At 38.1% G+C, this 576,716-nt stretch overlaps 24 protein-coding genes and 1 long non-coding RNA gene across 39 annotated transcripts; 6 read left to right on the plus strand and 19 right to left on the minus strand.

Annotated features, from left to right (window-relative positions):
* Positions 1 to 67,209: 67,209 nt before the first annotated feature.
* LOC118267401 (putative ATP-dependent RNA helicase DHX57) lies at positions 67,210 to 90,419 on the minus strand. Its single transcript, XM_050694129.1, has 18 exons — positions 90,254 to 90,419; positions 90,022 to 90,178; positions 89,119 to 89,267; positions 87,495 to 88,470; positions 83,609 to 83,815; positions 82,985 to 83,264; positions 82,639 to 82,740; positions 82,353 to 82,531; positions 81,555 to 81,709; positions 73,917 to 74,099; positions 72,847 to 73,097; positions 72,110 to 72,357; positions 71,677 to 71,751; positions 71,339 to 71,545; positions 71,086 to 71,160; positions 70,562 to 70,808; positions 69,927 to 70,015; positions 67,210 to 69,596 (listed from the first exon to the last, which is right to left on the minus strand). The coding sequence occupies exons 1-18, from the start codon at positions 90,319 to 90,321 to the stop codon at positions 69,453 to 69,455; spliced, it is 3,792 nt and encodes a 1,263-aa protein (XP_050550086.1). The 5' UTR covers positions 90,322 to 90,419; the 3' UTR covers positions 67,210 to 69,452.
* Positions 90,420 to 106,876: 16,457 nt separating this feature from the next.
* Positions 106,877 to 134,721, plus strand: LOC118267381 (uncharacterized). Its single transcript, XM_035581300.2, has 6 exons — positions 106,877 to 107,580; positions 128,310 to 128,489; positions 129,764 to 129,885; positions 130,967 to 131,207; positions 131,454 to 131,716; positions 131,908 to 134,721. The coding sequence occupies exons 1-6, from the start codon at positions 107,436 to 107,438 to the stop codon at positions 134,044 to 134,046; spliced, it is 3,090 nt and encodes a 1,029-aa protein (XP_035437193.2). The 5' UTR covers positions 106,877 to 107,435; the 3' UTR covers positions 134,047 to 134,721.
* Positions 134,711 to 299,156, minus strand: LOC118267406 (inositol-trisphosphate 3-kinase B). 4 transcript variants are annotated; one of them, XM_035581370.2, is made up of 8 exons: positions 298,988 to 299,156; positions 261,753 to 261,812; positions 260,737 to 261,467; positions 140,307 to 140,486; positions 137,882 to 137,954; positions 137,521 to 137,648; positions 135,933 to 136,184; positions 134,711 to 135,766 (listed from the first exon to the last, which is right to left on the minus strand). In XM_035581370.2, the coding sequence occupies exons 3-8, from the start codon at positions 261,460 to 261,462 to the stop codon at positions 135,419 to 135,421; spliced, it is 1,707 nt and encodes a 568-aa protein (XP_035437263.1). In that variant the 5' UTR covers positions 261,463 to 261,467; positions 261,753 to 261,812; positions 298,988 to 299,156; the 3' UTR covers positions 134,711 to 135,418. The 4 variants fall into 4 exon arrangements, with proteins under 4 accessions (XP_035437263.1, XP_035437264.1, XP_035437266.1 ...); XM_035581371.2 differs by lacking the exon at positions 261,753 to 261,812 and having other exon boundaries at positions 298,988 to 299,149; XM_035581373.2 differs by lacking the exons at positions 260,737 to 261,467; positions 261,753 to 261,812; positions 298,988 to 299,156 and adding an exon at positions 208,527 to 209,206.
* Positions 299,157 to 312,719: 13,563 nt separating this feature from the next.
* Positions 312,720 to 322,426, minus strand: LOC118267405 (nuclear RNA export factor 1). The gene is made up of 10 exons (XM_050694047.1): positions 322,085 to 322,426; positions 321,363 to 321,959; positions 320,805 to 320,995; positions 320,061 to 320,170; positions 317,670 to 317,706; positions 316,648 to 316,895; positions 316,179 to 316,347; positions 315,599 to 315,763; positions 314,821 to 314,984; positions 312,720 to 314,562 (listed from the first exon to the last, which is right to left on the minus strand). The coding sequence occupies exons 1-10, from the start codon at positions 322,134 to 322,136 to the stop codon at positions 314,463 to 314,465; spliced, it is 1,833 nt and encodes a 610-aa protein (XP_050550004.1). The 5' UTR covers positions 322,137 to 322,426; the 3' UTR covers positions 312,720 to 314,462.
* A 1,380-nt stretch (positions 322,427 to 323,806) lies between these two features.
* On the plus strand, positions 323,807 to 339,455 carry LOC118267488 (serine/threonine-protein kinase minibrain-like). 3 transcript variants are annotated; one of them, XM_050694086.1, is made up of 3 exons: positions 323,807 to 324,856; positions 338,152 to 338,330; positions 339,315 to 339,454. In XM_050694086.1, exons 1-3 carry the CDS (start codon positions 324,793 to 324,795, stop codon positions 339,423 to 339,425), a joined length of 354 nt encoding a protein of 117 aa, XP_050550043.1. In that variant the 5' UTR covers positions 323,807 to 324,792; the 3' UTR covers positions 339,426 to 339,454. The 3 variants fall into 3 exon arrangements, with proteins under 3 accessions (XP_050550043.1, XP_050550045.1, XP_050550044.1); XM_050694088.1 differs by having other exon boundaries at positions 323,818 to 324,856; positions 338,152 to 338,273; positions 339,315 to 339,453; XM_050694087.1 differs by lacking the exon at positions 323,807 to 324,856 and adding an exon at positions 331,216 to 332,569 and having other exon boundaries at positions 339,315 to 339,455.
* A 56,999-nt stretch (positions 339,456 to 396,454) lies between these two features.
* On the minus strand, positions 396,455 to 397,749 carry LOC118267884 (collagenase-like). Its single transcript, XM_035582133.2, has 5 exons — positions 397,499 to 397,749; positions 397,168 to 397,435; positions 396,992 to 397,090; positions 396,699 to 396,901; positions 396,455 to 396,627 (listed from the first exon to the last, which is right to left on the minus strand). The coding sequence occupies exons 1-5, from the start codon at positions 397,709 to 397,711 to the stop codon at positions 396,523 to 396,525; spliced, it is 888 nt and encodes a 295-aa protein (XP_035438026.2). The 5' UTR covers positions 397,712 to 397,749; the 3' UTR covers positions 396,455 to 396,522.
* A 7,156-nt stretch (positions 397,750 to 404,905) lies between these two features.
* LOC118267456 (regulator of G-protein signaling 20) lies at positions 404,906 to 414,379 on the minus strand. 5 transcript variants are annotated; one of them, XM_035581470.2, is made up of 7 exons: positions 414,239 to 414,379; positions 410,141 to 410,238; positions 410,044 to 410,052; positions 409,602 to 409,691; positions 405,903 to 405,964; positions 405,657 to 405,823; positions 404,906 to 405,569 (listed from the first exon to the last, which is right to left on the minus strand). In XM_035581470.2, exons 2-7 carry the CDS (start codon positions 410,236 to 410,238, stop codon positions 405,186 to 405,188), a joined length of 810 nt encoding a protein of 269 aa, XP_035437363.1. In that variant the 5' UTR covers positions 414,239 to 414,379; the 3' UTR covers positions 404,906 to 405,185. The 5 variants fall into 5 exon arrangements, with proteins under 5 accessions (XP_035437363.1, XP_035437362.1, XP_035437360.1 ...); XM_035581469.2 differs by lacking the exon at positions 414,239 to 414,379 and adding an exon at positions 414,104 to 414,227; XM_035581467.2 differs by lacking the exon at positions 414,239 to 414,379 and adding an exon at positions 413,156 to 414,173.
* Positions 414,380 to 414,491: 112 nt separating this feature from the next.
* On the plus strand, positions 414,492 to 423,311 carry LOC118267454 (protein charlatan). Of its 6 annotated transcripts, XM_050694220.1 has the most exons (7): positions 414,492 to 414,877; positions 415,025 to 415,235; positions 420,342 to 420,677; positions 421,039 to 421,404; positions 421,479 to 422,039; positions 422,326 to 422,564; positions 422,646 to 423,311. In XM_050694220.1, exons 2-7 carry the CDS (start codon positions 415,224 to 415,226, stop codon positions 422,980 to 422,982), a joined length of 1,851 nt encoding a protein of 616 aa, XP_050550177.1. In that variant the 5' UTR covers positions 414,492 to 414,877; positions 415,025 to 415,223; the 3' UTR covers positions 422,983 to 423,311. The 6 variants fall into 6 exon arrangements, with proteins under 6 accessions (XP_050550177.1, XP_035437353.1, XP_035437354.1 ...); XM_035581460.2 differs by having other exon boundaries at positions 414,492 to 415,235; XM_035581461.2 differs by lacking the exons at positions 414,492 to 414,877; positions 415,025 to 415,235 and adding an exon at positions 415,265 to 417,105.
* Positions 423,312 to 428,230: 4,919 nt separating this feature from the next.
* Positions 428,231 to 452,789, minus strand: LOC118267469 (rho GTPase-activating protein 4). The gene is given in 14 exon segments (XM_050694215.1): positions 428,231 to 428,713; positions 428,716 to 428,831; positions 428,901 to 428,959; positions 432,584 to 432,662; positions 432,867 to 432,930; positions 433,144 to 433,352; positions 433,447 to 434,099; positions 434,102 to 434,335; positions 434,604 to 434,996; positions 435,336 to 435,464; positions 435,614 to 435,810; positions 435,884 to 436,062; positions 436,301 to 436,484; positions 452,279 to 452,789. Coding segments are annotated over 14 exon segments (2,808 nt in total). The 5' UTR covers positions 452,397 to 452,789; the 3' UTR covers positions 428,231 to 428,519.
* Positions 452,790 to 468,330: 15,541 nt separating this feature from the next.
* On the minus strand, positions 468,331 to 486,882 carry LOC118267906 (ribosome biogenesis protein BOP1 homolog). The gene is made up of 12 exons (XM_050694217.1): positions 486,684 to 486,882; positions 485,844 to 485,957; positions 483,566 to 483,643; positions 482,610 to 482,868; positions 482,286 to 482,448; positions 481,453 to 481,921; positions 481,007 to 481,174; positions 480,750 to 480,924; positions 469,911 to 470,123; positions 468,894 to 469,335; positions 468,677 to 468,826; positions 468,331 to 468,606 (listed from the first exon to the last, which is right to left on the minus strand). The coding sequence occupies exons 1-12, from the start codon at positions 486,768 to 486,770 to the stop codon at positions 468,453 to 468,455; spliced, it is 2,472 nt and encodes an 823-aa protein (XP_050550174.1). The 5' UTR covers positions 486,771 to 486,882; the 3' UTR covers positions 468,331 to 468,452.
* A 1,475-nt stretch (positions 486,883 to 488,357) lies between these two features.
* LOC118267368 (bolA-like protein 3) lies at positions 488,358 to 489,384 on the minus strand. Its single transcript, XM_035581282.2, has 3 exons — positions 489,077 to 489,384; positions 488,821 to 488,985; positions 488,358 to 488,715 (listed from the first exon to the last, which is right to left on the minus strand). The coding sequence occupies exons 1-3, from the start codon at positions 489,122 to 489,124 to the stop codon at positions 488,575 to 488,577; spliced, it is 354 nt and encodes a 117-aa protein (XP_035437175.1). The 5' UTR covers positions 489,125 to 489,384; the 3' UTR covers positions 488,358 to 488,574.
* A 267-nt stretch (positions 489,385 to 489,651) lies between these two features.
* On the plus strand, positions 489,652 to 492,354 carry LOC118267366 (eukaryotic translation initiation factor 3 subunit F). Its single transcript, XM_035581281.2, has 5 exons — positions 489,652 to 489,820; positions 490,063 to 490,209; positions 490,667 to 490,890; positions 491,239 to 491,517; positions 492,201 to 492,354. Exons 1-5 carry the CDS (start codon positions 489,712 to 489,714, stop codon positions 492,273 to 492,275), a joined length of 834 nt encoding a protein of 277 aa, XP_035437174.1. The 5' UTR covers positions 489,652 to 489,711; the 3' UTR covers positions 492,276 to 492,354.
* Positions 492,355 to 492,889: 535 nt separating this feature from the next.
* On the minus strand, positions 492,890 to 497,087 carry LOC118267365 (DNA repair protein XRCC1). Its single transcript, XM_035581280.2, has 9 exons — positions 496,837 to 497,087; positions 496,551 to 496,661; positions 495,775 to 495,861; positions 495,360 to 495,527; positions 495,082 to 495,262; positions 494,453 to 494,794; positions 494,066 to 494,198; positions 493,560 to 493,753; positions 492,890 to 493,331 (listed from the first exon to the last, which is right to left on the minus strand). Exons 1-9 carry the CDS (start codon positions 496,885 to 496,887, stop codon positions 492,925 to 492,927), a joined length of 1,674 nt encoding a protein of 557 aa, XP_035437173.2. The 5' UTR covers positions 496,888 to 497,087; the 3' UTR covers positions 492,890 to 492,924.
* Positions 497,088 to 500,119: 3,032 nt separating this feature from the next.
* Positions 500,120 to 502,853, minus strand: LOC118267647 (uncharacterized). The gene is made up of 4 exons (XM_035581755.2): positions 502,595 to 502,853; positions 502,187 to 502,339; positions 501,423 to 502,104; positions 500,120 to 501,177 (listed from the first exon to the last, which is right to left on the minus strand). Exons 3-4 carry the CDS (start codon positions 501,432 to 501,434, stop codon positions 500,638 to 500,640), a joined length of 552 nt encoding a protein of 183 aa, XP_035437648.1. The 5' UTR covers positions 501,435 to 502,104; positions 502,187 to 502,339; positions 502,595 to 502,853; the 3' UTR covers positions 500,120 to 500,637.
* Positions 502,854 to 507,794: 4,941 nt separating this feature from the next.
* On the minus strand, positions 507,795 to 508,563 carry LOC118267834 (keratin, type I cytoskeletal 10-like). Its single transcript, XM_035582074.2, has 2 exons — positions 508,399 to 508,563; positions 507,795 to 508,315 (listed from the first exon to the last, which is right to left on the minus strand). Exons 1-2 carry the CDS (start codon positions 508,408 to 508,410, stop codon positions 507,854 to 507,856), a joined length of 474 nt encoding a protein of 157 aa, XP_035437967.2. The 5' UTR covers positions 508,411 to 508,563; the 3' UTR covers positions 507,795 to 507,853.
* A 3,136-nt stretch (positions 508,564 to 511,699) lies between these two features.
* LOC118267835 (keratin, type I cytoskeletal 10-like) lies at positions 511,700 to 512,487 on the minus strand. The gene is made up of 2 exons (XM_035582075.2): positions 512,328 to 512,487; positions 511,700 to 512,244 (listed from the first exon to the last, which is right to left on the minus strand). The coding sequence occupies exons 1-2, from the start codon at positions 512,337 to 512,339 to the stop codon at positions 511,768 to 511,770; spliced, it is 489 nt and encodes a 162-aa protein (XP_035437968.2). The 5' UTR covers positions 512,340 to 512,487; the 3' UTR covers positions 511,700 to 511,767.
* Positions 512,488 to 515,810: 3,323 nt separating this feature from the next.
* On the minus strand, positions 515,811 to 516,599 carry LOC118267606 (keratin, type I cytoskeletal 10). Its single transcript, XM_035581681.2, has 2 exons — positions 516,439 to 516,599; positions 515,811 to 516,355 (listed from the first exon to the last, which is right to left on the minus strand). Exons 1-2 carry the CDS (start codon positions 516,448 to 516,450, stop codon positions 515,879 to 515,881), a joined length of 489 nt encoding a protein of 162 aa, XP_035437574.2. The 5' UTR covers positions 516,451 to 516,599; the 3' UTR covers positions 515,811 to 515,878.
* Positions 516,600 to 521,058: 4,459 nt separating this feature from the next.
* On the minus strand, positions 521,059 to 522,227 carry LOC118267553 (fibroin heavy chain). The gene is made up of 2 exons (XM_035581614.2): positions 522,010 to 522,227; positions 521,059 to 521,816 (listed from the first exon to the last, which is right to left on the minus strand). Exons 1-2 carry the CDS (start codon positions 522,070 to 522,072, stop codon positions 521,145 to 521,147), a joined length of 735 nt encoding a protein of 244 aa, XP_035437507.2. The 5' UTR covers positions 522,073 to 522,227; the 3' UTR covers positions 521,059 to 521,144.
* Positions 522,228 to 524,840: 2,613 nt separating this feature from the next.
* On the plus strand, positions 524,841 to 526,331 carry LOC126910750 (uncharacterized). The gene is made up of 2 exons (XR_007705358.1): positions 524,841 to 525,587; positions 525,994 to 526,331. It is a non-coding gene; the product is annotated as an uncharacterized LOC126910750 (long non-coding RNA).
* A 3,242-nt stretch (positions 526,332 to 529,573) lies between these two features.
* Positions 529,574 to 531,894, minus strand: LOC118267587 (protein FAM98B). Its single transcript, XM_035581657.2, has 2 exons — positions 531,747 to 531,894; positions 529,574 to 530,091 (listed from the first exon to the last, which is right to left on the minus strand). Exons 1-2 carry the CDS (start codon positions 531,756 to 531,758, stop codon positions 529,696 to 529,698), a joined length of 408 nt encoding a protein of 135 aa, XP_035437550.2. The 5' UTR covers positions 531,759 to 531,894; the 3' UTR covers positions 529,574 to 529,695.
* A 5,880-nt stretch (positions 531,895 to 537,774) lies between these two features.
* On the minus strand, positions 537,775 to 539,822 carry LOC118267710 (mucin-4-like). Its single transcript, XM_035581847.2, has 2 exons — positions 539,664 to 539,822; positions 537,775 to 539,021 (listed from the first exon to the last, which is right to left on the minus strand). Exons 1-2 carry the CDS (start codon positions 539,736 to 539,738, stop codon positions 537,822 to 537,824), a joined length of 1,275 nt encoding a protein of 424 aa, XP_035437740.2. The 5' UTR covers positions 539,739 to 539,822; the 3' UTR covers positions 537,775 to 537,821.
* A 5,133-nt stretch (positions 539,823 to 544,955) lies between these two features.
* LOC118267709 (glycine-rich protein) lies at positions 544,956 to 546,560 on the minus strand. Its single transcript, XM_035581845.2, has 2 exons — positions 546,393 to 546,560; positions 544,956 to 545,426 (listed from the first exon to the last, which is right to left on the minus strand). The coding sequence occupies exons 1-2, from the start codon at positions 546,402 to 546,404 to the stop codon at positions 545,070 to 545,072; spliced, it is 369 nt and encodes a 122-aa protein (XP_035437738.2). The 5' UTR covers positions 546,405 to 546,560; the 3' UTR covers positions 544,956 to 545,069.
* A 3,650-nt stretch (positions 546,561 to 550,210) lies between these two features.
* On the minus strand, positions 550,211 to 552,917 carry LOC118268000 (histone acetyltransferase p300-like). Its single transcript, XM_050694219.1, has 2 exons — positions 552,762 to 552,917; positions 550,211 to 552,647 (listed from the first exon to the last, which is right to left on the minus strand). Exons 1-2 carry the CDS (start codon positions 552,774 to 552,776, stop codon positions 550,584 to 550,586), a joined length of 2,079 nt encoding a protein of 692 aa, XP_050550176.1. The 5' UTR covers positions 552,777 to 552,917; the 3' UTR covers positions 550,211 to 550,583.
* A 1,831-nt stretch (positions 552,918 to 554,748) lies between these two features.
* LOC118267907 (zinc finger protein 771-like) lies at positions 554,749 to 558,931 on the plus strand. The gene is made up of 5 exons (XM_050694222.1): positions 554,749 to 555,396; positions 557,462 to 557,640; positions 557,732 to 557,815; positions 557,989 to 558,272; positions 558,738 to 558,931. Exons 1-5 carry the CDS (start codon positions 554,909 to 554,911, stop codon positions 558,801 to 558,803), a joined length of 1,101 nt encoding a protein of 366 aa, XP_050550179.1. The 5' UTR covers positions 554,749 to 554,908; the 3' UTR covers positions 558,804 to 558,931.
* Positions 558,932 to 559,519: 588 nt separating this feature from the next.
* LOC118267908 (apical junction molecule-like) lies at positions 559,520 to 562,393 on the minus strand. The gene has a single exon (XM_050694218.1). It carries the CDS (start codon positions 562,010 to 562,012, stop codon positions 559,787 to 559,789), a length of 2,226 nt encoding a protein of 741 aa, XP_050550175.1. The 5' UTR covers positions 562,013 to 562,393; the 3' UTR covers positions 559,520 to 559,786.
* Positions 562,394 to 576,716: the final 14,323 nt, after the last annotated feature.

Here is a 576,716-nt window from a genome sequence, read left to right on the forward strand (position 1 = left end):
ACTGGATAATCGAGACAGGTACATTTATTATAAAAATAAACGATTTTTATCATTTAGCAACTTCTTATTATTGCAAACAAAAGGTAATTAAAAAGTTTAAAGAAATCACATCATCAGATTACACATTAACTCGAATCCTACACTTTGGAGATCAGTACCCGATTGCAAAACTGTTCAATTAACAAACTGCAGATCTAACTGATTACATCACCCTATACTACACTGATACTATTTGCACTCACCCCTTATATACAGCAATATTTCAAAACTATTGCATTACTTTTAACAAAGCCTATACCACCATTAATGTCCAAAATTTTGCATCTCACTCGCACGTAGCTCTGTCCTTGTCACCACCCCCGTCCACAGAATGGAAGGGTCCATTGTTTGTATGACAATATGTGTCGAAGTTTTGGGTATAAAAGATGCATTTGTATGTATGTGACGTCATGATCTTACTGTCAATACAATAACAGCCAATGGTATTGTTTGGTTTCAAATTTTATCGGTGTTCGAATCGACTTTTGAAATCGGTTTGCGAAAAAATGTGGTTTTGCTTCGTGTTGTAAATTTTTTGTTCAATATATGAGTATTTGTTTATATATCTTTACCTTTACATGATACTTGATTTTTTTAGTTACGATATTTTTCTGATCTCTTTACTCAAATGCTTGTACTTGCTTGCTTTACACACTTGTTGTTTTGTAGCTTAACATCTCTTTTAAATATTAACATTTTAAATTGGACATGGCAAGTGTATAATAATTTTCTTTCCTTTTTGTATTTGCACATAAATATCATAATATTAAAAAGTATTGCACCCAAACTTGATAAAATTGTAATTTTTTGGTATGTTTTAATTTTTTCTTACCAAACAATTATATTTTTTGCCGATGCATTGTCAACGTTATGTACGCCTTTATTGTCACATGCATCAATCCATTATTTTATATTTTTTTATGTATTTAAATGTAACAAGTTTATTATATGACTGTACTTTTTCGAATAAATATATAAACAATGCTGCTTCACATCGTTCAATTTACCACTAACTGTAGGTTTTTTTTTTCAAACAACATTCCTAAGATTTTTTTGCTGTGTGTGCATGGGTGCGTTTACAATTATACAATTTCATATATGTATATGGTATAAGCTATACAAGTAGCATTTTGACGTGATAGAGAATATTCATTCAACCCTTCGAAGCAGAAACACTCATAACCCAATAAACAAAAAACCAATCTAAAAGCCAGTCTCAGAAAGAAAATTAAACAAAAAAAAGTATCCATATAATAAAATAAAATAGTTAGCCCACAGCTCGTCCCTCAGACGAAATATTCTTTGTAACGAGTGAGTAGTCGGTATCTCATTATTTCTGCCCTCTCGTGTGTAAGATACCCGCACACTTTCAACTTGACTATTCTACTGAGAAATATCTTTCAACACTGTTTTTGGTATATTTTCGTTCAATTTTATATTGTTATGTAAGGTTTTGGATAATATTTTGGTTTGGTTATTGTATAGTTGTTGTATGTGAAGGGTTTTAAGGAATACAATTTGGTTGTTTGTTTATACGTACAGACAGACTCAGACACAGAAACCCCAAGGGAATATTGTTCTTTTTTTTTGGTATATGATATATCGGAAAACGAGTAGACGGATCAGTAATCATCGCCGCCAATGAACAACCGAAACACCAGACCGTTACAAGTGCGTTGTTGATCTTTTCTGGGGTTAGGAATTTAAGGGTTGTTGGGAAATCGAGGAATAGTAAAAATTGGTAATTGGATCTCACTCACACAACGCAAGCTTTGTTTCACGTTGAATTTCTGTCCGGCCATGGTATTACTCCAGTCGAGCCGGCCCTTTCGTGCCGAAGCACGGCTCTCCCACACTTAGTGCTGTTAAAATACTACAGTTACAAAATTAATTAGCAATGAAATATATTAATATTTATAAGTTTTTAAACTGACATGGTCACTAAAACTAATATTAGAAGTCGAGCCAGGATATTTACCATGTTTATCCATTTTTATGAGTTTCTAATATTTCGGCACTGTTGCAAGCGGATCACGGATGAACTGAATTGAATATTTATATTTAATGCAGCAAGCCTACGTTATTAACATTCAAAACATTACCAGAAAGTCTTTTTTCTACAACATTCAAATTAAAATTCTAATTGGAAGTCAATTCTTATGAGAATTTCTCAACTAAACCAGATCGCAGTTGAACATTGTGACCTAATCTCACTAACTTTACTTAATGCCGAAATAAAACAATCCATAATTTTTATGAAACCAATCAAGCCGATTATCCTATCAACAAGGGGTCAAAATAGAACACTGATGTCATTTCAAAATATTTTCAAAGCAAATATAAGTAGTCCAGCCTCCCTATAACCATATTCCAAGATCTATTAAAGTAGGCGTATTCAATTTCCTAATACTTTATTTGAATTAACATTCAATAACTAAGTTCGTAGCATTCGTAGCAAAATGCTACGGGCTACGGCGTAGGCGTTTGATCTACGCGATATGGAGTTATGGCGTTGCGGTCAAACTATGAGGTTATTGGTTGTTTGGTTTGTTACGTTATCATGGTTTACGTAACCGTTGGTTTACTGTATCTATGTGTGTAGGATGTAAGAAAAAGGTTTCAAAATATAATGAAAATGTTCTTCATCGTGATGTTGAACACTTCAAAGTTATAAAATAAGAACTTTTTAAAGAAAATAGGAAAATAAAAGCAATATTAGTAAAACTAGAGCTGATGTTAAGATCCGCTCAGCTCATATTTAAAAATATATCAAGGTTAACCTTAACGAACCATTTTCCTAAATCTTTATTTTAAACGTAGAGCTTAAACCTTGATATTTTGCGAATGAAATTAAAATTTATTTCACTGACTTCTAAAGATCCACAAATACGATATTCAAGACCAACGATTCTCTAAATTACTACCTATATATAAACAAGCAAACCACACATAATTGTCATGACCATGGACCCAGCCCAATAATTCCAACACAGGCCAATCCATATCCGTCACAAGCTAACACGATAACACGTTCATCGGGCCTCAATCACGCCTGGCGGTTGATCAATCATACAGACCTGTAACTCAATCACTAACCCCCGGATATGGCCCCCGCAGTAAGCACCACCCATTTTAACTGCATATAAACGAGTTTTTGTAGGAAATTGCCCAGTCTAGGGCAGGTGTAGGCGGTTCGTGTAAAAGTAGAAAAGTTACAGTTGTAAGGGTGTTGCTTTTTTTGTTTTTGTTTGTTGGTCTGTTTAGTCTGTGTTTGTGTTTGGTAGACGTTTTTTTCTTATTTATTATGTTATTCAACGGTTGTTTATACTTATACATTTGTTACATTATTTAGAACAATACTTTGGTGAGTGTAAGAACTACTTACTGGCTAACACAGCATGCACATAAAACTGTTAGAATAATTATTATACATAAATTAACTGCATAAACATTCTAATCCATAAATTAGAAGAGTTTAAATTAAATTAAGATTAGCAATGAAATAAAATCGAGACACGGTAACCAAATGTCATGACTTCCACATTCTTGGCACAGGACAAAGCACATGAAGGCAACCTAAATTTCATTTACATACCATTGACAAATGGTGAAGGAAAACATCGTGAAAAAATATGAGCATATAATTTCTATTTATCAGTTTGAAATCGCTAAATAAAAAAGGAGGCACGTAACTTCCTTTTTTCAAGTCAATTAAAAAGTAGTTTATTTCATTCGGTGGCCTCTTATTAATATCACTAGATACTAAATAAAATTTAATGATTGACCTTAAAAATTCTTATAGGAAACATTCCAATAAGACATCCCTCACAAATTCCTATTAGAAAAGAAAATCGAAGAACCAATAAGAATTCTAACTAGCATAATAATCCAAACTAACATTAAAAAAAACACTAACCGCTTAACACCAAACAGCGGCTTAATTGCCAAAAACACAAAAACTTTAATACAATTATTCAGCTTGGCAAAAAAGCGGCTGCATCAACTTTGGACCGTTTGAAACAAGGTTTAAAAGCTGTAAAGTCTTCGCTGAGTCTCTCACTTTCGTTTTCGTAACAACTTCACTGCATTTTTCACTCGCAGCGTCGAGTACTTTCGCTGCGAACTTTTAAATAAGGTTTGATACTTTACTTATTTAGTCTGTGGTGAGAAAGCGCGCGAAACAAAGTGAAGATGGCGTTTTTCTTATTGGAAGGTTTTTAAAAAGATTGTTGAGAATGGTTAGGTATTTGACTTATTTTTTTTATAATCGTTTTTAATTATTTATCTTAATGTTAATAATACTGCTGTTAGTCAAAAAATATACACTTACGTAAATATTAAGTTCATTTTAAAGCTACAGAGATTAAAAACTATATTTGTTTCTTATTAGTATAATTACATTTTTATAAAATTATAATGTGTACCTATTACATACTGAAAATATTTAATAGTTATAATGCAGTTTTTATGTTTATTTTTATTTATCTTATGCAAATTAAGAATAGAATAAGATTAATATACATAGTAAGTTATAATTACTTAAAAATGTCAACAGGTTTTTTAATTTCTATTAATATTTTTTTAAACCTTTTCATTTAAAGTAGTAAAATCATATTTATTACTTAATATATTATATCATAGAAAGATAACAGTAAAAATTTTCTCTTAAGTTACACAAATATTAGTATAAATATTACACAATATTTCTTCGTATCCAACTTTCGCGTAATCAAACTAGCGCCCTCTATATCATTCCCGTTCCTTAGAAACACACTTCTGATGCGTGCTACTCGCCACTAGATGGCGGTGTTCAGCGTTCTAATAAGAATTTATTCAAGTCGCGCTTTATTTTGAAACTAGTCAAACATTATTTTGTTACACGCTAAACTTATTAATGTTTATTTTAATTTTCTGATCTAAATGTATTTTCAGACAAAAATTGTGAGTAAAAGTAAGTTTTGTAGAAGAGAGAGAAGAACTCAACCAAAGTGGTTATAGTATTAATATAAGTATTACTAACTATAATTTTATACTCGTAAATATTTCTTTATTTTTTCAACAGAAATATTGTCAGCGTTTTCAATGAGCTTAATAGCGTTTTAATGAACATTAACTATTTGAACACATTCTTGTATTATTTTACAACTTAAGTTATAAAACCACAAACATCTTCAAATGATGAGCAGCTACAACAACTTTGACAAACAACCATCTAACACCAAAAACTCCACAAAAAAATAACAAATGACTGCCCAAAAACCTAAACACATTTGCGTACCACAAGAAAAAGTTAGAAAACGAAGCGTCATGTATATAATTCTAAGGGTAACGCCACAAATAAGACGACAGTCGGCGAAATATCTATTTCGGACCGGACCGGACCCGCGTCATACTGTCACGGACGCCCCTGAGGCCCGGCTGGGTTGTGATGCAAGGGATGGGCGGTCGCGGGATGATAATTGGGCTTGTTGCTTGTGGTTTTTGTAGTCAGAAACGAAATTGTTGAAAAAAGGTACTCGCTGGGGGCTTGTTGCTTGTGGTTCTATTGTGGTTAAAGAGAGGAAATGCTTGAGTTACAGTCTTGATTCATGGCTAAATACGCTAGAATTATACTATAAAACGAATGTATCAACCTTACCTCAATTTAATGAAAATTGTGTGTATACTGAGTGCGTGTATGTATATTTGAGTCTATGTATGTATGTAAATGATATGTATAGTTTTGAGTTTGTATGTATATTAATTTATTTATGTCGGCATACACATCCCATCCAAATATTGCTTTCGCAATATGTCCACCCAAAGATTGTCTGGTAGAAATCACTATCAGTAATAAGACCGCCTGTGTGCCCATTATTTCAATTATTGTTTATTTTTTATTAACAGTGTACAATAAAGATTATATATCTATCTAACGATAAACTCTTTAAAACTTTACTAAGGCACAGCTCATCACTACTAACTGTATCCTGAGACCTATTAGATAACAAAACAAAAGAACAAAGCACACATAATAATTTCCTTTAACAAGCCAAATAGCTTATAACCTGCACCGTGTCTAGAAAATGTAGCCAAGTTAACGTGAACACGTAAGGGGGCATTTCTTCAAGCCAGTGGGCTACGTGTAAACACTGTCACTGTCACTTTAGTAAAAAAGGGTAAAATACAAAGCAATTTCTAGTTTCCATGCAAGCGTAATTTAGTGAAACGTCTGCCGAGACGTTAGAGCTTTAAGTATGTATGTATTATTGTTTTATTTCAAATTAGAAGATGGTAAAGTTAGTGAATAATGGTTGTGAATGTGTATTCAGATAGTACTTTTAAATGTTAATTTTTTGTTTCTTAAAACGTTACGCGTCTTATCCCCGAAGCGGTAGGCAGAGGTGCACATAACGGCATTTAATGCCGCTATACAATGAATATTATACCCAATTTAACAAAAAATACAAAACCAAAATACCGAAAATACCCAGTAATACTTTGCCTGACCCGGGAATCACACCCGAGACCCCTTGCCTGGCAGTCGCTCTTGCAACCGCTCGACCAGCAGGGCAGTATTGCTTTTTCATCGTTTTAATTTAGGACATGAATATAATAAAAATACCCTTTAATTCAAAATGCATATAGCGTATGAAGTAAACACTATAAACTAGAACTAGTATGAACTAGTGAAGTATTTACATACACCACTTTTATTTTTTTTAACGGGGGAAATTCATCTAATGACTTCGCTACCATGGGCGAGGCGAGACGGACGGATGCTTTTCGAGCCGAAGCCCCAGTAAACCCGCTAAGCAGACCGCATCTCCAAGTTATTTACATCATCTCGAAAACTAATATTAAAATTCACCGCAAATAGTTCTACAAAAAACTGCATTGAATACAAACTCGTCAGTCGAGTCCAATGCTATGCGAAAACAAGCAGAAATAACATAAAACTAAAAGTTTGACGCCTAAACAAACTAAAACTACAGTCAAGCGAGTGTCATAAACTAAATGTTTACACTAACAATATTAACTTGTCTAACTCGATACCTTTAAAAACAAACTCAGTCCATACTTAATTCAAGTTTCAAGCAACTCATACTTAATTCATAGAAGTGCCAGTAAATATTTCCAAGTTAAACATACGGAATAGAAATCAAAACTACACAATCGTTGTACAGTAGCCATGGGTCGATTTGACAACCCCCTGTACTAACTGCCCACAAAACGGGCTACAGTTCAAAATGCACCTTTGTTGTTTGTGTTAGGGTTGAGTTTCGGTTGTTGTGGAAGGGTAGATATAATGTTTTTTGCTATTCAAGGTTGTTTTGAGGGTGTACTGCCCACAGCTAGGGAGTACTGCCCGCAAGGGCCGGTCCGTGCTGCGTTTGAATGGCGGGCGAGTGTTTTAGGCGAGTGGCAAGTTTAGTATTTTTGGTTTAATTTTTACTGTATTCATTATTTGATCACAGCAGTTTTTATTTTTTAACATACAACATCGTTAAGAATTAGCCGTTGATAATCTCTAAAAAAGTAAGCAATAGATATTGTAACATTTATTACTTACATTTTAATTCAATTAAATTAATGATAACGTACAAAAATAAGAAATTGTTTTCGATATTAGAGTTGCTTAATACGTGTACAGTACACCTATCCCAAATAATAACTGGTACCTATAATTCTTTATTGTTTAATCGTAATTTTCACCTTAGTTGGTACATATGATACATTAATTAACCATTAACCGTCACAGCTAATTATTAGTTCTACCAAACTATTCAAGTTTACTAGAAAACTAGAACGAGCCTCGAAGGGGTATATCCGCCTTGCATACATTAGGCACAGATATCGCAAAGCTTTTCGGTGGGATTAAATTAGTTAACTTATTCGCTCTGTTGTTTTGTTATACTACCTAAAACAGTGACGTCATTATACTTAGCAATGACGTCATAATTGTTTTAAGTTTTGATGATGGGCGTTGACATTCTAGTTGGTTGTGTGTTTATTTATTATTCATTTGGACACCCAGTAGTTGTTACATTAGGACTTACATCTAAATACTTATGTTATAATTAATTTAAATTTCCAACATTTTAATGTGTCGCAACATGCTCTATAACATGCATAATGATACTTTTATTAGTCAAGAAGAAAATAGTTGTATAGTACAAAAAGTGAGTGTCAACCATGATCATGAGGTTTAATTTCTATACTATTAATGTAACAGTAACTTATTGAACTTATTGTTGATTTTTATATAAATATTTATAACCAATTATCATATAAGTATAAAACTATTAGTCTCAATGCTCTTTTAGAGGATTTACAAATACAATAACTTATACACGACTATCAGACAAATATTATTATTTTTTTCTTTGACCACACGATTGAAGTCACGGACAACAGTTAGCATATATGTACGTAAATATACATATAGGAACTATGTTTTCTCAAAAAGCAATAAAAACTTGTGTGTTTCGTTTTATTTGCTCGGCCCGTGCTCGACCGGGGGCCGGGCCTTTTTCATTTCCTTGCAAACGTTACACATGTTTACTTTGCAATGGACACAGGTTCTAGTTTTAGAAAACCATTATACCATATTGTACCATACCTAATATACTTATATAATGAAGATAATCTCGGTACCATTTTGTAATAAATTTAGCAATTTTAAAATTAGTACTTATTTTAAACTGACATGGTCATTATATTAGATCTTGAAACGGACTATTTACCATGTTTATCGGAAACTCATACAAACTAATAAACAAAATATTCATTAGTAATTTGATTCTCATCGTTTTACTTATTTTATTATTCTAAATATTGCTACGTTTGATTTACTAGATCTTTCTCAAAATTTGCACGCCTGAACTAACAAAAAATACTGTAAGTACATTTTAATACATAAACTTATCATACATAATCTACTACTTAATATAATGATTATAGCGTAGGTTTTAATAATTGATAATCAGTTTTATAAGATTTAATAATATCACGATGCAAAAATTGCTAACCTTACTTTAAGATACCAGCGATAATATATTTCACTTCAATTCTCAAATTAAGACCAAAAACTCCGGAGATCACAAATACCTATACAAAATCTTATAAAGCAATACAGAAGAATTTATCAAGCATATAAGAAAGGTCACGGGACACGTGTTTTGTGAAAAATTCAGGTAATATCTTCAGATAGACTTCGCGCAAGCATTACCAGGATTCCGATGAATCTGCTACACAACATCGAAACATATCTCCTAAGGAATTTTATTTGGTACCTCTACCTTGAGATATTCCTTAATAAAAAAGGATTTTAAGCAGTATGACAGTATGTTGTGAAGAGTACATATTATAATTATTTACTTTCTGAAATTATATATATTATTCATCTGAGTTTGTTTCGGCATTTCTTCTCAGAATAGTCCGTTAGGAAATACCGACCTCATCTAGTTTTTTTTTTTAAGTATATATAATAATGTATGACTTGTAAAAGTCTTCTTTTGTAGTCTATTTACAAAATTAATTAATTTCATCACAGACCATTAACATTTTACTTCTGGAAATTATTATTTTTGCCACCACTCTGTGGCATCCACATAACTATCACAACTATACTTCCAACTAAATATCTTCTAAAGAATCTAATTCCCCAAAACGTATCCTGTCCATTCTCCAGAAGGAATCGATTCAGAGCAAACAAGCAGTGCAATATTGGCAACAAACAGCTGGGAACAGTTGGACACCGCAATTTATAAGCGGGACGGCAGAAGAAAGGGTCCGCGTCCTGTTATTGTATCGGAAGGTGGCCCGGCCTAACGGGCTTACACGGCAGACGTAGGAATCTTGTAGATAGATGGGACATTTTGACGTCATTGTTTTTATTGGGATCAAAGTAACAGACAGGTCCCCTAACATATAAGGCGCCTGGTAACTAATTAGAAAAATACAACGTCAGCATCGCCCATGGACATCTGAAACGCATTCATGTAGGCATTCAGCGGCATCCTTTTTTTAAGGGCGAAACATCATCCAATGACTTCTCTTGCCCTGGGCGAGGCAAGAGGGATTGTTAGACTCTTACTGACTAAAAACCACCCCGTTTCTACTCCTGCTTTTCGTGGCTCCTTGCGTCTTTTTTTTATAAACCTTATGTCTTATTTGAAGTTTAAGAGAGTGACTCGCATAATATATTATTATGTGTTTGTACCGAATTTTATCGATAGTCAATTCTCCATAAGTTCGTTAGAGCAGAGCTATGACTTTCTGGTTAAATTAGTTTCTATCTAAACGTAAGCAAAAGAAAAACAAGATCAATACACACAAACAATCATTGGATACAACACTTAACAAAGAAAACGCTCACAAACACATAAAAAAACGAGCAACTTTTCAAATTATCCAATAAATAATTCTTTAAAAAGCAAAAAGTCTTCCACTTCTAAACTTTCATAGGTCTACGGGGTCACATTTGCAAATACAGTCATTGTGTCTGTGTGAGTGTGTGGTTACACTGCGTCCCTTACGCACACAGACGGGGAAGGGACAAAGGTCACCGGCCACAGTCTTCTTATATTTGTTTAAGACGTGTATTGTGCCCCAAGACCCTTATTTTAGCGATACATTTGTATATTGTATTGTACGTAATACCTGCTTGTTATATTATAAGATCTCGTATTTATATGTCCTAAAATTGAGGGCAAATTGAAGACAGTCAGCAGTTATTTCGTTGTCCAAATATATAGTTATAATTTATACGTTTTGACGTCACTCAATTCAAAAAACTGTCTAGTTATATGCATAAAAAAGAGACGTAGATACTTTTAGAATACATCTAGTTTTTACCATCAGTAATACTTGGGTCATTGTACGTTAATAATTGTACTAAAGATTGAGCTTATTATCTAATACCTATCCATTACGGAGAAATTAATGTCGAAAGACATTTGTGTTCATCAGAAAAAGGAAACAAGAGAGAAGATTCAGATCACTCCGCTCCAGACTCCGTGCTTTACGTTACTACGAAAAATTTTACCGAACAGTCTCAGTATGTTTAGTTCTACCTGATAATATAATCGAACTCAAACAAAATCTTGCTAATCTCAGTAAATAAGATGAGATTATAACAACATTACTAAACCCAGGCAGTTAAATAAATACATCCTACACAAAATACTAACGCCTAAAGCACCAATCACTCAATCGAAATACGCTTAAACAAAATAAATCGAATCACAATTAGCGAATCGGAGCTAACTACGTAAAAGTGTCTTCCTATCCGTAACAAGACTGGTAAATAGAGGTTGGATCTAATAGGACCTCTAGAGGCTCTCAAACGTTCAATCAAAATGATAGGTAATTCAGTTACACAACCAGTGGACGAATGCCGTCCTATTTTGTACAGGTGGGGTGGAAAGTGTTGAGATGTTTCAATGTTTGGTTGATATCTTAACAAAGTTTTGATTGTGATTTTTCAAGACAATATTTGTTACGTGTGTGGACGTAAGTAAGTATGATATTCGAGCAAAGGATTTCGGATTCAAAATTTGAGGCGGAAAAAGAATAATGAAGTTTTTAGGGTTTTTCAATAAGCAGCCGTTCGTAGTTCCTGTATGTTTTAATGCAACAGCCTCACCCCTTACTAGGTTTATACTCATAAGAACTAACCTAACCTAACTGGAGAACTGGGGTAAACAAGCAGTGTATCACCTGATGGTAAGCAAGCAGCGCCGTCAATAGACACCTGCAACTCCAGAGGAGACACAAGTGCGTTGCCAACCTTTTAAAAGGAATACGCTCTTTTCTTGAAGATTATGAAGTGGGTGTTACATTGTATAATTATGTGGACTTCGTATTCTTCAAGTATGTTATGTTTATCAATAACTTAGAACTTAGATACTAGAGATCATCATTTTATTTAAAGTAAAACCCAGATCCTAGTATTCTTAAGTACATATTTTGTATGTGAGTATACCCGTCGCATCGTCGACCACTACTCGTATCCCCTATTCCCTAATTAATCGTGTATCGCAGCAGTCCCCGGGCTCCCTGTGGATGACCCATCTTGATTCGATCCGATTCCTACTAACTGATCTCACTTCTGTGTTTTATCTTAAACATGTATGCATGTATTGTAATTCAATTTCGAAAATACATTTTACGGTTAAAATCATTTTTAAAATACAAATGTCCATATAAACATAATGGTAAAAAAAAATTATGTAAAACGAAATTAAAGAAAATAAGTATCAAATTACATACACATACAATTTATATTGGTAACAAATCGCATTTCATCTTTAGATTTAATCCATAAAACTCATGGCGAAATGTGCTCAGTTACTTACCTATAATACGGTTACCATCTTTATTGTACCATGTTTCTACGAATAAAGATTTATTATTATAATATGTTATTTTCCTTGCACAATACCACAGGGTCAGCCGGCGATTTTCCTTGTATGCACTATGGAAGTACACCAAAGAACAATCCCCGGTTGATGCAGGACTATTGTGCAATATGGAAGAAAATGATTATGTTATTATACTAAGGACTATATAAACCACAATCTACTAACAGACACAAAAGCCAAATTAAACATAAATAAATTAAGAAAACTAATCAAAAAACACACACGTGCTCACATCCAATAAATAATAAACGAACGTAACATAGTTTAAGATTAAAACACAAATCCTATCGTTTCATCATGAGATATTATATACTTCGTTAAACAAAGGTCATCTCAAGGGTCAAACCCAGGATTATCTGAACCTTCAGTAATTGCTTACGTTTAAGTACCTTAGCTAGTAATACTTACTGAAACTTTGTGAATAATAAATGGGTGCTAGTACTATGTACCGCTATATTACCTATATAGCGGTACATAGTACTGATTGCTTAATGGACTTGATTTTGGTGTGTTTCAAACTGTTTTATTAAGAAGTTGTGGTATGGTATGTTTTTGTATTGTAGAGTTTTGAATAGGAAATGAATTAGTTGCTGAGTTTTTTTATCATATAAGTAAACGTAAGCAGACAGATCACCTGATGGTAAGCAATTGCCGCCATGGACACCCGAAACACCAGAGGCGTTACAAGTGCGTTGCCGGTCTTTTGGGGGTTAGGAATTTAAGGGTTTTTGGGGAATCGGGAATTGGTAAATGAACACAGCGAAACACAACGCAAGCGTTGTTTCACGTCGATTTTCTGTAAGGCCGTGGTCGTGGTATCGCTCCAGTCGAGCCGACACTTAAAAGTACATTGTTGGTAATGTAATTTATGTATTGTATACATATTTATTATAATTAAGATCGACTATAATAAATAATGTCTACTCTTATTCTTATCTAATACCTTAACTTCTGTTATTGACATTATGTTGTCTCTTCTGTAACTTTGCTCCTACCACTTCATCGTTTTGCACCACCCAATGATTGGCAGTCAAAGAATGCCCATGGCATTAAGTCCACCAATCTCCTAATGTACTTATGTAAAATATGCAAAAAAACTTTTTTAATATAGAAAAATAAAATATATATGCTTCTCTGCGATCACCATACATTTGGCAAAGCATTTCCACCCTTTAATTTGCTCTATATACCTGACTGATAGATATCTATAGGTAAGTCCATAAGTATATAGGTACTCACAGATTACTGAAGCATCATGGAAAGCGATAACCCTTTAATAAAGTTTCATATTACGATCCTTGAAACCATTGAAGTGTTAATAATTTTAGCTCGGTGTGAGCCTACAGATATTCGGGGTCGATCGGTTTGAGTTAAAGGAATATATTAATTCTGTAATGTATTGTAAATATGGAGAAATTATTGTGAATTTTTTTTGAAGAAAGATGGGAGGTTGTCATGGAGGTCTAGTTATGTATCTACTGTCAGTCGCTTTATCGTATTTTGTTCAATTAATTATCAACACTGCATTGGCTGATTTGAGCCCGTTCTTAAATGTTATGGTTTGGTTGATTAGTTATTAATATTAATATTAATATTAATATGTATAAAGGTTAGATTCTTATTTCACAAAAACAAGTAATGAAATAGGAATTTATGCAACGATTAGTAGTACTAAAATAAAAAAAAATGATTTATTTTAAATACTAAAAAGGACCACCACTATTCACGTAGATCATTCAAGTTCAATAAAAAAAAACTAAAGAATAAATCACCACTAACCCACTGCGAATTATTCTTCTTCAAGAAAGAAATAAAAAATATAACCCGTCCAACTAATACCGAAGACGCATCCATTAAATCATTCCCACGCGTCTAAAAATTTAATTCACAAACTATCAAGTAATATGCGAACTTAACCCCCTAGAGACAACGGGCAAATTTTGCAAAAAGCAGCGCGGCTCGGTACATCGGGCCGGGCAAAGTTAGCGGATGTAATCGATACGGCCTTAGGGTTTTGGGTATAAATTAGAAGTTCCATCGATCACCGACGCCCTTTGCCCATCGGCTCGTACTTTATTGATAGTGAATGTTAACCGATAGTTCACTGAGTTTCTGAACGGCATATGTATTTTTGGCTGGGTTTATTTGTGACTCCGACTATTCAGTCGGACACAAATTCACTGCTGTAGTTTCGTTTTGTTAGCAAAAGTTTAGATTCTTTAAACGTTACTTTTGTAACAGCATTATATTTTTATACTTAACAAATAAAGGTATCTGAAAACACCAACATACATAACTTGACACCTGTCTCCCATGTGGGTAGGCAGAGACCGTCAATTGCTACGAATTTTACACACCTCTTACGTTTCATCAAGTGTGATCAGTCTTTTTAACGCATGCTTGTCGTTTTAATTTGGTCCTTCTTTAATCCTATCCTATCGCCTATCCTATCCTAACCTTATCATCAATCTGACGTCTATATGTGCGTCTAGAGCACCCTCTACCATCGCCACCATATACCATCAACATTTGTAAGATAAAACGATTAATAATCCTCTTAAGACATGACCCATAGCAACAAAAAATTACGGTCCACTATTAAAAATTTTATAATACAATAAAGAAGAGCATTACTTATAAAAAAGGTGCTCGGGTCTGCCTATAAACATACATAGGTAAGAAGTAAAGAGCACTTAACGTTTCCTAAAGGATACATTATTGAGGAGAGCCTTAAAAACAACATTTTTACATCCTACGGTCCTGCGGCGCATATTTTATTGCGGGTTCTTGGGATGACCCCCGGATCGGACTACGTAGACTTTGGAAGCGTAGATAGGGAACATAAATGTACTTTTTTATTTAGTTTTCTCGGTATTAAAGATTTTTTTTAATTTTTACTTCATATGAGTTAAATCTGTGACGTTTGTTCATTAGATTACAGTCTACAGCCTTCAGTAGGCTGCGCGACGTTACCGCGTCTGCGCACGCTGCTCATGATGAAGAGTCCCTCTGGGACTCGAAACTAGTAGAGCTTTTCTCGATTACTCGAAAACGTGATTTTTAGTTAATTTGGTATGTCTCATGATAGTCTTTATATAAAATAAAATATAGTACTTGAAAAATTTAACCCACCTAATTCAGAATGTGTTTTTTTCTACTAATGTCACAAGTACGCAATACTTGTCTTCATAACTTTCTTCCATTTGAAGAATATCTGAAACAATAAAATGCATTTTTAACTGTTGAATCATTTAGTAATCTACGGCATTGGAGAAGAGTTAAAAAATATTACACATAAGTTTATGGGAAAAAGTAGCTGTGTTTGAACACAGCTACTTTTTCCCAAAATTCCTAATTACGACACAACAACCAGATCTGATGTAGGCTATGTTACATTCGTACCACTATGTCGGTTACCTGGCCGGTCCCGTGAGGGCAAGGGGCCTGATGGACGGAGCTCGGCGGCGCAAGGGTTAACCTAAGTCAACGTAAATATTTGAGCGATGTATGCAAGTTTGCCTTTACGTAAGTATCAGTGTTGTTTTAAAGGTTGACATTTGTAGCGTTTTTTTGAGGGTTAAACTTTAGTTGCGGGTGGAAATAAAGTTTTGTAATCTTTGGTCAGATTGTGAAACCATGTTTTGTAAACATATGATTTTAATCTCAAATATTATACGGAATGTTTATACATATATGGACTTTTCATGCATGTATGTATTATACGGAATGCTTCGTTTTATGTATGTTTTGAGGTACAAATAGAGTTACCTATTATCGACACGTTCCCTCCTTAAAATGATACTTGAAAGCAGATGTCAGCAATTTTACTCAATTGTTACTTTATCCCGGATTAGAATCGTATCGGTATGTCCGTACAGTTTTTATCAGACTAAAATAAAACATATAATTATACCGTACGCTAATTCTAAACTAGCGTTATTTTAAGCTCAGATTTAGAAAACTAAGAAAGGACAAGTCCTACGTGTAATAAGTGCTTTGACATTATGTAATTCCAGAACCTTCTACATAATCTCATACTAACTAATAACTATATGTATAAAGCTGAAGAGCTGTTTGTTTGAACACACTTTGCGTTGGATAGTGCATTTATCAAGGAAGGTTATAAAGGACAACGCATCACGCTATGACCAATAGCGACAGATGATGACTGTTGATGAAGCGAAAGAAGTATGTAAGATCGTAGCAATTGGCGTTGCATAGCCTCTGCCTCTATGGGTTTCTTTTAGACAGGCGTGAGTTTAAGTATATGTATATACTGGTATGTAATTAGTAACGACACGTGTATTTATTTTCATTCCCAACTACACACGGTCTACTTATAAGCCTAATAGGTAGTTTCTAATAACCAGCGTCATAGTAAACTAGGACGCCTGCGTTCCAATTCCTAAGCATACTCGTGCGTAGCAAACTTGTGTAGGATACGTTGTATAATGGGATTGATATTTATAAGTAGATACTAATTGGATGTTAGATGTAGAAACGTATTAATGAACTACATTTATTTATTCCAAGTGTTGTACTTGTGATCGGAAAATGGGACATGCCACTTTTCACTATTTATGTTATAAGTCCCATGTAATAATGGGTGACCCTATTGCCATATACCGAAATTAAATAGAACTATAAATGGTAATAAGTATATCTATGATGACTACAATATAATCTTATTGTAGTCATGTATATCATCTTAATTTTATTGTGATTGAGTTATTGGATTTCGGATGGTGCCAATCGTATGGATATTTTGTCAAATGTCAATAATCACTTAAGCCTTTAACAGCCATCAGAAAACTGTTGAAGGCAAATTCTCCACTAACGTAGGTCATCGGTGACCTATGTACGTGGCAGTTAATGTGTTAATGACTTCTCACTTCTATTCCATTACACTCTAAAATAGTACTTATTGAAAACAGCAATAAAACTAAATATCCTATAAAGAAAACATAACATAAAACACATTACAGTAATGAAACGAATATACAAACAAACTGTTCGACTCGGACTGACAAACGGGAGGGTACCTACGTGAAAATTACGCGGAGTTTTATCCCGGGTTCGAACCCCGAGCTGTCCCTTGCGACCGCCGGCCGAAAACTTTACCTTTGACCCTACATAAGAAATATATGGAGCTGTTTCTTTGATTTTTGAGAAAGTAAATTACATTTGGAGATAAATTTTCTCAGAATGTTATTTATTTTCTACAAAAATGAAACTAAATTTTTACCACGAGCCATGAAAAATTAGATGACACTTCAAGTTGCGCATCATCACATCAGCTTATAAATGGCCACTGCTGACCAAAAGCCTCTTTTCGCACGAAGGAGGTTTGAGAATTAATCACCACGCTTGCTAAATGCGGGTTGGCAAGTTATGATACTTGCTATTATGAATCCTCTTTAAACAAATATCATTTGAATTCATTCAGAGTATCTTGGCTACAGAAATATTTCATGTATTTTTTTTAGGTTCATGAAAGTTTTCCTACTTCAATCTTGAAAAGACGTAAGGAAACAGACTGAACAGCTTCATTTAAAGTAGCATTGATTCAAATGGTCATAGTACAAAACTCATCACCAATAATGTCATAGAGAATATTCTCATTATATCATGTGTATGATAAATGATATTTATTTTTGCAAATAAGTTACAATGTAACTCTTTTACACGTCAATCTTTCAAATAACTTTTGCCGGCATTTTCTATCAGACTACTTGAGAAGAGATGCCGAAACAAACTTCGAGTTTGAGGTTGAGGTAAAACATGCCCATAGAATTCCACGGGACTATCAACTCTATACATTTCCACGACTAGCCTCAAGGTTTGGGGGGTATCTCCAGTATTCTTATCTACTTACTTGGCATCTATAGCTGAACGAGCCTCAGGAGACCAGGCCCCGCCTCTTATGGCCTGTCAATGACTAGTAAAATTTAGAACCGACCCGCCATTGATATAAATGTTTTTTTGTTCCCAAAACGACCCTTGAAATTGTAATTTAGTGAGGTGTTCGAATGAGATGCTGTATCGAAGTGTTGTAATATCCATACAACTTGATGATATTATTTCTGTTTCTTGTATTGGAAATGGTTTTTGTTGTTGCCTGTGGACATCTGTGTTGTGTGGTGTGTGATTTTTCGTATTGATGTTTGGTTTTGTAGTTTAAACCAAATGGGTATCTAGTTGTGAAGTGTAGTTTTTGGTTCCCAGACTTTTTACATAACGCTCGACGTTTGGCCGCTGCCTCGCCTGATGATAAGTGATGATGCGGCCTACGATGGAGCATGTATGAGTTTTCGAAATTCCTTCACGTAGGTATTTCAACCGTTCACTTACAAATACAATAAAAAATTGAGCAAGATTAATAAAACGATATTTATAGATTTAAAGCATACTAATTGTGAATTTTGAATTGGTTTGGAGAGATCTATGTCCAGCAGTGGATGAGAACTGGAGAACAGAATGATGATCTTGAATTGGTTTGAAAATGTATATTAAAGTATACCAACTTAAGTAAGTAAATAAATAAATATTGACACTTAACATATCATTGGCTATATTTGCGTTACTCAAAATAGAGCCTTAAATGGACTACTCAACATTAAAAATTCCTCTACGCCTATAAATATTCCCAGCGCGTCCTGGGCAAGAGATTCGACGCACGCTTGCATGATGCATATCAGTCTACAAATCTGCAACATATTAAATTCCGAACGGATTTTTAACGTTCACTCGCTTGCTTACATTTATACACTGACAATTATGTGCATGTGTGTATGTGTCGTGTAAAATATCGTATGAAACGTTTTACGAGTTGTTACATATTTTTAAGCTGGTAAAAATTATACGTATGTTTTTTTTTCTGTTCTATGTTTTAAAAGTTTAAATATGACATTGAAGTAGACACTAGTTGTTTTATTATAGTCATTTAAAGATTTGTCTGGTGTTTCTTTTATAGTTAGTTATTGGTGGTGTTATATTGACTCTTTAAAAAATGTTACAATATGAGCGAGTACTAAAGTTTGCACATTTTTTTCTTCAGAGTAGATCTACGTAAGAATCTATAGTTTTAAACATTAGCACGTTTACTTAAAATAAATTTACTTAGATAAACCAACATCAGATCTATAACCACTTAACCCATAAAAGTGCTGTAGATTTTCATTTTTTGTTAAATATAAATTAAATGTTAAGTATTATCATAATACCGCACTTTTAATTTAAACCAAACCTTTTTATAACACAACCACACGCATTCGAAATTCAACAGCATATTTCGCAAATCGCACCTGGCGATTTGTTCAACCAATAGCTGAACGGTCTACCCCTGTACGTTCTTTTCTAACTGACCAATGGCCGACCGGTTTCCCGTGTCGCGTGCGTGCCCAGTTTGACCACTAGGGGAGCACCCCAATTCACGAGCAACGGTCACGCGTGGACTACTCGATTAAAATGTACACCGTATAAACATCGAATGGACCACGGATGGTTAAGAATCGCAGATAAAAGTCCTTTATGATTTCGATACAGGTATTTAAAGGACAAAAGATTTGACACGTACACATTTATTTGACCACTTACCGGCCACAAGGGTCGTATGAAGATTTCTCTCCCTCGTTACTCTGTCGCGTGGTCCAGACCTGTTTTCGAATGATAACGTACAATAGATGTTTGTAAATAATGGGATGAAACAGATATTCAAGAGATTTATATTGTTGGTTCAATGGATAAGTTAAATATCCCACGATTTATTTGATTTTGTGTCGGCACGCTTTTTTGGTGGCATTTTTTAATGGTTGGTTTTGGATAAACGTTTGTTGTTTGATGTATTGTTATTTTATTGTAGGATATAACTCTAAGCGCTTAATGAGACTGTATAACTAGATAGACAGGTAATATACAGATTGAACACTTCATTTAAATTATATTATTCTACATTCATAAGCTAGCCACCATCAGAATGCTTGCCATTTATTTAAGGTCCTAATAAAATTCAGTACCAAAAATATTTCCTCAAAGCACAATGTCGGGACAATTGATTACTAAAAACCTCTTCATTTGTATTGTACGTAAGACCGTTCGGACCAGAAACAAGAGCAAGGAGGGCCACATTCCTCATAATCCCGCCCTAATGCCCTGTCCTCTGCAAGGGACATTTCCATTTATTATTGAGCACTTAATTTATGTGTTTTGTTATGGACCGACAACTGGTGAAGTTCCCCAAAACAATCGAATAAATCCTCACGTAAAATAAAATCAAAACCCTATTCTATCGCCCTCATTTTAAGCTCCAAATTGACTTGCAAACAGAAGCCGTTTAAGGCAATTTAGTCCGCAGACAAAAAACTGCTTCATCGGACGTTTTAAAATGAACATAAACAAGCAATTTTAAACTCTTCGCCCTCGAACTTAGTGTGCAAATTTTATGAAACGTGAGAAGTTCTTTTAAATCTTTTCGACTTCAAAAATATGAAATTTTAAAAGTGGAATTGTGGTTGTGCTTTGCGAAACTCTGCCAAAATGTTTGGGGGAGAGAGTTGAAAATTGAGATCTGATTTTGATGAGTTTGGTCGTTCTTGGTAATAGTTCGATCACTTAGAATTGTTTAGACAATGTACCCAGCAATCCGTTCTCTTCAGAGCCAGGTTTTGTTTAAGAAGGGGTGAAATGTCATTCGGGATAACTAAATCCGAGGGACTTGCTGGAGTTTAGAGGTCATTTTTCAAAATAAGTAATCGGGCATTGGAAGTATCTGTACAATAGTCAAAGGATTATTGACAGAATAGAATTAGAGAGGGTTGAATTTAGAACAGCTCTGCTTTTTATTGCCGCTTTAATGTCAAGTTGAAAGTAGAACCTAATTTGAAAATGTCACCGAGGGTACTGGCCATTTAGGACATTCGATAACAGAGATAGAGAAAGCAGAAACAATTTGAAGCACCTTATAATCTATGTTTTGGCAGTTTTTTTTTATGGAATTCGCAAACGATCAGACGAGTCACCAGATGGTAAGTGATCAGCGCCGCCTATGGACACCCGCAATACTAGAGGAATCACAATTGTGTTGCCGGCCTTTGGATTTGATTAAAATTTAACAGTCATGATATTAACAAAATTCAGCTTATTCTTTGAACCATTTTATATGAGTACAAAAAAAATTCATAAACATTTTAACCAACAATTTATTCCAACGTTCTATTTTAACGAAACAAAAAATATATCATGATACAAAAATCTACGTGGAGAGGAAAAACTAAATGACTCAGCTCAAAGTGGTATAATATGATATTCAGAGAGGAGAGAGCTCTTCAAACATGGCGTACATAATGCCTATGAAAGCATAAAAAATCAAGAAAATTCCATGTGAACCGAAACACATGGAGAATAAACATACGAAGTAGATACTTACAAAAATATGAAATTCACCACAACATTTGCTGGGTACGGCGAGTTTTGTACTGTTAGCAGAAACAACGATACACATGTTGTGGTCCAAAGTTTCTGTTTTAGTATTAGTTTTTACTTAATTTTCTGTCTCTTAAATATTAGTTTTATTTTTGATATACGATCGATTGACTCTAAACTTTAAATATACTTTTTCTGTTAACTCTTGCGGATTTATGGGTATTTATTTATGTTATGTTATTAGAAACAATCCTGGATCATGGTTTTGTAGATTATTTTGACAGTTTTGTACGCCTGTTTTTTTTAATTAATTATTTAATTAGTTATGGCTATAAAATTCAACTCAACTACAACCATCACATCAATTATTGTAGTATGCAGTAAACATTAAGAAATTTAAAAACAAACAAATACTTCATGGAGCAAATACGTAATTTCTACGTATAAAACAAACATACCTAAAAATGACGTCCCGCGATATTTCAAATCAATATTTCTTCGAAAGTATTTGTTTTTCTAAGAAAATAAAAAATACGAGCATATATTTTAAAATAATCTACAAAACGGATCATCTATTGCAAACCATATTGTTTTCCTTTCTATCAATTTTTGTAGTAAACTAAACAATCAAAATATAATATTCTAAAATTCCTTATTTGCTACCACTATCTGTTCAGTCGTCCATAATGCGAGTTGATAGGTAGATGTATTAAAAATAGTATACATTAGACACGAATACGACATAATATAAACATACACATACAACATAGTATACGAATAATTCTATATAACATATCTAAAGTATATTAGATAAGGATTACAGAGCGGTTTATCGCTCGCTACGATTTTTCCAGAATTTTCGAACGAACAAAGTAATTATATTTCTCTAGACGAATCCAATACTTGTATTGCTCAGTTAAAAGTACCGCTAGTTTCTTAGAATGTGATACTTTCTTTTAAAGTAAATGATTAGGGGTAGAGAAAATATATTACACTGCATACATATACATATTACACTATAATTAATTGCTCCAAAAGTTTTACACATTATCCAAAAATTGGCTGCACGGTTAACGCCTTAGCTGGACAACTGGCTACCATGCTTCGTGTGGCGGGTTCAATTCCCGCACGAAGCATGTCTTTGTATAATGCACAAATTGTTGTTTCGGGTCTGGATATGATGTGTATGTGAAATTGTATATTTGTAAATGCACCAACGATACAGACGAAAATCTTTCATGGGGCAAAGTTTGAAAAGAAAAAACAAGCGAATTATACAAGAAAATAATCATATAACCACAACATTAGTCTGATCCCTCGCCTCGGCATTAGCCCGGCTAGCCGACCGTAAGTACAATTTAAACGGGCCATCAGTCCACCACCATTAGTTACCTATTGACACATAGACGGATCGCTACGTGCCTCTCCTGACCGACACTACTACGATAACTCGATTGCTACTCGTAATTAGATTTGTGAGATTGTGGATGTACGAATTTTACAGTGAGATAGGTAGATTAATTGTCTTATGCATTCATAATAAGTGTTTGTAGTTTGTGATTAATGTCCAAAATTAATAGTTAGTTTCTTTAAAAGGTTTAGCATTTGTTGTTGTTCATACTAAAAACTTAATTCTAATTCAATAGATCTATTTAAAAATGATATTTGACTAAGAGGATCATTTACCAACTAGGAAATAAACGCAGTGTCAGAAAAAAGGAAAGACAATTTGCGATACTATGATATTTCTTTTTTTACGAAGGCATAAAGCAAATAGAGACATAGTTAGTTTCAAGATAAATATGAAATGACGGAATCATCCGTAGGTTTAATGGAACCCATGGTTACACACTCTTGATCTACAGTAAAACCAAGACTAAATCGAGCTCAGCGAAAATTCGTAGTAAGGAGACGGACAGTTGCTAAGATTAATGTGGTCTCCAGTTTTAGTGAAACTCTTACTCAGATAGCTGAGAGGTATTTTTTGTTTCAAAAGTGCACGTAAATCGTATAAATCATTATCTACGTAACCCCTTAAAATGCAACGCGGTCCAAAGCACCCCCGCGAGTTTAAAAGTACGTATAATGGAAGCTAATAAATAACACCGGCAGGTTTTCACCCTAAACAAACATCACTCGACACCTACATACCAGTCATTGCCACATCGTCATGATAAAATACCGTCATAAGCCGAAAGCCGAAAAACTGGACCCCTATAACTGAGAGTAATTTGTCTCATGCACTGAAAACGTCTTCAGTTTAACCCAATACACTCGGTCCTAAGTAAACTTTAGGTAAACTTAAACGGCCGAGTCCCTTTCTCGACCACATTCTAAATAAATAACATCTAATGGGGGACATTCATCAGTGTTTCCACGTTTTTAGGTGGGTAGACCTCACTCCCCTAGCTGTCTGCTGTTTTGGAAAAGTCCTTTCCGAACAAATCCAGGAAACTATGGATAGGAGACTGAGCTTTACTATTATTGTTATAGAGTTCATTTTAGTTTATGTGTTTATCGGACAAATTACGTTTGTTAAATACACAGATTAGCAGTGGCGAGTGCAGAGATATGAGAGGGGGGAAGAATGGGTAGGCGGCGGGGTGTTACGGGGCCCACCCAACACCCTTTTTTGTTATTTTTTGTTGCATTTTTTGCGTGAGCGCGTGCAGGGTTTTTGGACTGCATAGGTAAGTAATATTATTTGTTGTAATTAACGTGAGCACGGATGTCGAGGATGCTTTTGAATAATCCAAACATTACGTGTGTACCGTCGCGAAGAAAATTATTTGAAAAATGTATTTTATTTTTGTTCTTTCTAATATTTCCTTTATATTTTTTTGTATACATGCATTCATACTCAAATAAAGTATTACAAAGCAATTTTTCTTACATTATACCCATTTAAATATACAAAAATATTCTAATAAACAATCCAAACCTCACCACTTACCTACCTACGTCCTTTCTGTGGCCCGATTATGTAACATTGAAAAAGGTCCACAGATAAGTTGGACAGCCACGGTTCTTGAGCGGGGAGGTGTCACCCTGGACACTAGATAGGGCTGATGAGGGTCACCGGGACCTTCGTACCATTTGTACTTGTAAAAGCTTTCCTTATATTTAAATATGGCGCGTTGGCTACAAATGGTGTTGGTATTTTTTTTGGGTTTATTTTTGGTGTGACTTTTTGGGTAGTGGAAGAATGTGTTCTAATAGTTGAGATAATACTTATTTGCATTTTATTTACCTCACCCTCTATTGTCAAAAACTGGACACAATTCGTAGCGCGCATCCATATCACGCATATTTCCGTACCTATAAAAACATAGTATCGCTAAATCCGTTTCCACCAGTGCTAAGTTATGTGTACCAATGAATATGATTAGTGGAAGCCAAACGCATCCACAGCAACGTAGCATTGCACATCTCTGGTGCAAAAGCACCGTAAAGATCTTACTGAATAAGTAGCTAATAATACTTAAAAGTAAAGTTTTCGACGTAAGAATATATAATAATGGAAACAAGATAGATAGTAATATATTATTAGTTGTTGGTAAAAGTACAAAGTGAAAATTTGTAAGAGCACATAGCATGCAGAATGTGCAATATTGCGAATTTGTGCCGAAACCGACCGGTAACAAGTTGGACTGTATTTTAGCAAGTTGCCGATAGCCAGTGTGGCCATGCGTTTAGTTTAATATAGGACTTTACTTTTTGCATTATAAATAAAATTACTGTTACTTTTTTGACAGTAATGGTTTTTATTAAGACGAACGCAGATGTTTATGCAATGTTGTTTATGAAAATTATACAGTGAAACCTCGTTAAGTGAGACTTCAAGTTACCTATCAAATGGTATCACTTTAATTCCACTAACCCAGTGTTTCAGATAACCAGGTATAGAATATATACATTTGTCTCATTTACAACAGGGTTCCATTAATAGATAGTAATATGTTATTAAGAGTGTGATTCTTAAATAAAACAATGTGTTATGTGACATTATAAATGAATAAGAGTAAATCAGCAAACAAAACGATGTTGTCTCAGTTACTGAGGTTTATACCGAAATTCACTTGCTGTCTCAGTTATAGAGGTAACTAAGATGATTTTAGAACGAATCCCAGATATAGAGGGTTGTTTGGCCCACTAATGAGGTAATTCAGTGCCAATGGGTAGGGACCTCAGTACAGTTCCATTTATGGAGGTTTCTCACTTTTCCAGGTCCCACTTAACCAAGTTTCACTGTACTTTATTAAAGTAACACACATTGACATACTAAAAATGGTTTTTTGGAATTGGATCATTGCTGGACGTTTCTTTAAAAAATGGCTAGACGCTTCTTTGTCCCAGCCAAAGTTCGAACCCAATATATTTTGTACTTCAATATATTAGTTTATACACACTAAGCAGTAAATATTTATATAAAGTAAGTAAACGTCACGCATTTTATCCCCGAAGTGGTAGGCAGAGATGCACATTACGGCACGTAATGACGCTATGACGATGCACGCCCACTTTTCACCATTTATATTATAAATCAGATGTGATAGTGAGCCTATTTCCAGTAGTTTTAGTCTAATATTAATTTAATTTATACACAGGTATTTATCTAACAGAAAACAGAGAAAAATTACAAATAACAATCACAACCAAACTAAAAAAGTCATAAAAATTAGAATACTATCCTACCCAAAACAAAAATGGCCGCCACACTACCCAAAGCAGCTGGCAAAGGCTAGAGAGGAAACGGTAACTGAATGGAACTAAATTCCAGGCGCCTCCAATGGCGAGTACAGTCGCGACCGTTCTAGCTGGACTCGTTGGAATGCTGTTAGCAATTCACTACGCGACTGTACCTAACCTACTACCTACTGTTGTATGGACTTTTAGATTGGTAGGAAATTAATGTTCAACCTAAGCATTAATTCCGTTTTAAAAAAATAATGGAGAGATTTTTTAGGGTTAAATAGTCAGAAGGTAAGTTCAGAGGTCTTGTCTTGTTAGGTACTTAATTTTTTGAAGTTTTAGTTAATTACCTACTAATAACCTAATAGTCCAGTAATAACTGCAATGAAATCAATTTTTTTAGATACTGGAAAAAGACGTCTTTTTAATCATTATAAGGTTTTCGACTGAACTTACGTACCGTTTCTGTTTATTTATTATTTAAAGTATCAGAATAAAAATTTACCTGAATGCAAGGAAATCATTCATAAAGAACTTTTACAGTATAATAATTTAGAACTAAAAATGGCGGACGCGCTTTCCACAGCTATCTGCGCCTCCAGTCTTTACCTACCTGAGCGGCACATTTACGAAAATAAGCCTAAATATTTTTCTTTAACATTCAGAAAACATACCACATAATATCATAAAATATACTATCAAAATGCGAAAGTAAAAACCCGAAATAAGACACCGCCTTTTGTTTTCATTGTTTGCGTACCTATAACGAGACGCGAGCAACGTAACAAAAACAAAAGAAAATGGCTCTATTATGTGAAAACAACCCAGAGACTACCACGGTTATATTCACCCGTGGGCTGAATTTATACGATATACTCTGTATTCAGTTAACCAATGTTCGTTGAGCCCTCATACGCGTAGTGAGAGCCCCTCGGACGTCTAGACCGCAACGTGTCGCGAGAGGGGTTGGGTCTCACACAATACTGGTTAAGAGAACATATTTCGAATATCCAAAAGTATAAATTTCGCCGGTAAGCTATCGACTTACTTTTTATATTCGACGGAATCGTGGTATCGGGAATGGGCCACTGTTTTGAAGACAAACAGGGTGTGCGGCTGGAGCGGTTTTCTAAAATCTTTGTAAACTATATCACCATGTATGTGTAAGGTGTTTTTGTTTATGATTTGTTCGAGCGCCTGATACATAACCCTGAGCGAAGAAAATGCTTCGATAACCTTTATTTTGTAAGTCAAATGGTACTTATAGGTGAATAGGAATGATAACGGCGTATATTAATTTAAAAATCTATTGAGTCTGTCACTTAGGTAATAAAAAATATTAGACACGTAATTTTTATTTTGGCATATACGATAACAAATACTTAGTTAAACTATATTAACAAATACTTAGTATAACTATAACTTAGTGAATCAAAGTTTAGGAGAGGGATCTCCTAGCAAGCAAATGTTTACGTAAGAAAAAAATACGTGTCTAATATTTTAAAATAGTCTACAAGACGGACATTATAATAAAAATTAGTCGTTTAGCCTATTTCTGTAACAAATATAAACTTCCTAAAAAGTTGTTTGGACTTTATTCATATAAAGGTCATTCTTAACTTACTAAATTGACATTTCAAAAGTTTATTTTCATTTATAACGTCACGCCTTTAAGCCCCGAAGGGGTAGGCAGAGTTGCACATTATGGCACATAATGTCAATGTACGCCCACATTTCACAATTTCTGAAAAATACTATAAACGCGAGATAATCGCACACAAACATACTTACCTGTATGTATGGATTTATATATTTATGTATTTTATGAGATAAATAACAGTACCGTTCATCAGAAACAACTATAACAATACATCAGACGCTTTTATGTCTACGTAGAATACTTACTCCGTGGATAAAAACTATTTGAGGTAAGTAAGTACTAGCAATTTAGGTAACTTAACCTTTCTAATTGACTTGGTGAAGTACTGGAATTTTCACTCTTATTACTATTATTTTAGAGTCTCAAATTGTCGTAAGATAAATGCAACACATAGAACATGGAAGAACATACATTACCAGAATGCCCAAAAGACGATACGCCCTTGAATCAGTCTCTAAGCAACTAAACTTATCAATCAAAAGTCCTCAAATATTCTGTTTATCCAAAAAATCAATACTATCAATTGGAGTCTACGTACAAAACTTTCAATTTCAAACTACCCACGCTCGGAACATAGACACAAAACTACCCTACAACTACATATTAAGTACGACCTCAACAAAAGGAGTTTCTAATGCTTACGTTCTCCAACCTTAATCTTTTTGTACCTCTAATTAAATTAGCAAAACCCAGGAGCGCGGAAACTGGACACGCACACATTGAAACGACCCTCTTCTTACGCACACGTACACAGCACACAATTAGAGGACGACGTAAAGTGAAAGGAGCGTGGCTGTGTGTGGGTGAGATCGCCGTGCGTGTATATGTGTGTGTTTTAGTTAAGGGTCGTCATTTCTCTTGGACCCTCCCCCGTAGTGTCCGCAGAAAGGTGAGTTAAGATGGATTTGTATAGAGCTGGTGATACCACTGTAATTTTTTGCATTGTTACTTTTTGTCAAAAAACTTACTAACTTACTTTTGTCATTAATTCACAGCACTTTTTAAGATAAATTTAATGTCATGTATAATTATAATCTAAGATTAAACTAAAATGTATAAACTGTATCGTCACAACTCCTTGTTCAAGTCCTCATTGTTAAAGTAAAACTGTACTGTACTGACCTTCACAGACCTTATTGACAAAGTCAATATATTAATCTGATAGAAGTGAAATAATGGAAACCTTCTGGTACAGTTGTACAACCATACTTTAGCACGAATAGGCCGGCTCAACTGCAGTGACACAGAAAAACTGCTCAAATAACGTATACATTGTGTTTCGCTGTGCAATTCACATTAGTTGTAACTAAACATACAGTACCTTTATACCTGTAATCTGTAATGTATCATCCTTTGTATACAGTCTACATATTTTACAAGAATAAACATAAATTAAAGAGCGCCATTATCGCCAACAAACTGACTTACAGTTTGGCGATTTTTGTATGTATTTTTATATGTATGTTTTTAGTGAATAAACGATTTAAAAAAAAAAAAAAAAAAAAATCAACAGCGGTATTATCAGCTCTATAGATTTGTAACAGACAAACAGACATCCCCCGGCATCCTCCCTCGGACTTTAATATTGATCAGTGTCCGGCGGCGGTCAGGTAGTGTCGGCCACGAGATGGCGCATGCGTTATACCTGCCCTTAGACGCTTTGTTGCAACTTATAGCTCTACTTATGGATACTTATAAGCCTGCCGACTTATTACAGGAACGCTTATGTATGTATACTTCTAATTATGGACAATTTTTTGTTGTAGAGTTATGTTACATATGATTAACATTAGAACGGGATATTTACCATGTTTATTAGTTTAAAGTTCTTATGATATTACTAGTGACTATGGGCAGTTTTGTTCAAGAATAATATTTTTATTATAACTTTTGTGAGACATACTAAATTAATCACATGTTCGTCAACTGGTGAATGTCAAACTCGCGTGTTCATTATCATTATAAATGTGAAAGTTTGTTTGGATATTTGTCAATAACGCTAAAACTATTGAACGGATTTTGATGACATTTGGTATACAGTCAAGGTATGGACTGACTTGGGTGATAAGACATATCTTTTTTCTTTTATTTAACGTGAACGCGAGCGAAGTCACTTGCAGAAGTTAGTAAGTAATAAGTCTTTAACAGTAACAATTAAACTCGTCTCCTTATACCTAGTCTTTAAGATATTTCATCACGCTTATATTCTTGCAGACTGGCCAGTTTATTACAAAGACATAAAGTTTTAAAGCTATGTGCTGTGACGTCATCACAGAAATTCGTTTAATAATGTTATCTTGTTTGCTTATAATGAGGTGTAAACAGAAACGTAATGAACGGTCAATGAACATTTTTTCTTTGTGATATCGAATGATAGAGACAAAATCGACCACAGAGTAAATACATATTATGGAGTTAAATTCTTTTAAAGACTAATAAAATTGTCACACCCAGAGACAGTTAATTACTATATTAAACTATTCCTTAGTAAAAAAATGAATTAAACATAATTGCTAAGGCCTGGGTTAAATATCTGAGTACGGTGGTTAGGTAGATATTATAATAATACAAAGTTTGGAAGCTACAGTCTATATTTACCATCAAATTAAGTTACATAAATCGTGATATGGAGTAAATTCTAAAAGATTTGGAAAACGACTATTCTATTTATTTTCTATTTTATGGAATAGGTGAAGTAAATCAAAATGTCGCCTAATACTATAAGATGACGATAAAGACAAAGCATTTATAGAAACAACACTCTAATTATTTACCTTAAACTATGACCAATTTACCATTGACAAAAATTCCTATTAACTACACAAAAAAAAACAATAAACCACAACAATTTGATTAAAAAATAACCCCTCCTCCTCCTAATTCCTCCAAGAAATTCCACAACACACACAACACAACATAGGTAATATTATTTATTTACGTGAGAAAATTTTCCACGAAATAATAATAATACCTACCTATGTATGTAGTAAGTAACCATGATATTACTTTATCTGAAAACATTATAGTAAAAAGATTTCCCCCGATTTAATATCAAAAAGAAGTCCGTAAATTCCGTATCATGTAAAAGAACACTTTCAATATTGAGATTGGTATCCCTCTGGCCGTAACAAGGTTTTATTAGATCCCACTAAAGGGCATCCCCGCACAAAGGTAGCACAAGAAACCCTTTTTCTACCTTACTTCAAATATATTAACTGTCCCACTACCTTTCATGACGTGGGTGTGGGATTGCTGGATGTGACATCTTTTTAATGTCTGTTTATTGTTAATTACTAGCTAATCCCCGTGGATTTGCTCGCTTGACTAATAAATGTAGCCTGAGTTACTCCTTAGTACATGACCTACTTGCCGTATAAAAAGTCCCGTCAACGTGCATATAGTAAAAAGCGGTTATTTTAAATATTAGAAACAGGCACTCCAATTTTATTTGTTAGTCTAGACTAGATGTTCGTGGAAAGTTTTTTTTTACCTAATAGACTAATTTATTCCTTCAGGTATATGATATTATAACTATGAATGGCCGTCAAGAAACACTCCTTAGTGTTTGCCAAAGTCACCAGTTAAAAGTGGGGTCTATGTTCATCATAGCTCGTTCAGCGTTTCTCTAGGAGACTTTAATTTAACGTTAAATAAATTATTTAATTTTTCAAAACATTTACATTAGTGTCTGTTCTTTCGACTAGACAAAACGGTTTATTTATCAATCAGTCTGGGTCTAAAATATAAACATCAGAATTAGTTCCAAATTAGAAGCACATTAGCTAGTATTTCATGTTGTACATATAAGAAAAATAGTTTTAAATGTATTTATATCAAAAATAATAGCAAAAACAATACGAAAAATTCGTGCGCTTCCAGTAACATTACATCTTTGTACGGTCTGCTATTTGTATCTGTTGTACTTTTGTCAGGGGAAATCATGCCTTATATCTACAGTTATATAGACTAATACGGCGTTGCCTGGCTATCGTTGCGATGGTGACCGACGATCACTCCTACATACATAGGTATATGATAGATACAAGCGGTAAGTTGTATCGTTAGAGGAACAGATTTTTTTGATACAAGATGGGGAGATCGTGGATGTTATTAAATGTATTGAGTTTAAATTGTTTGTTGTAGCATTAGTGGCTTATTTGAAAACTGTCTTATTGATCTATTAACATAACTATTCTAGACCAAAATTACATTACATATAATGTAATTTTGGTCTAGAATAGTTTTGATTGGTTTTTCAGAACATAAATAGGAGTTTTGTTGAGGGTATTTTATTTGAGGGGGCAAAATCATCCAATGATTGCTTCCGCCTTAAGCGATGCGAGTGAGAGTGTTAGACTCTTACTGCCACACTCAGAGTCATTTAATGGTTACTTAACCCAGTCCTTAGCAATTGTTTTCGATACAAAATCGTTACTAAGGAATAGTTTAAGTAATCATTATATGTCTCTGAGTGTGGCAGTTACTGACTAAAAACCACCCGTTCCTACTCCTACTTTTCGAGCCGCAATACATTATGACTCGCATAGACCTCTTAATACTCTAACTGCCGCACTCAGAGACATTTGATGATTACCTAAACTATTCCTTAGTAACGATTTTTTATCGAACACAATTGCTAAGGACCGAGTATACTTACTCTGAGCACGGCGTTAGTCGAGTTACTCATTTACTTTCACCAAACTAACTTCAATAATACTTTAAAAAACCTTCTTATATTTTAACAAACAGACAGAAAGAGCAAAACATGTAAATATCTTAGAAACTGGAACATACGGACAGTTAGTGAGTTCATATTTCATTGGGAAACTAACTTGGAGGAATCAATGGCTTGAACGATCGTGTAGTTCGGCCAATATTGTCCGTACAGACTGATTTATGTATTATTTTTGTGGTAGAGAATTGTGTGCAGATAGTGAAGTGATAGAGAAGTATGTGTGTGTGTGTGTGTTTCTGTGAAATTGGTCAGAGATCAATACAGGAATATGGAGTATGAAAGAAATATTATCGGCTTGTTTTTTATTCTTAGTAATAAACTTTGTTTTTTTATAAAGCTGACTCCCCCCCCTCTTGATCAAATGGTATAGGTGTAATAGTGTCATAATTTGCAAGTAAACCTCTGCCTACCCCTTCGGGGATAAAAGGCGTGACGTTGCATATATATTAATTATTATCAGACAATGATGTGTTATTTTTGAATAGTTAATAGTGTTTGATGAGGTTGAGAAAGTTTATTTCCAAAGATTATTTTTAGACAAGGTCTTAACAAAAGACTTGATATACTGAACGTTAAACACACATATCCTATTTATCCTAAATAATCTGGCCATAAGACCCAGAGCTAAAGATATCCATTCTAAAAATACACAAGACTTTCAGAGCTAAAGATTCCCACGCACGACACACAAGCCAAAGTACTTCACATAAAGAATATGAGCCATCTATTTAATTCTGCTAATAAAACAAGAAAGAGCTTGTAATACGACCTTACATAACACAAGACAACCAATAGGAAACGTCCAAATACGGTGATAGGAAAAATGAATGGCCAGCAAAACAGAAAACATACTAATGGCAGCATATAAAAACCAATATAAATTGACCCAGACTAATAAAGTACAATGTAACAATTGAGAGGTCTAGTTACAACAGATGCGTAGATCCGAATGTACTGTCGCGCCATTACACTTTATTGGCCATTTGGCCAGTTCGAAATTTGAAATCTGTGTTCACTCTAATTGATTCCTCCCCATTCCATATTCTAATAAATTGGGTTCGGGATTTATGCACGATAACTGGTTATTCCACCCTTTCTTTACCCTTTTTGGGATTTTTTGCGTAATTAATTATCATATTTTACATTTTATTTGCAATTCATTACTTTCTCTGAGATTCTTGTAATAGTCTACGTATTGAGAACAAACTGACATTCGAATCAACCTCAAAAAGTACACAAACCTCTATAGAATAAGCGAAATATTAAAAACCTCAATTTATTACATCTGAAAAATTCATCCAGCTACTATATTTGTGACGTCATAAAATTATATTACATTCGTTCGTAGCGGTCGTAGCTCGTAGCAGTTGTAGCGGCTACACTTTCATGGCGTAGCGGGGTGCTACGCGGGGTGGCGTAGGGGGTTACTGACCGCGACATTTGTTGCCGTCCACCCTCGGGTGTCTCGGATAGCCGACTTAATGTACTTAACTTGTCTATGTGTGTGTGCCGGTGTCTGTGTGCGCCTATTGGGCTTTATTAATCTGTTGTGGGGATTTTACCTGACAATTTATTGTATAGGTGGCGGGCACTGAGTTTGCAAGGATGTTGTAATGGATTTTAGTGGAAAAGTGTTGGTAATTCCTGGGTATAATGGTGAAAGAGTAATTATTATATTTGTGTAGCGTAAAGTCCAGACTGCAGTACGAGATGGTCAGTAACAAAATTAAACTTTTGAATAGTAAGTTAATTAGCTAATTAATTTAAAAGCGTTTATATCATTAATTTATTTCTTTTCAAAGAAAACGCTCTCTATTTTACGTTGGTGACTACATCCGAGTTTCAGTAGTAGATTTACCTATACTAAAAATTATTTTAATTATATTACTATAATACGTTTTTTTTTTGTTCAAATCCAGTAAATATTAATTAAAATTAAAACATTATCCTAAATTTTATCTAAGTCGCCACTTACAAAACTAGATACGCAAATCGTTAAATCAATTATGCGTACATTTGTACCACCCTAAACTGCGAGCGGGGGTACATATGACCGCCTCACCTCCTAGGGGGCGGGTCCGGTGGGGAGAACTGACCGCCACCCTCACTCCTTACCCCTCACCCCCTGGCTTATTTACAACGGATTTTATTCGCACACGATGCGACATGGCCGAACTGAATCTTACTTTGTAACATTTTATTTCATTTTACTGACTTAGTTGGGTGAATTTTTGTTACGAGGAATTAAATTTATAATTATGCTAAAAGAGATAGCAGTTAAGTTATCTTGAAAAATGTTATAAAACTTATTGTTACTCTTACTTAAGATGACGACTAAGCTTATGACGCCAATAGTTTTTACTAAGAATGTTAAATGAAATTACAATAAAAAGTGTGAATAAATTTTTTTATATACGCGCTGTTCTTTACTTAATGAAATTATTCAATACCAGCTTCTGCCGGCGGCTTTGCCAGTTATTTCATTCGATAAAAAGGATCCTATGACCCGAATCAGCTCATACCCTGTCCGTATAGCAAATTTCATCAAAATCCATTCAGTAGTTTCAGCGTGATTGACGGACAAACAGCCAAATATCCAGACGGACAAACTTTCACATTTATAACACTAGTGTGATTGACAAAAAACAGAGAATAAAAAATATCAATAATGATTTTCCTTTAATATTACACTATTAAAAAGATCAAAATTTCCATAAATAAAATAAAACTACAAAGACACTGTAATAGAAAATCACAAAGCAAATAATGACGTTGACATTAAAAATATCATATCTACATACACATTATTCAAACAAGGCAAGAGCTATTCTTTCGCCACAAATAATAAAACTACACTAACAAACTAACATAGCAAACATACTCATGTCGCGGAATAATTGGACCTATCCGAGCAACTCGAGAAAAATACCAGTCATCTCCTCAAAAATATGTTACTCTTACATACTCGTACCGTACATACGAAGCCATTGTCCTTTGGAAAAAAAAAGAATATCGCATAACGAACTTGAGTTCCGACTTTATATCAAATATCACGCATGACGCGACTTCTCCCCCTTCCCCCTGTGAGGAGGGCAATAAAAAATAATATATTGGAATATGTTGGAAATAACAGCGTATCATCCGTGGATACCGTGCGAGGACATTCGTGCAGACGAGTCCAGCCTCCTTTTATTGTCTCGGGAAACTGCTGACGTAAGTAACGACTTCTTGTTTGTTATATCGCGTTGTATGAATAAAATTATCCTATATTATTATATATGTAACATAGACAGGGTAATAAGGAAAGTGGGCCGGAAAATTTTGATGGTTTATTAAAAATGTGTAGCGTTTTGGAAATAAAGAGGTGACATGTTTTTACTCAGGGCTATGTTGTATTACATTTTTATATTTTTTATCGTGAGACATATTAAATTGACACATTGAACGCCGTGGTGGTCACCGGTGACCGACTTTAGCGGAGGATTTGCCTTCACAATTCTATTGGCAGTCAAAGACTTAACTAAAAATCACGGTTTACTCACGTACATTAATGGAGAAAAGTTCTACTACTTTCGAGTCACAGATGGACTCTTCATTATGGGCAGCGCGGCGACGTCAAACCGACGAAGTAGACCGTGATTTTTAGTTATATATTTAAGTAGCTACCCCTGTGTTGTAACACTCACTGTTCTATTCCTATTGATTTTGGCGTGATGTTTTATAACCTTCTTTGATAAATGGACTATCCAGCGCTAAAATAATTACGGTATTCAATTTGAACCCATGGTTCCTTTAAAACAAACGAGTTCTTCGTACGTAGACGTAAACTTAGAAATTTTGTACACTATTACGGAAGTATTATAATATATAACTTTTGTACCTAGGAATCTCAAGTACCAAATTAATTGAAATAAGATACCTTATCGACAGTAAATAAAAAGTAAAAACAAGAGCATTTCTAAACTTACCTCCAAATTTAAAACTAAACACAACAACAACATCACAACACATATTCGCACAACAAACTCAAAAATCAATAGTACACAGCATCAAAATAAAAATCGGAACCGATCGATGCGCACACGCATACCGCTCACAAGATCGTTAAAGAATGAATCAGGAAGTAAGGTAGACCCCGCGGGTCAGGTAGCAAGGTTTTAAGAATTACGGCGGCGTTAAGGGGTTAACTGACAAAAGGTGTAATTATTATTAGAGGGTTAAGGGGCTCACAAAAGAAGCGAGACGGTCTTGGTTACCCCGAGGTTGCTCGCGTGTTAGGAAATGAGTTTTAGTGCGGCTAAAATTAGTTTAGCTTTGAGTCTCTTCGTGAGTTGTATTAAGTAGTGTGTTGCTAAACTTTTTAGTTGCGAATTTGTTGTGTATTGTATACAAGGTGTGGTTTATAGTTTTAATGTTACGTTAATTATAAAGGTGGTTAATTGGTTATACATTTTTATGTTAAAAAAATTCAATAATATTATTATAATAACTGTATTCATTAGCTAATAAATCCTTTTGACTTTGATTTTGACGAAAACGGTAGAAGTTAAATACATACTAATTTTATTGTTCCTAGGCATATTTAATTAGAACCTTAAACATGTCATAATTTTAATACCATTGTTTCTAATTGATTAACTTTCTTAATTACTTACTTGGCTATTCAGCAAAATTTATCTTCAAATCACAGTATAATCACACTTAAACACACAATATTTAACCGACACCAAACACATCAGAAAAAACAGAAAACATAATTTTCAAAATTCGCGAATAAATTCTACCTGACTTCACTTTCGCGTGTGAAACTAGCAACTGTCATCTTGCCAAAACTAACCCTTCACATGCTACGCAATGTACCTGAAACGACCCGACCCAATAATTCATTACGCAACAATACAACATAAACTCATTTTTCTAGTAATAGTAACAACCCTTTTTCGCGGTGTCTATGCGACCCCTTGCAAAAATTTTGACACAAATAAAACACCCTGTATTGAACGCAAATATTTAAGAAAAAAATTCGCGTTCGCTTTTCAAACTTTGTCTCTGGCCATAAATCAGTTTGTTAATAACAAACGGTTTGTGTTATACGTTTGATATTTGAACTGAAGCGTAATCGATTGACATTTTAAAGATACGATGTGTTTTTTTTTTCATTTTTGAATTTAGTACCAGTAACATTCTAGAGAAAAACAAGTAAAAAGCACATCTAATACTCCTTATTTATTTTATTAATTACGCATAACATAATTTTATTCCCTTTGCATCAGTTTCAGCTGATGAATACAGGTTGAATAGAATCTCTACACAAAGTTTCAGCTCATTATGGCGTTCACAGGTCCGTATCATACGTATCACACGCAACAGATTTTAATTTGTCTTGTATAGAAACTCATACAACTGCGTCCAATGATCTGCAATACCTACATGCGATGGGTACCTACTGATGACGTCATATGGAATGCGTGCGATGCCGGCATGTGGACGCATACCTTTACCAAACTCTTTAATGTCGAAACATGTGTCCTTATACATAATTACTTGGACTAAAATCTAATCAAAATCAGTCTTAAGACACATTTCATACTTGAGCTCTAATATTCGCTCTAGACAAATCATCAAGATTAAGATTAAGTGTATTATAATCTTCATTATAATCAAAACAAAGACTTATTACAATTCACCTTATAAAGACACTTGAAGCCAATCAATAAAGGACCCTATTACCAAACAATTAGACCAGTTTTATTGTTAAGCAAACAACAAAAAGGTTTATAATTTGTCAAGAGCTGCACTTAAAGATTTGAGATTAGATTCAAAGGTAATTTCGTGCTTGACATGTGGCACTGACTGTGTTACTCGCCTAATTTGCCATTATTGTGCTGATTTGATGTTATCTTATGTAGTGGAGAGGCTTCGTGTGATATATCAGAGTGATTGAAATAGATTAGTCGAGTGTATGAGTGAGTGTAAAGTTTGTTAGTGCTATCGACAGTTTTGGTGTAGTGTGCTAGTGTTTAAGATTTTTATTAAAATTAAATGTTATATTATTATTTTTTATGGTTATGGGCTTAATAAAGACTTGTCTGTAGTAATTAGTCAAACGTTTTTGAAATCTTGTTTAAGGAATAACGATTGGTGTGAGCAAACTATCACTTAAAAATACTGATTTAGTATTTCTTACAACTACTAACCACCGTACTGAGAGTCATTTAATATTTACTTAACCCAGTCCTTAGCAATTGCTACTAAGGAATAATTTAAGTAATCATTAAATATCTCTGAGTACGACAGTAAATAAAATATATTTAAACATATTTTTGCTGACACAAGTCGTCCACTTTTAAACTTGCGCATAATACATTTAGTGATTCAAAATAAAAATACTCAAAATCTACATAGGCACATTAAAATTAAACTCAGCCAACAGATAAACGAAAACCCATCACCAAAGAGTACCATTAATAACGATAAAAGATTCCCAAAGCTTGCATCTGCCGGGCTTAATACGGCCACGAGCGAATGCGAATTAAAATAGGGACCCTCTATGCAAAAATTGAATAGCACAGCCCTATTATCATATGTCAGGTATACGCAAAAATTGCAACATTCATTCAAATTAATAAAATAATAAAACTAGTTCGATGTGGAAGGGTTAAGTCGCTATTGTTTGGTGGATAGGGTTGTGTACCATAGAACAGCATTGAGTGTCTTCTAACGGTATTCCTGTGGCATATTGTGCGAATTATACTTAGTTATGATAGGGTTTTTGACATTATTATTATGACTATCTATGAAACGAGCTGTAGAAGTTTGTTGAGAATTAAATACAATCATTTTAATTATTGTGCTATCGGCTTACTCACCTAACTGTTTGACAAGGAATTCGATTAGTTTCAAGCCATACTAGAGGCTCATATGAGCAGCGACAATCGCTGCGTCGAGTGTTACCTGAGTAAGCCGCTAATATAATAATTAATTTAGTATAACTCACGAAAGCTATTTTAAAATTACAACTGTTTTGCAAAAAAAAATTAAAAGTATATCACATAATGATCAGATTCATTCAGTTGACTTTTATAAGGTTTTAAAACAACAAAATTAAATAAGCATCGACAATTTCAATATCATTAATATGTATTTTACGAATTACATTTCATATTTTCTGTGAGGTCTAAATACCTAATGCATTCCTAAAATCATTGCGCTTTACAAATACAATTTCATAATTTAAACTAACTACAATGCACAATAAAAAGCTCTTCAAACACAAAACGAACATTAATTAATGGATCATTAACGCAATTAATAAAAAAAGAAGAGACATTACAATTATTGGAAAAGGTCGTTAGGGTCATGAGAACACTCGGCTTCTAAACGATTACACACTGATCGACTCTTGACACCGACAATTGTCGAAAAAACACATAAATCCGGGAAAAATGGGGTTAAAACGACATGTTTTGGGGTAAAAAAAGATTTGTAATACTTTATTTTATACAACACTAATTATATTTGTATAGGTTTATAGATATGGGGTCATTTGGAGTATTTTTTTCGCTTTGGTAATTGATAGGGTTCAGTATTTTTGGTGATTTCAAAAAGTTTTTCGATGAAATGATGGGTTATTTATTGCTGTGTCATGATCTTATGAGAAGATTTAACGGATTTCTTGATTTTGTTTTGGTATCGGATTTTAATTAGCTTTTTGTTTTATATTTTAACTGAGAATATATTTAATTTTGCATAGTAAATAAATTTTGGTTTAATTAATTATAATTGGTGTTAAAATCAAAGTCAAAGTCAAATCATTTATTCCAATTAAACCATAAATTGGTACCTTTGAAATGTGAAGACATAAATAATAGTCTGTCAGTCTGTCCGTCAGTGAAGCTAGGTGCTCGTTCCAAAGTATAGCTTCGAATGGAGAAGAACGAGCAAGAAACTACTTACGGTAATAACTAAAGTAGGTTTTAATAGCATGTTATTATTTATCAATAAAAAAATATGTTTTTATACTAGAATAAAGTAAAAAATATAATTTCAAATACAAAATGCAGTCGGTACATAAGTTCACAGACAAATCAAAAACTAACAATAATAAAACGGCAAAACGTTATTCCAAATTCGAACACTCCAAATTATTTTTTCAAATAAATTTGACACAAAAAAAAATTGTACAATCAATTGTATTTTGTACACTGGCAGCTTACACCGCTACCAACACTTCGGCCGATTTTTTTTTATAATCTATTGTAACTTTTTGCTAGAGTCAACGAGTGCGTATAGATTTTTTTTTCGCCATTTTTTTTCGTAAAATCCTATTTCTCGGATTTAAAAGGATTTAGACACTGTTGTGGCAACAGTAGCGTTTGTGGAGAACGATATTTGTTTTGATTTAGTGTTTTTATTGTTCGGCACTTTCCCACGGATTTACGGATTTGCGATGTTCTATTAATTATGGGTAGGAACGTCGGGTCGGAAAGAAGTGACGTGTGTTTTAGAAATTCAGTGAAGATACCTTTTTATTATTAGAATGATTATACATATACGTACATAAAATGGACCGCCAATTGCTACGACTCTTACATACCTCTTTCGCTTCATCAAAAGTCATCAATATTTTCATGCATGCTCGTCGGTTAAAGGTACTACTGTCGCCAATCTGGTCTCTATATATCCGTGTATAGAATATAGTGTAGTATCCAAAATTCAAATGCCTTTCCTAGCCCTCTCATTTTTTCATTTAAATTCCTATCAATAATGCAATATTCACGATACACACTGACACCTACAAATAAAAGAAAATCGAAATACAATATTCATGATCATCAAAAATTCCGACCCCTAGAATCCAACCAATTTTCGGGGCGAAAAAAATCGCGACAAATCCTAATTCACCCCAGCGTCCCCTATTATTGGGATCCAATCTTACGACCCGAAACTTGGCTTATCAACATTCGGACACCATAACAGGCATTTCGTAGCCTCATACATATTTTAGGGGACGCAACCCCGTTTGGTCAACTGTCAGTAATGATTTGCTGCTGTTTCCCTACCAAACGCCCCCAAGAAAATATTCCATTCAACATAGAACCGTGTTTCAGTATAATGTTCAGAGGTAGACAGGTCAAGTTATGTTGGATAGTTTGCCAGGATCAGGGGCGTTAGAAAAAAAGTTAGATTATCTACTATTTTTTCGGACGCACGGTTGCCGGGGTGGATATCGGCGGAAAATATGGCTTCCTATTCGTATATATTTTGGGAATATTGTTGATTCTCTATTTGTTTATTTTAATCTCACAAGCAGTAAACGTCCCAACTTATAATCACCTTTATTAATAATTCAATAAAGCAAGTTTTTCAATACACGTAACATTGGTCTAGACTAAGGTAAATCGACTGATTTACTTAGTAGGTGTACTAAAAAGTACAAGCAATTTTGGCCACTATTTACATAGCCATTAAGCAACAATCGCAACTTTTCCAACACATTATTAACGTACGCAATCGAAACGTCACCAACAGACGTAGGTTTTCGTTGAACAAACAACTTTTAGGTTTATTTGCCTAACATCGATGATGTAATAAATGGAGTGCTACCATTACTAAAACAGCATCTACCAAATTAAGACACAATTTCTAATAAAATAAACGCATAAAAAGTAACACACGTACACAGTGTATTTTTCTTCCTTTCTAAATTTGTCTATTCTATACCTAAGTATTTTTTGTTTTAATACAAAATTTATTACATGTACCTACTTCAAACTTGGCATTAATAAACACAAAAAAATTTAATCATTTTTATTCATTTAACTTTACTCTTCTCAGCATGTACCTCACTTCTGCAGACAAATCTGCATCTATTACCACTTTTCATGCGCCTTAGCACTCCACAGTGCACAATATAGCACTCCATGATTCATACTCAACGTAAAATTCGTAGCAACGTGACACCGCCAGTGGCCGACGGATTCGGCACAGCAAATAGCATTTGTGGGTAGACAAACAACTTGCTTCGGCTATCCTGTTTCTTACCTAGTCAACAGAATACTTTCTGAATACATTGGCCAGTAAGCTGGATTTATTCCAGGACTATTTGTTGTAAAAAGTTTTCTTATAGTGTATTGTTAAAGTAATGGGTATCGCTAAGAAATTAGTTTAGTTTAGGTAGAAATTAGTAAAGGTGTACTTTATTACAAATTTTCGGTAGAACCTTACCTACCATTTTATAGGTAGCACAGAAGTAAATTAGTCTACAGAAAATTTACCAGATTGAATGCAAGAAAATAATGCAATGATATATCTACCTAAGTTAAAAGTTAATGAAACGTATAACAAGAGAAATTGTTACGGCAGGCTAAGCGTCTACATGATTATAAAGAAAAATAATAATAATAAAACTAATTTAATGCATCTACTGCCAAGATGCAACTGATGTACCTACAAAAGTGTAAAGTAGGTTTAAAAACTTTACCATTAAGTACAAAAGTAAAGACTTATATTTAGTTATGTAATGTACCTAGGCATCACACAGTATTAATAAAGCTTAGCTCAGTTCTTCAAATAATCACAAACACTTATCTGAACTAAAAAATAAGAATTTGGAAATATTTTCTCCTATAAAAGTATATCTTACTAGCGTAAACACATTTGAAAACATTTATAAGGCAAATGGCGATATCAAAATATTATTTGCTCGGCTGTTGAGGCATCACAAATAAGTTATCATAACTTGTTATAACGAAAGAAAAAATATGTTCGTGTTTGTTCGCCCTCAAATGTACAAAACTAGCTGCGTAGATTAAGGTGCAGAGGCGACTTAAATACGATAGGTAGAATACTTTACCATGTTTTTAGAGTTCACAATTTAAATAAAAACTAGTTAGTGCTGTAAGTTTTACAGCGTCGGAGAAATAGTCCTTATCGGAGTTGTGAGATATGGTGCCTAAAAGACTGGCAGCATTGCCACGTTGAATTTAAATTCATTATTGATTATATTTAACGTTAACCACGACATGTCCATTAAACTTCAAAACAATAAATACATAATTCGTTAATGCTGAAAGAAAAGAAGGAAAGTTTTAGTCCATAGATTATTAATTTAACTAGTTGTCCCGGCAAACTTCCTACCGCCACAAACGTTTTTTCCCACCTTTTAATCCTGCCCTGGACTTCCACAAATAATTCAAGACCTCAATTTGCAAAATCGGCCCAGTTGTTCTGAAGTTTAAGCGAAAATAACGAACATCAATTGACTTTTATATAATAGATGTAGAATGTTGCTATTTCGGAAACTACAAAACCGTTTTTATAATAGGTAATCATTCCCATTCTTATACATCAATCCAATTCCTCACAGAGTCACAGCACAATTAGGTACAAAACGAACTTCTTCCACACATCCCAACACGAAGTCCAGACAGTCAATCACATACGCTCGTCGCGTCTTCACCTCGCTCCGTCTACCGGAATAAAAGCCTTGCATGACCTGAACACTGAGACGCTTCTTTTACTTTTATTATCTATGTTTTTATAGAGATACTTATGATGGAATAATGATACGTATTGTAAGTATGTGTAGAGGTTAGTTTTGTGTAATAAGGGTTAGGAAAAATTACGTGATGCAATTTTGTTTTATTATATTGAGTTAACAAAAACCTCCAAGTGAGATTAGTAGTCCAACTCTGACCTGATGATCTGGAGCTGCGCATTGCCTACTGGGTTTACCACGGCCCCAGCTTGAAAAGCAAGAGTATGAACGGGGTGGTATTTAGTCAATAAGAATCTGAGAGTCCCTCTCACCTCACCCAAGGAGGGAGAAATCATTAGATGATTTTCCCCCTTAAAAAAACTATGACCTGATAGTTGCGGAAAGGTGCGTTATTTAATCCTATGGCTACCAGGAACAATGATTGAGAAGATATATTTTTGTTAATAATTTATTTAATAAATTAATCATACCAAACAAAGCAATTCAAATTAAATCCATTTATTAGCAAGCAACAGTAATAGTCGAATAAAGCAATACCATCTTTTCATTACAATCCCATTTCTTTTACACTATGAATGACGTCACAATAAACTCATAAAGATCCGTATCTAACCATCTTGACTTCTCACCTAACCCTCGGAACGCTAAGCAAACAGTTGCATCTTAACCCTTCGTTGCAAAATCCCTATCTCGTGAGAAACACGGAAGACCCAAAATCTTGCACCTGGTTTAATAATAACTGTTCACAGACAAAAGAACCCTTTGATATCCGCTGCGGGTCAAAAGGACCCCAAGAAAGAAAAGGGTAATCAAGGGTTAGACAAATGTCAGGTGACGACAGATGCTTCCTAATTCGCGTGAAATTATTTTCCTTTGAATTCTTAGCGCCATATTTCTGATCGAATCTCACGTTGGCTGGTGATGTGTGAAAAATTAATCATCCTTTTTATTTTACCGTTGTGTTAACGGTTCATAGATTTAAAGTAGATACAGTTATAGTATAGTTTTAAGTTTAGTGGGTTTCCTAATGTTCGAATAGTAACAAGAACACATGCCAAAATGCTTTTTGTATCCTTAGTAGGTACGAGAGCACGTTCGGCGCTCTGATTGGCCGGCTCGAAAAACCAACCAATCAGAGCGCCGCACTCGCTCTCGTTTCGGTTACTTTAAACGCATCCTAAGGATACTGAGTTCAAACCACGAATTAGTAATAATAATTATAAGTTTGAAATCCACCACATTGAGCAAGCGTTGTGATGAATGCTCATTCCTTCTCCGTGCTAAAAGGCCATTGGTCAGCAGTAGCCATTTATAGGCAGTGTTGACTTTTGAGATTAATCAGTTTAACAATTTAACCATTAACGGTAAAATTAAGGTACTTACTTATAGAACTTCACTCCCAACAATAACAAGAGTACAAAAACGTCTTAATTTCATTAAAAGAAACTTACCTCCATTACACAATACACCCACAAATTCACAATCCACGTCACTCTTTCATACGAAACCACTTCAAATAATTAATACTCATTGAGAACATCGGTCAACCCTCCAAACGTCAAAGACCGGATATAAACTAACCGCCTTTTCTTTACGCTTCACAAAAAACGACAAAGGTGCCGGCGAAGAAGGGTTGTGAAGAAAAAAAAGTTGAAAAAAAAAACTACCTTCGCAATGTTCCGCCAATTTTGCTTTCAAGGGAAATTAGATATCCTCTTACAATAGAGACGGGTTTTAACCCTTTGTGCGTGTGGGAAAAATTGCGGGGTCGTATTAGGTGTCTTGCAGAACTGCGCCTTTAGCACCTGACTCGCCATCTGAGGGTTGGCAGTACCGTTAACCTAACTGGATCGCCGATCTGGATGACAGTTGCACAACCTAACGGTGGTTAGCAGCCAAGGCCACGTGTCAGGAAACTGATCTTATTTATTTTTTTTTTTTGTAGTAAAACGGGTTCTGTGCCAATATTCTGTATAATTCTTAAAGAACTATAATGATTTGACTAGCTGATGCCAGAGGCTTCACTCGCGTGGATTACGGACTTTCTGACTAACTAAAGTAATCTAATACTCGTAGCTAGCATATAACTACCTGCCAATAAAGGTCCCGTCAATATTAGTCCAGTCATTTCAGAGATAGCCAGAACAAACAGATTAAAAAGTATGTTGATGTATGTATCGTATGCATGTAGTTTATAATGGTTCCTTCAATATTACAAACAAACTCTCCAATTATATTTATGTGTATAGATTGGTACAACAAGATTATAAATGCAGACAATACACAGCAGATACCATTAATGAGAAATAAGCAAAGAACTTACGATTTTGTCAATGACTATGGTCACATCACAGTAACAACGAATTTAGACCCTAAATAGATCAGTGAACAATCAATTCTTCACCCAAAACTTTTCTAACACTATTCCACATATTAACGTGCGAGCAAAATGTTGGCATGTAAGCAACATCAACCCGCCGCTGCCGGCGCGCGGTCGCTGCGGCCCCGCGTAATTTCCCACAGGATGCCTCTCAACAAGGATGACTAATGCCCGCCGGACGGTACTCTGTTCCAACTAGGAATGCCGTTCAACACTCGTGTGCCTTTTTTATATTTGTTCTAGATATATTTTTGTTATATTGTGTGCGAATTACTTCTTGGAATGTTGAATTTGTTTACAGGTGAAGTATAGTTAAGGTTACAGCTTAAAGTTTAGCTCTCTTTTCTTTATTTTGACTTTCATGTCACCTACAATAAGGTTCAAAGTACTTTAATTACTTTACTCGTAGGTACTTTTTCTACAAAAAAAGAATACTTGGCCACTTTCCATACAAAAACTTAGACTCATATCAAAAAGAAAGTTATGCCAACATCGCTAACAACATAATGACACAAGCATTTTCAGATGATGAACAGCCTCTTAACAATACAAGCATAATCGAATTACCGATATATAATCGATACATAGAATATCGAATCGAATCTTTGGACGTATCGTCTGTAATGCTATATTGATGATTCTGGCACAGACTGATTAATGGTTCCGCAATGTTGGATACAATAAGAACGCCAAGCCTTGAGCATTTTAGGGTTAAAATTTACGAGCGTATCGCCTCACGTTCAATCCATTGCTGGTTTTGTTCGAAATATTCTCTTTACAGTTCTTAATAAACCGTCGATGTATGATATATTGGTAAGATATTGATAATTTTCATCGCTTTTTTGTACAGAGGTCGAATATAGGGTTGTCGCCAGAGCCGTGACTTGTAATTTTGCTTCGTGTGTATTATGTTGCGTATGAAAAATATACCGCCCTGGTGGACTTAATATTTATCGTATTTTTAGTTAGAGAAAGTTTTCTCTCACAATGTACGCCATTGATTACATTTTTACTTAATATCATTATTTTTAAATAAAACCTACAACTAGGGCTGATGCCTGATCCAGAGGTGCGGACTAACCTAGCGGGTTTACTGTAGCTCCGGCTCAAAAAGCAGGAATAGGACCGGAGTGGTTTTTAGTCAATAAGAGTCTGACACTAAGGCGGAATACGACATTGTATAATTTTTCCCCCTCTACAATAAAACTTTCATCATAAGCAAAAGAAAGTAATTTAGATTTAATATTTGCAATACCCCATTCAAATATTCCATACACATTGCAGTAGAATAAAAAAAAATCATAAATAATCAAATGCATTTTCACTACCAATACAAAAAGAATGTGTTGTTTGTTTGTTCCATAACTTTAATTGTGCACAGGTAAGGGGTACCTGGGCTTTCTCCATGGGAGTTCATCACCGACCCGCGGCGTGCCAAAATTATTGCACAGTGGGTGGTTCGCCAGGCACTGACGGACAAAGTGAATAGTTTTAAATTATTTAATAATGTGCCTATGTGTAAATAAATTACGTAGGTATAATAATAGATAGTTTATTTTGCATAAATTGTATAAGATAAAATTATCTACTTAAAACTATGAAATATGGAACAGATATTTATCTAACAGGTATTTCATGTGGAGAAATCGTGTATCTATCGATAAATCGGAAAAACTTCCCATTCTACATAAACTTTAAATTATTTTGAGTAATTAATTAATTAAGTAATAGGCTCCCCCTATTACATGGAACTTATAACACAACATGGGACTTATAAATTTTAATTGGATATAATAATTAACTTTGCAGTAGAAACACCGACTTTAGTCTAAAATATATTTTGTTTGATCTGGATCTGGATAAAAATTTTCACATAATTACTAGAACAGACTCGTTACAAAACGAAATTAACCCTCTCGTAATATCAGTCAATATTCTCAGTATTCATGAGTTATTTTTTATTGCTTCTATGTAATACTTTACCTAACGCCCTTGAACTACTAGCATAATTACGACGTAACATTCCGTCCCATTTATTTTAAAATTAACTGACGAGCTCGCAAGCTGTCGGGTTCAAAATCAATGGACTTTTTTATCTTTAATGGTTAACCCTTTTGTCGCTGGGACCAATCGATTTTCGAACCCCGATACAATACAATGCACATTTTAAAATTTAAAATCCGATATCTGTACTGAGGATTTTTTATGTGACTACGATGCATTTTTAACCCCATCACTGTATGTCTATCTGGTGCAGTGGTTGCCAAAGTTGAGTTTGAACTTTTGATGTGATGAAGTTGCTTTTCAAATCGTTGAAACAAAATGGGATGCAATACCTAAGTAACCTCTTGTTATGAGTGTTTTTTACTGGATAAAGGGTTTTCTGATATATGTTAAAAAAAACCGTTTTAACTACGCTTTTCTGGATAAAACCTTTAAGACCGCTATGGTTATAAGAATAGGTTGGTCAACTTTAAAATGTTAACCCTAAAACCTTATTGAAAAAGCGATTAATTTTTTTATTACGGAGTAGGAAACCTAAAACCTAACACCCAACAATCTTAATCGCAAAAAATTCTTATGATTAATAACAAGAAAAACAGAAAATATTATAACCACATACTAGTACGAGTTTGATTTACGTCTCATACGTTTTACATATATAAATACACACACCAATATTTTAAAAATAACGGTTCATTAACGAAACTTTGACAACCGACGTATAGGGATTGTGTAACCACGCGGTGTCTGTACGTGACAATTTAAACAAATTCTGGGCCATTTGGCTTCTGGGGTGGCATGGTTTTTTAAGGACTTATTTTGAATAAAAAAAAAAGCGCCATTGATCCACATTCACCCGGCGGATGGGATGCGGGATAAGTGTGTGGTCGGTAATGAACGAGCTGGATTGAAAGGTGGGTCTAGGTTTTTTTTTATTCGTTTGCATATTGACATGAATAGAAGGAACCCGTTGAAGGGAAGAACGTGGATACGCTATAAGAAGGGATTTTAATTGATATTGTTTTCGCTTTTTACTTTTGTCAAAACATATAGCTAATCCTAAATACTTCATAATTTCTAGATACTATGTTAAGCCTAAATACTGAAATTCACATGTTATAAGCGCGTGCGTTAGTCACTTTAATATTTGTCCAACGTGGGCCCTTAGTATGAACCAATCAGAGCGTTCAAAAGTGCCTTCCTGGTCTAAATGACTTTAACCTAATTGTATAGCAAACTCGTAACTAACGTGGTACAGCACCGATAATCTGTTTCGTCAAAGGTACAAGTGAAATTATTCTTTACTAACTATACTACACCTCAATATAACTATCTTTCTACCTATCCATCAACACGGACAGACAGCTCATACTTCCAACACTCCAAAAAATCAAAACTATAACTCAGTAAATATCAACAAGAAACTCTCTCAAAAGAGTGGTGAATATTTAATATCTTGGCGCCATATGCGATCTCATTGACAATGGCGAGTGGATCCCATACGTAGCCGCGCTTTCTTCCAATAATCCCCAACCCCCGAGATGGTTTTAGCCCTCCCTAGTGAGAGGATTTAGAAATGCTGAATGGGTAAAAAGTAACAACGATGCGCGGTGATAGGGTTAATATTTTTTGTTGAAGGTGACGTCAGCGATGAATTTGATAAGTTTGATAAAGATTTTTGGGGATTGGTGGAGTAAGATTAGAAGAAGAAAAGGTTTTGGTGTTGAAAATCGATAATACCTAAGTATAATATTGTGTGTTTAATTAATATATACATACTACTACTAGCATTTTGCTAATCGCGTGTATTGATGACACTCAAACATTAACAAGAAAATTATCTGCATCTACTTTGAAGTCTGTCAAAGGCTTAACATTAGACAACATAGTATTATTGAAGACTAGCCTCTACTAACGTAGATCACCAGTGACCTACGGGCGGTTAGCGTGTTTACTTATGGCTAACTTGGATGATGATGAAATAGCTTTAATGAAGTACAAATAATCAGCTATCAAAACATCTGTTGGACACATTAGTTATTACCATAACATAAAAAAACCATTTGCTTTAAAAAACAAATGACTACAGCAATTCTAGAACACTTTCCAATATGAATGCAATAGCCAATCACATCTTTGCTCCAACCATCCATCACTACCTCCCACACCATGTTGCTCTCTAGATATCATTTATTAGAGGGTAGACAGAACAATTTATATAAAGAAAGGAGGGTCATTCTAATTGAATGTAAAAAATCGCCTGTTGGCGCCCAACGTGGGGCCGCTATGTAATTTTAATATTAAATTATGGACGCCATACGCCGTTTGATTTTCAACGGTTGTTAAGGTTAAGTTGTTTTAAATTAATAGGTTGTCGTTAATTTTGTTGTTTAGTGTTGTTCAATGTAAGTAGGTACACAGTAGTCTTTTCAATATTAATTTTTATGGTATTTTTAAACAGTGAATTCGCATTTCATGACATTGTAGCTAATTATCCAATTTGGAAACATAAAATATACGACTAGGAAACATACTCGAGTCCGTGTAGAACAAAATATTAGTTTAACAATCGTATTAGACTAATATTCTGTTCAAAAGTATTTTATTGTACAATAAAATACTTGCACCAGAAAATATTTATCAAGAAATCAAAAGGAATAAACGCTAGTGGCTCGTTTTCTTCGCTCCCAAGTGTACATAACACAACTGCCTATATAGCAACTACCTACAATACATGCATTTTGATATCAAATAAAGATAACACTACAACAGACTCCACACAACCAGAAGCAGTGCCCTCGGACCGGCAGTCGGGGCAGTATGAACGTATCTTTGAAAAATCCCATATCTCCCTACAAGAATCATACGGTCGCCCGCACACGCCTACATTCATATATCTGCGGTATAAAGTTACTGGAAGTGTCAGGAAAACTAATTTTAATAATCAGTAGCTGAATAAATATTTTGAGTATTGTTGAGTCTCAAGTAATGGCCTAAATTGTGTATTTTATTATTTATTTCATTTTTATTTTTAGCCATCATCGGCTCAATGCAGTGTAAAGACCCCTACCTTCTTTCCACACCTGTCTGTACAGATAAATTGTTAAAAAATAATAAAAAAATGTGATCGAAAACACATATTCTATGATTCAAAATATTTACTGATCTGAGATCGAACCCTGAATCTCATTTATCCATTACTGAACTGATTAGGTACTTATTAGAAGTCAAACGGAAGGCCTTGAACCCAAATCAGTTTATTATAATGAAACCTAAAAGCCATGAATCAAAGGTAAGTTTATGTTATTCTACATGCATTTTTCATTTATTTATTTATTTCATTACATAGAATCTCCAACAAAATATGTGCTTACCATATTATGCTATGAAAATGTATTTACATTGTAAGTATGACATTATTCTTAATATGTTTCCAAGTAAATTTTACTGAGTATAGCTGTATAGGTAAAATGTGCCACATCCAGTACATTATTAACATCTAGAAAAACCTACAGTCACAATACAGTTTTTTTTATACATTTTCTGATACATTTCCTTCTCAATGCATCTTCGGGGGCGATATTATTTGTGATAGTGTAGCTGATGCGTTATGAATATAGAGTGTGTTTTAATAAAGTACGCGTTTCGCAACAACCTGTATATATGTAGACGTCTGATTTTTTTTTGTCTTTTTGTTGAATTGGGTGCGGAGTTGAGGTGACCGGGTTTCAGAGATATAGAAACGATATATATGTATAGAAAAAAACTTTCTGCTTAAAATTTTTTTACCGCCTACATTTTTAAGTCAGGTAATATGCCCAAAACCTTATCCAAAATCTAAAAAAATATTACCCATGCTGAAATTCGCATCAAAATCAGTTCATTCAAACGCTAGATAATCGCGAACAAGCTCACATACAGGTGAAACCGAGATTTTTGAAGTCGGTTAAAAAAATGAGGACACCTTTGTCAAAAGCCTCTCCTGATTCCAAATCAAAAACAATATGTATACAATTCAAAAATCTCTTCCAACTCGATATACAACAATCAAAGATCAGAGTTGTTACCAGACAACAACACACAACTACATAATCTTTAAATATATTATTACCTAGCTTACACCACAATAACACAACACAACACAACATAAGCTCAACACAACATCACACTAAAACACCAACACACACACATACACATAAAAAAAACAAATACGAACACAACACTTAACCCTACTCGAGCCGCGTGAAACGTAAAAACGAATAAGTATCGAAAACGGAATCATTGAACGTTTAGCAGCAGCGCACGTACAATCTATATAAGTAAAAGGTCATATTCTTTACGACAAGGTACTTGCGACTCATGTTTTGCGATACGTGACTACGCGCCGTGCAGAGGGTTATGTGCAAAGTCTGTATACGTAAGGTAAACAGAGAAATTAATGCAGGAATATTGAAGTGCATTTTCGACACTGCAGGTGGATTGGTAAGTACGTGATATGTGAAAGGAATTTTGATAATAATTTTACGAAAATTTCGCAAAAAGTAACACGTATGTATGTTGGTACACTTTCTACAAATAATTCGAGGGATGATGACAGGGTATGAAAATTAAAAATCTATTTAGTCCGTCATTTAGGTAATGAAAAAATATTAGACATGTATTTTTTATTTTGTCATATAAGATAACAATACTTAGATAAAAACGAATCAAAGTTTAGGAATGGGAGCAAATACGTTATTTCTACGTAGAAAATGTAACTAGAAGTGATCAAGAGATATTTCAAAACGACATTTCTTCGATTTACGATTCGATTTGTTTCCGTACGAAAATAAAAAATACGTGTCTAATATTTTAAAATAATCTACAAGACGGACATTAAAATAAATTAATCATAGCCATCTACCATATTACATATATCATGTCACTGAATTATTTAAACCCATAGAAATATTTTATTTAAAATATTTCTGTAATTTAACCAAAAAACAGACTTTGTAAGCATATATCCAGAGAAAAGTAGCCTATATAACATCTTCATATACCTATCAAACAATTACGTTATTTGCTCAGAATTTAGCCATCAACGCCATAAGCGTTGATTGTAGGAAATTCACATTGTTTACTCAAACGAGGAACCTTGGAACTTGTCTAATACCAACAATAAAATTACTTACGCTAGTAATAAAAGCAGTGTCCCACATAAAAATAACAGCACCATCTCAATTCATTACCATAAAACGTTTCACTACAGTTTACGGAACAACAATACGTCCCGATTCCTAAACTTACCGAATAAAACTAACTAGAATTAAATTCTCACAAAAGTTTATGTGTAAAATTGTATAGGAACAAATAAACTAGTGTCCCGGTGAGTATCGGGAGAGATGACGTCATAAAACAAATGTAAGCCACCAAGAGTATAGAGAACAGCAGATCGTAAACTCGCTCCCAATAATCCAACGTCGGCGGAAAAAATAGCCATAGTAAAAACTCCTATCCGTACCTAATAACCCGAGAATATTATCAGAGAGTCGTCGGGTCATAACCCGAAATTGGTTTCGGGGTCCGTAAGTCCCCAGTTTTATATGTCGCATTATGAAGGCCGTCAAACGAATTCACGTAGAAAATCGAATCTATATACGGTGATATTGCCGTCTCTCCGTCCTGGCTGGCTCCAGATAATAAAATAATATACCTCTTTTTACGCTGCTGGGTTTGTTCGGTCGCGGTGACCATGCGTAGGTAAGAAATGGGTTGGACTTAATTGGCATATAACAAGAAAAATGTTCTATCTAAAACATCGTTCAGTTTCGTTGACGACAGCGAGTGTTTTTATAATAAATCGTGCCTAATGTAACTGATAAAAAATTGAAAGAGAATAAGTGTACCATTGGTATTAAGTTGGAACACAAAAAGTTTTTTCATTTCGCGAGGCCCACACGAGCGTACGTGAAATAACAAAAATTTAAAAACAAAAACGTATAAAGTGCCATAAAGGAGCTTTCGTCTGTGCCGCCGCAAAAATCTCTGGGATGGTAGTAATCGGGCATTTTACATAAGAAAATAATATATTATTCAAAATCCAGTGTGGAGCACACCGCCCCATGTACTTATCGGCAATAATGCGCGCTCTCCATCCTTCGCGGGAACACACCGGCGTAAGAAAGGAATACGCAATTTATGATCGTGTTTTGTCATCCCAGGTGATACGTGTGCGAAGTTGGACTCATTTCTGTTGGGTATTGGATAGATAATGTTCTTATAGTGTTTTGACATACAATTAGAACGAACCTTTCTACATCAATTACTAAAAGATTAAAATAATAATCACGGCCTTTAGAAGTAAACAAGCATTATTTCCCTAAACATTAAACAATAATGAGATGGATATTAAAATCAAATATCAATTTCAACCATCGCCAACCAAAATGGCTATTTAAAAATGAAAAGTTACATCAAACATAAACAAAAAAAGAACAATTTTCTAAAATCAATACTTATCCCGCTTTGCCACCGTACAGACTCCAGTCCCACCTCACGGTACACCTATAGCAAATAAAAATAGAAGCAGCCCCAGTCGGTGAGATGTATGCGAGATCCCGACTATAATATCTCTTGATAGAGAGACCCCTTTCACTAGGACACGGCACACGCGACTATCCTTAGCAACCGAACACTACCTACGTCTATAGGTGTGGTGTTTTTGTAATAGTGATTTTAAATTCGATGGTTCATAGTGATTTTAGATCGTAGTGGACTTTAAGGCAAATGTAACCCTTTATTCGCCTTTTAAAAATACAAGTTATTGAGTATTTTAAATCTGTATAGGTTGTAACTATTGTAAGAGTTAAATTAGTAGGAGTATTGCAGTTTATAGTTTATTCAAACCATAGAACAATATTTATATTAATTTCTTCAAAACTAATTCAAATCACTATTCCTTTTTTAAGGTATAAACTGGTAATCGAGCAGACGGATCACCTGATAGTAAGCAATCACCACCGCTCATTAACGCCCGGTCTTTTGGGGGTTCGGAATTTAAGGGTTGTTGGGGAATCAGGGATTGGTAAGAGGTATCCTCACTCCTCTGGTAACCTTACTCACACACCGAAACACTACGCAAACGTTATTTCACGTCTGTTTTCTGTGAGACCAAACGGTCAAACGTCGGCCAATTTAACATATAAAAAAATTAAAAAAAAGACCTGGTTTCATTCGGTCGAGCAGGTCCATTCGTACCGAAGCATGGTTCTCTCCCACTATTGATTTCTATAATTCGGTTTGTACAGTCTCATTACATTGCATATTTTTCATGACAGAAACGAAAATTATAAAAATTCGTATCAAAAAGCAATCACCAGTTTTACTAGTACAAATAAATAGCTCCCCCCTTATCTCACGTGTGGCACACCTATCTGCCATATCCCCACCCCCCAGCCACCCCTGTAAGTCCATGAAGGAGATTTGGACATAATGTACGAAGTATAGATATATTTTTTGTGATATTTCGTTGGAATAAACATGTTTGTAATGTATGTACATAGGGACAAAGTATGTTAACGTTGGCCCACAGTAACATTTTCTCCTGTGTTGTTGGTGCGTTTACAAACATATAATAAGTAATATACATCACACTCAGACCCGGAACAACTATTCGTGGATCACACAAAGAGTTGCTTAGTGCGTGAATCGAATCTGCTACACGTTGCGTGGCAGCCCAGCCATCGCATTCACCGTGCAGTGAATATGATGTAAGTATATTAGTACATAGCTATTAAAATCTGCTAGCTTTTTTTTTGAGGGGGAAAATCATCCAATGACTTCTTCCGCTCTGGGTGAGACGAGAGGTGAGAGTCAGACTATTACTGACTAAAACCGTTCCTTCTCCTACTTTGAGCTGGAACCCCGGTAACATGTTACGTTGTCCGCAGCTCCGGAAAATCTGCTAGCTGAAGTGGTAATTAGCCAGCTATAAGACTCATAGCACCAATGGCCGATACGTCGGTAAAGTGCAGAAGATGTAGCCAAGGCACAAGACAAGCATCGAACTATGTTAAGCAGGTACACCTATTACTGAAATTAAGATATTATTGCACTACCCTTAGAGTATAGTTTCTAAAAATTATACAACGTTACCATACCAATCTCCCACAAAACTCTTCAAGTTTATACCTCACCATTTGTACAGGAAAATTTACAAACACCATATATTCCTTTATCATAAAAAGCTGTCGCAGCCACCACCGGCTCGAAGGCCTACCAATATCTCATGAGATCATGAATCTTAAACTAGGGCGGCAAATAAAAACTGTCATGTGACCCCTCTCCCCCCCTCCGCTTATTCTGAACGATGAATTATAAAAACATCGATAAATAACCGAATGAAACGATATTGGCTACTGACATCACTAGCAAATACGGGAAGGATGTTTCCGAATTGTTTGCAATGCTTAACGTTCGTAGAAGATACTTTAACTTTACTACTAATACTTTTGCATACACAAGTTTAAGCAAATAAATTTTATATTCCTATTATTTTTATTTCTAATGTCTTTAAAATCTACTATCTTAATAATTATATCATCGGCTTACTCACGTAACTGTTTGACGAGGAACTCGACTAGTTTCAAGCCATTCTAGAGGCTCATAATTAGCAGCATTCTGCGACACACGACGCGGCGATTGTCGCGCTGCTACTAGCTGAGTAGGCCGATAACATAATAATTAATTTAATATGTCTCACGAAAGTTATAATAAATCTACTATCTATTACGAAACAATTGAAAATGATCAACGGTAACTGATATTTGTTCACAATTTAATGGTTAAATTGTTAGCAGAAAGTGCTGTGTTTCAGTCCCTAACTAACCCGGTAACCCGGCCCTAAATGTTTACGTAACTTTCGCATAAAGTATTGCTTACATAGGTTACACATAAGTGAGTTTAGTTGGTAAGTACCTATAGATACAATTTTGACTAATTTACTTTTCTATCCTTGCTAACATACTACATAATATGTTCATCTGGTAGATTATTTTGAAACATAAGACACGTTTTTTTTTCATACAAAATTATATAGTATTTAATTGGTTTGAAATATCGTGTGACGTCTCTATGTATAGCAAACCTATCTTTAATCTGACAGTGAATATACGTTCTTCAAATGATAAAATAACTCTTACGTCTTACTAATATTATAAATGCCAAAGTTTATGAGTATATGTGTATGTTTCTTACTCAATCACGTCAAAACGTCTAAAGAGATCGATAGATTTTGTTCTGGAATAACACTTCACTTTCTATCCCATGGCAACGCGGGTGAAGCCTGTGGCAGAAGCTAGTAGCTAATAAAAACATACTGGCCTTGATCCCACTCTAATGACGTCACCAACTCACACTGACGATTAGTACGATCACTAGGGTCAGGATCTTTACATGACAATGTTGGAGCGTCATTAGTGACTGAACCGCCTCAGTTCCAAGTTCCCACTTCCGATGTCCTACAGTAGAGATGGTAGTTTCACGACTGTCGCTCCCATACTTGGGTAGTTTTAACATTTATTGTCTTGTAAGTACGGTGAAGGGTTATGTGGAGGTCCTTAGGCAAGGCTTTGATGGAAGATATACTGTATTTTATTGGAAAGTTATATAAGTAAAATTTGTAATGTTTATTTAAAATTGTCAGCTAGAATGAACGGTCGTTCTATTTTGACTGCACGGTTGGTGCGATGGCTGGGCAACGGCTTCCGCACAACGTGTAGCGAGCAACTCTTTGTGTGATCCATAAATTGTTGTTTCGGGTCTGTGCCATGGAATAAAAAAATCCTAGTGTGGGTCAACGTTTTTATTAAAATAGAATATTTATTTTTAAGATTCTCCTATAATATGTAAGTGTTGTCTCTTTCAATTTGTACAATAGTAACGTGTATGACAGATTATGTAATTAGAATTATTAATATTGTACCTAAATAGGAAAGTTAAATGAGAAAAGTAAGAATAAGATGGGCCATGAAGACAAAAACAAAAGAAATTAATTAAATATCGTTATTACATAAAAAAATACTCTAAGAGTTCATCTGTGATCATGGCGCTTGCAACAGTGCTCAAATGTCGAAAACTCGTAGACATAAATATGGTAAATATCTCGTCCCAAGTTTGAATGATAGTGTTAATGACGATGTCAGTTTAAAAACGTATACCTACATTATAGAGATGAAAAATAAGAGCAAAAATTATCTTGCAACATCTCTATTACAACCCTCTCAAAACAACACACACCATTACACTAAAAACAAATACAAGCCCCGATTAACATTCACACAAGAACACAGCACGTAAACAAAGCATAGAATCAGAACAAATCGCAACAATTTCTGGGCAACTCAGCCCCTTGTTCTACGGGAAATTGCTATACAGGGTGTTGAATGTAGCCGGCCGTATCTGTGTTTACATCTGGCCGTTACAAATGTGTTACATCAAGACAGTGGCGAGGACTGTGTTACTTATCTAGCCCTACTGGGATAGGGTTGACACGGGAGAGTTTGGGTTTTTAAGAAGGTTTTTAAACTGTTTCAGAAAAAGGAGTTTATTTACTTATGTGTCTTAACAGTAATAAGTAAATAAACTCCAGAATAAACACTAACATTAATAAAAAAACGATGCTTATGCCAATTATAGACATGCATCACATTCACAATACTAACAGTTAGAATATAAATACAATGCAATGAACAATGTTTTGTACTTAAGTCTAATAGGAACTTATAAATATGATATTTTAAGGTAACATAAAAACATGAAAACATACTTCTCCGGCTATAGGTGAGGTGGGAGGGAGTGTCAGACTCTTACTGACTAAACACCAACCCCGTTCCTTCTCCTGCTTCGAGCCGGAGCCTCGGTAACCTGTTACGTACATAAGTAAGACCCTACACTACAATATTTCAAACATAAACCACTTACAACATTATAACAACTTATTGACATTCAAATAGCCCAATTGAACAAATTACCCACATAAATATTCATTGATACACAAATTAACACACATTGACCACAGAAAGCTATTCAAAAAGATTTTACCCCAAATATGTAAATTGTTTATTTAACCTTTTGGCCTCGCAGCATCCCCTGGTCTCATTTTGATCTCACCTTTGGGCACGTGGGCCTTTTTTGAAACTGGTTTTCATCCAGCATCCCCTATGATACACTTTTGATCTTATGTCCAGTGTAAGGCCTATTGTGATGAGCTTTGGATGTGCGAAGGTCAATAAATGGGTCGTCTAAGGACAGGTTTTGATATTGATCTATTGATGCTGATGTTTGACGTTGTAATTGAGATGTTGAACTTTTAAGGAATGGGGTGATACTGTGTTTTGTATAACGGTGAATGGAAATTGTGTTTATAAATGGTCTGTATTTAAATTAACTAAAAATCACGGTTTACTCACGTATTATTAATGGAGAAAAGCTCTACTAGTTTCGAGTCATAGAGGAACTCTTCATCATGTGCAGCGTGCGCAGACGCGGCGACGTAGCGCAGGCTACACAGCCTACAGATGTGTGTAAACCATGATTTTTCTAATTAAACTAAAAATCAATAATAATTATATCATTATTATAAGAAATAGGTCTGTAATTATCAATTTAATAAATTGATAATTTAGTTATTTACAAGTTAGCTTATATAAATCTTGGCTCAGGCTCATTGAGATCGTGCTTCAGTCCAAATTCTGTGTTAAATTCTCTAAGTACATAAGTACCTAAAATATTATTTTGTATTTTCAGAACATAAAACACCATTTCCCATGAAAATATTAAGATCATGTTTAGAACTTTAGCTACTTTAAAAACTGTTATTTTAGTAAGTGATAAAATGAATACATTTTTTATAGTATAAACCGGTATACGAGGAGACAAATCACCTGATGGTAAGCAAACGCAATCGTTATTTCACGTCGGTTTTTTGTGAGGCCGTGGCATCACTCCGGTCGAGCCGGCCCAATCGTACCATTTCGTTGATTAATATTCTTCTTTTTTTCTATAAAGTTCCTTTAGTTTAGTGATGCACAGCCCTGCAGGTACGACTAAACGCGCCATATGTATATCTCAGGCAGTGACCAAACACGCGCCGCGGACTCGAGGAAATGGATAGCACAGGGCCAACTGAGGAGACGAGTATGACTACCTATGAAAGGTGGCGATTGTTTTGAGGACGTTTCTGTTATACCCTACATCCTTATGAAACTTTTAAACTATGAGTAGATTAAACATCTGTTGTGCTATACAGGAAATTTCACAATTATTTTATTAGCTAGCGGTTTATTGATAGCACAAAAGGCTGATATTTAATGTGAGATCACATAATTACGAAAAGTTTTTAGGTTCTTCGAAAAATTTTCAGTGGTAGCGCGGTGTCTGAAATTGTGCCCAGTATATCGCAATTGGCTCACCTCCTATATTAAGGGATTTATAACACAAATAGTGAAAATTGGGTCTACATTGTTTAGGGAACAGAGAGTAAAGTTCACCTCCGCAAAGGAGGATCTTTCGACCAGGCGAGGAGATCATGCCTGACGGTCTTTCTGCCCAACTGTTGTTCGTTGGGATTTTCTATGCGTCTTAATTCGCATGTTAACGTATATATGTGCGATGCAGGATATTTGTGACGTCATCCGTTGATTTGCTCGTCGATAGTCTATGCACATATGCCTTTTCGGGAATAAAAGGCGAAAGACATTGCATATACGAAATTTTGTAAAGACAAGTCCTCTCCACACAACTCCCTGTTGCAATAGACATTTTCGTCCGCACATTTAACAAGCTGATCGCAGGCACGGAGGTTCAACGTCTAAATAAATCGTCACTCTAGCTGAACAATTATCTTCATTACATTCATTATTTATCTTACAAATCGCTTAGTAAGGTATTAAAACTACTGCTTAGGTAGTCTATATTATTAATTATAGTAAAAAAACACAGTTTTGTGACTCTTTTTTCAGGTTGGTACTGAAGAAAAACTAGCTGGCCTAGAAAATAATGAAAACTATAAATTATGAGCTAGGTATTATTTTAACACTGGTGGTAAATACTAACTACTATCTTTACTTAAACTTACTATTGTTATTTTGTATTTTTCTAATAAAAAGGAAAGTTGGGTTATCTGATTTTGAAATCTCTAATATCGCATTAATCTTATGATCTGCGTGATGGAAAGTAGTAACCCCAATCGACCTATAGCTGCAACACTAATTTCGCTAGCTAGCAATCTTACGTACGGTGCTTTTCCACTAGAGGTGTGGATGCGTTTGGCTTCCACTAATCATATTTATTGGTACACATAGCTTAGTACCGGTGGAAACAGATTCAGCTAAGTTATGTTTTTTATATGGAAAGATGCGTGCTATGGATGGCTTCCCTACAATCGATACATCATATACTCGAGCTGCGCATCTTTCTCGCACAGTTACATAGCTTAGTATCAATGGAAACAGTCACATAATTTCACAGCTTAGCTATGTAGCTTTTACAAAGATGTACTTCGTAGCATAGCTACATAGCACATCTCAGGTGGAAAGATATCCCAATTTTCGTAAACTTAAAAAAATTTGAGTTATTCAATTTATCAAATATACTGCATAGACCTGTGATATTACATTTTACATATAGGTACATCTATACGTACTTACAAACAAAATCCAGATAGGTAGCAAATGCCACATTAGTATCCCGACCCCTACAATAGCGGAATACCCAGCATTACCCAGTTATATTCCTAGTGTAGTGTCCCGAAATCTGTTAGATCACTTTAAAGTACCCTTCCACCCTAAAGTTTTAGGTTTGGGACACTTGGTACCCGGGTGGTACCCGGCCCGTCGCTGATAACGTGGCATAAACATTATACAGCGGTACTTCGAATGTGATGTCATTATGATTTTTATGAAGGTATGTCTTGTTTTAGTGGGGAGACTTATTTTAGTGTGGTGATTATGTTTTTTGAGATTAATGTTAGCGTATCGTTGATAGGCCTAGTTATAAGGTGGATAAGTAGTAGTAATAGTCTACATACTTGCTTTCCCAATTTGTGATTTGGTAAAAATGTTATACAAATTGATGCGTAGATCATAAGTTTGTAGACTATACTGTTTAAACCATTAGTAGCTTAAGTTATTATGATGTTTAATGGCACTGGGCGGTGGAGTCTTTGTTGTCTCTCAGTACCTTTAATACATTTAAAAAAAGACTAAGGTCCATTTGGTATGTTTTTTTACAAAATCTTAAAGTGCATAATATTCTTAAACAGTTAAATTACTACTATTATCTACGTATAGTACAGTTTTAGTACCTAAAGAAAATACACCGACGAAACTTTTCCTTTGAAAATTGTATTTAAAAAATCCGTTGCTACACCTATCTACCTGATATTATACCCCACTAAACTATCCCCCTGCCTACAATTTTTTCCTCCGCCCACGAATAACACAATCACATACACACACAATAAAAGTGAGCATGTGTGCGTGAACCCATTTCATCAGCCAATGGTCAAGCGGTCAGCGATAGAGGGAGATAAAAGATCTGCAGTTGTATAGGTGCGAGTGAGATATGGTTTATATAGGAGGGGAGTTAAACCCTTTCATTTTTATTTGGGGATCGTTTTTGCACACGGTAGTTAGTTTACTAGTAATGGCGAATGGCTTATGGGACGATGATTTAACAGAATTTTGCATTTAGCAGTAGATGATTCAAAGTATTGCCTGATATCTTGTTGATATTCTCTGAATTCTTTATATTATTCTCGTTACATTCAGTCTAAGTACCATATCTATGAACTATGCGATCAATATAGGTCTAGGCTTTGCTCTAAGCACCAATATTCAACCGTAACTTAAACTCGTTCTAAAAGAGTTTCAAGTTGGTAAGTATGTGAATTCTACACAACTTTTAGTAAACTCTATAACATTCCAGTTCACGCCATTTGGCATATAACCAACGACAGGAGAACAAAAGTTATATCCAAGAGTAATTTAACTCAATGAACTTAACATAGTATCGGTATAGGTATGTATATTTTTCAGTGGGCCGAGGGATTACCCACAGAATTACTATTGATTTGGGAGCGCACCCGCTCGGCCGCCTTCCAAATGAGCAGGCCGAAAGTATCGCTCTAGAGATGTTTGCACCCGGTACATATATGAATTTTGTCTACTACCTATTTTTCTTGTGGAGAAACTGAAACGTGTTTGTAGTGGTTTTGTAGTGTGTAAATGTCATTGTAATTATAAAAACTAACCTAAAGATTGATATTGTTTTACCGTGTTCTATATCTTTCATGATATTAGAGGATCGCAAGCTAAAAAGAAATGGTTTTAGTATGAGACAAACTTTATATAAGGTGATAACTTTATTTGTTAAGAAAATGATATTGTGTCAACAGCTCTGTACAAGTCCAACGCAAAAGTTCGCAAGGCCCAACCTGAATTTATTAAGCTGGACCCTAGAAAGGTTTGCCGTATGCAGATAAGGGATTTATTTAGCGGAAAGGTCCGTCCCTGGGTTAACGCTAAAACGCCTTTTGGGTCGACGATGACCAGGATTGGGACCAAATTTATTGTCGGCTTTCGGCTTTCGCGTTGATTTATTCGGCTTCGGGTGAATGGAATCAACGGACCGGTTGATAATAACGCTTGCTGCGACGTTTTTGCGTGGGCCCCGAGACCGACCATGTTTATGTGAAAATGTTTAATGCTGATAAATTGGGGGAAGGTGGGGGATTTTTGTAGGTGACGTGTTTTGTGGTCGGACCTTTGTCTGCGCCTAAAAAATCGTTGTTTAGTCGGTTACCGAAATAGAATACCGAATTTAGCTTATGATGTGTGACTACCAGTGAACTGTATAAGGTAGGTATAGGTACCTACACTACAATAGAATTCAATTTATACCTGCTTTAGGTTGGTAGGTACTGCCTAGGGTTACTACGACCTGTTTTTGACCATAATTATTTAACAGGCCAGAATGTTCTACAGACTACGTCATTATCATAATTACAATGATTTATCATTAATTATTATGTTATCGGCCTACTCACGTAACTTTTTGATGTGGAACTCGACTAGTTTCATGCCACACTTATTATCGCGGAATGCTGCTGACGGATATGAGCTGTGCTAGAGAGCACAGCTTGAAACTAGTCGAGCTCCTCGTTAAACAGTTACGTGTGTAAGCCGATAACATATAAATTAATTTAATATGTCTCACGAAAGTTTTAATTAGTACCTATTTATCATTCTCTTATTTATCATTGTGTAACGAGCACGTTACGAGACCTGATTTCAGCGATGGACTTAGATCAAAGTAAGTAGGTAAGTACTTACAAAAAGCATTGCATTCGAGTACCTATTATTCAAAATGTTCAACAAACTAAACACGGCTCGCTGACTGTGCGTACAAAGTTTCTCACAACATATTGGTTCGCAAGGTTGTGGGGCCGCGGACGTGCAATGCGAGGCGGCCGCGGGACGGTACCTAAATGGCGCCAATTACACGCCGGCCGGTACGTGATGCGACTCAAAATGGCGACTCGCAGGCGTTGGGTGATTGTGGATGTGGTGTAGAAAATCTTAGACGAAATAAGCAGTTATATTAAGCCTATCAGTTATATCTATATTACTAATTACTAACAAATATCAAAAAGGCGAAAACAAGTGCACCAAACGACTCTATAGGTCTATTTTCTAAGAACCACGTAAAAATGAAAACGAATAAACAACTGCAGACAATGTGCCATATGGCACTTTTTTTGTTTCCAATAAGATTTATAACTCTACTGATGAATGTGCTTCTCGTTTATTTCGAGCGTCATTTTAGCGCTCCAAACACTGAATTCCAATTGGAAAATCACAACGACAGTAGCGACATCTACCTTCCTTAAATAGAATAATAGGATTTTTAGTTTTGCTACTCTCTAATAGATGGCGCTTTTAAAAATCAATTACATTGAATTAATTTTATTTCATTTACTACATTAATTTATTACTTCACAAAGTTATTGCTAATTTTATGTTTTGTAATTAGGTAACAAATTAGACTTATCGAAAACTTCTTGCTTGCTTACTTCCTACCAAAAACTCCTTTTCGCACATTAACTCTAATCTTTAAGAACGTCACTTCTCAGTCGTATCCACTGTAACATCACGGCAAAACAAACTCGGACGGTCCTAACCCAAAAGTTCGCCCTTTAAAGTACACATGTAACAAACCAAAACACGTGCGTTTTACGACTAGGGACGCTCACTACGTCACTACAGCAAAATCGTTCGCGTGTTCACCATTTTTTCTTCCACCGTGAAATATTAAGACGACCCGCTGTTTGTTCGGGACATACATACTGCCTATAGTCGGACAATGTAAGGAAAATGATGGATCGTGTCAATATTTTTCCGTTTACCCGGCCATTATGTGATTTGTGGGTGTCGGATGCAGGTTGTTCTAGCGTTCGGTGTAGAACGGACGGTTTTTGTTGTTGTTCAAATTATTTCAGATTTTGTTTGTTAAATTTAAGTTACTTAAATATGTGACAACAAAACTTGTTTTTGTTATATTTGGCGCGGTAGCTGGGCAATAGGCTGTCGCGCAACGCGTAGCTTGTTCGATTCACGCACGTATATAGGTACGACGTAGCTACTCGTAGTGTGATCCATAAATCGTTGTTTGGGGTCTGGGTAGGTGAACTTGTACGTTTCCAAACGCAACCCACAATACAGGAGAAAACACTAGTAAGTATTGGGCAACGTTTAAAAAAATTTAGAAGAAAAGTACTTATTGTCTTCTTTTTCGGCACTATGTACAGCCACCTTTCGCCATTTTTGTTATAAGTCCCTTGTAATAGGGGGAGCCTATTGCTATATATATTGTATAGTGGCATGACATGTCGTAATGTGTACCTCTGCCTACCCTTCGGGGATAAACGGTGTGACGTTAAAAAAAACTTTCGGCACTATCTTACAAGATATAACTTTTTTCTAAAACGATAGCGCAAAAACATGCAAGCATACGTTGTTGTAATTAGCAACACACTTGTATTGTATCTGGGGTTGTGTTGGAACTATAGGTACATTTGGTTACGCTGAATATAAGCTTTACTGCTACTGCGGACTGCCTAGCTGATTACCGGCTAGAAAAGCAGGAGTAGAGGAGTAGGAACGGTGTGGTTTATAGTCAGTAAGAGTCTGACACTCCCTCTTGCCTCGCCGCGGGAGAAGTCGCCCAAGGCGGGAGAAGTCAATGAATGATTTTTCGCTCCTTAAAAATAACTCTTGATTTTGCTTTGTACGAAAAAATCAGGGATAAAAATAAAACCTCAATAAAAATGCATATTTCAACAAAAAAATTATTTATTTACACAGTATTCTGATAATAAATTACAATTTGTCTACTTATATTGTGAATGGTTATTGTCAGTGTGATTTCATTTTTGATATAAACATTGAAAATTTCAATACATAATACATCAATAAATACATTTAGATACATTATACATCGAGTGCAACTAGCTCAAAAAAGCTGACAGAACATCTAATTAACCCTTTAACCGCCAAGTTAAATATCAATTACCGGCTACAAAACAAATAAAATATAATATCATCACTACTAAATAAGGAAGGCCGACACAGGCGGTTAAAAGGTAATAATAACCAGCGTATCTGTAGATTTGCTAAGTAATTGAGTTTTGTAATAAGGTCCATTTTTTGTTATTATGATAGGGTAGCAAATTAACTGTTACAACTGATAGGTACCAATCAGCATCGCTCTAGGTCACGGCTATAATAGCCGTTAAATAAAAAGACATACATACAGAATCTAATTAGAACTCTGTGGCAAACCCAATCAAAAGGTTCAAGAAAATTGTGCATATAATTTTAGTGACGTGTGATAACAGATAGTACTAACATTAAACACATTAAATTTCTCTATATATATCTAATACTTAATACAAGGGGGAATTTTAAATAAATAATTATCACTATGGCCGGAACACGCTATGTTAAAATAAATAAATGAAATGAGGTAATTTTAACACGATATCTTTAATTGACTACTTAGTAAAGGTACAGGAATTTACTACGATTATGAGACAAAATATTTATGTTATTAGGAAAAGACCAAAAAGGGATTATTGAAACTATTTCAAGACTACTTAAGATAGGTAAGCCTTTGTATTTATAAGCCAATATTACGATTACTTCATTGTAAAATTTATTAATCCATGATTATTTACCCTAGAAATACCTATTAATGGCAGTCATAAATATTAAGTCAATAATTTAATTAGGTAATTATTCATTTAAATAAATTAGCGTTGTATGATGATCTAAAACGAACTAAAATCTACGTAAAATCTCACTGATACTAGCGCCCTCTAGTATGTATTAGCAACACTAGCAACGTCTAGTTTGTATAAAGTTTATCATCTAAAAGGATAGATGGCGCTGAATAAAAATACTAATTGCTGTAAAATACCACTGTGGTTTGGTATAAAAGATTTGTCTACATTGCTTATACAATAAATACATTTAATTAGTGTGATTGCTTTAATATTCGAATGGTTAATTTCACAATTATTTATAAATAGTATTAACTCATCAATTCTCTATGACGTTTCCACCGTGACGTCATTTTAGACTATATTGCACAAATTAAACAGTACGTAGTATTAGAATATTTACATAGTTCAAATAAAATAACATTCGAGGGTACTTCATTATCATAGAAATTTACTAAAAATTGATACAATCATCGGTAACAACGAGAATTGAATAAGTTAAACAATAAAAATTATTCTCGTTTGATTAACAAAGGACAAATAAACATAAACATTAGAAGAAAGAAGTAAATTTATCACTAAACACAAATAATTTAGCACCTGTGATGAGTATAAAATAAAACATAATTATTATTATGAGAACATAATTGCACCTGTATTGATTTCATCGTAAGAACTAAGTGTCAATAGTCTTGGTAGACGCGGTTAGCAATAGATATTAGATCCCATATAGATTACAGAGCAAAAAATCAATTTAATAATTCTTATATTATGAATTTTTTTATGGGATGAGGCAATCTGATTGGCCGGCGCTAAAGAACCAACCAATCAGAGCGACGAACGCGCTTTAAGCAACTCGTACTAAGAGTACTGGTCACTTGATGGTCGCCAATGGATATGGACACCCACATCGGCACAGAAAAAGAGGATCCTCGGACCAGGCGAGACCTTTCTGCACAACTGTTGTTCGTTGAGATTTCCTGTCCATGTTCACGCATGTAAACTTCATATTACGTGCGATGTAGGATTTATGACCACATCCTTGATTTGTTGGTCTCTCGGACGAGATATTTCGACTTTAATCAATTTATTTATTTTTTATGGAAACTAAACAGTGACATGTGACATTTGTGGTGAGATTTCGACGCACTATCAATTTTAAATGACTTTTTATCCTATAGATACCATTTCTAATCAATAATTCTTCTTCAATATACTTCATAAAGATCGCACGTCTACCAAGATCATTGTCGCTTAGTTTAATCATAAATAAGTTATTTTTTACAATACAAAATTAATCCTTAGTAACAATTTGCACTATAGTCTTTATGATCCGGTTACCTTTCTCGTAATGTAACAGGTTCAAGCTCGGGTCGTTGATTTTCTCTTCTAATAAATTTATTAATTCCACTCGAATTGTTTTTAACATTTCTGCCACCTGGAAATATAGTATTATAATGTTAGATGCAGATCTTTACCAAAATTCATTTCTTTTTACAACAACGTTGGCCAAGTGTCTATTTAAAGATAAAGATGTGTTAATGTATTAAGGTAAGCGTCCACAGGCCTGCACGTACGCGTCACACGCATCGTACGCAACGGATTTTAGTTTACCTTGTATAGAAACTCATACAACTGCGTCCACTGATCCGCATCGTACGAACGCAGTCAATCCGTTTGATGCGATCCGTCCGATGCGTGCGATGTGGACCTGTGGACGTTTGCCATGAGATACCAGCACATACTACGTAATTGAAATATAACTTACTTCGTGTTTTTCCACCTGGAACATGATCCAACCGTCTTCTAGCGATACTATAAATGTACCATTGTGCAGCTCCACAGACAAACTGCAACCTGAGAATTTGAAAACAAGAATATTATTCGACGATATTAAGATATTATTTAATTATAAAAGGTATGACAATTTGCCAATTTTGCGATGATAGTAGAGTAGAATATGTATAAGTAAAAGTTTTCATATTATTATTAAACAGACCGGTAGCAATTTCTAATAAATCTGGTTATTCTACAATACGATTTTCACCCGCCTGCCTAGTATGGAGAATACTGTAAAACACTTCTAATCACCGAATCCCCAACAATCCTCAAATTTCTAACCTCCAAAAGGCCGCCAACGTACTTGCAACGCTTTTGGTGTTTCGGGTGTCCATGGGCGGCGGCGATTGCTTACCATCAAGGGATCCGTTTACTCGTTTACCGCCTTATATCATAATAAAAACAAACAATGTTAAAGAAGGTTATAATCCAAGAGCGGAATCTCACGAACAGTTTTTGGAGGCAGAAACTGAAACACAAATGCAAAACTGCGAATCTGAACATTAAACACGTTTCTAAATCCTGTTTTTCAGAGAAAAAGAAACATTTACTTTAACTACTCACCAGAAAACAAGACAAGTGGCAACTGAGGTACCATGGAGCACTCCCTGATGAAGACCCTGCTGGTTTTCACCTTCTCCTGATACACCAAGTAAGGGCTGGTGAAATACCCGACCGAGGAATTTACTGAAGATGGGTGTAAAGCGACATAGCCGTCTGATTTCGTTTTAAATTTCAGCTCGTCTGGTGTCGGCTGCCGCGGTATAGCACCGCCTGCTTGCATGTGGAAGGATTTTTCTGGAGTCAGGACCTGGAGTAAAATAATGTTAGTTATTTATTTGATTTTTATATATAAGTGTTGTTTGTTGTTTTTATAATACTTATGTGGTATATTTAAATGTAGATATACTTTATTTACTATCCAGGATAAACATAATCTTTGGGAAAGTGGTACCTATAAAACTCACTATAATAGACTATATGTAGAAATATGTTAAATAAAATCTATCTTGTGATAGCGTCATAATTTTGCTATTGAATAAATAGACAGTATAAAAACAGTTTACTAATTAAAAATAAATAGTTACCTTAACTACATTAGGATACAGAGCTGCACATAAAATGGCTGCCAATAGTTTGTCGTTGTTTCCATTGGTGTTGAGCTGAAAAATAAACAATTCATTTTATTCATTCCAAAAACTATAGCCAATAATAATTTTATCCTTCTCATCATCAAAATAACTTTAAAAACGAAGTTAAGAATTTAAACAAACGGTCAAATAACTTCAAAAGGTTAAAGTTACAAAACCATACCAAGAAATGGCGTTAAAATCAAATTACCTCATCTCCTGTTAAGCTAGCGACGGAATCCTTTCTCATCTTCTTCCTTAAAGCAGGCATGTCGGGCACGAACCCAATGGACGCTAGGAGCCCTAACAGTTGGTGCTTGATATCTGCCAACATCATCAACGTCTTGTGTGATAGGAAGTTCTCGTTGGAGAACACTAGCGCCGCGTGTGTACTCGATTTCATTGCTTGTTGCCATTTCTGCAAATATTATTAAATAAGTTGAGTATATTTTTTAGGCAACTTTGAATTGATGTTAACCAAAGTGACTGCCATATAATATATATTAGGTAAAAATATATTATTATTTAAGATATTAGACTATATCTTACCCTATAAGCTCTTAACGTAGTGAGCTGATCACTTTGTGAACATGCAAAATCTCTTCGCTTTGCGTCTGCTTCCGACTGAAAAAGAAAAAACAATACTTAAGTATGCAGATTCACAGAAGATTACTTTGTTCATCACACTACTTTGTGTATGTCGGGCAAGTGGTCTCGGGTTTAATTCCCGTGTTGCGCAAAGAATTGCTAGGCATTTTCGGTTTTTCGAAAATTTCTTGCTACTAGTAGCACAGAGTCTGGAATGTGCCCGACATATTATGGCAATAAGCTCACCCCTATTACATGGGACTTGGGACTGGTGAAAAGTGGGTATACATTTTACAGAGCTGTACTACCGTAATATGCAACTCTGCCCCTTCGGGGATAAAAGGGGACGATAGAGATAACACTATTAATATATTTTTTACTAGCGCTAACTTACCTTTTTACCAAACGGAGAAACAAAAGGACTTTTGTGGCTTAAAAACGCTGCCATAGTGAGTGCAGAGTCCACACAACAGAATATTGCCCCAAATAACATCAGTTTGCCTATTCTGACGTCTACGGGCAACGCTGCGAGATGTTTGCCCAGTGCCGTCAGGGCATAAGCCTTGTCCAGTGCCCCCACGTCTTGGAGACGGGATAGGGCGCCATCTATGTTCGATTTCGTTGGCGGTTCCACTGTTTTGCCTGGAAAAAAATATTTTGTTTTGAGAATGTGATGTTGAAAAGTTTAGCTGATTATGCTTTTTAGCATTACAATACTTAAAATGAAAAATTCTGGAATTTAGGATTATAAAGTTAAGAATTGATGAAATAAATCCTATTCATAGAAAAAACGCTTTTTTACTGGATATCTAGTTCCACATTTTGAACTTAAAACTTCTGCAATTCATTTCAAGGAGGACGCCCGTTTAGGAGATTGACCCCTAAACTAAACTAAATTTCTTATAACTCAAAGAGTTGGGTCCATACAATAACATAGTTATGTATGTGATAATAAAAATAATTTCTATGTATGTCATATTTAGTTTTAAGGCCTTTTTATTATTTTCATTTATTTGAATACAATTTTACTTTTCCTTTCACAGATCCACAGGAAGAAATTCCAATAGGAATATATGGTACCTCTATCCACCTCAATTTTATATATGTGTATCCTTTATGTTGTCTACTCACCCAAAACCTCATGGACACTCATATCCTGGAACAGCGGTAGTATCTTAATCTTCAATATAAGCTGTTCAAGCGGCACCCTATGTATCTCCGGAACAGGTTGCTCCAATATATGGTGGTGGTATCGATGCGACGTGAACAGGTGCACGCAGACGCCCGGCATCACGCGACCTGCGCGACCCTTGCGCTGCTTGGCGTTGGCACGAGACACCCAGACCAAGTCCAAGGATTCCATGTTACGGTTTGAGTCGAACCTGGTTGGTGAAGAAAAAAAGGTAAATCAAGTGTTAATTATTATTATGTTTCTACCTAGATGACAGACAAGCTGTGGACTACCTAGCGGGTTTACCGGGGCTCCGGCTTGAAAAGCAGAAGTAGGAACAGGGTGGTTTTTAGTCAGTAAGAGTCTGACATTCCCTCTCGGCTTGCCCAAGGCGGGAGAAGTCATTGGATGATTTTCCTCCCTCAAAAAAAAACCTTGGTGACAGATGGTTGGCTACACATCGAGCTTCACAAAACCAGTATATATATACCATTGATTGTGTGGAAAGATCATACAAAGCCAGGCTACGATAAACTGGTTTAATTATAGCTTGAATTGTAGCCATAGTTGTATTTTAGTGCATAATGGCCGGTGCCAAAAAAAAAATTTTTCTTTCTTTCTTCTTTTCTTTATGTGTACCAGGTCCGGGCTTGGGACAGGATTTAAAACGGGATAGTGGTATTAGAATGCAGTTTTTCACCGATCGAGTCAACTAATCAAATTGCATAAATCAGCAATTAATCTACAATTTTTTGGGGTACCAAGGGAGAACTTTAGGAGAGCCATGCCCAATCTCTAAGACTGGTATTACCAGTCCACTGGCGACCTATACTTAATGTATAATGTAGTAGTATAATGTATAACAGAATACATATAAGTAACCAACATTACAAGCTTAACCTGGTTTAGCTGCTTTCTGTGTACCTATATCATTACATCATTTAATCTTGTATCATATAATGGGGCTTTCATGTTTCTATTAGGTAAAAAGCCCCAATAAAAATTGAGATCTAAAAAAAAAGTACAGTACCGTTTCTCCTTCATCCTTCCACAATCGATGACGAACACACAGTCATCGATAGTGACCGAAGTCTCAGCAATATTAGTCGAGAGTACAATCTTGCGCACGCCCGGCCGCGGTTTCTTGAACACCTGCGCTTGCTCCTCGCTTGATAATGTTGAGTGGAGTGGTACTATGATGTATCTGCCTGTCCTGGGAAGCAAGAAATTGTTTTTTATTATAAGGTCAAGAGGTAGGTATGGATATTAAACTAATCTCAATATTGATATTATATTGCTTTACATCACATTCGCGTAAAGTCGCGTTGCCAAGCTATCACCCACCAAATACTGTTTACTCGCGTAAATATTTAAAGAATAAGCTCTACTAGTAGCTCAGACGCGGCGAACGTCGCGCCGCCTACTAAAAGAAAGTGCCTCTGTGACTCGAAACTAGTAAAGCTTTCTTTAAATATTTACGTGAGTAAACCGTGTTTTGTAGTTAATTTATATATTTATTTATTAATTAGGATGAACGAAAACACATTACAATCTCACAAATATATACATTTAACACAGTACCTAAAAACAAACATAACGCAAAGGGTTGAAAAATACAACGATACATGACAAAGCAAAAGTAGGCGTTAATGTGTAAAAAATTATTATGTGTTGGAACTGAGCGATCCGATGGCAATTTCTTCTTTCTTCTTGGGCGATGAAGTGAACCAATCTCGTCTTTGAACATACGAAATATATATTTTGCAATATGTATCTCGTATATTGTAAGAAAAGCGGTAATACCTAAAAAGTGGAAAATAATATGTAAAAATGATTATGTGTTGGAACTGAGCGATCCGATGGCAAGTTCTTCTTTCTTCTTGAGCGATGAAGTGAACCAATCTCGTCTTTGAACATACGAAATATATATTTTGCAATATGTATCTCGTATATTGAAAGAAAAGCGGTAATTCCTAAAAAGTGGAAAAAATGATTAAGTATGTGTCGGAACTGAGCGATCCGATGGCAAGTTCTTCTTTCTTCTTGAGCGATGAAGTGAACCAATCTCGTCTTTGAACATACGAAATATATATTTTTCAATATGTATCTCGTATATTGAAAGAAAAGCGGTAATACCTAAAAAGTGGAAAATAATATGTAAAAATGATTATGTGTTGGAACTGAGTGATCCGATGGCAAGTTCTTCTTTCTTCTTGAGCGATGAAGTGAACCAATCTCGTCTTTGAACATACGAAATATATATTTTTCAATATGTATCTCGTATATTGAAAGAAAAGCGGTAATTCCTAAAAAGTGGAAAAAATGATTAAGTATGTGTCGGAACTGAGCGATCCGATGGCAAATTCTTCTTTCTTCTTGAGCGATGAAGTGAACCAATCTCGTCTTTGAACATACGAAATATATATTTTGCAATATGTATCTCGTATATTGAAAGAAAAGCGGTAATACCTAAAAAGTGGAAAATAATATGTAAAAATGAATATGTGTTGGAGTGAGTGAGACTGAGCGATCCGATGGCAAGTTCTTCTTTCTTCTTGAGCGATGAAGTTGAACCAATCTCGTCTTTGAACATACGAAATATATATTTTGCAATATGTATCTCGTATATTGTAAGAAAAGCGGTAATACCTAAAAAGTGTATAATAATGTGTAAAAAATTATTAAGTATGTGTTGGAACTGAGCGATCCGATGGCAAGTTCTTCTTTCTTCTTGAGCGATGAAGTGAACCAATCTCGTCTTTGAACATACGAAATATATATTTTGCAATATGTATCTCGTATATTGAAAGAAAAGCGGTAATACCTAAAAAGTGGAAAATAATATGTAAAAATGATTATGTGTTGGAGTGAGTGAGACTGAGTGATCCGATGGCAAGTTCTTCTTTCTTCTTGAGCGATGAAGTTGAACCAATCTCGTCTTTGAACATACGAAATATATATTTTGCAATATGTATCTCGTATATTGAAAGAAAAGCGGTAATACCTAAAAAGTGGAAAATAATATGTAAAAATGATTATGTGTTGGAACTGAGCGATCCGATGGCAAGTTCTTCTTTCTTCTTGAGCGATGAAGTGAACCAATCTCGTCTTTGAACATACGAAATATATATTTTGCAATATGTATCTCGTATATTGAAAGAAAAGCGGTAATTCCTAAAAAGTGTAAAAAATGATTAAGTATGTGTCGGAACTGAGCGATCCGATGGCAAGTTCTTCTTTCTTCTTGAGCGATGAAGTGAACCAATCTCGTCTTTGAACATACGAAATATATATTTTGCAATATGTATCTCGTATATTGTAAGAAAAGCGGTAATACCTAAAAAGTGTATAATAATGTGTAAAAATGATTAAGTATGTGTTGGAACTGAGCGATCCGATGGCAAGTTCTTCTTTCTTCTTGAGCGATGAAGTGAACCAATCTCGTCTTTGAACATACGAAATATATATTTTGCAATATGTATCTCGTATATTGAAAGAAAAGCGGTAATTCCTAAAAAGTGTAAAAAATGATTAAGTATGTGTCGGAACTGAGCGATCCGATGGCAAGTTCTTCTTTCTTCTTGAGCGATGAAGTGAACCAAACTCGTCTTTGAACATACGAAATATATATTTTGCAATATGTATCTCGTATATTGAAAGAAAAGCGGTAATACCTAAAAAGTGGAAAATAATATTTAAAAATGAATATGTGTTGGAGTGAGTGAGACTGAGTGATCCGATGGCAAGTTCTTCTTTCTTCTTGAGCGATGAAGTGAACCAATCTCGTCTTTGAACATACGAAATATATATTTTGCAATATGTATCTCGTATATTGTAAGAAAAGCGGTAATTCCTAAAAAGTGTATAATAATGTGTAAAAATGATTAAGATGTGTTGGAACTGAGCGATCCGATGGCAAATTCTTCTTTCTTCTTGAGCGATGAAGTGAACCAATCTCGTCTTTGAACATACGAAATATATATTTTGCAATATGTATCTCGTATATTGAAAGAAAAGCGGTAATTCCTAAAAAGTGTAAAAAATGATTAAGTATGTGTCGGAACTGAGCGATCCGATGGCAAGTTCTTCTTTCTTCTTGAGCGATGAAGTGAACCAATCTCGTCTTTGAACATACGAAATATATATTTTGCAATATGTATCTCGTATATTGAAAGAAAAGCGGTAATACCTAAAAAGTGGAAAATAATATGTAAAAATGATTATGTGTTGGAACTGAGCGATCCGATGGCAAGTTCTTCTTTCTTCTTGAGCGATGAAGTTGAACCAATCTCGTCTTTGAACATACGAAATATATATTTTGCAATATGTATCTCGTATATTGTAAGAAAAGCGGTAATACCTAAAAAGTGTATAAAATGATTAAGTATGTGTTGGAACTGAGCGATCCGATGGCAAGTTCTTCTTTCTTCTTGAGCGATGAAGTGAACCAATCTCGTCTTTGAACATACGAAATATATATTTTGCAATATGTATCTCGTATATTGAAAGAAAAGCGGTAATACCTAAAAAGTGGAAAATAATATTTAAAAATGAATATGTGTTGGAGTGAGTGAGACTGAGTGATCCGATGGCAAGTTCTTCTTTCTTCTTGAGCGATGAAATTGAACCAATCTCGTCTTTGAACATACGAAATATATATTTTGCAATATGTATCTCGTATATTGTAAGAAAAGCGGTAATACCTAAAAAGTGGAAAATAATATGTAAAAATGATTATGTGTTGGAACTGAGCGATCCGATGGCAAGTTCTTCTTTCTTCTTGAGCGATGAAGTTGAACCAATCTCGTCTTTGAACATACGAAATATATATTTTGCAATATGTATCTCGTATATTGTAAGAAAAGCGGTAATACCTAAAAAGTGGAAAATAATGTGTAAAAATGATTAAGTATGTGTTGGAACTGAGCGATCCGATGGCAAGTTCTTCTTTCTTCTTGAGCGATGAAGTGAACCAATCTCGTCTTTGAACATACGAAATATATATTTTGCAATATGTATCTCGTATATTGAAAGAAAAGCGGTAATTCCTAAAAAGTGTATAATAATGTGTAAAAATGAATAAGTATGTGTTGGAACTGAGCGATCCGATGGCAAGTTCTTCTTTCTTCTTGAGCGATGAAGTGAACCAATCTCGTCTTTGAACATACGAAATATATATTTTTCAATATGTATCTCGTATATTGTAAGAAAAGCGGTAATACCTAAAAAGTGGATAATAATGTGTAAAAATGAATAAGTATGTGTTGGAACTGAGCGATCCGATGGCAAGTTCTTCTTTCTTCTTGAGCGATGAAGTGAACCAATCTCGTCTTTGAACATACGAAATATATATTTTTCAATATGTATCTCGTATATTGTAAGAAAAGCGGTAATACCTAAAAAGTGTAAAAAATGATTAAGTATGTATTGGAACTGAGCGATCCGATGGCAAGTTCTTCTTTCTTCTTGAGCGATGAAGTGAACCAATCTCGTCTTTGAACATACGAAATATATATTTTGCAATATGTATCTCGTATATTGTAAGAAAAGCGGTAATACCTAAAAAGTGTATAATAATGTGTAAAAATGATTAAGTATGTGTTGGAACTGAGCGATCCGATGGCAAGTTCTTCTTTCTTCTTGAGCGATGAAGTGAACCAATCTCGTCTTTGAACATACGAAATATATATTTTGCAATATGTATCTCGTATATTGTAAGAAAAGCGGTAATACCTAAAAAGTGTATAATAATGTGTAAAAATGATTAAGTATGTGTTGGAACTGAGCGATCCGATGGCAAGTTCTTCTTTCTTCTTGAGCGATGAAGTGAACCAATCTCGTCTTTGAACATACGAAATATATATTTTGCAATATGTATCTCGTATATTGAAAGAAAAGCGGTAATTCCTAAAAAGTGTATAATAATGTGTAAAAATGAATAAGTATGTGTTGGAACTGAGCGATCCGATGGCAAGATCTTTCTTCTTGAGCGATGAAGTGAACCAATCTCGTCTTTGAACATACGAAATATATATTTTGCAATATGTATCTCGTATATTGAAAGAAAAGCGGTAATACCTAAAAAGTGTAAATTAATGTGTAAAAATGAATAAGTATTTGTTGGAACTGAGCGATCCGATAGCAAGTTCTTCTTCGTTTCTTGAGCGATGAAGTGAACCAATCTCGTCTTTGAACATACGAAATATATATTTTTCAATATGTATCTCGTATATTGAAAGAAAAGCGGTAATTCCTAAAAAGTGTAAAAAATGATTATGTGTTGGAACTGAGTGATCCGATGGCAAGTTCTTCTTTCTTCTTGAGCGATGAAGTGAACCAATCTCGTCTTTGAACATACGAAATATATATTTTTCAATATGTATCTCGTATATTGAAAGAAAAGCGGTAATACCTAAAAAGTGGAAAATAATATGTAAAAATGAATAAATATGTGTTGGAACTGAGCGATCCGATGGCAAGTTCTTCTTCGTTTCTTGAGCGATGAAGTGAACCAATCTCGTCTTTGAACATACGAAATATATATTTTTCAATATGTATCTCGTATATTGAAAGAAAAGCGGTAATACCTAAAAAGTGTAAAAATGATTAAGTATGTGTTGGAACTGAGCGATCCGATGGCAAGTTCTTCTTTCTTCTTGAGCGATGAAGTGAACCAATCTCGTCTTTGAACATACGAAATATATATTTTTCAATATGTATCTCGTATATTGAAAGAAAAGCGGTAATACCTAAAAAGTGGAAAATAATATGTAAAAAATGATTAAGTATGTGTTGGAACTGAGCGATCCGATGGCAAGTTCTTCTTTCTTCTTGAGCGATGAAGTGAACCAATCTCGTCTTTGAACATACGAAATATATATTTTTCAATATGTATCTCGTATATTGTAAGAAAAGCGGTAATACCTAAAAAGTGTATAATAATGTGTAAAAAATTATTAAGTATGTGTTGGAACTGAGCGATCCGATGGCAAGTTCTTCTTTCTTCTTGAGCGATGAAGTGAACCAATCTCGTCTTTGAACATACGAAATATATATTTTTCAATATGTATCTCGTATATTGTAAGAAAAGCGGTAATACCTAAAAAGTGGAAAACAATCATTTTGCGATTAATCACACAAAATAAGATAGTCAATCAGAACGTACACCGATGTATTAATGTATAATGTATTAATGTATAAAAATACTGTGACATACAAAAGTTAACAAATACAAAAAGTCAAAACATGTTATGTGTTGGAACTGAGCGATCCGATGGCAAGTTCTTCTTTCTTCTTGAGCGATGAAGTGAACCAATCTCGTCTTTGAACATACGAAATATATATTTTGCAATATGTATCTCGTATATTGAAAGAAAAGCGGTAATACATAATGAATGGAAATTTATAATTATGTAACGTAACACAAAGAAAAAATTTAATAGTATAATACGTACGACGCTCGGTACGTCTCGCTGCGACGAGTACGAGTCTGTCCAAACATCGTCTGGAATTGTTCAGCCCCTTAACTATTTACAAAAGGGAACGAACAATTACAGGGGACGTAAGAACAAACTGCAGGAACTCTTCGGTCACTCGAAGGAAATGCTAGGAACCCTAGTTACATCAACAATTACATTCAACCAAGTTTAAAAGACAAGGAAATAAAGATTGATCTACAGAGACATTTTGGTTAACAACATTCGGAATACAAGACAATACGAGATAATAATAACCATTTTGTACAACAACACTGATAAATTCAAAATATAAAATATATTACACTACATTTATTTATTTATTACTATCAGGCACATCAACAGGATAAACACCAACATCAATTAAAAAAATAAACAAGATGAAGACACAATATACATAACACATTTAACTCTTACATAATTGCAGGGACATTGCTAAAGGCAAAAATGACCAATAAGAAAATAAATAGGTACATATTGATGACAAAATTATTCAAAATCTGTGGATAAAGATAGATTAATATTACCTGTACCATCAAATACTTCATTCATTAAGAGATTTTAAAAAATGTTTAATAATAAGACAATACGACATAATAATTACCATTTTGTATAGCATCACTGATAAATACAAAAATATTAAATACAACACTTACATTTAATACTATAAGGCAAATCATACAGAATAAACACCAACACCAAATCAAATTACATCAAATCATTTATTTTCATAAAACATCAATGTATCAAGATGTTAAAATAAAATATGTGTACAACATGTTTTGCCGTGGCACACGTCGTGCAGAAATAAAAGTACAGAAAATCCATGTCAACTCCAAACCAAAAAACCATATAATATGAAGACAAAAGACACACAACACATTTAACTCTTAAATAATTGTAAGACCATTATTACTAAAGGCAAAAACGACCAATAAAAAAATAAATAGGTACATATAGATTACAAAATTATGACAGAACAAAATTTAATTGCGAGATTCCACTTTACACACATATATTATATACTTACCCTCATACATAAGTACAAACATTGAAAGTTAAATGATTGGTTGATTCATTGGCACCGACCAATCAGGGCACACAAACGCGCTCTCGTTTCGTTTTCGTTCGACGTAAACCAAACTTATACTAAGGCTACACTATAGTAAAAAAAAGTTTGTAAATGTACTTACTTTGGACTGAATGTATGACTTTCACAGAGCTGGTCGTGCAGCGACATGATCTCCGCTATGCCAGGCAAAAACACGAGTATAGCGCCCTCTCGCGGCCATTCGTGGTCACCCTTCACGATGTATGTCAGGACATGTTCCACTAGCTCCATGTTAATCTGACAATAAAGAGATTCAAGTTATTACTTTTGCCCCGAAAGCTAGCTTATTCTAAAGTTAGTAGCAGTAATATTTTTTTAAGTTATTTGAAGACAATTAAAAGAATTCGCCTATGTATAGGTAAATAAAATTCTTAAGATAGCTATATTGATTCACAAGCAAACAGCTTAGATTTAGTAACTTGGTGAAAAGTAAGAATAGTGCAGAAGCATGACTATTTGAATAAGAAAACATAAAAAAAAAAACATTCGTAGCAGAACCAGCAGTCTTATAATGCTACCACCACACAATCGCGCGAGCGGCCACGAGGATGAGGTACATTGCAGTTTTACAATACGAAAAGAAATACAGCTATTCTCGACTTACGCGAGAGTATGGTGCCAACATTAGCATAACCAGCATAGTATTGGTCTAATGCTAGCACCACTCAATCGGGCGAACAGACATGAGGACGAGGTACATTGCAGTTTTATAATAAGAGAAGAGCTACAGCTATTCGCGACTCGCGAGAGTGTGGTGCTAACATTAGGTAATATTAGGCAGGAGACATTATACATTTTCAGAAATTGTACAAAGCTATTCGGAATTATTACTATGGGTCTTAAACTATGAATATAAATACATACAATATTAAAAACATACCTTCTCAGTATCCATAAGGTACATATTCTTGCAGGTAGTCTTACTACACTTGGGGTACCGAGCGACCATCTGTCCTATATTCAAGTTGTCGTCTCGAATTGATATCTTCGGAGGCTCATTTGCATCCGCACGTACGTCACACGTTTCCAGTTCAGTTTCCAAATCTTGTTTTTTGTCTCCTATAATATTTAATGGTATTATGAAATGGTAAAAAATATACGTATAAAAAAGGGAACTGCTTATGATTGTACTATTGTAGCTGTGCTAGTGTTAGTGGAAATCTTACCTTTCTTAATTTTTCGCGCATAAGGTCCATTTTCCTCTAACACGTAATTTGTAATCTCCATTATGTCTTCTAAGAACAACTGTTCTACCGGGAACGTTCGACCTAAAAAAATACAAAAGCGTGAAAATAAGACGTCATACACTACAAGAGTAGGCACAAAATTCAATAGGGGACGCCATTCAACGCCTGTTGAAAGGCGTCCCCTATTGAATTGAAAAGACCGGTTCTCTTCCGATCACCGAAGTTAAGCAACATCTGGCGCGGTCAGTACTTGAATGTGTGACCGCCTGGGAACACTGCAAGGGGTTGACTTTTTTTTCTAAAAACATGAAATAAATTTTCTTACCTGGTATTTCCAAAACTGGAACCTTGTCGAAGTAATCGGAGAACAGATCAGCATTCAGCGTGGCACTCATAAGTATCACCCTTAGATCTTTTCTTACTTTGACCAAGTCCCTCAGTATTAGAAGTAGGAAATCACTCTCTTCTGACCTCTCATGTACTTCATCTACGAGTATGTGAGTGACCGATTTCAACTGAGGGTCGTATTCTAACCTCCGTAATAAAATACCGGTGGTGCAGAAAGTTAGACGGGTTTTCGATGATATTTTGCTTTCTAGTCTTATCTAAAAAAAAGAAGATAATCGGATTTTAATATGATCTTTTTTTTTTAAAAAAACGTAGCCCCACACTAGGATTTTCTCCTGTGTCGTGGGTGCGTTTACAAACATACAAGTTCACATACACATGACAACCAGACCCGAAACAACAATTTGTGGATCACACAAAGAGTTGCTCCGTGCGGGAATCGAACCCGCTACCCGTTGCGCGGCAGCCAGTTGCCCAGCCACCGCACCAACCGTGCAGTCGTCTAGATCTTCTATACTTCGATGTCGATCCGAAACCCTGAACAAAGGCAGTTACGAAAATTCACCTAATAAGTAAGAAATAAATATACGTAACAACATACCTGATAACCGACAACCTGTCCGGTCTTCTCGACCCTTTCCTCAGCCACTCTATCAGCGACACCAATAGCTGATATTCTTCTAGGCTGCGTACAAACGATCTCCACGTGCTCGCCGCCATCTTTAAAATTCTCCAACCAATTGTCCAATATAAACTGTGGTACCTGTGTACTCTTGCCGCAGCCGGTCTCACCGCTAATAACTACCACCTGTGAAATAAATTTAAGAATTAATCTTGGAAGCAAAATATACTTTTAGAATACAACACCATTCATCACAAAACACAATTCCTATAAGAATTTCGCAAAACCAATTGGGATTAACTGGATTAGACAGAATTATTTTCGTCTGGAATATCAGGTAGACTGCTTTTTATCCTGACAACGCTAGCAAAATCGCTTATAGATGTGAATATACAGAACTGTTTGCCGGCTTGGCGTGTGTGATGGCGTGTGCAGAACTTACCGGTGGTTAAAATGGTGATAATTCGGCAATATTCTCCAACACTATACCAATAATATAAATAAGAAAATCTAGAACGGTCAAGCAAGCAAAATTAACAGTTAAAATTCGCCTAACAGCTCGAGCTGATGCGAGCGTCCGTAGTCTAACGTACCTTTGTCTAGACTGGCTCAATAAAACATTAACAAGACCCTTCCAGACAGACGGGTAAAAAGCGAGGGGTGCGCGGAGACGCGGGGGGGGGGGAGACGCGAGGGGTTCGCGGATACGCGAGGGGTGTGCGGAGACGTGAGGGGTACGCGCCGACATCGATTGAATACACCAAGGTCATTTCAATTTCAAAGGCACAACGGACTACGCATGCGCGCAGCTGCTCTGCTTCAATTGATTTCATACAAAGGGTATCGTCCCAGACTGTACGTACAACATCCATATAAGTACCTAACTACCTTCTGACCGCTACTTTGTCTGCGTGGAATAACGATTTCTGGCAGAATTTGGGTTTTTGAATTAATCTTTTGCAAGTTATAGTATTTTAAGACTGCGGTTACATCAGAAGCGATTCGGTGTCTAAATTATGCTTACTGTGAATTTAATTTATTTCCATGGTTTAGCTACGTGGAGATAAAATAAACAATCCCACAGGGGTTATATGCGTAGTACAGTACCCGTTCCCATTAGATACTCGTAAAAACTATCCTATGTCTTTCCTGAGTCTCAACCATTGTCGTTTAGAAGATAGAGAGCACCGGGATTTTAACGAATAGTGTCAGATTTCTGGGATAAAAACTATCAAACGTCGTTTCCCAGACCTCTCACTATCGTTGTACCGAATTGCACTGAAATAGGTTCAGTGGTTTAAAAGCTAGTGGGTCCCGAAATTTCACTGCGTAGTTCCAGTTCCCGTGATGAAAACTATTACATGTTTTTATCGAGTCTTAAACTATATCTGTACCAAATTTCACCCAAATTGATTCAGTGGTTTAATGTATGGAGATGCCCATGTTTTTAATCCGAACATTTCCAGTTCCAGTGGGATACCCATGATAAAAACTATTTTATGAGCTTTCTCGTACGAGTATACCAAATTTCATTTAAATCGGTTCAAGAGAATTAGTAAAATAGAAGCAGTTTACCTCCCTTTTTTCACCTTAGGGATAGAATTTATCAAAAAACTGTCTTAGGGGATGCCTACGTCATAGAAGCTGAAAACCTGCGAATAAGCGACCTGAATATTTGTATTAAAAACAATTGGATGATATGGATATTGTGCAGTAAAATACAGAACGTTTACAGTGTGAAAAATGAGTTCCTAACTTTAAGAAAACTTTAAGTAGTGGTCAACAATAATGAATAAATATACGATTATCTTGAACGAACGTTTTCTTTTATTTGAACGACATAAACCCACATGTCAATGCTGCAATAAAAATAGATAATTTCGGCACGTAAATGAAGATCTAATAATTGTCTAAGATTTCTAAATTTTATATAGGGTCACTATTAACACATTGAACGCCGTGGTGGTCACCGGTGACCGACGTTAGCGGAGGATTTGCCTTCAACAATTTTCTATTGACAGTCAATGACTTAAATATGTTATCAGTAATTCATGTTTACTTCTAGTATAAAATAATGCGCTAGTATCAATATTACTTTAATCGAACTGTTGGTATTGCTATGTGCACGATTGTGGCGCCCTCATTTATTTTCATCATTAAATAGACAGACTATACGTAGGGATGGTGTAAATATTAATTGCCGTTTAGTGTAGTACTTATAAAGAGAAAATAAATGTTTAGTATATATTATCATATGAATGAAATGTCTTGGTCTGAAGGTTAAAATCGCCCGCTTCTCACGCATTAGGGTGCGGGTTCGAAATCTACAAACAGCAAAGTACTAATGTGACTATTTTTGAGTTATATGTATAAACTTATTTTTTAAATTATATAGACACCACTCACTAGTGGTGAAAGAAAACATCGTGAGGAAACTTAGGCTTATAATTTCTGATTATAAGTTTGACATCGTCAACTCGCATTCGCAAGCATGGTAATTAATGCTCAAATATTCTCCGTGCGAAAAGACGCCTTTGGTCAGCAACGGCCACTTGAAGGCTGTTGATGTGATATTATCATATAAATTCAGAAAAAATAACTATAGTATGAGTTACCGACACTTATAAGGCCTAAAATTAAGTATTTTTATTAACTAGATACTTAATGAAGTACCAATGTATCTTACACATGAAACAGATTACATTATGCAAATATCTGAGGGCATTGAGGAAAACCTCACAATTATTTGCAATTAGATTAATTAATCATGATATTAACATAATCTATTATTCTCGTGGTATTTGATTTACATCAGAGCATACATTTAATAACAACTTTAGTTGTTTGTTCGTCACTAGATTTGTTTTGTAAATAAATGTTGTGATTTATCTTTATAACACTTAATTAGTGGTTGCTATGCTGATGTGTAATCTAAGATAGATCCGTACTATACATATCATATTCTCTTGATATGTCAGTAAGGTAAGATTTCTATTCATTATACCCAAACGTTCCTGTGTTACATTAGTCTGAGGTTCCTTTCAAGACACTCAAATATTCCTGTGTTACATTATTTTGAGGTTTTTAGAAAGAAAGAAAGAAAAATAGTCTATTGGCACCGTTGTAAAATAAAGGCAAAACAAGAAAATAATTAAAAATAAAGTAATCTACACGACACAATAAGCGCAGTACTCAGCTAAAATGCCGTAGCCCGAGGACAATGGCTCGAGCCATGGTGCTGTTTTTCAACACTAGCTTACTAGGTGAAAATTGTCAAAAGAAAATCATATTAGCATCTTGTTTACCAGAGACTGAAACTTAAGCGATTTCACTAGCCCTATTCGACCAATGGTACGGGTAACAATACTAGACAAAATTGTGAACTCCAAACAGAAATGATAAATCATAGACAGAATCATGACATCGCCTACGGTGTATTCTGTCTACACGGACTTAATGCCTTAGGCCCTACAGCATTATGTCCACATTTGTGATAGTTTTAAGTGCTTAATAAATACATTAAATACAGTCGACTCTCGTTAGTCCAAACTTTCGTTAATTCGAACCTCTCTATAATTCGAATTTATCACGAGGTTTCATTTTTATAAACTTGGTAATTCAAATGAAAAAAACAATTCTTTATAACCAAATGACTCATTAATTCGAACTTATTGGCATCAAGCTCTCGACAATTTGAGGTTGCAGAGAGAAAGGGACAGAAATATCTCAGATCTTGCATTGGTCAGTACCTTGTAAGGTAAAATCAAATTACGGACCATTTGATATCACGAACATTCAGTAATTCGAAATATTGATGTCAAATTAACGAGAGTCGATTGTAAAAGAAAAAGTAAATACTACTAACCTGCGATTTCTTCACAGTATTCAGAATTTCATTCCTCTTCTGCCAAGCCGGTAATTTCCTTCTGCCAGACATCATTCTCTTGTACTTGTCGTTGTCTTCTTTTTCCAGCCAACGCTTAGCTATCTCTCTGTTCTCCTTATAAATCTCCTCCATGTTCACATTAGACCTATTATCTTTACTCTCACCCTTCTTATAATGCAACGGTAACTTCTTTTTACTTAAACTATTATTCTCTATGAGTTGAGGGAATAAGGCGTCCGATGTGTCCGGAAAAGTTCTAGTATCAAATTGTATAAAATTCATAATATCCTCCTCATTATTGAGGAGTTCCACTAACGAGTATATACTTGGAATACCATCCTGCGCTAGATTCTTGGCTTCATCCAAAAGTCTTAAAGTTACTTTTAAGAAAGTAAGCTCTGGTATAATATTAGTCTTGTTTTCTGTTTTGAAAAATATTAATGGCGGTTGGTAAGGGTATACAGTGTCTTCAGGAAACCTTATTTCTAATTCGTAAGTTATTTTGGTGTTATCTTTAGCTTCTGGAGGCTCTGAAGGTTTCTCTTCCTTTGATTCGTGTAGGAACTTACATTTCGCACCAAATCTACACGGACCTCGGAGAAACAGTTTACAGACTTCTTTCTGTTTCGTTTTTACACCACTTGTGTAATTTATATTCTTTTTCTTGGGAACCTCAACATCTTTCGCTTCGTACATTTTCGTCAGATAATCAAGGTTTAGTTTGACAATCCATACATTATGGTCTTTCGTTTTGAAACTTGTATCGTATATCGATTCAAGCACAGCTTTTTCATCGTTTTTCATTTCCAACAACTCCGCAGGTGTGGGCACATTTTCTGGTTTATTTTGGAAGTCTATTTTGAAGTATTTGAGGAAGAGTATTTCTAGTGCCTTCTCAATGTTCTCTGCTGCTACCTCTAAGGCTTCTGCACAATGCGCTTTGTGGAAATTATACCTGGAAAAAAAATGCATTCAATGATAAATAAAATATAATTTAAATAAAAATATTCAAGTTACTTGTTGACACAAAAAAAAACATAAAAATTATTTTAGAGGTGACAAGAAGATTGTATTAAACATATCTATACTATCTATGAATAGTAAGCAAGTAAGTATAGTGTATATTATGTAGCCATTTATTAAATGACTTTGGTCTTTGCTTAACATAGTATTCATGTCCATACTTTACTAGTTAGTTATAGTATTATAAATAGTATAGTGTGTTTGTTTGTTTGTCCTTTCTTCATTTCACAATATAGCGATTTATAACATGATTTTTTGTGTGAAGTTGCGGAGTTGGTGAGTGACATAGGCAACTTTTTGCCTCTTTCTAGTCCCCCACTTTTCTAATAGGGTGGAAATTTATGGAACATTACACAATTATCAAGACAGAAAGCTAAAAATTGGTATGTGGACTATTTGGGACTAATAAAAAAATATTGCATTATTATTTTTTGGAAATCCGCCTTTAACTCCTAAGGGAAAAGAATATGCAAAGCCACGGGCAGAAAGCTAGTTACTTTTATAATACTTTAATCTCTGAATATAATAAACTGAGTCCAATAGAACAGTATTATATCTCATACAGTACACATAAACATACCTCTCCAATTTAGCCAATGCAAAAGCACGGAGCCTCGCTTCTGAAGTCTGTATATCAGGCTTTACAGTCAACGAGTAATCACACCCTCCCTGAACTATGAGGTTTCCTCTCTCCATCCAGTAACGGTTACCCAAATTGGAACCTTTATCCTGAAATAATAAAAGTTAATTTTAAATGTCTTGTTCATTTATATTATTTGAGTTGTAAAATGTTGAGGGAAAATATCAATAATACTTTATTGTTTACTTTTATTCGGGATAACTACAAATGGCACTAGCCTATTATTTGACTCGTAGGAAACTATTCCTATAGTTAGACAAATTCAATACTTTTTCATACATCAAATACAAAATCTTCTACGAATTTTGTATGAAAAAGTTTAGCACTATGATGTCATCAAATTTTATTCATCAAATAGCAAATTTATTTCCATATAATTAACTAGATATTTTCGAAACTTGAGTAGATCTTAATATGTTTGAATGAAAGTGTGATTATTTTAAATAATTTATTGTATTGAAAAATTGGAGTAATTTATATTTGACAGAGGAATCTAGCCAATTCTTTAATTATTTCCCAACAATTGCAATTTCATAAACAAATAAAATATTATGATCGGTGTTTAAAAGATAAAGTCTATTAGGTAGTTCATAAATAAAATGCATTCACATAACAAACACTGGTGCAGTTCTTTCATTGGTATCTAATCTAGGCACTACAACACACACCAGATCAAGTTTAGTATTGCACAACTTTATGACAACAATAATTATGTACTTGTAATGTGGTTATTGATAAAAATAATGTGATTGGAAATTAAAACCTTTTTATAGTTTTTTTTTTTTATTGTTAATTGGATCTACATAAAACCTCTTTCATTTTCAATGGGCACTAAGTACTTACTTTATAAAGGCTTGCACTTCCAAGTTTAAAATCAGGCCCATGAATGAATCTCAATGTGTCCAACACAAGCTTCTGTGAATCTGAATTTAAACGAATAGTTTGCATTTCCACTTTGAGGTTAGGATGAGGATCCTCCTCCGGCTCAACTTTAGCCTTCCTGTAAAAAAAATACATTGTTTTATTGAAAGACCAATGTAAAACCTATGGGCTATGTTGATGAAGCTATATTTACCGTATTCGAGCATCCACAGGTTCCCGCAGGAACAAATCCTGAGCGAGTTGTCTGCTTTCATGGTCCATTATTGATAAAAATTAAATAATTGATATAAAACTGAAAAAAACGTTGACAAAAACGCACAATTTACAAGACGTGTGCAGGCAAATCGCGATGTCGGATGTCAAATGTACGTTTAGTTTATTCTAATGCGTTTGGAACTTCAAAGCTGTCAAACGATGAAAATTAAAATATGTTTTGTTACTAATTTTATTAAACAAATATTTACAAATAAATCTAAATTACTATATCGTGCAATTTTCGTATTTTTAATATTTTAGTAAATCCCAAATAAATACAATACCATTTCTACCTAAAATTACAAACGTATCGGTAAAGTGTGTAACGAAACGTTTTTTATAACAACTTCAAGCAAGATACTTTTAATTTTCTATCACGTTAATACTGTAGGTATTTGAGCTGTACCTAATAAAAAAATTTGGTTGTTTTCATATAGGTAATGTATTTAAAATATAATGTGAGTAACTAGTTCAAGTTATGACAATTTACAGTTCCCAACAACAACAATTAGGTATAACAATTAGGTATGTGATAACACTAGATACCTACCCTAATTATTGACTTACAAGAGATTAAAGATTGTTTGGTTCGAGAATCCAAATTTTAATCCTTAGGTATTCCCTTTCTTCGTCAAGAATAATTATTTTAGAATGAAATTATTTTAGTTTTTAGTACCTGTCTGCTTAGAACATTTCTTTTAAGCTTCGGGATTTTTATTTAAATAAAGAGTACCTACTTACTAATCTGTACATAGTTACGTATCTTATCCCATAGATGTACTATGTTGCATTTATTTATTACATAGGCACAATAACTTAAATACTTAGGTAGGTACCTACCTACACGTGTTGCTGACACGTCACAATGCAAAACCTAATCTAATTTGTAAATCAATAAAGTGGTTTGATTTCTCTAATAGGATTTTCTTTAAAACGTGGGCCGCTTACTAAAGCTATGTAATGTGTAGATAAATACCCATATACGGCTTTGTTGCTTGTTTACATCGTTGAGCAAATGCTTTGTTATTTTAATTCACAATCAAAATGCAGAACTATCTATTCTGTGTATAGATACATATTAATCGTATAATTTAAAAATTAAAAGGTCCAGTGGCCTTCAGTACGAAATTCGTTTTACGTTTAACGACTCAAACGTTCGCGTGCGACACCTGTCAACACCTTGTACGTTCACGCGCTCGATCTGTGTTGAACCGCGTCGAGCGCCCCATGCCGTTACCGATTCAAAGTGTATTTTCTAGCAAACTATTGCAGCTATAGCAAAGTAAAAAATACCAGTATAAAGCTGAATTATTAAGGAATCAAAATATGTACTAATTAAAGTACAGAAATCAATCACAAATGCATAAAAAAAGTTGAACTTAACAGAACGGGCTAAATTCAAGTAAAATATTTGTTTGTTTTTTTGAACAAGTTTTAACTAAACGTTATTTAATTATTTATTTTCGTTGTTTTATTTTGAAAGAATGAATCTTAAGGATTATTTTAATATACAACACTAATACAGTAGGATGATAAATAAATAAATACTTACATTTTAAACGCAGAGTTCCCAAACACTTCACAAAACTTGATACACAGTTTGTAAACAATTATTTTTTATATTCTTGCTGTCACCTGGCATACTGTTTTACCGACCCATAGATGCGTTATTTAATACAGATCCATCTAGTGTAACATTCGTAAAGCTCTTTGAAACTTGTCATAGATAAAAATTCGTTGGAAGTGAACAAGTCAAATGGGCTGCTATAGTCGCCCGGACGTTTAACGCCAAAAATTTTTGGGCGACTATAGTCGCCCGGACGTTTGAGAGCGCGTTAGTCCTCTGATTGGTTGGTTCATTCGCGCCGGCCAATCACGGCGCCGAACGCACCCTCGTATTGTATTCGTTCAACGTAAAGCAAACTTGTATTAATGGCACTGAAGGTTTAGCCTGTGGTTTAGCGTACGGTAACAACAGAGAAATTGTCACATACAAAAAAAATAACCTAAGATTGTTTTTTAGTAACTTTAGGTATATTTTTTAACTATGAGTTTTATTATAAAAAAAAAAAAATTGTATGATGCGTGGTTATACCTACTTATATAATATAGCAAGCATCCTTTTAATCTTTTTACACAACATGTTGTAAGTAAGTCCTAATGACGCTGTTAACGCTGCAAGCTCGTGGACTATTTTCAATCCAATTACCTCACAATGGCATGTCGCCGAGTGCTAACAACGAGGTTTTTGAACGATCACACATTGGAAGAATGCTTAGTGATTTTAAAGTTTCCAAAGAACATGACCTTTTTAAACATTTTGTGAACCACTGCTGAGTTTGTAGGACATACAAAGAGATTGATGATATTAAAACGCGCAATGTAATGAAAAATAACTAATATTCTCGAATATTTTAAGAGAGGAGTTAATAGTGTTAATTCAACGATAGAAATCAATTTAAATTTTAACGTTGCTAACTAGATTGCTAACTGCTATCTGGTTCTCAGCGCATTTTGTCGTTTAACATGTCCCTCCACTAATTGGAAGTTCCTTGAAAAGTTTATTGTATTTTGAGGTTTTGATGACGATAATGGGTTGGAAATTTTGGTACCTCTTCACCACTGAACAAAGTCCATTTAAGAAGATGGAAAAGAATTTGCTATAATCTCCAGACCTGACAATGACGATCCGGTTGAGAATTCGCAATTTCGTTTGCGAAAATGTAGGTAGATACAGAATGTTGTTGAGTGGGTTCTCAAAAGTTGTTTGTAGTCTTAGGTCTGTAGGTACATATTAGATAAATTCTGATGGAAAATGGAACTTGACCTAGGTACTAGACTTGACGTAAGTATGTAGAAGTCTTCCATTGCGACCGGTCTTGAGCTTCCCGCGTCACCTCGCTCCACGTCATTCAGATGCCCGCCGATTCTGCTAACTCTGTGCAACATCAGGGGCCAGGGGCCTTAGTCTGTTATTAAAATTGTGTCAAAATGGTCGATCATTGAGCAGTGCAACAGGGATGGAGTTATACAACCTACATAGGTCCGTCCCTCTTGCTCTGCTCAATGATCGACCATTCTGACACAATTATAATAGCAGACTCAGGCCCCAGGATTAACGAGGACCGTCACGCTTCCTTTTTCTTGTGGATTCCATTCCAAGGGTTGCTTGGAATGCACACATACCGTGTTCGGGACCCCTTCGGAGTGTGTGGCCAATCCATCTCCACTTTCGACGGAATGGGGATGGATCCTTTCCTCGTTGGTCGAGTGGTCACAAGTGCGACTGCCGTACAAGGGGTCTCGGGTTCGATTCCCGGGTCGGGCAAAATATTACTGGGCTATTTTCGGATTTTCGAAATGTTCTCGGTAATAGCACGGAGTCTGGAAATGTGCCCGGTATATGGCAATAGGCTTACCACCTATTTACATGGGACTCACAAAATAAATTGTGAAAAGTGTGTGTATATTGCAGTGGCATTCCGCATTACGTGTCATAATGTGCACCTCTGCCTACCCCTTCGGGAATAAAAGGCGTAACTATGTATAAAAAAGTATGTACTTAAACGTTCAATTGTCAGACTATTAATAAACTGTATTACTAGTTACATTAATGACTACTTGGTACCTATTAGATTTTTCCTCTGGTTTTCCTTAGGATGGTACCTATATCATCATTACGTAGGTATATGTACTTAAAACAACAAGGTACCTTCCCTGTATACATAAGTTAAGGTAGGTTGATTTTTAGTACTTAGACGGGTGCCTAGGTATGACGTAGGTAGATCACAAAATATAACCTATAGAATTTATGACGTTATAGTAGACGTAGAAACAGCTATTATTACTTAAAGAATACCTATTGGAGATATATAAGCTACACGTCATGTGTGTAGGTAACGTCATGGGTAACCCGTTTTACACCATACCGTTTAATGGTTTTACACATACAAGATCAAGTTTTACCAAGCGCGCAAGTGCTTTAAAATAATCATACTTACGACTGATACCTACGTAAAAGCCTGTGGATCCCGTTGGTCATGGATTTTGTAACGCCAACGTCACGCCTTTTTATCCCCGAAGGTGTAAGCAGAGGTGTAACACATTGCGGCCCGTTGGTCGTGGATTTAACTTCAAATTCAAATTATTTTAGATTTGAAAGTGTTGGTACATTAAATTTTTAAGTCTTAAGCTGATAGCAGTAGGTAAGTAGTACAGATCCATAACGTTTGTCATAAATAGATAATGTACGTAGAAGTGACGTCACGCGAATCGATATAGGTAGGTACCTATCTTCGAAAGTATTTGTTTCCGTAAGAAAATAAAAAAAAATAGGTGAGTGTCTAATATTTTAAAATACGGACATTAAAATAAAAATTAGTCATCTACCCTATTAAGGGATCTAAATGAGGTTTTTACACATTGCAATTCTTGACGAAAGAAAAATTATATTTCTATTCATTGTACCTATGTATTGATCGAGCCAATACATTTGAACTTTGAAGGGTGAACGTGACTGACAACAAATAAGCAGAGGAAAATCGGGAAATTTTAAACTACCTACATACTACGTACTAAATGTTTGGTACTGACGTTTAGTTGGTATATTTATATTCTACATGTCATTAAATTCACAATTACCCACAGTTTACTCAAGAAAGCAAAGTGCAAACCAATGGTAGGTACTACCACAATATTATTTTATGAGTCACATTGTGACGCGACAATTTTAGTATTAGCAACCGCAATGAGCATGAAAAGAAACGCATTATTTCATGACGGCAAAACCGAGTCGACCAAAGACTTCTGTTCGTTTCGGGGCACCTATAGCTTACAATGGCGGTCTATCCGCGATCCCGATAGGACAACAATGCTTTTTTTAAACGGATCAAGGACAACGACCCTAGTGGGCCCCAGTTGTGGTGGTCTGGTGTCTCCAACGTACACACGGATCAGTACCCTTCGCGTTCGACTCTGATTGGTTGGTTTATTCGAGTCGGCCAATCAGAGCGCCGAACGCACTCTCGTTTCGATTACTTTAAACGTAAAGCAAACTCGTATTAAAGTTAAGGCTTCTGTATCAAGTGACATTTGTAGGTAGATAGGTATACGTACCTAATTGTGTCTTGTACCAAATAAATAAGGAAAAAATATCAAAATTACCCCCAACTCACCTTTTAACATTCACAGCAGTCAGTACTTATATTTACAAAGTATATAATGTAATAGGTAGTAGCAACATGAATAAGTGCAACAAGTTGAACAGAGCACTGATTAAGGAGATGACCAGAATACTAATGTATCGAAAGATCGGTAACGTTAGCATTGATGGCGAATGGTGAGGTCATGGGGAGATACGTGAGAGATCTCGGACGGATGCAAATTCCATGTTTCTATAATCGATCGAGTGTTATTCGTAAAATAAATGGCTGGAGTTTTCTTAAAGACAGATTTTTATCATCATCTTGATATCAGTCATAATACGTACTGCAGAACATTCAGTCATATATTTCCTCCCCTAGTGATTTTTTTATACCACGACTTTGGCAAGAAAGTCCACCTGATGATAAGTGGTTACCGTGGCCTCTGAATAACACTTGGAGCATTAGTTGCTTTGCCAACATTTAAGAAACCTATTTACTCCCTTCTTGAAGTCCGTTTCCATACGTCGTCAATCGTGACCGTGTGACCAATTAATTTATATTTTAGGTTTTTTTGTTTACAGGAAAATTTATGGTTTTATGATGATACCTGTTCCTTAGTGCGAGTTTAAAGCGTTTAAAGTAATCGAAACGAGAACGCCGAACGGTGCAGTTCCAAGTGTTTCTGCACCTGCACCGAAGTACCTATTCTGTAATGAGTATTGGTGTTGGCAAAAGCTTTTGAATGTTTATTTACCTGTCGTTAATTAATAATACTTCTATTTTTGTGGAATAGACTCCTCCATAGAATGTTTTTACCGCAAATAACATTTTTCATGATTTGTTACCACCACCCATAACTGTAGGTAATACCTAATCAGTTGACTTTTTAGAGTTGGTGGAATACCAGCCCATAGGTACTCTTTCTTCCTTTTCTTAGTACGTAAATGCTATTGTAATATTGACCCATGATTAATTTAATTATTGGTGATTTATCGGGATTTTTCCTAACTTTGTTGACTGTATATTTTTTATAAAAAAATCTCTTAAACAGATGGATCAGTTTAATGTTACTTAGCAACAAGGATAGTTAAGTAGCGTACCTACACGGTAAGAGATGATACATGTTGACTATTAAGGAAGTACTGTACTAATCACATCGTGACTAGTGTGGATGAAGAATTATTACGTAAAACTGGTACATTATTAACTGCCATAACTACCCATAAACAAGTAATAAAACCATAAAATGTAGTAGACAAGTGTTAAATTATTTAAATGCTTGCAATTTTAATGGATGAAGAAGAGAAAACATGAGGATGTTTTCTCCTCTTCATATACGAGGGTATAGCCTGTAACAGTGGTAAACATCTAGTCTAGCCTAGATCTAGATTAATAAATAACATTAGAGTGTCTGTTTGTAATATTGACCGCTTTTTCCTACATGCATATTATGAATACATACGAGTGTATATCCAAAAAATATAATTTTTAAATTTTTTGTCTGTTTGTTCTAGCTAATCTTTAAAATTGCTGGACGGATTTTGACGAGACTTATATTGTCAGGTAGCTGATATACTAAGGAGTAACTTAGGCTACTTTTCTTTGTTACAAAGTCCGAAATCCACGTGAACGAAGCCGCAGGCATCAGCTAGTATTTTATCAAAAAGGTTTCTTATATGTCGACGACTTTATTTAAGAATAAATAAATAAGGGGGCGTACAGGATAAACATACAAAAGACCAAGGACTTTCGATCAAACAAAGTTCAAGTAGGTAAAGTATAATTCATATGTTTAAACTCGGTACTTTACCTAAAGTACTGTTATTTGACGCAGACGCAAACAAACAAAAGTACCCGATTACTGTCCCTATAGTCAATGCCACTGGCCCTGTAAAGGATCTCGTGATCCGGTAACTACAAGTATTTACCTTACACGTATTGCTTTAATACTAATTGCAGTAAGTCGCTAATATCTACTTACCCAACAAATATTTGTAGAATACACAGGGAAGTGTACCAATCAGTGAAATAATTAGTTCAGACGACAAAACTCACATCAACGCTAATCACTTGCTCACAACCAATTATATTAATGTATGATTTAAGCGGCGGCATAGGTTTCTAAATGATGGCATTACATCTGACGGTAAAACTTCTAGTAAACAAGAAAAGTATGGCATTAAAGAAGATTGCAGAGAATTCTCAACACTTCAAGTCATCATGGCCAAGGAACCTTTCAAAGCTAACAGTAAAACTAGTACAAACAATCTTAAAACTGCATCCTATTAAAATTAATCTGGTGTAATAGAAGCAGATGAAGTTTCAGAGCAAATTGATAAAGCAAAACGTAATCAGACAGAAACGAAACATTCTTCGGAACGAATTAACATCAAAAATATGTAGCACGTGGGCAAATAAAACTTTGTTTACGAAAACATTATACCCCATTTCTTTACAGAATTTTCGAAGGAAATGAAGTCTGTACAGCAAAGCAATCGTAAAAAGACCATGACTAAGGAAATAAAACACGAACGTGGAGTTTCATAAACTGTATAGTTTCGGTTTAACGTTGATAACTTTAGTGGCCATGATGACTTGATTAAGAGCTTATAATGCTAAAGACAACGTACAAACTGATAAAACTTCAAAATTAAAGACATTGACCGCTTTCCTATAAAATTTGCAAACAATGAACTAATGTTCACCTCGTTGATGATAAGGAAATATGACGGAACAAGGATGAAACCAGATATTGGAACCTTGAATTTATTGCCAAAACTGCAGGTCTATGTGACAACGCATGTTGAGGAAAGAGGGGTAAGTCTGTCACCTGAGGTGTCAATAGAATCGTAAATAGTAATGGAAATCTGTTATCTCAACGACATTTTCGTGCCAAAATACGTGTAATGGTAAATTAAATGGATTAAGATCTAATTTTTTAACTAAACTACGTCTGAAAGTAAACGTAATGCGGATAGGGACGTTAAAATCAACTAAAAGGGTTTTAAAATTAAAGAATGTAGACAACATTTCAGATAATTATAAAGATAATGTTATGATAGAGAATATGTATATAAATTTAAGGCTGATTTCAACCAGAAAACACTTGCCCCATTTTTTAATATTTGCCAGACATTGAAATGACTGTCAATAAACCTTAATAAGGCATTTAACCTTCAGATAGCCAGAGGAGTGACGCATGGACTAGATCAGGCTTTCTCGCTAATACCTTTAAACCTGATGGTGGATTAAAGCGAAGATTAGCAAGGCAGGCAAATATTTGTGACTGATGATAGTGACAAGTTTACTCCTTTGACCGGCGTTTCAAGGGCGTTGATCTTTTAGGCAGAATGGAATATTTCCATTTCTAAGGGTGCTTTTCCACCAGTGATGTGCTATGCTACGTTGGTGTGGAGATGCGTGCTATGGATGCCTGCTATGGATGCGTGCTATGGATGGTTTCCCAACTATCGATTCATCTCATACTCGAGCTGCGCATTTTCAACGCACAACTACTTTGTGCATCTTTAGCACATCTTACTCGCACAGCTACATAGCTTAGTATCGGTGGAAACGGTCAAATTGTTAAATAGTTTTACAGCTTAGCTATTACATCTTCATAGCATCCTAAAGAATGATTGACACTTGTTAAAGTGTAAAATATAAAAGTGTAATACATAATTACCTATTGCAAATATCAAGTTTAGAATCAAACGTTTTCCTTAACTTCTGTGTCAATTGTTTTATTTATGTCATCATGTGACCAAGGGGATGAACTGAATTACAATGATCGAGGCGCATGACGTTTGTATATCTCGTGACTTTTGTGAAATTCTATTGACCACAAATTACTTACCTGTTTTCTACAATATATTTCCTGATATTTTCCAATATTTCCTGATATTTTCAGATAAATAAGAGAGCTACCTACCACGAAATTTAAAAGGAAACTAAAAGACTGGCTTATTGAAAAGTACTTTTATACCCTAGAAGATTTTTTTAAGTATAGAATATAATTTTATATGTAGTTACCCTATACTTTAAGTTTTCGCATGCCTACTGAAGGCGAAATGTGTTTAACTACATAATTACTGTTACCACCTTTTTTGTACCATATTTCGGCGAATAAAGATTTTATTATTATAAGCATTTATGCAAGACTAATCTTACTTGCATGCATGCATCGCAATGGTCTTGCCGTTGCCGATTCGTTAACAGTTTACATTGTTTCTAAGCAAGATGCGTAGGCCACATATTGTTTGTGAAATTCCTACTCCTGCTTTTCGACCCGGAACCCTGGTAACCTGCTAGGCAGTCTGCAGCTCGGGGTCATAAGCCTGCCGTCCTATAGGTAAGACAATTCAAACAAAATAAAATATTTTGCCCAATAAAGTTGCTAATGTTATTTACATACATACATACATATCGTCACGCCTTTAATCCGAAGGGGTACGCAGAGGTGCACATCATGACACGTAATGCCATTGTGTACACCCACTTTTCACAATTTATGTTGTAAGTCCCATGTAATAGGTGGTGAGCCTATTGCCGTATACCGGGCACATTTCCAGACTCCGTGCTACCACTGAGAAATTTTCGAAAAACCGAAAAAAGCCCTGCAATACTTCGTCTAATGTTATTTATTTATATTTATTTAATATCATCACGCCTTTTTATCCCCGAAGTGGTAGGCAGAGGTGCACATTATGGCATGTAATGCTACTGTACAATGTTCACCCACTTTTCATATTTTTTATTATTTGTATTAAATAGATATTAATTAGTACATAGATTCAGACAAAATTTGGTTTAATAGGTAAAATGAATCGCTTGTTTTTTCCTCATCAAAAATACTTTACCGATACAAACAGAACACAAAAAAAAACAAAATGCATAAAAATACAAAACCGAATCTGAATTCTCCGTAAGAGGATCTTTTTTTTAAACACCAGTTTAATTTCTTTCCTTCCTTATAAATATCCATTTTGTAATATTTGATGATACTTTTGTAAACATATTTTCCCGTGAGAGAATCGAAACTGCAATGCGTAGCGTAAGGTATTCGGATGCACCCATTCGTCAAAAACGATAGGCGAATGTTGCCGCTTCGTGGACAGTAGTATAAGTTTGCTTTATGTTTAAAGTAATTGAAACGAGAGGGTTGCGTTCGGTGTTCTGATTGGTTGGTTTATTCGAGTCGGCCAATCCGTACTCCAAGTATGAGTTTGCTTTAAAATAATCGAAACGATTGGTTGGTTTATTCGAGCCGACCAATCAGAGCGAACGCGCTCTCTTTTCGATTACTTTAAACGTTAAGCAAACTTATACTAAAGGTACCTACATTTTTCGTTGTTTCTAAGCAAGATACAAGCATTTGTCATTTGTAGGTTGCTTATTGCTTATGAAGGATGCATGCATTCGTCAAATGACGCAGCGTGGTTGCCTATCCCTATATGGCAGCCACTGCGTCAACATTTCAACAAATAAGTAATTAACAGTGATTTCAATAACGTCATACTATTGTTATTTAATCTTGCGAGTTTTTATGTTATGTTACAATGGGTAGTGACGTCGAAGGTATGACGTCACTGATCAATAGTTTCTTGGATCTATTTCATTTGTCTATGTGCCTACCTATGTTAGTAGGTACTAAGTTTGTTGCGAGCTTATTATTTTCAGGTCGTCATCTTACTCGTTCTATCTTATTAATATTATAAATGCAAAAGTTTGTGAGTTTATGTTTGTTTTATTAGTCAATCATGTCAAAACGATTGAATCGATCGAGATGAAATTTGGAGATTTATTCGACTAAAAACCACCCTGTTCCTACTCTTGCTTTTCGAGCCGGAATCCCTGGTAACCCGTGAGGTAGTCCGCGGTTCTGGAATCCCTATAATATAAGGATTCCGGAGCTGCTACTTATTGATGATACTATTGATACTAGATATAATAAATATCTAGTATGAATAATCAATCTTAGGAATTACACAAGGAAAGAACTTTTAATTAGAAAACCACATCTTCAAAAAACCCAAAATACTATCTTTATAGACCTTCAATAATAACTATGGGAACCCAATACCAACAAACGTCACTCACGTATAATACGAAATGACGGGGAAACTCAATTTTCTTAGGTAACAAAATAACAAAGAAATGCGTAATTTATTAACTATAAGATAAAGGCGGTTTATGAGCAATGGTAAAACTAATTCATTTTATCTGAACTACAATAATTATCTCATCAAAAAATGTTACCCGTTCTTATTGACATATTCTTAATCTGTGTTTGATCACGCAGACTGTATCTACTGAATGTTTAGTTCTAGTTTTAGGAGTTGTTCACAAGACTATTAGGTATATTATCTGATAAAATAATACACATTATAATAATTTGGTAACAATGTTTAAAAAAACGAAGTTTGACCTCCTTCTTATTTTGAAATCAGTTAATGTACTAAACCTGACCTGAGTGTATTAAATACTTTTCTGAAAACCACATCAAAATCGGTTAAGCCAATCACGAGATATTGACAGACAAACATACACAAATACTGGTGCATGTATGTCCCAATCTTTTTAACAATCCTTCCCTAACAATCCTTAAATTCTTAACCCTCAAAAGCCGGCAACGCACTTGTAACGCCTCTGGTGTTTCGGGTGTCCATGGGCGGCGGCGATTGCTTACCATTAGGTGAACCGTCTGCTCGTTTGCCGACTTAAACCATAAATAAGGTCAAACTGAGAACCTGTTCCTTTTTCCTTGTTTTGATAAAAATAACTTTCTGTATCACATTCTAATTCCAAGAAATTTGGGGTCGTTGGTTTCTTTCATAATATTCTTTAAACGATCCGATAAAATGATTATTACTTAAATATAAACGATCCATAAAACTGATAAGTATGGCAAAATATGAAAATATGGTAATATCTTGTGATAAAATGGGATTAAGTTACTCTTTATTTGAAAAGCTCCATTAGTTTTAAGTCACAACGGGGCTCTTATTCATGAGGTGCGAGCTTATTGACACGTAAGTCTCTTATTTATATATTTAGTATGGCTCATGATAGTTTTTACTCAAATTATTGCGATCACCCAATAATTTTTCCAAATCTTGAATTGGTTTTTCTCTTCTTATGTCCGAATACTCAAACACTACTAAATTTTAAGACGCTCTTAAAACTAATTCTGTCACTATCAATTCTTTATAAAATGACAGAGATAGCACGATATTTAAGTATCTACAACTTAAAATTGAGTAACATTTCAGTATTCAGGCGTTAGTCTCGCTGATTTCCTCTGATTATAATTTTTTTGCTTCACTGTGAACTAACCCTTATATTAATATGCGGAAAATATACATTGTAAAACATTAATTGGCATATAATACTGATGAGTTGGAAGGTGAGCGTTGGAAGCATTTGGTTGGACGAATAATAATATCTAAGTGTGATAAGGGGATGTTTCATCTTAGGTATCATTACTAGGGATAATTTTAGAGGCGCGAAAAATAAATTTATATCAAGAACTAGCTTCTGCCAGCGGCTTCGCTGGCGATCCTGTGGGATAAAAAGTATTTTTAAAAGAATACTTGGGGCGTGATCAACACAATCAATATCAAAGCCAAAAATATAGTTTATAGAATTTTGATCTGTTAGGCAGTAAGTAACTATGTCCGGGCCAAACTAAAAAGTAGATACTACATGGACTTTATTCCAGTTTTCCATGAATATTACTAACATACACACACATAATATTAGATAAGGTTAGATAATATTATCATGCTATCACCTAGTTGGGAGAAGCTGTGATCGCGAGCAAACTATCCAAACTTAAAATCACTATTTCAAGCGGACGAAGTCGGGCACAGTTAGTAACAATGTAATGTTAGGTATATTAAAGTGCCTTAACAGTAAATTCTTTATCAAGTACCTAGTTTTAAACGTACAAGAAGTTTGTAAAGGTGAATTAATAGGATGCGGAAAGCATCCGTAATTGCAACAAAAAGTAGACATCCGAAACAAACGAATGCTTTTAACTTAATACCAATTTACATATGCGAGTGGACAAACGGAGAACTAATAAAAACCTTTACAAAATAACAATGAGTAATACGCCCTAAAAAGACACTAGCGACACTGCCAACTGAACGGATAATTTGGTAAGTTTTTGTAAGATTTTCCGTAGTTTGGATTTGAATTAGCTACTTGTAGAATAAAATAGGATTTATATAAATAAGGTACAGAAATTGAACAATATAGTGTCGTGAGGATTTAGGTTTTGGATTAGAGTCTATAACAATGAACTCGAATTCCTCGTTTTTTTCTCCTATCGTTGTTGCTACACATTATTTGATTTACTGTCTCTGATTCTTAATCATGATCGTAAAATGATGACTAGTTAAAACCTATAACTGTAATTAAGATTTAATTATTTACTGCATGTATTAATATCATCTGCTTAAAATGTATTTACTTCTGCGAGTTAGTTAGATTTATTTGTTAAAAAAAAAACCTGATATGAGTATTTTTTAAGTTTTTTAAAAGAATGTGATCTTACTATTTTACTTGTACCGCCGGCTGCCAAACTAAAGCACGGAGCACCAATCGGATAGTCAATTAGGTGTAGATATTGATTTAGTTTTTGAATACTTTTTAACCCTACTCAACACATTGGCTTTATGTGACCTTCCTAGTCTTTATTGATTGTAAAAATCATCGTCACGCCATAGTCTCATAGCCCAGTTACCCAGGAAAAATACATCAAAAATATGGTATTATTGAGAAATCATGAATCATCATAGTAAAAAACTAGAGAAAGACAACATCATACTAATGGCGTACAAGGAAAGTCCGGGACTAACTTCCCCCTAAACTCCTACGTCATTGCAAATTAGTGTTTCTGCAGATTCAATGTATGGGCACGGCACGTAGTATGGGGAACCGAGGGAACCGGGAAGAAAGGTTCTCGATATTAGGACCGGCGTAGCTTAGGTCGTCCACACACAAGGTGGATAGACGACCTGATTAAGTTCGCAGGGAGTTGATGGATGCAGGTCGCCTGGCCTATCTCGAAGTCATTAGGGGAGGCCCATGTTTAGCAGTTGAGGTCGTATGGCTGATATGATTATGATGATGAACATTGTTGAATCTAATGATTGACCCTAAGGTAAGGGGTAGCCTTTAGGAAAATAACTGGTGTTAGCTTTTTAGTTAATGGTTTTCCTTCTAAATGGGTTATCTCCAAAGATAGAGGTGCAACACCCACGTTTTACGTGTTACATATGACCATGTGAAGGTCATGCTATGTTTTTAGATATCGTGGATTAACAGAGAAATATAAAATAGAAAAGAAAGAGAGAGAGAGATGGCGTAGAAAATTATAGAAGAAAATAGTGTCATTGCTCACTACCTTTTCTCATATTACCTAGACGGAGTGTTTAGGTACAGAGTACCATAAAAAAAATCACTTTTTCTCTGCGAGGATTGCGGGTACGTCTGGCCACACGAGGTCGCGGCTCAGGGCAGGAGTTGGAACGGAGTGGTACGATTTGTAACCTTCCACCGTTCCGCCTATCTAGGCTGATGATAGGGAACAAACCGTAAAGTTCTCTAGAAAAGGAGGATTCACCGACCAGACGAGGTGATCACAGCAGTTTTATGGAGCAGACAGTAGAGTTCCCTAGAAATGGTGGATCCTCCAACCAGGCGAGGTGATCGTGGCTGGGTTTTTCCCAAACTGTTGTTGGTTGGGATTTTCTATCCAGGTTTATTCGCATGTAAAGTCCACATTTGCGATGAAGGAGTAATAACGTTATCCGTTTGCATCGTCTATGTGCGACTTCTGGCTTCTATCATTTGTTATGTGTCACCATAGTCATTTGATGATTTTCCATCCATAAAAAATATCTCAAGTAAATTAACGGTGATGGAAATAAGAAAAGCGAAAGAGAGAGAGAGATAGAATCATTATCTTCTTTCATAATAATATTACGTAGACTATGTTTATCAACGTTCTTATTTAGAACAACGACAGACTTGAGTTGTTTCTATATGTATATTTACACTTTTATTATTTGCTAAATCTACAGTATTAATAAAAAATAGGGATCCTTAGAAAAAAAGATAGAGAAAGTGTAAGCATATTGAATATTGAAATTGGTAATCATTAAATATACATATATGCAGGTAATTAAATTAATTATTATTAGGTAACAAAAAGCCACACGCTTTGGTTTGCTACCTATATTAATGTATCCTTAAATTTAAAAATAGTTATTTATATCTATGCATAACACATGACATCACTGTCAAAAAAACTTATATAAATTTTAAAAAATAATAAAAATTATCGATAACGTAATACAATGTTTTTAGTAAAAAACCGGATTTCGACACTATACCTATTTCACTATAATAAAAGGAAATGTCACTCGCTAATAGTTTGTTAGCCGTATTGCTACTACGAATGTCCCATCTTAAAGTAATTTCCAAAGACTATGAACCTCACGTAGGCTCCACGAAACAGGATAAGGGTAATAAAATACCCATACTTGTGACGTCACTGACGTCACGCAGTAACTGTGATATTGGGCAGTAACACGGTAACTACTGACGGTGCTACTGTTTCACACAATGCGTCACCCAACCCTAACTTCAATGTACTCTCTATACAGTATGGAAATCACTCATATGACTGAAATGAAACTAAAATTAGTACTCGTTCACAGAAGCATATTACAACTAAATGCTTCAACGAAAACCGAAAATTTAAAAAATTGAAATTTTTAAACAAAATAAATAAATAATTAAATAAATCAAGTATTCAATTCTGTGTAAACGGCTCGGTGTTCCTTGACTACAGTAGAGCTGTAATGTTGTCTAGGAATGTTACGGACATGTGGCGCGGCTGTTATAATGACGTATTTGTGAAAGTGTCCAAAGTATAAGTGTCCAAATTTACTCAAAGAGAATAATGCACTTTTTGTCTTAAATAATATTTCCAGTAGGGACCTATTTCGCTCAATTTAATTCTATCGTCAGCAAGATAATAAAAAAAGTATACGGAACTCTTTCAATATCTTTGAATAAACATCACAAATGTGAACGAATTCATCAAACTCCAACATCTGCTACACGAATGACTAATTGTAAACGCAATTAAAACAAAAATCATTTATCAAATTATCATTTCTCTATATTTACAGTTTCCAATTTATCATTCAAGCGTTTCTTCCATCGTCAACACAGGCAAGCCTATAATCGTGCCTAGACTACGTCAAACTTTGGCACTGGAAGAATTCGCTATCAACTAATGATGTAACATCTCTTTATCAACAGCAGAATCCCCTTTAATCCCCGGTTATAAACGAAATCTTTCGCCTCGCAGTGTTAGCATTATACTGCGTCAGAACCAGAGCTATAACTATGTCGGTAATAACCTCACTTATTATCCTTTACGACGAGTTAATTCACGTCGTTGTCACACAAATATTTAGAGCTTGCCGTATAAAAAAAGGACGTAAGAGCAAACGGCGCACGATTCGCAGGCGCGCGCGCCGGGAAAATCATTCTAACGCATCGACCGCTCGAGCCGAACGTTCGGTCAATCGGGAAGTGTCATCTCGACTCGCTTTTAAACACGATGTATATACGAACAATATAATGAATAAAAAATCAAAGTGCTTGTGTTATTGTTCCCGAAGAGGACCTTATTAACATGTGCTACAAAAAGAAGAGTGTGTGTCAGCAAGATCTCAGTTTGCACCTGAATCGATTGATAGAAACATTGAAGATTTTAAGATTTTTGTTACTCCAGTTACTTACTCCTCTGCAAGGGACAATATGGATTATGATATTGTTGTGATTGTGTCTGACAATTAGTTTATAGACATAGACAAGTGTGATACGACACAAGTGTTTTTAAGTGTACAGAGATTTTTATTCGGAATAGTTGTTTAATAAAACCTAGTCAAGATGATGTCCAAGAAGCAACTGACTTGCATGCTTGCGCTGCATATCATGTACCTGCTGGTCGGTGCAAGCATATTCTACCACATAGAAAGTCCACTAGAAGTAAAGCAAAGAGCTGAAGACAAATTGGAAAGACTTGAAATTCAGAGTAAGTCCAATCATAGTTTTAAAGTAAATAATAAATATCTAACTTTTGTAATAACATTTCTTACAAACTAAATTGTTTATATTTTCTCATGTCAGTTTAGTTGACGTTGAGAGCGCGGAAATTTATTTTTGTGTTTAATACTAAGAAGTTTTGCAGTTATTATTGTAATTGCCAAAATTATCGTTGTAAATATTTTTAACATTAAATCACGTAGACAATCCATAATTAGTTCATTAATAAACTGAAGCCATTAGGTAGGTGTGACAGCCTACTGTTCACAATAATCTGATAAGTGAATAAAATCATTTTCAATATAAATACTTAAAACACTCTACAATGCTTACAGCCTATCAAAGCACTTGTGAATATCTGTGTTAACTCAACAATAGAGTAAAAAAAAAACAAATGAAAATTGCCGCGCATTCTCTTTGACGTTTATACGTAAAGTTCCATTTTCAAATTATTTAAAAAGAAAAATAAAATAAAACGTGAATGCCATTTTGTTATAAATTGACATTAATGGCGTCGGTTTTAATTGAAATATTTTATTTATTATCTAAATGTGGGACTTTCTAAATGAATAGAAATTAGTTTGTATCTAACTAGTTGGATATTAATTGTTAAATGAACGACGTGAAGTATAATTATCATTGTTTTGCAACGTGAGTGTACAAGTATATCGATAATTTTTCCTCTAGACTAGTGAAGGAGGTTTTATTACAATTTTTTTGCTCACTAGCAGATTCTCTTTATAATTTCAAATGCATTCAACGTTCGCAAGTTCTTATGTAGCGTAACATTCAAGTTGGATGGCCCTTTTAAACAAAACGAAATTTAAACCCGATTGATTCTGTTCTGTTTATCAGATAAATCCGTCCAAAACTAATTTTTCTTCGTTTAAATACAAACAGGAAACATATCTTTGAATTTATCGTGTTAGGTAGATATTTTACATTTTACCTTTTACATTTTAAAGTAACATTTTGGTTTTATCCTCGCACTTTTATACTTATTATGCAAACGGTTTATCGGTTACCTATTTTAAAGGTAGACCTGTAGTGTTAACATAGGGTGGAATATAAATTGGTGATATTTTAACCTTGGTTCAAATCCAATCTTAATCCAAATACTTAATTCAATGTTTCATCTTTTGCTTGTGCATTTTACGAGTATGTAAAGGTAATAAATAGGTGAGTCTGCTTTAGTAATAAGCTAATAAAGTAAAAAATCCCTTTAAGAAATTTGACAAAATGGCAGCTTGGATAATGTAAACGTGTTGGTGCCGATACGTCAAACTGAAATACTTCAAACTGCCGCACTCAAAGACATTTAATGATTACTTAAACTATTCCTTAGTACTTAACGATTATGTACAGAAAACAATTACTAAGAACTGGGTTAAGTAATAATTAAATGTCTCTGAGTACAGCAGTAAGCATTTATTTTGACCAAACCACATACACTTTTGAAACGTCAAACCTCGAAGTTCTAATACCTTTCATCACTAAGGTAAATGAAATGCACGTTGCAGGTAAACAATTTCACATAGACAATCGTCTCAAGTTTTTTATGAAGTGGCGTGGCAATAACAATAGGATGACACATAGATATTATGTCTATGGAGGTCTAACTATCTCATTGGTCAAGCAATCGAACACAAGGATTTGAATTTAACACCTAAGCTAGACAGAAAGCGGACTGCCTAGCGGGTTACCGGGCCACTGGCTCGAAAAGCAGGAGTAGGAGCGGGGTGGTTTTTTATTGAGTCTGACACTCCCTCTCGCCTCGCCCAAGGCGTTGTTACTTATTTATTTATACGTAAATGAATTATGTAAAAAATAACATGTGTCTCTGGAAAGACTGCTATGCGGTAATAGGCGCATCTTCTATTACACGGGACTTATACACTTCTATAACTGGAGAAAAGTAAGAGCTTCATTGAACATGTGTGCATTTTTGCTACCCTTGCCTTGGATAATTCCACCCTTGATTAAAAGATTCAAATTAAAATAAATTTATTTATGAACACAAGAATTACAAAAGAGTGTTAAAATATACATTAATAGCATCTCCATATTCTACCAATGGAATTGGTAACATGATTTTATTATTAAATCCTTGCATTACCAACTAATGATTAACTGTATTCCCCAGAATAATAGGAATGAAAGAAAACAACAACACATTCTTCAGAACATTAATTAATACCTTTATAAGGAAATATTGTCCAGAAATCGATAGAAACACGCGACGTTTTGCGCAAGCGGCGGGCGATGTCCTACGTTTACCTCAAGTTGAGGAGATCTTGTAGGAAATGTTGTTATAAACGGCCATAAATCAATATAACAACAATGGCAGCATTAAAAGTACGACTGTTTAATTAATTTCAGTATCATTTCAGATGATGTCTGCTTTAGTTTTTAATATCTTGTTTTTTATTTCTTAAGGAGAGTCACAGATCACTGGTAGGTAAATATATATAATACTATTCGCTAAACGTTTTTTCGAACGAAATTATACTCGTTTAATTAAGAATTCAAATAGGTAAAACAGGTGAACAAAGCAAAGCATTGAAAGTTTTATAATCAAGTAGTTTTTGCTAGCGGCTTCGCCCGCTTAAAATGTACGTAAATCAGCTCATAATCCGTTTGTGTAGCGAATATCTGTATAAAAAGTTTCAGCGTAATTGACGGACAAACACCCAAGTAAACAAACTTTCACATTTATCATATTAGTATGAATATGTATTTTTGGAAAAGATAATCATTACTTTTATAATCAAACATTTGAGCAGAAAGATCAAAATAATTTCCAATTGTTATAAATCAAAATGTTAAAGAATTTCACACTATGCGTATTTTGATACAGAAATCAAAATTGGTTTTCGTCAATAAAAATAAACTTGCTATCAACAGATAAAAATACGTGGGTTTTAGATTCAGGAGAGTTTTGTCTATCATCTCTTATTCTAGAGTGTATTTTTTCGCATTGTTTAAGATTGAAATTCTAAAATATCCAGTTTCTTAACATGGAGGTCAAAATGGACAATAATTAATTATTATGTAAACTGTTATACAAACAGACATACTAACAGATCAAAGTTATGATTAATTATGTTTTTTTTATAAAGGCTACATAGAAGTTTAAAATATTAAAAATAAAAAAAGAACTGAGATGAGTTTGGCCTCTCTTACTACTCTCAGAAGAAATGCTGAAACAAGTATAGGAATTTTTAATGTCGAAGTGCCATGCTTCGACACGAATGCTGATACACTGTTAGTGAAACAACGCTTGCATTTTGTTTCGTTGTGTGAATGAGGTTAGCATAGGCCCAATTACATCCCCTTCCCAATCTTCCCAATCCCCGATTCCCCAACAACCCTTAAATTCATAACCCCCAACAAGCCGGCAACGCACTTGTAACGCCTCTGGTGTTTCGGGTGTCCGTGGGCAGCGGCGATTGCTTACCATCAAGAGATCCGTGTGCTCGTTTACCATCTTATTCCAGACATAAGTAAAATAACTAAGAGAAGTTATTATCAGCCTTTAATATGTAGGTTTAATAAGTAAGTAAGTGAGTAAAATATGCTAGAAACCTGTACAGAATCGTCATTGAACTACTAAATATGTAATAGGCAATTACGAATAAAATACTCATTAAATATATTAACTACAAGTCATGATTCTTTGATAGAAAACTTAGTACTGTTTGTACTAAGTTAAATTTTACTATTTATTAGCTTCTGCCAGTTGCTTATGGTTCAGTCCCCGTTCCCATGGGATAAAAAAGTATCCTATTACCCAAGTCACCTCATACAATGTCTGTATAGCAAAACTTTATAAGAAATACTAGCATGGCTTGAACCTAGTTGATTTCCTCGTCAAATAGTTACGTGGGTTAGCTGAAAAACATAATAATTAGGTAATTTAGTATATCTCACGAAAGTTATAATATATAGATATTTACTATTGCACGTGACTTAGGTACGTCACACATACATACATACTATTTTAATAAATAAATACTAAATTACCTATAAATCAAATTACGTAATGTTTGTACCTAATAATGAATATTTATTTCGACAGGACAAAGGTATACTGTAATGAGACGTAAAACCTAAGTTCGTATGTAAGAAAATCTAGGAAAATTATATTTAATAGACAAAATACTACGGTAAATGTACTAATAGTGTAAGCGACACGCCTTTGAATGATTACTTATAACTAAACTAGATATTTCATTTTAAGATCATCGTGCAGGGACAGTAAATCTCGCGAAACTGAGGCCCAAGTGAGATCTCGCGAAAAATACGATCTCGTTAATCTCCCGAGATCTCGTCGAAAAGTAAGATTGCACGCCCCAATCACGTTTTTATATTTTGACTGAAAATTCTACTTAGAAACTACATATTTCGGAAAACGTCACTTTAGGACTTCATGCATGAGCAGCGGGTATCCTAGACCTAAACCTTCGGGCCACCACGACATTTCGAAATTAAATTGAATTAAATAACATGTGACTACACGTAGTATATAATATAGTACTTACTGAACGGTTTATTTAGGTTAAATCAACAAATAAAATATAGAATATGACCTATAAAACCCCTAAAAATAGACCCAACAAAAGTTTTAATAGTTCACTGTTCAAACCAATTTAGAATTGACCTTATAACACAGACACATCACTCCTAATATGTCGATCATCTAATATGTTTTGATAACACAAAACAATTATTGTACCTTAGTACGCTATTATCCCAATTATTTCAAAGTTCAATTAGTCTACATTATACAAAGGCTTGATATGTAAAGGAAAACAAATAGCCCTAATGTTTTGAATTAGACATTAAACATTGGTGATGGCCCGGAGGTTTAACAGTTTAACTAGGATACCAAACCTTAATGCCCACAGTTTAAAGCAGATTATCTGAATTTGCTCTAAAATAATTAATTCTTTAAAGGCATAAAAAACATCTAAAAAAATTGTTATCTAAAGTATATATTATACATTAATACGTTACTAATTCAATAGTGATGATGGCGGGGTATTGAAATTAAAAATCTAATTAGGACACCCGCTTCTCATGCTTGAGGGTGCGTGTTCGAAATTATCAACGGCAAGTACCATTGTGACTTTTTCCGAGTTATATGCACTTTCTAAGATTGTTTAGATACCACTGACAAACGGTGAAGAAAACATCGTGAGGAACCTGGGTAAGTTTGAAATCGCTAACCCGCATTGAGCAAGTGTGGTCATTACTGCTCAAACTTTTTCCGTGTGAGAAGAGGCTTTGTCAGTAGTGGGCACTAATATAGGTCAAAAGTCAAAGATCCTACCTACTGTTTACTTATATTTTCACGTGAAGAAAGGCGTGTGTTATTAACTCATACTGAAGTAGTTGCTGTGTGCTAGTGCATTTTATGTAGCAGATTATTTAGAAATAGAATGAATGAATGATTTTTTATTTTCAGAGGCGTATTTTGAAATAGATTTTCATTATTGTGTGTCTATTTTAGTGTTCATAGTGTTTGCTTCTATGTAAAATGTAATATGTTACCGGTCTTTTTTAATGGAATAAACAATATCGTCTATCATAAGATGCTTCGGCATAAATAGACCGGCTCGATCGGCATGGTACCACGGCCTCGCAGAAAAACGACGTGAAACAACGCTTGCGTTGCGTGAGTGTGGTCACAAGTGCATCTAGTACGCACTTGTAACGCCTCTGGTGTTTCGGGCATCCATGAGCGGCAGCGATTGCTTACCATCAGGTAATCCGTCTGCTCGTTATAAAAAATATTAAAAGAAACACTACATGCATGCAAATAATTTTGCAATAGACTTAACTATTGCAAAATTATTTCCCTCGTGTAACAGTTTCAGAGACGCAACCAGACTGAGATTTTTACGACATACACATAAGTACCAATAGATTATCTTATTTATAGTGTAAGTAATTAATTCTATTACGATATCCTTTGTCCTAGGCCCGTACATAGGGGCAAAGTACTCAATGACAAATCGGTAAATAATATCACACTTCATTACAAGATAATAATGAAGTTGTGCAAATGATAACGGTATGTAGTAACTATGTAGGTGTTGTAGATTGGTTTTGTTTACTTGTATTGTATGATGTAGATTTATTTATTCATAAAAAGGATATGTGCTTTCTTTTAGGATACTTTGACAACCGTGAAAAGAGATATATACCCTTTGTACGCGTTTGTTTTACGTTGAACGAAACCGAAACGATGCGACCGGAGTGATATTCGTACCATGACCTCACAGAAAACCGACGTGAAACAACGCTTGCGTTGTGTTTCATTGTGTGAGTGAGGTTACCGGAGGCCCAATTCCGAGTCTTACCAATCCCCGATTACCCAACAATCCTTATATTTCTAACTTCCAAAAGACCGGCAACGCACTTGTAACGCCTCTGGTGTTTTGGGTGTCCATGGACGACGGCGATTGCTTACCGCCAGGTGATCCTTCTGCTCATTTACCGGCTTATATACTATAAAAAACTATATTATTATTATATTATTTCTGACGCATGAATATTCTATTTTACCTACATACATATCTATTTCTAACGTAGAATTGCAAGAAAAAATTCCAACGGGAATATTATTCAGTACCTATGCACCTTAGCCCTATATATATGCATTTTCCTGTTAACTATACACGGGTTGTACATAAATAAATTATAAGAATATAAATATTTAAACAATAAATAATTATAAATATTTAATTTAATATAATGAGGTATTTCGGGAAAATACACAACAATATTAGACTTCTACTTTTCAATTATGTGTCACAACACTTGTATATAAGGTTCATTGTTATTTAATAAAGATATATTGTTGGTCTGTTGCTATTTACGTATATTTACAGTTTAGCTATCATCCTATAATTATCGATGTTCATCCATTGTCATTCATCGCATTGTTCTCTCTATATTTTCATGTCACTGTTTATGTTGTATTGGCTAATATAAGTGTAGTAATTTTCCTTATAGAACCAAGTATCATTTACTTATATTAACTTGTTGGTGTTAGTTAAGTCTTAGGTCTAAATATAGAAAAATATAGTCTAGATTTTATGTCACTATTCTAACAAGACTCATTGGTGGTAAGTCTTTACCGCAGCCTAATTATCCACATTGCTTCATTTGACAAATCCTGTTTTTCTTTTTTGAGGGGGAAAATCATCGAATGGCTTCTGACTTCGAGAGGAAGGGTCAGGCTCTTATTGACTAAAAACCACCCCGTTCCAACTCTTGCTTTTCGAGCCGGAGACCGATAAACCTGCTAGGTAGTTCGCAGCTGCGGGTGTTTGACAAATGCTTAGAAACAGTAAAACTGTCAACAATGTGGCAAACTTAAATCCGTTTGTAGTTTTTGACGAATGCGTGCGTTCGTCTAGTCAGTAGGCATAAGTAATAATTGAGGCAACACGAGTGCGTTGTCACGTATGAAGGAATTTTTATTATTGTGTCATCATTTTAGAGAAGTCATCTTTTTCATAAATATTGACGCAAATAATAGGGTATCCGGAACTCTTTCTACCAAACGAATCGTAGCAATACTACGTCACTACTTCACATCATGTCATGACTACCCAACCAACAAAAGTTAGTTTTATAGAAGGCCATAGAACGTTTTGTAAAAACTAAACGGTGGTCAAATAAAAGGCCAAAGAAGGTGCATCTACAAAGAAAGTGGCGCAATTATATCTCCATTCAGTGTTAAAGTAGAACTATAAGGGTATCAGGCATGACAATTTTGGCCCATTGCAGTTGATGTTACACTAACACAATCTCTATTTGGTGATATATAAGCCACCGCAGCACTACTAAAGTGTTTTTGGGTACTGTAAAAGAGTTCATGATTCCATTACATCACTAAAATTCATCATTCATTCATTTTACATTCGTTCACGTCGCTGCAGTGTCTCAGTGTTTTAGAAGAGAAATAAAAAAATAAGAAAAGTGACGGGGTATCGTTTTATTATTGTGTCATCATTTTAGAGGAAAAGTCATATTTTCTATAAATATTGACGGAATTAATAGGGTATCCGGAACTCTCTTACCAGACGAATTGTAGTACATCCACCATTACATGAAATTAGGGTTCCACTTGTTTGTTATTTTTGTTTTATTTTTTGTCCTTATTCCATAAATATGATGAATACTTTTGTTAATGAATAAATGTTATGGTTTATAAATCTGTGTAGGTACTACGTATGACTCAGAGAAGTATAACTACATACATACATATCGTAACTATGGGAAAGTTTAGATATAATATTAATAATCTAATTCTAGAAACATAACGTAATTCTCTCTTCGTACTGTACCCTTAGTACGAGTTTACTTAACGTTTTAACTAATCGAAACGAAAGAACGTCCGGTGTTCTGATTGGGCGGCGCAACGTGTAACGCTCTTTCGTTTCAACCTCGTTGAATATAAAATCAACTCTTAAGCTATATAAATATAATTTGAAACTCAGCTGTATCACCAAATCACTCCGATGTAGACTTTTTGTGCCCACTATATTACTGTGTACTGTAACGATGATCTTAAAACGCTCAATATCGTAATATCGTCCTATTACTGAGTTGTCATCTCTACTTTAACAAACGACACATAGGAGTTCGTTTCGAACCTTTATTGCGCAAATTAGGCGCATTAGGGTGACAGTTAAAACTGTTATGAAGTTCAATCGTTGTATACTAGTCACAATGGAGGTTGCTATAACGCCTGACTATAACAGCTATATAAAGTCGTGAAGTAAACCTTTACATCAACTATTAATAGGTCGTTTTTGCTATATAAACTTATAGAGCCAAACTGTGTTGTCAAACGCTTTTACACAACAATCAGTCACCACCAAAACCTTTATACATCATTTACCCAGCTTTTTTGAGATATAAGGTTTGGTTATAGGGCAAAATTGTTAGTTTAAGCCATGGGTTATGGGAAAGTTTAGATATAATATTAATAATCTAATTCTAGAGCCATAACGTAATCATCTCGTCCTTAGTACGAGTTTGCTTTACGTTTAAAATGATCGAAACAAGAGCGTGGTCGGCGCTTTGGTTGGCCAGCTCGAATAAACCAACCAATCTGAACGCCGAACGAGCTCTCGTTTCAATCACTTAAATTACTGTAATTTTTTGGTGGCAAAGAAAAGAGAATTTCAATCTTAATTAAAATACTTTTGTATAATTTCCTTAGTACTTATTTGTCACATAGTTTCATTAGACTTTCCTAAAGGTTTTATAGACAGCAGAAGCATTAGTTCATTGTAACTAAACCAGATAATTAAAAAAATATGAAATCAAACATTTAAAACGGAGAGATTAGAAATTGGAACATGTTTATTTACACCACGGGCGCCACCATATGTAAAACATGGCTGTTCTTTGATGTGCACTTAATTTTGATATCTAATTAAATTAGGACAAGGAAGGAAATGGAACGGCATATGAATGGAATGATTATAAACGTATTTCGTATTTTGTAACCTCATTCAGTAAAAGTTTTTTAGTTATATACCTATGTATTTATTTATTACTTATCGAATTTTTTTATGAAGTAAATTAAATACAAAAAGTATGTCGAAGAAAATAAATAACTGAAATGAAAAAATACAGTATGTAACGTCCCACTGCAGGGCAAAGGCCTTCTTTTTTTTGAGGGGGAAAAGGGAGTTTCTAGAGGGAGTGTCAGACTCTTTCTGACTAAAAACCACCCCGTTCCTACTTATGCTTTTTAAGCCGGAGCCCCGGTAAACCCGCTAGGTAGTCCGCAGCTCCGGATCAGGCATCAGCCCTACTGGGCCCTATCTGTGGTGGTCTCATAGCTCTTTCCCTACCCTCCTTCCACTCTACTCTGTGTAAAGCTTTTGCAAAAAAAAAGAAAAATAAGATTCTTGTTAAAACATACAAAATTAAACCTTAAATACAGAATGCATTGAAAAGGAAAATATGTACCGATTGTGTAACAAACAGCGGTTATGTCGATCGTCATGTCATCTCACAAATTGACGATAATAAGTCCAGACAAAACTGATGACGTGTGACACTTAACGATGGTTTAACCAAAGCAACACGTTAAGCAAATGTGAGTTATAATTACAAGCAGTTTAGTTCATTTTCCTGATGAGAAATCTTTAGTATATGTAACGTTTACTGGCACTTATGATTTGTAGTACAAATGCCCGCTTTTATCAACTTCTCCTAAATTTAAAGATACCCCTAAGCTAAACAGATAGATAGCCCCTTTATCAAAATTTTGAGTGTGGAAGAGCCATGCTTCGGCACGAATGGGCCGGCTCGACCGGAGTGATACCACGGTCTCACAGAAAACCGACGTGAAACAATGCTTGCGTTGTGTTTCGTTTTCGTTGCGTGAGTGAGGTTACCGGAGGCCTAATTCCCCCTTCCCAATCATCCCAATCCACGAATCCCGAACCCTAACCTAACCCCCAAAGCACTTGTAACGCCTCTGGTGTTTCAAGTGTCCGTGAGCGACGGCGATTGCTTACCATCAGGTGATACGTCTGCTTGTTTACAATAAAATAAATTAAATACAACAGTTATACTTAACTGTACGTTTTCAAAAAGGTAATGGGATACATTTTTGTTTTAAAATAGAGAATAGGAAATATTATTTAAATAATACTTGTTTATGACTTGTTTAGCATTTTCAATGGCTCCTGATAATTAGTTACAAATAGAAGTTGGATGAATTCTTTGAAAGAAAATTGGTGTACCGTTTGTTTATCAATTACGTGAATTGTTAACTAGTTGGGTACCAAGAGCAAAGCAAAAGTATTTTAATATGTATTAAATGTAGAATGTATTTTGCGGTTATCGTTATTGCATTCACTCTGTAGATAGTACCCTAATAGTAATAGTCTTAGTGTAGTCTTGTGTTTGTTCCCTTTTGGCAATCTATTATTTTTACCCGACTGCGCCAGAAGGAGGGTTATTTATAATTTTATTCAGATGTAGATGTGAGGGAGTCATGCTCCGGCACGAATGAGCAGTTTTTTTCATTTATAAAAATACACAAAAACATCAATAGGTTTTTTTTAAATTAAAAACGTTTCTCACACTAGGATTTTCTCCTGTGTCGTTGTGTGTGCGTTTACAAACATACAAGTTCACATACACATGACACCCAGACCCGAAACAAGAATTTGTGGATCATATTAAGAGTTTCGTGCGGGAATCGAAACCGCTACAGCCGGCACCCAGACAACGTGCGCATACCGTGTAAAATACTTTAGTACATAGTACTTTACTACAAAACGCTTCCAAACATTCCTTCCTTTAATACCTCACTCAGTACACTTACAAAATAAATCAAACCTCTATAGTATGAAATGAGACAGTTTATAGCTACTCTTAGCCACATAATGGGTGTACAACATAAAATACGTTTTTAATTACAACATTTGTATTATCAAAGTGTCTTAATGATTCATTGGACATCATTCAATTGATTTTGATGACGTTCATTGTACAGTGGCTTCGACAATTACTCTGTTATCTTCATCATGATTGATTTTCCCAAGTATCTTTTGCTATTATTTTTATTTGTTCCGAGAAATATAGTGTTATCTCTTTCAGACTGTCCCTTTTGTGCACATTGGAGGCTGACTGTGGAGGTTTTTAACCTCCCGTATATAAGACACAATAGAAAACAAATATTTGGTTTTTTTAATTGATTGAAAATTAAACTGATCATCATCATAAACAACCTATTAAAGGCCACTGCTGACCAAAGCCTCTTCTCACACGGAGAAGATTTGAGTACTAATCACCACGCTTGTTCAATGCGGTTGGCGAAAGAATATTATATCAAGGGTTAAGCTCATTCTTTTTAATAACATTCTGTTTCGGACGAGGACCTGAATTTTACGATCTTTAAAGTTACATTTAGGTTGTAAACTGATTCGGAAAAAGAGTATATATACATACAGGTGACATATCGCTAAAACTGTTTCTGCACCTCAATTATTATGACATATAAAATTATGAGTCTTCAAACAAAATCAAAATGATATTCATAAGCGTGACCACGCATCACATGTTGACTTAAAGTAGCCATTTTAACCACGTAATAAACACATTAGGGATAAACAAATGTTTATGTCTCCAAACCAGCTGGATTGCCTTAAAATTGCAAGTCGGTCATGAGCAGAGCAACGCTAAACTGGTCCTAGAATGGTGAACGAGTGGATGCGTCATATCTAGGAAAAAATACAAGCATTTCTCTCTAGGTTTTTTTATTTTTAAATATCGTTGGCCCCATTATACGTCCTTGAGGAACTCCGACCAAAAACATGCAGAATTATTTAGAAAAACGTTGACTTGGATATTAAATTAGAGATTTACTCTTACCCAATTATGTAACAGTTAACTGTTACTACATTAAATGTAAAAGGCACGTCACATTAATTAATTGAAACTCGAAGAACTAGGAATGGTAATACAAAATCAAATCTTCTTCTAAATCCCCGTGCAGACACCGGTGTTCCAAATAGACCCTATTCTCGATGTCTAGAGACTACTTTTGCAGGAACAAATTTAGTTATTCAAAATTTACTAAATGCAGAGAAGTTTAAATTATGACTTATAACAAAAGTAGTGACATTTTAAAACATAGATAGGCAAACAATAACTATGCTATCTAGATAAGATAGACAATTCTAAAGATAATAAAATCAATAGAAGTTGATATTTTCTGACCTAATAGGTTTTCTTATAATTTATTGCTGCTGTTTTGACTTTAGTAAAATGACCTTCAAAAATATTGAAGTTACCTCTAAGAAATGACATTTGTCTATAGATATCGATATTGATTTCAAATTTTAAACGAATTAAAATCAGTCTTCGATTATACTTCAACCTTTTTGTATATAAGATTAAGATTGCTTTTATAGATTGTCTTTAAAAATTACCAGTAGGTACTAAAAACCAATAATCTCATTTTTAATATTCGTCTCTGATTACTTTAAGTTAAAGTCAAAGAATTTATTTGCTAATGAATACCGTTAAATAAAAGGTTTAGACCTTATCACCTCCAAAATAAAACTACTTATTCCGTAACTCAGGTAGAAAAAAGCGTCGGGTCGAGTTTTTCTCTATGTTAACCTATAACCTAGCTTTAAACTTGCCTTATTTGGTTCGTACAACATTTTATCTGTGTCTATGAGTTGATTTATTCAATCAACTTTTTTAACTCAAGTCTTTACGCAACTTAGCCGTTATATTCATTTATAATTGCATTGAGTTTAATATTTACAACGTTTTATGAAACAGATTTGTAGACAAAAGCTGAATATAAATACAAATTGATGATCAATTAATGGATTAAAATTAATTTTATTTTGACAGTCAATTATTTATAAGATCTTTAATTTGATTGTATACCATATATTTATTTACAATTCTTTAAAATTACATATTTAAATACTACTTCAAAAATATGTTTATAAGTATGTTTAAATTAAATATATTAATACTGGATTTGATTATAATGTAATTTTATTATTTTTAAATATAAAATAATATCTAAATACAGTAAAACTAAACTTTAGTTATCAATGCAAAAGTCTTTGGTGCAATGATAAAAAAGTATTATGCAAACAAGTTATTATGAACTTCTGCTAATCCACCTTTGCAAACCGGAATCAAAACATGCACATTTCTATAACAAGTTTACATACGTTCCCGGGCTCTGACCTGGCAAAAAATTCCAAGACTCATTTAGCCTTGAGCAAATGGCACATCGAACCTTCCAGAACAGGAATCCTTGCTACAATTTCCTAATTCGAACCATAAATCAGTGGTCTAAACTCCCTTTTTGTGTGACTACATTAGAATTCTCTCGCCGTGTGAGGAAGCCACGAGGAAAATGGCCAGACGTGAGGCCGGTTATACTGCCGTCCTTTAGTGTCGTGTCGGCACCTGAATCTTTGATGATATACGATTCTTACCTTAAACATCATCATCTATTACACTATTTAGTTGCTTGTCCTGTTCTGGAAAGTCACAGGTCAAGTTTACAGGTTCAAATGTATGACCCGTTGCGTCTTTTGTTTTAATAGATGGTCGAGGAAAAGTTTTTATGTCATCAATTACGTGTCTCGTATTTCGGTGGAAGAGAATTGTTTAATATTCACGCTTACTGTTCCAAAGTACATAAGTCAAATCATCTATTTGGACTTTTACGCTTTAGCTAAGATTCGGAACTCAATCTGAATACTTTATTGTTTATAAAAGAGAAGAAAAGTACATCTATGATAGTGATAGTATATTAATGGGTGTTAATAAAGATGATGATATGATACTTGCAAAAGAAGATACGGAAATAGATAAGCTGATAGTACTTCCCCGTTGAGTACCTCCAGAAAGAGTCACTAACAGAATGTTTTCGCAAACTATTTGTGATGAGGAAACTAATATAAATAAAAACACATTTTATTATTCAGCCCATGTGTTGTAACTGAGATCTGATTTAATGGCTGATAAACAAGTAGTAGCATTATTTAGAAATCCACTGTGAGTAACCGCTGCGCTCATTTATCTAGTAAAAGACATTTAATACGTCTGCAATGACTCCTATTATTACTGTTGAAATCTAACCTTATTAACCTCGTAATTTCTTATATTAATTGAAGGGCTCTATTGCAAAGAACGAAATTAAATTATTCACCAACTAAAAATGTTGATTGTATAATTTTTTTAAGAACGTTTAACCTTTTACTATATTAAACAACATAACACATTACATACATTACTATTACACCCGTCTAGCGAAGAATGGATGTCTTAAGATGTTACATATTATTTATTTAGTGTTGTTGGAACCTCCATCGCTTTTATTTCATTGTCATTTTCATAGGTTTCATCTATCATATTGGGGACGTCCCACAATATTGTTCCTATGTATTTTCAATGATGTGCAAATGATTCACTATTCACCACAATGATAAAAATCCCGAAACGTGATCAGTGATCACTAATGCACGTGACAGTAATCAAACCACAACAACCAGTGATACTGTAATTAATTCATCCAAAATGCTCTATCAAAAACTATTTTGGTTTTAGATACTTCAATGAAATTTTAATTAGGTACTCTTTTAGATAAGCAACGGTCGTTTGCACCTTGTAATAAAATGATTTAACTTATGGTGCTGTTTATTTTAATTAATTTTTAAAGTGTTCTGTTGTCTGGTTATTGCTTGTTATTATTCTTCAGATAATAATTAAGTATCAAGCTGTGATCATCGTACTTAATTAATGATATCAGTAGGTCCAAATACACTATAATGTATTTGAGATATTGTCGTTATAATTTCAACCCTACATCGTTTAATTTTAAGTCCATTTAACCTTGAACGTCCTCCATGCTCTTGCACTTCCTAAGAGCCAAGGCAGTCGTCAACACACAGTCCAATAACTCTAATATCCTTAATACGTTCATGTGACATCTCGTTAAAAGTAAATATACGATGGCTTCAGTAAACTTCGTGTCGTGATATGAAAATTAGCCTTAAATTAGAATTGTTGTCTGCCATCCTTGCCTACAGAATACAAAATCAAGTAGGCAAACAATATTTTGTACATTTCCTTTGTAAAATTTTTGGGGTATATAGGAATTATTTTGTTGAGCTTCAAGTGTGATGGTCGGTGTTATCACTTCTTGTATGTTATAATTTTTGTCACCTTTGATGGTCCTTACTGCTTCGTACATATTAAGATTAGCGAAATCTACGTTTGGTTTCGCAAATTTATCCTTTGTAGGTTTCTTGTCCTGTTCATGAGATGAAACACAGAAGGTTTTTAATGTGACCATGCAATTACCAATGCCTTCTTTGAAAGATTAATAACATAATACGTGGAAATCAGAGGAAAATACTTATTCATTATTGTATAATTATTCATGATCAATATTTTGAACCACCGAGGTCGGTACGTTCAGAGAATAACAATAATATAAATAGTTACTGCAATATTTTAAAGGAAAATATTGTGGTAGTAACATACTTACATTTATTAGTTTTCCTATCACATATATTTGCATTCATCTCGGGAACCTGTTTACTATCTATAACGATTTATCGGTTAATTTCTGTTAGAAAAATAGCATCATCAGACTAATTTATTTTTGAAATACAGCTATTACTAAGACATTCAACGAAAAGGTGATCTACATTTAGAATCTGATTCATCAATATTTCTCCTAACTGTTGTAATGTTTAATTTATTACCATTAATTATAGATGCTGTATCGAATTATGTATACATGTTAGAATTTTAATCAATTCCAGCAACATATTTTCTTCACCAACACATTTTCCAAAATTGACTCAAAGAATTCGCAACACTACATATCCAGCAACAAGACATCATAATCATCCTCTTATCGATATGTTAACTATCGTACAAAAGCACCCTAATTTAGAAGACCCTGATCAATTGAACAAGTTTAGAAACCTTTTAAACTAACCAAACATTACAACAGAAGTCTTCTTTTAAGATCAACATCATGATGAGAATCACGAAGCATTCACGAAGTCCCAAGTTCTTCTGTCATATATATAAGTAAATAATGACGATAATACTGTCGTCGATAAAACGGTTAACACGGTAATTCATGGCCCTAGTGATAATTGAAACGTTTTGCCTGTGATGTAAGGCGCTTCCACATCACGCAGCAAAACGCAGGTTGGGTTATGATTTTTGAAATGTCGTGTGTTGATATTTATTTGCCATCCACGCTTTGTTTTATTATGGGAATTATTTTTGGGTTTCAAGGACTATAATGATGATAATTTGTTTCTAGTGAGTTTTATTGACCTTTAGCTTACACGTGTAGTGTGAGTGAACTTACAAAATGATAACATATAAGAAAAATTTAGTTTAGAACAATGCACAGTATTGAATCTTAAATGGAAGTTCTAGATCTCTTTTTAATGAAATTGGTTTAAGACGTGCACTCTCATCCATGGGTTCGAAACCTACCAACGACAGATAGTTATGAGTTATGTGTATTTTTTAAGATTTTTTAGACACCACAGCCAAGTACGGTGATATGCGACATCGTGAGTTAGGCTATGTACTTTCTAATTATAAGTTTGAAACCACCGACAAACGGTGATTGAGCAAGCGTGGTGATTAATGCTCAAACCTTCTCCATGTGAGAAGAGGCTTTAGTCAGCAATGGCCACTTATAGGCTGATGATGTTTATGAAATTGTAACATTAGAATATTTGTATCTAGCTACCTTAAGTCACAGTAATATATCCCTATACAGTGTGATACTACGCATACATAGGTATAGAAAAGGCGTCTGTTTTTTTTTTACTCCAAATTACAGATAATTTTGAAATTAAAGAAAGAACAGAAGAAGTCCTTGATTTCGATATAATAAATTCATTCGTCATAGAAACAGCATGTACACGCCCTTTCAATCCTAAGCTACTTATTAAACACATGATTACCATATAGAACTAGTTGATTTCTGTGTCAGCTTCATTAGCTACCTTAGAATCGATTCTCTTATCTTGTTATCGATTAAGTATGTAAGCATTATTAATTGTTGTCCTCGATTTTTAGGGTTGTCAGTAGATGCTGAATCTTTAAGTTTTGATGCAAATTGTCCGTCTCTTGTGACACTCTGTGAAGTACACAATTGTAATTGAAATGAACATTTGAATTTAGTGAAGTTAGGTGATTAGTTGGTTTCAAAAATCAATCTTAATGTATAATTTAAGTTTACAGTACTTACAATTTTTATTTAGTTTCGTCTTTGACTGCTAATAGAAAACTGTTGAAGGCAAATCCTCCGCTAACGTCAATCACCGGTGACTACCACGGCGATGTGTTAATACATAGGCTTTGTTTTTTCTTTTTACTTTAAGTAGGTTAATGTTAAACAATTTTAGTTTTATTATATTTTGATGTTAAGTTTTCTGAAAATTATCTTCTTTTTTTCCTTCTAATTCTTTATCGTAATGAAATTATATTCTATCGTCATACATGTTCTTAGCAACCCTAGTCTTTGACGCCATTGCCTCTTGTTTATTTACTACATGTTTAATGAAGACCTCTTGACTTGGAGAGACAATCGAAATTAAACATTTAATCAGCCACTGAGCTACTGTATCTCTTTTGACAATAGTTTTATCATTAAAAGGGTTTCTTGACGCAACAATGGATTCTTTGATATAGGGGACTAACGTGCGTAGACCATTGAGATATGGAATGTTTAGGTATATCGACTTAATTTCTTAATTTTCATTGTACGTGGCAATGCTGCCAGTCTTTTAGGCACCCTACCTTACGACAGAAAGTATTGAGAACTAATTATTAATTTATAGTTATTAAAAAAAACTTGTTTTATAGACCAAATTTTAAGACGGAGATTCTTTTCGATCCTGAGAAAACTGACCATGATTTTTTTCGTCTTTTCGTCTAAGTATAACTTAGTTTTACGTTTAAAGTAATCGAAACAAGAGCGCATTCGACGCTATTGGTTGATTGGTTGTTTTATTCGATTATATTAAACATAAAGCAAACTCGTACAGATACGGTACGGATCAGACAGTTAAAGGTCAAAAGTTGTTAAGCATTTTGTAAGAGACAAATTTAATTGCATTGTATTTGCAATATTAACCTAGACACAATAAACAGTTCAGTTCTTCCATTCACACAAATTAATAACACTACTTCTTATTCCATCTACATATTAGATTCCATCTAATTTCATATCATAGTCGTCCGTATGCATATTAAAAATCTATTAATCGTCCTTTGCAGTGGACTTGGCAGTGACACCGACCTTCAGAACCACAATAGTTCTATTCAATCGAGTCCCTCTGTCGTAAATCGGTTTTATATTCATTAAATGACGATAACACAGTAATATGGACCGCGCCTTCCTTTGAATACCAATACAAGCTGGTAGAATGGACGCTACTGTGCAAAACCACAAATGGGTTCTATAGATTGCAGCGGCTTTTGGATTAAACGAGTTCTTTGCAAGTACATTTGATGTATGAACTGGTATACAGAGTCGCGAGGGGTATGGAGGTCGGATTATTTAATGGTGGCGCTCAACCCATGTGTTGTGTATACCTATTCCTTCAATTTGTGATCATATGACAAAAACTGACGAAAGTATAGTTACACAGCATCAGCCTATAAGTGGCCACTGCTGACCAAAGGCCTTTTCTCACACGGAGAAGGTTTGACCTTTAATCACCATGTTTGCTCAATGCGGATTGAATAATTAGAAATTATAAGCTCAGCTTTCCTTACGACATTGTCCTGCACCGTTTGTTAGTGGTGTCTAAATAATCTTAGAAAGTACATATAACTCGAAAAAAGTCACATTGGTACTTGCCGTTGGTAGGTTTCGAACCCGCGCACTCATGCATTAGAAGCGGGCACCAGGCCACCACGACTATCTTAAAAGTCATACAGTTATTTATGTAATGTAAAAAAAGCAGTTACAATTCGATCGTAAAAAGATGACTGAACTGCCATCAAGACTTGGTGAAAGATAAATTACAACCACCAAATGAAGGAAACATTCCTCTCATTCCTATTCCCATGACCAAACATTTCTTATACCTTAATTTCATGGTGAAGTGACGGTCATCAGTACTAACAATATAAGACATTTTCTCTGATTCATTCATACGACAAACAATGCACCTTTTTGTCAACCATCGGACACTGATCTTAAACTTTTTACTTACTTCTAATCAATCGAGTAATCCCATACAATTTGGAGTAAAAACCAAGTAATTTGTGTTGACTCGCGCGTAAAATTGTCATTAAGTAAAAAGTCCGTTAACTGGTTAATTAGAGCCCTATATTTCTTACTGCCGTGGTTGTTTCGTTAGGAGAATAATGCTAAATGCTTCTGTTACGGTCTGACATTGTTTAAAATTATTGGGTTAACAAGAATATCACGATTGCCGTAAACAATATATGTATTTTGTTACTTTTTAACAACCTCGTTTGTTATTTATAGCGAGAAATTAAAGTTAAAAATCACGACTGTTTGTATTAGTATCTCACCATGATGTGGAAATACATTTAAAATACCAAGTTTTGTAGAAATTCATGCTATGAAGAGGTAGAAGATATTCCTATACTATGCAAAACCAAATCTATAAACTATAATATGTCGGATACCCTAGCCAGAAATCACAAACTGTGTTCCTAAGAGTTTATTGCTTCGTGATCAGCGGACTGCAATATACTTTTAATGAGTACTGCCTTATGACTGCCTCCTTGGTCTAGTGGTTACAAGAGCGATTGCTAGGTCAAGGTTCTCGGGTTCGGTTCCCGGGTCGGTCAAAGTATTACTGAGTTTTTTCCGGTTTTCAAAAATTTCTCAGTAATAGCACGGGGTCTGGAATTGTGCCCATTATATGGCAATAGGCTCACCCCATATTATAACTATGGGACTTATAACACAAATGGTACAAATTGGGTATGCATTGAGCAGTGGCATTACGTGCCGTAATGTGCACTTCTGGCTACCCCTTCAGGGATAAAAGGCGTGACGATACAGTACAGAATATATTATTATACTCTTCATTAGTATTCTCTATCTCTCCCACCTATCTAATATTCTATTAAATCTAGTGACTAACACAAAACAATTTCAAATTCCAGGTCTTCTCTACAACAACTACTTACCTGATGACCCGGAGGAACAGGGCATCATACTTCGGAAGCTATCAGACTACTGCGGGAAGTCCATGTTCAACTTCACCACGGAAGATGCTGAGCCTCCCTTCAAGTGGGACTTCTACCACTCTTTCTTCTTCTCTTACACCGTTGTCAGTACTATCGGTGAGTTTATTATTGTATTCTGTTTTTACTGTATCCACACTTTGATTTGCGCGGTGGCTAGGCAAATGGATGCCGGGCGACATTTAGTGGGCTCATTTGCCGCACTGAGCAACTCTTTATGTGATCCACAAATTGTTGTTTCGTGTCTGGGTGTCGTGTGCTTGTGAACTTGTATGTTTGTAAACGCACCCATGACATAGGAGAAAATCCTAGTGTGTTTTATTTTTATATAAAAAAGAAAAATAAGTTGTTAGCACGCAACACTTTGATCTTAGTGATAACTTTTAATCACAATTAATAATAAGCAATATGTTTTAAAAACATATGTCTGTCGTATCTACTAACTTTTTCTTGAAAATGATAGAATGCAAACTCAACCTACAATCCACACTAGAAATATTTGGTTTTAGATTTCTTTATTGATACTATAGTATATTAGATGAAAATGATGCATGAAATGTTTTTACATTTATGAACAGCTACTGTTAGCTTACTTCATTCATCTTTGCATTGTTCCTGATCAATTGAACGATTCTCACCATAACACTAAACGTCTAATTAGTTACTTTGTGTTGGTATAGTTAAGTCTTTGTATTATTACCTTACTATGACACACCACTACAAAATATTATGTTTTGTAATACACAATTGTCTATTTGAACATTTTCTAAGACCGAAGAGAATTAAATAATAGAATTAGTGAATTATGTATTGGCTACATCCTTGAAGTAGTTATAAAACTTAATACTTAATGTGCATGCTGTTGCTACTACTAAATTTGTCACTTAGCCCTGTTTTAACCGCCTGTGTCGCATATCATCATTATTATCATCAAGACCTATAAGTGGCCACTGCTGGCCAAAGGCCTCTTACCACACGGAGAAGGTTTGAGTATTAATCACCACACTTAACGAGTAAACTAGAAATTATAAGCTCAGATTTCCTTACGATCAGTAAGTGTTTGACACTCCCTTTCGCCTCACCCAAGGCGGGAGAAGCCATTGGTATGTTTTACCCCTCAAAAGGTTAATCATGATGTATTCCTTCATCGTTTTTCAGTGGTATCTATATAATCGCTTATATGCGACATATATGTTCCTGCCGCTCATGTCGTATTGTTGCGACAGAGAACATGTATGATGTTTTCGTTCTATTCACACGATTGCTCCTCTGTATTTAGTGTAGATATATTATTTTCGTTTTTAGCCACACGTTAGCGGCACGGTAATTGATATTTAAGTGGTGTTAATAATTTTATAATGTATTTTTTTCAGGATATGGCAACTTGGCACCAACAACGCACTTGGGAAGAATCCTGATGATATTCTACGGTCTGTTTGGTATCCCCATCAACGGTATCCTACTCGCCAATCTCGGTGAATACTTCGGCATGCAGGTGATTATCATTTTTGTATCATTTGTTTTCCTATAACACAATTTTATTATGAACACAGTATACTTTACTAGTACTAGTAAAGTACAGTATACTTTACTAGTACTAGTAAAGTATACTGTGAGATACGTGCTATAGATGTGTGCTATGGATGCATGTTATGGATGTGTGCTATGAATGCGTGATATGGATGGTTTCCCTACTCTCGATAATCGCATACACGAGCTGCGCATCTTCCCCGCGCAGCAAATTTGCGGCGGTGCATTTTACTCGCACCGCTACATGTATCGGCTTCATATCAGTGGAAATGGTCACATACTTTCACAGCTTAGCTATTATATCCTCGCAGAAAAACACCCTAAGAGTAAAGAGATAATTACAACAACAGTCATCATCATCAGTGTAATAAAACCACACATGCGCCTGCTCACTTAAATAGCAACGAATCAGTCATACTCGTATGTTTAACTAAACATCAACATTTGTTCAAGATAAGTGATCCATAAAGTTAAACCACACATTATCTCAAAGACATTATTTTTATTTATAAAGTAGTAAAATGTCTTTTTATCATGAATTAGGTATCTTGTGTGTTTTCATTCTCAAGTTATGACTCAAATTATGTTTTTTTTCTACAAGTTTCTTTTAAAATATATATATTTTTTGTTGGAAAATTTTATTATCCAATGACTTCTCGCGCCTTGGGCGAGGCGAAAGGGAATGTAAGGCTCTTACTGACTAAAAACTACTCCATTTCGACTCCTGCTTTTCGAACCCGAGCCCCGCTAAACCCGCTAGGTAGTCCGCAGCTCCGGTTCTTTCAAACTATACAAAGTTACTATCTTTTTAGAACCAGTTCATTTTCCCCCATAAATAATTGAAGGTGGACAATATTCGCTTAAAATGTAACAAGTTAAAAGTAAAATTATCATACTCTACAAAGCAATGAGCCTGAGACTCACTAAGTTCCAACAGTTCTTACTATTTACTACTCTTTGGACCACATTTTAATATTCAGAGCAACACCTCAATCCTACACTTTGCTATGAAATTTTTATACATCAACACCATTTATTTCTTCCAGCTCATATCAGTGTACCGCAAGTACAAACGGCGCAATGAGAAAAGGGCCCATAACCTGGGATACTACTTCACCAACTTTGGCATGTTGGGTCAAATCTTCCTGTACCTGGTGCCTGGTTTCCTGTTCTTCATTTTCCTGCCTGCCTGCATCTTCGTGGTCTTCGAAGGATGGGACTACGTTGCTGCTATCTATTATGCCTTCGTCACCTTAACTACTATTGGTTTTGGTGATTTAGTCGCCGGTAAGAATAATTATTATGTTTACGTGTTTTTTTTTTCTTCTTTTTCTATGCACTGAATTTTGAAAAGATTTAAGAAATAATCGTTAACAATTTTTTTTTTATTGATCATGGCTTATCAGCTTGACTGCTGCATTTACGTTTATGACATTTACCAATGGAACTTTCTTAAATTACATTTTTTTATTTACTGTTTACCTAATATTTAGTTTTGTTTTAATTAATTATATTGTTATTTTTACATTCCAGGTACGGTGAACAACGGCTTCAAATATGGCTACTTCTGCGCCTACCAAATATTCCTGATAGTCTGGATCACATTCGGTCTCGGATACATTGTCATGTTGCTCGGGTTTATCACCAGTGGTATGAGATCTGAACGAATCCATAGAATAGAACAAAAGTTTGCTTGCCAATTCAAGAACACACAAAACAGGATCCTCCAAGGTTTCACCAAGGATCTGTCAGCACTTAGAAAGATAATCAATGAAGCCAACTTGATTAAGATAAAGGTATGTTTCTAGCCAACTTCATTAAATCAAATCGCAATAACAAAATAGTAGCTATCGAAGAAACATGAATAAATGAATACTACAAACGCATTAAAAAATTTTGCAAACATGACACTAATTCTGTATTTAATCTAAATGTAGGTGAAAAATGGTAATTCTCAAACTAATGTTTACTGTCTTAATCATTTCAGCCGGTGTATGTAGAACCGCACCCTCCGCTCTACCGAAGTGCAAGCTGTCCCATTTTCACATACGATGTCGAACCGAGAGGCCCGATATACAAGAGAAAACGAGCGAATTCCGAAAATATTCAACTCTCAGCAAAAGACATGCTCCGAATACAATCCGATACGGATCTTCTTGGAATTGATAAAGAGAAAACATTTACCGCCTCTGCTATAGTCAAACCTGCCGAATTATTGGCTCGTGTAGTAAATGTTTTGGGCGGACTGGAACAAGCGCAGAAAGATCGTAACGACAAAGGAATTCATCTATTTGATGACGAACACATTTTGGCTAATGAAAGGCCTCCTATGTTTAGTATAGGCCAAGATTATTTACCGAACAATCCAAAACGAACAAGAGCATTGAGTGTAGCTGTGCCAAATTATAAAAAGGAATATATTCCCCAGGAAGTGCATGAACACACATGGACTAATGGTGAATCAGCTGAGAAATTCAGAAGAGAAGCTAATATTCGAAGTGGTAAATTATCACTGCCATCTAAAGTTTATCCTGAGGATGTAGCACCGTCTCAAAATATAATAACAAGATTTTTCTCACGAAAACCAAGTTCAAGTGACCTCATAAATCCTCAAGCAATTAACGAAAATATCAAAGATACATCTAACGCTTCTAAGTCAAGGCGAGGGAATGTGTTCCCCACCTTCTTTGGATCTGAAGAACGAAATGAGGCAGATGCTTATAAAGAAAAAACAAAGAGGGGTAGACACAGTATCTTTCCAACCTTTGATTTTAATAATGATGAAGAAGATTATCTAGCCAATGCGTACCGTGAAAGAACTAGTCGTGGAAGACATAGCATTTTTCCAACCTTTGATTTCTCGGAAGATGAGGATGCAGCAGCTGTTAAAGCATATCAACAAAAGTCTAAAAGACACAGTATTTTCCCTACATTTGATTTTAGCGAAGATGAAGATGCTAAAGCATACAAAGACAGGACGAAATCTGGTCGACGTAGCATATTCCCTACGTTCGATTTTAGTGATCCTGACGATGATGCAGAACGCTACAGGGAAAATACTAAACGCGGTAGGCGAAGCATATTCCCAAGTTTCAATTTCAGTGGACTTACTAGTAATGACGACGACACTGTAGATGAAGATGAAGTGAAGAAATACCAAAACCGTACGAAAAAGGGACGTCTTAGCTTATTCCCTTCATTTGGCCGTTCTAAGAAAAATGACGATGACGTAATGCCGGAGAGCTCAGACGAACTAGTCGATTATAAGAACAAAACTCGTTCTGGACGTGGAAGCCTATTCCCATCCTTTGGTGCATCTCGTAAAAATAGTTCGCCAAATACAGGAGCAGGAGATTTAGAATCTTCAATAAAACAATTTAATAAACAAAAGCGATTTAATCGCAATAGGTCTCTAGAAGAACCGGGACAAACGTCAAGTGACTTAGAGCGTTATAGAAATAGAACAAGACATGGTCGCCCAAGTTTGTTCGACCCAGATGTGAACATAACTAGTCTTCCTGAAGCCGAACAAGTTGAAGTCTTAGAAAATACGAGTGTGGCTGATCTTCTCAGAGCCTTAGCAGTTTTGGAAACTGCAGCTGGATCGTCTAACGACCCCCCTGGACTAATGGACTTTATAACCGAGCCGAGCGCTGTTGCATCTCAGCGAAGGGGATCGATAAGGCCAGACTTTTCAATACCTACTCCTCCTAGTAGAGATAGTCTTGAAGATAAGTCAAGACGTTTCGAAGATTCTGGACCACGACGAAGAAGGGTGTCTGCAAGGGCTGCCGCTCCACAGTTTACTCCTACACTAGCAACTGTGGTCGCTGGGGCAGAGTTACAGATACCAACAGCTACTGCTGCCCGGGAGACTCGGATGTCAATGCTGCAGCAGCCACCACCTCCTTATTCAGAGACTGAAGGTGAAGAAGAGGTAGCGAAGCCTCGAACGAGGAGGTATTCCCCCGCTCCAGCTGATGCTGGCCGATCCAGCACAGGTCCTGTGCCAAGACTCTTCTCTCGCATGCGAAGAGAAAGCGCAAACGCAGAAGAGGGAGATTCAAGACGTTGTAGTTTAACTGATGTAGTTGTAGACAACTTTAAAGACAAAGACAATACGTAACAAAGTGCCTTTTAGCAAATTTAGAGAGTAATAATTTAAAATTGTAATTTATTTAATTTAAGTTAGGATTAAGTAAGTGATGAATATGAACCGTCCAATATTTTATAGTCGTTTTAATGTGATTCCTAAAGTCAATTAAGAAATCATCACATCTGCCACAAGATGTCCACTACTGAATATAGGCTGCTCTGCATCCAGCGGCTGTCTGCGACCGTAAAGCAGAGGGTGTCTGTCCCCCTTTGGGTGGACGCTCTCAATAACCTTTCTGCCCCAGCGGGATGTGCCATGTGCCCTGCCCACTGCCACTTAAGCTTGCTAATCCGTTGGGCTATGTCGGCGAGTCTTTTTCGTTTGCGGATCTCCTCATTTTTTATTCGATCTCGCAAAGAAATTGAGAAATATATCGTCTATATTTTTATTGGATGAAGTAAAGGACTATTATAGGTACTTTGTTTGTGATACACAAACAGATATATAAGTCTAAAATGTACATTGATTAGAATTATAAGACTGCTGCTTATTCCTCAAAGAATGGATGTAATTATTTGCTTGAGATGTCTAATTTAACTATGATGTAATAATTAACAAGGAAATATGTTCAAAGAACGTGTAAAATATTATTAAAATTTCATAAGCCAGGATGTGAAATAAAAAATAAACGAAATTGACGAGAAATATTTTTTATTTAGTACCTTTAGATTGTTTTAAACTTATAATATTGACTTCCATCTAGTCATTACACTAATATAGTGTACTTAAAACAAAATAAATATCTGCTAATGAATCAACTATTATGATTTCATGAAAGTTCTATAATAAAACTTACAATAAAAACGGATAATGATACATAAAGTTCTGTATTTCAGTTCTTTTACACTAGCAATAATAAATTTGTTCTAAATTGATCAGAATCATTAAGTCGTTAGGTACTTGAAATAACCTTAGAATACAATTTTACAATTAATTCAATACAGAAACAAAAACATTAAAACTATTGGTGGTGCCCAAATCTAACGCTAGCATTGAGTATTTTAAACTTAACGTTACAAATATATTTATAATACTATGGATTATTTACAAGAAATATAGAATAAGTATAGGTACATAGTCGTGAACGATTACGATCAAAAAGATCGTCTCATTTAACATGTTTTTGCGATGCCCAACTTAATGCTTCTCAATTCACGCATGCGTTACAGAGTAACCTTTCATTTTCACACTGTATACACGTCACTTCATTCACGCTAAGTTCAGCGTCGCATAAACATGCCATCAGATCTGTACAGCTCAGTATTACTACTGAAAATGCATAACAGTACAACATCACGGTGCACAGTCAATTCTCATGAGATTTCTCTCAAGTCTTGATACTTCAAGTATCAAAATTGTCCTTTCGAACATTCTTTTCTAGGGTTACGTCAGAATAGCACTGGTCTATGTTGCCGTTGTCGTCCTTACTGAGAGATTGGAAGATCGAGATGAGGTTGTTTAGTCCAATGAGGTAGCCGTCTTCGTGGTTGCCGACTTTCCAGACAGAGTTATGGTCTATGCTGACATTGTCTGGAACGGGGACAGTCTTTGCGAAGTCAATCATCCAGATGGAAGCCCTTCTTTTGTCGTGAACGAAGAGTAAGGAGCTGCCGATGAGCTCGTGAGATCTGAAGAACGATGACTCTTTCAGTGTATCCCTGATGCTCCTCAGTCTTTCTAAGTATTTCGGCTGTAAAGATGAAAAAGTAAAATTAATATAAGTAGGCAATATCAATAAGTACATAAAAAAATTATAATAGCCATTAAATTGGGAACAAAATGTTTGAATGAAACTTAAATACTCCAATTTCTTTTCGGATCTAAATTAAAAATATAGTCAAATCAATGAAACTTACCGCAGCATTAGGAAAGTTACTGGTAAAGTCTTTGAAAGCTTCAACAATTTGTTCTCTAGTCTTAGTAGTCTTGAAGTCTTTGGAGCTAGTGCCATCAGCTTTCTTGACACCGTCTATCCTGAAGCCGAGGGTCGCAGTGGAACTGATGGTCTCCCTCCAGATCATGTACCTTGGCTTCGTAACGCCTTTACTCCTGTGCTCTTCATCAGTTGGCGCTTTAGGGTCTATCTGGATCATCTTTTCGTACATATCCTGGAAAGATAAAACATAACAGTTTAGAACTCTGGTTTCTTACATATTTTTTAAAGTTACTTTAGATACATTAAGATTATCAGCTGTTTTTAGAATTGTCAAGCCAAATTGAACCACCTCATTATAGCACTAGTTATTAGCGTTTTCGATGTACAATACATAATTAATTTTCGAGACGCTATTAAACACGTTCCCATTGACCCTTTGACATTCATTTACTCTAACTCCAATCTTGACTTCTAATCTATTCATAGCCTCTAATTGCTTGCTATTTATAATGCAATAACAACTAATAAGTAAAAATACAATTTCAATGATTATTATGACTTGAGTGACTATTTTTATGACTGGTTTGCTTACAACATAATTACGATAGTATATGTTTAGTTTCATATCATTGACGTACGAAGTGGTAATTAAGACGGGTTTATCAATGCGTCCACACATTCTCTGACATTGTCGGATAAGCAATGAACTCTATGAGCGACGTTATGGAGGTCGCTAGCATAAAGAAGTTGTTTTATGTCTTCTATCATCTGTTTATACATATTTTGCTTTGCATTCTCTGTTTAATCATTGTTGCTTTTGAATAACCACTGTTTGATCATTTCTCCAATTTAGGTCATTGGAAAGAATCTTGTATTTTTTTTATTTCATTTCAGACGTATGTCGTATTGAATATCAAGCATTGAAAGTCACACAATCCCAATTTACTTTTACTTTTTATTGGAATGGATTTTAAATGGCTTTCGCAACAACCGATACAGATATGAACTTGAAAAATATAAAACAAAAAAGAAATCTGAACAAATATTGCATAAAAAATCTACAATAACAATCGACGTAACTATGACGTCGGTACTATGCTAAAGTATAAAGCGCACGTTTGAACAGTAGTACGTGATGTAGTAAAATCAAGTGTTGATGTTTACTATCGAATATTTGTCGACCTTATTGCTAAAGGCATAAGGGCGTCTACTGGTCAGCCGGAACTTAATCGAGTGCACAAATAATATAAAGTGCAATAAAACGATATTGACGTATGCCTACCGATACGTGTGTAAAGTTTAATGCTTGATATCAAAGTACAGGATCGGAGTTTGACATTTGGAATTAAGATTTAAATCCTGATGTACTTGTACGTTTTAATTCAACAAAGAGAATAGGGGCTAAAATTAATTATGATGGCAAAGATTTTGATAAAATCAAATATGCAACACATAATTATCTATATGACTCTAAAATAAATAAATTCGTGACAAAATTTCCTAAGGTCCAATAGCGAGCTCAAAATCTAATCTGATAAACAATTTAATACATTTTTGTTGATACTCACTTTTCTCAATTTAGTTTTCTCCTTAGCCTTGGCGAGCTCTTCCTCCAGGTACGTCCTGACTCCAATCTTGCAGTCCATGACGCAGGGACTGTCGAAATCGCTCAGCAAGTCTTGTAGTTGTAAATACACTGTATGGGAATGCTTGGTTAAGGAAATAGCGGTTTTGTTTCATAGAATTCAAATAATTATAAGAGCCTATGAAATAGACTGTTTTCAAAAAGGTATATTCGGATGAATAGTAAAGTGACTCTTTAAATTTTAGTCACTATAGGTAGAAAGACAAGTCTTTCTATTTATTGTCCATCTTTATGATACTCGATGTTATTTGTTTAAGTGTTATTTGTATTTGTAAAAAGGATACGTTCTCCGTCTTCACAGGTGACTTGTCCCTTGTATTCAGGTACGAACGGCCGAAGAACGTCTTTCATCAGAATCTGTAATGAGAAAAATAGTAACATTAAAATTAAGTTCAAAAGTTTAAAATGTGAAGAACTAGTACTTCCCCATCTAGTAAATAATGCGTATATTAATGAAAATGCTGTGAAAGCAGACGATGATAATCGAAAGCACGAGTCTACTATCGTTTTCTTCTAAGAACATTATCTAATCTTCAAGCTTGATTTACATTAAGAGGTCAATAGACATGTAAGCCATGTCAACAATTTTAAAGCACGTGCAAAGACATAAGAGTCTGAAGATAATCAAAGAAAGAATGTTATCCACATGTCAGTTAATACAGAGGAAAGGAATGATGAAACAAACAAAATAGAGTAACAAAAAGAAAACAATCAAAAATGTTAACGCTAAGCTAAAAGAAGATAAAAAGCGTAAAGGAAAAGTCATTATAAGCACCAAAATTCAAATACTAATGATATATGCCCAAACATTTCTCCATATACGAGTATTACGTTCGCATGTTTTATTCAAACGCTTGTAAATAAATTGCGTCAAATGCCTATCTTCGAATCATAGCCTAATCTAACCCATTTTTCCTTGTGACGTATACAAGTTGCCAATACATCAAACATTGTATTTTTTTACTCAACATCAGTATGTACATTTACATGAAAAACATTATTTAAATGAAGTTATTCTTATTTCGTAACGTCTAAAGTACTCATAGAATCGTCTACGTGTAGTGTTGCTTAAAACGTAGAAATAGTCGGTACAAATAAGAAATTCGCACGTCCGAATTGTCATTACGTAAAGCATTTGACATGACGTCAACTAATTATCTGTATTCAGTTTTAATTGTCTTTTTTAATTTATTGTTGAAAACAAATTCTTATCAAACCATATTTTTATGGCAATCAAGAAATTTGACACGCTTCTTTGGATGTAAAAGATTAATCTGATACTAAGATAAATAACGCAAAATATATTTTTTTAAAAGACTATGGTCTACAAAAATTTTGTTGAAAAATTATAAAATCGTTTAAAAATCTCCGATTTAAATAATTTATGTAACGAGAGAAAATGCTAGAAAAATTCGTTCAAAGCTGCACTAAAATAAAAATCGTTTGTAAACCTGTTTATTAAAAATAAATAATGTTTCATATTATTAAAGAGCACTATTGTAGAGTTCAAGCAATCATAATAAATAACCTACAGACATGACATGTTGCGGTTTTGTCAAGGAAAAAATAACATATTAATAATCGAACAAAAACTTTGAATCGCAATTTGTGACCTAAACTTTATGCTGAAAGGCCTAAGGTTAATTTTAGTTTAAAAGTCAGATTTTATCATATACACCTACATATTTGTAGCTATTTGCTCGCTAATAATACGTTGTATTTGAATTAAATACTATTGGATGTTGTATTAAACTTTCTTGTTTGATTTATTTAATGTCTAGCCAATTTTCAAACACTTTTTCAGTGATATTGTATTGTATACTTTGTGGTTCAGTAACCGCATCTTATAAATCATCTACATCTTCAAAATTATTCCTTTTAAAAACCATAATTATTAGTTTCATTCAAGTAAGAAAATCCAATTACCTTTAGTTCAGCTAAGCTTTTAGTTTTTTGTTTCCAATTATTTGTAAGTCAAACTACACAGGTCGGTTATTGACTTTGTCTAACCGCGAAAAGTTAAAGAAAAAATCAGCTGATTCACGTGTTCGATGACTCTATTCGACATAAAACTGTGAAGAAAATTTTATGACTCACCTTTTAACTCGAAGTTAACGCTCATTACGTGTTAGAATTTTGGTTAACAAAACCGGATTCAGTAAGGAACTTTAGGTAAAAACGTCACACGCATCATATGGATTCTTGGATGAAAAGCAAAAAGTTTGAAACTAGTTTAACAGTAATCATAGTAGCAGGTAAGAATATGGAAATACTATAAAATATTTTAGCTGTAGGTATGAAGGAAAAAGTAAACAATGAAACTAAAGAACATACTCCAATCTTTAAGAAAGGACATGAATGAATTTACGCACAGACACCACGTGGAGCAATAGTAATCGTAGTAGTAGGTAATGATTAATATTTCGAAGAAGCAACGTTTTAGGCAAGTGACCAACTTAAAACAGTGCTCGATGTACGTAATACTAACAAATGTGTTTGTCATACTCATGAACTCTGATTTATTGGAAGAGAATTAACAGTACATGACAAATATAAGGAAGATGTCCTTGTAAATATGGATGGTAAAACATTTATTGTAAATGATCAGAAGAATTTAGATAATGTGTTTATCAAAGCAGTAGACATGTCCTTAACATCAGTATTGGAAAGTAAATCTTCACCTAGTTCTTATTTAATTCTGCTATTTACCTTAAAACACCTTTCTTCTTGCGGACAGAGTTTCTTCAAGATTGTGCCTTGGTCAGGCCCCGCCTTGAAGTTGCCTTGATGTCCAGCTAGTTGGATCCAAGGATACCGCTGTTTCTTGTAGGTTTGGAAGAACGGCGTCCACTGCACGATGTTGCGGAGTTTACGCCATCTTTCCGATTGCTGGAATAGGATAAGATGAAATTAAGTTTTGTTTTAACTATGGTAAAATTTAAAATCGGTTGTTTTGAATTAAAAGCCAAATAAAGTCCATAGTAACGAAGTAATGGCAGCTAAAATTAAAGCTGATTTCACTGACAATAGATCAGTAGACAAAGACAAAAACTTAAATAAAGACAATAGATACAATGATAGCATTAAAAATGAGAAAAGTGACTCCTACGTGGCCCCCTATTCAAAGTATTTTTCCCACATTACGTACTACTGTTTATTTATTCACGTTGACGTGATTATACGTAATTATGATTTATATGTATGTAGAGGTATAGCTTGTACATTTCCTTCGACCCAGTTTTTATTCGTATTACTAAATATGCACTTGTGCACGCTTGCGAGTGACGTGCAGGTGTTTAGTATAAGGTGCTACGTAAAATATGGTTTTGTCGTCAACTCGTATTTTTATTGTTATTGCTTTTGCGATAATATTTTAAAATAACCTTGTGTGTTAATTCCTGTTTTCACTTAGATTTTTAAAGCCTATGGTGAATAAGGATTCTTATTTCAGATTTATTAATACAGTTTTGATTTAACAAAAACATTTAGAATTTGCAACTCATGCCAATACTGACAAATAGCGTTTAAATAACAATTGAGGATAAACAGGTAAATATTAAATTCCAGAAAATGATAACAACAGTTGTGACACAATTTAACATTAAATTAACAACGGACATATAAATTCCCCTGGTGATTCTAATGACGTATATGTTGGATACAGAGCAGTGATTGATACTGCCTGTATAGATAATAGAATGTAATTTGATAATGATACATTAAGAGAAACAGATAATTCTTGTCTTACACACCAAACAACGTCATTTCACCAAACTTATGACGGGAAAGACAAATTCGTTTCATTGAAAAAAAAAATGGACTTCCAATAATGGTATGGAATCAGCAGTTGAGCCTGGTGAAAAGAACAGCTAGATGGTATTGGCTAGTCTAATAAAAGGCTCAGCCTTAAAATATTAGTGGTAAGGTTTGGCCCTTAATACAATATGCCATTCTAAAATGAACCCTATTAACCTAATTACAGCTGATAATTTTGAAAGGTATGAAAACGAAATTCGTTGTTTTGACGTCATTATGTAAAGTGTATGGTTTATGTAAATGACGAAGAAAATAATGTCACTCTCTTCTTAGTTATTTGGAACGTTTATATTTGTAGTTGTTATATAAATTCTAATATCATCATCGATGACATTATTATATCATCATGAATTCATTTGCTCAGTTCATTAGGTGTTTAAAATTGTCATTTGGTATATACAACTGTATAATTGTTAAAATTTAGATAATTGCAAGATTTTTGATCTGGAAGTGAATAAGTTAAGTTTAAATATTATAAGTATGTATTAAAATAAATATTAAGAATATTTTAGCCACTAATTAAAACTATACATTACGAGGTAAGAAATAATCTGGCACCGAGTATGACATGAGGAAAAAAACAATTTATGTATGTAGGTACTAAATTAATTAATATAGGCAACTGGCACTTCATATTTGCATCGCAATATGAAAAGGGAAAATGTATATAATTTTTTAAATTAAATAAATATTGTATTATACCTTTTTATGATTATGCACATAAGCACAGAAGACGACATCCATAAAATCCTCGATGGTAACACAAATATTAGCGGAATACATTGTTTATTTATTTATCAATAACACGATCACTTCACAAAAATCGAAAGCTATTTAACACGACTCTTGCGCAAGGATAACAGCCAAGTTGTGTCTTTGCAACGGCGCGAAACACACTGAACGGGCATGCCGCCACTTCGCCAATATAAAGTATTTATCAATCCACTGACTCACTGAGAGCCATATACACCGTAGAGACCATACTCTGACGTCAATGTACTCGTATGTATACGTCGGTCAAATTCGCCGATGTACGGAAATTCAATTTTTCAATGAATTTATTCTAAATTCTATGACAATGAATATAAACATTTTTTGCAAATTTCTTCAAGTCCCTGCTGTTGTTGTGACGCACAAACTATGCATGAATTAGGTTCAACGCACTAATTAAAATGTACATAATTTTTTCAGTAACTGTCAGTACATTGTTTTTAACAATTGACACCTGTGACTCCTCTGGTGTTGTAGGTGTCCATGGGTGATGATTGTTTACCATCAGGAGGCCCATTTGCTCGTGTGCAAAAATATCTAAATATTTAACTTAAAATGCTTTGGAAATCTATTGTGCTTAAAATTTTGGCTTTTAGGTATCTAAACTCTGATCTATCTTAATATGGCTTCCCGAGACTGGTTTTTTGACCTTTGCAGAATCGATTCACGAATTCCATCCAGCTTTTTTATTAGTCTTTTATACCTAGTCTGAGAATCGCCTAGAGTTTTTTAAGAAATACTTATGAAAATGAATGAAGATGACAAATAGAAATCTAGCAAATGATCGAAGTCAATTAATTTCTCTGGAATATTATGGGCCATCAGGATATATCTGATGATGTTCACATCACTTAAGGAGGGTCTCTATTGAGGATGAATCTACTTGGTGGTAATAAAAAGGATTGTTAAAATTACAGCTTATTCGGATTCTTATGTGGAAATGCTATTTGTGGACGTGGATGCATTGTTCCAGAAATTTCTACGGCAATTGTGAACACCTACTGAATTTGCTTGTTAGTCTTAATAGTAAAATAGGTTGGAACCAACACTGGGATACGTGATAATCTGGAAATATGAGTATGTTTTAAAATAGTATGAAAATTGTATCTCTCAATGAAAGCACGACGACTGAAAATAGTGAATTACATGAAATACATAACAAGTTGAATATGACACGTAATTATTGAATTCATATACAGAAAAAAAACATACTTTAATGAATATCAAATATGACCTAATTTTGAAACTATAGAATTACATTCACAGACATGTTTACGTAATTTATTGTTTGGACGTCATAATGCATTTGTCATCAACAACAAAGTAACTACTGCTGCAGAATTCGATATGAAACTAAAAATTATTACAAGTCAATGTATTTATGGGATAAGCCGGTAAACGAGCAGACTGATCACCTGATGGTAAGCAATCACCGCCGCCCATGGACACTCGAAACACCAGATGTGTTACAAGTGCGTTACCGGCCTTTTAGGGGTTAGGAATTTAAGGGTAGTTAGAGAATCGGGGATTGGGAAGATTGGGAGCGGAGTAATTAGGACTCTACTACAAACCTACGTTAAAAATAATCAATGCAAGTTTACTTTCAATCACCCAAAAAAAAAAAATGTAATAACTACTTTCAACAATTCAAACAGAAAGTATGACGATTCCAATTAATTTTAGGAATACGTAATACAAATCCTTTTACGAAAGTTGTCGCGTACAAAAACGGAAAGGAAAATCATTAGGTAAGTCCACGGTGAATATAATATAACAATGAATACAAAGGACTTACTTACGTCTGGAGTACGTTCTGCAAAGCACGTACTCCTTGAAGAGAAGGAAGAAAAATTCGACAGGTGTTGTGGGGCTTATACAAACTTTTTGATTCTGGGCCTTACCCATAGCACAATCTACGAAGGATGATGCTATTATCACGTAGTATAGCGTCTCTACTACGTCTACTACGATCAATAAATTCGTAATGAATTCTTAGTCATCATCGAGTCATGCTTTTTGATGCTACCTTTGAAGGTATAGCTTTGCGTAATATGACATGGCTTAATGAGTGGGTCAGGATATGATGCTTTGCAAATATTTCTATCTAGTCCAATGAGTCGGCTTATTACGTAGGTCATTTTTGGAAAATTTCGGTCTAAGTTATGACTCATCTGTATGCAAGCTTTGTGCATATGAACTTATATGTTTGTAAACGCACCCACGACACAGGAGAAAAACCTAATGTGGGGCAACGTTTAAAAAATAATGTTAAGCAATTAGTCTTTCTCTAACCGCTACACTCAGAGTCATTTAATGGTTACTTAACTCAGTCTTTAGCAATTGTTTTTGGAACAAAATCGTTACTAAGGAATCGTTTAAGTAATCATTAAATGTCTCTGAGTACGGCAGTAAAGAATCACCAGACTTAATTACAGATCCTAAAGTTGTTTCTGTGGTTTAAGATTTAATATTTTTGTAGGAAGGAACTATTAAACAGCTATAAGAAATTGTGACTTATATCAGCCTGGAAATAGCAAAAGATTCCTCCACTACTACATAGAACTTATCAAAGAGCTAGCAAAAGTAATTGTTTTGGATAAACCCAATATATCAGACACATTTTATACTACTCATATGCTAACATATACATATCAAACTCAAATAACTTAAAAGTCACATGATTCTAGAAAAAACAGAGACAATCCTTCAAATGTGTTAACACAAATATAATAGATAACACTTAAAATATTGAGATCGATTTGTGGAAATCCGTCACCAAAGGCATTGACTTCTAAAGGAAGTATTCCATATTAGTTGTGCAAAGTTCAATTACTACTGTTTCGCGATTACTGTAGCTGTTGACGTCGGTAATATCATAAGTGATGAAGAATAGCGGACTTTTGTTAGTACACAATGACTTTTGTTTCTTATGTAACGTCACGCTTTATATCCCCGAAGGGGTAGGCAGAGGTGCACATTACGGGGGTGCACATTCATCCCATTTAACAGGGGCTCAAATTACAGTCTCTGTGTAGTAGCACAGAAAGCTGAGAAATTTTGGAAAAACCGAAAGAAGCCCAGTAAGACTTTGCAGTCGCATTCGGGACATCTCGACCAATGAGACAGTTACTCTTGTTAGCATATTTGTTTCTTGCTATAAGTAGATTAAGAACAATAAAAAACAATATCATCATCATCATCATTATCACAGTTTTCGGTTCTTTAAAGACAGTCTGCCGCCGCGTTAATGGACATGCGTCAGCAGACCATGAGTTGTGAGTTCTAGACTTCTGAGTATAAAAACCCAACTAAATATTGCTCACCCTTAGTAAGCAATGAAGGGTTGGGTTTTTATAAGTCTTTAATATCCTTCCTTGAGTATCAAGTGAAAAATTACGCCCAAGACTTAGTAATATGCCTGAGAAGACTATAATGATAACAAGTTTCACACACGGCAACGTCACGCCTTTTATCCTCGGAGGGGTAGGCAGAGGTATAAATTGCGGTATCATCTAAGGACACCATCGTCTCTTCATTACTTAATTGAATTTGTGTGTCGATTAAAACATGTTATGTTCAATAAATCAACTTGCGTTTTTGTAAGGAGGTTAGTAAAGCCTTTGCCATGTAGTGGGACGATCATGGCTAAAAATAAATACAGTAATAAATCAGTAAAGTGCATAATAAATTACTCAAAATTTTATGCAAAATAGTTCTTTGCCAAAACGACGTAAATACTAAGAGATACAAAACAATCTCAATTTATTTATAAAAACTTACGTAAGGTGTTTCCCAAGGCTCAATTTTGGGTCCCTTATCGTAATCTAGAGGAGATCAACTATCGCAATCAAAGTTTTATATGTTTGTCAATACATTAACAATTTAAATAGCATATTAGATATGTATCAATTTAGATTAAAAATTTATGAACTTAAGTTAAAAGATAAGGATCAAAATTTAATGGGTAGCCCATCAAATGGTTGATTGTATCTTAGTAGTTAGATAAATAAACATGAAGTTCAACAAAAATACTTAATCTTATCGGCACAAGGTTGATTGTTAAATCTCTAAGGAAATGGCATTGATTGTTTGACGTCAGACAATCGAAATGCTAAATATTCATATTTTTAGAAAATCTAGGTTGAATGAATTAAGTCTATTGTTGTGAACACCTGCGTTAGGACGTTGTTGACGGGTTAGTTGGTCTCGGGTCACGACCACACCTGTACGTCGTAAATCATCAAGATCATTAGGCGGAAGATGCCTTCTGCTTAACAAAAGCTTCCCTCATACGTTAATCTTACTTAAAATTATAAACTCCAAAGTCTGTGAGTTTATATGTATGTTTGTTACTCAATCAAGTGAAAACGGCTGAAGGGATCGGGATGAAATTTGAAACAAGAGTGGATTATGGTCTGGTATAAACTTTTTATCCGGAAAGATCTGCTGGCTAAAGCTAGTCTTTACTTACATGTTATTTATGTAAGTATACATGAATCACTCTATCTATTAAAAAAACCGCATCAAAATCCGTTGCGTAGTTTTAAGCATACAAAAGGACATAGGGACAGAGAAAGCAACTTTGTTTTATACTATGTAGTGATCAGGCGTTACTTTGCGGAAATCCATGCTACACTTTTCATTCCGCCTATAAAAATCTATTGTATTGTTATTGTAAAGTGTTAAAGTTTTTTTTTTCTCAGTAGGGAAGGACAAATCATATTTTTCATGTGATCGTTTAGTATTAGTACAATCAAACCCGTTAAATGTAATAAAACAAGGAAAACTATAGCGTATTAACGAAAAAGGAAAAAAACAATCGGATAATGTGTGCGTATATAGATTTTAATTTTTGATAAGCTGTTATTGTATGGCAATTCTATAGGATTGGGAATTCTGGTTGATGCAATTTCGATGGAAATTATATTATTCATGTTTGTTTAATAAATATCTACTCATTATACAAAACTATCGGTCTCTATAGACGCCGTCTTGTCTGTCGTACGTAAAAGAAACACGTTGAGTTTTAACTTCAATTTTCGATCCTTAAATTGATAACTAAACTCATATATTAATATAACTAGTTTGAAACCGAATTGACACACTGATTAAATTAGTTGAAATCTCTTCATTTTCTCACCACACTATATTAAGCTTCGAGTTGTAATAAGATTATCAAAATGGCCAGCAAATTTTAAGGAGACTGTAAAAAAAGAATCAAAGAAGTAAAACATGTACAAAACAAACTAATTTAATATCATCAAACATACGTTTTCATACAAAACTCATTTTAAAGAACTCATTAGTATTGTTAACAGGTTTAGCACAACTTATATGAGACAAGAAAAATAATACTCGTAAGAATTACGGTATTATTACAAGTATTGATACAAAACTGCGTAGTTGGTTGCAAAACTGGTGTCAAAATAGTAATAATTAATGGAATACTTTGCTCTTTGCGTTCTAGATCTAGTGTGAAATTTAGGGGTTCCGTATCCCGGAGCTGCGGACTGCCTAGCGGGTTACCGGGGCTTCGGCTCGAAAAGCAGGAGTAGGAACGGGGTGGTTTTTAGTCAGTACGAGTCTGACACTCACTCTCGCCTCGCCCAAGATGGGCGAAGTCATTGGATGATTTTCCCAAACTCAAAAAAATGGTTCCGGCTCCGGGGTCTCTAATAGATAGGTCTATTAGAGATCCCGGAGCTCATTTACAGTTACTAAAAGGTGGCCACTGAGGTGGTTTTAGTGAGGTAAAAATCCCACACTCCCTATTCCTACTCCCGCCTTTCTCCACAAAAGCTAAGCGCTTTTTAAAAGTGTTTGAAAACATTTAGACCATCGCTGGTCTTCGTTTAACCACGGAATCCTAAAAAAAATCTATGAACAACATAAAAACTTGCTAATAAACTTTATGATTGTAAAGTAAATAATAAAAATTCGCGAGCGAAACCCACATCGAACAATACCAGAGATGTTAATTATAAAAATTAGAAACACACACAACACCGAAACCTCGGAGCCTAAACTACGAAAATATACTTTCTCTGTCCTTCCTATTTCATTGTTTCGGATTAGAAAGAGACAGAAGGTTGTTTATATGTACTTATGCAGTGGGAAGTGGCCGGATGATTATGTCAAGTACGATTATGACGCACGCGATGTCTTTGACAAAACGCATCTGCTAACAAATGGGACCTTAGCGTGTGTTATGTTATTGTTTGTATAAAGTGCTTAGTTGGTTCAACGATCACAAGTAAGACTACTGAACAAGGGGCAAAGAATTATTATTTATAGTCGTTTTTGCATGGAACTTGGTTTGATGCATGATTTAGTTTTAAATATTACTTTGATTCCATAGCACTGGATTAATAAATGCCAGTTTCGTTAAAGATAATATGATATTATGATACAATAAATATCATCGGCATTTTGCTCGTAATAAATTGTGAGCTCCGGTTGACCTGAAACTATTCGAGCGTCCAGATCAAGTTACGAGAGTTACCATAAATAATAAATCTATAAATAATATTATTTCAAAGGTGTGATGTTATGATGTTTTTTGTATGGAATTTGCATTAATATGATATGTGATTAATATTTTTGATATCGGAAATAGGAATATAGTTCCGATGATTTAGGAAGGTTGAAACAGAACAACAAGGTGATGTTCCAGGGTCATGAGAAAACTTTTTGGATCATTGACATTTTAATGGTTTCGCATGTAAAATAGGTTCTATCTGATCTTGTATTGTATAAACAATATTATTTAAATTGATTGTAATTTTATTGCCCAGATAGGCTGATTGAGATCTCTTGCTAATTGATTAACGATTCAGCAGATGGAAGATTAAAAGGTTTTAATATATATGAGAACGTTATTGTTCGGTCGGTCTAGTACTGCTCGGTCTATTAGACGAGGAGGAGTTAGTGGTGGAGTAACGAAGGTTCATAAATGAGTCCGGAGCAAAAAAATTGCCGTCATCAGTTTTTTTCTATTGTACTTATAAGCCGGTAAATGAGCAGACAGATCACCTGATGGTAAGCAATCGCGGCCGCCTATGGACACCCTAAACACAAGTATGTTGCCGGCATTTTGGGGGTTAGCAATTTAAGGGTTGTTGGGGAATCGTGTACTGGAAAGTATCAGAAGGGGGATAATCGGGCCTCCGGTAACCTCACTCACACAACGTGAGGGTTGTTTCAAGTCAGGTTTCTTTGAAGCCGTGGTATCACTCTGATCGAGCTGGCCCATTCGTGCCGAAGCATGGCTCTCCCATACTTAACAGTTTTCTATCGACAGTAAACAGCTGAACTATACATAACTAATTCTACTACGCAATACAACTGACGCACATATTTTAAAATAGATCTCATACAAAAGATAAGGAAATGCACCCCAGCCTCAACACCTTCATTTGCGTACTACCCATGAATAAATCAATGGTTTTAATTATCCATAAACATAATATTATCTTGCCATTAATGTCAACGGAACCTATTTTCGTCTCGCCTTTTATATAGAGACAATAGTATGAGCTGGTGCATGCCGCCTTACTTTAATTGATCTATTATTTGTTTTTGGTTAGGTTAGGCCTTGGGTTTTAACCTTAATTTCTATAGCTTGGTACATCAACTGGACTAGGGCAAGTAAAGTTACTCACAAAAAGGTGCGAAAAACGAAAAGTGGGTGTTACAACACCCAAATCTAGTTAAAAAGCTCCTGTAATTATGTAGTCAATGATTCTACAAAACTAAAAATCACGGTTTACTCACGTAAATTAATGGAGAAAAGCTCTACTAGTTTCGAGTCATAGAGGGACTCTTCATCATGAGCAGCGTGCGCAGACGCGGCGACGTCAGTAGGCTGCGTGTTTACGTGAGTAAACCGTGATTCTTAGTTAATTTAATAGGTATGTCTCACGGTAATTATTATAAAAATTCTACAAAACCATGCTCAATGCAAACTCATTAGTACTACTTTAAAATTAGTTCAAATATAAATATTACCGCACCCGGAATATAACCCAGAACCAGCAGACGTTCTTATCGGTATGTTACGGGTATTCCTTATTTCCGTGTATACAAATTAATGAGAATAGCCATTAATAACTAATTACAATGTGAACCAAAATAATCTATTGAATTTTGTACCCGGAAAAGTTAAGCAAATTCCTAACGGGATTCCTATGAACAAAATAGCATTCCTAGTATAGACCTATACCTAATTTGATGACGTCATGAAACACATAGACGCCTATTTTTCCTGCAAATAGTTTTCCTATAAATGAATTGTTTGCGTCATTATTCAATTGTTGATAATCTCTTTATGGTTTTTGTGCGAAATTGGCGCCTGTTCAGTAGGTAATTTCTCGGAATATAATCAATCAGGGATTCCCTATGTGCTTAAATATAGTAACTAACATCTAATAATTAAGTATTAAATTACCTTGTTAGTCAATGGCATTTGTCATTTATTTATTTTTTTGGTATAGGGAAAGTATTGTTATAATGATTAGAAGGTATAGGTAATTTCTCGGAATATAATCAATCAGGGATTCCCTATGTGCTTAAATATAGTAACTAACATCTAATAATTAAGTATTAAATTACCTTGTTAGTCAATGGCATTTGTCATTTATTTATTTTTTTGGTATAGGGAAAGTATTGTTATAATGATTAGTAGTAGGTAATTGCAAAGTTCTAATTATTTTGGTTGAACTTTGAACCGATTTAGATGCGGTTTTCAGGATAGTATTTTTCAGACTGAGGAAAAGGTTTTAGGGCTATTACCAGACTTAAAAAAATTGAGGTGACAAGAAAAGTGACCGCAGTTCTATTTTTTCAAAAAATGTTTTATTAAATTAAATACATCTTGTATTCAAAACTACAAATGTTCACACGATTAAGATTGTGAGACGCAATAATATGTAAACGATTAATCTATTTGGAACCTTATCACAAAGATCTACGATATAACATAATTAACTGTCGATTATAAATGTGCACAAATTAGCTTTGAATTATATGTGTACGTTAATATAATCAAGCTGTGTTTTCAATGGGATGCACACCTGTCTGTCTATTGCAAACTTCCTAGTAGGTAAATGAACAAAATTTATTATTATAAGCTCTATTTCTAGCCTCTGTGACGTTTTTCGAAATATTTTCTCATAATTATGGAAAATGATTTCGAAATAACTTCCTATTAAGTAATTAATAAAGATTATTTTAAGGTCTATTTCTAGATTTTATGACTTGTGAGATATTAAAGAAGTGTATATAATGTTTTGGTAATGACTTTACAAACGCAATTGGCAAATGGTGTTAAGTTACAATTTATGGTCCGTAACGTAAACTTTTTTTCAAGGATTTTAAGTCACAAAATAGATTTTGAAATAATAGTTGTATTCATTATTATGTTATCGGCTTACTAACATAACTGTTTGATGAGGAACACGACCAGTAGCAGCGTGACAATCGCCGCGTCGTGTCTCATAGAAAGCTGCTCATGAATATGAGCCTCTAGCATGGCTTGAAACTGATCGAGTTCCTCATCAAACAGTTACGTGAGTAAGCCGATAACATAATAATCAATTTAAAAGCTGTATTATAAGAACAGTCTTGGCTACTAAAAAACTTACTTCCTTGGTCTAAAAATTTTTTCTAGCTTACTATCCAACCAATCTTTTTACCATCAAATATACAACTTGAACTATTATCCTTTACATTGGATACACAAGTCCTTGCTTTTAAAGTATACAAAATCCAACTACTACTCAATCTGTTCGCACAGTTAACAACATGACTATAGAAATAACCTTGTAAACGCCAAACTATAGGGAAAAAATATTGTTAAATCTGATCCCGTACACTGCGAAATCCCGTGATTGTACGAATCCCACGTCATAAACGTACTTGACATAAATACGAAAGGACGTAACATTGACATTCTAACTACAAACCAAACCAAACCTATGGCATTGAATTTGTTTCGTGTTTCTGCAAGTATTATTATTATTTGGACGCATTTTATTTAAATTTGTTTGTGCATTGTTATTTTAGAAGCAGTGATAACGTAAGCATTTTCTGTATGGCCTTTATGTATTTGCATTTTGATTCTTTTAATGCTTTATGTAGCTCGATATTTAAGAAATATTTAGTCAAAATAGATAAGAATTTACGTTTTTCTTTATATGTCCGTAGCTTAAAATACAAATTTAATTTAATGTTACACTTTATCTTGTTACCTGGACCGACGATTTTCTCCTGTAATCTTGGACATAATAAATTCTTGACGACTTTATGTGATAGTGTCTCTGTCCAGCTTATTTATTTGAAACTATTACTAACAACTATTAATCCTTCAGCGACTGGGTTCCGAAAAAAAAAAAACCCCGAAGCCGCTTAACAGAGGCAAGAACGTCTTATATCATATTTATTTTATTTTAATATTGACAAGTCCAGTCACAGAACCCTAATAGGAAAACAAAAACCCTAAAATCAGTAAAAACTATTAACTATTGAACTTGACCTCGCCAATCTTTTTGTCAGTGGGTGTGTCGGAGCCACAACAAACTTCTTGCCAACTAATTTAGTCGTCATCACTGGCGTGTCTAATAGAAGTATAGTAAAGTAACCTATACCGGTTCTTTGACCATTTTCCTTAGCAAAATTTTATTAACACGTCAACCGTCATTGGTGACCTTCGATAAAGAGGATTTGTCTCTGAGTAGGTACAAGAGTTTTATGTACATAAGTAGCCAATGAGTAGCTAAACCGGCCGGCCTATCTGGCAGTCATTGGGGTAGGCCTAAGTTTAGAAGTGGACATCGTATGGTTGACATGATGATGATTATGATGATGAAGCAGTTAAATACTTATTCAGTCTATAGACAGGGAAATCAGTGACTCATATCCATCTTTCCTATTACACTCCCACTCTTGAAAGGATTTTTCAAAAAACATCAAGCTAAACAAAAACCAACAAGTTTTTTTTTCAATAATCGATCTCAAAATAAAAGCTTTAGATTAAAATCGACTTGTGACATTAGTACTATAGAGATATGGTCAAAAATTAAGATCGATTATTGATTGGCAGTAAAACTGCTCTTAATGAACCAACATTTAGTGTTGTTCGCGTGAGACCGGCCCAATTTACACTCGTTTTTATATCTCTACGACATTTTGTTAGCGTAATAAACAAGAAAATAAACGGCAACCGAAGTAATTCTACATGGATATCTCTATAATAAATCGGATATTTCGAACTTATCTATATTTATGTCGATAGGTTTCCACAAACTAAGCCGGTGCCTTTCCAGTTGTACGTTGATGGACAGACAGACAGACAAATTGATCAGTTTTTGTGCTAAACTCTAGACAGATTACCGATAGCCAGTTTTAAACTGTAAAGTACTAGAAAATTACGTTTTCGCAGTGTATATTATATTATCTATCTAACTGTTTCTGTCAATAAATTGTTGATTTCACACAAATTTACGCACTACCGTTGATGTGTAGAGCCTACATGCGTACGTAACAATAATTTACATAGGAACGTTTGCAAGAAAAATATTTGTCTAAACAATACATTGAGACTATAAGTTATTTGATATTTAATACGTATTCATGTATTTAGATATGCTAAGTATTGTTTGTTTTATGTTTACTCATTAATATTAATTGAAGTATTAGCATCAATAATTATAAAATTAATTCTATTTTTATGTTTGTTTACAAAATGATTGCATAAAATGTGTGTCATTGGAACACTATGTTTTATCACTATCACTCCTTGAACCCCTTTTTCTAAAGGGGGAACAATCAATCAATCACTTGTCCCGCCTTGGGACGAGGCTAGGGAGAGAGTCAGACTCTTACTAACTAAAAACCACCCCGTTCCTATTCCTGCTCTTTGAGCCGGAGCCCCGGTAAGCCTACCATATTAGAATATTATTTGACACCAATAATGTTATAAAATAACTAATATTGATGGCAATATAATGACGCAAGCTAATCGTCGCTGTCATATAAACTTAACACAACCTAATAAAGAAGTAATTAAAAGATCATTAAAACGGTAGCAATCTCAAGGAAATTAAACTAAAGTTAAGTAAGTAAGTAATTATCAACTTTTTCTAATGACGTCAAAGCTACGTCAAACCGAATTTAAAGCTATGAATAGACTAGGAAGAATTCGGATTTAAATGTTAGACATTAATGTCCGTATCTGTACACTTAGTACGAGTTTTCATTACGTTTACCCAAAGCGGAACGAGATCGTGTTCGACGCTTTGATTGGTCGACTCGAATGAACCAACAAATCAGAGCACCGAACGCGTTTGAATCTCATTAAACGCAAAACAAACTTGTACTAAGCCCTCTACACTGTTCACACATATAGAAAGATGATACGACACTAAAGCATCGTCCACTCCAAATGTATTGTCCGCCGCCTGTGATTATGCTCGCTGTCTCCTACAGTGTGACCGCGGTCTTAGTCTGCAGAACAATTAAAATTACCACGTTCTACAATGCGTATGGTGAGGCGCGCGCGGAACGCGACGCGCCTAACGGGTTATTGTGCTAAGTATACTGCTCTAGTTGTAATCGGCCCCGCCTTTTAAAACTAAATTCGGCCTTTCACATCAGGGCGTACGACAGGAGATAGTTTATGAAGGGCTATAGGTATATCGTGTCATAATAAATTTTCCAATTAGAGACACTCATGTTCACATAGAGTTCAATATATACACTGAGTGTATAATGTCGTAGTCTATTCGTATGTTAAGACCATTAATGTGTTGTATTTTAATTAATTAGTGATAGGAATCAGGCTTAATTACATAACTTTCGTAATGTAAGGTAATTCAACATTTTCTTGTTTTATATATGGGTATATTTAAATAGGTCTTAAGTTGTTCTTAAGTAAGTAATCACTAGTACAATTTAACTAATTTTTCCATGTATGTTTGCACAGTATGCTACCATATTAGTTAAGGACTTACGTATCTTTAAACCAGCGAACATAATCACTCGAGTATTGTTATTACCTGAAAATATAACAACAAATAATTAATAAGACCATCCAAAAAAACCATACCTATTAATATCTTTAATATTAGTACATACTTAATTGAGAATATGAGTAAACGGTTCCCAACTTGGTCGAAACCACGCACTCGTAATGTATTTGGTGCCTTACTCCACATTAACAGCCTACAACAGCTATTAGTGGCCACTGCTGACCTAGAGGCCTCATCTCACGCGGAGAAGATTTTGAGCTTTAATCACCACGCTTGCTCATTGCGGGTTAGCGATTTGAAACTTATATATTAGAAATTATAAGCCCGGTGATGTTTTCCTTCACCATTTCTCAGTAGTGTCTCAATAATCTTAGAAAGTAAATAAATAACATATAACTCGGAAAAAGTCACATTGGTACATGCCGTTGGTAGGTTTCGAAACCGCAACCTCATGCATGAGAAGCGGACGTCTTAAACCTCCTGGCCAGCACGTCAATTTCTTTGCCATACTTAGGGTACCGTAACCGCATACCATCAGGCGACTCATGAGCGATACTGTTACTAATAGCAGTATAAAAACCTCTTTACTTTAACACAACGGTACAAAAACCGACGAAAAGTCAATGCACCTCCTAAAGACACCTTCCCAATAAAATAACAAGCATTAATTACTTAAACAAACAACGTAATTCCATAGCAAACTAACCGCACAAAGCCCAAAAGACTTCCGATTCACCATAGTCGAGTTCATAAAAAACAATTTATCTATCGCAATTTTCAATTGACGTAAACCGCCACCGGAAATTAGCGTGGTAAATGCGAATCTATTGAAAGTCACTCGTGCGCATCGGACCGAATAGGACGGTGTCAATTATCGTAGCGAGATAGTTACTTGACATGGAACCTTTTTTTTTTGTTCGCGTCAAATGTAATTGTGTGACTTTAATTTGAGAGCATACCTATTTATGCTTAGTTATATCAAAACAGAATTAGTTTTTTGCCTGGTAGAGGCAAGCCAAGGTATCAAATGTAACATACACTTTATATTTTAGTTCATCTTTGAGTTCAATCGCTTTTGTTACTGAGTCCAGGTTCGGTCCAGTGCCTATAGTGAAAATTTTGATAACTAAAGAAACCCAAACGTTTAGATGCGATTCCGACATAGGAAACAAAACCAAGAAACGTTTGCTAGCCGACGAACTCGCTTCTCTTTAAAATCTTACTTAATTTAACTTTCAGAAAATCAATACGAATGACATTAAGATACAATAGTTTTGCATCAAAGCACCACCAGTTGAAACGTACATACTTATCAACAAAACTGAAGGATTAAAAGAATTCGATCCTAAAGCTCCAATTTCTGAGATGAAATTGTCCAATTATAATTTTGTAAAGTATGCCAAGGTAGCAACGGACACTGACGATAATTTATTAAATTACTCTTATAATGGTTTTGCTTAATTAAAATGTACTGTTATATAATTAAAGTAATAATAATCATATGTTACGAAGTCTACTAATTCAGTTTGACGTTGGTTGGCGGTGAATTAAAAAAAGTTAACGAAATGTAACTGGTTGATATTCAACATGTAACGTTATGTAAGTTCAATGATTTAAAGATACAAAAAAAATAAAGAAGTATTTCTTGATTTGAACAGAGTCTCAAAACTTAATTTGTAAACTATTTTTAAACAAAACTTAAATAAACTTAATGAATATTTCACAGCAATTAGTGCAATAAAATAAAAATAAGACTAAAAAGAATGAGGTGAGTATGCAAAGATGTAAAAAAGAACATTTGGTTGGGTCAGATCACATTAATCAGCTATGTCAGAGCAAAGGATTGGTCATTGATAAAAACATTTAGACAAATTGAGAATGTCCGCCATTTTAAGATTAATATTATAATACTGTAAAGTGATGACGTGCGATGGCCTAAACATTTCTCTTGCACAATTTTCAATGGCACAATTTACAAGGAGTTTTATCAATCATTCAGTCCTAAATAGGGCATTAAGTTGACAGCTAAAGTATGATTTATATTTCTCAAACAAGTAACAAGTCACTCTAAGTCATAGCTGGTACAAATTATGACAAATCAATCAAGTACTTGTATAGTAATTTTTGTTTTCTATGAATCATTGCGTTGTTTACTACCATTTGTAGGAATTTTAGACAGAACGCCGTGTTTGGCAATATACTTATTCAGACAATAGGTAAATAAATAACTGCTCATTGAGAAACAAGTCATCAACAAATAATGGTTAAAGCAAAATCTCCCGGTCTTCTTCTACGAATAGGTAAGAAACCATCATACATGCAAGCAAAAATGTCAATAACATCAACAACTTCGGAAGTCACACAACAGGAACTAAGTATCAATAATATTGATCTAAGAGACGATATCGCACTTGAAGATGACAAACATGATATAACTGAGAATAAAGATTCAAGCACCCTTGAAGAAACTCCCACTGCTAACAGACAAAACAAACAATACCAAATAACCTTCGAAGCGAGAAAATCAAATAAAATAGAACTATTATCATTATTCCACGCTCCGATACTTCTGTTAACACAGACGTCACAGCTGATATTGGGAGTGCAACACTAAGTTTACATAGTCATACATTATGTTGTAAAACTGGGTTAAGAGTGACGTCAATCCTCATTAAGCGTGCAATACAAAACTACTGAGAAATGACATTTGATTATTGCGAAAATTGTTTACTTGTGAGTGTCGGGGCTTTCACTACAATAGAAGTTAAGGAAGAAAGTATAAAAAACAGCGTAAAACTGTCCAACTGTAGTGCGAACAGACTTTTTTTTTTTGAAGGGGAAAAGTCATTTAATGAGTTCTCCCGCTTTGGGTGAAACGAGATGGAGTGTCAGACTCTTACTGACTAAAAATCACCCCGTTCCTACTTCTGCTTCATTAGCTAGGGCCCCGGTAAACCCGCTTAGTAGTTTGCAACTTATTTGATTGAGAAGGATTGAGCATTGACTTGCTTGATTAGGCAGATAAGCAATTGTAGAATTGGTATAAGTGAATGAAACTGCCCGATTTTTTATAAGCCCGTTACTCAAAAGTTAATGAAATCTAGGTATCTCAATACGATTATTAAATGACCTTTACTTCGTAATAAATAAGGAGACTTCTGGCTCTCTAACTAGTTTCACCCAAAACTGGTTAATTATAAATGGAACAAAAAATATTATGACCTTATCATAAATGCACGTGTGCTTGCATGTGTGGTTATATCGACAGCCAAATAAATTTCATTAAACTGGTTTTAAATAGTATTTTTATTTACTAGTGGTCCCTATATCGTCAAATTTTTATTTCATAATTTGATATATTTAAACATCATCTAAAATTACTTTTTTAAACCGTTTAGTAGCGGAAGCATGGTCTAAGCTATCAGTGGTCAGGGCTCTGGTCCAGAGACGGAAACCTCCTTACGGTACCGGTCCAGGAGAACTGTCTACTGTATACGTAATTTTATTGTTATGACATTACATATTGTACTTAGATTAGTTATAATGTAACTAAAGCATAATCCATATCACACTTGTTTATCTTCAAAAACCGGGAATCTTTCTGTTTTGTAAACTATAAACAACACTTAATCAATTTCTGAAAAAGCCAATTATAATAATTCACATCAAACTTTACCATCAATTACAAATCCAAAATCACAAAAACCGATACATTTTTTAATGCAAACTGCAATTGCATTAAACTAGTCGATAATAGTAAAAGGTAGGATCATTGACCTAAGAACTGGAGCAAGGTAAACACGGTAACAAGGAAGGAACTGATGACACAAGTGTTCATTGAGACTTTATAGATACCAGCATATCAAACTACACCAAACGATCTATAACAGTCAATCGATTTACAACCCTAGTGTTTCGTAAGAAAGTTGAGAATTGATTAAATTGCAGACGTGTGTCTGTACATATAGAGTGTGGACGACATTTATTAAATTCTATGCCCTAAGAGTAATCAAACCTGTCACTATTGATTAAGAGAGAAAATCTAAATTAAGTATGGATAAGCGCATTCTCTTTGTATTGATAGGAGAAAATCTATATATCAAATAACTTCATCTGTTTTAAGCTAAAAAACAAACCTACTTAACAAGAAATTAAGTTATCAATTAGCAAAATATTATCCCATATCAGGTACTGACGAATGAAACCTGAATGAAGTTGATGATGAGAAAAAAGTATCGTCACGCTTTTTATCCCCGAAGAGGTGCATATTACGGCACTTAATGTCGCTGTACAATGTACAGCCAATTTTCACCATTTATGTTCTGTAACATCCAACAAGGGATCTTCTCCTTGTAATAGGGACAATACCAGATTTTGTGCTACTACTGGTCGAAAACCGAAAAAGCCCAGCAATACTGTGCCCGACCCGGGAATCGAACTCGAGACCCGTTGTAGTAGCCCAATTTGCGACCACTCCACCAACGAGGCAGTCATTATGAAGATGGCAATAATCAAAGAATTTGTATAAACTTCCCCCTAGTTGATGAAACGCTAAAAATACGCGTCTATCAATTAATTCATGTTTTTTAAAAATACCAAATTTTCCCCCCAATGATTTGGCGTAGTAGGAAAAAATACAAATGTCTAACATTTAATTCATGTTTTTTAAAAATACCGAAACGTAGGTATAAAGTTGTATCATTGATCTACAAACGTCTGGCGTTCTGGTTTGTCTCGTTTATTAGACGTCGCGATGCAACAAAAATATGATGAAATAAAAGTTTTTTTTTAATTTATCGTCACCTTTGTACCTTCAGCTTTGGAAAAATTACCTAAGTCTGATGACGATTTATTCGGATGCCTTTCGTCTGAAGCATGGGTTTTTCAAAATTACCATGATATGCAGTTATTATTTTAAGATCAATGACGTTTGTGTCTATGAATTTGCAAAATTTTGGAGAAAAGACAACTGATTTAATTTTGCAAATTCATTGTGAATGCTAGTCATCCTTTTAGGAAGTCCTTTATTAGTATTACAATTTTCGTGAGACATACAAAATTAATTATTATTATGGAGATGCTGCTATTTCGCCGCTTTGTGTGTCGCGGAATCCTGCTCGTGAATATTTTTTATGGAATAGATGGTAAACGAGCAGACGATCACCTAATGGTAAGCGATCACCGCCGCCCATGGACACCCGCATCACCAGAGGAGTCGCAGAGTTCAAATATTGTGTTCCTCGTCAAATAGTTACGTGAGTAAGCCAATAATCATAATAATGATTCTTATTATTTAGCTACGATAGTTATTGTATTGTAACCAACAAAACAGTAAGTTCACTTAATGATAGTCTAAAATTTCACAGATTTATTTAAACTGGACTCAACACAATACAACAGCGTATGACGTAAAGATGTATTGTATGTAGCAGATCCTTGAAATGTCAATTGCCAAGCTAAATTAATTCACACTACCATGTGAATAAACTCTAAATTTATATAAATATTAACTTCTTACAACTATGGTACGAGTACATTGAATGTTATGTCAAATGATGTTGGTATATGATTGCTTTTTGCAATATCCGTGTTCATACTTTCTGTTATCCGGATTTATTTTACGATATATGATCGGTATACAAGCATCTTTTCTTTTGAAAGTACGTTTAGACGACACTTAATTGGAAAATAAGCTCTATCCCATTTACAATAATAACGTAAATAGGAAAAATTGGGTGTACCTCATCATCAGCCTACCTAGTAGGATCCTTACTTAGGTACAAAATCAAAATACTAACACACAACATCACCACCATTTTGCACGCAATTATTTATAAGTATGCGCTATGCGCTTCTTCAAACTAATTCATATAAAATATTTCCTGTTGTTTTTCCAATAAGTACATATTTTATCGTATAAAGACCTATATATTTATACTTGGAGGAAACTATGTAGGTACCTATAGAGCTACAGGAAAGTAATGAATGCCTAAGGGATTGCCCGGTTACCAGACCACAACGCACGTAATTCATTGTATTTATGTACGTATTAAATGGACGAAAGTTATACGTTGACCGAACTCAGACGCACTCATTGACGGAAAAGTAATGAATAATGTCAAAGCGAGAGTTCGTAATTATGTTTGTTTTAATAAATAGTTTAAAGCTGACATATATAATAGCGACCAGATTGGCGATATATTAAAAACGGCCAAAAAAAAAATTGCAACATTTTTTTTATAGCTGTACTACTATTAATATACTCGCTAGGTACTAAATTACTACTAGTTTTGAGTCACAGAGACGACTGTACGGTAACTGTAATAAGCTATACAGTCCGCACACGCTGCTCATGAGGAAGAGTCCCTCTGTGACTCGAAACTAGTAGAGCTTTTTTCAGTATATTTACGTGAGTAAACCGTTATTTTTAGTTAATTTAGTATGTCTCACGATAGTTATTATAAAAATAATAATTACTCTATATGTATGTATAATTCGCACTTAACACACCTTTATATGAATTGTCAATATAACTTTAGCGTTTAATAGAGCTACTTTCTCAGTACGTACTAACGTAGCAATAAACTAGATAGTTTTTAGTACAAATAAAACATAATTGCTAATAAATACACATAAAAAGATTAATTGGCGACTGACTATTTCACGTGACAGAACGCGTAGAATTAAATAACAGCTTATACTTTACGTTAAACTGCACTTAACTTCAAACATTAGTTTTTGCGTAATGCGCATATGAACAGCCAAAAACGTTTAATAAAAAAGCCGCGGGTTTGATTCCCGCGCCGGCAAATAAGTAATAATGGCATTTTATGAGTAAAATTACCATTATTAGCCTTAAGTCAGGAAATTTGGCGGTGATTCACCCATGTGGCTAGGAAAGTACGTAAAGGCATTGGTTCTGCGTCTGACACCTCTCCGATCGTATTGGTCTGCCGTTATATTGGGTTCATAGAGTAAAGAAACAGAGAGTGCATCTTTGTTTGCGCACACACTTGTACACTGTAATATCTCACCATGATCGAAATCGATCGGGAAATTTATATACGTAAGTAAATATTGAATAATTGATTAGTAAATAACCTAAATGACAGTGTTAGCAGTTGAGTCACGTCTCGGACTAAAATATTTCGTGCATTAAGTGCATTCGCACTAATCGTGTTTTGCACACTCTATAAATAAACATTTATAAAATAGTCGCACTAATAGACAGAGATACCCGTTTCTAGAACATAATTCTAGATTGATTTAGCTTTGCTATCGATTCATTTACACTTCGTAAAAATAATAACTTTGACCACTTTTAAGTTAAAATAAATAAATGTTGATGTGTTTGTTAGCTATTATTTCAAAAAGTAATGAACGAATTTAGATGAAATAAAGGGAATGAATAGACGTTAGAATAAAAGATACGTATTTTGTACCCTAGAAACGTGGACTTTATTATTAAGTATTGTGAGAATCGTTTGTTAGCTACTCTCTTTAAAACTGATGAACGAATTTAGATGAAATATATGGAATGAATAAACGTTTGGATAAAAGATAAAAGATAGGTATTTTTTACTCCAGAAAGTCGAAGTCTTTATGATTAATTACTGTTAGAATCGTTAGACAGTTGTTAACATTCGAACTATGCTTTATATAAACCGCTATTAATAAGTTTTTATACCAAACTCATGTGAACATAAAAAATAAAATGAGTTAATACGTCCATTTGTATATCAACGATATAAATTGCGTTTCAAAACTCAGCTGTACAACATTAACTTCATATTACGAACAGATACCAGCACATCAACGTACTCTCATCAATCATATTGAATAACGACTTTATAGCAAAAGATATAGAGTTAAATTTACACTAAAGAAATTTAACAGTTGAGTGTTTTACCTGCTACTATGAACCACAATATATTTTATATGTTACACGGCTAGTAATGTTTTAATCAGTTGCTTAGACAATTTATTTCATCGTTAACATAGAAATAGTAACATTTGTAGGATATTTCAAATAGTTATACAGCGAATACATAATGATTTAAATAATATATTTTATACTGGCTTCTGCCAGTGGCTTTGCCCGCGTTTCTATTGTATAGAAAGTACCTAAGTGTTATTTCAGACCATAATCTACCCCTGTTCCAAATTTAATCCCGATCTCTTCTGCTGTTTTTTGCGTGAAGGAGTAACAAACTAACTTTCACATTTATCTGATATATCAATTGCTGTTCGTTAAATCTTCAATCAAATAGCAAATGGCAAATTTTGGTTTTGAATTATTTGTGAAAGTTTATAAGGTGAGAAAATATGTTTGAGGCGGTACGAAGTTTGCCGGGCCAGCTCATATTATTAGTAGGATGTCAAAAGATTTTGTAGCAGATATCCAGAACAGTTTTGCCATGTATCTTTATATATGAATGGACAAGTAGTCTAACAAGCTTTAACAAACGATGTAAATATATAATATATATAACGAAAACGTATGATACGATTTCGACATCGATTGATCGATTACAATCGACTCGATACTATAAGGTTCACTGACCTCTGAAGTACACACATTAATCGTTACCAATCTAATTTAGTTTAATAATATGTATATCAGATTCAAAGATAACGAAAAAGTTATTGCTTTTAATCTTAAGAGAACAAAAAAGAGGAAAAAGAGAAGATCGAGTTCTATGGCTTGCTATTGGTGTAACCTTTGTTCAGCAGTGGACAGGATTATACAGATGATGATGACCAGGTTCCAATTGGCGTTAATCTTGTCTTAGGTACCAGGTCAGGTGTCATAGGTACTGTCATAGTTATCATAGATAGGGTCATAGGTACATACTTTAACTGGGCATTCAACATTCCCATTAAGTTTTATGGTGAACTAGACATCATACTAATACTCGAACTATAAATGCGAAAGTTTGTGTTGTGTGTGTGTTTATTACTCGATCAGGACGAAACGGCTGAAGGGATCAGGATGGAATTTGGAACAGGGGTAGTATGGTTTGGAATGACATATAGGCTTTTTATTCCACGGGAATGTGGGCGAAGTTAGGCTGGACAGGCTTCGCCCACGTTCGTCCCTTAATTTAAAAATAAGTAATGTATGTATACAAAAAATCATAATAAGTGACGCTCAATGGTTTCTACATAGCTTAGAATAACGAGTATATATTTGTATGAGAACAAAAAATGAATGGAGTCGATTATCATCCTAAATAAGGTTTGGAACGCGATACAATTAATCACTCGATTTATTAGCTTTTAAACGATACATGCCTTCGCCCGTAATCGCACACATTTAGTTTTTCAGTGGCCATAGTAATCTAACGGTTAAATGTTTTATTTTTAGTTGTAAGTGGTCACAAGTTGTTAGAAAACCTATAGTATAATATCGTTATATACTCTGAAATGTACCTATAGGTATATAACCTATAGGATGTTATGTAGGTACAATTTTTTATAATAGGTTTTACTTTGATGTAATAGGTTACTATACTATACTATATATACTATATACTATCATTACTAATATGTCTGTGACTGCCTGGCGGGTACCGGCTCGACAAACAGGAGCAGGAAGAGATGGTTTTTAGTCAGTAAGACTCAGACATTTAATTTCGATTTTTATAAATAAATATTTTGAAAATATTGTAGGTGAAGTCAACAAATATATTTTTGGTGATCAGGTAATAAAATAAGGATTGAGTTGGTACCGAAACAGGTAAAATGCCTTGTTAGCAACACACCCTCTTAATGAGTAGATATTAATGCAGTATTAAAATAACTTATATGGTATATGGTACCTAAAGTTAGGTGGGAATGAACTTCAATTATCCTCTTTGTTAGGCATTTATTTAGTTTGTCGTCTACTTGAATAAATTTAATCATAAATATTAATTATACGTAAAGTAAATAAGTAATTTCGACCTAATTACCTAGTTTGTAGTTCAAAGGATCAACCGAGAAAGAATTGTGGGTATGTTAGTATAATTAATTTGGGTCAGGCAAAGTTATTTTAAAACTCTCAGAACTTACGTAATAGTTTTATGATTAGCTTGAGTTACAAGCCTACTTAATTAACAAAAAATAAACTGTAAGCATAACTCGGATATAATTATCATTAACTCGGAAAAAGTCACATTGATACTTGCCGTTGGTAGGTTTCGAACACGCACCTCCTCATGCAAGAGGAGCGTCTTAAACCTCCGAGCCACCAAGAGAGTTTATTACGAAGTGATACAACAAACTCACAGGAAGCCGGCCTGTCTAGTGTTTCGTCGTGGGAGTGTGGTTATCAGAAGCCCAATTTCTTATCAAAAAGGTCGGTAACGAATTTATTTTAGTTAATACTTTATTTACTACAAGTGACTATGGATCAACAAGCGCTTGGTCTACTCCTGTGCTGCTCTATCCCACAAAAACAAAAAAAAATCCTTTAAAGAACATTGGCGTGATACCTATCACGCAATATATACGAGTTTCATTGACACGTCGAAAAAGATTAATTGCGTGTTTATTATTACCGTTGTATAATTTATTTTCATTGTTAGGAAAGCACGTCATAACAGACGCTATTATACAATACGATAGACTAATGAAGTCTAATTAAATTATTTATAGACGAAAACACGTCACAATACCGAATTTCACGATGTTCATTAATTTTGTTAAATAATTTACAGAAATAAATTCTTCCGTTATTATTACTTTTATTTTAAGAAAAATAATTATTATAATTTAATTTGAAGAATAATAATAATATTTTTAGTGTTTTATTTGCTCCCTTACCCTAAATCTACTACTTAACACCTTTTTAGGGTTCCGTAGCCAAATGGCAAAAAACGGAACCCTTATAGATTCGTCATGTCTGTCTGTCCGTCCGTCCGTATGTCACAGCCATTTATATCCGAAACTGTTGGGCCTACATAGTTGAAACTTTGTAGGTTGATGTATTTCTGTACCGCTATTCGAATTTTGAATATAAATTAATAAATTTAAAAATTAAAGGGGGGCACCCATACATGGAACTGATTAAAAAAAAATTTTTTTTCAGCTAACATATGCGTGATGGGTGTCTATGGATAGGTCTTTAAAACATTAAGGTTCTTAAGACCATTTTTCTTCAAAATTAATTGTTTGAAAGTTAGACGCTTCCAAAGTGGAAAAATGAGTGTCCCCCCCCCTCAAACTTTTAAAATAAGAGAGTGAGAAAACTAAAAAAAATATATGCTGTAGATTTCAATAGAAACTAACAACGAAAATTGGTTTGAACGAGATATCATTATTAGTTTTTAAGAAATAAAACATTTTCAAAAACCGCATATATAACTTTGTCGTTCATACAAACACTATGTAAAACCAAGTTATATTATAACTTTATATTTTGCCATCTACTTGCTGTTACGGAACCCTTCATGGGCGAGTCCGACTCGCACTTGGCCGGTTTTTTAAAATGGGGGATAATCATCCAATGTCTTCTCCCGCCTTGGACGAGGTGAAAGGCTGTGTCAGACTCTTACTGAGAAAAAATCACCCTGTTCCCACTCCTGCTCTTCGAGCCCGGCAAACTCGAAAGGTAATGCGCAGCTCCGGTTCTGACATCAGCCCTACAGGGGCCCATCTGTGGTGGTCTGATGGCTCTTTGAAGCGCGTGCGGAACGCGACGCGCTGTGCGCACGTGACTATTATTTTAACACCTACTATTGTTATTAAATTGTTTTTATAATTAAGCAGAATTTTAATAATTATTTTGTTTTTATGATTTCGTAAATACATTTTTTTGTTTTCTTATATATTCTGTAAGATATGTATATGTATAATAATTATATATAAGTAACCACTATTCTCGTTAGTTATCTTATTTTTCTTATATAAAATACCTACAAGGAAGCGTTTGTCTTTAATCAGTTAGATCCGGTGCCAACTGTTAATTATCATCTATGTAAATTGATTTAGTCTTGTAATTAATTAATTTAATTAACTGCACTCAAATTATTAAACTTCTGCTAATTAATTAATTGCTATTAAGTTCACAAATGATATAGAAACATCAAGAACATTAAGTGTTCTGTGATCACATCAAACTATAATATACATATACTAAGGATATCAAGATCAATGAAAAAAAAAATAGTGCATATAAATAATCACGATGAATTTCTTTGCATTTAGTTAAAATTATGTTTACAATGTATCAATTCAAACATTCGTTGCATTTTTCTTTCAAACACTTTAGGTACACGATAATTCCTTCTATTTTTAGTTCAACCACTTATATAGTAATTAATGCCGCCGTAGACAGTATTAGAACTTTCTAACCTCTACTGCATCAGAAAACAAAGGCATCATACACAGCATGATATTTTATTTATTTATTGCACAATGTACATACATAATTATTAATTTTACTATACACAACTAATAGAGTACATTACCCTGGTAGGGCGTTGCAACTTATCTGGTAACTAAATAATTTTATTTAAACAAATACTCTAGATATCCATTCAAAGCTTTGCCCCAACTACCAAGCCCTCCAAACTATCAGCGTGAACTAATCGCCAGCGACACTGACCACCACCAATCAACACTAACTGCATAATGGCTGTTTAATTATTTCCATCATTGTCGTTATGACGTCATTTACTTTTGTTATCCAACTCCAGCGCAGAACTGTTATCTGTTTACTGAATATTGTTTCGTCGGGACCATGAGCTGGCGAGTAAAGTCTCATTACCGTGTGAGACATTCTTAATTGATGTAAAATACGGCTCTGTTTAAGAAAAGCTCTATTATTTTCGAACCACATCGGGACTCTTATTAAAAATGTATGAGCAGTGTACGCGCTCCCGGTTCACAAAACTAAGCCGACCTGGAGCAGCGGACTGCCTAGCGGGTTACCGTGACTCTGGCTTAAAAAGCAAGAGTAGCAACGGGGTGGTTTTTAGTCCGTAAGAATCTGACACTCTCTCTCGCCTCGCTCAAGGCGGGAGAAGTCATTGGATGATATTCTCCCCCTCAAAAAAGCCTATGTACAGCAATTCTAATCTTGTGGTTCATATAATGAGGATGGCAAAATGCTCACTCTTTACATAGGACTTACAATAGCTACCCTAAAAGCGAGTGTCACGATTAAACACCTCCTTTTTGCCTATCCCTTCGAAGATTTAACTCAAGTTTTTCTGTTCTATTATGAATGGCTTGCTATTGTCTAACTAGATAAGAATGCTTTCCATTAGACAGTTGTTATCTCTGACGCGTGTATGATGTATGGCTCCATTAAGGTTTGTGAATGGCTTGGAAATGAACTACCGACTACAAGTTACTTAGCCTACATTTTTGTGTACTTTGTTCGATACTTGGACGTATGCTCATATCATGGATTATAAGAACGAAACCTATTATGAAAGGAGATATAAATGATGAAAGCAACACGAAATGGCGAAAGAAAAACAAGAGATCATTTTTATTTTTATAGATTATTATGTGAACAAGCATAAGCGTTTAATATGCGATAAATCGTAAGCATAATAAGATGGCTAAAATTTTACCTTAAAATTACCAATTTCTGTATATTATATTTAGACAAATTATCATAAAGTCAATTAACGGAAAACCATAGCCTACTTCCTACGTCCCTTTAATTACGACTAAGTCTTATATTTAGATAACGATTTGATACTTAGACCTTGTTTAGATTGTCGGACAATGTTGCGGTTTTGTTGGTTATTTTGTGTTAATTATGGTGTAGGTTAGTACATAATAATAACTTGAAAGGGGGTATGCAAAGGTGCACGTGTCATACGCAATGTATTTCCACTTTTCTTCAGTTATGTTATAAATATCAGGTGATAGAGCTGTTAACCTCCGGAGCTGCGGACTACCTAGTGTGTTTACTGGGACTCTGGTTCGAAAAGCAGGAGTAGAAACGGGCTGGTAAGTATTTAATCAGTAAGAGTATGACACTCCCATTCGCCTCACCCAAGGCGGAAGAAGTCATTTGATGATTTTACCCCTCAAAAGAGGATTAACCTCTCAGTTATTGCTTAACCTCAAACATAGTTTTAGACTTGTGTGCAATTACAGATACCTATGTTTTTTTGGAAAGCCGAAAAATCCCCAATAATACTTTTCAACTCCTTCCCGGTAATAAATAACACTTACAAACACTAATTGACTAACTATTAGTAGGTAGGTACTCTACTCTCTAAAAAATACCATGAGATTCCAAAAAAAAAACAATAAGCAACCAATTAGTATTCAGTGCACGAGCATGCAATTATTTCAGGGTGACACTTTACACCTCGTTACACATTATTACTTCGTCGAAAACATTCTTGTATACATGACATTTCACATAATTACTTTTACAACGGAGTTAACTATAAAGTAAATGTTTATTACAATATGCATACACCAGCACTTGAATGTCAAGCAATAATATTTACAAACAAACTGACTGTACAATTATCTTTATATCTCATCAATATGTTATCAAGATTGTGTTTAATTTGGATTAAAAAGTACTAAATGCCGCCGAAAATACTGTCGGCGAGTTTTGTGCAATCGATAAATGTGGTCTTTGCATGGAATTATGACGCTGACTGTACATATTTTTACAGTTTGATTTTCTATAGCTATGAATTTTGTTTATTATGATAACAATAGTCTGATATACCTTGATATAGATCTCTATATGGTTTCTATCTAGAAACCCAATTAATGATCCTACAAAATGTATGTACTATGAGGTTTGATTAAATGTAATATTAAAAATATTTTAATTGTCAATTCATTGAACACGATATAAAGTTGATCATGATCAATCAAACTCGTTATTAATTGTATTATTCGATACCCTAACCCTTCAAATGTCACATTTGACAGAACAACTGACAGACGCTGTCACCGTCCATCAAACGTCACCAAACGCTGTCACCAATTAGGTTTTTTGACACAATAAACAAAAAAAAATGTTAAGGTCGTCTTACACGGAAACAAAGTCGAAGTAAAAAGCAAAAAAAAATATGACGCAAACTACCACAGTCGCCATTGACGACAGATTCTAATGTTATTACTGAAAGAACAATACATGACAGCGACGTATATGACAGTTTGACGTATGTCAATAAAAAGTATAACAAATGGTGACGGCGGTGGCGTTGTCCGTCCCAATTTGTCGCTACGATTATAATCTATTTGTTCTTCTGAATTTCAAACGACCAGACTACCTGTATAGCCTGTAAACAAAACGCTCCCAAACAGGTGATGGTAAAAAACTACTTATATTTACAAAAAATAAGGAACTAAGGAATTCAATGTTTATTTTATGTAATGATAGTTGTAATCAAACAAAAACAATTAAAAATATAAAAAACAAAAAAGTGGCGCTTTTCGGGAGCGTTCCGTTTATACCCTGTATGTGTATGGTCTGAGAAAAAGTATTAGATAATTTATAATACCTATCAATTAAGTATCTTACCCCAAATGGGTATATAAAGAACATAGCAGGTATACCTTTCTGTTAGTCTCGTCATTAAGGATGTTCCTAATGGCATTGGAATCAGATCTATACCACTCTATACTAAGTAGAAGTATTACCATTGAGATTTTTTTTAAAATACACACTGGATCAAACATTTTGTGCTGAGTCATTCAATCATTTTACGATCTTTTCAAGAATAACAAAAATATTTTTTTAAAACATTTTTATCTGTCATTTACTATAAATGTTATAAGTGACGATAACAAAAATCAACAAGCAACGTTATTAAGAATGAAAGAAATATATTTATAGCTAAAAGTATCGATAAAAATGGAAAGTTGTGAAAGCATTCATTGGGGACAGATGTGTAACTACGTCACTGCTGTGACGTCATCGGTTGCATAATGTGCTGATCCCGTTAAAATGGTAATGGATTCTGATCCATTCATATGTTACGTGTAACAGCACTTTTTTGTTTATGAAGTTGTTTTTTTATGATATACCAGCGTTCTGTCTTTTGGCTTTTTGATTGTATAAGGTATCGGAAAACTATTTTTAACCCTTCAAGAGTTTCAGTTTTAGATTAATTAACGGCATAATGTGCATAGTTACCGAAAGATTTGCCTTTAACACTTAATCTACCAACGGCTAAAGAGTTTTATGGTAACTGTTTTGAGACAAACTAAACAAAAGACTCCGTAGTAGAACTTTTTTAGTATTACGAGAGAAAATCTATATTTTCAATAGAGATTCAAGTATGATAACGAAACTTTTAATTCAGTACCCTTAGTACGAGTTTATTTTACGTTGAAAGAAATTTAAACGAGAGCGCATTCGACGCGCTGATTGGTGGATTTATTCGAGCCGGCCTATCAAGTGCTTTCATTTCGATCTCCTTAAACGTAAAACGAGCTCATACTAAGTCGTATGACTGTATCGATTTTAAAAAATCTCAACAGTTAAATACTTCTGCTCTTTCCAGATTAAACATGCCCAGTCTAATGTATTAAAAAGGCGTGAGATATATACGATGATGTGAAATACGTCACATATTTACTTAAGATGGTAAATAACGAATGTTTGCCTTTTACATATTTACTTGATTCTCGAGTTTCTTCAAGTAGTGATTGATTGTTTGATTATAAAAAACAATGATCTCTCATTGATGACCTTTTGTTTTTTGTTTGTAAATGCCATTTACTGTTGATCTTGTTGTTTAAGATCCGGCTGTTATGTAAGTGATACTTCCTTTTGACTTTTGATATAACTGGAGTTGCATAAGGTGCATTATTTAATGATCTTATTAATTTGTTTCTTTTAATCAAATGCAGGTTGAATGTTACGCGGTGATTGGGGTCAAAACATTCATGTTCTTTTGGCACAGTCGGGTAAAAATGCTCGTAAATCATCCAATGACTTCTCCCGCCTTGGGCGAAGCGAGAGGGAGTATCAGACTCTTACTAACTGAAAACCACCCCGTTCCTACTCCTGCTTTTCAGTGGGATCCGGAGCCCCGGTAAACCCGCTAGGTAGTCCGCAGCTCAATTTCGTAAGCCTAGTGGGGGAATCTGTTATTTTATCATTGAACATAATTTCAGATAAATTCTGACTTAAACTGCCTCAAACATAACTGTGATCTACCTAAAAAATTAAAGTCAGTCTTGGTGTGATGGCTCTTTAAGACGCGCGAAGTGCTTCGACCCAAAGCCCCGATAACTCACTACGTCGTTTGCAGCCCTGGTAATCGCGATTGACTAAAACCACCTAGTTCCTACTCCTGCTTCGAGCCAACGCCCTGGCAGCTCTAACTAGGAATCGCTTACTACTTGAAACCAGTCTCAACACCATCACATGATAATATATTATACAAACCACATATGACGAATTAGAAAAAACGTTTAAAGAATTCAGAAACCTATCTAAATACAGAGTTTAGCATACTAATCGTTATGATGGCAGCCAGAGTACGGTTACTGCCGGTTATGGGAGAATTAACTGCAGTTTAGATAACACTGTTCGCGTGTTCGTCTGTGTATGGGTAGGATAATGGAGGTACTTATTACGTTGTTTTGCTTAGGTATAGATAGTGCGCGGTTTTGTCTGTTATTGTGGTGCAAAAGACGTTTTGTTGGGTTAAAAGGTATGTAAGGATCTATAATATAGGTTTAAGTTGGCTTACTTAAACTATTTAAACTTATAGGGATGATGACGGGATCTTCGTCATGCTAATATTTTATTGAATTTTCGGTCACCTATTTAATTTTGTACATGAAACACATTATTGGTAATTGATGAATGAAGCTAGGTTAATACCTAATAGTGATAATATAACTACACAAGGAATTCTATGCATTTTTCGCTTTTTCGAAAATTACTCAGTAGTAGCCCAAAGACTGGAATTGTGCTCAGTATATGGCAAATTGGCTCACCTGCTATTACATGCGACTTATAACACAAATGGCGAAAGGCAGGTGTACGTTATAAAATGCACCTCTGCCTACTTCTTTGGGGATAAAAGTCGTAACGTTGCAATTCACAAAAACAGTCCTACCCAACAGAACCCGACAACACCGCAGATAATTCTAGAACATATTTATACGGCCTAAGTCTATATACACCCTTTATGTAGATTACAAACATGAACTAAATGCCTTATAAACGCATTTAACATGTATGTGCTACATACGGTGTTACACCTAATGCCTAAACTAACACGACCACTTTACATAGAGAGTACATAAGACCTATGTACTGCTAGAGTAGTTTTGTAAAACATTGTATTATGAAAACATATTTAAGTTAAAGGAAAGGGATTAAAATTGAATATGACTCCAAAATAGGGTCTCAGGAGTGATGTTCTGGGAGCTGCGGACTGTCTAGCGGGTTACCGGATCTCCGGCTCGAAAAACAGGAGTAGGAACAGGGTGGTTTTTAGACAGTAAGAGTCTGACATTCCCTCTCGCCTCGCCTAAGACGATAGAAGTCCTTCAATGATTTTCGACTCCTAAAAAAGGGATGATGTTCGAGTTATTGTATTTTTTAACTATCGGATTTCTTAAAAAATGCCCGGTGTATCCCAAGACCTATTGATTGTTTTATGGTATAAGCCGGAAAACGAGCAGACGGATCACCTGATGGCAAGCAACACACTCACACATCGCAAGCTTTGTTTAACGTCGGTTTTCTATTAGGTCGTGATATCACTGAAGGATGGCTCTCCCACACTTATTTAAATGAACATGTGGCGTAAATTATATGTACCTATGCGTATTTTTTATGGAATAAGAAGCAAACAATCCGGGGGATTACCGAGTGGGAAGCAATCAGCAACGCCCTGACTCCTGCAACATCAAAGGAGTCGCAACATAATGAAACACGTGATTAATATAGTTCATAAAAAAATACTCTATTAACCCTTCCATAATAAGACTAATAACTTTGTTTTTTTAGAGCGCAACGAATGAATTCAACGAATCAGGGAGTCCAATTAGGAGCAATAAAGAATTAAATAAAACGATCAGATTGTCAAATAGACACAATTATTCTGACATTTCGTAACCGCAGCCATTAGTGGTGCAGTTTTTTGTTAATGTTAATAAATGTCAGACGTGAATGTAAGTAAGTATATTTTGTTAATGTTCATTTGATCGGTGGACTAAATCGTGGCTAGGTTCTATATTGTGCGCCTATTGAGCTGTGTGGTATCGGCAGAGAGGAATACCTATTACCATCCATAATCTTCCCGTGGCTACCGTAAGAACCGATTAATAAAAAAAAAAAATGTTTTAATGGGAATCGCCTTCTGTTTTCTTTACAGACTCAATTTTTCAGGTCTGGTAATGTCCCTAAATCTTTCTCACAAATCTGGAAAATACTATGCTGAAAACCAGATCAAAATCGGTCAAACACAGAACCTCCTTTTTGAAGTCAAAATCGTTCCATTAATAGTTTTAATGTGGTTTTTCATCTCTAACAAGCGCTGTTATAATAGCTACAATCTGTTTAACAGCCAGCAATCAAATTTATTACAAAGTAAACAAAAGCCCCCTCCCTTATCCTGCTTTAAGAGTCATGCGAAAACCTCGTGGTACTCCAATGGCCCAGTGATAAGCATTGCACCAGGGCAACAAGTGACAAGTGACAGGTTATCATTTCACCGATTAACATTTATCACGTCAATAGTAAATTAGAAAAACAAACTCGTCTGGGTTACATTTTAGAAGGAAAAGGTAAAGGTTGCAAAGATTAGATCGTAAGATGATACAGGAAATGAAACAACATCTTCAATGACCAAAACCACCTTCAAGAAACATAGATGATATAGGTATGATAGGTCTTTCCTTAATCAAGATTAGAGTCTTAATACCTTTCAGAAGCAAGGAGTCTTTACCAAGTCTTTCAGTCAGTTGTTTCTCAAATACATTTGATCAAAGTAGCGAAATATTACTCAAAAAGAAAAGAAAAACAAACACATATGTTTGGATGTTTGTCCGTCAATCACGCTGAAACTACTAAATGGATTTTGATGAAATTTGGTATACCTACAGACTATGAGCTGGCTACTTTTTATCCCAGAAACGCGAGCAAAGAACTAGCAGAAGCTAACAAAGAGCTAAAAGTAAAAAGCATACCAATGCAGTGTTTTAAACCTATAAAAAGTCCACAAGTTATCGATAGAAATAAAACATTTCCAGTTATATACCTACAATGTAAATGATTATCAGGTCATGGCAGTGACAGAGATGTCCAAGAAGTTCCTTTACCTTCACTTAATCATCATGATACGGATAAGCATAACGCCCTCAAAGGCATTCATTTAAAACAGCATCTTTGATGACTTGCATTGCTCTCAACAAAACAACTGGCATAGACTCTCCATAACTAATAATAGTCCTTATATTGTTAAAGTTATATGCAAATAATACGTCTGCATTCTATTTAGCGTCCATTACGCAAATACAAAGATATTTCAGTTCCAATGTACTGAACAATTCATTGTTTTACTACAAAAGTAAAAATGACTCAAGCGCTGAGTACGTACTTAAACTTATTTTTGTAAAGTTTATTGGTATACGTATACAATATATACAATTTTACTATACATATGTATGTATGTTTAGTAAATTGTATATTTTGTAACGAAGTTATTCACATGTGAATCGGCATAATTGTCACTATTTTGCTTGACTACAAGCAAAATATTGGCAATTAATTAGATCTTATAACCATCAGATACATTTATAGTCTTACATATATTATATATATCACTATGCTAAGCATAATAATCATTAGTACACAGTCTAAATATAAAAAATCCCGTCATATCATATCGCGGTCTTAGGGAATTTTCCACTTTTTTTTTCTAATTATAATGAATTCTTATGTTATGAGAATAAAGTCCAGTTTCGCATGTACTTGAGAGACGGTTGACACCAATATCAAGTCAGACGGAACACAAGAGGTTATCATGGAGTTAAAGTAGCAGACGACCGTTGCATAATTTGAGTCTGGTGTCCATTTGTATGTGTTTTCCAATTAAATGCACTGTGTCTACTGTGTTAGAAAACAGGGCATGTAAATATTGATGGCGCTTCGTCTAGAGCAGATATAATAATAATTATAATAAAGTTTATATATTTAGACAACTGAAATCCACAAATAAATGTAAGGAATTAAATTAGCTGGTATGTAGTAGTAAGCAATGACTTAGTCATCTGCACCAATTTCCACATTAGTGGACAGTTATGCGTATCAGCTATAGCATTCAGAATGCTGTGGATATGATATGACAATCAATAAAGATGAAGACAAACAAAGAAATGTTCAGAAAGACATTAATGAAGATATCAGTTTTGAATCAAGTCGTGTATAAAATGGAAATCCAGAAAGACCAGAGCTGTTATGTCTACTTAAATGTATGAGAACAATTTTTTGAGGCTAAAAACAAAGCTTATCACTTATCAGTATCGAGGTTAAAAACGAACAAAAGTGTGATAAAACTTGACCGAGTAAACTAACATTTGTTTTTAATAAATTAATGATTTTTTTTGGATTACAATAGACTGGAGATTTTAAAACCATTAGGGGTTAATTAAATGCTGGATATATACTTTCAGAAACATAGAGTTAATCATGTTTTCTTATATATAGCTAGCAAACTAAAATATTTTTATTAATGTTTTTCAGCGTAACTATTTTACGAGGAACTCAACTAGTTTCAACGTCGCCGATGCGGTGACAATCGCGCTGCTTAAAATAGCAGATTCTTGAATATGAGCCTTTAAATGGCTTGAAACTAGTCGAGTTCCTCGTCAAATAGTTACGCGAGTAAGCCGAAAAACATAATAATTAATTTAGTATGTCTCACGAACGTTATAATAAAAACATTTAATCTTTTTGTTCAACCCTACAATGGAATTTCAAGTCTCGTGATCAACAGTAATTAACTACCAAATCAATACGACAATTTAGTTCTACACTAATATCTTAATCACATTTATCCGTCGCTTTATTAAATAAAGCATTAACATGTTACAGTTTGACTATTTCATCACATTTTATCTCACTGACTTTATCTCTAACCCGGATTTGAATGTCATTTAGCGTTTCAATACTAATTTCAACTCCAATTTTATTGTTATTGTTTGTTTGTCTGTAGGTCGTTTTATTATACTTGATACTTAGTTCAATAAAATTAGTTTTATGTTCTCAACTTGTTTTTAGGTTATCTTCATTGAGGCTAATAGCGTCTGGTAGCGTCATGCTGATAAGCCGATTAACGATGATCTCAATCCGAAATGTCTTATTTAAAATCCATTTTTGGGTTGAAATCGACATTATGTATACCTATGGAGTTTTTGTGAAAAGCTTTAGATTGATCCATCACTATTTTCAATCGCCTTATTGGTTTATTCTAGAATTATATTTAACTTAATTTACTTTGCTTTTCACCAGAAATATTTGTGTCATTCTATGATATTAGACATGTAACTTATAACCATTAGAAACGTGACCAATTTTCGAAGTTGATCGATTTACCGATATAATTCTAGAGTACTATCGAGTTATGTTCATCCGAATTCAAACAGAGAAAGTTGGTAATACATGGATTTATCAAAAATGAAAGTGACATTACAACTTTTGCAAGCTCATGACTTGTCTTGTTCGAATCTCTATTTATATCTGTATCAAATATTATATAAACCATTTTCATTATTACTAAATACGCAAATATGATTATTTTTTGTAACATCAGTAACTACTTAGCTGTCAAAGATTTGAAATGAGTTAATTAGTCTTGGGTGCAAAAAGTGGTCTTGTAAAATCAAGTTGTTTGGATCGTTAATCGTTACACCGTGGTTGTTATTATTATCAAACCGATCTAAAAAACTATTTCTGTCTTAATCTACATACTATTTAAATTAATTAACTTTTTTATCTATCAAATCTATTTGTATCATTAACAACAACTTGTGGATCACCCAAAGATTTGCTACGTGTGTGAGACAGCTAGTTGCCCAGTCACCACACCAACCGTGTAGTTCAATCTTAGGTAGATATGCATCATCTTCATCATCCTAAACTTGTTCTCGAGGTAGATATGCAGTCGTAGGTATATCATGTACTTAATGTGAATTTTGGTTCGAAATTATACACAATTTACGATGATCGACCAGACCGCAAATATCAACTTGATAATTCCTTGAAATGCGATATTAAAATATAAATCTGAGCAACGTAAATATTAAATTTACCTACAAGATTTTTCACGTTTATAAGACCATGATAAAATTTCAAGACAAACTTTAAGTAGTATTTATGCATCAGACAAAACCTAACTATAGGCTAAGTTTAGACCCAAGACCACAAACGAAATTGTAACAAGCAAAACTTTTTATTTCAATTCAAGTGGATATAGTAACAAATTCAACAACTACGCAGTAACCAGCCTTAGTAACAAAATTAATTATCTTTACAATAAGTACGTCTGCACGACCTATTGTATAGATGTTACGCGTAGGTAGTTGTTCTACAAAAATAATAATGGACATTTGAATTTGAATGATTGTTACAACAGTTTTTCCATTAAAGAATGCCAGTTGTATGTAGATTTTTTTAATCTTCATAAGCTCATGCTTAGAAGAGAACCCGTGAACAAGCCTTGTTTCATCACTCCACAAGTTAGTTGGCAATTTATTATTTCCTTTCTTTAAATTTTGTACTTTGCCTTCATTGATTCTTTCGTCTTCTACTTTATCATTTTCCTTTAAACCATCTTGTTTCTAATAATTAAGATTATCAACACTTTTCAATATTTCATCATCATTTATTTCCAAAATCACTTCTAAATTCATAATCAAATCGATTATCATCATTCACGTTTCAATGATGTCTCTGATTGTCAATAAAACCACGATCGCAACTCAGGCAGATGTCTGATTGTCTTCAATCAGTATTAATGTAGTACGGTCACAATGTAATTCAATAAACGCAATCGAATAATGCTATTGTTGTTTGATTTCTTTGCTCTTGTTTGCCATTAATTAATCATTGAGAATCACGACAATTGCTATATTCCCATGGTTGAGCTATTGTACCATTGTTTTGTAAATAAAACGTGAAACGTAATTATATTTCTAAAAATATTGGTATAACCTAGAGACCTAGAGAATGGAATTTTTTTACTTTTATTTAAGGGGCTTTTATTCTAAGAACATGCCAGCCCCGTTGATTCATAAGTAAGCAATACAACCACACCTTATATACTAGGGCATAAGTAGCAGGATATCACTGACGCGTGAACACCTTAAATAAGTTGATGGCAGCAGATGAAACAGGATTTGCTAAAATCTTTAAAAGAGGCCCAACATCCATCATATTCAAAAGAGAATAGGGTGACTACCGAATCTTTTATAACAGAAAATGCAAACAGAAAAACGACAGACAATATTAAGAAGAATAATAAACCAATTCTAAACTATTCTCAAGAAAATCCTTTAACTCTGTCAGAATTTAACGAACGGTAGTTGAAATTCCACGAACGCAAGTGACAATCACTATAGCAGATACGTAACATCCAGAAATAGAATAATAAGCGATTCCAGAAGTTACCAGGATAATAGACCATGGACGGAAGTCTGGGCTTGAAGCAAGTGGCGTGGGAGGAGATAAGATGAATCTCTTTAAAGAAGATATCATAGAGATTAAACTAGTTAGACATTAAACCATAGGCTTAAGTGAAAAGTTCTTATAAAACGATTTGGAATAAAGCCAAATTCCATTAACTGAGTTAGAAATTATTTAGGTCAAGTGCAATATAGATAAATTATTAGAGGTGAGAAGATTAATATAAACATTTGGAATTCTTGAAACTGCATGCAATCTGTTTTTGTGTCTGTTTTGTATCTGTTCTAACATTCGTGTTGTTTAACGAAGATCAGTAGGTTTCTTTTAAATAAATAATTGTCTATCAGAATTCTACACAGCTTATAATATCCATGATCCAATTTTCTCTTTTAATCTTTCACGTGCAACTACTCATATTTCGACCAACATTTGTATAAGTTCTTATGCCAGAATTAAACGAGGTATGCGTTTTATCATGTTTTATTCCAAATAAACAGCTTCTTCACACCTCGTATATTTAGATTACATTTTTACATTGTTAGTATCACGTGTCTGCCATTAAAGTCATCATGAGAAAGAAAAATCACGCTCCAGCTACGTGTACGCCAATTAATGGATATTGACCCATGAAACTTAACATCGTTAATAATTCTCATGTTTATTGCTTTGGCCTTAAGGTTTATATTTGACTGGCCTGATTGTTTCGTCCTTGCAGGAACAATAGAGGTAGCAATAACCGTGTTTTAAACAAACTAAAGATAAGAATATTGTTGTTTCAGAATATGAATCTTTCCAATATTTAGTTCTCTTATGTATTCAGTAAAATTGTCACGAGGTCACGTAATTCGCATTGGAGATATTGTCGTTATGAGTCAAATGTTTAACTTTCGAATACATTCGTTTTTTGTTTTCGTTTTAAATTCGTATTTTCTTGTCTTTGTCAATAACTCTGGCATCTCTTCACTTAGCCACTCGAATTTCTTAGCTCGAAATTCGAATTACTTAGCTTCTCAAAGGTCATTATTTCATTTTTTTTTTGGAACAAGCCGGCAATAAGAATTACCTGATGGTAGCAATCGCCGCCGCCCATGGACACTTGAAACACCAAAGGCGTTACAAGTGCGTTGCCGGCTTTTTGGGAGTTAGGAATTTATGTTCGGGAATCGGGGATGGGGAAGATTGGGAAGGGGGAATTTCTTCTAAAATTAATACACTACTATTTGAAGTTTGCGGAATATGCATACGTTCCTAATAATTCGTTTCAACTTACTCTTTGATAGTCCATAATAATTCTACTAGCAAACACAAAACCTACACAGGAATATAAAATAATTAATTACAATACCAACAATGAACTAATTTTAATTGGGATGACGCAATTGTATTAGTGACGTAATATATTGATGACAATATTAATTAGAATAGTCATGACACAAACACTGTTAATTTAAATGCCATTTGGAAATATATAAAGCCAATGATTCAGGTTACGGTACGTAACACTGTTGGAAACTTCCTTCTTTCCAATGAAAATGATATATAAAATGTAATTAATGAAGTTAAGATACATAAAGATGATGATAAAGGATCCATAAAACATGTAAAACAAGGTGCAAAGATCTTCGCAGAAACAGAAGTAATGACAAATAACATGAATGTACAAGATCCTACAGTTCTAATAGCCCTACGTCATTTTATGGAAGCCATTGCAAAGGTCGTACTCGATGATTTCCATAAACATCACAGAAATAACAGCAATCTGCATTACAGGTATATTATCTACGTCATCATTGTTACCGCTGATGCATACAGAATCGAGAAGAACTCTTTTAACTATCAATTTCTCAGTAATGACACGAAGATGTGGTTATGCTATAGTTTTCTAAGGCCAGGGACCTCGAAATGAGATTGCTCACAAAAATTGGTCATTGCTGGTTGGTCCAATTTATGTATTCATGATTAATGAAAATATATTCTTCTACATTAACATAATGTTCTATGCATTTGAACGTTAGTTTTATCACAAAGGAAATGGTTTGTGATCGGTTTATTGAACTTTGCTTTTTTGGAAATGACTTTAAAAATACATTTTGGGCCATGAAATAAAGAGTTTATATTAACCAATTTGTAGGAAGCGTGGGAATATAGAAACTATTGTCTACATGCATTGAAGTAGTAACCGAATAAACCCAGGGTGCTCTCATTCACCCATAGAGAACAATGAGATATGTGAAAGTGGGTTAACGGGACAACAACGGTCACCGCTACTCGCCAACATCGAGGAGAGAGCATCGATAAATAATCGATCGTTGATAAATTATATCGATTTGTTACATCACACCTCTATCTTGCATTTTTGGAAGGATTTTAGTGAAGGATCGAATCGAGATTGTCTTTGAGAATATAGATGGCGTTGCGTTTAAAACTGTACATTAATTTATGATTGTGTCAGGCATGGAATGACCTTTTGTTTCTGTATACCGTGGTTGCAGCCATTTTCGACGCCGTCATTTTTACCGTTTCATCTAAAATAAAGCTATGCAGTAGAAACAGTTAAATGGTGTTATATTACAAGTTTTACTTTTGTACATAGCAAAGAAGTGACTAGAAAATTCTTTAATATTTTAACGTTTAAAAATATCGACCAGTAATCCGACCACGTGGTCACAAAAACATGGCCTGTCCGATCGTTTGGTAAAAACAAAATGAATATAAAAAAGCGGATACCATGTTGATAAAAAATTACAATCACAGAATTTATAAAATAACAAAATAAATTTTAAGGGATTATCACTAAACCACCTTCCTGTCAACTGCAACTGTTTCAAAAGATAATTTATAAAATGTGCAGCTTTAATGATATTGAAATGTTTAATGTACACCAAGGCAATTCGATTTTTCAGTTGATTAGCGAAGTAAATCGATCGAGGTTGAGTATGATCAAAATCAGATTTGTATAGAGTTCGCAGTAAATCGAATATTATCTTGGAAAACGCAGAAGATTTTGAAGGTCTCGTATATTTTTAAAAAACAACAGTCAAATAGGTATTGGATAAATTATTTTGTTAGTATACAAAATGTTAAACGTTCGCAATAAAATACGAGTATTACCTGTTTTAAGACCTTGATCAACAAAATTGCATTTAAAACCGCAAATTTCGTCGTTATTGGCAATCGGTATGGAAAATCTATATTATAGCCATCCAAGCTAAACAATTAAACGAATACTGATACAATTTCAATGTAAATTATCATTTAAATTGGTCGAACCTACCGCAAAATTTTGGATGATAAAATACTCTATGAATCTAAAATTAGACACATGTGGTTGCTGTTGTCAGACGCCGTGCAAATCAGGTCAAAGTCAGACCAAACCGGTATAACCGACCAGTTATTAATTCTACAATTATGTTAAATGCAAAACTCCTAAATAATAATATGAACATAACATTCCGGTTTCGATATTTTCGCGAACTTCATCGTCAAATTCTTGTTATAAATATGAAACGGCGTCATTTAGTTTTCATTTAAAATTGTAGTATACAAGTTGGAAATTACTGGCCCCCTATTCAAAGCGTGTCTTGAAACAAAATTTGCAATTCAATGTTCAATGTTAATTACCTATTGAATTGTTTCACGTGTTGTTATCATATCAATAGCAGTTTGGGCTTCATTGACACTTTCAAATCTATTGTTGAAACAATCAGCCATTGGCTTTATAACGATCCTGACATATAAGCAACGGAATGTAGGATTAATATTTCAATTATAATTGCTAGTACCTATATCAGTCAGCATACGTACACGAAGACAAAATAAATTGTTGAGAAGGCATTAATGAAACAATGCGTCGGAAACCTGTTTTTCGTTCATAATTTGAATAGAATTGAATATTCAAGTTTCAACACATCATCAACTGAGTGATAAGTTTGATTTAAATGGAATTTAAAATTATCTTTAAGCCAAACAGTTTTAGACTTAATCTTAGTCCGTTAGACCGTGCTCCGAATATGTCTGGAGTGTTATGAAGTGCACAAATTATTCTATGATGAATGTTTACCTTAGGGGGTGCTGGCTCAGGAACATCAGACTCCCACTCGGAACTGAGATCATCGCTGGACGCCTCGGTGTAGTCCTCAGTCCACGGCACTTCTAATAGGGACATCTTCATCTGGTCGTAACCAGGCGACATTGTCTGTGGGCCGTACCCCGGCGGCAACGGACTCGAAGCCCTGCAGTCCTCACAGTTACATGGTTTTGGACCAAAACTCTCCTTAGGTTCAGCCTTAACACCAGTCTTAGAGTTCCTCCTAGTATCTCGTTTACGCGCACTTCTAGGGGAGAGTCTGTTATTGCACTGTGGAGGTATGTAATACTTGGTGGGCTCAGAGGATCTCCTGCCGCTTCTACCGCTGTCAGGAGTCTCTATCTTGACAGGGGTCAACAAGGACATCTTCTTAGTGAGCTGCTGGCGCTCAGCACCCGAGGGTCTGTCTTCAGCTTCCATGGTGTAGCGTATAACGGGTATGGTGAATGCGAACTGTTCTGTGCACTCCGGCATTATTATTCAATCACTTCACGTACTGCCTCCCAATGTTTGGACGACAGGGTAACAACATTTTTATGCAAGGTCACTTCGATTGTCACTTGTGGTGCGCGGGATTCTCGTGCGGTGCAAACGCGAGCGTCATGCGCGCGGGTAGAGCGAGCACTGCGCGTGTGCTGTGACCCGATAGGCTTCACGCGGCGCGCGCGCGCAACTGAACCGCTCTACCAAATACTATGTCGATGTACAAGATATGCGGGTGATAGCCCGACACCCAACGTTTATTTAGAAATCAGTAGAGCCTTGTGTGCCTTGTGCGTGGCTTAAAAATGCTTCTAACGTACATGTTGCAATTTGTATTGCTCTGTTTTTACTAGTATTGATCACAATTAATAACTGCGGTTTCCTTTAAGTCCGTGTATGGGTCCGCGTACGTTGTTTAGTTAGGTTAGGTTATTAGATATTAATTGAAGTTTGTGTGAGAACATGATGTATGGTCCGTTTGGTGGGATAATGCTTGAGAAGTTAATTAAAGTTATAATGAAGTGGTTAAAAAACAAACTGAATGATGTTTCAACGGGTGAATCATTTGCATTGTTTTTTTCCAAATGTAGTATAGTTCTAATTTTAACTGTTGGGAGGCAAATGGTTGTAATGGACGCGATAATTACGTCAACAACGTCTGACTGGTTTTAATTGACGAATGTACAGCACATCACTTATACAAACTGTTCAATACAAATTGAACTGTATCGTTTTGTGATAGAGTTTGAAATGTTTTGAAGAGTTTTGTTAGGATAGTGTAGGTTGATGTGCGGTTGTGTGTCTGTGTGTTGATAACAATACTCGTGAACACATGAACTGTTGGCCTCAGGGCGATGTGATGGTCTAGTTACGCCCATTGTAAGAACGTTATGATATGATTTCGTCGTTATTTATTACATACTATAAACATCTTGATTGGAATAGTAAAAGATTATAGTTTAATCCAAAAGTTAATTATGGTCCGCCATGGACCATTAGATATTTATCATTTTCTGTACACATATTAAAGCTTCAATAAATAAATAACTTAGTTTGCTACTAAAATGTTTTTGCTAATATTTTACATAATTATTTCATTTATATTTTAATTTATTTTGATTTCTTTATATTTACACCTGGCAATATTTAATTCACTAGGTATACTTAATAAAAAAATACCGTCACGCCTTTTATCCCCGAAGGTGTAGGCAGAGGTGCCTGTATAACCACTGTTACAACATACACCCACTTTTCACCATTTGTGTTATAAGTCCCATGTAATAAGGGGTGAGCCTATTGCCGTATAGTAGAGTATAATTCCAGAGTCTGAGCTACTACTGCGAAATTTCCGAAAAATACCCGAAATTACTTTCAGGATCCGGGAATCAAACCCGGAGACTAGGGGTCTGACCGGAGCTGGACAGTCGCACTTGTGACCATGCGAGCTACGTGACAGTTTTAATAAATATAAAGTAAATATCGTCGTACTGTTTTATACTTTAATAGATGAATAAGTATAACAAAATTTATCACTTACGTAAACCCAAATCAGCGAAGTAAAGAACTTAAGTCACTCAAATAATATTCTTACCTGAAAACAAAGAAATAAAAATATATTAAAACAAAATCTAAGTATATAAAGTATACCTACATTTGTTAATAACTAACTTCATACATATGACTGTATCAAATTACACAATTAAACAATTAAAATTTAAAATAACGGTTAACAAACATAACCTTTTAACTTTCGAACAGCAGTTAACAAAAAATAATACACCAAAAAAAATTAACATGAACTTTAAGTAGTGAAAACTGGAACACGACAAGCGGCAAGTCAAGCCGTGACAGTTTTTTGTGCACATACCGAATTAAAATGTCACCGGCTCCCGTACAATAGGCAATAAATTGACGAAATAATTTATTAAACGACCAACGGATATAAATAAAACAATCGTAAAATATAACAAGAGAAACTTTACGATCTTTTCAATGTAAAACTTTATCCGACTGCACAAAAAACTTGTTAAGTTTTGCCCCACACTGCTCGTGGGACAACAAAACGCAATTAAAAATAATAGCTGTCACTTTGACAGCGCCACAAATTCCATTGCTTGTTATGTTTCAATCGGTAGTTTATACTCTCGTTCGGACTTCGCAATGTCTGACGTTGAACTGTCAGTTCAAAAATACGTAGATTTATGTAATAAGCAATGTTGGTTGATGGTGTTTTTAAATTGGAGTCGGTTAGTAGTGTTAGAGGAAATTAGTCAAAAAACTGCATTGTTAAGGTAAATGCAATATACACCTAAATTATCACATCGTCTAAAAATAAATATTAATAACGAGCATTTAATTACTGTTCTGCAAAAATCGTCATAATTATAATAAAATACGAAGAAATAGTTTTTTTTACTTATTTTTTCACTACCAATAAAGCTAAATGAAAAGATTCTAGAACTAAATGACTGCATCGATAAGAAAATCCCAATTAAATTGAATTTATTAAATTAAAAAAAAACATAATAAATGGTGGAGATCACAAAAACATTGCCACCGTAATCTTTGATCAAGCCATTCTTTTACAACATAATTTCGTTAACAGCACTGTGAAAGTAGTGTTTTCGTAATTCACATCCTTTTCCAATAAATTATCAAGTCTTTATAAACTTTAAATATAAAATTTTAAGCACACTTTCACGATACCTCCGGAAGCATTAAATTGATACTTTTAAACCAGACTTTTTTTTGTGGGGGAATAAAATCATGCAATGACTTCTGCCGACTTGAGCAAGGACGAGGCAAAGAGAGTCACACTCTTACTGGTTAAAAAAACCACCCTGTTCCTACTCCTGCTTTTTAAGCCGTATCCCCGGTAAACTCGCTAGGTAGTCTGCAGCTCTAGATCTATACCAGATTTCAAATTTAAATCCGTATGTCTTCGTCACTGTTTAATTTTAATTGTCGTTGAGCATTTTATTTGACGAGAGATGACGTTAAACTACAATACCTACATTCTCATATACAACTACTTCTGCTCCTCCTATGGGTGTTTACATTTGATAGAACACAGGTTGGAGTTCTTTGTGATATGCTGGAACATTTTAAACTGTGATCTTCAACGCATGATGCATGGATATTATAACAAACCCTCTTATGTAGAGGTCCGTAATCCAGCCATAGAGTGTAAGGGGCTATTAATATAGTTGTTGTTTTTAATTAATAAACATTGAACAGGTAAAACCAAGTACCACATATGTACATACGTTGTTACATTAAAACAATGCGTCATTGGAAGCCTGTCAAAACATTTTTGTATGAAAAGGTGTTCGAGATCAGCTACTTCGTCCTTTTATTTAATTACATACATATGTATGAATTTTTAAATAATAATTATGACGTTGGTTTGGTTCTTATCAGTTTTTTTGACAAAATTTTGGTCGGGGATGTGGGGGGTAACTGTCAATTGCTGACGGACGTGGTTACTCACCATTTCCGCTAAATTAAAGCTTGATTAATTTTTTTATGGGACAAGCTCGCCACATCCTACCAAACCGCTGCAACACCCGTAAGCCAGGATCTACATTAGATTCAACCATGAAAACATCGGAACACTGCAGTCGACTGTATTGGATCCCCCAACGAAATAAATCCGAAGATATTATTATTAAAGAAGAAGAAAAAGACAACGATAGTTTCCATTAAAATATATATTTTGATGTACTTATTATTTGATTGACGGTACGTATACTAATATTGTAAGAAAATACGAAATATTTCAATCATATCATAATAAAAACTACTTTATGAATCTGAATGAAAGGCCCAGCAATAAATGTAGTCTAAATAAAAAAAATATCTTAAAGTTTATTTTTATGAAGTTTAATGTATTTCCAAACCGAACAAAAATAAGTAATTTTAGTACACAATAAAATAATACTTCATGGTAAACAAGCGGTTCTTTTGATGTCAAGTAATCCCTTCAATGATAGCGAAAGGGCATCACATACAAGGATTTTTATTGTTTTAAAAATAAGTATGGAAGAGCCATGCTTCGGCACGAATGGGCCGGCTCAACCGGAGTGATACCACGGCCTCACAGAAAATCAACATGAAACAAATCTTGCGTTATGTTTCGTGTGAGTGAGTGAGACCCTTCCCAATTTTTCCAATCCCCGATTCCCCAACAACCCTTAAATTCCTAACCTCCAAAAGGCCGGCAACGTACTTGTAACGCCCCTGGTGTTTCGAGTGTCCATAGGTGGAAAAATAAATAATAAAACTGCTCTTTACCTGCAACAAAAATTACCTACTAAAATACTAAATGTGTAGACTTTCTCAACTCGCGTGCATTACGCGACGCGACATCACCGGATGTCTTGAAACTAGTAGAGCTTTTCTCGAAAAAGTAGTTCACGTTACCAAGCCATATATTTAATTTATAATTAATCTCATAGTTATTACACAAAAAAATTCACAATCATCTTTGATTAAAATCCTGCATCTCCAATACATCTATCCTTTGGGCTTTTCCATACATTATTGAATGAATTCGTCATTCTTACTAAGCAGAGGTTAATGTCTTAGTCCCCTTACAAGGAAAACTCCCATTTCGAAGATGAAATGAAGTCATTAATGAATGAAGAGGGTTTCCAAAAATACGTCGGAAACCATAGTGTCATCACTACATAGAATATGACGTCTAATTCTTAGAAAATATCCAAGTTTGTATTTATACCATGACGACATGAGCTCGAGTTCTTTATAAATGATAACAGGTTTCCGATCATTTAAAATGTAAGCGATAGAATTAATATTTATATTGTAATAAATGACTATTATAGTGGATCGAGTTTACTGACATTAGGATTATGGTGCTTTTCCACCAGAGATGTGTTATGTAGCTATGCAGCGTTTTAATAGTTAAGCTGTGAAACTATGTGATTGTTTACACTGATACTGGGAGTGTAGTGGTGCAAGTAAGATGTGCTGCCACAAAGTAGCTGCATGAGGAAGATGCGCAGTTCGAGTATGCAATGTATAGTAGGGAAACTATCCATATCACATATCCATAGCACGCATCCATAGCACGCAGTTCAATCTGTTTCCATCAGTGCTAAGCTATGTGTACCAATGAATATGATTGATGGAAGCCACAACCCGAACAACGACCCTTAAATTCCTAACTCCCAAAAAGCCGGTAACGCACTTGTAACGCCTCTGGTGTTTCAAGTGTCCATGGGCGGCGGCGATTGCTTACCATCAGGTAATACGTCTACTCGATGTCTCATAAAAAAAAAATAAAGCCAAACGCATACAGTAACGTAGCATAGTACATCTCCGGTGGAAAACCACTCTTGCACTCAAAGTTGACTTAAACATTCTCGTTTTTTTATTTTTGTCTGTTGTGTTAAAATAAATCTGATAGCAGGTGCAACAGAGTATGCTAGACATTTTAATTAGTTTTTTTTTTTCGTTATATAAGACATAAAACATAATGACAATCAGAATGCATAAAAAAAAAGAAGGAGCTCAACGAGTTTTGTGTGTTAATAATATAGATTTAAATTATAATACCAAAAAGAAACATAAGTTGCATCAATTAAATTATTATTGAAACATGTATTTTTATGATCATTTAAATATCAAAATTGATTTAAAATTACCACCAGAAACAAAAGCGTAAAGTTCAGGTATATTATTTTGTTAGTATGTATTAATAGCTTTTTTTCTTTGACTGGGGAAATCATCCAATGACGTCTCCCGCGCGGCGAGAGGAAGTGTCAGACTCTTACTGACTAAAAACCACCCCGCTCCTACTCCTGTTTTTCGAGCTGGAGCCCCGGTAATGAATAGCAACTAAGTATATTATATAGCTGATAAAATGATACTACAAGAAAGTACTTCTGACGTCTTTCAATACCCTTGATAAAGTGTGATGTTGCAGGAAGTTATCATCCATGCAACAATGACGGCCCCTTTTCCATTAAATAATGAAATCACCCATAAATTATACTATAAAAGTTTAACGAGAACAAATAATTAAAATAAAAGCCATTACGAGTTATGGTTATCAATTAATTTTATGTTAAGATTCGTAATGATGGTTAGAAAACAAATTGCAATATATTTTTTCTAAATTTTCTTATTTCAGTCACAGAGCTCGGCTCTGTTCTTCTAATTTTTTTTATGGAATAGGGGGCAAACGAGGCCGCCGCAACACCAGAGGAGTCACAGGTGTGTTGCCGGCCATTTAAGGAGGAATACTCTCTTTTTTTGAAGGTTTGAAGATTGTATCGGTTCGGAAATACCGCCGACGACAGCTCATTCCACAGTTCTATTCTCCCCTGTCTTCGTCATCACATCACATCACAGACACCCATTCCATCCATATTAGCTCACAGACTTGCCTTTGACTTGACTCCACCTATTCTTTATTGATTTTATTGGTTTCCGCCCACATTGTGTCAAGTACAAGTCAAAATCAAAATTTATTTATTTTAACTAGACCAGCCAGGCGCTTTTAAATGTCAAACAAGATTAAAAATATCAGTCTGTCAGTCAGTCCTCTAGTGAAGCAATTTACACGTACCAAAGTGTACTATTCGTTCTACTTTTTATATCCATTTAAATGTTTTTTTTAAACTGACATGGTCACTAACACAACTGTCCAGTTCATCCGTGACCATGGCGCTTGCAACAGTGCCGAAATATCAGAAACTCGTCGAAATAAATAAACATGGTAAATATCCCGTCTCAAGTTCTAATAATTTAAAAAACTGTTCCACAACATTTAATACGATAAACTGTTTTCATGAAAAACTATAAACAGACAATTACTATCTCATAATGTCTAGATTTTAATCGCATGTCATAAACTATAGAGCCGGACAAATATGGCGCGAACCGCTTAGTACCGGCTCTGACCGGATCGTTGAGAAATTACATCGATTACTTGCAATAAATAATGTAATAGATATCTAGTACTAACAACATTGTGTCATTACATACAAACTTACACTAAGAAAAGTATATAATAATGCCATCTGCATAAGTAATAAAAAAAAATCGCTAAATGTGTTGTCGCGGACATGAATAACATGCATTGGATCCCGCAACGAAATTAATCAGAAGATATTATTAGAAGAGAAGAAAACAACATTTTTTTCGACACAGGAGTAGGAACAGGTTGGTTTTTAGACAGTAAGAGTCGGAATCTCTCTCTCACCTCACCCAAGACGGGAGAAGACGTGATGATGGATAAGCATAAGGATGGTCATTTTTGAAACCCAATAATATTAAGGATACGGAATAGGATTTCCAAATTGGTTAGAATATTCCGAACGGGCAATAAATTAGGATTTCTGTGCAATAACTGAGTCAAAGTTTCAAAAGAACATTGGTATATTCGATGAGTCATTCATTTTCATTTAAAATCTGGAATCTCTCGTTACTCATAAGTAAATGTATATGTATAGATTGTAAAATATGCATTAAAGTGCAACGTCACGCTAATCCTCGAAGGGTAGGCAGAGGTGCACATTATGGCACGTAATACCACTGTTCAATGTAGGTACACCCACTATAATATACGCATTAAATTCGTGATATTAATGTCAAACCAAAAAAAGATTTTTATTGAGATTCCTAATGTTATTATCTTGTAAACGTTCGTAAAATTTTCTGCATTAGGTATTTTGGTGTTTTATTTTTTATTATTTGTTGGCATTTATAAACGTATATGTACCTATATATAAAATCGTGATTAAGATGTCATTGAGGTATAGCTTAAAGAAAATAAAATTTTAAAAAAATGCTTTTAATTTACCTAAATTCAAACTGACTGAATGACTGACATACCGCCGTAATTAGAGTCATGTAATAATTACTTAACAAAATCCTTAGTAATTGTTATTGATACAAAAACGTTACTAAGGATTAGTTTAAGTAATCATTAAATGTGCGGCAGATAGTGTTTTATCAACGGATGTTATAACGTAGACGTAACTAAAAGATTTTGATCAATTGTACTCCCAAGGGGATAAAATAGGGGATGAAATTTTGTATGAAACTTTGTCAATTTTTAACCGATCGGTCTGAGACTTTTGCATGCGTAAAGCTACTATGACGTAGGCAAGGCACGTTGGTTCTAAGAAAGGATTTTAATAAATTTCATTATGAATAATACTTCTTAAGGCGAGTGAAGCCACGGGCATAATCTAGTGTAAAATATATTCTTTTGTATTGTTTCATGTATACAAATAATACCTACAATTACTAAGCTCAGTGTAACTAAATATAACATTACTCTCACTGCCAAACTCAGAGACATTTAATGATTACTTAAACTATTCCTTAGTAACGATTTTGCTCGTAATACAATAATTGCTAAGGACTCTGAGTACGACAGATAAAATTTATATGCCATTCTTGTTTTAATAATAACTTTATAATTTAAAGTTCTATTTGGTATATTTTCCTTGTTATAACTATTTTTAAAAACGAAATACCTAAAAGAATAATAACATAAATGATGCGGTTTTTGCTGGAAATGTCAATTTTAAAGTCAAGGTGATTATTTAAAGGTATATTTATCCAAATTAACATTTTTGTAATTCTGTGGATTTTCATTCAAAGAAATCATCGAATATTATTACGGTTTCATAGAAAAGTTAATTGCTGATTTCATTTTAATTACTACACCAATAGGAATTTGTTTTTTCTCAAACGATTCATCTTTTAACTAAAATATAATTAATTATATCTTTCGTGAGACATACTTTAATTATTATGTTTTTCGGCGACAGTCGCGGTATACTAGTCATGAATCGGATTACTACTTGTCAAATAATTGGGTAGATGACTATTTTTTTAATTTTAGACACATAAATATTAGACTCGTATATTTAATTTTCTTACGGAAACAAACACTTTCGGAGATATAATATCGATTTGAAATATCGCGTGACGTCACTTCTTGGTACATTTTATACGTAGAAATGACGTATTTGCTCCCTAATTGCTAATTTTCTAAATTTAATTCGTTTTATCTATAAAAAATATAATAAAAAATACGTGTCGCATATTTTTTCATTACCTAAATAGAAATAGATTGTAAAAACATAGAAATTATTAACCTTCCTATACTCGCGTGATTTTTTGTTACAGCTATACTCGCGCGCGGTCTCACAGACCGATAGTTTGAACTGCTGTCATTTATTTTTTTTCTATGAAAACCTATAAAGATTATATTTTGTTTTCAAAATAGAGGATATAATGAAACAATCATATCATGTTATAACTTGTTAATTATATATTTAACTTGACTATCAGTCTCATACAAAACAGCCTTCAAAATTGACATATTTTTCTTATGTACTAAGTAAACAGAACTAAAACATATTTCTTCAAAAAAAAAACTCAAATAAACTTTATTATTTTAAAAAACAATAGCTATAAGATATGTAAATCACAGATTCACTTGGTTATCAGCTTCACAGTAACAATCTTATACTACTTTTATACCTACGATAAAAGTTACGCCTATACTCGCGTCGGTCTGACGGACCGATTGGCGCCAAACACACCAACATGTGCGTTTCGCACAAACGCACTGCGTGCACTAAAATGAAGTTGGCAACGAATCCGAGAGCTACTAAAAAAATGGAGTCGCTGGGGTTACCAAAAACAAAAAAAAAATTGAAAAAATGTTTCGTCGGTCTCACAGACCAATGCGCGAGTATAGGAAGGTTAACATAATCACACCATATTTCCTTAAGATATTTTTTTCAATATAAAATCTGATAACTATAAAACTATAACTATGAAGGCATCCTGAACAATTTGATTCACAGATATCATTGTAGTCATGCAATGTGATGATCAGGGCTCATTATGTACTATTCTCAGACTATTTATATACCACAATGGAGGTGTAGAGATAATGAAAATATCTTGCTTTATCTATCAGCCCTTGTGACTTTATCTTAAAGAATCTATGAGCTCGTATCCGCTAACTCACACGCAAAAGGATCTAAGTTTAGTTGGAACATTTTTACAAAGGAATATTAATAAAATATCTGGGTGCTTTACTACCAGAGATGTGCTAAGTAGCTATGCTACGAAGATGTAATAGCTAAGCTGTGAAACTATGTGACCGTTTCCACTGATACTAATCCATGTAGCTGTGCGAGGAAGATGCGCAGCTCTAGTATGCCATGTCGATATAAGGGAAACCATCCATAGCACTCATCCATAGAACGCATTCATAGAGCGCATCTTTAATATAAAAAACATAGCTTAGCTGAGTCTGTTTCCACCAGTGGTAAGCGATGTGTACCAATGAGTATAATTATTGGTGGAAGCCAAACGCATAGCCAACAGAGCCCGCTACACGTTGCATTACAGCAAAACTTATTACTATTATAAATGCAAAAGTTGGTATGTTTGTTACACAATCGGATTGGGATAAAATTATATTATAGAACAGGGGCTTATAATGGTCTGGACACGTAGGATAGTTTTTACGACGGTGACGTGGGCGAAGCTAATAGAAGCTACTTTTCTATATAAACACCTTTTGACACTAACCTAGTTATACTTACTTAGTTAAGTACAAGACTTTGACATTTTCCACTTGAACGAATATGTACGGTAAAATGTGGGTACAGTAAACTTAACAGTTTTCCGTTTCTATTTCCATTGTATTGTATGCACTTAACAAAAATAATAATGAGGAAAATTCAGGGGAAACCGAGGACTCGGTAATGAACTTTTATACTTAGGTAAAAAAGGCGAATTTTCCATACAAATACCTGAACAAACCAAACTCGTTATTTTCCCAAACAATGCTTTAGTGCATGCCTTTGAAATGACCGCGAGTGAACAAATTTAAAGGTCATACGCTTTTTATCTAAACATTATTGATAGTATGGTCATAACAAAACTATTCAGTTGGAAAATATCTCTGTATTCTGTCTATTTAGATTGTGGAGTTTACAGCTAAAATCCAATCGGTACTTGTTAATTCTAGAAAATAAATGTTAGTTTAATTTTTTGCTTACATTTTCTATCAGCATTGCAGCTTGCAGCTTCTATTTATTAGAATTCGCTTCACTCATCTAATGAAGGAGAGATAACACCCTGCATTATTATTATTTTTATTTTGTTTTAATGGGAAATGTCCGCCATCACCTCCCTAAACCACTGCAATACCTATAACCCAGGATCTACAATAGATACAACCATGAAAAAACCGGAACACTGAAGTCCGGCGCGTCCTAGGGACATGAATGACTTTCTTGGATCCCGTTACGAAATAAATCAGTAGATAGCCTATAGCTTTCTTAGCGTAAAATTATGACAAAGCAACATTTTACTGCCTCATTAGTCTAGTGGTCGCAAGGGGAGCAATTTCCAAAAGCATATTAAAAAAAAACAGATCGGGCAAATTATTTCTGGGACGAAGTGTGAAAATTTATCTATATGGAATTGGCTCACCCCCTATTACATGAGTCTTATAACACAAATAATGAAAAAAATGAGTGTACATTGCACTTGTAATCCAAATTCCAGACAAAACATACCTAAAAACCACGACTATAAACTAAATACGCATCAAAAATTAAGTACATATCTTCAAAATGTAAGTATCCGCTTAAAAGATAATGAAAAGTGTTGTCTCATGCTGAAGTGAATCATGACCATAGCTAACCAGTGTTCTTAATCTTATACGGTCATTGACGACCCAGGGAACAATGACCCAGAGACTGCAAGAAAAATTTAAGGAAAAATTCTAGTGACAAACACAACTACAGTTCCTGAGTCACATGTGATAAGACATCACGAGAGAAGATGAATGATGGTCTTTGGAACGAAGTGTGAAGAACTTCCTTTATCTGTTATGTTCCGTGCAGTTGTTGGCGTAATCTGTGTGCATTTTCCGAAACCTAACAATATTTCATTCTATTATATTATAACTTTCGTGAAACATACTAAATTCATTATTATGGTATCGGCTTACTCACGTAACTGTCGCCGCGTCGTGTCGCGGAATACAGGTCATGAATATGGGCCTCCATCATGGCTTGAAACTAGTCGAGTTCCTCGTAGAAAAAAGACCGGAGGACCAGAGGGGCCCGAGAACCAAAAGACTGGCACCGCTATTGTAACTCTTTTGGTGTTGCATTGCAGTGTCCATTAGTGGCACTGATTACTAACCACTAGGTAATTTATCTGCTCATTTGCCCCATACCTCTTTAAAAATATGAACCTATCCAGGATACCATTTATAATTAGCAAAATAGTTTGTGCAGTGCAGGATTCCCACGATTTAGGAGTTAGTATCCGTAAGGTGACCGGCAGAGGTGCAAAGACCTGTTGACCGAGCTCAGTGGCGTGCTATTAGAGAAGTATATGTCCAGATATCATCAAAATATGATGGTAATGAACAGTTCGGCTATTCTGTTACTGTTAATTCGAACGTTTGGTGTCTTCAAGTCCCGGTGGTTCGGTGCTCTTAAATAGACGTGCATCGCTTACCACCAGACGAAATGGTGGCTAAGCGTCATTCTATTAAATATAAAAAAGAACTTTCGAAATTTTCTCGATCACATTCTCGCCTATCATTCGTCAACATTATTCTCACAACTCACAACTTGGCGTAATGCGATCGAAGTCGCTTCGATCCTTCGCATTGAAAGTTACAGAATAGCCAAGCTGTACTGCTTGTTCAAACCGCATAACTAATCTATTTTAACCGTCTTTCAAAGAACAATACTGCCTTTATGCTTACATTAGAAACAACGACTCGAAACCACAAGCCAACATAGGTAGACGAACCAGTAAAACTTGGCAAATAGACGCCTAGGGTTTTTTCAACACTTTTGCGGTTCTATACTAAATAGAATGAGACCGGTCCGTGACGCAGAACTTGTTCGAGATCGTGATGTTAAAAACCTTGAGAAAAAATAAATAAATCTCTCAGTACAATCGTACCGGTCATTTTTATGGTTCAATTGTTGTTTTTTTTTTTAAGTAAGTTTAATTCTTTATCCTGACGTAATCCTAGCTTGGATTGTAGGAAAGTGAATTTGTTTGTTCGTTTGCGATGGCTTAACGCCTAAATTGCTGAACCGATTTTGGTGTTATTATTTTTGGAGCAATATAATATGTTTGAGGAACACAGTGTGATTTTAAAACTTATTAAAAATAATTAAAAGTCTACGTAAAAATCTATATGAGTCGTCGATAACAATTCAGAAATAAAATTAAAATATTAAATGTTTCTCTCTGGATCAGAAATGCAGTTTTAAACAACTATTAATAGATTTAAATAAGCATATAAATACCATATATTAAAAAATTATGGATGCAAAAATTTTGCCTTATCAAACTACGCCATGTAATTTCCCAATTCCTAAATTAAAAGGTGAATTCTTCTAAGAAGAAATAAAATTATACTTTAATTAAAAGTTTGCGGGATTCCTAGTAAGAGGGTATAATTTATTTGCGGTTTATTTGATATCGGTTTTTAACATAAAGATGTGAGAAGGTATTTTAAATAGTAGATAAGCATTAATAGATAAAACAATATTTTAATAGTAACATAGTAAATGTAGCTTGTCAAAATAATTTATTGCTTGTACTAAAAAAAAAATACAATTTAAATTAAATATTCGTAAAAGTAAAAAACATCAAAGTATGAATTTATGTTAGAGGTCAAAAAAGTTCATCGATATAATAATATTATGTCTACCAACATCAAGGAATTTATCTGTTATTCAAATTGTACTAATTCAGAATTAGTTAATTACGTTTTATTTGTTAACTGGCTAACTTGAACTTTGTACTGTCGCGGATATTGGAGAGAGAAAAAAAAACTAATCGTAGATATTTTTTTACTAAGTAACTGTTTCTTTACTCAGTAAACATAATAGATAGGAAAATCTGTACAACCTATCTTAAATTATAATGCTGTAACCAACGCTACTAAAGTGTGTAGTAAGTGTAAGTGACCACTGCAGACCAAAGGCCTCTTCTCACACGGAGAAGCTTTGATTACATGGCATTAATTACCACGCTCAATGCGTGTTGTCATTGTCATTTTACATTGTTACACAAATACTTCAATACGGCTGAAGGGATCGGAATGAAATTTGGAACAGGGGTTAATTATGGTCTGGAATAACACATAGGCTACTTTTTATCCCACGAAAACGCGAGTAAATGCCGTTGGGAGAAACTAGTTTGTCCGCTGAATATTTAAACCAAATTCAATTCGAAAACAATGTAAAGAGATAAAAATTCTAGAAAATTCTAGAACTATACTAACTATATGTATATAGTATACGATAGTGCTAAAATAAAAAGAACCTATTTTTTATCAACTATAATGGTTTATCAGCGCGCACATTAGAGCATAAACAAAAACCAGCTGCAGAAGCGTTGAGCGATAGGAATTACGAAGTTGTGACGTCACTCCTAAGTAATTTTGTTATGCTTATAATCCGTCTATTGATCTCCTAGAATTCAAGGCCGATAAACAATGTTCTACGCAGTCTTGTTTTTTATTAATTTACCATTAATAGTATTTAGGACGTCATCTCCTCTCTGTCTATGACGCCTTGGTACTTGTATGTTGTTATGTCTGCCCAACTTAGGGGGCATCCCTTCAGCCGGGCCAAGACGTATATACTCATCACCCTCATCATCAATAGCCAGTTTCAAATCGCTGCTGGAATAGAAGAAGAGGGGTTTGTTCATCGGTTTATATCAGACTACGCTGCTAACTTGTTTCTCCTGCCAGCGGCTTAGCCCACATTCCCGTAGGTTAAAAAGAGGGCTATCACTAACATACCGTAAACTACATCTACTTAACCTAAGACTTACCCTGCCTGTATACTAAATTTCATTACAATTCGTTCAGTAGTTTCAGCGTGATTGACAGACAAAAATTCAAACGAACAAACTTTCACATGTATAATATTAAGTGTGATTTTGTAGTAGCAAAAAATTTGACAATTTAAAAACATGTTTCTTAAAAATTATACAAAAACCCGAGTGTGCGATCTTTGGACTTCGAACTGAATAGAGAGTATATAGAGAGTAACCGTAATTTCCTAAGACCGATATCAATTATATTGGTCTTACCAATGAACCAACCAATCAGAGTGCCGAACGCGGTCTCCGATCTTTTTAAACGTACATCGTACCACGCCCTCTGGCCTCTGTAGTACAATTTATACAATAAGTGTATTTTACAATAATACCGCAATACTTTGCTACCGGTACAAAAGTCAACTTTCAAAAAACATGTTTACCGCGCTTAGAAACGTTTAGCATATTTTCCTACAAAATACCTCACACTTCTTAGATTTTTTTTCTTTTTTCCTTGTATTAACTTAAAGCGTATTGGTCGAATATGGAACGAGCCCCTTCTTACGTAAGAATACGTATGTTTCTACCTTAATAAGAATACCAGTGTACAACTACATATCAAGCTATTGATATCCAGTATCTCATAGTCTGACTTTGTATGATCTTTCCGCATATTCAAGGATCAGTTTATACTGGTTTTGTATAACTTGATGTGAACTATAAAATCGGTATGTCCCGTTATTATTCCTGTTTTTTAATTTATGGTACTGACCACTTCGTTGTCCAATTTGATTGCCATTTCATCGCCATCTTTAAGTTAATTATGATGATGGGATGATGGGCGATCTCAATTAACGGGTCACCTTTAGTTCAATGTACCATTCAAGTTATTTGGTCATTTATTATTATTATTTTAATTTGACGTTTTGACAGTTTTAAATTTACTTGTATTGCGTTTCATTTGTCGGTAAAAAGGTTCATACTTAATATTTGGGTTTTGTTTTATTAGACATGCTTACTTTCTTGGGAGCAACAAGAGTTTAGTACCCTATAGTTTATGATTGTCCATGTTTTATTCCGCCAAAGTAACCTTAAAGGACAAACGAAATGCTGAGTGTACTCAAAAGGAAAATCCAGACAGATTTAAGAGAGGTAAGTCTAAATAAGAAAAAAAATCAATACCACTTTGTTTACATCTTTTAATACAAACGTGAATCGTTGAATGTGTTGCTAAGCACAAATCTCAAGAACGGCTAAACGGAATTTGATAATTCTATTTTTTTTTTTAATTTGTTTCATCGTTAAGAGAAGGTTCTCAAATAAAGAATATTAACAAATATGGGTCCACTAGTATCAAATAAAAACACCAGTTTTCAATAAATCTTGTTATTGATGAGAAATAACTATGGAACGATGTTTATGTGTTTTTCTTCCATCACTTACTCATTGTTCTTACTAATTGAATGGCTATAACGGTTACACATCAACCTATGCAAATCCAGTATAAACTGACCCTTGCATAAACCACAAGATGAAACAAAGCGAGGTCATGATAAGCTGGTTTGTATATCTTGGTAGCGTGTACCTATTTAAGGCCTGGTTCTCACACACTCATACACTAATTGTCTGCTTCTAATTGAATGACTTTGCATTATCTATTTATCTACGTACAGTCGTTATTTATATGTTTTTTACTATTTTGTTTTACGTATGACCACGAGGTGTTAATTTTGCATTAAGGACTGATGTCGGCTTTGGGTTTTTGCTTTTAAAACTAATTGAAATCGTGTAGTGGTGACACTGAATTAAAACTAAGATCGTGACCACTACATTACCACACTACTGAGCTCGCTTCCCAGTGCGTCCTATAATTCGTTTGCCTAGGCCTAGAACCAGCGCGATGATCTCCGGCCACGGTAAGTAGAAGAGTACGGGTAGGTACAAATAATATGAGTACTGGTATCTCGCCCTGCGAAAGGCGCGTCCCGTACCTCAAAGAGCCATCAGACCGCCACAGATGGGGTCCAGTAGCACTGATGCCGATTCGGAGCTGCGGACTGCCTAGCGGGTTACCGGAGCTCCAGCTCAAAAAGTAGTAAGAGTCTGACACTCACTCTCGTCTCTACCAAAGATCACCATCGATCATGAGTTTTCCGACGAATTTGATCTTTATAATTCTATTTTGCAACAATCATTTAAAATTACATTGAATACCAGAATATGTTTTCCAAAAGCACCTGTTTGAGGATCTATATATAGTGATGAACAAAGTTTCATACAACCATCTGTTTAAACAAAGAAATGTAAATGTGTATTTAGTATTTGCTAAATTTTCGCAAAAGTATTCGGAATGGTAACGAATTGGGCGCCTAGGATAGGATCTCATATATTTTGTGCATATTGCGCAAGCGGTTCTTAGCCGCCTATAGGGTTCTCATGAACTCTCTACAACTTAAAAAGAAATATAGGTAAGTTTAACAAAAAAGCAACCTCATTTTAAAAATTACCTTTCATACCATATCCGTAACAACAAATAAAATACTTGTATCAAAATAATTATCAATAAATAAAAAAGAAAAAACGCTAGTTACTCCGTTTCTTTGCTTCCAAGTGTATTTAACTCTGTCATCACCACGTGGTTTTAGGTGTATTCAATCTTAATGAATTTCAAACATCTAAAATTTGCACAAAGTTATCAAACAATCACTTTTGGCAATATCCTTTTATACATATTAGAGCTCTTACACACGAGCGGGATGTTGCTAACGGCAGAGGTAAGTGCAGTCCATTGACATTTCAACTTCGAACATTTTATTTATGGAATAAGCCGGTAAACGATCAGACGGATCACCTGATTATAAGCAATCGCCGCCGCCCATGGATACTTGAAACACCAGAGGCGTTACAAATGCGTTGCCAGCTTTTTGGGGGTTAGGAATTTAAGGGTTGTTGAGGAGTCGGGGATTGGGAAGATTGGAAAGGTGGAGAAATTGGGCCTTCGTTAACCTCACACAACGAAACACAACTCATGTTTCACGTGGGTTTTCTGTGAGGGTGTGGTATCACTCTGGTCGAGCCGGCCCATTCGTGCCGAAGCATGGCTCTCCAACACTTATCAGCTTCGAAATCTGCTCTCTCCAAGTTGAAATGTCGACAGCTGCCGTCGTAGCGTCAAAGGATACCGCCGACGACTACAGTTACCTCTACCGTTGGCAACATATATAGCTCGTGAGCAAGAGCTCTTAGTATGCGGATTTGCTTAACACTTACGTTTACTCATTGACGTCATCATAATGCATGGTTGCCACCTGCCACTCCTATGCAAACGTCATATACTTTCAAATACTTAACATTACCATTACCGAACTTCAGAATCCATAATTTTATATTTACTTAACAGTCGTTTCTTTATTTCTGGCTTTGATTGGCTCCATTTGGCGTCTGTTTTCCTTACAGGTAAAAATAAATCGGTTATTATATTAATCACAAGGTTACAAATATCGGATATAAATATGTAGGTCAGATAACTGATATATTGACCAATATTTTGGGTCATAATTATCCCTGTGCACACACAGAGTCAAAGAGGCGCAAAATAATGTTTGACTCTAAAGTCAAATTTTGGTAAAATTATTTGCGTGTTTCTTAAGCATTCATTCTTGCAGAAAAGAACCAATAAGTTTGTGAGCCAAGTTCCTTAATCTTCTCCTAAAGTCTACATCTAGAGTATACCAGCACCCGGAGCTGCGGACAACGGAGCAGGAGAAGGAACGGGGTGGTTTTTAGTCAGTAAGAGTCTGACACTCCCTGCCGCCTCACACAAGGCAGGACAAGTCATTGGATGATATTCCCCCTCAAAAAAAAAGAGTATACTGCCACTAAGAGTACAATAATACCCTTAAAGTTACCTAAAACCTAACCTTAAAAATCCATACACAAAACTATTTTTTTATCAAGCCAAACTCCCATTGACATTCCTCCATAATATAACATATCCGCCTGTTCCAGACAATAGCCAAAGCGAAGCACGTAAGCAAGTTTTAAAACATACATATGCAATCAACGAGATTGCTTGATGCATCCCAAAAGCGGCGCGAACGCCGGTAGAAAGCCTTTCAAAGAGTACAATGACGTCACGCTGACGCACGAGACGACCGCGTATTCGGACCGTGTCGCCTGACGTCACAGGCCACTAAGTATTGTATTGAGAAATATTATAATTGTTAATTTTGGTACTGAGAAGATTGATGGGAGACCTGATATGGTTTACTTAATATGGAATGGTTAAAACAAACAATGGACAAGATCAATGTCAAAATGTGAACGTGGGAGTGCCATGCTATGGTATGAATGGGGCGACTTCATTATCCAACGGGATAAATGTACCACGGGCTTACAGAAATCAAATGTTGAACAGCCTTTGTTCTCTGTTTAGCCATGTGAGAGAGACAATCTGATTCTGATATTTGTAAATCCTATTTTCGAGAAATCTCATATCTTATATCCTTAAAAGACATTTACAGTTTCATACTGATACCTAATTACATTACTTCCAAACACGAACCAAGTATTATTCAGAATCTGCCGTTATAAATGTTGCCTTGTTTCTTATTTAATTACGCAATATAATAATACTTAATTCATTAATTACGCAGAGAACCGGTAAACCGACTTCTGTATTTATTTATTTTTGAAAGGGAAAATACCATCTTGACTTCTCCCACCTTGGGCGAGGCGAAAGGGAACGTCAGACTCTTAACTCCGTTCCTACTCTTGCTTTTCGAGCTGGAGCCCTGACAAACACGCAAAGTAGACCGCAGCTCCGAATCAGGCACCTGCGTCGTACTCTCTGTGCAACTTTTTTTATGTTAAATGGGCCGACATTTGGCCGCTATCTCGCCTGATGGTAAGTGATGATGCGGCCTACGGTGGAGCACGTCTGCCCATTAACCCGCTAGGTAGTCCAGGAATCAGGCATCAGCGCCGTACTCCCTCGGTTCATATACTGACAGTGGACTGTCACTGGCTGTTGATAATATTCATTATTATGAACTACTTAAACAATAATTCATTCATTCATTAACATTCACCGTAGCAGCACACAGCTCAATACGAGGCTATCAGTCTGGATCGTGCATACCAACTGCAATCAAACTGCTCTTGTTCCATAAGCCTATGACCATAAGTTGCATTATGACGTCATCGTGACGTAAATGACGTCCAAGTATTTGAACCGTGTCCGGACCGGGTTGACGTCACGGGACCGGAGACCGGAGAGTCTACCCATATGATAATGGTGATTGTTATTGTGATGTGATTATGATATGGAATTGGATAGTGAGAACAGGGACAATACTTGACTGATCCTTAAAATATCTATTCCATATTTTTATATGGAATAGATGCTATGATGATATAGATGATATTATTATTACAAAAGAAATGCAGGTTCAGAAAGCTCAACAACTTTAATTTCTGTGGTAATTTTTGTTCATCTCTTTTGTAACATCGTAAAGTTAGGGATATCAATGACATCAGCAAAGAAGAATATCCAAGTATGATGGTATTAACTTTAATCCTTCAAATATCCAAACGCTCCAAATTTTTAAGCATTCACGTTAATTATAGTTTTATAATAACTATCGTGAGATATACTAAATTAACTAAAAATCACGGTTACCCAGTGACGTCTTCGCGTCTGCGCACGCTGCTCATAACAAAAAGTCCTTCTGTGACTCGAAACTAGTAGAGCTTTCCTCAATTAATACAACGTGAGTAAAGCGTGATTTTAGGTAATGCAGATTAAATTATTAAATATTTGGTTATATCCCTTTTCATAATAAATTTAATTATTTCCTAATCCCACTTAATTCCTAGTTTTAATGCGTCAATATTCCGGAGTATAGTTGACTCACTGTTCAATAATTTTGAACCCTATTACGACCATAAATTCAACAGGAAGTATGGGTATGAATAATACAAATGTATAGGAAATAATTAGGACGTCGGTATTGGTGACGTATGTAAATATTAATACGTAAATCCATAGGTTTTATAAAATGCCAATTATTTGAAGAGAAATTAATGGTTTCATTGGTGTAGTCGATAATGAAAGACAATTTATTTATTTATTCTTCTTCAGACTCAAATGACAGTGAATGGCGCATGGCCCATTCTCTGACAGTCAACCATAAGATAGTGCAGAGAAATGTACCGGTTGGTACTGTTTGCTTTGCAGAAAAAACATTCACACAACCAGAAAGAGGGTAGATCGATTTGTCTGCTCCCCACTTATACTGCAATTCATTCGTAATCATGGCGCTAGCAACAGTGCCGAAATATCGGAAACTTATAGATTCTAGACATAAATAAACCCGTCTTAAGTTCTAATGTTCGTGTTAATGAACATGTCAGTTTAAAAACTTATAAAATATTCACAGTATTAAATCAGGATAGTTACTGCATAAAATATTACTTAAAATAAATACCAATTGCTTTTAAGCAATGAACAAAATTTGCACAAAACAAAAAGAGTACCCTCATCACCACCCATTTACATTTATTAAACAGATGTATTAACTCTGAATCACTTTAGTCAAATGTTTTCACAGAATCGCTTTTACAGTATTCAGGAAAATACATTTAAAGTCACTTAAAAATGTTTACAGCCATTTACAGTTGTTTCTGAAAATTTCAAAGATATGGCAAACGACTCAATTTGAAGAGCAAATGAGTAAATAAATAAACTTATTTTCGGTAGCAAAGCAAGGTTAAAAAAATATTCAAATTATTTTAATGTTTTTGTCTTGAAACAGTAAAAGATTGTTTTGTTTTCGAGTTTACCTCATGGTCAAATTGTCTCAATGGCAGAGTGCTATGAGAAGTGTAGGTATCTGCTAAGCAAACATATTTCCATATATCCATTTCCCTGGGCAAATTGTCAACCAATGTATTACCAGTGTGATCGTTCCTTTTAATTTTAATTTGGTCTATCTATCTACCTACTGCTGCTCATACCTCTTCAGCCTCTACTTTACTGTCTTCTCTCGTGTCGTTATTTATTCTTATCCCTCTGGTTTCGCCTGCGTTATTCGTATAAAATGTAGCCAATCTGTTACTTCATCTTCTATTCTCTGATTTTCTATCTATCTTCTAAATTTCATTCAAACTTTTGCGTGAAACAGTACCAAAAATATTATTATGATCGTTATTCTCAAAGCAAATAGGGAAAAGTTTTATTGTGTATTCACTGCAGTTAACAACATTTTCCATTACGTCGATAGCTATGAATTTAGTATGTACACAGCTTATGCAAACCGCATCCCTGAATTCGTAATAAAAATTAATGACGCACATGCTGCCAGCCTGTCTGTCGCATAATTTTATTAATATTTATTATGATTATTCAATTAAATAATAAAGTATTGTGAATTTAATTATAATATAATTATTGAATTATGCCAGCTAACAGTATTGTGTGTGAGTCGCATAAATAATAGTTTTTAGATGCTATTCTTAACTAACGAAAACGCTCACGAATTTCCTTAAAATTGTAAAGAAAAAGTAAAAATTACGTTTTTCATCGAATGCGATCAAACTGCCAAACACAAACAGGGTAAACTATAATTGATTTGTGAATGAACTAACAACTTAAAGTTCTCTGATATAACAGGGGTCCATGGGCGAGGCTGAACGCCAACCATCAGGTAAAATTTCTGCACCCTATTTCATAAAAAAAAACTTATTTGATGTGTTGCTAGTAGTTTTAAATTTCTATTGTTTTTGAAAGTTAAACTCCGACCATGCCGACCCAGGATCTAAACTTTGCCTACTGCTCTTAGAGAGAGACTCCGCTTGAGACAGCCTATAGCACCTTTCTGATTCTACACCCATTTACAGCATAGTTATCTACCTAGACTTCTACATACCTATTTCTGTAATTACTTAGTACATGTCAAAGGCTTATCTCCATAAAGAACACCCAATTTGGCTCATGATTGATAGCCCGCAGACAAGCACGTAGGCTTGCGTTTAATTTTTTAAACCTCATACATATTCGTACATGGTGTTTGACGTAGATCTGACGCAAAACAACTTAAATTGTTTTCGTGTGTGCCTTTTTCATCGTAGGCTGCTGAAGGTAAAGGCTTAAAAAACTTAAGTTATTAAGTATGGACGTGAAAGGCAATTGATGTATTTAGAATGGACCTCAAAAGCAGATAATAATAATAAGAAGAGATAAAAACATAGGTATGAAAGAAAAAATAAAAATTGGTATATGGAAACCAGTGGAAACAGGTTCACCGGTGGTACGCAGAAGGCAAAATATGGTCCGTGAAATAAGAAAGATATACAAGACAACAACCCTAATAAAAATACCACTGGTAAAGCTCAAATAAAAATTGATTCATTGGATCACAATGAATCAATTTTTATTTGAGCTTTACTAATTTCAATAATCAAAAAGACACTATTGATGTATATGAGAACGAAACTCACTACTCTAGAGAAAATCTTATATGGGAAACATGATGTACTTAATTTAAAAAAAAAAGTTTATAATAACGTGTCGTTTTATGGGTACGATTTAAAGAAAGGATGTAATAGGATCGATCTTAAATAACTTAAAACAAAAAGCAGGCATCAGAAATATATACTAACGTAATATTAGTACCTACAAACTTACGGTTTAAGTCGATCATAGCGCCATCTATAATAACAGGCACAAACTAATGCTAAAACAATCAACATCTCACTTTAGCTTACAACCAACTTAAATTCTTTAGTTACTTCTGACCACGTCCGCTAGATGGCGTTGCATGCACGTCGAGTGTGTTTTGTTTTACAATTCACACGTGTGACGGCCAACGTCAGTCAATGTTTACAAACAAATTAATAAGATGTGTAAAACATTATTAAATGAACAGCCAATATACTTTAAACCTTGCGTTATAAGATTATTGAGACGGAAGAGTCCAAAGGCCTTACGACTGATCTTAGGAATTAAGTACTTTGTATGAATAACAACTTAGGCATCTGATAATAAATGCAGCTGTAGATATGCATAAAGGTATGAAAATGTTGTTTATTTTAGTACTAAAATATTACACTAAAACGCCCACGTATCTCTGAACGAAAATAAGTAGGTTATTTAGAGGTACGCGCTGGGCTATTTAAATAACAGGTTATTCACGCACATAGAAGCCAAAATAATATTGTACGGTAGCAAATTACATTGAACTCACCTTTCTTAACGCCTTATTCACGTCAGCTGGACTGGGCATGTAGAAATCCACAATGCCCAACAGACAATCATCACAACGACACACATCACTCGGGAGCGAGGACATTGACCCAAAACTGCTACAACTGTCCATAGAATCCGTCCTCACTAACTTCCCCGTACTCAACGCTTCCATTTTCGCCACTAACAAGGATTCCATCAAAGACCTTGGTCTGGCTGGAGACCGCGACCTTCGAGCGAAGTCAGGGGATAATGGTCTGCAGTGTTCCAAAACGTCCGGCGATAAGGGTCGATGTCGCGTGAAGTTTAAGGATGATAGATCGGGGGACAGCGCGCGCCTCGAGAGGTCGGGCGATATAGGACAGGCCGCCACGAGATCAGTCGACGAAGTCCGCGATAGTGGCGGCGTCGCGGACCGACAGTGCGAAGACGTCATCTTAGTCGCACGCATTGGTACGGTTTTCTCAACACATGACACAAGAATTTGTATATTTATCCTTAACGGACGCTAGACGGCGTGTTCACGTTGATAACACTGTTTAATGGAGCGATTTTTTTTTAACTTCTTGAAGAGTCATTGACCTTCCGTAGCCTTGTAGTTTTTTGTTACATTCTGCACAATTTTTGGTTCATTGTAACACTATTAAGATCACTGTTGGAATTGTGTCTTGTAAAAACGCAGGTCTAAGAATGCCTTAAGTCAGTATTTATTGCTATAACTTCGCTAAATTCATCGTAAATCAATTTAAAAAGGGTTTATAGACATGTCCGTAGTTGTTTATTGATTGGGCCTGCTATTACTCGTTTCATTTTGACAATAAATTATTTATTTGTGTGCTGTTAACATTTTATCGATTTCAAATCGACTTTAAACGATTATAATTCTATATTTATGAGTAATAACGGGAGTTTTAAAATGTATTCTTTCTCTATCTTGATCGAAACGGATTTTATTGAAACTTATTTTAGTAAGTCTATTTGTTGAATCTTATCTAGATCGTAATAATAATAATATATTTGATTAATTTAATAGATCCAACACTACGAATTAATTTCAAGATTTACGTATACGTGTTACAAAAAAGGTATTAGGTACCTAATACTCGCACTCCAGAGTAATTTTTTCCGGAGCTACGGACTACCTAGCGGGTTTACCGGGGCTCCGGCTCGAAAAGCAAGAGTAGGAACGGGGTGGTTTTTAGTCTGTCAGAGTCTGATACACCCTCTTTGCGTACTATATATTTCTTCAACAGTATAATTATAGTACGGAGGTCCGAAATATAGTACAATACTATATAAAATAGTACTGGTTTTCAACCCTAGTTAACCAAACAACGCAGTCAAAACGCCAGTTAGTTTAACCCTAGAACAGCGTGACAAACTGTCCGGTCAGCCAGGCACCACATTTGTTTACATCGGTCCACTATAAAGCAGGAGGCTATTACTTATTCCGCACACATACAAAATTGTAGCCTTCGCACACCTTGTCAGGCCACACCTGCGCATGAGTTGGTACGTGGATTTAGAGGTACTGGAAATGCCTGGAGATTTGACTTTGGTTACTTATAATTTTTTTCAAAATTCTGTGGCTTAAAGCCAAGGTTACACTAGGGGATAAATGTCCTGCGACACATATCGCCAGCGACGTTGGGTGAAGTAGCGAGGCGATGCCGGACTTTGGTCGACATGCCTGTACCCTTAGTGTACCGCGCTCGGTGCTCTGATTGGCCGGCTCAAAAAAAGCAACAAATCAGAGCGCCGCGCGTGTAAAATTGACAAAGTTTCATCCCTTATTTAATCCCCTTGGGAGTAGAATTTATCAAAATCCTTATGCAGCCTTATTCTAATTTCAGCTCAATTTGTCCAGTAGTTTGAACTGTGCGTTGATAGACTACTATGTCAGTCAGTCAGTTGTCAGTCACCATTTCGTTATATTTATTTAAATAAACATAACAGGGTAAACGACGAAATTGTCTCTTGGATTTTCCAATACAAACAGCATTCTATACAGGATATTTCATTTGATTTTCACGGATCACAGACGCAAAGAAATTTAAATGAGTTGCCTACAGCTCAGTTTTACAAAACTATGTGGTATACCTACCTAGTTATCTATAAAAAAAGAAAAGATAAACTTTAATTTAAGATTTAAAATTTAAATTAAAAAAAATATATATATTATATTATAACAATAACCCCTGCTATTTTTTTTATTTTTATTTTCAATGTACAGACAGCACTTTTCTACGATTTTATTATATGTATAGATAACCATAAAAATGAAATGACAAGGTTTTTCTGATTTAATCATTTTCCTTTTGGAATGAAAGACTAGTTTCTGTTTTATTTATTAACTCTTTAATAATTAATTCGATCAATATTGCTTCTGTCATTCCAACATATCTAATTCCATGTAAAATTGCACTTAAAACATGCAGTTGCATAATCATAATATCTACATATGTTTCCTTTTGAACACGCACAGATCATATTATGTACTATATACTCTATTGATCCAAGACACATTATTAATAATCATTATTTACTGCGAAAACATGATTTGCACACAAAATAAACGCTTGCAAAAAATTCCCTTTCATAAGTCTCGTAAATTATGATTGGAAGACTCTTATCAGATTGTTGTAAAATTATGGTTCAGTAAAAGTATGGTTTTTTTATGGTATAAGCCGGTAAACGAGCAGACGGATCACCTGATGGTAAGCAAGCGCACTGGATGGATACTCGAACACCAGAGGCGTTACAAGGGCATTGCCAGTTTTGGGAGTTAGGAGGTAGGGGGTGGAGGTCAGGTTTAAGGGTTGTTGGGGAATCGGGGATTGGCAAAATCGGGAAGGGGAAACTCCGGCCGGTAACCTCATTTATATAACGAAATACAACGCAAGCATCTTTTTACGTCGGTTTTCTGACTGAGACCGTGGTATCACTCCAGTCGAGCCGGCCCATTCCTGCCAAAACCACCGCACCAATCGTGCAGTCGAACTATAGGTTGACTGTAGGTTCTATCACCCAAAGACCTATAATCACAAATACCTATTGCAGTTGATCTTTACGTACATTTCACAATTTGTTACTCACGACTATAATACAATATAAACTTTAACCTCCAATAGGGCAAAGCATTATTCGTATATTACAATAAAGCAACAATTTAATATTTATTAGAGATGTTCTGTAGATCCGAAACTATAACTAAATCCGTGTTTAAATTCGGATATTACAAATTCAGAAAACAGGCTACTCTCCCGGTACGGAATACCTTTTATCACCTTTATCCTCTCTGTATAACAAATTTCATCAAAATCCGTTCAGTAATTTCAACATTTCAGTGTGATTTGTTGGTATTATCTATGTACGTATTTATTACAACTTGACAAACAGAAAATCCTCAAAAGCTAATATCCATAACCGGAATTTTCCGATAATCCGAAATAATAGTACATCCATGACCAAACCCGATATAATAACAATACTATTTCTACATCCAGATCCGTATCCGGTATGCCATACCCTCAACATCCCAATTAAATATCAAAATCAACAGCCATGTAATAATTCCTAGATATCATAAATCGGTGCGTGTTTCATGCGCTAGCGCAGCGGGCGGGCTACACAGCCATGTTGTCTGTCTCGGTCTGATCAGTTCATCTATGTTAGGTTAAATTATATGACTGTTTATGTAAGCTATTTGTCTAAGAATGTTTATGTTTAAGGAGCGTTAAGCTATAATTCTTAATCTTTGTTTTCTTTTTTTATTAGGATTTTACGCATATGTTTGTATTAAAATATGTATGTATGTATATGCCACTTCAATTGTAAGTGTGAGTACACACACATACTAACTAAACTAGATATCTGAAAACCGGGGGATAAATGATAAATTATATTTATTTTTGCAAATAGGTTACAATACAATGTCTTTATACTTTTACACGTCAATCTCTTAAATATGAGATGTGGCCAGTAATTCCTATCGCACTACTCTGAGAAGAAGCCTGGAGTAAGTTATAATATTGTAATAGCTTATTTTTTGACTGACTTTGTATGTTACTATATACAAAGTCGTATACAATAAACATACAAACATACAAAGAGACTTAAGCTGTGCATTCATTTCTTAACATGGGCTGATGTTTTCCTTTTAGGATAAAAGCCTTATTTATAAAAAAAGGTTTAAATAAAAATCTTCACATTTTTACAGCCTTAATAAAGTACGACAGAAAAAAAAGGCTTACATTTTTCTTTATTTCGAAATTGTATCCGAAGACATGTTCTGGTTGTTTATATACTTTTTCGTACGAACTTATGTCCTTATACGATTTGTACCGAAGGACCACACAATGTGCGAAAGGACCAAAAATATATTCAACCGTTTATTTGTAATTCTTACAGCGAAAACCAATTTACGTTACAAATACTCGTACAAATAGTCCACTATAATCATTTAAGTACTCCGTAAAACCTAGAACTGTCAAAATCACACAACAAATGACAGAAAAGAATACAAAATGGCGGCAATTAGTTCAGCCATTTTGTTTTTCGACACTAATACGAAGTGACAGCATCAAAACTAACGTCAAACGTCCTAGAACTGTTCATTATCTGTCAGAGAGGACAAAAACAACAAACTTTTTGCTTGTAAAGTCCGTATTTGTAAGATCGATGCCCGTTTCGATTAGCGAACGCGAGACATATCGTATTTTGCACGATATATCATTGTGACAACTGACACTACTGTAGTGACGTAACAGGTATGAAATATGATGTAACTAATGATTGCTACTGATAAATGTTCTTACCTTTATTTTATTGAAAAGAAAAAGTGTTGCCTATTTAAAACTCTCCTCACTACAATTTTTGTTTATTCTTACTCTACTCTCCAGCATTCTAATTATATCTAGACCTAAAATTGAAGCATAAAATCTTTCAATTGAGACGTGGTTTTCCATAACTTCTACCAGTGGCTTTACCTACGTCCCTAGGGATAAAAAGTAACCTATGCGTTATTCCAGATTTCAACCCGATCCCTTCAGCCGTTTGAAATGTTTGAATATCAAACTTCACATACAAACTTTCTTATTTTTATATTAGTAAGATAGCAGTAAGGATTTTGATTTGTAAAACGTTATAGCGGGTATGATGTTGTGGGGCCCAAATGGGTGTGAGAGGACCTGTGAGGCCCGCCAACACAGGAAAATATTACTTATCATATCAACTAAAATGGCAGTGCGAAACTCCTTTTTTAGGCCCCAACGTTCAATAGACCCTATTCAATGAATTGTATACCATTAGTAACAGTAATAAAGAATATTATCAATTAACCTATTCAAATACTCTGCTACAACATAGTAATTTCATGTATAAAAGCATTGAATTGAGAACATTCTCCTTTTTTAAAGTTAATTAAAAATATTCATTAATTATTAATCAACCAAATAAATAGACTATCGCTTCCTTAGGCCTCAATGTAGCACACAAATAATTAATTAATTTAATTATTTTCTTAAGCAAAACATCATGTACAAATTGATTCGTGACTACATGTAATTAATAAAATTCATTCGCACACTGAAATTCAATCATGTGACTACAAAATTAATAGATCTTCTTCACCACGTAACATTGCATTAGAAACAAATTGGTGTGGGTTCTGTATAACATAAAGTCTTTATATCTTACTTCTTACTGATATTATAAATAAGTTTATGTGTGTATATGTATGTTTATTACTCAATCACGTTAAAACGGCTGAAAGGATCAGGATGGAATTTGGAACGGGCAGAATATGGTCTGTAATAATACGTAAGCTACTTTGAATCCTACGGGTCGCTAGCAAGCAGCTAGGTATGCATTTTAACTTTAACATTTATTCGAAAGGTCGTTGGCTCAAAAAATATGCTTTAACTAAATAATAGATACCGCCCCCGCTTTTTTGATATATTGAAAATAGCAGATCGGATAATTCTGTGAAAACTGTTATACTTAACCATATAATCAATCTTTACACCATGATCTTAATAATAACATGATAATATATTTCATTGATATTCCTTTCAGATGCTGAACACTAAAAATAAAATAATCAATAACTTTGACAAGTTACAAATGATTGAAAAAACTAAATTGCATGTATGAATGTGTAACATTAAATTAGCTCGCTATTGAAGCAATTACTCAAGTGAGAAGGATTCGGTTTAACATTCAATTACTTATAAAAAAATATTATTTAAGATGCAAATAAGTTACGATTGAATTCATGTTGCAATTTTTTATAATTTTTCATAGTGATGACCATGTGATGCTACTTTGATTAATATAAGACTATAAATGTGAACAGCCTGTGACTTAAAGCTTAATAGGGCTTAAAGCCCAGCATTGGACTGTTAAGGTTTCTTCTACATTTGGGTTTGCCATAATCTACATAAAATCTACATGTAAACGCACCCACGACACAGGAGAAAATCCTAATGTGGGGCAACGCTTTTTACGAGGTTCGCCTAATTTTAAGACTAAGAAGAGTAGGGTACACCTTACTCATCCCGCGGATGTCACCCAATGGTAAATTCAAAGGTAAAGGTAAAGTCCCCAAAGGTAAAGAAGATTATGCTCACATATCACCAGACAAGTGTATTCTTCTTACGATGTGGGCCATAGTAAGTATAAATAACATTAATTGTCAAAATTCACACATTTATTAATAAATAAACTCTAACCGTTAAAACAAGAGGTTTTAAAATGAATGTGCAGTTAAGTTTGTGAAACAAAAAGTTTAATTGCAGGAAATGCGCAGCATGGCCGACATGCTTAAAACGTTTGTGGCCAATTTATACCATTACCGAGAAACATCAACATTATTTTGTTAATACAACTCCCATGCATTTATTGGTGAAAAGAATTTTAAAGGGAAAAGGTATAATATGTTTGATCTGAACTTGTGGGATAAAGGACCATATAACTTAAAATAATCAGATCGTTTGTTTGATGTTTGTGTAGGTTCCTGGTCCTTTACTATTTCAATTTCGTCTAAAGGACCAAATTTTTGACCAGGATTGTCGTTAAGGACCAAATTTGATAAGCGATAAAGTTTTTAATATCTAGTTGCGGTTTTCTAACTGAATCAAATTATTGGTACCTATGATACGAATTTTCATACGTTGTTGTCGTGATCGTGCGCGATTCGTGGAAATAAGTTTATCCTAAGAACTTTACATAGTTTCTGATTTTGAGGAATTTCTTCACCTTGAGGCTACTTAAGTTCTGTCTTATAAGCAACCTAGATTTTAGTTCTCATCACAACCTACACCTAACCATGATTTTTCCTTCTCACACTATACCTACTCCTTTTTAATAAATCAATACCATAGACCTAAAATACATAAACATTCATATTCATATATTCATTGGCCACTACTATAAGACCATAATTATATCAAGTTCTAAGTTATAACTTAAACGCATTATATACGAATTGCGTTCTCAAATGTAGCCTGTCACGGTTAAGTTACTGTTAAGTTATAGCATAGCTTAGTATGTTGATTATAGTATTAGTTAGATAGGTCTAGTAGTGTTGCGAAAGTTAGATGTTGTTTATATGAGAACTTGATATTCGATATTTAGATGTGTAATGTTTTATAAGGGTTAATAGAGGACTTTTTACTCTTGCTCCACATTAGGATTTATTCCTGTATCGTGGGTGCGTTTACAAACATACAATTTTTCATACACATGACACCCAGACCCGGAAAAATAGTTTGTGGATCATACAAAGAGTTGGTTTCTTGCGGGAATCGAACCCATGATACGTTACACGGCAGCCAGTTGTCCAGCCACCGCACCAACTGTACAGTAAAATGAATGCTTGTAGGTCATCAATATTTTACCAGTAAATATATTTCTCGAATTTGTTGATTCGGACATAAGACCTTATGGGTCTCACATAAGGTCGTATGTCCGAATCAACAAATTCGTTGGCCTCACGTCGAAATTTGCTTTCCTTTATATGGGGTTTTGTTAAAAATCTTGGCACACAGAGGACAAATCGACACCAGCAATTTATACTGCTAACTCAAAAAGCGTACTTTACAGTAGAGGCGTTTAAAGGGAAAAACGTGATAACTTTTACATTAATTAAGATACTTTTTTGAAATTTGGTATGCTTAATATTTAATTTATTCATTATAATATCTCATATTTATATTTCCTTAATTATTTCTATTTTTTGATTTAGCGCAAGTTAGCCGTATATAAACGTAATTCATCAAAAAAATGTTACATCTTATACACGTCTAACTAACGTTAGCGTAGTGTAGTACGGGACGTCGTAGTGCATGATCAATCATCTGATGCATATTTCAATATTTTATAAAGAACATGTACTTACTTACAAAAAGAATAGTCAACGTACCATTAATAAACTAATTAATACGTTAACACATAAGTATTTACTATGTAAAAGTCGCTAAGTCGTTCATTTTACAAACGAACAAGTATACACACGCACGCACTAAACTACGCTAACTATGAGTGCGCACAGACTTTGACCAAAGTGATCCGCGCGCACACTCCGCTAATAATAGTTGGCGTAATATAAATCGAGTGATTTCAAAAAGTACCTTTACTTAGCGTTTTATAAGATTTGTAACTTTCTTATTTTTGCATATTTCTTCTCAATTTTTTTATGACGTATGTAAACACACATTTTAAGCAACTTGGCATAAAAAAGTTTTTTCCAAATTTCGAGTTAGCGTAGTATAAATTGCTGGTGTCGAAATGTGAAATTATTTTTGTTCCCGTTGAACGAATCTGCTATCGCTGAAAGCAGTAGAAGTATAGCCTGGAACTGATACCAGTACCCACCGTGTCCAGGAAAACTCTATTAATAAATAACCAGTTATTACAAAAATATTCGAAACATGTATTTCATACGATACTTTGGCTATGAGACACGTATATTATACTTATCGTATCTTGAATACAAACACAGGATTACGTAATGTATAGTATATCAAATATCAAAATTATTTCCAATCACGTACGATAATGACAGTAAGACATAAATTTATAATATTTCGTATGTAAGGACCACCGGCGTTGGTAGTAAACAGTTACGAGTAAAGGATACTAAAATGTGTCTGTTTGTCACGTACTACGATTACCTTATAGGTATTTTGATTAAAGGTTGAGAAGGTGGTGAAATAAGATAGGTACTATACAATTAAATTACTAAGCTATCGTGAGACATACTAAATTAACTAAAAATCACGGTTTACTCACGTAAATTAATGGAGAAAAGCTCTACTAGTTTCGAGTCACAGAGAGGCTCTTCATCATGAGCAGCGAGCGCTGACACGGCGACGTCACGCAAGCTACTGCCTAATTCAACAAATTATCTTGGTTTAAAAGCCAGACTCCAAATTCCCAGTTTCATTGCTAAAAAGAACTTTAACTCACACTTCACACATAGAACATGAATAAAATTAACAGAAAACAGATGTCAAAATTCAGTATACACTTTACTACATGCGTTACTAATCACACATAACACATTTGAACAACTTATCCTATTAAAATACACATGTATTTTACGCTACACTGTCAAACAAACGACAAAAAATATTGAACACACACAAGTCTAACTTCTAGATATTCAACATTTACTCAATGTGAAAATATTAAAAGTCAGTGGACTTAATGCGGTCAATTATTATGGTCATAAACGAATATAATTTTGCACCTTAACTGACACATTGCACTGCGAATCGCCAGAAGATTGGATACGGCTATAAAACACTTAATCATAGGTGTTTAATTACAATTTAGAAGTGGCTTCGTTCGGATACTCTTGCGACATCCTTGCAAGCAGGTTTAGGTTTTATAACTTAATGTTCGTTAGAGATAAACCTAGTTCACCTACGTTTCTGTTCAATGAAATCATATTATGATCATAAGACATATTTGTACCTAAAACTTCGAAGGGAAATCAATTATGTAGTCATAACTCATCTAGTTTCCACCTGATGTTAGTTCAGTTTTTACTTGATATTGAATACTTGATTTGAACTGTAAATTCTTTAAATTAAACACTCCTATAACCACTTGATCTATAAAGTGTCCTCTTCTACCTACATAAAACATTATCCCTAATGTTGATGCTTGGCAGGCGGTAACAGCAGATGAAAGGCCGATTTTACAATGAACAAGTATTTTTATTTATTTAATAAAATTGACGTAGGTATGACAGATTTTGTTGGAAATAATGTTTAAAATTCAAAATTATTTCTCCGATAAAGTTATCTGACACTGGAAAAATCGGCCTTAAAAGGTTTTATCAGAGAGCTCTGTCAAATTTATAATGCCTTAGTCATCTCTTAAAACAACTGCAGGAAGAATTAAAATCGTGATAAATATACATTAAATTGTCGTCACTACATGGCAACATGACGTCATAACCCAAAATTAAAATATTTATTTATACAAATATGATCAGAGTTTCCAAGACAACACTACAAACATTTTTCCACATCAACAAGGAAACAAAAACATTAATTCATGTGTATTACATTATTATGTTATTTACGTCATTACTGTAATAGGCGAGCGAAATGTGACAACTGTTATATACAAATACAAACAAAAAGACATAACACACGTCAGTAGCACGCTATTTATCACTAATCTGACAATTTTTCAAGGCTTTCTTAATGATATGCAAACAAAAAATCAGATATACTTCAGAAGCTGACACAAATAGTAACATGGTAAAGCTAAACTTGAAATCTACGGATTTCTAAAGCTGAAAAAAATATAAGAAAAACTTTAACTAGGACGTAGGGAGATAATTGAATGAAATAGACGATAGGCTTTTTTTACGGAGGGAAAATTGACTTCTCCCGCCTTCGGCGAAGCGAGAGCGAGTGTCAGACTCTTAGTGACTAAAAACATCCCGTTTCTATTCCTGCTTTTCGAGCCGAAGCCCCGGTAACCCGCTAGGTAGTCCGCAGCTCCGGGAAATAGATGACTATGGATACAGGATATAATATTCTAGACACATTCATTCAGTCCTTTAAAATACTAGGTGTGTTTTTTTCATCATAGGCTCTAACCCACCATTAATTTTATCTTTGCAAAATTTCATCTGTAATATTTATCTCTATACCAAAATATACTAAAATCTATCCTGCTATTTAAACAAGAAGCACTTTAAAAGAAAAGCAGCATATGCGACAAAATCTTTTCGAGTAAAACCACGGGACACCCACTTGTCTCACACGTATTTTGACTCAGTATACACCTATAATTTCGATGTCACAGCTGTAATATTAAATAAAAGATAGTGGACAAGTATTGGCAATAACTTATCGATTTTAAGTGCTATATAAAAGCTTGTCCAGACATAATTATATGTTGCCGTGACGGGTAAGGTGGCGGTTTAATCAAATTAATGATATCAACTTGTAAACTATCTTGCAATCTTCTAGAACAGTTAAAAAGTAGTTTATTTCATACCCTTATAAAAACGAGGAAGAAAGAATGACTCATCGAGAGAATCACAGAAATGTGGTTCCATAGTTGGAATACAAAGCCAATGTAGTATTATTGTCAATCTAACCTTTATATGAAGATTAGAACGATTTTTATCCGACTTCAAAAAAGAGGTTGTCACTTTAACCTGTATGTATGTTTGTGCGCGATAATCTCGCGTTTGGCAGAACCAATTTTAATGCAGTTTTCAGTTTAATATTTTTCATTGGTAGGAGAAGGCTTTAGGGATATTACTTGACTTGAAAAAAATTTAGGCGGTAAAGAAAATTGACCTCCTTCCTAGTAAAGGAGCATGTATTGTATTTGCTTAACTGCCAGTCGATACTTTTATACCAAACGAGAATAAATTAACACATTTTTAAACAGTTTTTTCAGCCAAAAGCACCTGGCCCTTTATGGTCCTTCTTTCCAATTACATTAATAAGATAATTCACAATTCAGATCACTTTCTCTACCAAGGCAAATCAAGCAAAAGCTGCTCGCAAATCCATTACGCAACGTTGATTTATAACCAACAAAACAGTTCTCAGTAAATAAGTAATTCACTTTAACATAGTACCCAATTAAGTATCAGAAAGATAGCAATTTATTTCACCTTTAATTCGCATTCAATTAACAATATCTGGAATTGAATGTACACAAGTGATAAATAAATAAATGAGCGGCGATTCGATTCATTCGGTCCAGTAATCGTTTCGACAATCGGGTTGATTTCGATTATGTCAGCGATTCTCAAACTTGGGTTAGTTTGGATTTTAAAAATTATGGAATGTCTTACATGAAGTTTAACTTATTTTGAAAAAAAGAGTTCCTTCTGACTGCTTTTATTACACCAATTTAATATCCCCTGAGAAAATATACGAGATTTCATGTTATGTCATTTGGGGGTAAAATAAAACCTCTTGTGTGTCAGTTGAGACACATAGAAAACACATTGTGTCTTGCGTAGTACTACGTTAGCGGCATATAACGGTTTAATTATTACAAAAAAAGTAACAATATGAATAGTAAAAACAAAAAAATTACCTGATCTGAAGCCACATTGCATGCATTTCAACACACACGTGTGTAGTATAGATTGACAACCACTGTCCAATCAAATTGTGAATACAACCTGCACATAGTATTTATGACACACGACGAAATTAACTTTATAACAAAGGTTATTCTCAGATTATTCTTGGAAACCCATAATGACATACAATTATCACATATAAATTTTGTTTCCAATATGACTGGACCTTTACACTTTTGTGTTTTATCGACTTTCGAATTTCTTTAACTTACAAAATGATCTGATATTTGTGCCCTTTTGCATTAAGGTAACTTAAATGACCTACTTTTTACTACACAATAAAATTATCGGACTGAAACCCAGTGTCAAATTCAAAACTTATTGAGAAAAATACCTAGAAGCAAGAAAGAGAGATTTGTGCAATCTACAATTTTATCTGTCTGGCAAGCAAAATCTTGATGACAATGTTTATTTTCTTAATAAATTTTTTTTTTATAATGAACACAATAACGAGATTCACAAGACTAGCCCTACGTAAACAATTACGTAAGATGTTGGCAAAATGCACAAACAACACTTTTGCATTAAATCCGCCACTCGCACCGTCCGAAAGAGACGCTTACATTCATTAATCACAGTTAATTAACTTTGAACCAGTTTTTGTTTTCGGTATACAATGTAAATATAAATAACCGATTCGCCGATATGGTAATAGTAATAATTGGCTAACAATTGCGAATTAAATTACCTACTCGAAAAAGACTGTAAAAGAACCCTCTACAAAGGAGCAAATAATAAAAATAAGGTAACATTTCAATACGTTTAAAAACCGATTTCATAAACAATACATTACATACATACAACGTCACGCCTTTTTATCCCCGAAGAGGTAGGCATATCACATACTATCATGCATCTATTTCTAACTAGCAAAGTATAAAAAAATATCATAGATTAATTATTGCAGTAAAAAATGTTTGTCCGTCTTGGACATCAAACTTAAGATCTCGTGCCCATATGTAACAATTTTATTTTTATTTTTTGAGCTGGGAAAGTCATCCAATGTCTTCTCCCGCCTTGGGCGACGCGAGAGGGAGTGTCACACTCTTACTGACTAAAAACCACCCCGTTCCTTCTCCTGCTTTTTGAGCCGGAGCCCCGGTAAGCCAATGTCACACTTGCGAACGAACGAAAGACACGAATTAAAACGAATATATGACAATAAATAACTCCGTGAAAGTGAATCACACATGTGTATACTAAAAACTTAATTACGTTCATAAAATGTAATACACAATACTTTGACATTTAAGTTGTCAACATATGTGAAAACGTCGGTAAAAATGAGGATTACTGGGTGTCATTACATTTTATTGCACCTGTAGATATGTGCATTTATTTTAAAATAAGATATTTATTTTGATAAGATTTATATAGGTATTTCCAGACCGCCTCATTAGTCGATTTATAAGACGCGCGACTACTGAGTAATTAATTTTGGATTTAGGACCCAGTTTGTGGCAACAGGCTTCCAAGTAGTAGAGATCCGCATACATCACATATATAATTATGACCCCCTCTGTTTTTTTATGGCATGATCCGGTAAACTCCGGTAAACGAGCTGACAGATCACCTGATAGTAAGCAATCGCCATGGGCACTCGAAATATCAGAGGCGTTACAAGTGCGTTGCCGACTTTTTGGGGGTGCGGAATTTAAGAGTTGTAGTGGATTGGGAAGGGGCGAAATTGGGCCTCCGGTAACCTCACTTACACAACGAAACACAACGCAACTCTGTGTTTATCTTCGGGGCCCTTGTATGAGACACAATAGAAAACACATTATGTCTCGCGTAGATTTGCGTTCCCGGCATACTACGGGTTGAAGGACGTGATAAAAATCCTTTTATATTTCTACTTCTCACAAAAAACTCTATCAGATAGACAGAACAAACACTTAAAACTATTCTAGTCGCATAACGGTAGACACAGCCTGAGGCAAGCACACATAACACGATATATTACTCTTATCAGCGCCATCTATACGCAAATACATTAACTACTAATTAATTTTGGTACATACACATTAATCTTAAACCTTTAATCGCTACCTGTAATTATTTAAATCGGTTCCGTACGTGTAGGTGGGAAGAAAATTGTTGAGCCACTCAATTTATCGATGATTTATGTATAATATATTGCACTTATTATAGTTGGGCGCGTGGGTATAACAATTATGATTGGTTATTTAATTGTTACTTGCACTTTGTTTGGTTTTAATCTGTCTTTCGTGTTATAATTTTTATTTATATCTGATTGGCTGTCACCCGAGGCTGCAGCCGTTTGGTCAAAGGAAATTGTGTCCATTATCAATCTAAATTTATGCTATTGAAATACACGAGTCACTAAAGTAAAATATGTTCAAATGAACGAATGATTGAATGAATGAAGTCAATTTCGTTCACTAAATTTCTGTCATTCCTTTCACAGAAAATTGGCAAGTATTTTTGCAATATCAAGGCACCAAACTTATATTATCATAAACTATTTTAATAATATTAAGAAGCATAGCTTATAGCTACTATCTGCAGACTTCATACCACGTAGTTAAATACCATAAAACTTTCAGCCTAAATGCAACTGTAAAAGCGAAAGACAAAAACGAAACACAGCTTTCGTATTTACAATATCCCAGAGCCCTTCGACTTTAACATTACTTTTCCCAAATCTTACCTTACTACCTTCACAGCTCTTCAAAATAATCCACAATAATTACTGTCACTCATAATCCATCATACGATCAATCCATGTCTTCAAACTCCCATCCATCACGACTGAGGAACTCTAAAACCTCACACACGTATGTAAATTGACAGACAGACAAACAAACGTTCAATATACGGACATTAATATAATTGCTCGGTACTCTATTAAGATGGTTGATAAAATGCTACTGCTATTTGTCTTAATATTTTTCTTTTACGACATTGTACAGGTGTTTAGTTAGAAGGTCTATTCAATTAGTTATTTATGAGCCAAATAGTTTTAACTATGTATCCTAGAAATTAATGTTAGGTAAGTTATAGACCACTGCCTTGTGGGTTATCAGAGGCTTTGGTTCGGAAAGCAGAATTAAAAGAACGAGGTAGTTTTTAGTCAGTATGAGTCTGACACTCCCTCTCGTCTCGCCCAAGGCGGCAGAAGTCATTGGATGATTTACCCCCTCAAAAGATAGACAACATAATATAATTTTTGGTTTTATGGTATACCTGATCCATAGGTTTACTAAACGTAAATTGATAGCCCAATTCTTTGGCATAGCTTAAAACTATGTATCTCTATTTAAGTAAATACTAGCTTTACATTAATTTATACAAGTTAAGTAGCTATAAGAACAAGTATTTTAATATTTTTCATCCACGTAAGTTGTATCTACAAAAGTTTTATTAAGTGATCCTTCTAAACTGTAACTTTGTGACTGCAATGCAGCAGTCCAGCATTAACTATATGTCATGTGTACGATTAAATCATAAATTTTAATTTGTTTGAACTTTATTGACGAATGTCGATCAGATTGTAGTTTTATAGTGCACTGAGATATCCGTTTTAATGTTTGCTTGGAAGGCGTGTTATTGCTTATAACGATGTCATTACAATAACTAACTGCCGCACTCAGAGACATCAAATTAATGATTATTTGAAACTATTCTTTAGTATAAATTTTGTCCCCAAAATAATTACTAAGGACTAGGTTAAGTAACCAGTAAATTACTCTGTATATATCTCTCATACGACAGTGTATTAAAATAATTAAATCGTTATTAATAAAGTGTAAAGTATTTTCTTCTTAATAATCTTTGTGTCATACCTTATTAAGTGCAACCGACATCGAAGGCCCAATACAATTTGTGTAAGTTTTTATCCGAACAAGAATTATATGGAAAAATGTGGTCCACAATCATTTAAATTCTCTCCACGTTTGCAAATGCCTTGAAAAGGACCATTTAAAGGCACCGGCGACCAATACAATCAAATATATAAATCTGCAAATTGTAGAGGTAAAAAAACTTGGAACATTTCACCACATAGTAACCTTACCAAAACAAGGTGGCATGTATATCCACGGACCTTAGGGCTAGCGTTGATTACACTATTCAATTACTGAATTATTTATATCTTTGAGATGAGTGAAATAATTTAATTAAAATTAAAATAAGCTTTGATTTTAGAGCTACAGTGACTGTCAAATAGTTACGAAATACATAAAGTATGAAAGTGACGTTGAAAGAACACGAAAAATAACGACTTTTGCGAAGGTTTGAAAGAGCTGAAGTTTTGGTTAAATTATCGTTCACAAATTATAGTAAGTAAAGTACCTATTTAATTCCAAAACTTTATTAGGCACTTACTAATATAACTTCTGAAGTTGTACATCTCTATCACAGAAACTAAGACAATTATTAAACGAAAATATAACAAAAAAAAATATTTTACCAGTCACCTCTCTTTTTCCTTTTTGCTAAATCTTTATTATAACGCCACCATAATTCAGGCCAGCCCTAAGTACCTTGGATCACAAAGACAGCCAGGCAGCGTAACAAATCACTCACAACTCGTTTACCCATAATCGCAGCATGGGAAAAAACAACACCACACTCGATCAACGTCTGAATTCATACTATAGGTATGTCAGTGTTTCTCAAATATTTTTCTGACGACAGAGTAGAGCTGCGAAATGCCTGGTGGATTACCAGTTTTCGTGCTCGAAGAGCAAGAGTAGAAATGGGGTGATTTTTAGTCAGTAACAGTCTGGTACACTCCCGCCTCACCAAAGGCGAGAGAGCCGTTGGATGAATCAAAAATCGTATAATACATTTTTGTCATCAACTTTCACTTTCGTTATAGATGTCGTAATTAGGGTTGTTGCGGATGCTAAATTTTTTCATATCCGCGGATACATGCGGATTCCGGGGCAAACATCCGCGGATGCGGACAAGTGGATCTTTACAAATATCTTAAGTTTTGTCATCAGTGTTCTCAGTTAAGCCTCATATTTTTAAACGGTAATCGTCACTTATACACATACATACATAGATAGTGAACACAATCCGGTTGTTGATGTTGATGTTTTGCCTTTGCTCAAACTGCGTACATTTTTACAACTCTACGGGTTTACAGGTAAAATACATAGAATTTATGGTGAATATTTACAACATTATATACTATAGGAGCCCCATATTGATCAAGAGAAATGTTATTATGGCCCGGTAATATATTATTTTAACGGTCAAAGCAACATTAAATTTGAGAACCGCTGCTTTACATTCTTAACGAAAAGTCTTAGTGTACTGGATATGGTTATGTACTGTGTGTTGCTATGCTGAACTATGTTTTGGCACTTCGTTGTATGTTGTATGGAAGGTTTGATTTATTTTGTAGTAAGTTGTTTAATATTTTGTACCTAATGGGTGGTATTCTATTTATCTCCAGAATGTGAAAACATAAACATGATATTCGGAGCTGCGGACTACCTAGCGGATTTGCCGGGGCTCCGGCTCGAAGAACAAGAGTAATAGGAACGGGGTGGTTTATAGTCAGTGAGAGTCTGACATTCCGGATTTCGCCTCGCCCGAGGCGGGAGAAGTCATTGGATGATTTTCTCCCCTTAAAAATGTGGAAGCAGTGACAGCTCATTGCTGAAGTACCTCTACATAAGTTTTCAAGTGATTCAAGAGCCGCAGTATGCATAAGCCTCTTTTATTCGGTGGTCTTTTAAGACACAATATAAACAAAACCATTTCTATCACTTCTATTTTAAAATTAGATTTTATCAGCCACATTACTTTAAACAAATCCATGTCACAAATAATAGCACTAGATGTAATTAATGGTAACAACTTTTTAATTATCCGGGCAACATAACCTGAATATTTGACAAACTGGCCCAGCCTACATGGAACTATTCAGCCATTCAGATTTATTACTTAGACTACACACTTGAATTGATCGAAACGCGATTAAAACAAAATTATGGCTTTTATTTATTTATTTATATCATTCTTGATATTAGAAAGAGCTAAGTTATGTAGGTATCTAGTTCGTTTACTATTCATTACAATGATGTTTAAAACACTGCCAAAGAAAGATAAAATATAATTCACTAAAATTAATATTTTTTCAACTTTCACTATGGAATACTCTAACTAAATAACTTCGCATAGTTTCATGCCAAATCCGGGGCCCGTAATCATGAACAGAGCAAAACGAATTGAGTTGTTTACCTTGTTAAACAAATACGTAAGTTGTACAACATAATTCATTAATATTTCTCACGTTATAATACAAAAATAACTTAACAAAGCTTCTCTTTCTATCTTCTTCTGTTCTTTTCAATAACACAGAATGTTAATAAAAAACAAACTCCACCTTTAAACAAAAAATTAGAGGTCCGAAATCCCGCCCAAACCAATTAATATTCGATCAAAGTAATTCATTCTTTCAATTTGTCGTAGGGCCTTATTAGACGAATTTATTACTGTGCCCTAATAGGACCACTTACCTTTATTAGTGTAATATATAGATAAAGAGAGGTTTAGTTTATCTGTCCATGGAAAAGAGTTTTTAAAATGTGTTAAATAGGAGGCACAATGTACAGAAGAACATTCTGAATTATTTCTCAATTTATACAATACAATATGTTAATAGGTATTGAATAGATTTGACTTTTTTGATTGAAGAAAGTAATTGAAAATAAATTAAAGTTATTAATGAACGTAGTTTGACCACAGGTTTGACTGAAATATAGTACAGTCGAATTTTCGGTTAGGAGGTATACCTCCTAACCAAAAATTCAGTCCAGTATCGACCGTAGTAGTAACCGACAGTTGGGGGATCAGGGATTGGGAAGATTGCAAAGGGGGTAACCGGTAACCTCACTCACACAACGAAACGAAACGCCAGCGTTGTTTCACGTAGGTTTTCTGTGAGGACGTGGTATCACTCCGGTCGAGCCGGCCCGTTCGTGCCGAAGCAAAGAGTAAGTTTTGGAGAGCCATCCAAAACTTACTCTTTGTCGTTCGACTATCACTTAAATGTCATTTAGCTCATAGCAATAGTTACCCAATTCAAACCAATGATAGCTTTATTTAGTAATTTAAAACATCGGAATTTTAAGTGTTACTAGTTCGTTATTACCTTTTTTGGTTATAATGGCGTGTAAATAGTTCCTTTAAAGCTATGATACTTAATCGTCACGGCGCAAAACCTTTTTGGTTGAAGTAAATTGGACGAGTTGGTTGTGACATTCTTAGATCTACAATATTTTAATGGACATGCGATAAGTCTTGGATATTTTACTAAGAATATGACAAAACGGTTAAAATTATTTATTTAACCACTTAAATGACTTCCTATTTCTTTTGGAAACACGGCCATTGATTTTAAAGTCCCTTAATTTCATACTACAGCCCGTAAACACTTCAAAAGTGAAATACTGAGTGAGAAGCAGCACACAAATTGGACATTATCTTTACGGTATTGGCCATAAAAAACTTTATCGATGCTTTACTAATTAAGGCCTTAAAATCGAGTCAACTTAAGTACCGAACTTTTTTAAACGCTGTTGATAAATGACCAGAATATCTTGGTCTGCGGTTAAGAACGGAACTACGTGAAAAGGTATGGATGTTGATCATTATAGTTGAAGTTTTCCCAACGTGTAGCGCTGCTATTAAAGTCAAGTTATACTGGTTTATAAGAACAGGCTACCATTTCGTCGTCCGTTTACCGTATTCATAAGTTCGCAGTAGGACTTGGTTCAGGACTTAATTATTGGTTCGTTGTATTTATTGATCGGATAAAAAATCTCAGCTCATCACGGTGGGAGTCCGTTCTGGTATGTTCAGGGTGCCTTGTAAGTACACGTGTACTTGTATGGGTGGAAGACAGAAGTATTGTTCTGTACAAATGTTTGGATTAATTGGATTTACCTGAAATTCATATTAAATCTTTCGTAAAAGTTTGTGTTGTTGAATATTCGAAGTTCCAAAAGATTTCAGAAAAGAATTAATCTTTATATAATAATAATTAAAATCAATTGCTGTTCGTTAGTCTCGCTAAAACAAAAAGGTGAGGATAAATGTTTGAGTTAGTAAGATAAATAAAAATATTTAAAAAAAAACCGAAACGGACAAAATAAGACAAAAAAGAATCCTCAATTAAGCATACTCAAAATTTAGTAACTGAGTAACAAAACCGGCACAAATACGAGTATACAAACCGAGTTGAATATATTTTTATTTTTAATTATAAGACGTCAGTATTTTAACAACTGTAAGGCCGCGTTTCCATTGACGCGGAGCGGGGCGGAGAAGAGCGGTGAAGAGCGGTGAAAAGTTGTCAGTGTTTCCACTGACGCGGAGCTGGGCGGAGAGGGGCGGAGAAGAGCGGTGAAAAATAACAAAACATATTTTTTTTAGTATAGTTTAGGTCAGCGGAGTGGAGTGAGGCGGAGCGGAGCATACTTTTGGAATCATATTGAGAGATTGACCATGTCTAAATACAATAGACCCTTTATCGATCAAATATCGCAATCGATATTTTCATTTAGAGTTTATTGTTTTTTTTTATATGATATATTAAACTAAATAAGATTTACAAATATAGTTAATTTTATAAACGATATTTCGACATGAAAATAAAACTAAAAGAAAGTATTTTCTCAATTGAAAGTTATGATTTACTTGAATATCAATTATCATTAACGACTATTTGAGTAACGACTGTTTAAGAAAATTTAAAACATCAATATAACATTGAAAATAAATATATTTTTGTTTGATAAGTAATTTGTTTCGTAGTAATCGATTTTAAGAAAATCGATAAACAACACCCTCACACACGCTACTTGGAATCCCTTTTTGGTTACTTCGTGAATCTTTGTGCTTATTCGACAATACTCGGTACTCGATTATATGTCTCTGTCACACGTTAGCATTGGCGTCTATAAAGGTTATAGCTATAATTTAAAAACTTTGTCTTAAGGACATGTACATTACCGCACCGAGTCTGAAATCCGCTAATCCGCCCTGAGCAAGTCGTCCGCATGATGCAATGCTCGTGACTTTTCTGCACCGCAAAGTACTCGAAAATAGTATGCTTTTATGAATTAAAAGAACGTGAAATCTAAAATAAATACCCCGCTCATGCTGATTGCATTGAAGCGATTCATCTGTAGCAATTTCTGATTTATCTGGGCAGAAAATATTCGAACGTCGATATCTCGAAAACTATTTTTTAAAAACGAGTCCCTCATTCGAATATACGTTATTTGGTATACCTATTTTCATATGAACACGTGTTACAGATCTTAAAGTGGAATTAAATTTTGGCCATATGAATCAGTCGAAGAATCAAATTTCGAAGAACTACCCTTAATTGTTAGTAATTTATAGGTATTCTAGTATTTTATGTTTTTGTTTGACATCCTGCAAATACTAGGCTGGCACGGATACGTCAAGTTCCTTACATTCAGTTACAGTAAACTGATTCTAAAGACAGTCTACACATTTATACATATACCAGCAGCTCAAACTACACCATCATAATCTATCATTTCAACTTTATACGTATGGAATAAGGTTGAAAGTGGATTGATGAAGTTTGAAAGTTTAGGATAGGTTGAAGTGCTGTTGTCTGTAGTAGAAATGTAGGATATAAGGGATCAATAAAGGAACTCCTGTTCCTTCATTGATCCTGTGTGTTTTTGTAATATCAACTTGTGAGGTCTTTAATGCGAGTCTTGTTAACAATTTTCTATGAAGATGTTCTATTTAAGTTTGGAATGTTTCTGTGAAAAACTTTTACAATCTCAGAGGAAAGTTATTAAGGTATTGAAATATGTTTAAATATTTCCAATAACTACTTTTTGTCTTTTATTTTTAAATAGAACTATTTTTGTATTATTATTAATATTCTGTGATTATACTTACTATAACTTTCGTCAGACAGACTAAATTAATTACTACTTTTTTTGGCTTAACAGTAGCAGCGCGACAGTCGCAACGTCGTGCGTCGCATAATGTTGCTCATGAATATGAGCCTCTAGCATGGCTTGCCCTAGCAAACTAGTCAAGTTCCTCGTCAAATAATTACGTGAGTAAGCCGAAAAATATACTGATAAAATATCGTAATGTTACTCCAATTATCGGTAAAAATACGATTCATAAATGAAGAATCACGAAAACATAACTCATCAACCACTACATGTGTACACAGCGTACACATTAAAACGAAATCCTCCCAATAATTGGCAGAAACTCGAAACGAATTTTCACACAAAACTAACTAGCGTATTTCACATCCATGTCGAACTTCGAAAAATCGAGCCAAAGTCGTAAATACGTTTCAACATCGGTCTCGTTTAGAGTATACCAATGATGAATGATAATAAGCTGAAGTACTTGTAACCTTTTCAAAATGCCAGTAGGAACGCTCAAGTAACATAAATATCACCGATCACGGCAGCATATCATGCTATACTATTTGAAAATGCCTTTAAAAGATTCTCGTTCTTAATACAAAGTGCTAGAGTTGAAGGTCTTATAGCAATTCGGTGTAGCTCTCGATACAATGCGCGGAATTTTTAACGAAGACATCACTGATTCAGTTTCGATCGTAATCTGAACTTGTCTGCTTGTACCGTTTCTGATAGGGCTATCTCCCCATCCGAAAGTAATTGCTAATGTGTTTTTGTAAGATTTTGTCAGTATAATGTCCTTTTTTAAGGTTCGAAAATCGTCCAACTTCTTCCGCCTTGGACGAGGCGAGAGGGAGCGTCTGACAACTTTCCAGACCCGCTGCAACTCATGTAAGCTAGCATCTACAGTAGATACAACCATGAAAATACCGCAATACTGAATTCCGGCACGAGTCAGGGATATGGATAACCGTTTTGAATCCCGCATACAAAAATTAGAATTAGAAGATATTAATGAGAGAAGAAAAAAATGATAGTTTCAACTTCCCTCAGTAAATTTAATGCAGGAGATAGAATTACTTAAGGGACTAAAGGCACAAAAGAGACTGAAAGAAGCCCAGTTATCAAGTACCACGCTAATTTTACTTAAAACTATGTGTGAGTCATATATGCGTGAGCTGTTATTACTAAAAATCCTAACTTTACAAAAGCCCTAACATATTAGTTCTACTAAAACCCAACCAAGAATAAATAACCCAACCCTAGCGAAAACCGAAACATAATTTCGTATTTGAGTGAAATGTTACCAGTTCACCAACCAAACTGATTTATTTATTTTGTTTTTGACTGAAATGTTGATTTGTTGGCAGTTGATCAGTAAGATCTCCCACTGAGCACATTTCGTAAATCACGCTGAGTTGGACTTGTGACATGAATATTGTGGAGTTTGTGGACATTTTCTTATCTTAACGATATCACCTTTTATGGTGAAGGGAATCCAGGGTATCAATAAGTGCATCTGAAGTGTTCTAAATGATATTGTTCGTGTTAAGTGATTCAGGTGTTTAATACTTATTGGAGAATACTCTAATAAGAAAAGGTTTGAATGTTCGCCATAATTTGGTGATTAAATAATCAATTAGTTTTGTTGAAAACTTTCGTTTCCTCGATGATATTTGAAATGGTTTTTAAATTTTACTTAATTATAGCTTGGAAATATTATAGGAAGTTTTCCATCAGAAATGACTGGCATTGGAATGACGTGAAGCAAGATGAAGCGGAAAGCTCAAGACCGATCGAGATGGAAGACCTCTTGGACACCCTCTGCCCTATCCAGCGGACATAGAACCTTAAGTCAAATAAAGTCAGAAAAGTCTCAATCACAAAAATTATATTCAGGTGAAAAAAATATTCCAAAAAATTCCAAATCCCTAACTCTAAACTCTATATAATATAATAAACTACACACAAATTAATTATATCTTACTTACAGAGATTAAATTTTAAGTAAAATATTTCACGACATACAATGTGACAAAACTGTGTTAAAAACATAATTTCTCTTTCCAAAAAAAGGTTTTATAAAGCTGCCGAAATATCCTTATCAACACGTTTTGATATTACAACAACATGTCGGAACATGTTATAATTTGTGTTCAGAATTTTAAGAAAACCAACAAGAAAGTGTTACCGTTTTATACGAATTTTTATAAGACATTTCCTTAACATGTGCGCGGGCGCCGATGTGAGTTTTGTTAAGGAAATTAAGTTGTCAGGCCTATTTTTTTTTTTTGAAGTCCCATACAGTCAAATATGTAATTTTGTATAAGTATTTATTACATTATTAAATAATAGACTTAATTGTTACTTTCTTCACAAATGATAAAAAACGATAACGATATTTTATTTCATCCAATCCATTTTTATTACATTTTGACATAGCTATTCTAAAACTACTAGGTTTTTTTTAAGAATAGGAAATAAATAAAATAAATCTTAAACTTTAAACTAGGTTTTTTGTTTAAGAATAGCTACTAAGTACGTTTTGGCGTCGACTCCTGCGCATTGTACGATTGACGTCACTACCTGACCCCACCTGGAAGATTAAATCTAAGAGGTCGCTGGAATTGTCTATGTGCTCAATAGGAGGTACTTATACTCATTATATTATGGGATCACGATCTTCTCAGCCTACATAGGTAAACACTCTACTTAGCCTGTTTTAAGTACTTTGCAAGTGTATATTTAAAACTTAAAAAGATAATGTTATCAAATTAAAAAAAAAACGAGATAATTAATCTTTTGCTATACAACTCTATTTAATACAAATGAATTTTACCGTGCAATGTGCAAGCATCGTCACGCCTTTTATCCCCGAAGGGGTAGGCAGAGGTGCACATTACTGCACGTAATGCCGCTATACAATGTAGGTACACTTTTCACAATTTGTATTACTTATAATTCCCATGTAGTAGGGGGTGAATTGCCATATACCAAAAATAATTATTTCGGATTGTAAATGCGATTTATTTTTGTTTAATTTTCTTATACGGCACTCCAAAGCTATTTCACGACATATTTTTTAAACACGTAGCTAGTGGATTTGTAAGTCCTTATACATAAACTTTTATGAATACGCAACAAAATGTCAGCTAAATTAAATGGCTCTTGTAACAAACACAAAGCAAATCGTTCTTGAGGTAAGATGATTAGATTAAATTTAATATTGTTGAACAACATACTCGTATTATATTTACTCATATTGCTAAACCTTTCAACTAAAGCTTTTTTAACAGTATGATAGATCAATGAATATGTCTAATCAAGCACTTCATTATCTTAATTTCTAATCAAGACTATGTAAAGAAATATTATTTTAATTCTATATTTATTTATGTATAATCACACATGTTCATTAAATACAACGTGACATACGAGGATAAATGGTTTCATATAATAAAGTTATGAACTTTCTTTAGCCTCTGATGTTTAGGGTGTCCATGGGCGACGGTGACTGCTTACCATCAGGTGATCCATCTGCCCGTATACCGACTAAAGGTACGGGTTCACAGGCCCGCATTATACGCATCGCACACACAACGGCTCGTACGCACCGCATCATCAGCAATGCCTACAGGCGATGCGTACTGATGACGTCATACGGAATGCGTGCGATGCGTACGATACGGGCCTGTGGATGCTCACCTTTATACGATATACTTTTTTTAATGGTAACGTAACCACGTTCTTCATGCATGTATATCATGCTGACAGTACCATAAATAAATCCGTAAAGGTTATACATTTTAAACAACATCTACTAAGTTCTGCTTGTTGTCTATCAAACGAACAGACAGACAGACAGACATCTATTGACAGCCAACGAATGTATTCTAACTAAAGTCAGTTTCGAAATAACATTTGCATCATCCGTTGTTCTGTCTTATATCCAAGTCAAACTATACAAGTACACAAATCCAGTATAAATTGACATTTAGATATTCAGAAAGTTCATACAAAATGAGACCATGATAAACTGGTTTTGTATAACTTGAGTTGCAGTCGTGTAATAAAAGATTGGATGTAGATAAAGAAGTAAGTAATAAACAAAAGCCTAGATGTGTAATTACTATAGGCTAGGCTATCAGGTTGATAGACAGAACAATTTAGGATCTAAATAGGCTTGCAGATAGATCAAAACAAAAGGTTATTAACCTTCATTCTGTCTTATGTTAACTAGTAACCAACTAAAATGAAATCGCAAGGAAGAGAGCAGTAGGAGCAGTGTTCGACGTATTTTTCGACGTAGTTATTCAAATATACCAACAGAAGATATTTATCAAAAAGTCTAAAATTTTTTCGATGAAGAAAAATTTTTAGTAGCTCCAAGAAAACTAATAATTTTGTTTTGGAGATTTTATTTTTGTTTTGTTATTAATTTGCACCCAAAGTTGCGCTAAATTTACCAAATAAACGAAGTCTTTGACGGCTTATAACTTTTTAATGGTATATTATTTAAAAATCTTAAAACCGTACCGACAAATGATGGGACAAAACGATATCATGATTAATATTGAATATACGATGCCAAACAGTGGTGGAAAACACCCATAAATTTGTGCGGGAAAAGGAGCGACCAGAGCTACCTTATTAAGCACCCGTACGAAGTCTAAACTACTATTAGACCATGCGGTTTACGCATATAAACATATTTACAAATAATTAATTTCCACTATGTACCTTAGGCACGAAGACACGAGTTATAAATCAAAGTAACATCTGTCAACGAAATTCTTTAACGCCCAATTTTATTGTTTTAGACAATGGTGATCAATTGTAAGACAATGCTAATATATTCTGATATATTCCGCCCAAATTGGGCCTTGAATGAGTAGTGCGATGAAAATGTTTCATTACTATGCAGTGTTATTGTGGGAACTGATGGCAAGTGATGTTGTGGACCATAAGATTCGGATAAAAAGCTGATGACTTACACGGTGAAGATAAACATTGAAAGGAAACCTGGGCTTATAGTTTCTAATAATAATCCACATTGAACAAATGTGGTGATGAGTGCTCAAATCTCCGTACAAGAAGAGGCATGGTCAGCAGTAACCACTTACATGCTACGATGAGGATGGCTAATCAAAAAATAGGACTCTCTGATTCTTCCCCTCGTATTAAAATTGAATGAAAATTTTTTTTAGCCCCAAGATGGAAAGTCGTCATGTAGCCCCCTCGCCAGGGGAAGACGAAAGGGACTGTCAGACTCTTTCTGACGAAAAACCACCCTGAAACACCTTCTTACGAAAAAATCTGACATGATCCTGAACAGGATGAACAATATTTCTGGGTGTATTATAAATAAAACTACCCATTCACCATTTAAAAAATAAGGAAACATTCATTTAGAAACTCACATATCAAATAGCTATTTCACTCTCATACCCTGTTTCATACCTCTTTAAAAACCTTTCTATCAAATTGTGTGACACTTTAAATTCAAAGAAAATTACGTTCAAAAACCACTCAATCATTACTATCAATTGCAAGTTAACAGATGGTAGCACATGATAAAAGGCGTTGTACCGTGTAACACAGGCAGACACTACTCGAACATACATTTTATAGAGCTTTCGAATCAACCTGACACTGCGCAATGTAAGTTGTCGTCTGTCTGATCTACCTGACACTACGCAATGTTCGTTGTCGCCTGTCTGATTCGAATCTTACAAAGACGTTGGGTGTTTAAAAGTGACTAGTGATTGTTATCTGGGTTATTTAGTACTATGATGGTCAATTTTGAACACCTTCTCTTTATGAAGCGAGAGTAACGAGTAGTGACCGACGGAAAAAAAATATTTTAATAGAGAATTTCAGTATTATAACCATGGAAAGTATCATAAATCTAAAGAAGCATCCGTGCAAATTAGAGTAACATTTAATTCAAAGATTAAGTAAAAAACGTATTTATGTTTTATTTTTCTTATTTCTTTTTATGTTTCCCCACACTAGGATTTTCTCCAGGGTCGTAGGTGCGTTTACAAACATACAAGTTCACATACACATGACACCTAGATCCGAAACAATAATTTGTGGATCACAGAAAGAGTTGCTCCGTGCGGGAATCGCACAAGCTACACGTTACGCGGCAGCTAAATTGTTTATTTCCAACCTGTGACTGGCTTCTACAATTTTACGTCGATCTGTTGGTACTCTTTAAAAATAGTAGATTATCCTATTATATCCTAACAATGAGATGAAAATTAAACAATTGAAACTAGTAATGGAATCTAAAGAGGTAGATTATCTAGCACGCCACTATTCTGTTATTATGCCAAGGTTCTCTACTCTATTCTATTGTTATATTTTTACTTATCACGGCTAAAAGGACATAGGTAACTTCGTAGCTTGCTTGTTAAAGAAAATAAACACTATCAGATAGTAATTTTCTTCATTTGCAATTTGCATTTGTGATTTTGATTTATAGAAAAAATTTTACGAATATATTTAGTTCTATTCAGTATTATTTTCACTTTGCATGTTAAATATCTTGGCCAATTTTTTTTCCAAGTGGAATATCATCCATTTTCTTCTCCCACCTTGGGTAAGGCAAGAGGATGCCATAGGATGATGTTCCTCAAAAAAAAAAGCATCGCTTTAGATACTTAAACTGCAATTAAGTATAATGTAAGTGAGAGGTGAATATCGATTAAGTAAATTGTATTAATTGAATATTGATTATTTATTGGTCTATTGTTCTAATAAATGAGGGACTGAGAAAAGAAACATTGATTGTAAGACACGCAAGCTTTAGATAATAATGTTAAAAATTGATTCCGATCCAAATATTTTGAATTGACATCGGTTGTGACAACAGATTAATCCTTATTTAAGTTCACTGAGAAAATAATTAAGTTTTCGTTTTTAATTTATTCTACAAATACACTACATGTCAATGATAAATGAACTTACTCTAACATGACTCTGAAAGTATCTAGTTCCTAATAGCTTCATCTAAGATAACAGAAGATGGGTGCTAATGATCTCTATCAACACACGATCTCACGAGAACATGTTTTTTTCAATTTTCTACAACGCTTGACATCTAATTAGGTGCTGTTATGAACGTAATTTCAACATGACACAGGTTAATTAAACTAATACTAAACGTGGATATCTATCCTTACCTACATAAATATTCTTAAAAGAAATGCGTCTGCATGAACGAATATAATAAACTCAACAAAGTTTCGTAGAAATTAGGTGCATGATGAAAATACCTAAGGCTAAAGTACCCTCTTCCCAACCGACGATTCATGCATTGAACAACCCCTTGATTCCTAACCCGAAAGAAGGCCGGTAACGCATTCGTAGCGCAATTGAGCGTTTCCATTGTCTCATGGGCAGCGGGGATTACTTACCATGGGACGATCCATCTGCTCGTTTGCCGGATTATTCGAAAAAATGTTTATAAATGCGTCTGTATGAATCGTAGTTTATTACTCAAAAACTACATGACGGATTTTTGGAGCATTTTCATCAAGTGCACCTAATTTCTACGAAACACTTTATTTTCTCAGTACACAAGCAAAACAGCGTGTAGAAAGCTAGCTACCAATAAACAAACACGACTTATGATTTACAACACACAATTCAAATAACGGTGTACTTAATAAAATCATGTTAAATGTCCACCTGTATGACTGTCGCATATATTGTGCATATGATTTATATGCACGGTCGTGCGTGTACTCTACGAACACAAATATAAAATAATATCAACGTGAATGTTTTTGCAAATCCATAATCGGGTCAAGTAAAGTAATTATGCGGGTAATTGCGTGAGCACTATGCTCTATACTCGTACAGTCTGCGTGAATGAGCCGGTGTATAAATCATACTAAGTCCTGGTATTTGGTATTTGGTTTTGTTTTAGTAAAATATGCATATATGAAGGATGGTTTAATTTTTTGCATGATGTGGCCCCCAATAATTGAGAAAGCACATAGTTTTAAAATTAATTGTATTGTTATTCGTGTTTTCCGTGTGTATTCATTGTTGGAGACCCTTTTTAAGTAAATACATAAATATGAAAGACTATCCGATGCTAGTGGCTTTGCTTGCGTGGATTACGGAGTTTGTGAATAATCAAAGTAGCCTAAGTTACACCTTGTTGCTGAACTTTGTGTGGGTGTTCATGGACGGCGCTGATCGGTTACCATCAGGTAAACCGTGTGCTCATCATCATCATCAGCCGAGAGACCAGTCTGCTCGTTTGCCATGGAATTCCACAAAAGTCTTACTATTAGCTATTAGTATTTGGACTCTTGTTTGATGTAAATTAATAATAATTAAGATATAATAAACAACACATTTCTGCTTTATCTTAGCATGAATTTCTATACGCAATGTACGTGGACATCATTAAAATTAGACTTAGCAAGTGACAGTTTCGGTACACCAAAATATATGTGATCTGAAAAACTCATGCAATAGTAAATTTACTTCGATAAGCACACCGACCACATTTAATAGCCATTTAGTTAATTTACAACCGAATTTAATAAGCGATCTCTATTCAAAATCTTTGAATTAAGATTGATATTGATTTTTGATATTCGCATAGTGTGGAGTTTCTGTTTTAAAAACCTCGATTCATAGATTTTTGATTAAGATTGATTTGTTGTGGATGTTAAAGAAGCTCATGTGAATACAATTCTTAATTTTTCAACTAAAAATCGGCTATTAATAACGAGCCAACGGATTATCTAATGGTAGTAGATAATAATCTGATCCTTTTGACTGCACGGTTGGCGCGGTAGCTGGGCAACTGGCTGCCGTGCAACGTGTCGCGGGTTCGATTCCCGCACGGAACAACTCTTTGTGTGATCCACAGATTGTTGTTTCGGGTCTGGGTGTCATGTGCATGTGAAATTTGTATGTTTGTAAACGCACCCACGACACAGGAGAAAATCCTAATGTGGGGCAACGTTTAAAAAAAAAAGAAAAAGAAAAGAATAATCGCCGCCGCCTATGAACACCCGAAACACCAGAGGCGATACAAGTGCTTTTGGGAGTTAGGAATTTAAGAATTCTAGGGGAATCGGGGATTGGGAAGATGGATAATGGGAGTAAATTGTACTGGAATTTACTTGTTCAAATTGTAGTTATTTCTATAAAACTTCCAGGAAAGCAGAAAAGTAGAGAAGTAAAGGCAACTAAATCGCCGGTAACAGAAACCAAAAGTTGCTCGTCAGCACACGGAGACGTATCAAACAAATCGTCGCTAATTTAATGAGACATAATTCGGACTGGTAGTCAACAACTATTAGTGTCTTTTACATGAATATAAATGTCATGGAATCTGTGAAGCAATAATTCAACCACCATGTCGTTCGTTCCCAATTAGTATTAATGTAATTTATTTTTGTAGCCGTAAGCAAAACATCTGCTGATACTGCCTATTCTGGTTATTAGACAATGGTCTATTTATAAATGGTTAAGATACAAAATCAAATCATAATATACCTTTGGTTTGCTTAAGGGACTTTTTTCGCTAGTTTAATTTTGAAGTCCGTTTAAAAAACAACTGCCATACGTAAAAAAATATTTGAATAGTCGACTATGAAGTTGATTAGGAAATCAACGACACAGCATGCATGAATGTATGTTCGTATCTGTTCTGTAAATATTATGTATATGGTTATTATTAATTACTAATAGAACAAATTAATATAAATAGACCTAAAAGTCATATTATCTATCTACCTTTTTAAAAAAAACGTGTAAAATGCTGTTGATAACAATATTATTACAATACGTTTGTGTTATGTAGTAATGGAGGCTAGATATTTTTATCAAGTTCTTTGTTTTGTCTACAAACTATGTCTCTAGAATTCCACGTCCTATCGTCTACGACGTGCCTATTTGCTGTTTCGTTAATAAATTCTTTTAGAAAATATTTTTATTTTACCATTTAAAAAATACTTATACATATCGGAAAAAACTATTCGTTTATAGCCAGACAGATTGTCCTAAGTGTGGGAAAGCCATGCTTCGGCAGTTAGGGGTCGGCTTGACCGGAGTGATACCACGGCTTCACAGAAAACCGACGTGAAACAATGCTTGCGTTGTGTTTTGTTGTGTAAGTGAGGTTACCGGAGGCCCAATTACCCAATCTTTCCAATCCCCGATTCCCCAACAACCCTAACCCCCAAAATTCCGGCAACGTATAAACGCAATGGTATAAACCGGTAAACGAGCAGACGGTCACATGATGGTAAACAATCGCCGCCGCCCATAGACACTTGAAACACCAGAGGCGTTACTAGTGCGTTGTCGGCCTTTTGGGGGTTAGTAATTTAAGGGTTGTAATATGTACAATATATCACCATTGCACCCATGCGAAGCTGGGATGGGTCGCTAGTATACTATATAATATACTCGTATGTATATAGCATATAGAATTTCTGAGACCCATTTACCCATCATCGCAGCACTATATCAGACTAATAGGTGCAACATGTGCCTCACATGTTGTCTATGCTCTGTTTATTTCGCTAACCAGCCGCCATATTTATGGCTTGTTTATTTTTTTTATGACGCAAATCGTAGCATGTTTGATGGCACAAAAAATTGGCAAAACCAATATTTTTTTAAAATACAGAATGTTATTTTCCGGTACGATTGATTTAATGCTTAACAACTATTAGGAAAAATTTAGTTATTTAAAGAAATTATACATATTTTATGAATTCATAATTTGAAACTTTACATATGTTTTACAATTCAAGCCAATTTTACTCGTTGCAGCTGTTATGGAACCTACCTCCACTTACATCTTTTTTTAATGCACGGCGCTCTGATTGGTTGATTTATTCGAGCTGGCCAATAAGAGCGCCAAACGCGCTCTCGTTTCGATTACTTTAAATATAAAGCAAACTCATACTAAGGGTAGCAACTAAAGAATTTCTTATTAAGTACATTTACTTACTATATTTGTTGAAGGTAAGATTTGAGAGAAAATTAACTTTGCCTCAAAACAATAAGACAGAAAATATAAATCGAAATAATATTTTTCTATTCCGTTTTGTTTTTCTCATTAACAAGTTATATGTATTGCTATGTAATAAATTGAATATACAGCGGCGTACACAAGCCCTGATTAACACGTTTACAGCTTTTTATACAAATCCAAGTGTGAATTAGGCTTATCAACAAAATCCTTACAACCGGTTAAGTTATGGCTAAGTTACAAGTACATAGGTACTAGCTTCGAGGTAAAATGGCATTTTATTGAGGTAAATCTAAATAGATAATTATTTTCAAGAACATTTTGTATAAATACTGCAATTTTGTTTTTGATACATTATAAGTTAAGTAAGTAAAGTTACTTCACTAAAAAACATACCGCATTTGGCTTTTTTTTTCAGTAAACTTTTTACTGTGCTGCTGTCTTTTTTTATCTCAGTTGACAGTAAAAAAATAATACTAGGTACGTAAAATCAAAGAAGTTGTACGCTTATTAATTCTACTTAGTCACAAGTTTTAATGATAATGATTAGTAAAAAAAATAGACAGAAAAAGTTCTACACAACAATTTCAATAACTACTGCAACTTAAGTACCTACACTTTACATTATCATTAAATTAAAAAACAATTCATCTAATTCACACTCCATAATCGGACTGGGTACTCTATGAATCGTTAATCGGAAATAATCGAGATGTTGTATCGATAAACCGTAGAGTCAATTAGCGTCACGGCTAGCGCGAAGATCAAATTCATAGATTACTTCAATCAAATCATTCTTGATATTGAACTAGTAAAGGCGGTCAATTATCAATGAGAACAAAAAGATCTTGTTTGTTTTATCCGATGTAAACAATTGAATGCCAGACATTTACTTTTTGAAACGTTTCCGGTTGCGATTCGATTGATTTATCGATCGCAATGATCGATTAAAGAACTTGAGATATAAGGCCGTTTATTTTTTGCTTAATAAAATAGCACATATTTTATGGTGGACTCTATTTAAACTTTGATATTTTAAGCACGTCTATATGAGCGAAGTTATAGCAATAATACCAATAACTTTACCAATCGAAGTAACTTCACATGTCACAAACTAGCTTTACGTCAATTTACATTAAAATGTAACACAACACTGCACTGATTAATTAAAATTATCCGACAAACAATCCGGTACAACAAATCACTGTCACCAATCCGATTGATACACTCAAATCGATTCGTCAATACATCACTTATTTACTACTTAATCGAATGAAAAATTCGGTATTCGATCGCGCGATTCGAGTACGTGTAAGCGGTTCACGGGTTGTTCAACTACTGGCGTAGTAATCGAGTTAGTGTTGTGACTTGCTCGGTTTACTTGGCATCTTGCGACCATGCGATTAATTCATGATTTAAGATAAGCTTCAGACGTGGGACCGAGACATTGCAAGTTTTTTGGCGAATAGGGACGTAGCAGGACAGGTTCGAATGTAACAGTAATTCGAGTTTGATAGATGTTCTCGATTGGTGTTGCGATTGACACTGAGTGATGGTAATAGGGTAATTAACGATGTTCAGTTTGGTAAGCATGGCGTTCCGGTGATTATGGTGAATGTTGTGATAAGTTGATGAAAGTAGCTTAGCTAAGCTTTTGGTCTTCGATTGAAGCTGCTTACAAATTCGCTTTAAGTCAATTGTATAATTTATATTTTATTTTAGAAATGTTTTCAGCTATATCTATATACATATGCCATCAGAAAACTGTTGAAGGCAAATCCTCCACTAATGTAGGTCACCGGTGACCTACGTGGCAGTTAACGTGTTAAAACGATAAAAATTCAAAACAATTCAGAGTACTTATAAAAAAATAATTTAAACACCTCTATTGGTTATTGTATAATACCAATCTAGGAATTTGAATAATCGCATTGTTCATTAAATATTTACTTGTTTAATTCTAGGCTATTCGCAGATAACCGTTTGCACAATTTCTTTCTTTTTTAACCAGTTAAACATCAACAAACAAATCAACATTATACGTACTTCTTGAAATAGTATTTCGGAACTCCCAAAGAAATCGGAAACCTGTTTAGTAGGATAGAAAAAATGTGATATTAAAATGTTTGATTAACGAACTTCATAATATTGAGATCGAGAGCAACCAACTAGTGTTGTATATTTGCAAATAAAAAATCTATTCATGATTGCCGATTATACCGATTTAGAGTAACAATCAATAAATAAATCGGTAAATAAAATAGATAGATAGTAGTAGTTGTAGTTTCTCATTAAGTTTAATATGATTTCTTTGTGTTTGTTTAGCTGCTACAATACACTAATCATACTAATATGTATTATAAATGTGAAAGTTTGTTTGTTTGGATGTTTGTCCATCAGTAACGCTGGCTAAAATTACCGAACGGATTTTTATGAAATTTATATTCCACGGGACCGCAGGCGAAGCCGCTGGCAGAAACTAGTTAATAAAATATGTAAATGTAATATAAATAACTATATCGATGCCCTTAAATACTCTGAAACTCATACATCTTTTTTAAAATGCCGCAATTACAACCGCTCGGATATGTACCTAAGTACACACTTCTTACATCAAATCAAACTGTAAAAAATTAAAATAACCCCTATCAAAAAGAAAAAATGAGGCAGTATTAGGTAGTAATATGTATAGGTATTACAAATTAATTAATTCTCAGATACTTACAGTCACAGGCACTGTTATACCTTCAACCCAAATTCTTCGATGGATACAAAAAATCAGTTTATTCATTCACAAATAAAATGTTAATTAGTAAATAAATGGGCTCTCGGTAACATTATCCCGTATACGACAATAACGACCTTTTTATATACAACGACATATTATGTATAATTGCAATTACTGTCAATCAGGACGACGATTCATTTATTTCAATTATTACTTTTTCGCTATAATTTTGTTCTCTCATTATGTGCTACTAAGGACTAAAACGTACTGGGATTAATAACCGTGCGATTTTTAAACGCATGCTCCTAAATTTCAAATGTGGTGTGATTGCCAAAATTACTCGTCATGAGAAGTCGAGCTCGTTTCCTAGTGGAGCGTTTAAATTTTCGAATTCTGAGTAACAGCACAAAGCCCGGTATTTCGTCCAGCAAATACCAATCGCAACCTAAACCTAACCTCTAGTTTCCATTAATAAGTTATTAACCTACCCTAATGAAAATAAAGGCCATTTTTAATGAATGGCTTCCTTTAACGAAATCAGAATACTTACTTCACTTCAAATGATACAAATGTTCATGCACTCGTATTTAAGACGATGTTAAAACAGTGAGGAAAAACGTCCTGCGGTTTAATTTCGTAGTGCGTACCAAGCCTTAAAGGGAAAAGGTAACCGCCTGGTGATCTTGAAAAGCAATAATACCACCATCTTGGATTTAATTGGAAAAACTTTAATAAGTTGTAAACATGCAGATAAAACGGGAGGTCACATTGTGTTGAAATGTTAATGGAACCGATTGATTTATACGCCGTTTTTAAATAATTTAAGAAAATATTAGAAATTAAATGTGGAATAGCGATGCTCCGGCACGAATGGGCTGGACCGGAGTGATACCACAGCCTCACAGAAAACCGACGTGAAACAACACTTGCGTTGTTTCGCGTTATGTGAGTGATGTTAAAGGAGGCCCAATTACCCTCCTACCCAATCCCCGACTCCCAAAAAACCCTTAAATTCCTAACCCTAAAAAGGCTTGCAATGCACTTAAAACGCCTCTGGTGTTTCGGCTATCCATGGGCGGCGACGATTGCTTACCATCAGGTGATCCGTCTGCCCGTTTATCGACCATTATACTTATATCAGAAAAAAAATCCGTTATCGAAGATACCGACTTTCTTACTCCGTGGTCAACTAATCACATTTGAGACCAATGCAGTCTGTATTAATATCCTGATGTTTTTCTTACATTATAGTACGTAGTATTTTATCTTCAAATCCATACTAAAATGCAATACGTTTGCAGTAATGTTTGTGCTGAATTGCATCACATAGATATACAACGTTTTAAAAATCAACAACAACAAATATTTATTTCTTGAAGCTAGTATGTCATGGAGAAGATTTTTTCTTTTAGATGTGAACGACCGACCAAATAGGTTGTTATATTTTTTTCTTTTAATATCAGAAACTTATACTCTTCAATGAAATGTCCTGCAGGTATCTTGTTTATTCAAACATAGAAAATCAATTAAACCACTTTACTCATACTTTTTGATAGTTTAAGTTAAATAAAAACATGCGGGAAAATAGAGAAAATGCATTAAAATCCTGTTTAGTTTAATAAATGAAATTTTTAATCTATTTTTAATATTACTTGCAAAAAGGTAATCCGTTTCCGTACTTTCATAGCAGCACTCACGCGCACGCAACATCGTCGGAGGCACGCAAATAAATCACGCGTTGACACCTCATATATCTCCCGCACCAATATTGTTTTATATCGATGAATTTCAATCGATACTCGACAAATATCGATCATTGGTATTCTCTAGCACACGTTCAACACCTAATACGAAATACGAGAAAATTCTTTAAACAGCTTCTATTTTATTTTGAAAAAGTTCCAACGGGGCTTTTCTTACCCGTCAACTTAGTACTTTATCAAAGTTTTGTGGTTTGTATAAAGTAAGTAATAACACTGTTTTTTAATTATTATATTATTTGTGTCATATTAGTTTGAAATGGCGATTGATTGCAGTTATTTGAAAGGGAGTGTTTGCGAGCTTACATGACGAATTTATTATTTATGATGAAACTGTATTATGAGCATTACTGTGCCTATATATGTGTAGAAAATGGTCTGTAAGTATTTATTAACATTTATATTAAAACGGCTATCGACATATTTTGACAGATATGGATGGCCTGCGCTATCGATATGTCGATAGGCGATCGGACGCCGACTGTCATAATATTTTACGTTATAGAATTGTCACAAAGTGTAACAGTCACTAATGGTGATTTGAGGAACATTGATAGATTAAGTGAGTAGTTTGTCCGACAAGTTGTATACGAATGGAGCAATAGATGATAAAGATTTTGATTTAAGCCAATTGTGGCGAAATTAATGACCGATTTAAAATCTTAATCTTAAATCTCTCTACATCGATCTAAGTTATTAAGTAAATAATTAAGATTGGGATCGGTGATTCATTTTGGCCATGTGTTTCCAATATTATTGTGGTTTTATCACCATAACACCTACAATCAATAAAATTATAATCGGTCAATAAAATCATAAAAACAATGTTTGAGAAACTTTATACCCATTCAATAAAAAAAAAACAAAGAATTAATAATTAACAAAATTTATAACTTAATTTATTTTAAATTTAAAGCATAATATTATTATTTCAAGTTGGAATACATAGAACGCTTATTATGTAATTTCTGCGGCAAGAAGTTTCTCTCACACAACTTGTTGCTAAGTAATTTTCATAGGCACTATAGCTAGATTATACTTTTTTAATATTTAATCGCTGTACCAAGTTAGTTTAAGCTAATTTTATACTTTAATATAATGCTGAAATACAAGAAGAACTTTGTATTGCCTTAACTTAAGTTTTCAGGAGTATTTCAGTCCTTGAAAAGAATTTTTCAAATAGGTACCTACATATTCTAGATATAGGATATAGGACTGTTAAAAAGTGACTTTAATTACTAAAATAAATTAAAGATAATTATTTAACTCCTATAAAGTCTGTGTTTCACATTTTTATGTATTTTGATCAGCAACTGTGTTTTACAGGAAGCTTGTAAGTAGGGAGCAGAAATAAGTATTTTTCTTTTCTAAGGGGGGAAATCATCCAATCACTTCTTCCGCCTTGGGCGAAGCGAGAGGGAATGTCAGACTTTGACTACTGACTATAAAACCACCTCGTTCCTACTCCTGCTCTTCGAGCCGAAACCCTAACAACCCGCTAGGCAATCCGCAGCTCCGGGAGAAGTGATTAAAATTACATCACATTTAGCCAAGGAATATTTTTTATAGTAACTATCGTGAGACATACTAAATACTTAATAATATCTATTACTCGAAACACTCATATTTATTAAACATCGTTTACGTCATTAGACAAGTAATTGCATCTCATGATGCAATCGAAGCGTGTCTAATGATGCGAGTGTATCTATTGTCAGTAGCTACGGAGATTATTTCACAAGGATACTGTGAAGATGTCGTGGTGGCCTGAAGGTTTAAGACACCCGCTTCTCATGTATGAGGGCGCGGGTTCGAAACCTAAAGGGCAAGTATCAATGTGACTTTTTTCGAGTCATATGTACTTTCTAGAGATTATTTAGACACCCCTGACAAACGGTGAAAGAAAAATCTGGGTTAACAATTTCTAATTGAAAATTAGTTTGAAATCGCCAACCCGCATTGAGCAGGGTGTTGATTAATGCTCAAACCTTCTCCATGTGAGAAGAGGCCTTTGGTCAACAGTAGCCACTAATAGGCTGTTGATGTGTGATGTAATGTGATACTGTGAAGAAATTGTGATTAAATTACCTGAGTTTCTAATTAAGTTGTGAAGGGTATACATGGGTGTTTTTAAGTCCTGAGAGAATCGGTTGCTTATGAGCAGACGTGATATCTAATAGATACTGATTGTACGGTTATATAACATGAATAAAAAAAATATTTGCTTCCTTACAATTTATTTTTTTTTCTTACCATTTTTAACCCCATTTTCTCATACATTTGGTCTGTTATTATTCATTGATCGTATTTTTGATCGAAAGGTAATATTTTTGTTCAATCATAAGGTCCAAAATTGCATTAAAAAACAAGACATGAATCCTCGAATTGTTTAAAAGTTTATCGAAAGCCAGTAAGCAATGATGCCTACAGTATTTTATGACCTTTACATGGAAATAAGAAGCAAAAAGTAAGAAAGAGACAAACATACCCGTTTTATAATTACCCCATGGATTTAGCTGGTGTGTGAGTGAGATAGATAACATTCCCACGTGCAAGCCGAGGTCAGTTCGCGCGTCATCTGCGCATGCGTTATGTCATTGTGTGGAAAGGGCTTTCGAACAAAGGAAATTAGTTTTGATCTCCTGTAATCGATTCTGAGCTTTATGTCTTTGGGGGAAGGTAGTATTTTGGGTGTGTTTGCTTTTAATTTGATTCGCGGTGACCTAATTCGCGGGATTTGTCATAGATTTATGGATATATATATTTATATGTTTGTATATTAAAGGGTTTTTCAATGTTTGTGTATGTAACTATATACTTATGTAGATACATAGGTTGAGAGCAATCCTGCTAATATTGAGAACAATCATCCTACTAATACCTTCATTTAAATACGAAAGTGTATGTGTTTGTTTGATTGTACATAAATACTTACATAGATAGAAAGTAATCCTATTGATTTTATAAATACGAAAGTTTAATGTGTTTGTTTACTTGTTTGTTACTCCTTTACCTACACCAAAACGATTGAAGAGATCGGAATGAAATTTGTAACAGGGGTAGATTATGGACTGTAAATACCAAAAGGCGACTTTTTTCGGGCTTCAGCATTTTACTTATTTATCTTTTGCTTATTTATTTACTTTTTAAATTATTTTCTTTTTGCCTGTAATATTTTATAAAGGTGCAAATAAACTGTTAATCAACTTTTCTTTCTTTCTTATTTCTATTTACCCAGTAAAACAAGTTAAATAACATTGTTCATTCAAGTGTCTAATTTTCTATCTAATTTTCTACATAGGTAGAAAATTAATGACAATTATACCTATAGACCATTGTATACCAAAACAAGTAGACTATTTGTCACGCCTTTAATCCCAGGGGTAAGCAGAGGTGCACACTACGGCACGTTATGCCACTGTACTATTTACACCCACTTTTCGCCAATTGTGTTATAAATTCCATGTAATATGGAGTGAGCCCATTGCCATATACCGGACATGATTCCAGACTTCCTGCTCCTACGGACAAATTTTCGTAAATCCGAAAAAAGTACGACCGGGGTTCGAACCAGACACCACTTGCCTGGCAATTGCACTTGCGACCACTCGATCAACGAGACAGTCCAGAATTACTTCAAAATTTCAGAAAACCAGCCAAGCAAAAATAATCCAAAATATTTAACAATAATTACACTTTATTCAGAATTCAAATAATAATAACACTAAACATTTTTAACTTACATCATAATAATAATTTATTTTTTCATAATAAAAAACATAAGCAAATTGCACAGGGGTTTTACAATATTTCTAGAAATTATATTTCTGTAAATTAAATATTGAATAATAAACAAAGGTATTATTTATTTCTAAACTATTAAAAAATTTATGGAATGTGTATATTGTAACAATTATTCTATTAAATAAAACCATTAAATTTTACTACTAAAATAATCTCAATGGGCAAGATAATAATGTCTATTTTCGTATAAATAATATCACTAAGAGAATTTTAATTTTAAAAGTTACAAAAAAAATTATTACTACGCAAAATGATATGTAGTTATTCTTTGTTATTCTTGATTGAATGAATTTTACAAAAAAAAATAAACGAAAATTAAATAAATAAAAGAAAAGTTAAACAGGGTCTACTCTACATCGTAATACTTTTACGGTAAAATAATTAAATTAAAATATGTATAACTTAGTGTAAGACCTAAATTATGAGAATCATTAACAAAATATTGCTACAATTTTATAGTTTTAATATTTAAAGTAAATTAACAAGAAAAACAGAAAATCTGTTGTCAACCGTGAACATGGAATGTATTTATATTGGATATTGGAATAATATTGCGTGTAAATTAATTATGAATAATAAATAATATAATAATTTAATAGACGAAAATCGATTAAATTCAAATTTTGTAAAATAATACTGCAAATAGCGTCTTCAAATATTTTACGAAAAAGCCTCTTTTACAAATTTGGTTCCGTTATAAATATATTTTCTTTAGAAGAAAAATCACTACATTTAATTTTAGTCTCATAATTTAAGGATGAGAAAAATTTATTATCATAATTTATTCTAAAGGAGTTTAAACTTATTTATATAGGTAGGTATAAATAATAAAAATAACAACTCTAACGGGCAACAATAGGAAAAACAAACATATATAATAATTAATATTATTTGGTCTGTATGTAGGTATTCATATCTCACGTATACTTATAAACGAGTAGTTTTAAGATAGTGAAATTATTACCACCTTATTTAATTGGTCTCATATACCATTATTCTATGGTTTTGATAAGAAAACTTCAATTTTAACATGATCAACATGATATTTTCCCTTAACTAAATAAATACCTTTTAAGATTAAAATCAAAACTAAATTAGTAAACTATCAACTCAAGAATTTAACATTTAACACAATACTAAAAGGGCAAGCGCAAAAAATATCAAGTTTTTTAAATTTTCAAATATTATTAAAGCTGCCAATTTGTTACAACTACATTTATAACGACGCACATCGACGCATCGACACAAAAAGTTGTTTATGTCTAATCTAACAGAGTCTTTATAATCTATGGTTTTATTTTTATCTGTCAAAAGTGACGTCTGCTTTCCCGCGCAAACGCAATCACTCCGCCATTTTCTTACAAACGTCAAAAAGAGGTCACAGATGAAATATGAAAGCTTTTAGTCTATCTATACATTAGAAACTTTGAATGTAGTAAAAGATTCAAGTTAGATCCAGCTGGAGTGGTTGTCCAGGGCCGCCGCCGGCCGCCGCAGGTCGCTCAAGAGTCCTGGCCCTCAATCAGCGTTTATCATCTGGAACAAGGAATTTTACTTTTTAATTTATTTGGAAAATATAAGCAAAAGGGTATCTAATGAGTCCTGAGCGACCTGTTTTAAAAGGACACACACAAATAAGTTAAAGATGAATACAGTTTTAGGCATGCTTTAAAGGTAAATACGCGTGATAATTTTTAGTACATATTACTAGTCATAGAAGATCGTAAGCATTTAAATTGTAAATAAACAAGTAGCAGGAATTTAATTGATTGTTCAAAGTAATCTTCCTTAATTGTGTAGGCTCATTATTCTGATTTTTGTTAATTATGACTTTACTCTTCGTCTTCCTCCAATTTCTCGCTCAGGAAATGAAAATTTAATTTAAAGTCGTATAAGTACAATCTGTGGTACAATGCTCTCATAAATCCGTGCAAAAGTTAACTTTTGCAACCAAATAATTCATTAATCAATGTTTTGAAACATAGTATGATTCCCTCAATATTTACATATCTGAAACTAGCTGACCCAGCAAACTTCGTACCACCTCAAACATTATTTTCTCAACTTTTAAACCTTTCCTGGACAACAAGTAATTTAAAACCAACATATGCCAAATCGGCCAACTGTTCTCGCGAGACAGAAATTGATTTTTATATACAGAGAATACAAACATAAACTATCTCTTAAGTCACAATGACATTTCAAGTCCGGTTGCAAGTGAACTATAGTACAGCGGTCCATCCAAGTGATGGCAGTGGTATGGAAAAGTAGTTGCCCATGACCTTTGCAATTTCTACCGTGGATGCCACAGGCCCTCGGTATGAGGAAGCTTTGGCCCCGTAATTAGTTTTTGACAGGTTTACGGAACCTCTGTTTATTGGCCATCAATGTCATCATCTGCTTTAACTTTACAATTATGTCGTTAGCGTAATTTATTGCAAAAATGTTTAATGTTATAAAGGGTTTTTGGTAAGGCTTTTGTTTAAAAACGTTGCCCCACACTAGGATTTTCTCCTGTATCGTGGGTGCGTTTACAAACATACAAGTACACATATTTTTAATTTTATAAAGCGATTTTGGTAAGGCTTTTGTTTAAAAACGTTGCCCCACACTAGGATTTTCTCCTGTATCGTGGGTGCGTTTACAAACATACAAGTTCACATACAAATGACACACATAAACCCGAAACAACAATTTGTGGATTACACAAAAAGTTGCTCCGTGCGGGAATCTTTTGTGCTATGCAATTTGATGATTGATGATAATGATGATTCTGCAGGTATAGTAAGGCTTTGGGTTATCTTAAAACGACGAAGATAGTATATTACTAAAGTGCAATAAACGGACCATCGTCATGTTCACGGTAATATACGAAACTAATGAACTGTTTTCTCCAGAATAGATTCCTAAAAGTTGGATTTCATGAAAATTGGAGTCCTGCAGACGAAACTTTAGGCGCAAAGCTTGTAAAACAAGAAATTACAGTATCATAGTATCATATATGGCATTTACGGTACTGCAGCAATAAACTGAGAAGATGTACATTTATTTTGTACATCATAGCATTGCAATGCCCAAGCGCATGCACGCACACATGTAAACATAACTGCTTATACAGAAACACGAGTGTGTGGATATAAGCGATTTGACACTTGCTCAATACTGGCAGGGCTGTCGAATTTATCTTTTGGGATAATCTTAATTAAAACTATGACGAAACGGGAGAAAATCGAAACAGGGGATAATTTGGTTGTAGAGCAACTTTGCAGTTTTATAATTGCAAAAAAATATATATTTTAGAATGTATGTGTGTACAAGGTATACAGTTATTTCAACCAGTTCTTGATTAAAACGGAAACATAACAGAACATTTATTTACAATTGTGATTGACTCATTCTAAACTCATAACTGAGAATAAATATGTAAGTACACGTTACCGCTCGCTTATAATTCCCTAATTAATATGTAACTCACGTGCATCTAACGTTATAAATATATAGTTTTACATAAACTAACATTCATTAAAATCTTCCATTTATAGGTGTACCACGCATGCGTCTTACGTACGCTACGGTTATTACGTTACATATTAGCATAAAATATTGCTTTATGTACGAAAGGTAAACTGCATACCACTAGCTATTTTAATTTTAAATCATGACAATGATTCTTGTTAAATGTTTATACCATCCATGCTTTTTTACTTACTGGCAAAATGTCATGTAATCAGGATGCTTGAGTGGCATATCATTTGTAATAGATAACAATACAAAAAATAAAACAAAAATATTAAAGTCTCATCCCCACTTTGTCGAGAGGCATCGTCCGACGTCGCCCGACATCGGCCGACATCTCCCGATGTTTCTCACACATGTCGCTTGACAAATGTTCCAAGTGGGGACAAGGCCTTAAGTACAATATAAAAAAATCTATTATATCTAATTGCCGCAAAGAACAAATTACAAATAATATTCCACATTCAAATTACATTTGACGTTACAAATCAAGATGGCGCGCGGCCCTATTATCTGTCACAGGCCATTAAATAATAAAATTACTTGATGACAGCCCTAGGCATACCAACGTGTTACTCACACATATAAACCGCAACCGGTCCATTGACGTCAATACGGGTGGGGACGGTATAAAAAAATTAAAACTATCAGTTTACTACTACGGACGGAAAATGACACTATCATAACAAGCCATTGTTCCACTGTACCCACGTATTGACAATCAGGCCAGATATTTATTTGCGACTGCGATTAATCGCGCGTTTTTTACCATTCCCTAGGACATCCTATTGTTTAGTCTTTACAAACATGCTTTGGTATAATTCTTATGCATCATCTCATGACGTCATTGTGCGCCGGAGTTAATTAGATTTTTATACGATTATAAACTTATGTATTAGTGTATGTATGTATAGGTACAAATTACCTGTTTGTTTTGTACGTCATTGAATTAAATGTAATATTAATAGCTGGTCACATTGTTCAATAAACTTGTTAATATTAATTACATGCGTGTGCGCATAAAATTGATTATTGTTATTGTCGGTAAAGTTATAATAAATTGCAGTAAAACTTTCAGTTGTTTTTTTTTCGATTTTTCTGTCGGTACTAAACAACTACTTAAGATACACGACGAATACACAAACCAAACACCTTAAAAAAAAAATTCTATTTTATTTCGTTAATTGACTAATAACCATTTAGTTAGTTACCATAAATTATTTATAGAACTATATCACATTAAGGAAAGCAAATACAGAATTTGAATTGGAATTAAGTGCCGTTGTTGCTGCGCACTACCTAGCAGGTTTAACAGCTCCGGCTCGAAAAGCAGGAGTAGGAACGGGGTGGTTTTTAGTCGTTAAGAGTCTGACACTCCCTCTCGCCTCGCCCAAGGCAGGGGAAGTGAAAAGATGATTGATGATGATGATGAACACTATCTTCTCCTTGTTAAGTTCGTCTTGATGGATGCAAAATGAATTTAGTGCAATAATGATGGATGTAAAAATAATGAAATAATCAAGTATAAAATTCTGTATGAATAGCTCCATGTTTCTTGATTACAGAAGAGCTGTAATGTTGTAGGTTGTCTAGGAATGTTACGGACATGTGGCGCGGCTGCTGCAATGTCGTATTTGTAAAGAGTGTTCAAATTAGCTCAAAGAGAAAAATGCACTTTTTGGCTTACCTATTTCGCTCATTTTGCGTACATTGTCAGCCAAGATGATAACAAATATGTGGTTTAAATTAAGTCATAGGAGATTTCCCCATACGGTACAATAATATTTACAACTGATACGTGGCCCACTTGCATTATATTAACCTCTTTAAGGAAAGATCTGATCCAATGTCCTTGTACAAACACAACATTTTTAAAGATTGGTTTTACCTCATAAAAACTAAACTGCACTACGTCACCGCCAATGCAGTTTTTGTTTAAACAGAATTGTTTAGGTAGACAAGCTCAGTGATTCATTAGTTTCTAGTATAATCTATATTCATTAGAGAATACGGAAATTAATCATCGTTCTAATCTTTGAAAATAAGGAAATTGTATCAATTCAGATATTTTGGAATGAAATTAAGATTCATATTATATAATTTTGAACTATGAGTCAGTTTGCATAAAGTCCTTGGTATTTAATTAATTAGATGCTAAGTTTTCAAAAGTAAAGTCAAATTTAATACTTAAGAACTAAGCATAACCACGTGGTTCCATAAAACGTTATCCTCATCGAAGTATTCACTACAGGGAGAGGATTTATATATGAACTAGCTTTAAATAGCAGCTTCACCTGTGTTCCCGTGGGATAAAAAGTATTCTATTACTCAAGTCAGCTCATACCCTGTCTGTATACTAAATTTCATCAAAATCCGTTCAGTAGTTTCAGCGTGATTGACGGACAAACCTCCAAAGAAACAAACTTTAATAATTATAATATTAGTGTGATACGATTTAAAAATCACTTTTAACATCTTCATTTGCTAAAGTTATTTATCTTAAACCAAAATAATTGTCAACTTCACTCTAACATTTTTCGCACGTTTCTCTTTCATTACCCATTAACCATAAAATCCGACACAGGCATAAAATTTTTAATAACCAAATACAAAAAGAACTAATAACAATAGCAGTCGGTTAAAGTATCGGCTTCGACTAAAGAGCCTTGTGACACAACATCTCACGGACGCCATTGACGTCACGGAACGGGTGTTCAAATATCAATTCGGTAGTTTGACCCCACTGTTGTGAACACGCTGTATTTGAAGAGACATCCAAAATTAGACACAGAAAGGTCATTTATGATCGTTATTTTATAGTTATACTACCTTCTGCCAGCGACTTAGGCTGCATTCCCGTGGGATAAAAGGTAGCCTATATGTTATTCCAGAATATAATCTACCCCTGTTCCAATTTTCGTCCCGATCCCTTCAACCGTTTTGTTGAGATTGGGTAACAAATGGACACAAACTCACTGACAAGCTTTCGCGTTTATAATATAAGTAAGATTACTTAATATTGACATGTCTGTAGTGACACTTCATAAATATAAAAGGTGTAAAGCCTTGAGTTAAAAAGCATTAATTTAGAAGTGAACAATATATTTCATTATAATTTAGAAAAGTTACACTTAACCAGTCTATAATTTCAGCCTACGCTGCACACGCTCTATTAATTTATATGTAATGGCTTATAATATTAACGTCAAAACTAATCAGTAACTGTCGTGTTAAACATACTTAAATTTCATAACTACAAGTTATTTTTAAATCACGCTTCAGCTGCTGTTTCTCATTAATTTAATAATAAAATTCAAATCAAATATAACGAAAGTATGCCAAGTAACAGGTAATTAAAAACTGACTCAAATGTGATTTATAAAAGAGCTAAAATTAGAATATGTCACAATTTTTGGTCATAAACTGTCAATTAGGTAACTTAAATAGCAAAATCAGTTTTGAAATATATTATTTATATTACCCATTGACGTCACTAGAGTACGAAAGGAAATACATTTACTAATATGAACAGTTTCCATTAAATACAACAATGGGCCAAAAATAGTACCTTGGGGAACATCTATCAAAATAATTACCTACATACAAACGTGATTATTAACACGTTGATGATTTTAGAGGAAAACAGAAATATGGAAATATTGGTAAAATCAAATAATGAACGACATAGGTGTCGAAGGCTTCCGACAAGTCTAAAAATATTTACAGATATAAATCCATAGAAATATCTTTCTATGTTGACGGTCTAATCGAAAACGGACGAGCTTAATTGGTCTTCTGCAGACCGATTAAGCTAGTACTGAGTCATTTATGGCACAAATAAATCTTCTAAGAGTTACAGATATGATTGTTAACAACACTAATAAAAATAACTACGCCTTTGTTATGGTGCTTCGTTTTCATTGGATGGATACTCAAGCACAAACTATGTGTCTCCCGATGTTCAATAGACTCCGTATCATGATACTAAGAATTGTATATAAACAAACAGATAAACAATGGATTTTAACGTTGTTTTATGCATGTAATCTTATATACCGTGTCGTAATGATTTCATGCATTTGGCATACTTAACTTAACGATTAAATTGTTCATACACAAATTATAAGCATATTATTTTGTAAATTTTGTGTTTGAGCCTGTAAATGTAATATGGCAAATTATTCGATGTTATTATAATAACCGCATTCAAATATGACGCTGTTATTAAATATTAAATAGTTAATTATAGAAACACTTTAATTCAAAGCTACGATTTGAATATCAAAGAGTCTTGGTTACATCTCATCTCAATCCTTTAGTCAACTGGCCCTACAACAAGGAAGTAATTTCAAACGAATCATTCATTCAATAACCCCTACATACAGCAATAAATACTCCAAGAACCCGCATACAGCAATAAAGTTATCAAAATAATCACCTACTATTTAAAAAGCGATTGTTTAAGTCACTCCATTCTTCCCATTCATTGTAATTCCACGTTAAAAGATCCAACTACGCATGATGACGAGAGTAATTTAATGGAGCTTAACAAGAGTTAATTTCACACCTAATCAGCGGAATTAAATGGGATGAAATGCGGACATTTATTTATTTACCGTTTGACTAGTCAACATTTTAGTACTACGCAGTTAAATTGTTGACGTGTCTGCGCTTTCTAAGCCTGCTATGTGTATAGTGTTACTCGTTATACGCAAACATGCTGCGAATGAAGGATTTTCTATTTTGAAGTTCTGTAAACTAATTTATAGTATTTTTTATTTAGTCTAAATATGGATACATTTATCCTATGATGTATCAAACTCACAGAAGTTACTACTATACTTGTATTGGTTAAGTGGCAAAGTGACACTGAGTCTTTTCTCTAATAGTAGGTATCTAAATGTCTTCGAAGTGATGATGAGAAAAAATACGTCCAAATATTTCTTCAGGCTAGACCAAACAAGGCATTATAATTCTACTGCCAATACAAACTTCAACACTGAACACATATTTTCCCAAGACAGTATCAATGAAAGAGAAGCTGAGAACGAACTATCGACGCCGATCGCAGAAAACAATGTAAAACAATCGTCAATTATGTAGAATGGCTGTAACTAATATGTTCCCGCTCCAGTTACCATGTACAATAACATTGGATATGTGAGTGACGGATGTGGGCATCCGCTTTACATACAAATAACTGTTGCCCACGGATTATATCCATCATAGGATATGAGGAATCAAACATCCTGACTAAACGAATATCTGGTGCATGGAATTCTGCTGGTGACAATTTTTTACGTGTTTACTTTTCAGGGTGCGTCATTTTTTTGGTATTCAGTAAGTATAGAATGGTTGAAATTGGAATTATACTTGCATACATACTAATGGATTTGCATACATACATAAGCTCACGCCTGCCTCCCATGGGGCTAGGCAGAGAGAATGGAACGCCAATTGCTACAAATCTTACATACCTCTTTCGCTTCATCGACAGTAACTTATTGGGTAATAATAATTAAAATACAGTAGATACATTTTAGTGACCTAACTAATAACAGTAGTTCAGAGCAGTCGTATAAAGAACCAACAAATCGTTATACTATTTTAAACTCTAAAAATGTTATTCCGATACCCCAGACAGCTATTTTCGGTTCAACAATTTTGAGATTTCAATCAAACATGCAAACGAATGCAAATTACAACCATAGAATCGGCATTAATGGGATTCTAAGTAGTTTTTGAGCAGATATAACTCATGTAACGTTCAAGTTAAGATTACAGTTCAAGGTACGAATTTAAATTCATCGAGATTACAACGTGAAAACCTTGGGTAAACAACAAAATACTATAAAGAAGATGAAAATCTTCATCCAAACGAGATATTTGGAGATAAGGATGTTAATAATGCTATTAGACATAATTTTAAGCTAATTTTATTTCCAGATATGATCGGAATTCCATGAAATATTTATTATATGTAGATGGATTACTAAGATAATTTAGGCTTTAAAGGTGATGATGAGGATAAAGATGATGAATTTAAAAAAGTAAAAATTACAAATAATTATAATAAACATTCTAATCTAAATATATAGTTCAACTGTGTAAAAAGGCGTAATAGGTTTGAATCAGATGTACATGAAAAATCGTTTAGGATATCTTTCAGAGCGGCAAGCATGCAACATACGCTAGACATGCTACTCTTAATATATCGTGTCAGTCTGCATAACATAAAGGGGATTTCGGAGCCACTTGAGGAAATATTAAGTGGGAGGAAAAGATCACCCTATAGAAAGGAAGGAAGGCAAGTTAAATGATCATAAAGAAGCTCTAATCTCTTGATCAATATGCTAATACGTATTGATTAAGAGAATGTCCCTTAACAAGTATGTTCACACATACCTTCCAAATTCTTACATACCTATTAAATTTTAATTCCGTCCTGCATAATAAACAACCAGTTTAAAAGCAAACAAAAATAATTGACGTCATTAACTGCTTAGTTAAATAAGGAAAACTTTTTTGAAAGGGCACGATGAGTCAAAAAAAATACTTCATGGTTAATGTTCGTACCAACAACGTTAGCTGGCTCAATGGATTTAAGATTAATGTGTTGCTTAGTATTACTATCAAATTCGGATCAAATAATGTAGACTTTTAAATCATTCTGAATGATTTAATTATGTATGGATAGGAGTGCTTATTATTCATTTATTGTTAATCAAGTTCAGAAAAAAAGGAAATATCTCTATTTACTATACGGTTTATACTGGCCGTATCCAAACAGGTCGTATCCAGTGCATACTGGTAAATAAGGTAAAATAAAGACACTAACCTTTTTGGGCATAGTAGGTGGTTCGAACTCCTCATCCTCGCGACTTGACAGCGTGGAGCACGACGAGCACGCGGAGTCCGCTGACAGAGACCTGGACCTCAACCAGTCCACCTCTTCTTCAGTAGCACCCACCGCCACCACGCCGTCTGAGTAGTCGCTCACCACTACACTGGGGGTCCTCACGCAACGGCCTCTGATCTCGCAACCCTCGCTACTTCTTCGCCCCAGTTCTACATCATGAGCTTCAATCAAAGTTCTCTCTCGTCTGGGCGACATCGTGTCAGGTGGAGGCGTGATATCCCGAGGATGTGAATGTCTCCGCAAACGCGTTTCTAGTTCTACTGCAGAATCGTCACTGAGGTCGCGGCTGCGACGTCTGACAGCGACTCTGTCGTCGTCATCCGAGGACGAAATATCTTCGAGTGGTGAAGAGGCCCGCGGTGGGCGAAGGTACTGCATCGGAGCGGGTTCGAAACGTCGAAGAAGTTCAGAGACGCGAGGTTGCGCCTGACGAGTGACGCGGCCGGTCGGCGGCGCGCGCGCGCCCGCACTGGCGATGCCGTTGGTCCTGCGCGGCGCGTGCGCAATCGATGGTTCCCGCTTATGTTCCGGCGAAACTCCTGCACTCAGCTTCAAGTAGAACAGGCTGTGGTTCAGCGCTTTTTCTCTGAGCACGCGGCGGAAATCTTCGGTCGCCGCCGGCTGGCGGTTGTCGACACGCGGCATTTTTGCTGCAAATTAAATAACAACATCTTATCAAAGTGTACTTTTTTAACATGTTTTTTGCTTATTTGCATTTACGTATGTTCGAACTGAGTGAATAAATTATAATGGCATAGCTGCGAACACGTTCGTCGTCTAATTTATTACATGTCACTGTAAACATCAGCGACCTTGTAGTTTTTAAAAAAGTAAAGGAAAATAACGCTTCTAATAATGTATCGTCCTGTGGATATGTTATAAGGCAACACGCATTAATTAACTAATGTTAATTAGAAACACTGTTGACTACTGACCTTGTTCTAATTAAACTGGTACTCGAAAACCGTTTCAATAATTAAACATTTCAGTCTTATCTGAAACAAGCAACAACAAATAGTTAGGATAACGTTTTAATTATAACAGGATACCGATAATGGTTTGTTTCGAAACAATAATTAACAATAAATGTGATTTGAAAATCTATTTTACTACTTTTAATGCACTCATTGAAATCAGTGGTAAGAAAGATAACAGTGAGGTGGTTGAAATTAATAAGGAGAATATTCTAGAAGGAAAATCAGAGGTTGAAAGTTACTAGATTTAAACGCAATGCAGAAATGAAAACTTCATCATACAAAATTCCAACCTGACATCCAAAAACTAAACCAAATGAGATTCATCACGATAATGACAAAGAGACTATGTAAAGCAACTAACGATGTGTAGAAAAAATACAAATCAAACTAGACCATTATCAGAAAAAAACCTAGAAACGTCCGAGTCTCCTGTCAATGGTCATAAAACGCATGCAGATGTGTGTCCTACAAAAATTTCCATTAATGTCGCACATCGATGGCTCACAGTTGAAACAGATAAAATCATACAATGAACAACAACAATAGCTATGTAATGGATTTTATGACGTAACACAAGTGAGCGTGAAGGATCTATCGGTTTTTACGATAACTAAATGCACGAGTCTAGAATTTGGATTTTAGTATTTACATAATACTGAATAGCACCTGGTTTTCCTTAGCAATAGATGTTGTTTTAAAAGAAATGTGATTTGGAACCTACTAACGTGAGTCAATTTTCACGAGGTGGTAGTACTATACTATTTGAAGGAGGGTTTAAAGCAGTAGTAGAATAGCAAGTCCATAACACTATATCCGACCCAAGAATCGACCAAAGAAGAAAACGTTGTTAGGACAGATACAGGTATAAAGAAGCACAGTTCAGATACAGGTATAGATACAAACTATAGAAAACCTATGCAGCTAGTTCGGAAAATCCCTGAAAGTATAATATCTGATCTGTATTTACTCAAAGCTTAGATAGAGCTCAAAGTAATAAAATGTCTTACGCTAGCAAAACAAAGTGTCCGTGGTGTAGTGTTTATTTTTATGGCACTATTATTGTTAATAGTCTGTTTACTAACATTTACTACGCCATTCCTTATCGTTATCCTTATTACGTCTTTGAAAATGACAGGTACATAATATATTGCAGTTGTTTTTAACAGATTTTTTATATTTATTAAATGATAATTATTAGTAGGAGGTAGGTAGTGTTTTTCCTCAAACCTTATTGTGTCTATAGATACCGAAATCATAATATATCAAATTACTTGATATTCATCATATTCAAATTCCGTCAATTAAATATTATTCACGACTTTGCTCATATTAAGGATTTGCTAATCAAGAGACCAGCTAAGCTCCCGATCGTGAGGCATGTAGCGTTCTTTGCGCGCCTCAAAGATCTATCACACCAGAGATGGAACCCAGTAGGGCTGATGCCTGATCCAGAGCTGCGACCTACCTACTGGTTTTTAGTCAGTAAGAGTCTGACACTCCCTGTCGCCACGCCCACGGTCAGAGGCGGCCTTAGGGGGTGGCGAACAGGGCAATCGCCCGGGGCCTCGCTCTTGCAAGGGCCTCGCGCTACACAAATCAAGCAAATTTAAAAAAATATAGATTTTTTAAAACTTTTTATTTTGATCCTTAATTACTTATTCAGGTTATAACATAGCGGTAAATTAAAATAAAGTTAGTTACTTAACTAATTCCATTAAAATTACTAAAACAGCTTTAATTTTACAATAATGTCTTGGCAGTGTACTTCCAACGCATTTGTTGCAAAATTACAGTTCATGAATTGAATGCGGAAGAGATTTTCAAAATAAACTATTTTTATGTTTTTGTCGACAACGTGCGCGCAAGCTGTCATCCTAGGTTTGAGGCACTTAAACACCATGAGAGCATATTTGGTTTCATGTATAATACAAAAAGATTAAAGGAAATTAGTGATAGTGAACTTTTGAAACGATGCAGCGACTTGCAAATATCTATGACAGTAGGAGACATTATCTCGGTGCTGAAATACATAATAGAAAAAAAATTAACCGAAGTTTACCCCACTATCGAAATAGTCCTGAGAATTATTGCCACCACACCTGTTACAGTTGCGTCTGCTGAAAGGAGTTTTTCGAGGCTTAAAATCTTTAAAACATATTTGAGGAATTCGATGACACAAGATCGGCTTTCAGCCCTTGCTATTCTTTCCATCGAAAATGACGTAGCTCATTCGTTAGATTATTCTATTTTTACCGACTTCTCAAAAAGGAGGAGGTACTATGTTCGGCTGTTTGTATGTTTTTTTTGTATGTTTGTTCATCGAATACTCCGTCAATTGTCGACGGATTTTCAAAATTCTTTTTTTGTTCGAAAGTAGATAGTTCTGAGGTGGTCCCATTGTCACCAAGTTAGGATCTGATGATGGGATCTTAGAGAAATCGAGGGAACTCCTCAAATATTATAGGGAACTATATAGTAATTTTGGTATATTCATCTAGAATTAAAGCATTTACAGTCAAAAAGTAACCTTTGAAGAGGTGGAACTGATGAAGAAGACCAGAAATGGCCAATGGAACTTTATACTCACATAGAAATCACAATAAAGTTAATTAAGTGACTGTGACAATACAAATAAATAAAGTAGTTATTGAGATAGAGAATTTTAACCGACTTTTAGGGTTCCGTAGCCAAATGGCAAAAAACGGAACCCTTATAGATTCGTCATGTCTGTCTGTCTGTCTGTCCGTCTGTCCGTCCGTATGTCACAGCCATTTATTTCCGAAATTGTTGGGCCTATATAGTTGAAAATTTGTAAGATAATGTATTTTGGTAACCGCTATTCGAATTTTGAATAAAAATCAATAAATTTAAAAATTAAAGGGGGGCTACACTATTCCATACATGGAACTGATTAAAAAAATTTTTTTTCAGCTAACATATCCGTGATGGGTGTCTATGGATAGGTCTTTAAAAAGACATTAAGGTTCCTAAAACCATTTTTCGTCAAAATCAATCGTTTGAAAGTTAGACGCTTCCAAAGTGGAAAAAAGGGTGTCCCCCCCCCCCTCTAACTTTTAAAATAAGAGAGTAAGAAAACTAAAAAAAATATATGCTGTAGATTTCAATGGAAACCAACAACGAAAATTGGTTTGAACGAAATATCATTATTAGTTTTTGAGAAATAAAACATTTTCAAAAACCGCAAATATAACTTTGTCGTTCATACAAACACTATGTAAAACCAAGTTATTTTACTACTTATATATTATGTCATCTACTTGCTGTTACGGAACCCTTCATGAGCGAGTCCGACTCGCACTTGGCCGGTTTTTTTACTAAAAAAGTTAAAAATAACTTTAATTTCGGAAGTCGGTGTAACAAACAAATAATACCGAGAAACACCGACTTCAGAAATTAAAGTTATTTTTAACTTTTTTAGTGAAGTCGGATTATTTTTTTTTTAAAAGTATTTTATATAATTAAAAAATTTAGTCTTAGGAAAAGTCGCAAACATCAATTTTAAAATGTATCATCTCTGTATTTGTTAATTTTGCAAATCTTTCAAAGTAAAATCTTTTAAAACTCAAATTTTATTTATTTGTATAACTTTAGTATTTCTCGTCAAACATAACAAGTACCTAAACCAAACAACCAGACCACGTACTTTTTACGAAGGACAAAGGGCCTCGCAAAGACCTGCCGCCCGGAGCCTCGCAATGGGTAAGGCCGCCGCTGCCCACGGTGGAAGAAGTCATTGGATAATTTTCATCCCTCAAAAAAAAGGCTTCATGAGCCCATCCTTATTCCGTCAACGTGTAACATTCTATGTTACTTTGAACTGTATCTAAAAGTTTTTATTAACTACGTATCTTTCTGTCTATGTACTTCCTCTATGTGAACCAAACGTATTAATTCAAAAACCTTACTAAAAACCAAACAAGCGTTTGGCTTTTCATCCGCTATTCATCCATCAATACCAACTTTTTTCCTCAGAATACCGCTACGTAAGTATGCAGAAACAATGATTCTCAATTAAAGTCTTAACATACCAGTTTTTCTATAAAATTACTATCCTCATTACTTGATGCTGATGACAAAGTAATTGTATCAATGTTTCTCACAGTTAATTGATACTATTATCAGTAAATGAGAACTGGATTATAACATCTAATTGATTTCATCTCTCTCTGGTCGTTCCTTCATGTCAAAGATCGTAGTCAGCATAAGGGTCATCACATTTGGAGTGAATGATCTGGTTCCAGTGGTTTCTGTCCAGTGCGTCTCTTACAACCGTGTAAAATTTGAGGATGAGTCCTCTTTGATTTTAACAATGATATCATTACTATAGTATTCAGTATTATTGACAGTTCAAATATTTACTTAATGAATCAAAATAATTCGAAGAATAGAACTGTCTTCTTAGACTGATTGTGGATTACTTACATACATATTGTCATGCCTGTCTCACATTGGTGTAGGCAGAGCCGCAGAGATAATAGAAGGTCAAATAACATGATTCTGGCATGTCAGTGGACTGTCGTAGCCTTTTAATAATGAAATATGTAGTTGACATCAAATACGAATACGCATTTAGTCTACCAAATTCCATAAAAGTAATGTCTGGAACCCAGAAAGGCGATACAGTTCCATTCTCTCAAATTCTTAGTCAGTACCCTTAATATGAGTTTGATTTATGTTTAAAGTAATCGAATGGAGAGCGCGATCGGCGCTTTGATTGGTTGATTTATACGACTCGACCAATCAGAACGCCGATCGCGCTCTGGCATTAATTACTTTAATCGTAAAACAAACTCGAACTAAGGGTACAGATCGACATTAACACAACGTCAATCAAAGCTCATTCAAGTGTTACTAAATACTAACTTAATATTCAATTCCTAAAGCGTCTTGCATATTTACATAATGAGTTGCTAATTATGATGTATTTAGCGTTTAGCATGCGTACGCGCATCATCTGCGCACGATCTACTGATAGACGTTTACGTTTACTTACTACTATGGGTGTTGCACGTGGACAACTGTCTGTCGTTGCAAGTTTAATTTTGAAACTTTAAGATTTGACAAAGTTTTTGGAAGGAAAAGATTTCCTCTATTTTTTATAATTTTTTAGCCGTTGTTGTTTGTAATACCTATTGGAAAATTATTTTTTCTACGCAATACTAAAGTTATTATAATATAGTAATAGGCTTTCATCATGGGATGCTGTTGAGATGATCCGAGACTATGTACTCAGATACAAAAGAAAATACAATGAGGTACAATTAAAGGCCGTGGCTTAATGCACTGTTTTAAGACCAACAATTTTTTTTTTTACTTTTTAGAGGGATTCAAACCAAAGCCCCTGTCTTTGCAGTTGAGCAGTCACACCAACAAGCTATCACTGCATAATAAAGACGTTACCATAAAAAAACCAAGTTCAAAAACCCCATAAATAAATAAAAGTGCCGCATCCATGGCATACAGGCTCAGAGCACACGAGCAATCTTTGTGTCCTCAATCCATGTGACGTCAAACGCAGCCTCAGGCTAAGGGCAACACAACACGCACCAAAAATAGCTTAATTTAGACAATTCCAAGCAATTTACCCGATGATGAGGATAAATGCTTCATCTTGTGGAAGGTCGTGGCACTTATGGTTAAGGTCTGCTAAGTTAGTAGAAAATATGAGTATAAATAAAAATATGTATTATTTTGACAAAGAAAGTGTAAGTTTCGTGGCTTAAAAATAGATGTAGCATGTAATTTTGACTGCACGGTTGGTGCGGTGGCTGGGCAACTGGCTGCCGTGCAATGGGTAGCGGGTTCGATTCCCGCACGGATCAACTCTTTGTGTGATCCACAAATTGTTGTTTACGTGTCATGTGTATGTGAACTTCTATGTTTGTAAACGCACCCACGACACAGGAGAAAATCCTAATGTGGGGCAACGTTTTTTAAAAAAAAAAAAAAAGCAAAGAAATTCACTTCTGATCTTCAAATTAAACTAATGTGAAACAAATTTTTACGAGTATGGAACCAAATTTCAGCTAAACCGCGTCTAACAGAAAAGTAATAACGCAAATCGGTCTATAAACATGTAATCGGCGTACATTCATAGAAAAATAGCATACTCGCTGAATTGAGAACCTCCTCCTATTTAGGAAGTCGGTTAAAAATGGTACAAAAGCACTATGTAAGTAGCATAATAAGAATTATAGATCTTACGATCACCCGCATATATTTATTGCATTTGCAATAATTTGACAAATTCGGTAAATTAGCGAGTTTTTCAATAGTGTAGATGACTAATTTTTATTTTAATATCTGTCTTGTAGATTATTTAAAAATATTAGACTCGTATTTTTTGTTTTCTTACGGAAACAAATTACTTCTGAAGATAAATTGATTTAAAATGTCGCGTGGCGTCACTGCCAGGTACATTTTGTGCGTGGAAATGACGTATTTGCTCCCACTCCCAAAACTTGAATTCGTTTTATCTAAGTTTAGATTTCAGAATAAAAAATGCATCTCTAATTTTTTATGACCTAAGTAAATAACTGCTAAACAGTTTTTTTTATACCTAGTCATCATCCCTATTCTAAAAGTCAAATGCACAACAAAATTAAACTAAAGACACACAAGTGTGAATTCGTCCTTAGCTAAGAAGAGAACTTAGATCCCAATTATTTTTTTCTTTTCAATCATTAACTTTTTTATACGAAATAGCGTTCAAAGTCCGAACATTTAGTTTAAAGTGCAACTTTAGAATGTAAGCAATTTAGTACATTATTTACTTGAGTTAAGTACCGTACTCAGAGTCATTTAATGGTTACTTAACCCAGTCCTTAGCAATAATTGTTTTCGGTAAAAAATCGTTACTAACGAATTAGTTTAAGTAGATAATCATTAAACATCTCTGAGTCTAAACTCTGGAAACCTTGATAACTTTTTAAAATCGTGTCGAAACTCTTAACTCTCATCTAGACAAGATTTAAGATGGTAATTGTTTAATTTTAAAACTTAATTAAGTGTGTAACGACGACTTTAAAAGGGTAACCAAAGACCATGCCTAGCAACAACTAAACTTCTGTCATCATCATATCAGTCACAAGCTGTCTACAATCTACATAAGCCGGTTGGAAGGGACCTGCATCCAGCAACACTTTTTTTTGAAGGGGGGAAAATCATCCAATGACTTCTCTCGCTTCGGGTGAAGCGTAAGGGAGTATCAGACTCTTAAAGACTAAAAACCACCCCGTTTCTATAATTTCTGGATCAGGCATCAACCCTACTTGGCACGCTAAACGCAACGCGCCGTAGTCCAGCAGCACCCTGCGACCTTTCTCGTCTATCCACCTTATAAATAGATTACGACGCTTAACCTCCCTTAGAGAACCTTTTAGCTTCATTAGACGTAGCTCCTCAGTGCCATAGTCCCTGCCTCTATAAATACGTCAATAATTTACTTAATGACGTAAATTCTAACTGGTTAAGTGATTTATAATAAATATCCTTGTATTAATTTTATCATAAAAGTCTGTAGAGCTATGAAAAGCAATTATCCGCTTAATTTAGTACCTAAGTACCTTGTCAGAAGGTACTTTATTGAGTGGACACTCGTTATCAGCATCCTATAATAGCAAATATTTACATGTTATAATGTCCTTGTTGGGTATACTCGTATATCTATAAAACTATTAAATGTGTCAGTATGTTATCCTGCAGAAATTAAAGTAGTGAATCTTCATCAAAATTAAACCTTATCTCTTAGAAAAAAGAGTAATTTTCCTTTCTCACGAAAGCAGAGCCTTACTTTTTTTGCCGGGGAAATATCATCCTATTGCTCTTCCCACCTTGATTAAAACAAGAGAGAGTATCAGATTATTACTAAATAAAACCTCCTACTCCTGTTTCGAACCGGAGACCTAGCATTAGGTCATCAACAGCTAACCTTACTTAGTTTTTTTTATATACATATACTTAATAGGATGGCATTTGGCCACCATGACGGCTGGTCTAGAAGACACCCAAGTTGTATTGTGGAGAAAACACAAACTCCGGCAAGGAAATCCATTCCTTAGCGGTTCGCTCAAGGAAACTCAAAGCAAAAAGTTACATCTAATTAAAGATCTTTATATGCCTTTTAAAAGCTAATTTTAGAACCACAGAAAAGGAGACAAAATAAACGAAACTTCTGTGAGTTACCTACTTAGGAACAAAGACAATTCACACGTATCCTAGTGTACTGGTTTCTTTAGTAACTTTCACATAAACACTACTTGTGTATCTACTAATTATTTCTACGTATCATGAGGTATCTAGCTCTTCGTGGCTATCTACACTCACTTACAGCAGTAATAATTGAGCTTAAGGTTACTATTAGTCTAAAGTGTGGGAGAGCCATGCTTCGGCACAAATAGGCCAGCTCGACCGTAGTGATACCACGGCCTCACAGAAAACCGACGTGAAACAACGCTTGCGTTGTTTCGTTGTCTGAATGAGGTTACCGAGGACCCAATTACCCCACTTCCCAATCCCCGATTCTTCAAAAACCCTTAAATTCTTAACCCCAAAAAAGGCTGACAATGCACTTGTAACGCCTCTGGTGTTTCAGGTGTTCTTGCGACGATGATTGCTTACCATCAGGTGATGCGTCTGCTCGTTTACCGACTTATACTTAACAGGACTATACTTTTATCTCTATGAATAGAATAAAATGTAGATCAAGTACAAAAACCTTCTTAAAACATTAAGAACTTAATCTATCAATCAATCAGTAAAAACAAAATGGCTTACAACACCACTTAGATTTCAAAAACCAATTAGATATCCACTTCAAAATAGAGTAAAACAAATGATTGCAAAACCTAGGCAATTATAGTTAAAATCTATTTGGTTCCACAAGAGCAGCCGGGCGCAAACTATGTTAAAATAGGACTTGCTGGCCTAGATATGATATAGCTGATAAGGTTTAATTGGTTTGATAACGAGTGCTATTATTAAGACATGAAACTGTTCGTAGAAATTATTAGGCTTTCTCGAAAGATGCGTTAAGTAAGCCATTGTGTGTGAAACATTTGCTTTGTAAGGTACTGAATTACTCACAAACGGCAGTACGACAGCAAGGGATTTTGAACTTAATTCCTGAATGAGATAAATTATTATCGATTTTTTGTCACAAGCTTTTAATTTGAAGAAGTTTACCTAAAAACATCTGCACAGTCAATAGGGATGATGTTGGGGTGTGAAAATTAAAAATCTGTTTAATCTGTCAGTTACCTACTTAATGAAAAAATACCAGAAGCACAGAATAGAAGTGACATCACGCGACATTTCAAAGCAATATATCTTCAAAAGTATATTTCCGTAAGAAAATGAAAAAATACGTGTCTAATATTTTAAAATAATCTACAAAACGGACATTAAAACTAAAATAAAAAATTAGTCATCTATCCTATTACACACAGTTCTTGTTCTACGATAAAAACATAAAAAACTATTTTCATAGTTAATGAAACAGAATTTTTGTTTTTTAGGTAAACATAGAAACTCGTGTATTAACCTCAAGTTACATAACACAGATCTGAGTTGGAAACTTACCAACATCACAGTCTCACAGGACTGTCCCAATTGAGGTTACAATATCATTTACATTTATTGTTAAAACAACACTTTAACCGCAAATGGCTTTGTGTCATAAAATGCGTATAACCTAAGTAACTGGGTATTGAGGTAAGGTATCTATAGGTAGATATTTTTTTAAGACTTTAAGTTATTACTAGGCTTTTTTCGGATTTTCGAAAATTTATCAATAGTAGCACGGAGTCTGGAATTGTGTCCAGTATATGGCATGATGCTAACAGAGGGTTAGCTTCATGTTTCAATTACATGGTTCTTACAATATAAATGATGAAAAGTGAATACTGTACATTGTACAGTGACGTTACATGCCGTAATATGCACCTCTGCCTACTAGTTAGTAATATTTTAATTAAGTTATATTACTTACTGAATGTGCAACTAATAATTTTTCCTCAAAACACAAATAAAATTTTTAATTAACCACGCAGAGTATTGAACGAGGAAATTTTTAATTGTTCTAAGTAATTTTAATTACTCATTATTACAATATGTTAATAAGTTTTGTAATAACTCAGATATGTGGTATGTAATATACCTACATAGACACTCGATGTTTATTTATTTAATAAAATAAATATTAGTAATAAGGCATTCAATTAGACGTATTTTAAGCCGGTGAACGAGCAGACGGTTCACCTGATGGTAAACAATCTGCGTCACCCATGGACACCCGTAACACCGGAGGTGTTACAAATGTGTTGCCGGCCTTTTGGGTTTAGAAATTTGAAGATTCGGGGATTGAACAAATTGCGGAGAGGGGTAATTGGGCCTCCAACTATCCCTAACCTTAGCAAGCATTGTATGCATTAAGTCTATACTCAGACTACTAAAAATTAACTGAACGATTGATGCTGTGGCTGGGCAACTGGCTGGCACGCAACGTGTAGCAGTTTCAATTCCTGCACAGCGCAACTCTTTGTTCACACAAACTGTTGTTGCAGGTTTGGATGCCAAGTACAATTGTACATACATGAGAACTTATATGTATGTAACCGCACCCGCGACACAGGACAAATCCTAGCGTGGGGCAATGTTTGTTTAAAAAAAGAGGTTCAATAAATCTATTAATACAATACAAACTAATATACCTGTCTAGTGTCTTTACGTGCACTAAACAAAAATAATAATTTAAATTCAATTTGAAAAACACGCAGATTGTGACATCATCTACGATTGTATAAGCAGGTACATTACCTCACAACATCTTGTTTTTATACATTTTCAGAGAAAAAAATACTAAAAACATGAATTATTCGTAACCCCAATAGCAATAAGGTCGAGATTCCAACAGCACGAAGGCCGTGCGATAAAAACAATTTCTTTATGGTTCATAAATAAGCAATAATAGAGTATGTTTTTGTTTTGTTATTGTAATTTCTATTACGTTGTGAACTTAGGGTTAAGGACCGATGTGTAGCCTAGATTTTTATAAAATGTAAACACTAACTACGTTCTTGAGTAAGTTTATTCAAATTGGCGGAGTCAAAGGACTGAGTGCATTCAATATGTGCAAGTGATTATATTGTTCAGTGTTTGTTTACGACAGATTTTTATTGGTTGGCTATGTAAAGTGTTTATTTACCTTTAGAAAATACATTTGACAATAATATCTTGATATTAAGCATTACGTAATGTATATATATTTTTTTTTCATAGTAAAACACACACATACATTCTTCATTCGTTCGATAGCTCCATACGCTTTAGAAATTACAACAAAGTTACTTTTTCATAATTATAATATGTATACTACTAGCTCTTTTCAACGGTTTCTCTAGCATACTAGTGGGATAATGGTCAATCCACGGGACGGTCTACGTTTTATTCCAGAGTGTTTCTTTTACGAAATGTACGAAGTTCAGATGCTGTAAAATTCATACATTCATAGTATTTACTTCATACGTCATTGGATTTTCCTGTAATACATATTTTCGGGAGCTGAGAGTCCAAGAATTTAGATTTTTTATTACCTACCTACTTGAATAGCACCGTTCTTTTATTTATTCGTAATTGATTTAAGTATATGCTGAGTTAATATACAAAATAACTATAATTAAGCCATAACAAAGCAACAGTAACGCACTCCATAACGCATAATGCATTAATAACACATAAGCCTACTCGATAACAATGTCGTAAGCACCAAAACAGATCACACTATTTTAACAACTATCTAGCAATAATTTAAGGTTGAAAATCGTATGTGAGATATGTAACAAATAGGCCAGTGCAGATACCTCTAATAAAGGTAAAAAGTAAAAGAAATTTATAGTAGAATGAAACCTATTGGAAATGGAAGAGAATATGCTAAACATGGAAAAAAATAAAAATTCCACTCCATCCGAGTTCGGGAAGTGGGGGGAGGGAGGTTTTAAGAGGAAAAATCGGTTTATCGCAATTTTCGGCGAAACTACAAGTCCTATAAAAAAAAGTTCAACTGCAAAGTTGTAGGTAATAAAAAGATCTACAACTTTTGTATTTACACTTTTTTTGTATTACCTCAAAATTTCCTGAAAAATTCAAAAAACTACGATTTCGGTTTTTTATTGATATCTTCGACAAAAATATTTATTTTTTAACGAAATTTTGTGCGAACGTGCCTTTATATGTACCAAATATATTGTAGTTTTTTGAAATTGAAAAATTAATTTTTTTAGTAATTATTAATTAAATACCGAAAAATTATCCTAATTTTCAATCGAAAATTCACGCGTCAAAATATCAGATTTTTTATAAAATTCGGTTGGCTTTTTGTGCGTTGAAATCTCTACTTTTCGATAATTTAAAAAAAATAAACGTTACTATGGAAAATGTTCTGAAAAAACGCAATAAACTAAAAAAACTCGAATCAAAAAAAATGTTTTTCATCATTATGCACAATTTTGAGCTATTTAATACAATTAACTCATGTAGCGTAAAATTTAATGGTACATTGACAATTAAAAAAAATAAATAAATTAAAACATTCTACTATGATTAACAATCAAATAAGTTAATAATGTTTATATTTGATAAGACATCTACAATTTTTTAAGAAAAATGTAGAATTTTGTTTTAATTAAATACATAGATACTTATATATTCTTATTTAAAGATAATTTATAAACCTTTTTTATTTTTTAAGGTGGCAAAATCATCCAATCCAATCCAATGACCTCTCTCGCCTTAAGTGAGGCGAGAGGGAGTGTCAGACTCTTACTGACTAAAATCTACCCTGTTCCTAGTCCTGTTTTTTGAGCTGGAGCCCCGGTAAACCCGCTAGGTAGTCCGCAGATCCGGATCAAGCATCAGCCATACTAGACACCATCTGAGGTATTCTGATGGCTCTTTGAGGCGCGCGCGGAACGCGACGCGCGGCATGCACGGGTCTAGTTCTGTTTGGGTGGAAGCTACCCTTGCTCGCCGTCTACAGACCCGTACTTACGGAGGCCAGAGTACTTTGCGCGATCCCCGACGCCCGGAGTATCTCTCGCGAAGGCTGAGGGGTGAGGAGGTTCGTTCCCTCACGTGCCCCGCCTCCTTCTTTGCTAGCATGACTGCTTCGCAGAAGGAAGAGACGTCATCCCAGTCTCGCTCGCTCCTCCAGAGACACTCCGGGCGTCGGGAATCGCGCGACGATCTCCAGCCACCGTTCACTATCACCCGTTTTTTTCAGATCATTTTCCATAGTAACGTTTATTTTTTTTTACACTATCGAAAAGTACAGATTTCAACGAACAAAAAGCCCACCGAACTTTATAAAAAATCTGATATTTTGACGCGTGAATTTTCGATTGAAAATTAGGATAATTTTTCGGTATTTAATCAATAATTGCTAAAAAAAATAATTTTTCAATTTCAAAAAAAATTTATGTATTTGGTACATATAAAGGCACGTTTTCACAAAATTTCGTTAAAAAATAAATATTTTTGTCGAAGATAACAATAAAAAACTGAAATCGTAGTTTTTTGAATTTTTTACAAAATTTTGAGGTAATATAAAAAAAGTGTAAATATAAAAGTTGTAGATCTTTTTATTACCTACAACTTTGCCGTTGAACTTTTTTTTATAAGACTTGTAGTTTCACCGAAAATTGCGATAAACCGATTTTTACTCTTAAAACCTCCCTCCCCCCACTTCCCGAACTCGGATGGAGTGGAATTTTTATTTTTTTCCATTTTTAGCATATTCTCTTCCATTTCCAATAGGTTTCATTCTACTATAAATTTCTTTTGTTTCAAAACCTATCTGCACTGGCCTAAAAAGACATTAAGTGGATTAGAAACCGCATCGTCCATTATGTTGGTTATTATCACAAAGTAAGTGTGCATAATAAATTAACTTTTCCCACATAAGAATGTACTAGAAAGCACAACACTTAATTATACTATACCTACAGCAGTTAAAATGAAAAGTTTTTATTACATATTTTTTATTTTAGTTTTTAGTTTGTTGGTTTTTACTTTCTTTCAAATGTTTTGTCTTGCGTAACTGTGATTCTTATGCAAATTTTTTTGGTATAATATGTACCAAAATGTATATAATCATAAATACCAAAAAGATTAGCATTTGCATTTGCAAGATTTATTTTGTTTAAAATTTATACAGACCATTTATTTAATTAATTTGCTGCGTTGATCACTTATGTAAACATAGAATACTATGTATTTAAAAAAAACTAATATTATTTTGGGTGTCTCTTTCGATAGATAAAGGTCTCCTGTCTTTTTCTATCTCATACCGACGAGCATGCATGAAAAAAATTACTGATGTCTGTTGATGAAGCGAAAGAGGTATGTAAGATTCGTAGCAATTTGCGTCCCATAGGCTCTGTCTATCCCCCATGGCCCCCATGGGAGACAGACATATTTATACAGGTTATGTAAGTACTATGTAATCAACAATTTTCCGTTTTTCAGCTCCCTTGTACATATATCAGGTCAAACGCAATCTCTTCTTTTTTCCATGATACTATGCAATTTCCTACTCACTTAACTAATTATCAAAAAAACCATTGCATTAGTTGCCAAGTTACAGTGAAAACAATTAGTATGAAGGTAAATAATTAAGAAATATGTTGCTTATGTCTAATTGTTTTTTTTGTAATACATTTCCTTTGACCTCGGTAAAGAAATACTTTTAATGTTATATTGAGGATGTGCTACGTACGTATACGTTCATTCTGTGTTTTTATTATAATATGTGTATTGTTTAGACTGTTCAACATTAATTTTTATATGTATGTATTTCTATTTTATTGACACCTTGAAGGGATAAAAGCTATCAGACCACCATAGATGGGGCCCAGTAGCTGATGCCTGATGTGAAGCTGCGGACTACTTGCGAGTTTACCGGCTCCGGCTCAAAATGCGTAGGAGTAGGAACGAGGTTTTGTCAGCAAGAGTTTGACACTCCCTCTCGCCTCGCCCAAGGCGGGAGAAGTCATTGGATTGATTTTCTCCCCTAAAAACCCCATCTATCAAGCGTGTAGATTTTAGCAAGCCCTGTTACATGGGGGTGGTATAAAATTACATCGTGAACTGTCACGATCTATTGATAGTGATATAATGAATTGATCACATACTTTCCATACCTCTAATTTACCCTTCAAAGTTTTAAAGACAACATCATTGGATAACATAAATATTACACAGTGGGCATTTCCATAACCGCAAGAACGAGGCACTTCCATTGAAATCCTGACATAATTGCTTGATGCGTTTTGCAATACCTTCATAAGCCACATAACTAGGTCACTTCTACGAAATATACAAATGATTCATTAAAGGACGAAATATCAACCTTAACATCGAACGAAACTCGCGCGGAATGTTACTAGCAAAATATTCCACGAAGCCTTGTCGACCGCAAACATTAAATGATATACTAATTTCAATTCTACGTCTATAGACGTAAAGTTCATAATTAAAGTGATTATGTGACGTCTGTATTTACTACCCTTATCAGTGTATTCATTAAACAACAGTGTGAAACTGTTTTAGTCATATCTAGGGTTGTCAACGTTTGTTTTACAAGAGTTATAAGTTTATTCTTGTAGAAAGATGAAAAATGTGTACTGATAAATTGTCGAAAACCCCAAGAAAGCCCAACAACACTTTGCCCGACCCGGGAATAGAAAACCCGAAATAAAAAGGAGGTTCTTAGTTAGACCTATATGCAAGTTTGTGAGCAATTATCTCGTGTTTGGCTGAACCAAATTTGCGGTTTTCAGCATAGTATTTTTCAGAGTTAGGAGAAGATATTGATCCAGAGCTGCGGATTACCTAGCCTAGCTGGGGCTCCGGCTCGAAAAGCAGGAGTAGGAAAGGGGTGGTTTTTAGTCAGTAAGAGTTTGACACTCCCACTCTCACCTCACCCAAGGCCGGAAAAGTCATTGGATGGTTTTCCCTACTCAAAAAAGGACAAAATATTAGGTATATTACAAGACTTAAAAAATGAAGTTTCGCACTAGAACTTCTAAAAGCGATGCCTCTTTAAAAAAAGATTTTATTCATTAGTAATACGCCCGGGAACCCTACTCATATCCCATGATATGTCGTGATAATTTCAACGGGCTGATAACACAGTAATTGAATGTTGGTACCTAGTGTTACACTATGGTGGTTTAGATAACACTTGACGTCATTCGCATAGGAAGTCTGATAAGGCTGATAGGATTGTTTTGAAAATGTAATGAAATATTATGTTATCATATAAAGCTTTTGTTTTGTCGCGAATTACGTTTTAAGTGGATTTTTTTCATATTTTTTTTATATATGAGTATACATTATGAATGAGTTTGTTCATTTATAAATACAGTCGATTCTTGCTAATTCAAAAATCGAGGGTCTCCTAAAATATTTCGAATTAACGAATGCCACAGAATGCGTCAGAATTTAGGTGGTTGGTTACCGCTGCAAATTCTGAGATCTTTCTGTCCCTTTCTCTCTACAACTTCGAACTATCGAAAGTTTGACGCCGATGAGTTCGCACTAACAAGTGATTTGATTACGTAGCAATGACCGAGTAAAAGAATACAATTTTCTGAGGACCTCTTGATAACTTCGGATTGCTGAGAGGTTTGAATCGTCGACTGTAATAGATATCAAATGTAAATAACATAGAACAATAAGTACGCTTGTTATTCCCCGAATAGGTACTTGAGTGTGCACTTAATATAAGTATATTACAGTAAACAATGAGCAGCCATGGTACGGTCCCACTGCAGGGCAAAGGCCTCCCTACCCTCCTTCCATTGTCGTCTCGTCTCATTGTAGAGCTTTCTCTAATATTTTAAAATCACTAAATCTTTTCACGGCACTTTTAAAATCTTTGGACAACCCTACCACCAAACGCGATGTACCTACAATTTATTTGACACCGACCATTACTAAGAAATTTAAAAATACTTTTGCAGGATATTGAACTCGCGGTATTATGGCACCTCGCAAAAAATCAATTAGGTAGCCAAACCAGAGCAAAAAGAAAAACTAGCGCCAACGGAAAAAAGTAGACTATGTCACTCTTTAACATTTTAATTATTTCCAGACACAAAAATACAATAAAAATATGGTATCTTGCGACGTTGAAAACAGAACAAACAAACACACCTTCGCATTTAATATTAGTTAGGGTTAAACGTTGAAACCAGCTTAGATATTACCGTCACTAAAATACATTACGTTCAAAGAACACAATCAGGCTCATTATATACACATTCAAATCCGTTACTCGATATGTTTTAAGTGTGGGAGAGTCGGCTCTACTGGAGTGATACCATGGCGTCACAAAAAACCGACGTGAAACAACGCTTACATTGTCTTTCGTTGTATGAGTGAGGTTACTGAAGGCCCAATTACCCCCTTCCCCAATCATCCCAATCCCCGATTTCTCCAACAACCCTTAAATTCCTAACCCCCAAAAGGTAGCGTCCTTATAACGCCTCTGGTGTTTCAGGTGCCTATGGGCGACGGCGATTGCTTACGAGCGAAAAAGGGAGAACTTCCGAAGTTTCATAACTGCATAACGGCTCACTTATTCACAGAATTTGTACCAAATTTATAATGACTCATTATTTAATTTAAGCACAATAAAAAGAATATATATCCAATTTGGTGCAGCCGTTCGGGAACTATGCGTACATACATACTTACCTAGATTTTGTTACTAGATTGGCCTGGCTAATCGACCGACGTATAGTGTAAAAGAATCTACTACATACATAATAACTGTGGAATTACGTCTTCTGATAACTATTACATACAGTTTCTCATCTCGTGACTTAATTCAATATTGTTCGTCGCGTTTTATGTAACAACGTTGCCATTAAGATGATTTAATAGCTTGATACATATGTCTATGTAATTGATTGATTACATGAGTGCGTTACTTTCGTACACTTTCAAGACTTCGGTGTGAAGTCTTACGACATTACTGTGATGATGGTAATTATGACATGTTTTGATTTTGGGTCTTTTTTTATAGTAAGAACTATCGGTAGCTTTTTTAGGATTACTATCTTCTCAGATTATGAGGATAGATAGTAAAAAAGCAACGTGCTGATGTGATGCTGATGATGATTCATCAGCATCGCAATACTCCGTGGCTGGACTATAGACCTCCTCTAAATAAGAGATTACCAAAATCTCCCCATTTGGTTAAATACCGATGCTCTTTACCTCAATATTTCAAGTTCTTTTACAATCAGATTGATCCTTTTGAAATAAAACAAATTTTTCGAAATGACTTCAGTTTAAGCGATCATAATAACGCATCGAAAATTACGTAAATATTTCTCATATTGCTGTGAGTCAGTCAGTACCTAATACTACCATTTACCAACCTCGAACCATTGAGGGGAAAACCGCCTACATTCGTTTGACGTCAAACCAGGACCCATTCATCCATCAAGAATTGTTACAACTTCCGGACCTTATACTCTACCTGTATAGGTAATTGTAGGTCCAAAAATAATAAAAATAATGTTACTATTAACCTATTTCGTGATGACCTCAAGTAAACCCGAAAACTACATACATTATTGCACGATGCAATTATATCTGCACCGGGGAGTTATTTTTAGTCCTAAATCTGACTCCCTCTTGTCTCGCAAAAAAGCTAGACTCCATTGCTGAATCTTTTTTATTTATTATTTAGAAACAACGTTGCGCCACACTAGGATTTTTTCCTGTGTCGTCGGTGCATTTACAAACATACAAGTTCACATACACATGACACCCAGACCCGAAACAACAATTTATGGATCACACAAAGAGTTGCTCCGTGCAGGAATCGAATTCGCTACACATTGCACTCCAGTCAGTTGTCCAGCCACCACGCCAACAAGCCATGTTTCGGAGCGAGGGGGACTGGGATGCCGTCTCCTCCTTTTGCGAAGCAGTCATGCTAGCTAAGGAGGAGGCGGGGCGCGTGAGGGAACGAACCTCCTCACGCCCCAGCCGTCGCGAGAGACACTCCGGGCGTCGGGGATCGCGCGACGATCTCCGGCCACCGTAAGTGTAAGTGTAAGTGCGGGCCTGCGGACGGCGAGCAAGGGTAGTTCGCCGCCCGACCAGAACCAGACCCGTGCGTGCGGCGCGTCGCGTTCCGCGCGCGCCTCAAAGAGCCATCAGACCACCACAGATGGGGCCCAGTAGGGCTGATGCCTAATCCGGAGCTGCGGACAACCTAGCGGGTTTACCGGGGCTCCGGCTCGAAAGGCAGGAGAAGGAACGGGGTGGTTTTTAGTCAGTAATAGTCTGACACTCCCTCTCGCCTCGCCCAAGGCGAGAAAAGTCATTGGATGATTAAAAAAAAAAAACAATAAAAAAAAGCCACCACGCCAACCATGCAGTTGAGCAATTAAAAGGTGGTGAAACTTTAGATTCACTAACAGATGGCTCACTGTTAATCGTACTAAAATCGTTCGTACGCAATTTCTAATTGAGTGAATAAATTGCATTATACCAGTTGTACAGCAGGCAAATTGCGAGAGCCTTCATTCACATCTTCATCAACGCAATAATTGGTTACGCTTCGTATCATATCAAAATTACGCACAATTAAAAATATGGGCGACTTCAATGAAAGTATGTTACAACGGCTATTGTTAATAAATAATAACCTTAACCAATTAACGGTAAGGCCCAATAACTATACTCTATTTGTCAGCAAATTTTGCAACTGAAGATAGAATTTACACTGCTTTTAGTCAGTTTATGACGGCCGAGTAGAATATATTTTGTCAGTATACCAACTTTTCCCGAATATATATGTCGTTAAAAGTCAACTTAAAACTACATATGCCATGTGACAAATGCCGGGAAAAATAGATAGTTGGTGAACCTGGACCTTCTAAATGGAAATCTCAAAATATATGTAAAGAAGGTATTTATATGATTGTTCGTATAAAACATATTGTATATCATCGCATAGATAAGTGACAAAAACACGACATGGCTGCGGCACGGCGTCTTTTGCTTTGGAAACAATACAAAAATACTATAAGCACGCTACCAGCGAGGGGACCACGAGCTTGCAGACTTTTTTAATTTACGTTATGAAATGTGTCGTACGACATAAGATTTAATGTTCAAAGATTTAATGTTTATTATTATTTATAAATGTGAAATATATAGTCCTTAACAGTCTACTGACTGACTAATGTTAGGATTATTTGGAAATTACACTTTTAAACAACTTTTAGCAGCTCAATGATCTAACTTGTAACCTCGTCAATGATCTAGTCTAGAACCTTTTTAATTAGATAGTTAAACACTGTTATCATGATGGTATGTTATCAAGTCACACAAGATGATAACAATGACATGAAACTAGCGCCTCACTCGACACGCCCCACTTTCTTACACATTCTAGTGGTTTATTACACTCATCGTCTTGTCAACTTTCCAAGATATCAAGTATGGTTGCTTGTTTTTTTTCCCATGTAATAGGTGGTGAGCCTATTGCCATATACCGGACACATTTCCAGACTCCGTGCTACCACTGAGAAATTTTCGAAAAACCGAAAAAAGCCCAGTAATACTTTGCCCGACCCGGGAATCGAACCCGAGACTTGCAACCACTCGGCCAACGAAGTAGTCTATGGTTGCTTGACTATATGGTTGCTTGTCTCGTGATAAAATTCTTTACATCATAGCAGGTAAAGTTTGTATAAGTCAAAGTCACAATAAGGGCAATGGCAATTAACGAATCGTCTCAATTTTAATAACTTATCTTTCGATAGATTTATTTGGCTCCCGTGAATGACAGGTAGGATTTTCCCTTTTTTATGGAATAGGAGGCAAACGAGCAAACGAGTCACCTGATGGTAAGCGATCAGCGCCGCCCATGGACACCCGCAACATCAGAGGAGTCACAGGTGCGTTAAAACGCCAGCAACGCTCTTGTAACGCTTTGAAGCTTCTGGTGTTGCGGGTGTCCATGGGTGGCGATTAATTACCATCAGGTGATCCGTCTACTTTTACCAACCTATATCCCATTAAATAAATACACTATTCTAAGGAATTTATCAGGATCAGCTAGTAGGAAAACAGCTGGGTTATCGAGAGTGATCATAAGGAAATTAAGGTATTATCATTATCAATGATTACTTTAAATATCGCTTAATTTTATACCACCATCGTAGTAAACGAACCTCTCAGGTAAAATAGAATTACATATAATGGATATTAAATAAATAACAATATCATCAAAATATGCAGCAACACGTTTAAAAGAAAAACGAGTAAAACAAGTATTTCTTCGACATAAACCAGATTCACTGGTATATATGCAGGATTAGACATTTAAAATGTTTATCAGAATTCAGTGCGTCATGGATAAATACTGTGTTGCTTTTTTTAACTTTAAAGGTATTTATGCGTTTCAAGTGTGAGAGAGCCATGCTTCGGCACGAATGGACCCGGAGTGATAAAACGGCCTCACAGAAAACCGATGTGAAACAACGCTTTCGTTAGGTTACCGAAGGCCCATTTACCCTCCTTTCCAATCGTCCCAATCCCGATTCCCCAACAACCCCTAAAGCCCTAACCCCCAATAGGGCGGCAACGCCGAACCAGAGGCGTTTAGTGTAAACGCCTCTGATGTTTCAGGTATCCATGTCCAGGCGGCGGCGATTGCTTACCATCAGGTGATCCGTCTGTTCGTTTACCGGCTTATTCCATAAAAAACTCCTTAGTCTTTGGAGAGAGGTTTCGATATTATAATTAGTTCGCTTGACAGACGCCTTGAGTATACCAACTGGAATCCCAAAAATGTAAAGCTTGCTGCCCGGCTGGTCCTAGTTTTAGCAATACTTACACTTGGGAACAAAACATACAACCATACACATTAAAAATAACGGTACAAGATATAGTGTTACAAATGCATTAAAAAAACTAAAAAATACACCCGTCTAGTATGGTCTAGTATTATTATTACAAAAAAATCGCAAACCAATTTATCTCAATTTTAAATCTTAATTAATGATACCTATGTAATAAATTTCTTTTTGGAATGCCAGTGTTATATTTTCGGACGTCCTTTTACGTAAGTATTGGGATCGAAAGGTAGTTTAAGATATAAATAAATGCTTAAAAATGTCGTTTTTATTTTAAGATCGGTTCTAAATCTAATGACGTCAGAGTTGATGTCAAGAATTAAATGTTCGACAATAAAATATATGAGTTATCTGTCTCCTGACCAATTTGATTACGAGGTTCATTTGGGTGCATTTCGAAACAAATTATGCATACAACTTCACAATATCACTGGAACGACAATGTCTTATGCCACCATCTCATCAAATCTGTGCAATATCACAGTGCAACATTCGTTTACCGGCGTAAACAAGCGGACAGATCACCTGATGGTAAGCAATTGCCGCCGCCCATGGACACCCGAAATACCAGAGGCGTTACAAGTACATTGTCGGGCTTTTGGGGGTTAGGAATTTCAGGGTTGTTGGGGAATTGGGAATTGGAAAGATTGGGAAGGGGGTAATTAGGCCTCCGGTAACCTAACTCACACAACGAAAGCGTTATTTCACGTCGGTTTTCTATGAGGCCGTGGTATCACTCCGGTCGAGCCGGCCCATTCGCCGAAGCATGGCTCTCCCATACTTAATTTAGTTGCAACTGATTGCAATTATACTCCTTACTAGCATACCAAAGTCTTGGCAACTTATTCGTTCATTTTATCTATTTAAAACCATTGTTTACGTAAAAACTGTTTGTACAAAGACTGCAGAAAACGCATAATTCTTCCTAGTTTAACATAAATATTGCATTCCTCACTTTCCTGGTTAGATAAACATTTTGGTAGACTTATCAGTGTTGAATAATAATGTATTTTTAAATCTGGTATTACGTAAGATTTCTATTTTGTCTGTCTGTAAGATGCATTTATTATGTTAATTTCCAATAATACTAAAATCTATTATAATGATAATATTGCTCTTTAGTACTAATTAACATTTAGACTATACGATTGACGCGGTAGCTGTCTGACCGACCGACAGTTACGCGACGTGTCGTGTGTTCGATTGCCGCATGGATAAATTCTGAGTGTCACGTCTGAGGGCTTAGTACGGGTTTGTTTTATGAGAGAGCACGTTCCTCGCTGTGATTGGTTGGTTCGCCTTCGCCCCAATCAGAGCGTCGAACGCGGTCTAGTTTCGATTTCGTTCAACGTAAAGCAAACTCGTACTAAGGGTACTGATCCACAAGTTTGCAAGGACTGGGTGAGATTATAGACTAGTGAAATTATGTGTTTATTAGGTAACACTACCACAACAAAAAAAAATTTTGTAAGTTTGTTTATTACTCCTTCACGTCAAAACGGCTGAATGGATCGAGATAGAGATCGATAAGGGAAGGTTACGGTCTGGATTATCACTTAGGACACTTTTTATCCTGCGGGAATGCGGGCGAAGTTGCAGGCAGAAGCTAGTAATCTGTACACTATATAGTATATTTGCACACACGTGTAGCTACACAATACAGAATATTCCTGCATTGTACATCATCAAGAATGACGTCATTATATTCACTTAATTTGAATATTTAGTCATAAATTAAGAAAAGGTTGTTTTATTTTATCATGTCAGTTATTTTTAGCTGTTGATATTTTACCAATGATCAGCCAACGGTCCAAACTAATGATCAGTAAAATAAAAAATGACATTTAAGAAATATAAGAATTAAAATGCAGCGTCTTAAAGTAACGTTATTAAGCAGAAGTTATAAATAAACGTTGATTGCTGATGTACCCAAAAATAACTTTAAGTAATCAAGTTCTGTTTATAACATAACATAACATCGTGTTAATTATCATTATGATTAATGTTAATGTAATTGCTTGTATACCTCTCAACAACTATAGAAATCATTTGTATTATAAATCCCATGTAATAGGAGGTGAACCTTTTACCATATACCGGGCACAATTCCAGACTCCGTGCAACTATTCAAAATTTTTCGAAAAACCGGAAAAAACCGGAAATTGACCCGGAAATCGAACCCAAGACCTAGCCCGGCAATCGCAATTACAACCACTCGACTAACGACGCAGTTACATAGACAAATAAAGATAATAATACATAATTTTTATTTTATACAGAACCAAAACAAATCATATCTGCTTCAATAACCCAATAGGTAGAACCTCAAGCACAATTTCACCAAATTTCAATACACATTAAACAATGAGAAAGGTATATCACACCTATGATCATCACATAATCATCACATAATGATAGCACCAATCATCACGTTCCATACATATAATGATGATCATCATTGACGATTATCATCTTGAGAAACTATGATAGTTATCTATGTACATTCCCATGGTTGAAGGGTCCCGTTAAATTGACAAAACGTTATGAGATTTACTGTCATTTAACTGTCATGAGTGACACTGACAAGTCATTTACATATAAGTGATGGGTCATTGTTAAAATTCTGTCTTTTACTGCCGTACTCAGAGATATTTAATGATTACTTAAAATATTGCTTAGTAACGATTTTGTTCCGTAAATAAATTGCTAAGGGTTTTTGTTAAGTAACCATTAAATGACTCTGAGTACGACAGATAGTAGTCAAATCTATCACTAGAATAAACTGTTGGAACTGATCATTTGTTAATTATAATTATGTTAAAGTGGCGCAGTGGTTGGATGACCGGCTGCTATGCAGCGTGTCTCGGGTTCGATTCCCGCACCGACCAAAAAATGATAATGGTATTTTCTGAGTAAAATTACCATTATTAGCCCGGAGTCAGGAAGTTCGGCGGTGTTTTACCCCCGTGCCTTGGAAAGTAAGTAAAGTTGTTGGTCCTGCGCTTTACCTCTCTCAAGTTATGTTGGTCTGCCGTCCCATCGGGTTTAGAGAATGAGTTCAAAATAATGCATCAGTGTTTGCACATATACTTGTGCACTATAATATCTCCTGCGTAGTGGGCTAGTCTAGTTAGACAGATTGGCCACCGTGATCGAAATCGATTGCACGATTTATAAAATAGATTCAGGTAAGTATGAAATGGAAAACAGAATTATCAAAATAAGTTGCATTTTTAAAAAAGATTAAATTAAATCAATTATCCAACTGATTATACAAAAACTTGTTTTATATTATTGCTAATCCTAATTACCGCCATTTAAATTCGTTATTTTGTGATAAATTCTAGAAAAACATCTAAATATGCAGACATTACTAGCGTTTTAATACCTAGCCTAGGTATTAAAAAATCGAAATAAAAACTTCTACCGTAAACGTCAAATAGGAAACCAGACAAATCCGGATAGATCCAGTTTTTGGCATTAGGAAGAAATAAAAAACTCACAGAGAAACATCTAGGCTTTGGACTAACAAAATGGATTCGTCGGTGACGGAACGAGCCACAATTGGAGATAACGACCAACAGACGGATGAATTCACTTTTATATTCCTGTCTGCATACTGATAGCTACACAAGTCCACACGTTACAAATTACCAACACTTATGAACACTTATCCCATAAAGATCGCAAAGATCTGTCTCAGTTCCATTCAGACAAAGAGCTGTTATTCTAGCACATTCCGTGAGATTACAACTAGTTTCATGGCAGGTTATTTTTGGTAAATGCTTACTGGTATGAACTGCCTTTTTTTGAGGGGGAAATTCATCCAATGACTTCTTCTGTCTTGGCGAGGCGAGAGGTAGTGTCAGACTCTTAATGACTAAAAACCACCCCGTTCCTACTCCTGCTTTGAGCGGGAGCTCCGGTAACCTTTTAAGTTGTCCGTAGCTCCGGAAACTACCTCATGCCTGGTACTTCAAACGACCGAAAAGCTACACAGTGAAACCTTGCTGAGTGAGACATCAAAGGACCTGCAAATTGGTATCACTTATATGGGTATTCCACTAACCCAGTGTCTCAGATATCCATATACATATTTGTCTCATTTACAGGCGATCCCATTAATAGAGATGAGATTACCGGTTATTTCAGACAAAGGGGTGCGATACACAATGTGCTATGCGCACATTATAAATGAGTTTTAATCGAAAAAATAAATAAAATAAAGATAATCATACAAATGTATCAAAATCGGTCCTATGCCTGTCGTTATTTTCAAATATAAATAATATACCAAACTACCAAAAAAATATAATATTATTATTTTATTGGCTCATGTTGCACCTCAAAAAAGATTTCTTAAATAGCACGTAGTTACCTATACGTTCGCCATCTCCGTCCTAGTATAAAACAAAATTGTAATAAAAAATAAACACCGCGATTAAAACAAAAACTATTACACCTTGTAAATAGAATTTAGATTAATTATTATATAATTATCTATTTATATATAGAAACCACACGTGCTAAATAAAACAAGGCACGTGCCATCAAAAAGTATTTAGGAACAAGAAGCCAGTATGTTAATCAGCTTATAACCAGTACCTCCCGTTTTTTGCGAAAAAAAATGTTGATTTTGACGTAGTTAGTATTCGAATTGACGTAATACAAAAAACATCGAAATTATAATTAACATAACATTATTTGACATTTAAGTAAAAATAACACATCCATTTATATAAATAACTTAACTTTCGTGAGACATTATTATTATGTTTCACGACCTACTCAGGTAACTATTTGACGACGTATGACGTAACTCAACTAGTTTCAAGCCACACTTGGGACTCATATTGATGAGTAGCATCGCGCGGCACTCAGACGTCACGTAGCTATACTTATTATGTTTATGAAAAACTTGATTTTGGATTCCTAAAAGACCAATGTTGTCCTTTAAGTAATTGAAACCTTCAGTAACATTTTTAATGACTAAAGAAGCAGTTAAAATACCTAAAATATTTTTTAAAGACAATCATTTTTAAAATAGGTACATATAAACAAGATACATACGAAGTTAGAACATTCATACTAAGTATAACAAAATAAAGCAAATTTATTTTAATTTTTAAATAAAGACATTTTAATTATCATTGTCTACCAACATTAAAATATGTAGGCAATTAAAAAACATGTGTAGGTAATATAACAAAGCATCGCATAATAGCCATTAAAACAACACCAACATGATACAAAGTCTACATAATTGAGATAAAATCTTTCATGCACATGATAAAGAGATTTATTCACTGTCAAATCTCAAACTCTCAACGAAAAGTTTTCCGTGAATTCTTCTCCTTTCTAGCCGCGCACGCGCACATTACACGATATACGATTAATAATAAACGGGTAATTACACGCGAAACTGAATTTCATGTTAATAAATCACAAAGAGTATTATTTCGTGAGGGAAATTTGTTATGCTAAATGGATGTTGGAGAAATTATACTACAATTGACTGGTTAGACATCTAGAAATCTTAATAGAGATATCTGGTAGATGATTTCCATATTTGTTTGAGTCTTCGGTTTACTCTATCGTATCAGCCTTATTGATACTACCAAAATCAACCGCAAATTTATCAGCCGAATTGAGCCACCAAAATCATGAAAAACAGATACAATTAAAATTGCAATTAAAACTAAGAACATTGCCATCTGATAACGGCATAGTGGAATGTATAATTGTAGCGAAAATATTAGAAGATGGAGTCAATTTTAAACTGCAATTTCCAAGCTTATCCTGTTAAGGTTGGAGCTGCGGACTGCCTGGCGGTTTACCACCAGGGCTCCGACTCGAAAAGCAGGAGTAGAAACAGGGTGGTTTTTAGTCAGTACACTCCCTCTCGCCTCGCCCAAGACGAGCGAAGTCATTGGATGATTTTCCTCGCTCATAAAACAAATTTCTGAAGCCTTATGAAAAGGAGGCGTATAATCCAGTAAGGCACGGCCACGGGCTGTTGACAATGAATAGGAAAATAAGGATCCTCGTGCAAAACTATTGTCAAAAGCCACAAAAAATAGAATTTAGGTCCTACTTCCTACAAAATTTTTGGCAAAAAAAGGGAAAATGGAACCGTGTCAGTCTAACAAATTCATTGTTATATTGTTTGATATATTGTTCCGAAAGTGATAGAAACATTTGTATGTGTATGTGAACAAAGGTCTAGCCTTGACATTTGTGTGTGACTAACAAAACAATGCGGTGTTTGTGAAGTGTGCAAATGTGCACTGCTTCTGAATTCCCACCCTGATTTAAGGTTGATGCACTGAGAGCAATAGTGATAGCTGTTGAGGCTGTAATCTCTAATTTGACAGCTGTAACTAAGTTAGTAGAACAAGAGGCGAGGGAGTAATATAAGCTATTTTTTTTTTACTAAAACTATTCGGGCTAAGTCGCATTTAACATCCAGTTATGACCTTATAAAGTTATGATGCTAAGCTGCGCTTCAAACAGATTGGTAAAAATGAAGACTAGATTTGTTCCTAAGTCAAATTAAAAAATCCTATCTGGAAGTTGGAAAATCCACCTTTGTTTACAAATATTGTTTAACAGAAGGGAAACGTGTAATTGCCGGTTATCTAACACGATACTAAAACTATAGATGGTAGTTATACCCACCTACATCTATCAATTTGTGTATTATAATTGTTGTAATGGGTCGCTCGCCAACGTCATTCAGTATGATTTCTATGACATTCACCTTAAAGGTTAAGAATTTAATTTATCTACAATGCATTCAATTTTAATTAAAATTGCTTAAAACCAAAACTGGTTAGACAACTTCCAATTGTCTTGATTAGTAAGGGTTTCCCCAAACAAATGGTATGATATATGATGACGTCATAACGTCATTAAATTATTGGCAAGACATAATGACCTATTGTCTACTACCGGGTAAAAATTGGCAATTTATTAAAAAAAAATTAAGTCGGAAGACAAGACGGTCTTGCGTTCCGTGCGAAGTCACGCAATTTCGAACGAGCCACCATCGAGCTACATAATCGATACGGTCGCTTCCGTACGCGTGTGTTATCTGTAATAATTTAATTATCATTTGAAAGTTGGCAGCGCGCGCATTGACGTTTTTGCTGGACGCGGACAATATGGCGCCTTTTTATTCGCGCCAACTTTTGTTCTTGTCAAAGTTTTTTTTGTGGTTCAGAAAAAAATATGAGCTATTATAATTATATTGTGGTTGATATTCGTTTGTTTCGTTTTTAATAGCCAGAAGAAATATGTTTGATAAATAGATTTGTCAATTCCTTTCAATCACAATACGGTACTTGAATGCTATAGGAAGTATACCTATGCCTAATTTTAAATACCTAGTTGCCAAATTACAAAATTGCAACGAATGCCGTGACGCGATGTTAGAGGACGCGATTGTCAATTGACCGTTAAAATTAAATCACAAAAGATATTAAATGTTATTATAAAAATGCAGTCATGCAAGACTCCTGCCATTGCCCGTATTTTTATGAAATAATAAAAATGTGGAATTAGTAGGTATCTGTACTATAATAACTCAGTTGGGTAATAAATACATTTTTCCTTAAACTAAATTGGTTTCACCTACGAAAGTATCCATTTATAAAATCAAGAATTAGAGCGTTAAATTGGACTTCTTTATGTGAAAACGAGCACATAGATTATCTGATCCCCTGATGGTAGGCGAACAGCGCCACCTATAGACTCCCGCAAAACTAGAGAAGTCACAAGTACGTTACACAATCTCCCTCTTACGTAGAGGAGTCATATTATAGTCCAGTAATAAGCCGCAGCTATTGATAATGATGTTGAATCTCCTAACCGACTAAAACCAAAGATCTACTCTTAATTAGACATACTATATGTATTTAAAAGACCAAATAATGACATTACGGGAGCTATAAAATATGTTTTTTTTATGGGACAAGCCCACCACAACCTCCCATACCGCTCCAACTCCTGTAAGCCAGGATCTACAGTAGATACAACCATGAAAACACCGGAACACTGAAGTGCGGCGCGTCTCAGGGAAATGAATGACTGTCTTGGATCCCGCAACGAAACAAATCAGAAGATGTTATTAGAGGAGAAGAAAAAGAAAATGATAGTTTCAACTTCCCTCGGTGAATTTAATGCAGGAGACAGAATGACTTAAGCCTTAAGGCTCAAAAGAGAATGCACAACTGGGAGAAGCCCAGTTCTATATAGGTACATACATTTAGGTACCAAAATTACTTAGATATATAGAAATTGCGTTAAACACACAACCACCCACTCGCTCTTCACTGGTCGATGCTGATAACACTATCATTGAACAAACCATGGTGGTATATTTTTATCAAAAACAGCGGTTATAACATCGTGTGCAAATTGTGCAGTGGGAATCTAAAAATATAGGTAGGTATAATTTGTTAGTCTTGTGTTGCGAGGGCAAATTATTTAGGTATTCAGATTGAGCTGTCAGTAATCTGAATATTAGGTTGGAATGAAACTTGTGGAACTGGATTCGAACTGGTCGATCCACGGCAAACGATTGTTAAATAAAAATCTAGACAGATTATTGTTTATTTATTGCTTTACCTGTACCTAAATATGACTCTGTGTCAGTGTCTTGACTTAGCATTTGGGAGTAAGCTAAATGCTAGACAACTCAAAAAAACTAATTAGGAGAAAATTTAATTACTCGTTCATTGCGTAGGCAAAATTACCCCTTCCCCAATCTTCCCAATCCCCGATTTCTCAACAATCCTTAAATTTCAAACCCGTAAAAGGCTGGCAACGCACTTGTAACCCCTCTGATGTTTCGGGTGTCAATGGGCGGCGGCGATTGCTTACCATCAGGTGATCCATCTGCTTGTTTACCGGCTTAATTATTATAAAAAAATCGCATCTAAGAGTACCCTTCGTATAATGTTATACAATTAAAAAACGGACGAACTTTAATAAAAGGATTAATAAACAAAAATGATTGGATCAGAGCACCATTTACCTGCATAGTTTAAATCCACCAACGAAACGCAAAGAATTTTGAAACAGCTGACGATACATAATTGCGAAGAAAAACTTAAACTCATGGTACTTATTATGGAAACTATAGATGTTAAATGGGTGACATTAAGTTGAGGCTCGGTAAGCAAGTAAAGAATATCTATGAATAATTATTACGATCGCGTTTGCCTCGGCCCCGTTAAAACAATAGTTTACTTTTACGAGCAGAGCAGAACTGTGGAATATATTACACTGACATTACTTTAATGGTGTGCAAAAAAATGTCGACGTCGTAGATGGACAAAAGAACTGCTATAAAAAAATATTGTAGAAGATTAGTGTTCAAATCTTGATGATCAGCAGTCGATGGTCGGTGCTAATGGTAAGTAACTAAATATATGCTATTTAAGTAGATGATAGAAAATATTAAAAATATATGAACTAGAGATAAAGTAAAAATAAATAAACGACCACTAGAAGTTACGTTAAAATGTACTAAAATAAATTTCTGTGATATTGTACGAAAATTAGATGAGATAGCTGTCAGACGTCATCATCAAATTTAAAAAAGAATTCCTTTACGACTCTAACTCAGTACCCCTAGTATGAATTTGCTTTCCGTTTTAAAGTAACCGAAACGATAGCGCGGTCGGCGCTCTGATTGGTTAGTATGTCGGACACAGCCAATCAGAGCGCTGAACGCTCACTCGTTTCGATTATTTTAAACATAAAGCAAACTCATACTAAGGACACAGAATGCTGCAAGGCAACATTATTTCTAAATCATCAGTGAGACGGTTACAATAATATTCAAACACGTAGATTTTTTGTTTAATATTAAATATGGCATCTATCTAATAACCGGCTTTGGCATATTGTTATTTTTTTATGTTTGGCAACTTGTATAATTTTGAGGAAAACTTGTATTAAAATTGGCATAGTTGTCTTGTGCCGTTGTTTCGATAAGTGCGTTTTTTTAAATATACTTTTTGTTGTTTACTAATAGTTATAAATGCACTTTTAAATTTCAATTTAGTGGTAACTAACTGGCACAAAAATTAAAAAAAAACACGGTCGTCTGTGACATTTCTTTTTTTTCTTAATGTTGTCAACTTGTCAATCAATAGAATTCAATCATTCCCATTCATTCAAACATTCAATCGGTTCTTTATTCAAAAAGGAAATGCATAGTGTTGAGAGAAATTGGCAAAAAGTCGTTTTCACATTTAAGTGATCCGTCACTTTCGTAGAAAAACCTCGTTCATGATCATGTTTCGCAATAAACATCAAATTGACTCGAGTCACGAAAACAACATAAGATGCAGGTATAATAAAAATCGTGATCTCTTTACTTCCTCGATTCTCCGACGGGTTCTGCTCATATTTTACTACATACATATTTATAAATAATACTAGAAGAGGAATAAAAATGTCTATCTCATCAACGATTATATTCGAAATGTCAGCGTAAATGATTAGGCAACACTAAATATAACCTGTTTGATACAAAAGAATACGTAAATGCACAAGAAATTGATTTTGTAACATCACAACTTTTGTCTCCGAATATGAAGATAGAAGCAGACATGTATCGTACACTGACTTCTTGATAGTTATAGCACAGATTACTAGTGATAGCCTATAAGATGCAATAGTGCAATAATATGTAAAGGGATGCATTAATCAATATTCTCACATCATCCTTTATTTGATTATCTGACTTTAAGAGACAACTTTAGAATTTCTTCTCAGAGTAGTCGGATAGGAAATGCCGGCCTCATCTAGTTATTTCAAAGATTGACGTGTAAAATTTTATCTTATAACCAACTTGCAAAAATAAATATCATTTATCATTTAAAACACCTAACCACCCACGATACAAGAGAAAATCCTAGTGTGGAGCTACATTACAATAAAAAACTATAACTCCTACTATAATTTTATTGTTACTTTCGTGAGACATACTAAATTAATTATTATGTTATCGGCTTACTCACGTAACTGTTTGACGAAGAACTCTTCGTCAAACAGTTACCTCCTACTTATTATTATAATTAACTCCTACTTTAACTAGAAATATAACTGTAGTGGATACTCCTTCAGTGACGTGGGTGTCAATGGGTAGCGTTTATTGCTTACCATGTGTTGAGACTATCGTCTGTCGTCTACGAATTCGGGTCTGGGTGTCATGTGTATGTCAAATTGTAAGTTTGTAAACACACTTGTGGGACAATGTTTTTAAAAAACCCCATCCCAAGCCCACGTAACAGCTGACACATAAGTTATTGTTAACGTGTGTAAGCCTTCGCTATTGTCGGTACCTGTCTTTGCTTTGGTTTTACATCCTGAATAAACATTCCATTGATATCTGCGTCTCTCTTTACAGCAATATTAATCACATTCATTCTTGGTGGAAGGTATGTCTGTATTTATATTCGGTAATGTTCATTGATCAAGTTTTTAACTAACGAGAATTTAAAGGTATTTGTTGGTTCTAAATTCGTCTTTCTGCAATTTTGTTTAGTTAATTATTATACACGACGCGGCGATTGTCTACTGCGCTAGCGCTGCTACAGTCGCCGTGTCGTGTGTCGCGGAATGCTGCTCATGAATATGAGCCTCTAGCACAGCTTGAAACTAGTCGAGTTCCTCGTCAAACAGTTACATGAGTAAGCCGATAACGTAATAATTAATTTAGTAAGTCTCACGAAAGTTATAAGTAAATTTTGTTCAGGTGGAAAACAGTGTGTAAAACACCGTTTTCTATGTCGGTATCATCTCTGTTGAACAACTTTTCCGCTTCGCCAATGACAAAGACGAGTTTAAAAACATTAAGCCAACTTTAAGGGCTGATGAAGGTGACATTTTTTGAGGTACCTACTTAATAAATATTAACAAGTATTATCCACTCCAAGCACCCGAGTTTACAAAACAAATACGTCTATAGGTGGAATTTCTATTTCTTGTATGTAAAAAAAATATTTTGTACAATCGCCGCATCGTGTGTCGCGGAATGCTGCTCATGAATATGAGCCTCTAGCATGGCTTGAAACTAGCCGAGTTCCTCGTCAAATAATTACGTGAGTAAGCCGATAACATAATAATTAATTTAGTATGTTTTACGAAAGTTACAACCTAATTGCGTTAAAAATCTCTTAAGTATTTGATATAAATTTTTAAACTGACATGGTCACTAACAATATTAAAAAATTTAAACGGGATATTTACCATGTTTATTAATTTCTGTGAGTTTCCGATATTTCGGCACTGTTGCAAGCGCCATGATCACGGATGAACTGATGAACGCGTATCCGTATTATCCCGTTTTAAGTTCTAATGATAAGTACCTATTTAATGTCTATTAAAAACAAATATACACTACTACTACTGTACTACAAAACAGCTAACAAGCCCAAAAACCTATACAAAAATCTCTCCACGCACATTCATCAACACATAATCAAAACGGTGGTACCAAAAACCCTAAAACTATGTCACAGGGTTAATAAATCTTGATCACCGCTGACAATCAGCCTCTATGGTCTCAATAATAAGACACAGTTGTTCGCGCCACGGGATGACATTGCGGGTCAATGAACCCTTGTTTGTCGTTGGATTGTGATCTGCACCGTTTTTGTTCAGCAGCCGTGACGTTCAAAGCTACTCGTACGTGATTTGCTTGTTCTAATGTTTTCTATTTTTGCAAACCTTTTTTTGCTTGTAATACTACTGGTATGTATGTATGTAGATTGCTTGTGTTTTTAGTACCTAGATACTTAGATAACGCCATGTGTTAATTGTAATTCCCTAAAGAGAGATACACTTTATGTGTATTGCCCACCCAATTTTTTACGGGTTCAATTATGGGTCCAATGTAAAAGAGTAACCTTTTTTAGTCAGTGGGTATTCTTAGGGGTGGATATACTTGATGCCTGTCATTTATTTTGGAAAATATCAGTTGCTTTAGTGTTTAAATGTAAAGAGAGAAACTGCTGCATGCTGTATGAAGATGTACCGCCACAAAATAGCTGCTCGAGGAAGATGCACAGCTCGAGAATGCGATGTATCGATAGTAGGGAAACCATCCATAGCACATATCCATAGCACACATCCATAGCACACATCCATAGCACTCTTCAGTAGCACTCATCCATAGCCCACATCCATAACATGCATCTTTCCATACAAAAAATAGGGCCCACTCGTTATAAACAAATAACAAACTCCATACTTTTCCCCAGAATAGTAGTGCTTTACAAGATTATGTTCTTCCCTTATTTTTTGTAAATTTGCCTTAAAAGTGTAATTCATGATTAAATAAACAAAATAAACCAAAGTTTCTATTGTTTCTGTTTTACAGTATTCCTGAAAGCCCATTTGAAACTTGTACATTCATAAAAACTGAATTTTTCGGTTCAATTTTAAGTTAGAGCAAAAAAACATGGTGGGCCCTATTTAGTTTTGAGTAGTTTATATCTTACTTAAAACCGTTTCCACCAGTGCTAAGCTAAGTGTACCAATGAATATGATTGGTGGACGCCAAACGCCATAGCGCATCTCTGGTGGAATAGCATCCCAATTCTTAAATTATTTTAAACAAAAGACAAATGAACTTGTAGAAGTTTAACGCGCACGGCAAACTATGTAGTTCCGCGCGCACTATAATTGTCTTATGTATCATAGTCATATGCATTAGCTTTCACACGTACCAGTACATTCTAATTTACAAAAGTACCTAGTAATTCACCACTATAATCATCACCCGGTACAACTACCCGACAACCAAAAAATAGGCAGAGGATCTCTCCTCTATTTCATTCCCTATCTAAAAATAAGCTGACTTCGGACTGCCTAGCGGGTTACCGGGGCTCAGGCTCGAAGAGCAGGATCAGGAACGGGGTGGTTTTTATTCAGTAAGAGTCTGACACTCCCTCTCGTCTCGCCCAAGGCAGGAGAAATAATTGGATGATTATACCCCATAAAAAAAAAGAAAGATATACAGACACACTGTATTTGACCGAATAAACAACAAATAAAAAAATCGAATTACCTTCCTACAGAGCGCGTGCAATATCGCCTCGGCCCCCATTCTTCCAAACGAATAGATACTTCACACCAACCATTATTTAGGCTTACTTTTACTTTTTTTACAAGTTCTCTGTAGGTCATTGTTTTGAATATTTTCGTAAACTTTTAGTTATATTATAAAGTATTCATATTCATTTATTTGCTTTCCACAATGTATGTACATAGATGTTCTTACAGGTAAAGTAACAATTATGGACCCAGTTTGGGCACAGCAATTTAAAGTGTATTGAAACTCAGGCTTAAGATATTTCGTGTTATTCTCATTATGAGTCCATCAAATCAGGTACCGAATGAAATCCTGACTTTTTGCTCAAGATGTCGAATTTACATATCTAAGGCACTAATTATGCATTGGTAAACAACTCTTATGTGCAGGTACTAAAGATATGCGATTCGTCACTGAAATACTATTTAATTAAGGTTCATTATTGAATGAATATTCATAGTAAACATGGTTCCTTTTAAGCAAATTGTCGCTAGAAAAAGTTGTTGCGTTTCAAGCACTTCCCTCACTTGTTATACATTTCCCACAGTTTAATATTTCCGTGAATGCGTTGATTCTATTTGATTCCTTATGTTTTACGCACACATGATTTATTCTAACCAGAAGTAAAGGAAAAGCGATAAAAACTATATATGACTTGTAAATCTTTACAGCTATAGACAGTTATTTAAAAATAGTTTGGTTAAATCAAGGAATTTTCTGTAAAACTTTGATCTTTAACTACCATTAATTTATTAACTGTCAATTTGAAAATAAGAACACTCATTTAAAATCTGAATTATTCTACTTTTTACATATTCGATGAAAACTTGGATCTGAATTTGGAACGCGGTTCATATTCTGAATCAAAAAGTCGGTATACGCAAAATGTTTAGAAATAAAACTAAATATTGGATTTTTCTTAAAAAATATGGGTTTAAATAATATTGTATTGAATTTGCCAAATAACAACGGTACCTACCGGTATCTTGGTAAACTAAAATAGTGTACCATTGTAAGTAAATATTGAGACACAAAAACAATGGCCTATCACGAAAACTGGTACACAAACGGGATAAAATCACAATAAAGACCAATATCCGATAAGGGGTCAAGAGGCTTACCTGCAATTTAACTTCGCTTATACCGTTAACACAGTTCACTCACACTTTAAAAACACTTAAAAAAAACAATTAGACGAAGCGAGATCACGACCGCCGACCACCGGTTGCGCTAACCGACTACAAGTAGGTACAACACATTCGCGGTACGAGTCGTTCAGATAAGTGAATCTAGATAGTGCAGTAAGGTAAAGCGGGTAAAGTCGGGCGAACACGAGTTCACTGACGTTGATGGAACGTATAAATATTGAGCGGACCGTGTCGGCAATCTCTACGCATAATTACTAGGTCAATCAACATTGTTACAATTAATTTTGGAAAATTCTCAATTTCATTTTAAATTGGCGTAAATAGGATGACATTTAAACTTTTAAAGTCATCGTCTATGCTCAGACTCCGAAGCTTGAATTCCGAACGTCTGTCGATGAAAAAATTAGCATTAATTTATTTAAAAATGGAATATTTAATTCAAATTGTAGTCTTCATAGCTTATTAGTATTCTGGCAGACAATACGTTTGACTATTCCTGAATATTTATTTTTATAATATGATATAATACAAATAAATAAAGAAACAAATATCTATGTAACGAATTTTGATTTTGTGTGAATCGAATCGGTGTGTACATTTGAATTTGGAATACAGTTAGCGCGCTTTTGAAGTTCGGCATTTAAAATTTGTGCCCAAGTAACTGTTATTTACATCCGAATATTAAGTGGAACGGAATTTATTTAATATTTACCCATGAACACACAACAATACTTTGTTTATTTTGTTATTTTAATGAATGATCTTGTGGACATTTTACACTAAAGAGTCGGAGTGCGAAAGGCAGAGGGTTCAGCTCTGGAAGCATTCGAAATGAGAGCCCAGGGTCCAGAGTAGAGGACGTTTACTGGAGGGAAAACTATAAAGACCAAGTGACTGTTAACGGTACGGTAAAGTAGTATAGAAAGAATCATAGGATACCTTAAGCTAAGTAAAGTATACTCCCAAGTATTGGTTCCATAAGAAGAACTGAAAATCGACCTCACTGACAGTACTATACCGTTCAAGACCCATGGCAAATACCTAAATTGGATAGGCCCCATTCCCTATAAAACAGAGAGAAGAGAGAAGTACAGATGAATGCCTTCCGGCTGGAGGCCCGTGGCCATTTTGTCGATTTGGGGATCTGTAGTTATGTACCAATGGCGTAGTATTGCGTGGAGGCCATTAAGAACTGACTGATGATGATGAATAGGTAATTTTGTAAATATTTCAAGCACAAAAGTATCAAAACGTAAATATTTCGATCCACGAAGCAAGAACCTAAATTACTCAGTGCTACGCTGATCCAAAAATAATATCTTCTAATGAATGGAGATTTGAAACAGTGACGTCACAACGAACTTTTGTTTCTGGAAATTGACAGATGCATTAAACATTTTTAGCTGTCAGTAAACTTTCTCGATTGATTTAATTTTGACAATAGGTATCGATTCGATTAATGCGTGCATATGATCGGCGATGACTCGTTATAAAAACAAACTTTAATACCAAAAACATTAAAAATAAATCGAAATAATAAAACATAAATTTAAAATGAAACCGTTAACGATTTATTTTTTTACATTCTTTGCTTATTATTTCTGACGATTTGAAATTAGAACGCAGTTGTGATTTTGAATAAAATGAATACGTATCGAATAATTCTAATTTCAAACAACATTTGTTTGGATTATTTACTATTCAAGGTCACTAATTCAAAACAGGTTACCGTTATCTAATTTTATTTTTCATCCCAGAAAGAATGAAATGAATGAAAATGATCGAGGATCAGATAATTGCAAAATTCAGTCTGATACTTTAATAAACATAATGAGATAATTTTGTTTAGGGGAGATATCATCCAACGTTTTCTCCCACCTTGGGCGAGGCGAGAGGGAGTGTCAGACTTTTAACGACTAAAAACCATCCCATTCCTATTCCTGCTTTGAGCCAGAAACTTGATATAAAGAAATAAATGACAAACTTCTGACCAAAGGCGTCTTCTTCTTTTCACTAAGAGAAGGTTAGAGCATTAATCACCAAACTTGCGCAATGCAGATTGGCAATTTTAATTTTAAATCATACGTTTATAACCACCAATCCGCTTTGTGCAAACGTGGTGAATAATGCTCATTCCTTCCCCGTGTGAGTAAAGGCAAAGGCATAGGCTGATCGATGATGACGGAAATGAGAAGACACAGTGACGCACTCTTATCGATATGCAGCTATTGGCAAAGAAGCAGACAAGATGATTTCTAGAAACTAGGAGTCATCCAAAAGGAGATTGCACCATAATACTACAGATTCTTTTTTCTAATATGAAACTGTTTTCTTTTTGTATTTACATATTTATACAAAATTGACATAAGATATTCCTAAAGATTAAGGACATTGTTTCAAAAAGAAATTGTTTTTACAATTGGTATATTATCTCTGTAATTGTGCATTGTTATAAACACACAATACTGCACAGCTTGCAACACCAACACCGTATCGCGTACATAATTATATGTAGGTACTTTTCTCCGTACACTACGGTCGACGAACTGGTATCACGTCAGCCGTGAAAAATGTAGCACTTTTTAACACATTCTGATCAAAATGTAAATTCAATAACAACTTTTTTATTCAAAATCTAGTCATTATGCTCATTATAATGCTGGTGTTACATAATCTATTTTAAATTTAAAAAAGGATTCGAAAATGTTCTTAATTCAAATTGTATTCAGATTATTCTTTTTAACGCAAAGATCGCTTATGGCTACAGATTATAATTTTGATTTTTAATTCATAAGGCACCATAGTTGATGCGTATTTTTTTTTCAAATTGATGAAATGTTTTGACGGGCAACGATCTCTAGTCAATTTTTAAATTATAATTCCCCTCATCATTTAACACTAGCAGACGGACCATCCGGTTCATGTTAAATTAAATGGGAATTCCAATTCTGAAAATTTCTAGAAAAAACAACTGATCGAATCCAGACTTTTTTTATAAGAATAGGGGGCAAAACAGCAGACGAGTAACCTGATAGCAGACTAGTCTCTTCTAGATAAAAATTAAAAAATATAATTAGTAAGCTGCTGGATAAGATTAGGAATCTTAACAATCGGTCTCAAATTAATTCACCTAATCAAAATTAGCAACTTCATTTATTCAGTTTTCTAGAATAGTCCGAATGGTCCGATATTTGATTCACATTCGGCGAATAAAAGTAAAAATCATGACGTTAAATAACAATTAAAAAAAATACTCATCTACGTGTTACTCATTTACTCGTTTAAGTGTGGGAGAGCCATGCTTCGGCACAAATAGGCCGGCTCGACCGGAGTGACAGCCTCACAGAAAACCGACTTGGAACAACGCTTGCGTTGTGATTCGTTGTGTGTGTGGGGTGGGATGGATGGGTGAGGAGGCCCAATCACCCCCCTTCTCAATTCGCGATTCCCCAAAGACCCTTAAATTCCTAACCCCCAAAAGGCCGGCAACGCACTTGTAACGCCTCTTGTGTTTCAAGTGTCCATGGGCGAAGGCGATTGCTTACCATCAGGTGATCCGTCTGCTCGTTTACCGGGTTATACCATAAAAATAAATACGTAGTATTTAATTATAATGACAATACGTCGAAAAACCGCACGTTCATAAAATATAGTTCTTGTAACGCTTTTAACTTTTTACTGTCATATATTATGTGAAATTGATTGTGCGATTGACGTCAAGCATTTGACGACCCCCGAGTCCTTACGTGAGGGGCAACACGTTGCGAAGTTAAAACATAGTATAGACAGGTACTGAGAATTTCTCTGGTTTTTTTCGAAAATCGATGACAAAGTAACGGTTTTAAGGCGAACTGGTTTCAACATTTTTTGAATTACTCAAATACAAATAAAGATTATTATAATTTCGTGAGAAAGGAAAAAGAAAGATAGAAAATTAAATTATAATTTAAAAACATAAAATTTTAATGTTCTCATGTCATCAGTACCCTTAGTAGGAAAGCGAGCTTGGTGCTCTGATTGGTTGGTTCATTTGAGCCGGCCAATCAGAGCACCGAAAACGCGGTACAGTCTAAATATGTCTACTGTGTCTAAATTTACTGTCTTGTGACTTGCGGAAAATTCTCTTTTGGGAAAAACTCACATATCAATGAAATAAGTATTTTTACTCGGAAGATACTTTAATTTTTTTTCTTCGGCTTTTTACTAAAATGTTAAGTTATTCACTATAAGGAAATCGTGGCTATTTTCTTAATATTTTTTTATATCTATAGGTATAGGGCTCTCTTGATCCTCATCTTCATCTAGCTATTTGAGAGATTGACGTCTAAAAGTGTTATCTTGTAACCAATTAGCAAAAAGTAAATATCATAATCATTTATCATATATTTATTTAATTTCAGCGTTCTGTTTTAATTCCAATCGCCATTGTTTAATATACACTCAATCATACAAAAATGAATATACATCCGGAAAATAAATATACAAACATAAAACACAATAAGTATATAGAAGTTGAATACAATACATAACTATAGTTTCATAATTCATCTGTCATCTCATCGTAAGCTATGAAACATGGGAAATAAGAAAATCTTCCGTCATCGCGTGCGTATGCGCACAATTGTTTGCCAGTGATATGTTTCGAAGAAGCTAGATGATGACAATATATTATCTATGTATACTTATGTCGATAGAGAGATAGAGATAGCATAGAATTCTCTGTACCCTTAGTACAAGGTTGCTTTACGTTTATAGTAAACGAAGCGTTCGACGCTCTGATTGGCCGGCTCAAATAAAACAACCAATCAGAGCGCCGCAAACTTATACTAAAGGTACTGTTGTCAAATTGTTGGTGGAACGAGGAAGGAAGCTGACATAATGATTAATTGTGATTTAGTATCAGATTCAGCTGAATTGGAGGCTGTGAGAAATTTGATAATATTGTTTGTCAATCAATGAAGATTGTTTTTAATCTGAGTAACGCTAGTTAAGAACAGATAATTCTTAATATAAGTATAAAAAAACTGAACTGTTTCTAAACATGGCAATGTCTGTCTTAAAGTTTGTGGGGAAACTGAAGCCTGAACTAAGACGTGGCACAGGCTCCGTCTTAGTTGGAGACCCTGGGACCTGAGATAGAGATCAGGTCCCAGGTCCCCCTCAGGGACACAGAGATGCTAGCCATGTTTGGAGAAATCTCCGAGATGCAATTGATGCAAATGATATTGAAAACTGTGTGACTGTTCCAAATTCACTTAGAGCTTAACTTTTCTTCATTGTGTATCATTATCGGATTCATTCATTAATTTAGTAAAATAAAGCGAACTATTTATTTTTGCATACATTCATAACCTCACGCCTGTCTCCCAAGTTCAGACAATGGACCGCCAATTGCTACGAAACTTACATACCTCTTTCACTTCATCAACAGTCATCAGTCTTCTCATGCATGCATATTTAATTTTTGAAACTTCTTCTTATTAGTAATAAAAAGTCGTGACCACAAGTAACATCGCGGTTTCTGATGAAATACTACGTATACAAATTATGTAGCTTTCCTGTAAATATTAGATACAGGGATTCCCCACTGACATGTAAAAAAATATTCCTCAATCTCTCTCCTTCTTCGCTAGGGCTATCAAAACTATTGAGGAGATTAACTAAATATGTCAAACTAAGTAGGTCTATGCGTGTCCTGAACTGTAATCTACAACACAAAGAAATGGGTCCTCTGAATTTTTTTTTTTAGGCTTACAAGGCTCTCGAACCCGCCTTTTGGATAAGTCAGGGGTGTAGCTAACGCCGTATCTACCACAACAATTACTTATACGGGGACCCCGGGGTACGGAAGAGGTGCGTAATAAAAAATAATATAAGATTCCCATTTTAATTTTTATTTCAGTAATTACAACTGTCCAAATAATCCATTTCTATAGAAAAAGTAACGTCATCATAAGGGCCCTCAAACATGAACGTTACAGCTTCGGTAAATTTCTTCTTTGAGGCTTGAGAGACAGGACGGGAAAAGACATTGGATGATTTTCCGCCCTCAAAAAAAGGGGGCGCCAAAAATAATTTTATAGACTAACTACTTTTCAATTCGATAGATCGAAGTGAACTCGATCGCGGTTTGCTATGTCATTGGTTGTGAGAATAATCTCGCTTAATGACGGACGAGAATGCGATCGAGATCACTTTGATCTTTCCAATTAAAACTTACAGCCTAGCTAGTTTACGATTGAGTCTGGCACGAAAGGGCAGAAAATTATGCAATATCTCATATACCATATAACTACATAATTTAATATTTGATCAATTTACAATATTATACTAAAGATAAGTGTTTGCTCTCAACAAAGACAGATAAATTAAACCAAATAAGAAAGATAGCTGTGTGAAACATTTTATAGTAAAATGGTGCAAATTTTACTTAAGACGAGAATTAATTATAATGTTTGTTCGTAAAACAAATAAGTATGTTATTAAATTGTTATAACACGAGACAGGTAATGCTTATGTTATGTACGCTTTTAATAAACATTTGTTCTAGGTACATTGTTGTTTTCGACAAAAACAATATTGTTTTTGTTATCAAACGGTTACCTGTTTGCGTCACTTCTTCCAGGAATTTTTCAGTTCTAAAACGTAGATTGTGACTTAGGTACTTATGCAATGCATGTCAACTATGTGCGCTGTTTATGTATAATTTTCTCTGCAATAAGATGTGTCTACTAAAATGTAGGTATGTATGTTTTTATAGAATAGGAGTCTAACGAGCAGACCTACCACCTGATGGTAAGCGATCAACGTCACCAATGGACACCAGAGACGTCAGGTAGGTCACAGGTGCTTTGCCAGCCTATTAGAAAGGAATACGCTCTTTTATTGAAGATTTCGTATGTCGTATCGATTCGGAAATACCGCCGATGAAAGTTGAGGTATAAAGTTTCGAGAGAAACGCACAGTTGTGTCCTGCCAACCATCTATATGATGGGGATGGAAGTGTTGTCGTGTAGATCATGGCGACAATACGCCTGTTCTATTATACTTAACTAACTTTTAGCCACAGCTTCGCTGTTTAGAGTCGGTTCATATCTAATGTAAAATACGTCGAGCATAGCATGGTTGCACTAACGTATCATCGGTTGAATGTGAACGGTCAAGTGTTTTTCTATACATTAGTCTATCCTAGCGTTACACGACCGATAATACACGACGCATGTTTTATTTTATTTTATTTTATTTTCTTCTCCCGCCTTGGGCGAGGCGAGAGGGAGTGTCACGCTCTTACTGACTAAAAACCACCCCGTTCCAACTCCTGCTTGTCGAGCCCGAGCCCCGGTAAACCCGCTAGGTAGACCGCAGCTCCGGATCAGGGCCCTACTGGGCCCCATCTGTGGTGGTCTAATGGCTCTTTAAACGCGACGCGCCGTCCATGAACGTACCCTTACAGTTACAGCTTTACTTTATTCAAACATAATACTAATACCTACAAAGGCCAAAGGTATGTTCGACAACCCTATAAAATGAGCTACAGGTAATAATTACAAACAGCCGACACCCGCCAGCGAATGACGTCGTACGGACGTCATCGTCAGGGAAAATGGCTAACTGGCTCCTGGGCTCGGTATTTCAAGACAGGGGTCGCCAACCTGTGGTTTGCGAGTCGCCTACGGTGCTTTTGATATAAAGTTGCTCTTAAAATAAGCTAAACATACGACATTTTATTTGTTTGTTCATTCATTTAACGGCCGTCTGTAACCGATCCTTTTTAGGGTTCCGTAGCCAAATGGCAAAAAACGGAACCCTTATAGATTCGTCATGTCTGTCTGTCTGTCCGTCTGTCCGTCCGTCCGTCCGTCCGTCCGTATGTCACAGCCGTTTATTTCCGAAACTGTTGGGCCTACATAGTTGAAACTTTGTAAGATGGTGTATTTCGGTAACCGCTATTAGAATAAAAATTAATAAATTAAAAAATTAAAGGGGGCACTCCATACATGGCACTGATTAAAAAAAAATTTTTTTTTCATCTAACATACCCGTGATTGGTGTCTGTGTCTGTGTGTCTGTGTAAAAAAAATATATGCTGTAGATTTCAATGGAAACTACCAACGAAAATTGGTTTGAACGAGATATCATTATTAGTTTTTAAGAAATAAAACATTTTCAAAAACCGCAAATATAACTTTGTCATTTATACAAACACTATGCAAAACCAAGTTATTTTATAACTTTGATATTATGTCATCTACTTGCCGCTACGGAACCCTTCATGGGCGAGTCCGACTCGCACTTGGCCGGTTTTCATTATTTTTTGTTGACGGCGAAAACCTTTAAATGGCGTCTAGCATTTTTGGGGAAAAAACTAGGGAGTGTGGGATTTTTACCCCACTAAAACCTCCCCGTTGGCCACCATCTGCACTTAAAGGAGGTATCGGGTCCATGTAGTATCTAAGTAGACCAACTCCGGAGCCCATGTTATCGGTCCCTAGTGAAGAATGACTGTAAATAGTAGGAGATATCTCTTTGGACCTTAAATTAAATTAACAATTTGAAACAATTTAAAACCAGTGTTTTCGTTGGCTCCACATTTTCTTTAGTTAGCTACCTGTAGAACGTTTCAGACGAATATTTAACTATTTAATATTTTAATATCAGTATTGACTAAATGATAGCACTTAACAGTCGGTTGTAGATACACAAACACATGTGTAAACTACTCTATATTATAAGTGTATAACAAAGATTACAGAGATTGTTAATATTCAAGTTATTTACGTTATCATGTAATGTTATGTCTGATATTTTCATATTTTATGCAATGACTACGTCAAATGCAATTTTCATTGAAGCACCTTCGCCTATAATTAATGTCACATTGGTGCACATCATTTCGAACGACGAGGAATGATCATAATCAGTTTTTTTCGGCTTACACACGTACCTATTTGACTAGGTACTCGACTAGTTTATAGCCATGCTAGAGGCTCATATTCTTGAGCAGCATTCCGTGACACACGACTTGTACTGTGACTTGAAATAGGCACACATTATTTTCACAAATATTTGTAATCCTCTATGAAAGAATTCTCACAAATTTTCACGAATCTAATCGTTGCAATAAATGGCATACCATTGTGTTGTAAACTCTATATGTTGATCAGTAGATAATTAAATGCAATGGGTACTTATTTTGTTATCGAATCAACACAAAATGAAATACTTCTACAGAGAAAAACAAAGCATTTAAGGATTAAATACTTACCTAGGTACTTCATAATCAAATCCTTATTGCGTACCAGTTGTTTGTTAAAATGATTAAAAGATTTCATTTATTATTTCCTTATTGTCGAAGTCCTATTAGTTTATAACTATCTGTCTTCGTATCCTGACACTACCAGAAATGATAAGCACCTTGGTAAACTATGGGTATCTTAATTATTTCTTCATCCTCATCATCATAGATCGTATCCCGCGTATGACACCTTTATTAATTTACTAAAAACTGAACCCTGCTAAACAAAGGCTCCGCCTAAAAGCCATTTGCTATAACTCCAAGCTTTGCAGGATACCGGAGCTACAGACTGCCTAGCGGGTTACCGGGGCTCTGGCTCAAAAAGCAGGAGAAGGAACGGGGTGGTTTTTAGTCAGTAAGAGTCTGATACTCCCTGTCGCCCGGCCCAAGGCAGTAAGTCATTAGATGATTTTCTCCCTTTAAAAAAAAGCTTGGCAGGATCACAGATAGATCTCTAAAAATTTTGATGATGCTGCAAATTGCTCATCATTTGGTGGCTGGTCGCATTTTTAGGATATATAGAGAAAAACAGGGTTCAATTCAAGGTTCAATATTAACACATATCTTAAAATAAAAATGCAAAAACATGTTGTATCGTTTCCTCAAATTCTTGCACGAAATTATTCATTTGAATGACGTCAAACATAAACTAATAAACGCACTAAAAATAAATTTCTTAACTAATGTCGCGCGTGTCCATTTGACAGATATTAAGGATGGTAAATCTGAAAATGGACGAAAATAAGGATAAAACATACAAAAACACATAATTATTCAACCAATTAAGTATAAAAAAAGAACTTCTCTCTCTTCATTTACATATCTAGTGTCTATTTGCCAGCAAGTCTGCATATATATACTCCTAATGTCTATTTGCCAGCACGTCTGTCGATCTGACAAGACTAGGTAAACCCCATTCATAACGTATCGCTTAACGCGTTCTTTTCATTCTGAAAAATATTTTCCAGTGTCGACACCTAGTTTGCTCTGTTATCGTATCTGGGGGCACGGGAGTGCCCCCGCCAAGACGAGCCAAGCGAAGCGCAAGGGCACTACCTACCTTTTCTCGAAGCGGTTCGTCGTATTTTTGAACCTTCATAACTTGAGTTTGGGTTATACCAGATAAACAAAATTTTCAGGATGTGATGTCAGTGGTAGACTTAATAAACCTCTAAAGTTTCAATCGCATAGCTCTTATACTTTAGATTTTATTGATACCTAAAATACCCCGATTTCGTCACTCACTCACTCACTCACTGATGATCAACAAAATTCTTAAGATACTTCCTGAAGTCATGGAAAACTGAAATTTGGTATGTAAGCTAGTATTGATACCCAAACAACAAAAAAATCCTAAAACTTGGAACTTTTACCCCCCAACCCCTTAAACTAGGGGGTGAAAGTTTGTTTCAGACTTCCGCAAACTCGCCGACTCGCTAGTTTGCACGTCCACGGCTTGCACGCCTACAAACTTGGCTCCACACTAGATCTGATTACTTTTTGACAGTGCGAGCTATATGGTCTCGTCTTGGCAACATTTAACATGAAATGTTTTTTTGGGATTTGTTTGTTCAGCAATGGCCACTTATGGGCTGATGATGATATTGAAAGAAAAGGAGACTCTTTTTCTACCAGTAACTTGTCACGGGTTGTTGCTGAATTCAGACGTTTCAATGTAAGCAGTTTCTTGGAAAAAATTGTAAAGTAGGTACTAGCGTTCCTTTCTACAGTCTACAGTGACGAAGTGCCGGCACAGAGACCGCGATCACGTCGCATCAAATCACCTTTCGCCCGCAATCTTACTTACCCGCTCTGCATCTACGGCATCGAATATTTAAGCAATCTTTTGCAAAAAAACACCACTATGATGTGCAAGAAAATAAGTGTAGTAAAATAGGTAATCACCGAGGTGACGCGACGTTATAGTATCGTATTTCTATGTCATGTCAACCATGTTAGCAAAGCCTAAATCTTTTTTATCAAAAACTGTTTACCAAACATATGACGCGCTATTTACAATTCTTGACCTAAATATAACGAAGAGATTACTCTACATTATGTCTACCTAGTACGAGAAGCCTTTGGAATATTTTAATTCATTATTTAATACGCTTCTTGACTCTTTTATGAAATTATCACGTGTCCAGAAGGCATTTCTTGTTTTTTTTGAGGGGGAAAATCATCCTTGTCTCAGGCGATTATGAGGGAGTGTCTTACTACCTAACTAAAAACCACCCCGTTCCTACGTAACATTCCACTGCTTTTCGAGCCGGAGCCCCGATAAACCCGCTAAGTACTCCGCAGTTCCAGATTGACGGTGACCAGAGGGCTGGCTATTTCTTCGGTCAGAAAATAAGCATTGCCATTCCACATGGCAAAATACGGTCAGTGGGAGCGTCCCTCAATGATAGTGATGCGGACGGCGATTTTTTTAGTTTATTCGTCCCTTTTTATTCATTGTTTTAGTTTATTTTAAAGTGTATATTTGATGTATTCTCAATAAACCGCACAAAATGGCGTTTTAAAGCTTGTTAACATAATTAATACTATATCTAATAAAATGTATGAAATAAATGATAAGAAAACATCGCCTTATCACTATCTGGATGCAAACACCATTCACCTCAGATTGACGTGCAATCAAAATCTTAGTTACAACAAAATTTTGTTTACATTATCACAAAACAGATTAGTTCCTACGTCATTTACTGGTACCTAAGTATATACCTAATGAAATATGTACCTAGTTGTTTACATACCTAGATAATCTTTTTAGTTTGTTAACCGTGGATTAAAATGTATATAAGAATGGATTAAACGACATCATTGATATGTATCTAAAATCTAATTTTAGACCAAACTAAATCCGGAGCTGCGGACTACCTAGGAGGTTTACCGGGGCTCCGGCTCAAAGAGCAGGAGTAGGAATGGGGTAGTTTTTAAGTCTTTGACTGCCAATAGAAAACTTGAAGGCAAATTCTCCGCTAACGTCGGTCACTGGTGACCACCGCGGCGTTCAATGTGTTAATAAGAAAGAGTCTGATTCTCCCTCTCGCCGCGCCCAAAGAGAGAGAAGTCATTAGATGATACATATACACGTTTAAAAAAAGACCAAACTAAATAATCCAATAGCTGTTTACTGAGTTATATGACTTTTTTAAGAAAACCTTGTCTCACTCTGGGATTTTCTTCTGTGACGTGGGTGTGTTAACAAACATACAAGTTTACATAATTATGTACTCATGACAACCAGACCCGAAACAACAATTTGTGGATCACACAGAGTTGCTCCGTGCGAAAATCTAACCCGCTACATGTTGCACGGCAGCTGGTTGCCCATTGCCCAGCCACTGCGCCTACCGTGCAGTCTGTTATGCTAGGTAGTCTAGTGGATTTATGTACCCATGCCATGGAATAAAGACACTAGTTTTTTCTATTCCATGTATGTACTTAAACCTACCTATACACGTTATATATTCCACAGGTAAACTTACATTGATGGATATTTTTGAGATTATATTTTTAGTTAATTATTTAGGTATGTACCATTCGTAGTCGTCTATTTTCCTGATACATCTTCTCAGAAGCCATTTCTAATATGTTTAGTGACGGTGGTGGGTTTAATTATTTAAAATACCGTATGGAGAAACCTCTTATGACTTATTTTAAACCACATATTAGTATGACCGAAATAGGCCCAATAGGTAGGTAAATATTTAGTTGTATTATGCTTCTGTAGTCGAGTACTACTTGTAGTTTCATTTAATTATGAGTGATCTCCATACTGTACATTTTAGGACAAGGAAAATCTGCAACTAACTTTTGATGATTCGGCATCACATGTTATTTTGAGAATTCCAAAAACAGTTCCGCTTCTAAACAAACTTCCGTCCATGGGGATTACCACATTCCGATCCTATGATTTATTTCCACAAATTATTTCCGTGTACTATTTCCACATACGTAGGTACTTATGTTTTTGTCTAAACTAATCAAATATTTAATTAACACTGTGTTCGCAACCCAACAATACAGTGATAAGGACCAACTGAATCGGGGAAGAACAATGTTCTGCATATTACGTTGTATGTGAAGCGACTGACGAGATTCAGGTACATACTTACTATTTGTACCACTAGGATTATAAAACTATGTTCTTTCCCGGGTTTGATTTAAAGATCCCCAGATGATGATATTTGGTACTGATATGTACCTACTACTTTAGTTTTAAGACTTATGTATAATTTTAATCAGTCACATCAATGCATCTTGAAGATAAAGAACACAGCCTACTACGATACTCACACAATCACACGCCAAGATGTGTAATTTCGTAGTAGTTTCATCATAAATCGGTCTTAGCTTCACATGTGTAAAAATATAACTATTGAAGATAATAAAACAACAAAATACAATCCAAAAAAGAAAGATTTATTTACTTCAGTAACAGTCTTAATGTTAACTCTTAAGTTAGTCCTAAGCCCCGACCCGGGCCACAGGAAGATTTCGGCTGTCCACAAACTTCACGGCCAAGTAAAAAAGTGCTATCTGATATACTCAGTGAAAACTCTTTCACTAGTTCTACGACTAGCCCACTGAGACACAAGTCCCGGGGTTCCATCGCAGTAATGCACGGTCCATCGCCCTCTGCACGGTGAATACAACAATCTGGTTCCTTACAAACCCAGCATTGCACGTCAAGCACCAGAAACCTGCCGATCTTTTAGGAACATCGCCATTATCACCATCGACACTGCGGCCACAAAACCCCCAAACGACATATAACTAAAATAAAAAAATGACTATTTACAAATAACAAAATCATTATGAATAATAATCTATGATATTTTTTTATACTTTGCTAGTTAGAGCAGCATGGAACATTAGTGATCTTTTTTTTTCTTTTACAATATAAATTATGCGATTGCAAATGTTATCTATTAAGTCTAGAATAGACTGAGAAAGAAAAGAATATAAAATAAATAGGCACCATACAAAATCGGTAAATGGAAATGAAAAATGAATCGATGTCGTATGATGCCTGAATTTACAATTATTGCATTCTCATTTGACTTACACAATTTCTAATAATTATTAAGGCAAAGTTAATATGGACGAGAGCTTTGACTAATTTGAAAAACAAAAATTGTAATATAAACCCAATTATTTGACTGATCTTGAACATTTTAGATGGCCGTGCTATGTATGAGCAAAAACTACACGCAAATGTTGACGTACAAGATGGCGACGACGATAATTTGGCGTGAACTACAAAAATGGCGACCGATGGACCAATATTTTTTTTTACTTTTCTGTAATCACATAGCAAGACCATCTGAAAATATTAAGCCTTTTAAACATAATAATTACGTTTATAGAACTCGAATACAATCATAACTTTAAATTAATTTGAAGATAATGTTATCTTTATAGGAACATTTTTAAATCTTTTGAACAGAACATGAACATTGAATGCACAAATAAAACATACATAAAATAAAAGTAATTTTCTCCCGTAGTGTGAATCTTCTTGAAGCAATCATCTTTATAAAGACGAGAATCGCTCGAAAAAGCCGAGCAATGGCAATTGCATCAGATGAAATATATTTTACTTCTCCTATTGAGAATTATCCGTTGTATAAATGCAGATCTTCCAAATTGGATGATACATTTCTTATAAAATTGCCGATTGAATCTTCTTCAATATATCACTGGAGCGTACAGCGTGTACCTCTCAGTATGAATTCTTCAAGACTGGTTGAAGTATATATTTCTTCACAATCGTGATTATTATGTATTTTATTGCTTTATTAAGCTTGATTATCTTAATACCATTATTCTTAGAGAGTCTATTGCTTAAGTATTCACTTAAATTGTGCACATATTTTCTCCACACGAAGAATCAATAAATCCTCTTCACTGCACCACTTTCTTTCTTCTTCAACACTCTTCAATTTTTTAAAGATTATTTCTCTCAAATAATCTTGTGCATTTCGCAGTATTAAACCTCATGGTCCACATATTATGAGCACAAATAATCCATCACTTATGTAGATAATCTAGGCGACAAGAAGTCGTAGTAACTAAAAAAATATGTCTCTTTTCTTTGTAACTAATAATTATGTACAATTAACACAGCCGTTTAACAGTATTTCATTTGACGAATGCTTCTGGAGGAATCTTGCCTTCTGTATTTAGTTGGTTAAAGACGAATAGAGCTCGTTGGAAGTCCCATCCTGTTTGTTCTAGGCAGCTGTAAAGAAAATGATAAAGTTAGTTTTTATTTTAGATACAGGAAAATCCAAATTATAGGGAGTATATTTGAGTCGTTCAGAGTATGCTTTGAGTCAAACAAAATAAAACCAGTGCAGTTGGAAGCAACCTGCATAAAGATGTGTTTTTTTTTTTCAGTTTATAGTTAGTTATTGTTCCAGGTCCGACTGTAAAAGCCCACGACAAAGGAATAAATCTTTATAATATTTATAGTATACTGTATTTAAAAGATACGTACTTAATACTCCAGTGATCGTTCATGCCGGTCTGTTGGCTGAGCATGGTAAGCATCATCTTCTGTGTCTCGTCCTGTGACGGCTGTACCATGGCGGGGGTCGGCGTCGGCGCAGGAGTGGGCGGAGTCGGCTCCACTGCGACTCCACTTACAAACGCTTTCTCCTCCTAAATAAAGAAAGGAAAGATAAGTTGGTAACCTTTTCTGGAATATGAATGGGACTCTGACAGAGTCTGTGTTTCCTAAATAATTTAATCCGGGTATCTATACTAATTACTAATTACTAATAATATTATAAAGCTGAAGAGTTTGTTTGTTTGTTTGAACGCGCTAATCTCAGGAACTACTGGTCCGAATTGTATAATTCTTTTTGTATTGGATAGTGCATTTATCGAGAAAGGCTATAGGCTGTAACACATCACGCTATGGCCAATAGGAGCCAAGCAGAGCGGGTGAAACCGCGCGGAAGTAGCTAGTCTTCTATAACCCGGCCGAGTGAAAAAGTTGCTTATGCACAAGCATGCAACAAAGATTTGGACATGCCTCATCAATACGTCGCCTAAGTAAACTCACAATTCCAGAGGCATTCAAAGTCAAAGTTAAAGTCAAAATCATTTATTTCAAATAGACCAGGAAGGCACTTTTGAACGTCAAAGCAGCATTACAAGTGCATTGCCAACTATGATTATACTATTATTTACGGGCAGCGCTTAACTACTGAAACTATGTATTTCTATCTTTTGCCCTACAAGTTCTAAAAAACTATTTAATCAAATCTTACCTGTTCCTTAGTTGTGTTGGTGATGAAGAGCATATCATTGATGATACAGAATCCACCGCCGGCATTGGGCACGATAACAAACGTCCTATGGAAGGAGCGAACTGGGTTGCCATTTGTTGTGGTCTCTTTGTAGACTCCGTTCATCGTCAGAACAATCATGGCAGGCTGGAAGTAAGATTATTGTAAGTACTTTGTCTTATTAAGTGTTAAAAATATAAAAGAATGCAACAACTCAATTAAATTAATATAACAATGGTCTCTTGGATGCAAATCCAACAAATGATCTGTTCGTGGATGGATGGAAGGAGATTTTGTCGGAATGCTTGAAGTACTGCGAGGCGAACTTATGAATGCTGTTAATTCCTGTTTAATTATGTTTTAATTATGTATGTAAGTTGCTTTAATTGGTTGTCTACCGTTGTAACTTTTGAATTAAATAAATAAACACTCTCAACACCATATAGTCCGCCTGCCTCCCACATAAATTCTTTTATTGCAAGCCTAGAAAATACTTATATACGCATGGTGCTGAAAGTGTTAATCATGCAATACTAAAATATTACTTAAAAATTCCACTTACAGTATAAATAAGTAGATCAACAGCGAATCCCATTAAGTCGTGTGTGGTCTTGGGCAGGTCTGAGAGGAAGGAGACGACCTGCAACCTGCCAGTGCGCAGGTATCGACGCCGGGCCTCCCGCTCCGTGATGCGCATTATATTACGACTATTTGTTATGTACGCGTTTAATCTGAAAATAATTGATGCGAAGATAGAATTAGACATATAAAGCCAAACTTAAGCGCTTTTTTAAGGGGTAAACTTCTCCATTATTGTTGTAACTGATGAGTATCAAATATGAATCGATCAGAATTGGATTCAACAATAAGTCTACGTAGTATTAACAACCTATGTCGAGACATAGGCTGTTGATAATAATGATGATTTAAAATTAATTTTTTTTTAAATTTAATTGTTTTTAATTTAAAATTAATTTAATAATAATAATTAAGTATGTAAGTAATTTAATAATAATAATAAAGAAACAAACCTTTGCGTAGCAGCATTCCTACTGTCATTGGTAAGGTAACTAGCGGCCATGGACATGGTAGCATGTTCGTGGTAGGCTTCCAGCAAGGGTTGGCGAGACTCCGCATCATAGATAGCGAAGTACTGAGTTAGGAACTCGCGAACCAAGTCTTGGCCTGCCGGGTCCACTAGGAATGACTGTTGGCGTGGTGGTAGGGTCACATCTTCTAGTACGTCGAATCCAATGGCTGGCGGCAGGTCCACTCCATCCTGTTGTGTATTTGTTTTTGTGAAATATGCAAAGAAATTTAAGTCATGACTATTTGATGTTAATGATTAGTTTTGGTTAATCTGAAGTTCTATTATAGTTTTAAAGAGAGATAGCTATACTTACGACCGAATACTAAAACGCTACTCAAATTTAAGTTGTACTTAAATCTCGTGCTATCTCTATCATTTACAAAGAATTTGTAGGGGCAAAACTATATTTGAGAGTGTCTTAAAATTGAGTGACGTTTGAGTTCTAGACCATTACATTTCCTAATTATTATTATTTAATTTTACATTTCATAATACAACTTCAGACAGTAATGTTATGTGAACAGGATTAGAGAAAGAGACAGAGAGATATAAAGGTGTTAATGAATGAAGGATGCAATGATTTTGAATTTGTTTTACAGCTATCTTCGATGACCTATTTATCTGTAAGCCAGATTACTGTTGTTCAGGCCATATAAAATAGTAGCCTAATCCACTGTTAAGTAGGATATTGAAAATAGCTGTAAATAAAGGTGGTTGTTAATTCAAAAGAGTTCCTATTTGCTATCACAATAACAAGCAAAATACTTTTATCCATGACAACCGGAATATTAAGCATTTTTACTATTTTTAGTAAACTTGTGCTTGTCATAGCAAATAGGACCTTACAGCATCCTACCGTCATTGGTCAGTTGATATGACACCTCAATCTGGTTGGTTGACCTGCCACATGACATAATATATTCAAAAATGTACAAAAAATATCCTGAAAATACCATCACTCACCAGTTTCGTCAGCTTGGGAAACTTCTTCCGCACATCACTGGAGACAATACAAAGAATATGGCAATTTCATGACACATGGCTCTGAAACTCACGTCACAGATTACTTTCAGTTGGGGGTTTCCATCATAACATAGTAAAACCATCACTGTGTTGATGTGCGAAAGAGATAGGATTATTTATCAAGTATATAGATCTATCTCTCTCGTTTGTTGTCAATGATGGTTTTATTATGTTACAATACGCCCCAGAGTATAAAAGAGACAAGCTAAAGTTACTAAGATAAAGACATTTTGGAACCATCAAATAGCTTCACTAGAGGACTGACTGATAGGCGGACTTTTGTAATAATATAATATTGGCTTGACATTCAAAAATGCCTTCCTCCTGGTCTAATTGAATTAAATAATTTTGACTTGAAAAGGTACTGTCAATATCTGATTGTATTTGTACTCTGATCCCTTCTAGAATGATACCATGATTCATGATGGTGGATTGTCTCTTATTCTCCATATTCAAATTAATAAATATAAAAAATATTTAGTACCATTCTAGCAGAATTAAGGTACAAAAAGCTGCTGAAGTTATAACAAAATCTTGAAAGAAAAATTAACTTGAAATAAATCAGCTCAAGTTTCTTTCTTGCAGTTTAGCTTGTCCCAATTTATACTCAAAGTACATAACAGTTAACTTGGTTTATCATGGATATATTTTTTGATTCATTTTACTTGCAATAGTACTAGTTGTGTAAAGTCTTATGTACAAGATTATCATCAATCTTATAATGTAACATATAACTTAATAAATAAGTATTCTCTTTGTGTAACAAATACATTATGATATACAAAATATTACATGTTATGTTATGTTACACAGATTGTTTTATGTTATGTTATAAAATTCATGGTATACTTGTACCATAGGGCTTAGTACGAGATCGAAACGAGAACGCGTTTGGCGCTGATTGGTTGGTTAATTCACGCCGACCAATCACGGCGCCGAACGCGCTCTCTTTTCGTTTTCTTTCAACATAAAGCAAACTTGTACTAAGGGGACAGTATTTATTACCGATCATCTTAAGTTTCTGCGAATGCGACGAAATATTGACGTAATGGGTAATGACGTCATATTACATTTTCCTTATATTTTGCAGTGTGTGATACATGACTCAGGTGGTTATCGAAACATAGGTATAATAAATTGCATAACAATTATTATTTGGTACATTCTTTGGACACATTTTGACATTGTAGTAGCAAGGTAAAAGGAATCATAGAAATATATTTAAAAGATAGCATTTTTAAGACTTGACAGGATGAAATCAGAAAGAGAAAATAAGTTGAAGGTTGCCTATAACTAGAAATAAGGATAATATTTCCATGGTACAAAAAAAAACTTAAATGCCAAAATTTTTGGAAAACTCAGACTGCTAAATAAGCAACCATGAATACCTGACGCGAAATACTTTGCGAAATATTGCAACCATATAAAAACTTTCTACAAAATGTTAAGCCGATATCCTCATGCTATCTCTGTCATTTTCAAGTGGTTAGAGGGGACAGAAATTCTAAGAATTTTTAAGTAGAGCAATGTTTGAATATTTTCTACGATAAGAATTTAATCAGGTTCATATAACTAGTCTACTATGTAGGTACACAGAAACAAATGTGATCTTTTTTTTTATTTTGTATTTTTGTGAACATTTTTAATTCAGTTTGATCAGCTGAATTGAATACTTCAACCTTCTGTCCTTCTAATGCCCATAGTCATAAATTATACAAAATTAAAAATAATTCCCATTTATTTCTGTTTTCCTACATTGTGACATCTCAAAAGTTATCACATGTTTCTGATCATAGCAGTTCTATTCACATTTACAAAATTCATAAGATATTTCAACTATCGATTTTGTATTTAAGTTTTTTTTTGTACCATAACGTTATGAGGGAGAATGTTATGAAATGCTATCATTGCCACAAATACTTTGCAGGTACAGAACCTGCTACCAAGCTTTTGCTGTAAACAGAGCTCTGTTGGTTTGTTGGAGAAACGGAGTTTCTGAAACTTAACAAGAAAATAGCAGCAAATCTGTCTTAAGATCCTTCACAAATAGAAGATGCATAGATAGTCAAGTATTTCTCACATATTACTCGACAGTTTTGCTCCTATTTGAATAATTAAACAATCAAATCAATCAATACATAATTATAAAGCAATTTTGTATTGATCATCAGCATGAATTAATTTACTAATCATTCGATTTATTCACTCGTAACTTGTAACCTCCATGTAACACCTAATCTTCCTCGGTGTTCCATATCAAAGGTTCTCAAGCTATCGCTAATCCAGCATAGTCAGGAATTTTCAACCTGTAAAAGTACTACATTACACTACCTGACGTAGATCTCATGGTCGCTAAACCTGTTCAGCAAGGGGTTGCCTTTCAGGTACAATTCCACCAGTGGTAGCGCCTTCAGTGGTTCCAGGGATCCGAGGAATGGAATCTAGAAAGAAAAATGTAATACTATAGGCACAACAATTCTATACATTTTTACTAATTGCTGGAAAGTGTCTCACACCCATATTTTAATATGTTAATTGCCATGTCACATACTGGTGACCAACGCTTAGCGGAGGATTGCCTTCAATAGTTTTTTTTCGGCAGTTAATGCTTTAAGATCAATATCTAAGAAGTATTATTAAAATACTTATTATTGTTACAGTTCCAAATCACAAGTTTTAACTCTTAAACAAGAAGACACTTTCGTGGCCATTTACATCAACACACACTGCAACTTTATTGTTAACTAATGTGTGATTATAATAATTATAATTATATAATAATGCCAGTTTAACAATGACTGATAAATGTCTTAATGTAAATAACTTAAATGTCAATTAACTTATCCCCCAATTTAACTAACAGAAACCTAGACATTGTGAAACAGGTTGTTTATCTGTAACTAGCTACTAGCCACTTTCGCACAGTTTTATCCCTTCTGCTCGACTCCTATTAGATATACCTTCCTCAATAAATGCACTATCTAACACAAAATAATTATTCAAATTGGACCAGTACTTCCAGAGATGATTTCATTCATATTACTGAGTGTATAACAAATAAGATTAACAACTTACTCTGTTGTCACCCATATACAGGATCTTCAAATTCTTCAACTTGTTAGGTAGGACCTTGAGGTGCTCGATGCCATGGAGTTTGTTATCATTGAGGTTCAAAGCCTCAAGATCCGGAATGTTCTCAGCAATAATATTGATAGCTTCCAGCATCACTACTGGGCGGAATAAGGCACAAAATATATCTGCCAAATCTGAAAAGAATGTCAATAGTAATAAAAATCACTTATTCTTTACATACATTGTTCACAGACATTTTATATGATATTGAGTTATATACATAATTTGGTGATTCCGATTAAGTATACAAACAAATATCCCAAAAAAATGTTGCTTAGATCTTTTAACTAAATAACCTTTTAATAATAGAACAAGGCATATGTTTGTTTGACTTTCAAATACCCTTTTCAGTCTAATTGAAATAAAAATAAATGCATCTACTTTGACTAGTTGTAACAGGTATATAATAGATAACAATGAATTCTAATAAGCATTACACTGATAGTGTGTACTTAGATAACAATTACCTAAATTAGTCATCAAAGTTAGCAAATTCCTTACCTGGGTCTGCATGAAACTTTGTCAAGTCTAATGCCTTGGTAGCAGCATTATATCTCTTGGCCATAGCCAATTTCATTTTCTCCTTCAGCTCAGCATCAACAGTGACACTTGGAACAGCATTTCTTACAATAACCATTAACTTAAACCCATCGGACATAGTAATCTTTCTGTCAGCTTGGAAGAGTTTCTCAGCGAGTTTCACATCATCCACATAGAAGACAGCAGCATTTCCATTGATTTTGTAATAGTGGGGCACAAAGATATCTGGCGAAATGAAGCTGAGCAGTGTCCTTAGAATCACATCTTTCTCATGTTTGGCTCCATATGGTATGATAATCTGATACCAGGGAAGAGGACCAGGGACAAACTTCTTTTTGTTGATTCCATGGCCAGACCTTGGCGCCGGAGAGTTCAACCGGCCTCCACGGCCTCTAAATGCTCCTTTGCGATGTCCATGGGGGCCTCCAGCAGACCCGGTCATGTCGATATCATCATCCAACAACAGTTTGGCATTGTTCCATTTATTTTTTCCTTTATTCGTGCCCGGTTTAAAACTAACACGCCTCGTTCCAGAAGTGTGCATGCGGTCATCATGTTCTGTAGCAAACAATAAATATTTTGCAACATTGCATCACCAAATGGGAAAGTACCATGGAAAATACCACAATCAATTTTATTAAAATTACACAAAGTAAGTAAGAAAATAAAGTGCAATCACTTACCAAAATGTTCACTGTTTTTGAAATTTCTTATCCTTCCGCCGTTTTTAGGCATGGTTCTATTATAATTACGGTGAATATTGACGAATAAACACCACAGTCACAAAATGAAGTAAGGTTAAAAGTTATGACGCACAACGCGTTCTAGAGTTCCACACCGAACCTTAGATCACTTCAGCCAAAAAAACGCGAGTAACTATTATTCAATGTTCCCAATAAATATCGAAATTTTAGTTTCTAGGGAAACCTGCAACTTATTCGTGATATTTATTATTTATTTTACTACAGATATAGGATACGTAGCACAATAAAAAGTACGGACCACAGCCACGGACCGACCAAAATTGACCGAATGAATGAATGAACAAGATTTGTAAAAGAGACTTTCCATTCATTTGTTACCACAGATAAAAAATGAAAAAAAATATATAATATGACCTTTTGTCTCATCTAGTTTTTTATTAATGTTAGTGTTTAATCTGTTAATGTGCCTTATTGGTAAAAAAAAATTAGGACGGGAACCCGCAAAATTAATTTTTTCTTACATTTTTTGCAATTTACAGCTCGATATTGGATTGTAAATTATAAAACATAATATAATTATTGCCTTGTTATAACGAACAGTATAACTTAGTTACATAAAAGGCATATTTTACTTTTTACGTACATTTTACTTAAAATGTTGCGTTTTATTATATTAAAAAACTGGAAGAAAAGCTTTCCTTTACAGGCGGTAACTACTTGACTACTGTTATTAAAATAAAAAAATATAAACGAATAAAAAAAGTATTTAGTATAAAAAGAAATCTCCCGTCAAATTTTCGTGCTCAGTTAATGGTTATTTGTTTAACTGTTTTTAGTTGATCGTGATTTTATCTTAAAAGTTAGATGTTAAATATTAGGGTAGCTGTAGGGTGTTATTGTTAGGTTTTATAAATAAATAAATAATAAATAAATCTTGAACTCACATGAGGCGTAGAATATTCTATACATAAAAATTAGTTTCTGCCAGTAGGTCCACCTTTACTTTCATAGGTACTTTATCTTATAAGAAATGTTACAGAAATCCTCGTATTGTATAATGAACCTGAAATTCATCGGCAGTTTTCATGACCAATTTATTTATAAATAAAATAGTTTAAACTAATTCTTGTTGTTTTTTTGTGTAAATAGAAAAGTCCCTAAATAAAAAATAGCACTTCACTTACTATAATACTTACATACACTACCGCCTTAAAAGTAGGATTAAAGGATTTTTTACTCCTTATAAAAATATTGTGTCTAGCGTGCCATAGAAATAAAATAAAGTGTTAAAGGATACAAAAATACATTGATATTTATTTTAGAATTTTAATTTAATTCTATTATCCCATTGCCATTTCTATTTCTTTTTTAGAACAAGAAAAATGAATGAATGATTATCCTAACCTAAAACAGGGTTATATTCTCTGTGGTAACATTTGTTTGGCTAGTCTATGATTCTCGTGTGTAAACTCCGTTTTACGCAATAATTCCGCTTAAAATTTTACCAACTCATTATGGTATAAAGATTTTTATGTGTTTTTATTAATTATTTTAACATTGAACCTGATTAAAAACATAAACTTATTTTTTAATACTTTTATACCTAAGAACATGTAATATTTTAACAAAAATGAAATCAATGAAATGGCGTCGGAGGTGGATCATACATTTTCTGTGTGAAAACATAGCGTAAAAAATAAAACGACCATAGACAAAATTCGTGTGCTTTTCGAGTCTGCCATGTTTTGTCCTATTTGTCGCGCTTGATCAACGCGTTCGCGTTTACTGTACAAAACTGTTATTTTCTGAATGTATTACGGGCTGTGTTTTGTTTACAAATAGTGTAGTTATTGGTGTTGTAATTATACTGCTTAAACATTTGACCAGACAAGCACTTGGATACTTGTGTGTGCGACAGTGAAGTTCGTATTTCATAAAATTTTATATTCGTTAGCTGACCATCAACTGTCTGCATTCTTAGGCATTTCATCGTAATTTGGAAACATTCTGATCATTAAATGCGATTTCATAATAATTGGTCGATCTTGACTGTGACGCAACCCACGTGCACATAATATAGCGAGCATCTCTCATGCACATTTGTTATTATTTTGTTCGTGAGTTCGATTCGGAGCAGTGAGGATCGGATCGGCGAAGGGAAACCGCGTCGCGCGTCTTGCTCGCTCGCGTCGCGTTCAGTTGAATTTATTAATTTGTGGGTAATATTGGACGGTGATTTCTAATTGAGTGTGAATTATTTTGTGCGGGATAGTGTTGTTAGTCGGTGTGATTAGGTGCAGCGCACATAGCGTACACGTGACACAGGACGAGTGTTTGGGTGTCAGTCGGCTGCGGCTCGCGGGCGCCGCTACAGTCCGCCTGCAGTGCGGAGCGCGCGACGGGCGTTAGAGGTGAATCACCGCTCGGTGCCGTTTTGATCGTGCTTGTTTACCCGCGTGTGCATAAGTGCGTGGAGCGGAAGTGCAAGGCATGTGCGCCGCGCGTCGGCGCCGATGACACCGCCGTCCGGGGCGACGGCGTTTTGAGCGCGAGTGTGTGATAGCTATGTTCCTTGGGTTATGAGTGTGTGACAAAGTTGTAGTGTGCTGAGGACACTGGAGCCCCTAGACGGAGTTGGGCCCGCCGGGGCGGCCCTGGTGCTTCTCGGGGCTCCTCACGAAGGCAAAATGGCTGCGTGGAACCGCCACCACCATTTCAACATGCTCATGGATGAGAATGCCAAAAACAAGTGTAAGTAAAAGTATTGTGATGAATTTCAGATTTAGTCAGCATGTCAACAACATGCAGTAGCTAACACTTATTAGAAACACCTATTAGTATCTTGTTAGGTTAACTATTTATTTATCCTTCATTAAGCAGTACTTGGCCTTTAATTAGTATTACCCTTTGTAGTGCTAGACATGCCCATATCAAAACAAATAATTTTACATCATCCTTACACAAGCCATGTGGCATTGTTTAGAAACACATTAAAATCTTATTGGGTTGAACCTTACTTACATTTGTATCAGTAAATATCTAATAGAAAATTTTTTTTGTAATAACGATAATGAATCAAAACCACTATGGTCATACAAATTATTTTTTGCACTAGAAGTGCTAGAACTCTTCGTCACATCTTAGTTTTTTAATTACAGATTTACCTAATCGTTGCCAATCAGATTTACTTTTTTGTTAGCCAACTTATCCAACACCGAAAGATTCTTACATTACTTTTATAACCTGGTGGGTAGTACCACATTTGAATGCTGTTCATGTAATTACCTAGTTTATTTTTAGAACCATGTATACTATTTTTAGTAGTAAATAAAAATAATTACCTGCTATTTATTACTATCCTATCCTGTATAATTTATAATAGTCAATTAATAAATCATCTTCATTTTACCTATTATTACAAAACAGTCAAGGTTTCTTATGCTGTCATAATTCTAACTTGTTTATTAACAATTTCTTTTGATGTTACCCTAGCCTACAACAATCCAAGTGAATCAAATCACATGGGCCCTTGATTCATTGGACATAACACAATTTTCCATGTTATGACCTCCTTTAATGGTACAACAGGCTAAACAAATGCATGTGAATAAACCCCCATGGGTGTACATTGTTGAATGCACACAGCCCTCTGTGACCCACCTGTAGGGTATATGTTCATCCTGCCCTACATCCCTTTGACCCCAATTTCCACTAGCATGCTATTGATTTGCACTACTTTTGCACCTGAAACTTATCAGACAACAGACCATTTGCGTGGCCCCAATAAAAATTGTTATGTGAGTACCTATCACTCTCGGAATTCCATATATTCGAAAGCGGCGAAACAGAGTCGAGAATTTCGTATTCCGACATGAAAATATCACGCCGTAATTAAAGTCTTAAGTTCCGTGTCCTACATTTCGTTACCATCAATCAACAACGACATTAATAATATGTAGATGTGCTGCAAATAAAAATAACCCAATAATGAATTATTTATACTTTGTAAATAAATAGATTTTTGACATAATTTGTACTTTATTTTTAGCCACATTATGATCGGTTCATATAGCCTCGACCCTAAAATTGTTTAACGCGGCGTCGACCTCCCCAACCTTTAACCTAATTCTGTGTTCAACCCTCGCAGATGGGTGCTAGGTGCTTGCATTGATGCTTTATTAGATTCCAACACTTCTTCCTTTTTTTGTTAAATACGAAATGTTGAAAGCGGAATTTCAACATATCGATTCGATTAATCTCTTCGTTGGTTGGTTGTTTGTTTACAAACGGAGTGCACGTCAATAATAATATTTTGCCTTTTGAAGTCTGAAAATGATTAATTCTGTAATTTAAGAATATTATCTGCAACATCAAACAGCCGTTTTGTCGGTATGATGACCCGCTTTGAGTGTAACACCTATATTTTATTCGACTTTCCGGTGGTGATGCCGCGCAACTCTCACCTCCCACGCTTTTGGCACTCCACTGGAGATCGTTGCATGCATTTGCCAGTTCTAAATAACACAAAGACTGCTCTTAATACCCAGTTTCTAGGAAAATTGGGACATGGTATCCCCGATTTCAATTTTATAGCTCGATAATTTTCATAACCCTTTACTTACACATACATAATTTCAGTATATCTAATTTATATTTCATAATAAAGTTATAATTAATTACAACATCAATTTATTTTCAAAACAAGAACCTTAATTCATACTGATCATGTTTCAAGAATTGTCCGTATTGAACGAAAATAACAATAAATATTTACGAATGGTATTTAAAAAAAGAAACTAGGTGACCACCTTGGCAACCAGCCGTTTGTACTGATTAACGAGTAAACGTTCTTTGTAAACAATCATCTGAGATCTCCATGGAAGCCGGTTGGCTAAATGTAAAACCTTCCTTACTTATAAGGAAAAGGATGGAGACTTCAAATAAATTTGCTAACAACCTATTTGAAATTCATGAATGCGAAATAAAACATCCTAATTTATGTCAGAATGTTTGAAGAAACAAAATTTTAGAAGGAGCGAATTTGTTCCGCGACCTAAACATTATAATAATAAAAAGAAAGGTGAACAGTTACTGGGTAGTAAAGCATTTAAAAAGATACCGGAGTACTGAAACTACGATGAAAATTGTAATGCGTTGGTCGGGACACAGCTTGAGATCCGAGTGCCAAATATTTACGGCGGTCGTTTATGCCGGAACCATCGGCGGTCTCGCATTTTTTCCGCGGCGATCAACTTTCATTCACTGTCTGAAAGCTGTTGCTACGCGGATGCTGGCCTCACGGTGCGCTGTCATTAAAACCAAACGCTCGTGCACCGCCGTCATGTAGATGATATCGTGTTGTTTGGAAAGTGGTCGCTTACAAGACTTACATTATTTAGTTTTGTACTTTGTGTCGATACCGCCTCGCGGTCTATAAGATTATGAGAATATATTGCAGATAGATTGTGCGTCGGCTATCAAACAACTGTCGTAACTTTATGCAATTGTAGGTAGGTAATTATGATTACTAATGTTTGAGCCATGTATAAATGAAGAAAAGTTCAAAAATTCCCATAACTACTAAACGTTGTCTTTAACTGTTGAATCGAACGGTATTTCCAGAGTGTACGAAAAACTATAAAAAAATGAATGTGTTCACATGATATCGAAGCCGATTACTAACCAGTTACTTACACGTCGGTGGGAGCGCAGTCGGCCCGCCTCGCGAGTCACGCCGGCCGGTGAATGGTCACCTTTCTCCGACACACAGTCTAGACGACTTCGTTACGACCCGTGAATGAATTTCACATCGGAATGCGGAACGACGATTTATCGTTCCCCACCAAAATTGTCTGTACGCATTGTGCCGGTGAAATTGTCTCGAATAATTAGAAATTTCTTAGGTCAGAAGTCGTAATAAAGTAACATTAAGCCCAAGAGAGCGCCGCGTTTTAATGAAATTCCAACCAACATACCTAGTATGAACTGTTTGAAAAGAAATAGGTAGATCGACCAATTTCAAAGTTTACAGTTACGAGAGCACAATTAATATGATAATTCCGAGACATTTCCGTCAATACACTAACTTCAAATATCAGAGTTCAATAACAAGAAGTGGTTCAGGGTAGTTATTCATACATGCCAACTGAGGACAATACGCTGGCAGCGTGGGCAAATGTGTGTGGGCATTTAGGTACCCTATGTAAATGGTAAAGATTTCTCCTGCGAGCCAGCGCCCCATTATTTTCTGTGACCACGATCTCATTGCACAACGACTAAGTGCCTAACTAACATTTTAATTGGATTAAGTTTCATCGAACATGTACCTAGTACCTATGAAATGTTTTCTCAAAAACAAGCTGTACTTCAATATAGTGCACTTTCGAAAGCGGCTTTAATAACATAAAATAAAACCGCCGAAAGTATGTAGTGTACAGGCCGTATTGCCGGTCAATGGTTTATTATAAGGAAAATAAAAACTATGGTACAAAGTTGACGAAGTATGACGGAGTCAGCCCTAAAGTGCCCCTCGGTGTCATCGACCGACAGCTAAGGTTTTTGCGCGTCCAACGGTGCTGTTATTTTAATAATTGAATGAGTATGGAAAGCATCAAGAGTTAACGGTAACTGTATGAACGTGTGACGTCTGATGATAGCACGGTTTCGGGTACAGTTTGTACTCGCTTTAATTTCTGTCTGACACCAAGCATTTTCTACCAACACCCAAAGCATTTGTAATCTAATTTGCTTTATTACTCACAGCTATGAATATCCAACTAACTTTTCATCAGAGCAAGCCCATTTAATGTTTTTATCAGTTTATCGAACAGTGCCGACTGTGACACGTAGTTATTTATTTTGCGACCTTCACACTCGAGTGTTCATTGCCCTTACCACGACTTCCTGTTTCGAGACCTTTCAAGACTAAAATAAATTGATCGTCATTTAACAAATATCAGAATCCAAAAACAATAAAATAGCTCTCTAAGGGTAGATTTTAAGTAATGATAACTGATTGATAATTAAACATCTCTTGTTCTTAGATACTACGTAGTTTGATTTTTTGGGATAAGTCTTGTTCCGTGTATTCGATGAATCTTATTTGTATTTTATAACATTTGTATATTATGAACAATGAGTAATGCCAGAGTCCGTTTTGGTGGTGTTGCGCATCCCCATCGGGCCCCAGCGTCGTTGACCGCCGACGGTTTTTGCACATCGCCGCCGCAACGGTGGCCGGCTTGCACAATCTAGAACGACACACTTATCTCGCTCGGATGCTGGACAATGGTCAGCGCCGGTGTCTTAAGATCTCAACTAAATTGTTCGCCGAATATCTTAACGTATCTTAAGCTTACTTTTCGCTCTAAAAACTTCGATTGTCGGTAATAACTACTCTTTGTGTATATGGTATCTAAATGTATATTGTAAGCAATAAAACAGGCTTTGGGCATCATTTTGTATGCACAACATGGCTAATTAAGGCAGAAACTGTATTTAGTTCCTAACCAAAGATGTGCTTTTGCCTAATGGCGGCTCTTTGACGTAAAGGAAACTTGAGGAATACACCGAGGCAAAGAAGGCTACGACTGTACCTACATAAAGTAACTCCTTGTTTGTGGATAAACCACGGATCTCTACGATTAATTTATATTTACCAACCTAAATATAGGTAATATCTACTGGCGTAACAACAAAGCGGATATTCAACCACGGCTGAGCTCAAACGAAAGTTAATTAACAATAATATAATCGGTGTTATTGTTTTCTCACAATCTTTATCTTGTTTGACTGACAAATTGGGGAAATCAAGTGATCTGTTGGGATTTACGAGTGGAAAATAATTGAGTGAACTGTGAAATACCCTTCATTCATCGAAAATTAACTCAACCAAACGAGACCGCACGCTTTTTGGTTGGCTTTTAATATTTTTATTTAAAATTCTAAATTACCTACATATATATTCATTTTATATATAGGTATTCGAAACACATATTTATGGCATGGCGACGTGGTACGGTTTTGCTAAAATTAGTAACAAATAATCAATTACCTATATTACCTCCATACTCTCACCTTGTCCCGTTATTGAGTAAACAAAAACAATTCAAACAACTTTAGTGCGTCTGGGCGCTGGTTTGTTGTTTCCACGCGCCTTCTAATTTTTACCTAATAAAATCGAAGTAACTTAGCAGACTTAAAAACTCACAAAATGTCGTTGACAAGTCAAGTTCAACAACACTTTTAGATTTTGAGGTCCGATCCGACCCAATCCATCGCTCAGTGATCGATAAGATACACGATCGTGTATCACTTCCTTGTATCTATTCTAGTGTTGTCCACACTCGGTGCGTTTGCGCCGCGTCCCTTACATTCGGTAAGAAACAGAAAGAGATAACACGACAAAGGAAAACGTTTGGCTATGTGTGGTTCGAGCGTGAGGCAATAACGGCGCGGGCGCGGTGTTTTCGCGCACGTTTCGCCCCCGCGCGGGCCCCGGGTGAACGGCCAGACAGGCGGGCGGCCGGCCGTTAAACCTGCCTTGGACCCGTCCTGTGGCCTCGCGGGCTTCGCGTGCTACCATCTGCAGCGTGCTACGGTTGCTACACCGCACCGGCGCCGCCGACGACGTCTGTGACTCTGTGACGCAGTCACGGAGCAACGCTTTTATTTTTAATTAATGACATCCTTGCGTCGACCCACGTTACGACACTGTTGCTTTGCTTTTGGTTTATTGTTGATTTAGTGATTTATTGTCAATTGTTCTGTACTATGCTGCATAAATCCACGAGCTAGCAGTGTCAAGTCTTAGAAAGGAGCTGAAGGTCCATATTTGCCACTTAGAACATCGAAATACTAACACGGTTATCTTATATCTAACTTATTCTATCTACAAATTGGACTGTTCCCGTCTGAATAAAAAAACAACAACCATAATAGCGCACTTTACTTAGTTACTTTAGTCTCCCAAGGAGAAGTCAATGGACGATTTCCCCCTCAAAAAAAAAAAAAAAAAAATAGAAACTACCTAATTACTCAGTAAATTTGTATTTAGTCAATAACACTTATTTGCAATTGTTCACGAATGCACGGATAAAGTAATAAGTGCCTAGTGCCAGTTATTCAAGCGTTGTTTATTAATAATATTACGAAATGTATTCAGGTATAACAAAATAAATGTATATAAGCATTACGTATTCACGTCCCCATTTTGTTATCACACTTTTCATTAAATGGGTCACATTCTGATGCATTCGATTCTATTTTCCTCTCGGGCCGAGCGTGCGGGCCAAGGTGATGTTTATACGACGCGCCCGCCGACCCTGCCACTATGAAAATCTACTGGATGCATTATTCTTCTCCCTAAGTGCTTAATAGAATACTCGCTGAATAATTCACAAGTTGAAGACGGCTAATAAAAGCGTGCTCGACAAGACGGTGGCGGTCGATATGTAAAGAGATGAGATCTATTCAGGAATAATATCGTGGTTGTTTACGGTGCGGCTCTCGGTTGGATTGCGTCGCAACGGTCGCTAGTTTGCCCGCAGCTCAGACGGACGCGATGGGGGGACACAGGTGGGATGGAGCGAACGTCTGCGTCGGTGCTTTTTCATTCTTTGTTTGCGTGGAGGATTTGCATACAATCGGAGAAATTGCGTGGCTGGCAGCAGCCGAGAAAAAAGGAATTCGTGTAGTTTTATGCATATGACTGTTAGAGGTGCGGGTCCTGTGATTTTTCATCCCAATAGTAACTTCAAAGATGTGCTGCTACTGGTGGGGTTCAAACTGGCACCCTTTGTTATGAAACATTTTTCTATCAGTCATTAATTACCAAATAACTTCTTCAATTCCTTGTAACTACGCCAAAAAATTGTAAAGAACGTAATGTAATAACTTCCCGACATGGAGATTTGATAGTAAATCGTTCACCGATAAGCATGGCTCGATCGGTCGGTCAGTGTATAGTTTACCGACGCGTTTGTCATCTGAATCACGTGGCCTTCCGTTCGGTTATTACTAGCAAGCATTGGTTTCGCGCGTTAGTTGTGGCGGGCTGGCCGCGCCGACATAGCGTCCTTATCGACGGAGACGTGAAGTGCGCATCAACACCGCCACGTGTATAAACATTGTTTCACAACAATAACATGCGGGTGACGCGGGCAAGGACGCTCGACGACGATGCCGGCCCACCGCTCACCGACACATTGATTGTTTAACAACTACGTTCTGTGCTCATCCACAAAGAAATACTTAAGTGTCTACAGTTTTACAGTGAAAAAACACGATGAGCGCATTTGCTTGTTTGCGTCCACTCCGGACGAGGATTTCTTACGATGTTTGGATTGTTCAAGTGCTTCTTTGTGACTTAAAACGTTAATTTAGTGATTTTTTGTGTAGTTCAATTTACAATTTTGAAGTGTTGTGTAGTGATGGATACCTATTACGAAAGCGAACCTGGCAATCGTAAGTTTCTCATTGTTACCGTGATACCGTGTACAGTCCCCGACTGGCATTGCTACCAGTAATGCGTCAAGGAGATCGCCTTAATGGATTCTTCGAAGTCTCGACTCGAGAACTGCGCAGTTACATCGAACTACGATCGACCATACATTTTACTTAAACTTCCATGACACGGTTTTAAAACGACCTTGTGCTTAATAATACTAAAGTTCTTTATAGATTTAAAGTATAAACAGCATCGTATTTAATATCACATTGATTTACGTGATACCATTACGATTATACACATATTTGAAAAGAAATCTGATTATTGTAATCAGATAGGTAAATAAAACTCCTAAGCTTAAAATTAAATAATCTTCCATGTCTATTTAGTTATTTAATCACAGAAAACACATCAGCTTTTTTGGTAAAGTTAAATTGTTTCGTGGGACCCTTAAACCACTTAGTAAAAACAGGAGAGTGAACAGGGGAAAAAGTAATCAATATTTCTATAACTAGCTAACCAACCAAACACTAATTCCCCGATCAAAAGATAATTTACATTCGTAAAATAAAATAAAAATGGTACTTGACAGTTTTAAGTATGAAAGAGTTGTTGAATATTGAAAATCATTCCCGGATACAATTCACCTGATGTTGGAAAAAGTCAGCCCCGGGCAATACAAATTAAATTACTTAACCAAGTTACCGATTTAAACTTTACAAGCGGGACATGAAACTGTCATTTGTTGTAACATAACATGTAACAATGCATTTATTTGTTATTGTTAGTTAACAACACGATAGATATCAAGTGAGTACAAAACTAAATTAAATAAAAACAATAGAAGAACATGTGGACACAACACAAGGCGTTAAAATAAATTCACATTGAATTGCAATTGCGGTTCGTAAACAGCGAACGCTGGTATCTTGCACCTCCCACGCCAATCTACCGGAGGCTAGTCACATTCCTGACATACCTACCACAGGTTGTCGGCCGACACCGCGGCCGGTTCCGAACGTTAGCAGCACAGCGATGACGTAGCGACTCGTCTCCGGCCGTTCGTCGGCCCGATACTTACTCACATACAGCCTTTCCACACCTCCCTTTGCACAACTTTAGTCCGATCGCCAAGGGGAAATATGACCTTGTCGCAGAGCTCTACATACCCTGGACGCTTTTACTCCGCAGTTTAAATGCAAACTTGTTATAATATCACCGATCGTCGCCGCTTGGGTACAGAAATCGCGTGCGCTTTCGCCGCGTGCCGCCTTTCTACGCCGAATTGTCATATGGTCCTAATGTATTTATCGTTGGTGTCATGAAAGGGAAACAACTTTGTCTTTTTCTCACTGGCAGACAATCAAATCGATAATATTTATATTATACTGACAAAGGAAAAAGTGAATTTGTAAATCTAATTTATTGATGTTAAGACGTGGTTTAAGAAGAACAAGCTTGACAAAGATGAATACATTTGTTAGATGTCTGTCGTTTTAGTACGGAACTAAGAATGTTTGTAATGCTAATAGGCGGATGCGGCCTGATTTTCAATCGGAGCGGAGTCGTACCTACATCCATTCATCTGAGCGTCCGGAGAGTGAGTTATCCGGATGTAGATAATTTTAACATATTTATGTACGCCACGAGAATGTTATTGGTTTAACTATTCTGTCATGCATCTTGGAAGATGCTTTCTACTATCTCCCTACGTTCAATTAAGTGACAAGAAACTAGCACACATAAATCCTTCCATTGGCTGTCACCTCAATACAAACCCTTAGTTAAATCAATACTAACATTTATGTTGAAAGCTCTACCATATAAAGTTTAATATTTAGAAGCTATTACTAGTTAATAGAAAAGATTTCATGAGATTATGACTAAGCAACTTGAATAAAAAATAATGAAGTGAATTACTTAGTAAGCAGACTACGCAGTTTCATTCCCAATATTGTTTTAATCCTAGGACTGATGAAATCTTGTCCAAACGGTCGAAATGCACTGATTCATCAAGAATCACGTGGGTTAACTGTGTACCACCACGTGTGCTAATGAATTGGTTTGTTTGACACTAATTTGAGTAACTATCAATTGTTCCAAAGTCCTTTCAAGGCAATACTATTTATATTGCACTTCTCATAAAGTTGATAATTAAATATCAATAATTTACTTACGTTATCACTGTCTTCCTTCTGGTCTAACACAATTTTGTATATTTATTTGAATAATTATTCAAACACCACAAGTACACAATATCGACCCTTGACTGTTAACCTCAAATAGACACATAATTAGGCACACAACTTCGAGAATTATTTATATTTTTTTTGTCACGCAATAAAAATCAATCTGTTTATTTGCACCTCGTCAAACAAATACCAGAGTTCGCAAAACTGTTTTCGCACACAACAGTACACATTTCACAATAAACTACGCAGTTGCATACTCGTGGGGTACATGTGTGTGTGTGACGATAACACAATGAATGCGCGCGCGCATACGTACTTGATAATAGGCTTGATAGCCTACCAATATTGACGCTACGTTTGATCGTGTGATTTTTTTTCTACTTTTCTTATGAATTGGGATGTAAGATAAAAATTTCATCTGATTTGGTCATAAATCATATAACAATTATTGTAATTACAGAGAAAGAGAGATTTATTACACTTGTGCTAAGCTGAATCTTGTTACTAAAGCAAACCGCTTAATCTCTTCACCATAATAAATCTTCGTGCGCGCATATTACGACATAGAGAAAAAACATGAAGAAAAATTAGTCATACCTATTTCTACCGCATAGCAACCTAGCTGCATTTCGTTTTAAAAGAATCAAGGATATGGAATGTTTAATGTCAGTGTAATGGGCACTTGTGGTTTCATAGCTATGTTAACATACAGAACTGGATAGCAGAACGACTGGAAACCAGATTCTGGGATAGATAAACGACCTTAGCTGTTCTACTATCATCTCTTTCAACGTAACTTATTATAGTAATAAGTCTCTTTATTCCAAGTAATTACAATAACCATCTTATAAAGCAAATAAATTGTTTACAGAAGGCATATCTGCAGGCTCAGTGTGGCTCTTGGCATCAGCTTCTTCCACTCAATAACTATAACTAAGATTTCAAAGAAATGCCTATTAAAAACGTAATCAGGCAAGCATACAATAGTCAAAAATACCAGTCAATGATATTAGATAGAATGCAGAAATGTACACAAAGATTGTGCTAAACTGAAAACTATTTTTAATTGGCAGCTGTTCAGTTAGAGTTCCGTCCAAACAGTAATTAAACTACGAACGGGAATTAGCTCACTAGGTCTTTGCAGGGCTGTTGTTATACCTAGATGTAGAATTGGAGGTAGATACAGATTTAACTTGTTTTGTTTTTGATTAAACTATCTTCTGTTAAATTAGAGTAGGATAGAGTAGGATAAAAAGTAATATCCTATCACCCAAGTCAGCTTATACCCTGTCTGTATAACAAATTTCATCAAAATTCGTTCAGTAGTTTCAGCGTGATTGATAGGTAAACATCTAAACAAATTTCACGTTTCTAATATGAGTGTGATAATGCTTTATAATTATTTAAACATTCTTAAACATTTCATTCTCACTAACGACCTCTTTTATATGTTGTATTTTCATATTTTTTCCCCCAATAAGGCCACCTGCATCATTCAAAATTGCCTAACTGAAATTTAGCACAACTAAATGCTTATCATTCAACAACTTTGCCTAAATGTCAACGATATAAATCGTCGCAAAAGGATAACGCGAACAGGTTGCTAGAATTCATTAATATTGTAATTCAAAACTGTTGAGGATATTTTTTCTCGGTACAACTCCTCATATTCGACACCTGTTACGAAAATAGAAAGATATCGCTCCAAAAATGAGGTCCAATTTAAATAGATTAAATAGATACCTGTGTACGTAATGAGAACTTGTGAGACGTTCAACAAACTTTTCGCCCAGCAAAAGTACCTAGCGAGCCTCGAACGTCGGTGTTTTATTATGAAATGTCACGTCGTACCAGACGGTACATAAATAAGACTAAATTAACTTGTCTGCGACCTCTGGATTGAACGCGATAAGGTTCACATTCACACCTTGGATTACATGTTAAAACGAATTCGAGTCACCCAACAAAAGTAACAATATATAGTTAACAAAATGTTGATGAGAAACCTTTTCTCCCATCCCATCGTTTTCAGTTGAACTCGGTCGAGGACGCTTTGTTTATGGAGTTTTATTTTATTAGCTGATTTAATTTTACGGGTTGAAGAGATTTTTTATTGCGCGAAGACGTTCGTGATCGAAATTTACGGTCATTAAAACTTGAATTAGTCGTGTAATGTTGTGTGAAGTCTTAGACTTGGGAAATCCTGGAGAAAGTAACATTTTTGTTGTTAAGTAACCAGTAATTACCATGAAATTACCGCTTCTTTAACTGTCTGAGAAACTTAATTATTACTGAAAAATATCTGTTTAGCTAAAGCGATACACAGCTACCTAATTTGAAAATTGTTACCGAATATACCACTCTGTGGCCCTTGAATATTTCTGCAGAAACTTAAGAATTTTATGGGTAAAAAAGTAAGGAAATGAGACTGCAACGATCTTGTCGCAGGTCTTAGACATGTAAAAGTATCCCAGGAGGACAGTGCTATGTGAAAACTTTGGCGATACGATACTTAGCAACGTGTTCTACCACGACTTTGGTTGGACGAGGCAAAATTTTCAACAAAGAACTTTACTTTCTGGAAATTTTAAACTATGTTTTGTTGCACACATTATAATACAAAAACACTGCTTAAGGTCTCACCATAAACATAGCATACTAATGATATCTGAATCCAATTCAATTAAGACCGTTCCAAATTATCCCAGTGCTAATAATATTGAGTTCTAACGTGTTTCCATAAACGCAGAGATGACGTCGTCCATAGACCGTGAAACAAGTCAATCCGGAATGATTCATTCACCTTTAACATACCTATAAAGTATTCGGATCCGGCAGTATGTGGGCGGCAATCAGGTGAATAAAGCATGTTCACACGGCAATTTGAGCTATTACGATACCAGATTGATTGAGATGCGACGCCCGCGCCGTCTACCGAACTAATAATGACTAACTTTAATACTGGTTTTTATCGAATTATCGCCATCAATCTACAACGGATTGAGCACAAATACAATTTATTCTAATCTTAATAACATCGATTAAAATAAATTGAAGAATTACTTCACTGTTCGTTTTTATATCAAGCAACTACGCGATAATAATATGGACCGAAAATAGAATTGTGTAAACAAAAATTTACCTACTACACACAATACACATGTTGGATATTATTAAAGGCACTTTTTATTTTATTTTTATCATCCATTGCATGACTACAAAACAAATAGTATTTTTTCCCCGTAATTGTACTTAGCCTTTATTTAAAATATTTATTAAGTTAGATTTAGATTTCATATTTTAGTAGGTATTACAAATGTTAAGCTAAACTGTTTACCTCGAAAACTATGTAAAGAATTAGACTTGTTGTGGTTGAGTGTGATGTAATGTGTGTGTGTTGATTGCAGTGGGCGTGGTTGGCGGCGGCATGCCGGAGGCAGCTGGCGGCGAACGACGCCACGTGCCGTTGTACGGGAGACTGGTTGCTGAAGACCAGCTGGCGTCCATGTCCGCGCCCTCAGACATTCAGGTGAGCGCCACAGTGCGCGATCCCCGAGCTTTCTGCTGCTACCATACCCCCGCTCAGGTAAATGATGCACGAGGCAGTTTGGAGGACTAACGTCCTAAACACGAACCAATGTTGCTACTATTCAAAAATACAGCTAGGTATCCGCGTCATAATTACGTATGTTAACCATTACTCAGTACCCACGCTTCCAAACCCAATTTCATGAGAAGCGATGCACTTACTTGCATATAATTGAAGTTTCTTAAACTCGTGACCTCAGCGCGCCACACCTATTGTTTTATTAAAAGAGCCATTAACCACGCGCGTCTAGACATTACGCGCAAGTAAATAAATTAGTCAGTAAAGTGCCACTAATTACCCACTACAACTAAGTTCTCTTTCACTGAAACACTAGTGATGTATTTAGTTAACGTTGAATACGAACTGGCAACGATCGATAGATACCCCTCGTCTAGACTGGGTTAATTAATAAATGTGTCCGACTAGTGTTTCTCGCGCAAAATATTGGGTTTCATTCTTATTGTCAGAATGAACATGTTTTCAATACAAAACTTTGTTAGATTATCACCGATGTGGCCGTCGCGCGCGCCTCGTGACGTTAATAGTCCTGCCACTAATGTATGGTTATTACAGACAGTGATTGCTTTAAGGATATATTGTAGGTGCGCTTCAGGTGTGAACCAATTGTTCAATATTTTATTGAATAGATGTTTATACAAACCGTCTCGTGTATTAAGACGTCTACGTGCGTCTTATTTAGCTTCTTAGATGTTATCATAATTTTGTATTCTAGTATACCTTTTATGTTAGCTGTTGATGCCTTTTATTTGATTCAATAAGTTTCGGTAAAATGTGGTACTCAAGTTTTAGTCCATATTTCACCATAACTTTGTCAAAATTACGCTTTTTGTCTTACTGTCTGCGTAGCGTAGTAATATCCGTTTTGCCTTTATCTATGATGTCTGTACGCTTAGCTTGAATTGCTTTATTGTCTGCTTCTCCTTGTTGCCATCTATTAATGAACACTTCTCGCTTACCCAGGCTATGCAGGCCCGAATACCACATCACTTTCGAGACCCCTCGACAGCTCCGCTAAGAAAACTGAGCGTTGACCTCATCAAAACCTACAAACACATAAACGAGGTAAGCTAATTTTAATAGTTTAATTAATAGGTTAAACTTTATAATAACTTTCATAACTCTTTGACACGTGCTTTATGTTATATCGAATGATATCACAGTGGGTACTCGATTGAACATCGAATAACAATCGATCATCGCATCGAATAACATCCGATTGTTCGATTAATCCGGAATTAACCGGTGTCATCTGCGGTTATTAATTTACTTACTCCGTACCATATATGCAACCGCCATTGTTGATTCTCGCTCGAAGCTATTAAACTGCGAGTACTTTCGTAATTATTGTTTACATGTCGTATGCGGAAATTGCTCATCAGCCTTGCATCATGTTTTCATTTTTAAGCCGTTGTTATTTATAATACAGCGTTCAGTTCATTGCTCGTTGTTACTGTTTTTAAAGCGATCAATTCGCCACAATCGCCGATCACTACATCCCACATGCCACATATTGGCGTAGAAGGCGTACGAAAGTACATACCACCACGCGCTGTGAGTTCCGACCTTTTTCGACATCGGTGGGCGCACCGTTGCTAGGAGGCGGCCCGGGGTCGCGTGGGAGCAGATTTATTGCATCGTAAATAAAAAATTCTCAATGAACTACTGACTGTTCTCTTCAATGAAGCGGTGACCGGGTTAATTTGGATTTGATGTGAATCTCAGAGTTTTGTATCAAATCATGGTTATGATATTGTTTTAATTCACAAACTTGGATGCAACCATTTTTTTTTAAATTTTATCATTTTTTAAATACCTTTTGTATACTAAAACTTAAAAAAAAAAAAATACAAAAACAGTAGACACTACTTAATACCACCGAGGCTGTTTGTTTACATGATTGATGTTAACAAGAGCAGTAGCGCCAGTGATCATTAAGTATGATCGCCTCGCGGCCGCACTGCACACTGCGCAAATTGTTCTAGGAAAACGATTTCCTTGCTACGCAAATGATTTCTTTCGCCATCGAAGTCTTGTTTACGGCGCGTACGAGCTCCACTCTGTATGACCTTTACCGTCACGTGTATGTTAAGTTTTCACTGCGGCGTTTGGTCTCTCGGCGCATTAAACGCTGCGTCACAGTTTTCCTTTACACGAGCCACAAATGACGACACGAGAAACGTGGAAAGTTTGACGTAGTGGAAATTGTTTTCTAATACTGTTCCGAAGGTGCACTGCTCTTTCTTTTCTTTGGAAACAACGCCTTTCGTGATCCACGTCAACCTTTACAGTACTTATCTCAACCTCGTCATAACACTGTTACAGTTCACTGAAATCGTGATTACAGTGTCATTATTACTGATATTCTCATAGTTAAAGTGCTCCTCGACACAGGAGATATTATACTTATAAACGGACCTCACACGTTTATTATTCTTACATCATCAGTCTCAAGAATATCTTCCATTATTAATTGTCGTTAATCATATAATATTCATACGCAACCGAACAACGTTATAAGCCGTATTGGGATTCTATTTGCAGCTCTACACAAACAAAGCCCGTATTTACTGACTAAAAATACATTTAACAAATCAATGTTTACCCCAGGGAGCTACGAAAGTACGGACACCTTTATTTTTATCTAACTCAATGACAAAGGAAAGGCTACACGATAAAATTAGTTCACGTCCGTCAATCTTAAATGCTGTGAATGTCTCGTTTTAAGGTCTTGGGACACTTTCTTTGTTTTGAAAGAGCGTGTTTTAATTTTATTACTAATATAAATTGGGTGAGCTTGCTCTCTAAGTTTTTGTTCTGAAGTTTTATAATCCATTTCCAAACATTCTAGTGCCGCTCTGGAGCGACGGCAATTAATCTTAGTATACGGGAGACACGTGGTGTCTCCCCTCGCTTTCTATTTATTTTCGGACGCAGTTATTAATAGAAAATATTCTATTTGCGTTTGTAAGGTGGTCATTGCCCTATTTGGTGGTGTGTTTACATGGCGCCTTGCCAGATTCTGACGCGTCATGTGGGAGGTAAAGGTGCACGGGTATTAGGAGTCTTAGAAGTTGCATGCGCTCCACTGTGATAAACTAGGCTAGGAAGCGGAAGATAAAACCGAGACACATTTAATCCTTTCATTCTATAAACAAAACTGTTTTCAGAAGAGAATTCAAATAAAAAGAAAAACAACATGTTATCCCCAAGTTTTTGTATAAAAAGTCAGTAAAAATATTCGCTGGCAACAGATCACAGTGCATTTTTCTTTCCGTGTTGCAATTTTAATCCGGAACATGTGACCATAGTCGATACGTCACGCGTTTACGCCAGTGAAACCGCGGGCTAAAAGAGCACCTAGTGCTATTAATGCTCGCTGTTGTTCTAAATCTGGCCGTTTGTTTTGCGCTGTCAATAACGTGTAAACAAAGAAATTCCTCAGTGCTGATGTTAACTGACCAATATAAGGCCAAAGTCTGACGCTGTAACCATTTTTTCGGGTCAAGCAACGTCACTTCCCGCCGTTTTTTCCTTTTCTCGGAACTTGATTTCTATTTCCTCTCGGCCTCAACATTTGTTTAAACTTGATGAACGACCAAAACAAACTGGACGTTTCGTTGTAAATTAGAATCGGTTTGTTTCTTTGGCGCCATGCAGTTAACCAATAACGATTTGTTTACAAATTCTTCTTTTTCTTAAACTTGTATTAAACCCTTTTCAGAGTGTCATTAAAAAACCGCATAATTAAATGAATAATTGTAAAGTATGTTTGTGTTCGTCGTTCGGTACATAATCTTGAATAATAATCGGTGTCTGTCTGTCGGTAGTTGTCTATTAATATCACATTGCGGTTTCGCCGGCAAAGTTATTGGTTTCAAATGACCCAATTGCGTCATGTTTTTTGCATTCCGCTGACGGACAATAGATTTGTACATTTGCTTTTAGTGAAACTTGAATTGACCCTAAAAAACATTTGTCAATGTTTTCTGACACAAATTAAGTGCTTGTTAATCAGTAATGTTTTGCTGTTGTTTTATTTTTGTATGACATAAGTATTCTGTAGTTGAAATACTGAATGAAGAGCTCTTTGCCAGCAATGATCAACTTCCATGCCATTGCAATATTTTGGTCTCGCAGCATGTTACCTAACCGCATACAATACCTCATCAATACAGTCTCAAATGGAGCATATAACGCTGTGTGTAGCAACGCCTGTCTGCCTGCACTGGATGCAATAGGCGACAATGACTAACGCCTGCGGCCTGTGGGCGAATTTCGCAACGCCCCGACCCGCCGATGCCAATACGAATCGAGTCAAGGAGATAGGCACCGCTTTAAGATCGAAATCACTGTACAGTTAACCAGTGCGGTTGTATTTTTTTATCCTTATCTACTCGGGAGTCTAGACTGATAGAAACCGAACTACGATTAGATAGATGTACATGGGTTTTTCAAAATCGATATTTTATCATCATCTTTGTTTCAATACAATCGAGAGATCCAAAGTCCATAGTGTATCTGAATTTACAAGCGCTTGACTGACTTATTTCAGAGTGAGCAGAGATGGTAATGAACCAAAATTGAGTTCTCTGGTTACATATGCAACGTGTGTAGCAATTTCCCATCTGTACGCACATGGAATTTGTGTAAAAACCTCGCGTCACGAGCCACGCTTTCGCCCCATGAACATGATCGTGTTGATACGACACGAATGGCAGAGCATCAGCTGTTCGAGTTATCTGCTTGCAATTAATTGCGATATCGCCCATTCATACCCGCTCTTATGTAGTTTCACAAGAAAGTGTTCCATTCTCTTACATTAAATAATATGTAGTTGTTGTTGATTTTATCATACTCTACCAAAACGATTGAGTTAAAAAACTTTGTATTTTTGTATTTATAAGGAAAATTGTTCATATAAGGTTGAAAATGCCATATACAAGCCTCTTTCTCTAGACTAATCACGAGTACACGTCGAGCAAACAGTGTAATGCAAACGGGCCGACTAAAGTGAGTCAAGGTGAGTGCGCGACGTCACGCTTGTACTGTTGCTACCCGGATTATTGTACGGACCGGCGCCGGCAGGCCGAGGTGCGGTATACCTACTCTTGGAAACTCTCGCACCGCTTCCATCCACAAGACAACAACGCCCTACTACCAAAATGAACTCACTACCATTTAAGCATAGCGCACAAAACGCTATGACACCATTACACCGACGATATTGTTCCGACCGCCTAGCGACAGAATCACCATGTATCGTGCCGTACTAAAATATGTCATGTATTATTATAATTATATGGCTATCCACCTACAGCATAGATAACCTGCGGTGATGCTAATATGGACGTCGAGCCACTAACAACACGAAACGTTAAGTACGATATCACTCGTATTTTTTAATTAACATAATTACTTAAACATTTCCGTGTTACTGTATTGGCTCGTGATTGATTTGTTGTAAACAGTAAACAAAATTTACATGAACAATCAACATGAACACTACCATTAAATTATTACATTCTAATGTTTTTCAGTTACTACCACTGGAATTTGTATATTTTAAATAACACGCAGTATGCTTCAATATTTTTTTGCGCAAACGAGCCGAAAGTAAACTGCGGTTATTAAAAAAATCGGATTGAAAAAAATTTGAACAAAAGTATAAAAATTTCGTTATACTCTGTCTGTACGGTTCGTAACCCGCAGATTGCGTGTGCAAAAACAATGATCGACATTTGTTACCCAAAGGCCTATTATGGAAAAAGCGCGTTAAGCATCGAACAATAAAAGTATTCGCGACCTCCCTCGAAATATCGAGTCCGATTTGAACCCTCTGTTGCTGTGCGGGTGTACATCGGAATTTGCCGGGTGGTTGCGGGCACGCGTCCCTGAAACACCCAGTCGATCGGTGCCAAGGTGTCCGACGGGTTACTAATTGCGTGTTAAAATTTACTTGACATCGCTCAACCTTCGTCGATGTCCAATACACCGAGAGCCGCCTTAGCTGCTCGTTTGTTGTCGTACACAATAAACACTGAGAGATCTCATGTAGTTGGTCATTGTCCGCGATTTACTCGGAAACGTTCACGTTTACGTAGTTTCTCAGGTGGTCCTCTGCTTACAACCTTGTCACAGATAACCCCAATAGCGAAGTATTGAAAGTTTCGCGGGAATGGGGACGCGGCATGTCACCGCCGACTGTAGCAGCTTTGTTTAATTAATGAATCGTCGCCCGTTATTTTCTTTCATGAATGTTCGGCCAGTCTGAGTGATCGATTACAGAATGTTTCACGTAACGGTTGATCTTTACAACTACATTTGCTTGTACTAAAGAATTACTAACTCTTTCAACACAAAACAAAACGCTTTCAGGCGAGTATTACTCAAAGGAGAAATAACAAATAAAATGAATACTAAAAAAAATCTTTGGATACTTAACAACCGATTAAGTTTGTAAAGAATTCAGCACTAAATGGAACACCAAGTAGATAATCATAGCAAACAGAATATATACACCTGTCACATTCACGGCACTAATGATGAGACAAATACATAGTTTATTTACTTAGTACAACAGGCGTGTCGGTGCCACTGAGTGGGTTAAAAACTAAGTCCTACATGTGTAACGTAAGTTAACGGTGTTTACTGTGAAATGTATGTCACGCCCATAACCCGTCTGATAATAAAGTGTTTCAAGGAGACGATTAAGTAACTATATGACTTATTACATACACACTTGCGTGCACTATCCAATGCGAACACTTGAATTTTATCTCCATCTACATAAGAACTAATTTTGAATCTCTCTTCTCGGCTTACTCGAATCACTTTTGTCGGTGACTTCAGCGTCTGAATGTCAATCATTTGTATACCTACTTTCCTAAAATTAACGATACGTTAAGTCATTGCGTAAGTGATCAATGATCATGGAAATTTCTTATGAAACACACTATAAAACATAGATATAATCACAAGATCAAAAAACAAGGCAAATATTACAAAGTTACAACAGTAATTAAATATCCAAATTCAACACCATAATTTTCTGCGGTGTGCACATGTTAAATTGAAATAAATTGTAGCTTTCATTATCATATGGTGGAATAAATAACGTGTTATTATAACAAATAACATAAAAACCACCGGTAAGGTTTCAATAATTAAGTTGGGGCGTGTAGACTACCAGCCCGCGTACTAAGGGGCCTTATTATAAAACAATCGATTATTTCCCCCCACATAACTACTGAATATTATATTGAACGAGATGATATCATATCAGTGTAAACGTCCTCACATGAACATAGGCCTCATGACTGCTGTCAGGTGTTGTCTAGAGGCCGCCCAGTTAAAAAAAAACTAATCTTTATCTTAATTATGACGTGATAAGCTCGCAGCACCTGCTTATCCTTCTCACAATACGAATAATTATTATATTTCACGTGAAGAAATTAACATTTGAAAACAAGCAGCTTTTATTTCACCCCCGAAATAATGTCTTCATTCAATTTCGTGAGAAATATCATTTGTCGTCCCTTAATTAATTTCTAAGTTTGTTGGATATTATTGTGCTGCCACTCGCCGCTAATTTTGGATTTTTGTCTCTCAGACAAGGAGAACTTGGCTCCCTTAATTTACATACAATGCTAACTAATTACTATTATTCATTTTGAAACGTCTGAAAGGAAAAATTACGACGTATCGAACAATTCAGTCGGCATATTTTTAATACCTATGTAAATCGTAGTAATAATGCGTTTTTTTTTTATGTAACATTACCTTACACGTGGCGAAACGATTGCCTTGTTCTATAATTATGTGTCATTGTGTGTTACAATGTTAGGGATCTTGGTAGGAAATAGATAGGTACGTCGATATACGGACCGAAGAATGATGTTACTGAAAAGTACTAACACATGTCTCTAAATTCTAACTTCTCTTCCACTTTTCTCCTTTACATAGTAAGCTGCTTTTAGCAGAATGAGGTTTAACCATTTCAGTGCTTAATTGACAGGTCGGTAGCCCATCTCTTATCCGTTCATTGCTGCAGATTGACCTATTTCCTTCAAGCTGCTATTGTATCTATTATTATTGTCTGACTCGCACTTGTCTGGTTTTTCTCTCTTAAATAACAATCCCCGTTTAGTAATTGGATTGTGTCAGGGACGATCGGACCCAACACCGCCTTACCACGTAAGACTAGTGTTCTGTTCCTAAGTCAGATTATTTCAATGTGTTAGAACTTACAATTTTACCAAGTAAAGATTTTATTGCCTCGTGTAGTGTTACGGTTACCTTGAAACTGACTATTGTTACTTACTGTAAAATTGAGGAATTGTTTGTTTTGTAATTGCTGAAACACGGACATTCAGAAACGTTATAAAACTTTAATAGCGGGTTTTCTAAATGCTACACAATAATTATCTAAGTACTAGAGAGGAACTAATCAGTATTAGTTAGAGTGTAAGTAGAAGACATCACAATACACACTCCCATACATCTGATAGCACGGTACTCGGATGTACGGTGCAGTGCAGGTAATCACGTTTGTACGGTTACCGGCAATTAGCCGCCTGTGTTTTCTAGTTGGCCGTCTCGTGTAACTGCTGCCGACCTATGTAGCTGTTTGGGATTAGAAATTGGAAAAAAGAAAAACATTTCTAAGCCCATGACATGCTCAACTACACGATAAAAGTCTAGTTGTCGTCATAATGTTACTGTGATATTTATTTGTTGCGCGGAACATAGTGGAGAACATCGGCGACCAATGTTAATAGTGTTGATTTTACGATGATTACTTAGTTGCTAATATAAATGTTATCTCGGCGTTTCCCTAATAAAATAAGTCTATTAGTGGTGGTGTAAAAGGAATGAAACTGGGGTGGTAAACAGCCATCCTCGTTTAGTGCCTCTACAGTGAGCGTTAATCTCGTTTTTCGCAATTAGTTGGCGGCTGCCTCTATTGCCCACCCCGGAGGGGGTAAATACGCTTCATCTTTTTTACTTTTTTGTTTTATATTTCTTTTTAAACAGAGTGTTTTTATGTCGGCCACATCTCGGCTGTGTTTCATAGGTTTTGCTCGATTTACACAGTACGTACCCTGTCATTGAGAAACTGGTTTCAGTCCAGTCTTACGTGTTTATGAAGACTTTTAAACGTACCTAGAATATTTTAAGATGATGTGATTTGTGTTCCAATATTTTAAAACGAAAATCCGTGAATGTTAACTGAAGAAGCGAGACATGGAGAGTATTTAAAAATAATAACTACAGGTTTGGTGGAAAAGTTAAAGTAATAATTTATAGCGGGTTCGACAAACTATTGTATTATGTACACGAGTGCGGGTCACCTTCAGGTCATTGATGTCACCTTGTTTCCGAAACTTGATTGGCAACAGTTATCGCACACACAAACTTACTGACTTTCATTCATCATTGTTATTTCTGCGTTTCGTTTTCATTCTTAACTTCGCGTTTGTGAATAATATCACCGAGAGAAATCGCATTTCAGTTGGGTAACAGCGCAGAGATATTATTACTCGTGTGTACCAGAAACAAAAAGTAACACGATTTTCTACCTTGTGCGCGTAACACGCGAAAATATAAATTATTTCTTATGTATAAGAGTGTTATTACTTCATATTTGCCTCGAAATATCCTTCAGTCAAGTAGGTGATTAACGTTACTTGTGTATTCATTCTCACAGTCGGTGCATGCAAGGCCGCTTACCCGACGAATGAATCAGCTGATGCCAGTCACTGATTCACTGCGCCGCTGCCGCACCGCACCTTGCATTGTCTAACAGCTGACTTTGATGTTCCTTTACTAATATAGACATTTTGCATTCATATTCTCAACTCCCAGCTCCTTATACGAGTTTTCTAACGTGTTGCTTGTCTAGACGTACACTTTGTCTAGTCTTCAAATGGCGTTGTGGTCAACGGAGCGAATTGTTTTGGAAATTATTTAGTGCCCTCTAAAACTTCAGTAATAAAGAGAGAATTCACGATACCTTCTTATACGGCAAGAAACATATTGATATGTTGTTGACGGCCATATCTATTAAAGTATGTAATATATAATATATTTTATCCATATAAATTACATTTAAAGTACTAACATACTTTATTCAGAAAACAAACAAACGATTATGGCGTTGTAAATGGTCGCAACAAATATCGCAATACAGTTCCGTCCAGTGTTAAATACGAAAATAGGTTTGACCTAGCTGTTGTAATCGCGTGGGATTGCGGATGTATCACACAGGCTTACCCAGCCGGAAAAAACTGGATACACCAATGCTCTTACCATTATAATGATGACTGAAAAATGCATGTTGTTGTTACATAATTCACCTCTGTCGTATAAACTCATATAATAGTTGTATAAAGTCAGTTAACGAAGGGGTTGCAAATTCTATTGAAGCATATTTCGAGTCGAGATTTAAGGACAGTAAAACAATGGGTTTCCCATTCCCATTCGCAGTGGCGACGCTCAATGAGTCAGCTGATGTAGCAATGGCCTCAAGTGAGTCATTGCTGATCTCAAACAGATACGAATGTGCGTTGGATACGGCATGGCGACCGAGCTATCATCTGTGCAGTGAAAGCTGTACATGACGACATTATTTCAGTTGTTAACTATAAAGCCTGCATAAATACGACTTGATTGACAAGCTAACCAAATGTGACATCGTTGTTAAGAAACGTTGCATCATTACAATATATCAACCAAAATGCAACGCAGTTTGTTATAAACAATCGTAAGGAAAAATAATAAAAAATATATTTAATGCAATAAATTGATTGTTTGCTAGATAAAAATGTAGTTAGTACGAAAAATAAATATGTAGTCTAAATGTTTGTCGCATCCATTTCAGAGTCCATTTCGGACATCATCGTTCGCAACAGGCTAATGCGTCCACAGATTTTGTAGCGTCCTTGTCATTAGCGACGTACTTGAAACGATTATATGTCCGAACCGAATGATTGCCTCGTTAATTTCCTAACTTGCGTGTCACTAAGTTTTTTCGTGTCTGCTAAATCTTGCAATTATTTAATGTTAGAGGTGACAGGAGACAGGAAGTCAATGATTTGTTGGCAGTAACAACGAACCAAGTGTCGCCATGGACAATTGTTAAGATTGTAAATGATGTAACGATCAAGAACGGTTTCGATAAACAATCGTTTCTATGAGATGTAGGCTTACGCAAGTTTGACGTAATTGACGGACGCGGCATGAGTGCGGTGTGACGTGGAGAGTCGCGGGCGCCACTGCCGATAACCACCCACTCTCGTTTTCGCGCTGACGTCGCCCGTGATAACTTGATTATTCGCGTTTTGTGCACTAACTAGATTAGTGCTACAAGCATTAGTGTGTGGATCAACGGACATTGCACCTGCCACCCGCACGACGCCTACGTAGGACGATTCTCAGTAAATATACACGCCAAACAATTCTGAGAAGATTCGTATATCTGATTTATTTTGCTTATATGGCTGCTGATTTGCGATCGTGAATTCACAAGATATATTTATTCCGTTCCGTCCGTGCAAAGTCAAGTAGTTACAGAAGTAATCGGGGAAAATTCATTTATCTGTTAATGTTTGTATAAACATCCGTTACTTGCGATATGCAGAGATCACCTTTGCTATAGTTGGCGGTCGGAGCGATGCCCGATAATCACCGCGTTATTGCGTCTATAGGTATGCAATATACCTATGTTATTATAGGCGTTTTGATAAGAAAACATCATACAAGTTGAGGAAAAAACGAATGTCTCACAAATTCGAGATTTTAATTTAAGCATAGGCAATAATAGATTTAAATTTGGTGTACCTAGTACAGGAAAATAACGAACAGGAAAATGTCTATCAACTTAGAGCTTCCTCGTGGACAAAGTGAATATAAAATAAAGGAAGGTTTTTTTATTATAGGATTGTTACTAAAACGGAATCGTGAAACTTATCCTCATAATTACATTTGTAGTTCGGCTAACTGGTTTTTACCAATTTCGATAAATGTCAATTAGCATTCTATGCCGGCAACGTCTGCATCCGCCTTGTATGTATTAAATACTTATCAAATTATTTAGTTGGCAACAAAACAATTTACGTGCAGCCTGGCATCCGGTAGGTGTCATTATTACCCGGCACTAGCTCAACTCAATTACCGTTTGACATTTAAACCCAAAGGGCGTTGTTGGAGCGCCCTATCCATTTGGTAAGTAAACAGAGACAGTAGTATTGCTCACTCTTGTTAAGAATTACTCCTGAAGATGTTTTTGTATCATTATTTTAATTATTCCGACTTCGTTCCGGTCTGAGTTCGTTACCAGCGAAGGACAAATGGAAGGAGTAACATTAAGGAAATCATCAATCCAAATTGGGCACAGGTTTTTGTTCTATGGTCGATTGAACCATTAGTTATTGTGTTTTTAATCTTAGTACTGCGAATGGGTTTGTGTGAACAATGCTACACATGGCCAAACATCCGGTCAGTTATCGCGCGAAAGTTCGATAGAAATGTGGCACGCACTAATCTTTTATGAATGGACATAGCTACTTTTTTATTTGTGTTTGCGTTTCCTCTAGCTTTAGCGTTCTTTTTTTTAACACAGCATTTCGTTTTCATCGGAAAATTTTGCTCTCCGGTATCAGTGTCAGTTAGATAACAATGACATTCAATGAAGATTTGAATTTCATTCAGTAATTGCTTATATGATAAAATAATCAAAACTCGTAAACACAAGATCTTTTAGTTACTATACGCATATCATTATTGTATTGTTGTTACCGTAATTCGCAATCTTTTAACTCATTGGTTATTGGGTACTACTGTATTAATTTATAAATATTTATCGTTAGCGAACTATTATCCATATCATCACTTTATCAGTCACACAAATCTATATTATGTACATAATGTATCATAACAAGTGGCATTATTGTTGTTGGCAAATCCTTTGTTGCCAAGCACCTCGGTTCCGACATGCCATTTAACAGAGCCAATAAAATGTCTGCGTCACACAATAGATTAATGACATTGTCGGAAGCGCGGTTCTAGATCTTGCGAATCTAGTCTGTTACCAAGCGAGGCGGCCGGATGAATGGCAGTCTCCATGCGCGTGAGTGGATTGCGCAACGGCCGGTGACGCAACCTGTCGCGCCTGCGCGGGACCGTTGCTTGTTAGTATGCAAAATAAGTGAAATATTCGTGTCGGCCAGCCATGGCATGTGCTTACGGTTTCGCTCCCTAGATGTGCGTGTAATTGTTTCAGCGTGAATTTCATTGTCGTTTAAGGTCACCTGATTTTCCTTTTCTTTTACGAAGTTTCATTGTTTAAAAATGACTGTTAGTTAGCGGTACGCAATAACTCATTAATATTAATATTTTCGTGTTATTATTGTATAATGAGCTCTACTAACTAAGCCCTTACGCATAAACTCGCAGTACGGCAAAATCGACACAAGCGATAACTGTGTCCTTTAAAGACATCTTATTAAATAATGTATACGATAAAGTTTGAGCTATTTCAAAACACTTGTCCAGCGAAATATTAACCTTGATATTGTTCAGCTTTTCGCCCACATATTGTGATCATTTAGTATTTTCGTACTTTTTTTAATAGCTTCGACATAGCCAAACACACATAATTCTGAAAATAATCTCTTATTATTTTGAATTAATTATATTTGAACGGAGAGATATTGTCGTTTAATTATCTTAGTTGGAATGTAATTAGTATGTTAATTAACGTTGTGCTGAATAGTTGGCTCCAATAAAGTTGTGGTAGGGGCAATGTGTTATGGGAACCCTACAATAAGCCAGTGGACGTCTGGTGACTGTGCAAGTGTACAGCCGCCGCCTGCGACACTAGCTGGCTGTGGAAACTTTGCTCATTAGCTGCTCCGCTTTTATGATGGATATCGGGTCGCGATACTCGCGATGCACACCAAAGGTTTCGGCATTCGGCTCGCGGCCCCTCGGCGTTCAGCCAATTTCATTCGTCAATTGTTGCGTCGATACTTTTAACATCCAACAATACCAGGTGCCCTAATTAACTCCATTTTATTGCTGTCGTCACAGGAGACGGCTTTCTACATTGATCTAGTTTAATAGGTTCTTAATGAAATTGAAGTTTACGAGTTTATTTATACGTTTTCTTTTTTATTGGGCTTTAAATATTTTATCATTCATCACTCCTTTTTCGGTTCTTACATCAATGAAGAAGTAAGTTTTGGAGTGCGTAAAAGGTTGTCGAAAGATTGCCACACATCGTCAGCTGCGAGAAAGTTAGTTAAGCCGTTACTTTACGTGTCCTCGTCACGTTAACTCATGTTCACTGACAGTTTCACGCTTCAACAAACTATATGTTGTTGTAAAAGGCAAACGTTTTCGCTTACTTTCGTTAACAACCAAATTCTAAAAGAACATCTAAGAACATCCATGTTTATAAAAAATAATAGCTCTGGTTTTTTATAACTGGGTATAGTCACTAACACAATTGATTAGATTATAGTCCCATTGACAAAGACTGAGTTATTTGACAGTTGAGAAGCCATTTTGCAGTAGCCATATTTATGAGCCACTTGTAAAATGAGCCAGGTAGATAACATTTAAATCTATTAGTGTTTTTTTTACATATTTATACTAAACCTAAACATTTCTGAGGTATCTAACACCTTATTTCACATTTATCATAGGAGCATTAATAAAAATGCCTCATGTTATCGTAGTGCAGAAAGAAATAAATATAATCTGTGAAGTTGTAACAAAAACAAGTTTAATAACCTCATGGTCGTTGCCGTTTTTGGGGCCAGGTAACAGATCATAAACATCTGCGAAATGGCGACAAATCAGCGCACCATAAAGTATTACCTGGCAGTCTGGCACAAAAAGGAACCTTGAATACAAAACATCTATTCCACCACCCTTAGCGTATTCAAAAGGTCACTTTATTTGATATACGACGTAACTACCAGGAAAAAATCTGCGCCAAATGGCTTGCCATAACACAAAAATATTGCAAAGGAGACCGATGCATTCCGGGAACTGCATTGAAGCGCAGTGTATAGGATGGGCGATCCAACTATCTGGCGAAACGCCACACAGTATTGTGTCTTGCGCCGCTTTGTGTTGGGCCGATATTCGGCTGCCGGCGGCGAGACGCACGGTGGGGCGTTGGCCTGTTGAGAATGTTTGCCGCTGACCTAAGTGGTCAATAATGATCTGTTATACAGTTTATACTACGTATTTTCTTTACTGTTTCTCGATAATACGAGAAGAAATATTATTTTTAACTGATTACCTTACTTAGTGTAGCGATGAATTTTTTAATCTTTATTATGTCAAAACAAAACTAATATTCTTACCGCTTTGTGTAATTAAAACGGCATCGCAAGTGAACTTCATTATGAGACTTAATCAGTGCACAGCAAGACAGTTACCTTAGCTACTGAAAAACGACTACGTAAAATAATAGTTTCGCTTCTATGAGCTTATTCTCTGAACTGTATGCGCCAACATTGTCTTCAATTAATTCTGTGCTAGTAATTAACGTAAAAATAAATGGCTGTAGGCAATTAAGAAAAAAAGGAACATCTACGTTGATATCTTAATAAAATTTTATGAGTACACGGAATCTGTACGAGAACGCTGTAATTAAATATGCACGCGAAATGCTGTAGCAGTTTTGTCATCGTCTGTACGTGGGTGTGCAGCGCGTCCTAGATTGTCCGTGCTGGGTGGTCGGCCGGTCGACGTAGGATTGTTCTCGATTCGCCACTTTTTACCTGTTCCTCGATGAAAACGCCCTGTGCAGTCAGCCGAGATTGCTTTTAAACTTTAAAAACTTGGATTATTTTTACCTTTTTTCTGGACCGATTAACTCTTGCCAGCCAGTCGGTATTGCAAATTAAAATAGAGCAATGAATCATTAAATTCGATTTGGCGGCTTCCAACTTGTGCAGGCGAGCTCTCTATATGTGAACCAGGTAAATTCTAATGTTAAACCAGAATAGTGGTTGCCAGCATTGTCCTATTGTCCACCATTAGTTGTCAGACAAATATAGGTACAATAAATAAGCTTAAACAATTTTTTCATAATAGGTAAATATAAAATATTTATGTAATACTAGCTTCCGCCCGCGACTCCGTCCGCGCGGATGTCGGTCTTCGCGTGGAAGTTTTGTTTCTCCATTTTGAGTAACTCTGACAATGATATCTTATAAATATCTATTAGACCCAAATACGGCGAGGCCCATAATAATTAAGGAGATCCCTCTTTTGAGCTACTGCTGTTGAGCTCGCGTTCTGTAGAATAAAACTGAAAAATAAATGCGTGATGCCTGAACATATAGACAGACAGACAAAAAAAATCACAAATTTGGGTTTGGTATCGATCCAGTAACACCCCCTATTATTTATTTTTTCTATATTTTCAATGTACAGAATTGACCCTTCTACAGATTTATTATAATATGATGAATGAATGAATGAGAGTGTTATAAACGTAAGAGTAGACAAATATAATCAGAAAGCTCCGAATTGCTAAGCTATCGGGAGTTATACGTGTTATTGTGAGTTAACCATAAGAGATAGACATTTGCTGTCGTGGAATATTTTTTAAACAATTTTAAGGAGAACATTTCCGTCTTACATTATTTCTGTGTAGCTTTAACCATTAAGGCTGCACCCGCGACGGAAGCTTAAAAAATGGAGTAATTTCTCCTGTTTTCCCAACATTTCACTTCACTGCTCTGCTCCTATTGATCGTAGCGTGATGAAAAGTATACTATAACCTGCCCAGGAGTATGAAGAACAATTGTACCAAGTTTCATTGAAATCTGTAGAGTGGTTTTTAGAAAGGTTAGGTTTTTATAAAGAACATACAGACAGACAGACAGACAGACAGACAGACAGACAGACAAAAATTTTTCTGATTGCGTTTTTGGCGTCAGTATCGATCACTAATCACCCGCTGATAGTTATTTTGAAAATATATTTCATGTACAGAATTGACCTCTCTACAGATTTATTATAAGTATAGATTAATACTTAAATCATTGATAACATGGCATTATGCAAATTTACACGGTTATAACTTTGTCAAAACAACAAACACCCACCGTTAACTTTACAAGGACGTTCAGACAGAAATGGATAACAGATTCAAGTCAGAAATACTTTTTTTTACCTTTTCTATATTTAGATGAATTATGTAAACGAAAATAATGATACTTGCTTATTTACTTTTATTTATTTTGTACTTAACTTTATGTACCTCATTAATATTGTAATAAAGTATCCCTCCAAGGACGGTAGGATACAAATAGACTCGTATTAAGTTAAAAATATACCTCCTCTGTGTACTGTAACTAGCTAAATCAGGACACTCGATCCACGAGATGCGTAGGTGTTGCTATGGGTACCATTTGAAGGCTATGCTTATTTATAAACCATAAATATAGGGAAGAAAAACACGATTTATGACGTCAGTAAAAGAAAAGAATAATTTCATGGCTCCAACTTGAATCCCGTAAGGAATTGGATTCGATTTGCTGAACGTTATCAAAGGGAATGTTAGCATTAACTTTGTATATAAATAGAATGTTTCCAATTAAAGGTAACTTTGTTAAAACGAAAATCCGGCCTCAATTGTCTGATGGGTGGCTTCTGGACTATAAATAGTCTAGTTTTAAATTAATCCCTTTACACTTTAAGCTTGCTTTGCTGTGGTGATTCCAACATTATGCGATTTTTTTTATAAAAGATATTTTACTGCCTTACCTAGAGAAATATAGTGATCTGGGGGCACGGCAGTGCCCCCGCCAAGTCGAGCAAAAAAAGCGGCACGGCCGTACCATCCTTTTCTCGAAGCAATTCGGGCCTTTTTCGACCCCCTATAATTCGGTTGTGGATAAAGCAAGAAACCTGAATCTTCAGTAACTAATCCGGCATTGTATAACCACGGAATATTTAAAATTTCAGTCAATTTGAACTAGTAGTTTAAGAATGACAACTTGTTAAAGTTTCTAAATTTTGTCACTCACTGACTCACCGATCATCAAAAGTCCAAGGCACTTCTAGCAGACTTAGAAGCTTCATATTTGGAATACATATAGAGTTTAGTGTCTTAATCATGGGAAAACTTAAATATTTTGTAATTTCGGTCCAGTTTTCCAAATACACCAACTGCATCAATAACTTTGTAATCCCATATAAATATATGGGATTACAAAGTTATTTATGCAGTTGGTGGTTGGTTAGGTGTAGATAGGTACCTACCATATGAGGCAAGGGAGTATAGGGTGGGTAAGGGTGTGTTTAGCCCATGAAACTGAACAACATTATTACTTGTAAAATGGTCGACGTAATGAAAAACACATGATTGGACATGTCTTGAAGTACGAAAATCTAATAAAACAATATATTATAATTTAAATCTGTTATATATAAATTGTTAGCGCGACTAGCCTCCTTACAGACAGACTGGCCTCTATTTTACTCTATGACTGACAAGCAAAATATACGCCAAAATGACAGAACAATGAAATGTGAATGCCTTCGAGCGAGCGGCAGCCGCACGCATACGTGCGAGCGCCCTCATGCTGTTCGGATGTGCCTCGAAACCTAACCTATAAGTTTGCGATTTTCATTGAAGTAGTACCGGAAAAGAAAAAGAGGAAGACTACATATAAAAATAAGAAAATATCATAAGACCTTTAACAAAATTCGTTAGAAGTAGATGGTATCAAAAAGAAAGGCTCTACAAAAAGAAGTGAGATCCCATCAAAAACATCCTGTAAAAAACCCAAGTCTCGCAGCTCAGTCTTTCTACCGTCAAAAGTTGTGAGATCCATGTAATACCAAGTCGGTTAATCTATTTAGTGTCTACTTGAAGGACCTTCTGTCTTAAGTTATTACATAAGTTATTATCATGCCAATATTAAAAATATTTAACGTTTTAAACAAATAGATCGACTTGGACATCGCATGAAAACAAAATGAATATTACAATATTATATTAGATTCTTTAGTCTCTCGCGCCTCACGCGATTGAAACTCTCGTTCCTGTTGGTCGCTGGCCCGTCGTGCTGTGTAGTGTGATACATACTAATAATCAAATCAAGCGATGTCCAAGTCGATCTATTTGTTTAAAACGTTAAATATTTTTAATATTGGCATGATAATAACTTATGTAATAACTTAAGACAGAAGGTCCTTCAAGTAGACACTAAATAGATTAACCGACTTGGTATTACATGGATCTCACAACTTTTGACGGTAGAAAGACTGAGCTGCGAGACTTGGGTTTTTTACAGGATGTTTTTGATGGGATTACTTAAACTATTTCTTAGTAAAGATTGTACTGAAAACAATTGCTAAGGACTGGGTAAAGTAATCATTAAATCTCTGAGTGTGGCTGTTAGACCAATATTTGTATCAAGTAATTGTTCTAGAACTTGTATAGCTACTTAGTATTATAAACTATCAAATGTCATAGCCAGAATTTGGGGATGAAATTGGGGTCGCCATTGATCGTCGCCTAATCCTATTCTCGTTTCACGTGTTTGCCGCCGCGCGTGGGTAGCGAATGTAGGCTTAGCTTCCGATTCTGCAAACCGTGCGTCATGCACTCCATATTGTGACGTAGGCAACACATTATGTACCACATCACTAACATCGTGTGCCCATGTTTTTTACACTAAACAAACGTCACGAAACTTTTATTTGATGACGATTTTCACCTTATTAGCCTGATGGTGGATTTTAAGTGTGATTAGATGGTCAGTGTCTATTAATTGAAGCTTCATTCGCTGTACGTAATATAAATAGCTTTTACTAAAGAGAATTCTATGAAAATGTCATCCATAGCCCAGAGAGATGGTATAATCAAGAATACAATAAAGACTTTGCCCAAGTCTCTTGGATAAAAAGAATTAACATGCAATGGCAGTAAAGTATCGATCTCTATGTGCTCCACATCCTTCGTTTCGGAAGACGCCATTTGAATTCTAAAAACATTGAACGAACCATATACTTTAGTAATAATAGACCTACCAAATAATTTACTCCGCCATATAACTTCTTATATTCTTTCTTATTTACATAGCGCCTTACTGTAATTGATGGTTTGCTCAAATAATACGATCTTACCAATGTCGGCTCGTTCCGCACAAAATTACTATACATTATGTTCCTAGGCGCACAAGATTAATTACAGTTATGTCTCTCATCGGCAGCTTGTAATTTGTGTAATGACGTCATTATACTACCTTCTCTGTTATTTTTTTACTTTACTGATAATATATTTTGTCTTTACAATATAATGTAAGAAAATTTAACTTTGGACATTGAATACTTTAATTCTAATTTCGTAGTCAATTAGTTAATATTAACGTAAACATTACAATTAAAATAGTATTTTCTTTAACTCCAGAATAATCGTTTGCATATGCAAGGCGCCTTCATCGATAGTTTTTTCCTCAACAAAATTTATTCATAGTTACTGAGCTATTTATATCGTAGCACATAAATACCACGGTCGCTGCCTTTAATGATACTACCAACTGTTTATTAATATAAACACGTGCATAAAGCATTTTATTTGAATACTATTTGTTTAGTAACTAGGTAGATGCGTATTGGGGAAGTCGATTTATATTCAGGACGTAAACTATTATACATCTATAGGTCTTTTCATTCAACAAAAAAATATAATGTTTGTTATCTATGTCCCGTCTAAACAATCAATAGTACTGTCAGTCCATCGATAATTTTATTTCCGTTCAAAATTACACGTGTGTCGGCTAAACCAACCTGGGGATTGGTGCCGTTAATGGTTTCGGGGAATTAAAAAATAACCCACAGGCTCTGATAATACTGCGGTTTGATTACCTAGAACTGGACGGTGTTTATTTATTGACTACTCGACAGCCGACAATAAGTTATCAGTTGCCGAGTTCCGATTACTGTTGACATTACTTACATAGTGAATCACTATAAAAGTGAATCTTTATTGCCTTTTTGACCCTTTCTCGTTGTTTACATGCTACTCCAATTGACTCATTCGTGGGGAATTAGTGTAGGTAAAGTAGATACTCTGAAAGGTTGATGGGCTTTTTTGTATATAACATGGCCTAGTAACTAATAGATATCTAACGTTAGTGAGACGAAATAGTTAATGTTATTAATCGCTTGGAAAATCTGGAATTGTACAGTCACCGCTGAACTTTACACGTCATCCTTTCCAATAGTAAATTTTTGCTTCTTTTATGATCTCATCTTGGTAAATATGGTTCCTAATTCAGATAAAAGACTATGGCTATTTTGGTTTTTTAAACTATTCACTATACTATTTATTTAGGTTCTTCCATTATGTGACCAAGTACCATTGGTATGAGTTTGCTTTACATCTAAAGAAATCTAAACGAGAACGCGTTCGGCGCTTCGATTGGCATGCGCGAAGAAACCAACCAATCAGAATTTTCGCTACCACTTACTGTCTTTATTTTAATAATAACATAACATTCATGCCTTTTCCTTACTTAAAGACATAGGCAGATGTGTATGTATATTAAATGTGATACCCACTTTACACTAGCTATTTCTCGAACTTCACGTAAAAAGGGCCGAGCTATGAGCTAGATTCCGTGTTACTACCTACTGAAAATCTATTTTCGGAAAACCCAATGACACTTGGTTAATAATAATTAATTATTATTATTTATTTAATTGAATAAGTATTAATTTTCCTGTTTTTATTCGGATTAAGCGCCTGAGAAATGAGTCTAATTTCCTTATGTGGCATTTCATTTAAGTGATTCATTTATTTGCTTTTATTTTATCTTTGAATGTGCCTATACTGGAAAGGAATATTTTATGTACAGTATATTTTCTTAACTAAATATCACGGTTTACTCACGTACATTAATGGAGAAAAGCTCTACTAGTTTCGAGTCACAGAGGGACTTTTCATCATGAGCATCGTGCGCAGACGCGGTGATGTCGCGCAGCCTACTCGTAGCCTACAGTTTATTTTCTTATTTTAAAACTACTTGAAACTTACAATTTAAATAATATTTCGTCCAGAATTTCAGATGAAACATTTAGGTAGTAATTTTGTTGTTGATTTATATTGAAACAAGTTAAACACATTATCAAATTCTTGCTTAATAGCTGTGACTCACATATTATCTCTCTTCTACTTGACCAAATTAATCACTCGATTCTTGTGCATTGCCCGGACATATAAACTAATCATCGTTTTAAAAATAACAAAAATGGCAAGTTAATTATTTTGTTTTTAACAAATGTACCTAATATTTTAAATGTCTATATGAAAACAAGTTTTATGATAACGGCCATACGGTTTGTTATGATCTGGATATACCAGGAAAACCCACAATCCTTTCGGTTTATCTACATCACCGTGTGCTCCGGGGTTTTTACGCTCGTGTAATCGAAAATAAATTTTATATGGGGTTTATTTAGGACTCTATTTTAAGGGCCAATAAATAAGGAACACGGAAATATTGTTATGAATGAACTATAAATGGAATATTTTGTACATGTATCATTGTTACATTTCGTCCCATTGAATTCATGAAAGGTTTTAGTTTTTCATGGGGCACTGCAAGTGTAGTGAATTTTTTCTCCGTGCATCTTGGCAGAAATTTCGCCCGTCTCATAAATCAGACTTGTCTCAGTTCGTTGAACAGTAATTCAAACAAAGTCTAGACGAGTCAATAGCTAAGATATGCAAATAACTTGTAAGCGTATTGTTATAACTGTTATGCACATCTGCTTCAATAAAAACTGCCACTCAGATCCATATAACAGGTGTTAAGTTTATTGTGTAAAAATATAAATATTATCTCTTTGATAACTATAATAAGTATAAGTAAATACCATGTAGTTGGTAACACTTAATAACTTACTGAAACGTTCTCTATTTGATAAAATATTTATACAAAATTCAAAGTTAAACCCTTGTACTATTTATGTATTACTAAAATATACCTTTACCATATACTATTAACTCTGTTATATCACAAACTAAAACCACATTTCGGTGTAAACGGTATGTGCCGCTTAAATTGTAAAGCCTAATCGGTATCAAGCCCTTCTTAGAAGCCCTAAAATCTTATTTGTCTATATCTGAAGCGGTATTCGTGAAATCTTCATGGTACAGATGTATTTTACAACGCTCGAGGACATAGGATCAAGTCGTAATTATGTGCGATGAAAGCCAAAAGCGTGACCTTTCCCTGGGTCGCTTTTAATGGAGATTTGTCTGGCCCAAACATGACCTTTGGACGGTTAACCTCAAACGATACATTATTAATGTCTTTGTATAATACTAACGTATGGAGTTCGCTACGTTTTGCAACGGATATCTCAGATATTTATTCACATTACTTGGAATGGAAGTCACAAAAAATGATTTATCATTGTCGAAAACATTGTGTTATCTTGAATTAAATTCACAGAAGTCCTACCAGAATAAATGCGTTGAGATTATTCTACTGCATTTCAAAGTAACGCGGAAGCCTGCATCAGATTTAAGAATAAGCGCCATGAGAATACAAACAGATAGTGATTCATATCCTTTCAAAGAACTGGAGATCATTAATATATTTCTGCAAATCATCGTTAAAAAAATCCCGAAGATGATATCATATCAAATGACTTTCTGTCCCCTAAAACTGTTCTCGAAAGCTTATCCGCAACGATATTTTAATAAAGGAGCCCGCATTATCTAATCACACTCATTAATCACCAAAATTACTCATCCTTGACATGGTTACTTGATATTTTAAAATAGTTCCGTTATGGCAGCTTGTAAATTCAACACGGGACCGCAGCGCAGGGCAACGCCGCCGTTAATATTTCACATATGCCTCTATTGCTTCTAAACTATGAAAGGAAAAATGAAACCCCCGCTAAATTTACTCTATGAACTTGATATGTACATAGGTCTATACTTGTTTAATATTCAACTTAATAATAAGGAACGTGGGAGTGTGTGGTGTTTCGTTTTATATACACTTTTTATAAAAACTTGCAGAAAATAATCTATACAACTTTGTCTAAGTAATTTTATTATTTGTTTCAGGTATGTACTCATTCTGATGACTTCGATTCGTCATTGAGTTGACGTAAGTGCAAATATGTTAAGTAGATTATTACAACCTTCGTAGGGCGTTTCTAGACGCCATGTATGTAGGTAGTTAGTCAACGGCCTTTTTATTAGTCATAAGAAACAATCAATAGGGAAAATACTGTTCCGCTTTATTTATTTATTTATTTAGAAAAACATGCATAATTTTACAGCTTAAGCCAATACATTATACAGTTAAAATGTAGAAAATAAATATTTGACCTAATAAATATTTTACAAGCTCTACTTCCCATGCCATGGATAGAGTGTACGAAATTTTATAATCGGATTGTCAAAAAACGTGCGTTGAGAGAAAACGAATTTGTTTCGAACAACATTTTATGTTGATAAAATTTATCACCAAACAAAATATCAATTGACGACAACCTGTTGCCATAACGCTTTATCAGAACGTCGCGTTGATATCGAAATTCCTTTAAGGATAATTCAAGTGGTATCTCGATGCCGTTTCAATACAATAAATACATCATTGGAAGAACATGACTCACCAATTTTTATCGACTATCGGCTAGCGCCACTCCTTGTTTCGTCGCTCTATACTTTGCACCGGACTCGAGCTAGCATTGAAGTTTAATCTTGTTGATTACAGAAGTAGACATTATAAAATAATCGCTAAGTGGATTACTGGCGCCCGCCCGTGTTTGTGCACAACTGTGTGCGGACTTTTTATTTCTATTCTACTTTTTATTTTACTATTTCCACATAAACACTATCCGCACTGTATTCAACTGTGCTTTAATACATTACTTGTGTGTTTACTAATGTGTACCTTATTGTTTATTTACCAAATGTTGTTAAAGAAAACATGCGCATATGTAATGTGCGTATTAAGTTTCTATTAATCAAGTTATTTTCCTATTGTCTTTAAACAAATAATCTACTTCTTTGCGATAAGAATTAAATACAAACAACAATAATAATGTTTATCATACCTACTTCTTATTTTTGGATATTTCGTGACTTATTTCACTTAAATAACTCGTGATTTCATTTTAATCAGCTTCGGTTATCAATGTCAAGATTATTTTCATGTCCCTTGAGCATTTTTTTTAAATATACGATCCACAACTAATTTATAAACAAGAGACTGTCCGCATACAATAAAATAAAATCAAATTAATTTTAATTGATATTTAATTGAGTACTTAAAACGCGTTTAAGCAGTTCGCATAAAACTACAGAGTTGCAATGACATAAAATTCAAACAAGCCTCTAATGTATAAAGTTAATAGAACAAATAGTATGATAATAAAAAAAACTAAACTCACCTATATCCCGATTAGTGAGTATCTAAGTGATAACAAGTTGATTGTGCATCACGACTTAATAGCGTGTACTCAGTGCACGCGTACTCGGATATCTATTTATAGTATTGTTTACTTTGCTCAATGTATGTTTTACACTGTGACCCAGTAAATGGATGCGTCAAAAATACATTTTGACACACTAATTCTTGTTTGCGAATCCGCTGTTAAGCAGATTTTGTTACGAGTTTCTTTCTGGACTAGATTTTTTATTTTTGTTTGTATTTTTTTTTTTCATATTTTGTTACCTTAAGTTTTTTTTTCTTCTCAATGGAAAAAGCATTTGTTTCACTATTTAAATTGAAGTAGTTATGCTAGTCCCTCAGTCATATCTCACTGTTTAAAATAATTACTCTAAATGAAAAATCCCTGTTATTTATTACTTTAGTGCTGCGATAATGTCGAAAAATGTGCTCACACAAATAGATTTATTTCGCAAAACATCTTATTAGATAGTTGTAATAGTCGCGAGATAAAGCCACTTGCCAACTAGCGAGAGAGTCATGCGTAATATTTCGGTGTCATCAGATTATGTGAACTATGATTAATGCTCCACATTATACAAGACATTTTCGATTACATTATTACGTGAAGACATTTTAATTGTAATAAGGACTATAAAAAAATATGACGTTATAATTTATTTGAAAATGTTAGCTCATATTGACATACGCAGCGTGATTCAGCCAAATTACTGTTAGGCGCCAAAATTAATCTTATCATTCATGGAAACTAGTTCATTACATATCAACCTGCATACGTCAAGGCGAACCTTACCAGGTAACAGGTTGTTGATAACACAATATATTTACTCATTGATAAATAAATATATTGCAGAGCGCGATGCCGCAAACTTTGTTTACTTGATAAGCGGACGATTGCAATAATTTTATAATGCGCCTTACAAGTAACTACCTGAGCAGTAACAAAGTACTGACCTAGAGACGCATCCAATTTAAAAATTATCTTCAAATTAGAGAGGACAAACAACTCAACCTTGGACAAAAAAACTGGTATTCATTCACTGTTCATCAGTATAATCATGCATAAATGCTATGCCCGGAAACAGCCATTGACAAGTTATACAATTTGTTTAAAATGTTCCCATGCATCTCATGTTGGTGCTGAAATTCTTTAGCTCCGCGCATGGAGGACGATACATCTGATATTCCTCTGAACACGCTTTGAGAATTCGCATTCCTGCTTGACACGATAATATCGGCGCTTCCGATCTCGTCTCTATCCGTCTTCATAACAATATAAACACTTTGAATACGTCCCGACGTTACACGTTGAACTTCCCACGTCTCTGATGACGTTACCATAAGTAACAAGTTGTAGCGAAAACGGTCCCCTTCTAGAAACTGAGATACTCGCGTATCGATATATCGATACAGTCTTGTTTGTATTGAAATTTAGTGAAGTACCTCTGTGCTAAGTTACTCGCTACCCGCTCTTAGCTTGAACTGTTATCCGCCGTTCGTCAAACCGCCCCGGGGAAATTACGTGCCACCTAGCAATTCCTACGCGTAGTGCTGCTAGAAAATGTAATTAATTACATATATTATTATAAAACAATGAACGCTTTCAAACGTCTGTGTACGTTTACGTTACATGTTCATATTTTTACACACAGTTACATGGTTTTTGTTTGATTGCGAGTTTCACGGCATGCATTATTAACTAGAAAAATAATATTTCTTTACTTCTTGGTAATGTTTGCACTTCCAATTTCATTACTGGATATATTTTACACTATAAACTTAGGTATATTAGTGCATCAAGGGCGCCAAATAGTAGGTTTCGTATAATTAGACGTATCGGAGAGTTGATGAGTTGAAATGCCGCGGACGGCACGCTTAAGGCAGCAATTATAAAGGAAAATAAACAAAAAAGCTCCGATAGGCCTGCTGGAGGGACACCTGTCTCTATGAAACAGGTTTTGGTGCGTCGCCGCACCGCTCGCGTCCCGACCGTGTGAATGGAAGTGATGAATCTTCTCATATGTACCAAAACTGGTTTTGGTGAGAATGTAATATAATCAGCATTTTAGGGTTAGAATAATTCCGTTGTTGCAGATAATTGAGCTATCGTGTGTCGTGTTTGTGTTCAAAGAATGCCTCAAACCGACATACAATTCAAAATGTTTGACCATTGACACGTGAATTCGCAATGAAAGCGAGCAAATAAGACAGGACGTAACAAATATACCCAGCAAACGTTTTCCATCGTCACTGGCGCAGGATATGGATGGAACTAGGCGTTACTTTGTGTCGCTCCATCATTATCAATCGTCCAGAGAAGCGAGAACCTGACGAATTGGGGCTTACTCCACCGCCTGGACTAAGACGGACCGCGATTAACTATATTGCTTTGTATAGACTAGGGTTTCTTGAAATCTTTTATTTGTATTCTACGGATGTAGTTTCGTGAAAATCGTAGAACTTCTGCGAATAAGTTTCCGATATGGTTCTTCAAAAATGGTTCATAAACGAAAAGGCGTGTTGATAATGCAACCTCTAGCAAATATACCACATAATGGTATTTTTTACCGCTAAAATTAGAACAATAGCAAATAAATGTTTTCCTCCCACAGACTTAGCTACAAAACAAACCACTCTTTAGTGCACGCAGCAACCGGGACGTACCCGTAAATAATTTAACCGATACGTTTGCATTTATTTCCCATTGTGAAATCAACAACCGTTGTAAATGTGCCACGTAGTAAATATTTTTATAGAGTCACAGTAAATTGCACGTGCACAAAGTGAAATACCTATTGTCGGGAATCCCCCAGCACGGCGCCGTGCGATGGCGTGATCGCCCTTATTCTACGGCCGTACACGAAACTTATGGTTTCGGCTGTAAAATTTAAATAAATATTAAGCACTCCGTTTGATCGCTGCTAATTGCCATACTTTACGAATTACACCCGAATTAAATGCAGTTTGTTTTTGGTTTTGTCGGTTTTAAACTACTTCAAAATTGCTTTAATGCACCTTTGCAAAAAAATATAATGTCTACCTAAGTCTATGCGGTGGTTGAGTTGATTATCTTGTCAAGAAGTAATTCAACGCTAATAAGTAGGTGTTGCTACGTGCTGATTTATACCTCTCAGACGGTACCTAACCCTGAAAAAGTCGGTCAAAGTTGAAAACCTCGACCTGGCTGAATTTGTTGTTGTGCATGCAAAATCAGATATAGAAACAATAACTTTTGTTTAGCTATTTTAATATGAAACACACCGGAAATTACAACATAGCTCGGTGCCATTTATTTATACGTAATCTTAATCACATATTATTTATAAAAATAATTAACCTGTTTAATTCTTATCACGTATCAGTGATACCTAAAGAGGGTGACGTCAAACGAGTCATTGACATTTTTAATAATAATCACAATTTATCTTTATTATGTATAGTAACATTTAATATCAAATTCTATATTATTATTTTTGAAATTGTATGTGTGATGTTTTTCCCTTAGCGACCGATTGACTCTGTTACTATGCAACTGATTATTTATTTATATGTGTGACGTACTGACAGAAATGAAATATTAATTAATTAATTCTCCTGCAACTGCAGTTAGTTACTGCAAGCACTGCAACTGAACATTATTAAGGAAAAGTGCTATATTTTTTCGTCAGGATTATGGTCTGGTTTTTATTTTGTCTACGACTCGTCTTAATATATTGAAGATTTGGTTACATACGCAGTGCATAATTGCTTTTCATCTGTTATTAATTGTTAACTATGTAAAATATATCCCCAAATTGTATGTATGTAACATTTTTATCCGTATACGGTATACTAAATGATATGTACCTATATATCAGTAAAATACTGTGTTACTAAGTAATCAAATAAATTTTGGTATTTTTCAGTACCCATGTCGTTATTTTACGTAGGTAATTGTTACAAAAGGTATCGTGATATAACCAGCGTGTCTGTAGGCTCAGTACGTGTCCACGAGTGTAATTATGCCTCTATTTTCTCTTCGTTAAATATTCACATTAATTCCCTACCGTGGAAATTGTCTTATTTATCTTTGATTGAGTTTTGTGGCTAACGTACTTCATAATGACCTGTCACTGTATGATTTTCTTTTTTTTTTTGTTTAATGCCAGCATTTACCCTTATTTCCTAGAGTATCTAAAATTAGACGTGTACCTAGACCTACAAATGTGGCTAATGGCGTTGACTCGAACACGTGGCAACTTCAACAACAACATTCTTGTTTACTAACTTCATCAAACAAAATCATATACAAATACACATGTAAAAGTCGGCAAAATATTTATTCAGAATAAATACGCAAAGTCCCTTTGATGTACATTTATAACAAAAATCAATTCATAAACCATAATAAAGACTAAAAATAACCGCACGCGTTGATTTACTCGCGACACGTTTATTTATTTATTATATAAAATAGACGAGTCACGTAAATAAACGTTGAACACAATAACGGCCATAAGCTTTGATGCGAATGACGATTACAATACACGACCGTGCGACTGTACCAGTTGCATATGTAACAATACACACAAATCGTTGTCAACAATCGCTTTAGCGACACAACAAACAACTACTTATGTATTATTTGACGACGACCTCAACAGGGGGGAACTAATAATTTAATCAAAAGCATAGCTAGAAGCAACAATTACGGTGGGAAGTGGTTGCACCAAGACAATCTCGGACGACGCTCGTAGCCGTCTCGTTGCTGTACGACGTACGTACTTTATTATTGTTATGAACCACAATTGACTCGATGCGCCTTACCTATTGTGGTTTAGGGCCTCAATCTCGACTTTACGACTTTTAAATCTTATTGTAACTACACTGTTTTGACATGTTGATTCTGTTTGAAAGCTTCAATTGCCGCGCTGATCGAGAGGCAAATAAATTATTGTGTATATTTAACCTGATTGTGTTCACAGTGAATAAAAATAGAGGCAGTGTGATTTATAACCATTTTTATGTAATGTGGAAGAAAACTACAATGATTTTCTTCTGGTCTAAAATAAAAATTGTGATAAGACTTAGATTGATGCGATTACATATATGAACAATGGAATAAAAAGAGAAACGTATATGTAATAATGATTTAATTTTAATACATCACTGTGTTACATCAGTATGAGATTTCAATGAGCACAATAGTTACAGTCCGAGTAACGTCACCGTAATGCCCGATAACTGACATCCGACCGTGAAGACTTCTAATGCTAGTGTTAAATACACAAGTATCGTTTATCGTCACCGAAATAGGGTAACATGTCACGGTACCGACATTCGATATCCAGCATATCGGGGCTTCTCTCTCTATTCTGTCTTTGTGTAACCCAACACGGGTGTTAGTTTGTATTATAACGTGATACTTTTTTCATTGCCCGATTTGGGAGCTAAAACAACTATCGGATACCAAATAAGTCGGTCTGGTAAAGACTAAAATGTAAACAAAAACAGAACGCAATGCCAACTGGTATTGCGATGCAGTTTTTTCAATCCAATAATGACGAGAAAACGATAAAATGATCGCATGTCTATCTGCAACCGCGCCGCATTGTGATGACTTCGAAATAAGTATAGCAAAATATTTAATCGAAATATACGTGCGGCCTTTAAACGCAGGTAGTCAATAGCGATCTTACCGCACCTTGATCTTTTCAGGAAACATGTTCCAAGTTAATGCGGTGTGATTTGCGAGCACCTGCACAAATTGGCCAATCGCCATGTACCTCGTAGTTTTTAATGTTATGTCGTCCTTTATAAAGTAGTAGTGTAGTTTGATGTCTGAATCTTGTGTAACGAGTACGCGGCTAAGTGGGCACATGTCTCCAGTGTGCAAACACTCGCGCCCGACCCAAATTGGCCCTCACTTGTCACACTCCACAGCCGTATTCACACTTCTCGCGTGACTAGCAAAAAATAAATCTGTATTACTCGCCCTTATTGGCGCAATTAGCTACTAAATAGACCGCTTAATGTATCGCCATCGAAACTCTGTTTGCTGGTCATATTTTATTCGACCGTTAGTTTCAACGGATATTTCACTCAAGTGTTTGTGTTTTCATTTGTAGCAATCTTTGTTTTTATTCTTTTTTTTTTACCTCTAATTAAACTCGTGTCTTTCGACAACCAATGTTGATGGTATTTACGTTGAAGTTATTCGTAGACGCAGCTGTATAAAATATCTCAAGATATTTATGTTTGATAAACTTTATCCGTTACACGTGTTAAAAGTATCTATGTAGTTTAGGAATTAGATAAGATTCTGAAACGTGTCACTTTCTTTGTTTACTTATACGTTAATTCTGCAGGGACTGCTTGTTTCTAGGCCTTTTGAAATCTCTGCCAAGTGTACCGCCGGGAATAGATGCAGTGAATGAAATAAATAGGACAAACCGAACATAATATGATGCACAACCCAGTTTGATTATATCATTTACTATGGAAAATCCAGACGATTTATTTATAGTGACGAAAGTGGATTTCTTAGTATTTGTGGTCAATGATTTTGTTTGCTTTCAATGTGCATGAAGGAAAACAGTTCATTGTTATTCAAGTGTCAGGACGACACTGAATGGTCATATTAGAATTAACGTGGGTGGTTTGGAAAGACTTGTGTCTAGCATTTTATTTGTACACATATAGAACTTGAAATGTTTTTATTATAAAGTGCATCTTGCAAAAAATGCGAGGATGCGAAAGTCATGCGACACCTACGCGAGGCCCCAACGAATTCGCTCATCGGTGTATTTATAGACAAACAGGATATATTAACAGTGCGTTGACATCGGGACACAGGTGCCAGAACAATTTTTATTTAATTAGCAATTACTTCAAATTAATCTTCAATAAATTATTGAAGAATACATTGTACTGAATCTATTGTATACTGTTTACAAACATTTACATACGTACTTGTAGCTAATCTACTACATTTAGCACGCGTATCATTATAACTTTCAATATTTTCGTAAGCGAAATGTCAATTATAATTATTTATTATAAACTCCAAACCCATTTGTTTGTGCAATGATGACTTATATCGTTATGACTTGATTTATTGGAAAACACATATTAGAAAACAATTTGAACATCATAGAAACCGTTACGTATTTTTATAATTCGCATATTTTATAGGTGTATTAAATTTATCACACGCTAGTAACCTATTACGTTCGGATAACAGCGGTTTTATCGGTGTTTCGTCCGCGCTCTGTCACTGGGCGGGCGGTGTGCGTCCTTGACTCGGTCCGGTCGTTGACACCGGCGCTGCGGGGGACGGCCCTACATTATGCACACGCGACTACCTTCGCTCCCTTCTGATCGTTCAAGACGTGCTTTGGCGCCGCAGACACGCGTCACACACGCGGCACCCAAAGGGCTTTCGAACGAGAAATAAACGCAGCGACTTTTATCCGCGCCGCTACATGCGTATATTGCGTAGCAACAATCAAACCCTGTTTTGAGTAGGTCGCTCGTTTCATGTAGCTCTTATTTGTGCCCATAAAGCTTCAGGTGACAACTAGACAAACTCTGTCGCTCATGTATTTTATTTATACTCATTATTCATTAATACAATCAAATTAAATATTCAATAGTTTTGTAATCGTTTTGGGTTTTACCAACAATTTATTCTAATCCGAGATAGAATCGTATCTATCTGATACAAAACCCGGGTAAATGACTTTTGAAAAACTACCCATAACCTACCCGTAAACAAAAACAAAGTCGGCCGCTAATGTCCATGTTCATTGACGTTCACGTCCATAGACAAGGATTTCCCGAGGCGAACCTCATCCCAGAGGAAATTAGCTTCTTATGTTTCACGCGTTTCCTCCGCCTGCGGACAATTGAATCTTCCCAACGCAAATTGATATTTTTTTGCGACACTCCGATTGCCCGATGCAATTTCCCAACGTCTGGCCTCATCTACGTCCAATGCTTCGTGAATCAAATGTTGCTCAGTCATCCTCCGTACACTTTTTTCACACAGACGTCTAACCTACATCTGTATAACGGACTCTGATCGGTTAGCGATTTCAAATTGAACTAAAAGCTTTACAATTACTGTGGTTTAGCACTAACTCAACCGTACATTTCTCACGTGTACGACAAGGAACAAAAGCGTTTTAAGTATTTACCACCCATTTCCAAGAATTTACTTTTCGGCGGTACATAATCCACAAGAAATATTAAACGCTCAGCGTAATATTTCCAGTTCAGTAAATTGTACCAAGTCAAACACCATAAAAGTGTGTGAGTGGAACTTTCTGTTGACAGATAAGTTTATGACTCGCTCGAACTTGGTGTAAGCAGCTAGGTGTCGAACAATAGAAATAAAACTGTCGGTACTTAATTGTTGTTAGTCTCACGCAAGTCGCGGTGTTTTATTATTTTTGGTAAGATCATAACTCTGATGGTTCTCGGTCGATTGTCTCTGGGTGAAGCCAATGAGTTTCACGACCCCCTTTCCGACGTCGCATTCGACGCCAATGTATTTGATCAATGCTTGTAACGTTGGTACGTCTCTTGTTTTATGATTCATAAATATTTTTTTTTGGTTCGTGACCCGTCTCAAATACCAGAATAACCATACGATAATCGATTCAGTGCGCATGTTACGTGTTTCAGGGACCCCATAAACCTGTGTTTCCGCACTGCGCCTATTATAACTGTTTTACGACTGTCGACTAGGTATCCTCGGCGCATGCACGTATATTTCCACGGAGGGTTTTCGAGTATACCCAATGTCTCGATGCTAAACGTGTAACGGTATAATCGTTCTCGTTTTATAGGGTTATATTTGGGGTAATTGCGCCCCGCCGCGCCGCTCCCACCCTCGGAAATGCTTCGGCTAATGTTGCCACTTTAACATGTTGCAATACATACTTGTGCGACCAATAACAGCTTTAATACAACTGATTTTATGGAATAAAACAAACCAAGACGAGTGGCTTTTGATTACGCTTGACTGCCTGCCGACAATAATTCCATTTAATATTTGAAATAGGAGTTTCGAATTTCTAACCCTTTGTCGGCGATTTGTGGGCGTGTAAACGTCTACCTCTATTTATCGCGAATAGATCGGGCTATAATGGGTGTTACAGGCCGACAGTGGTACTTGTTTGACCGTTCGCGCACTATATCAAAGTGATTGCTGAAACATTAGGTCGGACCGCGGTCAGCTCGCCCTCGTCTAGACGTCTACTAATTTTGACTCAAGCTCCTGTCGATATTTAGTTAATACTGCCAATAGATATTCAGTTTCTTTATTATATTTACCGAATTACTCGTAACCTCATATTATTTTACAAGAGTCTTGTAAGTTTTTTATTGTGAAATATTCCGCCGCTACTGTATCGCATATCTGAAAGACACATTCTTCATCATTCGCTGACATTATATCCCTAATATCATGTAGTGTAGAGGTTAAGGAAGCCGGGTAGCTATTCGTGGAATGCGTATTCGGTAAGGCCTGTTACATGCGCGAAACAAACGGTAGGGATTACGCACATCGCATTAGCATATAATGGTGTTATTTGCATTCGGCCACTGAGGCTTATTTTACGCCCGTTTAATTTTCAGAAATCCAACCCGTTCACTGCAGCACAGTAATTTATGCAAAATACCGCACATGATTGGACGGCGGCGGACCCCTTTTTGCCTTTTTAAACCTCCTCGTTTATAGTTTGCTGTAATATGTTCTGACCTGACGAATTATGTGGTCGCTCGGGCAATTTTTCAGGTCGATGTCGGTATGTTGTTCCTTTAATTTACTCGTCTCGTTGCCAACCAGACATTTCCTTGATCGATTTCCTTCCTTGTTTGATCGAACTTTGGTCTTTGACAATTCCAATTTTTTAATTGTAAGTCATAACCAAAACATAAACAAAACATATACTTTTGCAAAGAAGTTTCCTTATGACAAATATCCATTTTGTGATCAGGATAATATTAGTAGTGAATGAACCCGAAAAGCTCAAGAATTTAAGTTAGAACCCAATGCCATCTCGAATATCGAAGATGGTTCTAGCTGTGTGCGCTCGACACGCGGGCCGGGAAAGAATTTCAATAAGTTGTTTTCATTTGCAAATTGCGCGCCGCGGCGACACCTAATGGAATAGGAATCTAGGGGGCCGCGTGCCGGCCGTCGCACCAGTTCCGCTTATTGGATTATAAAGAGCTCTTTCGATGCGTTCACGCTTGCTCCGATTTTTTTCGACCCCACTAATGCGATTTGCGATTTGTTTTGAAGAAAATGAACAAGGTTACACCCCGATCCGTCCCACGCTCTTTGCTTACATTTCCTTAATGTTTACTCTATTAATTTTAAGACCGTGGCGGCGACGCTGTCGTCCTCCGATGAAGAAGGATCTTTGTCAGGAGGTGCGCTGGTGAAAAATGCGAGAGCGTTATTAGCAACCCGGGGATGAATTGGTATGCCGCGGGCATGTTCCGTTCGACCGTCATTATTCATTTATTCATGGGGCTCCCGTACTAAGGGCCAACGAGAATTTACTATGTATTATAGTTAATTGTGTGCTAAATAACAAAACTTATTCTTTAGTCTGTCACCTTGGGTGGTAAACGCTTATGTTAACATGTCATCACGTCTCTTGGCTGTGATTGTTTGTACTGTTTTCTGAATACGTTAGTTCAAAAATATTTTTCATTTGATGTGGTTTATGTTCATGTTTCAGTTAAATAGTTAATTTACTAGTGTCAACGACACTTTATATCCGATACCGTATGCATATTGATAAGAACCTGATCTACCAAAAATTAACATCACTCATTATGCACGACGCATCTATCTATAGCTTTGTTTACTTTAAATAATGATGAGAACAAACCAATACATTTGTTGAGCATTATGCAAATACGTAACGGTACTGGTCGTGCCAAGGAACGCGGAAGCATGTTTTCCAATAAAGCGAGCAATAAACGCATACCCGTGGCCACCATCGATGTATGTACTCTGCTCGTGGACACATTCCAACTGACCATACAAAAGGTTGACCTAAACTCTAGCAGTTTGACGAATGTCGCACCAAAAACTTTGGTAATTACCAATTAGCCGCTGCAGAAACAAACGCATTTTATTGTAAAGCGCTTTAATTGGGGAACTTGCGGTGTAATTACTAACACGCGGCCCAACCCCTCTTATTGTTTAGCTACGCGGAGGGCCGCTCTTTTCGCGGTGGTACCCTTTAACATCCACAGATCACTTAAAAAAAATTGCAAGGTATGGAGGTCAATAAACTTTGTTAAGAAGGTTTCCGATATCAAGCTATCAATGGTAGTTAAAGAGCCTGAATTTATGACTCTCATATGGCAACAGTCTCACTTCCTATACCATAAATTGCCTATATTATTAACATTATTCCCTTTTCGGAAAAAGTCGCACGACGTCTGTTGTTTTAGGCGCTTTGTTGATATCCAAAGCAAGTGTTTATCACAGAATTGCTCAGACCTTTTTCCAGAAAACACAAAATACGAATCTTACCAATGTTATAAGGGTGGAAACTTTGTTTTGTTTGTTGAGGTAATCTCGATAACTGCTCAATTGTTTTCGATAGTTCTTTCACTGTTGCCAACTTGTTTCATTCCCCTCCCTTCGAACAGTGGGCGCGACAAGTTTTTGTTCACGTTTGTGTCATATCTGTGAACGATCTGCTAACATTGTTTGGCCAATATTATATTAAGTTATAATTTGTAACTTCTTCCGGATTACTATACTTGTATCTTCTTGTTAATGTGTCTAAACTAGCCGAATAAGCAACAAATGTTTACCAAACAAAAGCTGCTTCTGAATGCAATTTATATTTCATAGAATAAATGTGACGATATCGGGGGGCGCTCGTAAACATGTCGTCAATAAAGTCTTGGAAGTGACCCGTGCTCGCCCCCGGCACGACATTGTTCCCGGTTTATAAAATTACCCCGTTAAAGGAGTGAGCCGCTCAAAGGGCTCCTCGGTACATGCTTCAGATGTACGGCTGTTGCTAACTACATGTATGTATTCGGAAGTTGAAGATTTCCCCACAATTCTTGGGTTAAACATCCGACCGTCCCGTTGAACAAGATTCCAAATTTTGGTTTGATGTAGTTAGGATTTTGGTCGGTTTATTGGTTACCGTTATGTTACTGCATTTGCCTCGTTTAGAGAGTCATTTGAAATGGAAAGAAAAACGCGTTTATTTTAATACTTCTTGCTAATGTTTTCCGCACATTGAAATATTTAAAAGAAAGATAGTATCTGAAATACATAAACGGTTAAAAATAATTTCGAACTTCCCGTTTCGGAGCGGCTGTCTTATCACATTCTATCACGTCACGATGTATGTCTCCATCATCAGTTTTATCATTTCTCCTGAATACTCGAGCCGGTGCGAGTTTAACGGTTCCAAATTATGTGTGAAGGCTTTATTTGTCGTGTGATGTGTGTAAGCCGGCAACGTGTGGGCCCGATAAGTATTCAATACACGTCTCGACATAAATTAACCAACAGGTGTGTTCTCCCTGAAATGAACATAAATAAAAAACAGATCAAGCGCGAAATGGCAACATTCGCAATAAAGGTTCCAATGCTATACGACTTTATACAACCTTGCCTTTTGAAACGTGTTCTGCGGGAAGCTACAATCGACTGTTTCATTTCCAACCCATTAACATGCTGATCTAAACGCATTTATTTCTTTATTTGTAGTTAAATTAACAACAACATTAAACAACCTTTCACGGCTTTTAACACAGACTGTTTTTTTCACGATTTATGTTATTGAACCCTAAAAACAGATGAGAAGTGCTAAACGTCGCGCGCTCCGTACCTTTATTTATATTTAGTGCCTTTATTTATACCCGGTTCGGTGTATGCTAATGTTCCGAAACGGGATGTAGACAGACAGAAATAGCTTCTTACTTGTCACGACAATTCGCCCTTAAAGCAGCTTCAGTGAGCCTGTACCGTTGTACTGAGTTATTTTAACGTGTTCAGACTACATCTAAAATTACTCGGCGATTTTGTACTTGTAATCGTAATAAATGCACGAAGTTTCAGAAAATGTTGGACCTCGTCTCACCGCTGGCTAGGCTAACCGGCGCAAACTTTTGCTAAGAGAGAAAAATTGCGTAGTTTTAATCAAATTAAAACTTGCTTTGGGTAGCAGTTTCAAAGTGGACTGTGCTTTAAGTTTTTTTTAAAGTGTAACCAAAACAACCACCGCCACGATCAGGGTATCGAGTTTGATTAGTTTTTCTAAATAGTTTGATAAAAATGTACCTACTTTGTTTACCATTGCTGAACATTTCTGCAATAATGTTCAATTCTCAACTGTTGCTAGATTCATATTCAACAATTGAAGCAGCAAGTAATCCATAAATTTAATATGCAAAAAACAATCGCAGCGCAGTGCGCACAGCTCTGTAACTTCATCTAATACTTCTCCGTGACCTATTTCTGTGCGGATATAAGAATGCATTTTAAAGGACGCTTCCATAAACTGTTAGAAGTGCCACGAGCTACGTCGGAGACTTTCGCGAAGACGTTTGCGTGACATTTACGACGAGTGCTAATTGTCGCTCGACGGTTGCGGTTGTTAGGGGACCAGACCTGTATCGAGTGTACTTTGCCGTGGATTTCTCTTGTCTGCATCTGATTTGAGCCGATGCAACTTTCGCTCCAGACACGATCTGGTTTTAACGACGTTGTCTCGCAGCCGACTGCATTTCTTCCTTTAAATTCCTGGTACATTGTTTCACTTTAAATACTTTTATCGTGAGCGTTGTGATACTCGTATAGAAGCCATCATTTTGTCACGTCGATCTAATCAAAATCTGCAATCAACATGATAACATTTAACTTACTTATTTTTGGTGTGATTCATTTCACGAGTAAACCCTTATCTAGTTGTTCTATAACCTCAGTTTGTTGTGTTGAATAATCTCGTTGTTGTCATAATATATCAAGGCACGCACAGAAATGTGAACTTCGATCAAATATGTAGCTACTGCTCAATCCAAACGTTTCGTCAGACGTTGCCCAATTGGCCCAGAATGCAGTAACTGCGACACCTGTGTCGTCCGTTTGTCGGCAAACTGATCCGTGGGCGTACGTGTGCCAATAACAAACAACGCCACTAACCATTTACGAATGAAAACATTATCAACATCTGAAAATAACTTGAGAAATGTAAAGTAACGTTTTCTGATCATTAACATGCAACTTACCGACTGCAATGTAACACCATAAGCAAATTATTGCTAATACACGCCTAAACAATCAAATATTCATTGAATATTTATTCCGTTCGAATTACTCATTAATTCTTCTGCGTTATTTATCTCTGCGGATTCTAATTATAATCCGATCCGTATTATTTTTTCATTCTACATTGATATCCGTAATTAGTTCCTGTATGTTAATTGGGTAAAAAATACAATATTGTGTTTAAAGGCCATGGTCACGGCTCATAGGTCTCACGCCAGGCTACCTGGATCACTTTAGTGTTTAGATATTTTAATTCGATGCAAAGTTTATAAATAATCCAGGTCTGCCGCGCTTTTAGTCACTAAAGGAATTTGCTTCTACAACCTGCCTATCCGGTGTTATTTCTGGCAGAATATTTATCCTGAGTTGCCCCAACAACATGTCGTACATCTTGTTAAATTTGTTTCTTATTGTGTTTCTATAATGGCCCTTTTTGTTTACGCACAACGAAACTTCTTAAAAGAATTGCTTATCATTTTATCGCCGCTGTATAAAGTATCTTTAATCGGAACATTCCTATTCGGACACTTAGTTGTACAAAAAGAATTTCAATATAAATCTCGGTCGTTTGTTACAAAATGGTAGATTGTTTGTATTACGAAAGTAGCTATTTAACGGATCGTTTTACGATCAACCAGTATCGTATCTAAAAGAAATTTAAATGGATTTTTATAATTGGAATAGCGGAGGCCTACGGCTGTCGATAGTTAACACAAACCGGAGATATTTAGTACTTAGTTTTCCCAAGTTTTCCAAGTTGGCGATGATATTGTGTTCGTGCGAAGTTCGCGCCGGGACGCCCAGGGCCTCTCCCGCAGTAACGTTTTCTTTTCCACAATCTTTGCTTGTGATAATTTAAAATGTGTTTGCATACCATCGGAACGGAAGAGGGTGCCCTGCCCTTACCCCCAACAACAACGATGAGCTTGTAATTAATACTTGTCGATATTAATATTTTATTTTAAAAATCGTCATTTGTTTATATAAAATACCAGCTAAATACGAATATTAGAAATGCGAATGTTTGTAAGTTTGTGTGTTTTTCTGCATGTTTGATACTCAATCACGATGAAATGGCCGAAGGGATCAGAATGAAATTCGGAACAGGGGTAGATTATGGTCTGAAATAAGACACGGGGCACATTTATCCCCCGAGCGAAACCACTGGCAGAAGCTAGTTGGCTTATGAAAATAATTATGTACTCGCAAATTGATAAATAATTTGGTGTTAATTTATTCATAGTAGTCTTGTTATCACTTGATTGATTCACATCGGATGTTATAATTTATTTCTTTCCGTCTACAAGCGAATAATTTGCTTTAAATAAATTACGCATAAGTAAACAGAACGTCCACTTATGAAAATGTGCCAGAAGATTTTCAACAAATAAATTCAATAAAGATTTCAGTTTTCTTTGATAAAAAGATATAACCGTCATTTGTGAACAATATTTCTTAAACTATTTATATTATCGTAATAATAATTTAGTCAATAAAGCGTATTACATTAACATACTTTGCTGTTCTTGTTATGTGTCAAAATAATCGGCAAATATTGGGAACTGCCTTTGGTCCATTGGTAGAACCGACGCGTGATGAAATGGTATTATTATATTAAAGACCACGTAGGCATTATGATTTGATCACACATTTTAACTGACGGTACGATAATATGCAAAACGTGGTTATGTAAAATTGTAGAAATAACGTGTTAAGATTATTTCGGCGTAAACCAGGGATAGTCTATTTCCTTTTAATTTTTTTACGTAGAAATTAGAACAGATGCACATGAATCTAAGTTATCTAGAACATGATCACGACCACTGTTCCATACGAAATTCAAATTCAATATCGCTGGCATCGTATAAAAATAGTTAATATTCAAACTGATGAATAAACCATCCATGCATGGTAGACATGCTAACGAAATGCTATGCACTCGATGTTTGACCTTTGACATAAATTTAATAAAATGCATTAGGAGGAAAGCTTGAACCAATATTCAATACATTCGCATAATTAAACAGGCCGTGCAGTGAGCGCGCGACAAAGCGTGTCCACGTGGCAATTCCAGTAATAACTTTCTCATTGTCGCCGGCCAGGACTAGCCCTCGCATAAGTTTATATTATAATGGAACCAGTATACGCTGTGTACAGAGTGTATGCGGGCGCGTCGCTGCCTACATAAATCTCTAGTGATAAATTAGACAATTCCATAAGATAGGGTGCACGCGCCGCCCTACGGGCCACATGCAGAGAGGTCGTTGGGATAATCGACGGGCCTCATGCAATTTGGCATAGTATTTATCGTCCCACGTGTGTATACGCGCTTTTATGTTACCGGTCAATGTTTTGTTGTATAAACTTTACGAGCTGTAACGTTTACAAAAGGTTGACGGTGATGAATTGATGTTTGAGCGGTTTTCTATTTTATTGTTGTTGCGATACGTACTTTCGTCACTAATGCCTGTCTTGTTGCGTCGTCAACGCGACGTCATCTAGTGTGACGTGATTTATTATTTTGTTATGTAAAGCATAGTATACGTATATCGCCACATTAAGTAAACAGCTAGATATGAATTATGATCATCTTGCTAGACTAAAATGTCAGATTAAAAGTTCCTTCGTCAAAATAGCTTGAATGTTACACCATGCTGACTTTCAAAATGTACTTAGTTTTAAATACTCTTCACTTATTATCGTTAAAGGGTAGCTATCTAAGCACTTGTTTTCCAAGTCTGAGTGAGAGTCAACAGTCCCTATTCGAAATGTCAGAGTTTAAAGACGCTCCTTACAGATAAGAAGAAACTTATATCTTGTTTGGTTTCTCTATCGCTGAAATAAATCATGGTATCAAAAATATTCTAGTCTGAGCCGACATCACGCATATTTATGACAGTCCCATAACCCAGGGTATTTTATATCGAGACAAAAACACCGACGTGGACCTAAATAAACAAAAATTACATCACAACGCGTTCGGATGATTCACGGCGCACAACGTAGCAAAACATCAATTTACCGTGAAAAAAATCTTTCACAGCAAAGCTGACCCGGAATAATAGCAGCTATATAGACAGTAGACGTCATTATGGTGCTCGGTACGTCAAAACACGCCAATGTTGACGACCCCGATGACTTGCATGATTCGCCTGGCCATCTCATATCGATCCCGCTTCGCCCACCAACTCACTTCACAGTTTTATACGTCAAATAAAAACCTGCGTATTCATATTATTTTGTTTGTTTCAGGTAAGAAACGGGATATCCTTCATTTACGAGTATGATGCTGACACGTAACTATACTACACATACTAATTGTAATTAGGATTCTTATGTAAAGCAACTATCATATCAGGTTTGATAATAGATTATTTATTTACATAAATACACGAGTATCCCTCGTAAAGGACAATAGAAACTACTCGATTTTATTAAGCCAATTATCATAAATCAGTAATGAACCTCACGAATACGTCATAGGCGTATTTGACCGGTATCGATTCAAATTTAAAATTAGGCCGATGTTTGTTGCCAACCAATGACTTTCATAAACATCTTAGTAACACGGTTCTGAAGTTCAACATTCATCTCAGAAATGTGATCTTAAAATAGTTTTCATGGAGATCATGAAACAATAAATTGTATCAAGAATTCTATATAGGTATTCGGATACAAATGAAAGGGCCCTTGCATTATTCTTCCTATCAAGTTACTTAAAGTGACTCCTAAAGTTGTACAATGTAAGTGCAACCTCTGTTTTCGTGTTTTAAATATGATTGTATCGATTCGCTTCGTCATGTCAGATTATTTTGGCCGCTGCTGTCACGTGGCGCACCGCTGCTAGATATTTCAATCAGCCGGTCAAGGATCTATTACATCGCCACCGCGGCACCATTATCTTGGCCCGGAGATTGATGGCCCAATATTGCGATGGACTCCGATACCTACATATACAACGCTTTACATATACAGAAGCATAATAAAACTAGCAATGCCGATCGCGTAATGTATGTCAATAAAAATATGTATTTGTTTCTATGTTATGTCCGGCATTAGACTATTTATAGAAAGCAGTAAAACATTCTAAATCAAACTAATTTCATTAAGACTTTTATATCGAATCATAAATCGCTTTAGTACTTATCTTAACATTTATCCATCCAGTCGAGTTTTGATTCTTGAACTTTATAGTCATTGCCCTCTTCATGGTGTATGGCGTTTGTTTGTGCCCTGTCTGATGCTTATTGACAATTTGATTTGCTCGCATTGTAAAAGAACTGGTTTTGTCTTCACTGGGTATTTCCTCGCGTGATATTTTGTTGTTCCGTTTCATTACACCATAATTTAAAGATAAATTGCTGATATCAATCTCCAGACTTCGTTTTTCAGCATGCCCCTCACCAATCGCTTTAATGCTTGCTAGGATATTCATCGTGATCTCAGTCTCATATAGCTTTGTGCTTGGAGACAATACTAGTACCAATTTGCATTGAAAACGATTTGTGCTCGAGATGTTCTCAGAAATCATGAAGTGTGATGTCATCAATCAGTTAAAATAAATAAAATTGCATTGCTGGTACGACAAATTCGACTCCCTATTCGAATAAAATTGATGGGAAGGCCAATATCGTAATGCGAAACACGGGCGTACACTATCGAACGACTATTTTGAGACCGTATCGGAACCCCGATCTATTTGATGGACTCGGTAGCGTGGTGAGGAATAAAACCCCCTATGCATTGGACGCTAATCATGTTATGTGATCTAACTTTAGTGTTTTGAGTAATTGGGAATTCCCGAAATACTTTCTAGACTCGTTTGTTTAATAACACGTGTCTGTTCTAACCGTTGTGTGAGCATCATCAATTTACTTACACTGAAAAATCACTTATTGCTTCAATGAATCGATGAAGTAAGTTTAACGTTTCACTAAGCATAATTTCCAAGATAGGAAGAGCGCATGATTTATAAACACAATCGGTTACAATAGCTACTTATCTCGGCCCAGACGAGTGTACGTTACACTTTATAAAAATGTATATTTGCAATATGCTATTTGAATTTCAAAACGTCATAATGTAGTTAGCGGTAAAGGTGGAACAATAAAAGTGCGCGCGCGCCTGCCCGAGACGCTGGCGCCTCAACGCTCCAGTTGCCGCGTCTGCGCATCCAGCTAGCAGACCAGATACATGATTATACAGGGGTTACCACAAGCTTTTTGCATGTTAAGCCAGACACATTATTATGTTGTTGTTATGACTGCCTTGCATACAGACATGCAATTACCCGTCATTTTAAATTGAAAGACAATTTTATTTATTCATTGGAAAAATGTATGTTAGACATCGTTGGCTAATTTAAGTATGCATACACCGGACCACCTGAGTTACGTATGAGTAGCTGTTAGTTTACAATAATTTTCCATTTCAATTTTAAAGCTTAGTAACAGCACATTCTCGGAAAGTTAAGTCATCTTTGTTTAAAATACAATCTATTTTCGCAAAAGTTTTGTTGTTAAATAATTCTTCGGCGATCGCCAGCAACTCACGTGAGTCATACTTTTACTCTAAAAATACGCACCAAATTAGTTTAAAATAGAAGTCCTCTCTGAGCGCTCCACTCGCAAATCTAAATAAAGAATTATCAGTTTAACGCCTGCCCTACTCATGTGGTGTGCCCGATGACGGCGACTATTTGTTTTCGCTAATTATCGTTCCTGCGACTGCGCGCCGCGTTAAATTACTGCCATGATGACCTACCTAAAAAATGTAAGACAATTTATGTACAACTAAAGAAACGTCCCTTCCGCTTTGTTTCACGCTGTTACTAACTTAATATTTCATCTGGAAAAAATATTGTTTTTGTAAGCAGGTGACTAATAAACTTATTGCACAATATGTTGTAATGTCTTGTATGTACAAGTCTTACAATACGGAACCTCGATTTGAGTGCATATCTTGCTACTGTTGTTGACGCAATTATCATCAGTATTAAATAATATTATTTTATCTTATCTTACACTTGTGAGATTAACTGTACGTAACATCTTACATTTCTTTGTATTTGCTGTATCCGTTATCTCTTGTCCACAATTTCCTCAGATGACCCTTACTGCCGCCCGCCGCACGGACCATCTGACGGACATTCCTAGTCGAACGCGGAACAATTATAAACGTGTGCTATTGCTGAAACAAATCGACTCTCATGTGTTTACGTCTCACATTTTTCGTAACAATGTATTTTTGTTTCTCTTGACCGCATTACTGATTTAATGGACTGGACACTGGAAAAAAGTCGAGTCTGTCAAAACGACTTTATCTGTTACAAAATAATCTTCTGAAAATCTTCTCGGCCTCGAAACAAGGCATCCTTCAAATTAAGTGAGTGTTAACGCGAGAGTTTACAATCTGCCAAGTTCCCACTTGTTAGTCGAGTTGGTAAACAGTTGACACGATTCGCGCAGCCAAGTTCCGCCCCCTTATGCACATTTTTGGTCTTGAAATGCCACCAATGGAAACTTTCACGTGAGTATCCTTCCGCTGCCGAGTCCGATGTGGACGTGACACTGAGAGTATTTTCATACACATTACGGTTCATTTGCTAAATGTGTTGCGGTACAACAAACGAATGTGAATTCATTAACGGTTCTCGTCAGACATCCGCCGGCTCTATAAAAACTTAATGATTTGACAGCTCGCCGGCTCGCAGTTTTCGGAATCGATCCTCGAAAACCCTCATCATCTTCGAATAATTTATAATTAGACAAAGGTGCGCGCCAATTTCAAAGGCATTGTAAGATACGCGACGGGTCATAAAGAGGGCACAGGTCGGCTAGCGACCTTGCGGGTGTATTCTGAGCGGCCGCGAGAGCTATTTCGGCGCGTCGACATCGATCCAAGCCACCTAACTGGAGCAGCCTCATTGGCACCTGAGATGCATCAAACTACATCAACTATTGCGAGATCGACATCTTCCAACTGCGTCAATTCTGCTCACTCTGAATTGAAAATGGTCAAATGATTGCGATTCAGTACGGTATGATTTTCAAAGATGATTGAGTTAAGCGTCAATTTTGCATAACTTTATGTTGTTGTCTTAAGATGTAATGAGCGTAAAACTTCAATGCTTGGTAATAATGGAATACCCGTTTATTTTTGGCGCGATCGTATTATGAACCCGGTAACAGAGTGTCGCGGTGACATTTAATTATACCTACGATTACGTACGTCAACAGTCTGGTCGCGACTGTGGACGGTAATCATACCGTTTGCTTAACTACACATGATCGAGCATGCAGTACTGTTATACACATAAATTGTATGATAAAACGTCTTGTTGCTAACCTAATACGTCTGTGTTTAAAGTTTTAAACACGTAATTAAACAAACCGTATTAAACCAAGGTAACAGCTAGGTGTGACAATAAGTCTCTATTGTTATATTGTATTGAGTATCTAATTACCTATTACGTTCTGTTTTTAAGTTATGAAGCGTTTTGTCGTTTTATTTTATGTAAAGGAAAAATTGACATTCAATGTTGCATTTGTGGGGTGCATTGCTCGAAGTTGTTGACTAGGCACAATACCTGTGCGCAATTTTGCGGTCAACGTTCCCAGGCTCCCGGTCTAAGCTCATCAACGTAACTAAATTACGATAAGATAGTATGACATTGGCCAAAATTCTCTCGTTCACTTGAGCGGTTCGTTGGCTCAAGGTGACCGGCGGGTGCGTTGACATTCAGACGCCTTTATCAGAACACCCGAGTTCGCGACGCGCCTATGTTTATTAGCGCCCCGCTTGCCGACTGCTGTCGATTTGAAACAAACCACCCCAATCTATGATAAATCGTAACACTTCACAGCTATTATGCTCTAATCAAAATCAATTGCTAACTTAAAAATCGGAATTGTAAAAAGACCTGAGATTTTTTTTATCTTTTAAAACTAGAATGTAAGTTTCATATTGATCAGATTATCTAATGTACTTAAAACTATGAACTAGTTATGCGATTTGGCGACCATCCGACTCACACACTCATCAATATCAAAGCGAATGCGTCATAGAAGAATTCATCGTCATTGGTTTTACTCTGAATACATTACTTAATTATGTGATAATATTATGCATACCTAGTTACCAACTGCTGCATATTTATATTTCTATTTTAGTGCGCGGCCCGAAGGCCGGTTGCACTGTGGCATCCGTCACTGCGGAATTCACCATCGTCTTGCCTGCAGCCAATCTGTCGGCTAATAGCTTGAATTGTACGTTGCACTGCGAACCGGTGGATTTATTGACCGATATAGCCCTCGCTCGATTACACGCCAAAGGGTGGACGACCCCATTCGGGAGACAAGACTTAGATGACCGAATCTTGTTATAATACGAATTATTGATTCGACTGCCTATTGCCGAACCCGAGGATACCTGCTTGATTATGTCTCGCTAATCCAATACATTTCAACCGTTTCTATTCGAAATGGTGAGCTTCTTATTCCCAAATTAAAGCATTAGTTCTTACTCGTGTTTATCGAGAACGTGGTTCGATTTCGCGTCGTAAATCGCTGCTGTCTGCGACTCAATTGCGAACTAACAGAGGCAATGATTGAGTGCAGCAAAGAACTCTATTAAACCCGAGATGGTATCTCAATGCTGTCACGTGATCCGATCGCCTGCGGCCTATACGAATCGCTGCACGATTCTGTATGCTCATGGCATTCAGTCTCCATTGCCATTGCAAGTGCGGTTTGAATAACTTTACTGTGTATTTGCAAACAACTCACTAAATAAAACAACTTCCCAAATGCACTGACCTAACCTAACCTAACCTAACCTAACCTAACCTAACCTAACCTAACCTAACCTAACCTAACCTAACCTAACCTAACCTAACCTAACCTAACCTAACCTAACCTAACCTAACCTAACCTAACCTAACCTAACCTAACCTAACCTAACCTAACCTAACCTAACCTAACCTAACCTAACCTAACCTAACCTAACCTAACCTAACCTAACCTAACCTAACCTAACCTAACCTAACCTAACCTAACCTAACCTAACCTAACCTAACCTAACCTAACCTAACCTAACCTAACCTAACCTAACCTAACCTAACCTAACCTAACCTAACCTAACCTAACCTAACCTAACCTAACCTAACCTAACCTAACCTAACCTAACCTAACCTAACCTAACCTAACCTAACCTAACCTAACCTAACCTAACCTAACCTAACCTAACCTAACCTAACCTAACCTAACCTAACCTAACCTAACCTAACCTAACCTAACCTAACCTAACCTAACCTAACCTAACCTAACCTAACCTAACCTAACCTAACCTAACCTAACCTAACCTAACCTAACCTAACCTAACCTAACCTAACCTAACCTAACCTAACCTAACCTAACCTAACCTAACCTAACCTAACCTAACCTAACCTAACCTAACCTAACCTAACCTAACCTAACCTAACCTAACCTAACCTAACCTAACCTAACCTAACCTAACCTAACCTAACCTAACCTAACCTAACCTAACCTAACCTAACCTAACCTAACCTAACCTAACCTAACCTAACCTAACCTAACCTAACCTAACCTAACCTAACCTAACCTAACCTAACCTAACCTAACCTAACCTAACCTAACCTAACCTAACCTAACCTAACCTAACCTAACCTAACCTAACCTAACCTAACCTAACCTAACCTAACCTAACCTAACCTAACCTAACCTAACCTAACCTAACCTAACCTAACCTAACCTAACCTAACCTAACCTAACCTAACCTAACCTAACCTAACCTAACCTAACCTAACCTAACCTAACCTAACCTAACCTAACCTAACCTAACCTAACCTAACCTAACCTAACCTAACCTAACCTAACCTAACCTAACCTAACCTAACCTAACCTAACCTAACCTAACCTAACCTAACCTAACCTAACCTAACCTAACCTAACCTAACCTAACCTAACCTAACCTAACCTAACCTAACCTAACCTAACCTAACCTAACCTAACCTAACCTAACCTAACCTAACCTAACCTAACCTAACCTAACCTAACCTAACCTAACCTAACCTAACCTAACCTAACCTAACCTAACCTAACCTAACCTAACCTAACCTAACCTAACCTAACCTAACCTAACCTAACCTAACCTAACCTAACCTAACCTAACCTAACCTAACCTAACCTAACCTAACCTAACCTAACCTAACCTAACCTAACCTAACCTAACCTAACCTAACCTAACCTAACCTAACCTAACCTAACCTAACCTAACCTAACCTAACCTAACCTAACCTAACCTAACCTAACCTAACCTAACCTAACCTAACCTAACCTAACCTAACCTAACCTAACCTAACCTAACCTAACCTAACCTAACCTAACCTAACCTAACCTAACCTAACCTAACCTAACCTAACCTAACCTAACCTAACCTAACCTAACCTAACCTAACCTAACCTAACCTAACCTAACCTAACCTAACCTAACCTAACCTAACCTAACCTAACCTAACCTAACCTAACCTAACCTAAACTAACCTAACCTAACCTAACCTAACCTAACCTAACCTAACCTAACCTAACCTAACCTAACCTAACCTAACCTAACCTAACCTAACCTAACCTAACCTAACCTAACCTAACCTAACCTAACCTAACCTAACCTAACCTAACCTAACCTAACCTAACCTAACCTAACCTAACCTAACCTAACCTAACCTAACCTAACCTAACCTAACCTAACCTAACCTAACCTAACCTAACCTAACCTAACCTAACCTAACCTAACCTAACCTAACCTAACCTAACCTAACCTAACCTAACCTAACCTAACCTAACCTAACCTAACCTAACCTAACCTAACCTAACCTAACCTAACCTAACCTAACCTAACCTAACCTAACCTAACCTAACCTAACCTAACCTAACCTAACCTAACCTAACCTAACCTAACCTAACCTAACCTAACCTAACCTAACCTAACCTAACCTAACCTAACCTAACCTAACCTAACCTAACCTAACCTAACCTAACCTAACCTAACCTAACCTAACCTAACCTAACCTAACCTAACCTAACCTAACCTAACCTAACCTAACCTAACCTAACCTAACCTAACCTAACCTAACCTAACCTAACCTAACCTAACCTAACCTAACCTAACCTAACCTAACCTAACCTAACCTAACCTAACCTAACCTAACCTAACCTAACCTAACCTAACCTAACCTAACCTAACCTAACCTAACCTAACCTAACCTAACCTAACCTAACCTAACCTAACCTAACCTAACCTAACCTAACCTAACCTAACCTAACCTAACCTAACCTAACCTAACCTAACCTAACCTAACCTAACCTAACCTAACCTAACCTAACCTAACCTAACCTAACCTAACCTAACCTAACCTAACCTAACCTAACCTAACCTAACCTAACCTAACCTAACCTAACCTAACCTAACCTAACCTAACCTAACCTAACCTAACCTAACCTAACCTAACCTAACCTAACCTAACCTAACCTAACCTAACCTAACCTAACCTAACCTAACCTAACCTAACCTAACCTAACCTAACCTAACCTAACCTAACCTAACCTAACCTAACCTAACCTAACCTAACCTAACCTAACCTAACCTAACCTAACCTAACCTAACCTAACCTAACCTAACCTAACCTAACCTAACCTAACCTAACCTAACCTAACCTAACCTAACCTAACCTAACCTAACCTAACCTAACCTAACCTAACCTAACCTAACCTAACCTAACCTAACCTAACCTAACCTAACCTAACCTAACCTAACCTAACCTAACCTAACCTAACCTAACCTAACCTAACCTAACCTAACCTAACCTAACCTAACCTAACCTAACCTAACCTAACCTAACCTAACCTAACCTAACCTAACCTAACCTAACCTAACCTAACCTAACCTAACCTAACCTAACCTAACCTAACCTAACCTAACCTAACCTAACCTAACCTAACCTAACCTAACCTAACCTAACCTAACCTAACCTAACCTAACCTAACCTAACCTAACCTAACCTAACCTAACCTAACCTAACCTAACCTAACCTAACCTAACCTAACCTAACCTAACCTAACCTAACCTAACCTAACCTAACCTAACCTAACCTAACCTAACCTAACCTAACCTAACCTAACCTAACCTAACCTAACCTAACCTAACCTAACCTAACCTAACCTAACCTAACCTAACCTAACCTAACCTAACCTAACCTAACCTAACCTAACCTAACCTAACCTAACCTAACCTAACCTAACCTAACCTAACCTAACCTAACCTAACCTAACCTAACCTAACCTAACCTAACCTAACCTAACCTAACCTAACCTAACCTAACCTAACCTAACCTAACCTAACCTAACCTAACCTAACCTAACCTAACCTAACCTAACCTAACCTAACCTAACCTAACCTAACCTAACCTAACCTAACCTAACCTAACCTAACCTAACCTAACCTAACCTAACCTAACCTAACCTAACCTAACCTAACCTAACCTAACCTAACCTAACCTAACCTAACCTAACCTAACCTAACCTAACCTAACCTAACCTAACCTAACCTAACCTAACCTAACCTAACCTAACCTAACCTAACCTAACCTAACCTAACCTAACCTAACCTAACCTAACCTAACCTAACCTAACCTAACCTAACCTAACCTAACCTAACCTAACCTAACCTAACCTAACCTAACCTAACCTAACCTAACCTAACCTAACCTAACCTAACCTAACCTAACCTAACCTAACCTAACCTAACCTAACCTAACCTAACCTAACCTAACCTAACCTAACCTAACCTAACCTAACCTAACCTAACCTAACCTAACCTAACCTAACCTAACCTAACCTAACCTAACCTAACCTAACCTAACCTAACCTAACCTAACCTAACCTAACCTAACCTAACCTAACCTAACCTAACCTAACCTAACCTAACCTAACCTAACCTAACCTAACCTAACCTAACCTAACCTAACCTAACCTAACCTAACCTAACCTAACCTAACCTAACCTAACCTAACCTAACCTAACCTAACCTAACCTAACCTAACCTAACCTAACCTAACCTAACCTAACCTAACCTAACCTAACCTAACCTAACCTAACCTAACCTAACCTAACCTAACCTAACCTAACCTAACCTAACCTAACCTAACCTAACCTAACCTAACCTAACCTAACCTAACCTAACCTAACCTAACCTAACCTAACCTAACCTAACCTAACCTAACCTAACCTAACCTAACCTAACCTAACCTAACCTAACCTAACCTAACCTAACCTAACCTAACCTAACCTAACCTAACCTAACCTAACCTAACCTAACCTAACCTAACCTAACCTAACCTAACCTAACCTAACCTAACCTAACCTAACCTAACCTAACCTAACCTAACCTAACCTAACCTAACCTAACCTAACCTAACCTAACCTAACCTAACCTAACCTAACCTAACCTAACCTAACCTAACCTAACCTAACCTAACCTAACCTAACCTAACCTAACCTAACCTAACCTAACCTAACCTAACCTAACCTAACCTAACCTAACCTAACCTAACCTAACCTAACCTAACCTAACCTAACCTAACCTAACCTAACCTAACCTAACCTAACCTAACCTAACCTAACCTAACCTAACCTAACCTAACCTAACCTAACCTAACCTAACCTAACCTAACCTAACCTAACCTAACCTAACCTAACCTAACCTAACCTAACCTAACCTAACCTAACCTAACCTAACCTAACCTAACCTAACCTAACCTAACCTAACCTTTTTTTTTTTTTTTTTTTTTTTTTTTTTTTTTTTTGACCCTGGGAAAAATACTTTATGTATCGTCCGCCCGTCGGGGGACGGGAGGGATATGTGGGACTCTCCGGTAGAAGCCGGCATACCCACTAAAAACCCAGGAGCACACCCGCATCGCCAGTTAGGGGGTCTGGGAGACCGGCTGAACCTTTACTACCAGAACCCTCGGCGGAGCCCACCTATGGTGGCAGGCCATTACAAGCCCCTCCCTAGCATGGGGAAGGGGCATCGGGAACGGTCGTGTGCTAACCGCTCCCGTCCCGCGAGAGGTGAGTAGTGCAATGCAGGTGTAGGCGCCCCCGCGCCTAGCACCCGCTACTCACCCCCGGGAGGGAGAAGACGGTGGTGTTATCGTCTTCTCCTACCAGTTCGTCTTCGACGAAGCGCTGGAGCGAGGGCGTCCTCCTCTCGCTCACGTTCCGCCGCCTCCTTCTGCGATATTACGCACTCGCAGAAAGAGGCGACCGCCGCCCATGCCTCCTCACTCCCCAGCATAATGCGAACAATAGAAGGGAGCGAGAGGTCTGCTCCGACCGCCGCAACTAGATCTTGGCGCGGTTCGGACCACGATGGACACTCTTCCACAGTGTGCCGCACCGTGTCCGCTATCGCACCGCAGTGGTGGCACGACGGGCTCTCCTCCCGCCCGATGCGGTGCAGGTATGAGCCAAAACAGCCATGGCCTGTCATCACCTGCACCAGGCGGAAGGAGAGGAAACCAAACGGCCGCTCGAGCCAAGCCTGGAGAACTGGCCCGATGGCGTCAAGCGTCCGTCTGCCAAAAGCAGCAGCGGCTAGGTCGTCAGCCCAATGGCCGACGATGGCCTCCTTGGCCTCCTGCCGCACGGCCTCCCTCACCTCATGAGCCGGGCGCTCTCCACGCGCCCTCCGCTCTGCTGTCCAGTCATAGACTCTGGCGAGCACCCACGCCTCCAGCTCCCACGGAGGTGTGCCCGCCAGTGCGCATGCCGCCGCGAAGCCCACTGTGCGGTAGGCCCGCGCCACCCGCTGAGCGATAGCCCTTTGGGGCACACGAAGGGCGGTGGCGTTCTCCTTCCTGTGCAGGGAGTCCGCCCAAATCGGAGCCCCATAAAGGGCCATGCTCCTGAGTATGCCGGCGTATAAACGCCGGCATCGTGCGCTGGGCCCCCCCAGATTTGGCATAAGCCACGAGAGGGCATTCGCGGTCTTTAGGAGTCGCTTGGACAACTCGGCGAAATGCGGGCCGAAGCGCCACCTGCTGTCTAGGATGAGGCCCAGATATTTCATCTGGCCCTCAACTGCGACCCTGGTGCCGTCCACATAGATGTGGGCGCCGGGAGGGGGGCGCTGCCTCGGGCCGTGGAAGAACACGGCCTCGGTTTTGTGCAGCGCCACCGTCAGCCCCAGGCAGCGGATCCTATGCGCAACCAGGGAGCCGCCCGCTGATGCCAGACTGGCCGCTGTTGTGAAGCTCCCGCGGGCTGTGAGGAGAGTGTCATCCGCGTAACATATGACACTCGTCCTATGAAGGAGCGTTCCCCGCAGGAGCCAGTCGAAACCGACATTCCATAGAAGGGGTCCTAACACTGACCCCTGCGGAACGCCGGTCTCTACGGTGTAGCGCCTAACCTCTCCCTCCCTATCCACAAGGAGGATAGCCCTATCCTCCAGGTAGTTGGCCAGCAGATCTCGGAGGTACTGGGGCACTCCGTGAAATCGAAGCGCCTCGAGGATGGTTGAATGGGGAATGGAATTAAACGCGTTGGCTATGTCAAATGATACAGCCAACAGTCCATCCCCTTCCCCTATGGCCTCCTTGACTTCGCCCTTGAGGCGACTTAATGCGTCCACCGTCGACCGCTGAGCCCGAAAGCCGTACTGGGCGTCTGACAGGTCCGGCCCTACGCTCACTAAGTGACGGTTGAGGCGGGCGGCGATGATCCCCTCGAACATTTTACCGACCTCATCGAGCAGAACGATGGGCCGGTATGCCGAGGGGGAGTCCGCCGGGCGTCCGTCTTTGCGCAGCAGGCAAAGTTGCCCCTCCTTCCAGGGTTTCGGAAACCTCCCCGATGCGATACACGCGCTGAAGAGGTCCCGAAACCGCTCCTCCATTTGGGAGGCGGCAATGGCCACCACCCTTGCGGGGACACCGTCAGGGCCGGGGGCAGTTTTCTTTGCCCGTAGACGGACCAACGCCGTGTGGACCTCGGTGTCTAAACCTAACCTAACCTAACCTAACCTAACCTAACCTAACCTAACCTAACCTAACCTAACCTAACCTAACCTGTCTGTCCTGTCCTGTCCTGTTCTGTCCTGTTCTGTCCTGTTCTGTCCTGTTCTGTCCTGTTCTCTTTTGTTCTGTCCTAATTTAATCTGTTTTTTCCTGTCTTGTCTCGTCCTAACCTAACCTGTCCTGTCCTGTCCTGTCCTAACCTAACCTGTCCTTTCCTGGATTGTCCTGTCCTGTCCTGCCCTGTCCTGCCCTGTCCTGTTCTCTTTTGTTTTGTCCTAATTTAGTCTGTTCTTTCCTGTCTTGTCTTGTCCTAACCTGTCCTGTCCTGTCCTAACCTAATCTGTCCTTTCCTGTCTTGTCCTAAAATAACCTCTCCTCTCCTCTCCTCTCCTCTCCTCTCCTCTCCTCTCCTCTCCTCTCCTCTCCTCTCCTCTCCTCTCCTCTCCTCTCCTCTCCTCTCCTCTCCTCTCCTCTCCTCTCCTCTCCTCTCCTCTCCTCTCCTCTCCTCTCCTCTCCTCTCCTCTCCTCTCCTCTCCTCTCCTCTCCTCTCCCCTCCTCTCCCCTCCTCTCCACATTTCTCCTAATATTGCCAAACCTGTCATAACCTGTGCTAACCTGGCCCTAACTGTCTTTATCTGTCCTTACCTGTCCTTACCTGTCCTTACCTGTTCTTACCTGTCCTTACCTGTCCTTACCTGTCCTTACCTGTCCTTACCTGTCCTTACCTGTCCTAACCTGTCCTTATGTGTCCTAAACTGTCTTTCCCTGTCCTTAACTGTTCTGAGCTGTCCTAACCTGTACTAAACTGTTCTAACCTGTCCTTAACTGTCTTACCCTGAACTAAAATGTTCGAAACTGTCCTAACCTGTCCTAAGCTGTCCTAAACTGTCCTAACCTGTCTTAAACTGTTCTAAACTGTCCTAAACTGTCCTAAACTCTCCTAACCTGTCCTAAACTGTCCTAACCTGTCTTAAACTGTCCTAACCTGTCCTAATCTGATCTGACCTTACCTGACCTAACCAGACCCACCCTGACCTGACGTCCCCCGTCGGGTTTGCGATATTACACTTTCGCAGAAGGAGGCAACCGCCGCCCATGCCTCCTCACTCCCTTACATAGCGCGTACAACGCAAGGGAGTGAGCGGTTTGCTCCGACCGTTTTTTGGCTACGTTATATTATAACGGTAGACGAAATGGGTATCCACCATACACCAGAATCCAAGGAAAAAATAATGCACTAAATTATGTATTGCTGGTGGCGAACCAGTTTTGAAGAAGGCCAAAGCAGTTTTCTCGGCTACAGTTTTCTGGGACGCATATGTGGTAATATACAATGTGATAGGGGTGGGACTTCTAACCCGTTAAGGCTGAGTACTACATCTAATTTTATCGACAAAAAAAATAATAATATTTCTGACCAAAACATTATCAAACATATGAAAAAAGTAATGAATTAGTTAGCCAAGTTTATTAGCTACCGTTTGTCGTTTTTTATTTGTTTCTACGACGCATACAACCTTTGATATCAAAAAAAGTAAAAAAAATATTAAAATAGCCATAATTTTTAGGGGGAGGGGATTCGACCCCTTCGGCCCCCGACTTTTGTTGATAAAATTAGATGTAGTACTCAGCCTTTTAGAAGTCCCACCCCTATCACATTGTATATTAACTTCAATGTATTGAACCAATTTAACCAAATATTACCTGAAAAACGCATATGGCTAAAACTCCGTTTCCTTCAAGACAACACACGAGTGCACGTTTACCATGGCCGAATTAAATGAGTTGCGAATCTGTTGCTATCTCACCCGCCATATTGCTACCATTGTCTGCTTCAGAATTTAAAAAAAAATCGCGGCGGTATGGTAGTAGGCCCTGCTCCTATTATACAACAAGTATTTGATCATGGTTCTTGATTTTAAATCATACAACCGTGTCACAACACTGCAGGGATCACTCTAAACCTAATCGCCTAGTACCTGTCAAACTAATTTTGATTAGATTCGCGCAGCGACGGCGCGTGCGTAGGTATTGGAAAAAATTATAATTTGGTACCATGAAAACATGAGTTTAAAAAACCCTTCCCGTATCGTTTGTTATGTTATCTAGAAACCGTGCAATTAATAAGTTACCCCTTATTGTTACAGGTTGTATATATAACATCTGATGTACAATGCAGGTTACATTAATGTGCCTTACTCTTTATGGAGGAATAAAAGTCGTGATGCTGTTTTAATAATGATGTATATTGTCAATAATTGCGTCCATTTTGTAATAATAGTGTCAGTCACGTTCAAAGTCTTGCTTGAATCCATGATAAGAAGGAAGTGACTCTTGCAAATCCTGATGGAAGTCCAATCTGGCAACCGCGCGACGAACCAAACGACGTCACACCGATCTGAGGACAAATAACGATATCAAGTTAATAAAAACACTTGGCACAAGCGCGGGTCGAGGGTCCATACGTACCAAGACACGCTGTCCATTGCTGGTCACGACGAGGGGGCCGCCGGAGTCGCCGCCGCACGTGCCCACCGGACCGGAACTGGTGGCGCCGTTAGTGCACAGCGTGGACGAGACAATAATACCACCGAAGGACTGCGAGCACACTGCGTTCGTGATCACCTGAAGGGACACGTGGCTCTGGAACTGGCTTTGCAAGATGCCACCAGCTGTCGCAATATAATTCTGTGTTAGTACGGCGCCGCTGAGGGGTACTACTGAACACAGAGCAGCCCGACTACAGCCAACCAGCTACATACCGTCACTAGTCTTTCCGTAACCAGCAGCCTGCACCCAGGAGCCCGCGAAGTTGTTGTTGAGCAGCGCATTACTCGGCAACGCGACCGGCTGGATCACATCTGCAATAGAAACATGCGGATCAGAACAAGCGGTTATCGACACGAACGCAGCGGAGTGATGCATTCAGCAAACTTACTCGAGTAAGGCACCGAGCCGAAGGAGATCATAGCGACGTCATTGTTCAGGTTGTTGGGGTTGTAGCCCGAGTGCACCTGCACGCTGGAGGTGGTGACGCGAGTGCCGCCGGAGAACAGGCGCGCTGAGCCGAACACCAGCTGGAACTGGCGCGCCTGGTTGCGCCCGTCCCACCAGCAGTGCGCCGCCGTCAGCGCACGCGTGTTGCTCAGCATGGAGGACCCGCACACCGACGTGGCGCCCGAAGTCAGCGTGATCACAAGGCCCACCTGCGCACATTACACGGTCACTACCCCACCTTGATGAGGCCCTCACAGAGAGCTAATACTTACCAAGAACGGATAGGTCCCGACCGGCGCCGCCGCGCCACCTATTATCTTGGAGCCATCGAAGTTGGCGGCATGCTCAGCTTGCTTGATGCGCTCGGCCTCAGGGATGCCCACGCTCTCGTGGTAGTACAGCGTCACAGACTCGGCGCCCCCGGCAGAGGCCGGCCCCGCCGCCGCCGCCGCCGCCATCATTGTGATCGCCAGTAAGTACTTCATGGTGCGCCTCGTATTGCTACTGCTTTGACTTCTCGTTGCTCTTTAATCTTTTATAGTAATGGCTTGTCTCACTATTATCTAATCACTTGGTGTTTTGGTATTTAAAATCATATTTCGTAATTTGATTGCCTTTAGCTAGACCATGGACGAAGTCCATAAGTCCCACAGAAGGTCAGGCGCCGGTCCCAACCAGTGGTTCGTGATCTAGTTTCTCTTTGCATAATTTAGTTCGTTGGGAGAATGTTTGTGAGCTCTTCCTATACATAGTAACTTTACTACTGTTTGAGATAAAATATATTCTAGTTCTTCAGAACTAAGAGGTTACTGAAACCGTCACATGTTACAAGACAACTCCAAGGGCAGGGGACGCGGCGACAATGTTGGCCTCGGTGCTGCTAGATTATCAAATATTATAGACGATATCTAACGATGTGATGCAATCTTCGCCTTCACAGTTGATAGTGGGTAATTAAACCGTTGCATTATAATCAACTGTCAAAGAGCCGAGTGATAGATAAACACGAGTATATTATACCAGAGCGTGACAACATTCCGGAATACGTTGACACGTACTGTGGACACAGCCACAGGTAGTTCAGTGCCGTACTTGTTTAAAGGAGATCGGCAAATCCTGGCCCCGACGGCTTCCAAGGACTAATATCAGTATTGAACCCTGTGTGAGTAATCAGTAATTTGACAGAACGCGGGATATGCCATAATAATATATTTCAGTTAGTAGTCAATAAATCCTCCTAACATTTGTGCCTGCTGTTATGACAGATTGAGTTTTATTTTAAAATGGGCTGAAACTTACAGAAAGTCGGTCTACTATGGAAGTTTGCCGGTCTCCTTTACAAATGTTGTTAAGATCTGAGGCCAGGGTCTGCGGTCCGGATAATAGTCAGTAGAGGACGCGACTGTAGTTCGAATGGAGGATTTTTTTAAGAGGGGATAATCAGCCAATGACTTTTCTTGCCAGGGTAAGCCGATAGGGAAAGTCACATTCTTACTGACTAAAAACCACCCCGTTCCTACTTCTACTTGTCAAGCCGGAACCCCGGTAAACCCGCTAGGTAGTCCGCAGATCCGGATTAGGCATCGGTCCTCCTGTGTGGAAAGGAGGATGGAGACCAAGACACACTCGACCCAAGGTACGAGGCCGAGTTTAAATTGGCTACTATTGCATGAATATTCCGCCATGCTACGAGGATCCAAGCCCTTCCCTAATTTGTGTTTTGTTAGAATCGTGGTGGGTGGAGCGGTGGGAGCCTCCCAAACATGTAAGAAGATTATATTCTAGTAGTCGTTTCTTCCCGATTAAAAACTAATTTAATTTATAGTTAGTATACAATATTTTGAAGAAAACAAATCGTCAGCTGGTTATACAGTGGAGGATCACACCTCAGCTCATCAGCTCGCAACACAAATATCAATACTTGCGCGGTGCGCCTCACTCAATTCAAATAGCTAGAAAATATGCATTACAGGGCTACAATGTACTGCTACTGGAATCTACAAACGCGGATAAGTTTTCATGTTTGTGTGATCAGCAGACGTATACCTAATCTTTTACTTTATAGCGAACTGGGTATTTCCTTCCTCCGAAATAATACACCAACTATATCCATAATTATATGTTTGGGAAGTAGCGACTATAGATGTTCACATTGTATTGTTATAGAACTGTGTAAAATATTTTGCAAATTATCGACTCAAATTAAATTGGTCGTGAAAATGTATCGCTGGCTCACGGTCTATTCTATTCCCCTGTAGAGTGTAGTTCACGCTGGTGTGGGCGGCCAGCGACTTGCTCGATGGATAATTGTGTTATGGACTTTTCTTCATTTTATATTTGGTCAGGAAGAGTCTGACACTCCGTCCTGCGTTCCGCGGGTACCGCCGCGTTCCGCCTTACCTTACCTACTTCATAGTTCATTATACGAGATACTTATTTATTTAGACATAAAACAAAGTATATGGAGATGTAGATATGTCCTTGAGACCGCTCTGCGGCGTGAAATATACTGAACCAATAAAAACTTATAGCGTGTTGTAGATAAAAATAAAACAATTCTACAGATTACACAGGTATATTTTCCATTGTTAGGAACCACACTGCATATCGTACACTCCGGGCCCGGCTTGTCGGTTATCTCTGCGACGAGCGATCCAAGAACTATGGCCCACTGTGTCCAGCAGTGGACGTCTCCATATGCAGGTAGCAGGTGAGCACAGGCCGCAACACGCGCCGGCCTCTCGCACCTAGCCGGGCCCGCCCCGCCAGCACCTGCAACAGCACATGACTTTAGCACCGCCGCTGGCTCCGGCGCCGGGACGCGCGGCGCGGGCGGCCCTCAGCTAGCTGGTTGTATGCACGGTGCAATAATATCAGATGTTCGGTCATCCTCGGGCGCCGAGCGAGCCGCGCTGCAGCCGGCGGCGGCGGGGCGACACTCACCGTGCGCGCTGCTCCGTGTGCCTGCCGGGCCCGCCGCACCGCTCGCAATATATAGGCGCGCCGCACGATAGTGTTATCAACCATCGGATTAATTTCAGCAGTCCGTACTAATTCCTCGATTGTCCAAATCACAAGTAGGGCGTGCTGAGCCGCGCCTAATACTTATACTAAGTACATCCCTCGCAATAGACGTCGTCGAACAAGGCGCTTCTCGAGCGGGAGGATGCGGGTTCGAATCAATGTGACTTTTTCCAAATTATTTTGGGTAATTTGGTATTTGGATATCACAGGTTCATTCTGTAAAGGAAAACATCGTGACGAAACCTTAACAAAGGTGATACAGCCTGTATCACCTTTGGGCTCATACAGGCCGATCCTAGGCGGACATATAGCGAACAGATTGGCCATATATTCGTTTCGCCGTCCTGGCAGTAAGCGGGTTGGTGGCCAAACGCAGACTTATGAACGTTAAAAAAAATAAAGATGGTCCAAATTTAAAGGACCCTTAACCGCCGAGCTTGCATGATAACTGATGACTGCTGGTGAAGCAAAATGGTAGACACTGGGAGCGGGTACTGTACGCGCACTCCTGTGGAATTGTTTATTTTTTAGCTTCACGGATTCACGGAACTGAACTACGGAAACTAAACTAAACTCTCGCTATCTCGTTATTCTCGTCTAAAACTAGTTATTCTTGATAGTTTTTAACATTTCCAAATAAGTATTGAATTTGCCTAGTACCTACATACTATACAGTAGCATATAGTAGAAGGCTACGGGCCCCGCGCATTGGGGGGGCCGTGCCTGTGCACAAATCAACAAAAAATATATTCTTTGTATTGCGTACCTACTAATAGTTTAGAACTTTTTGAGATTATCAGAATAAACATAATAAGTGCTTAGATTGTGTGAGATTCCCACGATTTCTCCGGCATAGATCTCACCTTCAGATGCTCACCAGGTGGCGACAGTTCTAATTTAATAGAACATTACTTCATCATGCAATTCGTCCAGAGGTTTAAATAATCCTTGAACAAATCTACAAAGTATCGTGAGAATGATAAACGTCCAAGAACTTCATAAGCTACATATGTACTAAATTCAACAGACAATGTATTCCAGGGCGCCCTGCCATTTGCTACGGGCCCCGCGTCCGGCTCTGCACGGACCCTACTTAAACTCCCAATGATCTATGATTCGCATGTAATCCTTACTAATATTATAAATGTGAAAGTAACTCTGTCTGTCTGTATGTTACGCTTTCACGCCTAAACCAGTGAACCGATTTTGATGAAATTTGGTATAGAGATAGAATAAACCCTGAGGAACAACATAGGCTACTTTTTGTTGCAAAAAAATAGGGAAGAATGGGTAAAAAGGGGGGATGAATGTTCATATGGAAATTCGTCATTTTTAAAGCTGTAACTGCGAAACTTTGTATTTAGACACTTTATGATAAACGAAAGAACATAGGCTAGAATAAAAAAATACATTGTTAATTGAAGGCGTAGAACGGATGATAGAGGAGATTAATGTTTGCTTAAAAATTCGTTATTTTTGTTAATACTGTTGCCTGTGGCTTCACTCGCGTTTGATTCGTACCTACCTAATTATCTAAAGAGCATACTTCTTTTAAAAAAAAGGCCGGCAACGCACCTGTGAGTCCTCTGGTGTTGCGGGTGTCCATGGGCGGCGCTGATCGCTTACCATCAGGTGACTCGTTTGCTCGTTTGCCTCCTATTCCATAAAAAAAAATACCTATTTATTTTAATCGCCAATATCCCTACTACCATACTAATTTTATTAATGCGGAAGTAACCCTGTAACGGCAGCATTTTGACCACCAACCACAAACACAATCACGCGGACGAAGTCGCGGGCAAAAGCTAGTTGTAGTATAATTGCAGATGTAGGACGAGGTACTCGCACAGCCACGCATTCCTCGCCTGCGATATCATTCCTCGAGTGGGTGGGCCCGTGCCGCCTGGCGCATGGCGCAGAGCCCTCACCCTCGCGCCTCCGATACTCGATGTCGATACTCCGAAGTCAGGCAGCGGTGCACGACGTGCATAAGTACTAGATTCACCAGTCAGGTAGCTGCCCATGCAGGGCCTGCTACATATATGACGACCACACGCCGAGACCCCACCAGCCGACCGCCGAGTGCTCGCAGTACAGCCACTCAGCCAGTGCAGTCGCAGGCAACACCGCCGAGCAGTGCTCCCAGCGCGCCCTACATACTTGACGCGCCAGTGATCGATCGATTTGCTTTAATCTCTGCTTATTGTAAACCCGAGTCAATGGACACGTGACACTGATAATGGCCGTACAAATTAGTACAACTAGATAAACAATTGATAATGCGTTTCTTATATTTTACAACCAGATTACACGTATTTTATTTTAATACTAGCGGACCCGACAGACGTTGTCCTGTCTACACGTCTTTAATTAGAAAATTTTAAACTTTTTTTAATACTCGTAAGCTAAAACATTGTCTACTAATAAATTAAAAATTATTTAAAAAAACATTGTCCAGCGGACAAAATTGTGAATCTAAACCATTCTCAGATCCCCTTGAACACACACAAAAAATTTCATCATAATCGGTCCAGTCGTTTAAAAGGAGTTCAGTGACATACACACTTACAGAAGAATTATATATATATAAAAGATAAACTTTTTTTAATACTCGTAAGCTAAAACATTCTGGACCATTTTGATGAAAATTATTATTCAAATGTTATGACAATATCTAACGTCATTAATATTTGACACTGCGATGGTAGCGCCGTCTGTCCGATCCAATGTAAAACATTCCAAAATCAACAACTACTAATAAATTAAAAATTATTTAAAAAAACATTGTCCAGCGGACAAAATTGTGAATCTAAACCATTCTCAGATCCCCTTGAACACACACAAAAAATTTCATAATAATCGGTCCAGTCGTTTAAAAGGAGTTCAGTGACATCCACACTTACAGAAGAATTATATATATAAAAGAATAACGCCCACCGCTACAATATCACAAGAGTAAACACGTCAATACAGCAGACGCCAGTTGCAATAGTATACAAGATGCGGTCGACCAACAACTCTCGCTGCGTACAGACGCGAACGAAGGTCTGCCTGCAGCGCTGTACCACGCTGTACCACGCTGTACTTACATTACAGATCGCCAAACTAGTGACGGTCACGTAGATTGCAACGCTTGTACTCCAACTTGTGTATGTTCGGAAGTACGAGGATTCACATGAACTTATTATATATAAGATTCTATGGCATATTTCTTGTACTGATAAATGTTCTCCTCTACTGCAGCACCGACTCACTCCTTGCACTACGGGATACAGTTCTGTATATGTTAGGAATATGCCTCTATTATATGTACTTATTTTATTTATATAATTTGATAACACTAGTCGCGGCGAAATTATTATGTATGCCGCGGCGTATAGCGCGTAGCAGGTAGCGCGTAGCAGCGTTTTCCCGCGATCAATCTAAAACCCATACAAAATTCGACACCAGCAATTTATACTGCGCTAACTCAAAAAGCGTACTTTACAGTAGAGGCGTTTAAAGGGAAAAACGTGATAACTTTTACATTAATTAAGATACTTTTTTGAAATTTGGTATGCTTAATATTTAATTTATTCATTGTAATATCTCATATTTATATTTCCTTAATTATTTCTATTTTTTGATTTAGCGCAAGTTAGCCGTATATAAACGTAATTCATCAAAAAAAAATTACATCTTATACACGTCTAACTTATGTTAGCGTAGTGTAGTACGGGACGTCGTAGTGCATGATCAATCATCTGATGCATATTTCAATATTTTATAAAGAACATGTACTTATTTACAAAAAGAATAGTCAACGTACCATTAATAAACTAATTAATACGTTAACACATAAGTATTTACTATGTAAAAGTCGTTCATTTTACAAACGAATAAGTATACACACGAACGCACTAAACTACGCTAACTATGAGTTAGTGCAGTGTTGCACAGATTTTGACCAAAGTGATCCCCGCGCACACTCCGCTAATAATAGTTGGCGTAATATAAATCGAGTGATTTCAAAAAGTACCTTTACTTAGCGTTTTATAAGATTTGTAACTTTCTTATTTTTGCTTATTTCTTCTCAATTTTTTTATGACGTATGTAAACACACATTTTAAGCAACTTGGCATAAAAAAAGTGTTTTCCAAATTTCGAGTTAGCGTAGTATAAATTGCTGGTGTCGAAATGTAGTCACGTATTCCCTTGCGTGCTGCGACCCGCCAGTCGAGTCCACGGCTTGCACGAGTTGCACGCCTACGAGGTAAAGTCGGAGAACGCTGCTGCGCGATACGAGCTACATGCTACAGACTACTTGCTATAAGCTAAAACTTTGTAAAAGCAGTGGCTATAGATTTAGGGCTGAACAAGAAAGGTTAGAAACTTGGTTCTACATAAGATCTGATTGCTGTCTGACCGTATGGTCTAGTCTTGGCGACATTTTACACAACCATCATCGCTTACCATCAGGCGATAAGTGGCCAAACGACCACACATGACCAATATAGTAATGTGAACGTTGTGTTGTACAATAGTATTGCCAGCAGGTCCCCAACTGCTATTAACAACATCAGTAATTGAAATAAATGCTTCAACTTTGTAGTGCGTCCGCTAGTGACTGGTCGTGGGTTTACTGGGAATAAGGAGGTGAAATGAAACGCAGAGACTACATTAACTGATTGATTTATTCGTTGACTCCTCGGCAAACTTAATTGGTCCACCTTTATTGCTTCTAACTAGACGCGCACTAACGGCCGCGGGGCGCGAGCGCGGACGCGGGGCGCGGGCGCGGGGCGCGGGGCGCGCGGGTCGGTGGACCAGCGAAGTGGCCGCGGCGGCGCGCGCCGCTCCTACTCGAGACACTTAACCTAGCTATGTACAAAATTAGTACCCGTTTAAATGAATGTATATCGAGTCTATTTACACGTGAGGAGGTGTGCGATGACGTCACTGCACGCTCGGTGCCTGCGCCTGTGCCGGGGACACGGGCTGCGCCGGGGACGCCGCGGGCGTCGGCACCGCGGGGGCCGCGCCGGGCGCACCGGGCGCGCCGGCTGCACTGGGCGCAGTGGGCGCGGTGGGCGCAGTGGGCGCATTGGGCGCGGTGGGTGTGGAGTTGGCGTGCGCCGTGGCTGCAGACGGCGCGCTCGGCGGCGGCTCGGCGCTGGACAGGCGCGCGAGCGTCTTGTACAGCGGCGAGTTGACGAAGCGCGGGTAGGAGTCGCGGTGCATCAGCGTGTAGATCTGCAGCTGCGCCTCGTCGAACGTGTGCGGCGTCGGCTCCACCATGTTGCGGTTCACGATCTCCCGCACGCGCGAGTCCAGCGACACCTGCAACAACACGCGGTCAGAGGACGCAGGGGGCGCAGGGGCGCAGGGGCCGCAGCGGGGCGCGGGGGACGAGCTGGCGGGGCTCACCTCCTTGGGCGACAAGATGGAGATGTAGTCCTCGTAGATGAAGCGCGCCTTCTCCTCGACGGCGTCGGGGTCTGTCTCGCGCTTGAGCTCTTCACACGCGAGCCAAAACATTATGTTCTCCTCGGAGTACTCGCCGCGTAGGAAGTCGCGAAACACTTTCCGTCCGGCTGAAACACGCAAACGTACCACATGAAGGCAGTGCAGGAGGGAGCGACAGTGAGCAGGCGGGAGCCACGCGTTACGTACCAGCGCTGCGCATGAGGCGGTCGAACGACTGGCCCCAGCTCTGGATCTCCTCTAACGTGGGCCTGCAACAGAGTGCACTCAGTGTTACCGTTTACTGTGTCGATGTGTCGATGTGTCGATGTGTCGATGTGCTCCGTCAGCCACACACGTGGAGTAGAGTGTAATTGTGTGTATGTGTGTTTCATTGCTCGCTAGAAATAAACTAGCAGCTCCAACGAGGCTCGCTACTTTATTACAGAATGTTTTGCTGGGATTTCGCTTCTTTTTGTAGAAACGTGGACGTTCTGCTGAGACTTTTGGCTCTTGTATTCTAATCAGGGTCACCAGGTGCTCCAGATGTTCGATAATCCTAGTTGTATAGTGTTCCCTTTATGTGGCCATTAAGCCCTAACTCCAACCAAATTTCAGCTCTGAGTTTAGGGGAAGTATCGACTAGTTCATAAGTGAGTGTGTCATATATGGGAAACTTTGCTTTGGCTTAACTTCTGAACTAAATGACCTACAGACTTGAAATTTTGGATTTCAAATATGTGATTATTATAGCTTTTAGGATGACGAAAGTTTCTGAAAATTATCCTCACAAAAAGAACGTCCCGCAGGTGATTTGGATGCGCGAACAACATTTGATAGAGACGCTAACTATAAAAAAAAAAATTTTTGGTTAGTTCGATTGTCGAACAATATGATTTTTTATACCAGGACGCGAGTGGACACAAACAGGTGGCAAAAAGGATTGTTTGTTTTGTGTTTAGGGATGTTATTTTTATTTTATCCCGGAATTTCCACAGGATCGTGATTTAAATAATTTCAGAATTATTGTATTCGCATTTATTCACACGCGTCGTACTAATTCACAAGGGGCACGTACTTTGTTCTTTGTTTTGCTTATTTTGGATGACATGGGGGGTAGGGGAGTCTAGATGATGATTACGTCATCGGTAGTTAATAGTAGCCGATTTAAATAATGTGATAGTGTGTTAAACTATAAAAGTTTTTATATTGGCGCGACTATAACACTTAGATATACCGTACCGCGGACATTTCTGTAGATAATAATGTGCTCTAAAAAATCGTAGTACATTATTTTGCACCATCATCTATAGTTATTACAGCGCACGCGGTGTGAGGTATTTCAATAGTGATTTTTATCGACGGTGGTTTCTGTTATTGAAGTTTTCGCAAGGATCATTATTTTTTTTTTCAAAATAAAATATAGCCAATGTTACTTTGGAAAGATGTACATTCATAATGGTGAAAGAAATTTTAAAATCGGTCCAGTAGTTATTGAGCCTATTCATTACAAACAAACAAACAAAATAATATTACCTCTTTAAAATAATACTTTAGAACTTTAGATTTAGATAAAAAATACATTTTTATCTGAAAAATCTTTACGTAAGCATGGGGGCAGGGGTTAAAAGCTTTGCTTACTTTTGCTGACAAGGGGGATGGGGGGTAAATAATTGTAATAAATCTGCTGACGTAATAATTGAACGGCCCCTTTCCACGAAATGCCAAGTTTCTTGGTTATACAATACAAAAATGTTTCATTCTGATGCTAAAACTGGGAAGGTTTTTACACGTAGGTATACACATTTTGTAACATTCATTAATACTGTTTTTTTTAAATCAATCATTACCCCACACTAGTGTTTCTTCCTGTGTCGTGGGTGCGTTTATAAATACACAATTTCACATACACATATACACATGACACCCAGACCTGAAACAACAATTTGTGAGTCACACAAATATTTACTCCATACAGGAATCGAACCTGCTACGCGTTGAATGACAGTAACTGATCGTTTAGATGATAAATTGTACTGAAGTGCTGACTACTTCAAACGAAGTAATAAGAGCGGCCGTACACGGACTGCTCGAGCAGTTAGCGGCTAAGTGACATTTTTTCAGCAGACGCCGCGAGGCCGCAAAGGGCGGGGGGAGGAAAGTCGGAGAGCTGTCGACTGCTCTAGAGCAGTCAACGGCTCGAGCTGTCCGTGTATGTGTGTGTCGCGCAGTCGCGGCTTCAAGCAGTCGGTTATAACTGCTTGAAGCCGTCCGTGTACGGCTGGCCTTAAACTGAAGGAACAAGAATTCCAAAAACAATATTGCATTGCTTACCTACAAAAGGTCATATTATCCCAAAGGCCAAAGTTTACAGTAGCTACTAGTACTAGCTTCACAGTAGCTACTAGTACTAGCTTCACAGTAGCTACTAGTACTAGCTTCACAGTAGCTACTAGTACTAGCTTCACAGTAGCTACTAGTACTAGCTTCACAGTAGCTACTAGTACTAGCTTCACAGTAGCTACTAGTACTAGCTTTACAGTAGCTACTAGTACTAGCTTCACAGTAGCTACTAGTACTAGCTTCACAGTAGCTACTAGTACTAGCTTCACAGTAGCTACTAGTACTAGCTTCACAGTAGCTACTAGTACTAGCTTCACAGTAGCTACTAGTACTAGCTTTACAGTAGCTACTAGTACTAGCTTCACAGTAGCTACTAGTACTAGCTTCACAGTAGCTACTAGTACTAGCTTTACAGTAGCTACTAGTACTAGCTTCACAGTAGCTACTAGTACTAGCTTTACAGTAGCTACTAGTACTAGCTTCACAGTAGCTACTAGTACTAGCTTCACAGTAGCTACTAGTACTAGCTTTACAGTAGCTACTAGTACTAGCTTCACAGTAGCTACTAGTACTAGCTTCACAGTAGCTACTAGTACTAGCTTCACAGTAGCTACTAGTACTAGCTTTACAGTAGCTACTAGTATTAGCTTTGACCCGAGACTTCGTGCGCCCGACACTATCAAACGTCGTCTCCCAGGTCTTAAACTATTATTGTTAATTTCACTCAAATACGTTTAATGGTTTAAAGTCAAAGTCAAAATTATTTATTTCAAATAAACCGGGAAGGCATTTTTGAACGTCAAAGCAAATATAACATAAAGTCGGTCAGTCCTCTAGTTCGCGTTCGCTTTCCAAAGAGTAGATTCCTATAGAGAAACTCCATAGGTTACTCTTAAACAATCAGTATCCAGTCAAAAAGATGGAATAAGACAAACCTTTTTTGTGTAGAAAAATGTCATACGTCCTCTCCCGGGTCTCAAACTATCATTGTACGGTGTAAGTACGCAATTGAAATCAAATAGATTCAGTCGTTTAGCATATACGAGAGAGAGAGTTGCAGAGTCCCGGAATTTTAACACATAATTCCCGCTCCCGTGGGACATCCGGGATAAAAAATAATTCTATGAGTTTATAGATTCTCAAACTGTCTCTGATGATTGATTCAGTGGTTTAACTGATGGAGAGTCCCGGGTTGGTACTCGCATATTTCCCGTTCCTTTGGGATTTCCGGAATATAAACTATTTTATGTTATGACCTTTAACGTGCTTTAAAGTATATACCGAATTTCATTCGATTAAAGTGCTTTAAAAAAAGTTTCAGTTTACCCCTCCTCCCCCCTATATACCCTTAGAAGGGCAATTTCGAAAAATCCTTAGTGCTACCCTACATCCCCCTAGAAATCTCATGCTACATTCCAGCTCTCTACGACCAGTAATTTCGCCTGTGTTGACTGTCAGTCAGTCAGTCAGTTAGTCATTCAGTAACGGAAGCTTTTCATACAGGATAGTGCAATGGGTAAGACATAGTACGTAGGCACTCGGTCCGGTAGAGGCGAGGGTACTCACGGCGCGTCTCCGTCGCTGAGCGGCGGCTCCGTGGGGCCGGCGTCGCCCGGCTTCTTGCCGGGCCCGCCCTCCGAGCCGCGCACCGCCAGGCTGCACAGGTGCAAACGTTACACTGAGCTACATGGCTGGCGGACTCGCTGCTCTTACATCATTATTGAAACATATGAACAGGAAATACAGGTACGCTTCAGGTTTGAGGTAATCACCACCTTTAATGAAGCGCAGCGAGGCACCAGCTTCGCGGAAATAATGTTTCGTCAATGGTCACAACCTTCACGACGCACTATACGCTACATGAGCAAAGGCACCCCACGTGACGCGGGTTCACACTAATTAACATATCATTATGTCTGCGCAGCGACTGGGCGTGCGGGCGGCGGCCCGCGGCAGACTATAGCTACTGAATAAGGGCGGAGAGGACGCGCGACTTCTCTGCACTCACCATTTAGCCCTGGAATAGAACAAACGAAGATGTCAAGAGCCATAAACGCTGTACTAAGCAGTGATGTAGTTAGTGACGAGTGTAGCGGAGTACTGACCAGGAGCACGAGCAGCAGCAGCACCAGCACAGGCAGCAGGGCTTGGCGGCGGCGGCGGCGGGCCGGCAGCCGCGCGCCAGCGCTGCCAGACTGCACATCTGCAACACGCAAGCGGCGCGCGTCAGCGGCGGGCGCGACATGGGGCGGCCGGCGACTGTGTGCGCGGGGCGAGCGCTGCGTGCACCGCGGCCGTGTCTCCAGCACCAGGCGGTCGCCGGGACCACCTGCAGCTGCGTGTAACTTTAACGCGGAGTATCGAGGCTACAAGCAACCAACTTCATCATTTGCGTGTTTCCAGTTAACACTCGCTCTGTTTAAGAAGCTAACGTTTGTTACAACCTAATGTTGGATTTTCGTATTTGTTTACACTTCAGCTTTAAACACACTGGTTACGTAGGTACTCACTACATACGTTTACGATATGAGATACACTTGTTCTATAAAGTTATTAATATTTTTAATTAAGCCTTTAACCTGTGCTTTAACTGCCATCAGAAAACTGTTGAAGGCAAATCCTCCACAAACGTAGATAACCGGTGACCTACGTGGCAGTTAACGTGTTAAGAAATAATAATAAAATTATTGGCTTTGTCACTACAATAATTTTGTTTCATTTTCTGTCACCTGACGCGGACATTGTATATTCCCGATAAACATCAAATTCCATGATGTTTTCCAGAAGAGTGTGGCGACAATAATAAAGTGAAGGATCTTTCTATCTTCCAAAGTGTTACATAGCATACTTTTTGTCTGAATGACTTGCCCGAGCTTAATTTATCACTGATCAGTCGAAATCCCCAACCCCTACATAATATTTCCGAAATCTGTTTGTCCTAGTGATTCCAAACGGTTTGTGTGCCCTACCGTAGCCATGTACCTATGTAACAGAATGTCGGACGGTGGACGGGGGTCAGAGTTGTATCCTCTGGCCGAGTGCTCCAACCATTGACTCCAGGTTAGAACTGGTACCATGAGTCCAGGTATGGAGTCAGAGTGAAAAGGTTTCGGTTGGTGACACAACCAGATTTAGAACAAAAAACAAGTTTTAACAAAATATTTTAGAACTGCTAAAGTTACTTTTACTAAATACTTTTGTCTAATGTTTCATTTTCTTTTTTATCATAATATAGTATATCATATCGTAGGGATGGGTTCGTGGTTAGTCAGTAAACATCTGACAATCGTCTCACCCAAGGCAGTAGAAGTAATTTAATGATATGTTCCCGTGAAACAAGTGTTGATGAGACAAATGAGTGCCGATAGTATGTACATTTGTGTATGTTTGTGTCCGAACATTGCACTCATACGAACCGATAGGTTTAGATACCGAACATAATGCTAGCGTGGGCCTCGGAGTAACGGATTTTGAATGATAAATTACAAGAATTTAAATAAAAAGAGAGCAGGGTACGGAAATGTCTTGGGCGGTTCATTCCCACTAGCTCAACTTGTGCAACATACCCGTGCACCGCGCCATGCCTACTATATTTACTGTACGTGCGTGTACCTGTATCTTCAATATAAAAATTTTCATTTATGAGTTTCCGACATTAGAGCAGGTGATATCCAAAACTGACAAACGCATTAAATGTAACTCAATATATTGCTATGTCGGTAGTACATGGTGGCACACGCGCTGCGGAAGGTGCCATGGCACACAGCTACTACTACAATGTTCTGCACTAGCTACGAGTATACTCCATCGACTCTATACTTATAATATGTACAAAGCTAAACAAACAACCACTCTTCGGTTGTTTGTTTGAACGCGCTAGTCTCTGGAATTACTGGTACGAATTAGATTTTTTTTTTTTGTTGGATAACTAGTTAATTTGCTGCGGGTGAAACCGCTAGGGATTGGCTAGTATATACATGTTTAACATAACATATCAATTTCTGCGAAAAGGTCCGGTAAACTATTTGATCAAAATTAGTGTTTTAGTCGCTACTTTTAAAATTGATAAAAATGTTGGTCGTCCATAAGAAGGCTTAGTGATTGTTATCCAAATTAATGATTCATGTACAAGGCTGTTTCTATATCTGTTGATTACGTTTTTACAAACTGAAATCGACATTCCATTCGCAGGAGAAAGAACCTCCTTCTGTGTTTGGGAAACGGTTATAACGTTGCATATACGGCGCGGCGAGAGATGGAGCACCACACCACACCACACCACAGCACAGTGCGGGGAAACGGTGTACAGTCTAAGAAGTAGGAAGTACTCGCATGTAGTATATACAACCACCAAATGAATAGGAAAATTGTTAACTTCCTATTGTTTCGGTAAGTGACGAGCGGGAATCAAGTGTAGACAATAGGTAGGGTACGGCTGCGGAGCCCTGCAGCTGGTAGCTGGTGTAATGATATTTCGCAGATTGGAACCCACACATGAAGTACTACTAGCTTGCCGCCTGCGGCTTCGCACGCGCTTTTTTAAGGGTTTGGGGAAGATTTCCAAAAAATAAAATAAAAATTGTTAGTCGCAAATACCAATTTTGAGGTTTCTATCTTGAAAATTGCGGAATGTTATGCATACTTCCACACCCCATTTTATAAAAGTGGGGGGTTCATATGAGACAGAATATATGGCACTCTCCAGCCCCCGACTAACTACACACAACAAATCATGTGACAAACTCGCTCCGGTGCGACGTGAGGAAAGGACAAACAAACACACTTCCCCATGTACAATATAAGTTAGAATAGTATGGATTAAAATATCCACCGCCAGATCCATAGATAGATATAAATATTTCTGTGGTGGGACCTCTGTCCACAGCGGACTAATGCGAAATCAGGGGCAGAAGCTAGTAGCTAGGTGCATAGTAACAAAATATCAGGTTGGTAGTGAGCCGCCTGTGAGTATACAGATACATATGTTCTCCCGTACGGACTTCCAGTAAGCACACGTATTGTACACAGGCATAGTTGGGAGGCGCCACTATTTCGAAACATATGAGTGAGGGTGAGCAGTAGTGTGGAAGTACGAAGGCTGTACAAGCAGCTAACGATACCATAGCGCATCGCCATGTGAACATCTCGCACGATCCTTGGGCGGTACGCGTGCGCGTGCCGCACACTGCGGCAACATGTCCTCCGGAGGGCCCGTGAGAGGGCCAGCGCGCACCTACACGTAGAGTGCGGCGCGGTGCCCCGTGCCCGCCCGAGACGTACTGCCGGTGTATGTAGTCGCAGCGGGCGACGCCCTGCTCTGCCCTGCGCCTGGCTAACGTCGTCGTGTCTTGTACACTCACTCCTGACACATTCTCACTGTTCACTGTGTACTATCCATATAGGAGTAAACTATTTGTTTTGTACAAGTAAAATGGTAAGTAACTGCGTTATGGTAATTAATATTTTTCCATCAATTATTTTTATCCTACGTACCTATACCTACATTGGAATCATTGTCCACGTATATACACAATGTACTAAATACCCATTCTTCGGGTGCTAAATTGTTTTTCCGAGTCTGGGTGTGAAGGGCAAGTACATATGAAATTGTATGTTGGTAAACGCACCCACGACACGGGAGATGTGGTGTGGACGTGTGGAGCAACGTTTAAAGAAAGTTATACATTACGTAGGTCTGCATCGACCTGTTACATTCATGTAATGACATGGTCTCGGCGCGCGGGAGTTCGTTAGGTGTATTGAATGAAGCGGAGTAGTAGTGGGCCGGTGGTCCATGGCGGGGAGTACAGAGCGAGCAGCTGGCGCGGAAGACACGGCTGCAGCGATGACGCGAAAATAAACAGCGTTTGGAGGGTAGTAGGTGAGGGTCGGCGCGCGGGCGCGGCGCGGGCGGCAGAGTATTTATAGCGCGTCCTCATTGAGGCGCGCGCGGCGTGTTTACTGCGCCACGCTATATCGGTGCGCCGCGCCGCCGCACAGCATTGTAAACAACGGCGCACTCGCAGCCCTACATCCGGACACTCGCTACGCCCTGCGATGACACATACACGCCGGTCGCCGCTCCGGAGCCGGGCTACTACCGAGCACACTGCACACTCCACTACATGGCGCGCCGCTCGATACGCGCGGGGCGCAGCACGCGGGCGCAGGCATGCGCGGCGCGGCGATCGATGGCGGCTCACCTGCGGCGGGCGGCTCGCCGGCCACGCCGGCGCTAGGCGCGCGGGCGCGGGCGCGGCATGCGGCGAGCGCGCGGCCGGCGGCGGGCGAGGCGAGGGCTGCACGGGGACGGGCCGCGGTCGGGGCGCGACTGACGCCCGGCGCCGCGCGCCTCGCTCCCGCCGCGCCGCGCGCCGCCGCGCCTGCGCGCTGCGCTTCACTAATGCGGTCAGCCGCCCGCCCCTGCGCCCCCGCCCGCGCCCTGCCCCCCGCCCGCGCCCGCCGCTCGCCGCCTTCTCCTCGTTCTCCACGCAGAACGTGATCGGTTCTGTCCCTCGTCAGCTCTATGAATGAATGCTACACGATGATGCACTCGGTGACACGATCATTAACTAACTCGACCACGATAATACTGACTCACGAACTGACGCTGACAATGTCGTACATCAGGTATCCAGCGGCATGTTGTAATCGTAAGTCTCCACGAGAGCGCAGGTTCAGCGGGGGGTCAGTTGCCTCCGTCGCTGTCAGATAACATAGATAAGTGCCACTTGTGCAAGAAGCGAACTCTTGCCTACGTGTGTGCTAACTGCTAGGACTGTCATACGAAACGCGGCCTTTCCTCATGGAGTCCAAGTGTCACAATGCATTACATCACTTAGGTACAGTACTGCACACTCTACAACGTAATGAGGTGGCTCGGTCAGAACTTAGCAACAGTTACCTACACTTAATTGATATACTAGACTTGTTGAATGTTTAAAGCAGGTAGCTAATTAGGTTTCATTCGACACCCCATGTCAGCGCAGAGCCCGCACTGAGCGAGTGCTACGACCGCGCGGCCCTCTACGGCTACAGCGTAGCAAGCGACTACGCGCGGCGCGACAGTCCGCCGCTACAAGGCTACACAGAACTCGCTGGCGCTCGCTACGCGCCGCTACCGCGTAGCTCGTAGGTCGTAGCACCGAGGCACTGCTGCCGGCGGCATCGATCGGCCGCTTGACGATCATGAAACATATAGTGAGTAGTTGCACATTTATTTGTTCTCCTCTCGTGTCTCGTGTCACAATTCCAATGTAACCTATATCTACATTTTGTCAAAAACCTCGTCACCAGCAATTAACTGATATTTTACTACCTTTTTATGTATAACGGATTCAAAAACGTATGTAAATCGCATTTGTAAAACGACGAGTTGTGTTAATATGCACCTACATTCGTACAGTACCTAGTATACACATACACACACAGTGCACTGGGTACGGCGGACGACGGGTTTGTTCACCAACCTGTTGGAAGGGTGCATTTGTCATTGGACATATTTAATGTATAATCATTGGAATAGTCTCGCAGCGGCTCCGGGGTCCGGTACAGCGGCCGCGGTTGAAGGTATCTGTAATTAGTTATGGTGTGGGACGCGTCGGTGAAACCCCGCCGCACCGCGCCCCCGCGCCCCTGCCCACCACACGCCGCAACGATTAATGACGAAGCGCCTTTGTTTCCGGAACAACACGTAGCGCCGCGCGGTGTGTGCTGCGTGGCTACACTGACTAACTGACTACACTGACTACATTGACTATACTAACTACACTGGCCAAATCCATCGCCATGACGCCCCAGCCAAGCATCCGACGCCCTCACTTATTGCAGCCTCTAGAAGCGTACCTGTTCCTACTCCAATAATATAAAGTACCCATGTTTATAACACAGGTACAGTTCAACTTCAGGGATTATATTCTCCGTTTGTATCAATTTGGAAATAACAAACCGTAAGCACGTAACAGTTCCTGGAAACATCGGTGCGGCGATGGTTTACATAGAGCAGCGCGTGGAGCAGCGCGAGCAGGCGACGGCGGGCGGCGGCACGTAGGCGGAGGCAGACGGCGGCGGCCGGGTCAATACCGGGCAGTGAATGGAAGCGGCGGGCGGCGGCCGCCGGGGGGCGCCGGCCGGGGGCGCCGGGGGGCGCCGGGCGATCGATGGGCGGCGGGTGGCGTCAGTCGCGGCCGGCGCGCCGCGCGGTGCTGAGGTGTCGCCCCCGCGCCGACGCGCGCGGCGCCCGCACCTGGGCCGCGCCTGACGCCCCCTCGCGATCGATACGCGCCCGCGCTACTCCTACCATCGCGCCAACTGCGACGTCGGATCGATAACATTAGCTTGCACTGTATCGGACCGTGCCGACTCTTGACCCCGGACTGACAGAGGCTGCGAACTAAGGCACGACTTCCATCATTAGTTGGCCGTGTCGGTGGAGCTGCGGCATGCCAGCACTGTGGAGGTGGGACGGCCGCGCCGGTCCATTCAGTGGGAGCGGGGCAGCCTGTACCTGTGGCACGAGCACAACACGCACCCCCTCCCCACCCCGCCCCTCCGCTCTCGCCTCGCACCCGCACCCCCGCACGTCGAGTATTAGAATGTCAGTTAGGTTCTGTGGCTCAGTAGTTTCACTGCTCAGTTAGGTAAGTACATACTAGGGGCCAGCCACAGAAGGGACCAGTCCGCAGTCCGAGTGGTTCAGTGGTGCAGTGGCCAGCCGGTGTCGGCGTGGAGTGCGGCCGGCGGGCGCGCGGGGGCGCGGGGGCGCGGTGCAGCTGCAGGAGTGGGAGGGCCATGGGGCTGACACCTCGTGCCACCGACTGTCCCTCGACGTGCGCCCGGCGCCCGGCGCCCGGCGTGTATACATGCGGCGTTTGGCTGCCGCCACGCATTGTCCTAGCCGACCGGAACGCCTTGTAACTGTTACTACTTGCTACCGTTTCACGTTTAATTGCCAGATGCGCACGTATGCGTCGAGTTGTCTAACCAGCAACAGTAGGAAACAATTACAATGTCACGAGCGACTGTAGCAATATCCCACACTCCAGCTATGTCGGAACTAAGTATTTAGTAGGTAAAGTTAAAGATTGACGGAAGATAAAAAATATTTACAATTATGTATTTGTGCAAGAATAATATTCATATTAAAAATAAGGGAGTCCTCCGGTGTTGCGGGTGTCCATGGGCGATGCCTATTGCTTACCATCAGGCGACGCGTGTGCTCGTTTGCTGCACTATATATATGTAATACCTACAGTGCTTATATTTTTGCATTTACAGAGGCAAGATAATGTAATTAAACATTATTTTACAATTACTTGGCAATTTTATTAAAACAAAATATATGATGGAAAGAAACAATTAACTAGGTACTTTCGTTTAAAAAACCAACTCTAGGTACACACACACTAACTATCATTCGTTATTTATATACTTGTTTTGATTTATGTATTTGTGGCGACACATTGACAAGTAACAAGTGACAGATGACAGAAGTCGCACATAGACTATCGACGAGCAAATCAACGGATGACGTCACAAATATCCTGCATCGCACATACGAAGTTTGCATGCGAATTAACACGGATAGAAAATCCCAACGAACAACAGTTGGGCAGAAAGCCCGCCAGGCTGAACATCTCGCCTGGTCGGAGGATCCTCCTTTTCTTAGGGAACTTTACTCGCTGTTCTCTAAAGTGGTGACCCCCGACGTGATTGAAACCAACCTTCACGGAGCAGATCAGCACCGTCATCCTTATCGCCATCTCCCTCACCCATCACTTCTCCGCTGAGCGGTAATCAAGTCGCAGCCAACCAGCATCCTCGGCCTCATCAGGGACCACCACACGCTACATCGAAGATATGCAGCCTGGTTCTTCCCTACGGCCTCATCAGCGTCTAGGCACAGCACTCTGCACACGGTCTGAGGACGTCTTCCTCCCGTCAACGCAGACGCCAGCCACTACGCACCTACCCTCGCAGCATCAATTCCCCGACTCACCGTGGGACACTGCGAGCTTCACTACTTCGACTCACTGGAGTATCACCCTGCACCGCTCACCCGACTCACTGGGCATACAGCGGCACAGTTCCGACTCACTGGAACTAGGGACATCATTCAACACTGGCTCTGGCACCGCTCATCTCAAGCATCGACAGCCGTCTCAACAGGATCGACCTCCGGTCTTGGGGGGGAGTGATGTGGCGACACATTGACAAGTAACAAGTGACAGATGACAGAAGTCGCACATAGACTATCGACGAGCAAATCAACGGATGACGTCACAAATATCCTGCATCGCACATACGAAGTTTGCATGCGAATTAACACGGATAGAAAATCCCAACGAACAACAGTTGGGCAGAAAGCCCGCCAGGCTGAACATCTCGCCTGGTCGGAGGATCCTCCTTTTCTTAGGGAACTTTACTCTCTGTTCCCTAAATATTCTTTAATCATTAAAAGTTTACCCCTTTCCTGGCGCAAGGGCAAGCCGATATCAAACATATAGGTAAACTGGTTTTGTCTTGTGGCTGGAGATGGGTATTTGTTCGTAGACCAACTCAAAACGGATAAATACTTGTTTGTTTATTTGTATTTATTTATAATAAATACTGCGTATTTATATTCTTTTTCCAAAATTTTATCTGATTTATATCCTACAAAGACTTATTTTTTTAAGAAAATGCAAAAACATGTTAATATTTTGGAAATACCTTCCGACGCTCGCTTCAGATGTATCGGGGCTTTTGCAAGATATGCACGAAAATTAAGCATTTCCCTATTTTGTATTAATTGTCTACTTTGACCGGACTGTTCCGAGTTCCGAGTATAGTGAAGTATGTCACGTTTGTTTATACTTACCTAAGTTTCAAATAAAAGGTTATTTTAAACTCGATCTAATTATTGGAGACCTTCGACACTTCATCGTTCTGGTTGAGTACAGTTTAGATGTACTTTGCCCAGACTAGAGGTTGACGCAAACAATTACATCTGAGCTGCAACTCGCGCGTCAAGTAACGCGTCAACATAAAGCCGCAGATAAATTGCTCTCAATTCTTAAGTCAATATTGGCATTCGCTTCACGTCCTCGAATATCATCGGCAGTTATCACATTCGCGTTCGTGAATGTCTAAAATATGACATTCGTTACATCACTATTACAGATTATAGACAGATACATGAAACAATTATTCACCATTGACAGATTAAAGTTTATTGAAAAGTACCGTGAAAATAAATGTTTATCTTATAATGTTATTATATTTGCAACAAAGACACAACAAGGCCGCCAATCTCGCGAGATCTCCTACCTTAACCTTGATGAGCAAACAATACAAATCATTTTTCCACCAGTTCCTACATTATGGATATTAAACGAAAGGACTTCATTGCTAGAATAGAGCTGACGAAAAATTATTACTTGTTTGTTTTATGTAACTACACGCACACACATACGTTGCCCTGGCGAAGTTAAAGCCGTAGCATTTCTTGCCAGTCTACCATTACGTGGAATATTTATAACATGATAACTTGCTGAGTACATGACCCAAGTCAAGTTAGATTGGACACCAGTTCCGCATGAGGTAAGGCCCTGCGCTGCTCTACTACAGGCCCTTACCTACTTGTACATGACAACAAGCGATTCGACAACACTTGTTATTGAAACACCTACACCATTTGACCACTAACCAATTACCGATAGTTTATTTAAATAAATAAATTATACTTTTAATACTTACGGTGGAGCAGCAGAACAAGTTGACCCATCACCTGATGGTAAGCAATTGGCGCCTGCCTAGTGCTCTTCTACGTGTACGTGAAGCGAAGTATATGTAATTAATCGTATCATAGGTACCTTATTATTTTTATGGTACAATCCAGTAAACGAGCTGACATGGACACTCGAAACACCAGAGACGAGTAGGAATTTAAGGATTGTTGGAAATCGGGGATTGGGAAGATTAGGAAGGGGGATTATTGGGCCTCCGGTAACCTTAAACGAAACACAATGCAAGCGTTGTTTCACATTGGTTTTCTGTGAGGCCGTGGTACTACTCCGGTCGAGCCGGCCCATTCGGGCGGAAACGTGGCTCTCCCACACTTATAAAAACTTGGCCACATATTTAATTTACATGCCATGTTGGTATGAGTTTATCAAGAAAATTAAAATTGTGGTAAAAGATACAGGCCTACGCAGCCAGTATGGCACACAGACAGCCGCCCCGCTCCCCGCCGTGGCTCCCACCTCCGCACAGTGTCCCCGTGCCCCAGCTGGCACCGACGTCGCCAGTAACGAGCGCTCCCCGCAGGCGGCAGTAGACGGGCTGCAGGGCGGCGGCCGCTGCATGTGGGCGGGCGGCGCCGCGGGCGCGGACGAGCGCGGGCGCTGCGTGCACCGCGCCATGGAGCCCGGCGCCGGCGTGGCCAGCGTGGCCTCGCTCACCATGGACTGCGAGGACATGTTCAAGGAGATCACCAAGAAGCTGTACGGAGAGGAGACCAGCGTGGGCGTGGGCGTGGTGGGCGTCGAGTTCCCGGCCGCCGAGCGCGACCTGGACGACGAGCTGCGCCCCGAGGAACACATCACGGCCTGGGGACTCGCCGCGCTCATGCAGAACGGGTTCCCGCCGCCCGGCATACTGCAGGCACGCACCTCCATGTTGTTTCTGTACTTACAAATGTTGCACAATAGGGAGCCAAGCCAGCCGAAACAACAATAAAAAAACCTTGCCCCAAGCTAAGACTTCTATGTCGTGGATTCGTTTACGAACATTATAATCTCACATACACATACACCCTGCCCCACCGATTGCTCAGCACGGCGCCCAACCGTGCAGTCGATGGAAATATCCTGGCTGGCTCCTATTTATGGCCATTGAGAGCACAATTAAAGCTTTCGCTCCAGACTTAGTTCAGACACTGACCATTCATGTGCTCTTTCGTTTCAGTGAATTTAAGTTTCCGAATATGTAATTCGGGACCACCAACAGCAGGTCTCTGTTGCAGGCGAACTTCAGCCCCCGCATCGACCCGAGCGCCGAGGACCGGTGGACGGCGGCGGAGGAGCCGCTGGCGTGGGCCCACTCGCGCATCGCGTCCTACAACCCGGCGCAGCGGCTGTTCAAGTGCGCCGACTGCGAGTGCGTGGGCTTCCTGGCGCGCGTGGCCGAGCACTGGCTGGGCACGCACTCGCAGGCGCGCGCCTTCACCTGTCCGCTGGCGGGCTGCGGCTTCGCGTCGGGCTGGGCGCGCGGCGTGCGCTCGCACCTGGCGCGCGACCACCACTCCGACCCCGCGGCCGCCGACCACCTGCTGCGCGACAACCCCGCGCTCGACGACCTCACGCGCTACCTGCAGCGCCTCAAGAACAAGGTCAGCGCCTCATCGCTACTCGCCCCCTCGCGGCCACTGGCGCTGCTCACACTGCTCACTCACTGTCCCCGCAGGTGGAAGCCATGCGCAACGAGCGCCGGCCGAGCACGGGCGACGCGGGCGTGGTGGAGGCGGCGGGCGGCGCGGGCGCCGGCGCCGCGGAGCCCGGCAAGCGGTACGTGTGCGGCGCCTGCCCGTACGCCACCGACCGGCGCGACCTGTTCACGCGCCACGAGAACATCCACCGCGACGAGAAGCCATTCCACTGCTACTTATGCCAGAAGCAGTTCAATAGAGCCGATCATGTCAAAAAACACTTCCTGCGCATGCACCGTGACCAGCCATATGACTTGAACAGAATCCGCCGCTCATCTTCGATCGTGAAGCCGAGCACAGCGCCGCCAGCGTTGCATTACTACGGCAAGCCGGCCGGAGAGCCGCCACCCGCTGCGGCTCCGGCACCCGCCCCCGCGCCCCCGCCACCTCCTGCGCCCCCTGCGCCCACCGAGTACCGGCCGGCGCCCACCGTCAAGATAGAACGCCCCCCACTTGGCAAGGCGGAGACTGGCGCAGCACTCCACAAGCCCGGCGCTTCCACGCCCGCAGCCGCAGCTGCTGCCGCCATTCGTCGCAAGGTCTGTCATATTTCCTCTCAGTCAATCTCTTATCAAAGTGACCTAGTGGAAGTAGTCGCGGCTTCCACATCGGCAGTCGGTGACAAGCTTTCGCTTGCCTTTCGCACTGGATATTTATAATACTTTGGAATTTTAACTCAGCCGTATTCAATTAGTCCTAGTCGTTCAGCCGTTGCACCTATTGCAAATCGGCCCTGGTTTTCTGAACGGCTCGTCGTTATGTAATACGGCAGACTTTACAATGCTCCTGCGACACATGTATACTGAGACGCGTTGACTCATACAGGGCGAGCGGCGCTACGCGTGCTGCTACTGCGCATGGTCGGGAGTGGACAACTGGTGCCTGAAGCGGCACCTGAACACGCACCTCAAGCCGTTCGCGTGCGCGCTGTGCGAGTACAAGGCGGCGCGCGCCGAGCGCCTGGCCACGCACGTGCACAAGGTGCACAACAAGAAGGCGTGCGCCAAGTGCCCCTTCCTGGCCGACGACCAGCACCAGCTGGCGCACCACCTGCGCGACGCCCAGTCAGTACCCGCCGCTTCCCGCGCTCGCTGCGGAGTGTCACCGCGCACTGACCAAACACTAATTGTTATTTCTTCTTGCAGTCACATTGAGAGTCGTAATCTAAAGGTGCCATCTGGAGTGGGGCGCGCGGGCGGGGCTGGGGGCGCGGGGGGCGCAGCTGCAGCGGACCCGGCGGCCGGGGGCGCGGGCGCCGTGGGCGGCGCGGGGCGGCGGCGGGAGGCGCGCGCGGCTGGTGCGGCGCGTCTCTTCGGTTACCTGGAAGCGTCGGACGGGTCGGGCGACGAGTACGAGCCGCCCGTACTGGCGCCAGAATTCGCAGCCGCGCCGGCGCCCCCCGCGCCCCACTACACCCGCGACAAGGAGAACGCGGCGCCGCTGCACCACGGGCTGCACCACGACCACTGCCTGCGCTACTAGCAGACGGGGGCGCGGCGAGCCGGGCCGGGCGCCGCCGCGCCCCCCGCCGCCGCCGACGACGAGTCCTGGCTGAGGAGACTCCTCACTGCCTGACGTACTGACGTACTGACGTCACCGGCCGGCTCCGGTCGCAGCGCGCGGCGCTTAGCGCTGCAGCCTCATGCGACACTTGATACTTTATTTATTAGCCATAGCTACATCTGATTGGCATATGATAAAATTAGTAGCTAACTGTTAAATATATTAAATAATATTAATACCTAAATGCTTGTTCGATGATAATATGTACAAAATACTTATTAATAAAGTTATGCATCCCACCGATGTTACTTCGTGTTTTGTGAACCCAAATGAATGGAATTCAAACGTTTTTACTCTCACATTATCAGATATGTATTATATGCACGTGACTTAAACTACATACTTAATGAGATATATTGAGAATAAACACATTGTGAGAATAGGCCTGTGTCGTAAATTTCAAAAATGTCTTATTTCGATAGTTTAGTACCTGTATTACCCCAAAAAATAATATTTCATGATAAAACTTATATTTAAAGCACATATTTTAAGTTTGAATAAAATATTTTTAAACTGACGTAAAAACACAAGAAAGTGTCATGGCGTCGTGAAGGACGTCACATAGTGGCAAACAGGTATATCACATTAAGGCGAATGTTTGTTTTGTTTAAATTAAAATGGAAACTTCGTATTTTAAAAGCTGTATAGTGCCCCAGTGTATAAGTACAAGTATAAAAACTCCGACTAAATTATTCATACGTGTTCCGGTCAAGAAAAATATGCGAAAAAAGTGGTTAAAACTGGCAAGGAGGACTGATGCTCATTGTTTATCAACGACATCGAGAATGTATTTTTGTGAAGATCATTTCGATGTAAGTATTATTTAATAAAGTAGTGACTACATATTCAACTAGTAAATCTTAAGAAGAACCAGAGCTTTTTGGTTTTAAGTTACAATGCAATTGCATTTTGCATTGTATTGTGTTAAACAGTCTTCATATTTTTCCAGTTGCCAAACGATATGCTGAATATACAGAGTACCATATTATGGGAACGGTATCTTATGTACGAATGAAACCAGGTTGTTTACCACGTAAATTTGAATGTCAAGAAGACAGAAGAAAACGAAGCTGCACCAGTGCAGAGCGGCCATACATGATAAAAAAACAGAGAATGTCTACAATAGCAGAGTGTCTTCAAGAAAGTTGTACACCTAGCACTTCCAATGAACTGCTAGAAAGTTGTACACCAAGTACTCCCCTAGAGCAACAACCTCAAACAAGTTCAGCAGGTATGTACCTAATAAACTTAATATATTATATCACATAACACATACTAGGCCGGCGAGGATTGAACCCAGGCCTCCCAGACGCAACTCTGGTGCCTAAACCGAAAACCAAAAACATATAAATATTCTTCAAACTCAGATTCATACTCAAATTCTAAATAGATGCTTAATATCATGCACAGCTTCTTTTGATTCTAATCTTATATCTTATAATTTTTGCAGGTTTTCAAACCATTGAAGAAAATACACCAAACATGATATATAAGCCGACAGCAGATAAATCCATTCAAGTAATCTTTACACATAAATATAGAAGTAAGGCGATCCAGACCCATGTGAAAACAATAGATCAAGCAATATCACCTCTGAAGCCATCTATGACATCTAGTACTACATCCCCATTTAAAGTAACAACCTGTAAAAAATCAAGACCTTCATCATGTATGCTAAAGAAGATTACTAGAAATATACCGATTCAATTCGAATTTTCGGTAAATTATTGCTGTTCGCTTTCATAAAACCAGGTTCCATGGCAGTTTATTATCGGTATTGTTTGATATGGGTGGAAATAGCACTCTCAACTTGTCTAAACACGATAAAATAGCAAAAAAACGAAGTGGCTTGTGCTGTTGTATGGAAATCTTAACCAAACGTCAACAACAACAATGGCGCATATCACTATGTGACGTCATACGTTCTGATTGGCGTTCACGGCGGAGGGGCGCGTGGTGTATTTTTTTGATTTTGTATTTGTAAAAATAACAATAATCTTATTATTTTGTGAGGAATTATGCCGGTTTTCCTTGATTAAATATCACAATTTACGCCTAGAAACATTCATCCATTGATTTTATTGTTAGTTGACACAAGCCTATTGACCCACAGTACGAAATATATACCTATATACATCAAGAAGCCCTGATGAATACAGGTTGAATAGAACCTCTACACAAAGTTTCAGCTTAAAATACGTTACAAAAAACCGGCCAAGTGCGAGTCGGACTCGCTCATTAAGGGTTCCGTAACAGCAAGTAGATGATATAATATAAAAGTTGTAAAATAACTTGGTTTTACATAGTGTTTGTATGAACGACAAAGTTATATTTGCGGTTTTTGAAAATGTTTTATTTCTTAAACTAATAATGATATCTCGTTCAAACCAATTTTCGTTGTTAGTTTCCATTGGAATCTACAGCATATATTTTTTTCAGTTTTCTCACTCTCTTAATTTAAAAGTTAGAGGGGGGACACATTTTTCCACTTTGGAAGCGTCTAACTTTCAAACGATTGATTTTGACGAAAAGTGGTTTTAGGAACCTTAATGTCTTTTTTAAAGACCTATCTATAGACAACCATCACGGATATGTAAGCTGAAAAAAAATTTTTTTGAGTCAGTTCCATGTATGGAGTGCACCCCTTTAATTTTTAAATTTATTAATTTTTATTCAAAATTCTAATAGCGGTTACCGAAATACACCATCTTACAAAGTTTCAACTATGTAGGCCCAACAGTTTCGGAAATAAATGGCTGTGACATACGGACGGACGGACGGACAGACAGACAGAGAGACATGACGAATCTATAAGGGTTCCGTTTTTTGCCATTTGGCTATGGAACCCTAAAAATTAGTACCAAATACTTGGTATCGCTTAGTTCTTGATTTCAAATCATACAAACGTGTCACAACACTACAGGGATCACTCGCTTATATTACGAAACATTTCTTCTGTCAATCCGATCGCCTAGTACCTGTCTACCTAATTTTGATTCGCGCGGCTGCGCGATTGGAAAAATTCATAACTTGGTACCATGAAAATATGAGTTTAGAAAACCCTTCCCGTATCGTTTGTTATGTTGTCTAGAACACGTTGTTACACGTTGTATATGGTTCAATGTATATACTCCCCAATATACGTAATAAATATGTATATTCAAAATTAGATATAGAAGCAAATAGAATTTAAGAAGTAAATTGTTAACTTATCAATATTACATTATTTATTGATATTGATTGCCTTGATCAATTTTTATTTAAAACGTAAAATAAATGTAATATTGATAAGTTAACAAATTACATAATAACTTAAGACAGAAAGTCCCTAAAAGATGGAAACATTTGTGTGCGTCCCCCCCCCCCACTAACATTTAAAATAAGAGAGTGAGACAGCTAAAAAAAATATATGCTGTAGATTTCAATAGAAACTTAAAATTGGTTTGAACCAGATATCGTTTTTAAGAAATAATACACTATGTATAACCAAGTTATTTTATAACTTTTATATTGTGTCATATACTTGCTGCTACGGAACCCTTCATGGGCGAGTCCGACTCGTACTTGGCTGGTTTTATTACAGGATGTTTTTGCTGGTACCTTACTTCTTTTTGTAGATTCAAATATTCCATTAAACATTAAAGTGTAACTGCATCGATCGGCCCGTCGCGCGTCGTTCGAAATTGGCCTGAATGGCTTCGAGAAAAGGATGGTAGGGACGTGTCGCATTTTTTGTTTGACTTGGCAGATATACTCTAAACGAATTTTGTATTGGCATGAGTTGTTCCATTAGATACGTTGGTACAGAGTTCCTCTGACCGTCTTCCAGCTCCAGCCACAGACCCTGGTGGGTCCCATGATTACGCTTGGAGGCAAGCTGGTCCAGCTCCACACTATAATCATGTAGGTACCTAGGTGTATAATACATGAAAGACATTGATGTTCATACATACATACATAGCCACGTGCCTGTCTCCCATTAGGGGAGGCAGAGACAATAGAACGAATCTTACATACCTCTGTCGCCTCATAAACAGACATCAGTCTTTTCTTGCGAGCTCGTCGGTTAAGAATACTTTTTTTTTGGTCCTTCTTTAATGTGTGTCCCAATAAGAACGCAAGATTTAAATTTGGCGGCATTCGAAGTATCATTGCTGCTATAGGCTGATGATGATGATGATGAAGTATCATTGTTTGACATTTGAGCACGTGTTATTTTTTGTTAGTATAAGGTACGAGGTTAGTAAAAATGGAGCGCTACACGATTGAAAATGAGCCAGGTCAAGCGCAAACAGTCAATCATGGTGTTCGGTATCGTAAAATGCTAACCAGTCTTTTCGTACCTCGAATTGAAGAAATGGGTTTGGAAGGCATGTGCTTTCCACAAGATGGCGCCACATGTCATACAACCAGAGAAACAATTGAATTGCTGCATCAGTCATGTCCCGGTCGTGTTATTTCACGTTTTGGAGACCAGAATTGGCCGCCTAGATCATGTGATTTATCACCATTAGACTTTTTCTTTGGGGTTTCTTAAAGTCGATGGTTTATGCGAATAAGCCGACGACGACTCAAGCCTTAAAAAGGAAATTGGACGCTGTATTAATGAAATATATAAATATACTAAAAACTTCAGACCTCTGTGATAAGTTTTCAGCGAGATATCGGCGGAAACATTATTTTTCACGGCCATGACGTTCTGGTCTTACAGCTCCTGAAATATAAACCTAGGATTTTTATTGTATTTTTACCAGATTTGAGAAATCCAGATGTATATTTTACAAAACCTTCAGACCTCTGCGATACGTTTTCAGCGAGATATTGGCAACACCGTCCATTTCATTACTTAAGTTATAGTTTTACAGCACCTAATTATACATCCAGGATTTTTGTATATTTTTACAAATTCTGTCTTTACAATGCTTTAAAGATCTCCATGGCCGCGCGGTTCGGCGCGATTCAATGGCGCAGCCACGTTCACACCTTTATAACTTTTAACGATAGTTTTGACTTATTTGGAATCAACTTTTACAAATTAGATACCAAATCTTGATATGTTTTTTATTTAATAAATCGCCATGGCCGCGCGGTCGAAACAGACACTAACATAAATAGTTTATCAGTAAAAACCGTTCGGGGCCCGGAATAACAATAAGAACAGTACAAGTTTGTAATACTGGTTTATTGAGTAAGGGGTTACATAAGGTAGATACAACACAGTCGACTGAGTATAATGTATAATGCGTCGCGGGGGACGGCCGCCACCGCCGCGGACGGGGCGGACCACCGCACCACGTTTAGCCTCTTTCGACGACTTAAAATTATTTCAAAAAATACGCACTTACTACCTAAATCTATAGCACATTTAAATCTGCCGTCCGTCAAAGCTTCGGGCCGGGGCCGACCGTGCACCTCCACGACGCGTATAAAAAATAATTAGAAATAGAGGTCGGCGCCTAGCTGGCGGCGTCGGGCGCGCGCGGCGCGTGCTGCGGGTGCGGCGTGGGGCGGCGCAGCAGCGCGGGCTTGGCGGCCAGCGCCGGCTTCAGCGAGCCGCCCGTCAGCGTCAGCTCCGCGAACTTGGCCGCCACGCGCGCCGTGTTGCGCGCCGGCACCGGGCTGGCGGGCGCCGCCGCCGGCGCGGGGGCGCGGCCGCCGGCGCGGGCCGCTTGCGCAGCGTGTCGCGGTTGTGCGCGAAGTTGTCGGCGGGGTCGGGCTCGGGCCGCGCCGGCAGGTCCAGCACCAGGTCGGGCGTGCTCTCCGCCAGCCTGCGGGGGTCATACGTCAGCCCGCCGCGCCCCGGGGGGGGCGGGGGGGGGTGGGGCGCAGTACGTTACCTGCAGGGTGGGGCGGCGGCCGCGGCGTCTCCCGGCGGCTCCCCTCCGTCGGGCTCCACCTACACATCGTTACCTTCAGTATATATTTCCCTGCGACACTACACACACACGCACACCACCTGCTTATAAACATTGAAACAGGTTTCTCCACACTCAATCGAGGTGTGGTATAAAGTATCCATTCTACCACAACCTTATAATTACGTTGTAGCAATACGAGCAGAGGTTCGATCGAGGTGTGATCGCATTGTGTTTTGGTTTAATATTCAATCAATATAATTATTACTATCCCCATACTACTAAGTAAAATAGGTATACAAGTAAAATAACATAACTGTCAAAAAAGGCGTGTGTTTCTGTCGGTGTACAACGTAAGTGCGCTGTAATGTTACCATAACATTACTGCAGAAGTATGGGTCAAACCGATCAGGAGCACAAGATGGCATTGTGTACCTCGCCTCGTATAGTCGCGCGGTATATAAGTGGAGTCGGTAAATATACCAAAATGAAGAGAACCTATTATAGAACTTAATCGACAGACTACGAAAGCTGTAGATTCACTAAATACATTATACAGTTTATTCAAGGATACATAGTATGCACAGATAATGTATATGAATCTGCACTCTATACTTAGTAATAGTTGCAAAACATTACGTTACGTTCAATAGGAGCCGAGCAGCGAGTGTAACCGCGCGGGTGTAGCTACTAGCTACTTATGAAGATCTATTAGCAAAATTACTAAAAGGCACAGGTTAGATAAAATGAAACATCGGCAGAGTAGATTACATCGTCGCCACTCCGCTCCCCGCGGCTCTCGTCGGAGCCAAGCCACGCCTGTCTGAGTCACGACACTCGACAGTTGGCGAGTAAAGCATGTCGTACAAGGCACTACTCGCTACCGCCGACCGCAGCCTCGACCAACAAATCAAACACACACATGCAAGGAAATCTATTTATTTACAAGTCCAGCCACCGCCTGCCGTCTAATCAAACTATGCTACATATTATATGTATATAAGTAAGGGATGCGCCGAATGTTCGCCCGAATATTCGTATTCGGTTAATTGACATGTTTATTCACGATCGTAATCGGTGGGGTGGATTTGCGGAATTATTACCAAAAATTTCAAATATCATATATTTTCCGTAACAAATACTGGGTATTTCACAAATGAAACAAGCATACAAATTCGTTTACCACGCACAATTTGAATGATTCGGCCGAACATTCGACATGTATCTGTCTGTACTACATAATATTATAATAAATTATATACCATACATAATAATATTGTACAAATCTAAGTATACACTCACGTACTACTTACAAGTATTTTGTTATGCTACGTGTACATGTACGTATACTTACTGCGAGTCCGTATTATTGACAGGCAATGTAAGGCACGTGCGCTACGGCGCCATGAACTTACTGCAATAGAACCCGCGACTAATGTTCCTACAAGATTACTGTAAGTACACCAACCTCACAGGACTATGTACAACTTGGAAGTCGTACAACAAAAAATGTTGTTAATTACAGTGCTGCGAGGCTGTATTGTATGTGTATAAATGAAACAGGCCGACCTGTACACCGGCCGTGTCCACGTGCCACGCGCGGCCATCTTTGGTTACATATGTCTACTGTGTAGATGGCGTGCCAGGGCACGGAAACGTTTCAACAATTTGCAGTGAACCGTTCACTGCAATACATTTTCCCGTTAATTTGTACTAAACGTGACACCCAGACGTCACCACTTGTTATGAACGCAACAAAATAAATATGTAAACAAAGAAGTACCTTGTAATATGGTAACATGCTTCATGGATTTTTAAAAGGTCGTTCCACCACATCCAATCTCGTGGTCTGTAGTGTTTTTCTGTCAGAGCATATGTCGAGGAGGTCTCAGGTCGACGTAATATACACCGACTACAGCAAGTGTTTTGATCGTATAGACCATGGGCTTCTTATGAACAAACTTTTACGGATTGGTGTGAGAGGTAACTTATACAGATGGTTCTCATCTTATGTGGAGAATAGATATCAGACTGTGGTCCTCAGTGGGTACACCTCTCGACCGATGTACATTCCATCGGGGGTTCCACAAGGATCCTTATTGGGACCTCTTTTGTTTAACAACTTTGTCAAGGATATTGTTTCTTGTTTCCAAAACTGTAAAATCATAATGTATGCAGATGACATGAAAATTTTAACCCCCGTGTCAACCATTGAGGATGCACGTCTGCTACAGGTGATCTAAACCTATTTTTGGCGCAATAATCATGAAACCATGATTATTGCGTCAAAAATAGGTTAGATCCCAATGTATCGAAATGTTATGTGTGCACCTTTACCCGCAAGCCAAACCCTATTAAGTATGACTACAAGCTGGTTGATACATCAATTGCTAGGGTAAACGTCATTAAAGACCTTGGAGTAACATTTGACTCAAAGCTCATATTTGATGCGCACATTAATAATATCGTTGGCAAGGCTTCCAGAGCTTTGGGTTTTGTTATGAGGGTCTCCCCTGAGTTTAAGAATATTAAAACTATGAAGATTCTCTACTGTGCTTTTGTCCGTAGCCATCTTGAATATGCCTCTCAAGTTTGGAATCCGAATTATAATATTTACATAAATCGCCTTGAAGCTTACACTCAGTACTGTAAACTAATTGTAAACGCCATATTTGTTGGTAATGTATTCCATCTAGACAATGTATCACCAAAGGCAGCCACACGATGTGTTGCCCGCAGTGGACCAGCTCGGCTTGTGCCAGCGAGCCAGTGCCATGCAGGAGGAAGCCGAGCTAACTGCGCAGTGGCCGGCCGCCTGCAGGAGCCTGGGGCAGGTTCCATCTCCGCACAGCACAACTCTTTATGTGATGCACTATTGCACACATTGTTAGGGTCTGGGTGTCAGGTGTATGTGAACTTGTATGTTTGTCAACGCACCCACGACACAGAGAAAACTCAAAAACCAGTTAAAAAATAGCGTCATGCAATCACCCGGTCCCGCAAGCCATTCCTCTACCGTACGTAGTCTGGCGCACTGCTTCACTCGGTGCGAGCTACGAGTGTGTGGCCATTCACATACATAGGTATTTATTTTTGATTCGAAGCTTCGACCAACTATAAGTAACTAGATACACATCATACTCACAAAAATACAACAAGAAATAAAAATATTTTTTTGGTTAGTTCGATCGTCGACCTATATGACTTTTTATACCAGGACGCGAGTGGACACAAACAGGTGGCAAAAAGGATTGTTTGTTTTGTGTTTAGGGATGTTATTTTTATTTTATCCCGGAATTTCCACAGGATCGTGATTTAATTTACGTATCATGTAATACGTAATTAATGAATAATTGCAAAATTATTGAGTTTTTATTGGATAGAAATTGCATTAAGTTGAGTTTCAAGAGAAAGCGGCCTGGATTGTTATTCGATTGCTCATTATATGTAAAGAAGGTTTATTATAGGTGATCGAAGTTTCGAAGCTGTTTCTGTTTCGTACACTACGTTGTACTGTAGGCGACACTACGTCATGCAATAATACTGATCGGCTGACTCGAGCAGGCCGCGCTGTGGCCACTAGCCGCGTGTGGACATGTAGTGCCAGTGTGGGCGCGGACTGTACAGTGTACCGGCTACACAGTGCCGGGGGAGCCCTCCAGTACCTGCGGCGGCGCCTGCGGGGCCGGGGGCGCGGGGGGCGCGGCGGCCGGGGGCGCGGGGGGCGCGGCCGCGGGGGCGGGGCTGTAACACGAGACAAGTACATTTGTAACTGTTGCGCTAAACATATCGTGCCGTATACATCTAAACTTACGTGATAAGGCATTCAATTCAAAAGATAAATCGGCCCCCGAGGATGCTTTGTAAATAAGTTTGCCTAGTAATAGTTTCAAGTAAGATTGCATAAATAAATAAACAAACAGAGAGTATAATTAGCTGCGTGTGTACCTGCGTAGTTCGACGGAGTCTCGGTCCCAGTCGCCGCTCTCTCCGTCCTCGTCGCTGATGTCGTCTACAACAACACGCACACATATATACATGTACTTATTTACTACTAAACAACATCGTCCTAAACAATTCATTCAGTGACAATTAACCAAAGTTGTAAGTCGAAACGTAAAGAAAAACGTAAGTCAAAAGGTACTACAAATGTATTATCCTTAGAGCATCAGTATTGTTAACCAGAAAAATGTTTAGAAAGGTGACGCGGCAGTAGTGGGTGTACCTGTGTCGTCATCGTCGACGTCGTACAGAGACAGCTCGTCCGGTCCGTCCGGTCCGTCCGGCCCGTCCGGCCCGTCCGCCTCGTCCGCCGCGCCCAGCGCCGGCGCCCCCACCCCGTCCGTCGCGCCCCCTCCTTCCGCACCGCCGTTCGTCGAGCTCCCGTCTTCCGCGCCCCCGCCGACATGCGGGTCCGTTTCGCCTTCGCCCTCCCTGCGCCCGACACGACATGTTACTATGACTTTCAATCTGTCGATATGTACTGCAAGCATGAGCATCTGCCCGGCTAGAAATAGCCGAGAAGTACCCGAAGCGCCTGTAGAGCGCGTGCGGCGCCACGTCCTGCGGGAAGATGTCGGCGTGGTGCAGGATGATGCGCTTCACCAGCTCGTTGACGAGGTTCTGCGCCGCCACCTGCGCGCCGCCCTCGCCCCAGGCCGCCAGCAGCGTGGGCCCCAGGCAGATGGCCAGGTTCCAGGCGTCCATCATGTTGTGCTCGGCGTGCTCGGCCAGGTGCGCCAGGAAGGCGAACAGGTACCGCAGGACCAGCACGGCCGGCAGCGGCAGCGCGGCCAGCGTGGCCCGCAGGCGGCGCACGAAGGCCGCGTCGTCCGGCAGCGCCGCCACCCGCAGCAGGCGCTCCTGCAGCGCCGGCGGCAGCAGCGGCGGCCGCAGCTCGCGCAGGTACAGCTTCAGCAGCCCGCACACCGAGTTCATGTCGGACGCGTCGCGCACGCCCGCCAGCGGGTCCTCGCCGCGCTCGAAGGCGGCGCGCAGCGCCTGCATCTCCACCTGCGAGCCCGACACGCGGAAGATGCCCTGCTGGCGCAGCCCGTACGTGGCGATGACGCGCACGCACGACACCAGCACGGCGGGCAGGCGCGCCTCCAGCGGGGCCGCCCACTGGCCGCGCCGCAGCCGCGCCGCCGCGCGCCGCGGGGGCGTGGGCGGCGAGCGCGGCTCCGCGCCCCCGCGCCCGCGCCCCCGGCCAGGCCGCCGCGCAGCGCCGCGCTCTTGGCCTCGAGGCGCGCCAGGCGCCCGGCGCACGCCACGTAGGCGCGGAACTTGTGCAGGTAGTAGTCCTCCTGGTCCTCGGGCGCGGCGGGGGGCGCGGGCGGCGCGGCCAGGGCGCCGACGCCGGCGCCCCCCGGCCCGAACACTCCGCTGACGTCCCAGGAGGCATCATCGCCCTCTATCTGCGCGCACCGATACAAATTGTCATCACATCACAATTTAACATTATAATTTATTATGGCGACTTCACTTCGTGTCGCGCGAACTCGCAATTTTATGTAGGTAAATATCGACGTCACCTGTATAGCAGAATAGTAGACAGGTTCGACAGAATCATTCATATTTTTGCCTTTTGGGCTATCAAACAACATTTGAAGGCGAATCGTCCGCGGGCGTCGGGGACCGGTGACGCTGCCGCGTTAGACGTGATGAGAAGACAAAGCGAGGGACCTGTTTGATGAGCTCGGCCTCGGCGGCGTCCAGCGTCTTGGCGTGCTCGCGGCACTCGGCGCGCAGCTGGCGGGCCGCGGCGTCCAGCTGCGCCAGGCGCACGGCCAGCTCGTCCGCCACCTGCGCGGCCGCCGCGTCGCGCGCCTCGTCGGCCGCGTCCGCCAGCACGTCGGCGGCGTCGGCGGCGGCGGGCGCCAGCAGCGGGCGCGGCAGCGTGAAGGCGGCGGCGTGCGCGTCCAGCAGGCGCGTGCGCGCGCCCAGCGCGTCCAGCGCGGCGGCGGCGGCGCGCAGGGCGCCGGCCGCGGCCACGCGCGCGCCGCCCGCCGCCGCCTCGGCCTCGCCCGCCGTGCGCACGGCGCGCCCCACCACGCCCTCGAACCCCACCTCCATGCACTGCGGGGGCGGCGGGAGGACCGTGTAATGTCTACTATTGTCGACTAATTATTGCTTTACACTACAATATACGATGTGTACTAGATAGTAGATACTACTACAAGCCGAGCTCTCCTCTATCCTTGACTGAGGTACAACAGCATTGGCAACAACTGATGGTTGCTATTACACGAGGAGCTCGATTAGTTTCAAGCCACGCTATATCGATGAGCAGCATTACGCAACAATGTTGAACAACGCCACGAATGTCGCGCAATTATTAAATTGTATTAAATAATATGTGCTATGGAAGTAATAGCGTTTACGGCCGTAAAGTAAAATATGGAATGTATCGTGTACCAGTATGATGTCTGCGATGTCGTCGAGGTAGTACCGCTGCAGCGTGGCGTTGGCGGCCTCCAGACTGAGCACGTAGTCGGCGCGCGCCCGCAGCGCCCGCTCGTGGGCCGCGCGGTGCCGCGCGCGCCGCTGGAACCACACACAGTGCATACAACAGGTGCCACTACTGCTTTATTTTGGCAACGAATACTGGGTATTATTATTTCGAACGATTATCGTAGTGACATTCGATCGAACGAGGCGAAAGTAAATATGCTTATTACATAGAGATGAATTACCTTTTCTAGTTCCTTATCGAGCGCTTTGAGCTTCTTGTGTCGCGGCGGGTCGACGGCGGCGACGCGCTGCCGCTGGTCGTAGGCGTGGCGCAGCTTGAGCGCGGCGGCGCGCCAGTCGGCGGCGGCGGCGGCGTGCGCCTTGCCCGCGCCCGCCGCCTCGCCCAGCGCCGCGCCCACCTCCTCGTGGCGCTCCGTCACTGCAAGCATCGAGCGTCAGGGCGGGCCGGGCCGGCGGCGCGGGGCCCGGCTCTGTGCCCGGCAGTCACTCACCGATGTCGCGACACTTGCGGTGCAGGCGCAGCGCGTCGTCGGCGGCCCGCTGCAGGCGCGCGGCCAGCGGCCCGGCGTACAGGTCGGCGAGCGCGGCGTGGTCGCGCGCCAGCCCGCGCGTGTGCTCGAGCGCCGCCTGCCAGCACGCGTACCCGCTCGTCAGCGACCACTGCTCGCGCCTACGACCAAACTCCATACATCTAACACCACTGACCATAATGCTCATAATGGATCTCCATTGGTTAATTCATTGGAGCAGGCCAATCAGAGCGCCGAACGCGGAAACGTTTCGATCTCATTAAACGTAAAACAAACTCGTTCTAGCTCCTCCGACATCTGGTCAAAGGTTGTATAATTTGGGAAAGTATACATTTATTAGTATACATGTGCAAGCTTAGATCCGGACAGTGTGCGTACTTGTGCTTCTGGTCCTTGTGTCGCTGGGCGGCGGCCCGCGCCAGTTTGTCGAGCGCGCGCGCGTAGTCGTGCTCCAGGTCGGCGCGGCGGCGGCAGTAGTCGTGCAGCTCGCCCGCCACGCCCGCCGTCGCCTCGGCGCGCGCCTCCAGCACGCGCGTCTGCTCGGACAGCTGCATCCGGATGTCTGCCGGCAACAAATTCAATCAGATCCGCGTTTAATTACAATATAAGCAAGTATTCACCATATCTAGAAGTTAAACTGTAACAAGGCGGCCGCGACGACGCGATTTTAACCCTTGACAATACGTGTACACCATACGAAAACAACAAGCGCTTAGCGCGCGATGAGCACTCGCCATCTGAACTTCCTCATCCAGAGATACAAATTCTACATTTGCAAGTTCGCAAGTTGACTTTGTTGCTTCTCTTACTGTGACAAACAAGAGGAAAGCGTTTATGGTACCTATGGTCTTGCAATGCGATGGATTGGCGATATGGCGAGTTTCGGCAGACAGATACGACCTCCGTGAAAGAATCCAGACACACCCTTTCTGATGGAACAAAATAATACCCGCAGTTGTACTACGGATGATGTTATTGCCCATATGTTGCTTCGTAAAGCTCGTTCAAAATACCTTGGCTGTAAACGCTCTGAACCCCTTGGACAACCAACATTTGGCCGAGCCTGGACCATTTTTTGAGGAAAGTGTGGTTTTTCACCTCTGTTCTCATAAACGATAACTTCCTAATGTTCTGAAGCTTGAACAAAGCCCATAAGATCCGCGGTCTTTCCCTTCCGAAGCCCACACTGCAGCATTCACGCTGATAATTGTAGAATTTAAGCACTGGGGTTGGCTGGTGGAACCTATATCAGATGGAGCCAGCACAGCTGGAGTGGCAGCTCTTATTTTCTACCCAATTGAAACACCTCTGTAGACGCGATTCATCAATTAAAGATGTTCTTTTAACCGTGATATCTATGGATTGATATCTCAGTATTATGTATTCCTACTGGCGGATCGTGGTACTGAGCGACGATGATTCTTTACGCGGAAAGCTCGATGAAAGGTAATTTGTTTTCGTTAATCTTTCACCTATTGTACCTATTCCTAATTAAAAACATGTTCAAATATTACTTACGTATAGATACTTAATGATAACGAGCAGCTTAGCTGTATATTACTTGATGTTTTTTTCATTGCCTTTTTTTATTTTATTTTTTAAGATTTCCTCCTGTGTCATGCATGCGTTTACAAACATACAATAATTTCACATACACATGACACCCAGAGTTGGAACAACAATCTGTGGATCACACAAAGAGTTGTTTCGGGCGGGATCGAACCGGCGACACGTTGTACGGCAGCTAGTTGCCCAGCCACCGCGACAGCCGGTATAGTCACATGCCAAGAAATGATTCCTACATAATCTCGAACTATCTCGTAGATTAGTTTTTACTTTATTGTTCCGAAACTTTAACTAAAACTGGCGAATTTCCTTATGTTTTTTTTTATGGAATAAGCCGGTAAACTAGCAGACGTATTACCTGATGGTAAGCAATCGCTGCGCTAATTTTGGGGGTTAGGAATTAAAGGGTTGTTGAGGAATCGGGGATTGGGAAGGGGGTTAAATGGGCCTCCGGTAACCTCAATCACACAACGAAATATAATATTTACGTTCGCATCATCTAGACATCGAATACTTCGACGTCCTATAGTGTAGTGTCCTACTAGAAAATTCTATACTTTCTTCGAAACGTCAAAAAACTATATTTTCTTTGAATTTTGTACGAAATAGCATTATGACGTCATCACATTTTTAGGGTTCCGTAGCCAAATGGCAAAAAACGGAACCCTTATAGATTCGTCATGTCTGTCTGTCCGTCCGTCCGTCCGTCCGTCCGTATGTCACAGCCATTTATTTTCGAAACTGTTGGGCCTACATAGTTGAAACTCTGTAGGTTGATGTATTTCGATAACCGCTATTCGAATTTTGAATAAAAATTATTAAATTAAAAAAATAAAGGGGGGCACTCCATACATGGAACTGATTCAAAAAAATTTTTTTTTCAGCTAACATATCCGTGATGGGTGTCTATGGATAGGTCTTTAAAAAAGGCATTAAGGTTCCTAAAACCATTTTTCGTCAAATCAACCGTTTGAAAGTTAGACGCTTCCAAAGTGGAAAAATGAGTGTCCCCCCCTCTAACTTTTAAAATAAGAGAGAGAGAAAACTAAAAAAAATATATGCTATAGATTTCAATAGAAACTAACAACGAAAATTGGTTTGAACGAGATATCATTATTAGTTTTTAAGAAATAAAACATTTTCAAAAACCGCAAATATAAGTTTGTCGTTCATACAAACACTATGTAAAACCAAGTTATTTTATAACTTTTATAATATGTCACCTACTTGCTGTTACGGAACCCTTCATGGGCGAGTCCGACTCGCACTTGGCCGGTTTTTACGTCAAATAGCAGATATTTTATTATATTGAAAAGTGGAAAAAAATATTGTTGACTTCCTTACTGAAGCGCCCATGATCTATGGACTATGATGGCGCCAGCGCTAGTGGCCGCTGTACAAATACTAAAACCAAATAAATATCGAAGGCCTCTCGTTCAACTAAGTTGATATTGTTGCGGAACTATTCCGTAACGGAACCCTTCGTGCACAAGTCCAACACGCACTTGGTCGGTTTTTTCTTTAAACGAACCCACAGCGGTAACCGTTAATTTATTGTTTCCCCAGTACAGGCGCCAGGCACAGGATAACTTGGTGACTCACATCGCGTTAATGTTATTTGTTACTAGCTACTTCCACGCGGTTTCACCCGCTCTGCTCGGCTCCTATTGGTCATAGCGTGATGTTTCATAGCCTATAGCCTTCCTTGATAAATGCACTATCCAACACAAAAATAATTATTCAATTCGGACCAGTAGTTCCGGAGATTAGCGCGTTCAAACAAACTCTTCAGCTTTATAATATTAGTATAGATTATAATATTAGTATAGATTTTTTTCATATAACTATTCAATTTAAATTCTCTTAAATGATATTTTTAAATATTACTTATAAAATACAAGAAAAGAAAACAAAATAACATTTAAAAATACGAGCCGATCAGTAGCGGGAGCATGATCCAAGCTACCCGGTGGTTAGGGCTACTTGCCGTTTCGAGGAGTACTGCCTTCTGCATCAGGCCCCTGATCCACCCGCCCAACGCCAGCCTCCTAAGATGGATGTCGAGGCTTTTAGGGATCAACCCATTGGCACATTCCACATGTGGACAACCTCGTGCGCCAAGTCAAGATATTTTATTTGTTTATCTTTCTCAGCTTTCACGAGGTTCTCGTCATGGGGAATGGCGACATCGATTATCATCGTGCGGCGCGCTTGTCGGTCTATCACCACTATATCAGGTTTATTGGCTACAATAGTCCTGTCAGTGATGATAGACCGATCCCAGTACAACGTGATATGGCCGTTTGCAAGAACTGGATCGTTACTTGTAGTATGGAACCTCAAACTCAACAAGTTGGTAGTGCAAAGCAAGTTGCTGGTGGATAATCTTGGCTAACTGATTATGTCTATGCAAATATTCACCATTAGCCAAACGACCACAACCAGAAATTATATGTCTTATGGATTCACCAGGACTATGACATGCCCGATATATGTCAACAGTCCCATCCTTAATAATATATTTCCGGTAGTTATTCGTAAGGATAACTTCGTCCATAATTGCACAGACGAATCCTTCAGTTTCTCTAAAGAGGTTACAGAATCGTAGCCAACATATGAACGCCAGAAAATCTACACTGGGCCCATTAAGGGCCCGAAAGAAGCGTCTGTGGAGCTCCTTGTTTAATTATTGTATTTTATTTTAGGTATATTTTCATTTTATTGGATCGGCAAGCTTTACCTATTTATGAAGTTACACCTTTAGATAAGTAAATACCATCAAATCAACTCGTCCACACAGTGTAAACTGATGTAAACAAAACACTAGTCCAATAGGTATTTAAGAGGACGGGCTGACAGCTGCACCCCACAGCCACAGCCACGTGCGGCGAGTGACAGGGCGAGCTCACACATCAACATCGGACACAATGCAGCGACAACAATAACACAGATTCACATGAACAGCGGCGCCACGGCGGACGCGACGCTCCGACACCACACATCAGACAGACAAGACATCAACTTTCCGTATTCTGGTAAACACTGGGCTAAAATTAGTATTTACTAGTAACATTTTGTAAGGTAGCCCTCCCCGGTCATCAACTGAGTACTTAACAACAGAGACCGGCGCGATGCGGCCAGCTGTCGAAGATCGTACCGGGAAAGGCATTGGCGAGGTCGGGCGGGCCCCAGTCGTTGCGCGGCTGCACTATACAGTGGAACATGGCAGACGCGGCTCGCGCACCGCTCGACTGGCGGAGTCCCCGGCCCGAGGTACCGCGCAGCCTCCGCGGGATGCGCCCCGAGCCGCGCGCCGCCCCCCCGCGTCCCGCCACGCGCCGCGCGCTGCTTGCACCCTCCTACGTCATGACACGAGTCTGACCTCCGATCGGTTCACTAACACCCGACGACGACATGATATTATGATATGGCAGTAGTGTTAAAATCGTGAACATTAATAAGTACGTACAATCGGGAAAATACATTAACGTTAGTACGTTAGTTACCATTGGAGAAGGCAACAGCGATGTTATCAGAATCGCTATTATTTTCTCTTTATCTATGCTATACAAACATGGCGTACAGCTCCTAAGTAAATGCACCCGCAATCATTATCCCGAGTCGCGGGGGTGCAACAGGCGCGGGCGGCGCGGGGAGCAGGTAGGTGCGCGGTGCACAATGTGCAGCTGCCAACTGCTAACAGCTAGCGAATTAGCAACACACGCAGCTTAATCAAATTGTTCCTAAATCGCAAAAATATTGTTTTGAGATTTAAGTATATATCGTGTTTACAGAGTTTGAACAAGTATACGTATAAAATTAACTCTTCACCCGGTACCGGCCCGTTTGGAAAATGACAAACATTATCAACGGGAAGAGGTCCGTGTGGAGTGTGGACTACGTACCCACCAGACGTGGTCAGCGAAATGAAAAGAAAAATATTGACACGACAACACTTCTGTCTAATAATAATATACTTTGGTTACCGAAACTCGAATTGTATGCCAAAAGAGTCTACTACGCGGTATAACTGATTTCAATAATCTAGTTACTTTTTTAATGGAGAACGACTGAGTCCCGACTGCTTTAATTTTACGATGACTTTCTTGTTTTAGGGTTTTTTTCATTTTCATATTATGAAGAAACACAGTCGGGTTTTTTAGTTTTTAAATTACCTTATTTTATTTTCTTTTAGTTTTATTATTTTTATATTTTGATAATTATAGGTATCTAGTGTCACTTTCACAGTAAATACGAATCAAACGACCCCTATCAAGCTGGCCAATCCATCGAGTCGTTCAGGCTAGAGAGTGAGCAATAGTTATTCGAATTTGTCGCCAAAAATCCGCCATTTTGTTTTTTATTATTTTGATATATCCAGTGTCAAACAGCATATTTATTTTTAAATTTTCTCACCCTCTTATTTTAAAGTTAGAGGGGGGGGGGGTAAGTTCTAATTCTAGTGTTAGTGACCATGTCAGTTTAAAAACTTATTATTTTTTATTCAAAATTCAAATAGCGGTTACCAGTTACCAGTAACATCAACATCAACCTACAAAGTTTCAACTACGTAGGCCCAACAGTTTCGGAAATAAACGGCTGTGACATACGGACGGACAGACAGACAGACAGACATGACGAATCTATAAGGTTTCCGTTTTTTGCCATTTGGCTACGGAACCCTAAAAAGTACGTACATGCCGAGATATTGCCAATATCACATAGTTTCTGGATGTCTCTCGACTTTGTTATTAAAGTTTTCTTTCGTGACTCGCTCACTGTCGTTGTTGTTGTTGTTTACCGGGGCTGAACATCTGAACACTAACACATCTGCGTCTGGTTGGCCGCAGGTCACACACCAGTCCCGCTACTGGTGCAGCAGCAGCAGCGGGCCGTGCGCACTGCGCAGTGCAGCCGCGATGGCTGCAAGTGTTCCGATGTGAACAAAGGCCCGCGGAGGGCCGCGAGTCCGCGACTCGTGCACCGAACCGGTCGCGGTGCAGCGCCCGGCTGGCTGCGTCCCACTCACGCCGTCCGTCGGCGCGACACAATGCCTGCCGCGCACGGTAGCGGTACATGCATTTTCAAACGTATTGTAATGCCCATTATAAGGAGATACAAAGTCAAAGTAAAAGCATTTATTTCAACTAAACCATAATTACATACGTTGGTTATTTTTAAACGTCAACAAATAAAGGAATAAATCATAGTCTGTCAGTTTGTCCGTCAGTGAAGCTAGGTGCTCGTTCCAAAATGTAGTTTCGAAAGGGGAAGAAGTAGCAAGATACTCCGTTGTATAGTGAAGACGAAGACGTATCATTAGAGTAATGACGGAGAATTATATCTATCATAGAATTTTCTGTTTTCAGATGTCTTATTTATCCTTAAATGATAAACAATGTGTTTTTTTTCCAGACCAAGAGAACTACCTCAGGCCATTAGCTTGCAGCACAGGACTACTCGGTAGTACGAGCACGGCGCGCACCGGACGCGTACGTTTCGCACTCGCGTCTATTGTTTGCACCGAGGCGCTCGTTTTCTGACTACCACTAGTTAATTACGTACGAGTACGAAACAAGTCCTTCATTAAAATATTACATACAATATCAATCAAAATGATTTCAAATCATTTCATTGAATATGCTACTAACTGTCTATTCTATAGTTATTGTGGGAAGAATTAAATTCTAACATAACAAATCCGAGGTGTGATGGGTGCCCGAAGTAAATATTCTGACATTTAAATACGTCATGCCGAAACTTAGGAGTTTCATTCATTATCTTTATAAGCCTATAAATGCTAACTGCTGCGTATTCATCAATACGCGTACGGCGCGTATGGATGGAGTCCAGTAGGTCTGATGCTCGACCCGGAGCTGTGGACTACGTAGCGGTTTACCGGGGCTCCGGCTCGAAGAGCAGAAGTAGGAACGGGGTGGTTTTTTGCCAGTGAGTCTGACACTCCCTCTTGGATGATTTTCCCCTCTCAAACGCGCTGTGCAGTTAACTTATGTGAAATATTAAAAATTATGTAGTTTCCTAGGACAATAATAAATTATTTTGAATTTTCAATACAATGCGAGTGTATTCCGGACGGCCTCATTATTTGAGAGATTGACGTGTAAGAGAGTTACATTGTAACCCATGTATTTGCAAAAATAAATACCATTTATCATTATTATACCAAAATAATCGTACTTTCATTCATCAATATACTTATTTTTTAAATTTTTCTAGCTACTTTTTAATAAATAAGTACCCATCCTGTTTGACGCAAAAAATTGATGACGTCATAAGTAGTACCTACAAAATTCATAGAAAAGTATAGTTTTTGACGTTTTCATAAAAGTATTGCATTTGACTGGTTGGAAACTACCGTATTGCTAAAGTTTAAACAACCTATTAATTTGTAATCGCTTGTAGTAAATATATTGTATCGGGTATTTCTTTATCTGTGTTATGACGTTGCATCGTGCTAAATTAGAAGATTCTGAGTTTTCGTGAAGTATCTATCTTTCTTGTTCTGTGCGTTATTGATTTCCTGGCTAGTTCCGAAAATTTGCATAAACGGCTGTATCTTTTGATAGCTTGGCTTGCTTAAAAGCTTGATTTTCACAGGTCGAAGGAGCAGTAGAACTGAGTATTCGGTACTTTCAGTTTAATATAACTTCACTGAGAAAAAGCGTTGTAACAAAGTAGCCCTTTAAAAAGATTAGATTCCTTTCGGGATACCGAACGCGAAAATAAAAAAAGACGTTTTAGAAAGAACATAATATTATTTACATAGAATGTTTAGATAAGTTTCCAATTATAACATCAAGTCATTGTTTTCAGCAATGGCTAAAACGCTGTATGTGTATGTTTAGTATTTGGTACAATACTAACAAGAATCTGTTGAATGTGTTGGACAGGGGGCAGCACTGGCGGCGCGCGGCGGTGGCAGATGGCACCGACATGGCGCGCACGCAACGGCAGCGGATGCTAAATATAGAGCCGGCGCTCCACCGCCCGCTCGCCTCTGATTCACACTAACCACGAAACTTAAACTGAGCCATAGTACGCACAGCGCGAGTCTGGCTAAAATAAATACAACACATTTTACACCGTGAAGCACGTTACAATGGAAAGAAACGTAATAATTGTGAAGTTACCTATGCAAATTATAGTGGACAGCCCACCGATGAGGAATACTCGTATATAAACATTCTGACCATATCTAGTTCTGGCTTTTACAGAAAAAGCCAGAACTATGGTAAATCAAGACTTACCAATTACCGACAGCATTTCCCACATGGGTTAACTAAATGTTGGTATTAAGAATTAAATAGCGATTACATAACTGCTATTTATTTCAAACAGATTATTATTAACTAGTTTGGCCTAGGCTAAGTAAACTAGTGCAAGGCTGTCCGTAGGGATTGAAGCAACCTCACGAATGGCATGACGGCAGCTATAGCTGCTCTGTAGTGTTGCGTATTGAGACTAACTAACTACACGACTACCATGAGGCACAGACTCATTTCCGGATACGCCTCGTACCCTCACAACTCCCCGAGGTTCCCCCAATTCTTAATTTAGGTAATGTAGGTAGTAATATCACATCCTGTTGCCTATATTTTATAAATGTATTTTTTTATTGAGTGTGGGTACTAATTTCAATGTAGGGAAGGTGAAGACTCTACAAATATTAAATTAAAAATTAAAAAAACTTGCCAAGTGCGAGTCGGACTCGCCCATGAAGTCAAAGTCAAAGCATTTAATTAAATTAATCCTAAATTAGGCACTTTTGAAACGTCAAATTGAATGGTCCGTCAGTTTGTCCGTCAGTGAAGCTAGGCGCTCGTTCCAAAGTGTTGCTTCGAATGGAGAAGAACGAGCAAGAAACTCGATCGTTACTCTTTAAAAAAAAAGAAGTCCGTAGCAGCAAGTACATGATATAATATAAAAGTTATAAATTACTTTGTTTTACATAGTGTTTGTGACTTTTAACGACAAAGTTATATTTGCGTTTTTTGAAAATGTATTATTTCTTAAAAACTAATAATGATATCTCGTTCAAACCAATTTTCGTTGCAAGTTTCCATAGAAATCTACAGCATAGCATATTTTTTTTAGATTTCTCTCACTATCTTATTTTAAAAGTTATTAGAGGACACTCACTTTTCCACTTTGGAAGCGTCTATCTTTCAAACAAATGATTTTGACGAAAAACGGTTTTAAAAACATTAATGACTTTTTTAAAGTGAAAAAAAAAACTTTTTTGAATCATTCCATGTATGGACTGCCCCACTTTAATTTTTAAATATATTATTTTTTATTCAAAATTCAAATAGCGGTTACCAGAATACAACAACCTACAAATTTCCAACTACGTAGGCCCAAGAAAATTTCGGAAATAAATGGCTGTGACATACGGACGGACATGACGAATCTACAGTTATAAGGGGGGTCAGAGCCCATTCGTCCCCTAAAATTCGTCCCCCAGCATAAAAGTTGTAGATTCGGCCCCTATATAGGTGCCCATTGGTCTCCTTGTAGGGGACCAGTTAATATTTTAATTAAAAATATTATTTTTAAGGTACCCATTCGTCCCCTCTAATAAATATACAATATAAGTTAAAGATTCGGCACCTATTCAGGTACCTATTGGTACCCTGAGATAAAATTAGCTATATTTTACATAAGAAACGGTTAACATAGTACACTTGTAAACAGTTTATTATCGGAATTAATTTAATAAATCATAACATTTCTTTTGATTATTAAAAAAAACATAACCCTCCTTCTGGCGCAGTCGGGTAAAAAGAGCTATGATGAATGATAATCCGTCATGATAATAATATATACCTCTCACTGTCGACTGTTATACAAGCTATGGTTGACAGTGAGAGTGCATGGGACGGAGTCGCTTCCTTCTGTGAACAAGTCATGTTGGCAAAGGAAGCGGCTGAAAGGGAGAGGAATCAAGATCTTTTCCCTCCCGCCGTAGACGCGCCAATCGTCAGCGCCGTGAGGCGGCAGCCGATCTACGACCTCCATAGGAAAGGCCTGCGGGCGACTGACTGGGGGAGTCAGACGTCCGCTGTATAGGCGAGAGTAGGCGTTAGCGTAGTGTTCCACGCGCGCTACTCGACGAAGGGAAGCAGCCCCGTCGTCCCCACGGCGTGGGAAGTCCATGACGATTTCCATCGCGTTACAAAAAAAAAAAAAAAAAAAAAAGGGGATAATAATATATAATCTGTCGATAGGCTTACGATGTAAAATTGTCTCACTACGAATGGCTTGTTAAAATAACGGGTTACGAATAGATAAGGTGTTTAAAATTGGTAAGTACTTACTCTCCAGAAAAAATAAATCCCACAAAAACATTTCATGTTAAATGTTGCCAAGACGAGACCATATAGCTCGCACTGTCAAAAAGTAATCAGATCCCGTGTAGAGCCAAGTTTCTAACCCTATACTTTTGAACTGGCGAGTCGGCCGCACGGACTTTTTGCTATTCGTCATATGGGCTTGAGCTTAAAAATCTATTCAATCTTCTAAACTCTTTCCGTGCGGCCAACTCGCCAGTTCAAAAGTATAGGGTTAGAAACTTGGCTCTACACGGAATCTGATTACTTTTTGACAGTGCGAGCTATATGGTCTCGTCTTGGCAACATTTAACATGAAATGTTTTTGTGGGATTTCATTTCTTTTTGTAGGTTGCTTATGATAGAAAGATAAAATGAGCGACAAATTCACCTACTAAACTACTAAATTTATAAGAAAATTGAAAACGTAATCCTAATACTTTTTATCAATGAAAATTAAAACACTAGTATCTAAACCTTTACCTACTAAACTACTAACAATTAAATATTAGGCAAATGGTTTTTTTCTCCGCGATAGCAAACTTTTAAATCACCGAAATATTCCGAAAACTTTTCATTCAACGAGACAACCGTCAACGACGTCTGCCCTCGCGCGTCTGCCCGCGTTCGGGTGCCGCGCTCGCTGACGGGCCGATTATTTTTAGCTACTGCGCGGGGACGAGGGGGCAGGCGGCGGGCGTTGGCGCATACTATACTTACGATGCCTATGTTCAAAAGTATAGGTTGATTAATAAACACTTACCGAAGTGAAGTGTAGTAATATTATTCATATCTAAGTACTTATGGGTAGGATAATGTTTTGATTTGATGAAAAGTTTGTGTTCTATGTACTTGTGTATAATTTTCAGATCTCAAGCAGGAAATAGGAAATTAAGTTTCCCTATTTCAGATTTTTACCCCTCCGCGGCCGCATTCAGACCTCTAGCGTCAAAAGTTGCGGAAGTCTCGAACAAACTTTCACCCCCTAGTTTAAGGGGTTGGGGGTAAAAGTTCCAAGTTTTAGGATTTTTTTGTTGTTTGGGTACTAATACTAGCTTACATACCAAATTTCAGTTTTCTAGGACTTCAGGAAGTACCTTAAGAATTTTGTTGATCATCAGTGAGTGAGTGAGTGAGTGAGTGAGTGAGTGACGAAATCGGGGTAACTATTTTAGATATCAATAAAATCTAAAGTATAAGAGCTATGCATTTGAAACTTTAGAGGTTTATTAAGTCTACCACTTACATTATATCTTGAAAATTTTGTTTATCTGGTATAACCCAAACTCAAGTTATGAAGGTTCAAAAATACGACGAAGCGCTTCGAGAAAAGGTAGGTAGTGCCCTTGCGCTTCGCTTGGCTCGTCTTGGCGGGGGCACTACCGTGCCCCCAGATATTCTTCAGGGGACGAATGGGCCCCTCAAAAGTTGCAGGGGACCAGTGGGCACAGGGTGCGAATCTTAGGGGACGAATGGGCTCTGACCCAATTGCCATATGCCTACGAAATTTTATTGATGCCTACGAAACCCCAAAAAAGTGCGGGGAGATGGTAAGTTTATTAAATAAATTTAATTACGTAAGTTTATGATATTTTTCTTAACATACCGTTAAGAAAAATATGTCCTATTTAGGTAATACTCAGTTAGTTATATTCGTAAAGGATCTAATCGATAGATCAATTTCATGTGAGTGAAGTGAAACCTATGAACGACAGCTAATGCACTATGAATTAAATATTATCATGTGTCACTGGCATTGGTCAGTACTACTAGTGTGGTCAGTGTGCGTCGCGCGTTGTCTCGCTTTCGTTATCGCCCGGCGACGAGGATGCATTGTGGCTATGTGACTGAAGCCAAAGACGACAACTAACTACTTTGCAGAAACGTGTACTGAGGTCGTGGACGTAGTAGATATGCCGTCAAATGACATTTTCCTTTATATACTCTACAATAGCAACTATGTTTGCAGTTGGCTTGATGGTAAGCTGTCGCCGCAGTCTAAGCACACCTGCAATAGTTGCAGACATCAATCACCAATGCGTTGCCGGTTTACAATCGTAGCCTCAGGTGTTGTAGTCACTGTCGAGCCCAAAATATTGTTTTCTGTGCCATCAGTGGTTCGTCAGCCCTGACGTACATAGGTGCTGCTGGCACGAACTTATAATAACTACAAACTAGATAATTACATTATTGTGGTTTGTTCATTTTATCCTCATCGGAACAGAGGACATTTTGCTTTGAACTCATTTATAAGGATGTCTACATTATAAATCATACCATTGTCAATGCGAACACTTTAGTCAAAAACAATAGGCGACATATATCAGAGTAATGCACAGCAGTCACCGACGCGTGGCCATCATTTGTGACTCGTTACGGCAATCTATCCACTCATGGAAATTCAATGAATTCATTAAGCCGGCGCAGTACATTAGCATAGGTGTGAGGACTGGATGCCAACTGCTTCACGACACTACTGTTAAGAACACACTTACAGGCTGATGATGGCGATAAAGTCTTTGTAGCTAATTTATGTGAAACTAGCTGTTGCCCACGACTTCGTCCGCATATAATAATGACATCTGACAGAATTTGGGTTTTTATTTTTGTCTAAAATATATTTATTTTTAAATAAAAATAGTAAGCCCTTAGTACATCAGCGACTTGCCAATAAAGGTCCTGTCATAATCGGTCAAGCCATTTCAGAGATTAGCTGGAACAAACAGACGGAAAGACAAACACAATAAAAAAATAGATTTTGGTGCATGTGTCGTATATTTCGTTCGTTCGTTATTAATATGTATGTAATATTCGTATATTCGTATGTAACAAAACGTGGTTATTTCAATATTACAAACAGACAGTTCAATTTTATTTAGTTATTGGTTTAGACTATATAAACACTGCAATAGTATGTAATGTAAAAAGTAAGACTTTTTCTCAAATAAAATTCAAAAGAAACTATAGTATTTGACATAGCGAAATACGAAGTTCCGAAAAAAAAAAACATGAAAATTTAATATGTCATCAATCCACATTGATTTTTGTTAGTTAATTTATTTGTTTACTAATCAATTACCAATGTTAAAGGTATTTCAAAATGCGTGAAGTGCAGTTTAGTAAGTAAAGCTTGTAACTAAGTGTAAGACTGCACCGGCACCGCGGCCGCGGCCATCGACCAAAGGAAGTCCCCAATGAACAGGTCGCGTGACGGCTGACGGCACTCCACTAATGTGGCACGTTACATCATTACTGGCCACTCTCGCCGGAGGAAATGAACCTCTTGAGACAGTGGCCCGCATCACTTCAATAAGCTAATAACAATAACATATTTTCATGTGTCATAATAAGTACCTATAATAGGTATGTAGGTACACTAGGTACTAGGTACCTATTGCTTTTTCAAATAATATTTTGTCCAGTGGTATATTCTGTCATCTTAATTTCAACTACACGGGTGGTGCCCGTGGTAAATGGGTTCTGAGCAACGAGTAAGAAATTATGAACTATAAACATTTAAGTGCCATTAACATAATGCATGCTTTGAACATAAAAATGTTGCGGGTCGCGTTCTTACCCCTTCGCCCGCTACTACGGGGGTTAAACGCTAGACGAGCGCCGCGTGTACGCCGCGCGGTCGCTGCAAACACGTCAGACGGCGGCAACACGCGATGCTCACGTAGCGCGCGCGTCGCGTGTAACCGCGGCCTAATGTGCGGGAGGCTTTTGTACGCTCACTACCGGTAATGGAAAAGTATCAGTCACATATCATTTTATTTTGATCGCCATAGTTACTATAAGAAAACAATGAAGCGGGTTCGATTCCCGCACGGCATAACTCTTTGTGTGATCCACAAATTGTTGTTTCGGGTCTGGGAGTTTTGTTTATGTGAACTTGTATGTTTGTAAATGCACCCACAAGACAGGAGAAAATCCTAGGGTGGGGCTGGGGCAATGTTTATAACAAAAATAATATTTTAAATCGATCTGTCTAATGTTGTTTGTTTGTCTAACTGCAGTAGTCACTCTTTTAATGGTTACTTAACCCAGTCCTTAGCAATTATTTTCGATGCAAATTTGTACTAATGTACTAAGAAATAGTTTAAAGTAATCATTAAATGTCCCTGAGTGCAGCAGTAAGTGTTTTATTATTAAATCTACCAGAATCTTATCTTATAACACCAAAATAACTTTGTTTTCCATCAAAATGAACCTGAGCACATTCTTGATTCAGTCATCATATTCACCTTTTCCACCCTTACTGCGCATTGAGACCCTAGTACTATAGTCTGGATTTGCTTATACTTTAAAAAAATCTACTTTTATAATTTTACAAAGGTTTGGACAGCACAGGCTTTGCCTCTAGTAATAAACGAAAAAAATATAAATATTTTTTTGTGTTACTAAAAAAATATTTGTTGAAATTAAGTTATTGACTTTTTATAACACCCAAGATTTAGATTCAACATCTCAAAACTGGACAGTTTGCTAGTAACATAAATTGCTAGTTTCTACCAGTGGCTTCGCCCACAGTCCTATGAGATGAAAAGTATCCTGTGTGTTATTGCAGACATACATTAATATATTCATACATAATCAACCCTTGTTCCAAATTGCATCCTGACCCCATCAGGTGTTTTGATTTGATTGAGTAACAATATACACACAAACTCACAAATGTTTGCATTTACAATAATTAATAAAATTACATACCTATCTCTTTTGTAGCAAATAGCCCAGTCCTTAAATTTATAAAATTGTTTTGTTCCAGTGTCTCTAAGACCTATGTTAGATAGAAGTGTGACTAGGTAGTTAAGGGTTATTTTTCCAAAAAAATGTGCTAATGGGTAAAAATATGGTGACAGGTTCCACACATTATTGAGCGTAGTAATTTTATTTATCTTTACAACTTATGTTTTAATGAAGATTTGATTGGTTATCTTATAATTATATTAACAATTGCTTAGAAATTATATGTTTTATAGAATAGAAGACAAAACATCACATTCTAATGTTAAACAAAAGAATCTTGCACTGGTTCTAACCGCTGATGTGCTATCTCTTCTATTGTTATTTAAATAAATAAAACAAAGCAACATCTCTGTGTACAGTCTGCATTGACAATCTGTAACTATGTATGCACAGCTATTATTTCATGTTTATTTTCCACCAATTCATTGGCCAGTCAATATGATAGATATATAATTTACACCACCATTTAAATAATGCTAAATTATTTAGTAAACCTTCTGGAGGAATGCAATGTTAACTTAATACTATTACCTGTCAAACAACAAATGAAATAATAAAAGATATACAGAATAGTTAGCCACGACTCTCTGACTAATATTTACGAGCACACAGGGCCACGGGACAAAGAGTGGACGGACTCAGTACAGCTTCAGTTAGTGCAGGCACCCTGTATCAAAACATTACTCACTGTTGAAGGCGGCCAGTTTCCTGGTGGAGCCGAGCCGTTTCATGGGCGTTCGCGGCTCGACATCGCGATCATCCAGCGCCGGCGCCTCGGTAGCCGTCGGTGTTGTAGCTTCTGACATAGCTCTTGTTACACTGCACTGATCTTTAGCACCATTCCAATAAAAAATCACATTTATAAATTACGAGGTTTTTAAACTAATACGAGCACATACTGTACGTAGTTATTCCCTTTCTTTCTCTTACGTTTACAGTAAGCATCAACAATTTGACTAATGAAACAAAAATAACATTAGAGTTCAAACCAGTCAGATGCACAAATCGAAAGTTCACTGTATAATTCTATCTTTTATTTACACTTTCAGATGCGCAGGGTTTTATTATAAAATAAACTTCGTTGTAAAAAATAAATTAAGTTAAATAAAAAAATATTTGAATTCTTTATGTTGATGTATTCCGTTAAAATTGTTAACATTTTTGCTCCCTCTCTAATGTGCTATCGCTACAGACAGACTACAGACCAGGGGTAAGACAATTCCTTAGAATGACAGATTTAGGGTCTTTATTTGTAAAATGCGCCATCTCTTATCTCCATCCAAAACAACTAGTTGATTTGTACACTCACAGATGGCGACACAATCGAAAAGAAATAGTTTATTACAAAAAAATACATAGAATATCTATTTAAATATCTAAATTATTTACATAATTGAACTCGTATCGTATTATATTTTTAAATTTTGTGTAGCTTTTAAGCTGAGTAATAATTACTATAGCAACACAGAGAATTGATCTCCATATTGATTATCAAGTGTCAAATTGTCAATTCAAAAATATGGCGGCTGCTCCTTGCGTTTGCGCTTGTTTGTAGTTTTGTTATATTTTTGTACCGTTCTTCGTGAAATTAATCCTCTGATCCGCGTTGAGTTGAGTCCTCTCCTCCGCAGTGAAGTGTACGTATTTCTCGAAGTTTTTGTGCGAGTTGAGCTTTTAGTTCCTCCACCATACCTGTGCAATCGTATTTTGCGACGAACGCTGTGTTTGTGCTGTTTCTTTGCGATATAGACGCTCGTGATTTGTTTTCATCATGCCTAAACGTTGTGCATTAGGATGTTCTAATAGTAAGTATAGTCATCATATATATATTCTACCATTATCTTTTTATTCTTCATAGATTTCCAAGAAGAGTCTAGTTGAAGTACCTACTTACATGCTGGTTCTTAGTGCAATCCGGCGTCATTTTAAGTTAATCAAGTGCCGTAGGTGTATAAATTTGAACAATATAACCTGTAGCCTAGTAACCTTAAATTGACAGTATCTGAAAGGCTAATAACATATTACCAAATATTCAAGATCGTATAATAAAAAATGCTTTTCCGAAAGTACCGGAAAAGCAACTATTTTTATTCCGTAAGAACTATGAATTGGAAATATGTTCATTATTTTGCTCTTTTACGACTATTTTGTACCTTTATTTCGATTTAAACTCTTACGCTTGGAAAAATACTAAAGTCCCCGTATACCGACCGACTGCCGACAGATGTACGTGATACCGACTCCTCAGGAACCTATCTGGCAGTAGAGTAGAAATTCGTAAAACAACAATCTTTCAAAAACTATTCACGCACTTGTTTTTGGATTCGATACTGAAATTACGATAATGAATTTTAAAATTTAACATAACATTACGTCTTTTAACACTCGCCTCGGAGAGGTAAGCAGAGAACATACAATGTAACGCCTACTTTTCAACCTACCGTGTTGGTAGTTATTTAATTTTTTTATTAAGTTTCCTAGTACGATTTACCTACATCATGTCGATCTTAATTTATTATGCCTAATAAAGAAATTGTTCGTATTACCTACTGTTTAATGCGATCATGGTCATTAAGTACTTATGTACCTATAATTAAGATACGTCATTGGGTATATTCGTAACTAAATTTTTGTATGTACCTACTTTATATTATATACTATGTATCGTACATACGGTAGGTACTTATTTTATTTACTTTACTACTTGTAGGTTGTAGGTAGGTACAATAAACCTCCGAAGTTATTTTCGGAACATTATGTGTCGTAGGTATTACGCACAAGTACTATACCTATTATCAACGTTTTTGTCGTTCATCCCGATGACTTACCGATGATGTGCTTATCATGTAATTTAAAAAAAACACCTAAACCTATATTTCCTTAGTTAGTCGGAACAAGGGACAGGGAATCAAATCGTATCCAGACTACGACCAAACCTGTATTTAATAAAACGTCTTTACCGAAAATACCATTTTTTTTTAGTTACTTTCTACTCTACTATTACTTATTAAGTTGTAACAATATCGTATTCATGAAATTCTTCGAAATAAACATTAATTATAAGGGTTTACTTCAAGCAAGAATTTGTGAAGGAATCGCAAATAAATCGGAAATATGTCAATTTGAAACGTAAATTACAAAGAATCCATTATAGTTAGCATAGGTCGGATACCGGCAGGGTTGGAAAAAAACATGTTTGTTTTATAAAGAAAAAAACATCATGTTTTAATTGAAAAACAAAAAAATCATGTTTTTTTATTAATGCTTCACTGCTGTTCTAAACATGTTTAACATGTTTTAATCTTGTTTTAAACACGTAAATATGTATAAAATGAAAAAAAAAGGCTGGAATTTCTATAAAGTTCCGTCAAAGCGGGTCTTTCTTCCGCCCTGTTATCATATTTTTTTCCCAAATAACACACCACACATACACGCACTGTAATAGTTAATTAATAACGCCGAACAAAAACATGTTGAAAACACATAAAAAAAATCTCTTTATACTTTTACACTCAAGAAATTAAAAACCTAATGGTATATTTTTTTACTAAAGAGTTGGCAACATGGATATTACTAGATAGGATTCCCCTGACTGACAAGCGGGAATGCGGTGAATGAATGTTCATAAAACGCGGGGATTTCCCGGTTCGCTTTTGGTGGACACGTATTTTTTCAACCGACTTCAAAAAAAGGAGGAGGTTTCTCAATTCGACCGTATATATACTTTTTTTACGTAATTTTGTTCGGCGTTATTAATTAACTATTACAGTGCGTGTATGTGTGGGGTGTTATTTGGGAAAAAAATATGATAACAGGGGGGAAGAAAGACCCGCTTTGGCGGAACTTTATAGAAATTCCAGCTTTTTTATTCATTTTATACATATTTACGTGTTTAAAACAAGATTAAAACATGTTTAAAACAAGTCAATTAAAACAGCAGTGAAGCATTAATAAAAAACATGTTTTTTTTTGTTTTTCAATTAAAACATGATGTTTTTTTCTTTATAAAAAAAAACATGTTTTTTTTCCAACCCTGCTGGATACCGGTCTATTATCTAAGGATAGCTTTAAGAATAAGAAACTAATCACAAAACACTCCCAAACCATCTCACGTTACAGAAAATTAGTGTCATTCATAAACCTTAAAATTCCGTTTACCGACCAATTTGGTCGGTATTCGGTACGTCGTTATTTTGTAGGGTTCCTTATTCCGTTCAACATTAATTTATCGATAAATCTATAAAACCATGGAATTTCTGTATGCATATTGAAATTATAAGGACTCAATGAACCAATACTTCACATAAAGTAAATACTTTCCTAGTTTACCCGAGTGTTCATCGCAAAAATCGAGATCTTTTATTTCACTGATTTATGTTTTTTTCGCATTCAATTTTACGCAAACTGCTCCTTTTTTAGATTTTGTGGGATAATTGGAATAGGGATAACTGCACAAAACCCAAATTTAGACTGAAGGTGTATGACGAATTAATGTATTGATTAAGGCTTGTTTCAAGACTTTCGCGCGATAAATACACAAGTTAGCGTAAAAAAACTAAAATGGACGGATCGAGGAGGTCGGTCGGTAACCGGTGCCTTTGTGTTATTATGTATGGTAGCTTTACTGTCTGCAAATAATCATGTATATTGCTAATGTGATTATTTGCAAAATAAGTAATTATTCTCTTTTTTTTTATCTTTTTCTTTGGTACCTATGCTACAACATATTGTGTTTTCTTTCTGTAATATCAAATCTTTCTTTACCAATGGTGAATCTAAAGCCAGTACATATCGCACGATCTCCGGAGAGGCGGCGAACCTCCTTGCCGGATTACCGCCGTGGGATTTGGAGGCGAAGGTGCTCGCGCGCGTCTTCAGTTTGCGCGCCGACGCGTGTCGCCGGGGCGAAACTCCACTGCCGCGCCAGGTCAGTGCGTGGCGGGACGAGCTCCGGCGCGATCTCATGGCGGAATGGCAGCAACGACTGTCGCAACCGAGGGCTGGGCTCGCTGTTATCGCAGCGGTAAGTCCCCTCTTTGAGGAGTGGCTAGAGAGGCGCCACGGCGTCCTCACCTACCGCCTGACGCAGGTGCTTACCGGACATGGGAGTTTCGGTAGGTTCCTGTTCCTTATTGGGCGGGAGGAATCGCCCAATAAAGAACATCATAGTCATAGTCAGTAAGAGTCTGACACTCCCTCTCGCCTTGCCCAAGGCGGGAGAAGTCATAGGATGATTTTCCCCACTCAAAAAAAAAAAGCCAGTACATACATTAATAAACATCACTCAAAACTCAAGTGTACTTAAAACTTGTTTTAACCAATCAAATGGCTTGAATCTAGTTTTAAGTAATGCTTGAGTTTTAAGTGACGTTTATTAATATGGGCCTAAGTTCTCATGTAATATTTCTTCCATCTTTACTAAAAGTTGTTTACACCAGATCGCGTGCGCCAATGACTTCTCCCGCCTTGGGCGAGGCGAGAGGGAGTGTCAGACTCTTACTGACTAAAAACCACCCCGTTCCTTCTCCTGCCTTTCGAACCGGAGCCCCGGTAAACCCGCTAGGTAGTCCGCAGCTCCGGATCAGGCATCAGCCCTGCTGGGCCCCATCTGTGGTGGTCTGATGGCTCTTTGAGGCGCGCGCGGAACGCGACGCACGGGTCTGGTTCTGTTCGGGCGGTGAGCTACCCTTGCTCGCCGTCCGCAGGCCCGCACTTACGGTGGCCGGAGATCATCCCGCGATCCCCTACGCCCGGAGTGTCTCTCGCGACGGCTGGGACGTGAGGAGGTTTGTTCTCTCACGCGCCCCGCCTCCTCCTTAGCTAGCATGACTGCTTCGCAGAAGGAGGAGACGGCATCCCAGTCCCTCTCGCTCCGCACCATGGCCTGAACCAGTGCCGGGCGCGAGAGGTCGCCGTCGCCGACCACATCCCTGACGGTGCTTGGGGGTTCCAATTTCTTGTTAAGCAAGGATTTACTTAAAAGTAGTGTTAATATCACATGGTGATAGAAAAAAATTGAGTGTAAGTCTAACTTGACTGCTTGTTTATATTATTAGTAGTGTTATAATTGGCTGAGATGTAAGTATTGTTAACTTTAACATGAATTTTTTTTTTCAGAGAACATCTCCTACCATCAATTTCCACATCCAGAAAGGAATCCTGACCGTTTCAAGGCTTGGGTTCATATAGCAGGTGGGAAGTTAGATAGTCCTACTGATTATGAACTGTATAGAAAGAAGGTCATCTGTGATATCCATTTTACAGACAGGGACAGGAACCGTAATAACCGGTTAAATTTTCTAGCTGTGCCATCACTTCACCTTCCTGGTAAGATTTACATATAATTTTTAAATTAAGTCATTATAACTTAATTACTGGGCTTTTTATTATAACTTATTAAATTGAAGTTAATATTTTGCTAATATTGCGCTCAGGCAGGATTAGGCGCACAATGCCACATTCGCAAAATGATTTCGCAAAATGCCACTTTCGCATAATGGCAAAAATATTTATTCAATTCATTCATTCATTTTGGATTTTTTAGGGTGTATTTTGAGAATGTGTCATTTTGATAATGTAGCATTTTGCGAATGTGGCATTTTGCTAATGTGGCAATCTGCGAAAGTGGCATTGTGCGCCTAAACCATTAGGCAAAACTATGATGTTTTACCCAACAACACTTACTGTAGTTTACTTGGCTATGGTTAGTATTGTTTGATTTTTATATTTATTAGTGTTTATATATATGTATATACTTCTGTCACCGTCTTCGCTCCCATGAAAGAATTTTTTAAGTTGTTCAAGTAGTTTTAAGAATTATTGTGATAAATTGTAACAAGCAAACAAAAATGAAATAATTCATAAGTTTTTATTTGTTTTTACAGTAAATAATATTATTATTCTCTTATTTTCCAGGCAAGTGTGATGAAGCTGGTACTTCAGAAAAAGTTTTCCTTGTACCTGAACCTGTGATTGAGGAAAGCATCCTTGCTGCACTAAAACCGACACAGGCTGGTATGTACAGATTACATAATTTATAAAATGATAAGCAATATAAATTTTGCCACTACTCGCTTCAGTCAGCAATTTCGCCCATATCAAAGAAAATAATTAGTCATGTTACTCAGTAAAAATATAGCTTTGAGAATTTTGGAGATAAGTTGTAACACAAAACAAACAAAAATCAAACATTTCCTTTTTATTTATAACCCAGTTTGTTTTTTTTTTAATAATAAAAAAATATATTTATGTCCAACTTAAAATTAAAAATTCTCTGACATAATTTACAAGTTTTTATTTATTTTTTAAATAATTAATTATTCTCTTATTTTTCAGGCAAGTCTGATGAAGCTGGTATTTCAGAAAAAGATTTTCTTGTACCTGAACCTGTGATTGAGAGAAGCAGCCTTACTACACTAAAACTGACATTGGCAGGTATGTACAGGTTACATATTATATATATGGATTCTAATTAGCAGAGAAAACTATTAAACATCACTTTTCGGTCTTTTGGCTAAGATTAAAGTATTAAAGGGCTATTAAAGAAAGTCAAAATAAATTTTGGTATATAAATGTATAACAAAATTTATTTCATTTTATTTATTTATTGGGTTTAGTACTCTTGGGTTCGGGTCCAAGGGTACTAAACCTTTATTGTTATAACAAATAACTTTTGAACGATGATGACCTTTTGGAAATGCTGACGGCATCTAGGTCCCATGATACTAAACGTTACTCAAGTTTGAAACTAGTTTTAAGTATTTTTTTTTTATTATTATCTGACATATCACGTGATGGTAAGCAATTGCGGCCCTCATGGACTCTTGAAACACCAAAAGCGTTACAAGTGCGTTCCCGGCTTTTTGGGAGTTAGGAATTTAAAGGTTGTTGTTCGGGAATCGGGGATGGGGAAGATTGGGAAAGGGGGAATTGGGCCTCCGGTAATATCCGGTAATGCTGGAGTTTTGAGTAACGTTTATTAATAAGGGCCTAGGTCAACATGCCCAAAAGGTCGTCATAATTAATTTTGGGCCTACTCTAATAAAATGTAATGAATGTAGTAGAATCTAAATGGTCAATAACTGTATTGAACCCAATCAATACTAACTGTATTAATTCACCATTTGGGTTGTAGTAAAACACACTTTCAATGATAAATAAAATCTTCCTATGTTTATCCGTGCTCGGCAATATACTTAAACATATACTCTTATTTTTCAGGCGAGTCGGATGATGTTGGTCTTTCAGAGAAAATTACACTTTTACCTGAATCCAAACATGAAAGAAGCAACCCTGCTGTATCAGAATCTATATTGACAGGTATGTTAATTATAATTATTTTAATATTGTTTATTACACATGTTTTTGGTAAATATATATGTTGTAGCGCGCCTCCTAATTTTATTACAAATTGTCCATGGCAAGGGCCAAAGAGCAAATATAATTGTAAGTTGGTAGACCTGTGCGCGGTTGGCACACCTGGCGCGTGTTCAGCCAATCAGCGTTTCCCGCTCTTAAAACGAAGTGACGCCATTTTCAATGCGCCGCGTATGGGCATACGCGGCTCGCTCGCCCTACTCCCGCCAGAACGTCGGGAATATTACAACACACAACATCTTTGTAATAATTTGTATAACGTAATTTTTCATCTATTTCAATAAAAGTTAATTTCAACTCTACAATGTATAATTCAGGTATTCTATACAAAACCTAGGCAGTGACGAGAAAGGAGGTAATGTAATTTTAGAGCACCCCGACATGGACAGGTTAGGGTTATTATTTTTTAACTTTATACATTGCCTAGGTATTGTATAGAATACCGGATTATACACATTACCTGTAATATAATATATATAAAAACAACTACATATCAATATCAATATTTCTAAAAATATTTTTTTTCACATTACAGATGACTCTGCCAGAATCATAATTTCAGAACACAATTATTGCCAGCTGCAGAAGAAGGCAATAAATAAAAACAAAAGTAAGTTATTATTTAGATTGTTTAGGGGAATTGGTGACAGAGTGCACTTTTTCTAAAGACCAACCCGATCCCATTAATAAAAAAAAACAAAAAAAACCGATTCCGTCAGGATTAGCAAGAGCAGACTGGTAGGAGGCCTTTGCGCAGGAGTTGGACAGGATAGGCTAACAAAAAAATAATATTTTATTTTTTAAAGTTAATAACAAACAAATCTATTAATACATACAGCATACAAATACTATTTCGCTTAGTTTGAGACTAATGAAATTGTGTTTCTTTAAACAGGTAATCATCAGCAGCAAGAGGTGCCATCATTCTGGATAAATCAGCTTAAAACAACAAGACGAAAAATTAAAATTTTGCAATCTAACTTGATGAGATCTCAGAAGAGAAACCAAAATCTTAAATCCAGAATAGCCAGTGCGGAGAAAATGTCTGCTGACGATTTATTTAAAAAACTGTCCTGCAAAATGACAACAGCAGCAAAAATTTTCACCAAAATGCAATACAGCCAGACAAGAAAGAAGCCTTCTGGGCGCAGATTCACGCTTGAAGAAAAAGTGCTCTCACTTTCTCTATATAAGAAGAGTCCGAGAAGTTACCCTCTGTTAGCAAAATTTTTCACATTGCCATCAACAAAATCTTTGAAGAGACTTTTAACAAAAATAGAAGTGGAGCCAGGGCTTAATAAATGTATATTTTTAAAAATAAAAAATACTGTCAAGGATTTAAGCCCAGAAGACAGATTGTGCAGCCTTATATTCGACGAAATGTCGATTTCTCCACAAATCCATTACAATGCTGCAAAAGATCTACTTAGGGGGTTCACAATTAATGGTGAAAAAATAGCAGACCATGTATTAGTCTTCATGGTTAAGGGACTCAGAAAAAAATTTAAACAACCCATCGCCTATTATTTTACCAACGCCTTAAATAAGGCACAATTAAAAGAAATATTAAAAAAAGTTGTTTCATATGTACGAAGTACAGGTTTAAAAGTTGTGTGCACTGTGTGCGATCAAAGCACAGTCAATGTTAGTGTAATCAATGAGTTGATAGAAGACACAAGAAAAAAATATTTAAGAGAAGAAAAACAATGGGAAAATGAAATAATTGAAATAGGGAAGACAAAATTAATCCCTATATTTGATGTTCCGCATTTAATAAAAGGAATGAGAAATAATCTGCTCACCAAAGATTTAAAATATTTTGATTTTGAAGAGGAGAGTGAAAAAATTGTTAAATGGGACTATTACAAGTTAACGTATGAAGCAGACAAATCTTATGGAGAGTTAAAATGCCTGCTAAAAATCACAGACGAGCACATTTATGTTGAAAAAATGAGAAAAATGAAAGTGAAACCAGCAGCCCAAATTTTTAGCCACACAATGGCTGCGACTGCGGGACATCTTGTGGCAAGAGGAGAAATTCCAGCAGAATGCCAAAATCTGGTAAAATTTACCAAATTAATAGATAATCTTTTTGATTCCCTAAATTCCAATACATTCCATGTACCTGATGGTAAAATTTATAAAGGTTGTGTACGAAGAAATAGTTTGCACCATGATTTATGGAAGAATGCTATAAAAGTTTTAAATACAGTAAAATTTGTTAAAAAAATTAAGGATAATAACAAAATCCGTTTAATTGAAACAAAGGCAATACCATCTATTAAAAACTTAATACGCACAATTGAGGGAATACAACAAATATGGATATTATTGTCTCAAACATATTCATTTGATGCTATGCTAACTCGTAATTTTAACCAGGATCCACTAGAGAATTTCTTCGGGAATATCAGAAGTTATGGGGCGAGGAATACGGCACCAGACACAGTGGCATTCGAAGGGGCCTTTAAGTCCCTATTAATAAATAATTTTAACTCGCCCCATTCTCTGCACGCAAACTGCGAAAAAGACGAAGATAATTGCTTACAAAACCTAGATTTTTTTTTAAAAGAAAAGTCGGTTTTTGCGCCGTCGACTTCTGATATTCCCAGCCCAATTGATGAGGAGGAGCCACAATTTTCTGAAAGCACAGATGATGAAATTGTGGTACCTTTTATTAATTTAAATACGTCTGTAAATGATGTTGGTCAGGGCAATTATGTGTGTGGGTGGGTCCTGAACAGATGTATTAAAAATGTTTGCAAAAGCTGCAAAGACTGTAAAAAATATGTATGGCGACCCTGAGAGCACATCAAATGAATATATAAGGGCCAAAGAGTACAAAAAAAATAAACAATCTTTAATATATCCATCAAAAGCCATGGAAAAATGTTTTATTCAAATTCAAAATTTAGTCACAGATATTTTGAAGAAAGATGTACCTAAAAAAGGATTAAAACATAAAATTAAAATGTTTACCGACATATTTGTGGATTATCCCTTCAATTGTGATAAACATAAAATAATGTTAAAAAATTATTTTGAAAATACAGTCATTCATGTACTTGTATACAGTTGGTGCCGTTCAATTAACCGTATTTTGTCTGGCAAAATAACGTATCATGGTGAGGACGAAATAAAAACAGCGGCACAAGCTTATAAAAATAAACACAGACATGGAATAAATAAATAATATAATAATAATTCTTTATTCAGACTAATCATATGTGCATAATTTTGTTAGTAACAAATCATCTTAATCTATGTTAGTTGTGTTTACACAGAAATACATTAATAGAAAATAAATAAGATTGAATGTCATAATTAAATTAAATTGGGTTATTTAAAATAAAATATTGGATGTATTAAATAGTCTTATATAAAAATTAAATTGTATTCAACAGAATAATAATAATATTATTATTGAAATAATACATGTACAGTACAAAATAATTGTCTCTGATTATTACAAAACAATCAAAATCAATTACTTCCTAAAATCCCGTACCATTGTCAAAATTTACAATTCAATGTTAAATAATGTAAGTTTTAACTACATAAATAAATTGTAAAATAAAATGTGTTTTTGTTTTTGTATCCACTCACTTTCTGAAAGTTATGCTTAGATTGCAGCTTCTTACTATTTTACTGTATTTAAGTTGATAAGATTTTAGTTAACTTGACTTCTCTCAACTTTATCAACTTAAATTCAAGTAAAATAGTAAGAAGCTGAAGTCCAAGCGCCATTAGTACGTGTCTATAGCTATAGGCGCTATATCTATACATATCGTAAGTTTGTGGATGACGATAATAGATGGCGCTGTTTTTCAGATCAATTGACATTAGCGGTCTTCAAAAAATTCCGCGAGCGGGCTCTCTATACCCTATATATTATATTACTCTATGCTACAGACTCAACAGAGTATAAGAGTGAGTACCATAGCTAAGAGAAAAGCTGTTAACAGACGTTCCAACTTGATTGGATACGAACAAATTGGATCCAACGCAACAACACACAACGAAATTACCCGGAACTAGACATAACTAAAACTACTCAAGAAATATACTCTCGGCAATCGGCTTCTCTCCTTTTATAACAGCTTGTCTTTCAACAAAGGTCTCCTCTAAGGATTTCCACTTATTTCTGTCCTTTGCTATATGTAACTATTCTGGACCTGGTTCTTGCTTTAAGTCGTCTTGCCATCGCTTAGGCTATCTTCCTCTACTTACTACTTCTGTTGTGTCTAGGGTACCACTCCGATATTATTCTAGTCTATTACTTTCTCTACTCTCTCAGCATGTGCTGTCAGCTGTCCAATGCCATTTTAAATAATTTCGATGACATTGGATTTTATTAATTGATTCCTTTTTTAGTAGATAAATTACCGTTCAGCAAATTACCGTACACTTTGCTACCGCAATACATTTGTTGCCGTAGACCGTAGATTATTAAATAAAATGGTCCAATTGCCGTGTTTTACGGCACGTACGTAATAATAATGGCAACACTGCATAAAGGCAACGGACGGTTTTTTATTTTTATTTCTATTTATATTAGTTCTCCACGGATTCTTAGTCCATGCAATGCTTGTCATACATTTTTTTTACAATAAGTCGAATCAATATTTATTGTACACTATTGTATTGTATTTTTGACGTCAAATACTTACGCATTAACATAATTTTATTATCTACTAAATTACATTTACCGACAGCTCTGCCAAGTCAGCCCACTCACGCGCTGGGAGAGCCAACCTGCTCCAGCAGAAGGCGTTCACGAGTATAACGTGTGTAATAGTAAATGGTCCGGTCAACCATTTTGTTGAGAACGAAACAACCCAACACACAGCGCCATCAACTGTAGGACATTTGTATGTGCATGACGTCTCAGCACTTGTCCCGTGGGCTGACTCTAACAGAGCTTATAGAAGGCAACTGACGGTTGGATGCCAGACCGTCGGCACGTCTATAGCAATGTCGGGGCTATGCTGCGTTAAATCCAATTTGGTCGGATTCATCCAAATTGGAACGTTTGTTAACGGCTTTATTTAATAATAATAAAAAGTCGCCCTAATGTTATATATTAAGCCCTTAATACATGCCACTATTTGGTTGGGCCTGACTGCTCAAATAGGATATATTATAGCCTTTTTGTAGTGTCTCAATTCAATACTACGGTGATAATGAACTATCTAAAAAAATACAAAATTATTATTCAATCCATAAGTACGTTAATAATGCATATGATTTTTTATTAATTTAATTTTCGCGCGTAAGCGCTTGGCTCCATGTAATTCTCGTCGACTCACTATTTGTTTGCGTCAGTAAACAAGTCGTCAGAGTGTCACTCAAGCAACTCGAACGAATGCCATTGACAGGACGGACGCGTTGTTTACATGACGCTTTGACGTAATAGCATGGCACCTACCGTTGCGCTTAACAAAAGTAAGATAAAATAGTGAAAACTTTGAAATTAATTGTATCATTATTTTAATCATTTTATGAACTGAAACTAATATTTTCCGACTTATCATTATCGAAGCTGTCCATTTCTAAACTTTTGATATGGCAATAATTTAGCACTGTCAAAACACGATTGGATACAACTAGTATTAGTACTAGACACGTTTAAAAGTTTTATACCTACATGGTTTAATTTTAATGACTAGCATGCTTTCCTTGCATTTTATTTATTATAGTTCTGAATTGTATGACTCAGTACAATAACCAAATATTAACCCTATAAGTGACATGAAGCTGTATTTTTAGGCGACGATGAAGCATAATTAATTATATGCATTCCATAAAATAAACTAAGTAATATTCGTTTTATTCTACCTTTTCGATACCAATGTATGTATATGTATATGCCAATAATATACATATATGGCAAGTCCTATACGGATGCAAATCCAAACTACCTGACTGTTACTGACAAGTTCCTAATGGAAAATCCCAATAACACTCACCGAATCGGGAATCAAACTCAGGACTTCTTGCTCAGCAGTCACGCTAGCGATCACTAGACCAACGAAGCAGTGTAAATAATATGGCGTATTATTAGTCTTAAATAATAAAACTATCAAGACCGTTTAAGCAGCCTATAGTCAGTGTTAGCAGCTCTTGATTTTTTAAATTTGCCGCCTTTTGTTTTGGTCAGCTTTCGTTGGCCAGGCTCTATATTTACGCGCAATGTTTTCAACTTTTTAGTCAATAATAATACGTTTACTTCAGATGCTATTTATTCCTTTTTTTAGTAGGTAGTACGGCAAATTTCCGTAGATTTTGCTACCGCAATATATTTGATGCCCGACCATCGTAACGTGTGTAGCAATGTCGGGATAGTTGCTGTGAAAAAAATGTGCATACCTATACACTTGACAGTACTTTGTAATGATGCAACTGTTGAAACAGTAGAATATTGATATTTTTAATACAGGTGATATCTCCAGCGTGTCCAACTATAGACCTATTTCCTTGACGATTATTGAAATCAAACCAGCAGCGTCAGATGTGACACTGAAGTGAGGCAGGGGTGGAACTGAGCGGTACACCAGCCGCTCTAAGATTGGATTAAAAATCTGAGCTATGCCGACGACAGGGTGCTGCTCAGTCCTACGGTCAAGGGGCTGCAGATTAATCGGCGTTTGCGAGACGTATGCGCGAAAACACGATCTCGCTTATAACGGAACGTTTTGAAATAGTCACGCAATCTAAGAGGTCACCTTGATGTCTGTCAGTCTATGTATCGCTATAACTTGTAATGAACGTCCAAAAACGTCAAAAAAAAAAAAGAATCTAATCATAATATGTATATATATTTTTTTTAAAAACCTTGCCCCACATTAGGATTTTCTCTTGTGTCGTGGGTGTGTTTACAAACATATAAGTTCACATGCACATGACACCCAGACTCGAAACAACAATTTGTGGATCACATAAAGAGTTGCTTCGTGCGGGAATCGAACCCGCTACCCGTTGCGCGGCAGCCAGTTGCCCAGTCACCGCACCAACCGTGCAGTCAAATATAAATTCATTACTTCGTTATTCATACACTTTCATAAAAGATACCATTTATAAGCATCAATTTAAATTTATATTATAGAAATGAATGTAAATAGACAAATTATTCAAAGAATAATATACTAAAACCGCCATTACAATTTCAAACTTTTAGGTTGGTTACCACAGTGATGGTACGTGTCAGTCGTCCGTTTTCAGATCTATCGGAACTAATATTCTTAAAAATCGGTTACTTTAATTTCGTACATTTGTATTATGCAAAAAAAAAAATCGTCCGTTTCGTCCATGCTCTATGCAGTCTCACACTATTTGGGAATTTCTTGAGAGACTACTATATTTTCTAATCCAGTGATTACAAACTTTCATTATTTTTACTCGATATGACTTAGGAATCGGTCATACTCATAAATAGCAACCGATCTTATTTACCTCTCACTACATGGCAACCGTCAGAGTATTGTACCAACTGTAGTAGGTAATATAATAATATTATGTAACTTTCAATTTTAATTTCCAAAAACTCTTTATTAAAATCCAGTTTTTTATTATAAAACTAATCTTTTTTATTGCAAAATATTTATTCACGCACGCATAATTTAATCAAGCTTAGTCGTCGTTTTTATTGAAATTAAAAACTAAAAGTTATGTAATATTACTAGACCATTTAAAATCTCTTATTTTGATATCCCACACGATGGTACGGGCAGAAAATATGTTGGGGGAAGTGTAGGGCCTGTAACCTCACTCGTACCACACAGAACGCAAGCGTTGTTTCACGCCGGTCGAGTCGGGCCGTCAGTGCCGAAGCATAGCTCTTATCTGCTTGCTCTATCATATTCTGATGTTGTATGAGTTTCCACATTGCAACACATCACAGTTCTCGTATATTGGCATGGGTACATTATTATGCATTTATTGGATGTCAGTGGAGGAATTACAATAGGATAGATGACTAATTTGAATTTTAATGTCAGTCTTGTAGATTATTTTCAAATATTAGACACGCAGTTTTTATTATGTAACGAAAAAAATACTTTCGAAGATAACTTGATTTGAAATATCGCATGACGTCACTTTTGGGTACATTTTATATGTAGAAATGACGTATTTCGCTCACACTCCTAAACTTTGATTCGTTTTATCTAAGTATTGTGGTATTAAAGGACAAAAAAAAATACGTGTCTAGTATTTTTCTATTATCTAGCTGACGGACTAAATATATTTTTAATGTTCATACCCCGTCATCATTCCTGTTGTATTTACATATTATTTTCGGTTTAAAATTAGAAACGATTTGTTTTCGACTGTAAGAACACCTCAATTCGTTGAGTACGTACAAAGTTCAGTTTTGACTTATCTCTTAAACATTTATTAGGTTACAATTAGCACGTATTTACAAGCACTCTCATGAAACAAAGAATATACAGTTTTATTCGGAAAAGTGAATATTTGTCGTGGGCGCGCTAGGCGTAGAGGCGCAGCGTGCCGTCGGCGCAGGCGGCCAGCAGCCAGGGCTGCGCCGGGTGCCAGCGCAGCTCCAGCACCACCAGGTCGGCGGCGCGCGCCCCGCCCGCCAGCTGCTTCAGCGGGACCAGCAGCGGGTTCTGCAGCAGGTCGCTGCAACACAAGCACTCGCTGTTACGGCGGCCAGTGCGGACGGGTCGCATAGACAAGTGTGTATACTCACTTGTAGACCATGCCGTGGCTGACGACGATGTTGTCGTCGTCCCCGGCCGACGCGAACAGCGGGTACCGGCGGTGGAAGGCCACGGAGCGCACCGCGCCGCCGTGCAGCCGCAGCGTCTGGTACGGCTTCGACGACAGCTCCAGGTCGAACCTGCGACACACAGCTCGTCAGCAACGCACGCTCCGTCGGCAGCGCGCGGGCCGGCCCCGACACTCACCATATGCACTTCCTGTCGTAGGAGCAGACGAGCAGGTTGTCCCCGGCGGGGTGCACGGCCATGTTGCTGATCCACTGCGCGCCCGTCAGCAGCTTGCGCACGAGCTCCTGCTTGAGCAGGTCGTAGACGCGCACGACGCGCTGCGTGGCCACGAAGAGCTGCGGCCGCGTGGGGTGGAACACGGCGCACTGCACCAGCCCCTTGCAGCGCGCCAGCGGCAGCTGCGAGCGGCGCCGCGACAGCTGGTGCACGAGCACGGCCCGCGCGCCGCCCGCGCCGCCCGCCGCGCCGGGCCGCAGCGTGGCGCAGACGTAGTCCCCGCGCGCGTGCCAGGCCACGTGCGCCACGTCGCGCGCGTGCAGGATGGAGGCCCGGGTGGCGCGCGCCCAGGCCTCGGGCGCCACGCGCTCCCACGTGGCCGCGCCCGCACTGCGCGCGTCCACTGCACGCACACATTGTTGCTCACTATCTCTTCCTCGCATATACCCATTGAGACATCTTTACATACTTTAAAGTAACGACGGATTTCAGTTTTCTCATTAATATATAAATAGACATGAAATAAATATATGCAATATTGGTAGGCGCGCAACGTGTCGCGAATTCGGTTCCCGCAAGAATTCTTTATGTGATCCACAAATTGTTGTTTCTGATCTAGATGTCATGTTATGTATCGAGTTAAAACTATAGAAACAATCCCCATTACCGCGCGTCAACAAACTTGTGGCCACTTTGGACACACAAACACGTAACTTTGAAACCATTTGAAAATCAAAATATTATACAAAATTATTAATTGGCGCTAATTTGATTCGACGCGATATCGAAGACTGAATTGACAAATGTCCGTAAAGCGTCTAAACACGTCTAACGAATGATACAGTTATGTACGGGTGATGCAAGTCTATTGATGTATATACATATGTACGTGAACTTGTATGTTTGTAAACGCACCCATGATACGCCAGAAAATGCTAGTGTGTGGTAACGGATCAAAATGAAAAGTAGTGCAGGTACCTGCGACGTCGTGGTCGGGCGGCGCCTCAGCCAGCAGGTCGTCGGTGCGCTCCACGGCGCGGCGCGGGCCCGTGCCCGGCGCCAGCAGCAGCAGGCGCGGGCCGGCCGCCGCCGCCAGCACACACAGGCCGGCCGCCGGCAGCCACACAACGCGCGCCACGCTCGCACCCAGCGCCAGCACGCGCACGCAGCGCCCCGAGCCAGTCTCCCACACTGCCACACGTACACACACTACAGACTGTACCTACTGCTCTACTACTGCTCTACTACTGCTCGCACCCAGCGCCAGCACGCGCACGCAGCGCCCCGAGCCAGTCTCCCACACTGCCACACGTACACACACTACAGACTGTACCTACTGCTCTACTACTGCTCTACTACTGCTCGCACCCAGCGCCAGCACGCGCACGCAGCGCCCCGAGCCAGTCTCCCACACTGCCACACGTACACACACTACAGACTGTACCTACTGCTCTACTACTGCTCTACTACTGCTCGCACCCAGCGCCAGCACGCGCACGCAGCGCCCCGAGCCAGTCTCCCACACTGCCACACGTACACACACTACAGACTGTACCTACTGCTCTACTACTGCTCTACTACTGCTCGCACCCAGCGCCAGCACGCGCACGCAGCGCCCCGAGCCAGTCTCCCACACTGCCACACGTACACACACTACAGACTGTACCTACTGCTCTACTACTGCTCTACTACTGCTCGCACCCAGCGCCAGCACGCGCACGCAGCGCCCCGAGCCAGTCTCCCACACTGCCACACGTACACACACTACAGACTGTACCTACTGCTCTACTACTGCTCTACTACTGCTCGCACCCAGCGCCAGCACGCGCACGCAGCGCCCCGAGCCAGTCTCCCACACTGCCACACGTACACACACTACAGACTGTACCTACTGCTCTACTACTGCTCTACTACTGCTCGCACCCAGCGCCAGCACGCGCACGCAGCGCCCCGAGCCAGTCTCCCACACTGCCACACGTACACACACTACAGACTGTACCTACTGCTCTACTACTGCTCGCACCCAGCGCCAGCACGCGCACGCAGCGCCCCGAGCCAGTCTCCCACACTGCCACACGTACACACACTACAGACTGTACCTACTGCTCTACTACTGCTCTACTACTGCTCGCACCCAGCGCCAGCACGCGCACGCAGCGCCCCGAGCCAGTCTCCCACACTGCCACACGTACACACACTACAGACTGTACCTACTGCTCTACTACTGCTCTACTACTGCTCGCACCCAGCGCCAGCACGCGCACGCAGCGCCCCGAGCCAGTCTCCCACACTGCCACACGTACACACACTACAGACTGTACCTACTGCTCTACTACTGCTCTACTACTGCTCGCACCCAGCGCCAGCACGCGCACGCAGCGCCCCGAGCCAGTCTCCCACACTGCCACACGTACACACACTACAGACTGTACCTACTGCTCTACTACTGCTCTACTACTGCTCGCACCCAGCGCCAGCACGCGCACGCAGCGCCCCGAGCCAGTCTCCCACACTGCCACACGTACACACACTACAGACTGTACCTACTGCTCTACTACTGCTCTACTACTGCTCGCACCCAGCGCCAGCACGCGCACGCAGCGCCCCGAGCCAGTCTCCCACACTGCCACACGTACACACACTACAGACTGTACCTACTGCTCTACTACTGCTCTACTACTGCTCGCACCCAGCGCCAGCACGCGCACGCAGCGCCCCGAGCCAGTCTCCCACACTGCCACACGTACACACACTACAGACTGTACCTACTGCTCTACTACTGCTCTACTACTGCTCGCACCCAGCGCCAGCACGCGCACGCAGCGCCCCGAGCCAGTCTCCCACACTGCCACACGTACACACACTACAGACTGTACCTACTGCTCTACTACTGCTCTACTACTGCTCGCACCCAGCGCCAGCACGCGCACGCAGCGCCCCGAGCCAGTCTCCCACACTGCCACACGTACACACACTACAGACTGTACCTACTGCTCTACTACTGCTCTACTACTGCTCGCACCCAGCGCCAGCACGCGCACGCAGCGCCCCGAGCCAGTCTCCCACACTGCCACACGTACACACACTACAGACTGTACCTACTGCTCTACTACTGCTCGCACCCAGCGCCAGCACGCGCACGCAGCGCCCCGAGCCAGTCTCCCACACTGCCACACGTACACACACTACAGACTGTACCTACTGCTCTACTACTGCTCTACTACTGCTCGCACCCAGCGCCAGCACGCGCACGCAGCGCCCCGAGCCAGTCTCCCACACTGCCACACGTACACACACTACAGACTGTACCTACTGCTCTACTACTGCTCTACTACTGCTCGCACCCAGCGCCAGCACGCGCACGCAGCGCCCCGAGCCAGTCTCCCACACTGCCACACGTACACACACTACAGACTGTACCTACTGCTCTACTACTGCTCTACTACTGCTCGCACCCAGCGCCAGCACGCGCACGCAGCGCCCCGAGCCAGTCTCCCACACTGCCACACGTACACACGCTACAGACTGTACCTACTGCTCTACTACTGCTCTACTACTGCTCGCACCCAGCGCCAGCACGCGCACGCAGCGCCCCGAGCCAGTCTCCCACACTGCCACACGTACACACACTACAGACTGTACCTACTGCTCTACTACTGCTCTACTACTGCTCGCACCCAGCGCCAGCACGCGCACGCAGCGCCCCGAGCCAGTCTCCCACACTGCCACACGTACACACACTACAGACTGTACCTACTGCTCTACTACTGCTCTACTACTGCTCGCACCCAGCGCCAGCACGCGCACGCAGCGCCCCGAGCCAGTCTCCCACACTGCCACACGTACACACACTACAGACTGTACCTACTGCTCTACTACTGCTCTACTACTGCTCGCACCCAGCGCCAGCACGCGCACGCAGCGCCCCGAGCCAGTCTCCCACACTGCCACACGTACACACACTACAGACTGTACCTACTGCTCTACTACTGCTCTACTACTGCTCGCACCCAGCGCCAGCACGCGCACGCAGCGCCCCGAGCCAGTCTCCCACACTGCCACACGTACACACACTACAGACTGTACCTACTGCTCTACTACTGCTCTACTACTGCTCGCACCCAGCGCCAGCACGCGCACGCAGCGCCCCGAGCCAGTCTCCCACACTGCCACACGTACACACACTACAGACTGTACCTACTGCTCTACTACTGCTCTACTACTGCTCGCACCCAGCGCCAGCACGCGCACGCAGCGCCCCGAGCCAGTCTCCCACACTGCCACACGTACACACACTACAGACTGTACCTACTGCTCTACTACTGCTCTACTACTGCTCGCACCCAGCGCCAGCACGCGCACGCAGCGCCCCGAGCCAGTCTCCCACACTGCCACACGTACACACACTACAGACTGTACCTACTGCTCTACTACTGCTCTACTACTGCTCGCACCCAGCGCCAGCACGCGCACGCAGCGCCCCGAGCCAGTCTCCCACACTGCCACACGTACACACACTACAGACTGTACCTACTGCTCTACTACTGCTCTACTACTGCTCGCACCCAGCGCCAGCACGCGCACGCAGCGCCCCGAGCCAGTCTCCCACACTGCCACACGTACACACACTACAGACTGTACCTACTGCTCTACTACTGCTCTACTACTGCTCGCACCCAGCGCCAGCACGCGCACGCAGCGCCCCGAGCCAGTCTCCCACACTGCCACACGTACACACACTACAGACTGTACCTACTGCTCTACTACTTTTTTTTTTTTTTTTTTTTTTTACATTTAATGGGTCGACGTTTGACCGCTATCTCACCTGATGGTAAGTGATGATGCGGCCTACGGTGGAGCACGTCTGCCCATAAGCAACCTATTCACTCGGGCCTTGAAGACACCCAGGTTATACCCATCAGGAAACACAGACTCCGGCAAGGAGTTCCACTCCCTAGCAGTTCGCACAAGGAAGCTTGAAGCGAAGCGCTTCGTGCGAGTGGGTGGGATATCTACCATGAAGCGGTGACGCCTCGCCGATTGTCTTGTGGTTCGATGATGAAAAGGACTAGGGGGAATCAAGTTGTGCAATTCCCCGCACACTCTCCGAAATGTATCCGGTAAAAAACGGAAAGGCTTGCGACCTTGCGCCTGTGTTCAAGGCTTTGAAGCCGGGCCTCCACAAGCGCATCATCGTTGATGAGCTTCTTGGCACGCCTTTCAATGTGTTCGAGCGCATCCAGCTGGTATTCAGCCGAGCCGTCCCAAAGGTGAGAACAGTACTCCATACATGACCGAACCTGCGCTTGGTACAGGCTCAGCAGTTGTTTTGGTGTGAAGTACCGTCTCACCTTCGAGAGGATACCCAACTTCCTACCAGCCAGATGCGCCTTCGACTCTATATAAGAGCCGAAGTTTAGCGTTGGCGATAGAGTTACGCCAAGAAGCTCTAGATGATCCGATATTGGAACGGATACATTTCGGAAAGTAGGAGCCAGCGGAAATTGACTCCGTTTGGCAGAGAATAGACACGCCTGGGTTTTGGTAGCGTTGAACCTGACCAAGTTGGCGTCACCCCAATCGGAGACCGCCTTCAAGGACGAGTTCAACCGTTCGACCATGGATTCTCTTAGAGACTGGATCTGTGTTCCGCTAGTCCGCGCATCGGACACATACCTTTCAACAACTGTGCTGTCATCTGCATACCCAAAGATACCGGGCTTAAGCAGGTCGTTGATGTGCAGCAAAAAGAGCGTTGCTGAAAGTACTGACCCCTGAGGGACTCCGGCGTTGATACCAAATTGGTCAGACGAGCAGCCATCTATGACTACTCGAATTGACCGATCCCTCAGGAAGTCTGCAATCCATCTGCACATATCAGCGGGAAGTCCATATGCAGGAAGCTTGCCGATAAGGCTGTCGTGCCAAACCCTGTCAAAGGCCTTCGATATATCGAGAGAGACCGCTATTGCCTCCCCGTGCTTCTCGATGGCCTCGCTCCAAATGTGGGTGGCATACGCAAGAAGGTCCCCAGTGGATCGGTTGCGGCGAAACCCATACTGCTGATCGCTGAGGAGGTCGTTACCTTCAAGGTATGCCAGGAGCCTGTTGTTAAGTACACGTTCCATACTCTTACAGAGTATGGACGTGACCGAGATTGGTCGGTAATTGTTAGGGTCGGCACGACTACCTTTTTTGGGCACAGGCTGCACGTTGGCCAGCTTCCATGCAACCGGCACTTGACCAGTCTCCAAGGAAAGTCGAAACAGGCGTGTCAGGATTGGAGACAACTCAGGCGCACAGGTTTTTAAAACCACGGCCGGGATTCCGTCGGGGCCACTGGCCTTGTTCACGTCGAGATTACGCAACGTCTTATACACCTCCTTCTGTCGGATGCGAATTTTCGACATTTTCGTCTCGCATACGTTATTTAGAGAAGGAGGTATAGCGCCACCAGTATCAAGACGTGAAGATTCCGCAAATAGAGAAGCAAACAGGTTTGCCTTCTCTACCGCGGTGTGTGCCAGCGTCCCGTTAGGCCCCAGGAGAGGTGGGAGTGAAGGGCGGCAGAAGTTCGATTCAACCGCCTTGGCCAGGGACCAGAATGCTTTACTACCCGCTGGATAAGAAGCCAGTTTGTTCCCTATTCGGCCAATGTGGTTGAACCGGGCCATCCGTAATGCCTTTTTGCATGACTTGGCAGCCCTGTTATAGGCTCTCTTCCTCTGAAGAGTGTCGTCAGCCTTACGACGCCTGGCATCCGCCCATGCCAAGTATGCCGCATGCTTTCGCGCTTCAGCACGTCTGCAGTCGGCATCGAACCATGGACGAGTCCCACCGAAAGATGTCGCGTCCGAGAATGGAATGTAGTATTCCATGCCCTGACGCAACACCCCTGTTATGGCATCCGCACAAGCTGACGGGTCCTCAGTAGAGAAGCAGACAGGCCGCCAAGGATAGGATGCAAAAAAGGATCGCATCCCATCCCAATCTGCTGACTTGTACCGCCACATCCGCCGAGATCCTCTGGGACAAGGATCCGGTGGGGAGTACGTGGATACGGATTTCACCAGACAGTGGTCAGAGCTACCCAAGGGTGAAGATACTGACACCGAGTAGCTGTCTGGATCAGTTGTCAGCAGAAGGTCTAGGCAGTTGGCAGTGTGCGAGTCGACATCGGGCACCCTTGTGGCCTCCTGGACCAGCTGGGTCAGGCCAAGCGTTAGCGCAAGCTTACGCATTTCCCTCCCAGCATGGTCAGTGCACTGGTATGGGAACAGCCACTCCTGGTGATGGGCGTTAAAGTCCCCCAGTAACACCAACTGGGCCGAAGGGTACCTCTGCCGAGCCGCATCCGCCGTCTCCACAAGGTGCTGCGCTAATCTGGTCGTCTCCAAATCTCCGCTGTGCGACCGGTAGACACAGGCATAGAGGATTTTCTCTATGCCTGTGTCCACCAGTATCCACAAGGTTGAAAAACTGGGGTCCTCAAAGTTTCGGAGACGCCGGTAACAGACGCCGTCTTGGACGTATAGGCATACGCCTGCACGGGGAACGAAATTGTGCTCCAGAGAAAAGCCTGGGTAGTTCAGGTATGATACGTCCGACGGACATCTGATCTGGGTCTCCGAGAGAAACAAGAGCGTTGGGTTCTCGGTCTCCAGATGGTGATGGACCGCATTGAGATTTGAGTGCAAGCCTCGGATGTTGGAGAGGTGCACTTTGAGGGAGAGGAGTGCAGCCGCTGTTGAACCCTTTTCTTAGCTCTCGTTTTCATTATCGTAAATAAGTTGCTGAGAGGATGGCAGTGAAATGTTCCCCCACACAGGCGACCCCAGACGCGCACTGCAGTTAGCCACATCAATGGGAGGCCAGCCTGGAGACTGCGGGGACGCCCGAGCCCCCCCACGTAAATCCATCGGGCCCTCTCTTCCGGTCGCCAACCGGCACGATGGCGTATACGTGGGATTTTTCGCTAGATGGCGGGGCAGCCTTTCACGTGTGGCTAGCACGCTAATTGGGCCCCCAACTATCTGCGGTCGGCCAGCGGTGCACCGTGCCTCGGATCCCGCTACCCTCCGCGACTGGCCACCCGATGCAGCCACACCAGCGCGCGCCAGATCGGTCTACCCATAGTGAAACAAACATTTCGACCCATCCTCTCGTGCGGCGTCACCGAGCATCGTGGCGGAACACGGCTAGGCCGCTTGGCGACACGGTTTTGCTCGGTGGGTGGTTATAATGCCGTCGGCCGAAACCTACCACCTGAGTGTCACCTGTTTAGCACCACCCAGAGGCCACGTGTAGGGGTTCAGTTTTTTAAGGGTGCTCTCCTACGGACGAGGGTGACTCAGCCTCCAAACTACTGCTCGCACCCAGCGCCAGCACGCGCACGCAGCGCCCCGAGCCAGTCTCCCACACTGCCACACGTACACACACTACAGACTGTACCTACTGCTCTACTACTGCTCTACTACTGCTCGCACCCAGCGCCAGCACGCGCACGCAGCGCCCCGAGCCAGTCTCCCACACTGCCACACGTACACACACTACAGACTGTACCTACTGCTCTACTACTGCTCTACTACTGCTCGCACCCAGCGCCAGCACGCGCACGCAGCGCCCCGAGCCAGTCTCCCACACTGCCACACGTACACACACTACAGACTGTACCTACTGCTCTACTACTGCTCTACTACTGCTCGCACCCAGCGCCAGCACGCGCACGCAGCGCCCCGAGCCAGTCTCCCACACTGCCACACGTACACACACTACAGACTGTACCTACTGCTCTACTACTGCTCTACTACTGCTCGCACCCAGCGCCAGCACGCGCACGCAGCGCCCCGAGCCAGTCTCCCACACTGCCACACGTACACACACTACAGACTGTACCTACTGCTCTACTACTGCTCTACTACTGCTCGCACCCAGCGCCAGCACGCGCACGCAGCGCCCCGAGCCAGTCTCCCACACTGCCACACGTACACACACTACAGACTGTACCTACTGCTCTACTACTGCTCTACTACTGCTCGCACCCAGCGCCAGCACGCGCACGCAGCGCCCCGAGCCAGTCTCCCACACTGCCACACGTACACACACTACAGACTGTACCTACTGCTCTACTACTGCTCTACTACTGCTCGCACCCAGCGCCAGCACGCGCACGCAGCGCCCCGAGCCAGTCTCCCACACTGCCACACGTACACACACTACAGACTGTACCTACTGCTCTACTACTGCTCTACTACTGCTCGCACCCAGCGCCAGCACGCGCACGCAGCGCCCCGAGCCAGTCTCCCACACTGCCACACGTACACACACTACAGACTGTACCTACTGCTCTACTACTGCTCTACTACTGCTCGCACCCAGCGCCAGCACGCGCACGCAGCGCCCCGAGCCAGTCTCCCACACTGCCACACGTACACACACTACAGACTGTACCTACTGCTCTACTACTGCTCTACTACTGCTCGCACCCAGCGCCAGCACGCGCACGCAGCGCCCCGAGCCAGTCTCCCACACTGCCACACGTACACACACTACAGACTGTACCTACTGCTCTACTACTGCTCTACTACTGCTCGCACCCAGCGCCAGCACGCGCACGCAGCGCCCCGAGCCAGTCTCCCACACTGCCACACGTACACACACTACAGACTGTACCTACTGCTCTACTACTGCTCTACTACTGCTCGCACCCAGCGCCAGCACGCGCACGCAGCGCCCCGAGCCAGTCTCCCACACTGCCACACGTACACACACTACAGACTGTACCTACTGCTCTACTACTGCTCGCACCCAGCGCCAGCACGCGCACGCAGCGCCCCGAGCCAGTCTCCCACACTGCCACACGTACACACACTACAGACTGTACCTACTGCTCTACTACTGCTCTACTACTGCTCGCACCCAGCGCCAGCACGCGCACGCAGCGCCCCGAGCCAGTCTCCCACACTGCCACACGTACACACACTACAGACTGTACCTACTGCTCTACTACTGCTCTACTACTGCTCGCACCCAGCGCCAGCACGCGCACGCAGCGCCCCGAGCCAGTCTCCCACACTGCCACACGTACACACACTACAGACTGTACCTACTGCTCTACTACTGCTCTACTACTGCTCGCACCCAGCGCCAGCACGCGCACGCAGCGCCCCGAGCCAGTCTCCCACACTGCCACACGTACACACACTACAGACTGTACCTACTGCTCTACTACTGCTCTACTACTGCTCGCACCCAGCGCCAGCACGCGCACGCAGCGCCCCGAGCCAGTCTCCCACACTGCCACACGTACACACACTACAGACTGTACCTACTGCTCTACTACTGCTCTACTACTGCTCGCACCCAGCGCCAGCACGCGCACGCAGCGCCCCGAGCCAGTCTCCCACACTGCCACACGTACACACACTACAGACTGTACCTACTGCTCTACTACTGCTCTACTACTGCTCGCACCCAGCGCCAGCACGCGCACGCAGCGCCCCGAGCCAGTCTCCCACACTGCCACACGTACACACACTACAGACTGTACCTACTGCTCTACTACTGCTCTACTACTGCTCGCACCCAGCGCCAGCACGCGCACGCAGCGCCCCGAGCCAGTCTCCCACACTGCCACACGTACACACACTACAGACTGTACCTACTGCTCTACTACTGCTCTACTACTGCTCGCACCCAGCGCCAGCACGCGCACGCAGCGCCCCGAGCCAGTCTCCCACACTGCCACACGTACACACACTACAGACTGTACCTACTGCTCTACTACTGCTCTACTACTGCTCGCACCCAGCGCCAGCACGCGCACGCAGCGCCCCGAGCCAGTCTCCCACACTGCCACACGTACACACACTACAGACTGTACCTACTGCTCTACTACTGCTCTACTACTGCTCGCACCCAGCGCCAGCACGCGCACGCAGCGCCCCGAGCCAGTCTCCCACACTGCCACACGTACACACACTACAGACTGTACCTACTGCTCTACTACTGCTCTACTACTGCTCGCACCCAGCGCCAGCACGCGCACGCAGCGCCCCGAGCCAGTCTCCCACACTGCCACACGTACACACACTACAGACTGTACCTACTGCTCTACTACTGCTCTACTACTGCTCGCACCCAGCGCCAGCACGCGCACGCAGCGCCCCGAGCCAGTCTCCCACACTGCCACACGTACACACACTACAGACTGTACCTACTGCTCTACTACTGCTCTACTACTGCTCGCACCCAGCGCCAGCACGCGCACGCAGCGCCCCGAGCCAGTCTCCCACACTGCCACACGTACACACACTACAGACTGTACCTACTGCTCTACTACTGCTCTACTACTGCTCGCACCCAGCGCCAGCACGCGCACGCAGCGCCCCGAGCCAGTCTCCCACACTGCCACACGTACACACACTACAGACTGTACCTACTGCTCTACTACTGCTCGCACCCAGCGCCAGCACGCGCACGCAGCGCCCCGAGCCAGTCTCCCACACTGCCACACGTACACACACTACAGACTGTACCTACTGCTCTACTACTGCTCTACTACTGCTCGCACCCAGCGCCAGCACGCGCACGCAGCGCCCCGAGCCAGTCTCCCACACTGCCACACGTACACACACTACAGACTGTACCTACTGCTCTACTACTGCTCTACTACTGCTCGCACCCAGCGCCAGCACGCGCACGCAGCGCCCCGAGCCAGTCTCCCACACTGCCACACGTACACACACTACAGACTGTACCTACTGCTCTACTACTGCTCTACTACTGCCTACTAGAGGACTACGGGATGGTACTGACCGCGCACGGATCCGTCGTCTCCGGCCGAGGCGATGTACTGGCCGCTGGGGTCGAAGTCCACGCTGCGCACGAGCCCGGAGTGGCCGCGCATGCACAGCGCCTCGAACGTCGGGAACGGCTGCAGCTCGCGCGGCGACGGCAGCGTCGGCACCAGCGCCTCGGGCCCGATGGTCAGCTGTAACATATGGCCGTCAGTCAGTGCGCCGTAGGTGTAGTGGTACAGTACAGTATACAGCGCCGTGGGGCACAGTACGCACCCGCATCTTGATGGCGCGCGGCGCCAGGTACAGGTCGAGGCAGCGCAGGAACCGCTCGCGCGTGAAGCGCTCGTACGCGGGCACGGCGCGCAGGCTGGCGTGCCGCGTCGGCAGGAACGTGTACTTGCGCTTCCACGGCGTCTCGCTCAGCTTGTTCCACTCCTTCAGCTGTAACGCCATTATTACCGGCTCGTATCACTGCTCATTTGCACACAATAGCGACGACACAACATCACAGATTCAATGCGATGGCAAATTAATGCGAAAAAAATACCAAGTCAACTGCAGTCAAGTTGGTTTTTTTCTATTCTTTGAGAATTTTATTTAGCACATCTGTAAATACATAGTTATCAAAATCAAAGTGAATTGACATGAGTATGTCGGGCAGTACGATCATTTCCAAGCCTCCATGAGCTGTGTGTAGGCTACGGAGCGTGGCCCAGTACCTCCTGCGCGTCCAGCAAGTACTCGGGCGGCGGGTTGTAGCTCTCGGCGTGTCCGGGCGGCGGGCGGCGCGGCGCGGGGATGTGGCGCTGCAGGCCGCGCGGCTCGGCGGCGCCGGCGCCCCACAGGTCGTAGAAGGCGCGCTGGCGGCGCTGGCGGCGCTCGTCGGCCAGCTGGCGCCGCGTCTTGGCCCAGCCCATGCGCAGCGCGTGCACGAGGCGGCCCACGGCGCGCGCCTCGTCCCGCGACGGCAGGAACGAGCGCTTGTGCTCGGGGAAGGCGCGCAGCGGCGTGGCCAGCACGTCGCGGCTGAACCAGTCGACCCAGGGCGCGTACTCGTCGTGCGCGGCGTCGGGCACGAGCCCGGCCCGCACGCGCCGCAGCAGCTCCAGGTCCTGCGCGCTCAGCACCACGTCCTGCCCCGTGTTGGGGTCGCGCACCGTGCGCCAGAACTCCGGATCTTCACATTTCCTACGCAAATTATCAATTTCAATAAATCACCGACACGTACAGTATCCACTGTCCGCGCCCGCGTCACTGACACGTACAGTATCCACTGTCTACGATTGAAGTGATGGCGTGAAGTGCATCCAGCTGCGACACTAACTACTGACAAAACAGTTTTGTTTTTCTTGATGACAGAGAAATGAAATGATGACAGAGAAATGCATTTGTGAAGTAAATAAAACAAAATGTCACATAATATACATGTTGTATCGTCGCGCGTCATCAGGTGGTAATATAATGTAACAAGATATAACGAGCACTGACTTTCCTCGACAGTGGAATAGTTACACACTGATGATAATGAACATGAGCGTGTAGGAATACTAACTTGAGGAACTCGTCGATCTGGTCGCGCTGCGGCGGCTTGATGATGCGGCGGCCGTCCAGGTCGTAGCCCACGTGCGGGTACTCGCGGTACCACCAGAGGGGCACGTCCCCCACCGTGTTGCGGCGGTCCTCCTCGTCCGACGTGTCGCCCGACGAGTACTCGTCTGTTACAATTCAAACAGTTCAACTGTACCAACGCCATCGGTTGCAGCTTCCACAATATCTACATGATACACTAACACTAAACCAGTGGAGTAAGACTCCGCTGGACGAGTTAATGCAGACCCTTCCAATGAACAAGTACGAGAATGTTAATAAAAGAAACCTCTTTGTGTGACGGGTTGTGTGTTTACACTAGCTTTGTGAACACTGTCGGCAAGTCTGTCGATGCTCGTGTCCGTGTGGTGGCTGGCGGCGTCCGGTTTTATCTTGACTCGTCCGGCCGGGCGCGCCGTGGACCGGTCCTCGTCCGAGCCGCTGTCGCCGGAGGCCGGCGCAGGGCCGGACTCCGCTCCGCTGTCTGCCTCGCTGTCTGAGTCGTCCCCCTCCTCAGACTCTCCATCATCCTCAGAGTCTGTGATATCCTGAAACATTAATTACACTTCCTTGACAACAAACCAACTGCAAACTGTTTTAAACCTTAATCAAACACGAAACACAAGTGTAATGGAGTAGCAGAGAACTATGGACTAATGTAATATAATTAAGTTATTCCAATCAATAATATTGTGCAATGGACGCTGAAATTGTCGATTACACAAGCTTTTTATTTATTAATTTGGACAACCAGTAGTTGTTACATTAGGACTTATATCTAAACACTTATGTTATAATTGCCATAAGCTTTGTAGCTTTTCATTGAAATATTATCAAATCATCTAGCTAGACTCTAAATTAATTATTGTAATGGACAATGGGCGAGTCTATGTGATAGAGCTTGTTTATTGATAACATTTAACTTTAAACTAAATTAGGTGCACAAATTGCACAATATACTATAAAAACTTATGACTCGCGGTACAAATGGTGGGTGCAGACTTTGGCGCGAGACGTCAAGCATCATGCGGTGGGTGATTAGGAAGCGCCAGAAATAGAATAGTGATGTGGCGATGCCACTAGTGTTGCTGGCGTGCGTCCGACACAAACCGCGATCGAGATGCCGCGTCACATTGTTTATTATTGTTTGGGTTGGGGTGTGGTGCATGGTGGAGTTGGAAGACAGGGTTTTGAACTATTCATATAACTAAGAGCAATACATTGTAATAAACAAAATATACTTACTGATGATGAACCTGAAGCATCATCCGCTTGTTCGTCATCCCCAAATGTTGAGTCAGCACTGTCATTGAACAAAACCTCCTGAGAACAAAACAGTACATAAGGACCGTGGGGCCAGATGGATACATAATGATATTGTACAGTCTTCAACTGTACATGATGTGCGCGTTTGCTGATGCAGCAAATGCGCCGGGTCACGTACCTTTATTTCACAACTATATTACCGTTTATTGAAAATAACTTTAGTGCAATTTTAGCAACGACAGAGTAAGGAGTCGCCAACTATAAACTTTGTATTATATTTACGTAATAAACTAACTTCAGTGATTTCTTCTCTTTGCACTCAACTAACTTCTCTGCAACCATCAACCATTCTACAATCAGCGTAACAAAGCAAGGTGTACCTAACCGTACATTTTATGGTCCTTCGAGCCGGATATCTCCTTATCAACAACTTAAGAACTTTTCAAGAAATGTTGTTCAACACTTTAACCAACATCTACCAAGGTCATCTGGATGTGCATTTGATTACTCCAGTTCACCTCATCGAGCATCTTAATGATATATCCGGAAGTCTTCCCAAAACTGTTTCATTGCCAGTTGAGAATTATAAGGACAAAATTAAGGAGTTTTACAAACTAATAAACGTGAAAGCTCGAGTGACAGACACATATTTTATCTTTGAAGCTCACATACCGCTCGTCTCCAATGCTGACTTCACAATATATAAAGCCATAGCCTTACCTATGAAGACAGCGAACACAACTACTTATGTCCGGATATCGTCAGACTACATTGCTGTAAATCTCAAAACGAATACCTTTATCTCTTTAACAGAAGATGATTTGAAGCAATGTTTGCAACAAAATGCAAACAGCTATTTGTGTAAAAGAAATGTGCCGTCCTACAATCTGCATAGTAACCACGCACCATGTGAAGCAAAATTGCTGTCGCAGCACAACATTGCGCCGTGTGACATCGAGCGCGCGAAATGTAAGGACGAGTGGATCCAGTTACACACATCGAACAGCTGGTTGGCAACTTGCTGCGATGTATGTGCATTACGTACGCTTTGCGATAGTGACGTCACATCGTACACAATAACAACTACAAGTATAGTCGCAATCACTGAAGACTGTGTGCTGCAGTCCAAGGATTTGACTATTTATGCTCACCGTCAATACAGCAGCTATATGAAGATGGATTATGAGCTACCTGTCCCAACTCTACACACTTCGATAAACAAGGTTGTCAACTTAACCTACCGATATGTTGGACCACTCCAAGATACTTCAACAAGCACAGATGTGAAGAGAATCGCTGACAAGATTGACACTTTGAAAGAACAGGAGAATCAAAAACCAACAACAATTTCCAGTCATGATGTTCATCAATATGCTATCAGCTATTTACTGGTGGCATTTGCTCTGATAACTCTGTTTGTGGTGTTTGGGAGGAAGCGTTGCCGCCGGAGTAAAGCACAGCCACAAAATTTGCCAAATGGACAACATCATGACGACATTGAACTACAGATTATCCGGAAAACTCAGGTCAACTGTCAGAAGGAAAACGCTGCAACAGAATCAACGAGTCATCACCTTTCGTCGGAACCACAACCTGGATCTTCTCGTGAAACATGCAGAACGGGAACACGAAACATGGCGTTTAACTTTGATTAATTTTTTGCTTTGTGATGGCTTCTCCTTCTCTCCTTTTTTTCTCTTATATATTAATTATCTTTTGGGGTGGCAAGATGTACAGTCTTCAACTGTACATGATGTGCGCGTTTGCTGATGCAGCAAATGCGCCGGGTCACGTACCTTTATTTCACAACTATATTACCGTTTATTGAAAATAACTTTAGTGCAATTTTAGCAACGACAGAGTAAGGAGTCGCCAACTATAAACTTTGTATTATATTTACGTAATAAACTAACTTCAGTGATTTCTTCTCTTTGCACTCAACCAACTTCTCTGCAACCATCAACCATTCTACAATCAGCGTAACTAAGCAAAGTGTACCTAACTGTACAGATATGGTCTCAGAATCATATATTTGTCTTTTGCATAATTATGAGTGGCTTGTAAAAGACAATCATATTTTTGACAGTAAAATTGTATGTCACATCTGACACTCTCATACAGCTATTCTGAAACTACTAAAACTATGTTAAATTCACTGACAAAATCAAATTATCACAGGTTCTTTTCCACTGATTCTAAAACGTTCAGAATTAACAAAAAGGAGATCCTTAACTAAACAACTACACAAACTACTGACATCTCTCTCATGATCAGAAGGGACTTCTGTTTCGTCTTCATGCTCGGAATCTGTTGTGTCACTCGCAGCATCCACTTCTCCAGTTATTAAATCTTCTTGTTCTGAATCCTCTGCCTGAAAAACAAAATTGTGCACTAAATAAAAAAAATATGCTTAAATTGAATGATACATCAGCTTTTGGAAAGAAATAATCAATCCCTAGACACTATTAGCAGAAAGTATAACAAAAAAAATTTTAAGTAATGGTATGTAATAGTAATGTATGTTGTGATGGCCTGGAGGTTAAGGACGCCCGCTTCTCATGCATTAGGGAGCGGGATCAAAACCTACCAACAATACTTTATCAGCATGTTTAGACATCACTGGCAAATGGAGAAGGAAATCATGTATATTTATAATTTACAATGAGCAAGCATGGTGATAAACTTCTTGTCTGTCGGTGTATGAGTAACAATAGAAAACACATTGTGTCTCGCGAAGATTTGCGTACCACAGGTTAAAGCTCAAACTTTCTCTGTGTGAGAGAAGGCTATTGATGATAAGTATATAATGTACTTCTCCCTAAGTATACAATATCTCCTACTGACCAGATAACTCGTAGAAATACCATACATGTAACCCAGTCGGAAATACTTTAACTACACAACAAAATAGGCAAGTTTCCCACATTGTTGTATGTCACACTATTATTGTTTCAATTAAAACCTTGGACCAGTGAGATATCGGAATATACACATCGGTTAAATACCATGCACCTAAATAAATACTCGAGAATATTGCGACATCCGAATGAAACATGTACATTTTTCATTTCTGGTAGATTTAATTCGTATTTATTACCTGATTAAATGTGTTCACACGTTCATTTTGCTCCAAATTTTCAGCATCAACTTTCCTTTTCAATAAACCTTTTCTGAAAGGCGGCATTCTGATAAAATTACTGGACAAGCCTCACTGTACCTAATCACTAACTTCAAAATAACCACACGTGTTTATGACTTCCACACTCATAACCATAGCAAACTAAGCAGACTTCTCGGCTGTCAGAAACGTTAACATTGACAATCACCAACAACTGTCAAAAATACAAGTCAACTGTCAAAATATTTTTCTACATTTGCTTGGATACGAGACTTTTAACCTTCTCACCGCATCGACATCCTTGTTTGAAAGAAAGTTCTAATCTCCGGAGCTACTGGTTCGGGTGAATGATTATTTTTGTGTTGGGTAGTCCAATTATCGATGAATTTAGTCTAGTTATAGGCTATAAAATACGTAAACGACCCACGGCGATTATCTTTGACGATTTGGCCAGTACCATTTGCATTTGGAGGACCAAGGGGAGGCCTTTGTTCAGCAGTGGACGTCTCTCGGCTGATGATGATGATGATGATGATGATGATTTGGGCAATCAATCGAAGATTTTGGTACAATACTTGGCTTTGAACACTTCGCGTACGTAAAGTATTCCGTCAACTTACGCTATTTAAGTCAATAATTCGATCGTTAAGGACACAACACCAACCCAACCCAGCAAATGTCTTGTAATTTAAATCGTATAGTGTAAAATATATTTCATAACGAATATAAATACAAAATGTTTACGGTGCGGTGGGTGGCCATGGGCATGAGTCGTGTTTACTGACACATCGTCGCATCGCGCACTTGCAGCTCGCAGTCAGCACGTCGTAAGCTCTATGGCAGTTAGCGGTAGCCAGTAGCCACAATAAAATTTGAAACCATGTCGTGCTTGTTATAATATGTGTTTTGACCTTTAGGTCATTCAAATGCATGGTAGCATGACTGCCATGCATTTGAATGCTTTCATTGTAGGCGTTTGGTGAAACATTAAAATAGTAAAAGGCCTTTTTTAATTTCAAAAAATACTTGAGTAGCATTCAAGGTTTTGGAAATAGGTAAGGAAGCCCACGTCCTATCCTACCTGATGGTAAGTGATTACCGTAGCCTATAAAGGAATTATGTCGTAGTACTATACTAGTATATCGCATTAAATCCAATCCAAGGGCCAACACCAAAGATATACCAATATTTTCTTACGGAAACAAGTACTATCAAAGATGTATAGATTTGAAATATCGCGTGACGTCACTTCTAAGTATATTTAATTCGTAGATATGAATATTTGCTCCCACTCCTAAAAGATGTTTTTTTTTAAACATTGTTATCCTAAATGGCAAAATAAAAAAATACGAATCTTATAGTTTTCATTGCCTATCTTAGGGACTTATTTATTTTTATTTTTTTTCAATGAGAGCAACATTCATTTTTTCTATGTTGAGTATTGTGATCTAGTTTCTGTCTCAGCCTCATTCCTTCTACATATAATTGTATATTTTGCTACAAGCAGATATCTCTCTTTAAGCACTGAAAAACCAACAACCAATTAAATTTCGTCTATTCAAAAGTGGCAGCATGAATATTATTAATTAATTAAATTAATTAAATACTTTCGACTTTACAATATTACAGTAACACTGAAATAAACACTTTATTTATCTATTTATTACAATATTTTCCATAACTTTATTATTATAACTTGGCTATACTAAAGTCAAACAACTTGTTATTGTAAAACTATAACAATAAATATTTAACAAAAATCAACAAAGCTTCATAGTCTAGACTACCATTGGGCACAACTTGGAGGATTATGCTTCTCTTGTTTTGCTGGAACATAACATAATTATCACAGGTAGTATTACAAACATTATCACTTATCACCAGCTGTTGGGACTGTAGTGTTTATACGTATGCCATGCATTTCCGCTATCTCACTCTTCAATGACTCGGTTACCAATCGGTGCTGCTTGACTCGGGATAAGCCAGAGAACTCTTTGGCTTCTACATTAATCTGAAATAAAAAAAAAAATCTACAGAGAGCAGTTCATATCCTATACAAAATGAAGGCAGCTATAATAGTATTTGCTAAAGAGACCTAATTTTAAATAATTATTACCTCAAACATGGCACCACAGCCTCCGGATATGTCTTGTACACTGACATAAGTGATGCCAGGTAGTGAACGCTTCAGAATTTCAGACAGCTGTTGCTCCTTGGAAATGCTGTTCCGTTCGAATGCGTTGCCGCCATCAGCTGCACTGCCCAGTCGTGCCTTCCTGGACTACCAACATAACATACAAATCAGTAGCAGCGCTTTGTTATTACCAATCAATCAAGCAAGTATTACTGTTTTATTTGACACGAGAGCTTACCAATTGATTTCTAATAGGTTCCAAAATTCTAACTAAGTTACGATACATCTTTGGAAATAATAATCCAATTCGTTAATAAAATCAAACCTATTATTGAAAGAATGAAGTTCGAAAAGCTTTTAGTTGGGATCCCTTTATAGTAGTATTTTTTCCCTGTATCGATTATTTCAAAGCTTTTAACATATTTTTCTCTTTCCTAACTTCAAAAGCAGCCTAACACAAAAATAACCAACAAGAAAATTAAAAATAAATGATGCAACACGTTCCGTACTCGGTAAATCTGCCATGCCAAATTGAATCTAATTTGACACTATTGACATTGACAGTCGATGTCAAAACTGACAGATTAAAAAAACGCTGAAGCTATCAATAGTAAAACTTCATAATATTGAGTAAAACTAAAACAGATAGATTCATTCATTAATCGTAATCTTCCAAGATTAGAGATCGTGGAAAATAGAAGATATAATATAGCCTGATCTATTATATCCATTGGGAACATAATATTCTATTTTTAATAGGTCCCTTGACCATAGTGCCACATTTTATACTCTGTAGCAAAATATCTAATGCACTAATACAACGAATACAACTTCCATATTCTCTTTGACAACATCAGCCCTTATCAAGTCAACATGGCGTTGAATTTAAGTGTCAAGATTCACCCTGTGGTGTTATTTCAAATAGTAGATGCTTACGAGAGGCGAAATGCAGATTCACACAGAGTTATTGGTACTTTGTTGGGTAAGTATTGTAGTTAAAAAAAGACGCTTGTAAAACAATTCCATTAAAAATGTTTACGGCTGACATCGTCATGTGCCTGTATTTCGTCCTACTATTATTAAAACATATTCATTAAACTGCTTATTGCATCTACATTTAACGTAATAGATATCTAGTCATTTATTGGTTTGTGAAGACTATAATATCCTAATATAATATGTATGGGAAGGGTTGTTTTGAGGTTATATTGTTGTGATGTTAAGGTACCTGCGACAAGGGGGTCGTGGAAGTGACAAACTGCTTCTGTGTACCACACAAGGAACATGCTGACCAAGTCGAGGCCGAACTCAACTACGCCATGGACGTGTACGAGTTAAACAGGAGAGTGAATGCATCAGAGAATATTGTCGGTGAGTTATAGTAATGTTTGTACTTATTGTATTGTAATAACTATTGGTGAGGGAATAAGATTTAATATTTTATGGTGTTACTCCTGGTGCACCCGCCACTCAGCCCCTATAGATTGTAGCATGTTTTAAAGTCTGTTATAGGCTTCCTCGATAACTATACAATACCAAAAGAAAATTCCATTATCATGAGTGGTCCGATGTAATGCGATCAAACAAACAAACAAACAAATAAATAAATAAGTAAACCGTGTGTTTTAGGTGCGTTTACAAACAGAAATATTTACTTATTCACATTATACTCAAATTACGTAAAAAAATTAAAATAGATTAATTTTAATATAATTTATCATTGTTATGTTCTTCACATTGGAAACCAATGCTGGTTATTTCAGTTGCACTGACTCCCTTTTAAGGTCGCAATGGGCTGGCTATTACATGGTAGAGTGTGTGGTTGCAGGGTGGTGGGCGACGGGCGCGGAGGTGACGAACCACTCGTCGGTGATCCACGAGTACTACTCGCGCGAGTGCCGCGAGCCCGTGCACGTGACGCTGGACACGTCGCTGCAGGGCGCGCGCATGGGACTGCGCGCCTACGTCTGCGTGGCGCTGGGCGTGCCGCGCGGCAAGCAGGGCTGCATGTTCACGCCCATCGATGTCGGCCTCACGTGCTACGAGCCAGAGGTGCTGTTGTCATTATTGTGATTACGAAACTATTATTCATTGCCTACTAGTCGACCAGTCGCTGTCTCAGATTAGAAGGTGTCAGAATTGAGTCTTGTACCTCTACCATGAGTTGGAAGTAATAGTATTTGTCGGTTGTCGCTAGCGACGTCGTAAATTTTTTGTATGGCTAATTTTAGTTCCACAGGTCACCAATAGAGGCGTTGTAAAATTTGCCATAGAGGTACTGAATCGGGCTTTTAATAAAACTCATCACACATTGAAGCTATATAGTTCAGAAGATTCTTTACATATTTGGGATACAATCATTAAGTTTCAAGTAAGTAAGAACCCAGTGTAAACTTTCAGATCGTAGGCCTGAACCTGTGCCAGAAGACGATGGGCGCGGCCGGGCGGTCGCGGCAGGTGGCGCCGATGCTGGACCTGGCGCAGGTGGCGGAGGCGGCGGCGTCGCTGTCGGGGCTGCTGGAGCAGGTGCTGGCGCACGTGGAGGACGTGCTGGCGGAGCGCGCCGCGCCCAACAACGCGGCCGGCCGCGAGCTGCTCGAGCTCGTCAACTCCGTGCCCAACCTCGCCGCCGATACCTTCGCAGACGCCTTCGCCTCCAGCGTCAAAGATCTACTCATGGTGATGCCTCCATTTTTCTTTCTCACTAATGCTTCGAAATTACTGGTCTCTGGATCTATTTATGGTTTTGACAGAAATGAAATAGATATCATTTCAATAGAACTTAATCCAACGATTTCGTATTCGGATTAATTATTTATATCGGCCATAACCCTAGGAGTGTTCTGAGATTCTTATTACTTTTATTACTATTTTTACCTCACTATATTGCTTTTTTAACTACATTAATTACTTAGAAAAGATTATGTCAGTCTATATTATATATTTTAATTTCTTCATGTGGCCAAACTATTCGAAATAATCTTAGGTCTGCCCAGTTTTATTTTTTTTAGACCAAATGCCTCATGAACATTGATAGGAATAGGTAGTGTAGGAACTCTTTGTTTCTTTTCTCTCTCAAAGTTTAGGCTAATAAGCACTACCTATTTCAATCACTGCTGATGAATTCTTTATTAAGGAATTAAATAGAGGTTTTGGGTGTGTATTGGATGTGATGGAAAAAACATTATTTTTTCTATCATAGAATAAACTTCCATGTAGGCAAAGTTACAGACAACAACTAGTGTATTATAATCCGGAATTGTCTGTGGTGATGTATTGTGTTGGCCAATAATATTTTATTATATATTATCATAATGTAGTAACATTAGCAGAGAGTGAGTATGTCTGTCTGTGGCGTGCAGGTGGTGACGCTGGCCCAGCTCATCAAGACCCAGCTGCAGCTCAACGAGAAGCTCACGCTGCTCACCTCGCAGTGACCGACACGTACGCCGGCATCGACACCCGCCCCAGTCACATCTACACATAACCATTCAATAAATTTATAAACTCTCACAAGGCTATTTTTATTATGCATATCTTGCGTAGGAAACCTTTTTGTTGGTACATATGGAAAATCATACAATCCTCTTCTTTCTCTGGGTGAGACGGTAACGAAATCAGCGTAATCTTATGATAAAAGCCTTGGCCAACGGTCGCGACAAATATACGCCATGTATTATTCCATACTCTATCTCTGTACCTCCTCCAAATCCGTGTAACGGGGTGAATTGACACAGATGTTACCTTATTTTACCGTAATAGTTTTTTCGTAAAAGTAACAAACAATAAGTACATCTTCTGCATTCTCATACATTGTTGATATATGGATAGCTTTAAGACTAACCAATACTGATTCAGGTAGATAGATTGCTATGGTTTCGTTACATCAATAAAATTTTACCACTGAACCTAGGAGACAAGGTGACATTAATTTGGAGAAAATGTTCATAACTAAGTTTAAAGACGTTGATACAATGCGTGCGTGCACCAAGTTTCATTAACCGGTTAATTAGACTCCATGATTTGAATTAACGTCAATAAAAGGCAATAGTCTTTATAAAGATTATATAATCTGAAATAATGAAGTCAGGGGTAGGGCAGCCGTGTCTGCGCGGCGTGACAGCGCGCCAGCCACGCCGCGCCGCGCGCGTCCAGCACGTAGTGCGCGCCGTCAGTCGCGCCGTCAGTCGCGCCATCAGTCGCGCCGTCAGTCGCGTCGCCGTCGTCGAGCAGTTCGCCGCCGTACGCGCGCACGTACCGCGCCAGGCGGGGCGCGGCGGCGGCGCTGGCGGCGCGCAGCGAGAACGTGCAGCCGTCCAGGAAGGCGGGCAGCGCGCCGGCGCCGGGCGGCGGGGGCGAGGCCGCGGGGCCGGGCTCGTCCGTGGACTGCCCGTCGCTGTCGCTGTCGTCTCGGAGCTCCACCGGGCTCGCCTCCGTTCGCCGTTTCTTTTGATCTCGTAGTACTTCTTCGATTTCATCGTCCGTGTCGCGCTCTACAAAAATCCAACCATAATCGAACCCAAAATCCTATCCAAGACAAAAATAATATATTAATTCGAACCAGTAGTTCCTGAGATAAATACTTTCATTTGAACACATAAACAAATTCTTCAGTTTTATAGATCAGTATAGATTGAGAGTTGTTGAATGTACGAAGGTCGAAGGGGTAAAGTTTAGTCGAGAGAAGCTTATCAAAGCATTCGGTAGTAAGTAGAGGTTACCGGAGTCGACGTCGTGTGGGGGCTCTTCGTCCGGTGCGATGCGTCGCTCGGGCTCCGTGGCGAACCACTGCCAGGGCAGCAGTCGGCGGCGCGCGCGGCACGCGGCCAGCCACTCCGCGCGCGCCGCCGGCACCGCGCGCCCGCCGGGGCCCGCCCGCACCGCGCGCAGCTTCGGCGTGTTGGGGAACGCACAGCTGGGGACAACATTTCCAATTACTAAAAACCCATTTTATATATTGAGCAATGCAAAAAACCAACCATACAATGTATAAACTAATCAGAAATCATATTTGTCACTTCAATGACTCGTATTCAATTTGCGTCAACGTTACTCCAGTAGGAATGACTATATTTTCAAAATGAACAGCACAATAAACTGTACGCGGGCCCCCAGTGCCAGCGCGTCCTGGCGCGGTAGTACTTACATGAGATGCGTGCAGGTGGGCCCCCAGTCGGGCAGTACGCGGGCCCCCAGTGCCAGCGCGTCCTGGCGCGGTAGTACTTACATGAGATGCGTGCAGGTGGGCCCCCAGTCGGGCAGTACGCGGGCCCCCAGTGCCAGCGCGTCCTGTCGCACGGCGGCGCGGTGTGGGTTGACGTACCCGCTCAGCACCAATGTGGCGCCACTCAGCAAACATTCTGTGCAAACCATCACCAAAAACATCACTCATCGCATCACTCGCAACTTTTAACAGCCATATTTAGTTTATATTGTATTTCTACAATTAAAAAACTAACTAATAAAAAATCATGTACTGTTTGTGAACATGTTGCACATATAAAATTAATATAATTATTATAATAAATTTACTACATATTTTTACACATATTTTTACAAGGAGTGGCTCGCGACATTAACTAATGTTCAAACACAAGGTACGCCACAGACCAACCTGTCGGCACGGCTGGTCGCTCCTGGCTCTCGGAGCGCACGCGTTTCTTTGTTTTTATATCTCTGTTCTGGTCTGCTGATGACTTCTCGCTGTCTCTGTTTGGTTTCTTCGCTGACCTACTCGTCTCTGCGGGCGCACTTGTCTGAGCCGCGTGGCGGGGCGGGGCCCCTTCGTCCTGGCGGGGCCCAGGCTGTCGGACTTGTACGTCCGGTCGCCGCGATGTACTAGCTTTGTTGTCATTGGAGCTACCGCTCGGTCTGTTAATTGGATTCTTCATAAGTTTTGTCGAAGAGTCAGATATATTTTTTAGAGCTTGTGATGTCGCTTGCCTTATTTGAGCACCTGAAAATACGAAAATAGTAATTAATAATCATCAATGTCATCAAATAAGTATACTCTCCATTATCCGGGCCTGGTAGCCTTTTTGTGCTGCAACTGAAGGCTAGGAGGCTGCAGCCTCCCATAGACTTTTTAAACTACAAGCAATATTCTGACAATATACTATAATGTAATTTAAAGAAACACTTTAAATTAATATTTAGGTATTTGAAATACCATTAATACTTTACTGCTCATTTAATACAGAGTAATAACTGGTTGTATATTGTAATAGCTGAGTACACACACACCAGTATTACTGGGAGGAGGCACATCCTCAGTATTTGTCTTCTGAAGGTGTTTAGCAAATAGTTCTCCTGGCTTGAAATCATCCTCATCTGAAGAAAAGGTGTCTAGTGCCAGTAGTCGCTGAGGTACGCCCGTGGGTGCGCTGCTCTCAGCCTCGTCAATATGCACGAAAGACAGGCCAAACTAAAAGTGCAACGTAATTATAATATATTCCAACACAAATAGTATTAAACTCATGATGGTAACGGAGTGAATAGACCGACAATGGTTGTGCTCGTACCTGGCAGTGTTTGTTGTGTGGTTGGGAACATATGACTCGCAGGCGGTCCCAGCGCATGTCCCGCGCGGGCTGCGCGAGCTGCTCGCCGGAGAACGAGCGCACGCGCGCCGGCTCGGCGCCGCGCCGCGACTCCTCGCGCGACAGAAACACGCAGCTCGGCACCAGCACCTAGCACTTCAACATTACTTCACTGCACTCTATGCAATGTCCACAACCTTTCTAATAAAGAGCACAGGAGTAAAGAGGGCCGCCAAATGGAAGGTGGGGCCCTGTTAGAGAAATTCTCTCTGTTTTATATTGAGAATAGAGGACAGCCTGATGAATTTTCAGTGTAGTTATGCTATTGGTCAAATAAATAAATATTTAGTGTGTTGGAAGATTTTAGCAGTAGTTATGACAACAACAATGTTCACACCTGATATTGTTCATTTGTTGATTCTGATCTTCCTACTAATACTTCCACTAAGGCTGCATGGTAGGCTCCTATGTTTAAACTGGATATCTAGAAAATAATTACAGAAAATGTGTATTTACTTAGTCAAAAATAAATGTATTTATTTATAGGTCATGTAACACTTACAGCTAATAAAAACAAGTAAATATATAACACTAACCTATTTAAACTTTTCATAACAATAAAATGTCTGAATATAATCAGGTATACTATCATTAAATGTTTTATGATATACTAAATTTTCATTGTTTTCTAACTAGATTTTAAGAAATAAGTATTTATGTTATTTTTACACAAATACATTGTGATGTCATGAAGTCTTATATTTAATGGCAAATGGTTGGCAGTGTAGCACGGTAGCTGGATGACTGGCTGCTGAGTTTGTTCTAGTGTACGTCATCTTACTAATATTATAAATGCAAAAGTTTATGAGTATGTATGGAAGTTTGTTACTCTTTCACATCAAAACGGCTGAAGGGATTGAGATGAAATTTGGAACAGGGGTAAATTATGGTCTGGAATAATGTATAAGCTAATTTTTATCACACGGGAATGTGGGCGAAGATGTTGGCAGAATGTAGTGTGCATGTAAAATAGTTATATAAAGTGACATCTTTGTCCCAGTGTAATGATAACATCTTATCATACAGATGTAACATTTTATTGAATTCCCAGCAGTCTGGGCAGTCCAATAGCATGTGAGAAATGATTTCTTTAACAAAACAGGACCTAACTACCTTGACAGCTCTTGGCAGCTGCAGCACTACAGAACATGTCGTCTCACCCTTGGCACACAGCCACTTCTTCTTGCTGACTTCCAAGTTCAACAGGTTGCTAGCCGGGTGCTCCTGTCGGCAATACACAACGTGTAGGTCAGGTAGGTAGTATAGGGCACTTATACAACTTATGGAACAACAAGGTTACACTCAGTATAGTCTTAGGGGATTAAACAAATACAAGATTTGAACATAGTTACGTAAAATTAGGAATTAATGAAAGGAAACTCTATTAATGCATACTTACAGGATCTTCACTGCTAAAACTGACGATATAATCAATTTTTACTCTAGGCATTTTATGTTTATTAAATTAAAATTAAATATAAAACTACGATTTCGAAGGTCAATGGTATTACACTATCACAGAAGTAAAGCTGAGAATTCTTATAAGATAAGGTCAAAATAAACTTGCTGTAACTTGAACAAAGTTTACAAACAACAAACAGTAATTTGGCGGCTACCCGGCTGACTGTGTGACACTTTGGTGTGACTGATCATATCCTTTGTCTAAGTGACATTGACATTCATGACGTTAATGACGTCCGATAATATATAGTCGGTAAAATATAAGATGACATCTGATTCATATAAAATGTCGACCCGAACCCAAATTCGTAGGATTGTGTAAGATACTAAAAAAATGGATACTGATATAACAATAATTGGGTTTCATTTCATTACGGCCATAGACAAAAAAAGTGGCGTGTCTTTGGCCGATATCCAAAGTTGTTTAAAGAGTAGGCGAAAAGTTGGATTTTATTTACACTATTATTTTAAGTAGATCATATTGTTATGTCCTACATACCTACTCATATACGGGGACACCTGAAGTCGACATCCAAGTGGCACCAGGGCATCATCGGCAAGGTTCCAACTGTTATCAGAAAAATATGTCAAAAATTCTAAGTATCCACGCAGTGCCGGCGTGAGGGCCACTGACACCCCGGGCGAAAATATTGCGGCGCCCACTTGAGGGAAGCATTATCAAGTGTTAGTAGTAGTTTTTAATTTTTTTGGCGCCCCCAGAATTTGTCGCCCTGGGCCATCGCCCCAACCCGCCCCCCGACGCACACGAAAGAGTTCACCTGTGCCAGTCTTTGACTCTTGTAGCTACAAATAATGAGACATCCTTTTTCAAACCAAAGCAGTTGGCTAAGAACTTATTCTTCACTTTTACTAAAACACTATTCAGGATAACGTAATCGAAAATAATACATAGGAATAAATATTTGTAGCAACAAGAGTCAAAAGATTGGTACAGGTGTAGGTACTTTTACGTGGATAACACGTAAGTCAATGTAATTTAAAAACTGTAGAACTTAGATGTTTCTTACGTGATGTCCATTTATCCGCTGGGGCTTCGGGTCGAAGCAAGAGTTGGAATAGAGTGTTTTAAGTCAATCTGACTCTCCTTGTCCTCCTCAAAAAAATCATTTATCCATGGATTAGTGGATTTTTACCTTTTTACCGACTTCGAATTATGGAAAGTTTACAATTTCTTCAAGTTTCTATACCTAAGGTACCTATGTCTGTAGGTATAGGAGTCAAGTAATTATTGTAATTAATTAATTTGCTACCAACTAGAAGTATCGTAAGTGACCCGGTTGTGGCCACTTTAAGAATTTTGTCGACTTTGAAGCTTTCTTAACTTATAGTTTTTGTTATCACGAACATATTTCTTGTAAAAAGTCATTTAACATGTATTAACCTTGCCTAAGAAAACCCTTTTTTTAAAGAACGTCCAATAGAAAAATAACTGTATAAGAAAGAAAAAAAAAGGGAGTTTGTGCCATTTTTGGCCAGATTCGTGCCATTTGTGGCCACGGTCGTGTGCCAGTTCTGGCCATCAAAAAATACAATAAAAGTAATCAAAATTTATTAATTAAATTGGACATTTTACAAACAATGGTTTTTATTTAGTTTGGAAAATATGAAATATTATTACTTCACTTGAATTTAACTTACAAATAAAGAGATCAACATTTATATGACGTTGGTAAAAGCTGCAAAGTAAACTGACCTCCCCTTTGTGTAAAGGCAATTTATTGCATCTCTGAAAATGAATAATATGTATTTGTTGATATGTAAAGCCAAGGAGAAAAAGCCACGATAAAATAAAGGGGGAGAAGTCGGGTGTCTGTGTACATTAGTTTTGGCCAGCCATGTGGCCAAAGATGGAGAAATTCATAATTTTGTCTCCATTAGTGGCCACCTTCCAATAACCGCACTTCAGAAACATATGGCGACAAAATAACTTTAGTTTCACTTAGACAATATATTCTTCATGTAGTATTAACATAAACATCCAAACAATAAGCAAAGATTTAAAAAATAAAAACCAAATCCTCACCCGCTCGCCTTAGCCTTTTTGTTAAGATCTTAACAATTTCACCCTCAACTAAAAAGAATGACTTGTTGCATCGAAGTGAAGTTTGACACATCAAAGCTGCCAACGGTATCAGTGTCTCCAATATTCAATATTTTAAATACTGTACATCACAGAGTAATTTATTTGTCCATGCCTTAGTTATAAATATTTGAAGGTCCAAATGGCCACAAAGGGGTCGGTGGCCACAACCGGGTCACTTGCCCTAGATAACTATACGTCATCAGATACGATTTTGTTTTTACAGTAAATGCATAATATCACATCATATTTTGTTCCCTTTACTAAAATATATTGTCTTTGGCTATATTTGCCCTGAACAATAAAAAAAACAATATTGTTTTGTCCAATCGAATTTAACACATTGTAGATATTTCTAGAATTTTAGAAATGAAATAATACGTATCTATTTCTCGAAAGCAGGTATAGATAGACCTATTACTTTATATAAGGTATTACCAATATTGCAATAGTCGAGTCGTGTAAACTTGCTACAAATAATTATTGCAAATAAAAAATAGATTTAGGCGTGTGATGTGGATTGTGGAGTGGTTCAGTGGTTACATGTCAGAACGGCTCAGCAATTCAGCCAGGCGCGGTATCTAGGAAGCCGGGGCTTACGACGGAAGCGGAACCACACGGCTATGAAAAAATGGACGAACTTATTTCAATGCAGCAACGACGTGGACGAACAGTTTCTTGAATTTGTTGGTACGAGTACATAGTGGACACGAGCCCGCTGCGCATGCGCACTCGTGCTAATTAACGAACATTGCGTGTTTAAATCAGCTCACATAGCACTCACTTCCTGCATACATTAACGTACCGACGAATTCTCCACGGGACTTATTTTCTACAGTAGCTACTTGTTCTAAGGGGTATGTATGTTAAGTATTCTAGAATATACCTACTTAATACTCAGTTTTCACTAGTTATGTCAAGGACTATATGTAATTAATTGTATTTTCATGGCCATACTACAGGCACTACTGCAGACTGTGTTGTTACAGTCCACGGCTACCTATAAGTAGGTACTAGAGGGCAGCAGTCTTGTTTGGTAAAGAAGTCCAAATTCATGCTTTACCTTGTACAATACATACCATTCGGTCAAATTACAGGGAGTTTAACGAAAACAAGTTACTCAAAATTAGATATATTATTTAATTACTAGATACTTAAATCTAAATAAATTCGATTGAATTACATTACTCGGGAGAGCTTTCCTTGTGAATATCTTACAAATGTAAAACGGAGGAATATCGTAATGGAGATTTATGACGATATAATATAGCGACTGAGCGTTGGATTGTGGTACACACATACAATGATGAGCACGTGTAACACAGTTATACATTACACTGTCGTACAACAGCGCTATCGACATCGCAGCAACAATACAACAAGCAGGCAGCGGCATGTGTAGTCAGGAGTACATGAGACTTATTGTAACTTATTTATTACTTATGTTCTACAGAGTAGTTTTACAAACGAAACTAAATGTAGCTTAAAATTACGATAAATACGAGAAGATACACGTGGAGCGAGGTGTATCTCAATAAATAATGTTTGAATTACTGTAAGTACTACTTTAATATGTACATGGTCAGTTGTATTAGGTGTACGCACTACTTATGGATATTTGAACAACATGTGTAGGGACTACCGATCCTTGACGACCCTGTACTTGTGCACTCTTATCATATAAGGGGAGTCGGCCGCCGGGGCGCGCTTGGCGGGCCCGGGCCGGGGCAGCGCCGGCGCCGCGTGGTACGTGTAGCCGCCCTGCGCCGTGGGCCGCGCGTACAGCACGGTCGGCTCGTCGGCCGCGCCGCTGCTCGCCGTCGCCACGTACAGCGGCGGCGACTGGCTCAGCTGGTTGGCCGCGGCCGCGTACCTGTCATACTGCGGCGGTTCGTAGGCTTCGACCTCGTACGAGGCGTCGTGGTACGGGGCACGCGCGTACATGGGCTGGTGCCGCGAGGGCGCTGTGAGCACACGCTCGCGGTTCTGCAGCGGCGCCGGGCTGAGCACGCGCAGCACGGGCACGGGCGCGTGCAGCGGTACCGCCGCGAAGTAGTACGGCTCGAAGTCGCGCGAGTACTCGTCGGCGTACGTGCCGTAGCGACTGCGCCGGGGCAGCGCCTGCCCGAACGGCTCGCCCAGCGCCATAGTGCATGCGCACAGCATCACCAGTTGCGTCTGAAAGTTTAATTAATATCACACTCCATTCAATACCCACAGCTATCACTTCAAGACCTACAGATCTGCGACTTCCGCAGACGCCACTCTATCTCAATAATCTCCATTACTATTAAGCGACGGGTCTGCGGGCGACGTATTTCTGGCACAATAGTGGATAAGCTGACAGCATCTACATTTTACACCAGAAACCACGAAACGAAACTATAACAGTAAGCTTGCGCTAGCTATAAAGAGAAACTCACGCGTGCGTCCATGTTGGATGCGAGGTACGAACTCGACTGACTGGCGGCGCCTGCGCACGCTGTACTTCAGTTTCAGCTGACGTCGCGTTGCGTGCTATAGTTGCGTATAATTCCACCACTTCGCTTCCTGGCTGAAGCTGCTTGGCTGCACTTACAGTACCACCACGCCTGCCAGTCGCAGGACGTCACCCAGAGCGCACAACCATACAGCATGCGTGCCATACTGCAGACTCTCATACTTATATATATTATAACAGCTAATATACAGCTGCAAAACAGTCTATATAATGACAGTCTTATATTCCTTAGTTCTAATGCCAGGAAGTAAACATCAAATAAAAACCATACAAACATCTTTAAATGGCCCTTGATATACATATCTTTCTTTCGTGATCGGGCTACGAATTTAGTCACGCAGTTCAAAATAAACCACTAGTGAAAGTACTGATTATTAGATTATTGTGTGCGAAATAAAAGTTTGTAAAAAATATAATAATAATTTTTATTGTTAAAAAAATAAAGGTTCGGTGGAACGGAACTGTCTGTCCTCTGCTTGCGTATTGCCACGTATTGCCTCAAGTTGAGCGGAGGCTGGCTACCAGGCGAGTGCCAGGCGAGCGGGCGCGGGCAGCACGTAGCGCGCCACGAGCGGCGCCGACACCACTCTGCTCACCGTCACCACCTGCCGCGGAACACAATGTTACATCAGTCCCCGCGTGTTGTCTGCCACAACACATTACAGTAGTATACACAGATTATATTACTCGCGGCACGGCCACGACCCTGCTGACGGAGAGCACGGCCGGGGCGCGCACGAGGGCGGCCGAGTAGCGCGGCGCGGAGTACACCACCCTGCTGTACCGGACACTCGGCGCGGCCGCAGCCAGCGCGCTCACTGCCAGCACTAGTATGATCACCTGGAAACATTCAAGAAAGTTATTTTCATGCCAGTATTTTTTAAATATTTACTGATGTGTTATAAGGGCAACACGAACAAACTTATGCTTGGCGTTATGTTATAGGTATAGTTGTTATATGGATTTGCCAGACTTTGAAAAGCGCGTTGTTATTTATTGAAAATGTAGGGAATCTACAACATTAAGAGTTAATGTCGCAAATAAAAAAAATCAAGTTGGATTATGTTAACATCAGCAGTTAGCAGTAGTACTCACGCTGGTTCTCATGTTGGTAGCTCGGCTCGGCCGGGCGGGTGGTGTACTAGTGGCGGCGGTGCGCGTTATATACAGGGCGCACTGGACATGTTACAACATTTAACCAAATCCATGGCTTTGTTGCGACAACTCATGTTTACAATTAAATTGATGTCCAGCGTGACGTCGCCGCGATCTGTGTGAATTACTGATGCGGCGTATGTCGGTCGCGGCCCGCGGCGTGCTGTTGTTATTCTGGTCATCTGGTGCGCCCGCGTATGGCGCGGTGCCGCCACCGATCTCTCTCAACATTCCTTTATATCGCCACCCCCGTGTCACCCCCGTGTCACCCCCGTGTCACCCCCGTGCCACCCCCGTGTCACCCCCGTGCCCCGCAAATGAGTATCAACTGCCAGAGACGTAATACAATTGTTTCATTTGACATATTAGTCGTCCTTCGTAAGATTTCATGTTCAAAAATGACAAGTTAATGCTGGGATGGTGCCGTTTAAATGTGATATGTCCGTTATCCTAGGTTACATCAAGCGTCACTTGCATACAACGTATACATAAGCCTCGCGGTGCAGCACCGCCATGCGTTCAGTAGTATCGGAAGTGTCCTATGTCCGTCGCCGTCACGACACTCGCTACCTGAAATTTTACGAGGAAGTAAACAAGTAATGTATTGTATGTTTACCCACTTACTTTCAAACATAATAAACATGTACACGTTTAATTTCTCCTTTTTGTGCCTGGAGTTGTTACAAATACATGCATTTAATGAAAACACAATACTACACCTGATGTTTAATGTTTTTATTCTCATTGTAATGTAAACATTTCGAAGATTATTTTAGACTGAAGAATCTTTCAGTTAGAAGTTGAATGACGCAATTTATTTGGCCCACTCTTTATGGTCAGCAGTAGCAGTGGTAACCCGGTGGACCAGAAGGTAAACAATGTGAGTAGTTGATGAAAGTACGTAGGATCCCGTTGTTAGTTTATGTATATTTGTCATTGCTGGTGAGACTTAGACCCAAATACTGAGTCGTAGTGATTGGTAACGAGGCGGCACGTGGAAGTAGGAAACGTCGCGGGCGTTAATTAGTGGCAGACAGCGCGCCCGAGCTCTAGTGCAGCCGGCTGCAGGCGCGGCGCGCACTGAGTTACTGGCGACATCGGGACTGTGTCCTATTCATGTTCGGGGTTAAAGAAGCCTGACAACTGATATGACGGGAGCTAAGTTCGCTCGCTCACAATATAGCTCCCGTCGTGTCATTCCAACCACGAGTCACATCTGAGTACAGCTTTTGTTTTTATTTAGCTACTACTGCTGAGCCCGTGTGCTGTGTGTTACACACTATATCATTGTAATGTCTTGCTCTAATGAGGTAAAGCGCAGGGTGACCACATTCTGATGAAAAAAGATATTTGTATGTAAAACACGCAGTGGTATCATGTTGACTCAGTACAATGTGCGGCGCGGTGTGCCCCATTTGTGTGTATGTGTGTGTGTGTGTGTGTGTGTGTGCGCCGGGCGGTGCTGTCGGCGCCGCAATTGATGGCGCTCGGAACAGTGTCGAATGCTTGTTATTTATGACTTCACTAGTCACTTACTATTGAATTAGTAAACGATGCTCTACTATATACTTGCGTGAAACGTATTTTTTACCTTGAATTTTTGGCGAGCTATATACATACATTATGTATACACCAGCCACTATTCTTGATTCTATGCTACTTAAACCTGCTATTGATCATTTATACGAACAATCATTTTATAGCTAAAAGTAACAAATTATTCAAGTAAATAGATACCTATGTATGTTGTGGTGCAGTATGGTACGGTGGGTTCAGGTTCGAACCTGGCAGTCTTACTTTTTCCGAGTTATAATGTTACATCACTTTCACATCACTGCCATATAGTGGTAATAATCGTTAAGAAACCTGAACATGTACATTTTTCTTTTTAAAAACATTGCCCCAAGTTAGGATTTACTCCTGTGTAGTGGCTGCGTTCACATGCAAGTTCACATACACGTGACAACAAGACCCGAAACAACAATTTGTGGATCGCACAAAGGGTTACTTCGAGCGGATGTCACATCACCAAGATTGGAATATTTGAAATCCTCGTAAGAAAAACTTGTGACCTTTTACCTTGTGACCCAGATTACAATCTGGTGAATTTCGAAAAGTTATGGAATTAAAGTAGTTATTTTTGTTGTTAGTAATATGATCGTACGAGGTACTGCAGTCGTAGCTCGTAGCACGTAATCTGTAGCGCGTAGCTTGTAGCGCGTAGTAAGAAGCTCGTAGTATATATTCCGTAGCGCACAGCTCGTAGCGAGCAAGGTTACACCATAATCAAAATATGGACTGACAAGTTTATTATTTTTCTGTTGTACAAATGTGTTTGTTGTAACTAAATTGTCCGGCCATGTATTTTTATTTTGTATACTGTTTCCATGTGGCTGACTCGCTAGTTGAGTCCCCGGTTTGCACGCCTACGCTACGCGCTACGCGATAATGCTGCTACGCGCTACGAACTCGGGTTCTGCGGACCGACTGCTGCTAACTATGTATATAATACGAACTACGCTACGGCGCGCTCTGCCGCAACAAAGTGATTTTTTAGCAAGTTATTGCAAGTATTACTTAAACAATGTGTTTGTGTGACCCACAAATTGTTGTGTCGGGTCTCAGTGCCAAGTGTATGTAAAATTGTATGTTTGTATACGCATCCACGACACAGGAGACAGTCCTAGCGCAGCGTTTAATTTCAAGGCAATGTTAAAAAATAGCCTCATATTTGAAGTTAAAATCTAAGGCCTATTGTCCACGACGTGTCAATTGATGAATGCATGCAACCTACAAATTGTATTTGAATGAATAGTGAGCGACGCAAGGTTGCCGCTCCAAGCAATCAAAACTACGCAAGATGCAAGCATTCGTCTTGCAATCGGCAATTGCTGAAAGCATGCGCACGACGTGCGGTTATAGCACTGGTAGGCTTTTGGTGTGTGGGCTGTTGACATGCGTACAATACTTGGTGTATGTTGTACGTAGCGCCTGCTCACATGCTGCGAGCAATGCGCGCCAAGTATAGTTGCTCGCATTGTGCCAGGAGGTACTCCAGTGTACAACTTTTGTGTTTTATATCAGGTATGTTTGCTTGGGAACTAACTTACAATGTTCACATGTTGGTTTCAAACACTTTTTGGTAAAAACGATGAGTATACATGAGATGTACTCGACTAAAAATAATCAAAGGATTATTTATGTTTTAGTGAATATTACAAGATTTATTTTCATATTTTGTCCTAGTTGCGATGACAAATAATATAGATTATCCTAAATATAACATCCTAAAATGTATAATTTAATTAAGTAATTAATTTAAAAGAAACCGCAGTGAATGTACTTCATTTCACTTATTTACTAGATAAACAAGAATAGCTCGAGTAGTACGACAGGCGCTGCGCTAACGGCTTCTTGTATTTACGTAACTACTACAACTTCATTATTAGTATACCTCATGCAAACACATAAAATGTATGAAAACAAAATGAATGCCAATGTTTTCGCAGGAAAGTCAAGTTTTCATACAATTGGGCCGATCGACCGGAGTTATATCATTCGCATTATGGTTTGCACAGCACTTGTAACAGCCTCGGGTGTCGTGGGTGCACAGGGACTACGCTGGTGGAAACCATGGCTTCTCCCTCGGTTTCCCTAGGATTCCATCAACAGATCTTGACCTGGTGAAAATGGGATCCTATCGGGAGTCGGTTCACAATTGGTGGAATAATCGGTAAATAAACCAAAAAGAAAAGACAAACATCCGAACATAGTACCTCCTCCTTTATGAAGTTAGTAAAATATCTCCCAATAGAACTTTAATTTATTTCCAATGTTTAAGTGCTGAGGTCCTGAGAACTATGATTCCATGTTACATCAGCACCACATCGTCTTAATGTTTCACCAGCTATTGGTAATCGGGAAGTGGACCTAATTACAGTTGCAGGGTTTTACTTTTTTTTTGAGGGGGAAAATCATCCACTTACTTATCCCTCCTTGGGTGAGGCGGGAGGGAGTGTTAGACTCTTACTGACTAAAAACCACCCCGTTCCTACTCCTGCTTTGAGCCGGAGCCCCGATAACCTGCTAGGTAGTCCGCAGCTCCGGATCAGTTCCAAGATTTTACTATAGATTTCATGATAGATTTTGTTTATCTTAAAAAACTTCGCCCTACGCTACGCTACTCACTAGGAATTTCTTCTGTGTCTTGTCGTCAAACATACAAGTTCACATACACATGACACTCAGACCTGAAATAACAATTTGTGGATCACACAAAGGGTATCGAACCTGCGAACCGTCGCACGGCAGCCAATTACCTAACCACACCACCGCGCCAACCGTGCAGTCAAATATGGTGAAAATGGTGATAGGTTATAAACTTGTAATAATAATGTTACAACTAATCACTACATAGTATAAAACAAAGTCGTTTTCTCTGTCCCTATGTCCATTGGATGCATACATCTTTAAAACTACGCAACAGATTTTGATGCGGTTTTTTTAATAGATAGTGTGATTCTAAGAAGAAGTATAATGTATAATACTCGCATAATATATCACCATTGCACCCAGGCGAAGCCGGGGAGGGTCGCTAGTCTTATATTCGCATTTACATACCTAGAGATAGAAGTGCGGAGGAACAACAGATACAGGCTACATTATCACAGCGAGCAAAGCCGGGAGTTAAAACTAGTGATTTTATAATAAGGCAGGAATACTTTTATGAAATACCTGCATGTTCGTGACCAATAAAGTATAATAATTTTACCCTCGGAGACTGAATCAACCGGAAAACTACCAACTTGCAGATTCTGCCCAGAATTACTAAGGCAAGTGTCTGTTTAATGAGTTTAATTTACTATCAGATTTATATACAAATGGAAATTTATTTTTTTACTGGCATAAATCGTTACTGGGTAGTTCCCGTAGTAGGTAGTTACGCGTTTTTTTTTATTTCAGTATTTAGTAATTAAGGTTTCGGATTTGCGGGTATTACCGTACTTATCTGTAGTGGCCAGTTTGTGATCTCATATGCCAACTGCCAAGTATCCATTAAATTACACTTATATGTAAAGGTATAATCATTAATTATTCCTTTCTTTTGTAAAAGTTAAATGATTATTAAAGAATATTCAAGTAATAAAAAAAAACGTTTATTTCATAAATAGCCTTTTGTGACGTCGTTGACTAGAGAGTTCACCACCAGCCGCCGCTGGAGTAGCCGCCGCCGTAACCGCCGGAGCTGCCGCCGCCGTAGCCGCCGGAGGAGTAGCCACCGGAGTATCCACCGGAGTATCCGCCGGAGTAACCGCCGCCGGAGTATCCGCCGGAGACGGGCACGACCTGCTTGACGGTGACCACCTGCGGCACCGACACCACCTTGCGCACGTTCACGACCTGCGGCACGGTGATCTCACGCTGCACGTTGACCACCTTCTGCACGGCCACCACCTTGGCGCCGCCCGAGGAGCCGCCGCCATAGCCGCCGCCGAAGCCGCCGCCGAAGCCGCCGCCGTAGCCGCCGCCGTAGCCGCCGCCGCCCGAGTAGCCGCCGCTCCAGCCCGAGCTGAGCGCGCTGCCGCCCCAGCCGCTGCTGAAGCCGCGCTTCTCGCGCACGGCGCCGCCCGCCGCCAACGCTACCAGCGCGCACAGGACGATCTGGAACAAAGAGACGAGGGTTGCTGTCACCTGCCACACTCTGGCCACGGAATACGAAGCCGTGCTGCATGCGTGCTACTCACGAAGGCTCTCATGTTGTCGCGGAGTGGTGTGAGTGGAGTGTGATGAGTGCGCCGCGCGCCGCGCTATATATACGCGCCGCTGCGTGAGCGCACCGCCGCGTCCTCGACAGACGCAGCACCGGGAGGCTCGCGATGATTCAATAACACGTTCTCACCGACATCTTGCACCAGATACACATTTAGTCTTAGCTTTATCTTTACCCATTTGTTGTCATTTTGTAATAGATGAGTGAGTTAGTATCTACAACTATATCTTGGTGTAAAATATAAAGTTGAAATCCTAGAATACCATAGTTTTTTTAAACACAAAAAGAAAATTAATGCATTCATAGGTCTATGTGGACGGAGAAGGATCGTACGTGAGAAAGTGATGCTGATAGTGACGCGACGCAAGGAGGAGGAGGCTGAAGAATTGTGTGTACAAACCAGAATCTCTCAATTAGGACTGCGAAGGAAGAAGTTCCGGGTCAGATATAGTGACCGGTGCGGGTTTCTTCACTTTGCGCGGTATATTATATCGGTAGTCGTTATGTATCGTATCGTTTGATCTGAAAGCAATGACAGATTAGTGAAATGTAACTGGCGTTAGTTACGAACGGAACGGATAGGATGTGACGGATGGGATTGTGGGAAGGAATGCAACGGCCATTGAAAAGATCGATAATTAAATTAATGTTGTCATAGATTCGCATTTCGTAGTGGAGACGGAGGTGTTGTCATGGTTGTATCTACAGTAGTTGCTGGCTTACAGGAGTCGCAGTGGCTTTGGAAGTTGGTGGCGAGCTTGACCAAAGAAAGAGGAGATTAGAAGGATAATATTGATTACGCTGATCTCAAGTCACTGTCACATGGCAGAGACAAGGGCAGGCAGACCACGACTAGTACTAGACCACTAACGAAAGCAGAAGTAACAAAGTACTAGCGCCGGTATATGTATACGTATTAAGAGATGAGTACCTACGTCATTTCATGCAACCTTCTGACCAATTGCTTTGATACGAAATACTGAAAGTAAGACATTCAGCCACAGGTACAAGAGCTCACGAAGGCCTCCCAAACATACAGAAACCAAATGCCAAGTTCAAATAAACAAACACTTATGAAAAGGAAATAAAACGCAGTTGTTTATAAACACCCGAAAATATTATAGTTTTTCATGAATGATGTAACTTCTCTTTATACCTTTTGCATACAATTTATTTACTAGCTTCTTCTACTAGCCCGCGGATTTATGTTTTTTAAACACATGTTTGTGTTCCGGGTCCGTCTAGTAACAGTAGTAGTCTCCGTCACGTCGTCTCACTCCATCTAGTACTCTTTATTATATTTTTAATGCACAGAACTTACGCTTCTACAGATTTATTATAGTTAGATAAATAACTGTAAGAACGTGAAGTAGATAGATATAATTATACAAATGTATAAGTTTTGAACCGACTTCAAAAAAGCAGGTTATATATCGGCGCTAATTTCTTCCACCTTCTTAATATTTAAATTAAATCGCAACTTATGCATAACCGACAACGCAGTGCCCGAGAGAACTAGTTTCCAAGATATTATTATGTTTGTCTGAGAATGCTCTATTAATGCGGAAACAAAGCGTACATGGAGGATAAGCAGCGGTTCATATTAAACATACCTCGCACTTGCCAGTGCCATGCGTGTAGTGAGGGCTTGTGCGAAGCTCTACTCCCTCGTCCGGGTACAAATGCCGGCACTTTGCCGTTACTATGATCAATGAAATACTGTATGAGAGCTGCGCACCCTGTACACAGTATGAAGACCACTCATCATAATATATGATTTAAATGAAACTGCAAGTAGTACTCGTGCACAGAAGCATAATACAACTAAATATTTCAACGAACATAGGAAATTAGAGAATTGAAAGTTTCAAACAAAATATTTATTTTGTTTGAAACTTGAAAATCAAGTATTGACGTTGGAACAGCTCCATGTAACTTGACCACAGAAGAGCTGTAATATTGTAGGTGTATGAATGTTACGGACATGCGGCGCGGCTGTTATTATGCCGTATTTGTAAAGAATGTTCAAATTAGCTCAAAGAGTAAAATGTGCTTTTTGAAAAAAGAAGCGTAATTCGCTAATTTTTCGTATATTGTTTAAATTAAGTCATAAGAGGTTTCTCCATTCGATATGTAGGTATGGGACACAAGGTTTGAAAAGCGTCTAATGCGAGCGTTTGTAATTTTTTTCTCGTGCTATGTCTCAGTTCATTATTACTGAGACAATCTAGACACGTATAGGCATCTAGAACGTACGAAATGTTGGTGTTTGGCAGGCTAGGTGCTAGGTAGCTAGGCTAGGTGGCTAGATGGCTAGGCGGCTAGGCGGCTAGGTGGCTAGGTGAGATATTTATGTGTCCAACTGTCTCGGGGCTCCGGTTTGACGACTGTCAAGTTGTCCAATTAAGACGAAAGTAATTTTGTTACATTTATTTTGGTAACAATGTGCCAGACAGTATCGTCCAACACGTGAGACCGCGCGTCACATGTACACCTTGTACTAGCTCTCTAGTTCTAGCCACTAGTATTTACTAATGTTTACCACCACTGTATCTGTTATGTGTTCGGGAACTATTGTCAGATAATTTTATTGACATCATTTGTGTGTCATTTCAATATCATCACGCACATTAAACACTACTTACAAACGTAGCGTAGGTAGAGGTACATACATTCTCTGACACATACAAACGTAAGTAAATAAGAAGGCAAGTCTCCTGGTACATAACATTTGTTTGGTCGGGATAGAAGTCAGGACAGGATGCAGTTTGCACTGTGAAGTGTATGTGAATTTGTTTCTTGGAAAACGCATCTACGAGTACGACACAGGACAAAATCCTACAGTGGGGAAACGTTTAAAATCGTATACAAAACAATTACACAGTAGTAATTAGAACATTAATCTCTCGGAGGGTAGCGGTAGTAAGTACTCCATTGGATTAAAACTAATGGATAATGTCACATATTGTAGTCAATGTATCGTAGTTAGAGTTTCGTGGGATTTCCCCCCGATTCCCCAACAACCCTTAAATGCCTTACCCCCAAAATACCGGCAACGCACTTGTAACGCCTCTAGTGTTTCAAGTGTCCATGCGCGGCGGTGATCGGTTACCACCAGGTAATACGTGTGCTCGTTCACTTGTTTCATGTGTTCCCTAAAAAAAACTTGAACCTACGTACTTGGGTTTGTGATATAAATACAACGTAGGCTGTAGAGGTAAACTTGTAGACGTATTGTATGCAACAAATATTATCTTTAAATAAAAAGTACGGAATTAATTAAAACATATATTTTATTTACAAAACTTAATATCACAATTGACCGAGTCGTTGACTAGAGAGTTCACCACCAGCCGCCGCTGGAGTAGCCGCCGCCGTAACCGCCGGAGCTGCCGCCGCTGTAGCCGCCGGAGGAGTAGCCACCAGAGTAGCCACCGGAGTATCCACCAGAGTATCCACCGCCGGAGTAACCGCCGCCGGAGTATCCGCCGGAGACGGGCACGACCTGCTTGACGGTGACCACCTGCGGCACCGACACCACCTTGCGCACGTTCACGACCTGCGGCACGGTGATCTCACGCTGCACGTTGACCACCTTCTGCACGGCCACCACCTTGGCGCCGCCCGAGGAGCCGCCGCCATAGCCGCCGCCGAAGCCGCCGCCGAAGCCGCCGCCGTAGCCGCCGCCGTAGCCGCCGCCGCCCGAGTAGCCGCCGCTCCAGCCCGAGCTGAGCGCGCTGCCGCCCCAGCCGCTGCTGAAGCCGCGCTTCTCGCGCACGGCGCCGCCCGCCGCCAACGCTACCAGCGCGCACAGGACGATCTGGAACAAAGAGACGAGGGTTGCTGTCACCTGCCACACTCTGGCCACGGAATACGAAGCCGTGCTGCATGCGTGCTACTCACGAAGGCTCTCATGTTGTCGCGGAGTGGTGTGAGTGGAGTGTGATGAGTGCGCCGCGCGCCGCGCTATATATACGCGCCGCTGCGTGAGCGCACCGCCGCGTCCTCGACAGACGCAGCACCGGGAGGCTCGCGCCCGCTGCGCCGCGGTACCTGCGTCGGTACAACAATAACACTTGCGGCTGACGAAGGCTCATCAGGATTGGTATTTTTGCTTCTTACACTACAAATATTAAACTTCGCAGAACAACTCTATTGTTTAAGTTCGAATGTCGAGTGTACGAGTCCGATTACGATATTTCCGAAACTTACAACAAAAAAATATCTTAGTTCGTGCACTGTACGGTACACTATATGAATTGGAACTTATTACAAAAACACTGCCCTATGTTTCGCTCCTCTACGGAGCAGCGTCGGGAGAGAACTCCTGGGACGCTCGTACTCGGCGGCTACTATTGCTACGGCTCGAACCCGAGCCGCGGGAGCCGCAGCGTTGTGTTGTGTTTCTGTTGCACCTCTGCTGTGAACATTTAATTGCGGGCGGGAGGGTTATACTGCACACCTCATCCTGAAAATACATCTACTAGCGGAATAAAATTTATACTGCATTTTTATCATATTAGGTGCGCCTGTGTTAAATATAATGTTTAAGATCAATAATAAAATAACAAAAAACTAAAAATGTATTGTTATATTAGTGTAACATATTTTGCTGATTGCAACTAGGTATGAAGAAAGATATATATTGCAAAGAGAGTAGTGCCTGAGCACCGGCGGTGCAACACATACATAATTACATATCCTACTTCTGCCAGCCGAGCCACGGGACTTACATGGCACTAGAACGGGACACATTTACATGAATATGTTTTGGTGTGAGTTCGTTTGGTTTTGTAAACTAACTACGGAGATGTAGTAGTGTAGTGTAGTTCACATGGCGGCTTCCTGTGCATTCATAAGGTTGCGGAGGTTTCTGTTGTAAATGTGGTTTGTTTTTATTTTCACTGACAGGTTTTATAATTAAATATTTTCATATAATTAATATAGCATTCATTTTAAATATAATATTAATACATCATTGGAATAATTTAACGTTGCATATATTATATCTCACACAAAATATATGTGCATTATTTAAGTTCACAGCTTTAATATTTATCAGTTTATTCAGTTCGATCTCTGATGCTTGATGTTTACTGATTGCTGAAATTAATTAAAGTATAAGATAAAATAAACACGGCACAAAAATAGATATTGTTGTTCCTTCTTATAATTTTACGTTAACATAGAATATTTCTAAAAGTAAAAGGATATAACGATATATTTTTTATGGGATAGAGTGGCAAAATCGTGCTGTCGCTGTCGTATTACCTGATGGTAGGTAACACCATTTAAACCTACAAGAGCGTTACCTGGGTTTTGGGGGTTAGTGATTGGAAAATTGGGGTATTGGCCCTCCGGCAACCTTACTCACATGGGTATTACATGAAATTGTAACGAAGTACATAAGTAAGTAGTACTATATGCGTCTCATTCAACTCGGTCAGAACAGACTTCCGTGTTTGCTGCGATGCAATGTTTTCCGTTACAGAATTAGTAATATTTATAATTTTAGATTAGAATTTGTTATGTTGACGGCCGCAGGTGCGACTGTCGAGCAACCCTGCCACGCGGGTTCGATTTCCAAGTTGCAGGCATTATATAACTAGATAATTTTCGGAATTACAAAAAGAAACTTATTAATAGCACGGAGTTTGGAAATGTGACAATGAGCTTGTCAAAAGTGGTGAAATGAAAAGGAACTTTAGGATTCCAAGAAAGTAAGTAACTATTGCGACTAGAACACACTGTTGTTACTTGATCCGCTGGGAGAAGAAGTGCTGTCTTCAATGTTCTTATGAACTAACGGGTGGTTAAATAACAAGGGCCGATGTTGAATGAGAACCACATCTAAACATTAGGTTCCTTTGAAATTACTCAATTTTAGACTAATTCAATTTACACCATGGAAAGATACACAACCGAGCAAAGCGTTAAAGCTATTCAGGATTATTATGAAAATGGACGTTCAACTCAAAATGTGTATCGTGCACTTCGTGGTTGTTTCGGTCAATTTAATTGTTCCAATGTTCAAAACAACGGGAAATTTCGTGCAATAATTTGAGCCAACCAGGGGCCTACTCCGGTTCTCGAATCCGAAGTTTCGTTTAATTTTCGGCTGTAGGTTTTATTGATTTACTAATATAATTACTTAAAATAACGTTTTGTTTTTAATTTCGTATCTTCATTTAATTCGTTCATTTTTGTTCACGAAAGTTTGCAATAAATAGAATTGTAGTATGCCATCTGTGAAGTTTTTTCGTTCGTTCGTTGAGTTAGAGTAGGTCTCCAAGTATGTAGGAGTTGTGAAGACATCAGTGCATGCTCTACAGCTCGCACTGCAAAAAATATTGCTGCTGTTCACGATAGCGTGGCTGAAGAGCCGTCCACCTCAACTCGTCATCGATCCCAACAATTGCATCTCTTACGTTCATCGTTGATGAACATTATGCATACAGACTTGCATTCACACCTTGTGAGTACAAGGTTCAATTGACTCGAGAAGTAAAGCCACTTGACCATTTGGAGCGGCCATTTCATTGTAATTCGATCGCTGAATAATCTCTCGTCGCGGCGATGTCAATTGCCCACCAAGATCATGTGATTTGGGGTTATTTGATAGAAAAGTTGTACATCGATAACCAGCAACAATTCAAGAGTTAAGAGATGAGATAATTCAACATATTAACGACACAGAAACTCAATTATGCCTCAGCGTCATCAAAAATTTGGACTTTTGGAGGTGGCCATTTGGCCGATATCCATACATAATTGATATCATACATTATTAGGATAGTGAGATTTGTGTTTTGTTATTGAACCACCCTTTATTTCTCTAAAGTTGCCTCCGTAGCGATTTACTTACCTATATTGTCTAAATAATGCGTCAAAATTTAATCTTTATATATATAATTCTTCTGTAAGTGTGTATGTCACTGAACTTCTCTTAAACGACTGGACCGATTTTGATGAAGTTTTTTGTGTATGTTCAAGGGGATCTGAGAATGGTTTAGATTCATAATTTTGTCAGCTGGACAATGTTTTTTTTTTATCAATTTTTAATTTTGACAGGACAACGTCTGTCGGGTCCGCTAGTATAGACATATTATTCTAGTTAGGATTGTAGTTTTATCTTGTATATTTACCTATACAATAGTAATATGTTCTTAAGTCAGTTTCAAGATAATTCAAGTTAATTTTATTAATTTATGTTTTGTACTACTTGCTTAAATTGTTTTTTTTCTGGTTCCGTACTGTACTATTTTTGACTAGTGATTGTTAGCTTTCAGTTACTAACTTTAAGACATTAAATCTAAACCATATTTGCATAGACATTATGGTCTCCTTCGATAAATGTGTCCAATGGTATAATTAAAAGAAACGGAATTAATTAAAACATTTATTTTATTTACAAAACTTAATATCACAATTGACCGAGTCGTTGACTAGAGAGTTCACCACCAGCCGCCGCTGGAGTAGCCGCCGCCGTAACCGCCGGAGCTGCCGCCGCTGTAGCCGCCGGAGGAGTAGCCACCAGAGTAGCCACCGGAGTATCCACCAGAGTATCCACCGCCGGAGTAACCGCCGCCGGAGTATCCGCCGGAGACGGGCACGACCTGCTTGACGGTGACCACCTGCGGCACCGACACCACCTTGCGCACGTTCACGACCTGCGGCACGGTGATCTCACGCTGCACGTTGACCACCTTCTGCACGGCCACCACCTTGGCGCCGCCCGAGGAGCCGCCGCCATAGCCGCCGCCGAAGCCGCCGCCGAAGCCGCCGCCGTAGCCGCCGCCGTAGCCGCCGCCGCCCGAGTAGCCGCCGCTCCAGCCCGAGCTGAGCGCGCTGCCGCCCCAGCCGCTGCTGAAGCCGCGCTTCTCGCGCACGGCGCCGCCCGCCGCCAACGCTACCAGCGCGCACAGGACGATCTGGAACAAAGAGACGAGGGTTGCTGTCACCTGCCACACTCTGGCCACGGAATACGAAGCCGTGCTGCATGCGTGCTACTCACGAAGGCTCTCATGTTGTCGCGGAGTGGTGTGAGTGGAGTGTGATGAGTGCGCCGCGCGCCGCGCTATATATACGCGCCGCTGCGTGAGCGCACCGCCGCGTCCTCGACAGACGCAGCACCGGGAGGCTCGCGCCCGCTGCGCCGCGGTACCTGCGCGGGTACAACAATAACACTTGCGGCTGACGAAGGCTCATCAGGATTGGTATTTGTTTGTTAAGCTGTCTAGCTAAAAATATAAAGCTTCTTACGACAACTCTGTTGTCCGAATTCGATTGCCGAGCTTTCCTTCCGGTTCCGACATACAGTTTAAACAAGAATTACTGAATTTATTCATCTTTTTTTTTTTTTTTTTTTTATGAGACACACAATTGGTTCTTAACTTGCAACAGTTCTGCTATAAGCCAAAGGGATTTTTTTAAGGGGGAAAAAATCATCCATTGCCTTGTCTCGCATTGGGCGAGGCGAGAGGGACTGTCAGACTCTTGCTGACTAAAAGCCGTGTTCATACTCCTGCTTTTCGAGCCGGACCCCCGGTATATCACTAGGCAGTCCGCAACTCCTAGAGGCATCAGCCCTACTAGGCCCTATCTGTGGTGGTCTGATGATTCTTTGATGCACGAGCGGAACGCGACGCACCGCACGTATGGGTCTGGTCGGGCGGTGAACTAGTCTTGCTCGCTGTTTGCAGACCCGCACTTACGTAGGCCGGAGATTGTCGCACGATCTCGCTGAAGGGATAGAGTGGATTTTTATTATGTACCCACTTATGGTTAGCGCACTGGCGAGGTACTTGTATGACATTACAGGTTGTCTGCTCACAGGTTGGACTGTGGCTGGCAGGAGTATAATATCTCTCATCATACATCATTGACTACTAACAATTCCTATTACTTTACGAGGCGATTGGACTCCGAAACAACCTTGCCCCGTATCACACAACTTGAAGGCTTCTCATGCTGCCTACTGATCGTAATCTCGCATAATGATAACATCTACTGGTGTAAATCATTTACTCACCTTGAACATCATCGCGGGTCCGCGGCATTCATGTTATGTATTTATTTGCAAATTGTGATCTACTTTCAATGCTAACTCGTTCCACGCATTGCTGGGAATGCGTACGAGTAATACATATCATCGTACTTACAATCACATACATAAATAGTAGTTCCATCTATTTCAGTACCGTATGGCTCTAGAGCAGTACTCCCGGTACCCGCTACAAAATCTCCCATATTTTTATCAAATAACGCGTTCTTGTTTCATATTTCTTATGTAAGTTTAATTTGTTAATTCATCCACTTATATACGAGGACGATTCGATTATCGTACACTGTGCGGTTTTCAGACTGACTCACTGATGACAATTTCAAAATCGAAAAACCCAACGACTAATGATCGAGACACTATGTAGACATATGTATAACAATTTACAGGTAATTGAGTTGAGAGTGGAACATACACATACTTACATACATATGTATAGATATGCATTGTGCATATTAAAACTAAATTCAAATAAAATATATTGATGGTAACGCCAAACGACAGCCTTGCAGCTCGGTCAACATATTATGCCTGTATTGTCGACATTCATCCACAGTGGGTAAGTTACTGCATTGTACAATATTTAACTATATTGCATAAGTTTATGTTAAGATAGGTGGCGCTGCACTGGCTGTATATGTGACTCATCGCTCGCCGGTTATAAGAAATTAAGAACAACCGGATTAACTCGTAATTTATTTTTATTGACACATTGTATAAACATACTACAGTTGAGTTTGAAAGATAAACAAGTTGATCATGTGCTTAGCTTACAGCCCGCCTGCAGTCAGCACGGTACAGTCGCATGACGTCAGCACCGTACACGCCTGTAAGAGAAGCAGTATCGTATCACTGAACAATGAACAAACAATAACTCAGATTGATAAGCAGTAGAGCTTGCCTCGAGCTGTAAGTTGCAATAAAACAACCTGATACACAACAATACACAGTGGTACACTCGTAGCACGGAGCGCTACGCCGTAGCCGCGTAGCCAGCTACAACAACAGACCATTGTGCCGCTACGGTATAAATAACCTTTGATACCTACAGAAAAATGTTAAATAAATAAAATTTCGAGTACTTGGTCTAAGAATTAATTGTCTCAGTTATTATTACTACCTACTTGAAAATGGATCGTCCTCTGAAACAGCGGGCACTTTTTATTAGTTTAAGTCCTCTTTAAAAGAGGGCTATCTGCTACTATTGAATTAAAAAAAGGGTAATTCACAGACTTTTGACTGCACGGTTGGTGCGGTGGCAGGGCAACTGGCTGCCGTACAACGTGTAGCGGGTTCGATTCCCGCACGGAGCAACTCTTTGTGTGATCTACAAATTGTTGTTTCGGGTCTGGGTGTCATGTGCATGTGAAATTGTATGTTTGTAAACGCACACACGACACAGGAGAAAATCCTAATGTGGAGCAACGTTTAAAAAAAACGGTAAAGAACGGCATGCAAATACGTAACATAGTGATGATAATGAGTTAATTAGCAGGTAAGCTTTGTTGCCCACGTACATTGTGTACATTACTCACTGGTCACACATTACCGCGGCTCAGCATCACCTTGCGGCCGGCGGGTTGCAGCCGCCTGTCAATATTGGCACGATTGCGCATTATGTACGTGTTTACTTATTTAATTCCAGTCAATCAATCAATCATCTCGTAATAGTTCAAATTCGAAATAACTTTATTTGGGATCAAATGTAATTGTTTAGTAACTAAAATAATGTGATGGAACCTAAAACACATACTAGACCTAAAAATGTACTAAGTTTTATATCGCAGCCAACGACGCGGACGGACGGACGTCGTACACAAGCCCTTAGACTGTAGGGGCTAAAAGGTCAGTATTATAGATGTTCAGGGACGAAATACAACTTTGGGTCGTACTTGTGTTGAATAACTATATAATTAAGTTGATGTTGTGTTGAGTTCACTACATTGGTACTGTAGTTGCCGATATACTAATGAACCATCGGATATTTGTACATGTGTGTGTGTAGGTATGTACATCCTGAGCAAACAGAGCAGAGGCCCACTAACGACTGGCCAAACATACACCTACCTACAGTGGGCGTGGGTACCTCCTGGGACTAATGTTATAATTTCCTGTGCTAATGGGAAACGCAAGCGTATATGTATGTATGTAATGTGTATTATGTATGTAAGTCTATTGTCTGTATAAAAACAAAATATGTCTATATAATGTGTATCCAGGTACAATACGTAATGTAGATGTAGGCAGTCATAGTTTGTGTATCGAGAACATTTTTCAACATTTTCATTAGTAGAGAATATTTCTATGGGACTTATAGTGTACCGGACAAAAACTGGCAGCCGCATGTAGTACATGTACCTCGGCCTACTGCTACTATTTGGAGAATAAAAGTGTGGCGACACTGACAAGTGACAGTTGACAGATGACAGATGTCGCACATAGACTATCGACAAGCAAATCAATGGATGACGTCACAAATATCCTGCATCACACATATGAAGTTTACATGCGAATTAACACGGATAGAAAATCCCAACGAACAACAGTAGGGCAGAAAGCCCGCCAGGCATGATCACCTCGCCTGGTCGGAGGATCCTCCTTTGCTTAGGGAACTTTACTCTCTGTTCCCTAAAGTGGTGACCCCCGACGTGATTGAAAGCAACCTTCACGGAGCAGATCAGCACCGTCATCCTCATCGCTACCTCCCTCACCCATCACTTCTCCACTGAGCGGTAATCAAGTTGCAGCCAACCAGCATCCTCGGCCTCATCAGGGACCACCACACGCTACATCGAAGATATGCAGCCTGGTTCTTCCCTACGGCCTCATCAGCGTCTAGGCACAGCACTCTGCTCACGGTCTGAGGACGTCTTCCTCCCGTCAACGCAGACGCCAGCCACTACGCACCTACCCTCGCAGCATCTATTCCCCGACTCACCGTGGGACACTGCGAGCTTCACTACTCCGACTCACTGGAGTATCACCCTGCACCGCTCACCCGACTCACTGGGCATTCAGCGGCACAGTTCCGACTCACTGGAACTAGGGACATTCTACACTGGCTCTGGCACCGCTCATCTCAAGCATCGACAGCCGTCTCAACAAGATCGACCTCCGGTCTTGGGGGGGAGTGATGTGGCGACACTGACAAGTGACAGTTGACAGATGACAGATGTCGCACATAGACTATCGACAAGCAAATCAATGGATGACGTCACAAATATCCTGCATCACACATATGAAGTTTACATGCGAATTAACACGGATAGAAAATCCCAACGAACAACAGTAGGGCAGAAAGCCCGCCAGGCATGATCACCTCGCCTGGTCGGAGGATCCTCCTTTTCTTAGGGAACTTTACTCGCTGTTCCCTAAAAAAGTAATGTTTGATTTACTGTCGATGTTAATGTCATGTGCTTCACAAAGATACACTTTGAAAATTAATACTTTTCGCAATGTATAGTATTCTGAATTGAGCTATATTGTGCATGATTCATATATGTAGTTACTTGTACTTTTTGATAAGTTTATGTGAAGTTGACCGCTTACGAATACAGTAAGGTAAGAAAACAGTTTGTGTATTATATAAACAATTGTATTTAATTAGAAGTCATTAATAAAACTTAACACAAAGATAACATATCAGTATCTGCGCGTGTTCACCACCAGCCGGCCTGGCTGCTGTCGGCGCCGGCGCTGGCGGTGCTGGCGGCGCCGTACTCCCCGGAGTACTCGGCGGAGTACGCGCCGGAGAAGTCGCGCGCGTACACACTGGGCGCGCCGGCGCCGTAGCCCGAGTAGCCGGCAGAGGGCACCACCTGCTTCACCGTGATCACCTTCGGCTCGGTGATGACCCTGCGCACGTTCACCACCTGCGGCACCGTCACCTCGCGCTGCACGTTCACCACCTTGCTGACGGCGACCACCCGCGTGGCGGGCGCCGCGTACCCGGCGCCGGCCGCGTACGAGGACGCCGGGTACACGGCCGGCGCCGCGTACGACTGCGCGTACGAGCCGACCGCCGGCACCGGCGTGGTGTACGGCACGGCCACGGGCGCCGTGTTGCTGTAGTAGCCGCCGCTGTAGCCGGCGCCGTATCCATTGCTCGGCACTACTCCGTAGCCGCTCTGGCTGGTGCCGTAGCCATAATTTCTTCTATAGCCGCTGCCATAGTTACTGCTGTGGCCGCTGCTGTGGCCGCTACCGTAGCCAGAGAACCCGCTGGTGAAGTCCAAACCCAGGGCGCTCAGGCCCCCGAGGCCGTGGAAGAAACTCCTCTTCTGGCGGATCTCGCTACCAGACACAACCGCCAACAAGGCACATAACGTTATCTGAAAAGAATTTTATAACTTTATAAAAGTCATCAATTAGCACAAACCGACCGATACTCGAAAATGAGAAACACAGTGCATAAACCTGTTTGTTGAAATTTAATAAATGACATTGAATTTTGGACAACTTACGGGAACATTGTTACACTTGAATAGAAAGACATGAAATTCAGAACAATAGGTGAATACTCACGAAGGCTCTCATGTTGTAGTGTGGGCGGGGAGGAGTGAGCCGCGGTCGAGGTCGCGGTGACATATATACCGGAGGGCCGTGACGTCACCGCCGTAGGTAAACTGCTGATTAGACGAAAGCAATGAGAGTAAAGCGAAGTACGGAGCCACGTGAACTAGGTGAACATCTCGAGCGGCGCATCACTAGTAAACAACAGACGGCACTCGGCAGCGACTTGTTTCGAACAAAACCTCCTTGACTTCTGACTTTTACAGAGTCACTCTCGCTGCCTGTTACGTGCACAAGCGACGCGACAATAGTTAGAACATCTTACGACGATATCACATCAGCGCAACATGTTGCAGGTACCTGACGGGCAGCAGCAGCAGCAGCGCGGGCAGTGGCGGCAGGTGCAGCGGGTGCAGCCGGCGCAGGCTCCGGGAGCGACTGACTACAATGCTAGTGCTCACCTTGGCGCTCGCAGTTGCAACATATTCTCGCAATTAGTAACATCCCACTGTTTACCAATTGTGTTCAAATTGTGCAAAAACTGTGTTTTATAATGTTGACGCCTAGTTCGACGCACCGTCCTTACTGCAACATCACCGCATGCGGCCTCGGCAGCTCATTTCTAGCAGAGTGACGCGGGCGGAGTCCTGTGACGCCGCGCGCCGCCGTGCAGGCGCCATTACTCGGTGCTGCCGAGCTGCAGTCCTACATGCAGCTTGTGGTAACAGACAATAAACCACAATGTTAGGGTTAATTCGATACTTCCCTTGATTGAAACAATGTAGACATGACATTTACGACATTGTTGCGCGGCACACATTACTTGCAGTGCTCACTGAATCTTCTCGAACTTTACGGACCTGACATATGTAAATACATCGTCGCTACATATAATATATTATTATTGAGTTAGCTTACATAAATACGTTTGGCACACTGTCTCCCTGGCTACACATACTAGCTCTGTATACCTGCGTCACGCGCGTGATAGCGTTGTTAGTTCACACGTAGAGAAATCAAACAAACGGTTAACGTCTTTTGGGTGCGGTGTACGTTTGAGAACAATCTAGTAATGTTGGGAATGTAATGATTTACTCCTACCAAGTATTAGGAAATTATCGTAGTAGTTAGTATTGTCACCAACCAACTGCAGTAGTGTGCAGTTCTTGAGTATTTGTATGTCACGCCATTGCTTAGCAGAAACTCTCTCGTGTCAAGTACAAAAACTCTGTAGGCTGTGTCGTGCAGTAAGCTAGTGTATCAGTATAGTTGGTGTACGAGTATTATGCCTTCGAGGACTCAAACAAAGAAGCGAGGTGGTCTTTATCTGAACACTGAAAGGGTTATTTAAATTTCAACAACCAGCAATAGTTGGATCCTCTGCGCCCGCATCATTACCGATGTTGCGCCTTTCTTATGAGGAACTTGTGTAGCAGCCAAGTATTTAAGATCTATAAATCATTGAATGAATGTATCCAGCTGTTAATTGAGGATCGCTGATATTCATTACCATATATGTACCTAGAGTATAGTAACGCGGGTTGTATTTGCTCTGCAAACACTAGTTTGTGTGGAAATACCGCGGAGGTGATGGCATACAGCGAGTCAACACTCGCTCGTTAAACTGTCCCTGTTTGTTGTACGGCTCGTGTCGCTATCAAGTTCAAGTTCCGGCCTCTCCACGCCGGCACCGGTACAGTGTAAAGGTACCTCTCGAGGATCTCTCTATCATAGTGCAGTATGGGTGCATGGAGGGTAAATGGATTATGACTTTGAATACTTTTAAGTGATCGTGCTCTAAATCCCTAATGTTTGCGAACAATTCAGTAATTTGACATTTTGATTTGACGCTCATTCATTAGTTTAGTTACAAGTAATCCTTACAATGTTTTGAGTATACCTACTTATCGCACGTGTGACAATGTTCGGCCGCCAGTGGCAGGTGTAGTGAGGCGAATCGCAGCCATAGCATAATTATACGACGGTGATTTAATTACGGCGATTGTGATTACTTTGATAATGAGCTACTCTGCGAGCGCGCTAACTAGTGTGCTCGATCGATTACAGCGCGGCGGCCGATGGCAGACACCGCACTCGCTGACACGTGACTACTAACGAACCATGGGAAAGCCAAAGTTAAAACATTTATTTTAGTTATAACAAGAAAGTCACTTTGAATCACTAATCGTCTCTCCCCTAGTAACGATCACTTTATGTTTGTCATAACACGAAGTAAAATAAGTGATAGTGTAGAAGATCAGATTACATTACAAATTAACAAACAACCTGAACACTTTTGTTTGTTTTTGGAAATTAAATAAATAAAACATGTCGAGTAATGAATGGCCGCTGCGGCTGACGCTCCGTGAGAGAGAGTGATGAGATGATCTCAAGGCTGTCGTTCAAGGTCGCGGCCGCGGTGTATGTGTGTGTGTATGTGAGTAAGTGTGTGTGAGTAATGTTCAACATATTACAGAGAGACTGGCTCACATTAGGACTGTCAATATTAGCACTGTATACGAGATTACGTGAGCACACATTACGGGAGCCCTCCACTGGCAGCTCACATGTGGAGTGACCTCTGTACTCCGTACTAAGTGCCGCGGCTATATGACCTTAGTGTAGGTTAATAGGTCACGCAGTAATGCACTAGTTCTCTGAATGGCAGGTAGCAATGTGACCCGGGACCTTTGGACCGGCAGAATGAGGTGGTGTAGTCGCACAAATGGCGACATTTGTTCGTACAGTATATTGTTGCCAGGCCGCGTGGCCCTCGCCTTGCTCTCGCCATACCGTGCCATACCGTGTCATACCGTGCTCTACTGATACATACCTGACACCGAAAATTGTACACCTTTTAAAGTACATTTCAGTATAATTTGCAGTTTAACCGACATAATTGAGGTGAAAAGTCAAGCAGGCTATAAAAGTAATTGTTCCACCGCGAACAGGTGCATGTTACATTGCGCGCAACTTATGGCCGCGATCAATTAATTAAATAAATATACTCGTAAAACAGATTATGATTGCCACCGCTCCCCGAGTGGGCCCAAAGTGGAATAATTTGTTTAAAGTTCAGATAGTTGACCTTTGTTGTGTGTGTGCGCCGAGCAAACATATACACATAACTACATAATGTATTGGTGTGCGTGTGTGAACTTGTACAGGTTAAGTTGCGCGTGCGCTCCCAGATGGTGAAACAAAGGGCCTCATTAAACTTGAACTCGCTTAAATTATCCACTTAAGCTTAAATAAAGCGCCTTTCGCCGACTGTCAATAAATATTAAATTACAGCGTCCATTAATTCTTGTGTTCATTAATTGAATTAATAATCAAACAGGAATGAATAAAACATTAAACATACATAATTAGACGTGTGTGAATGGATACATTAGCAAGCATGTCCGTGTGTGTAATTATTACATGTTAGGGGAAAGTGGGGTAAACGCGAACGCGGGGTAAACCCGAACCCAATAGTTTTAATATGTTAGAAAGATATAGCCGTATATCACTCGCCGGTAACTCAAAGATCACGCCACCACCAGTGCCAGTCAACGACACGGGAGACGCGGACGCACGTACTTTTCAAGGTATGTCAATATTAATATTTTCAATGTTTTCGATGTAAGTTTTTGATAAATTGAACTAGGTGTAGCTTTATTTCTATTGAGAATAGTTATTTAACCTTTACATAGTGGGAAACTTATATACTAAACCATTCAAATGACAGTGACGCATTTGGTAAAAGTTTTATAACCTAAAGTATTTTTTCCATTTTATTTTTTTCGACCCGGTCGGGTAAAGGCGAACACTGCATGTCGGGTAATCTCGAACGTTCGGCATTACTCCTCTCTCCTTTTTTTTGTTAGTTCCCTGTTCATATTTTTTTCCAACTAGGAACATAAGTGTTTTCCAGTCTATGTTGATTTCTTTGTGGCACTAAATTATGTTGTCGGGTGATTTTGATAATGCTAAACATCAAATAAATTGTTTCAGATGCCCCGTAATTATAAAAGAAAAACTGAAACTAAATACAGTTTAGAGGATCTCAAAAAGGCTATAGTCGATGTTCAAACCAAGAAACTCAGCATTGGCAGAGCAGCAAATACTTGTGTTCCAAAAACTACAATTTAACTTAGTAATGTTAGTACGTGATTACCCCACTTGGTGTTCGGCTTTACCCGACATCAGTTGGGTAAAACCGAACACTAAGGGTTTTGTTTTTCGGTCATTTTGTTATATTTTATTTAAAAAAATAATGATGTTGATTAGTAATACGTTAGCTAGATAAGTAAAGTTTATAATTCAATAATTAAAGAAACTCTGTGATTTGATTCCACTGTTTTATTTATATTTTCCCTTAGGTGTTCGTGTTTCCCCCACTTTCCCCTACCGTAATAGAACGCCGCGCGGCGTGATGAATCTGTTTAATAATAGTTACGACTTATTTGTAATTGGCGTTTAATATTTTATATAATTTTTAAATATTATTGGCGTAATTAATGCGATGCGCTAATTGGTGAATTGGCAAATCATTATGAAGGGTATCTGGTTTCCAGTGGGTGCGCACGCGCAACTGCTTCTGATCTAATTTGTAAGTGAACGTCTGCCCCATGGGACTGCGTGCGTACATACGGAACTGGTCAGTGACAGCTTCGAGTCCTCATGAACAATTGAACAATATTTGTAATCCTATTGCAAATTGTTCTCTCTCACAACACACGAGTAAACACTAGATCGTGTGCAATGGCGGCAGTCGTCGACACGACATTGCTGATCTGTATCGCTTTGTATGCGGCGCGGGGACGGCAGCGCATCACCACTCTGCCGTGACCTTGACAGCTACATGCGCGTGCGCCGCTACCGACAGACACGCGCCGCGGGACACTTTGTTTCTAGTTTATATAATGTGCATCGTGAGTTCTCGACATGTGACAGATGAGGCTTTCAGATGAACGCTTGTAACGTGACGCAATGTTAACTATTTAAAATATTAAGTAGTATTTTATTATTCGCGTAGCGTTACTCCAGATTAGACAGACCTAGTTTCGGCAGAGTGTCCTGAAGCGCATGCGCAGATGATACTGTACAGTGCGCAGTGGGCGGGGCGTATGATTGTGTTGTTTCGCGGCCACTCGGAAGGTTACGCTGATTTGCAACACAAACGACCAAATATATTAATTGCTTTAATATTTAAATACTTGATATATTTGAAAATCGTGAATGTTATTAGTAAATATTATAATTATGTGTTATTCTGTAACGAGAACATAATGTTATGTCCTGTCTATAAATACAATTGGTTCCTCAACTAAAATTGATGTCCTCCACACTCCCTTAATAAGTAGTCAAAACTTCTGCACTAATAATAATTGCCAAATTCCCAAACTGGTCGAATGCGAACGTTGTATGCAAACAAACATGTAGTTCCGGTTCGAAATTATAGAGAGCGACGTGCAGACCAACGTAAATAGCAAGGTTCAAGGCCGCGGTCGCGAAAACTGGGAGCTTGGAAAGTAATGCGCTGCGACCTAACATTACTGACATATGTACGACAATATAGACATAAGATAGATTTACTCGACCTGCGTATGTTGTGGTGGCACGGAGGTTTAAGACGCCCGCTTCTCATGCGTGAGGGTGCGGGTTCGAAACCTACCAACGGTAAAGTACCAATGTGTTATTTAGACACTACTGACTTACGGCGAAGGAAACATTGTGAGGAAACCTGGACTTATAATTTGTGATTACAAATTTGAAATCGCCAACCCGCATTGAGCAATCGTGATGATTATTGCTCAAACCTTCTCTGTGCGAAAAGAGGCCTTTAGTCAGCAGTGGCCGCTTATAGGTTGTTGATGTGATGTGAGTCAACCTTCACAAAGTACTTAATTATCTTATTTAGCGCTTAGTAATCGCATTGTACCAACATTAATGAGACCTAGGCATAGCATTGTGAATGTGATACATGGCGGCACATCCGCCTGAAGTGTTGCAACACTTGCCCGGCGAGAGCACAGCGGCCATGATTAATTACGAGTATATTAAGATTACCACACGTGGGGCAGTTGCCAAAGTTCCACGCGGATCGAGTGACGGCTCCGTCACTATCACAATACTTTGTGTAGAGCGGCGATACTTCGTAACCAGATGTCGACTGATATGAGAGATAGTTGTAACATGCACTCTAAGTAATGTGCAGTGGTCGGCTACTGACAGCGCTGCAACCAGCGTACATGAAAGAGATCATTTTGTCTGTATGTATGTGTATCATTGATTAGCATAAAAGCTACGTAGGAGCCGGGTCACAGCACTTACTAGAGTTGCGACACTTCCTCGTGCACATAGTGGAGTTATAATGTGCTTAAAATAAAGTGTGTATTATATTAATGAGATCGAATTAAACATGTTGCAAAACAAACTTTGGCGAAACCAATTAATATCAATGACGGCTCCTTTAGCCGAGGATACAACAATAATGCACACAATGCGATGATTTCAATGAATATTTAACGAGTTATATATAGAATATGGATCGGTTAATAAATATTAAATTTAATTTGTTTGTGAAAAACACAGCGACGACTAGTTCGATGCAAATGTATGTAAACACTCGAAGGACTTGCGGTGTCGAAATGTTTTGCTCCGAGTTGTTGAATATTTCCATTTTATGTATTACAATAATGTGATAACATTCTGCGAGTCGTCGTCCTCTGGCACGTATTGCCAAACAACTTCCGAGCGGTGACTGTGTGACGAGTGCCGATACATTGTGGTACACAACAACAGCGCGACCGTTACACATCGAGTGTCGGGTCACTGAGGGCGCCCTTTCCATTTTGGAGAGGAAGTATAGGAAGTAACAAGATGTTACGAAACGCTCGGATTTTGCTTAAATCGATAATTAATTTGGAGGATGTTCTTGTTCCGAGAGGCCGCGACCATCACTCGGCTCGCCACACGCTGCCGTGTTTTTTCACATTCAACGTCGGATTACTTGTTATGTAAATCTGTCGCAGATCTTTGATATAAATGTCAGGATTCAATTTTACTGCTGTCATATTTGACATATTGTATGTTATATAATGTATGATATATATTATATCATGGTATATTTTGGCATTCGCAGTACATCACCCATACAAAACATTTACGTATATGCTTTATTCTTCTATATGTATATCTGAATGCGTCAGACTCAGGAACAGGCTGTTCTCTGATCTAGAACGATTACCTAAAGCTGCAGCACTTTCATCACAAGTGTTATCATTTGATTGCTATTTGTAATTAGACACAAATATCGCGTTCGTGTGAGATCAGCAACAGTTGCGCAGCCGCTGGTCGATCGAAAGTAAATGAACACACACACATGTGAGACATACATTATGTTATATTTGTCACTGAGTCACTTGTTTACAGAGAATGTCAACTAATTAATTGAAGCAATTATTGCGTCGGAGAAATATTGTTTCAATTATAAATTGATGAGTTAATTATTTACAAATATGTCGAGAGGCGCGTGTACGTCGGTCGAGTACTACAGGAGTGACAGAGGAGGGATAATTGAGGAAGATCATTTAGTTTTTATAACAATTTATTTCACAAAATGTATAAATTCGATTAAAAAGCTTCATGTAATCTTATGACATTAAAATAGACTCTGTACTCTGGTTGGCTCAATTTGCTCTGTATTCCTTATTACCATCCTCCCCATCCAGATTTTCCTTTCCAGCCGGAGCCTCCCCATCCGGAACCTCCATTCCAGCCGGATCCGCCGCTCCATCCGGATCCTCCTTGCCATCCTGAGCCACCACCCCATCCAGACCGTCCTTGCCATCCGGATCCGCCTTGCCAGCCAGAACCGCCACCCCATCCAGATCTGCCACCCCATCCGGAGCCACCAGAGTTCCATCCGTAGCCATTACTCCAGCCACCGCCACCACCGTTCCATCCAGACTGCCGTCCGCCCCAGCCCGAGCCGCCCCAGCCGCCACCCCCGCCGCCCCCGTAGGCCACAACCGGGGAGCCCCATCCCCTCTTAACGTGCCCGGCGGACACTACTGCAAGCGCCACCAACAGACTGACCACCGTTACCTGTAGTCACACAAATATAATTATGAACAAAAATCATATAACAGCTAATGGATATTGGTTATTAAACCAGAATTCTATTGTTTTTTACTACAATATAAAGAAAAAGGGTTTATAATGCTACTGAACCATTGTCTTCCATACAAAAGACATCAACGCGTTTCTTAAAGTATTTGTTCTAGGCATGGCATAGTACGGTAAAGCTGTAAAGGTTTTGGGGATTATTTAATATGATTTACATGAAAGAATTAATTAGACCTAAGAATATTTCAGAAAGTAGTATGTCTCCAAAACCTAACGTTCACACATGAGAAGGCGCAAGTGACGTCGACCACAAGACTTGTTATTTCGCTAAGACAAAGTGTGTAATGTTTTTAATTGTAATATGACTATACAGGATAGAACTAGCTACTACATTAACTGACATACATACATGTCTGGCCTGGCTTAGCTCACACTCGGAGTGCTAGTGACGTGTCCTGTGAGTTGCGACATGTCGATGTTGTTCGCGAATTATCTCAAACTGGGTTACACAACCGGCAGCGCATGCGCAGCTGTCAGTACTGCACTACATTACATCTCTACAGTATCGCGACACACACGACGATAATTTGCTCTTTATTTCGTGCATCTTAAACAAATTGCTCATGAACGTCGGACAATTGTCATCGTTGTACACAATGCGCCGCCCCCCGAGGGCAACGACTGCTATATAACCTTATTACATTATGTTTGTTCACGCAATCATCGTTTTAAACTGAATTTATGTAAAGTAAACTGTTTTAGTATCAAATAAAAAAAACATTTGAGGTAGATTTCATAATTTATATGAGACGAGAAGGTTTTACTGGAAACACTTTAGATTGCAGATAACTGTTACAATAAGTGCACGGCGCAGGCGCAGGTTGCAAGATGCACTACATGTTAGAACTTGTGTGTGTGTGTGATGTCGCAACACATTTAATTCATTTAATTACCAGCAAGAGACGCGGTGTCCCAATATGATACAATAACTTCAAAATTTACGACAATTACGAAACGTGCGCATGCGCTCTAGTGCATCGCGAAATAGGAGTGAATCACCGAAATGAGAACATGTGTTAGGAAATAATTCAATAATTGTTCGCCAAATAATTGCCTCTGGATAGAGTTGCAATGTAAGAAATGGGCGCCGACTGATAATTTATAATAATTTCACTTCATATTGCCAAAATTATGAAACATTAAAATGCACCGTGACGATAGTAACTAGTCTCCCTCAATGAGCCGCCATTAATGTCATTGACGTAACATCCCGCTTTATCTTAATTATTGATGGACTTTAAATAACTGTCAGCTTGTTTCAATGTTTGTCGCCGAGTGGCCAGTGAAGGCATCTAATTACGTTGATGTATAAAAGTACTATTTATGTACCGCTTGGGGAAATATGACAAACGATGCCGACTTAACAGGGTCCAATAAAGAGCTTCTGTTACATGAAGAAGTACTAAGATACAAGAAGTAAACAACAAAATGTTTGCAGTACATGACATAACGAGGGATGGAATGTAATGACATATAATTCACACAAAACTTGAAACAATTACATGAACTCGTCTGTAATTACATTTTGTAACAATTAGTATCTAAATTAAAAACCAATGAAATATTAGACTTACTAGGAGCTTCATGTCGTAGTGTTGCAACACTGTACTCGGTATGCATCATCGGATGCATCTTCGTCCTTTTATATGAGCCGCACGCCCATCTCATTACGGATGTAGCCACCCCCCGACTAACCGACATTGTTCCAAACAGTAGAATAACCAGTTCCAAATATATCCGTATTTTCAATCTAACCAAACTATAATTTAATCACATCTGCTCATTTTACAAAATTATTAAACTCCAATCTTGGTTCAGTTCAACACCTACCGCTGGTTTTGTATGGACGTGCCATGTATTGTGCTTTAGTTAGGCAGCGATGTACAGCGCTCCGGCAGGCGGCGTATGTACGTCGAGGCTGGCTGTGCGATGCGCTGCTGGCATCGATAGTTGAAGGCGAGCAGCTCCTCGCACTGGGTCACTGACTCGCGCAGGACCACTGCACTAAACTAAATATTCAATAGCAACCACACTTGATGTGACATGTACTACGTCTTTGAAATAAAATACCATATATTGTCCATCGAGCAGCCGAATGTTTAGTTTGTGCGAGTTACACTTCATTGATTGGAGTTCTTAAACATGATAACATAACATAGGAGAGACTGGCTGCACTACGGGACTACAAACTGCGCAGGCGCATGTACATTTCTTTACGTTTTATTAAAAAAGATATAGCACCCATGTCTTGAACATTACCAAGCCTCGACCTGCAATGAATGTGAACGCGATGTAAAAACTACAGTTACAGTACTTTCAGGCAGAAGAGTGACTGCAGTATAGTCATTATTGTTGACTGCTGTGTGACTAGTGACCACATTGGCCATACACCCGAAGGCATGGCTCCCTCACCTCCGTCGACCTACTTGTGTTTCCCTTGAACATCGACCGTCGCTGGCTTCAAGGCTGGTCCACATCTCAATTTATTGTTTACTCATCCATCGGCCGGACCTCGGTGTGTGTATGTGGTGCAGATTGCGATTACTGCGATTGCTTATTGTCTTTTTTTTACCTTTCAAAAGTAGCAACACTTGGTGGGTGTATTGCACACTGCGTGGAATAATATTAATACAAGTTGTTACTGAAATACATGCAAGTGATAGGTACGTATGTATTAGATGTCAGTTACATATTACATGGATTTTACAACTTTTATCTTTTGGAGAGTGTAGTATTCCTTATTCACTAAAATAACCACGATGGTCACCATCAGAACCCACAAGAGGCTTCAGTTCCTTGTCTCAAATAATAATAGAGGTATGAAACCAAAGTAGTACCGTGATGGTTATACCGGTGACTAGCTGCCGATACATTAGCCTTTGTTCCGTAAGGCCGGCAGACCCCGGGCGATGAGTTATTGGCAGACTAATCACGAGTGACAGAATACAGCGCAACTTGATGTATTACTGTAATAAATTATATGCACGTCTATATGATGCTGTTTTGAATTAATTATTGTGATTGGTTCATTGTGTCTGACAACCAAATATCAATATAATACAATAAAACTCTAACTTAAGTGTGTTCAATTTTTTTTTATAAATACTTAGTTTGCAAAATACTAATGTCATCTAGATTTGAATCTACGTCATGTGTTTTTTTAAACATGTAATAATATTGATGAGCTCGGCGGAGGCGGACAATTTAAATAAAATATAACGACATAGGAAATGACCTAAAGTGCAAACATGTATTTATATACATATACTTGATGATACTTGTATATAATTAAACATCAAGTAGGTGTTTTTGTGAAATAATTTAGATAATATTGAAGCGAATTATACATTTTTTTATGGATGATCTTAATATCGACATTTGTATGCAAGGTTATTTAATTTGGCAAAAAGTATCCGGAATCAATACGAAGGTACAGTAGATCGCGTAATTCATAAATTATATACTAATAAGTAAGCGTAAGGCCAACTGGTGGTCTGCGGTCAGCCGTCGCTGGCGCATCTCCGGCCGTCACTCCTGCGCATGCGCGGCTCGTGACGCGTGGGCGGTGGCTCGGCAGCGAGCAGCAGCAGGTTCACTTCCTACATCTGTAATATAGTTCCCTTTGAACTGTACTTTGGGTCAACAATACACTGTTGATGTTTTACTGGGCAAGTAACTGTATGAAATGTACATAACTATTTACGCATCATAATGTCCACCTGTGCAGTGCTCGAATCCAATCGGCATTTTGTTATTTTATTTTTATTTCTTTATTTTTTGACATCATATTCCATCGTTAATTTCAACAAAACTTCTGAGTTCCGTTACATCGTACACTGCGCAGACTCGCACTTGTCAGGTCGGCGCGGGCGCAGCGTACAGTGCAACGTTATTGCGTTAGCGTTAATGAATGGCCGGTGAATATTATTATGTGCAAATTGTGGTCATTATGTATGTTAGGCCACCTCGGTAGTTAGCGCGATGTTCAACAAAACATAATACAATTAAAATACATCTAAACAGAATCTACCACAAAACCAGTTATCGGCCATAATAACAAATCATTTGCATTTTAGTAGTTATGTAGTTACATACACACACCCACTTAATATAGCTATTAAGAGTTATATGTAATAGAGGGGAGTCTGGTACTATTTACAAATATAATTTAATTTAATTTCATAATAAGAGAATTGCTGAAAACATTACAACCCTTTTAGGGGCATTCATTTAAAGACCCAATAACACAGGGTAAACCGAGGACTCGAGTTTGATCCGTGGATAAAAAACTTTTCATTGACATTTAGTATTGAATAATGTGTAAACTTATCTGAGTGCAAATAAATAAGGTAGTGAAAAGAACTTCATTCGATTTAACTTCTATTGTGGATGGGGAGGACAATGTTAACACAGCCTCTATTGACTGAATAGCCTCTGTAGTCAGTAGCCAGTTGTTTCTTCAACGCATTCATTATTGGTGCCAAATCTCTGCTGGTCAATGCCAAGATGTGGCAAGCACAATGACTAACTGTTTTATTTATTCAAACATCTCAATAAAATTATTGATCTAGTCGAGAATTATGAATTATGGAGCCGGAGCTCTGGCCCGAGATATATTGCAGCTGTCGGCCGCTCTGCCTAAACATTGGCAACCCGGCCGTTGTGTTCACATCGCAATAAATATCAAGGCGAGTGCGGCGGACGCGCGGTGGCTGTCGCTTCCTGTTCGCAGGTTCGATGTTGGTGCTGTAACATGTCCGACACGACCTCCATAAACTATAGGATTATGTTCAATCAATGATGGCCTTATGTTTACAAAATGAGATAAACACAGATTAGTCTAAATCTTGGTGCAGATAATAAGCAAGAATATTATGAACATAGTCGAACAATCTCCTATATTGTATGAATTTATACTCGTATATGTCAAGTTATTAGTCGAAAATTGCGCATATTTAATTATACGCTTGGTATACATAAATTAATGAAATGTCGATACATTTATGAGCACGTGTACTAATACGATTACAATCGTACCGTACGTTCCATCATAAGCGAACTAAATACAAGTTTCTGTTGTTAATTAAATAGGAATTAGAAACTGAGATTGATGTTACTTTGTAAGTGGACTACTAGTTAACAAATTACTTAAAACTTTACGTAACTGACTAACTGTAGATGAGGTCTCAGAGGCTGCGGAGTGAGTTCGCAATCACTCCCTGTATGTTCGTGCAGTATTGTGTACAGGACCCTCATTATGAGCTGATATGGAGTATTGGCAAGCTGTAGCTAAATGGGCAGCTGACGTATATGGCGGGAGACGAAACTGTATGCAAAGTGCGACGACGGTGAGTATTGTAGGGTTATTTGGGCAGTAAGATAGTTTAGGTGTGAAGTAACTCGCGCCTGCTTGCGATGTACCTCACTGGCTGCGTGTGAATGCGGCGAGATGTTTCTCTTGACACGTATTCCACACAATAATTCGGACGACTCTCCGCAGAAGGACATGCGGGTTTTCCCTAAACGCAACGACTGCTCAAGGTTTGTCTGCAACATAAATACGGACATTAGACTACATAAGTAGTCGAACTTTGTAACCGAGCGTTACGTTGTTATTACTTCTGAGTCGAGGTGATGTGATATAAGGACGTTTACATTCTGTATACCTATACTTTTTCTTCTAACTCGCTCTGTACTGCAAATTAGCACATTTTCATCAGTCATCACATCTCGATGAGACAAAAGACAGAAGAATTCGGGCAAACATTTAGCATTCATGGCCGCTCAAAATAGATAAAACAAGATATATTATGATAATTATAATTAAGATAAACGAATACATTTATGATAATATGTATGCACATATTAAGCGCAATAATTTAGAATTCGAGATAATATGGCTTCGCTGCGGTAACAATAATATTTTGCAGATGAGATAGTTTTTCCTGTCGACTTATTAAAGTAGCGCAACATAATATTTGTAACGTCATTACTCGAAGGGTTAAGGTTTCAGTGTGTTACGTATGGGTCTCGTGTTATAGTTGGCAAGGTTCTTGTTATACATACATTAATTAAGCACAAATTTGCAAATATAATATTTGTTGTTAAGTCATGCTTACTAATAACTACCAGTTAGTCTGCATGTTACATCTGCGTAACACTTAATTTGTTTTAGTTAAAAAGAAAAAGTATCATCAGCCAGTGGATAGAGGACCCGTAGCGACATCTAGTGTAGCGGCAGCACTGAGGACCAAACCAGTAAAGGTTATACTGATTTAAAGCTTTTTGCCAATCTTTCTACACGTGCAGTGTTCGGACCAATTCTGCGCAGATATTGTGATCTGCGTGTCCAATATGAATGCGTTCAGGATGCTGTTGGGACACGCGTGGCGATGTAGTGCGTCTGCTACGTTTGTTGGGGCGCACACAGATGTATTTTACGCCCTCATGAGGGAAATGAGCGCGTCCATGAGCGGAGACTGCGCGCCGCCACCAACAGAGTCCTGAGGGTATTCTAAGATCGATGGTATTGCCATCAGCTTCGCCAATGGGTGAAAATGCACACTTTATACATGAATTACTACCGTACTACACTAGTTTTTAAGTAATTTTTGTATACTATGACAGTTTGTCCGAAATAAAGGATTCGAATTGAATTGAATTATTATTATTTTCCATAGTGTACGTGATTTATCTTATCAATAAATGAGTGAATGTAAATAGATACACATTAATATTTTAATTTCATAATTGTTTCCTTCCGTAGAATACCGAAATATGCCGTCCTTGTACAGTCACCATCTTGCGAATGAGATATCTTTAATGAGAAACAAATGTTTATGTTTGTAAAGTAGATGATTCATTGGTATCTAGATTATTCTATTTTTGCTTAATTAATCTCGACTTCGAGGACATATTACTCTACACATGTTCAATATTATGAATATTTTAATTATTTTAGTTTCATATTAAGCTGATTAAAATTCATATCATATAATTATTAAAATAAGATGGTGTACTATGTAATAGACGTTAAGATGTATACCAAATTGCTAACAGGATATCGACTGTAATATAGGCCCACAGAATCATTGCATGTATAAAGCTGCCAAGACGAGAGCATATGTATACTGTCATAAAGAAACTAGATGTCATGTAAAGCCAAGTTCCTAAACTTACATGTCCAGCCTTAAATATAGACACTGATACACCTGCGGGATTACGCTGCTCCGCGCTACGAGCTACATCTGTAGTGTTTCGCCGTAACTTACACTGTATATTAGTTTGGTAATTATTGTTTTGGGATGTAGGATTAGACTGACTACCTCGTTGGTCGAGTAGTAGCAAGTGCGACAGCCGAACAAGAGGTCTATTTTCGTCCCGGAGGTCAGGCAATTTATTATTGTTTTTTTTTTTCAGTACGGTCAATAGCACAGTTTGAAATTAAACCCGGTGTATGGCAATAGGCGAACTCTCTAATACATATAACTAATAACATAGTTGAGGAAAAGTGGATGAACATTCAATAATAATATCTATCATTATGTGCCATTAGCTGTACATGAGGTTTGATCGTAGTAGTCAAGAAATAATACACATAGAGGCGGTCCGCATTCGTTTTATTGTGTCATATTGGGAGCAGTCGTCGTTCACCACCAGCCGGACGCGTACCGGGGAGGGGCCTTGATCACTTTGATGATGACAGGCGCTGCCGACGCGTGGTGCCCGTGGTGCTCGTGGTGGCTGTGCAGGGACGAGTGGCTGGAGTAGTGCGGGGCGGAGTGCACGGAGTGGGACGGAGCGATGTGACTGACGTGGATGGGAGTTGCATGGCTAGCGTAGTGGGAGCCGGAGTGGCTTAACCTGAGGGGGGCGGAGTGGCTTAACCTGAGGGGGGCAGAGTGGCTCACACTGAGGGGAACAGAGTGGCTCACACTGAGGGGAGCAGAGTAGCTGGAACTAAGTGGGGCAGAGTGACTCAAGCTAAGGGGAGCAGAGTGGCTTAAACTGAGGGGAGCAGAGTGGCTTAAACTGAGAGGAGCGGAGTGGCTTAAACTGAGAGGAGCTGAATGGCTAAGGCTAAGAGGAGTGGAGTGGCTTAGGCTGAGGGGAGCAGAATAACTTGAACTGAGGGGAGCAGAGTGGCTCAAGCTAAGGGGAGCAGAGTGGCTCAAGCTAAGGGGAGCAGAGTGGCTTACGCTGAGGGGTGCAGAGTGGCTTAAGCTAAGGGGAGCAGAGTGGCTTAGGCTAAGGGGAGCAGAATAACTTGAACTGAGGGGAGCAGAGTGGCTCAAGCTAAGGGGAGCAGAGTGGCTTACGCTGAGGGGTGCAGAAAGTATGGGAGCATGCTCTAGATGTAAAGGTTCAGCTTCAATAATGGGCGCAGAGAGTAGTGCTGGGGAGTGGTCGTAGCTGGACAGTGGGGCCGAATGTAGGCTAGAGTGGGAGTGCAGCGGCTCAGCGTAGGAATACAGAGGAGCAGAATGTAATGTAGGTGACTCTAGGATTGGGGCGGAGTGTAGGGAGTGGGAGCTCAGCAGAGGTGCCGAGTGGTGCACGTGTTCACTGTGCAGGGGCTCTACGTGCAGCGGGGCAGCGAGCACGGGGGCAGCGTGCACGGGGGCGGCGTGCACCACGACCGGGTGCGAGTGTGCGGGCGGCGCGTGCGAGTGGTGCGAGGAATGCGAGGAATGCGGGGCTTTGTGCGAGCTGTGCGAGTGGCTCGAACTAGAGTGCGAGCCCTTTGACAGCAGGCTGCTGAGCCCGCCCAGCAGACCACCCGGCTCACCGAAGATGCCACGTTTCTCCCGCGATGCTGACGTGCTCACTATCAGCAGCAACGTGCACGCCTGGAAAACAATACAAACGTCTCGTGTCAACAACATGCATCGATATATTATTTATCATCAGCTGCAATCACTAGCAATCAGCTGATGTATTCCGTGTGTCAGGCGGAGGCTACACAACTCGTTATAGATGATAATATAGTCACTCAGGTAGCAGGCGCTGGGTGACCCCCAACCAATACATAAAGATGCCATGTCTTCGCATAAATTAAGTGATTTCGTAATAACGGATTTATATCAAACTTAATCTCGTTTCACAAATAAATCATAATAATATTCACATTATATTTAGCAATCCGATTAGCTGTGTAATGCAATTATTCAATTAACTGATCTCCGTAAATAGAACATGACCAACATTGGAAGCGATCGATGAACAACAAGTTGTGCATAATGTGAGAATGTTCAGACAACATTCATGTTGCAGTGCTACACAGTAACTTGTGTCTGGGCACCAGTTACCACACTGTCTACTGCCTAGCTTAGTGAACACTGAATCACAGAACAAGTACGCAGACGCTACACAAACACTTCGAGTGGAGATCTGTTGTATAGATACTGAGCAACAGTCACTTCTTGGCACCGGGACACAGGTACAACGTAATTGTCACACGCATAGAACAAGGGAACAAATGCTTTACTCACAAACAGTTTCATGGTGAGTGCGTGTGAGGTCGGCGGCAACAGAGGTTTGTCACACACCATGGGGACCCGCCGCATATATACCGATACTTGATTAATTTGAATGTTGCGTAAACTGCCCTCCGAACTGATGAAACGTCTCCAAAGGTATTCTTACGTAACAGTTATAATTTAACCAAAACATATATCATTAGTCCATTCCAATAAACATAGTTATGAATAGCTGATGAGCCGATTATTCCGCAGCGCGTAGTATGCGCGCGGCCGTGGCATCGCTACGCGTTGTGATGAACTTGGCGAACCCATTTTTGGGCATTAATGCATTACGTGTGGAATGATACCAGTGAGTCTACCTACACTCGTCTTTGTCATTTCGTGAGGTTTCTCATACATACATACATACATAACCTCACGCCTGGCTCCCATGGGGATAGGCAGAGACAATGGAATGCCAATTGCCACGGTTCTTACACACTTCTTTCTTTTCATCAATAGTCATTAGTCTTTCTACGCATGCTCGTCAGTTAAAGGTACTTTTAATTTGGCCCTTCTTAAATATATGGCCAATCTGGTCGCTATATGTCCGTCTAGGGCGCCCTCTACCGACGGCCCCACTCATATTCGCCTTATATACTTCTTTCGTAAATCTGCTTTCATCCATCCTTTCTACATGTCCAATGTAGGTTCCTCACTACATATATAATGCAATAGTAACAGTTACCTGTGTACTACAAGTATATGAAAATAGATGACTTGGTTATTGCAAAGAAAGTATTCATTCGTGGTTGGTATGTGTTCTTAGACAAACGGTTAAAAGTAATTCATGACTTGTGAGAATCAGATTTGCAAAGACGTAACAATTCAACAAATCATCAGTTACGTGAGCACTACGAGGTGAACAATACCGCGCACGTGTCGCGCTGCTCGCCTCGCACGGGTTCGATTTCTTCGTACAACTGTGTCAAAAACTGTGTCAAAAAAGCCATTCAAAGTTCTCACCGTTATCTCATAAACTTACATTTTACGTTTAAGGTTATTCAATCAAGTGGACCTCGCGAAAGTGTGTCCGTAAAATTACTGTTGATCTACAACAGCGGCCATACGATTATATAGATATAAGGTACAAAATTGTGCACAACGTGCCTACCGAACTGTCTAATCCCAAAAGATAAAACAATGCCTATTAGTCATTATGCCTATATTTTTTTAGATCAATTGGTCAAAGTCAAAATTATTTATTGCAAATAGACCGAGAAGGCACTTTTGAACGTTAAAGTAAATATTATAGAATATAAAAAAAAAAACAAAATGTCTATCTGTTTGGTATAAAACTCAACTGATTACGCACCTATAGATCTTAAACTGAATAACAAGCAGTAAGTATTTAGGTTGCGCCTGACATAAATGTACGAGCCATACACACAACTGCTTTTTAATATCAACATAAGTTTAGGCGTTACATTATGGTATTATATGTATAGAACATGTATAGAACCGAATTATACTAACATAATGAATATGTTACATGTACATGTACCGCAGGGGTAGGCAGAGTAGATGTAAATTATTTTTTATAATATGTACTTAAATTTACTTCACTAGCGGCTAGTTAAGTATACGACTCGAGTAATATAAGAGGTGAGCTTTATTGTACTTCTTAGCGACTTCACCCGCTGTCCCATAGGATAAAAAGTATCCTGTGTTATTCAAGACTATATTCTATACCTCTTCCAAACATCTCGATTCCTTCAATCGTTTTGATGTGAAGAAGTAACAAACAAATAAACATACATACAAACTTTTGCCTTTATAAATTAATTAGGGTTGGTTGGGCACATTCTCCAACCTTCTTATATTTTTGCTGAAAAATACATAAAAGAATAGAAAATCTAAACAATTAACGTTTCAACTCGGAATCGTACTCAGTACCCAAGATACACTGCTAGCAAGCCGCGTTAGTATAATGATTCTATCATATACGTTGTCTATAGAAATTTAACAAGCAAGCCGGTGTCAAAAAGTATATAGTATTTGCAAACGAACAGGCGTTATAGTTTAAAGAATATACGCAACAACTTTACTATAAAGAATTTTATGCTAACTGCATTAATTTAAAGAGATATTTGAAAAAGCCCATTAGGTATATAGGCTTAAGAAGATACACACTCTTAAAACTCTTAAAATTGTGTGACCACTGGTTTGTGAGCTAAAGGAGTACGGTATGTAAGGATCGCACTGGTAGAAACTCCATTGTTTCTGCCTGTGACATCGGCATAAAGCATTGAATGTTCGTAGTTTCCAAACTGACACAGGGTGGTCCCTACTTAATCGATTCAGTTTCATATAAAATTTTAATTATGAGTTGACATTGAAATTTTAATGAGTAAATAAATTAATGATGTTGTTGACATATTTCGTAAATGGTATAAAATAATAATGTCAAACAACATTGAACTAATTCAAGACGTATCGAAGATGGCCCTTCAGCCCCCCCTCCCCCACCCCACACTAAATGTATGCCAGTAACCTTACACTTCTACTTAGAATATAATTAAGTCAACTAACTAACTCTAACAAAACGATGTTTAACTGATCTTAATGAAATAATGTCAATCAATGTTTGGCATAGTCTTGTCTAAGATCGATGCAGAATTTTGGATTAATTTTGGCTTTAAAGAGACTCCTCGCAAATGACGATATCAGAATACCTGTTAGGTTTAAAGTGAATTTCTCTTTGTTCCTCTCCTGCTATGTTGTATACAACTATGTCAAGAGTGATACACAGTAAACTTCTCAATAACTACAGGAGCAGGTGGTAGTGGCGACATGTGAGATGTGACACACACCACTATGTAGATGTGATATATATGTAATGTATGTTGCAACTATGTATGAGTGAAATGGAGCAAGTTGTTGCAACACTGTGCCCATTCCAGACGATCCTGCCGACTGCTGTATGTGTCTGATGATTTATATGACAACTAGAAACCAGTATGTAATTATGTAACACAGTATGTGCGATGTAGTAATTCAATAAAGAGTAAATAAACTTTTTAATAATGTGAAAGTGCGGGAATTTTCTTTAGGTTAACTAAGGTATCACATTTTCTTTAGTACGGATTACAGTGCCTAAACTACTAAGTATAGTCTGAATACTACGAGTATCTACAGTGGTTACGTAGTTTTAGTTCTAATTCATCGTAGTCAACACTTCCACTTAAACTTTATTTACACCAGGAGTCGAACCCGTGAACCTCAGGGCAGCTGGTCGCTTAACCATAGCGACAGCTTATTTGTCTTACTACCGGAGTGCGAGTAGGTGAGTTATGAAACACGTGTGGCGGCGGCCGCCATAACCCGATACTCTATACTCGCAGCTAGAGACCGGACCGCGCCCTCGCGGGAACTATCCGGGTCACGCAGAACCAGTCCAGCTACTGCGGTGGGAACTAGGAAGTATATCGCCCATATATATATATTAATATCGCCTATATCGCCCATATATATTCGTCACACTGCGCACTGTTAGATACTGCACTCTGGGACGTAATACTATGTAGTTGTTATAGTGCAGCACCGAGATTATTAATTACATTTTAACCACATTTCTCTTACTTGGCCAGTTGGCCCGGTAAGAGCCTTAGCTTGACAGAAATAAAATATTGCGTACTAATACTTTCCTTAATACACAGTAGGTCTCCGATTCTAGTTTACCCAATGACCCGCCCTAACAGCTAGTAAGGGAGGTAGGGGAGGGATGGGCACTTTTTCACAATTTAATGCATAAAAAGTCAGATTTTGTAGACAATCTACATTTATTGCCACTTCCTATTGCTCCATACTTTTGGCTAGATATCTTATAAAGAACTTTCTTATAATAATAATCAGTCTCCTAATTAGGAGGTAATTAAAAAATTAAGTCAAAAGTGCCCAAGGCTCCCTATGGTAGGGAGATATGGGCACACCCGGTGGGAGGCTTGGGCATGGCCTGTAAAACACTTAACATCTATAATAGACTCCAAAAACAAACGTAATAACAACAAAAAAAAACATCTTAAATATATGACGACTTATCTTAAATTAGTTATAACCCGTAAAGGCTTATATTTATATTTATCAGCTGTTGGTTTTATTTTTGATCCTTTTAATACCTCTTCTATGGCTCGTAATATCAAATCTTTGGGAATTTCTCGTCATAAACCTTTCTTTTTGAATCTTTCTGTAATTTAAAATATTTCAAATAGTTTAATTAAAGCAGGTAATTATAATTTTCAAAAGACCTCCTGTACGCAATATAAAGAAGAGAGCATTGGACATGCCCAAACCTCCCTCACATCCGAATGCCCATTGCTCCCTCTGTACACATTTTCAACACAATTTACCGGCATTTTTTTTTGTTTAGGTATTGAAACGTGAATTTTAGTTTAATTTATTAGTTAGTAAATATACAATAGATATATAATAAAAAATACACATACCTTTCGTTACTTTTCTCTGTATTAAGATCCGAATCCACAACAAAATATTTACTTTTACGAGCGCATAATCTTCAAATGTGTTTGTGTTTAACAACTGACGGAAATAACAGATATTCTATGGATGAACAGTTTTGCCAGACGGTAAAGTAAACTACCAAATTAAGAAAAAGAAAAACCTGTGACAGGATCAGAATAAAAGGGGGTGCCCATGTCTCCCGACTGCCCATCCCTCCCCTACCTCCCCTACTACTAAGTACTACTACGCTCAATGAACGCGCGGCGACTTGTTTCGCAAACTTCCGAGCGTCGTCGCGGCGTCGCTAGCCGCTTCCGGTTGCGACACGCCATCTACCGGCGAATACATGAATAATTAGCCTGCTACTGAGGGAAATACATAATTTGTTGGTAATGCGGGATTGAGGACATCGGGCCAGCGATCACACAGCGGCGGAAGTGTTGCCCTGTCCTCCTCACCTCACTATCTAGCAAAGCTCGCAGTGTACGGCAATGTATAATGTAGTATGTATGTGTGTCCCTTATATACTTAGCTCTTACACAGCACTGTGTTACGCCATATCACTAGATCTAGGGCGTTGAAGTTGTTATAGAATAAGAAAACAAATAAATCGATTCCTAGAATTGTACCCACACCTGTCGCCGGTACTACAGAATACTACCGGCACTATGTTTACTACGCTAGCTAGAAAATTGCAATTTCTTAACGACACTTTCTTTACATTTCACAAATAATTATAAATTAATTTAATATGTTGTTGTTTTTTGTTAATAGTTCAATAAAAATAATGAAACCACAGAATCACACCAGAAACATTTATTGATAAGTAATAATTTTGCGTCAATTCACCCACCAGGCAGACTTAGTAATTTGGCACTAAAGGTACATTCACAGAGACTTATGTTAGGCGCGGGCTCAATGCCAGCCGTGGCCGAGCCCCAGCAGCGGCGCGCCGTAGTGGCCGGCGAGCAGCGGGGCGGAGTACCCGTGCGACACGACGGGCGCGGACGCTATCACGCCGTGCCCGAGCCCCAGGCCGTAGCCGTGGCCCAGCCCGCCGTAGCCTCCGTAGCCGCCGAACCCGTACCCGTGGCTGATGATGGGCGCGCTGTGGCTGACGATGGGCGCGCTGTGCGAGTACAGGCCGAGCCCGTGCCCGTAGTACCCGTGCCCGAAGCCGCCGCCGTACCCGAGGCCCAGCAAGCCGCGCTTCTCGTTCTTCTTCTCCTCGGCAGCGGACGCGAGGGCCGCGACCAGCAGGACGACGCACAGCTGTAACAACACACATCTCGCATCGATACTGCAGCACTACTATACTATACTAATTAATTGATTGGATCTGAGGATAGACTACAGGCGTCACGGTCGTGTATTTTTGTGAATAGAACACCAGACAAAAATTAATTTCAATTTCATACCTCGTGACCATTGCATTACATAAAAGCGGCTGAACCAAATTCGCTAATTGTTCTCTGTTTTGTTGGTTGTGGTCAAAAGAAGTCAAGCACTTCTAAGGAACAATTTTGAAAAAAGTCGGTTGAATATAAACAACATTATCGATGATTGTCTAAAAAATGATTTTATGAAAGAAAGACAATGGAAAAGGTGGGACGAAGCTGGGACGACCATTCGTGATATAAATAAATCATTAATTAGCAGTATCAGATGATGTATCGCTGATATTTCCAGCGGCGGCGGGCGTGTGAACCTCAGCGCCGGCCGGTCGGGTTCCCATCACGCCGGCATTAGCACGGGTCGTGCAGACTCCGAGCCGCGGCCGCGCCGGGCGCTAAATGTCGCGGCGTGTCTGCTGCAGCACGCCATCGCCAGCGCCGCGGTATTGTGTCAATCCGGACAATTACCACGGTTACCTCCTTATTATTAATCAGATAATTTGTAATCTATTTCGGTTTTTTCTTCAGACAGGATTAAATTAAGACATGAGATATTTTGAGATTGTTAGGAATTTGAATAAAAATAACATTCGACTTATGTGTTTAGTAAATGATAAAATGTGTTCAAAAGCTTAGTTAGCAAATTCTAAAGGCTTTTTGAAGATTACATAACTACAAATAAAATACTTTTACTACAATTAACTACTACGTTATCATAATTCAGTTGGACAGATTTAAGGGACTATACAATTTTACCATGAATCTTATAAAAGTAAATTCTTAAATTAATAACTTAATTATTATCTTAAAATTAATAAAAAAAAGAAAATAGTGTGCAACTCACAGCAGCCTTCATGTTATCAATGTGTTGGTTGGACAAGCACTAGTCCTGCGCCGGCGCCTGCGCACCTTATAACGTCCTGCCCGGCCTCGTACCACGACACTGTTGCACTTTCCGAAACCCCTCGAGCACCCCCTACCACGACACAGTAGCCACCTACCTAGCACCTACCTAGTGCCTACCTAGCACACCTTACATACACGTACATAGGCGACTTCTATACTAACCCGATTGTACTGACTTATGAGGAAAATTATGTGCTTTACTTTAGCCAGCTGGATTGGTCCTAAGTAATACTAAAATGTTGTTCTTGTTAGTAAAAAAAATCTTCTCATTAATTATGGTGAAGTTAGGTTATGGTTTTAGTTTGGAAAAACTTTTTTAACTGGAGCGACCAGGCTAGACTCCAGTTTTAGCAGCCTAATTGATAAAAATGTTGCAATCCGGGAACTTACGAGTATTAACAATTTTTGTCAGTAGACAAGGGATTAAAAGTTTTGGCGTAACATTCATGTTTAAGTAGAAAGAGTCAGCCAAACAAAAGTTAGATATGAGTTACCAACTCTGTCAAAAGTGTGGCTCATAGTGCAACATGTGGTAATGTAATTAGCAGCTGTAAGAGATTCACAGAATAAGGCGTTTCTTTATTAGAGTAACCGCGCCAATACATTATATCCACTAGAAGTGTTACACTTATTGCGTTGAGTGATCGAGGTTTCAGTACATTGTGATTGTTTGGTGTACATATAGACCTTCTTCACCATCGTTCCCTCATTGTTGAGGATCATTAATGACTCCGCAGGTAGTCAACGTATAGAATAGACCTAAACAAGCATATACATATATACGTCATCATGTCACCTGTAAGACGTCCACTACACAGATGAGGCCCAGTAGGGCTGATGCCCGATACGGATCTGCGGAAGACCTATCGGGATGCCGGGGCTCCGGCTCAAAGAGCAGGAGTAGGAACGGGGTAATTTTTAGTTAGTAAGAGTCTGACAATTCCTCTCGTCTCGCCCAAGACGGGAGAAGACATTGGATAATTTTTCCAAAAAAAAACCTCCACTGTCTGCGACCAAAGGTCATCTATTCACCTTGTGGGTGGACGTGCTGAACTGTGGTTATCGGTAAAATATACAATACTGAATTCAGACATACATAGGAATAGCTACCTATTCCATACATATCTGTAAACATTTTTAATGAAATCCAAAAATTTCCTTAAGCTTTAGGTGTGTTTTTTACCAAGTAGTAGTAGCATTACCATTAACGCCGGAGTTACCATTTAATCTGCATAAAGTTTACACATACATAACTAGAATGTACATACATTTCCGTTGGAACACTGAGATTGAGCAAGTTATAGCGTAGTGACGTAGGTATAGTTAGATACATTCGTCTATTTATCTAGAAATTTTAAATTATTATTAAATCTTGATTGCAACAAACCCCCTTCCACGAGTGTCGTGCTTTCACCACCAACGAACCAGACTATCATAAAAAATGTAATCATTAGTATAATTATCAGATTACAGGTGACCCCAAGTCATAGACCAAATTATACAGGAGGAGGTCATTCAACTTAGAGTCTTCAATTCCACGTCAAAACACACCGAGAAACGAGAGCAACTTAACTGAGATGCATTAATTTACAATCATAATTAGTAGTAGGTATAGTGTGACTGTGAACTCTAGCGCCGCGCACTGGGCATAGGTTCGGCAGGTCCCACAACAGGGCACAATGCATTCGTGAGAGCGGTCCATTGTTCGGGCGGTATATTGATTGGCCAACTCACTGTTGATTCACGAGTACAGCGCTCCTCTATTGTCGGGTAACGCCACGTAACTCGGCTTCTTACTGCACGCCATTGTCAATGGGACTGCTATTCTGCTGGTTTTTACGCGTCTAGCTATAATTCATGAACATAATGTGATAAGGATATTAAGTACTCGTTTTACAATCTAAAGGATAACTCGTTGAAGGTAAAAGGAAACTACAAATACTACGAGTATATGACTAAGCACCTGCAAGTAACAATAGTAGCTGTATTTGTTTATGTCATCATCATATCAGCCATTAGACGTCCTCTGCACAACATAAGCATCCCGGCCTACCCTGATGCCTTCCACGTCAGTCTGTTGGCAGCTATCTACATCTAGCAGCTGCCTGCGACCTTTACCAAGTCGTCTGCCCGTTACTCGTTTGATGAATGAATTAACCGTAATTAATGAAAATACACATGACTGCCTATACTACGCGATAATATCTTAATGTTTATGTATCTTGTTGTAAGTACACGCACCGTGTGTGTACGATATCTATTTACCTCCTTATGATTCAATATAGCGTGGTTTTGCTCGTATTAGTCAACTCCGGAGCGAAGAATGTTTGCTGGTAAACAAACAGTCATATAAGGCAGGCTAGTGATACGGTCATACGGTTACCAAACGTCGCTCGAATATGTCCGTAGTCCGTAGTATTGCACTACTTACTATTGAGCACTGCTCTGTTGGTGCAAACCTCGTGTCTCGGTATGGTAACGTCACTTGCAGTAACAAATACTAAGGTATTACACAGACATCATCCATTGACGAATTGATAAGAGCTATAACGGAGCAAAGTCAGCATCGTTTGTTATTGGGACAAGCCCGCCACAACCTACCCTACCGCTGCAACTCCTGTAAGCCAGGATCTATAGTAGACACAACCATGAAAACACCGGAACACTGGAGTCCGGTGCGTCCCAGGGATATGAATGACTGCCTTGGATCCCGCAACGAAATACATCAGAAGATATTAGAGGAGAAGCATTCGCCTAAATGAAATACTCTAATTTACCGTAGTTTTAATACCTAATGTGCTAACACTTAATTGCGTAGTTTCAGCCTTGTGTTAAGTAACATACGGTTGATATTTCAGCCCACTCCGTTCTAATGTGTGACTTGTCAGGATATGTGTACAGACAGACATACTGTGTTACTACCACACTGCTCCCCTGAGTACTGTAACTCTACACTGGCCATATTTCATCGATCGTGTTAATGCTGTGCTCACGACTTTAATCTCGATACAGAGTATACATAGGTAGTATCCTGTGGACTACTTACTTAGCTCGAGTCCGATTGTAAGTGGTTGTATATAAAAATATGTCAATTTTTATAATCAAATCAGGTTACTGGCCTTACCTTTGATGAATGTGTGGACTTAGGTATGTATGTATGTTAAATCACTGGCTAAAATATAGTTTATGGGAGATCATCTCTAGGTTGTACTAAGTTGCCCACATATGAGGAAAATCAGATTAAGTCAATAATTTATTAACGTTTTACAGAAGACTGTACTGACAAACTGACATAGGTTAAATTGTAGAATATTTGTTAGATCTGTAGGTAATGCTCAGTACGAGTAGGTCTCATATACACTTGTACCCCAAGTAATAAATTTAGTTATAATTTGGCTAAATGTAATTATGCAGCTGTGGCAGCCACCTGCGACGTATACAGTACATGTGTGCAGGACCTGCGCGTGCGCATGTCCTGTGGTACACGGCACACGTGCGGCCCGGGTCCGCAGTCTAACCTATGATTAGTCATTTATTCAACATGTCACCAGCCACTGAGATATATTGCTAAATAAACTGGACATTCCACTGTTAAGTATATTGATTTCACAATGTTGCACTATTTGGCAGGAGACTACAACTACATGTCCTTACATGTATATGTCATTATTGTGGACCTCTTCCATTCCTTGATGGCGATTATTTGAAGTAAGTGCGAATCTAGGTAAGAGGTAAATGCAAACAACGAAAATTATAAAAAAAACATTTTATTTTGTAAAAAAAATAAATAAAACTCTCTTACAGCTATGTTAATAACTTAAAGCGTCTAATGTTATTAGGCAATACATGAACATATAACTATACATATGTACAGGGTGGACCCGCGCCGGTCTCCGCGCCGCTACTGACTCCTTACTTGTACGTTACTATCTCTGTACAACAAGTCGTATTGTAATGTCTTCACTGTGTGTTACGATAAACTCTGCAGAAAACACTATCTTGCATCAATCGGTTCGAGTCGTATAAACTGTTTGTCGTCGTTGTAATGCGGGGCAAGCAGTCAGCAGAGCGCACCAGCCGTCACTAGTCGAGGTAATAGTAAATGCTGAGGCGGAGTGGCCGCGCCACTCTATCGGAAGTGTTCGAGCGGGCGGTCGAGCGGCGGCTGCAGCATCAGCGGGATGTGGTTGTGGAACTGCGGCTCCTCCTCACCCTCCCCGCTGCTGCGGCCCTCAGCTCCCTGCGGCACGCCGTACTCCGTGGCTGGCTGCTGTTGGCTAAAATCCTGACCAAAATTTTGGCCTTGTTGACTAAAATCCTGTCCAAAGTTCTGTCCTTGTTGGCTGTAGTCGTGCCCCTGCTGCGCGTAGTTCTGCTCGTGCTGGCTGTAATCTTGTTGTCCAAAGTGTTGTCCTTGCTGTCCGCCCTGAGCAAACCCCTCCTGTCCAAACTGTGGAGCTCCGTACTCCTGGGCGGGTCGATGATTCTGTTCGTACTGCGCCTGCTCCAGCTGCTGCTGGATGTGGTGCTGTAGCTGGTTTTGGTAGTCGTGGTACTGCTGGTCCCCAGTGTGCTGCTCGTAAACTTGCGTGCCTGGCTCTTGAGAGAACTGGTGGTGACCATCTTGTCCAAATTGACCTTCTTGACCGAAGTGAGCACCTTGGCCAAATTGACCATCATGTCCAAAATTGCCTGCTTGTGCGAATTGACCGTCTTGGCTGAATTGGCCGTCTTGGTGAAATTGACCATCTTGGCCAAATTGACCTCCCGCCTGACCTGAGTTAATGTCATGAGGTTGAGCTTGTACTGGATGCCAACCATCTTGGTCAAGAGTGGGTTGAAGGTTCAGAGTTGGCTGAGTGGGCAGAATACCTGGTTGAGCGGCCTGTAGCACTCCAGGTTGCAAATGTACTTCTGGTTGACCTTGATGAAGATGAACTTCTGGCTGTCCTTGGTGGAGGTGAACTTCTGGCTGACCTTGGTGCAGGTGGACATCTGGTTGACCTTGATGAAGGTGCACTTCTGGTTGGCCTTGGTGTAAGTGAACTTCTGGTTGACCGGGTTGCAGTTGGAATGTCGGTTGGCCTGGCGCTAAATGAACTTCAGGCTGAGCTGAGTGCACGTGAACTTCCTGCTGGCCTGGGTGTACGTGCAGTTCAGGTGTCAGGTGTACTCCTGGTTGAGCTGGCTGCAAATGTAAAGTTGGAGTAGCAGGTTGCAGGTGTACACCGTGCTGTGGAATTCCTCCGTGAGCTTGTAAGAATGTCGGTTGCACGTGAGCGCCGGGCTGCTCGAATACTACGCCTTCTTGAGGAGCTCCTTGTGGAGCTACGTGGAAGTGAGGAACTTGAGGACGCTCATACAATACCTGGTTGACAGCAGGGCCAGCTTGCGGTAACGGGAACACGGGGGCTTGATAGTTTAGTAATGGAAACCTTGGGTATGTCGCGAAGAAAGAAGTCTGAACTGCATTACCAGGTCGTAAAACGTAAGGGAATTGACTTGCATATGGTAAAAGTGGTGCGTAAGGAGGTTGAGCCAGAAGAGGTGTGGCTGGCACAGCAGGTCTTAGGTGTTCCTGTGGAAATAGATGAGTGTGAACTGGGGCCGCAGCTGGAAAGACAGGGGCCGGAGCAGGCAAGGGGGCAGGTGGTGGGAGAGGAGCTTGATGTAGTAGCACTGGAGGAGAAGGCGCTGGTTCAGGGCGGATCACTGTGGCTGTAGGTTGGCCTACTGGTATCACAGGAGTAGCAGGTACAGGGGCCACTGGGACTACTGGCACCACTGGTTTAGGGGCAACATGATGATGGTGGTGATGGAAATGATGGTCTGGCTTTGGCAACAACACTGTTTTTGTTTGATGATGAGGGAATTTAAGACCATAATGTGGGTGAGGTACAGGTACTTTATGTCCAACTGGCACAGGATACCGAGTGGACAATGGATGAGCGAGAGGGACCTTTACAGCGGCCACAGCGGCTGCGGGAGGGTAGGAGACTACTAGTGGCTTGACGACAGAGTGTGTCACTACGGGAATGTCGTAGCCTAGCTTGAAGGGTGGCACCGCCGTCAGGACTCCTCGTTTGTGGTGTTTGGCCTTCGCTAGCCGTCCTATTAGCTTCGCCTTGGCAGCCTTCAGATGCACTACATCTGCCGCGGACAGGCACACGCACGCGCACACCACCAACGCGATCTGAAAGACACCACGCACCATGTTAATTATGGTCCGCACTGAACACGCTCACTGTCACTGTCACAATACTGCACTCGGTTCCGGAGCTGGCGGCTCCCACACTGCTATACTTACGATTGTAAGTCTCATGTTGACACAGTCGCCCGACCGGCGCGACAAACACTCACAAACCGATTGTCGCCGGACTCTTCCACCTATACTTATAACTTAAAACATATCGAATTAGTATGTAGCCGGCGTGCAGGTTTCACTGGCCAGCCGGACGTGCCTGCTGCGAACTTCGTCCTTACGCGATTATGCTTTCGATCGTTCCTAAACAAATGCAACTAAATTCTCCTTCCGATTTACAATTCCATGATTTTGAATCCTATGACTGGCACATAGAGTTGAATTTAGCAAATGATGTCTACGATTTAGGCAGCACGTAGGTGGCTGCCGTCATTCCTGTGTAACAAGTGTGCGTACGCGCATTTCAATTGATCAAGGAACGTAATCGAGAGAAAATTGTACCATACTGTACAGGGACGAACTGGTTCGGTTTAAACAAGAATATAATCGTTCTTAATCTTTAGCTATGGAAACATTATTCAAGTGAAGTAACTGAAGCTTTGGCAATCCATCCTCATGTAAATTTAATATCTTCTTACACGTCTTGTATTACATAACTAGACGAGACGATATGATATCCTACAGGATAGTATATGGTACATACGAAGTAACACGGTGTAGATTTTATTTTTTGACCAATAGCGTAGAGTTTGGAATTAGGTTCAGTTCAGTAGAACTTAAACATTTATTATAATAAGCGTTTTAAATAAAGTTACTATACGTTTATCCGAGGAAAATAGTATTTTATGATTATCAGCATGCACCACAAGTTGGCTTGCCGGTCAATCCGTCCCTGTATGGTGGGAAATCAATATGCGGGCACACGCCCAGCGGTTACCAAATGTACTGCGATCACTTTCCTTGGCTCTCACCGTCGCACGCGCAGATCACTCGACGTAGCCGCCACCGCCACAGTATAACGACGAATGCACGATTGCGTAACTTTATGCCATGTGTGCCACCATAACGATAGATACAGAAGATCAATAAGACAGTAAAGTGCTTTTTTAAATAATGTGTCTTATTAAAAAAAGGAAAATATTGTGTATTGTGATTCTATTAAACTGAGAAGATTAGTATGTCATACCTATGCAATATGCTGTTTACTAGGTTACGTAGTGTAACATTACGCCAATTATTCCGGAGCAGGTTTATGTGATAGCTACATAGAGTTGGCACACATGTCGAAGCCATAGACTAAAGTAGTTAATTAATGTAAACCTTCTGTTGATCTTTTATTTAGGAATGTTGATTATCCGATGCGAACACAATTTGATTGTAACTTCTTCCCAATATTTAGAAATGCGCATCACGTAGCTGTGGCAGTTTTACCCACACGATCCGAATACAGTTCTAGTGTTTATGGAATTTTAAGTCAAAGTTAGCTAACAGCTGTCTGCTTTTCAATTCTTGACCTACCTACCTATGTCATTTGTATTAGCCAGTTAGCTTAGTATATGAGGTTTTTTATTTTAGAACTTAGTATTAACATTACGATTTCTATTAGGTCAGCAGTTTCGACATTCTTCTTTCGATTTCTTGCCTTGAATTGTGGTTGCATCGATCCTGTTATATGTAACAATAAAACTATTAGTCTACTGACTGTACCAGTATTTTGAATTTGATAATTTTTAGTCAAGTAATGTGATTAATCCAAATAGTCAATTAAATATTTATGCACGGCTCGGAAAATAACCATGCCCGATTTATAGCCATTTTGCTTAAACCACTGTATCACGGTAAAGTTTAAAAATGTTATATTACCTACTTGGTTCCTGAACGATTTCCTTTGCGTCGTTGTTTCTTCACAAGCAAAAATATTTTCGGATTTCGTTATTTATGGTAAAAAATTACCTATTTGTTCTAGATTTACAAATACTGGATACTCAAATAAACATTTAAATGCAATAATACAAATACATAGTACTACGTTTTCTGAACAAAACGCAAAAATGTCAAAATGTGTCAAATCAACTGTCAAAGAGTTGTCAAAAACAGCTGATTGTTGAGCATCCAAGTCCGCTACCGCAAGCATCTTGAAGAAGTAAACAAATAGTTATTGTAAGCAAACCGAACCGAAATCTTAATTAATAGCTATCTGCAATAGTTCTACATCAAGGTTATATTGAATTGAATCCTTGAATTGGTTCATTATGGATAAGTTTAGTGATGAAACTTTGTGCAGAATTTGTTTTCAAAAGCAAGATACAGTGTACTCGTTATTTCGCAAACGTAAAGGTATATCTCCGAGTGAGAAATTGAATAAAATTGGTGTTAAAGCTGATCTCCACGATGCGGGGCCGTCTTGCATCTGTTGTGACTGCCTGGCGGAGTTGGAGACCACGGTCAATTTTTTAGAGAAATGTGAGAAATCAAACCGAGTGTTGGCAGAGTACTTGGAGGATAGTTCGAAGGACAATAATGCTGTACATTGCGACAGTAGAGTGGTGGAGTATAGTCAGGAGGAGAGTGAATCTGTTGGTAGACAAGAAGTGGACAGTGAGGAGTTGTTGTTGGAGGAGCCTCGGTGTGCGCAGTGCGGGTCCCGGCGCCGCTGCCCGCACTGGAGCCCGCCCACCACGTACACCTGCCCCAAGTGCCAGAAAGTGTTCAATAGGAAATTCAATTTTAAGCTGCATTTGTAAGTATTGCTTGCTGTGTGTGAGTGTAATGTTTAAGTGTAGTAATAGTAGGCTTGTTTTGTAGGTTTGTGTAGTATTAGTAATAACACATTCCAGAAATACCTAAATACTGTTTAGTTTTATATTTGTGTTCATTAACTACATTAAGGTAATTATATTGAGGTAGTCTACTAAGGTAGTACTATCCGGTTTGCCGCACATTTTGTCCTTGTACCTGCACATCAATGAAACTATGAGTTATAAGTTATACTATGAAATATTCTAAAACATAACTGTTTGTAATGCTGGGCAGGTTGTAGAAATGTGGCACTCATATAGAATTATTTAATAACTGACCGGGCTTGACATTGTACCTGCCAATACACTGCCAAGGACAATGTGTGTTATTGTTACATGTTTATTATTAGCGGAGGTCTATTTTAGGCTTAGGAATTATTGTGACATATAGAAATTCTTCACTTAATTTTAATAATTACATTACCTAATAATAACTGTATGCATCGGCATATCATATCCAAGTTGCGAATGCTAGAAGCATTAAATGTTTCCTTTTCCTACAATATAATTAGTATGCATGTTGTAGTGTGGTGTATGTATGGTGGTAAGCCATTAATGTTACACAAATATGATGAGTTTGTCAACAACACAGCAGTATTAAGGAATGTATGATTCAACAGCTGATGTGAAAGTGCCATTAAATGCCAATGTGTTTGGTATGATACTTGTATCCGTGTCTGTGTGTGTGTGTGTGTTGTGTGAGGTGTTAGGGATTGAGGAGCCAATAGTTATTTGTGTATTCAGACCATCTGCAGGCGCCACCTACATAGACTGATGATGTAGTTGTACTTGATTAGTATTTAGTTTTATTTTTTGTCAGAATGAACTACACTCGCGAGCAACCAAATCGACTCAACCTACATGTGTGCATTCGTAGATGTTTTCTTAAAAAAATACTGAATTGTTTTTAAAAACCGATATACCATTAGAAAGCTTACAACTTCAGCTTCATATTGGTACCATTATTACAAAAATTGTATCAGCATTTTTTAAAATATTTAACTTAATTCAGCGGACAAGAGTATTTGCTCACTACGACACCAACTCGAGTTGTCCTTCTCAACTCGAGTTGTCAACCAATCGAGTTGTTCTCGGGCAAATTGAAGGCGCGCTTGCCGATGGCGGGTCGTCAATTTCGGGCCTGTGGCAGGCCGTTTAGGGGTGAGGTTGGCTTCCTCCAACCGTCCTCGTACTGTCCACTCGCTGACAGCCACTCCTCGAACTCTTCTGAGTTCCTGTTGAACATCGACACCGGTCAAGTGACGATTTCGTAGTGAAGTTGAAATAATAAAACTGTCGTCTCTCTCCGAGGTGGACCGGTGGCGGCTTATTCTTGGTCTTCGATTGAAGGCACCAGTATCTTGATACCTTCTGTACACTATTGATACTGCAGATTGGCTCAAACTCAGCGGAGCAGCAACTCTTCGCTGACTAAGTCCTTGTTCCAGTAGAGCAACGAGTTGAGCGGCTTCTTCTGGTGTCGTATCCATAATTTTTGGAAATAAAATGAAGCGTTTTTGCGGAGATGTGTATGATCAACTTTCGATAAGCTGCAGATAAAGTTAACCTTGATGTGGAGGTTTTATAGGGGTAGTTTGTGTTATAACTTGTTGGTGTCGTAGTGAGCAAATACTCTTGTCCGCTGAATTAAGTTAAATATTTTAAAAAGTGCTGATACAATTTTTGTAATAATGGTACCAATATAAAGCTGAAGTTATAAGCTTTCTAATGGTATATCGGTTTTTAAAAACAATTCAGTATTTTTTAAGAAAACATCTACGAATGCACACATGTAGGTTGAGTCGATTTGGTTGCTCGCGAGTGTAGTTATTACTTAGAACTAAAATAACTAAGGGGAGAAGATTGCAGTTCGACTTTCTGAGATTGCTAATAAAACAGTAGTTTTGTAGCTCATACATGCTGTATAAATAAGTTATTGGCATTCCATGAACTGGCTGTAGAGCCTATCATACAAATAATGATGTCCATGTTATGTTCCTGTATTAGGAAGCGGCATGGTGAGTCCCGCGAGTGGTGGTGCGCGGTGTGCGGCGCGGGCGTGGTGTCGCGCTGGCTGGCGGCGGCGCACTGCGCCCCCCGCGCGCCCCGCGCCTGCCCCGTGCCCGGCTGCGGGCGCGCCTACACCTCCACCACCAACCTCAGGGTGCACCTCCGCACACACACCGGTACCATATCCAAACCTCATAATTATGTTACCTAGCAATGTTAATAGCAATTCAAATTCCCTGTGTAACTGATATTACTCTTACATTCCAGGCGAGAGACCCTTCGAGTGCAACGACTGTGGCAAGAAGTTCTCCAGCAAGAATACGCTGCAGAACCATATAAGGATTCATACAGGTTGTACCTTGGTACTCACGCAGTATTTGCCTGCCTATAGATGTCTCTGTGAATAGTATCAAGTAAAGAGCTTATAATAACAGAATAACAATAACAAAGCAAAGGTATACTGTATCAAGATGATCTTCCAAATCAAGTTACTCAGTATAATTGTGTGTCTGCGTCTTCATTAGGTGCGTTGCCGTACATCTGTCCGGTTTGCGGCAAGCAGTTCCGTACGAACAAGCTGGCGGCGCATGTAGCGCGACACTCGGGGGCGGGGGCGCAGGCGGGGGCGCGCTGCGTGTGCCCGCGTGCGGGGTGCGGGCGGCGGTTCCCGTCGGCGAGCGCGCTGCAGCGGCACGCGCGCGTACACCGCGGCGGCAGCGCGGCGCCCGCGCACGCCTGCACGCTGTGCGCCGCGCGGTACCACCACAAGCAGTCCCTGAACAAGCACGTGAGGAAGCAACACGCACAAGTATGACCTCACTATGGATGTAATAAGATTACTTTAAATCACACGGCCTATCAATATTGCGCCTGAAACATTATAAATAGGAGCGAACAAACTAACGTTTCGAATTATAGAGTCACCAGTAACGATTAGTTCACCCGATTGTCTCATAGATGTCACCATCTAACAGACACTGACTGATAGGACTTGCCTGATTGCACTGGTACAGATAACTTGTGGAACTTATTGAACAGATTCCTCAGTATTTCTAAGGGGTCCATGGCATTCCTCTCAAATTGAGCCCTCGCTAATCCCATCTCTCTGTCCGCATTTTCAATTATCTTGTCGAGTTGTTGTTACTCTAACGCTACAAGTACAATGTGGATGCTCTCAGCTACTGAATGGCATATTGTATGCAACATTAATTCACTAGTTTCTAGTATAGTGCTGCAGTGGCCTGTATGTTAATTGGGCGTATGTTTCTTGCAGCATGTAGTGCAGACGAGCACACCGGAGGCACACTCCACACTGCTGGAGCCCGCAGCTGAACTATAACGTGGGACTGAAGAAACCAAAGCAATGACATCGACCGTACAAAGGCTTAATTTATATTTCCCAGATACCAAAGATTTATGTATTTCGAAGTTTAATTTAAACAAAATAAACAATAAGTAATGTATTAATGTGTTTAACCTACAGTTAGGTATAATTCAGTAAACCGTAAGAATCATGTGGTTTAGTGAAACCTGTGAAAAAAGTGGCGGTCAAGGCCGCGCCGCCGCGACACTGTAGGTACGTGCTCATAGACCCGGCGGCATTATGCATGCTTTACTTTATTCGATGGTTATGAGAGGTCTCAGGAAAGGTTTGGCAATGGAACGCTGCCAGTAATAAGTAACTCATTAGGTAAGTGATTAGAAATTAAATGTAATTGCTCCACCAAATATCATTTCCCCGGTGCGTGTGGTCCGTTTTATTAGCAGTTGGTGCGCCCGCGCCGCGTGACGTAAGTGTTACGATGTAAATGCCTGGGAAGGGGCGGCGGCGGCGGCGCGGGCGCACGGCGCGCGGTGCAATGTCGCTTGCAACTCTCCAACACTTGCAGCTTTACGAAAATCAATTAGGTCATTGCACTTCGCTTGTAACGGCCTTTTCAACTCATTTTCTAGTCGGCGTCGCACCGGGACCTTCACCCACTTACGGACGGTCCCCGACCCGGCGATTTCACGCCCCAACAATGATTCGACTCGGTCTCTCAGTAATGAAATCGATTATTTAGAAACAGTTTATTTAGAAACTTATTACAATTCGCTAAAGCTAAGTATAAAAATAATAAGACTATCGATATGCAACATATAGATACAAATTACAACTACAATCACAGGCAGGCGCTCCTCGGCCTCGGCCAGGAAGCATCGTCTCAGACACACATTCGACACACACCACATGCAATGCGCTCTGATTACGTCATGTGTAATGTCGGCATTGATTACGAGTCCAATAAATAATTACTACGATTATGGCGTGTGTGTGGCGGGTCACGCCGTGGTCGGCTGCTGCTGGCTGGAGACGGCGGCGAAGGCGGGCCGCGGGTTGTCCACCTGCACGTTGGTGGCGCGCACGTAGTTGCTCTGGTAGCCAGTCTCGCGCACGCGCGCGTTGGGGCTCAGCTTGTCGGTGCGCTCGCGCTCGTCCGCGCGGTCCTCCTCGCCCGCCCGCTCCTTGTCCTCCACGGAGCGCTCCTTGTCCTCCGCACTCCGCTCCTCGTCGCCAGCTCGCTCCTTTTCGTCAGCTCGTTCCGAGTCGCCTGACTCATTACTCCTGTCGTCGTCGCGGATCCTGTGGCTTGGATCTTCTCGTATCCTTTCATGATCTTCCAGGAAATATCCGCTGTCGACAGGCTTCTCGTGTCTTGCTACATCTGAGTCGAGGGTCGGCGGCGGTACCGTTAGCTCCATATAAAACTTCTCTTCTTTCGAGACTGGTACCTTGTTACCGTAGTAGTCGTAATCTCCGGCCGTGTAGTGCTCGTGCGTAGAGCGCGTCTTGCGGCTCTGCTTGCGGCGCCGCTTGCGCTTGGCGGGGCGCTCGGTGCGCGGCGCCAGCGAGCTGTCGTCGCCGTCCGTGTCCTGCTCGCCGTGCTGCTCGCCGTGCTGCTCGGTCTGCTGCTCGTACTCCTGCTGCTCCCTGCTGCTGAATTCCCGCGGTTGCTCGTACCTCGGTTGTTCGTACCTCGGTTGGTCGTATTCCTCCTCGTCCCTGTCAGGTTGCTCCGGTCGCTCACGATGCAACTTTCTCGGTCGTTTCTCACGGTATATCGGCGGAACTCGTACCGTGACCGTATCGATTTGATTCGGGTTGTGCTCGGTCGGCGGCAACACGCGCGGTTTCAGAGGTTTTTTGGGATCTTCTGTCGTGGTGGTGACCTCGGAGTCATCCTCTGCTTCCGGCAAAGGCAGCGGGATCCTATTGGCACGAGGACGTTCGCGCTGCAGACTCTGATGAGACTCGTCGCGGTCATGGCGGCGGATTTGATCGCCTAGATCTCTGTCTCCGAAATGAACGTTTTGATAATGATTGGCGGGGAGTTTCTGAGCCTTCTGCTGAATTGGCTTTCTCTGCTGCCTTTTATTTTGCCAAAACTGGTCCACGGCGTTACCAAACTGACGCACTGCTGCTTCGCGGTCGCGGGACTCCTGCACGTCTTCGTAGTCGTCGTCGTCCTCCAGCGCCTGTCGAGCGACCTCCTCGTCGTACGCGAGGTAGTCGTCCTCGAAGTTAGCGTTAGCGTTAGCTCGCTGCGGATCGAGCTGTTTCGCGTCAACTGTATTAACTCGGCGCGCCACTCCGTTTCTTACAACAAACGCATCGACGTATACGCGCGGCTGGCGCGGCTCGGTTTGTGGTAGTTTGGCCGCACGAGGTGCAATAGGGATCGGCACGAATTGTTCCTGACTGTCTTGGGCCTGATTGGATGCTTGGGCCGGAGTGGCTACTTGGGCTTCAGCTTCGTTTTGAACTGCCTCCGCGGCGGCAGGTGCAGGGGCCTGTGTAGCTGGAGTGGCGGGACTTCGGTTAAAGTTGAAGTTTAATCTAAGGTTTGAGGTGATCCTCTCGAGGTTGTCGGCTTGTTTGGGTGGTGGTGGCGGAGGCGGCGGCGGAGCGCAAGGCGCGGGTGTGGTCGGGTTAGCGCGCGGTTGAGCACACGGTGGTGGCGGTGGCGGCGGGGGTGGTGGGGTCGGCTTGGGTTTGGGTCGCGGCGCAGCTCGGGGTTTTGGGCACGGGGGCACTGCTTTAGGTTGGGGTGGAGGAGGTGGTGGCGGGGGCGGCTTTACAGCCCTGCAGGGTGGTGGTCCAGCTGCGCGGGGCTGCCCACACGGGGGTGCTGCAGGGGCGGGGGCTGGGGCAGGGGCAGGTGCCGGTCCAGCCAATGGAGTGTCAATCCCGGGGACTGGTGCAAGAGGAGGCGGGAACTCAGCTTGAGGAGGCTTCCTCTGCACACTGTAGCCGAGCACGTCAGCTAAGCCTCTGAACACTATATCGCCGAAGGTCCGTTTCTTCCGCACTACTTCCTCGGGCGCGCCGTCCAGCTCGATCTCGGTGCCGTTGACGTCGCGCAGCACCAGCGTGCCGTTGTGGTTGTCGACGACGATGGTGTCATTACTGATGAGCGTGTCGATGGACTCGTTGGCGACGACTTGCGGCGGCTCGCCGGCGGCGGCTGTCGCCAGCAGCAGCAGCAGCAGCGGTGGCGCGCGGCGCATGGCGGGTGTGTGAGTGTCGCGCGGGAGGGCGCCGCGCGCGGTTTTGTCTCACCGAGACTTGCTCAAGCTCCGTCACGGGTGACTGGCCACACCTTGTGCTGAGCGTCTGACTCATATATTCATTAATAACAACAATATCTGGAAGTAACACTCGACGTGCTCGCTCCCCGACCAGTCCTTAAGATGCTACTCTTTACTTGCAAGTATTCGAATCCCTTAATCCATCAGATTGACGCTTGCACAATGCGCAGTTTCAGTCTGCGTTGCGTTTTAATTATTTATTTTCTTTAACCGAGCTCTCCATTATACTGTTGCGCTCTTGTCGAAGCGGAACATTAAATAGTTTAACGACTGAACGAAAAAATATAAATAGGTAATTATCATCGGCAGCCAGTGGCCACAGTCAGACGTAACCCTTCACGGGACCCACATGAGGTCGGTGCCATACAAGTATGTGCAAACAAACCGAGCATCACGTTCCATTTGTTAATATCTAGGAAGGTTTAGTGTTTGCAGGTGTATTAGACATTCTGTATCATTTGTAGAACAATGCTTAAGTTTCTAGAAAATATAATGTGATATAGTGAAATAATTGAAATAACTTTAATTGTTTCGCCATTCGGCTCTGGCAGTGGATGGAGATTGGTGCGGCTCGGCTAGGAAAGGTGACTTACAACACATTATTGTATTACGACAGTCGTGATAAACAAACTCAATTAATATGACAAAAACCACATGAAAAAGTGAATGTCAATATAATGGCGATTGCGGTCAGCCCCGCTAATTATTGCTGGTACTGGGTCAATGAGACGGTGCGCGGTCTACCTACTGGTGCCGTGGTGGTGGAGGGCAGTACATGAGTACAGTGAGGTACAGGCACATAGATACCACAACAAGTGCACACGTTTGAGATATCTCGATCACGCCAAAACTTTAAATTAAAACTTGCTTAACTTTCAGCTAGTTTCCACTAGTATTTACTGCCGTATCATAGGTTCGTTTTACAATCATACATACATTTCACTTACACTTACATCAGCCTCCGAAAAAACAATTTGTGGATCGCATAAAGAATAGTTTTGTGCAGAAATCGAACCCCTCGACACGTTACAAGTAGACGGTTGCGTAGCCACTGTGCCAATCGTGCAGTCCGGAAATTATGTCAAAATAGTATTTTTATTAGCCAAATCTATCGACAAATAAAAGTTATTGAAACTGTTATTGTTACGACTTATCATTTAGTTATTGAACATTTTCCATTTCATTTGAGAAACCTTTGCTAGCAGTAATTATATTATTATTGTAGGCTATTTTATTATGGTAGGAAGCACATTAAAAGCCTGATAATGGTCAGGCTTTTAATTGACCATTGTTATCAGCTGATTGATACTGCTAAGACGCCACTACTGGACACTGGGTCAAGGGAAGTCAATGTGCTCCAGTAACCTATATTCCTTGCGACCCATTTAAAGGTACCCAGATATAATGTATCTACTTCTACTACGATCAAAACAAGGAGTCTATGAATAAATTCGAGCTTGAACTAGAAGGCGCCTTGTTTACAATAATTACAATCGTATTTCGTTGTTAATTAAGAAAGACTCGATTAACCAATGCCTGTGTCAGAGCTGACGGTGCGTCGGCAGGTACTTGCTCGGCTGCTTTATGTAACTACTTGAAATTACTGAAATATTAAATAACGATTGTGTCTCTGCTAAGCTACAAATTGTTGGAAACAATCTTAGTAATTTCTTATGAGAATGTATCACATTCAAAACATGTTTTATTTGATCCATATTATACAGGCACTATTGAAACGTCGAAATAGAATTTATCCGTCAGTAATATAAAGAATAGGTACATGAGAAGCTATTTGCTATATACCTACTTATGGTCCAATTTTAGAAAGAACTAGTAACTCGATCGTAACTTTTTTATGGAATAAGGGGCAAATGAGCTATCTTTTAACCTGATGGTAAAGTTTAGAATTTCCGACGGCACCTGTCTTCAAACTAGCTTTTGTCGCCTTCCATATTTACAGCTCTCGTCTGCTAGTTCCTGAAGGGTATCGCGAATTAATTACACGAGCAATGAAGCAGCCAGCGTTTTGGCAACCGGGTCAAGGTGTGCAGTATCATTGGCGGCTGATTCGTCACTATCCGATATAAATTACTATCTTGGTCCGTTCTCTACGGAAATAATTTAATCAATTCGATCAGTAACAGTATCGGTACCTAGGTAAGTAATCATTATGTTGAGGACTACAACTAGGTCCTATCTTTATTAATGTGTAATTAAAAAGGTGATGTAAAGGTATATAGTTTATTTCATACTTGAAACGAATAACGATTGTAGAAGATTATAGCTTCTATACTTATTACCGTTGCGCCTGTACAATTCAATTGAATAATGAGACAATCGGCAATTTGCTATAAAATTAGCAACAGGCGTTACACTAAGTATAGTAGCAACGTTACCGCCAAGCATATTGCTCTTGATTTGCGTCAGGCGTTTAAATTGACCTTCCGAGTACTTTCGGCTTCAATCACTTGTTATTTATTTGGGTTTTTTGTTTAAAACGTGCCGCGTGTTACTCAATGTCAGACAGAAACGATTTTAAACAATCCTGTTAGAGGCGGCGCGGCCGGGAATTGGATCATCCCCTCAATGATTGGCTGTAATTGGGTTAGTGCCAAAACATAGATGTTGGTGTGTTATTGACTACTGGCTAGAGATTAGGTTTCAATGTGTGGAAACAGTTCACTGACCTCAGTAGGTGACTTTATGTCCTAATCGATGTTTTTAGCAAAAACATTGGCGATACAGCTTACCTTCTTGTTTTAAAGTACCTACATAATTATATATCTATGAATTAGTACCTACATACGAGTACATATATAGAATTTCAAGTTGTTAGTGAAGCGATTCCAACAAGCTTCGTTTGATGTGTCTTATCTCAAACTGTTACATCAGTACAGGATCTTTGAAGACCGCCTGCTTTACTGGCTTTTATAATTATATTACGAAAGAATAAGAGACAAGAACTAAGTAGGAATCCTTAGAACTAGTCCATACTAACAAGAAGTACTCTGGCAGACTGAGATTGAGATGGTGCTGGCTATGTGCCTCCAATTTCCAATAACGGCGGTATGTATGAGGCTGGCAGTAATTGAATGTGATGTGAGTCGCGTGGCAGCGTGGCAGCGTGGCCGCGGGGCACTCGTCACGCGCCTCTAATTGGATTTTGGCGTGTACCGTCAGCAGAGTAACTGTCGGCAGCGCCGGTACCGTTGGCAGATTAGCAATGAACCGTATTCTGTCTGATCGAAGTATCATATCATACTTACTAAGCTCTTGGGTTAAGGTGTTTAGCACAGTCATGTAACTGTCTAAGTAACACATGAGTCTGTCTTTGAGTGGGGAAAATCATCCAATGTCTTCTCCCGCCTAGGGTGAAGCGAGTCAGAATCTTACTGACTAAAAATCATTCCGTTCCATCTGCTTTGAGCCAAAGCCCCGGTAACCTTTTACATTGTCCGCAGCTTCGGATAAGAGTCTGTCTGCAAATATGATCGTGTAAGGGGGTTTTTTATTTCAGTCTATGTATGGAAACACTCACGCTAGTGCCATTGTGCTTTAAACGTAGCTGGTCTAAAGTGGCTGTTACATATGTGCTATGCAAAAATCAGAGACGTAATGTTATGATAATAAATGAAGTATCTTGTAATGCAATCAGTAAGCATGGCATTGTGATAATAAGTAAGTACTGACAATCCTTCAATACGAGTGTAGTGTGTTAATGAGATGCTACCCATGTATTGTATGCATTGAGATGCGTCAATTAAAAGTACAAAACGGTTTAAAAGAATTTCAACTCTATGACAAGACGATAAAATTGAAAATGCATGTGTTGTGTCCAGTTTCCGTGTGAACCTGCAGATGACTTCCGCGCTCATTAGTTCTTATTAATTACTATGTTGACGTAACTCGAGATCGAGACATTTTTATACTCTCTGTAATCTGTAGCGCATCTTGTTTGGAATATTATTGCGATTTTAACACGAGACGGAAATGTTGCAAATCTTCTTATGTGTTATGTCCACCGACTTATTGACGTATGTAGTTAGGTAACTGAAACTGACAAATAAATTAATATTCATAAATACTTAGATAAGCAGCTGATCTTGTTATTTTATAATTACGTGAAGACGAAGAACTTGAATGTAAACAAATTAATGCATCTTCATAATTACTCACTGCACGACTGAAAAAAATCCAGTTATGCTAAGTTTTTACTACCATATTATTATATTGATTACCTATGTATAATTTAACAAGTGGAAATCAACGTGTAGAAGAATCACACCACCATAGAAAAAAGTATCTTGGCGTGACTCGTTGTCGTCTCCTCTCTCCTAAAACTAATTCCAAGAGTATTACTTAAGTTCGCTTACGACATAGTAAAATAATATGATGCATGTTCCTCACAAACAATTACGCTGATAGATTTGTTTCCCCGTGAGACGATCATTAATTTCAATGGAGCAGAGAAAGTGCTGCACGTCAGTACTGACGGATGGTCATTAGCCGTCACTCTGCCAGCATCAGTGACTCAGTGATTACAATGACGATCACTGGCTCGTTTGCAGGAGACGAGCGATTGCTTCCTGACGAGAGACGAGAGACCAGTCATGATATCTCGGAAGTTTAGTTATTGATGACTCGTCTATTATCCACGACTGATAGAAATGTGATATCGATGGGATGTGTCCAGTAGTCCTTTGAAAAATGCTACTTGCTAATATTTTCAAAGCGGAGGCCAGCTCAGGTACCTAAAAATAAAAAATGATTTTCCCGTAAATTAATAAATTGTGGGATTTTATGTGAAGTGAAAGAATCCGATAATCCGGCGCCATGGACCATAATAATAAAATTATTTTGAACATAAGTTGTGTAGAGTTTATTGGAGCCTGTATTGATCCTGACGGCCGGCGACTGCATAACATTAAACTTTTTATTTTTAATACATAATCGCTGAGAAAGTGTCGTATATTAAAGAACATAATAAAACTGTCGTTTCGAACGTCGAACATTGCATCTGCTACCCGATCAGTTCAAGGAGTGTGCGTTTATTTGTTATTTTCGTGAATACAATTTGCATCTTCAGTCGGCAGTGTAACCTGTCCGAATTCTCCCGTTGCAAATTCCTCAGCCTCCGTTTTACATAACTGTATCGACGAGTTTCCGTGATCAGCATCGCTTTAGTATAATTTCGCAAGCCGCTGACGCCTGCGTATTGTCGGTCAACACAAGTCTATCACTTCGTGTCCCTCTATGTTGCATGTCTCGAGCCGACGACTTGCCAAACCATTGCACTGCCACCATTTCAAAATACTTTGTAAAGTGTTCGCTTTGCAATCTGTTTGTTGGCAGAGGTTTACATATTTACTGACACACGAGTATGTGTGCTTTTCAGACTTGCGATCTGCAAATTGTTACACCTGTGTTGGTTGCAACTACTTTTTGTTAGAATTGAGTAACATACACTTGACTATGATTTGCTTTTCACACTGTTTTAAGAATTATGATTCTCTCTCATTCAGTGAGTTAGCAATTATTATTTCAAGTGATGATGTGGTACCAGACAGAAAATAAAACTGCAAAAATGTACCTCATGGCGTTATCTGGGGGTGACATAATGCCGTTGTTGGTGTCGTGTGTTGTAATCATGGAAAGTGTCAGCAGCCAACTACCCAGTAGGTAGTGCAGTGCTGGAGTCTACTGGAGCCGCATTAGCAGCGCACGTCTGCAGGTCACTTTCACGTCAATCTCAATTGCCACGAGTTCGTGGAAACGCGGACGGCTCGGCTCCGAAATCTCACTGATTCGTGGAAATCTTTATTAAACGTCTGACAGTTTTTTCAATTATTCATCGCTTCTGGAGGTTAGTAGATTTTGACTTATAAAAGTTGCAGCCATGTTGTTACGAATCTCTTAGTTTCAATTTTATCAAGCGAGTCCAGACTAAATAACAACACATCGAACGCTTCACTTGATGAAGATGTTGCTTTGTTTCCATCGTGTCCAATGTCTCCGTGGCCGACACTCGTGGTAACGGTACCACATGTTACAATGGCGTCCAATAAGCAGCTCCCGGCGAGATGAGCTCGTCACGCCTGCAGCCTCAGCAACGAGACTCACGAACAGTGTACAGTCCCACAGATAATACTAAGTAAAGCCTGCGGTAAAGCTCACTCGATCGCTTTACATTACAAGAAATATTTCTTGTACCGAATTCACAACACAATAGGCACGCGCCGCGACTTGAGAGGCTTGGGCCACTCAAATATATCCGTTACTCTTTTTGTAAAATGTGAAGTTATTTGGACATCTGACAAGACACAAGTATGAAGTGTCATTCCTCCGAATAAATAAAAATATTATGTAAATGCATGTTATTGTTCGACAGTGAACATGACTTGAAATCACATTGTCTGATTGATTTGTGTACAACACATGATTGACAAGACAAGTAAGTAAACGTGGGGTATTGGATTTTCTCAGTAGCACGGTTTGCCTCGTAAAATCCTAAAACAATGGAGCTAATTCATGAAAATCAGTTATATTCTTTGGGAACGAAAATAAATTAGAGTAAGAAAATAATGATATTGTAAGAAGGAAACATCACCAATATCTGTAAAGAAAGTCAGCAAACACAGTTACTCAAATAGTTAGTCATGCCGAGAGCACCCTGCGTCAACTATGTATGTAGTCTGTCTGTTTGTTCGCTGACACATCGCGCCAGACACGGCAGACATAGAGCAGGCAGACTACTGCAGAAGTACCACTCGTTGCACATAATGATATATTGTGGTAGTATTCATAAAAAATACATTACAGGTAAAAGTCTGCTACACCGAAAAAAATCTTATAAAAGCGTTCCATGGCTCCAAATATCGACGATCGATAATTCTATTCAAAACTCTGCTACACTACGACGCATAGCGTTGTCTGTGTAAACCCTCTGCACTTTCCTACCACATGTATGTTGTATATCTTATACAATAATATTACCATATGTAATGACTGCCATAAAACTATATAAAATTGGACGTGACTCACGATCGGAGGAAAGTCAATTATAAACTAGTTGTTATAATTTTTACGATTCGTAGTTATTCGAAGATTGTATATAGGTACATAGGTACTTAGGTACCTAGTTTATTTATGTATTGTGTACTTATATAAATGCTGTAGACGTAATAATATATTATTTACTTTCAATTATTCAGCTCTCATGTTTGGAGAAAGCAGACTTGTAATGTAGGACCACAAGCGAATGTGGAACAAAAAGGAGCTGATTACTTAGTGTAATTGACTTTCAATTGTTTTTAGTTCAGTTTCAAACCAATTTTGGAAATGTACTTGGTCGCAAAATATGTCGTTAGATATGAGTATATGAGTCAGCTTGATGTTGGCACAAGTGTGTCTGGTCGTGCGTACTAAACTATATGTGAAATGTCTCACCATAATAAGAACTATGTTTCAACTATAACATGGCTGTTTCATTATTTTTCTAAAAGTTTCTTTTTAGATATTACAGGATAAAGAAAGTTCCCTGACCAGGTTGAATAGTTAGTTAGTTAAGAAGTTAAACTTAAAAGTATCCAGTAAATACTGATTTGTCACGACTTCACGTCTTTCTCTCCGGCATGAACAGTTTCTCGCGTTCTGGGAACACAATACATAAGCAGCAGTGTACCATAATGAGCGGCACATCACACGTGTCAACTGTATTAATGTATGAGCCGGTGCGCAGGCGCATCTTCTCAAACAAACAACGCACTGCATAGCTCACAATGTCTTGCTGTTTATAATCTTTATTTTAATATTTTTAGAGACACTATATTAATCTCAGTGTTGCCATGGTTACAAGTTTTATCTTTTGAAAAATACCGCCAAGTTATTATACATCTTACTCGCGTTAAAACAAGTTAATTTACGTAATGGAATTGCAACAAAAACCTTATGTCACTGTCACATACCTGCTACTACATAAACCTACATAATTGTAACTTTTATATGTTTTAACAAGAAGTCATTTACAAATTCAAGTAAACTCACAACTTAATCTGTGAGTTAAGCTTATAATGTGACCGGGCAGTTTAAAAGCGGTTATGTTATTACTAACTGAAGGCCTAGTACGAGTTTGTTACGTTACGTTAACATGTTTGACACGTTCATGACGTTCGACGTTCTGATTGGCCAGCTCTAACTAACCAACCAATCAGAGGGTTAAATGCGGCAACGTTTCGATCGCAGTAACTTAAAAAATCTCGCTCTGATACTAGGCCCTCTGTTTGTCAACATGAGTCGTCTAGTCAAGTGCAGACATTAGCTACAATTATTGTAACAGTACCGTTACCAGTGTCTCGCCAACCGCCGCCCGCGCATATAATGTGACCATTTTAATTTATTATCGTTTTGTTCTTCGTGGCAAGTGATTTGAAGCCAATTGTTCCAATCACGTCGTGACTGACTGTAATCACTCGTGTGGCTGTGTTAGTAGCTCGATGTCTACTGCCTAATGCCTAACTGTCTGACTTAGCAGATCATTTTATTTGACTCGTCTATTAGCCCTAAAATCATACCGACTTTACAATACTCGATATTTGTACCTATACATAAGATTTTTTTATGATAAATATAATTTTATAATTTTATTGATTTGTTCATTCAATGTACCTTTTCCCCAGAAGCACTTGCCTTTTTAGTATTTAGCTTCTTTAATTTTGAGAGATTTCATCTTACATACGGTAAGTAAAAATAGATTCGATATGGTCACTGCATAATGTCGACACACAACAAAATGTGTAGCAGTGTCCAGCACAGTCAGATGATGGGTAACTCGTGTTCCAACCAATAATGAGATGCGTGACTGATGTCCAGTTTGTGAATGTTATCGACTACGAATAATATGTTACAGTTAAGTAAGTGTCAGTGTTAACAAGAGCTTACACCGCGCGGAGTGCACCACCCGCTACGGAACTAACGCGGTGCGCATGCGTCCAATTACACGGCCGGGCGCGTCGCTAGCGTGCGTCTGCGCAGGGGACTCACCAACACTGAATCTTTGGGGACCACTGATTGATACGTTAACAGGAGGACAATTGTTTTTGAGGGTGAAAATCGTTCACTGATTCTCTCATCTTGGGTGAACTGAGAGAGAGTATCAGACTTACTGATTAAAAACCACCTCGTTCGTACTCCTTCCTCGAACCGGAGCTCCAATAAGCTGAGTTGTGAGTATGTTAATATGGTCGGCATAATCTGTAGCAGAGTTAGTAACGGTAGGCACCGACAATTTACTAGTAGTCGATAGATACATCTACAGTCGATCCCGGTTTGGTTCTCGCTTCAATAGATTCAGTTATGAAATTCTTGTTAATAGCAAATTGATGCATTGTTGAGATTTCTGATACACTCATACATAACTGTGATGAGTGCCAAGCAACTGCAATATTGGTTGCCTTGTACCAATAATCACAAATCAACTTTTTTAACATTAACCCATTGTAGGATAGGTGTCTTCCTTGGCCACAACACGTCCGACTATCACATGCTTCTGATTCATAACATAGTACCAAATAATACTTCTCCTCTCTTCTAATGGGACAAAAATGGTTACAACAACCGTGACTAAAGGAAAGTGGTGCTATCTCCACTAATTCCGAGAAACAGAGGCGTATAGATAAATGGAGGAATAAATTCATAGTATGTAGTAATAAAGTCCGTGTAATACTGCCTCGTATCTAAATACGACGTTATCATATCAGCTCTAGAAGCATAACGCGAATTATAAATTAATCTCGCCAATCCACATACTCGTATATAGGTACACTGTACACCAACACCAGCCCACATAATATTGTGTTTCAAATATGTTAATATAGAGAACAGAAGTATTTTTCAGACTTTAAGAAACAGAATGATCATAGTGGATAAGCGAAGACAACGGTCAGCTGATAATCGTTTTAGAATGTAAAGATATTCAATACCATATTTTGTGGAATTATTTCCATTAGGTTGTAACTTTTCGCTTTTTCTTCCTGTCTCCATCTGAAGTTTATTATTTATTTATTTATGAGTAGGTATAGGTATAAAGGCCAGAAAAATATTTACCTCAATAATATGATTCGACCAGTGAGTGGTCTCTTATACCTTGGTAACAATCTGCATCGCCCGCTATGAAGACATTTTGTTATGATGTCTATATTCACGGGAGCGTCCGTTACGTTGTGTCGGTGAACTATTCCCGTTGTTACTGTTGATAATATTATACACTTCCCTCAATTGTATACTTTATTCGGCCATTACCTTCCTATCATAGCGTTGTAATACTTTGCCTAGATAGTAGCTCCTAGTGAAATGTTGTAGTTTCAGGAAGACAATTTAACGACTTAACTACATACATTTTATAGTGATTTAGAAATTGATGTTGTTGAAATGAATGAAAAAAGTTATCTCTGAAGATGAAGTTGTTAGTAGTCCGTGGAACAAGCGCGACGGGTCGTAAGCTGCAGAGCGGCGCGGCAGTGGAGCGGCAGTGGAGCGGCGCTTGTTACAGACGCTGCGTGAGAACTAGGTGAGGCGCCGCCGCCGTCGCCACCTGCTTCGTGGCTGCTAGTAAACTGGACTGTGATTAATTATTCTGCAGTATTCTTCATTTTGTACGTACTCAGGTATTATGTTGGTCACTTACAGCTACAGATCGAGTACGCTCCACATTTGAAAAGTGAAACCAAGTCAACTAACGATCGTGCGAAATACGCAACACACGCGTGATAACCGACCAATTCCAAACCGCACTGCGCGCACACACAATCACTACATCGCAGTGGATTCTGAACCCGGTCGTGTAGCATGATGTTTACGTTTCAGAATCGCGTGCATGACCTTTGCAGTTTTTTGCTTTACTTTCCTTAATGTGTGGACTTATGTAATCTGAGTAATGGGCTCGAAGGTGGCCGACATTAGGCCGCTGGTATAATGATAGGACGTGGGGAAGTCATCCGTTAAATGTGAAATGATGAGCATGATATGAATGGCTGGCAGCACGCACTCGTTACCTAACGCGGTCATCAGATCTGCTGACTGTTTGTGTACGTGATACCCTTTAAAATGAAGCGATATGCACGAATGTGAATGATAGCCAACATATTTAACTCAAACAAGGAAATAAGTAAGAGATATAGTTTAGGTTCCTTATTAGTATATCGTAACAACTATATTATGGTGCATCGCACTGCAGAGCAATAGCCTACAGGAAACAAAGCCAGGCAACACATGAGCATGAGCTCAAGACACAAACAGATCAAGTATTACACAGACAAATAGTCCACTGTCCCACGTCTCCCACGTACCGTGATAGCTCTGCACCGATACATTACGTGTGATGTTTCCACCGCCACACTTCTCAATACTTTCGCCCATTGTTCGTTCTCCATACACGCTGGAGTACACCTGTGTCGGTGTCGCTATGCACTCTGCGCCGTGTATAATAATATTATAATCATCATTTAGTGTATCCAATCGAATCGATACCTAGTTAAGTTTCTTGACGTCATTATGCAACCGACAGCTGATTTTCAGTGTTTCTTTTACACTTTCAGTAACTGAAAGTAGAGTCATCTCCGGCCATTACAAATCAACTGAAACTATGAAGGTGACGGGTCAACAAATTATTTGTAACTCGCGAGTTTCACAAGTCACCGACTTTTATACTTGATATAATTTGATGTGGCGTTCAATATTGCAATACATAATCTGCCCAAAAAGGATTGGAGAGTGAAAGTGCAACGAAAGCTTCGCTCGTTTACTTGCATTCACTTTACTTATATCACAAATATATTCGCGGCGATATGAAGCGACGCATTCCTCGATATATGCAGAGAAAGTAGATGCCATCTCCTTACGAGGAAGTAGGAAGTGATAAGAAACTTATGACACAACGACGTTATACATATTTTATACTCGTACTCATGCTGTAACTAAGATAAGCAAAAAGAACAAAACCGGTCCATCGCCATCATCAGTCGTAACAGTTCCTCTGCTGAACTGGACCATCCGCTTACTCCACCACGTCGGGTGACAATTTAGCACTTGCATCCAGTACTGAACCGGTGCCTTTGTTCAACCTAAGAATGAAATCCGGAACCAAATCTGGGACACCAAGCATGTAGTTGAAAGTCTCAGTCATTATGTTATGTATAGGTGGAGCCAGCAATCCATCTTGCTGATCAATTAGCTGAGCGTTTATGTGCATTGGTTAATTACCGTCCACTATCCAGTGCTAACTGTATTCACTGGACAAAGGTAGGCCCTGGACCAGCAGGACATTAGGTTTGATGTGCAACAGAAGGTTCATAGTAATTTGCTAATCTATTACTTGACTTAGGAAGGTAAAAGCAAAAGTCACAATAAAAAATCTATGAAGACATAAAACCCATAAAGCAAGTATTTCAAAGTTCTAATTACTTACTAACTGATGTCATAAATATATTTAATTTAATAGTTACCTACTATAGGAAACAAAGTTGATTGTATCACCGAATGTTGTACTCACCGGTAATTCTGCTTGTCGCCTCATGTTCGAAGGTTTCCCCGCATTATCATAATTTCTATTACACACATAACACATTGTTTATTTAGAAACCACAGAAATGGAGGATGAATGCAAAGCTCGTGGAATTATTTACGAAACGACATCGTGTGTTACATTGTGGAACTTGCGAGGTTGTATTGTGTCCGCGAGAGTGTGTTTATGTTCCAAAGTGATGTATGTTTACACAGCCACCGTATCTAGGCCATGGGAAACAATATGTTAGACAGGGTAACAACTGTTTATTGAAAGTTGCAATTTAGAGTTTATGAAATCTACAACAATCTGTTTTCCATCTACTGTTAGATACGGGACCCTCCGATAGCACGCCACTGAATTTGATCTTCAACGCTACTTAACCAACCGCTGCTAGTCACATTGTGGTAATCGTCATTTCACCTAACTGAAGGGTCTTACATTACATTTGCCGAAACATTGCCACTCATCACGATTACATCAGTTCTGCTACAAATCCATTTAACTGGTTTTAATTTAGATTCTTATTTATTTGTATTTGAATGAGATGCAAAATTCTCGTATGTTTCCAATCAAGAGTTACGTAACCACAGGTCATCGTGTCGTCAGTAGTGGAGTATTACCATAATCTGCAGCATTACACGCTGCCTGTACTGCCATTGATGTAGGATTACCTATGCGGAGCGTCCGCATGGCTGGCCACATATTTGGCATTATATTACCTAAAGCATCTCTAAATACATACTTATTTAGTAGGTAATCAACATTCTTATATTTACATCATCGGTCCTATGAATGATGTTTTATTCAGATGTAAAAAAAATCGAAATGGAGTAACTGGTTAGTATCGATTTGAGTGCGTTAGGTAATGAAACTACTTGCTTGTAATTATCGCATGTTCGCGTGTGTTGACCTTTATTTCTCAATTAACCTGACGAGTCATCTTCCGACATTGTGTCCGTAATGTAACAAAAAATGCTCCATAATTTAGAACGCTGGAAATGATTCGGTTTGACCTTTCCAACTCATTATTTCACTAAAACTATCATTTACGCAACCTCTTCCCAGGCCCAGTAGCACCGAGTACATATTCAGTGGTACAAGCAGAAGTGTAGGTACTGGACTATGAATAAACGTAGCAGGCCTTTATGACCATTTTTTCCCACCACTCCTAAACCATATCTTAAGAGTTACTTAGGGAACACCTAAATTAAACCCCAACAGGTGAAAAGAGGCATTAACCACTTAACTACATATTATTATAATTTATCTTGTAGTGATCACATACATTATACAGAAACTCCTGACAGTCTTTAAACAATGTACACAATATGTGTAATATTCAATTTTTGTCATACAAGTGGGGCCAAACGAACTGTCTAAAGTCAAAGTCAAAGCATTTATTTCAATTAATCCTAAATAAGGCACTTTTGAAACGTCAAATTGAATTGTCCGTCAGTCTGTCTGTCAGTGAAGCTAGGCGCTCGTTCCAAAGTGTAGCTTCGAATGGAGAAGAACGAGCAAGAAACTCTATCGTTACTCTTTAAAAAAAGAAGTTTTTTACAATTTCTCTGATACACTATTTATCTATTGTATATATATGTAGGAACAATGTAACTACAATACGTCAAAACTAACGGGACAATAAAACCAATTTGTAAAGAAAATAAAATAGCGGGTTATTTCAAACATAGTGCCCACATATGTACACTTACAATTTTGAAATAATGCTTCTATACAAATAATAATAATATATAATTTAATCTTTCACATAAAAAAATATCTGCTTGATGCCACAGGATCCCTAGACTGCATTGGAATAAATTAATACTTTAAGTTAACGTGTAACTAGTGATCGTATTTGAGCATTTTCTAGTGTGAGCGAGTGTCCAGTGGAGCCGGACCAACAAGATCTAACAAATACGAGTTGGTTTTCTGAGCGTTAACGTGTGCAGTGTAGGAACACACGCAGGAATGCATGATGCGGCGTCCGCGAGTCCGCGAGCTTCCGGCCTCTCGCTGCACTTTACGTAACCTGCTCCTAATTGGAGTTCACTGCACCGGAAC

This window comes from Spodoptera frugiperda, chromosome 6, assembly GCF_023101765.2.
Source record: "Spodoptera frugiperda isolate SF20-4 chromosome 6, AGI-APGP_CSIRO_Sfru_2.0, whole genome shotgun sequence".
NCBI classification, from domain to species: domain Eukaryota; kingdom Metazoa; phylum Arthropoda; class Insecta; order Lepidoptera; family Noctuidae; genus Spodoptera; species Spodoptera frugiperda.

Bases quoted from the DNA above. Each gene is read 5' to 3' on its own strand.
- LOC118267710 (XM_035581847.2), bottom strand. From the start codon at position 539,738: ATGCGGCGGGTCCCCATGGTGTGTGACAAACCTCTGTTGCCGCCGACC. The intron at 539,022-539,663 runs GTGAGTAAAGCA...ATTGTTTTCCAG, and splicing joins CACTCACCATGAAACTGTTT to GCGTGCACGTTGCTGCTGAT.
- LOC118267488 (XM_050694086.1), top strand. From the start codon at position 324,793: ATGGCTGCGTGGAACCGCCACCACCATTTCAACATGCTCATGGATGAG. The intron at 324,857-338,151 runs GTAAGTAAAAGT...TGTTGATTGCAG, and splicing joins TGAGAATGCCAAAAACAAGT to TGGGCGTGGTTGGCGGCGGC. The intron at 338,331-339,314 runs GTAAATGATGCA...TCGCTTACCCAG, and splicing joins GCTACCATACCCCCGCTCAG to GCTATGCAGGCCCGAATACC.
- LOC118267366 (XM_035581281.2), top strand. From the start codon at position 489,712: ATGGCGTTGAATTTAAGTGTCAAGATTCACCCTGTGGTGTTATTTCAA. The intron at 489,821-490,062 runs GTAAGTATTGTA...TGTGATGTTAAG, and splicing joins AGTTATTGGTACTTTGTTGG to GTACCTGCGACAAGGGGGTC. The intron at 491,518-492,200 runs GTGATGCCTCCA...TGTGGCGTGCAG, and splicing joins GCGTCAAAGATCTACTCATG to GTGGTGACGCTGGCCCAGCT.
- LOC118267365 (XM_035581280.2), bottom strand. From the start codon at position 496,887: ATGCCTAGAGTAAAAATTGATTATATCGTCAGTTTTAGCAGTGAAGAT. The intron at 494,795-495,081 runs GTGTGTGTGTAC...TCGTATTTTCAG, and splicing joins GCCTCCTCCCAGTAATACTG to GTGCTCAAATAAGGCAAGCG. The intron at 493,332-493,559 runs GTAACCTCTACT...GGATTTTTGTAG, and splicing joins CCCACACGACGTCGACTCCG to AGCGCGACACGGACGATGAA.
- LOC118267454 (XM_035581460.2), top strand. The intron at 420,678-421,038 runs GCACGCACCTCC...TCTCTGTTGCAG, and splicing joins CGCCGCCCGGCATACTGCAG to GCGAACTTCAGCCCCCGCAT. The intron at 422,565-422,645 runs GTCAGTACCCGC...TTCTTCTTGCAG, and splicing joins CACCACCTGCGCGACGCCCA to TCACATTGAGAGTCGTAATC.
- LOC118267456 (XM_035581467.2), bottom strand. From the start codon at position 413,179: ATGTTCACATGGCGATGCGCTATG. The intron at 410,239-413,155 runs GTATCGTTAGCT...TGCGTGTTGCAG, and splicing joins TCACATGGCGATGCGCTATG to ATGTGCAGTCTGGCAGCGCT. The intron at 405,965-409,601 runs GTGAGTACCCTC...ACTCTGTTGCAG, and splicing joins CTCAGCGACGGAGACGCGCC to GCCCACGTTAGAGGAGATCC.
- LOC118267908 (XM_050694218.1), bottom strand. From the start codon at position 562,012: ATGCGCCGCGCGCCACCGCTGCTGCTGCTGCTGCTGGCGACAGCCGCC.
- LOC118267381 (XM_035581300.2), top strand. From the start codon at position 107,436: ATGATGTCCAAGAAGCAACTGACTTGCATGCTTGCGCTGCATATCATG. The intron at 128,490-129,763 runs GTGAGTTTATTA...TATTTTTTTCAG, and splicing joins CACCGTTGTCAGTACTATCG to GATATGGCAACTTGGCACCA. The intron at 129,886-130,966 runs GTGATTATCATT...TATTTCTTCCAG, and splicing joins GTGAATACTTCGGCATGCAG to CTCATATCAGTGTACCGCAA.
- LOC118267907 (XM_050694222.1), top strand. From the start codon at position 554,909: ATGGATAAGTTTAGTGATGAAACTTTGTGCAGAATTTGTTTTCAAAAG. The intron at 557,816-557,988 runs GTTGTACCTTGG...CGTCTTCATTAG, and splicing joins CCATATAAGGATTCATACAG to GTGCGTTGCCGTACATCTGT. The intron at 558,273-558,737 runs GTATGACCTCAC...TGTTTCTTGCAG, and splicing joins TGAGGAAGCAACACGCACAA to CATGTAGTGCAGACGAGCAC.
- LOC118267884 (XM_035582133.2), bottom strand. From the start codon at position 397,711: ATGAAGTACTTACTGGCGATCACAATGATGGCGGCGGCGGCGGCGGCG. The intron at 397,091-397,167 runs GTAAGTTTGCTG...TTTCTATTGCAG, and splicing joins CGGCTCGGTGCCTTACTCGA to ATGTGATCCAGCCGGTCGCG. The intron at 396,902-396,991 runs GTATGTAGCTGG...ATATTGCGACAG, and splicing joins TTACGGAAAGACTAGTGACG to CTGGTGGCATCTTGCAAAGC.
- LOC118267405 (XM_050694047.1), bottom strand. From the start codon at position 322,136: ATGCCTAAAAACGGCGGAAGGATAAGAAATTTCAAAAACAGTGAACAT. The intron at 320,171-320,804 runs GTAAGTTGTTAA...TTTTCTTTCTAG, and splicing joins TGTATATGGGTGACAACAGA to ATTCCATTCCTCGGATCCCT. The intron at 316,348-316,647 runs GTTTGTTTCTTT...AATTATTTTCAG, and splicing joins AGGAATGCTGCTACGCAAAG to ATTAAACGCGTACATAACAA.
- LOC118267406 (XM_035581370.2), bottom strand. From the start codon at position 261,462: ATGCCGCGTGTCGACAACCGCCAGCCGGCGGCGACCGAAGATTTCCGC. The intron at 137,649-137,881 runs GTATCCTTTTTA...ATTCCCATACAG, and splicing joins CACCTGTGAAGACGGAGAAC to TGTATTTACAACTACAAGAC. The intron at 136,185-137,520 runs GTGAGTATCAAC...TTATCTTTCCAG, and splicing joins AGAAAACTAAATTGAGAAAA to GATATGTACGAAAAGATGAT.
- LOC118267401 (XM_050694129.1), bottom strand. From the start codon at position 90,321: ATGGACCATGAAAGCAGACAACTCGCTCAGGATTTGTTCCTGCGGGAA. The intron at 90,179-90,253 runs GTAAATATAGCT...TTTTTTTTACAG, and splicing joins CCTGTGGATGCTCGAATACG to GAAGGCTAAAGTTGAGCCGG. The intron at 71,752-72,109 runs GTAAGTTAGCGC...TTTCTTTTTCAG, and splicing joins TTTCTCCGTTTGGTAAAAAG to TCGGAAGCAGACGCAAAGCG.
- LOC118267906 (XM_050694217.1), bottom strand. From the start codon at position 486,770: ATGCCGCCTTTCAGAAAAGGTTTATTGAAAAGGAAAGTTGATGCTGAA. The intron at 482,869-483,565 runs GTAAGTATATTT...TTAATGTTTCAG, and splicing joins ATGCTTCAGGTTCATCATCA to GATATCACAGACTCTGAGGA. The intron at 468,827-468,893 runs GTGAGTGTCGGG...TGTGTGTCGCAG, and splicing joins TACGACAGGAAGTGCATATG to GTTCGACCTGGAGCTGTCGT.
- LOC118267368 (XM_035581282.2), bottom strand. From the start codon at position 489,124: ATGTATCGTAACTTAGTTAGAATTTTGGAACCTATTAGAAATCAATTG. The intron at 488,986-489,076 runs GTAAGCTCTCGT...TTATGTTGGTAG, and splicing joins AACCTATTAGAAATCAATTG to TCCAGGAAGGCACGACTGGG. The intron at 488,716-488,820 runs GTAATAATTATT...TTTTTATTTCAG, and splicing joins GCTGTGGTGCCATGTTTGAG to ATTAATGTAGAAGCCAAAGA.
- LOC118267553 (XM_035581614.2), bottom strand. From the start codon at position 522,072: ATGTCACCGCGACCTCGACCGCGGCTCACTCCTCCCCGCCCACACTAC. The intron at 521,817-522,009 runs GTGAGTATTCAC...AATTCTTTTCAG, and splicing joins ACTACAACATGAGAGCCTTC to ATAACGTTATGTGCCTTGTT.